Raw genomic sequence first — 576,716 nt, forward strand, 5'->3', positions numbered from 1 at the left:
TAGATAGATGCTAAAGTGCATAGGATCCCATTTAGAGTGCAGACAACAATGATATATCTACCTTCTGGGTCCTGCCCCACATGGTCAATCACACAGCATATATCTCTATGAACAATTACTAAAAAGTGATAAAAGTGTAAATATGTTCAGATGCGCCTATTATCTATGAACTAAAAGCCACAATGTTGGCAAATGACCAATCGTTGCAAGTTCAAAAAGTAGTTACCAATATAAAGAGTAAACCTCTATTATGTGATAAAGAGTTATCTACAATGATACAAAAATACACACACTTATATATATATATATATATATATATATATATATATATATATATATATATATATATATATATAGTGAAATATACTAAACTAAATTCCCTCAGTGCTGTAGACACAAAAAATACAAAAGTAAATACAATGTCAGATATTTCCTAGATCAAGAGTGAAATGCAGGGATTTTTAGAACAATAGAGTCCACAATATAATACTCAGGCAAATGATTCCCAGGCTGCGATACTTCTTCCAAAGGATTAAAGGCAATTCAACCCAAACAAATCTGTATAAACAATATAAAAGAAGAAGGCGCCACAATAGTGTGTATCAATAAACCAATGACTCTGCGCACTCACAGTATGACTCATACTTACGAGATATAGAGCACTTGAAAAGTGCCACAAGAGCCTCCTGGACCATCAACAGATGTCCAGATTGCTGTCTTCTCATGCGAACCGCAAATCTCCAAGAACAGATCCCTGTCTTCTCATGCAAACCACAAATCTCCTGTTGCAAAGATAAAAAGGGAGAACCGACCACCACAATAGTGTGTATCAATAAGACAATGGCTCCACACACGCACAGTAGTACCGTACTTACAGGATGTATAGCACTTGATAAGTGCCACAAACGCCTTCTGGACTATTATCAGCTGTCCAGCTCACTGGTCCCCCATACGATACGATGAATCACCTGTTCATGAAGAAACTCACTCCTCCAGATATATATCACTATAATGGTAAGGTATACCAGCTCGATGTCACATGTCACGATATCAGAATGCAACCACTGTGACTCGGTGTAACACCTGATGAAGCGGTCCTGAAGACCGGGAAACACGTTGTGGTATTGATTTGTTTTAAATAAATTCAATTTTATTATACATCACGGCTTTTTTACGTACTTTTACAAGTTTTGGAGATACCTAGTCACAGTGGTTGCACTCTGATATTGTGACATAGAGCTGGCATACCTTACGATTATAGTGATATATATCTGGAGGAGTGAGTTTCTTCACGAACAGGTGATTCATCGTATCGTATGGGGGACCAGGGAGCTGGATAGCTGATAATAGTCTAGAAGGCGTTTGTGGCACTTATCAAGTGCTATACATCCTGTAAGTACGGTACTACTGTGCGTGTGTGGAGCCATTGTCTTATTGATACACACTATTGCGGCAGTCGGTTCTCCCTTTTTATCTTTGCAACAGGAGATTTGTGGTTTGCATTAGAAGACAGGGATCTGTTCTTGGAGATTTGCGGTTTGCATGAGAAGACAGTGATCTGGACAGCTGTTGATGGTCCAGGAGGCTCTTGTGGCACTTTTCAAGTGCTCTTTATCTCGTAAGTACGAGTCATACTGTGAGTGCGCAGAGTTAATGGTTTATTGATACACACTATTGTGGCTCCTTCTTCTTTTATATTGTTTATATCTCTATGAACCAGAATGGCTACTCCCCGTTTCTTTTCTGAGTACGAAGCTAATTCGCAAACTGGGTAAGAGATCGAACTCTTAAGCTGCCTAGTGTCCCGTTCCCAGTGCGTCTCCTGAAGGAATACTAGATGTAGCCTGTGTGTGAATAAATAGCTGAATAGGAGACTTCTCCTAGTAGGGGAATTAAGTCCCTGGGTATTAAGGTTAGCTACCGTAATAGGGGCCATGTGGTCAAATATCTGGGGTCCTAAAAAAGGGAGCCCTGTATCTTGCAAGGAGAAGTACAAATTTGGCAGGAAAGGGGAATGAATAGTAGGGAAAACGCTGGGGTAGGTGGGAGGAGAGAGAAGGGGAATAAGTGAAAGAAGAAGAGGAGGAGGAGCCACTCACGAGTCGTGTCAAGAAGAGTTCCTAGAGTGAAGAGGCCAAAAAAGTTTATCAACAGCAAATTTATAAACTGTCAATGTCTGTATAGTGTACAGCGATGTGAATGTTTACACTATCTCAATGAGTGGTCTCTCTGCTAGTGTCAGAGAGAACACAGCTATATATGTGGGGGGGAGAGGCTGGCAGGAGAAGCCAAGACCCAGTCAGCTTTTCTGTTGTGTGCTTTGGTAGGTCAATATATGTATAAGTGGCTTAGTCCTGTTCCCTCCATGGGTCTATATGGTCAGTTCTCTTTTTCTGTCGCCATGCATAGTACATGATTGGAGGGGAGTGAGATCTCCTCTCTTTTACCTCAGGGTCTCCTTCCAGCTGGTGTCTGCTAGGATGTGAGTAGGGTTGGTCTAAATGTCAGTACTGGGTAATGTCTGGATACATCAGTAGTAAGAACAATAATAAGTGGAGTCACCCGACACTGAGTCTAGTCAAATAAGTTTGGCTAATGTCTACAGGCTGTCTAGTTATTCTTATGACATGTGGATCACTCCACTTTATACTCTTAACATCTCTTTCAGGATCAATAAACAGCGTGAGTTACATAACAAACAATTATCTTAGGTTAGTCAACATATATATAACAAAACTTAACAGTAGGCAAAACATTCAACATTTAAGACTAATTGAAGGGACAGTCTACACCAGAATTTTTATTGTTTTAAAAGATAGATAATCCCTTTATTACCCATTTCCCAGTTTTGCATAACTAACACAGTTATAATAACATATTTTAACCTCTGTGATTATCTTGTATCTAAGCCTATGCAAAGTGCTCCTTTTTTCAGTTCTTTTGACAGACTTGCAGTCTAGCCAATCAGTGCCTGCTCCCAGATAACTTCTTGTGCACGAGCACAGTGTTATCTATATGAAATACGTGAACTAACACCCTCTAGTGGTGAAAAACTGTTAAAATGCAATCTGAAAGAGGTGGGCTTCAAGGTCTAAGAAATTTGCATATGAACCTCCTAGGTTAAGCTTTCAACTAAGAATACCAAGAGAACAAAGCAAAATTGGTGATAAAAGTAAATTGGAAAATTGTTTAAAATGACATGCTCTATCTGAATAATGAAAGTTTATTTTGGCCTAGACTGTCCCTCTAAGCAAAATTCACGTAGGTGGTGAAAAAAATTCTTAACATTCATTTCTATTTTAAGTTAGCTAACATGTGAACCTAGGGAGAGTAGGTGCCAGCAATTGTGGTTTAAGGCCTTGCAGGTGTAAGTTTTCCTAGTTATCGGGATGGCCTCACTTTATCAGAAATGTATATGCATAGGATAGCAAATCAGATTAAATCTAGGGGTTGGTTGCCATATTTGCTATTTGTTTCCAAGACCCAAAAAATTGGAGCAGTTTGGGAAGGGAAGTACAGCTCCTCCCTGATACCATATTTGACTAGGGGTAGTGGCCACCAATCTTCTATGACATGGTTATAATAGACTATACTCAATATTATGAGTCACATCAACTGTCACAATATTATAGCAACCCAGAGAGAGGGGGAAAAAGGGGGGAGGGGGGAGAACAAGAACAAGCAGATAAAGATATACAGAAACCACAATCAAGAACTATTAGAACCTCTCACCCATCTTCAGAAACCCATGGCATGTTAGACACAGTTCCATAGGTTTAGCAGGGATGTCTTTCAGTCAGCAATAGAAGACGAGGAGCACTAAGAAAAAAAAAATGGTAAGAAAAACAAACAGTCTACTTCCCCGCTCCTCAATCTCTAGTGTCCCTTATATCAGAGCCTTTTTCCTGAAGCTGTGAGGATTTTTTCTGGGTATGACCAACTCTCTTAGGGAGAGGTCACCAGTCTGGCGCTGATGCTCTCAGACCCCCTGTAGTATCAGTTCTCTTGCGAGGGCCCACTGGATCTTGAGACACAAATCTCCATCACTGTAGGAGTTCTCTAGCTTGCTTTGGAGAAGAGGCAATGAACTGTTGTCACTCTTTTGATATATAGAGTTTAACTGGAAATCCCCATCTGTACTTTATGGCTTTGTTCCGTAGTATCTTGGTAAAAGGCTGGTAGTGGCGGTGCAGTTGTAGCATGTGCAGGGAGAGATCTTGGAAGATTTGCACTTCAGCATATTGTTCCGGTAGAACCTTTCTTCCTGCCAGAGCTTTAAGAAGCTTCTCTCGAAAGGTATAGTAGTGCAGTCGGGCTATTACATCTCTGGGCTTATCTCCTTCTGCAGTCCACGGCTGCAAGGCCCGATGTGCTCTATCGATTAACATCTCCTGTGCTATCCCTGGGCCCAAGATAGTTGTGAACCTGTCTTGCAGGTACTTTTCAAGATCTGGCGGGGGCACCATTTCAGGGATACCTTTCACACGAATGTTGTTGCGTCAGGTTCGATCTTCTAAATCCGCCAACTTCACCTCTAAATCTGTTATTTGCTCTGCTAGGCCCTGAGAGTAGCTGAGTAGGTTAGACTGATCTATCATTAAGTCCTCCTGTTTGCGCTCAAGGGCATCTGTTCACTCCCCTATAGTTGCTATATCCCTCTTTAAGTCAGCATGTCCCTTGTCAATTTTTTTGGAGAGGGAATCATGATGTGTAGCCAAGAGTGACTTAATAGAGTCCATTAGATTATTAGAGACAGCATCTGGATGCAGGAGCTGGCTAGTAGATTGCACTAGATATGCTCCAATATGCGTGTCATTGAGGCTGCTTGCATCTAAGTCCTCATCTTCTGATCCAGCTTGCGGCATATATTGAGGAAAGACGTAGCACAATAAAGATTGCTTCTAGTCAGCTGGCTGGGGCTTTTGGCATTGAGGTAAAGCTTACATGTCAGAGGTTTTCATTTACTTAACCCAATGGATGGCTGTAGGGGCTCCGGCCTTATTAATACTCTTTTAGAGGACCATACGTGTGGGCCGTGGTTGAGGGCCTAGTAAAGTAAGGAGCACCCGTAGTAGTAGGGGTCCTCTCGCCCGGTCCAGTAACCAGGACGTTACCATGAGGTTATTAGTCTCTCCCCTGGGGAGTTGTCCCCTATGGACGATGTGGGAGAGGGTGTTAGGAATATGACCCGCAGGCAATCAGGGCCGGCGGGAAAGGGAGGGGAAAGACCGTTGCTGAAGCGTTCAGTTGTGTCTGTTTCAAAGCCAGTCAAAAGGTGTGATTAACTAAACTCCCAGGGCCTTAAAATGAAAACTTAGGAAAGTGGTATGTATCCCAGTGGATTATCTAGTAATGAACCCTCGACTTATATCTGGCATGTCTTTAGTGGATGTTGGGCTCCAAATATTAGAAAGGACACGTGTAGCAGATAGGAAAGCTGCTATTTTTTATTATTTTTTTTCAATAAGAAAAGGGGTAAGCTCTCAATGTTGCAAGCTGCAGATCCTGTGATGCAGCGTGTCCCAGCGAGTAAACTGATTTATAGGGGTTGTAGCCTCTGATATGTAGTCCAATTGCTTTTTGGGCTAAACAATTAACACTATTCCTGAAGTACAGGACTCCTCAGGTCTACAAGGCTACTTATTATGAGTTAGGCCCATGTAGTGAGGGATATCATATATGAGGCCAGGTCCCTGGAAATTCAAGGCCAGATGTGATACCTCAAGGGAGGATGGCAGGTATAGATTAGGTAGGGCCGGGTCTTTTATAGATATGTGGGTACAGTGGAGTGTGTGCGTATTCACCGGCACTTACTATTAGAAAGCATCAGGATGGGCTAAAAGGGCTGCCGTTTGCACATTTTCCCTTGTCCCTCTGAATTTTGGGCCCTTTGTGAGGCAACTATAGATCTGCGATCCTAGCAGGGTATCCAACCCCGTAGGTGATCAGAGGCTGTGGCCGCTCAGTGTGGGGATCTCTGGCAGTGGGAGCCGCTCCGAAGAACAGTGTAATTTCAGCCTCTTTTCCCAGGGCCCAAGGAGGTAGGCACTTCAGGACAGCTTCCCGGCTGTGCAGCAGATAGGTAACAGCACCGGAGCGGAACCTCGACCCTCCGGTGTCTGATAGAAGGTGTTGGTGGTCACAATAGTCAGCCCCAGGCAAAGGTGGTAAGCCGTGGTGTGCTGCTGGGCGGGTATGCTGCTTTAAGTTAACAGCGCACTGAGCGCCTTCAGTGTCCTTATTTTCTCACTTTCCCCCGTCGATCTGTGAGATGCAGGTGCTGGGGCTCAAGCTGGTCGTAATTCGGTGTCCAGTTATGGCTATTATTAAGTAAATTGACAACTTTATAGAGCTGAAATGCTGGAGCTCTTAGAAATTGCGACCGTCTCGATCAGATGCTGGCTCTGCCCCCGTTGCTTTTAGCATGCAGAATGGAGTTAGAGGATATAGGCTTTTGAAAGTCTGATGTCTTTATTTTCCCCATGCTTGTTATGCCCTCTATTGTGACATCCAAATATGGAATTTTACTTTGTTCATGTTGAGAAGTAAAGGATAGACCTACTTGGTTTGTATTTAGATAAATTACAAATGCCTTGGCCTCCTGTTCAGGGCCCGACCACACAAATAGGAGACCATCAATAAATCTCTTGTATGTCCTAATACAGTGGCGGTATAGATTTCCATCTCCAAAAATGTGGCACAGCTCTCACCAACCCATAAACAGGTTGGCATAGGCATGGACAATTTTCGCCCCCATCGCTGTTCCATGCTTCTGGAGATTGAATCAATCTTCAAATTTGAAGTAATTATCAGTAAGTAAAAATGATAAACAGCATAATCAGTCAAAACTTCACCATAATTTCTAAAGTTAGTTAACATATAATAGACTGCATGTAGACCATATTCATGTGGAAAGGCCGAATACAGACCCACAACATCAACCATTAACCAGCTACAATTATCATCCCAAACTACATCTTCCAAAACATTTAGAAGGTGTCTCGTGTCTTTTAAATAAGAGGGCAATTGGAAAATTATTGGTTGAAGTAAGGATTCAATCCAGATTGACAGGTTCTCAAAGAAAGAGCCTATGCCAGACACTATTGGTCTCTGTTTGACCTCCTCCAAGGATTTATGAACCTTGGGGAGGTGATGGAAAATAGGAGTCACTGGTTTCTGTACAAATAAATAGTCAAACGTACCTGAGTAAAAGATATTTAGCATTAAGTCATCATCCAATAAACTATAAAGTTCAGCACTAAATTTCTATGTTGGGTTTCTGGACAGAGGAGTGTAAACCTCATTGTCATCAAGTTGGCTTAGGGCTTCAATCCGGTAGCTTGTTTAATCCAAAACCACTATGCTCCCACCCTTATCCTCCTGCTTAATGACAATGTCGTCTCTCTCCTTGAGGTTGTGTAGTACCTCTCTCTGTACTGGACTCAAATTAGAATTGGCAGCATGAGAGGTCTCCGATAGTTTGTTGAGATCCTCTTCTACTCTGTCGTGGAATTCTTCTAGGAATGGTGCCCTAACTCTGGTAGGGTAAAAAATAGACTTGGGTTTAAAACCACTATGGTCTATTTTGGCTAGACTATTATCTGCTGAAGTAAGATTACCCATATCATGCAAGGTTAAGTAATCAATCCCAAAGGTAGTATTAGAAAAACCAATGCACTGGTATAAAACCACACTACACATAAAAAACAGGCAATCCCAAAGCCTGTGGTATCTTAATGTATTAGGAGTGGGGTCTATATGCGAGCGCCTGAAAGTGTTAAAAACACAGACTGGCTAAAGGTTTTAAATTTGGCTGAATAATATAAAAAAAGTTTATATATAATGAAAAAGTTTCCATATAAGTGAATATAGAAGAATACAAGTGGAATAAATCAACCCACGTTATAAATGAACACAAATAAAGTAATTTGTTGAAATGAATCAATAAATTAATTTTGAAAATTAAAATGAATGTCACAAATATAAAACACTAAAAAAGTCCCTAATTGGTACCAATATCTACAAGCTCGACTGAAACAAATATAGTACTAAAATATATTGGTGTAAAATATCTAATGTAATATATATGGTGCTAAAAATACTTTTATAAATAGATATGAGAAATAAAAAGATTATCTCAAAGGGTGACCGTGTGCTTAAAAAATGTCTAGCATAATATCATAATCTTTTAGACCACACAGGTTGTTGGTTATTACGGTATGTTCCTCTGGTTAAAATCAAAAGGAATTTTCAGATAAAAAGCAGTCTTATCTGATATGATTAAGTTTGTCAATGATATCAATTGTGGAAGTCCCACCAGGGGAATGGTATTTTGTCCCAGTTTCTGCACCAAGGACCTGGGATTTCTAATAAACTTGCATACCGGCAGACCAGGTAATTAAAAATTAATAGTGTATCTCACAGACTGACTTTATAAACGCTATCTGTACACTTGGAAGGCTAAACAAAATACCATTCCCCTGGTGGGACTTCCACAATTGATATCATTGACAAACTTTAACATAATCATATCGTCTAAGGATTTACACCCCAAAGACTGCTTTTTATCTGAAAATTCCTTTTGATTTTAACCAGAGGAACATACCGTAATAAACCAACAACCTGTGTGGTCTAAAAGATTATGATATTATGCTAGACATTTTTTAAGCACACGGTCACCCTTTGAGATAATCTTTTTATTTCTCATATCTATTTATAAAAGTATTTTTAGCACCATATATATAGATATTTTACACCAATATATTTTAGTACTATATTTGTTTCAGTCGAGCTTGTAGATATTGATACCAATTAGGGACTTTTTTTAGTGTTTTATATTTGTGACATTCATTTTAATTTTCAAAATAAATTTATTGATTCATTTCAACAAATTACTTTATTTGTGTTCATTTATAACGTGGGTTGATTTATTCCACTTTTATTCTTCTATATTCACTTATATGGAAACTTTTTCATTATATATAAACTTTTTTTATATTATTCAGCCAAATTTAAAATCTTTAGCCAGTCTGTGTTTTTAACACTTTCAGGCGCTCGCATATAGACCCCACTCCTAATACATTAAGTAATCAATCCCTCCCTAAAAATCCACTATATCATAGATGGTAGGTGTGACCTATGAACCATGTGATGCCCCTAATGTATGGTCAGTTTGGGTTGATGTACCTTCTGTATCACTCATCACATTCTGTATTTTGTATCACATTTTCTTAAAGTCACATTTCTAACTAATTTATTGACATCTACTATTGTCTCGAAAAGATTGAATTTATTAGTGGGAACAAACCACAACCCAAACCCCAAAACTTCCTACTCAATCTGTGTCAGTGGTGCCATAGACAGGTTGATCATCTTTAGACTTTGAATTTGTTGTGGACACTCCGCATGGGGACTTCTCTTGTTTTGCTTTTTCCTTGGGCGTCTAAGGCACCTTCTCCCTCTGGTTCTCTTATAGCCATCTGAAAAACCTGCCCACTATTAGTGGTACCTGACATGCCTGGAAAGGAAGTGGGTCTATGGTCTCCCTCACTATCACTCAAACATTCTAATTGTCGTGTACTAGTGGATTGATTGGGTGCCCCCTTATTGGTGGTAAATTTCTTGTTCTTAGTCTGGATAGGAATGTGGCTGTATCTATTATTCGTCTGATCATCTACAGCCCTATTATGATTTTTCACGTGTTCCTCATCACCCGACTGTCCACTAGAATCACTAGTAGCTGTTCTAGCTGGCCTCTCATCATCTGAGATTTCTGCATCTAAGAAAGTGACCTTTTTCTCCATTTGTATGTTCCACCCCCCTTTTTTACAAGTGTTATTTCTCTTAAACCTAGATCTGTTTGATTGAAAATTGGACTTATTATTCCAAGTATACACATTATTTAGGTAGTCATTGTTATCTCTGTTAAATTTCTTTAACTTAAAGTTATCAATTGCATATCTGAATTTAGTTACAATCTCTTGTAGAATCTTGTCAAAGTCATTGTATTTAGGGTGGGGTAGGAAATTGTTAAGCTGTAGTTGGATATTCTGTAATTCTTCTCTTATTTTAGATAATTGTATCTCTTTGTATCTGATAATTAAATTGATCAATTTTTGGAATAATCACTTAGCGCCTCATTCCACTGTTTAATAAACTCAGCGTACTCAACTTGGAAAGTGGGGAACTTCCTCAGTCTCAGTCATCTGGGAATGAGGCCAGTGTCAGATATTTCTCAAGGGATTTTTTGTCCCACCAGGTCTTGTATTCCTTTAAGAGAGTTTGTTCCATAGAGAGAAAAACTTCACTTATATTAAGTAGCTCCTTTTGCTTTATGAAAGTATCCTCCAATGCCTGTCTGTATCTAGATCCGATAGGGATCTCATTAAAAAAAGAACTGGTGCTTCTATGTCTGGTAATTACTGTATATCATGTATGTGAACTGTCAAGTCTCTGTGCCGAGTCAAAAGGGGATAAGTAACCAACAGTGAATAAGAACCAGAAAAAACAACCCCTTTTAAGGTGACTACAGACACACACTAGGAAAAAGGACCTTAAAGGATCTGTACGTTGGTATTAAAAGGATATGTACGTCCTAAACAGGCACACTCTATATGGGAATGACGTGAGCAACAGCAACCACAATCCTGGGAAGGATACAGGGGAACAAGTAAACCATCTACCTGTTATGGTGTGGACTAGCAGCTCAGTCTTGGTGCTGTGAGGATCACTTGTCCAAGAGCCTCCTGTTGCACAATCTGAAGTCATTCCACTGTATGGCCCCCTTTCTCTCCTATCTGTTCTATGTTGTATGGTGCTACTTACTTCCAGCGGCTTAATTCTGAAAGTATATCATTCACCCACAGAGTGTCACCTGCAATGTGTTCTGTCCACCCAGAATTCTCATCCAATCATGTGCTGGCAAGCAGGCCGGCCAATAAGATCCTGGCTTGATTCAAAAGTATGGAGCGCTGAAGCTCTAGCTGGTTAAAAGGTAAACCATAGAAAAACAAGAAATACCAGCAAACTTCAAAACAAATGCTCCTTTATTGTTGATAAAAGCACCAGAGTATAAGATCAAATTGTATGGGCATGTCCAGAAAACTAGACTTACGTGTTTTGGCTACTTTAGCCTTAATCATAGACATAACTAGTTGATCTAATCACCAACCTTATGTACATCATGTAATGTTGTAAATGGTTAATACTGACATGCCCTATGTGGAGAGACCAACAGAAACCAGAACATACTATTAACTTAGAAGTAACAATTATATAAATATATGCATTGGATACAAAACTCAGAAATGAGTATGTTAAATCAGTATGTACAAAACCACATACAAAAATTATGGTAAAATGAAAACAAATCATGTGATACTTATTTGATTATATATATATTATAGATTTCCTTTAATCAGCTTGTTATATGTATTATATATTCCCAGAATTTGTCATACTAGTGCAGACTTGGGTCAGCTAGATGCCCATTGTGAATATATATATATATATATATATATATATATATATATATATATATATATATATATATATATATATATATATATATATATATATATATATACAGGGAGTGCAGAATTATTAGGCAAATGAGTATTTTGACCACATCATCCTCTTTATGCATGTTGTCTTACTCCAAGCTGTATAGGCTCGAAAGCCTACTACCAATTAAGCATATTAGGTGATGTGCATCTCTGTAATGAGAAGGGGTGTGGTCTAATGACATCAACACCCTATATCAGGTGTGCATAATTATTAGGCAACTTCCTTTCCTTTGGCAAAATGGGTCAAAAGAAGGACTTGACATGCTCAGAAAAGTCAAAAATAGTGAGATATCTTGCAGAGGGATGCAGCACTCTTAAATTTGCAAAGCTTCTGAAGCGTGATCATCGAACAATCAAGCGTTTCATTAAAAATAGTCAACAGGGTCGCAAGAAGCGTGTGGAAAAACAAAGGCGCAAAATAACTGTCCATGAACTGAGAAAAGTCAAGTGTGCAGCTGCCAAGATGCCACTTGCCACCAGTTTGGCCATATTTCAGAGCTGCAACATCACTGGAGTGCCCAAAAGCACAAGGTGTGCAATACTCAGAGACATGGCCAAGGTAAGAAAGGCTGAAAGACGACCACCACTGAACAAGACACACAAGCTGAAACGTCAAGACTGGGCCAAGAAATATCTCAAGACTGATTTTTCTAAGGTTTTATGGACTGATGAAATGAGAGTGAGTCTTGATGGGCCAGATGGAGGGGCCCGTGGCTGGATTGGTAAAGGGCAGAGAGCTCCAGTCCGACTCAGATGCCAGCAAGGTGGAGGTGGAGTACTGGTTTGGGCTAGTATCATCAAAGATGAGCTTGTGGGGCCTTTTCGGGTTGAGGATGGAGTCAAGCTCAACTCCCAGTCCTACTGCCAGTTTCTGGAAGACACCTTCTTCAAGCAGTGGTACAGGAAGAAGTCTGCATCCTTCAAGAAAAACATGATTTTCATGCAGGACAATGCTCCATCACACGCGTCCAAGTACTCCACAGCGTGGCTGGCAAGAAAGGGTATAAAAGAAGAAAATATAATGACATGGCCTCCTTGTTCACCTGATCTGAACGCAATTGAGAACCTGTGGTCCATCATCAAATGTGAGATTTACAAGGAGGGAAAACAGTACACCTCTCTGAACAGTGTCTGGGAGGCTGTGGTTGCTGCTGCACGCAATGTTGATGGTGAACAGATCAAAACACTGACAGAATCCATGGATGGCAGGCTTTTGAATGTCCTTGCAAAGAAAGGTGGCTATATTGGTCACTGATTTGTATTTGTTTTGTTTTTGAATGTCAGAAATGTATATTTGTGAATGTTGAGATGTTATATTGGTTTCACTGGTAAAAATAAATAATTGAAATGGGTATATATTTGTTTTTTGTTAAGTTGCCTAATAATTATGCACAGTAATAGTCACCTGCACACACAGATATCCCCCTAAAATAGCTATAACTAAAAACAAACTAAAAACTACTTCCAAAACTATTCAGCTTTGATATTAATGAGTTTTTTGGGTTCATTGAGAACATGGTTGTTGTTCAATAATAAAATTAATCCTCAAAAATACAACTTGCCTAATAATTCTGCACTCCCTGTATATATATATATATATATATATATATATATATATATATATATATATATATATATATATATATATATATATATATATATATATATATATATATATATATATATATATTCACCTAGGATGTATACTGTAGTTTAGCAAAATGGGGAAGAAAAAGAGACAGGGGTGTTAAGTTGGGTGGGGTGGTTCATTTCCAGAAATTAATGATGTCACCTTCAATGTTGAAACCATGGGCTTCCTGGTTTTATTTTAAAAATCCAGAGAGCTTCCCTTTTACATAATAAAGCTACTCTGACTCCCCTCCCTGGGTGGCACATGTACCCATTCAATCACTTGCCATTTAAATGATGTGGTAACCTGATTGTGTGGATGTATAAAATGTCTTGCCGAATCTAAACATTCATCATTATTGTCAATATCATTAAGATGTTCCCTGATCCTCGAACGGGCCTCCCTAGAGGTAGACCCCACATATTGACAGTCACAAATTGTACATTCAATTAAATAGACAACAAAAGTAGTAGAACAGTTAGTACGATTGCGATCAAAAACTTTATTGGTGCTTTTTGACTGAAACTGTTTAGTGATTTTGCTGTATTGGCAGGCTATGCACTTATTGTAATGGCACTTATAGTGTCCCTTTATGTTCAACCAGCTGCTATTACTTTTACCCCTGCTCCTCAGCATGCTGGGTATAGTACAGTCCCTTCTTGACATGAAGTGCGTGCCTGTAGTCACCTTAAAAGGGGTTGTCTTTTCTGGTTCTTATTGACTGCATTAAACTGTAAAACATAAATTTTGCAAAAAAAAATTTTTTTTTACAGCACTCAAGCCATGCTTAAAGGGACAGTATACACAAATTTTCATATAACTGCATGTAATAGACACTACTGTAAAAAATAAGATGCACAGATACTGAAATAAAATCCAGTATAAAACTGTTTAAAAACTTACTTAGAAGCTCTCAGTTTAGCTCTGTTGAAAAGGTAGCTGGAAAGCCCACTTGAAGTGGGAAATAAGACACCCCCCCCCCCCTTCTTCTGCATATGAAAAGACCCTTTACACAAACAGAAGCAAGCTGGATTAAATATCTGACGGTATTCTCCTAAAACTTTGGGGCTTGGTTAGGAGTCTGAAAATCAGAGCAATGTTATTTAAAAATAAGCAACACTATACATTTAAAAAAAAAAAAAACTTTATGGGCTATATAAGTAGATCATCTGCAAAACATTTATACAAAGAAAAAATGAGTGTATAATGTCCCTTTAAGCTAAGAACCACTATGAAACTACAGCTTGTGACTTAGGGCCTGATTCTCTAAAGGTGTCTGGTCTATAAGATTCCTCATCAGTATTACAAGAACCCTTGGGACATGTATTGATCTTGAGCCACTCACAAGTTTAGCTGATGTAGTACTGTACAGTTAAAGCTTTCTACAGAAGCTTTTGGAATAGTGACAGCAATATTTTAACTTTTTTTCTTTATATTGAGTCACTTCTGACTCTATCTGCTTTTAGGTGCAAAAAAAAAATTAGGCACTGAAAATACTCAGATAAATATATTGTATGATATTAGAACAGAACTAGGTAATCTTATATCTAAGACCATATAAAATAACCTGAAAGTCATCTTGGCTATGTAACAGCTTAATCTATATTGTTATTTTTAATATTCAATTGCTACTGTTTTAAAAAAAGAGCTCATCCAGGAAGACCAAGATAAGTATTTGTGAAATAAGTGGCAGTGAAGCTCCTAGAGGGGATTACAATGGATTATATTATTAAAATAAATATATGTTGAGGGTGTGCCGGGGTTACCGTCATGGCTGGCAGCAATATTAAAGGCTGAGTAAGAGACACTGTCCATCCGCCATGGATCATAACCCTCACTGACATCTATCCTTCTTATTCAAATAATTTAATCAAGTGATAATATGAACTCTTGAAGGCCTGAAGGCAATTTGAAAACCAGTTACAAGCCTCTAAATGTACTGCCTTATGTCAGACTTATTTTCCATCTCGCTTATGTTTTGTCCCATGTAACTCATGTTGAACATGGAGTTGAATTCCTCTGGAGTTTTTTGAGTACTTGTAGGCTTACTGGTGGTCTTCTGGAGGGAACTGGGAGAAGATGTAGCAGCAGTGGTCTCTCTCAAGAGTAGTAAAGCTTCTACCTCACCTGCAGAGGCATCATCACTAAATGTATCTCTGAGTGATTCACCACATTTGCCACATATACTCACCTCACCATCGGCTGTTCAGGAACCATTGGAGCTGATGAAGTGGGAAGTTGTGATTGCACTGTACCACTCTGATGCCAGGGAAATCATTCTTGAGGGGGGGACAGCATTTAGTAGAGGCCCTGGCTCCTATTGCATATGACATATCTATTTTCATGGTATCTTAATACTTCTATATCTGTGAGTAAGGTATATATTTTTATTATTATTATTATTATTATTATTATTATTATCAGTTATTTGTAGAGATTCCGTACTTTGAAGCTCATATGACATTTGCATGGCTACCCAGTTTCACTACTGTCCATGTAGATTTGGAGTGGGTTAAGTTACTATCCCTTTGTTCCCCTCCCAAATATAAGACAGAAAATGTTTAAATATTTTCCACAGTTGCAATTTTTATTATAGTATGCTTTGTTATTGCAATATTTCACCTATTCTTTTGGTCACTGATAAAAAGAGTTTTACCTCATATATCATTTATTGTACAATCTCATAATTACTTACATAGAGCTAGATTATAAGTGGAGTGCAAATTAGAGCCCCTGCACACACATTAACTTTGCTAGACACAGGATCTTTTTGCTCTTTGGGTTGCTCTCGTCTTAAAAGTTGAAAGTAAAAAGTTTCTGCAAAAGTGATAACCCGATGCTCGCAAAAAGTGGAACTTACAATATAAAACATATAAAAAAATATAAAACAAATGTTTTATACTGTTTGCCTAACTACATGTTCTTGCTTCCATGGATGCTCACTTTCCCTGCATGAGGAGTCATGGGGTCCATGAATGACATTACTGTATTTTAATATTACTTTGGCTTTGTATATCCCTTTACTATTTTATCCTGTCAAGTGATCAAATACAAGAAATTTTGGCAATTAAATTACTATTTTTTGCCCATGTTGCTTAATATACTCTTTAAAGAAAGGGTAATGCTGGGGTTCCCCCTTTTTTCCAGTTGTGTCCCATGCTTATTACAAAACTATATTCCCAGACAATTACTTTGCCATTTATTTCACCTACTACAGGACTCATAATGCTCTAATTGCAAAACAAGTGGTTTACTAGACCCAAGAGCTTACTTTTGATACATCAAGATCTCTTACTTATTTATATTTGCAAATAAATATACTACTGAGGCTCAAGAGTGGTCTCATATTTGAGATCAGTATATCCTTCCTAATCTGTATTATTGTATTAGATCGGCTGAAGAGCAGTCTCTTTTTAAAGATGGAGTTTGGCTACTGTATGTTTGGAGATTGTTCATAGCTTTGTTAAAAATGGGTCCAAGAGTGACCTTATTTGTTCTAATCCCTACTGACCCCCTCTACTTTACGAAACTTGTTTAAGCAGTCTAAGAGTAGCCACTCATTTTCATGAAGGGTAAGTGTTATATTTTTGTAAAGTGTTATTTATATAAAAATCTGAGGTTTGCTTTAATAGAATATTGCAGTCATCTTTTAAAGTGATTGGTGTAGACAGATTACGTGAGGCAAATAATACTAAAAAAACATGTTAGAAATAAACACGATTGCACTTAATAAATATAAAACATTACACATTACAAATCACTAAAATAAAGTATTTGATGCAGAAAAAGAGTCCTCTTTATTATCTGTTCTTGCAACAAAGTTCATGGGGTAACAGAGTATCATTTAAAGGAAATTAAACAAACAAATTCTTATAGCCTAACACTGTATCCACATGTGTTAATTATCAGCGGAATAGAAATACTCACATTCATTTGACCTAGAATATTTCTAAGTAAATATCATTTGAACATACATCTTCTTGGCAAACTGAAACTATTCTTCACAAAGCAATCTATTAAAACTCACTTAAAAACATAGGATATATTAACACTTGGATACAACAGTAATAGCACACACAAGTGAATGTTATATTTATATGTGTCTCTTACAAGCTACAAATTACTTGACAAGAACTCTGAGTCCAACTGTTTTGCTATCAAATTGATGGCTGAAGCCTCTACTCTTGCTGTCACTCTCCTTGGATGATCTGATATCCCTTCTGTCCTCATTCTCTCTTTAATACTCCTCCATTTCACTGGATTAGTTAAAGTATTTAACTGTTTAATTTAAATGCAGTCCTGAATCAATAAAAATGATAAAGAATGGGTAAAATTTATCTGCATTCACAACATATTATAACATTCAATATGATTGGTATTCCTTTAAAAATCACTCATTTAAAACATAATCAAAGCCATACATTTTACAAAACATTTATTCTCAGTCAGTCTCAGGAGGTATTGTAAATGGTTAATACCCTAAAACTAAATCCATATTCATTTACGCTATATAATTTTCCTTTAAGTTTTTATTTAGATTATTTATAATTTAATACAAATCTTTCCCAATAGAAATATTCTTTAATTAAATATATAAAAATCCATTTTAGAAAATTAAAATATTAATAACATCTCTATTTCACCACAGAATCAAACCCAAGACTCCATTTATCTTGCACTATCAACTTGAGCACTCACCCATTCTAGGATTTGCTTCTGATTATATAAAACTTCCTAAAATCGAATCTACTTATATATTCATTAAAGTAAAACATGCTCCTTCCTAAGGAATGAACCTGTGGCTCTCTGACCCTAAGTTACTGTCATGCTGTAAAATATTTTAAATATTTTAAATAATCCATAGAATAAATCTATATTTTTTTACAGTATGTTTAATATTTTTAATAAATATTTTATATTTAATATTTCAATAACTTGCCTTAAGATTAGCCTGACCACATTAACTCTAAATCACAAAACCAATGCACAAAACGCATATTTTACATTCTTATGTTCTTCTCTAACATCTATATTACGAGTTATGAGCGCTATAGGGAAATTAACCAACGCAAAAAAAGTTGCATTATTTAACCCTATAGCGCAGCCATTACAAGTTTTCAAATAGACGGCTTGTGCGTGCGATATGGCTGAGCTTAGATCCATACCGCACGCAATCCAAGTGCTGTTTTGACGTGCTCATGCTCGCTTTCCCCATAGACATCAATGGGGAGAGCGGGTCAGAAAAAAAGCCTAACACCTGCGATCACGGAAAGAAAAGCTCCGTAACGTAGCCCCATTGATGTCTATGGGGAAAAAAAAATAAAACTTTAAAACTAACAACCTAACATAAACGTCTAAACATAAAAAGTCTAAACACCCCTAATCTGCCCCCATCAACATTGCCGCCACCTACATTATGTTATTAACCCCTAATCTGCCACCCCTGATATCGCCGGCACCTAAATAAAGCTATTAACCCCTAATCTGCCTCTCCCAATATCGCCGCCACTATACTAAAGTTATTATTATTATTATTATTATTATTATACTTTATTTATTTATGAAGCGATATCATATTCCGCAGCACTGTCCATGGATACAGTTCATTTAAATAAAATAATAATATAAAATTTCTAAGAGTAAGAGACAGGACATAATTTACAAACACATACAGGAGGAATCGAGGGCCCTATTCCCGTGGGAACTTACAATCTAGAAGGGTAGGAGGTTGAGAAACAGAAGGTGGGAACTGCAAGATTGAGAAAGATGTTAATGCAGAATTAGATGAGGGAAATGTTGTTAGGTAAGAGAAATATTATTGAGTTGGGTGGTAGGTTTCCCTGAACAGAAAAGTCTTCAGCGAGCATTTAAAGGAAGAAAGATTAGGGCAAAGCCTGACAGCACGAGGGAGAGTGTTCCAGAGGGTAGGTGCTGCACGACAGAAGTCCTGCAGTCTAGCATGAGAGGAGGTGATAGTGGCAGAGGCAAGGAGCAGGTCATTGTTGGATCTTAGTTGGCGGGCTGGAGTATACTTGTTGATTAGAGAGGATAGGTAGAGGGGAGCGGTGTTGGTGAGCGCTTTGTATGCAAGGGTGAGAATTAACCCCTATTCCCCTGCACCCCAACATCGCCCACGCTATAATAAATCTATTAACCCGTATTCCGCCACTCCCCGACATCGCCGCCACTATATAATGTTATGAACCCCTAAATCTCTGGCCTCCCATATCACTACCAATAAATAAACTTATTAACCCCTAAACCGCCAGCCCCCCACATCGCAACAACCTAAATTAAACTTTATTAACCCCTAAACCTAACCCTAACATAACCCTAACCCTAACACCCCCTAACTTTAACATAATTAAAATAGAGCTAAACTAAAGTTACAATTATTAACTAAATAATTCCTATTTAAAACTAAATACAAACTTACCTGTGAAATAAAACCTAAGCTAGCTACAATATAACTAATAGTTATATTGTAGCTATGTTAGGATTTATTTTTATTTCACAGGTAAGTTTGTTTTTATTTTAACTAGGTAGACTAGTTAGTAAATAGTAATTAACTATTTACTAACTACCTAGTTAAAATAAATACAAAAGTTCCTGTGAAATAAAACCTAAGCTGCCTTACACTAAAACCTACCATTACAAAAAATAACAAACACTAAAATTACTAAAAATAAAAAAATCTACCATTAAAAAAAATAACAAACGAAATTACCTAAAACAATAAAAATTATTCCTATTCTAATACCCCAAAATAAAAAAGCATAATCTAGAATAAACTACCAAGGGCCCTTAAAAGGGCCTTTGTGGGCCCTTAAAAGGGCCTTTTGTAGGGCATTGCCCTAAAGTTAACAGCTATTTTACTACAAAACAAACACCCCCTAACAGTATATAAACCGCCACCCCCCAAACCCACAAAATAAAAATAAAGTAAAACCTAATCTACCCATTGCCCTGAAAAGGGCATTAGTATGGGCATTGCCCTTAAAATGGCATTTAGCTCTATTTCCTGCCCTTAAAAGGGCATTCAACTCTTTTATGAATTGCCCAAGCCCTAATCTAAAAATAAAAACCCACCCCAAAATGAAAAAAATACATTACACAAAATAACAAACAAATTATCAAAAATAATAAAAATTATTCCAATTCTAATACCAATTTAAAAAAAACACCCAAAATAAAAAAAAACCTAATCTAGAATAAACTACCAATAGCCCTTAAAAGGGCCTTTTGTAGGGCATTACCCTAAGTTAAACAGCTATTTTACCTGAAAAGAAATACAAAGACCAACTAACATTACAAACCCACACCCCTCTCAAACCCACAAATTAAATAAAACGATCTAAAAAAAAACTAAGATACCCATTGCCCTGAAAAGGGCATTTGTATGGATATTGCTCTTAATAAGGAATTTAGCTCTTTTGCATTGCCCTGAAAAGGGCATTTAGCTCTTTTAAGAAAAGCCCAAACCCTAAACTAAAAAAAAAACACCTAAAAAAAAAACTTTTACTAACCCCCAAAGATCCACTTACAGTTTTTGAAGTCCCGTTTTAACGATTTTCATCCAGTCGGCGAAGTCCTCATCCAGGAGGTGAGAAGTCTTTATCCAGACAGCCTCTTCTATCTTCATCCAGGCGGCAAAGTCCTCATCCAGGCAGCGAGAAGTCTTCATCCAGGTGGCCTCTTCTATTTTCATCCAGGCGGCATCTTCTATCTTCATCCCGGTGGTGCGGAGCGGGTCCATCCTGAAGACATCTGGTGCGGAGCATCCTATTCATACAGTCGCTGCCGTATACTGAATCTTCAATGCAAAGTATGCGATTTAAAATAGCGTCCCATGCATTCCTATTGGCTGATTTTATTTTAGAAATTTAAATCAGCCAATAGGATGAGAGCTACTGAAATCCTATTGCCGGTTCAAAACAGCCAATAGGATGAGAGCTTCTGAAATTCTATTGGCTGTTCAAATTAGCCAATGGAATTTCAGTATTTTTTATTTTTATTTTGGGGGGTTGGTTGGGTGGTTGGTTTTATTGTTGGGCGGTCTTTGTATTTTTTTTTACAGGTAAAAGAGGTGTTTAACTTAGGACAATGCCCTACAAAAGGCCCTTTTAAGGGCTATTGGTAGTTTATTGTAGGCTAGGGGTTTTTTTTTATTTTGGGTGGGCTTTTTTATTTTGATAGGGCTATTAGATTAGGTGTAATTCTTTATTATTTTGATAATTTCGTTTGATATTTTTCATAATTTAGTATTTTTTATAATTAGACAGTTTGTAATGTTTAGAGTAGTGTTAGGGTTTTGTTTTTTTAATGTGTATTTTAGTTTTATTTAATTGTTAGTTAGTTTAATATTAGTTAAATAGTTATATTAGTTTAATTGTTAGTTTAAACTTAGGTTTTTTTAATTTGACAGGTAAGTTTTAATTTAATTTAAGATAGGGAAATTGTAATATTAATATAAAGTTAGGGTGACGTTAGGTTTAGGGGTTACTAGTTTAAATTAGTTTACTGCAATGTGGGGGCTTTTGGTTTGGGGTTAATAGTTTAATTTAGTATATTTTGTTATGGGGGCTTGCAGTTTAAGGGTTAATAGGTTTATTATAGTGGTGGCGGTGTAGGGGTTGATAACTTTAGTATAGTGGGGGTGATGTGGGCGGACGGCAGATTAGGGGTTAATAATATATTTAATATTTTCACTCTTGAGAAAGCCGGGCTGTCACCGGCAAAACGCGTTGAACAATCTTGGTCATCTTGTGGATCCGTAGCTGGAGGTGGAAGGACGCCGAGTGACATATGCTGTTACACGCTGTCTCACTACACACTGAGAAGAACAGCCGGGCGTTTCCTGTGTACTCTATTCCATCACTGCGGACTCTATTACCCTGAATTCTATTATTGTTTTTACTGAAGGCTTGTTTTACTTTTATTCTAGTAAGTTGCATTACTAGTATGTGCTATTTGTGAAATAAAACTATTTACCTTGAGTCGGAGGTGCGCTGTCTCCCTTCCTGTGTTACAATATTTAAATAGTGTTTGTGATGCGGGAGGGCATCGGTTTAGGGGGTAATAACTTTAATGTAGTGGTGACGATGTTGGGGAGTGGAGGAATAGGGGTTAATAAATTTTATTAGTGGCGGCAATGTTAATAGGTAGTTTATGGGTGTTAGTATACTTTGTAAAACTTTAGTTATGAGTTTTATGTAATAGTTTTGTTACGTAAAACTCATAACTACTGCTTTTAGATAGCAAAATGGATCTTGTCAGTATAGGCTGGAACGCAAGCTTTTTAGCCTCACTGCAAAACTCGTAATGGCAGCGCTATGGAAGTCCCATGAAAAAAACGTCATTTTTAACATGTGCCGGACTGACGTTGCGTTACAGGCTAAAAGGCTTGCGGTAAAGCTATACCGACAAGACTTGTAATGGCTGCCGTGCTGTTTTAACGCTGAAATTACCATTTTTTTTAGCATTAAAACACGAACTTACAACTTGTAATGTACCTGATAAAAAAATAATGTACTTGGGGGCGGAGCCAACCGCTGAATGAAGAGGCAGCAGATCTACTGAGCTCCGATGTATCAGAGAGCTGTTTTATAAATTATTCCTAGCCTATACCTCCTAATTAGCAGCAAATTTGATAATTTATTGTACTGGAGGTGAGGTGTGTGCTAGTTCACTTTCCTGCTCACCGGAAGGGAAGAGGGAGGAAAAAAAATAAACACCTGCGGATTTGCTGCCTTTGAACCCGACTTGGCAGCACAGCTGCAATAGCTGAGTGAGCTGCCGGGGCTATCACCTGGTCTCCGGAGGGTCGGGGATCCGCTCCAGAGATCACCAACTGCTGATATCAGCAGACCTGCGAAGACACAGCTTAGCTCTGGACAGCAAAGAGCAGGAGGAGAAACGGCTGTTTCCCATTCCAACGGAGGGCTCCAGAGTCCACGGAGGGGCATCGAGGTCCGGTAAGCCAGCAGAGCAGAAGTCTCATTAGAAGAGACATAGCTAACAAGCCCCACACACTTACTTTGCTCATAGTATAAGAGCGACATAAAGACTCGGGCTTTGTAAGTATTGGGAGGTGCCGGAGCAGACTACATTAAAGCAGTTAACCCCTCCTGACTTATAGCAGCACTGAGAGAGAGAACTGTATTCATTTTTATTGCCAGGGGATACCTTTTGCCTACATGGATATTTAGGGAAGAGATTGATTACAGCGGCCCACAAACTTTGGCGCGAAAATCCGCCATTTTAACATTCTATTACGCAGCACTGTTATTCCACTTGCTGTGTGCGAGGGCTGCAGAGCACATATTTAAAACCAGAGCAAGCTGATCAATACGCACAGTAAAGGCTGGGTTTGGAGCAAACTGCCATATCTATAATAAGGCTGATTCTAACAGCAGTCTTTATTTCCCTTTTTTGTGTGTTCTCTACACTTAAAAATAACTTGCTCTCCTCTGCTAGCCCAAAGTCATCTTCTTGACCAATACTACTAGATCGCCTACTGCAATATATTTTCATCGGTCAACACTCCACAACAAAGTTGAGGCTACAGTGTATAAAATTCAAGATACCCTCCTCCATTTTAAACACCTGCCTAACACTACTACCCACATTGGCAACCTAACTTTCTACCAATTCTGCGGACCCACAGACATTGCAGGCCTACAGCCCACATAACACACTGCCTGACTGTAGACGCTGCACCTCTGCAGGAGCCTGTCACTTTATTTGGCTAGCACCGCTGCACCAAATCTCAACTGTCAACCCTAAGCTCTCATTGCCAGCACGTAGCATCTGGGCCTTCTGAAAGTACCGCCAAATAGAGAGAATTAGACACCACAGGCGGGCATAGTTGCTGTTTTGTACCTCCCCACAGAACCTCTCCCCTATTGCCCTAAGCTGAGCCCTATTACCTATTACAACTCAGGCGGCCTTCCAGACCGGATCACACCTAACGCCAATTCATAGCGCACAATAAGCTAGATATCTGCTATACCAAATTGGCGCAGCTTTCTCTTGATACCTCTAGATTCCTTTCTATCTGGTACAGCTCAGGATTTTTTCTTTGCCATACAGTGTCTTATAACAAGAAAGTCAGCAGAACGAAGCTCTCCTTCTAACCTCTTTCTTCCAGGCTGTTACCTCACTTGAGAATGGAGTAGACCCACCTGGAGAGGAAAACATCACACTGGCTTGACGTGTTCATAGCACTGTACTGTGGCAAGAGTTGCTGAGGGACTCGCTAAACTTATCAGCTGCACAGGGAAAGGCAGAAAAACTGTATCTCTCCCCCTCCTTTCCTGCTCCATTCTAGAGCAGGTCATACCCCAGTTCCCTTTTCCGGCTGAGCCCAGTGGTGGCACTTTTCCCTGGGGAGAGACACCTTTTACATTGGAATATTGATTCCAGGAGTTAGTCATCACCCACACCCCAATTGGACAGACTTATATCCTTCACTATAACGCCAGTCACTTCAGTCATTTTCCATTTGCCTAGTCTCTCCAGCCTAGCAATGAGGTGCTAGGCTCTGCGGCACCCCTCCCCACCGGTGCGGAACAGCTGTGTCTACTAAACCCCCCCCAATTAAGAGCCTGTTTTGCCTCCCTCTTTCAAAAGGTCTCTGCCTTCCAATACACTTACAGTCCGAGATCTTGCTATACAATGTCCCAACAATCTAAAAGAAAGTCTAAGGGTTCTCATCCTTCAAAGCACACGGTTCGTGATCATTTCCAGCCCATCCGAGATCCCATTCCGGACATCTCGGATGATGACAGATCAATCTCTCCTCCTTTATCTGAAGGGAAGGCTAGTGTGAGGAGCTCGCCACCATCCCGCACGCAGTCTGAAACGGTCACCATTGACTCTATAAAACTGCTACTAGACCAACAAACCCAATCTTTTGCAAAAAGATTCGACAAGCTTGAGAGGTCTTTTGATGATCTATGGAAAGACATTGTTACAGTCAACGAGAGAACAGATATAATTGAACGGAAACAAGAAGATTTGCTAGTAGACCATACGAACTGGGTCAGCTACACTCAAAACTTAGCAGATCAGGTATCTTCCTTAGAGGCGAAACTGGCAGACCTGGAGGACCACTCCAGGCAGAAAAATATTAGAATACGTGGAATTCCTGAGTCTGTGGGCCCCCAGGAGTTAGAAAAGTATGCCCAGGCGCTGTTTAGAGCTATCTTAGGCCCTTCAGGAGAACATGACGTGAGAATTGATAGAATCCATAGAGCTGCTAGACCACAAAATCTCCCTATGGATAAACCTCGGGACACCATAGCCAGACTCCATTACTACTCCTCCAAGGATAGGCTTATGAAAGTGACCCTTAGACAACCTCAACTACCCGACCAATTTCAGGACATTGCACTATACCCTGATCTATCCTCCTTTACTCTGCAACAAAGAAGAAGCTTTAATGAATCCACCAGAACCCTACGCCTACACCAAATCCGGTACAGGTGGGGGTACCCTACAAAACTGATCATTACTAAAGATGGAACTCAACACACAGCTCTGACCCTGCGACAAGCTCAAGATCTGCTGAGGGTTTGGAACCTACCCTCTGGAAATGTGGAGGGTGATCCTCCACGCCCACATGGAGCGGGCCCTCCGCTGAGACCAGGGGCCCAGGCCTGGAATCCAGACAGGCTGGAGCTGGCTCGGCAAAATCCAGTCCGCTGATGCAACTCCCTCTTCTACCAGTACTGAACTATCCCTGACCTAGGGCTGGGCCCCTACTGGACATACCTCAACATCAACCTAGATGACCAGCTCTCTTTGAAATCTGGGACTGATATTTACTCGTTGTCATTGCCAGAGGACTGGTAATGTACTAATGATTGACCTCCTTGTTAATTGTTAATTGTTGTTTGATTACAGTTTGTTGTTTACTGCATTTGCAGGCGCCCTATATAATACAGATATTTAGTTCAGGGTACCATTTTGCTCTTACTGAATGATGCCAATGTTAGCCAGATCCTATTATGTCCCTGCTGACCAGCTCTCCCTGAAATCTGGGACTGATATTTACTCGTTGACATTGCTGAGGACTGGTAATGTACTAATGATTGAGCTCCTTATTAATTGTTAATTGTTAACTGTTAGCAGTTTGTTGTTTACTGTATTTACAGGTGCCCTACATAATACAGGTATTTAGATCAGGGTACCACTCTATGCTGTTACTGATTGAATTTGTTGCCAATGTTCCCCAAACCTTACACTAGCCCTCTGCTTTCTCCTCCCTCTCTTCTCTCTAACCTCTTTTCTTCCTGCTGGCTTCATCCTTCTCCTTCTTCCAAGGCCCTCCTCCCTTCCTCTACCCAGTTATTTGGTGCTCTTCTGATTACTCTGACACCCTTGCCATGCACAGCGACCTACCCTCATTTCTTAACTATTCGTTATATAATGTTTATCGCTCCTAAGGGGATCATACAGATAGCACATGTTCAATCCAAGATACCACATTAACACCTTGGAGATTGGTGTCACTATGGCTCTATCTCCTCCCTAGCTATGTCCCTCTCCCCCTCTTTACCCCTTCCTATCCCTTCCCTCCGGGGGTCTTCTTCCCTTCTTGCCTGCCTGCTTCCCTTGCCCTCACCTTTATCCCTGCTACTTTCCCTTCTCCTTGATCCCTTTCCCTTTAATCACGGCCTCCCTTTGCCTTTTCCATCTCCCACTAGAACTACTTCCCCACTCTTCCCTTCCTGCTACTCCTCCAGCTCCTTCCCACCCTATCTAAGTCCTGCTTCCTACCTCATCTCCTAGGTCCCGCTCTCTGATATAGACTTGTGTTCCTCCTCGCAGCTGTTGTGGCGACAAATGGGTCATGATAAACCCCCTCACCTGAGATTATATCCCGATTTGTGATCCTTCATGTTGAAATGTATGCTGCTGTGCCTAAAATTTTACATACTGTATGCCTTTCTACATATACTAGGTTTTAAATGTGCCTATTAATGCTTTATATGTTTATTTATTAAGACTTATATGCACTGTTTGATGTATAACTTATGTATGCAACCCTATTTTCTTTGGAAACAAAGGCTACCCTAAATCCCTTGATGATGTCTGGGGTTTGGTAAGATGTTGCAACGTGAGCATGCTGCTAATTGATTTCTGTCCAATGTTTCTGGCCATCTGTAAGGGTGTTTTCACTATGCTCCCTTTCCCTGAGATTTTAGATTATGTTCCAATTTCAGGCTTGTTACTAGGAACCACAACTGGGTGTTTCATCTTGCCAGATTTACACCCAACATGTGCTATAGGTGCCATCTGCCCTTGCCACTTCCACTTTCCCAAAAAAAAAAAAAAAAAAGTATCGGCCCATTTTCTGCCTTGCATGATCAAGAAACAAAGACATAATATAGGACTACCCTCTCCACTCCTCCCTGCCTAATACTCTCTGTCCCATCCCTTTCCTTATCTCCATTTGCTCCCTTTCTCCTCCCACACTGGCCCTTTAGGCTACCTGACCACAGCTCCTTTAACAAATAGTTAAATACTCATACATTGTGCACCGGTGGTGGAGGGGAGCCCTTTGGACCCCCCTCTTCACTGACCTTCCCTCTCCCCAGCCGGGGACTATCTTAATGGTACGGTTAGGGATAGACAACTCTATCCTCCGTACTCCTTATTTGGCAGAGTGAAGCAGTCTCTGCCCAGCCTGAAGAACTTAGCATACTACAGTGTTCCTTCTCTATAGCCTCTCTTATCTTGACTGCTTCCCTTATCCTTCTCTCCATCTTTCCCCGCCCCCCCTTTTTTTTTTTTTTCTCTCTCCCTCTTTCTCCCCCTCCACTTAACTTTGAGACTCACCACACTAAACCTTCAGGGTCTCAATTCCCCTACTAAACGGAGCCTTCTTCTCAAATTTTTAAAAACTCAGCCACTGGATGTTGTGTATATACAGGAAACCCACTGGACGGGGCAGAGGGCGGCCATGTTTCGCCCTAGGGACTTCCCAATCTGCCTATCCTCAACCTTCCATAAAAAGGCTAGGGGAGTTACTATTCTAATTGGCAAGCAGGTCTCCTACGAACCTGTATATCTGGAGTCGGACCCCTCGGGCAGATATATAATCTGTGTCAGTCGGCTGGATAATATCCTGCTTACTTTGGTAGCTCTGTACTCCCCTAATGTCAACCAGACCAGATTCCTCAACCACCTCCTTAGTAGGGTAAACCGACTGGGGGAGGGGCAGGTTATCATAGGCGGAGACTGTAACCTGGTCTGGGACCCGAGCAGGAACCGAAAGTCACAGAGAGGGAGCCTTCCACAGCGGGGAGAGGAGCACTACTCTCACCTTTTTAGAAATGCCGTAACTCAACACTCATATCATGACGTCTGGAGAGCTTTGCACCCTGACGTGGATGATTATACTTTCTATTCGGCCCCTTCCCGGTCTTTCTCGAAGCTCGATTACGTCTTTTGTCACTCGCGGACGCTTCAAGCAGTGGCAGAGGTGAGGATTGTGCCTTGCGCATGGTCCGACCACGACGCAGTGGTTGTGAACATTACTTTGTCTCCCTCCGGGAGTGGCGGATGCTCCTGGCGTCTACCGGAATATCTTCTTATGGATCCACAGATCCCTCTCTGGCAGCGGGAAATTGAGGAGTTCCTCTGGGTAAATGACACTGAATCCATATCTGCACTAACTTTGTGGGTGACGCTTAAGGCCTATCTCCACGGACTCTTTATGCAAAAGGCGTCGGAAGCCAAACGGCTCAAAGGAGCTAGCTTAGCTCAACTTTATCATGATTACACTCTCTCCAGAAATCGGCTTAGAGGGTCTAGATCGGACTCTCTGATAAGGAAAGTTCAGGCTCTTAAAAAACAGATCGAGGCCCGGGAACTGGAGAGGGTCCAGAGAGGGCTCTACTTTCTGAAGCAGAGGTACTACCACAAAGGCGACAGGGCAGTTAAGCTTCTGGCCCATAAACTTCGACAAAGAACTTTACTGAGTAAAATAGCATACATCACGAAAAATAATAGAAAATTCTACTCTCCCACTGACATTGGAGAAGCCTTCGCTGATTACTACAGTGATCTCTATCAGATCTCCAATGACCCCTGGGCAAATTTCGCACCGGTGTCGGCCATCTCTGAGTTCCTTAATGAACTTCAGCTTCCGAAGGTCCCTGAGGACATGATAGACTCTCTTACCGCTCCCATTACAGCGGAGGAGATCGCAACGACGATAAAGAATCTTAAGGCACATAAATCTCCAGGGCCCAACGGGTTTGATGCCATGTTCTACAAACAATTTGTGGGTCTGCTCAGTCCCCTTCTTACCCGGGTGTTTGGGGAGGCAATGGCTGCTGGCAAGTTTCCTCAAGAGTTTTTAGAGGCGTCAATTATAACCATTCCTAAACCAGGGAAGAATAATGAGTTCTGTGAGAGTTATCGCCCCATATCTCTCATCAATGGAGATGTGAAACTTTATGCAAAAATCTTGGCATCCAGATTAAACAAAATCCTTCCGGTTCTGGTCCACCCGGATCAGGTGGGGTTCACCCCGGGTCGTCAGGGCTTGGACAACACCAGACGTCTACTGAACATTTTCTTTGAGTCTGCTGCACTCGGGATCCCACTGGTTACCCTGTCGCTCGATGCTGAAAAAGCATTTGACAGGGTCCGGTGGGAGTACATGGTCGAGGTCTTGCGATCCTTTGGTTTCCCATACGCCTTCACAAAGGCGGTTATGGCTCTTTATTCAGACCCATCTGCTAGGGTGAGGGGACTGGGATTTGTATCCAGATCTCTTGCGATTAAGAATGGCACGAGACAGGGGTGTCCCCTGTCCCCACTTCTATTCGCTCTGATGATCGAACCTCTGGCCACCAAACTTCGGGCGACCCCTGCTATTCAACCCCTGGTATTGCATGATGTTCCGCAAGTCCTGGCATTGTTTGCGGACGATTTGACGGTCTTTCTGGCTGAGCCGGAGAAATCACTCCCTGAACTATTTAAAATTCTGTCACAGTTTGCCAACCTGACATATTACAAACTTAATTATACTAAAACTGAGGCTTATGCCCTTGGCCTATCTGACTCTACATTTGACACTTTGAAAGGGACATACCCGTTCAAGTGGTCTAGGGATGATTTGAAGCACTTGGGGGTTGTCCTTTCCCATAACCCCAAATGAATTGTAACCGCTAATTATGGGTCTCTCCTCATGGAATTCCAGCAGACGATCGCTGGTTGGAGGGTCGCGGAGGTTTCCTGGACAGGCAGGGTCGCGGCTGTGAAAAAGCTCTTGCAGGGTCGCGGCTGTGAAAATGCTCTTGTTACCCAAACTGATCTACTTCTTCAGGTGTCTTCCGGTTCCTGTCCCGGCGTATCTACTTAATCATTTTCAGTCCATTTTTACAAAGTACATATGGAAAGGAGGCCATGTGAGACTCCCATTGGCTAAGCTACAGAAACCTAAGAGGTGCGGGGGCATGTCAGTCCTCAATGTCTCACTATATTACAAAGCTCCCATGCTCTCGCATATCACAGCCTGGGGAGTCAAAGAGTGCTCCTCAAGGTGGTTTCAACTAGAACAAGGATCATTACCAGCGGGCGTGGCCCTAGCCGAACTTATCTGGATACTGGACCAGAACTGAGGTCCTCTGAGCAGGTTGCTCCGCATCCCTCCCCAATACACTCTATCCAAGCCCTTTTACACTGCCTCCCAGATTCCCATCCCGGGAGATGGGAGGCCTTGGAGATCATATTACTCTCAGATTTATACCGAGGGGACGCATTGGCTATTCCTCCTCACACTTACCCGTTGGGGAATTTCCCTCGAGAATTACACTTCGAATACCTCCGTTTGGTATCACTTCTCCTGTCCTGGGGATTCCGGAGATCAAACTTGAGAACCCTTACCAAATGGGAAAGGAGATGGCTGGGGGGGTAAATCCCTGCGAGGTACCCTGTCGTTCCACTATAGAACTCTCCTTAACTCACCTCATTTCGCGAAACCTCAGTCGGTGGTGGCTTGGGAGAGGGACTTGGGGGTAGTAGCCCCAGATGGGAGATGGCAACGCGCCCTCCAAGATGTTATTGCAGCAGTTCGATGCTCAAATCTGTTTGAACTCTACCTCAAGCTTCTGCTTCGGTGGCATTGGGTCCCGACCAGGTTACACAAAATGTACCCCACTCGGTCGATAGACTGCTGGAGGGGTTGCGCGTGACGTGGCACCCATCTGCACATCTGGTGGGAATGCCCCAAACTGGGGCGTTTCTAGGCTCAGCTGACAGCCCTGTTACAGAGGCTTGGTCTCCTTGATACTCTCACTAGCAAAACTGCACTTTTTCACCTTGGACTACAGAACCTCCCAAAACCATCCCGTCTACTTGGAGCTACTATCCTGTTGGCGGCGAAGCTCACTATCGCTAGACAATGGGCAAAGCAAACCCCTGTCCTGCTAAACCCGGTCCTGGAGTCCCTCGACTACATCCAGAAAATGGAAGAGTATGCGCTTAGGGTTGAAGGCCGCTATGATCTTTACTGCTCAATCTGGCTTCCTTGGGAAGAATACAGGAGGACAAAAGACCCTAACAATTAGGTTAACCACCAGATTGGAGAAAAGTGTGGTGAGTCTCAATTATTGGCGATTTGGCTACTCTGCCGACGCGGCTGAGTCTCTCCCCTTCCTTCCCTCCCCCCTTTTTTTTTTTTTTTTTTTCCCCTCTCTCTACCTCCCTCTTCCTTCCTTGTACTCTTCTCTCATTCTTATCTCTGCCATTAGTTCTTCGGGCCACCTAATTTTCCCCCATCCACAAGCTGTGTCCATTGGGTGGTCTACACTCAGTAGTTCATAAACTCAACCCCGACATACCTTAGACGTCTTTATATGCACAATAACCACTCCCTATTCTATGTGAAGCCCAATGAGCATTTATGATTGTAAGAATTAAGTCTCCTGCTAGAACCAGACTACAGATCCCATGAGTGGATCTATTTGGTATCGTTGACATTTGTATGTTTTGTTACTTAATGTTCTAAACGAGGCAGCATTAGGGTCAACCCCCCGACCTTATCGCTAGTTAGAGAATGTTTGTAATTACGGGAAGTTAATGACTTGTATTATTGCCTATGACACTGTCCTTATTGCAATGTTTGTAAACCTGACTTTGTTATTGCCTCAATAAAAATATATTTAAAAAAAAAATGTACTTTTTATCATAAAATATATATCTGATACTGTTAATGTAAAATAAATATCTATATTTATATATCTATAGGAATAGATTTACAAGTACAGGTATATACAGATATATATATATATATATATATATATATATATATATATATATATATATATATATATATATATATATATAAAAATATTTCTGTTAATATTTTCTGTATGTGAAAAACGTTGAATTGTGATATTTTTATAACTCCTGTCGGGTTAGCGCACAAGTATAAGTGTTAGGTTTTTTTAAGCTTTTCAGGTGTTATAGTAGTTAGTTTTTCTATTTCATAGTTTTTTTTTTTTTTTGCTCATACAAGCCCAACCCAATGCAAGCAAAACGTCGTCATCTAGTGTAGTTTACACTTGAGTGTGAGCGCTAAATTGTGCTCCACTCGTAATCTAGCCCTTATAAATGTACCCTTTCTCTAATTATTTTAATATTTACTATGGAAGCACTTTCAGCTCACATTAGACATATAAGAGCATGTCATCTTTTGACTACAATGGCCCTTTAATGTTTTAACCCATCAATGCAGCAGATATAACAATCAAACTCATTTTTTTATTTTTTCTACCATGGGAATCAAATATAGTTCAGAAAGTTGTTTCCAACATTGTTGCAGAAGGGCCAACAAATGTGTGCTGTATTAGTAGGTTGCCTTGCTTTAACCCTTTTATACAGATCTTCCTAAAACAGCATAATGGGGTTTTAGCCTGGAGATTGTCCTGGTCATGATTTGAATCTTGTTCTTTTATTCTAAGGTAGTTTTGACATAATATGAAGATATATTTTTGGTCTTTATCTTGATGTAGGATAAACCTCTGACCAAGTAGGTGTATAACTGAGGACATTACTTGCTACTGCAGTGTTTTGGTAATCTTTTTTGATTCAGGTTGCCACTCTATGCAAGTCGTGGACTTTGGATCCATCTAAAGAGCTCCAGACCATCAATCTTCCTCCTCCATGTTTGAAAGTTGGTGTCACACAATGAGAAATATTTTTTTTGACTACTCCACCATACAAAAACCCTCTGTGCTGAACCACTCATTTAAACATTTGACTCATCGGTTCATAAGACTTTCTTCCAGTCTAGAATAGTCTACTGGCAGTGCAGTATGACTCAGGTAAGCCACTTTTTCTTATATTGTTATCTCTGCAACAGCTTTCTTACTGCCACTCGATCTGTCAGACCCGCAGCTCAAAAGTTACACTTGCTTACTTAAACCAGTTTTATGCTGTGAAGCTCTTTTTCTATGTGATGCCTATAATGCAAACTATTGAATCTCAGAAACATGTCTTCTGATTCTGTTGTGGCTTTGGATGTGCCAGACCCTTGCTGTTAGTTTCCTCCAGTTTACAAGTGCCCTTTGATGGTGTAGAAAACTGAAATCACTTGGCTTTCTTTGCAATGATCTAAATGTTTAAAGATTATAATGGTCTGTCTGTCTTCCTTTGTTAATTGCATTATACTAGTTCATGCAGAACAATTCTGTCCAAATGATGCTTAATATTTTGTAGTAACACATTATTTTCCAACACTGTTTCACCTTGATTTTAATCACATGCGGCTAGATTTAGAGTTCTGCGGCCAAAGGGGTGCATTAGCTACGCATGCTTTTTTCCCCCCGCACCTTTTAAATACCGCTGGTATTTAGAGTTCACAGAAGGGCTGCGTTAGGCTCCAAAAAAGGGAGCGTAGAGCATATTTACCGCCACTGCAACTCTAAATACCAGCGTTGCTTACAGACGCGGCCAGCTTCAAAAACGTGCTCGTGCACGATTCCCCCATAGAAAACAATGGGGCTGTTTGAGCTGAAAAAAACCTAACACCTGCAAAAAAGCAGCGTTCAGCTCCTAACGCAGCCCCATTGTTTCCTATGGGGAAACACTTCCTAAGTCTGCACCTAACACCCTAACATGTACCCCGAGTCTAAAGACCCCTAACCTTACACTTATTAACCCCTAATCTGCCGCCCCCGCTATCGCTGACCCCTGTATATTATTATTAACCCCTAATCTGTCGCTCCGTACACCGCCGCAACCTACGTTATCCCTATGTACCCCTAATCTGCTGCCCCTAACACCGCCGACCCCTATGTTATATTTATTAACCCCTAATCTGCCACCCCCAACGTCGCCTCCACCTACCTACAATAATTAACCCCTAATCTGCCGACCGGATCTCACCGCTACTCTAATAAATGTATTAACCCCTAAAGCTAAGTCTAACCCTAACACTAACACCCCCCTAAATTAAATATAATTTAAATCTAACAAAATCAATTTACTCTTATTAAATAAATTATTCCTATTTAAAGCTAAATACATACCTGTAAAATAAACCCTAATATAGCTACAATATAAATTATAATTATATTGTAGCTATTTTAGGATTAATATTTATTTTACAGGCAACTTTGTAATTATTTTAACCAGGTACAATAGCTATTAAATAGTTAATAACTATTTAATAGTTACCTAGTTAAAATAATTACAAAATTACCTGTAAAATAAATCCTAACCAAAGTTACAATTAAACCTAACACTACACTATCAATAAATAAATTAAATAAAATACCTACAATTATCTACAATTAAACCTAACACTACACTATCAATAAATTAATTAAATACAATACCTACAAATAAATACAATGAAATAAACTAACTAAAGTACAAAAAATAAAAAAGAACTAAGTTACAAAAAATAAAAAAATATTTACAAACATTAGAAAAATATTACAAAAATGTTAAACTAATTACACCTACTCTAAGCCCCCTAATAAAATAACAAAGACCCCCAAAATAAAAAAATGCCCTACCCTATTCTAAAATTAAAATAGAAAAGCTCTTTTACCTTACCAGCCCTGAAAAGGGCCCTTTGCAGGGCATGCCCCAAAGAATTCAGCTCTTTTGCCTGTAAAAAAACCCATACAATACCCCCCCAACATTACAACCCACCACCCACATACCCCTAATCTAACCCAAACCCCCCTTAAATAAACCTAACACTAAGCCCCTGAAGATCTTCCTACCTTATCTTCACCACGCCGGGTTCACCGATCGATCCAGAAGAGCTCCTCCGATGTCTTGATCCAAGCCCAAGCGGGGGCTGAAGATGTCCATGATCCGGCTGAAATCTTCATCCAAGCGGGAGCTGAAGAGGACAATGATCCGGCTGAAGTCTTCTATCAAGCGGCATCTTCAATCTTCTTTCTTCCGGATCCATGTTGATCCCGCTGACGCAGAACATCCATCTTCACCGATGACTTCCCGACGAATGACGGTTCCTTTAAGGGACGTCATCCAAGATGGCGTCCCTCGAATTCCGATTGGCTGATAGGATTCTATCAGCCAATCGGAATTAAGGTAGGAAAATTCTTATTGGCTGATGGAGTCAGCCAATCAGAATCAAGTTCAATCCGATTGGCTGATCCGATCAGCCAATCAGATTGAGCTCGCATTCTATTGGCTGTTCCGATCAGCCAATAGAATGCGAGCTCAATCTGATTGACTTCAGCCCGATCATGGACCTCTTCAGCTCCTGCTTGGATGAAGACTTCAGCCCAATCATGGTCCTCTTCAGCTCCCGCTTGGATGAAAACTTCAGTCGGATCATGGACATCTTCAGCCCCCCACTTGGGCTTGGATCAAGACATAGGAGTAACACTAAGCCCCTGAAGATCTCCCTACCTTGTTTATTTAAGGGGGGTTTGGGTTAGATTAGGGGTATGTGGGTGGTGGGTTGTAATGTTGGGGGGGGTATTGTATGTTTTGTTTTACAGGCAAAAGAGCTGAATTCTTTGGGGCATGCCCCACAAAGGGCCCTTTTCAGGGCTGGTAAGGTAAAAGAGCTTTTGTATTTTAATTTTAGAATAGGGTAGGGCATTTTTTTATTTTGGGGGTCTTTGTTATTTTATTAGGGGGCTTAGAGTAGGGGTAATTAGTTTAAAATTGTTGTAATATTTTTCTAATGTTTGTAAAAAAAAAATATTTTTTGTAACTTAGTTCTTTTTTATTTTTGTACTTTAGTTAGTTTATTTAATTGTATTTATTTGTAGGTGTTGTATTGAATTAATTTATTGATAGATAATTGTAGGTATTTTATTTAATTAATTTATTGATAGTGTAGTGTTAGGTTTAATTGTAACTTAGGTTAGGATTTATTTTACAGGTAATTTTGTAATTATTTTAACTAGGTAACTATAAAATAGTAAATAACTATTTAATAGCTATTGTACCTGGTTAACATAAATACAAAGTTGCCTGTAAAATAAATATTAATCCTAAAATAACTACAATATAATTATTATTTATATAGTAGCTATATTAGGGTTTATTTTACAGGTAAGTATTTAGCTTTAAATAGGAATAATTTATTTAATAAGAGTTAATTTATTTCGTTAGATAAAAATTATATTTAACTTAGGGGGGTGTTAGGGTTAGAATTAGCTTTAGGGGTTAAAAAATGTATTAGAGTAGCGGTGAGCTCCGGTCGGCAGATTAGGGGTTAATGCTTGAAGTTAGGTGTCGGCGATGTTAGGGAGGGCAGATTAGGGGTTAATACTATTTATTATAGGGTTAGTGAGGCGGATTAGGGGTTAATACATTTATTATAGTAGCGGTGCGGTCCGGTCGGCAGATTAGGGGTTAATAAGTGTAGGTAGGTGGCGGCGACGTTGGGGGTGGCAGATTAGGGGTTAATAAATATAATATAGGGGTCGGCGGTATTAGGGGCAGCAGATTATGGGTACATAGGGATAACGTAGGTGGCGGCGGTGTACGGTGCGGCAGATTAGGGGTTAAAAATTTTTAATAGAGTGGCGGCGATGTGGGGGGCCTCGGTTTAGGGGTACATAGGTAGTTTATGTGTGTTAGTGTACTTTAGAGCACAGTAGTTAAGAGCTTTATAAACCGGCGTTAGCCCAGAAAGCTCTTAACTACTGACTTTTTTCTGCGGCTGGAGTTTTGTCGTTAGATTTCTAACGCTCACTTCAGCCAAGACTCTAAATACCGGCGTTAGAAGGATCCCATTGAAAAGATAGGATACGCAAATGGCGTAGGGGATCTGCGGTATGGAAAAGTCGCGGCTGCAAAGTGAGCGTTAGACCCTTTGCTGACTGACTCTAAATACCAGCAGGCGGTAAAAACCAGCGTTAGGAGCCTCTAACGCTGGTTTTGACGGCTACCGCCAAACTCTAAATTTAGGCCATGGTGTCTTGTAAAAAGAGAGCTCTGAAAATCGTTTGCTTGATAAAACAAAACAGATAAACCCTACAACATAAGGTAATTATGAAACAACATACCATCTTCACATAACATCTGTTACAGTCCTTTTATATCTATATCCATGAATCAATGTACGTGCAGGATATAGAATTAATATGGTGATGTATGAAAATAAATACATTATGGTTTTCAATTACCATTTACACTTTTCCCACCACAATATCCCATACAGTTGACTGTCTTCTTATAGCTAAATACCATAAAAAACAGGGATACTTGCATTTACTAAATAGAAGCAGCACCAAGCTAAAGGGAGTTAATATAGAAAGATGGTATAGTCCCTTTAAAAATGCATGTAATAGCTCCTTAAAGATGCATAAAAAATAGCATTGTTAAGTCTTTACTGCCAAGTCTCAAAAACTTAGCACAATTAACCCTTTACAGCATTGGTTTTCAAAACTGTCATCAGACCTCCCTATTAGGCCACATTTTGAGGATATTTGAACTTGAGCACAGGTGAAATAATCAGCTGATTAGTAAACATGGTTATTTTACCTGCTCTCATCCAAGGTAATCTTGAAAACTGGTCTTTTGGGGAGGTCCGAGGACAGAAATGAAAACCAGTGAGACCTTGAGACCTCCATTCACAATTAACCTTAATTGTAAGTAATCTCTATGCACCAACCACAGTTTAATCTAATGAAAATTAACCTTTAGACACAACTCCAGTGTGCTGTGGCTCCTTAGTTAGCTATACCCAATATTTTTTTTTATCAATACAGCAGCTCCTATAGAAGGCATAAGAGGTTGCTACCATCTGTTGCTACAATTTCTTTGATCTGTATTTGTATGATAGCTAATAATTTGCTATACAGAAAGTGCTAAAGGTAGCACATAACATAATGTATAGTATTATGTTGAAATATTTTTTTATTGAGTTTTCATAAAATAGAAGAGGTAAACTTAGTAAGAAACAATCTGATAGTAGATACAGGTAACTGGTTTTACCCTTGTGAATAGGCAAATAAACAATTATGAAAGTGGTTACATAAATATGTGACTCACAAAGAATATATCCCGTATTTCTGATTCTGCATACAAACCAATGGTTATAATACATCTTAATCAGGAGTCTTAGAGGTAGATTATATTAATTCTCTGAAAAGTTAGGATTTAAGTCATACATGAAATGGGTAAACTATATCACATCAGTCAAGTTCAGATCGCTGCCCACATTTAATAGGAAAAAATAATAATTGACAAATACAAATTAAAATAGTAAAGTAATAAAATAATGAAAATTAAAGAAAAGAATGTAGAGTTAGATTAAATGCTTATCTTAACATCTACTTGTTATAAGGTCCCTCCTGCCGGACCACCGGATCCTCATTTATCTTTCTGTTACCATGAAGCTATCATCTTGTCCATCCCTATCCTCCTCAAGAACATCATAGCCTATCTGTTAGTCCTGTGTCTTGTACATTATCCATTAAACCATGTTTTTTTTTTTTAAAGATCGTCTGGGTGTGTTGTATATAAGCTGCTTGTTCATACATATTATAAAAGTGTTTGATTTTGGTAATTATCTCATCAAATGTGGGTGGTCCTGGTGGCTGTGCACACTATTCTAATAAATTGTTTAATATATTTGTTAAATTTTTTATTTAGCTCATGTAGTAATTGTCAATTGTATTGGTTCATCTAGAATGGAACTTGGAAATGAAACTTTGAAAGATCCTCACAAATCCCCCTTGCGTATGGACAGTCCCACCACATGTCTTTATAAGTCCCCACTGTCCCGCGACCTCTGTAACAAAGGTTGGAGCTATTATTTATATCGTGTGATTTAATAACTGGAGTTAAGTACCACCTTGATATTGTTTTGTAACAGTTTTCTATCATATCAGCACTTAAGAGACCCCTACAAGAGTTATCTAATAGTTGGTTCCACTCTTCCTCATTTATTTCTGTTTCTAGATCTTGTTCCCATTTATTATAAAGTGTGGTGTTTGGTTTATTTGCAGTTTGTATGATTAAGTATAGCTGTGATATTGCTTTTTTAGGTCTCCTCACAATTTTGCAAATATTGGGAGGAGTAGTGAAACCATTAATATAGGCTTCCAACTTGACTCATATGATCTCCTTCTCATTACTTGTTAGCAAAAGCGTCTGGCAGCTTGGTAGTAGTTTTTTAAATTAGGTATTCCTAGATCCCCAAATTGTCTATGTCTAGTGAGTATATTCTGAGATATCCTAGCTTTATTATTATTTCTTAGGAATTTGTTAATCATAGATTGAGCCTCCTCTAGTTCTTTAAAATATATCTTTATTAGGAAAGCCTGGAACAGGTAATGAATTTTGGGTAGAACCATCATCTTAATTGCTGATATATGCCCATACCAAGAGAAGCAATATTGGCCCCATTTCAACAGATCTTGTTTGATATTTCTAAACATTGGGGTATAATTGGCCTTGTATCATTCCAAGGAATGTTTTGTTATTTTGACCCCTAAATATGTTATATGTTTTTTGACCCATTTAAAATTGAAATTTAGTTCTAAGAGTTTTTGGGTGTTGTTTGGTAGTTTAATGACCATTGCTTCAGATTTGTCTATGTTGATTTTATAGCCTGAAATGGATGCAGATTGTGTAAGGATGATGTATAAGTTTGGTAATGAGATCATTGATTTAGTTAATGAAAGCAACATCATCAGCAAATAAGGCTATTTTATAGTCCTCTCCTCCGATACATAGACCTGTTATATCTGGGGATTGTCTAATTTGCAGAGCTAAGGGTTCTATACATAAGGCAGACAGCAATGGTGAGAGTGGACACCCCTGTCTGGTGCCATTCAAAATGGGGAAACCCTGAGATTGGTGGCCCATCGCCCTCACCCATGCTACTGGTCTGGAATATGTTTTTGGAAGAGCTGTCATAAATTGGCCTGTGAAACCCATTCTTTCCAATACAGCCCACATAAACCTCCAGTCCGCTCTGTCAAGCACCTTCTTTGCATCTAATGATAGCAACAAAGAAGGTGTTCCTGTGGGGCCTCAATCCATTAAAGGGTCAGTACATTTGGGATATAAATTATACACAAGTGATAATATCACCTATACAGACATTGTCCCACATGTATTATAAGGCAAGCAGACAAGCTTCTAATCTTGAGAAGTTGTACGCTCGCCTTTGTGGCATACAGGTCACAGATTCTGTTCATCCGCTGCTCATATCTATCATTATATGCTTAAGTGAGCATGTAAAACCTGCCTTTTACTCACTTTGCCAATCATGTCGGAGGAGGGCCTGTCAATCGGCCTGAGCGATGTGGCTAAATGTCTGATGACCATTGCTTCTTACATTGCAGGAAGCAGGCTCGCTTGTGCAAACCTGCCCTGCAAGGGCTCCTGAGCAACTTTTTGAATAGGTTTGGCAAAACATATGCAGACTTTCAAGGAAGTAGAAATATATGTGGCTAAAGCAAAAATAATACTTGTTGCCTAGTTGATTCAGTATTAGGAAAGTACAAAAAATGATTAATTTAAAACAATAAATTCATACATTTCCACCTTTCTATTTTCGTAAGTTAGATATTATCCTGACTTCTTTACCTCCTCAGGGGCAAATAAGTAATTTACTCGAAATATCTTCTTTCAGGCTGATTGACAGGTTGAGCAAAAGCAGGGAGGGGCGGGGTGGCTTTGTGCAGTAATAGATGGGCACCTTACTCACCTCACCCAGTTTGATAAATTGGGCCATATGTGTCTTCTAATAAGTTTTGCATTTGCTACAAATAAAAGAGGATATTTCATATGTATTGCTTAATCTAACCAGTACTGTATCTTCAGCCAAAAAATTCTTATTTTGGGGGCACTCCCATATCATATGCAGTAGGCTAGCCAAGGGCAGAGAGCATTTTGGGCAATTATTAAATCTAACATTCTGACATTGAGGACCTTTTTTCAGTGTAAAGTAAGACATGTGCAGAAGCTTGACATGTGACTTCCTCCAGGATGTAGAAAGAGTTACCCGGGAAACCAGTTGTACTGAAAGAGTAAATAAAGTAAGATCCAAAGAATCTTGTCTTAGAATATTGGCCTATTTATGTCTAATTTTTTCTATTGTCTCTGTCTGGACCTTTAATTGAGGCCAGATTTTGATAGATATAAGAAATTGATGTAAGTCCATTCTTAACTAGAAGAAGCCAATTTTCAATATTTCCGAGGGACCAATGCCATCCAAAATCAGTTATTAACTTAGTAGCGTAGTGTCTTGCTTGTAAATAAGCAAAGAAATTTTTATTAGGGATATGGAATTCTTCTTTTAGAGAGTTAAAGGTCCTGATGCATCTACTTTCGAAGTCTATGGGGGGTAGTTATCAAGCCGTCTACTTTTCTGGCTTCGCCGGCCCAATACGTCCGCCTAAGCTCGCCTACCTTCGGCGCCGCGGACCTGAAAAAATACGCCTAAGTTATCAAATAAAGCTGTCAAAAAGCCGCGGGGCGATGAGCAGCGGACTGTGACAGTTATCACTCATCCGATCTCGCTGCCCTTCGGCTTTTTCCCAGCTTTATTGCTAGCCTGTCACTAAGCACTCACACTAAACTGCACTGTTCTACCCCCTATACCGGCGCCCCCCGGAGCCCCCCGCAACTAAATAAAGTTACTAACCCCTAAACCGCCGCTCCTAGACCCTGCCGCAACTCTTATAAATGTATTAACCCCTAAACCGCCGCTCCTAGACCCTGCCGCAAGTCTTATAAATGTATTAACTGGATTGGATGAGACTCTTAAGCGCTTGTGCTTAATTACCCAATAAGGAAAGATAGTCTTACTATGTAGTTGGATTCAATGAGATCTATTTATTTTTAGAATTATAAATACATACAATAAAATTTAAAACAATAGAAATTGATTCTTAAAACAAATCTAACTGGTTGGCCAACCATACAGTGTGAATAAAATGATATAATATGTTTTCCAATCCCTGTTACTTAGTGTGTTATACAAACATATCTGTATATTTGAATTTTTGAATTTTGGTTTAATTGCAGATATTTTTTATGGATTTGATATAGTGGACTTGTGAAGAAGTATGGTATCCACAAAGAATATTCGCAATATTAATTCTTAATTACCATATTTACCATATTCGTTTGTTTAAAGCTGAACATACATAATTAAAATAGCGTCAATGGTATCAACAATATAATTAAAATAGCGTCAATGGTATCAACAATAGTAACAAATAATAAAAGTGAAACAAAAATAAAGTGATACAGTAAAAATCGTATAAGTTATGAAAGATAAAGTCTTTCTGCCGTGATCGTTAGAGTAATTGTTAATTGCTTTTTGTTAAAAGCGCTGTTGTTAAGTCCTCCGTGGGGATAGTATGTGCGGGCGTGCTGCAACACGTTTTTATCTAATTGCTATATATATTGCGATTATAAGTCACTGTTAAGTAGTTTTGGTTATCTGTCCTTCACATTAACTTCCTTAGTTGGTGTAGGTATAATAAATCTTACCCGTTGTTTCTTTTGGGATACTTTGTTTCTGGTCTAGTTTCTTTTTGTACCCAATTCAATCTTTACTGTGATGAATGTGGATCGGAAGCCGGGATAGCCGCTGCCGGTGTTGTAGTGGTTTCAGTATGTCGAGTTGGTTTGTCTCTGCGATTACACACACTTGAAGAAGTAGATGCTGGGGTATTGTGGTAGTGTGCTTTAACCGTTAATCCTTTTGTCAGATGGCTGGGCTTTTTGCCTGGTTCAGGTTTTCAAAACCTCTTGAATTGTTGCGAATGTGTTCTGTTTAGATCCGTACTCTATTTGTTTCAGAGTATCCGATCTGCAGGTGTCCACAGGTTTCTTTAGGCCCAATTATTAGGTAAGGTATTTCAGTTGTTCTTGGCGGTATTTCAGTGCTTGATAAAGGCTGTATTAATCAGCTGAAACGCGTTGCCTACTCCTTGCTACACTGAACATTTTCATAGTCCACTTTCGAAGTGGACCGCCAAGACTACATCAAACCACGGACCAACAAATACGCTTGAAAGATATTCTGAAGCGTTCAAGAACAACCTTCAAAGCACCTAGTCCTCCTTTCAAAGGACCGCCAAGAACAACTGAAATACCTTACCTAATAATTACGATTTTTACTGTATCACTTTATTTTTGTTTCACTTTTATTATTTGTTACTATTGTTGATACCATTGACGCTATTTTAATTATATTGTTGATACCATTGACGCTATTTTAATTATGTATGTTCAGCTTTAAACAAACGAATATGGTAAATATGGTAATTAAGAATTAATATTGCGAATATTCTTTGTGGATACCATACTTCTTCACAAGTCCACTATATCAAATCCATAAAAAATATCTGCAATTAAACCAAAATTCAAAAATTCAAATATACAGATATGTTTGTATAACACACTAAGTAACAGGGATTGGAAAACATATTATATCATTTTATTCACACTGTATGGTTGGCCAACCAGTTAGATTTGTTTTAAGAATCAATTTCTATTGTTTTAAATTTTATTGTATGTATTTATAATTCTAAAAATAAATAGATCTCATTGAATCCAACTACATAGTAAGACTATCTTTCCTTATTGGGTAATTAAGCACAAGCGCTTAAGAGTCTCATCCAATCCAGATTTTACCCCCACTTTGAAGTTTGTGAGATTACTTCTTCGAGACTCCCTAGCTTTTACCCCCACAGCGCATAGTTTATTAACCCAACACACCATTATAAATGTATTAACCCCTAAACCGCCGCTCACGGACACCGCTGCCACCTACATTATACCTAGTAACCCCTATCCTGCCCCCCCTATACCGTCGCCCTCTATTATAAAATTATTAACCCCTATCCTGCTGATCCCGCACCTCTCCGCAACTAAATAAATAGTTTAACCCCTAAACCGCCGCTCCATGAACCCGCCGCAACCTATATTAAACCTATTAACCCCTATCCTGCCCCCCCTACACCGTCGCCACCTATAATAAATTTATTAACCCCTATCCTGCCCCCCACTACGCCGCCGCCACTGTAATAAAATGATTAACCCCTAAACCTAAGTCTAACCCTAACCCTAACGCCCCCCTAACTTAAATATTAATTAAATACATCTAAATAAATTAACTCTTATTAACTAAATGAATCCTATTTAAAACTAAATACTTACCTTTAAAATAAACCCTAATATAGCTACAATATAAATAATAATTATATTCTAGCTATCTTAGGATTTATATTTATTTTACAGGTAACTTTCAATTTATTTTAACCATGTACAATAACTATTAAATAGTTATTAACTATTTAATAGCTTACCTAGCTAAAATAAAGAGAAATGTACCTGTGAAATAAATCCTAACCTAAGTTACAATTACACCTAACACTACACTATACTTTGATAAATTATTCCTATTTAAAAATAAATACTTACCTGTAAAATAAACCCTAAGATAGCTACAATGTAATTAATAATTATATTATAGCTATCTTAGGATTTATATTTATTTTACAGGTAACTTTGTATTTATTTTAGCTAGTTAGAATAGTTATTAAATAGTTATTAACTATTTAATAACTACCTAGCTAAAAGAAATACAAAATTACCTGTAAAATAAATCCTAACTTAAGTTACAATTAAACCTAATACTACACTATCATTAAATTAACTAAATAAACTACCTACAAATAACTACAATTAAATACAATTACATAAACTAACTTAAGTACAAAAAATAAAAAAAGCTAAGTTACAAAAAATAAAAAATTAAGTTACAAACATGTTAAAAATATTACAACAATTTTAAGCTACTTACACCTAATCTAAGCCCCCTAATAAAATAACAAACCCCCCAAAATAAAAAAAATCCCTACCCTATTCTAAATTAAATAAATTTCAAAGCTCTTTTACCTTACCAGCCCTTAAAAGGGCCATTTGTGGGGGCATGCCCCAAAAAGTTCAGCTCTTTTGCCTGTAAAAGAAAAATACAACCCCCCCCAACATTAAAACCCACCACCCACATACCCCTAATCTAACCCAAACCCCCCTTACAAAAACCTAACACTAATCCCCTGAAGATCATCCTACCTTGAGTCGTCTTTACTCAGCCGAGCCACCGATGGAACTGAAGAGGACATCCGGAGCGGAAGAAGTTAATCCTCCAAGCGGCGCTGAAGAAATCTTCCATCCGATGAAGTCATCATCCAGGCGGCGCTGAAGAAGTCTTCGATCCAGCCGATGTCATCTTCAAAGAGGCGCTGAAGAGGTCTTCTATCCGGGCGAAGTCATCTTCCAAGCCGGGTCTTGAATCTTCCTTCCGCCGACGCGGAACCACCTTCTTCACCGACGGACTACGACGAATGACGGCTCCTTTAAGGGACGTCATCCAAGATGGCATCCCCTCAATTCCGATTGGCTGATAGGATTCTATCAGCCAATCGGAATGAAGGTAGGAAAATCTGATTGATGGAATCAGCCAATCAGATTCAAGTTCAATCCGATTGGCTGATCCAATCAGCCAATCAGATTGAGCTCGCATTCTATTGGCTGATCGGAACAGCCAATAGAATGCAAGCTCAATCTGATTGGCTGATTCCATCAGCCAATCAGATTTTTCCTACCTTAATTCCGATTGGCTGATAGAATCCTATCAGCCAATCGGAATTGAGGGGACGCCATCTTGGATGACGTCCCTTAAAGGAGCCGTCATTCGTCGTAGTCCGTCGGTGAAGAAGGTGGTTCCGCGTCGGCGGAAGGAAGATTCAAGACCCGGCTTGGAAGATGACTTCGCCCGGATAGAAGACCTCTTCAGCGCCTCTTTGAAGATGACATCGGCCGGATCGAAGACTTCTTCAGCGCCGCCTGGATGATGACTTCATCGGATGGAAGATTTCTTCAGCGCCGCTTGGAGGATTAACTTCTTCCGCTCCGGATGTCCTCTTCAGTTCCATCGGTGGCTCGGCTGAGTGAAGACGACTCAAGGTAGGATGATCTTCAGGGGATTAGTGTTAGGTTTTTGTAAGGGGGGTTTGGGTTAGATTAGGGGTATGTGGGTGGTGGGTTTTAATGTTGGGGGGGGTTGTATTTTTCTTTTACAGGCAAAAGAGCTGAATTTTTTGGGGCATGCCCCCACAAATGGCCCTTTTAAGGGCTGGTAAGGTAAAAGAGCTTTGAAATTTATTTAATTTAGAATAGGGTAGGGATTTTTTTTATTTTGGGGGGGGTTTGTTATTTTATTACGGGGCTTAGATTAGGTGTAAGTAGCTTAAAATTGTTGTAATATTTTTAACATGTTTGTAACTTAATTTTTTATTTTTTGTAACTTAGCTTTTTTTATTTTTTGTACTTTAGTTAGTTTATGTAATTGTATTTAATTGTAGTTATTTGTAGGTAGTTTAGTTAATTTAATGATAGTGTAGTATTAGGTTTAATTGTAACTTAGGTTAGGATTTATTTTACAGGTAATTTTGTATTTCTTTTAGCTAGGTAGTTATTAAATAGTTAATAACTATTTAATAACTATTCTAACTAGCTAAAATAAATACAAAGTTACCTGTAAAATAAATATAAATCCTAAGATAGCTATAATATAATTATTAATTACATTGTAGCTATCTTAGGGTTTATTTTACAGGTAAGTATTTATTTTTAAATAGGAATAATTTATTAAAGTATAGTGTAGTGTTAGGTGTAATTGTAACTTAGGTTAGGATTTATTTCACAGGTACATTTCTCTTTATTTTAGCTAGGTAAGCTATTAAATAGTTAATAACTATTTAATAGTTATTGTACATGGTTAAAATAAATTGAAAGTTACCTGTAAAATAAATATAAATCCTAAGATAGCTAGAATATAATTATTATTTATATTGTAGCTATATTAGGGTTTATTTTAAAGGTAAGTATTTAGTTTTAAATAGGATTCATTTAGTTAATAAGAGTTAATTTATTTAGATTTATTTAATTAATATTTAAGTTAGGGGGGCGTTAGGGTTAGGGTTAGACTTAGGTTTAGGGGTTAATAATTTTATTACAGTGGCGGCGGCGTAGTGGGGGGCAGGATAGGGGTTAATAAATGTTTTATAGGTGGCGACGGTGTAGGGGGGGCAGATTAGGGGTTAATAAATTTATTATAGGTGGCGACGGTGTAGGGGGGGCAGGATAGGGGTTAATACATTTAATATAGGTTGCGGCGGGTTCAGGGAGCGGCGGTTTAGGGGTTAATACATTTATTATAGTTGCGGTGGGCTCCGGGAGCGGCGGTTTAGGGGTTAATATGTATAGAGTAGCTTGCGGTGGGCTCCGGGAGCGGCGGTTTAGGGGGTAATAACTTTATTTAGTTGCGGCGGTGTAGGGGGGGTCAGATTAGCGGTGTTTAGACTCGGGGTACATGTTAGGGTGTTAGGTGTAGGCAGCTCCCATAGGAATCAATGGGATGTCTGTCAGCAGCGAACTTGTACTTTCGCTATGGTCAGACTCCCATTGATTCCTATGGGATCCGCCGCCTCCAGGCTGGCGCTTTGAAAACCAGGTACGCTGGGCCGTAAAAGTGCCGAGCGTACCTGCTAGTTTTTTGATAACTAGCAAAAGTAGTGAGATTGTGCCGCACTTGTGTGCAGAACATCTGGAGTGACGTAAGAATCGATCTGTGTCGGACTGAGTCCAGCGGATCGAAGTTTACGTCACAAAATTCTACTTTTGCCGGTCTCGAGCCTTTGATAACTAAGGCGAATCAGCCTCGCCACAAATACGCTGCGAAATTCCAGCGTATTTGAGGTTGACGGCTTGATAACTAGGCCCCTATTAATTGATGGACCTGACCAAGACCTTGAGTCTGCCACTGCGCAAAAATTGCATCCCTGCTTGAAACTGAGGGTTATTTAATAATGGATTATATCTTGATACCCTAAATTCTATGGATAGTGAGTTACAAACCGTCTTCCACATTTGAATTGGGTTAAAATATGATCTTATTTTTTTTAGTTCAGGAGGATACAGATTATTGTTGCAATGTATTAAGGCCCTCAGCGCAATTGGATGTGTTATATCACATTCCAGTTCGAGATTCATAATATAATTACTGTTGGTTAACCAGTCTACTACGATACGGGCTAGAAATACTTGATTATATATACGTAGGTCAGGGAGAGATAGGCCTCCTAATTTCAAAGGTAATGCTAGTTTAGCTAATGAGATTCTGGGTTTTTTGTTTTGCCAGATGAATGAGCATAAGGCTACATTAAATGATAAGATATCTTTCATTTTAAGGATCAATGGAGTATTCTGTAGGACACACAATATTTTTGGGAAAAGGGTCATCTTATATAAAGCTATACGTCCTGATAGAGAGAGAGGGAGCTTCTGCCAGTTTTTGAAGGCTTCTTTTAAACTCCTAAGTACTGGGAGTATATTCAAGGTATGCCACTTATCAGGATTATAGGATATCCATATACCTAAGTATTTAACTGAGTCTTGGACTACACTGAAAGGAATACCTGTAAATGAGTCCTTCGTCTGTTTGATCTAGAGCAGCTCTGGTTTTGCGGTATTAACCTTATATCCTGAAAAGGTTCCAATCTGATCTATTATTGTGAGAAGCTTAGGAATATTTCTAGGAGTGTTTGAAATATAAATTAGGACATCAGCAGCATTGAGTGCAATTTGCATCTCCTTCTTCTTAACCTTAATTCCTTCCAATTGTTGCCGGATTTGAATAGCCAGGGGTTCAATGGCCAAGTCAAATAATAATGGGGAGAGAGGGCACCCCTGCCTGGTTCCCCTTTCTAGTTTTATGTCCTGAGAGAGATCTTCGTTTACTATAATTTTCGTAAAGGCGTTTTTATAGAGATTATTAAAAAAGCAAAGAAAGTTGCCACCTAATCCAAACTGCTTCAAAGTGTATGAAAGATGATCATAATGTACCGAATCAAATGCTTTTTAAGCATCAATAAAGATGATCACCATGTCAGGGGTGTCTTCTCCCCTGCCACTCCGCAGCTCCTCCATTACCTTGAAATATTCTGTTGTGAGAAATAATTCCCTGATTTTAGCTGAGGGGTTGCGTTTTGATATAAACCCAGCTTGGTCATTATTAATGAAAGTAGGAAGGAGAGATTGAAGCCTACTTGCCAAAATAGCTGTTAATAGTTTGTAATCTGTGTTTAAGAGTACAATAGGTTTATAGGATTCTTTTCTCATTGGATCTTTCCCTGGTTTGAGAATAAGAGCTGTGTTAGAAGCAACAAAATCTGATGTTGGCGTACTACCCTTGACATATAAATCATTAAATAAAGAGGTTAGGTGTACTGTTATTTCAGTTGACAATATCTTATAGAATTCGTTCGGGAGAGCATCAGGTCCTGGGGCTTCATTAGAAGCTAGATTTTGAATTGTTGTGAGGGTTTCTTGCTCAGTAATAGGAGAATATAGGTTGTCAAGTAAGTCATGAGTTAACACCAGGTAAGTCATTTTCTTCCAAAATTCTTCTCGTTGTGTACAATTTGATGTCTTGGAGGTGTAAAGGGTTCTATAATAGTCCTCAAATACTTGAGTCAGTTCTGCTGGTGTTTTGAATTGCTTCCCTTCCAATGATATGAAGTCTATTATGGGGGAAGCGTTATCGCGTCTGACCAAATTTGCCAGGAGTTTCCCTCTTTTATTCCCATAGTGGTATAACTTAGCCTGTAGTCTAAGATCACTTTGAGATGTTTATATAAGTAAAAATAATCTCTATCTGCTAAAACAGAGATATATCTGGACCAACTTTCCGGGGTTTTCTGATATATATGTCGGTTGTATGCATTTGTTACTGCTCTGAGGAGCTCTCCTTCCCTCTTCTTAAGTTTCTTAGACCTATATATACTATATGCCATTATTTCCCCCCTGTAAAACTGCTTTGGCTATTTCCCAAAATAATGCCGGTCGAGAAATATATTCTTGATTGAAATGAGCATATTCACGAAACTTGATATTCAACCAATTTTTAAATTTGTTATCAGAAGCTATATATTGTGGGAATTGGAAGAACCCTCTTTTCCCTCTCTCTAAATAGTTGGACTGAAACTCAAGAGCGATCGGAGCATGGTCAGATGTAGTAATTGGTAAGATTCCAGCTAGGATCTTAAATTTGCAGAGTCTCTCATCTATTAAAAAGAGGTCTATTCTGGAGAGTGTCTTGTGTGCCCGAGAATGACATGTGTAATCTCTAGCTTCTGTGTTCTGTAATCTCCATATATTGCATATCTTCAAGTTTTTAGTCAGTTTAACAAATAATTTTGATTCTAGATTATCTCTCTTTGTTTTCTGAGGGATGGGGCTCTGTCTCAACTTGTCAAGTGGATATTTAGGTGCCATGTTAAAGTCACCTCCGAGTATCAAGTATCCCTCTGCATATGAGCATATTTTGTAAGTTTTCCCAGAACGGGAGACTGAAGACATTGGGAGCATACACATTGCAAAGTGTATAAATTGTTTTCATTATTTTAATTTTCACAATCAAGTACCTTCCCTCCCTGTCTGTTTTTATATGTACAACTTTATATGTAAGCTTCTTCCCTAAAAGAATCGCTACCCCACTTTTTCTTTTAAGTGTGGAAGAAAATATGACTTCCTTGACCCAAGAAGTTTTGAGCTTGAGCACTTCTTCAGGTTTTAGGTGGGTTTCTTGCAAGAAAGCTATGTCCGTATTATTTTTCTTTAAGTGGGACAATATTATTTTGCATTTAATAGGGGATGTGAGGCCTTCTATGTTCCAAGAAATCAAATTAAACTTATTCTTTATGTCCATCTAAATAATATAAAAAAAAGAAGAAAAAAAAAGAAAAAAGAGGAGAGAAAGAAAGAGATAGAGGAAAAAAAAAAGAATAAGAAAAAGGAGAGAAAGAAAAAGCAATTAAAAAAAAACAGTATCCCGTATAGCCCATGTAAACCAAGTAATTAGAAGAAGTTTGTCCTCACTCCCTCCCCAACTCTTAACCTAAAGAATTTTCATCTTTATTAGTCAAAATGATCATTTACAATCCTGCCTTGCTTCCCCTCTGTTCTATTTTGGTGCTGTGGGATAAGACTCATCATAAATTTGTTCAGCATCCTGTGCTGATTCTAAGAAATAAGTGTGACCATCTATTGCTATTTTCAACTTTGCCGGGTAAAGTAGAGTAGCCCATGCACCTTTTTTTATGAATTTTGTACAGTGTGGGGCAAGTTCCTTTCTTTTTGTAGCTGTTGCTATTGAATAATCCTGAAACAAAAGGATTTTTGCACCGTCTAGGAAAATAGGTTGATGTTTACAATATGCTTGGAGCAATGTGATCTTATGTTGAAAGTTTAGGATTTTTGCGATTATTGGTCTAGGTCTTATATTCACTTTACTTAGGTTGAATGAACCTATTCTATGCACCCTTTCAATAGTTATCTGAGGATGGGATTCAGGGATCTTAAGTAACCGGGGTAAGGTAATTGACAACAATTTTTGTCAAGTCTTCAAATTGTTTTCCTCCTGGGACCCCAATAACCCTTAAGTTATTTTTTCTTGACCTATCCTCCAAATCTTCAATTTTACTCTACATTTTTAAAAGTGTGTTATTTGTAGATTCAAGAACAGATTTATAAGACATAGTCAGATCCTCAAGGTCTGAAATCCTTTGTTCTGCCTCAAGGATGCAATATCCTGCTTTATTTCATCCTTCAATAAGTCAAATTTGGGGGTTAAGCTAGTGAAATGCTGTTGACCAGTGTTTGAATATCTAGGGATTCCGTCATAAGTGGGGGTTTTACCATAAGTGGTTGTGACTCTGCCGAAGTTTCAAGAGTAGTTTTATTCTTTTTTTCTCTTTGTCTCCAAGTCATAGCTAAAGGAGATGTTTTAGGGTGACCATGCAAATATTTATCTGTGTATGACTAAAAATCACCAAGGATACCACGTGAGTTGTGAAAGGATGTGGGGGGGGAAAGGGGGGAAGGGGGGGTTGTGGAGTGATCTCGTGAAGTGAAAAAAGAAGGGCCAGGAAGGCATGAAAAATAGAAGGGGTGATATCCACCCAATTATTTGATTTGTGGTGTGAGTGGGTAGACAAAATAGGACTGTGTTATACAGAGTGAGGGTTGTGTGAATTTGTGAATATATTCTCCTTTACAGCTATGGGGGGAAACAGCGAGTAAGCTTATTTTACCCAGTCTCTTGAATCTAGGATTGATTTCTCCTTCTAGCCTGTTTATTACAGTGCCAGATATTTCCTTATGTATGGTTCTTGTTTATTCCACCTCAAGCTAATATGTTCCCTATAGTTACTATATTTTTCACCTGGGGAAGTCTAATGATAAAAATAATAAGTCAAAGAGGATAGAGAGGGAATTTAGTCTATTGAGTCTGCTTAATACTTTAACAACTTTATACTATTCCTATTTCTAGTGAGGTAAGATTTTCTTATAGATTGTATTGATATAATCTTCACTCCAGACCAGATCCTATAGAGAGTAAAACTAAGTGTGTGTGGTGTTGTTAACTTTGCTTTATTCCCTTTTTATCTTTCTTCCCCCTCCTTCTTCTTCCCTTCCTTTTTAGGAGGGATTTAACTGTATATTTAACTAGTTGCCAAAAAACGTTACTAATCTTATTAGGGCCTTGGATAGAGGGGCAGAATACAACAATCCAGTATTAAACTACTTGAAACAGCCTCAATAACCTCCTAAGTGTATTAATTTGCTGTGTCTTTTTAGTCTCCCTAGGAAGAGAGAACCCCCAGTTTATTTATGCAGATATTATATAGACAAATAGATTCTTCTCTTTTTATATCAATGTGTGGCTTACTAGAAAAAAACAACTATTTCTAATTCCCACGAGTCTTAACTATCTATATAAGTATTCACTTTTATTTAGTAGTATCAGTTCTCTTATTCTAGCAGTGAGGGTAAGGGCTATATAAAATAAAAGAGAGAAAAAAGGTCATACATACAATTCTCATTAACAATTATAGATGCTGAAAAAGTTATGGCTTAACACAAAGATAAATAGAAACAGTTAATTGTTCTAAGCTTCTTGATTTTTGAACATATCTAGACAGTGTAAAATTAAAGCATTTTGTATGCAGCTCGCTTTCCCTTTAGCGTTAAGACTGGCCTTCTAATAAAGATATTTTTCTCAGCAGATATATAAATATTAGCAGCTTTTAAAGGTATCAAGCAGTTTCAGACTCATGCACAAACAGCCTACAATGTTGCAAAGAGTGTCCTTTGATCCCTATGAGAGGAAACTTGTGTTATCGAGTCCCTTTATTTTCTTCTAAGTGCACTATTTTATTTGCTGTTTCTTGTGCATCTACTTTCACAGACAAACAAGAGCACTTCTCCCCACAATTCCAGATATTTTTAAAATTATGATCCTTAAACAGGGACTGTTTTTTCCCGTGCTGTACTGCCCTTCTTGGCAGAATATTTGCTCCCACTGCTCCACCTGTGTATCCTCGCATCAGGTTTAACTAAGAATTTATTTTACAACTGTGCATTTACTAGACTCACCTCTCTTCGCCTGCTTCCTGCCGCAGACTAGTTGTAAGGGATAGTGAATCTTCTTACAAGTGCGATGAGCGGCCCTCTGAAGGGGTAACAGCTTCCTACTATTGGACCTCACGCTTCAGAGCTTCTAACACAGCCCCTAACAGTCTCTCCCCCTCTCACGCAACAACGGTGGGAGAGGAGGGAGAAGGATACCAAGCTAACTTCTTTTGTGTGAAGGTGTTCCTCAGTTCGTGCCCCTCCACTAGGGCGGTTCTGACTCCCAACCCCTCTCACACAGCACCGGTGGGAGAGGGGGGAGTTTTAAGTGGGTAGAGAGCAGATGATAGAGCCAACAGGAGCTGGCAAGCTTATCCCCGTTGAGGTATACGTCCCTTTGACCCTCCACCGCAGTAGGTCCAGTCTCCGACTCCACTCACCCCATATCCATGGGAGGGGAGGGGGGTTAACGTATGTTTAGCGAGGAAGGTCCTAAGCAGATCCCGGCAAGGCCACAGCAGGCAGCGAGAGGTGAGGTCCGTCAATCATCAGGTAAGGTCCTCAGTGGCAGCCGTAGTTAGAGAGGTATGTAAAAGGATCTGGGTACAGAAACGAACCTGTCTTTGCTGGGGGGGAGCAGGAGAATCTTTCCTCTTTAAGGTAAAAGAAGAAAGTTTTATCTTGATCTCTGCTCTTCTCCCATAACTGGCACGGTGGCTAATAATTGCCCAGTGAAATGAGTGCTTATCCAGAAGCTTTATAGATTAGCTGCATTAAATGTGAATTCCATTATAACGGATCTTTCAGTTTAAGGGTTTTTCTTCTTTTTACTTCCCTTTATCCTCTGGCTTGGCTTAATTTGCTGTAGCAGCGAGGTGTAGTGTCACTGTTCTGGTTCCAGAAGCGTTATCTCAAGCTATCCAGGTAGCTACCCCAATGATTGGGGTGTGGTGCGAAGAGAACCGCCAGCAGCTGTAGGACTGGAGCAGGGAGCTCAGCAGCACATGCTTTGCTCCTCCTCCACCGGAACCAGCAAGAGCCAGAGCATCAGAAACATGCAATTTTAAACAACTTTGCAATTTATTTACATTAACAAAATGTGCACATTCTTTTAATATTTACACTTTTTGAGTCACTAGCTTCTACTGAGCATGTGCAAGAATTAACAGAATATAAATATATGCATTTGTAATTGGCTGATGGATGTCACATTATACAATACAGTATGAGTGGAAATAGACTTAGTTTTGGAAATTTGTCAGCAAAAAATCTACTACTCTTTTAAAGTTCAAACTAAGGGGGATATTTATCAAAGCGTCAATCTCGGTGCATTCGCCGGCGTCAATATAATCGCCAGAAATCAACAGATATTGCTGCCACGGATCTGCATACAATTCTCTTATTTATAAAAAAAAAACAGTCGAAAACCCGCACGTCAAGTACGGCGTGATGAGCATCAGACTGTTGTTAACTAACAGTCATCAATGTCGCGGTTATTCTGTTTTTTCCCCAACTTTATTTATACTTATTTATTTATATTTCATTACTGTCCATGAACAAGCACATTTCTCTAAAGCTAATATTTTATTTTTCATCTGTTAATGTCCAAGAAATAGCTAAATTTATACCTCAACAAACAATATCTAATAGAAAGTTATTTTTATATTTATTTGTTATACAAAACAAATCTGATATATGATACTTTTACATAAATTAATGTGTATTTTATGATATACTTTTAACTCATGTTTTTTTTTTTATAAATGATTATTAATGCTAGAATTTGTACATATATCTTTGCACATACTTGTATGTATGTATATATATATATATATATATATATATATATATATATATATATATATATATATATATATATATATATATATATGTGAGTGTGTGTGTGTGTGTTATGTCAGACATCTTTTGCAAACTTATTTACATGACCCTAAATTATATTTTTTGTTCTAAACAATGTTGTCTTTCATATCTCTGTGTTTATTTATACCACTATACGTATATAGTGTAAATTTGTTATAATTCTGAGTAGAAATCATTGTGAATATAACATTTAATCAGGGTAGCATATGTATTTATTTGCAATCAATGGATATTTTAAGAGCTGGGCCAGTTTGCTCTCTGTACCTGTGTAAACCCTCCTGATTGCAGTCTAGTTTTAAAAACCATCCCTACACAGGTGTTACAAAATGGGCTGGCATATAAGATGACATTTCTTACTGAAAAAAAAAATTCAAGAGAAGGAAGAAATAGACTGAACATAGCATGACAGAAAAGAGGTGATTTTAATTTCTGCTGTATCTAATTCATGACAATTTAATGTTAGGTGGGCTATCCCTTTGAGCTATCAGTTTAAGATTATATTGAATCAAAAATCATTCAAATTTTAAAATGATTGTCTAAAATATTACACTGTGTGTCCTAGTCAGCATCAATGTTTATATTTAATTCTAAATTCACATATACATACTTATAATACACAATGTAACAAAGGGCACTTACATGTTCTGATGAGTGATCAGTGACACAAGTATCAAGCAATTTGATTCGTTAGTGATAGTTTAAAATGTATATTTGGAACAGATTGGCTGATGTAATAAATCATGTAAATTATGCATATTCCAAAAGTGGTTGAAAAAATTCACTAGTGTGTGGGTTGTTTTGGAGTTTGAGTCATAATTGGTGTGAAAAGAGTTGCGTCAAATTTGGTGCGAAGTGGAGGGTGGGACTTATATTATATGTTTTAAACATGATGCAAATAAATTTATCAAAAAAAATAAAAATGAAGTTAGCTATATTATATTGTGTATTTATTTCATTTTTATCTCTATATCTATTAGTACAACAGTTTTGGGGCAAACTTTGCACCAAATTTGGATAAATTATATTGCCCCCTGGCTTTGTAATGAGAGGCAAAGATGTAACATAATCCATAAGTAGTAATGTATTTTTCATTATTATCCCTATATCTACTAGTGCACCAATTGTGGACAAAGATGTAACATAATCCATAAGTAGTAATGTATTTTTCATTTGTATCCCTATATCTACTAGTGCACCAAATGTGGATTAATAATATTGTTTGATTTAGAAAGGGTATACAATTTTAATAGAGTTTCTAATTTACTTTTTTTATGTAATATACTTCATCCTCTTGCAGCATCAACCATAAGCTTTCTGTGTTTTCAGACTCACATTGATTTCTATGGCATCCGCAGCCTCAAGAGTGGCGGTTTGAAAACTAGGTACGCTGCATCGAAATAGAAGCGATTACCTGTTAAATGTTTGATAAACAGGGAAAATGGTCAAATAGAGTCGAATGTGAATTTGAAACATCTGTAATGACTCAAGCATCAATCTGTGTCGGATTGAGATCGCAGGAGCATATATTTCGTCACACATTTCAACTATTGACGATCTTGACGCTTTGTTAACTACGACAGAGCAATCTTGCGTCAAATACGACGCAGGATTCCAACGTATTATCAGTTGACGCTTTGATAAATATCCCCCATTGTGCTATTGCATTGTCTTTTCATCATGCTTATGTTAATTATGCAAATTTAATTACTGGTCCTTTAAATTGTATATAAATGGCCTAAAATATAACTATATTTCTCCATGCTTATAGTTTGAGAGTTTTCTTATAACCCTTTGAGCAGTCTTATCCTAGTATCAACATTTGATATGCAATGCAATATTTTCTTTCATATATGCATTACAAAAATGTTTTGGTTTGAGGTCCTTACTATGCCACTAATATTTATGTTAATAAAATGCAGTTATTGCACACAATGCATAAATGCATTTCTCTAGTCTTACAGATTTAAAAAAATGGATAAGCAAACATAATATTTTTCTTGCTATTTCTAATTAGACATTTCTTATAGCCTTGGGGTAAAATCTTCACGGAGAGTCAGTTGTTATTATAGGTCACATCTAACTATTGCACTGTATTTGTAAAAAAATCAATATGAGCTTATTGTTAAACTTTCATTACAACAGTTACACGCTGTTAGTCAAAAAGATTGATTCAATGTATCGCTTGAGACTTAAAAATGGGTCATTAAGGCATATTCATAGATTGAGCTGTATAACCTGCAATTAACAAAACACAAATATCTTGGGAATCAAGGGTTACTTTCAAGGAACAAAAACAATTTAAAACCAGTCTATTAATGGAAGTGACACATTAGTTATAATTTTAATAGTTCAGCATTATTATATTAATTTAAAAAGTATTACTAGCTACATCTATACAAAACTAATAGACAAAACATATTTGACTGAAAATCAAAGTACTTTCAGATGATGCATAATGCAATAAGAATATTAAATTTAATTGCATCCCATTTATTACTGTAGCACCCCCAAAGCTCAAAAATCCCAGCTGCCCTGAATTTACAAGGTAGTTCCTTTTATAAATGCCAGTGCTCTACACAGAACAAAGTAAAGAATAGGGATTAAAAATAATAATAATAATCATAATGGTAGGAAAAGGTAAAAAGAAAATATAGGTGTTCTACCAGTTCTAATTTCAAACTTGATATTTAGGGGTCGATTTATTAAGCAGTGGATGTTTCTGGTCCGCTAGAAACGGAAATTAAGAACAAGCAGTTGTAAGACCGTTGCTCCTGAACTTCTTCACCAACATTTAGGTGGCAGACTGAAATCATTCCAATCCAATTGGGATGAATGAAAGCTGCTGCTAGTGGCCGACAGGCCGCGAGTGAGCAGGAGGCGGAATTGAACAAGCATTTCACCAGAAATGCTTGTGCAGTGTTAAATGCAGACAGCGTATGCTGTCGGCATTTATCAAGGTTGAGCGGACATGTTTCGCTAAAGTGAATCATGTTCGCTCAACCTTTAGTAAATCTACCCCCATGTCTTGTGGTCATCTTTTTCTACACCCACAGCTATTAACAAAGAAGGACTCATAGATCATAAATGTACTTAAGGGGGAATGATTTAGAAATAGGATGCAAGTTTCTAGTTTACTTCTATTGTCAAAATTATTTCAATCTGATTATATTTTTTAGTTGAAAGGAATACCTAGGTTGGTAGCATACACATATCTAGAGAATTATATTTTAACAGTTTTTCATTAATGCCTTTGAAATCTAGATGGCCGCAGTGTTTTCACAATGTACGACATTGATAAAAGCATTCTTGGCAAACTGCGTCATGTAGGTCTCAAGACACATATACTCCTGAGCCTACCTAGCTGCTTTGAAACAAAGGGTACTAAAACAACAAAGAATATGTGATCATAGAAGTACATTTTAATGCTTCTTTTTTAAAATGTACACTCAATCTGAAATAAGAAAGAAAATAATGGGTTTTATGATCCATTAAAAGAATGGACACATGCCCTTAGAGAGATACAACTGCACCTCACTGACGAGGCCCATAGGAGGCTGAAACAATCGTCTGGGGTTGTTGCTTCACTTGTTCAGAGAATAATTGCCTGGTATTTCGGCGCTGGACTGGGTCAGACTGATATGCTTCAGGATATTTTTTTCTCTGTGAAGGGGCATAGTGTGAAAAAATAAATGGCACCCTGAGGAATTCAATAAAAATGAACATGCATGGAAGTTATTCCAGCTTCTGTTCTATCTCATGGAGTGCTGTTCTCTCTCTTTCGATTTTCATGATCCATTAAAAGAACTAATAATATATATCTAATAATTATCTAATAATATACAACACATTAACATATCTTAGAATTAAACATTTAACATTAAAAGCTCAAAGTGCATGAATAAATGTATATTTTAAGAGGCAATGGGCTCCATGCACTAAGCAGCTGATGATGCTTTGAAGCCCTTGTTCGCCCTGAACACTATCATCTGTCCACCAGATAGTACATAAGGACCAGTATATTTCTCAGTTTTAATATTGTTACGTCAAAAAATCACTTCTGAATTTGCAGAGCTGGTTCCCCAAGGCACAGGTTAATAGTTCAGGTTTAATTAAGATTTATGTGATAACAACTAACATTCACAGTTATTAATGACAGTCCACAAGAATATGAGCATTAGAAGATTCTATAATTCCCTGATTAGCTAAACGGGGCAACAATGAATAAAGGTTTTTAGACAGCATATTGTACATTTCTTTATTACTTGACCAATCAAGATGAAAAGCCAAACAAAAGGTGCCTATAAAAAGCATCCATTAATATTATTATTATTATTATTATTATTATTGTTATTATTATTGTTATTATTAACTCTCTCTGGAAGAAGACCCAACCCATTTTGCACATAGCTCTGCTTTGGAAAGATATTTTCTAATTACCACACCTAACTGTGTATTTAGTTGTATTTGTTTTATAGCTAGCTTCCTTTTTATGTGCTTGGGTTCCCTTTCAACTAAGAAATCTTGAGATTTTACAACATTCTTGAAGTAAATGTTAGATTGTGTCTTTGGTAAAGTTAATGGTAATCACATGCTCCAGCAAGACACCAAGCCTTGTTTGATGAGGGTGAACCCCGTCTCTTTCAGAGCAGCTATCACCACTCCCACCACTCATAAAACACAGAGAACCATTAGACCCGATTTCATTTTTATCCATTATATGACCCTCACTACAGGTACATTTTTGAGTATTTATATTGATAAACAACTATCAACTGGGAATATGTTTTCAATAATGTAAGTATTTTTTGTTTTGGATTAAATCATTTCTAAAATAAATTTGCTACTTCACTGAAAGAAAAAAAAAAAAAGTTGAACATACTTGATTTAAATCATTTTTATTGCACCACATTTAATTATTTGCATGTATTAGTTTACTCAACCAAAAGCAATACAGCTATATGAGTTACTTTAATAAAATAAATAAATTATTAAATGAATAATACTATTGTATAAAGCAAAGAAATAGTGGAGATATTAATTGCCTGTCAAGCAAAATCAAGGTTTTCTAAATTTGATACCATGTACTTAATTTTTTACTGTTTATACCATGATGTTTTGATTAATATTTATTGTCATAGACCTTTACAGGTGCAACCCCCCCCCCCAACCAAAACAACCGTAAAACAAGATAGCTGATTGAAATTCAATATTGTGTTTGAATTACTTTTTTTTCACATAAAATATATCAATATGTGCAAAGATAATTTCCTACAATGTAGAGGACTTTTATCATTTAAATAAAAACACTCAATGTTCTGGTGACCAAATTTAATTTGAGATTAAGTTTCATCCTTTAAAGGTTTTATTTCCGTAATGTTTCAACTGTAAAAAAAAAGGTTTCTGTTTATTTTAACATGTGAACTGAACTGGACAATACATTAAACTTTAGAAACAACTATGGGAAAAGTCAAGATGTTCTACTCAAAAGAGGACACACTGGGTTTTTAATTGGTTTTCATATCTTAAAAAAAAAGATTCTGGATAAGTATTTGCTGATGGATTATCATACAAATTTTTAAACCCCAATATAATGTACTGGTAATTTTATCAGGCCAAGAAGACATTTAAAAAATTAAATAACACCTAGATTACAAGTTTTGCGCTATAGAGGGTGCGAAATGAACAATACAAAAGTTGCGTTACTTCACCCTCCATAACGCTGTCATTATGAGTTTTGGAAAAGCCGCCTTGTGTGTGTAATATGGTGGCAATGAGCTCCATAACGCACAAAATACAAGCGCTGCTTTGACGTGCTTGTGCACGCTTTCCCCATAGACATAATTGGGGAGAGAGTGTTAGAAAAAAAACTAACACCTGCGATCGCAGAATGAACATCTCTGTAACGCAACCCCATTTATGTCTAAGGGGGAAAAAAAGTTACCCTAACACCCTAACATAAACCCCACGTCTAAACACCTCTAATCTGCTTCCCCTGACATCGCCAACATCTAAATAAATTTATTAACCACTAATCTACTACTCCCGATACCGCCGCCTCCGAAATAAATTTATTAACCCAAATTTGCTGCTCCCGATATCGCCAACACTAAAATAAAGTTATTAACCCCTATTCCCCTGCACCCCAACATCGCCTACACTATAATAAAGTTATTACCCCATTCAGCTGCTCCCCGACATCGCCACCACTAAATAAACCTATTAACCCCTAAACTGACAGCCCCCCACATTGCAAAAAACTAAATTAAACTATTAACCCCTAAACCTAACAACCCCCTAATTAAAATGACAAGATCCCTATCTTAAAATAAATAAAAACTTACCTGGGAAATTAAAAAAAAAAACCTAAGTTTAAACTATAAATTAAACTAACATTACTATTATACTAAAAATAAAATAACTATCAATTAAATAAATTAAATTACTCATTTAAAATACCTAACACTACTAAAAAAAAATCTACAGTTACAAAAAATTAAAAATACTAAATTACAAAAAATAAAAAAATACTAAATTATGAAAAATAACAAACAAAATTATCCAAAATAAAAATTACACCAAATCTAATAGCCCTATAAAAATAAAAAGACCCCCAAAATAAAAAAAATCCTAGCCTACAATAAACTACCAATAGCCCCTAAAAGGGCTTTTTGTAGGGCTATTGCCCTAAAGAAATCAGCTCTTTTCCCTGAAAAAAAAATACAAAGACCCCACAACAGTAAAACCCACAACCCAACCAACCTCCCAAAATAAAAATCCTAACTCTAAAAAAACCTAAGCTACCCATTGCCCTGAAAAGGGCATTTGTATGGGCATTGCCCTTAAAAGGGCATACAGCTCTTTTTATTGCCCTGAAAAGAGCATTTAGATCTTTTAAGAAAAGCCAAAACCCTAAATAAAAATCTAAATAAAAAAAAAACACCCAAAAAAAGTTTAAAAAACCTAATACTAACCCCTGACGATCCACTTACAGTTTCTGAAGTCCGGACATCCAGGCGGCGAGAAGTTTTCAACCAGGCGGCAACATCGTTATCCATCCAGGTGGCGTCTTCTATCTTCATCCAGGGGGCATCTCCTATCTTCATCCAGGCGGCATCTCCTATCTTCATCCCGGCGGCATGGAGCGGGTCCATGCTGAAGATATCCGATGCGGAGCATGCTCTTTATACTGTCGCTGCCGTATACTGAATCTTCAATGCAAGGGAGCCTTTTCAAAATTGCATCCCTTGCATTCAGTAGCTCTCATCCTATTGGCTGATTTGATTTTTTGACGACCTTGCTGCCTGGATAAAGACTTCTCGCCACCTGGATGTCCCGACTTCAGAAACTGTAAGTGGATCATTGGGGTTCTAGTGTTAGGTTTTTTTAACCTTTTTTTGGGTGTGTTTTTTTTAGTTTATGGTTTGGGTTTTACTGTTGGGGGGGTCTTTGTATTTTTTTCAGGGAAAAGAGCTAATTTCTTTAGGGCAATGCCCTACAAAAGGCCCTTGTAATTTTAATATAAATGTAGGGGGTTGTTAGGTTTAGGGGTTAATAGTTTAATTTAGCTTTTTGCTATGTGGGTGGCTGGAGGTTTAGGGGTTTATAGGTTTATTTAGTGGCAGTGATGTTGGAGGCCAGAGGTTTAGGGGTTAATAACTTTATTTAGTGGCGGTGATGTCTGGGAATGGCGGAATAGGGGTTAATATCTTTATTATAGTGTGGGCGATGTTGTGGTGCAGGGGAATAGGGGTTAATAACATTATTATAGTGGCGGCGATGTTAGGAGCAGCAAATTAAGGGTTAATAAGTTTAATTTAGTGTTTGTGATGTGGGAGGTCCTCGGTTTAGGGGTTAATAAATAGTTTTGTTGCGTAAAACTCATAACTACTGCTCTCAGATTGTGAAATGGATCATGCCGGTATAGGGTGTAACGCAAGCTTTTTAACCTCACCGCAAAACTTGTAATGGCAGCGCTATGGAAATCCCACACAAAAACGTAATTTTTTGATTGCGGGACTGACGTTGCTCTTGAGAAAGACGAAAAACATAGTTGAAACGCGTAGAGCTTCTGCTTATGAGCTTTTATCTATCTGTCCATAGTGACACTTTTAAATAAATTTGTATCTTTTATGAATTTTGTTTGCTGCCTTTTGGATTCTTTTAACCACATCAGTGGGAGCGCTGTACAAGGAGCCGGATTCCGATTTTATCGGAGTAAGTATACTGCACATTTTGTATCAAGCTATACATTGTATCTTGAGTACGTTATCCTGTATTCACAGCCACAGTTTATTTGGGGAATCTTTAACCGCAATACATCATACGTATTAACTCTTGAAGAGGAAGCTGGACTCTGAATTTTTTAAGAGTAAGTATACTGCACTAATTATGTGGTGTTGATCTACACACATAGAAATAAAGCCCTCTCATTCTCAGGCAATTTTGGAGCACCGTAGAAGAAAATACCTGCGCCTCTATACCAAACACCACTAAAATGCTTGCGGTACAGCTATACCGACAAAACTCATAATGGCTGTGTTGCTGTTTTAACGCTGAAATTGCCATTTTTGCAGCATTAAAACACGAACGCAAAACTTGTAATCGAGGTGTAATTAATTTTTGGTTCGGCTTTGGTTTAAATTTGAAAATCCTGTGGAAATCAGTACAAGGTATTTTGTTATGATTTAGGTTGGTGGTTGATATCCTTTTACCATTATCCAATATTTTAGTTTATTAGTAAAGCAGGGACATGCAACTCAACATTTTTCTTTCACAATTCAGATAGTTAGAGTGTACAAATTTAAGTGACTTACAATTTACTTCTATTATCAAATCTGCTTTATTTTTTGGTAGCCCAAATTAGAGCAGCAGCAATGCACTACTCAGAGATAGCTGATCATGCCAGGTGAGCAAATGACAAGAGGCATATATGTTCATCCACCAATCCGCAAATAACCCCTGGTAGTGAATTGTTACTTATTAGCCAAACTAGGTGAGTTTTTCAACAAATGATACCATGAGAAGGAAGCAAATTAGATAATATTATTAACCTGGAAAAGTATTTAAAATGGCACACTATCTGAAATGTTACTGTCCCTTTAAGATGTATTTACTGCTGGTTATATTCTGTATAATTATTTTGCTAAGCAACTTTTGAAATGCATTTGAAATACATATTAATGTTTGGATAGCAGTCTTGTTTTACACAGTACAAATCTATTTACTTTGGTGATAATAATTATTGCTATTATGACAACTAAGCTTTTGTTCTGGCTAAAGATATACCTAAACAACTTAGGATTCCAAAATAAACTATTTTACTCATGTTTCAGCATTGTGTCTTGGTTCTTAATCTTAATAAAACTTTAAATTTATGACTGAGCACACACTGTTTATTTTCCTGAAATATTTCCGATGTCAAGATGCTTTCTCTTAAGAACGTAGAAAATCAAGATTCAGTAAGTCCCTTTAGAAGCTATTATGAGCTTCACTCTGCTTTTGCACATGATTCTCCAGGGCAACATGCATTGGCAAAACACTTTTTTTCATTGAGTTGCATACTCATTTTTCAGTATTTAGTACACTGTTCAATAACTTTATATTCATATCAGCAGAGCTCCTATATACCATTTTAGAAACGGATAAAAAGCTTTTTTAAAACTTAGATATTTGAACACTAGGATTGTCAAATACTTCTGATTGATTATACTCTAAAAATCATTTTGAGCTTTCTTGCAATAATCCAGATAATGAAGACTGTTTAAATTGAAATGTTTTTAGGACACTGGCAAAATTTAAAAGATAGCATCTGTTGTTAAAGAATCAATATCGGTTTGATCTAAAACCCACTTTATTTTTTAAAAGAAATGATAAAAGATTATTGTGAAAAAACATTTTTTTTACTGACAAGCAAAACACACACAACCGTGCTAAAATAAATGTAATTTTACTTAGATTTTATCTTTATACCTAATGTATGATAGCTATAAATAATAAATATAGCAAACAAATAATCTCCTATATTGTTCACAATTGCTTTATTAAACTGTTCATAGCAAGTGATATAGTATTATATAATATTCACACTCTTAAATACATTATAACGAGGGACGGATTTACTCTTGGAGAGCCCATAGTTAGGTTTCTCAAGAGTCCCTCACTCAAAATAATAATATATATAAAAATGTGACAAACTATTTCACAACTTCTGCATCAAGTATTAGCATCAATATTTCAAAATCTTTATAGTTAGATCAAGAAAGCTATTATAATGCTTAGCTAATTATTGAACTTGATGTTAGTGTAGCAGATTTTTTAAATTTATTTTGTGCATATAACGTATTAGTTACCTTCCAGAATTGTCATTTAGACCTGTGAGAAGAATTTAAAATGCAGACATATGTTAACTTTTAATAAAATCTTTTTTTGCCAGTGCTGTATGTCTCTGTTATTATGAGCCCTACAGACCTTTCAGAAAGAGTGCTAGGTGTCTCACACAACATAATGCTCCATTGTATTTCCTTAAACTCAGGATGTTCTTTTCCTAAGGTTGTGAAAATCTAGACCTAATTCTCACTGACTCAGCTACTGCTGTCTGTGCACTTTATAAGCTACTATACCTCCCAATGTTTCCAGGAAGCATACTGGGGTAGGGAGGTGAGGGGGTCTAGTAGGTTGTAGCAACAGTGTTGCATTGATAGGGCCGAGTGTGTCATGGCAGCATTGGTGGTGTTGGGGGAATGTTGTGAGCAGAGACAGACATTACCTGGTACAGGGACATTTGCCCTCACTGGGGAAGCTACATGCCTCCAACTCACAACAATCTCCCAATATGTGTGATGGCTGGTAAATATGCATCACCTTTTTCTGTATTTTCTGTATATTGCAGTAGATCATGAACTTGAGACCTTATTCTTAGATTGAGCGAAAATCATTTATCTTATTTCTGCAAGACTAGAAGGGAAAGCTATCAAAGGGACACTGAACCCAATTTTTTTCTTTTGTGATTCAGATAGAGCATGCAATTTTAAGCAACTTTCTAATCACCCCTATTATCATTTTTTCTTCGTTCTCTTGCCATCTTTATTTGAAAAAGAAAGCATCTAAGCTTTTTTTTTTGGTTCAGACTCTGGGCAGCACTTTTTTTATTGGTGGATCAATTTATCCCCCAATCAGCTAGAACAACCCAGGTTATTCACCAAAAATGGGCCAGCATCTAAACTTGCATTCTTGCATTTCAAATAAAGATACCAGGATATTGAAGAAAATAAGAGGAGTAAATTAGAAAGTTGCTTAAAATTCCATGCTCTATCTGAATCACGAAAGAAAAAATTGGGTTCAGTGTCCCTTTAAATGTAGGGCCTCGGTCTCCTAAAAAAGAATTTATTCTACAGCTATTAGTATATGTCAGATGTTATCCTGAATTTAAAATACCAGCATGATAGCATTAATATTGCTGTAATACAGTACTAGTTCAAAATATTTCTCTGGCTTTGGGTACTTCTGTAAAAAACCTCTGAAATGCTTGCAATTTGGCATTATTTTTTTCAAGTGATTTATTTTTACAATTTTCAACTTGCTCATGAAAGTCAATAAGTGAATTTTTTATTTTTATTTTGCCTTTATTAAACAAGTGCCTTATTTTAGTTTGAATAAAAATAAATATACTAGTTACATAGGAACAATAAATATGCAATGGTAATTCTGATAGACAGAATTCACAGAATATTTCTTTAAAATAATACAAAATATGCTTAAAAAAATATGTGGTATCAAACACATTTTGTAAATTCTTAATTTGTCTTCCATCAGGATGTCAGCTCACTGTAAGTGTTATTGCTATGTGCCAGAGTAAATCTGGAAGAAGTCACATCACATAGATTTAATTGATAATTATGTTGATTTAAAGACCGCAATAGTCTTCAACATTAACATGAGCATGTATATCAGTTGGCATAGAGAAACATATTGACAAAATGATGCCAAATTATGCTAAAACGTCATTAACATTTGCTTGATATAATGCTTTGCATGCTCAGTTTACAATGGGATCTGCAAAACATAAATTTCCTTAATCAGTAATAAATATTGAAAGCTCACATTTCCTATAAGATGCTGCTATGCACAATATACAATAAAATTAAAATATATTCACACAGTAAATGCTGGTAGTTCTCTACCTTAAATTATGTATAAATATGTTGAAATCACAAAGAACATTTGTTGATAAGTTTACTATTTACAGAAAGACTTTAAAGGAGGAGCTGACACAATGGAACTAGATCTTCAAAAGCTTGTTAGACTGCAAAGTGGCTTCATTGTTTAGGGAAGACCATTAACATATACTGCATAGCTGTGTTAAGTGCCGCAATACATAATACATGAATCTAGAACTGCTAGCATTGTGGGAAAACAATAATTAGTTGCATGTGTGTTTTATTAAGGTATAGTTGTTTCTCTGGATAGAACAAGAGGCACTGCATAAACCTCATAGAGGTGAACAAGGGGCTGGCCGTCAGAGTACTAGGGCATTCTACAGATGTGAGGGTGGGATCTGAGCACCAATCAAATAAAGGCTATGGTATGATGAACTGACAGAAGTGTTGTTATGTAAATAAACAATTTATTACAATTTGACAGACTAAATGCATGGATCCATGCACAATAGTAAAAACAGATCTAAAAATACAATATAAAAATACAAATAAAAACAATTTTACAAACTGATTCCCCAATTTGATACCGAGGGGGGCGGCATATTCATTCCGCTGGCCTTGATATCCTATATGGACTTGGGAATCTTCACTAAATGTCCTGATTGATACAGAGGGGAGCAGATATTCATTCCGCTAACCTTGATATCCTATATGGACTTGGAAATCATGACTAAATGTCCTGAGTTATTCTAGTGTGACTGAACTCCTCTTGTATGTTTAATGACAACAGGATGTGTAAGATGAATAAATATTAAATTAACACAAAAATGATGAATCACACTTACGTGAGTAAATGATCAAAAAGTGTCCAAATTATATGAATGATTGTGTCCAAAGTAAAAAAAAAATGTGAATCTAACGTATTAGTGATAAAAGTTACAACATAGGGGGGTGTGTCCGTACAGCGTACCTGACAGGACGCACTTTCTGGGAGCTCTGATAGAATCTTCACTAATCCGTCGATTTTGGAGACATTACAGTGATTCATATACCAGCACACTACAAGATATAACTGCTTCATCTTCGGTGGTTATATCTTAGCTCAAATCTGCTGTTTTAATGAAATTGGAGCTACAGATCGGAAATATAGGGCCTAAGGCGGCGGCCTACTATTAAGTCTCAACCCCCCCCCCCGGCTACACCGGGTTACCAGTGCTGGCGGATAATATCTGCCTTACTGAACTTTTTATCTACAGCGCAGGATCAGGGAGCATACTGATAACAGATCAACAGACCAACAATCCAGATCTTTCCCCTTTCTTAAAACCGGAAATATGACGACCGCATGGGAGACAAGTTCGCTGCAAACATTGGATCAGCGTTTTGCCAAAATAGAGCACCTATTACACAACCTTTATCAAAAATCCTTACCTAGAGATTTCCTGGAGAACGCTGTACCCTGGACACAAAAGTTACTGGAAAGGGAACTCGAGCTGGATATGCCAAACGGGAACGACCAGCATGCACAACTTGCTTTAAGGAAGGCGCTTTCTCTCCCTCACAACCCATCTACTGAACCTGATGACCGGGAAAGCATCGCAGGCATTCAGGACAACCACACTATGCAAGCTACCCAGCTGTCTCACTATTTGGGATCCTTGACCCCAAGCCTTGCAATGCAGTTCGAGCCCAGCTCCATATTAAAGGCTACTAATATACTACCATAGCATATATATGAAGGGAATCGAGATGACTTGTGCGACAAATTCACATATCCAGCTGAGTCAAAGCCTAGCTCTTTAACTACCACAACAGACTCGCAAGGTATCGACAGTATACCAGAAATAAGGATACACGCTGTGAAAAAAAAACCCTCGAACTTCTTCACTTACGCCTATGACCAAATACTCTTTGAATGGTTAAATCTGCAGAACCAGCAGGGCCTCCCTCTCACTATCGCTTATGTATCACAAAGCCTACATACTACTAAGAGACAACTACAAACAAAGCTGTCCACCACTTTAAAAATTACAACGATTGCACAGAAACGGTTCTTTCAGCAAATGGGAACAATAGCTGACAGGTCGGTTAGACCACATTGTGCGCTCCTCAGGATCTGTGTAAGTTATGAAGACACATCACTTTGGGGACTTGGCTATGAAGAAGATGGGGCTTCCGGCATCTTCTATATAACTTTGCTTATTGTCCCCATTCTATTGTATTTTGCCATATGGATAGCTGACAGAGAGGGCTTAGGATAACGATACAAATACAGATCACCGGTTTGCTCTTTTCCTCTCTCTGTATTTGGACTGCCACTTCTAAATGGTTAATATACTCTAATAGCTATGGTGCTTATGTTTTTAATGTTCACAAGTTTAATTGTATATATGTATGTCATCCCCCTTTATTAGACACTGCCTCCCGAATCAAACACCTATTTAAAATATTAATAGGACATTCAGCGGCATGTTATAAAGATATTTAGTAGCTTTGCTTTATGCATTCCATGTTTCCCTCTTGTTTCTAGCAAACATAATACCGCTAGTACAATTATCATATATATGTTTATGTTTGCCTTATGAAACTAGCTCTAATAGGACAGAAGCAAAAGTTTTGCTGTCAATCATAATATATACTAATAGGAAAATTTAGGGTATTGTGACATGCTCATCGCAGCTTATGGGGCGCGATGTGATAATGCCGTACATGTAATGCTGCTGATGTCTAGATTCACACCATACTGATTTATTTTGCTCCTGTGGTGAGCGGCCGTAGTCACGGGGAGGAAACAACAAGAAACAGCTTCAGATACAAGGCAGCACATAACAGGTCGTGAGTAACAGCAATAAATCTTAAACGCACAGCACTAGCAAAAATACCAATAGCTCTTATCTCAATCAGCTTGACATGATATATGGAGATTTTTAACGCACCACATAATTATATGTCCCTTCTGTGTAGGGGATAGGAACGACATAGCATATTTAGATACAATATAACTGTTCTTTTTTGTTTCAGCTTGTTCACTAGTTAAGCCCTTTATTATTATTATACCTAAACATAGGGACCCAAGAGTGGTCCATATTGTCAGTATTTTTCTGGTATTGAAATGACCCATATAAGGCTCAGATATATAAACATTTTTCTTTGTTTTGCTAAAGCCTATTGTAATATATGTTAAAAGTTTGGTAATATAGGGTCTGTGATTTATCATGTGCATTGCATCACCCCTACTCTCTAGAGAATCTTTTTAGTAAAGGTCCAAGAGTGACCTTTTTTACAGCCTACAAGGGGACTTTAAATACGGAAAAATGAAATTTGGGACTCAACTCACTGCTTATTTATGAAAGTTCAATGAGCATTTATGACTGTTCATCTGTTTGAATACTTATGCTTTATAGACATGACATGTATATCTGATGTAACTTTTTCTCTCTTATTTTGTGTATATGTCAACTTGAGTCCTCAATAAAAATATTATTAAAAAAAAAAAAGTTACAACATAGTGTTGATGAAAATGCTCAAATTATCCTGAATACCATGAAGAATGTAATATTGGGTGTAATAAATTAAAGACAATAAGAGAGCAAATAGGTGAACTTGGTGTTGATCAATATATATATATATATATATATATATATATATATATATATATGATGATTGAAAACAAAAACAGGGTGAGCAAAAATTTGGGAAAAAAGGCAAAGATAAAAATAGAGAATACAAAAAAAATAAAAATAAAATAATGCAATATCTAATAAAGGTAAAAGTAAAGATAAAAATAATTGTAAATCCAAACTTGATTCTTGGTGATGAATCCATTAAGTGAATCCAATTCCTTGGTGATCAGTGAAAATATTCTTTAAATCCTTCTGTATAAATAAATACAATAGTGCAGATCGCTTTCAACAATATCAGTGTGTAGAAAATATGCTTACCAGGTCAAAGTCAACGCGTTTCAGACTGCTATAAGGTCTTTATCAAGACTAGAGAACTGACTTATACTGGTAGCTTTTTATAGAGCAAATGGGAGGGCCTCTTGAGAATGTTTGGGCTCCAAAACTGGTTACAAACTGTCTACTTCCTGTTCATTACTGATGTATTGTGGGATTATTGTAAAAAAACGGAAGTGACAAATGTTTATGTCATTTCTGTTAAATACGTGTTTTAAATGTATTTCAGCTAGGTTAATGTAGATCTCAAACCGTATTTGGCTTAACAGAGCTCATAATATTGAATATTGCCTCATATACGGCTAGATTTAGAGTTCGGCGGTAAAAGGGCTGTTAACGCTCCGCGGGTTTTTTTCTGGCCGCACCATAAATTTAACTCTGGTATCGAGAGTTCAAACAAATGCTGCGTTAGGCTCCAAAAAAGGAGCGTAGAGCATTTTTACCGCAAATGCAACTCTCGATACCAGAGTTGCTTACGGACGCGGCCGGCATCAAAAACGTGCTCGTGCACGATTCTCCCATAGGAAACAATGGGGCTGTTTGAGCTGAAAAAAAACCTAACACCTGCAAAAAAGCAGCGTTCAGCTCCTAACGCAGCCCCATTGTTTCCTATGGGGAAACACTTCCTACGTCTGCACCTAACACTCTAACATGTACCCCGAGTCTAAACACCCCTAGCCTTACACTTATTAACCCCTAATCTGCCGCCCCCGCTATCGCTGACCCCTGCATTACACTTTTAACCCCTAATCTGCCGCTCCGTAAACCGCCGCCACCTACGTTATCCCTATGTACCCCTAATCTGCTGCCCTAACATCGCCGACCCCTATGTTATATTTATTAACCCCTAATCTGCCCCCCACAACGTCGCCGACACCTGCCTACACTTATTAACCCCTAATCTGCCGAGCGGACCTGAGCGCTACTATAATAAAGTTATTAACCCCTAATCCGCCTCACTAACCCTATCATAAATAGTATTAACCCCTAATCTGCCCTCCCTAACATCGCCGACACCTACCTTCAATTATTAACCCCTAATCTGCCAACCGGAGCTCACCGCTATTCTAATAAATGTATTAATCCCTAAAGCTAAGTCTAACCCTAACACTAACACCCCCCTAAGTTAAATATAATTTTTATCTAACGAAATAAATTAACTCTTATTAAATAAATGATTCCTATTTAAAGCTAAATACTTACCTGTAAAATAAATCCTAATATAGCTACAATATAAATTATAATTATATTATAGCTATTTTAGGATTAATATTTATTTTACAGGCAACTTTGTAATTATTTTAACCAGGTACAATAGCTATTAAATAGTTAATAACTATTTAATAGTTACCTAGTTAAAATAATAACAAATTTACCTGTAAAATAAATCCTAACCTAAGATATAATTAAACCTAACACTACCCTATCAATAAAATAATTAAATAAACTACCTACAATTACCTACAATTAACCTAACACTACACTATCAATAAATTAATTAAACACAATTGCTACAAATAAATAAAATTAAATAAACTATCTAAAGTACAAAAAATAAAAAAGAACTAAGTTACAGAAAATAATAAAATATTTACAAAGATAAGAAAAATATTACAACAATTTTAAACTAATTACACCTACTCTAAGCCCCCTAATAAAATAACAAAGCCCCCCAAAATAAAAAATTCCCTACCCTATTCTAAAATACAAATATTACAAGCTCTTTTACCTTACCAGCCCTGAACAGGGCCCTTTGCGGGGCATGCCCCAAGAATTTCAGCTCTTTTGCCTGTAAAAAAAAACATACAATACCCCCCCCCAACATTACAACCCACCACCCACATACCCCTAATCTAACCCAAACCCCCCTTAAATAAACCTAACACTACCCCCCTGATGATCTTCCTACCTTGTCTTCACCATGCCAGGTTCACCGATCCGTCCTGGCTCCAAGATCTTCATCCAACCCAAGCGGGGGCTAGACATCCACTGAAGAAGTCCAGAAGAGGGTCCAAAGTCTTCCTCCTATCCGGCAAGAAGAGGACATCCGGACCGGCAAACATCTTCTCCAAGCGGCATCTTCTATCTTCTTCCATCCGATGACGACCGGCTCCATCTTGAAGACCTCCAGCGCGGATCCATCCTCTTCTTCCGACGACTAGACGACGAATGACGGTTCCTTTAAGGGACGTCATCCAAGATGGCGTCCCTCGAATTCCGATTGGCTGATAGGATTCTATCAGCCAATCGGAATTAAGGTAGGAATTTTCTGATTGGCTGATGGAATCAGCCAATCAGAATATAGTTCAATCCGATTGGCTGATCCAATCAGCCAATCAGATTGAGCTCGCATTCTATTGGCTGATCGGAACAGCCAATAGAATGCGAGCTCAATCTGATTGGCTGATTGGATCAGCCAATCGGATTGAACTATATTCTGATTGGCTGATTCCATCAGCCAATCAGAAAATTCCTACCTTAATTCCGATTGGCTGATAGAATCCTATCAGCCAATCGGAATTCGAGGGACGCCATCTTGGATGACGTCCCTTAAAGGAACCGTCATTCGTCGTCTAGTCGTCGGAAGAAGAGGATGGATCCGCGCTGGAGGTCTTCAAGATGGAGCCGGTCGTCATCGGATGGAAGAAGATAGAAGATGCCGCTTGGAGAAGATGTTTGCCGGTCCGGATGTCCTCTTCTTGCCGGATAGGAGGAAGACTTTGGACCCTCTTCTGGACTTCTTCAGTGGATGTCTAGCCCCCGCTTGGGTTGGATGAAGATCTTGGAGCCAGGACGGATCGGTGAACCTGGCATGGTGAAGACAAGGTAGGAAGATCATCAGGGGGGTAGTGTTAGGTTTATTTAAGGGGGGTTTGGGTTAGATTAGGGGTATGTGGGTGGTGGGTTGTAATGTTGGGGGGGGGTATTGTATGTTTTTTTTTACAGGCAAAAGAGCTGAAATTCTTGGGGCATGCCCCGCAAAGGGCCCTGTTCAGGGCTGGTAAGGTAAAAGAGCTTGTAATATTTGTATTTTAGAATAGGGTAGGGAATTTTTTATTTTGGGGGGCTTTGTTATTTTATTAGGGGGCTTAGAGTAGGTGTAATTAGTTTAAAATTGTTGTAATATTTTTCTTATCTTTGTAAATATTTTATTATTTTCTGTAACTTAGTTCTTTTTTATTTTTTGTACTTTAGATAGTTTATTTAATTTTATTTATTTGTAGCAATTGTGTTTAATTAATTTATTGATAGTGTAGTGTTAGGTTAATTGTAGGTAATTGTAGGTAGTTTATTTAATTATTTTATTGATAGGGTAGTGTTAGGTTTAATTATATCTTAGGTTAGGATTTATTTTACAGGTAAATTTGTTATTATTTTAACTAGGTAACTATTAAATAGTTAAGAACTATTTAATAGCTATTGTACCTGGTTAAAATAATTACAAAGTTGCCTGTAAAATAAATATTAATCCTAAAATAGCTATAATATAATTATAATTTATATTGTAGCTATATTAGGATTTATTTTACAGGTAAGTATTTAGCTTTAAATAGGAATTATTTATTTAATAAGAGTTAATTTATTTCGTTAGATAAAAATTATATTTAATTTAGGGGGGTGTTAGTGTTAGGGTTAGACTTAGCTTTAGGGGTTAATACATTTATTAGAATAGCGGTGAGCTCCGGTCGGCAGATTAGGGGTTAATAATTGAAGGTAGGTGTCGGCGATGTTAGGGAGGGCAGATTAGGGGTTAATACTATTTATGATAGGGTTAGTGAGGCGGATTAGGGGTTAATAACTTTATTATAGTAGCGCTCAGGTCCGCTCGGCAGATTAGGGGTTAATAAGTGTAGGTAGGTGTCGGCGACGTTGAGGGGGGCAGATTAGGGGTTAATAAATATAACATAGGGGTCGGCGATGTTAGGGGTAGCAGATTAGGGGTACATAGGGATAACGTAGGTGGCGGCGATTTGCGGTCGGAAGATTAGGGGTTAATTATTTTAAGTAGCTTGCGGCGACGTTGTGGGGGGCAAGTTAGGGGTTAATAGATATAATACAGGGGTCGGCGGTGTTAGGGGCAGCAGATTAGGGGTACATAAGTATAACGTAGGTGGCGGTCGGCAGATTAGGGGTTAAAATTTTTAATCGAGTGGCGGCGATGTGGGGGGACCTCGGTTTAGGGGTACATAGGTAGTTTATGGGTGTTAGTGTACTTTAGGGTACAGTAGTTAAGAGCTTTATAAACCGGCGTTAGCCAGAAAGCTCTTAACTCCTGCTATTTTCAGGCGGCTGGAATCTTGTCGTTAGAGCTCTAACGCTCACTGCAGAAACGACTCTAAATACCGGCGTTAGGAAGATCCCATTGAAAAGATAGGCTACGCAAATGGCGTAGGGGGATCTGCGGTATGGAAAAGTCGCGGCTGTAAAGTGAGCGTTAGACCCTTTAATCACTGACTCCAAATACCAGCGGGCGCCCAAAACCAGCGTTAGGAGCCTCTAACGCTGGTTTTGACGGCTACCGCCGAACTCTAAATCTAGCCGATAGTTTGAAGTCTTGGATTGTCAGCTCGCTCTATTATTTAGTATCGCATATTTATTTGGCTAACCGTACAGTGTAATAATCTGCCTCTCTAGAATTTTTTCACAGGGGCAGCTTTAATTGACATCGCTTTTAGCCAATCATCAGCTCACCATGCGCCCCATGTGAAAAAGGAACTGCATGCTCCCGTGCTCTCAACTAACTCATTGCTACTGACTGCGCATGCCCAATTCTTATGCTGCTTGCGCATTTCTAAATGAGAATACTCAGCTCCGGGTTACATAAACATAGCATCCGATGTAAGTAAACAGTAAATCATTCCTTTCGTACTGATTCACTGTTTACTTTCATTTCTGTCTTCATCAATTATTTTTCTCTTCATTAATACAATTATTGTAAGTATTTATTGCCAAAGAATTACCTCAAAAAAATGACAAACCTTTATTTGAAAATTCTAAGTAGCATAAGAATTGCGCATTCTCAGTCAGTAGCAATGAGTTAGTTGAGAGCACGGGAGCGTGCAGTTCCTATTTCACATGGGGCGCATGGTGAGCTGATGATTGGCTAAAAGCGATGTCAATCAAAGCTGCCCCTGTGAAAAAATTCTAGAGAGGCAGATTATTACACTGTACGGTTAGCCAAATAAAAACGGCATTACAAAGTGAAAAAAGTTTTTTTTTATTTATATAAGCACATCGATGTGCTAGTTAAGGTAAGAGCATCAGGGATATATTTGGCAATTTTTGGATTGAGTCTAGAGCCCAAGAGAAGGGATCAAGACTGGAAATAGTGCACTTAGGCAGCACTCCCGTCCCTGATTTGAGTGAATAGTAATAATAAACTCACATTCAGGACCAAAAAGTTTCTATTCAAAAAGGATTTACTTAAAACATAACTTTTATTCAACAATGATTGTAAAATCAATATGTGTATGTGTGTGCTTTAAAAACACATAGGAACTGGATTGTAAATATTGGCTAATGGTCAATTTGGCAACCTAGTTATACTGTTATAAGGGACACCTCTGAGGGGTCCCACTTTTTTATATATATATATAGGTGCTTGTTTATATTTTGTATCATACGCTAGGGGTGGATTGGAGTGTTTCACAATGGGTTCACACCTGGGTGCTGTATATGGCACTTACTGGGTTTGTGGTTAGGCTAGTCAAATGTCTAATTCTGGTTTTTCATATAGGATGTCTGATATAATAGTTGTCAGATTGACTTTTTCCAGACCTTCTACTTTGGTCTGGTTTAGTATATTTGACTTCAGACTCTCTGGTAATATGATAAATTATACATTGGTTATTAGGCTTCTGTCAGTGCCCTAATATCTCATAGAATACTTTTAGACTTTATGTCTTCTGGGTGGAGATATATATATGCCAGGAATTAAATTGGAGTATCTTTTACAACTTGTTATGGCATGTAATACTGATGGTGCCTAGAGTTCTTTGTCCCTTTTATTTCAAGTGTAATCAATTAATAATGATGCCAATGGGTTTGATAGCAGATTTGTTGGAATAATTATAATACTAGCTTCCAATTGGTACACAGGGTCTACGTTGCACCTTATTTAAAGCTGTAAGACAGCTTTAAATAAGGTGCAACGTAGACCCTGTGTACCAATTGGAAGCTAGTATTATAATTATTCCAACAAATCTGCTATCAAACCCATTGGCATCATTATTAATTGATTACACTTGAAATAAAAGGGACAAAGAACTCTAGGCACCATCAGTATTACATGCCATAACAAGTTGTAAAAGATACTCCAATTTAATTCCTGGCATATATATATCTCCACCCAGAAGACATAAAGTCTAAAAGTATTCTATGAGATATTAGGGCACTGACAGAAGCCTAATAACCAATGTATAATTTATCATATTACCAGAGAGTCTGAAGTCAAATATACTAAACCAGACCAAAGTAGAAGGTCTGGAAAAAGTCAATCTGACAACTATTATATCAGACATCCTATATGAAAAACCAGAATTAGACATTTGACTAGCCTAACCACAAACCCAGTAAGTGCCATATACAGCACCCAGGTGTGAACCCATTGTGAAACACTCCAATCCACCCCTAGCGTATGATACAAAATATAAACAAGCACCTATATATATATATAAAAAAGTGGGACCCCTCAGAGGTGTCCCTTATAACAGTATAACTAGGTTGCCAAATTGACCATTAGCCAATATTTACAATCCAGTTCATATGTGTTTTTAAAGCACACACATACACATATTGATTTTACAATCATTGTTGAATAAAAGTTATGTTTTAAGTAAATCCTTTTTGAATAGAAACTTTTTGGTCCTGAATGTGAGTTTATTATTACTATTCACTCAAATCAGGGACGGGAGTGCTGCCTAAGTGCACTATTTCCAGTCTTGATCCCTTCTCTTGGGCTCTAGACTCAATCCAAAAGTTGTTCCTGTGCACAAGCACCCCAGCTCACCACAAGCTACACTATTAAGATTGATATACACACAGACTTGAACGTGTGTACAGATATATGCATATGCATAGATAAATAAAACACGTACATAAACACATATCAATCTAATCTAATTTGAGCAACCCTGTATTAACATTATTGTAGTGCTAGTGCCATTCTTTCTTTTTCTCAACATATATTTGGCAATACATACGACTTTACCATCACTTTAATGTGTGAGACATAATATAAAAAAAAGGGGTACACTTGTGCATTATATGGGCATCATATTTTACTCATTATGAGAAAACAACGTATAGTGAATTATACAGTTAGTTGATTACAGAGAGAGTGGAATCTAACTAAGGTATCTCTGAGTTCATAGACAAAGTGTCTAAATAGATGTGACCACATAAGTAACATTGATACCAGAGTATAGGATGACATACAGAAAACATGGGATCTCGATCTAAATTCACCCATTGGTGTCTAGTCAAAGTCCACATACGACCAAAGGTATGTGATGGTAGGGATACTTATTCTAAATTATTGAGAACAAAACTTTAGGAAAAAAATCCTAGAGTTAACTGGAGAGTCTATTTCAACTGATCGAAAACAAATAGTAATGGAATTCCCCATTCTATTATCTTAGATAAAGGGCCTTAAGATGATCATATTTAAATATATATATATAACCCTTAATCGATTCGCTCAAAAAGTAAGTATAAAAGGATCTAAACTTACAAGAATCAAAGTTAAATGCTTCAGGGGAAGCCAACTGTTATACAATTTATAAGATTCATCCTTTTCTGAGTGCTGAAACTACTAAACAGCTAATCCATTCCCTAGTAATTTCCCGGCTTGACTACTGTAACAACCTACTAACTGGTTAGAGACCCTAGTTACTAGTTAGAGACCCTAAATTTTTGTTCTCAATAATTTAGAATAAGTATCCCTACCATCACCTACCTTTGGTCAGATGTAGACTTCGACTAGACACCAATGGGTAAATTTAGATTGAGATACCATGTTTTCTGTATGACATCCTATACTCGATTCCACATGATTTAGACACTTTGTCTATGAACTCAGAGATACCTTAGTTAGATTCCACTCTCTGTAATCAACTAACTGTATGATTTTCTATACGTTGTTTTCTCATTATGAGTAAAATATGGTGCATATATAATGCACAAGTGTACCCCTTTTTTAATATTATGTCTCACACATTAAGTCCTATTTTCTGACACCATCTCGATTATATAAGGTCTGTTTGAGCTTGGTTCTATATATGTAGACCATTTTTAACAGTTCTTACATAATTGTCCCATGATATCCATATTGTTTGTTATAGATTCATAGTGTGATTTATTTATTATATGATTTTTGATTATATATAGCCATTATATACAGTGAACACCATATATAGGTGACAGATTGCTGTACACCCATCAGATTCTTGATGGTATTGTTATAGTAACTTTAACGATAGATGTCTCTAAATGTTCTAATCGAGTGTACATATGTTTTTATATAATTTGCAATGTTGACTAACCCCAGATTCACTTACATTATTTGGTATTTAGGCCCGTATTCTAAGATGCACAGGCTGAGATGAGTTTTTTTTTGTTTGTTTTTTAAAGTATTTATTTTGTAAGAAATCTGTAAAATACGATACATGACACCAAACCCGGCCTAGGGGTTACACAGCACGGCCAGGAGTGGTTGAGAGCAGAGTAATTTTTCCACAGATCACAAAAACTATATAAACATGATATTCAGTAATAGTAACAGAGTAAATTTCCTAACAGAACAAGTTGGGGGAAGGAGGGTGGGGGAACAGAAACAAATTACCTAAATGGGCCAACCCTGGACTTACATAAAGCTATCATAGGTGAGGGAAGATATGGTCGGTATACAACCTGAAAAGGTTATCCCTGAGAACCGTAAGTCTGAAGGGGTAAGAGACAGGGGAGCCCATGCTTTAATGCAGATGTATTCTAGTTTTGGTGGGGGTGGGGGGTAGTCATAGGAGGATGTCAATGAAGGGGTTATCCAAAAGGGTAGGGAGAGCTAGTGGAGAAGAAGTTACGGTTCCTTGACTGATCAAGAGAATCACTATCTATCCAGATCATTTCAGGTCAGGGAGATAATTAGTCATTTAGGGTGTTACGGGCTTTAGGGGTCATAAGAATCTCCCAGGGTTCCCAGATCTGGGCATGAGTGCCCATTTGTCTATTGGCCAGATACACACCGCTCTCCATAGACTTGAGATATTCAACTGTCTCCAGTACACTTTTCAATCTCAGAGGTTGTTTTTTTTTCTAATTTCTAGCTATCAGGAGCTTAGCGGATAGGAGGATGCAGATCAGGAGACACTTACTGTGAGGGGGAATTGGAGGAATGTCTAGATGGAGTAAACCCATGGAAGGGAGTGTGACACTAGGAAGGCCTAGATTGGTACACAGTTGTCTCATCTTAGCCCAGTAGTTTGTGAGTTGGGGGCAGTCCCACCATATATGCGTGGGGTTGCTTCTCCCCCCGCATCCCCTCCAGCACTGCCCCAATGTTGTAGGGTAGAATTTCTGTAATTTGGTTGGCACCAAGTGCCATCGGGTGAGAAGTTTATAAAAAAGTTCATACACCGTTACACAGTGTATTGCCATCCTGGTATCAGATATGGCGTGCTGTAATTGTTGTGTTGAGTGGACTCTTCCCCATTCTCGTTCCCATGCCAGGGTGTGGGAGGTTTCAAAGGAAGAGTTGTCACCAAGAAGGCATTGATAATGGACAGATAAGGGCTTATGTAGTTGAAGTTTGGTTGTCCATCTGGTTTCCCAGAGTGTTGTATCCTGGAGTGTCTCAGAGAGGAAACCCCATGCTCATAGCAAGGATCGTAACCTGGCTAAGTCAAAGAGAAGCTTGGAGGGTAGATCCCTCTTTGCTATCAAGTCAGAATGGTTCAATAGATTGTTGTAAAAGTTGCTTATTGTTCGTAATTGCAAGGTTCTCCAGGTCCCGATGGAGAAGTTGGGAAGGGTTAGGAGAAGACTTACTACTGGTTGGACTGGGGACGGGTATGGAGTGATCATTTTGAAATTGCGTAGGCATAACCACGCACTCCTACATTCCCTGACAATCAAATTAGAAAGAGTAAGTGACTGGAGGCCGTGACTCGCCATCCAAAGTAGGTCCTCAGGTTTGACATGGGCTGGTAGGGAGGCCTGTTCTAGTTCTTGCCATCTGGTTTGTGGAAGATCAGAGCTCCATGCAGAACCATGGGTGATCATTGCGGCTTCATGATAGGTTCTGATGTGTGGAAGCCCTATCCCTCCCTTCTCTACAGGTCTGTGCAAGATATTTGCCGCTACTCTAGGTTTATCCCCTCTCCAGATATAGTCAGATATAAGTCATTGAAATCGAGCAAGGATATTCTGAGGGACAAGGAGAGGCAGACATAGGAAAAGATAAGTGATTTTAGGGAGTATCATCATCTGGATAGCTGCCACACAGCCAAGACAAGATATCTCCTTGTATCTCTTAGAGCTTAGGAGGGAGTCAATTTGTGTCAAAAGTGGAGAATAGTTATTTGTCATTATTATTTTCTTGTCATGCGAAAGTAAAACTCCCAGATGCTTAATTCCCTCAGTTGACCAATTTAAAGGGGTAGAGTCTTTGTAAAGTCTTGAGTTCCTCCAATGGAAGTCCCAAGGAGTAAGCTTCAGTTTTAGATACATTAACTTTGTAATGTGACAGAGTGCCAAATAGTTCCAGAAGGGTGAAAAGAGGGGGAAGGGAGGTCAATGGGTCAGATAAGAAGATAGTGAGGTCATCCGCAAATAGGGCAAGTTTCTGATTCAAGTCATGGATTATGAGGCCTTGGGTCTCCCTTTGTTGTCTAATGGCAGCAGCCAGGGGCTCGATGGATAGTGCATACAAGATAGGGGATAGCGGACATCCCTGCCTTGTGCCGTTGGTGATCAAGACAGATGGGGAGATAAATCCCATCCCTCTCACTTTGGCTGATGGGTTGTAGTATAATGAGCCAATGGCTTTGCAAAGCATGGGCGGTATACCAAAAGCTTTTAAGGTAAGAAACATATAATCCCATCTCACCCTGTCAAACGCTTTTTCCACGTCTATCGACAGGGTGAGTAATGGGAGTCCCATATCAGCGGATTCAGTATAGAGGTTTTAAGAGAGTGTACTGCTGATTGAGTCTCTTCTTGTGTAAAAGGGAGTATCAGGTCATTTACTTCCTCAGGGGAGAGGTGTGGTAAATGGAGCGATTCAAGGAAGTTCTGGATCTCCCCTGTACTCGCCTTGGGAGTATTAGGGTCAACCCCTAAATTATATAGGGAGTGATAGTAGCTCACAAAAGCTGTGCCTATGTCTTTCAGTTTGTAGGCAAGAGCACCCTTGGTCTTAATGGCAGAAATCCGTTGTTGTTGGGTTTGGTAGCAAAGTTTGTTTGCTAGGAGTCTGTCAGATTTGTTGCCTTTATAATAGTAGAGTTGCTTTAACCTAAATAATGTAGCTTGGACTCTCTTGCCCTCTCTCCTATTTATCTCTTCTCGTATCTGTCCAACCAATTGTGAAAGTCGGGAGGAGGGCTATAAGTTATTACTGTTTTCCATTATTCTAAGCTCTGCATACAGTTTGGCTAATGGGGTTTCATGTTTGTCCCTAAGCTGAGCTGCCCTAGATAGGAAGTAGCCTCTCATGTAGGCTTTAAAGGAGGCCCATAGTGTTGCAACTAAGGTGTCGCCTGTATCATTTAGTGTGAAAAAATCCACAATGACTCAAGATATTTCGGACGATTCAATGTCCGACATGAAGAGATCCGGGAGTCGCCATGGCGGACGGGTTTCAGAATATGTAAGAAGGGAGCAAGTCACTACCACAAGGTCATGGTCCGACCAGGGGCACGGTTTAATACTTGAAGAAATACAGGCGTCCAAGGTCCAGCTATCACAAAAGAAGGTATCAAACCTCGAATAAGAATTATGTGGCTTTGAAAAGTGGGTAAAATGTCTCTCAGATGGGGACAGGCATCTACATATGTCATAGAGATTATATCGGAAGCATAGCTTCCGAATAGCCGCAGACTGGGAGGAGGCACTCCTATCTTGGGGGAAATTGTTCAGTGTCTTTCTGTCTAGGAGAGGGTCCCATACAAGGTTGAAATCACCTCCAATGATCAAGCGACCTCTCGTCACTTTTTCAATGCGCTCAAGGGTGGAGCGGAGGAAGGGGTCTTGCTTGGTGTTAGGGACGTAGAGAGAAACTAGGGTGCATAAGATCTCATTGAGATGACCTACTAGTATCAGGAATCTTCCCTCCGGATCAGACTCTCTATACTCAATTTCACATTTGACTGATCTGTTTACCAGGACAGCCACACCTCTTGTTTTTTCGGTGTAGGAAGCTGTTTCTCAAAATGGAAAGTAGGAAGGATTGGTAAAAAATCTGGTCCCTTCCTGCCAATGAGTTTCCTGCAAGAAGGCAATTTGGAGTTTGTACCGGAGGAGATAGTGGAGTAAGAGGCTTCGTTTTGTAGGGGAATTAAGGCCCTGGGTGTTAAGTGTAGCAAATCTGAGGGGAGGCATCTTGGGATAGTTCCCAACTACTATATATAAGAGGATGAAGTAGAGGAGGGGAGAGGGTGCACTATATTTTTGGGTAGTCGAATAGTTGGAGTTAACAAGTCCAGTTCAGTCCCAAACCTAAAGGCACTTTAAGGGAGATCAGGAGTTCGAGGGACAATAACAAGGGAGACAACTTGAAAGCATACAAAGGTTAACAACATTTAACATTTAACACAGTCACACTATATAACTATTACAGTAATAATAGAATAGATGGCTTATTGAAGAACTTATGATAATCCATCAACTATCATGAGAAAAAATACTCGTCCTTCTCCCACCCTTGTGTAAGATCTGGTTGGTGATTTTGTCGGTTAGATTATCAAGCTGTACAACTTAATCCAACCAGATAAGGAGGGAATAAGGGAGAGGGGTACCTGGAGGGGAAGTAAGAGGGTAATAGGGAGAGGATAAGGAGGAGAGAAAAGGGACAAAAGGCAATGGAGAAGAGAAGGAGAAAATGAGAGAGGGGGGGGGGCAAAAGAAAGGGAAGAGGAAAGGGAGGAAGGGGAGGAAGGGGAAAGAGAAGGTAGAGGGAAGGAGTAGGAGAGGAAGGGGGGGCAACATAGGGGAAGTCCTCAGCGGGAGATCAAATACCAAAATTAACCTGCAAGAAAAATGTCACAAGCAAAAATGTCCCCAGCAATAAAGTAATAAAGTAAGCATAGAGAAGAGCATAAACATACTTTACAGCATATTTGTACAATCATTGGGCCCTTCTCCCGCATGTCAGAGGTCTCCAATTTCCCAGCAGATAAGTTTAGCTTGGTTGGTGGTAAGAATTCAGGACCTGTGAAATTATTAACTGAGATTGCTGCATGGGGGGTTATTGGGGGGGGGAGTTGGGCGAGAGGGAGAGTATGTAAGGAGGAAGGGAAAAGAGGTGCTGGCGGAGAGAAGAGCAGGTTGGGAAGTTATGTAAGAGGTGGAGAGTAGGGTGAGGGAATGGAAAAGGGGGGGAAGTAGGTGGGGGGGATAGAAGGATAAAGAAGATAATGGAGGGATAGGGGAGAGAAGGGGTAGAGATGTGAATTGAAGGTCAAGGGAAATAAGGAGGGGGTAGAGATAGGAGGCTAGTGCAGAAGAGTAGAGGGGAGGGGTTAAGGGTAGGGGAGAGGAGGAGGAGATGATGGGAAGAGGGGAGGGGCATCAGCAGAAGGGTAATATTCCCATTTGCAGCCAGAGAGTAAGAGCAAACCAGTAAAGAAACATATAAAACAAAGTAGTAAGTATAAAGAAGGGTCATCTAAATATAGTTTTGCAACATGGCTACATAAACTTAGAGATCTCTGTTATCATGGCAGGGGTTACAACAAACTCGTCTGGAAAGTTCACCCATAGTAGTGGTAAACATTAAAGTCCTGAGTATTTGTCAAGAGAAGCTGCCACCTGGGGGTAGAAGGGCGGGGTTGAAAGAAAGGGGTAGGAGGAAGGGGTAGGGAGAGGGAGTAAGGGGAGGGGGTGGGTAGGGTGCAGGGGAGATGATCAAGAAGAGGGGGGGAGGTTAGAGGAGAGATGCTTCTAGAGTTGAAGTAGATCAGTCAAAGCCACATTTATCTCTTCTATGCAGGAGATGCAAGATTCTCATTGGAAGGGCATCTCTGATTAGCTGAGAGGGATCTCTGCGGGTGAGGGTCCCACTCAGGTGCTGTTGATCTCAGTCTTTGTGGGGCAGGTACCTCACAGGAGGCTCCAGGATCATCTGGAAGGAGATCCCATCTGTGTAGGAGAGACCTGGCTTGCTGTATGGAGGAGGCAATGAATTGCTGGCCATCCTTTGTGATAAAAAGCCGGACAGGGAAGCCCCATCTGTATTTTATTCCTTTCTCTCTCATGATCTTTGTGCAGAACTGGAAATTTCACTGTAGTTGGAAGGTATGTGGGGAGACATCCGGGAATATCTGGAGATCCGAAAATGTATTCGTGAGTGCACCTTCTTTTGTCACTGCTCAATAATTTTTCTCTGAAGGTGAAATAATGAAGGCGGATGGTGACATTCCTTGGTTTATCCCCATCCATATTGTGAGGACGTAGTACTCAGTGGGCTCTATCTATCGGCATTTCATTCTGAATCACTTGAGGGACCTACCAAGGCAGTAAAGATCTCTAAGAGAAAGTCCTTCGGTTCAGGAGGGCCAACTGTCTCCGGTATGCCCCTGACATTGTTCCTTCGGGACCTTTCCTCCAGGTCAGCAAGTTTGGATTCTAGGTCAGAGATCTGGTTGGCAAGGTTTTGGGAATAGCTTAATAGGCTTGCGTGGTCAACTGTTAGGTCCTCCTGTTTACGTTCAAGGGTATCTGTTCTATCACCAATACTCCCAATGTGCCTTTTGAGTTCTGCATGAATTGTATCAAATTTTTTAGAGAGTGATTCATGGTGGTTAGCCAAGAGAGATTTTATAGAGTCCATAGTAAGAGGTTCATTATGGTGTGAAGGATAGATTTTGAGAATGGTGAGTAACAGTGTCCTCGAGTCCTTTTTCTTCAGATGAAGTGTGGGTAGACATTGTTTGGTTGTGGGAATGTTCAACCACAGTGCGCTTTGGCGTGGAGGACCCTTTTTGTTTTCTTTTAAATGCTTGAGACATTTCTGCATAAGGGTATATAGAAAGACTGAGAATTATGAACAGAAGTGATCAATGCTGAGTGACTGTGTTCTTCCCCTGTGAGAGTGTTACATCCCGGGGTCAGCAGGGCCTAGACATTAGATTTTACTCCATGTTGGCCCAGAGTAGGAGTATGCAGAAAATCAGATAGGTTAGGCTAGCCAGGAGTGGTCACAGGCAAGATCTTAATTCCAACTCCCACACCTCAGGAATCTGGGGAATACAACCTGAGATACACTACCACAGGGTGGTGAAAAGTTAAGTGGAAGCGACCAGCCAGGAAGATTAGGCCGGAAGGGGTGAGGGTGGATTTATCCACAGGGCCTACAGGACAGTAGAAGTTAAAGGTTTAGAATGAGTAATTATTATGGAAAATACTCCTAGTCTCTATATTGGAGGCTTCTTAGAGAGTCTAAGTTAGAATAGGATGGGTCAGGTAAGGAGGTAATTCAGGACCTCCAGGGGCCTTTGGGCCAAGTAGGGGTATAAGAGTTACCACAGCTGATATTAGTGGTCTTTATTAGTGTTATTGCAGATGTGATTTCTCTATTGAGGAACTTTCCTCACTGTATGGGATCCTAGGAGTTAATTCTCTCTTATCGCAGGAGAACGTGTGTATCAGCCCAAATAGCGGTAACTACCTAGCAGTAGTCTGCAGCGGATGTAAAAGATAGGGTCAGAGCAGGACTAGTGAGCATGCAATCTGTGATCCTGTTTCCTAGTCTGGAGTTCACCTGAGCAGTTGTGATGTCGCGAACATAAAAATTTGGGTACGGGAACAGCGAACGCGAACTTCCTCAAAAGTTTGCACGGGCGAACGGGGCGAACCGCCATAGACTTCAATAGGCAGGCGAATTTTAAAACCCACAGGGACTCTTTCTGGCCACAATAGTGATGGAAAAGTTGTTTCAAGGGGACTAACACCTGGACTGTGGCATGACGGAGGGGGATCCATGGCAAAACTCCCATGGAAAATTACATAGTTGATGCAGAGTCTGGTTTTAATCCATAAAGGGCATAAATCACCTAACATTCCTAAATTGTTTGAAATAACGTGCTTTAAAACATCAGGTATGATGTTGTATCAATCAGGTATTGACAGACCAAACTCCCCGTTTAAAGGGACAGTCTACACCATAATTTTTATTGTTTTAAAAGATAGATAATCCCTTTATTACCCATTTCACAGTTTTGCATAACTAACACATTTATAATAATATACTTTAAACCTCTGTGATTATCTTGTATCAAAGCCTCTGCAAACTGCCCCTTTTTTCAGTTCTTTTGACAGACTTGCAGTCTAGCCAATCAGTGTCTGCTCCCAGATAACTTCTCGTGCACGAGCACAGTGTTATCTATATGAAATAAGTGAACTAACACCCTCTAGTGGTGAAAAACTGTTAAAATGCAATCTGAAAGAGGTGGGCTTTAAGGTCTAAGAAATTAGCATATGAACCTCCTAGGTTAAGCTTTCAACTAAGAATACCAAGAGAACAAAGCAAAATTGGTGATAAAAATACCCTTGACATGTATATATTTTTTTTCTAGAAGACATCCCAAAGTATTGATCTAGGCCCATTTTGGTATATTTCATGCCACCATTTCACCGCCAAATGCGATCAAATAAAAAAAAATTGTTCACTTTTTCACAAACTTTAGGTTTCTCACAGAAATTATTTACAAGCAACTTATGCAATTATGGCATAAATGGTTGTAAATGCTTCTCTGGGATCCCCTTTGTTCAGAAATAGCAGACTCATATGGCTTTGGCGTTGCTTTTTGGTAATTAGAAGGCTGCTAAATGCCACTGGGCATCACATGTGTTTTATGCCCAACAGTGAAGGGGTTAATTAGGGAGCATGTAGGGAGCTTGTAGAGTTAATTTTAGCTTAAGTGTAGTGTAGTAGACAACCCAAAGTATTGATCTAGGCCCATTTTGGTATATTTCATGCCACCATTTCACCGCCAAATGCGATCAAATAAAAAAAAAATTGTTCACTTTTTCACAAACTTTAGGTTTCTCACAGAAATTATTTACAAACAACTTATGCAATTATGGCATAAATGGTTGTAAATGCTTCTCTGGGATCCCCTTTGTTCAGAAATAGCAGACTTATATGGCTTTGGCGTTGCTTTTTGGTAATTAGAAGGCTGCTAAATGCCACTGTGCACCACACATGTTTTATGCCCAGCAGTGAAGGGGTTAATTAGGGAGTATGTAGGGAGCTTGTAGAGTTAATTTTAGCTTAAAGGACAGTCTACACCAGAAATGTTTATTGTTTTAAAAGATAGATAATCCCTTTATTACCCATTTCACAGTTTTGCATAACTAACACATTTATAATAATATACTTTTAACCTCTGTGATTATCTTGTATCTAAGCCTTTGCAAACTGCCCCTTTTTTCAGTTCTTTTGACAGAGTTGTAGTCTAGCCAATCAGTGCCTGCTCCCAGACAACTTCTCGTGCACGAGCACAGTGTTATCTATATGAAATACGTGAACTAACACCCTCTAGTGGTGAAAAACTGTTAAAATGCAATCTGAAAGAGGTGGGCTTCAAGGTCTAAGAAATTAGCATATGAACCTCCTAGGTTATGCTTTCAACTAAGAATACCAAGAGAACAAAGCAAAATTGGTGATAAAAGTAAATTGGATAATTGATTAAAAATACATGCTCTATCTGAATCATGAAAGTTTATTTTGGCCTAGACTGTCCCTTTAAGTGTAGTGTAGTAGACAACCCAAAGTATTGATCTAGGCCCATTTTGGTATATTTAATGCCACCATTTCACCGCCAAATGCCATCAAATTTAAAAAAAACTATTTTTTTCCACAATTTTAGGTTTCTCACTGAAATTATTTACAACTTGTGCAATTATGGCACAAATGGTTGTAAATGCTTCTCTGGGATCCCCTTTGTTCAGAAATAGCAGACATATATGACTTTGGCGTTGCTTTCTGGTAATTAGAAGGCCGCTAAATGCTGCTGCGCATCACACGTGTATTATGGCTAGCAGTGAAGGGGTTAATTAGGTAGTTTGTAGGGAGCTTGCAGGGTTACTTTTAGCTTTAGTGTAAAGATCAGCCTCCCACCTGACACATCAGACCCCCTGATCCCTCCTAAACAGCTCCCTTCCCTCCCCCACCCTACAATTGTCCCCGCCATCTTAAGTACTGGCAGAAAGTCTGCCAGTACTAAAATAAAAGTTTTTTTTAGCATTTGCATATGCTGTGGTGTAGCATCCCCCCTTAGCCCCCAACCTCCCTGATCCCCCCCCCAAAACAGCTCTCCAACCCTCCCCATCTGCCTTATTGGTGGCCATCTTGGGTACTGGCAGCTGTCTGCTATTATTTCACAGTCAAAAAAGTGTTGTTTTTTTTTAAATGTACACTACTGTTACACCAGATATGAGTGGTGGCACTGGGCAAGTGGGCAGAGTATACACTGTAAGCCTGACACACACGCTGGCAGGCAGACAGGCAACTGCAATTAGATTACACAGGAAAAAAAAGCAGACTGATGTTCTAGCCCTAAAAAGGGCTTTTTGGGGTGCTGTCCTTACAGCAGAGATCAGATGAGTCCTTCAGGACTGTAGTCGACACTGAATACACTAGCCTAGATATCGATTTCCCTATTAAATCAGCAGCAGCTACACTGTCCCTCCTCTCACTAAGAATGCAGCTTCCAAATGAATCTAAAATGGATGCTGTCCAGGAGGTAGGAGGGTCTGGGAGGGAGGGTCTGCTGCTGATTTGCTGGAATGTGTCTGCTGACTGTGAGGTACAGGGTCAAAGTATTACTCAATGATGACAAATAGGGGGCGGATCGAACATCGCATATGTTCGCCCGCCGCGGCGAAAGCAAACAAGTTATGCTCGCCGGGAACTATTCGCAAAAGATTAATCCCCTGAGGTACACGTGTGGAGGAGAGGTGCCTCAAATAAAGTATCTCACACCCTCAGATGAAGTTGTCCCCACGGTGGAGGTTCCAGCAATCACACACTTCCAATAGTTCCCAGCAGTACACCCCTTCTAATGATCCCAAGAGTGATAAATTTAAAACCACCTCAGTAGTGTCCTGTAGTAAAGTTAAAAACAAGTAGTTGAGGTAGGTATTCAGGGTATATTAGGGGAGTTGGGTCAGGTTATATTCCCTGTGTGTGTGCAGTATCTGTTGCACACTTACTTCTGAGGAAAGATGGCATCGTTCCCTCTCACAGGTTTCAGGCCTATGTCTGGAGCTGCAAACCTTAAATCTTGATGTGCAGTTATTTATCAGGGATGGTAATTCTGCCTGCTTTAATCTTATTTTTTCATGAAGATTTCAGGCTCTTTAATGAGCCAGAGTCTTCCGAGGTAGGCCGAAGCCTTGGATTTTCCTGAAAATCCTCTGGAACTCCTTTCTGGCTAGATCGAAATTTGTCTCAAACTCAGCCAAATTTCAGCCAATGGTCCCTTGTAGTGAGTAAATACTGCTCCAAAGTTTTTTTTTTCTGGGAATCAGCTCCTAAATCGTGCTTTTTAGGGCTAATAAATGACAGGTTTTAACTAGAGCTCTGTTAAATTTTGATTGTTTAGGCTGCTGGTTAGCTCCGCCATCAAGATGAGTTTTTTAAAAGTTTTTTTCTAAAAAGTTTTAAAAACATTTCAATTAAGTTCTGGCACAAAATGAAACCGGATATGACGTCATATACCAAAACCGGATATGACACAAATATGCTGAAAATATGCGATACTAAATAATAGAGCGAGATGGCGCTTCAAGGCTTCAAATTAAATGAGGCAAAATACAATATTATGAGCTCTGTTAAGCGAAGTACGGTTTAAAAACTGCATTAACCTAGGCGGAAATACATTTAAAACACGTATTTAATGGAAATTACATACACATTAGTCACTTACGTTTTTTTACAATAATCCCACAATACATCAGTAATGAACAGGAAGTAGATGGTTTGTAACCGTTTTTGGCACCAAAACATTCTCAACAGACCCTCCCATTTCCTCTATAAAAATTTACCAGTATAAGCCAGTTCTCTAGTCTTGATAAAGGCCTTATAACAGACCGAAACGTGTTGACTTTGAACTGGTAAGCATATTTTCTACACACTAATATTGTTGAAAGCAATCTGCACTATTGTATTTATTCTTTATACAGGAGGATATAAAGAACATTTTCACTGATCACCAAGGAATTGGATTCACCTAACGGATTCATCACCAAGAATCAAGTTTGGATTTACAATTATTTTTATTTCTTTACTTTCACCTTTATTGGATTTTGCATTATTTTTATTTTTATTTATATATACAGTATATATATATATATATATATATATATATATATATATATATATATATATATTGATCAACACCAAGTTCACCTATTTTCCCTTATATTGTCTTTAATTTATTACACCCAATATTACACTCTTAAGGGTATTTTCAGGACCCCTTCAGGATAATTTGAGCATTTTCATCACCACTATGTTGTTACTTTTATCACTAATAAGTTGGATTCACATTTGTTAGACTTTGGACACAATCATTCATAATTTGGACACTTTTTGATCATTAACTCACATAAGCGTGATTCAGCATTTTTGTGTTTATTTACTATTTATTCATCTTATACATCCTGTTGTAATTTAACATACAAGAGGAGTTCAGTCACACTAGAATAAATCAGGACATTTAGTCAGGATTTCCAAGTCCATATAGAATATCAAGGCTAGCGGAACAAATATCCACTCTCCTCGGTATCAATCAGGACATTTAGTGAAGATTCCCAAGTCCATATAGGATATCAAGGCCAGCGGAATTAATATTCCGCCAGCCTCAGTATCAAATTGGTGAATCCATTTGTGAAATTGTTTTTATTTATATTTTTATATTTGTATTTTTATATCTGTTTTTACTATTGTGCATGGATCCATGCTTTTAGTCTGTCAAATTGTAATAAATTGTTTATTTACATAACACTTCTGTCAGTTCATCATACCTTAGCCTTTATTTGATTGGCACTCCGATCCCACCCTTATTTCTATAGACTATTGATATGGTATGCTAGGTACCATTTGTTCAGAGCTGTAGGTATCATTGCCTTGTCCTTGGGGCTTAATCATCTGTGCAGTACATTCTAGAGATACAGACAGAGTTTTCCCCTAAAACTCATTCAATCATGTGTAATTCCTTAAAAAATTCAATGTAAACTGTGTTCAAACGATTAATTTTAATCTTCCATAGACTAAAATGGAAGCTGGAAACAGCCTTCTGGTGCTTTAATTTAGGGAGCATAAATATGAAAATATGAACTTTTTTATAAAAAGGCATTATCAGAAAGCAAAATCAGCAAAAGAAAATATGTTAAAAATGCAGTATTGTATCAATTTTGTAAATAATGTAGTATTGCAGAAACTAAGGTCAATAGAATGCTTGCTTGTATAGATAGAAGTATTTGAGGTTGAATGTAGAGATCACTAGTTAGGCCTCATCTTAAGTATCTGTAGTGGGGAAACAGGAAGGCGCCAATAGGGTGATATCGCAAAAGACCCTGACAAGTAGGTTAGAAGGATAATGGTACTCACAAGCAGGGCGGCACTTGAACGTGCCTAACAAAGCAGGCCGGGACCTCAGCGTCACCCGGAAGACTCACAACGGCAGCAACCAATCCTCGAGCCGGACCAAGTTCCGTGTGGCCAATCAGGATCGCTGGATACTCACACACCCTCCTCTTCGTATGCCGAATCCAAACACTGGCAGAGGGATAAGAGGATAGTGATACACCGTGTGTGACGCTCCCGATTGCCGAGAGCTAAGTAACAAAGTCCAAAAGCTGTAAAGAGGAAGGAGCAAACTCCAGCAAAGTAGATTAAAACAATTTATTAAAATGTTTTAAAAACCAATGCATAAAAGCAACGCGTTTCTCGGCTACACAGAGCCGTTTCCTCAGGCTGTTGAACCGAGAAACACAGAGCCGTTTCATCAGGCTGTTGTAGCCGAGAAACGCGTTGCTTTTATGCATTGTTTTTAAAACATTTTAATAAATTGTTTTAATCTACTTTGCTGGAGTTTGCTCCTTCCTCTTTCCAGCTTTTGGACTTTGTTACTTAGCTCTCGGCAATCGGGAGCGTCACACACGGTGTATCACTATCCTCTTATCCCTCTGCCAGTGTTTGGATTCGGCATACGAAGAGGAGGGTGTGTGAGTATCCAGCGATCCTGATTGGCCACACGGAACTTGGTCCGGCTCGAGGATTGGTTGCTGCCGTTGTGAGTCTTCCGGGCGACGCTGAGGTCCCGGCCTGCTTTGTTAGGCACGTTCAAGTGCCGCCCTGCTTGTGAGTACCATTATCCTTCTAACCTACTTGTCAGGGTCTTTTGCGATATCACCCTATTGGCGCCTTCCTGTTTCCCCACTACAGATTATCTTACCGTTGACACACGCTACAGAAGAGCGGCCTTTCATTGGAATATTTGGACTGACCTCCACTTCCATCACCGTGGGCGCACCTCTGTCAAGAACTCTCTGTTTTTGATTTTTTTCTCATCTTAAGTATGGTGTGCAGTTCTGGGGGCCATATATCCACAAAGATTTAAATACATTGGAATTTGTTTAACAATTGGCTACTAAAATGGTAACTGGTCTAAAAAATAAAGCTTAAAAAGAAGGGCTCCATTTTTTAAGTATTTATATCTTAGAGAAGAGAAAGTTAAGAGGTGATATGAAATAAATATTTAAGTTTATTAAGGATCTTAAAAAGGTTGAGGCTGTAAGCATTTTTCACAAAAAGAGCAACACCACAACAAGGGGTCATGATGAAGGGTAGCAGCTTAAAGGGTAAATTGTTGAAGCACTTCTTCACAGAAAGGGTAGTTGATTTATGGAATAATCATGGTTTTAAACACTGTGCATAAGGCTATCCTACAAAAAAAATAAGCATACACATAACAATGAGTTAATTAACTAATTAAGCTGGCAACGTAAACAATACACGTATAGAAAAGAGAGATTGTCTTAAAAAAAGGCCTTGTTAAAGGCCGAAACGCCTTGACTTGCCTAACCTACCAGCCCGATTTTCCAACATGTTTACCTGGTAAGCCTTGTACCTTTTAGAACAGCCTGTTTCCCATATTTTGCACCTTTACTTTCCTTTCTCTTCACAGGTTCCATAAGGAGATACCATTTAACTTTTATTGTGTACTTCCTCCCACTGTGGACTTTTCTCTATTTTGGATTTAAAAACCTCTCATTGGGATCACAAATCCCTATTCTAGAATGAACTATACCACTTTTTGAACTCTCTCATTCATATCCATCTCTAATTTCCATTTTATTATAATTTTTTCATATATTTTTCACATTGATACATTTTTTTCACACACACACACACACACACACACACATATATATATATATATATATATATATATATATATATATATATATATATATATATATATATATATATATATATATATATATATATATATATATACTCATACTTGAAGAAGTAACTAGACTTAAGAAACAAACTGGAGGAGATATAGGGGTCCTAGAACAAACCAAACTGAATACACTACGGAATGATCCAAAAGAGGACTGGATAACGAAGCTCCAGGATAAAGTCAACAAGTACCAACAGGACCTAGTTAACTTCAAGAACAAGAAGCAAATGACAGTTGAAGGTGACTACAGGGAGCAGAATTTCTATGCGTGGCTGACAGGAAAATCATCTAATAGGAGGTTCAATAGGAATAGAACGACAGGCAAACCAATCAACACAATAGACAGCAGTGGATCTGAAACTAGTGATTAAGACACAGACAGTACCCGGCCTAGTAGGGACAACAAGAATAGGATTACATCTAAACCACCAACCCAGGTTCAAAAAAAGGGAGGAAGAAAAGAACCAGAATCCACACCAGAAGTGGTGGAAAGGCAAGAATAACCCGATCAGGAGCTGCCCAGAAGATTTAGTAGTCAATTTGAGCGCAAGGGCCATTACAGACCTGGAAAATGAGGTCCTCAAAAAAGGTCTGAGCTTTGTTCCCACTCCAAAGATTGATATGTTTACAAACCATGTTGAATTAAATAGGCTTCAAAGACAGCTAAAACTCAAAGAATTCTTCAAGACAGAGCAACAGACAAAGGACAATCCCTTCTATATAAAAAGTGTGCACACAGGAGATTGAAAAAGCCAGCAAAAAAAATCAAAAATAGAGGACAAAACCTCAACATTGCACAAAGAAAAGCATTAAAATGCTTGTCAGAAGACACATCCATTGTCATACGCCCAGCTGACAAGGGGGGGGGGGGCATTGTCATATTGGACTATGCATACTATAGGAATGAACTATTGACACAAATACAAGATGAAGAAGTATACAAAGTGCTAGCATCTAATCCAACTTCCGCACAGCAAACATACCATCCATTTTCTAGACATTGAGATATATAAGGATATGACTAACCCAGAGATCAGAATTGGCACAACCCTCTATTCTAAGCCAACAGACCGGAATTATCTACTGACGGTCAACTCATTCCATCCACCAGCACTTAAGAAAGGAATAATCAGATCCCAAATGATGAGAGTGATCCGTAATAACAGCAACAAGAATAATAAAGAAAAACAACTAGAAACAATGAGCCTGAAATGTATACAAAGATGATATATAAACAAACTGAAGTGAACAGGTCATGAAGGACACCTGGAATCTGACACAAATCAATCTTCTTACCAGAGGAATTGGAGAGAAGATGAAAGAAGAATGCATGACCATGATGGTTACGTTCAACCCTAAAAGCAGATCCATCCAACAAACTATAGTAAAGAATTGGTTCATTTTGAACCAAGATCCAACCCTTCCCTTCTATAACCAACCACCACCAAGAATGGTATACAATAGAACCAACAATCTTTGTGATGTACTGGTCAAAACAACTTTTGAGCCGGATATGAAACAAAAAGTTTGGCTACCAACACCCAAGAAAGGCTGCTACAGCTATGGTAATTGCATCACATGTAATTCCTTTATAACAGGTATATTTGATCATTTGTCCATGTGGTCTATACTATGTGGGCAAGACGAGCACGTCCTTCCATGAACGACTAGCGAATCATCGCAGTGCAGATAGGAAGGCCATAAAAGACAAAAAAAGTGACCAACCTGTGGCACGCAACTTTATGCAACAGGGACACACAGTAGCCATGTTAAGAACAATTCTTATCGATTGGATACCACCATTAAGAAGAGGGGGTAACAGAAACTTTGAACTGCTAAAGAGGGAAGCAAGGTGGATTCACCGACTGGAAACACTATTACCCAAGGGACTCAATACCAGCATTGACTATGCTTTGTTCTACTAACTGTTGTAATTTATATAGTAGTAACATACCATTGAGATAACACTATATGTTTTACTATTGGGGCTCTAGCTATACTATCTGGACTACAATTAGGTTTTCCTAACAATATTAACTATTATTCCCATATTAAATACTATACTCTTCTCTCGGGTCATATACAACACCTTTATTCCCTACAGAACTAAATGCAATCATGTAGCTCAAATTAAGTGTATCTGTTACACTGTTTGTCACACTCAACAGTCAGACACCATCAATGTAATGCCTACTTGCTTAAGTGATGACTCTGCACACACCTACACAGCACCTACAGTACACATCCAACTGACTCCTTTCTCCCTTTGTTCATACATGTCCATTGTTTGCACTTGTTTCATTTTGCATTCATTAACATAGACCAAATGTTGTACGCCTGCAAACGTTAACACTTAGTGACATTGCTAAAGTGATATTTGCATTCCTACTCTGTGTTTATATATATTTATATACCTCAGTGAGCATACACTAGTCCAAGTGATTTGTATTTCCTAGTGATTATATATTATTCCCAATGGAACGTTTCAAATTACGGCAACATCCACCTATTCGATAGCCTTTAGCACCGTACCTCTAAACTCTTTTACTGATTTTTCTAAGGTTTTATGGACTGATGAAATGAGAGTGAGTCTTGATGGGCCAGATGGATGGGCCCATGGCTGGATTGGTAAAGGGCAGAGAGCTCCAGTCCGACTCAGACGCCAGCAAGGTGGAGGTGGAGTACTGGTTTGGACTGGTATCATCAAAGATGAGCTTGTGGGGCCTTTTCGGGTTGAGGATGGAGTCAAGCTCAACTCCCAGTCCTACTGCCAGTTTCTGGAAGACACCTTCTTCAAGCAGTGGTACAGGAAGAAGTTTGCATCCTTCAAGAAAAACATGATTTTCATGCAGGACATTGCTCCTTCACACGCGTCCAAGTACTCCACAGCGTGGCTGGCAAGAAAGGGTATAAAAGAAGAAAATCTAATGACATGGCCTCCTTGTTCACCTGATCTGAACCCCATTGAGAACCTGTGGTCCATCATCAAATGTGAGATTTACAAGGAGGGAAAACAGTACACCTCTCTGAACAGTGTCTGGGAGGCTGTGGTTGCTGCTGCACGCAATGTTGATGGTGAACAGATCAAAACACTGACAGAATCCATGGATGGCAGGCTTTTGAGTGTCCTTGCAAAGAAAGGTGGCTATATTGGTCACTGATTTGTTTTTGTTTTGTTTTTGAATGTCAGAAATGTATATTTGTGAATGTTGAGATGTTATATTGGTTTCACTGGTAAAAATAAATAATTGAAATGGGTATATATTTGTTTTTTGTTAAGTTGCCTAATAATTATGCACAGTAATAGACACCTGCACACACAGATATCCCCCTAAAATAGCTAAAACTAAAAACAAACTAAAAACTACTTCCAAAAATATTCAGCTTTGATATTAATGAGTTTTTTGGGTTCATTGAGAACATGGTTGTTGTTCAATAATAAAATTAATCCTCAAAAATACAACTTGCCTAATAATTCTGCACTCCCTGTACTTATCTGCCAGGGTCTAGGAACAATACGCTTGACATGATACACTGGTACACATGTTACATTAGTAGCAAACACGCTTAATCATATTGGGTGTTTTTCTGCATGTCCATTTAAGCACATTCTTGCAAGGTATTTTATGCAACATGTGTTTTACACTAATATATATTTACATATGCCTATACCATTGTGTATACATCGATTAATATGTGTGGACATCCCTAGTGAGGATAGGAGTCTTTTTAATCTTTTAATCTATTTTGACCCTATAAGTCCTTTTGATTTCCATTCAGAATTTTCTTATTAAGTTTTTTGTTCTGGTCCCTGTTTGTTTTGCTTTTGTTACATTGTATTTTATTAGTATCTAGTTATGCATTTGTCCCCTCTATGTTCTGATATGTATCTGTGTACAAGTTGTATATCTATTGAACTAGTTACATCAGAGTCAGCGCGATGAGCTGTAAGACCTTGTTCTTGGTTTCACCATTGTTAATTTGCAAGCATGTTTGCTACTATATGCATGAATTGAAATGTTTTCAGCTAAATCTGATTACATGTACATGTGCAACCTCTCTCTGAAGGGCTTTGGATCTTAGCATGTATACTTTACTAGCAGATATGGGGATACCTATACACAGCTTATGAAACTTCATTTATTGTGTATTTAAGTATTTTCCAGGCATCAATTTTTTACTTTTTTACTTTTCTATTTTCAATCATTGTTACTTTTTTCTTTGTTCTTTATATGTCTTATGTTTGTTAGCTTTGTTTAGTGATGTGTTTTACTCTTAGTGGAACTAATTGTGTTTTTTCCTTTATTTTGTTGTATTCTCTTGCATAGAACAGTCTTGATAAAGGTCCCTGTGAGGACCGAAACGTTGACTGACTAATAAACTATAAATACATTTTGTGTTAGTTAAGTCCTGTGTGTGCCTCTTCTCTTCATGAAAGTTTCATACACCTGTGCATATTTGTTATACCCCATCTGGGTCATTAACTTCATGAAGTCTTCACTTGTTATGTTTTCACTGTGGCCATTGTCCCAAGTCTTATATAAGACTCACATACTCTGTTTTAATATTTAATATTTAAGTTTTTCTCTGTTCAAATAATTATGTTTTTAAGTGTTTTGCTTTATGTTATATATTAAATATGTTTTAATGTGTTTTATATACACACTTTAGCCTTTTTTGGTGCTCCTAACTTTATTTTCTTTGTCTATTATTAACGATTGTGTTAGGTGATCGTTTCTATTATAGTGAGCCTGTGTGTAATCTCTTTTTACGCTATATACTATATTTCCTTTTTTTTACATATAGAAAAGCAAACATTTTTAACAATTCTAGAATATATGACAAATAATCCTATAAATTAAAATAACACATGTAGAGACTTCTGCTTAGAGAACATAAGTGAATTAAAATACATGTGCCATTCAAAAGAGCAAAGTTTTGGAACATCATTTAGTAAAAAAGTGAGCAAATGATTGTGTCACACATTTTTATATTGAAATGTTATTTCCCTCAAATGCATCAAAAATGATCGTTAAAAGTGATTACATTTAAATCATGCAACCTTCATTATTGCAAAACTTGAAAATACGTCTGATATGGCAAAGAATGATTAAGAACAGTATCACAGGATTAATATCCGATGGAATTTTATGTTGAAGTTATTACTTTGGATATTCATGCCAGTCAATGCTTCAAATTTAAAAGAAAAAAAAAATCATTATTGTCTGCATCTAATTTGCCTTGAACATTATCTGTCTAGTTTTTTTTAATAACTTTGGGTGTCAATCCACTAAATGGTCGCGGTGAGGTATAGCAGACATATTTACATCCACGGATAACAACCAGTTTAAGATGTGATATATGGGCTCCAACAAGTCATCAATTGTTAAGGAAATTAGATAGGAAAGTAAAATAATAGAAGTATTTTATCAAATAGAGCAGATATTTGTAAACCAATTCTAAAGTGTCTTGTTTATCAGAAAGATCATAAAACTCCTAAAACTGAAAAACAAACAAAACCATATTAAATGCTCATATCATAAAATAAAATTTGCTTTGAAAATCTATATTTTGTACATCATTTTTTATCATTTTATGTTGTTTAACAATCTGTAACACTTAAAACTCTTGTATTCAATACTTTATTTGTTCTAGTCAAAACTGAATAATGCAAATCAATGTTTTGTACAAAATAATAAATCAATAGTACAGCAACTGCATTGATCATAATATAGACTTTTTTCTGTCTCGTTTGTAAAACTTAAATATAGATTTTAAACATTTGCAAGATCTAAAATGATTTAGTTTGTAACTGAGTTGAATTTTAAGTGTATTTTATTTGTTTAGAATTCAACTATATAAATAGTATATGCCAGAAAATTATGGGAAGCAAATGCTATTTGAATGTATTTGATCTATTGTACACGCATTTAGTACCACTTCTTCTTTCCGTAAGAGAAAAATACTTGTGAAGCCAAAATAAAATAAATGTAGTTGCATTAAAAATAAAAATATTTTGATATTAAAAATAATGTAATGATTTGACCTTTGACCTTATACCTAATGATGCCAAACTGTAATCCCTAATCTCAAATTATAAAAACTAAAGGCCCAGATTACGAGTTTTGCGTTAGAGGCTATGCAGTGCTAATGAGCAGTTTTCACTCAACGCTCACTTACAGACAGCGCTGGTATTACGGGATTTTACAAACCAGACAAGAAGTGAACGTTGAGCAAAATTTTGTTCATTACCGCACTCCAATACCAGCGCTGCTTAAGTCAGCGGTGAGCTGGTGTAACGTGCTCGTGCACGATTTCCCCATAGGAATCAACAGGGAAAGCCGGCTGAAAAAATGTCTAACACCTGCCAAAAAGCAGCGTAAAACTCCTTAACGCAGCCCCATTGATTCCTATGCTGAAATAAAATTTATGTTAACACCTAACACCCTAACATGAACCCCAAGTCTAAACACCCCTAATCTTATACTTATTAGCCCCCAATCTGCCGCCCCCAACATCGCCGACACTGAAATTATAATTATTAACCCCTAGTCTGCCGCTCCGGACACCGCCGCCACCTACATTATACTTATGAACCCTTAGTCTGCTGCCCCCAACATCGCCAAACCCTACATTATATTTATTAACCCCTAATCTGCTGCCCCCAATGTCGCCGCCACTATAATAAACATATTAACCCCTAAACCACCGCACTTCCGCCTCACAAACATTAGTTAAATATTATTAACCCCTAATCTGCCAGTCCTAACATCACCGCCACCTACCTACATTTATTAATCCCTAATCTGCCACTCCCAACGTCACCGCCACTATATTAAAGTTATTAACCCCTAAACTTAAGTCTAACCCTAAACCTAACACCCCCTAACTTAAATATAATTTAAATAAATCGAAATTAATATTCCTATCATTAACTAAATTATTCCTATTTAAAACTAAATACTTACCTGTAAAATAAGCCCTAAGATAGCTACAATACATACACTAATTACATTACTACTTACATTGTAGCTAGCTAAGGATTTTTTTTTTATTTTACAGGCAAGTTTGTATTTATTTTAACTTGGTATAATTGTTATTAAATAGTTATTAACTATTTAATAACTACCTAGTTAAAACAAAGACAAATTTACCTGTAAAATAAAACCTAACCTAAGTTACACTAACACCTAACACTACACTATAATTAAATAAATTAACTAAATTAAATACAATTACCTAAATTAAATTAAATTAGCTAAAGTACAAAACCCCCCCTCCACTAAATTACAGAAAATAATTAACAAATTACAGAAATTTAAACTAATTACACCTAATCTAATAGCCCTATTAAAATAAAAAAGCCCCCCAAAATTAAAAAAAAAACTAGCCTAAACTAAACTACCAATAGCCCTTAAACAGGCATTTTGCGGGACATTGTCCCAAAGTAATCAGCTCTTTTACCTGTAAAAAAAAAATACAAACAACCCCCCAACAGTAAAACCCACCACCCACACAACCAACCCCCCAAATAAAATACTAGTTTAAAAAACCTAAGCTCCCCATTGCCCTGATAAGGGCATTTGGATGGGTATTGCCCTTAAAAGGGCAGTTAGCTCTTTTGCAAGCCCAAACTCCTAATCTAAAAAATAAACCCACCCAATACACCCTTAAAGAAACCTAACACTAACCCCCTGAAGATCGACTTACCGGGAGACGTCTTCATCCAAGCCGGGCGAAGTGGTCCTCCAGACGGGCAAAAGTCTTCATCCAAGCCAGCAGAAGTGGTCCTCCAGATGGGCAGAAGTCTTCATCCTGATGGCATCTTCTATCTTCATGCATCTGGTGCGGAGTGACTCTATCTTCAAGACATCCGACGTGGAGCATCCTCTTCTTCCGATGACTAAAACAGAATGAATGTACCTTTAAGTGACATCATCCAAGATTCCGTCCCTTAGATTCCGATTGATTCTATCAGCCAATCGGAATTAAGGTAGAAAAAATCCTATTGGCTGATGCAATCAGCCAATAGGATTGAAGTTCAATTCTATTGGCTGATCCAATCAGCCAATAGGATTGAGCTCGCATTCTATTGGCTGTTCCAATCAGCCAATAGAATGCAAGCTCAATCCAATTGGCTGATAGGATCAGCCAATAGGATTGAACTTCAATCCTATTCTATGGAAGTCCCATAGAAAAAATACTTTATGAAGTTTATATAAGTCGTTTTGCGGTAAGGCCAAAGAAGTGTGCAGTGACCCTAAACCTTCAAGACTCGTAATACCAGCGGGCGTAAAAAAGCAGTGTTAGGACCTCTAACCTAACGCTGCTTTTTTAGCCTAACGCACAACTCGTAATCTAGCAGTATGTGTTTCCAGAAGTTCACTGGTTTTCTTTTGCTATAACATATTAATGGACCAATAACACAGTTTTAAAGCACAATTAATACAATGCATAATAAAAAAACAATGCAAAAGCACTTAGTTTGAATTTTACATAATTAGTAAATTTGCTTCTAATTTCAAACTTAGTTTCAAATTTCTTTCCACTGCTTCAAGTGACAGCTATCAGGCAATCACAAAATCCATATACAAATATTCTGCCAATTCTTGCACATGAGCGGTAGGAAGTGCATTTAAAAATATTTTGCACATTTAGATAATGGAAATGAATTGGAAAGTTGTTTAAAATTGTGTGCTCTATCTGAATTTTGAATGTTTACTTTTGACAGCCTCCTCTCATAATCCTTCTCCATTAAAAATACTTTAGGCCAGGAAGTTGCTTTAGCAACTCCCTGTACTCCTTTGATTCCCACCCCTGCATATATTCAAGCAACAAACTTTTGATTTAGGCTCCCAGTCAACCTTCCCTCAGAATTCAGCACAATCAGTATTCCTAGACCTGTCACCTAACCTTTGGTAAGTCCTGCAGAAGTCTTCCTCACTCACCAATACCCCTGGACTCTCCTCCATGGAATGTAAACAATCTATTTCACAGCTCACTGCACCTAAGACTACACATGCTCAGACTTCACCCACTCAGACTAGAACATTACAAGAGGGCTACGGATAAATGCTAGACCAACTTTAATGAAGTAGAATAAAGAATATTGTGATAAGTTTACGTGCATTTTGAAAAAAATGCTCGTTTGACCTGATGGTCCTGACTGTAGAATACTTACTACGGGAGTTGGACGTACAGAAGGAGGAACCTACCTGGCTAGAGGGAGCATTGAAGGAGATAACGCCATTGGAGGAGGGGGGAAACTCCTAGCCACAGTCAATGCCTCTGCGAAGTACCTCAGGAAGACCATAGAAGCATGCAAAAGACAAACAAATTTCCGGGACGAACAAGACTATGCTGATGGTGAAGTGTACAGATGGACCCAAGCGTATTCCATATGACAATAGAAGGCACGATGCCCAATAGGCGTAGGAATCGATGACCACGTGATGATGCCGGAGGTTCAGCCTCTAATACAGACACCTCGTCGGGGGACTCAACAGAAAACATCACCACAGATGGCAAGAGATCAGGTCAGAAGGGAACAGAAACCTGGAGAATGGTACGCAATCGCCATTAATAGTGGTAAATATATCCACTTATCCCCTTACCCAGTCTGAACTAGGGGTGTTGAATAACTGATTATCCTATTGTCCATCTACGGATTGTGACTTTTTTTTTTTAATAATCAAGGTTTTTTATTAAGGTATTTAGTACTGTAACATACATAGCATGTAATCATATATGTAACCGCTATAACATGGAAACAAACATTTGTTGATATTAGACAATAAAAGTACAAAGATATCCACCAAGTTTACATGTCATATTCCTAAAACTACAATTTCTGGATCCTATCACTCTCTAAATAAAAAAGCTCAAACTAGACAAGTCACATATCAAGTGGAGGCCCTAAACAACTTTTCCAAGGACTGCTGATACAGAACATGTTTCAGTTGCGGCCTAAATTATTAGTATTGCTGGTTTTGCAGTGATACCTTACATTTTTCAATTTTATACCTGTCATATAAATACCTCTTTATCATGAGATAATACCTGATAGAATGAAACTTGAAATTGCACTATATACACAATAACAAATTATCTTAACTGAGAGGTTCCAACATTGAGTAATTTATAATACTAATTTCCTCCCATGAAATAGAAGGTAAATCTTGCACCAAACAGGGCTTACAGTAGTGATGGGGAAAATTAGCATTGTGGAGCAGGTTAAAACCGCTGAAATATTCACCCAGTAGGGTGAGTGTAGAAGAGGGGGGGAGGTGATTAATAATAAAAGAAACTAGGTGGGAGATAGCAAATTAACACCACATAATAAGCCTCATCAGGTTGGGTGGAGCGGGATAATTACCGACATTTCTCTGAAATGACATTAGTTATGACTGCATATAACATGTTACCATACACCCTCTGCACCTATATTCTAAAGGAACCTTATTATTTTTATTGCTTTATATAATCTGGCCCTACATATTAGAAAAGTAGCTCTAAATTAGTATCAAATTAATCCAGTCAGCTAACCCACAATAGCATAGTTCCCTTTTGCAATAGCTTAATCTTAGATGAAATAAGCACCATAATTGATATGTAGTGGCTACATAATGGAAAATTCAAGAACAAGGGGTCATGAGCTCAAGCTAAAGGGTAGTAGATTCAGGAGTAATTTGAGGAAGCACTTCTTTACAGAAAGAGTGATTGATTTATGGAATAAACTTCCTCAAGAGGTAGTAGCAACAAACACTGTGGGGGACTTTAAAAATGCATGGGACAAGCATAGGGCTATCCTACGAACTAGATAAGTTTATACTGTTAGGTAAGGTGGGGCAGACTTGCTGGGCCTATGGCTCTTATCTGCCGTCAATATCTATAATGTACAGAGATAAATGGTTAAACACCCCACTTATCATCTCAAGCGAGCTCCTATCTCCCCCGCCGGCTGAGGGAGACCAAGAGTACAGTGGTTTAGCATATGAGAGGTACACACAGATCAATATATGTAAAAATAACAGTATAGACATATAGGTAATATCCAATAATCTATTAACTTTTAAATGGATACCATACACTGTCCTATACTAAGTAAGGTGCCAATAGTTATGTAGTCATGTATATTTCTATACTCTCTAATGTTCAGCATAAATTGTATGGGTTAACCGTCCAAACACAAATCTTCCACTTGACATTAACATAATTATATCTACCAATCATCTTAGAGTAAACACGAGAGGGGATAACAAAGCTCAATCTGATATACAATTAAATTTGACTCCCCACAACTATAATATGGAATATATGTGGTAAAAGAGAAAAAAATAAAAGGGATAACATTTCTTATTCTGTGTTTCTCTCCATTGTACATATATGGAATATGTTCAAAAGGGCAACAACTTAAGATAACGGAGGGCAAGATAAGGATTGTGTGGACAGACTCTGATAACACCAGCTACCAATGATAACTTTTGCCCATATGTTAAAGTTTATCCATACCAGATTTTCCCAGAGAGTTATGAGCCTATATTGGGAACATGTATCTTCCGTTAGTGCCTGTGGCTGAAGTTTGTTCGTAGTGAAGCAAGATGAAAGATAAGGGCTTGGGTAAGGAGTTAGGAGCAGGCAATCTTTCAGTAGATCCTTCTCGTCCCCATCACAGCAAATACCTTCAAATCTAGCCAATACCCAGACGTATCAAATTCTTGTGCTGCACGGTGGTCAGGTAATCTGGAGCACTCGATAACAGCAGCCACACCAGCTGAGTACCGCCCGGTATTAGGACAAGTGGCTCAGGGCCAGAGATGTATACTGTCGGTCGAAGACTGTGTGCCCTGGTGCCTCCTAGTAGTTGTGTCTGCGGCATCATCATATCGGCAGTGTACAATAGCCCCGGTACTGTGGGGACCGGGAAGGACCGCTGGGTACTTTTCTTTAGGGAAATATCCAGTTGTTCCGTTCTCCTCGGGTAGAGGACCTCTACGCCCACTGCACTCATATCTGTAGAATCTTGAGATAAAGCTGTGATAGATCGTGACAGGTACGGTTCCGACCAGTCTGTCTCCCCCGATACTTCTCTAGTCAGCGTGATATTCAGTGACGGGGCCGCCACAGCCCTCAATTCAGTAACCAGAGTTAGCCGGTGAGAGTCCAGGGATCTCGTTAAACCATACAGGGCCAAAATAATTTGTTGCTCCATTATAAGGCTGTAGGAGCAAGTGTAGGAGGTATTTCTTCGTCTACCAAGATGATGCGTGGGTAACTGCAAGTACAATGGAGGAAACTTTACAGTGGTCCTATCCAGCTAGCAGGCCTCAGTGACGATATTTTGTCAGAGACATGCTAGTTTAGTCCCCAGCTTTATGATCTATATCTTAGGATATAATAGAAGCCAAATGTATAAAAATATATATTCCTAAGGTGCCATAAAATACAGTTTAAATGATTAAGTTTCAGGAGCTCTAGGATGGCACTTCTTGTTGCTTCGGCAGTTGGCTCCGCCCCTGTGACTTTTTTTTTTAATAGTTTTTTTATTGAGGTTTTGCGGAGAAAACAACATACAATGATAGCCCTATAACAGTAAAGGGGCACTGAACCCACATTTTTTTTTCTTTCGTGATGCAGATAGAGCATGTCATTTTAAGCAACTTTCTAATTTACTCCTATTATCAATTTTTCTTCGTTCTCTTGCTATATTTATTTGAAACATACGGCATCTAAGGTTTTTTTTGCTCAGAACTCTGGACAGCACTTTTTTATTGGTGGATTAATTTAACCACCAATCAGCAAGGACAACCCATGTTGTTCACCAAAAATGGGCCGGCATCTAAACTTACATTCTTGCATTTCAAATAAAGATACAAAAAGAATGAAGAAAGTTTGATAATAGGAGTAAATTAGAAAGTTGCTTAAAATTTCAATCTGAATCACGAAAGAAAATATTTGGGTTCAGTGTCCCTTAAGCACATGTATTCTATTGTTCAATAAACATTGATATTTGTAAACAAAAGAAAACAAGAATGCATGACAGTAAATAGGCTTCACAAACCTCTATTTTATAATTAGGATAGCCTAAATAACTGACTAATTGGTTGGCCACTTATGGACCATTTGGTCAAGAAACTAAAAGACATATGGTAGTCAGATTGGTAGCCACTTTTGGCTTCATGGTGCCTAGTGAAAAATATAGTAGCTGATATATGCAGCGGATGAGCACCGCTTAGGGTTTAGTAAGTAGTGTGTTGTAGCAAAACAAGAGAAATTACTATATTGTGTGCGATATAAAGTCACATGTGAAGAACAAATAATAATAAACAATTAACATAAATATTGTGGGACATAAGGATAAAATATTTTCTATATGGGGGGGGCGTGGTTAGCATTGTACAGCTCAAGGAAGCTTTGAAACACCATAAAAGTGGATACTCAAATCTTATTCATTTGCTTAGTAGTACTAAAAATAACAGCAACATTCCCTCTATGTAGTTAGTACTCTAGTAGTAACCTCACTCTTGTACCAAACCAAGGGCCACAGCTAGATCCCTGAGTATATATAAAACATTAGTTGAAAACAGTAAACAGCTGGGTACTACGTAAGAATCTGAGAATATTGTATGTGAAGTTCATTGAGTTAAACATGTATAGACCCTTACAAACATTGAATAGTAGGGAGTTATAAAAATACAGTTGCAGAGCAGGGGTTAGAATTGTTCTCAAGCATGACCAGGTCAGACATTGACTGTTAGGGTATATGTGTTAGTGTAAAGTTTTAAGCATTAAATCATCACATGGTACTTATTCACCTCAGAATAAGCTATCTCTTGAAATGCTAGTTCTTTATTTTCATAAGTTGTTGCAGTATATGTACCTAGGTAGCCTGATTTGTTAGTACTGGTAGTCCTTTACAAAAACCACAAAACTTCCAAAGTCTGATTAATTCTCACAACTGCAACACTTAGTAGATTGCACTGCACTGCCTCAGCCAATGGCAGCACCGTGAGATATTGGGTGAATTTAAAGTGGTTATTGTCAGCTATGTGATCTGCGTCCTAACAAATGGAAGAGATAATAACTATACTAATATAACATATTTTTCTAATCTTGCAATTAGGAAGCTCTAAATCAGAGTGCAAATATTTTGAATGGCAGAACAAATTGACCTCAAATTCTCTTTTTTTATGTAGCTACAAGGGCATATCATGGGGAGGGACATATGGAATCATAACTTAGTTAGGCAAACATACACTAGTGAATATTGAAGTAGGAAGATAGGTGAATTAAAACAATATAGTGAGAGATCTAGGTAACATTTTATGTGAGTCCCCATGTAGGATGTGGCTTACAGTAGGTGTCCATCGTGTTGACTGGCATCAAACCTGTAAGCGAAAGGTGTTATACATCTAGCAAAATTTTAGCTGATGCCCAATATAGAGCACTCCGATATGGCCTCAATCTTTTGCAGCAATAAAGTTTGAGCTCTGACAATGCTGTTCTGCAAGGAATCATAACTAACAAGAGGGTATTTTAAGATTGCAATGTCCTGAACCTGTAGCCTGTGGGGAGACCTCCTGATCAGCGGTGGTGTAGGATCCTTGCCCCGGACTCTTGTAACTTTAGACTGTGTAGCTTTACAAGAAACAAAATATATAGATATGGTGTGTGGAAGCACACCGATCCTCAAGGGGCGCTCTCAATCAAAACAAATGTAACACAATGTAATAAAAACAATAATTATGTATAAAACAACACTATAAAAATAAACAGCAGAATACCAGAGAAAAAAACAATAAAAAAATAAAATATAACTTTGTGACTGGAAACACAATAAATGTCCCAATAACTAAATGATATCCTGTAAGTCACAATAGCTCCAGATGATTGCAAAGGTCAGCTCTCTGTCATAGGGGGGTCAGAATCCTGATGATAACAGATGGTCTGAAAAAAGAAAACACAGAGGCGCCCAATGGCCTAATACCACAATACCAAGGACAAGCGAAATATGTAAGACTAATACTCACAAACGAGTAGCACCAAAAAGTGCAAGGAAGCAGACTGGAACCTCACAGGTTGCCCAGATAACTGAAACAGACACAGAGATAATTCTTGTAGTACTTCTTCACCAGTGAGGTCCTCCTGGTTCCTAAAGGGGAGGATTTAGAGTCAACATAGCCCCAGTACAGTTTGTACAAATATATGTGTATCCAGGGAATATGCACAGTTACATGTAGCAGAGCACCTCCAGGTGCAATATACACAGACTGGGACTTCTCAGCCGCCCCAGTTGACTGTTTCAGAGTTTTGAGCAAATAAGATAGCTCCCAAAACTGATGCAGGAGTATAGATGGATTCCCATGGTAAAATCCAGCAGCACGTGTATTAGTTAAAAAGAATATTTTTTCATTTTAAAAGAAACATGTTTCTCAGCTACAAATGGCTGTTTCCTCAGGCTAGCGATATCAGGTGCCAGGAGGGTAGTATATTGCAAATTTTCTTAGTGGCTAGACGCAGCTTCTCTAATGCATCGGACAGTTTAGATTGTCTCCGCTCCCTGATCACTATGATCTGCAACAGGTTGCAGTGATGAAGTTGAGCAAGGGGTGAAAGCTTGTCGGACAGCGTCAGACTCCGGTCCTGTCAGTAATTCTGTATTGCCCAAGTTTGATTTCTGATAGAGAGGGCTGTTCTTTTTTCCCCACAGGAGAAGCTGCAAGGTGTGCCTTAATAGTAAGGAGTAGAAATCCAATTTAATTTTCTAGATACTGATAGTGTTCTGAGATCGCGGTCTGTATTGAGCGCTCCCATGCTTCCACGGCCTCCATTATGTTTCACAGAAGGCTCTCTTAAATTTTTTTAATAGCGTGGTCGGACACCGTTTTTCCTGTATATTGCCAGAGACTCTTTAGGGGAGCAGATTCAGAGCTGTTTGGTCCTGCTGTCTCTGGGCCACAAGGAGGGAGGTTGTTGTGAGCTTGCTTGCTAGGCCGCCATTTGAGCTCTGCAAAATATCCAGATTAGGGAGAAGTGAAGTACATGTCAGTGCTCTTGCCAGATACGGTAGCTTCTCCTCTTTGAAGATTTTTTTAGTATATCTGCAAGATGGTGAGGGTAGGTAAAGAGAATCTGCAGATTTTCCAAATTCTATGAAGTGCTACTATTTTGCGGCTCGTCATGGCCACTGCCTGGACAAGCCACCGACTGTGACTTTTATGTCTTACAGAAAGGACTGCAGACTTTAAAATTGTAAACGTTTTTTGCACAACAGTTTAAAGGTAATAACAATGATAGAGCTAATGGCAATGAAAGTATATTGCCTTTGAATCTATTAGGTTTAAGAAATAAGAGTAATTTTACCCCCTGGTACCCAGAATCATTCAGTAGAAATGTTTATACGTTTAGTACAGAGGGATGTGGATTATTTAAAAACTATTGCTAATAAACATAGTACTAGGATAACACGGAATGTTACCAGGGAATAAGTACAGGCCCTTAAGGAGTTAAAATGAAATAAAAACATAATCTGCCATCCGGCAGATAAGTGCGGGGCTACTGTATTGCTTGATTAATCTTACTATGTGAATGAGATACTGGCCCAGTTAGGGGATGGAGATGTGTATGAGCCACTCAGTAGTGATCATCATTTGACATTAAAAGGGAATTGGGGAAGTGTGTAGACAAGGCATCTAGGAATGGTCTTTTGACCAAAAAAGAGGTGTTTTTTTTTAATACCTAAAAGCTTTGTGATACCAGTTTTCTACACACTCCCTAGGATCCACAAGTAAATTCCCTCCTGGTTGTCCCATAGTGGCTAGCATTGATTTTATATTAACTAATACGTCAATCTATTTTGATCAAATTTTGAGACCCTTAGTAGTGCAATCAGCATAGTATATCAAAGATACTGTTGATTTTCTAAATAAAATTAGAGGGTTTGATTTGGAGAGGGATAAGTTCATATTGTTTTCATAGGATGTTAAATAACCTCTATACTTCCCTCACAAATACTAATGGAAAGAATGCTGCGAATAGTGCTATACGATCTAGCAATATGTGTACTGATGTACAATGCCAGTTTGTGATGAAAACTATCGGAGCTGATTTTGCATTGCAATTATTTTTTGTTCCAGGACCCGGTTTTACCTGCACGTCAAGGGACAGCCATGGGTCTAACGTCGCCCCACCTACGCCAATATACACCAATACTACTCTCATGTGTCTATTTCAGAAATATGGAATAGACAATATATTTGGTGTATGGGGGGGTGAAGTGGCCTCTCTAGTGTCTTTTTGGGGGGATATGAATGGTGCAACAAGATACATAAAATTCAAAATGACCCATAGTGAAGACTCAATTGACTTCTTAGACACTACTGTGTGGAAAAAATGTATTGCAGGTTGACTTGTTTAGAAAAATAGAAATAGTCTTCTAAACTATAATAGTGCTCACCCACCGGCTCTTATTAAAAGCTTACCTAAAGGCCAGTTATTGAGGATGAGAAAGATTGTATCTGAGAAAGAGAAGGTTGACACTAGAATTGAGGAGATGAGACAATTGTTTAGGGAAAGAGGCTACCCTGAATTAATGATAAAGGAACAAATTGATAAGATGAATGAAATCCCTACAGACACTAAATTGAGGGGTGAATGGAAGGGGAAGAAAAAGACAGGGAAAACAAACAGGTTATCTTTTGTATCTCAATATATCCCTTTTAGTGAGAAAATCCTAAAGATTATTAACAAACATTGAAATCTCTTGAAGGATTTAAACCCCCAGATAGGGGAGTTTCAACAAAGACCCATGCAAGCTCATAGGAGAAGTTGGAATATTAGAGACCATATTGTAAGAACAGATGTGGGCTCTAACAAACAAAAGAAACAGACATATCTGTTTACCCCTAAGGTAGGGTGCTACCCCTGTCTTGGGTGTTGCAATTACAACAACATGATAAAGGGTGAGTATTTTTACCATTTTTATCTTACATGTAATACAGACCATGCTATATATTTAATTAATTGTCCATGTGCAAAAATGTATATAGGGGAGTCTACTAGAAGAATAAGAGACAGAATCAATGAGCATAAATCAAATATAAGGAGGTAATGTATTGAAGGCCCCTGTATCACATCACTTTATAAAAGCAGGACACATGATATCTCAATTGAGATTCCAAATTATTAAGCATTTGGAGAGAACCAGGAGAGGGGGGGAGAGGACTAAACTCTTGAAGGAAAGAAAGAGTTTTTATTTAAACTGAACTCTCTAGAATCTGTAGGAATGAATAGGGAGATAGAATGGCAGCTAAAATAAAGGAGACACATCTGGAAACTTGTCTGTACTAGATGGGCTTCTTTAAATCTGTAGAAACTATAAGGAGGTGTTTTGTATTCTTCTCGGAAAATAATACTTATATACATTATGCACAGTGATTGTTTATTGTGAATTTCTTATGCACTAGGTCTTTTTAAGTATTTTTATGTATATCTTTAATTCACCAGTAGAGGGGTGTATAGTGTGTCTAAGCTTAGTGTAAGAGTTAACATTGTAATTAACTTTAGATTTGAAACTCCGCCCATGTTGGCTCTAAAGCTGGTGAATTAGAAGTCCTTTGTATGCAACATGATTAAGGTTGTGTAGACCGAAACGTCATTGTACCTTATTGGTTATGTCCTAATAAACACATAACTTTGCTGTCAAGAATTGGTGCTGCTGTCTTTTTTATATATTGACTTAATTTGGGTAAATACAGAACCCTGCACCGTGCACCTATTTAAGCACATTGGTGCTGGACACTCTGTTGCTGTGGACAATATTTGGTTCTACCAGTCTATGAGCAAATCACTGTTCCCCTACGCACCTGTGGGAAGCCCATTGTGTGAGACTGTAAGAGATTCTAGTCATACCAATAGTAGGCTGTCATAACAAGATAGGGGCCAGTCTGGAGAAGTCCTGTAGATGGGAGTGTGAGGAGGTAACAAGAGAGGTGAAGAGGAGGAGGTTGTTAGCAGAGCAAAGTGGACGGGAGGCAGAGTATCTGGAAACAAGGTCTTAGATATAGGGGGGGAGCAGTGCAGAATTTTCTGTTTATTTCTGGAGGCAAGAGGAAGCCAGTGAAGGGATTAGCAGAGAGGTACAGCAGAAGAAGAGTGACATTTAAGGAAGACAAGCCTGGCAGAGGCATTCATTATGGATTTTAAAGGAGCTATACATTTTAAATGAGCTAGACAAAAAATTTAAATATAGCCACCAATCAGCAAGTGCTACCCAGGTCCTGAACCAAAAATGGGCCATCGTTTAAGCTTACATTCTTGATTTTTCAAATAAAAATACCAAGAGAATGAAGAAACAAATATAATAGAATTAAATGAGACATTTGCTTAAATTGCATGCTCTATCTGAATAATAAAAGTTTAATTTTGACTAGACTATCCCTTTAATTACGATTTACAGTATTTTCTGATTTTTTTTTTTTATTCTAGTAATAATAGTACATTAAACTAATTTTGGGCCCACCAAACAATATATTTTTAAAATAACAATACTGTAGAATGTCATTTATTTTGCCTGCTTTTTATGTCATTTACATTGGCAAATTGAGCATTTTCCACTTGCACAGAAAGGTTGCAGTTTGATTGAAAAACACTTATTTTGTATGCAGAGCTTTGAGTACCAAGTAGTTATTTGCTGCTGTATGTATTGTTGTTTACTCCTGGTCTCATCCCCTCTCCAAACTGTCCCATTTTACAGATGTAAATATAAAAATATTCCAAAATCCAAACTATTTCGAAATTCAAACCTTTTCCAGTCCCAATCAGTTTGTACCTGTATAGATTTTAACCTTGCAGTTCTAAATTATGTATGATGTGCATATACTGCACCAAACTATTTCCATTTTTACAATGAGTTTAAAAATTCCCTGTGAATGTCCTCATTGGCCACCCCAACTCTAAGACAGTTTAGCCTATCACAGTGCAGACATCCAGAGCATGAGCAGTACCTTCAAAGTAAACACCACACAAACCAAATGTGCAGTGGACTAATGGATTGTAATGCAATAATAAATTAGCTTTAGAAGGAGGGAATAGGGCAGGTGGCAGCTTAAAGCATTGGCTGGATATTTTGTGGCTAAAACAGATCTTAAGTAGGTGTTGCTTTGGGGACTAAGATTCAGAACTGAAACAGAAATATACATCAGATTGAAGTACATTTATTTTATAAAAATAATAATTGATATGCTATATATACATATTTAAATACAGCTATGCATTTTAATCTGTTTTTTCTTACTGACACTTTAACGGAGCTATGAATGAGATACCAATAACAACGAGAATATATAAATCCACACTGAAATTATAATTTTCAACAACTTCTTAATAAAACTAAATGACTAGTTTTTCTAAGAGTTCCAAACATTTTAGTAATAAAAAATAATCATAATAATAACTATATAACACCCAAAAATACCAAAGGAGAACTTGCATGTTTTCTATATAATTGCTTGAATGACACGCGTTCCCTTGTTGGTTATGTTAGCAAAACAAATTAATTTAATTCAGTTTGTGGTTTTAAGATAAATAAAGACGGTGACCTTTTCACTTAACTTTTGGTGTGGTTTTAGGTTAACAAGCAATTGATTTATTAAGATGCTCTTTCTCGTCTTTTTACATTTGCTTGGTGCTCTTGTCAAGTGACCTCCTATCACTCTATCCAGTTTAATTAAATTCATCTTTGTGACGTGCAGCAATTGAGTCTTTTCTATTAAGGGTACATTCATATTAACAGCGAGTCAATATGTGTTAAGTACCACTATGTGATACTTGTAATATATGATCATGCATTGCAATATGTAGAAAATTGCAAGTGGTATTTTTAATATATTATATGAACAACTAATTTCTTTAATCATTTAGAGCCGTGAAGCCAACAAAGCAAAGCACTATGACATTTATAAGAATAACTGAACAATTAGCTGGGGATGTATAATGCTTGACTGTTAAACAGCAATTGCTTAGACAATGATTGCTATAACAACAACAAACCATTTATGTCAGTGTTAATTAGTTTAGGAATGTTACATTATTTTTTTTTAAACATGTTCAAATATGATTAAAGGGGCACAATACACTTTGTAATTGCAAGACTTTTTTGTTATGCAGTAAATAAAGATATTCATGATGTGAAAAGTTTTAGCCATATTAAACCTTGTTTTTGGCAATAGTTTTTTAAAGCCCAAAACTTGTTTTATTTGAGGAACCTGTTCCATAAAAACACTTCCCAGTATCATTTTGTGAGCAAAACTTCTCTTGTAGTTCCTCATCATCTCTGCTGAAACCAATTAAGGACAGGCATAAAGCAGACAATGCTTGTGAAGTCTGCATTTCTAATTATTAGAATTGGAAAAGACACAAATGTCAGACTTACACAATATGAACAGGTAACAAAATAATAATTAATATATATTAAGCGTGTATTTTCTATGCATAATTTAACGTATTATATTATAATCTCATAGTGTTTATGTCCCTTTAAAGGGACAGTCTACTCTAGAATTGTTATTGTTTAAATAGATTGATAATCCCTTTATTACCCATTTCCGAGTTTTGCATAACAAACACGCTTATATAAATATACTTTTTACCTCTGTAATTACCTTGTATCTAAGAATCTTTAGACTGCTCCCTTATCTCAGTGCTTTTAACAGACATGCATTTTAGCCAATCAGTGCTGACTCCTAAGTAACTTCACAGGTGTGAGCACAATGTTATCTATATGGCACACGTGAACTAATGCCCTCTAGCTGTGAAAACTGTCGAATGCATTCAGATAAGAGGCAGCCTTCAGGGGTTAGCATATAAGCATACTTACTAAGAATACCAAGAGAAGAAAGCAAATTTGATGATAAATGTAAATTGGAAAGTTTCGTGCCCTAACTGAATTATGAAATTTTACTTTTGACTAGACTGTCCCTTTAAGAAAGTTAACAATGGACATAAATCCGTTGATCACTTTCAGTTTAAACTTTAACATTCTGCTAGTGGAATACTGATATTAATGTCCAAGTATTAATGTCTACCTGTACTCACTGTAAAGGGTAAGTATGCCCTCTCTAACTAGTTTTACAAAATCAGAAAACTTTTAAAACATTAAAAACACATACATAAAGTAATTTCAATATTTAAGAATGATGTTGTTCACTCTAAAAAATTACATATAAATGATATCTATAAGTATTTATTTAAAATATATTAGGAAACACCATATATTATTCCAATAGGTATAGGGAAAGAAACATATTCAGAGATGCTAATTAACTAAAAACTACAAGTTCATAAATTTAATTCAATTATTCTATCAGAAACCTACCTCTAATTTTTAAATTATTAATACCCTTACTGACAATTTGACTCTTAAGAGAGGGACACGGCAGGGGTGCCCTTTATCACCCCTGCTCTTTAATATCTCACTAGAACTGCTAACTAATCTCCTTCACCAGGAGCTGGCAGGCATCCTTGTTGGACACTATGGGGCCTATCTATCAAGCTCCGAAAGGAGCTTGACGGCCCGTGTTTCTGGCGAGACTTCACACTCGCCAGAAACTGCAGTTATGAAGCAGCGGTCACAAAGACTGCTGCTCCATAACCCTGTCCGCCTGCTCTGAGCTGGCGGACAGACATCGCCGGAAATCAACCCGATCGAGTACAATGCTGAATATGGAGATTATATTGCTCTCCGTATTCAGCGAGGTCTGGCGGAACTGATCCACACTGTCAGATCAGGTCCGCCAGACCTTGTTAAATAGAGGCCTATAAATCTGTATTGATCCTCTTTGCAGATGACTTGTTTTTATTTTTAAGTGACACAAAAGCTTCTATTAAGCAATTTCTAGAACTTACAGATCTATTCGGATCACTTTTCAGGTTATAAAATCAACCCAGACAAATCGGAGATCCTATGGATTTCACCACAGAGATTAAAAGGTTTTCAATGCCCCTTTAAAATAGTCGATACAATTGACTATCTGGGAATTAGAATAAGCAGAGATCCAGATAGATGGTAAAACTTAAATTTATCTCCCTTAGTTACTAGATGATAATTTGAGAAGATGGATCCAGCTACCAATATCTTTATCGGCTAGAATAGCTTTGATCAAAACAAAACTTTTTCCTAAATTGCTATATCTAATACAAAATTTGCCATTTATTATCCACCTGAAAGATATTAAAAAAAATAATAAAATGACAGCTAATTTTATCTGGCAACATAAAAAAAATCCAGATTTCCTCGCTAAATCTAAGTCCCCACTCATCTGTGGGAGGTTTAGCCTTATCTAATTTAAAATTTTATAACTTATCGGTTTTGGTGAAGGTGTTGCTGGATTGGATTACTGAAAAACAATATATATAAACTTAGAAATTGAATCTAAGACCTAGATTTAGAGTTGGGCGGTAACCATCAAAACCAGCGTTAGAGGGTCCTAACGCTGGTTTTTACCGCCTGCTGGTATTTGGAGTCAGTCAGGAAAGGGTCTAACGCTCACTTTGCAGCCGCAACTTTTCCATACCGCAGATCCCCCTACGCCATTTGCGTATCCTATCTTTTCAATGGGAAATCTAATCTGCCGCTCTGTACACCGCGGCCACCTACGTTATCCCTATGTACCCCTAATCTGCTGCCCCTAACACCGCCGACCCCTATATTATATTTATTAACCCCTAATATGCCGCCCCCAACGTCGCCTCCACCTACCTACAATAATTAACCCCTAATCTGCCGACCGGAGCTCACCGCTACTATAATAAATGTATTAACCCCTAATCCACCTCACTCCTGCCTCAATAACCCTATAATAAATAGTATTAACCCCTAATCTGCTCTCCCTAACATCGCCGACACCTAACTTCAAGAGCGGAGACATCTTCTTCCCAGCCGACGCGGATCCATTTTCTTCAACCGACGCCTACTTGCCGAATGACAGTTCCTTTAAATGACGTCATCCAAGATGGCGTCCCTCGAATTCCGATTGGCTGATTGGATTCTATCAGCCAATCGGAATTAAGGTAGGAATATTTTGATTGGCTGATGGAATCAGCCAATCAGATTCAAGTTCAATCCGATTGGCTGATCCAATCAGCCAATCAGATTGAGCTCGCATTCTATTGGCTGATTGGAACAGCCAATAGAATGCAGCTCAATCTGATTGGCTGATTGGATCATCCAATCTGATTGAACTTGAATCTGATTGCCTGATTCCATCAGCCAATCAGAATATTCCTACCTTAATTCCGATTGGCCGATAGAATCCTATCAGTCTTTGAAGAGGATGGATCCGCGTCCGCTGGGAAGAAGATGGCTCCGCTCCGCTCCGGAAGAAAGAAGATTGAAGATGCCGCTTGATAGAAGACTTCATCCCGATGATGGACTTCCGACTTCAGCCCGATGATGGAGTTCTTCAGCCTTGGATCAAGACTTCGGACCCTCTTCTGGACCAATCGCTGAACCCGGTGAGGTGAAGACAAGGTAGGGAGATCTTCAGGGGCTTAGTGTTAGGTTTATTTAAGGGGGGTTTGGGTTAGATTAGGGGTATGTGGGTGGTGGGTTGTAATGTTGGAGGGGTATTTTATGTTTTTTTTTTACAGGCAAAAGAGCTGAATTCTTTGGGGCATGCCCCGCAAAGGGTCCTTTTCAGGGCTGGTAAGGTAAAATAGCTTTTCTATTTTAATTTTAGGGTAGGGCATTTTTTTTATTTTGGGGGGCTTTGTTATTTTATTAGGGGGCTTAGAGTAGGTGTAATTAGTTTAAAATTGTTGTAATATTTTTCTAATGTTTGTAAATATTTTTTTATTTTTTGTAACTTAGTTCTTTTTTATTTGTACTTTAGTTAGTTTATTTCATTGTATTTATTTGTAGGTATTGTATTTAATTAATTTATTGATAGTGTAGTGTTAGGTTTAATTGTAGATAATTGTAGGTATTTTATTTAATTTATTTATTGATAGTGTAGTGTAACTAAGGTTAGGATTTATTTACAGGTAATTTTGTAATTATTTTAACTAGGTAACTATTAAATAGTTATTAACTATTTAATAGCTATTGTACCTGGTTAAAATAATTACAAAGTTACCTGTAAAATAAATATAAATCCTAAAATAGCTACAATATAATTATAATTTTGTAGCTATATTAGGGTTTATTTTACAGGTAAGTATTTAGCTTTAAATAGGATTAATTTATTTAATAAGAAATAATTTATTTTGTTAGATTTAAATTATATTTAACTTAGTGGGGTGTTAGTGTTAGGGTTAGAATTAGCTTTAGGGGTTAATACATTTATTATAGTAGCGGTGCGATCCGGTCGGCAGATTAGGGGTTAATGTTTGAAGTTAGGTGTCGGCGATGTTAGGGAGGGCAGATTAGGGGTTAATACTATTTATTATAGGGTTATTGAGGCGGGAGTGAGGCGGATTAGGGGTTAATACATTTATTATAGTAGCGGTGCGGTTCGGTAGGCAGATTAGGGGTTAATTATTGTAGGTATGTGGAGGCGACGTTGTGGGGGGCATATTATGGGTTAATAAATTTAATATAGGGGTCGGCGGTGTTAGGGGCAGCAGATTAGGGGTACATAGGTATAATGTAGTTAGCGGCGGTGTACGGAGCGGCAGATTAGGGGTTAAAAAAATATGCAGGTGTCAGCGATAGCGGGGGCGGCAGATTAGGGGTTAATAAGTGTAAGGTTAGGGGTGTTTAGACTCGGGGTACATGTTAGAGTGTTAGGTGCAGACGTAGGAAGTGTTTCCCCATAGTAAACAATGGGGCTGCGTTAGGAGCTGAATGCTGCTTTTTTGCAGGTGTTAGGTTTTTTTTCAGCTCAAACAGCCCCATTGTTTTCTATGGGGGAATCGTGCACGAGCACGTTTTTGAAGCTGGCCGCGTCCATAAGCACCGCTGGTATCGAGAGTTGCAGTGGCGTTAAATATGCCATACGCTCCTTTTTTGGAGCCTAACACAGCCATTCTGTGAACTCTAAATACCATTGGTATTTAAAAGGTGCGGGGAAAAAAAAAGCACGCGTAGCTAACGCACCCCTTTGGCCGCAGAACTCTAAATCTAGCCGTAGGATCGCAGCGTCTCTCTCGCTAAAAGCCATAATTCACTCTAGGAACTCTTAAATTCCAGATCATTTCTTAAAAATGTATATATTTAAAGGTCCAAATCTTGCCTGGAAAAATATACAAGGTAAATTCAGGTTGACCATAGGCTATCCAAATTTCTATCAATGAGAGGAATCCGGAATTCCTCCCCGTCTCTTCAGCATTTATAGACTGGTCTGATAAAAGGTATCAGTAATCTAATCCAGGTCAAGGAAGAAGGCTTAGATTCTTTCATCTAGATTACGAGTTTTGCTTTAGAGGCTGTGCGGTGCTAATGAGCAGTTTATGCTCACTGCTCACTTACAGACAGCACTGGTATTACGAGTTTTTAAAACCAGACAAGAAGTGAGGGTTGAGCACAATTTTGCTCATTACCTCACTCCAATACCAGTGCTGCTTACGTTTGCAGTGAACTAGTGTAATGTGCACATGCACGATTTGCCATAGGAATCAACGGGGAGAGCCGGCTGAAAAAAAGTCTAACACCTGCAAAAAAGCAGTGTAAAACTCCTTAATGCAGCCCCATTGATGCCTATGGGGAAATACATTTTATGTCTACACCTAGCACCCTAACATGAACCCCGAGTCTAAACACCCCTAATCTTACACTTATTAACCCCTAATATGCCGCCCCCGACATCTCCAACACCTACATTATAATTATTAACCCCTAATCTGCCGCTCCGACACCGCCACCACCTACATTATACTTATGAACCCCTAATCTGCTGCCCCAACGTTGCTGCCGCACTCCCGCCTTGCAAAAAAGAGTTAAATATTAGTAATCCCTAATCTGCCAGCCCTAACATCGCCGCCAACTACCTACATTTATTAACCCCTAATCTGCCGCCCCAACGTCGCCACCACTATATTAAAGTTATTAACCCCTAAAACTAAGTCTAACTCTAAACCTAACACCCCCTAACTTAAATATAATAAAACGAAATCAAAATAAATATTTTTATCATTAACTAAATAATTCCTATTTAAAACTAAATACTTACCTATAAAATAAACCCTAAGCTAGCTAAAATATAACTAATAGTTACATTGTAGCTATCTTAGGGTTTATTTTAATTTTACAGGCAAATTTGTATTTATTTTAACTAGGTAGAATAGTTACTAAATAGTTATTAACTATTTAATAAACTACCTAGCTAAAATAAATACAAAAGTACCTGTAAAATAAAACCTAACCTAAGTTACAATTACACCTAACACTACACTATAATTAAATGAATTCCCCAAATTAAATACAATTAAATAATATTAGCTAAAGTACAAAACCCCCCACTAAATTACAGAAAATAATAAACAAATTACAAGATTTTTAAACTAGTTACATCTTATCTAATCCCCCTAACAAAATAAAAAAGCCCCCAAAATAAAAAAGCCCTACCCTACAATGAATTACAAATAGCCCTTAAAAGGGCCTTTTGTGGGGCATTGCCCTAAAGTAATAAGCTCTTTTAAAAAAATCAGCTCTTAAAAAAAAAAAGACAAATCCCCCCAACATTAAAACCCACCACCCACACAACCAACCCTACTCTAAAACCCACCCAATACCCCCTTAAAAAAAACCCTTGAAGATCACCTTACCGGGAGAAGTCTTCATCCAACCAGGCCAAACTCCTCAACGAAGCTGGGAGAAGTCTTCATCCAAGCCGGGCAAAGTGGTCCTCCAGATGGGCAGAAGTCTTCATCCAGACAGCATCTTCTATCTTCATCCATCCGGCGTGGAGTGGGTCCATCTTCAAGACATCCAACGCGGAGCATCCTCTTCTGATGACGGCTAACACTGAATGAAGGTTCCTATAAATGATGTCATCCAAGATGGCATCCCTTCAATTCCGATTGGCTGAAAGAATTCTATAAGCCAATCGGAAATTAAGGTAGAAAAAATCCTATTGGCTGATGCAATCAGCCAATAGGATTGAGCTGGCATTCTATTGGCTGATTGGAATAGCCAATAGAATGCCAGCTCAATCCTATTGGCTGATTGGATCAGCCAATAGGATTGAACTTCAATCCTATTGGCTGGTTGAATCAGCCAATAGGATTTTTTCTACCTTAATTTCGATTGGCTGATTGAATTCTATAAGCCAATTGGAATTGAAGGGACGCCATCTTGGATGACGTCATTTAAAGGAACCTTCATTCGGTGTTAGTTGTCGGGTGAAGAGGATGCTCCCGTCGGATGTCTTGAAGATGGACCCGCTCCGTGTCAGATGGATGAAGATAGAAGATGCCGTCTGGATGAAGACTTCTGACCGACTGGAGGACCACTTCGCCTGGCTTGGATGAAGACTTCTCCCGGTTATGTTGAGGACTTCAGCCGGGTTGGATGAAGACTTCTCCCGGTAAGGTGATCTTCAAGGGGTTAGTGTTAGGTTTTTTTTAATGGGGTTTGGGTTTAAGAGTAGGGTTGGTTGTGTGGGTGGTGGGTATTAATGTTGGGAGGGGATTTGTATTTTTTTTTAAAGGTAAAAGAGCTGATTACTTTGGGGCAATGCCCCACAAAAGGCCCTTTTAAGGGCTATTTGTAATTTAGTGTAGGGTAGGTATTTTTTTATTTTGGGGGGGATTTTTTATTTTGTTAGGGGGATTAGATTAGATTTGTTTATTATTTTCTGTAATTTAGTGTTTGTTTGTTTTTGTACTTTAGATAATTTAATTTAATTGTATTAAATTGTATTTCATTTAGGGAAATAATTTAATTATAGTGTAGTGTTAGGTGTTAGTGTTGTTAGGGTTAGGTTTTATTTTACAGGTAAATTTGTCTTTATTTTAACTAGGTAGTTATTAAATAGTTAATAACTATTTAATACCTATTCTACCTAGTTAAAATAAATACAAACTTGCCTGTAAAATAAAAATAAACCCTAAGCTAGCTACAATGTAACTATTAGTTATATTGTAGCTATCTTACGCCTAGATTTAGAGTTCTCGGCCAAAGGGGTGCGTTAGCTACGCGTGCTTTTTTTCCCATGCACCTTTTAAATACCGCTGGTATTTAGAGTTCACAGAATGGCTGGGTTTTCAGTGCGTTAGGCTCCAAAAAGGGAGCGTAGAGCATAATTTAGCGCCACTGCAACTCTCGATACCAGCGGTGCTTACAGACGCGGCCAGCTTAAAAAAATGTGCTTGCGCACGATTCCCCCATAGAAAACAATGGGGCTGTTTGAGCTGAAAAAAAACCTAACACCTGCAAAAAAGCTGCGTTCAGCTCCTAACGCAGACCCATTGTTTTCTATAGGGAAACACTTCCTACGTCTGCACCTAACACTCTAACATGTACCCCGAGTCTAAACACCCCTAACCTTACACTTATTAACCCCTATTCTGCCGCCCCCGCTATCGCTGACCCCTGCATATTATTATTAACCCGTAATCTGCATCACCGACACCTAACTTCAATTATTAACCCCTAATCTGCCGACCGAATCTCGCCGCTACTGTAATAAATGGATTAACCCCTAAAGCTAAGTCTAACCCTAACACTAACACCCCCTAAATTAAATATAATTTTAATCTAACGAAATAAATGAACTCTTATTAAATAAATTATTCCTATTTAAAGCTAAATACTTACCTGTAAAATAAACCCTAATATAGCTACAATATAAATTATAATTATATATAGCTATTTTAGGATTTATATTTATTTTACAGGTAACTTTGTATTTATTTTAACCAGGTACAATAGCTATTAAATAGTTAAGAACTATTTAATAGCTAAAATAGTTAAAATAATTACAAAATTAGCTGTAAAATAAATCCTAACCTAAGTTACAATTAAACCTAACACTACACTATCAATAAATTAATTAAATAAAATACCTACAATTACCTACAATTAAACCTAACACTACACTATCAATAAATTAATTAAATACAATATCTACAAATAAATACAATGAAATAAACTAACTAAAGTACAAAAAATAAAAAAGAACTAAGTTACAAAAAAATAAAAAAATATTTACAAACATCAGAAAAATATTACAACAATTTTAAACTAATTACACCTACTCTAAGCCCCCTAATAAAATAACAAAGCCCCCAAAATAAAAAAATGCCCTACCCTATTCTAAATTAAAAAAGTTCAAAGCTCTTTTACCTTACCAGCCCTTAAAAGGACCTTTTGTGGGGCATGCCCCAAAGAATTCAGCTCTTTTGCCTGTAAAAAAAAAACATACAATACCCCCCCCAACATTACAACCCACCACCCACATACCCCTAATCTAACCCAAACCCCCTTAAATAAACCTAACACTAAGCCCCTGAAGATCTTCCTACCTTATCTTCACCTTGCCGGGTATCACCGATCGGTCCTGGCTCCGAAATCTTCATCCAACCCAAGCGGGGGCTGGCGATCCATAATCTGCGGCTGAATAGGTCCAGAAGAGGCTCCAAAGTCTTCATCCTATCCGGGAAGAAGAGGCGATCCAGACCGGCAACCATCTTGATCCAAGCGACATCTTCTATCTTCATCCGATGAGGAACGGCTCCATCGTGAAGACCTCCAGCGCGGATCAATCTTCTTCCTCCGACGTCCAACTGAAGAATGACGGTTCCTTTAAGGGACGTCATCCAAGATGGCGTCCCTCGAATTCCGATTGGCTGATAGGATTCAGCCAATCGGAATTAAGGTAGGAAAATTCTGATTGGCTGATGGAATCATCCAATCAGAATCAAGTTCAATCCGATTGGCTGATCCGATCGGGACGCCATCTTGGATGACGTCCCTTAAAGGAACCGTCATTCTTCAGTTGGACGTCATTCTTCAGGATTATGGATCGCCAGCCCCCGCTTGGGTTGGATGAAGATTTCGGAGCCAGGACCGATCGGTGATACCTGGCGAGGTGAAGATAAGGTAGGAAGATCTTCAGGGGCTTAGTGTTAGGTTTATTTAAGGGGGGTTTGGGTTAGATTAGGGGTATGTGGGTGGTGGGTTGTAATGTTGGGGGGGGTATTGTATGTTTTTTTTTACAGGCAAAAGAGCTGAATTCTTTGGGGCATGCCCCACAAAAGGTCCTTTTAAGGGCTGGTAAGGTAAAAGAGCTTTGAACTTTTTTAATTTAGAATAGGGTAGGGCATTTTTTATTTTGGGGGGCTTTGTTATTTTATTAGGGGGCTTAGAGTAGGTGTAATTAGTTTAAAATTGTTGTAATATTTTTCTGATGTTTGTAAATATTTTTTTATTTTTTGTAATTAGTTCTTTTTTATTTTTTGTACTTTAGTTAGTTTATTTCATTGTATTTATTTGTAGATATTGTATTTATTTAATTTATTGATAGTGTAGTGTTAGGTTTAATTGTAACTTAGGTTAGGATTTATTTTACAGGTAATTTTGTAATTATTTTAACTATTTTAGCTATTAAATAGTTCTTAACTATTTAATAGCTATTGTACCTGTTTAAAATAAATACAAAGTTACCTGTAAAATAAATATAATTCCTAATATAGCTATAATATAATTATAATTTATATTGTAGCTATATTAGGGTTTATTTTACAGGTAAGTATTTAGCTGTAAATAGGAATAATTTATTTCATAAGAGTAAATTTATTTAGTTAGATTTAAATTATATTTAACTTAGGGGGGTGTTAGTCTTAGGGTTAGACTTAGCTTTAGGGGTTAATCCATTTATTACAGTAGTGGCGAGATTCGGTCGGCAGATTAGGGGTTAATAATTGAAGTTAGGTGTTGGCGATGTTAGGGAGGGCAGATTAGGGGTTAATACTATTTATTATAGGGTTATTGAGGCGGGAGTGAGGCGGATTAGGGGTTAATAACTTTATTATAGTAGCGGTGCGGTCCGCTCGGCAGATTAGGGGTTAATAAGTGTAGGCAGGTGGAGGCGACGTTGAGGGGGACAGATTAGGGGTTAATAAATATAATATAGGGGTCGGCGGTGTTAGGGGCAGCAGATTAGGGGTACATAGCTATAATGTAGGTGGCAGGAGTGTACAGAGCGGCAGATTAGGGGTTAATAATAATATGCAGGGGTCAGCGGAGCGGCAGATTAGGGGTTATAAATATAATATAGGGGTTGGCGGTGTTAGGGGCAGCAGATTAGGGGTACATAGGGATAGCGTAGTTGGCGGCAGTGTACGGAGCGGAAGATTGGGGGTTAAAAAATTTAAATATAGTTGCGGCGATGTGGGGGGACCTCGGTTTAGGAGTAAATAGGTAGTTTATGGGTGTTAGTGTACTTTAGAGCACAGTAGTTAAGAGCTTTATAAACCGGCGTTAGCCCAGAAAGCTCTTAACTGCTGACTTTTTTCTGCGGCTGGAGTTTTGTCGTTAGATTTCTAACGCTCACTTCAGCTACGACTCTAAATACCAGCGTTAGAAAGATCCCATTGAAAAGATAGGATACACAATTGATGTAAGGGGATCTGCGGTATGGAAAACTCGCCTCTGCAAAGTGAGCTTTAGACCCTTTAATGACTGGCTCCAAATACCAGCGGTAGCCCAAAACCAGCGTTAGGAGCCTCTAACGCTGGTTTTGACGGCTACCGCCCAACTCTAAATCTAGGCCTTAGGGTTTATTTTAGTTTTAAATAGGAATTATTTACTTAATAATAGGAATATTTATTTTGATTTCTTTTAATTATATTTAAGATAGGGGGTGTTAGGTTTAGGGTTAGACTTAGGTTTAGGGGTTAATAAATCTAATATAGTGGCGGCAACGTTGGGCAGCAGATTAGGGGTTAATAAATGTAGGTAGGTGGCTCGATGTTAGGGACGGCAGATTAGGGGTTAATAATATTTAACTAATGTTTGAGAGGCAGGAGTGCGGCGGTTTAGGGGTTAATATATTTATTATAGTGGCGGAAATGTCTGGTTCGGCAGATTAGGGGTTAAATTTTTTTTAGTGTTTGTGATGCAGGAGGGCCTTGGTTTAGGCGTTAATAGGTAGTTTATGGGTGTTAGTGTACTTTTTAGAACTTTAGATAAGAGTTTTATGCTACGGCGTTGTAGTGTAAAACTCTTAACTACTGACTTTAAAATGTGGTACCAATCTTGACAGGAGAGGGTCTACCGCTCACTTTTTGGCAGACTCGTAATACCGGCACTATGCAAGTCCCATTGAAAAAAGAGGATACTCAAATTACCTAAGTGGATTTGCGGTATTTCCAAGTCTGGCCAAAAAAGTGAGCGGTACACCTGTACCTGCAAGACTCGTAATACCAGCAGGTGTTAAAAAGCAGTGTTAGGACCTCTTAACGCTGCTTATTAAGCCTAACGCACATCTCGTAATCTAGATGTTTGAAAACATTTGAAACCCTCAAACAAGAATTTGCAATCCATAATCATAGTTTCTTTGCATATCTCCAATTTAGTCATTTCTTTGGCCAAATTATAAAGAATTCCGAATCAATTTAGGAACTGGGTAACTTAGGGCCGGCAATTAATATTTACAATCAGGGTATGCACTCTATTTCCTTTTTATATAACATCCTGATTAAGAATCTAGACCTTCATCATTTGAAGATCCTACAAGTAAAATGGGTAAAAGATTTCTCTTTGACTACAAATGATATTAAAAAAGTTTTGAATTGGTCAATAGAGAATCACAGTGTAAACAATTAAACAGGGCTTATATAATGCCAGAACAAATTGGTAAATGGTCCCTAAGAATCAAATCAAACAGCTCCAGATGCAATTTTGCACCGACTGATTTAATACATTGTTTGTGGCTCTGTCCTAAAATTAGACAATTGTGGCATAAAATCAATTTTGGTTAAATAGGGCATTGGATAGGGATTTTCAAATTGACAGGAAAACCATTTTCTTTCTATGCTCAGTAGAAAGAAACAGAAATTATAAATTGATTAACTCTACTATTTTGTTAGGAAGAAACCTCATCTTAGCAAATTGGAAAGCAAAACATGCTCCTTTTTTCCCCAGGTTTTCTAAAGAAATCCTAGATTTAATAATAATGGAACAATTCAGATAAGATAGACAAATCTTTAAATAGATATCTAAATAAATGGACGGGACCGATTAAGACTTATCCGGTTGAAATTACAGTACAATTAGAAAACTACAAGCATTTACTGAGATGGCCCAAAACGGGACTCTTCCCAGAGTTTGGATAGATTAGCAACTTGGAAATAAACAGTGATTGTGGAAGGAAGGGAGGAAACCTTTTTTGTTCTAGTCTTTTTTTTTTCTGTATACATCCAGATAGAGCATGGGTGTAACACTATTTAGAAATTATAGGTATTACTTAAATTGAAATGTACTTCTAGGACCAGCACAAATCAAACTATACAGTTCAAGATAAGATTTATGTACTCAAGCAATGCTATGATCAGATGGTATTTCTCTTTTTCTTTGCTAAGCTTGAGGTAAAATATAAAACTCCAACAATGTGATTGCTAGAAGATAGATATGTGCATGGCGAAAAAATTTGGTTCGGATCGATTCGGAATTTTTTGAATTTCGGTTCGGATCGATTCGAATTCGGAAAATTTTGAATCGATTCGGATTCGTTTCGGATTCATTCGGATTTGAAGAAATTCAGCTGGATTTGGTTCGATTCGGTTCGGAAATTCGGAATTTCGATGAGTGTTAGGTGGGATTAGACTAGTATTATGTACTGTATATTAAGTGTAACCCATAGCAGAGTGATATAACCTAATATACTGTACATTACTAGTGTAATCCATGGCCATCCGAATTTACCGAATAAATCCGAACTAATTCGGATTTATTCGGTAAATTCTGCAGTATTTTAATTTGGAAATTCGGTTCGATCCGAATCTCCGAATTTGCAGAATTTTCTGAATTTCCAAATCGATCCACAACGAATTGCACATATCTACTAGAAGACAGATAAAAATGTTTGACTATGTATTTGGTTAACTTGTATACTCTCACATGTACTTCTGCTTCATTTTCCGCCCTGTGTGGCATTGACTCTGCCTTGATATTCTGGATACATTGTTGGCTTTAAATAAATATTTGAAAAAACAAAACAAAAACTATCAAGTTGCTGAATGCTAAATGAGAATAAAAGTAGGGTTATACTTAACACATGACAACAATTTTGTGAGTTTGTAATACAAAAAAATAGGAAGTCATAAGTACTTTACATCAGTCAAATATAAAACCTTCTTTTTAACTTTTTTAACTGACTTTTTGTCACTTTCAGTTTTGCTTTTGACATTAAAATAACTTGCAGAGCTTAATTTAAAAAATGTTAACAAAGACAGTCCTGTGTGTGTGTGAAATGTATAGGTTTGGTATGAGGTAAGGTAATTATCATCTTGGGCTATGAATACAATTAAATTGTAACATGTTTATAAACAATTTCTACAGTACTAACAAAAACAGAGGTTGGATTTCATATGAAGGATTTATCACACAGTAGCCAGCACATTTATCAATTACAATAAAATAACTTTTTATTTAAAAAGGATGATCTTTTACTTCCCTTTCTATGCATTCCCAGTGCATTAGAAGTGTTTGTCTGAGTCACGTAAGGGTTTATTATATAACGATCAGATAAACATACCAAAAACTAAGGAATACAAAGGAAGACATATAAGATAATTGATTCTGAATGTATGACAGCTGCTTATTTTACTTTAATAATATTAACTCATGGCATGTTTGTGACTTAATTTTATATAATTTAGAAAATGTTGTATTACAGTATTTTAAAACACTATTTATCATGTTGCCTGAGGACAAAGGTTCCTAGGAAAGGAACCTAACTATCTGTGTTTGTGGCTTGTAAGCAGTGGATGCTGCTTGTCTGCTGCCTGTATTTATTACTGCATAAGGAAAAGCTTGTGAGGCCCCACCCCTGCTCTCGCACAAATAATCTGTGTGATCATGGTTTGGCAATCACCTTGAATGAATGAATTTGGGGTGATTTGAAGGAATAGACTAGTCAAAATTAAACTCTCATGATTCAGGTAGAGCATGCGATTTTAAGCAACTTTATAATTGATTCCTATTATCAATTTTTCTTCGTTTTCTTGGTGTCTTTATTTAAAAGAGCTGGAATGTAAGCTTAGGAGCTGGCCAATTTTTGGTTCAGCACCTGGGTATCATTTGCTGATTGGATGTCTACATTAACTCAAATCTTACATCTTCTGATCTAATAGTCTGCTTACGAGCCTCAGGTGTTCTGTATGGTTTAAGATTATTCTTTTTTTCTGTTTCTGTTACAATGTAATTTTTGATAACATTAGTTTTACCTGGGACGGTGGAAAGTGTCTCTCTATTTACAATGAGAAAGTATTTTACCCTCCCTACTAATGAGCAGACAAGGTTTCTGAAATATTAACTTCAGAATCGCTTTTATCCTCAACAGTATAAGATGTTTCCTCTGTAGTAATCAAGATCTCCCTTTCTTTTCATGGCTTTAATAGATTAAAATGATACATTTGTTCCCCCTTCCTTCTACCTGGCTGTCTTACCTTGTAATTCCCTTCCCCTGTCCTCTCAATTACTTCATAGGGTTCTTGCCAGGTTGCCAATATTTAGTTTTCTACAGTGGGAGCCAAAATTAGAACTCTGTCTTAGGGCTGAGACACACAAACCCTAGAATTCTTATTGTAGCTTTTCTTTTGACCTTTCTGGGCCTTTTCCGTGTGTTCATGAACTGTAGGCAAAATGGCTGCCATACGTTCCTGCATGTCTCTTTAGCTATGTCCAATATACCCCTGGGACGGGGCCAGATTGGGACCAAAAAAGAGGTCTGGCCATTTTAGGGCAAATAGGCCCGCTCCCCCACCCCTCCGCTCACCATTTCTTATTTAACTATATATTAAAGGGATAATGTACAGTAATATACCCCCCCTTAAAATATTCCAGTGACATGTTATACAAGCTGCAGTGTATACAATCTACTGGAAATTGCTTATTTGGTTTGGGGTTTTTTTGTACATTAAATAGCTTGTTTTGTTCTTTGAAACCACAACCCATTAAAATAAGTTGAGCTTGCAGGGAAATCATATTTCCTTATTTGATCACTTTCTGTAAACACACATGCTTATTTATATTATCTTTAACTGTATACCAAAGTCCAATATTTAGAATGAACAAATGAAAATTAACATGTTATTGCTTCTCTCTCCTACCTTCTATAGCCTAAATTTACGTATAGAAACTTTCAGTATAGATAGGGATACCACAGGCAAAATCAGCTATCTCAAATGCAGATCTATTGATGCAGAAATTCAACTTTAAATGTATCCCAAACAGGCAGTTAAGTAAAATGTACTTTTTTGTTTAATTGATAAAAACATTTAGTTTTGAGTTTGAAATGTCCTTCAGTCAATTGTGTGTCCATGATCCCAGAGGAAGCCACAGACAGGAGCAGGAGCAGCCCCAGCATGGGGAGCAGGTCACAAAGCTGCATGGTTTATTCCCCAGCAGGCAGCAAGATCAAGAAGCGTCTATGGGACAGCGCGTGTGGCCGACAGTGTGGCCTCACTGCAGTGAGTGCATGCTGCTTCCTCCCACTGAGTCACTGCTACACGCCACTGTCATACTACCCAGCCTCTTTACTGCTGTCTGTCCTCCTTGACACCTAACCATCTTGAGGGACAAGCAGAGCTGGGAGGGTCACCGACTGGAATGAGAGCCCTGTGCCTGCGCTAATCATCTTGCTACATGCCACAGTCATACTACCCAGCCTCTTTAGACCACATGATCCCTGGAGCCCCAACATGGTAGGTTAAAAAATTAGTGGAGAGGGGATGGAAAGGTGGGGGGGAAGCAGCCAGTTGGATAAATTGAAACATGGCATTGAAGTTGAGAGCGGACTTGTCAGAGGAGCAGTGAGGCGGCCAAACAGCCCCGAATCTCCACAAGCATGAGATTTGGGACTGTTTATACTGCAAATGGTGTCACTAGGGGTAGGTTAGTGTCACCCTCCCTGAAGTGTCACCCGGGTGCAGTCCGCACCCCCTAGTGACGCCACTGTGTATTAGGCCAAACATATGAGACCTTACAGTTTTATTTGTACTGTAATTCAAGGCATGAAACCTCTGAGCACGAAGACCATTAGTCACTCCCAGGTGTGCATGATTTCCGCTTTTAACTTTATGTAGTCTTTAGCTTGCTCTGGTTCTAAATTGTAGTATGCATTCTGGGATTATCCACTCAGGAACGGTGCAAGTAAACTCACCCACTCAGTTACAGGGCAGCAGGGTCGCCACTAGAAATTTTGGGGCCCCTGACTTAACCATTGTCAGGGCCCCCTTTGACATGTGCATTTTTTGACCAAGTGACTAAAACGTATATGCACTTTATTCTTAAGTGTCTATTTAAACTTGGAAATGTTGTAAAGGTAGTAACATACACTGAAACGTACACACACACTCACACATAAGGATTCACATATAGACACTCTAGCAAACACGCAAAGAAACTCAGACACAGACACCCAAACAGACACTTAGCACTTGTTTACATTGACCTGACAAGTAATGAGGTAAACTACAGTTTTGTAAAAAAAGGAGATTTAGAAAACAAAATATGGAGTTCTGATTATCTTTTTGTAAAGGAAGATGCCAACTAAATGATGACAACAGCATGCAGTGGCTGAAAGGAAGGGCCCTGAACTGCCTAAACAATAATTTAAAGGTTAAATGATGGATTGGTGACTTCCGGAAAGGTCTCATTAGTCTCAAAGTCTGTAGAAAGATGTGAATAATCAGTAGTAAGGTCAAAATGTCCTAAAAAAGAACAGACAATGGACACACATACACACACAAACTCAAACTTGCACATACACCCAAGGAAACACCAACAGAGACAGCCTCAGAAAACACAGAAAGACATACACACACACACAGAGACACCCACAGAAAACACAGAAAGACATACACACACCCTCACAGAGACACCCACAGAAAATACACACCCTCCCAGAGACATACACAGAAAACACAGACATACATACACACACACACAGACACACACCCTCACAGAGACATCCACAAAAAACATAGACATACACACCCACCCTCACAGAGGCATCCAGAGAAAATACACAAAGACAAACACACACCCACCCTCACAGAGACACCCATAGAAAAAGCTCAAAGACATATGCACACACCCTCACAGACATCAACAGAAAATGCACAAATACATACACACTTACACTCACAGAGATACCAACAGAAAAAAAACACATACACACTCATAGAGACACAAACCAAAGCACAAAGACATAAACACAGACACCCACAGAAACACTCACAGGAGGAAACATCTATGCACCTTGCATCCCCTAAATCAACAGTGTGTGACATGCATGATAAAAAAAATGCAGAAATTAAGAGATCACTTTTTAAAGAATCATATTTGTAAATGTGCAATCAAAAATAATTCTGTGAATTCAAAATTGTACAATAATGATCTGGGTAGATAACTAGATTAAGAAAATTACTTTTAAAAGGTTGACATATGTTTGTTTCATATTTTCTCCATTTTCCCCAACCAAGAGCAGCACTTCAAATATAGCGTACAAATGTTCCCATATGTCAGCTGTACTTGTGGATTTTGAAAATGCTGTACTCTATATGGTCTTGGTGGAACCATAAGCTGTGGTACTCATACCATTAGATCTGGTTAAATGCAGGATTTAAGTTTGTTGGTATGCATTTCAAAATTAAGTCAGCTGTAGAGTAAACTGAACAGTTTTAAGTTAACCTGTCTCATTTCCAACACTTAGCAATCTAAGTCTGAGAGTATAACATGTTATGCAGATGTAAAAATCTTAGATAAAATGCCTCCTTGTATCTGGAAAGTCCTTGCATAAAGGGGCAGTAAACTGGAATGTAATATATATCATTTGTGTATTGAGGAGGAAACATTTCTGCATGGTTTTAAATATAGAATTTCTACAGCATTGTCAAATAATCATAAATACACTGCTGCTAACAAAAAGGTGTTTTTATGGACCCCTGGCCCCACCATACAACTACTACCACACTAAAGTTACAATCTTAAATTGCACAAAGAAATAAAAAACATTTGCTAAGTAATTCCTACCTCCTCTGCAAATGAAAGTGATCAGCCGTTCTGACTCAGGCACACACTCTACAAACAAAGTGCCAAGTCTGTCTCAGACTGTGCATAGCGGTTTAGTGCACACTCAGAAATCCTCTCAAATGCTAATACTTTACTCCTTGTAATAACATTTCCCATGCTCAATTAGTACTCTGCTGTAGTACCCACTGGTGTCTGCCAAAATTAAAAAAAAAAAAATTAAGTTCTTGCCTCATGGGGCCCCCTAGCCCATTGGGCCCCTGACAGGAGTCACCCCTGTAACCCCCTGATGGCGGCCCTGCAGGGCAGCCTTCTCTCTCAGTGATTCACTCAAATGCCACCAGATAAGTCTCTATATCATCGGTAGTCACCATCTTCTGCAGGTAATTACTCCGGAACCTTGTGGCGCTCCTGCCACACTCCCAGACACCTTCTCAGACAGGCTCTAGAATTCTTGATGTATGGCATGAGGGGCCCTTAGCTGCTCCTCTCTCAGCAAGCAATGCACCTCCCCCTGTGTAGCTACCAGCTGCTTAATCAGGGTATCTGTATTTTCTTTCTGACTTAGCACCAGTTCTTATAAATTTGCAATGTTACCTTGCTGTGTAACATTGGTCTCAGTATACACTCTGTTTGTTTCTTGATGAAAAACTGGATCATAGCCTAAACTACTTCTTCCATTTTTACAAATTGTCGCTTTTCTGCTTTACAGCTTTATACTCTACCGAATGTAATAAAAATACCACTTACTTTGGGATTTTGTCCTGGGAAAAGCTTTAACACAACAGAAAGTACTCCCAACAAACTGGATTTTGATGTAAAAGCTTTGGCCTGTTTTTTTTTCCCCAGATAATTTGCAGGTATACAGTTTTAACATAAACAAACAAAATAAATCCTTACACAATTCCTGACTAAAGTTGTGTGGCTCCTCCGCACAAACTACAAACATATTTCAAAACTTACAGGTCTAGAACCTCTAGGGAGCAGCCCAACTTCAGCATATATTATGTGTTTTGCATACGGACTATAAATAACAGCCCCAGAGCACACTGTTTAACAGGAGTTAATTGACCTTAATTAGCTGCAGGTAAGTAATCCTTATCTTGTAGGGAAAACTTGGACTGGATTCCTCACCTGCAATTCTCTGCCACACTCAAACTGTGGAGAGGATTACCAGCCCATCATACACAACTAAATAATACATACAGATAAAGTTATCTGTGATTTATAGATTGTTGGTAATAGATCATTGTTTAAAGGGATAATCTACTCCAAAATGTTTATTGTTTAAAGATAGATAATCACTTTGCTATCCCTCCCCTGTTTTGCATAGCAAACACAGTTATATTAATACCATTTTTACCTCTGTGATAACCTTGAATCTAAGCCTCTGCAGACTACCCCTCATCCCATTTTTTTACAGACTTGCATTTTAGCCAATCAGTGCTAACTCATATATAACTCCATGGGATTGAGCACAATGCTATATATATGGCACACATGAACTAGGGCTGTCTAACTGTGAAAAACTGTCAAAATGCACTGGTTTAAGAGGCAACCTTAAAGGGCTTAGTAATTAGCATGTGAGCCTACCTAGGTTTAGCTTTAAACAAAGAGAACAAATAAAATTTGATGATAAAAGTAAATTGGAAAATTGTTTAAAATTGCATGCCCTTTCTGAATCATGAAAGTTTAATATTGACTAGCCTTTCCCTTTAATATGATGTTAGCACTAGTGTCGTTGGGCTTTATCACACATTAAAGAATGCAAGTCATTAATGTTCTTTTTTATTTATATTCTTGTCATTTTATATTTTTTTTTTCTTTTTCTATGACCTTTACATATACTTTATATGCAATATGTGTGGTTCTCTCTGCCATAAATGTTTAATTAATTTGTAAATTTGAAGAACAAAATAAACTAGACATAAAATGAATAAAGGGGAAATTTAACAATCCATAATTGGTCTATGTGTATATTGATCAAATTTTGTTTCTCACAATTTGTCTTCAGAGAATTTACATTTTTAGGCTGAATGATATGATCAGATTCAAAACGTTTCCTTAAAGGGACAGTCTACTCCAAAATGTGTATTGTTTAAAAAGATAGATAATCCCTTTATTACAGATTCTCCAGTTTTGCATAGCCAACATGGTTATATTAATATACTTTTTTACCTCTGTGATTACCTTGTATCTAAGCCTCTGCAGACTGCCCCCTTATTTCAGTTCTTTTGACAGACTTGCATTTTAGCCAATCAGTGCTACTCCTAGGTAACTCCATGGGAGAGAGCACAATGTTATCTATATGACACACATGATCTAGCACTACTAGCTGTAAAACACTTATGCAATATGAAAAATAAAAAGTGCTGAAACGATTTTGTGGCAATACGGAATTTGAAATAAACAGAACAGCACCACCTACTGGTCACCTGAATTATTATTATTAGCAGGTATTTGTAGAGCGCCAACAGATTCCGCAGCGCTGTAAACATAGTCGGTGTACAGGATAGCTTTTGTAGGGGTCAAGTGGGTAGAGGGCCCTGCCGAGAGTTTCACTGTTGTAGTCGGCTCTTATGAAGCGATCTGTAAACAGCTAGGCCCATAGGCTTACAATCTAAGGGGTTCAAGGGGAAAGCAATGGCGTTAGGAAAGGTTAGTGTTGGTTGTATGCATCCCTGAATAGTAGAGTTTTTAGGGAGTGATTGAAGCTGTTAAAACTAGGGTCACCTGAATAACACATTTCTCCCAATACTAATTGCTCATGCAATTTTGTGCCTGTCTGGGTAAACTATGCAGTCAAAATGGCGGCAATTAATTTCATTACCCAATGTGTTTTAAAAAAAAATACAAAAAGGGGCTTTTTAAAACAAACAGTGACCCCCCTAAAAAAAAACCCACATAAGTCATTTATCTATAGGAAAATATGTGTTTGAAATAAAAGGATTCCTTTGATGTTAGTAAAGCTTAGACTATTACAATTGGCTAAAACATAACATTCTTAAATCTTTTGATGTGTATAGGACTTTGGGAACTCAATATGAATGATTGGTTTGTTTAGACACCCTTCTTACTTAACTTGGTTGTAGTACATCTGAAATAGATTGAATACTATGGTTGGTGCAGTGCCTTAAACAGTTGTATGGGTATTATTCCCTTGTTGATGAATGAGTGAATAGATACTGAGATGTTAATGCAAGCAGATAAATCATGATTACACCGGAACTGTACAAAAAAACAAAGCCTTGATTTGAAACATTTTAATGACATTATAGGGGGAATAAGGATATCATTATTTGTATACCTCTACTTTTTAATAAGAAACTGTTGCAAATAAATATTATATGTTAAAGGGACAGTCTACCATTGAATTGTTATTGTTTTAAAAGATAAATAATCCCTTTATTACCCATTCCCCAGTTTTGCATAACCAACACAGTTATATTAATATACTTTTTACCTCTGTGATTACCTTGTATCTAGGAACCTTCTTCCAGCCCCCTGATCACATGATTGTCACTGTTTATTATCTATTGTCTTCCATTTAGCATTGTTTTGTGCTAGATCTTAAATAACCCCCTGTGCCTGAACACAGTGTTATCTATATGGCCCACGTGTACTTTCTGTCTCTTTGTGTTGAAAAGAGATTTAAAAAGCATGTGATAAGAGGCAGCCCTCAAAGGCTTAGAAATTAGCATATGAGCCTTCCTATGTTTAGTTTAAACTAAGAACACCAAGAGAAAAAAGCAAATTTGATGATAAAAGTAAATTGGAAAGTTGATTAAAATTAAAAGTCCTATCTGAATAATGAAAGTTTAATTTATACTAGACTGTCCCTTTAAAGCTTATGACAGTCAAGATTGATATATTTTATTGGTTAGCAAGTTGCAAATTATACAGAACCCTAAAATGCATACACCTAGATTTAGAGTTCTGCGTTAGCCGTCAAAAGCAGCGTTAAGGGGTCCTAACGCTGCTTTTTACCGCCCGCTGGTATTTAGAGTCAGGCAGGAAAGGGTCTAACGCTCACTTCCTCACCGCGACTCCAGGCTACCGCAGATCCCCTTACGCCAACTGCGTATCCTATCTTTTCAATGGGATCTGCCTAACGCTTGTATTTGGAGTCTTGGGAGAAGTGAGCGGTAGACCCTCTACCGACAAGACTCCTACCGCCAAAAAAAGTCAGTAGTTAAGATCTTTATGGGCTAACGTGTGCATCAGCCAATCAGATTTTTTCTACCTTAATTCCGATTGGCTGATAGAATTCTATCAGCCAATCGTAATTGAAGGGACACCATCTTGGATGACGTCCCTTAAAGGAACCTTCAATCGTCGGGAAGTTGTCGGTTGAAGAGGATGGCTCCACGTCGGCTCCTTTGAAGATTGCTCCGCTCCGGATGGATGAAGATTGAAGACTGCCGCCTGGGTGAACACTTCTACCGGATCAAGGACCTCCTCTGCGCACCTTGGAAGACGAATCAAGGTAGGGAGATCTTCAGGGGGTTAGCGATAGGTTTTTTTAAGGGGGGTTTGGGTGGGTTAGAGTAGGGTTATGTGGGTGGTGGGTTTTAATGTTGGGGGGGTATTGTATTTTTATTTTCAGGTAAAAGAGCTGATTACTTTGGGGCAATGCCCGCAAAAAGCCCTTTTAAGGGCTGGTAATAGAGCTGATTACTTTGGCATTTTTTTATTTTATATGGGGGCTTAGATTAGGTGTAATTAGTTTAAACTTCTTGTAATTTTTTTTTATTTTTTGTAATTTAGTGTTTGTTTGTTTGTTTTTTGTATTATAGAATAGTTTATTTTATTGTATTTTAATTTAGCTAATTGGAGATAATTCATTTAATTAATTTAATGATAGTGTAGTGTTAGGTGTATTTGTAACTTAGGTTAGGATTTATTTTACAGGTAATTTAGTCTTTATTTTAGCTAGGTAGCTATTAAATAGTTATTAAGTATTTAATAGCTATTGAACCTAGTTAAAATAAATACAAAGTTGCCTGTAAAATAAATATAAATCCTAAAATAGCTACAATGTAATTATTAGTTATATTGTAGCTATATTAGAGTTTATTTGATAGATAAGTATTTAGTTTTAAATAGGATTAATTTAGTTAATTTTAGGAATATTATTTAGTTTCATTTAAATTATATTTATGTTAGGGGGTGTTAGGGTAAGGGTTAGAGTTAGGTTTAGGGGTTAATAACTTTATTATAGTAGCGGCGATGGCGCGGGCAGGAGATTAGGGGTTAATAATTGTAGGTAGGTGGCAGCAATGTTAGGGAAGGCAGATTAGGGGTTAATACTATTTATTCTAGTGTTTGCGAGGTGGGAGTGCGGCGGTTCAGGGGTTAATACATTTATTATAGTGGTGGCGAGGTCCGGTCGGCAGATTAGGGGTTAATAAGTGTAGGTAAGGTAGCGGTGACATTGGGGGGACAGATTAGGTGTTAATAAATATAATATAGGGGTTGTCGGTGTTAGGGGCAGCAGATTAGGGGTTCATAGGGATAATGTAGGTTGCGGCGGTGTCCGGAGCGGCAGATTAGGGATAAATAGTATAATGCAGGTGTCAGCGATAGCGGGGTCGGCAGATTAGGGGTTAATAAGTGTAAGGTTAGGGGTGTTTAGACTTGGGGTTCATGTTAGGGTGTTAGGTGTAGACTTAGAGAGTGTTTCCCCATAGGAAACAATGGGGCTGCGTTAGGAGCTGAACGCTGCTTTTTTGCAGGTGTTAGGTTTTTTCAGCCCAAACTGCCCCATTGTTTCCTATGGGGATATCGTGCACGAGCACGTTTTTCCAGTTTACCGCTACCGTAAGCAACGCTGGTATTGAGGGTTGAAGTGGAGCTAAATTAGGCTCAACTCTCCCTTTTCTGAGCCTAACGCAGCCCCTCAGACAACTCTAAATACTTTGTGCGCTGGGAAAAAAAAGCAGCATTAGCTATGCGGGTTTTTACCGACAAAACTCTAAATCTAGGCCATAGGTAGATTACAAGTGGCGCAGTATTTTTTTCACTAGTCAGATTGAGTTCATGTTACAAATTCTAAAAAAAAAACCTTAAAGTGCCATAAAACCTTTTGAGTTATGTGCATATTATAAAAGGTTAACTGAGTTAAAACTGTGTGTGAAAAAAAGTGTAAAAAAAGTCTTATAAGTATTTTAATGAATTTACAAAAATCTGCAAAATGTATTACACTTTAGTCTTTCCATTTATATAGCATTGGAAAACAATGGAGTAGCTACATTTGAGTATATAGGAGTGTTAATCCCACTTTGTATTTTGTTTTATGGGCAATTTGCTAAAATTCAAATAGATATAAAAATTTAAAATAAAAATATAAAATAAAATATTTAACTTACATCTATGTAAGACTCCTATGTTTAGTTAAGATATTTTTAAACAGTATCTTAATTATATTTATTATTATAATTATTATAGTTAAATTAATTTAATTAATATACTGTATTTCAGACTATATTTTACATTCATAATGATAAGGACATTTTATTCATAAAATATAAGTCAACACCATTATTAAATATTCTTATGATTTTTTTATTTATGGGTTTTGCATATTTAAAAAATAAAATGTTTTACAACTTGTAATACTAGTCCCAAAAAAAAAAAAAATATGTCTGCACTTGGTAAGTCAAAAGTAGCTAATTGGCTCAATGTAGAATGAGCACAATTTATCAACCTTCTGCTGCCGCAATTTGGCAAGTGCATAATGACAACAGGATAGTTTTAAAAAATGATCCATGGTATTATTTTTCTTACATCATAAAACCAAATAAATGTAATAGCAGCATGTAAATATGGGCAATGTGTTTCATAATTAGCCTATTTGCAGGGCTTAGAAATGTGCATTTGTTTTGTTGTAAATGCAAATTCATAATGAAAATCTTATATTCGTTTCTTTCAACAAAACAAATATCCGATTTAATGCACTGAGGAAATTGAAATAAAATGAAAAAATAGTGTCAAAATTGATAAGTATTCATTCATTTTCTTTAAATTACATTTGAAGGGTTAATGCTTACCTTTTGAATGCTGCACTTACCCAGTCTTCTTCTTCACAGAGACCTGGCTGCTTAAATGGAGGCTTAGCGTATCGGCTCCCAAGGCCTGCACTAAAGGAGAAGGTAAACCTCCTATTAGAGGGACCAGGGTTCTGTGAAGAAGAGGAGAGGGTTAGCGCACTCTCCAGTGTGCAAAAGTAAGTATAAAGCTACAGGTGAACTTTTTCACCTGTAGCTTTTAAACATTTACTTAACGAAAACAAATGTAAATATTTAATAAATATTCAGTATTCATTTTGTTTTAAATGTAATGAAAACTGAATAGTGCAGCCAATGAAAATATTCAGGGAAACAAATTTCCCCCGAATATTCTTGCGAAAAAATTGGACAAATCATTTTTTTCCAGTTGCACATCTCTATTAATCTTATAGCTATAGAAAAAGTACTACTTTGGAGGTTGAACAATTTTCAACACTTGCCCAGGACATAAGTGCTAAACCAATTAGGAATAACATATGCATGTAGTTACTAATTACTCTCTGTGTCCTGCTCAGGAGTTGCTGTGAGGTCAGTAACTAATTTAAGGAGCATGAATTTCAATATGGGACTCAAGTAGTTGTGCTAAATGACTTTCGGTCAGTAATGGGGACTCTGCTTCCAGAGAGATATTAAAGTTTTAGTACAGTTGCTAATGTTTGTAAATGATTGAAATTACAAGTGCTAGATATTTTATTGCTATATCTAAAAGTTTTGCGTGTTATACTATATTACTTTAGTTCATTCACCTCATTTGAATGATAATTTCCAATACCATCTATATAGTAAGAAAGGATAATATATTTACAATATGTTGTGGATCCAGAGGGATAATTTAGTTATTTGTTTAATCTCTTCCTGTGGGTTAAACACATAAAGCTCCATGTACTAATCATTGAATGCCACTATGGAGCCCTTGTGGAAAAGGCTTGCTCATTCAAGCCTTATTTCCACAATGTAAGAAACACTGGTCATCCAACACTCTCTGCTACCACTGAGTTGGCGAATAGAAATCACTCCAAATATGTTTGTTTGGGTGATTAACAGGTTAAATCATGTGCAAGCAGGTGGCAGAAACCTTATCCACCTTTATATGGAGTGCATAGGAGTTAAAGTGAAAGTCAACCATAGTGTTTTTGAAACACTAGGGTTGACGGTTGAAACAAATAAAGGGCACTTTAATTCATGAAGTATAAGATACTTCATGCAGAATGTGCATTTATTCGTTTCAACCGTTTGTCGTTCTTAGCTGCTACAGCAGCCCACAACATAAAAATATTTTGCTAAGAGGTGACATTTACACCTCCTAGCAAATAGCCGTGCGGTATATCTGGCTCCTATGGGACCCGGATTTATCGCACGGCTATTGGCTAAGAGGTGAATATGTTTCCTCTTATCAAAAAAAATTTGGGCCTTGGGCTGCCATAGCAGCTAAGAACGGCGAATGGTTGAAACTAATAAAGGCACTTTCTGCATGAAGTATCTTATACTTCATGAATTAAAGTGCCCTTTATTTGTTTCAACAGTCAACCCTAGCGTTTCAAAAATGCTATGGTTGACTTTCACTTTAATCACATATTTGATATTTACAGCAAGAACTTTTTTTCATAAATGTTTTGGGAAAAAATGCCCTATATTACAGTAGGGGGACCTGGCGGTCCTAAGAACAAACCCACAAATATGGATGTGTGTGTGTGTGATTCAATTTGTTAAGGTGTTAGTAGACTCAAGGTTGACTGAGCTGGTCCTTTTAGGATAGAAATATGGATATATAAGAATCCCTTAGGATAGGAAGTACAATTAGAGTATAGCTGGAAGAAGATTTAAACAGGAGTTATATATCTATGCACTCAGTATCTTTGTGATACAGTGGGGAAATATTTATCTCCTTTATTAGAACTGCATATGGTTAGTTATTATGCAAAATTAAGGTAATTTATTGACTGTAAACTGAGCGTGAGTTCTGGATTGGGGATGCCCTCATTGGCCAGCCCATGTCATGTGAATGGGTGTTATCGTAACTTCTGAAAGCAACCCCAACAAGCATATCTTGGTCATAGAAGTAAGGAATAAGAGAGATTGATAGGTAATACAGGCACAGTAACATATGTAAATTGGTTCAGTATGTGGGATATCCAATTCAGCACCTGAGAGCACGTCAGTGGATGGGCGTGTCCAGACCACAAGCAAACAATATATAAGAGGGGTGGTTTAGGCAAGTGGGCTAGCCTCTGATGAAGCAGGATTGGACCCGCAAAATGCGTAAGGCCACGCCCACTTACCACAACATTTCAGTGTGTATAAACACTGTTTTTAATAGTCATTGTGTTTGATGTTTTATTCACTTCTAATAGTGTTTGTTATATATGCTGGTAGCATTCTTTGCCAATTACCTATTGAGACCCTCCTTTTCCAGTAAGTGTATATTGAGACAGTGCTTTAAATACTATGCTTAGAACTTTAAGCTTAAAGAGTCTGTTGATACTTTGTATGCTTATTTTGATACAGAATTGAAAGGTGATTTTGTTAGTTTGCTATGTTGTTATGTTATTGACTATGGTGAAATGTGATTGGTACATCAGCAATTTGAGGTTGTGGCATAACTTTGAATTACATCGTATAAGAAGGCTTAGTAACCCCAAACACCTATCTTTGAGAAAGCAACAGAATGGCGTGAAACGTGTCAGATGACGTCACACTCCGTTTGTACCTACGCCTTGGGTTATTGTCTTTTCCAATAGACTGTTATTTTTAACATGAACTAAATAAAGTGATGTTTTATTTACTTACTTCCTATTAACAGAGTGCATTTACTTTATATTTCTGTGTGCTTTCCTATACCACTAGATGTGAACACTTTGTGACTTCTACATATATGTGATGGTATTGTGGTACAACATATATCTATAACAATAAATATAGATGTTTTATATATATATATATATATATATATATACTTCATCTACTTAACTGCAAAGGGCTCCAATGCACTTATATATATGATATATGTATTTATGTGTTTATATGTGCATATATGTCTGTAAATATATACAGTATATACACAAATACATAAATACATATGTACACACTACATACACACACACACACACATATATATATATATACTACTATACGTATACACACACATACATATATATATATATATATATATATATATAAATATATTTATATATATTATATATATATATATATACACACACATACATATACATATTAAGACATGTATATCTATGTATCTCTATGTTAAGGCCATTTGCAGTACTTTTTTTGTCTATCACCTGAGACCTCATATCTTTGAGCCCTTATAACTTTTTTGTGCAATATTTTTTTATTATTCCTGATTAATAAAATATAGTGACATCTTTAGAGCCTGAATATGCAGATAGTATCAAAAGCATATAAAAATGTTTAGTTTCTGTAAATCTAAACCAACAAAATGAGATAATTACAAAATTGTCTCTCCTTCCATTAAATATTCATGCAGCAAATCCTCTACTTAAGTCTATGAAATTCATGGACATTGAACAGATTAGAAATTCCCCTCTAGCAAGAAATAAAGAGGACATACTAAAAAAGATAATGTTAGTGATTCATAACATGGAAAGTTTGTCGCCCATAGCAATTGAAAAAAAAAAACTTTAATAATTTGGTTCTTCTCCCAGAAAAATGAATCAGAATATTAAAATATTAAATTCTGTTAAAGATATTACATCTACTACACTTGATTATCTAAGGAACATGTTTTAACAAGTTCTTTTCATTCTGCTTTAAAGGATATTGCCATTCAGCACTTTTCGCTTGTATGTGTTTCATAGTTTTTTTTAATCTGTGTGTGTATGTGTGTGTGCGTGTGTATTTATGTATATCTGTATGTGCATGTGTTTGTGTGTGTATACAGTATGTGTATGTATGTATGTGTATATTTATATGTGTGTATGTGTTATATGTACTGTATGTGTGTGTATGTGTATGTGTTTTATGTGTGTGTGTGTGTGCATGTGTTATATGTATAAGTGTATGTGTGTGTGTGTTTGTGTATCTTTATGTGCATATATGTGTGTATATGTATGTGAGTGTGTGTGTGTGTGTGTGTGTGTTGACTTACCTATTTTGACCTATTGTATGATTGATTGCATGTAATATTAAAGTTTTTGTCTATAACCAATAAACACAATTGTTTCCTGATTTAATAAAAGGTTAAAAATATTGTAAATCACACTTGCAATAAGGCACATGTAAACAAATGCAACATGATAATAAATGTTTATTTATTATTGCAATTAAGTACTTGTATGCTTTAAAGTGTGAATACCAAAATCGATTTAAAAATATGACATTCCTGATTAGACATGTTGTACATTTATATTAGAAATGCAAACAGACAGCTCGGGCTGTGCAATTCAATGCAAGGATCAAAAGCAAAAAATAATGTTAAATGAGCAGCACATTATATTCGTGTGTGCTAGCTGAAACAATGTATCGCTTTGTCCAATTATGAAACAATTGTAGTAAACCTGTGTTGATTGTTGCAATTGATTACCAAGACCGTTAACCCCTTACATTCGCAAGACTCATCGTTATAAATAAAACATAAGCTAGACAGTTCTAGCAATAACAAACTCACTTGATTCTGAGAATGAAATCCAATGTCAGATGAGATCCAATGTCAGATGAGATCCAGGAAAACGGAACTGTTATATTCACTGTTAGTAGCGCAATTTGTAGCAACAGTCACAGATACTGCCTGTGTTCATAGCAGCATCACGGCTTGTTACACAGGTGTTGAGAAGGGCTCCCCTGCTAAGCCCTCGTTTGTAATGATAAGTAAACAGAAATTAGTTCAACACCTCTGATTGTAACAAAAATAGAACCCAATAATCGAAAAAACAGAAAGGCTGATGAAATAAGTGTTAAAACTTCACCTTTAATTGAAATTCCGTGAGTAAAAAACAAAGGCACAGCACACAGACCTGACTACCGCTGACGCGTTTCCTGCCCTATTGGGCACTTCATCAGAGCTACCTAACAGGTGTGTAAGGACTCCTTAAAAACAGGATGTAAGCCCTGCACACCTGCTGCATAATTAATTATAACAAAAAATGGAAATTTTGTGTGTATTGTGAAATAAACATCCAATCCAACGTGTAAAACAATAATAAACATTATGCATAATAAATAAACTTGAAAATATCGATCATAAACAAAAAAATATATACATTATTATACACTAAGACTATGCTTTCATATAAAATTGTATCATTCAATAGGCACATTAAAAACGATAGTACAATTCAATGTGTGGGGGATAACGATTCTTACTGTAACTAAATACATGAATATTCGTCAATTAATAACATCCCAGTGTACTGAAGTTAATTTAAACATGTTGAAAACATATAATATGGAAATACAAAGAGGGAACTGATATTCTAATATACCTTAGTAAATAAACGATGTGAAATGTACATTGTATATACATATATTAGGTAACACACAGAGAGCATAAGCAGTTAAGTTTACCAATGTGTATTACATCATATAAAAGTCAAATGCTATAAAGTATAAACACATTCAAAAAACACATACTGCCTGCTCTCCGGGTGACCAAACTTGAATAGTTTATCACTAAGATTTTATATATAATCTGGGCGATATCAGAATTTATATCTATTATAAGATCCAGATCCTAGGTCTATGTATTGTCAATGAACAATTTGATGTCACTTATTTTATTAATACCAAAAGGAGCACCAGTTTTTAAAGTGTGAATCCAGTAAACTTCTCGTTTACTCAGTGCTGCATATCTATTGCCTCCTCTGGGTCCTAGTTTAACTACCTCAATCCCTTGGAATGTAAAACCAGCTGAACTATTTCCATGTAAAGCAAAGTGCTTAGCCACAGGGGTTTTGGGAATTTCTGCTTCCAGGGAAAGTAAATGCTCTCTTATGCGATCTTTGAGCATTCTAGATGTTAACCCTGTATATTGATAATTACAAGACTTGCAGGTCAAAAGATATATAACAAAAGTAGAAGTGCAAGTAATATGCTCTTTAATCTTAAATGTTTGTCCTGTACAAGTCGAGGTAAAAGTATCGCCACATGTGACATAGCTACAACTCTTACAAGGTCTGACATTGCATTTATAAAAGCCTGGTTTAGATGTTAACCAATTAGTTGACTGTGTGGTGTGTAAGCTCTTCTTGCTAAAATCCTTTCTAGCCATATCACCAATGGTTTTAGCTTTACGAGAGATAAAATTACATTTACTAGAGATGTGTTTTAGATCTGAATCCCTATCTAGGATTGGTAATCTATTCCTAATAATTCTACTGATGTCATCAAATTGTCTGCTATAAGATGTAATAAAATTCACACCATCTTTTAATCCAATATCTTTAACCTTATCTTTCAGTAGACTATTTCTATCAAAATTACTCACTTGTTCCGATATCTTCAACAAACTTTGTTCATCATAGCCTCTCTCTTTCAGTCTAATAGTTAGATCTTCTGCATGTTTCTTATAACTCTCTATGTTGCTACAATTCCTCCGTAATCTGATATATTGACCTTTTGGTATCCCCTTTTTTAAGTGAAATGGGTGGCAAGAATCTGCTCTAAGAATAGTATTACCAGAGATCTCTTTCCTAAAGACCTCAGTAACAATGCCCTCTGCACTGTGACTAAGTTTAACATCTAAATATGGTATGGCATCCTTAGAGTGACTAAATGTAAAACTTAAGTTAGCATCATTCTGATTTAGATATTGCACAAATTTAACTAAGATTCTATCGTCTCCACTCCATAATAAAAGCATATCATCTATAAAGCGTGTATAATAGGTGATATGCTTCTTAAATGGATTTGCAACATTGAACAATTTTTTGTCCTCAAATTCAGCTAGATAGAGATTAGCATACGAGGGGGCAAATTTAGCCCCCATCGCAGTGCCTCTCTGCTGTAGGAAATACATGCCATCAAAAATAAAATAATTATGATGTAGCAAAAAGCTGGTTACTTGCAACATAAATTCTATTAGGCCTGAATCATAGTTCGAGTATTTAGACAGCATAGCTTTCATAGCCAATAAACCTTTATCGTGTGGTATACAAGAATATAAGGACACAGCATCTATTGTTACAAAGTTACAATCTGTATCACATTTACATTCTTGCAAAGACCTGATCAGGTGTTTGGTGTCACGTAAGAAACCTGGTAAAGATTGGACAACTGGCTGTAATTGTGCATCCAACCATTCCCCCAACCTCTCCCCCAGAGAGCCAATAGCAGATATAATAGGTCTCCCTGGGGGATTGGTTAAGCTTTTATGTACTTTAGGCAGGAACTTGAAAATTGGGATTCTAGGGTGTTCTATATATAATGTATCACATATACTGTTAGTGAAAATGTTTTTTTCTATACCATCATCTAACAAAGAAGAAAGTTCCCTTTGAAATTTGACTGTGGGATTAAAGGTTAATTTTTTATAAGTATCGGTGTCACTCAGCTGTCTCATAGCTTCCTTAAGATATTGTTCTTTATTTAAAACAACAATTGAACCTCCCTTATCAGAATCCACTATCACCAGATCTTTATTGTTAGTTATTTTTTTTAGAGCATTCCATTCCCTCTTATTTAAGTTTCTACGTTTATTTGAACTACTTTTTAAATTCTTCTCAGCTAGTTCTGTTAAATCTTGTTCTACTATGGCATGAAAAACCTCTATGAGGTCTGTACGAGAATTTACTGGATAAAAGGTACTTTTTTTTAAATTTTTAACTACCTGTTGTTTAGTTTTATTTGTCTCATTCTCATTATCCATATTAAGATCACATAATGAAGCAATGTCACATAACTCTGAGAAATTGCATTTTTCATTCAAAGACATAGTTACAGGAGGATCTAGTGGACTCTCATCATTACCCAATGTTGGGTCCTTGCTGAAGTGTTTCTTTAGTGTTATCTTACGGACAAATTTGTTCAAATCCATAATGGTGTCAAAAAGATTAAAGTCTTGTGTAGGTGAAAAGCCCAGACCTTTAGATAACACTACTTTCTCAAACTCATTTAATGGATGGTCCGAAAGGTTAATGATCTTTAGTTCTTGTAATTTTTGTTCTTCTTGAATTTCTGACGGCTTGGATACCTTGGTGCCTGCGAAGGGATAGGCACTTTGCTCTTGTCTTCTGTTGATAGTGATATCACCTCCCCGTTTTTTGGCCGTGCTCCCATCTCCCAGGAAACTGTGGACAAGACTGCAGAAGAATTATCTACTAATAAATATAAGAAGTATGGCAGAGATTGCAAAGATTATGATTTGGAAGTTGTTTATAATTGGAACACCACAAACAGAAATTCTAACAATAAATCTAGTAATAATGGCAAAAAGAAGAATGGCAAAAAGGATAAAGGAAAGAACAAAAAGGTCACTTTTACAAGTCTGGATACCATGGACTCACATAGTGAAAGCACAAATAGTGTGGCTTCTAGTACACCTAAGTTGACATCTACACCTATTAAAACAAAATCGAGATCTGAAGAAGAGATGGGAGCACGGCCAAAAAACGGGGAGGTGATATCACTATCAACAGAAGACAAGAGCAAAGTGCCTATCCCTTCGCAGGCACCAAGGTATCCAAGCCGTCAGAAATTCAAGAAGAACAAAAATTACAAGAACTAAAGATCATTAACCTTTCGGACCATCCATTAAATGAGTTTGAGAAAGTAGTGTTATCTAAAGGTCTGGGCTTTTCACCTACACAAGACTTTAATCTTTTTGACACCATTATGGATTTGAACAAATTTGTCCGTAAGATAACACTAAAGAAACACTTCAGCAAGGACCCAACATTGGGTAATGATGAGAGTCCACTAGATCCTCCTGTAACTATGTCTTTGAATGAAAAATGCAATTTCTCAGAGTTATGTGACATTGCTTCATTATGTGATCTTAATATGGATAATGAGAATGAGACAAATAAAACTAAACAACAGGTAGTTAAAAATTTAAAAAAAAGTACCTTTTATCCAGTAAATTCTCGTACAGACCTCATAGAGGTTTTTCATGCCATAGTAGAACAAGATTTAACAGAACTAGCTGAGAAGAATTTAAAAAGTAGTTCAAATAAACGTAGAAACTTAAATAAGAGGGAATGGAATGCTCTAAAAAAAATAACTAACAATAAAGATCTGGTGATAGTGGATTCTGATAAGGGAGGTTCAATTGTTGTTTTAAATAAAGAACAATATCTTAAGGAAGCTATGAGACAGCTGAGTGACACCGATACTTATAAAAAATTAACCTTTAATCCCACAGTCAAATTTCAAAGGGAACTTTCTTCTTTGTTAGATGATGGTATAGAAAAAAACATTTTCACTAACAGTATATGTGATACATTATATATAGAACACCCTAGAATCCCAATTTTCAAGTTCCTGCCTAAAGTACATAAAAGCTTAACCAATCCCCCAGGGAGACCTATTATATCTGCTATTGGCTCTCTGGGGGAGAGGTTGGGGGAATGGTTGGATGCACAATTACAGCCAGTTGTCCAATCTTTACCAGGTTTCTTACGTGACACCAAACACCTGATCAGGTCTTTGCAAGAATGTAAATGTGATACAGATTGTAACTTTGTAACAATAGATGCTGTGTCCTTATATTCTTGTATACCACACGATAAAGGTTTATTGGCTATGAAAGCTATGCTGTCTAAATACTCGAACTATGATTCAGGCCTAATAGAATTTATGTTGCAAGTAACCAGCTTTTTGCTACATCATAATTATTTTATTTTTGATGGCATGTATTTCCTACAGCAGAGAGGCACTGCGATGGGGGCTAAATTTGCCCCCTCGTATGCTAATCTCTATCTAGCTGAATTTGAGGACAAAAAATTGTTCAATGTTGCAAATCCATTTAAGAAGCATATCACCTATTATACACGCTTTATAGATGATATGCTTTTATTATGGAGTGGAGACGATAGAATCTTAGTTAAATTTGTGCAATATCTAAATCAGAATGATGCTAACTTAAGTTTTACATTTAGTCACTCTAAGGATGCCATACCATATTTAGATGTTAAACTTAGTCACAGTGCAGAGGGCATTGTTACTGAGGTCTTTAGGAAAGAGATCTCTGGTAATACTATTCTTAGAGCAGATTCTTGCCACCCATTTCACTTAAAAAAGGGGATACCAAAAGGTCAATATATCAGATTACGGAGGAATTGTAGCAACATAGAGAGTTATAAGAAACATGCAGAAGATCTAACTATTAGACTGAAAGAGAGAGGCTATGATGAACAAAGTTTGTTGAAGATATCGGAACAAGTGAGTAATTTTGATAGAAATAGTCTACTGAAAGATAAGGTTAAAGATATTGGATTAAAAGATGGTGTGAATTTTATTACATCTTATAGCAGACAATTTGATGACATCAGTAGAATTATTAGGAATAGATTACCAATCCTAGATAGGGATTCAGATCTAAAACACATCTCTAGTAAATGTAATTTTATCTCTCGTAAAGCTAAAACCATTGGTGATATGGCTAGAAAGGATTTTAGCAAGAAGAGCTTACACACCACACAGTCAACTAATTGGTTAACATCTAAACCAGGCTTTTATAAATGCAATGTCAGACCTTGTAAGAGTTGTAGCTATGTCACATGTGGCGATACTTTTACCTCGACTTGTACAGGACAAACATTTAAGATTAAAGAGCATATTACTTGCACTTCTACTTTTGTTATATATCTTTTGACCTGCAAGTCTTGTAATTATCAATATACAGGGTTAACATCTAGAATGCTCAAAGATCGCATAAGAGAGCATTTACTTTCCCTGGAAGCAGAAATTCCCAAAACCCCTGTGGCTAAGCACTTTGCTTTACATGGAAATAGTTCAGCTGGTTTTACATTCCAAGGGATTGAGGTAGTTAAACTAGGACCCAGAGGAGGCAATAGATATGCAGCACTGAGTAAACGAGAAGTTTACTGGATTCACACTTTAAAAACTGGTGCTCCTTTTGGTATTAATAAAATAAGTGACATCAAATTGTTCATTGACAATACATAGACCTAGGATCTGGATCTTATAATAGATATAAATTCTGATATCGCCCAGATTATATATAAAATCTTAGTGATAAACTATTCAAGTTTGGTCACCCGGAGAGCAGGCAGTATGTGTTTTTTGAATGTGTTTATACTTTATAGCATTTGACTTTTATATGATGTAATACACATTGGTAAACTTAACTGCTTATGCTCTCTGTGTGTTACCTAATATATGTATATACAATGTACATTTCACATCGTTTATTTACTAAGGTATATTAGAATATCAGTTCCCTCTTTGTATTTCCATATTATATGTTTTCAACATGTTTAAATTAACTTCAGTACACTGGGATGTTATTAATTGACGAATATTCATGTATTTAGTTACAGTAAGAATCGTTATCCCCCACACATTGAATTGTACTATCGTTTTTAATGTGCCTATTGAATGATACAATTTTATATGAAAGCATAGTCTTAGTGTATAATAATGTATATATTTTTTTGTTTATGATCGATATTTTCAAGTTTATTTATTATGCATAATGTTTATTATTGTTTTACACGTTGGATTGGATGTTTATTTCACAATACACACAAAATTTCCATTTTTTGTTATAATTAATTATGCAGCAGGTGTGCAGGGCTTACATCCTGTTTTTAAGGAGTCCTTACACACCTGTTAGGTAGCTCTGATGAAGTGCCCAATAGGGCAGGAAACGCGTCAGCGGTAGTCAGGTCTGTGTGCTGTGCCTTTGTTTTTTACTCACGGAATTTCAATTAAAGGTGAAGTTTTAACACTTATTTCATCAGCCTTTCTGTTTTTTCGATTATTGGGTTCTATTTTTGTTACAATCAGAGGTGTTGAACTAATTTCTGTACATTTATATTAGGCCAGATTACAAGTGGAACGCTATTTAATGCTCCCTCTCAAACGTTAACTGCGCTAGAAGTTCAGCTCTCTGCACTCGTCGGGTTGTGCAGCTATTATGAGTTAAAAGTACACTGTTTACTTTCTCGCGTTAAACCAAAAAGCGCAAAAAGCCAAACTTATCACATTATCACATTCACGTTCATGTATTCCCCCATAAAGGTCATTTGAGCAAAAATAGTGGGGGGGAAACTAACATCCTACTCGCAGGCAAACACGATTGCCTATTCTCGTGCACTAACCCGACATGAAAATATGAATATTTCACATTTCAATGTTCTTCACATACAAGAATATGTTCTATTTATTCATAAATACAGTATATATTTCTTTATATATGATGGGTTATATTTTGGTACAATATATATCTAAAACTATATTTTATATATGATTATATGTAGTATTAAATATATACAGATATAGGTGAATATCTATCAAGTCGTCAACTTTGTTGAATTCACCGGCACCAATACGCTCGCCTAACATCGAAGCCGCGGACCTGAATACAATCTCCATATTTATAAAAAAAGCTGGCAAAAAGCCGAGCACCAAGTATGGGGCGATGAGCATCGGACTGTTGTTAACTAGCAGTCATTGATCTTGCGTCTATTCGGCTTATTACCAACTTTATTTATACCCTGTCACTAAATGCCGCCACTATGCTAAAATATTTAACCCCTATCCCGTTGTTCCTGGACCCCGCCGCCACTAAATAAAGTTATTTACCCTTATCACGCAGCTCCCCGACCCTGCTGCAACCTAAATAAAGTTATTAACCCCTATCCCGCTGCTCCCGGACCCCGCTGCCACTAAATAAATGTATTAACCCCTAAACCTCGGTCCTCCCACATCACTACCACTAACTAAGCCTATTAACCCCTAAACTACCAGCCCCCCACATCTCCATAAACTAAATTAAGCTATTAACCCCTAAACCTAACAACCCGCTAACTTTAAATTTAAATTACAACATCCCTATCTTATAATAAATTTAAACGTAGCTGTAGAATTAAAATAAACTATTTTTAAACTATTAATTAACCTACCCTAACTATTATACTACACTTAAATTAAACTACCAATTAAATTAACTAAATTACATATTAAAAACACCATAACCCTACTCAAAGTAGACTAGGGTTTTATTTTATTTTGGGGGCTTTTTCATTTTGATAGGGCTATTAGATTAGGTGTAATTCTTTTTTATTTTTGATAATGTTTTTGTTTTTTTTCCGTAATTTAGTGTTTTTTATTTTTTCTAACAGCGTTTATTTTATTTTGTAATTTAGTAATTTTTAATAAGGTTAAATAGTATATTTAAATAATTTGAGTAGGGTTAGGTTTTTTTTACTATGTAATTTATTTAATTTAATTGGTAGTTTAATTTAAGTGTAGTATAATAGGGTATGTTAATTAATAGTTTAAAAATAGTTTATTTTAATTCTACAGCTACATTTAAATTTATTTTAAGATAGGGATGATGTTTTAATTTAAAGTTAGCGGGTTGTTAGGTTTAGGGGTTAATAGCTTAATTTAGTTTATGGCAATGTGGGGGCTGGCAGTTTAGGGGTTAATAGGTTTAGTTAGTGGTAGTGATGTGGGAGGCCAGAGGTTTAGGGTTTAATACGTTTATTTAGTGGTGGTGGGGTCCGGGAGCGACGGGATAGGGGTTAATACTTTTATTTATGTTGCGGCAGGGTCCAGGAGTGGCGGAATAGGGGTTAATAACATTATGTAGGTGGCAGCAATGTCGGGGCAGCAGATTAGGGGTGTTTAGACTCGGGGCTTATGTTAGGGTGTAAGGTGTAAACGTAACTGGTTTTCTACCATATAAATCAATGGGATATCTGGCAGCATTGAACATAAGCTTTCGCTGCTTTCAGAATCCCATTGATTCCTATGGCATCCGCGGCCTCCAGGGTGGCAGATTGAAAACCAGGTGCGCTGGGCCAAAATAGCCGCAAGCATACCTGTTAACTATTTGATAACTTTGAAAAAGTGTCAAATAGTGCCGAATGTGTATTCGGAACATCTGTAATGACATAAGCATCTATCTGTGTTAGATTGAGACCGGCAGATCGTATGTTACGTCACAGAATTCAACTTTTGCCGGTCTGTAGGCTTTGATAACTAGGTTGTATTAAGCTCGCAACAATTACGTTGTGGAATTCCAGCGTATTTGCGGTTGACGGCTTGATAAATATCCCCCATAAACACGTAAATACATATGTACACATTTATATAAATATATATACACATACATACATATATACATCTTTAGAAATGTATACTGTATGTATGTATCCTTATAACTTTTGTGTGCAATATTGTTTTTTAGTTTTTATTAGATAGTGTTATTATAAGTGTAAATGTACTTTTTAATGTATTTTTGATGTGTTTTGTGCAACTTTTTTGTTTTGCAAAAGAGTTAACCAGAGCTCTGAGGATGCGGGTAATCATTCTAGTGTAGATCGTGATTGCGCTTAAGCAATTGCGTTTATTTTCAATTCACAATTACAGTGGTAAAACCGATGAGCGCACACACTTATAATAAACCCCTTATCGCTTGGTTAAATGAAAGCCTGCATTCAAACATATGAGATACTTGATATTGAAACTCCATGATTTACTTTTGCATTGACTACATTTGATTACAAAAAGGTTTGTGTAGACATGAAGAAACACTCTTGAAAGGCCTGTAAAATGTGTGTTTAAGTACATTTCTTTTTTGGATATGTAATTTGTGCAGCTTTACTACATGACGTGTTTTCATTTTCATATAAATAATACAATTAATGAATGTATGCTGTTTTTTTTTTAATTAATGCATGTAGCTCTGCGGAATCTGTTGGCGCTCTACAAATAACTGATAATAATAATAATGTGGGAAAAAAAGTTGATTGTTCATGTGGTTAAAAGGTGGCAAAGAAGTTTTAAAAAAGCAGAAAATGCTTTACATACATATACTATTCAATAAAATTCAGCAACATCCTTCTCAGGTGATTAATTACAAGTGGACAGCTAACTGTTGCGTGTGAGTGAAAATGGGGTTTATTGCAGCTTTTAGCACGTTTAAGAAGTAGCATATTACAGGTTGAAAGTTTGCTTTATATATATATATATATATATATATATATATAAAAATAAATATATATATATATATATATATATATATACTGTATATATATATATATATATATACACATGCACACTCTGTATTTATATGTATATAATCTATACACTTTGGTTAATGAAAGCAAATTAAATCCAATGAAGGGTTGAATGGTTTCCTTTGGGCCTGAGAATCCTCCTCTGTCAAAGAGTCTCACCCATTTAAGGTTCAATAGTCCTATTGCTGTATTGAGGAGCTAAATAACCCCAGAACAAGACACACAGAAATGTAAGAGCCATGTGTAATATAACATAATAAAGATAATATGCATAACAGGGGTGATAACACAGCAGGACCACTGACAGTCTTACATTTAGTGTATTGTAGGAAGTGTTATTGCTATTACTAGAGGATCTCACTATCTCTCTAACTAGACTGTGTTTCAGCTCCTCCCACCAGTAGCAGCAGTGTTTACTGAAGTGTTTCTGTTCTCTGTCCAAGGGGAACTTAGTTCCGCCTGCAAAAATAGTGCAGGAACTCCGTTTCCATGCATTCACACTCGACTTGACCCCTGTGTGTATATATATATATATATATATATATATATATATATATATATATATATATATATATATATATATATATATAAGTAGCTGAAAACATTAAAAATGACTACTGTATTTACTGTTCATATTTCACATTCTAATGTTCTTCTCATAAGGTAATATGTTTTAAGATTTATAATTATATATATATAATTTCTAGAAGTCATGATATGCTTTTATCTCATATTTTTTTTATAAATGTTTATTAATGCTAGAATTTGTACATATATCTTTGCACATACTTGTATATAAATATATATAAATACCGTCCAATGTACTGTGTCACCCTCCTTGGGACATCTGCCTGGGTGCAGAGATGAAATGAGAGTGGAGGGCCCTCTAGTGGGCCTGTAACAACATTAAGGGATTACCAACTTGAAGTATGGAGAATGCTAGGGTGTTTTTGTTACAATGTTGCAGGAGAGGAGGCAGTGTTTTGTGCTTACCTTTATAGGGTCCTGCAGCAGTGTATCCGGCCTCTTGCTGTTCCAGACTTCGAGGAAAAAGTTTTCCTGTGATCTGAGCTTGAATGATGGAGAGATCTAGAAGGAAGTTGGTGCCTCCTAAGCGATTTAGGGAGGTGGTGGAGGTTGCAGCTAGGAAGAAGGGACCTGCAATGCAGAGAGAGGAAGACATGTCAGACGATGCAGTACCCCCTACATCCCAAAAACCCCCACCTAGCAGGAGCTTTAATAAAGGGAAGGGGCCTAAGAGAGGTGGGGGAGGTGGGCCTAGCCCTGGTAAACAGGCCCAAACTAGTGGGGGTCAGGATGTAGCCATAGGCCCCAATAAAAGGCGTAGCACACCTGCCCCAGGGTTGCCCCATGTTTGTTCATCCCCCAGGGGGAGGCATGTAGCCAGGGTGGATCAGGGGGGCCTGGAAGGGATGTCTACAGGCCAGGTAGTGGTAGTGGGGCCTGATATGGAGAGGAGCCTGACGTCTGAGGCAGGGCCTGCTTCGGATTATGGGCCTGTGGAGCTGATGGTGTCGGATGGGACGCTAGGCCTAGCGCCTGCGATGTTGCCTGCTCTCCCGCCGGCTGCCATGGCGGCTGTTCTGGCCCTGGCCCAATCCTTGGCAACGGTGGTGGTACCATCAGGCCAGGGCCGGGCCGGAGCAGTTGCGGTGGCTGCCGGGGGGAGTGTTGAGGCTTGCGGTCAGGCAATTGCAGAGTGCGCAGCAGGCCCTCCCTCCACAGATGGCGGCTCTCGCGAGAGTTCCACCTCACGTGCTTCCAGTGAGGATCGCGGCCACCATCTTGGAGGGAGGGATGTTGGAGCCAGGGACAGACCTCACGACCGTAGCAGCCCAGGTAAGTTGGGGAGGCTCCGGTTCGCGGGGAGGGCTCCGATGGCCACAGGGAGGGTCCGGGAGGCTTCAGGGCACTTACCTGGGGTGTCGGGTGCGGCGCTAGCAGAGGATCGTGCAGGTAGGCCCGGAACAAGCGCATGCGCAGAGGGCAGTAGGTGCGCATGTGGAGAGGGCTGAGGCTGTGGATGGTGCGGGTAGGCCCAGAACAAGCGCGCATATGCAGAGGGCAGTAGGTGCGCATGTGGAGCGGGCTGAGACAGAGGATGGAGCGGGTAGGCCCGGAACCAGCGCTCTTGCGCAGAGGGAGCTAAGGGCGCATGTGGAAAGGAGGAATGTCCTGTAGGCTGTGAATGTGGGAATGCAGCAGCAGGGGAGTTTAGCTGGGGAGCATGTGGGGATGACACGTGCTAGGAACACAGACCAATTTTTGGGAAGTATGCATGGAGCTGTGTTTGGGGCTCCTATGAACACCCAGAACTTGATAAATAGGGCTGGAATGCATGATAATCAGGGAGTGTGTATGGAGGAAATGATCAAAAGGGCAGTACATGCGGCAATGCGTGATGCTGGTATGATGGCTTCACCTGGGTTCAGTGAGAACGCCCAGGGGGGTCCTGGTCAAGAGGCAATTATTTCTAGGGCAGTGGCGAGCGCGCTGGGCATGAATACAGGGGGTGTGCAGAGTGGGGCTAGGACGGGGGCCTCAGTCGGGGCCCCTCCTGTGAACCAGATGTCTCCCCAAGTTGCTTTGTCTCCCCAGGTTACAGTGGCGGCAGAGACCTTGGCGTCTGTGAGATCATCCAATGCGCTGGTGGTGGCAGGGCCCAGCAGGGAACAGCAGAGGGAGGCTGATCCAGTCCAGATGACAGCTGCGGATGCTGACAGACTGGCGGGGGGTGAGTCTTATGTTCTAAACACTATACACGCTGACACTGACACTTCTTCTAGCAGGTCAGGTTCAGACAGCGGGGAGGACCTAGGGCTAGTGGGGAAAGGGCAGCGTAGGATGTTTAGATGGATCAAAAAGATGGCAGCGAATCAGGCAAAGGGGAGGTCTGGGGGTCCAGGGCAGACAGAGGGGATAGCGGGGCCGACAGGCACAGGCCCAAATATGCCCTTGGAGACACCAGTTCCATGCAAAGTTGCGGCGCAGGGAGACACATATCCTTGCTTGGTGCACTCCCTTTATGGCCATCTTAAGGCAAAAGTTATTAAAAAAAATTCAGGAGGGCCATTACGTTAATATTTTTGACCTCTCGCTGGATGCGTTCAGGGCCAAAGAGCGGGCTATGGACGGATCCGGTCCTAAACGGGTGCGTAGGCCAGAGACCTATGAAGAATGGTTGAAATGCTCCAGGGTCCTGACGTCCTGCTATGTGGATAGGTGGCCCTTACAGGGGCACAACTTGTTCAAATACCAGGACACCATTAAAGACATCCATGTCAGGTTTAAAGAGGGCGCATGGCGTGAGTACGACATGGCCTTCCGGAGGAAAATGGTCGGCAACCCCCTGCTACATTTTGGGACACAGGACATGCATCTGTGGTCCAAATTGGGCTTGGAGGGGGCATCCCCCCTCCCCTCCCCTGCGCGCCAGGTGCAGGGGCGGGTTGGGCAGAAGCAGGAGAGAAGGGGCAGAGAGTGCTGGAAATTCCAGGACAAATTGTGTGACAGAGGGAGCAACTGTTCCTTTCGGCACATCTGCAAGTACTGTGGAGGGCCCCACCCAGGAGCAGAATGTGGGAAAAGAAAGGAACAGGGACAAGCCAGGCCGGCCATTAAGCCGGGAACTGGAGTTAAGGGCCCCAACACCGCTTAACCTGTCAGCCATGATGCCATGGCTGGCGGATTACCCAGATCAGGTGTCCGGTCCATTCGCAGTTATGCCTATAGCGAACCATGTGGTCTCCCCCCTGGGGGTCGTCCCTAAAAAGGAGGCAGGAAAGTTCAGATTGATTCATCACCTGTCCTTCCCTAAGGGTTCGTCGGTGAACGACGCGATTGATCCGGAACTTAGCACAGTGCACTATCAATCGTTTGACGAGGCGCTGGCGTTGGTGCGGATGAAGGGCCCCGGGGCTTTGATCGCAAAGCTAGACATAGAGTCAGCATTCAAATTATTGCCACTAAACCCCTCAGCCTTTTGGCTTATGGGGATGAAGTTCGAGGGGGCATTCTATGTGGACAGGTGCCTGCCCATGGGGTGTTCGCTGTCCTGCTCGCAGTTTGAGTGTTTCAGCTCATTCCTTCATTGGGTGGTGCAGGTGGCGTCTGGGGGTGGGTCAGTGGCCCACTACCTGGACGATTTTCTGTTGGTAGGGAGAGCACGAAGCATGGAGTGTGCGTGGCTCATGTGTGTAATGAGGGATATAACAGACAGGTTCGGAGTTCCCCTGGCCGCTGACAAGATGGAGGGCCGCAGTGCACAGGCCTTACTTTCTTGGGGATAGAGATTGATATAGTCAGGGCTCTATGCATATTGCCGGACGATAAGGTGGAGCGTATGCGGCATATGGTGCGGCTAGTGCAGGGGCAGGAGAGAGTGGCAAGAAGGGATGTGCAATCCCTATTGGGTTTGCTGAATTTTGCCTGAAGGGCAATTCCAATGGGAAGGGTCTTTAACAGGCGCCTGGAAGGGCAACTGAAGGGGCCAATTGGCAGTGGCAAATGGGTCAGAATCTCGCCGGAGGTGCGGGAGGATCTGGGTGTGTGGGACACATTTCTGTCACACTTCAACAGGATTTGCCTGTAGAGGCACCCGACAGTTTCTAATCAGGTGTTACACCTGTTCACTGATGCAGCCGGTGGTTTCGGGTATGGCGCATACCTGGATGATGAATGGAGTGCGGGGCCATGGCCTTGTGAATGGGTGGAGGCTGGCTATGTCAAGAACTTGACTTTGCTGGAGCTCTTCCCCATTGTGGCTGCGGTGGAAATTTGGGGAAGGAGACTGGCTAATAGATCAGTGGTGTTCTGGTCGGACAATCTGAGTGTGGTGTACGCCATTAACAGATTGTCCGCCTCCTCCCCAGGGGTAGTGTGCTACTTGAGACACCTGGTGTTGCACTGCTTGGAGCACGTTCACGGCCAAACACGTCCCGGGGGTGCATAACGACATCGCTGATGCACTCTCTTGATTCAACTGGGGGCAGTTTAAGAAGGCAGCACCCAGGGCCGGGAAGGAGGGTCTAACATGCCCGTCTTTTCTTCGGCAGCTGTTCCAGGTTGGGAGGGGATCCTCCCCCTAATCAGAGCGTCGTTGGCACCAAAGACTTGGTCTGCATACGTCAGTCACTGGAGCAAATGGGTGGCGTTCTGCCAACAGATGGGAGTACGGGTGGAAGATGCGTCCAGGGTGCAGTTACTGGAATGGTTGGCTCAGATGAGGATAGGAGGGGCTAGCAAAATGGGAGCAGCAAGCAAACTAGCAGCATTAGCGTTCTTTAATAAGGCGTTGGGCTATGTTGACCATTCAAGGTCATTTTTGGTTCGACAGGTGCTGAAAGGTTGGGGCAGGGTTTCCCCCCATCCAAAGGATCGGAGGGAGCCCATAACTTCGGGGCGGTTAAGAGAACTGGCGAGACAATTGCAATCGGTCAGACTATGAAAAGCTCCTGTTTAGCGCAGCATTTGCGCTGGCGTTTGCGGGGGCACTACGGGTGGGGGAGTTGGTGTCCTCCTCCAAATTTAAGGGAACGGGGGGCATCCTTGCTGAGCACATGCGTTGCTCTGGCGAGGGTCTGCTCCTGTTCGTGCCTCGATCCAAAACAGATCAGGAGGTCAAGGGAGCTTGGCTACCATTGGCGAGGCATGCATTTGAAGAGTGCTGCCCGGTGTGATGCGTAGAGGAATTTCAAAGAGTAAGACCTCAAAGTAGTAGGCAGTTTTTAGTGCATGAGGATGGCAGCGCCTTGTCACTTTTTCAGTTTCGCAGGGTACTCGCGAAAATGGCAGAGATGGCGGGGCTGGATTCAAAAAAGATTGCCCCACACTCTTTCCAGATTGGGGCAGCTACCAGCGCGGCGGCTGGGACATCAGCTGCAGAAATGAAAAGGTTGGCTAGATGGAAGTCAACCCAATACAAAAGATATATTAGACCCACTTAGTAAGGGGGCTGGGGCAAACATCCGTTAGGGGTCAGGTGCCAGGGCATTACTAGTGCGGGGGAGGGGGTCTGTGGGACTTGCTTGAAAGGGGCATGACAGGTGGCAATCCCCCTCCGGTTTGGGTATGGATTGTCGGACATTCCTACATCCATTGGGCGTCCATCAGGGCGCTGCGGTCAGCGGAAGGGCAGCAACTTGGATTCACAACGTCCAGGGTGAACTTCCGATGGTTAGGGCACAGGGGCCTTACGTGGGCAGATCTGCCAGCCTTATTGCAGGAGGCGCACAAGAGGTGGGGGCAGCCTAATGTGATAGTGCTGCACCTCGGGGGAAATTACTTGGGGTCTCTCCCCGCATTGGATTTGATTAAATGCATGATTGCAGACTTGAAGTTGGTGCACACATGGCTTAAAAATGTTAAGTTGGGCTGGTCCAATGTGGTCACACGACTACATTGGAGGTATATTGTGACCCAGAAGGCTGCGTACAATGTACGGAAAAAGGTTAACCGGGAGATGGGAAGGACATTCACGGCCTTAGGGGGCTTTGTGGTCAGACACGAGCTCATAACGGCCGACAGGAAGGATTTGTTTCACCCTGATGGGTCCACCTGACAGATGTTGGTTTGGATATCTTCTTAAAAGACATCAGGAGTGCTCTATTGTTAGTTATATATAAAAAAAAAAAAGTGTTGTTAATAGTATTATGTATTATAGTTGCCTGTTGGCTTATTGGTTTGGTGGCAAGAGTATGCCTGCCTCTTGTGGCGGGTGGTCAAGGCCCTGGGGAGTGGGCGCAGAAGGAGAAGAGTGACGGTCAAGAAAGGGGAGGGGTTACGCCCGCCTAGGCGCCGGCTTGAGGGGTCCCCTCCCTTGCGAGTACAGGCTGAAAATCTCTTATTTCCTCAGTTCTCTTTTTGTGCCATTGGGCGTGAACAGCCGGGTGTCATGCTGCAAACACCGAAAGGGGCCTTGACCAGCTGCTGATAGGGGTTAGGTTAGGGTGAGATGCCGCCAATGGATTGTTTAACGAACTTGTTGCCAAGTTTGGAAGTTAATTTATTTGAGTGCCTGCAATGGTATTAAATATCATCGCAGGCACAAGTTAGCCATTTATGTTAAATAAATGTGACCGTGACTGGTCTTTGTTTTTCTCCCAACTATGTGTCTGGTCTGTTTATTTCTTATAAGTATAAGGTTATAAGGCAAGTCGTAAGATGGAATAGGGGGTTAAGACCTTATGAGAGTGGAGGGCCCTCTAGTGGGCCTGTAACAACATTAAGGGATTATCAACTTGAAGTCTGGAGAATGCTAGGGTGTTTTTGTTACAATGTTGCAGGAGAGGAGGCAGGGTTTTGTGCTTACCTTTATAGGGTCCTGCAGCAGTGTATCCAGCCTCTTTCTGTTCCAGACTTCAAGGAGAAAGTTTTCCCCACCCACCCGGCCCCTGGGAAGAAGAAGAGAGTGGCGGCAACGATGCGGCAGCATGAGGGTGAGTGAACCCGGCCGGGGTAGGTTTAATTGAGCTAGCCTTTTGTAAACCCGGGTTGTTAAGATAGCCACCCACCCACATCAGGAGGGTTGTACGATTCGCTTGATGGGGGGTGCCTTACTGGGTTGGGTGGAGATGCCCTAGCTGGCGGGTGGTCAAGGCCCTGGGGAGCGGGCACAGAAGGAGAAGAGTGACGGTCAAGAAAAGGGAGGGGTTATGCCCACCTAGGCGCCAGCTTGGGGGGTCCCCTCCCTTGCGAGTACAGTCTGAAAATCTATTATTTCCACAGCTCTCTTTTTGTGCCATTGGGCGTGAACAGCCGGGTGTCACGCTGCAAACACCGAAAGGGGCCTTGACCAGCTGCTGATAGGGGTTAGGTTAAGGTGAGATGCCGCCAACGGATTGTTTAACGAACTTGTTGCCAATTTTGGAAGTTAATTTATTTGAGGGCCTGCAATGGTATTTAATATCATCGCAGGCACAAGTTAACCGTTTATGTTAAATAAACGTGACCGTGACTGGTCTTTGTTTTTCTCCCAACTATGTGTCTGGTCTGTTTATTTCTTATAAGCATAAGGTTATAAGGCAAGTCGTAAGATGGAATAGGGGGTTAAGACCTTATGAGAGTGGAGGGCCCTCTAGTGGGCCTGTAACAACATTAAGGGATTATCAACTTGAAGTCTGGAGAATGCTAGGGTGTTTTTGTTACAATGTTGCAGGAGAGGAGGCAGGGTTTTGTGCTTACCTTTATAGGGTCCTGCAGCAGTGTATCCGGCCTCTTGCTGTTCCAGACTTCGAGGAAAAAGTTTTCCTGTGATCTGAGCTTGAATGATGGAGAGATCTAGAAGGAAGTTGGTGCCTCCTAAGCGATTTAGGGAGGTGGTGGAGGTTGCAGCTAGGAAGAAGGGACCTGCAATGCAGAGAGAGGAAGACATGTCAGACGATGCAGTACCCCCTACATCCCAAAACCCCCCACCTAGCAGGAGCTTTAATAAAGGGAAGGGGCCTAAGAGAGTTAATTTGGAAGTTAATTTATTTGAGGGCCTGCAATGGTATTTAATATCATCGCAGGCACAAGTTAACCGTTTATGTTAAATAAACGTGACCGTGACTGGTCTTTGTTTTTCTCCCAACTATGTGTCTGGTCTGTTTATTTCTTATAAGTATAAGGTTATAAGGCAAGTTGTAAGATGGAATAGGGGGTTAAGACCTTATAAATACTCCTTGCAAAACAAATGCACTCACAGGTCTTTTTAAAGGTGAAAAACAAAGCTTTCTTTAATGTAACGTTTTCAGGGATTTCTTCCCATTCATCAGCATAACAAAAGGTGTTAAACATTCAAACTTATATACATATATGTGTAATAACCAAATATCAAATACCTGTGTCCACTCAGTGAAAATTGCGGCAAACTTCTGTTTGGAACACATAGTTTGCGTTCCATTCTGTGTACAGGGAGTGCAGAATTATTAGGCAAATGAGTATTTTGACCACATCATCCTCTTTATGCATGTTGTCTTACTCCAAGCTGTATAGGCTCGAAAGCCTACTATCAATTAAGCATATTAGGTGATGTGCATCTCTGTAATGAGAAGGGGTGTGGTCTAATGCCATCAACACCCTATATCAGGTGTGCATAATTATTAGGCAACTTCCTTTCCTTTGTCAAAATGGGTCAAAAGAAGGACTTGACAGGCTCAGAAAAGTCAAAAATAGTGAGATATCTTGCAGAGGGATGCAGCACTCTTAAAATTGCAAAGCTTTTGAAGCGTGATCATCAAACAATCAAGCGTTTCATTCAAAATAGTCAACAGGGTCGCAAGAAGCGTGTGGAAAAACCAAGGCGCAAAATAACTGCCCATGAACTGAGAAAAGTCAAGCGTGCAGCTGCCAAGATGCCACTTGCCACCAGTTTGGCCATATTTCAGAGCTGCAACATCACTGGAGTGCCCAAAAGCACAAGGTGTGCAATACTCAGAGACATGGCCAAGTTAAGAAAGGCTGAAAGACGACCACCACTGAACAAGACACACAAGCTGAAACGTCAAGACTGGGCCAAGAAATATCTCAAGACTGATTTTTCTAAGGTTTTATGCACTGATGAAATGAGAGTGAGTCTTGATGGGCCAGATGGATGGGCCCGTGGCTGGATTGGTAAAGGGCAGAGAGCTCCAGTCCGACTCAGACGCCAGCAAGGTGGAGGTGGAGTACTGGTTTGGGCTGGTTTCATCAAAGATGAGCCTGTGGGGCCTTTTCGGGTTGAGGATGGAGTCAAGCTCAACTCCCAGTCCTACTGACAGTTTCTGGAAGACACCTTCTTCAAGCAGTGGTACAGGAAGAAGTCTGCATCCTTCAAGAAAAACATGATTTTCATGCAGGACAATGCTCCATCACACGCGTCCAAGTACTCCACAGCGTGGCTGGCAAGAAAGGGTATAAAAGAAGAAAATCTAATGACATGGCCTCCTTGTTCACCTGATCTGAACCCCATTGAGAACCTGTGGTCCATCATCAAATGTGAGATTTACAAGGAGGGAAAACAGTACACCTCTCTGAACAGTGTCTGGGAGGCTGTGGTTGCTGCTGCACACAATGTTGATGGTGAACAGATCAAAACACTGACAGAATCCATGGATGGCAGGCTTTTGAGTGTCCTTGCAAACAAAGGTGGCTATATTGGTCACTGATTTGTTTTTGTTTTGTTTTTGAATGTCAGAAATATATATTTGTGAATGTTGAGATGTTATATTGGTTTCACTGGTAAAAATAAATAATTGAAATGGGTATATATTTGTTTTTTGTTAAGTTGCCTAATAATTATGCACAGTAATAGTCACCTGCACACACAGATATCCCCCTAAAATAGCTATAACTAAAAACAAGCTATAAACTACTTCCAAAACTATTCAGCTTTGATATTAATGAGTTTTTTGGGTTCATTGAGAACATGGTTGTTGTTCAATAATAAAATGAATCCTCAAAAATACAACTTGCCTAATAATTCTGCACTCCCTTTATACCCGGAAGTATTAACCTGTGATACTTCCGGTATATTTAAGTCATATATTTTTTATATATATATTTTTTCTCAAAATTATATGTGCTCAAAATAGGGTTTTCCGTTTTTCATATGTGTGATTTCTCTATAAAAGCGTTGCCTTTTTAAACTTATAAGCTTGTGCTCCTATCAACTGTGTTTATTATTCCGTGAACAAGTGCATATGTTTAACCTGATCGTGTCACCTAATCAGTTATTGTGTACAATATATTTACAATATGACTTACATATGACCATACTATATCGCCATCACAGAATATGTGTGCTAGATTCAAGGACTGTGTTGCGTTACCGGCCCCGGCTCGTATGTTTGTTGTCTCGGTTGGCTTGGTAACCGTTACATACCGGAACTACTTAGAGTAGGGATCTACATGTATATCTATGCATGCTACTGTGAATATCCTGTCATTGTGTGTCAATGATTTTTCCAAATGCAGTACTCTATATGAATTAGTGTAGTAGCGCTTAGGTATGTGCACAAAGACGGCAAATATAGTATAGACCCAAAGTAGCTCACACACGGCTAGATTTAGAGTTTGGCGGTAGCTGTCAAAACCAGCGTTAGAGGCTCCTAACGCTGGTTTTGGGCTACCGCTGGTATTTGGAGTCAGTCAGGAAAGGGTCTAATGCTCCCTTTGCAGCCACGACTTTTCCATACCGCAGATCCCCCTACGCCATTTGCGTATCCTATCTTTTCAATGGGATCTTTCTAACGCTGGTATTTAGAGTCTTGGCTGAAGTGAGCATTAGAAATCTAATGACAAACTCCAGCCGCAGAAAAAAGTCAGTAGTTAAGAGCTGTCTGGGCTAACGCCGGTTTATAAAGCTCTTAACTACTGTGCTCTAAAGTACAATAACACCCATAAACTACCTATGTACCCCTAAACCGAGGTCCACCCACATCGCCGCCACCATCGCCGCCACTCTATTAAAAAATTTTAACCCCATAATCTGCCGACCGCACACCGCCGCCACCTACGTTATCCCTATGTACCCCTAATCTGCTGCCCCTAATACCGTCGACCCCTATATTATATTTATTAACCCCTAATTTGCCGCCCCCAACGTCGCCGCCACCTACCTACAATTATTAACCCCTAATCTGCCGACCGCACACCGCCGCAACCTACGTTATCCCTATGTACCCCTAATCTGCTGCCCCTAACACCGCCGACCCCTATATTATATTTATTAACCCCTAATCTGCCGCCCCCAACGTCGCCGCCACCTACCTACAATTATTAACCCCTAATCTGCCGACCGCACACCGCCGCAACCTACGTTATCCCTATGTACCCCTAATCTGCTGCCCCTAACACCGACGGCCCCTATATTATATTTATTAACCCCTAATCTGCCGCCCCCAACGTCGCCTCCACCTACCTACAATAATTAACCCCTAATCTGCCGACCGGATCTCACCGCTTCTCTAATAAATATATTAACCCCTAAAGCTAAGTCTAACCCTAACACTAACACCCCCCTAAATTAAATATAATTTAAATCTAATGAAATAAATTAACTCTTATTAAATAAATTAATCCTATTTAAAGCTAAATACTTACCTGTAAAATAAACTCTAATATAGCTACAATATAAATTATAATTATATTGTAGCTATTTTAGGATTAATATTTATTTTACAGGCAACTTTGTATTTATTTTAACCAGGTATAATAGCTATTAAATAGTCAATACCTATTTAATAGCTACCTAGTTAAAATTATTACAAAATTACCTGTAAAATGAATCCTAACCCAAGTTACAATTAAACCTAACACTACACTAGCAATAAATTAATTAAATAAAATACCTACAATTATCTACAATTAAACCTAACACTACACTATCAATAAATTAATTAAATAAAATACCTACAATTAAATAAACTAACTAAAGTACAAAAAATAAAAAAGAACTAAGTTACAAAAAAATAAAAAAATATTTACAAACATTAGAAAAATATTACAACAATTTTAAACTAATTACACCTACTCTAAGCCCCCTAATAAAATAACAAAGACCACCAAAATAAAAAAATGCCCTACCCTATTCTAAAATTAAAATAGAAAAGCTCTTTTACCTTACCAGCCCTTAAAAGGGCCCTTTGCGGGGCATGCCCCAAAGAATTCAGCTCTTTTGCCTGGAAAAAAACATACAATACCCCCCCCAACATTACAACCCACCACCCACATACCCCTAATCTAACCCAAACCCCCCTTAAATAAACCTAACACTAAGCCCCTGAAGATCTTCCTACCTTATCCACAACACACCGGGTATCAGCGATCCGTCCAGGCTCCGATGTCTTGATCCAAGCCTAAGCGGGGGGCTGAAGACATCCATCCTCTGGCTGAAGTCTTGATCCAAGCGGGCAGAAGAAGACATCCGGACCGGCAAACATCTTCATCCAAGCCGCATCTTCTATGTTCTTCCATCCGATGACGACTGGCTGATCTTCAAGACTTCAGAAAAAATGTATAACAGGAGCACCAAGTATATGGATAAAAAATCAAACTTTATTAGAACATAACCCCTGGGTAAGAACATACATATATAATAGTCAAACAGATGAAAAAAGGCTTAAGATACCCTTTATGTTCTAATAAAGTTTGATTTTTTATCCATATACTTGGTGCTCCTGTTATACATTTTTTCTGAAGCTTAGCTTATCATTTGGCCAAACAGTGAGCACAGGATTTGGATATAAACTGCGGTTGGTGAGCTAGTGGCACACTGCATTGGCTGTCTTTTCTTCCAAGGGATTCAGGTGGACGTTTTTTATGGCCCAAAAAGTAAAACTAGTGGGCAGAAAATAGGAACCCTGGATTACATGGCTCAACTGTTCACATCAACACTGGATACAGCATCCGGATCTGAGGAAACATCTCACCAAGAGACTGAATAGTGGTGAGTCAGTCAATTTATTTTATTGTATATACGGATGTCTGGGAGTGGTCCCTTGTGAATAACAATACTGTGGGGGTTGTTTTGGGGAACACCGTCACATTTCTACCTTTACAAACAGCCAAATTTTTGCAGTGGCCTTACAAGGACTTATTCATAAGTTACCGTTAACAATTTAGACTCTTTACATTTTTTGAATAACAGTGCATACACCTTAACCATTCCCCTACTGATCTTCAAGACCTCCAGCGCGGATCCATCCATCTTCACCGACGACTTCCCGACGAATGACGGTTCCTTTAAGGGACGTCATCCAAGATGGCGTCCCTCGAATTCTGATTGGCTGATAGGATTCTATCAGCCAATCGGAATTAAGGTAGGAAAATTCTGATTGGCTGATGGAATCAGCCAATCAGATTCAAGTTCAATCCGATTGGCTGATCAAGTTCAATCTGATTGGCTGATCCAATCAGCCAATCAGATTGAGATTGCATTCTATTGGCTGTTCCGATCAGCCAATAGAATGCAAGCTCAATCTGATTGGCTGAACTACATGGATCCGGAAGAAAGAATATTGAAGATGCCGCTTGATAGAAGACTTCAGTCGGATCATGGACCTCTTCAGCTCCCGCTTGGATGAAGACTTCAGCCGGATCATGGACATCTTCAGCCCCCCGCTTGGGCTTGGATCAAGACATCGGAGGCTCTTCTGGATTGATCGGTGAACCCGGCGTGGTGAAGACAAGGTAAGGAGATCTTCAGGGGCTTAGTGTTAGGTTTATTTAAGGGGGGTTTGGGTTAGATTAGGGGTATGTTGGTGGTGGGTTGTAATGTTGGGGGGGTATTGTATGTTTTTTTTTACAGGCAAAAGAGCTGAATTCTTTAGGGCATGCCAGGCAAAGGGCCCTTTTCAGGGCTGGTAAGGTAAAAGAGCTTTTCTATTTTAATTTTAGAATAGGGTAGGGCATTTTTTTATTTTGGGGGTCTTTGTTATTTTATTAGGGGGCTTAGAGTAGGTGTCATTAGTTTAAAATTGTTGTAATATTTTTCTAATGTTTGTAAATATTTTTTTATTTTTTGTAACTTAGTTCTTTTTTTTTTTGTACTTTAGTTAGTTTATTTCATTGTATTTATTTGTAGGTATTGTATTTAATTAATTTATTTATTGATAGTGTAGTGTTAGGTTTAATTGTAACTTAGGTTAGGATTTATTTTACAGGTAATTTTGTAATTATTTTAACTAGGTAGCTATTAAATAGATATTAGCTATTTAATAGTTATGGTACCTGGTTAAAATAATTACAAAGTTGCCTGTAAAATAAATATTAATCCTAAAATAGCTACAATATAATTATAATTTATATTGTAGCTATATTAGGGTTTATTTTACAGGTAAGTATTTAGCTTTAAATAGGAATAATTTATTTAATAAGAGTTAATTTATTTCATTAGATTTAAATTATATTTAACTTAGGGTGGTGTTAGTGTTAGGGTTAGACTTAGCTTTAGGGGTTAATACATTTATTAGAGTAGCGGTGAGATCCGGTCAGCAGATTAGGGGTTAATTATTGTAGGTAGGTGGAGGCGACATTGGGGGCGGCAGATTAGGGGTTAATAAATATAATATAGGGGTCGGCGGTGTTAGGGGCAGCAGATTAGGGGTACATAGGGATAACGTAGGTTGCGGCGGTGTACGGAGCATCAGATTAGGGGTTAATAATAATATTCAGGGGTCAGTGATAGCGGGGGCGGCAGATTAGGGGTTAATAAGTATAAGGTTAGGGGTGTTTAGACTCGGGGTACATGTTAGGGTGTTAGGTGCAGACTTAGGAAGTGTTTCCCCATAGGAAAGAATGGGGCTGCGTTAGGAGCTGAACGCTGCTTTTTTGCAGGTGTTAGTTTTTTTTTCAGCTCAAACTGCCCCATTGTTCTCTATGGGGGAATCGTGCACAAGCACGTTTTTGAAGCTGGCCGCGTCCGTAAGCACCGCTGGTATCTAGAGTTTTAGTGGCAGTAAATATGCTCTACACTCCCTTTTTTGGAGCCTAACGCAGCCATTCTGTGAACTCTAAATACCAGCGGTATTTAAAAGATGCGGGGGAAAAAAAGCATGCGTAGCTAACGCACCCCTTTGGCCGCAGAACTCTAAATCTAGCCGACACAATTTAAAATCATAAAAAAATCAAAGGCTCTTACAGATGTCTGGGGTGCACTACGTGCAATGGCCTTATAGCTACTAAAACCTTCCAACACCCCCATACCAACAAAGTGTACGCCATCAAACATTCTATCTCCTGTAACACCACAACACACGTGGTATACCTGCTTTTTTGTCCATGCTCCCAATTTTACGTTGGAAAGACAATTGGCACACTCCGTGACAGGATGGCTAATCACAGACGAGCTATACGACTAGCACTAAGTGAAGGAGATTCGGAGCAACCTGTAGCCAGACATTGCACACAGATGTCCCACCAAGTATCATCTATCAGATACATCCTTGTCGACCATATCCCTCCCTTGGATAGAGGTGGAGATCGGAATAAAGCCTTACTTAGGCGAGAAACAGAATGTATGTATAGATTGGGCACAATAGCCCCAGGGGGCCTCAATTCACCGCCGGATTATAAAGCGCTTATCTAGATTGGAGACACAATACTAGGTACAGCCAGTGGTTAATTCTTGTATATTTGGTGCTGCTGACAGTCAGACCCCTAAGGGGGTAGACTTTCTAACATATACCTAAATACCGAGTAGGAGGGAGACACGGAGGTGACTCCACCACTTGATGAACAAGATGCCCACTAAGGTTAGTTACCTTGCTCTAAAATTCTCCTGAATCTAAACACTGAGCTACATAACGGCTGGTACAGCTCCCCCGCATGGACATAGTAACAGTTGTAATACCCTACAGGAAGAACCAAAACATGGCGAGTTCATGGAACAGGGTGTACCATGTATATATATATATAAAAAAGTAGCATATGGCCTAAAGCAATATATCTACATTGTTGTACATGAAGCGGAACAGTAAGGAGTGACCACAAAGGCCCTGTATGGAAGGCCACTGAAGGACATTACACTTATATAAGGACTCTATGTAAATTAATGAGATAGTCCAACATGTTATAAAACTCTCACAGATAAAATTATATAAGCATAAAGAGCTCTGACAGCTTTTCACAAGAAGTGGAATAGCCAGTACGATGTTTAGTAATGAGTTGTTCTAATATATGTAAATATTGTTAAAAATGTTAAGTTCTGACAGTATTATATTGTTACAGTATTATATTGTTACAAATGTTAAACTGACAGTAGATGATAGTAGACTATGTAGCAATCATAGTATTTGACAGCAGATTGGTATACAAGTTAGCGTCAATATGGGTAGTATATAGGATTGTTTTTTTTTATGATTTTAAATTATGTGTGAGCTACTTTGGGTCTAGACTATATTTACCGTCTTTGTGCACATACCTAAGCGCTAATACACTAATTCATATAGGGTACTACATTTGTAAAAATCATTCACACATAGGGCGCCATGTACTAAGGCGTCAATTTTTTCGCACAGACCGTATCGAAATAACCCGCCGGCATTCGCACCATGCGGATGGCACTTCGTTACATGAATGTACTACGAGAAGCAGATCGTGAGCGAATTTTGACGCGGAAATACAGACGGACGGTCACTTCGAAGCTTAGTACATGGCGCCCATAATGACAGGCTATTCACAGTAGCACGCATGGATATACATGTAGATCCCTACTCTAAGTAGTTCCGGTATGTAACGGTTACCAAGCCAACCAAGACAACAAACATACGAGCCAGGCCCAAACCCAGCACTCACTTTGATCCAACTCCCAGGGTGCCGGCCAAACTAGTACATAATGATCCACAAAGGTAGGCACTCACTGGCGTTATAACCAAACAGTTTATTACTGAAAATAAAACATACAGTAAACGTTTTCTGGCCTAAGCCCATCTTCAGACATACAGAATGTATACACTTACCACCTTATATGTGCTACCGTTCTACTCCCCAAGTGCAAATGCTCTGCCGCATCCGGGTCACCACAGTACACACACGGCGCTACTGCATACGCGCCGATCAGACTGCGGGTCCCTATCTGGGCCAACATGTCAAACCTAAAATAACATTCAAAATAGATTACAAATTGCGGTTAATGCACATACTATATAGAAATTTTAAACTGCATAGATTGTTTAGAACCATAACCTGCAAGACACCTTAAGTTATAGAGCAATGGACAATCAATACGTAATACATAGAGGTTGAATTTACACCTCTAAGTATAGTAACATACAATATAAATAGTGTAAAGACCGAGTCCTAATACCTAGAACATGATGTATTCATATACATACACCTGGAAAGAATGTGTCAAATACAGATACACAGTCAATTAATAAACAGTACATTGACATATTTGTTGCTTTGTCCTGTACATTACCACCAACATATGGACACACTAACTTCCCAGAAAATAAGACCACCTAATCTCACAGAATCATTTAGACAAAAGTTAACTACATTTCTCAAAAAATCTGTATCAAACCCCCTGCTAAGAGGATGTTATAAAAAGGATGTTATAAAAAACAATGCAGGTCAAAATTGGTATTTAAACCCCTAGGTACCAATGTCCCCAAAGTGAAAATCCATCTGGATTCTCTTTGGAGAAGCATTTTGGCCCTATTGCCACCTCTGGCTAGTGCCGGCACATGATCAATGATCATGTATCTAAGATCAGATACATTGTGCTTATATAACAAAAATACAGAGTGTGGTGCGTATGGCTGAACGATGGTTAACCATACGTACCCGCAGGTCATCCTGGGTCTTGCCCATGTAAAATATCCAAAAGGAAAATGCAATAGGTATACCACATGTGTAGTGGTGGATGTGACCCTGTAGTTGATGTTATACTGTTTGTTTCTCCAAGGGTGCACAAATTGTTTCCTCTAAGACAACCCATTACAGGTCACACACCCACTACACCTGTAGCATCCATTTTTCTCAGAGCCCAACCAGGTTCTGTTGGTATAACTGTGTCTATTTTTGGTACGCAGCAATAGGTCACATAAAGACCTCCCTTTTCTGTAACCCACCATTGGACCATCAAAATTATTAAAAGGTAACAATGTATCTGTTTTTACAATGTACCAGTTGTTCTTGAGTATGTAAGGGATATCTAATTTATCAGGCGTGTATTCAGTAGAGAATACAAGTCTCTTGTTAACAGATTCTCTCTCCTTCTTCATCAAGGCCTGTTCCTGTGTCATTGACATGGACTCACTCAGAGGCACCTGTAGATGTTTAATAACATATCCCCTCTGTTGGAATTTATGACACATCTCACCCAGTTGTATGGCTTTCTTAGTTGGATCGCTGTTATTTCTCACAACTCTTTTAAACTGCGATTTAGGTAATGCCTGTTTTAAGCTTGGATGATGACAGCTTGTAGCCTGAAGCAGCGAGTTGCAGTCTGTAGCCTTATGGAATAGTGTGGTAGTCAATCTATTTCCTTCTTTAATTATCCTGAGATCTAGAAAGTCAATCGTAGTTTTGTCACAGTTCATGTTGAAAGTCAAATTGGAGTTCTGTAAATTTAACTTCTGAAACCATTCATTGAGTTCATGTTCAGATCCCCCCCAGACTAGGATGAGATCATCAATATACCTCCTAAATAACCTGATCCTGTGGTCTTTGAATGCTAGTGTATCCTCCTCTTCAAAACATGCCATGTACAGGTTGGCATACCATGGGGCCATGTTTGAGCCCATTGCTGTACCATCAATTTAAAGGTAATAACCATGTTCAAATTTAAAGTAATTATACTTCAACTATAGGAAACTATGGGACAGCCAGGTGGGTGATTGGGATCTTTGTGTACTTTAGGTAGTGTATATATTATTGGTATGATGGGAAACTCAACTAACATATACTCACTCAGATCCTTAGAAAAACAATTTGTTTGCATAGCCAGTCTTAAATAGCTATCTACCTTCTTTTTGAATTCCCTGGTAGGGTCACCTTCAAGTCTACGTTATGTCCGTGCATCCCCAAGCTGGGACAAGATCTTGTCCCTATATTTATTATAGTCCTGTAGCACAAGAGTTCCACCTTTGTCTGCTTCACGGATAACCAATTGGTGATTATATTTAAGGTTTTTTAATGCCAATCTTTCTTCCTTGTTTAAGTTGTTCCTTATGTTTAGCATGTACACTGCTGGTTACCTCCTGTTCCACAATCCTTGAGAATGTGTGGATGCTTGGGTTGTTGCTCTTAGGATCAAATTGACCTTTCTTTCTCAATCCAACAATTGTGGCATTAAAGGAATATTTTGGCACAGGTGATAACACAGATGTTGAATTGAGAAAGAAAGGTCAAAAAGTTGTGAGAAACATGGCCCCATTGTCTGCCAACCTGTACATGGCATGTTTTGAAGAAGAGTCACATGCACCAACTACAGGGTCACATGCACCACTACACATGTGGTATACCTTTTGCATTGTCCTTGTGGGATGTTTTATGTGGGCAAGGATGACCTGCGGGTACGTATGTCTAACCATCGTTCAGCCATATGCACCGCACTCCGATTTGGCAGCTCTGAACAACCGGTAGTCCAACATTTTTTGTTATATAAGCACAATGTATCTGATCTTAGATACATGATCATTGATCATGTGCTGGCACCAGCCAGAGGTGCAATAGGGCCAAAATGATTCTCCAGAGAAAATCCAGATGGATTTTCACTTTGGGGACATTGGTACCTAGGGGTTTAAATAACAATTTTGACCTGCATTGTTTTTTATAACATCCTTTTTATAACATCCTCTTAGCAGGGGGTTTGATACAGATTTTTTGAGAAATGTAGTTAACTTTTGTCTAAATGATTCTGTGAGATTAGGTGGTCTTATTTTCTGGGATGTTAGTGTGCCCATATGTTGGTGGTAATGTACAGGACAAAGCAACAAATATGTCAATGTACTGTTTATTAATTGACTGTATGTCTGTATTTAACACATTCTTTCCAGTTGTATGTATATGAATACATCATGTTCTAGGTATTAGGACCCGGTCTTTACACTATTTATATTGTATGTCACTATACTTAGGGGTGTAAATTCAACCTCTATGTATTACCTACACCAGTCTGGGATGTGCATTGCACAGAAATGTGCATTGCTATAACATATGTTCACATTTTCAAAGTGAACATTTTATAAGTGATGCACTAGCAATAAAATTATACAAGAACTGCACTCACTACTCAGCACAGTGCTGCTTATTAAGACAACATGCTGCCTATTGACATCTGCTGAAGAATTGCACACTACATCAAGCTAACCCTATTCTCTCTCCTCTGCTTTCAGGTACGTGAATAGAGACCCTGTCATTCTGCAACTATTCACTGCTCTCTGGTGTTTTTTACTCTCCTGTAACTCTCTTCTGGTACGTGAATAGAGACCCTGTCAATCTGCAACTATTCACTGCTCTCTGGTGTTTTTTACTCTCCTGTAACTCTCTTCTGGTACGTGAATAGAGACCCTGTCAATCTGCAACTATTAACTGCTCTCTGGTGTATTTTACTCTCCTGTAACTCTCTTCTGGTACGTGAATAGAGACCCTGTCAATCTGCAACTATTCACTGCTCTCTGGTGTTTTTTACTCACCTGTAACTCTCTTCTGGTACGTGAATAGAGACCCTGTCAATCTGCAACTATTCACTGCTCTCTGGTGTTTTTTACTCTCCTGTAACTCTCTTCTGGTACGTGAATAGAGACCCTGTCAATCTGCAACTATTCACTGCTCTCTGGTGTTTTTTACTCTCCTGTAACTCTCTTCTGGTACATGAATATTTACACAGAGCAAATGTGTTTAGTTTGTTAATTTAGTCCTACATCTGTTGTACTGTTATCCAATGTGTTATTTCTAATGTTCATTTAATTGCCATGTGATGTTCAATACTTGCTATTATCCTTATCAATACTTGCTATTATTCTAAAATGTATAGCTGTTATGTATAGTATTAACCTCCCCCAAATTTTATTGTCTGTTTACTTAACATATCACCCTGACCAGACCAGAATCTAACTTTCCAATTGGCCTTTCCAATTATCTTTGATTAGCAATCAACTAAATTTAGTGGACTCAGCTGACTGCCCTCCCTGCATATATTTCACACCAGTCTGGGATGTGCATTGCACAGTAATGTGCATTGCTATAACATATGTTCACATTTTCAAAGTGAACATTTTATAAGTGAGGCACTAGCAATAGAATTATACAAGAATTGAACAAGGATTAGGCAAGGGGCAAGAAAAACATAATTTATGCTTACCTGATAAATTTATTTCTCTTGTGGTGTATCCAGTCCACGGATCATCCATTACTTGTGGGATATTCTCCTTCCCAACAGGAAGTTGCAAGAGGATCACCCACAGTAGAGCTGCTATATAGCTCCTCCCCTAACTGCCATATCCAGTCATTCGACCGAAGACAAGCAGAGAAAGGAGAAACCATAGGGTGCAGTGGTGACTGTAGTTTAAAGTTAAAAAATACCTGCCTTAAAATGACAGGGTGGCCGTGGACTGGATACACCACAAGAGAAATACATTTATCAGGTAAGCATAAATTATGTTTTCTCTTGTAAAGTGTATCCAGTCCATGGATCATCCATTACTTGTTGGATACCAATACCAAAGTTAAAGTACACGGATGAAGGGAGGGACAAGGCAGGTACTTAAACGGAAGGTACCACTGCCTGTAAAACCTTTCTCCCAAAAATAGCCTCCAAAGAAGCAAAAGTATCAAATTTATAGAATTTTGAAAAGGTATGAAGCGAAGACCAAGTCGCCACCTTGCAAATCTGTTCTACAGAAGCCTCATTTTTAAAGGCCCATGTGGAAGCTACAGCTCTAGTAGAATGAGCTGTAATCCTTTCAGGAGGCTGCTGGCCAGCAGTCTCATAAGCTAAGCGGATTATGCTTCTTAGCCAAAATGAAAGAGAGGTTGCTGAAGCCTTTTGGCCTCTCCTCTGTCCAGAGTAGACAACAAACAAAGCAGATGTTTGATGAAAATCTTTTGTAGCTTGTAAATAATACTTTAAAGCATGAACCACGTCAAAATTGTGTAATAGACATTCCTTCTTTGAAGAAGAATTAGGACACAATGATGGAACAACAATCTCCTGATATTCTTATTAGATACCACCTTACGTAAAAACCCAGGTTTGGTACGCAGAACTACCTTATCTGCATGGAAGATCAGATAAGGAGAATCACATTGTAAGTCAGATAACTCGGAAACTCTATGAGTCGAGGAAATAGCTACCAAAAAAGAACTTTCCAAGATAAAAGTTTGATATCTATGGAATGAAGAGGTTCAAATGGAACCCCTTGAAGAACTTTAAGAACCAAATTTAAGCTCCATGGCGGAGCAACAGATTTAAACACAGGCTTGATTCTAACTAAAGCCTGGCAAAATGCCTGAACGTCTGGAACATCCGCCAGACGCTTGTGCAAAAGAATAGACAGAGCAGAAATCTGTCCCTTTAAGGAACTAGCTGACAATCCTTTTTCCAATCCTTCTTGGAGAAAAGATAATATCTTGGGAATCCTGACCTTACTCCATGAGTAACCCTTGGATTCACACCAATAAAGATATTTACGCCATATCTTATGATAGATTTTCCTGGTGACAGGCTTTCGTGCCTGAATTAAGGTATCAATGACTGACTCGGAGAAGCCACGCTTTGATAAAATCAAGCGTTCAATCTCCAGGCAGTCAGTCTCAGAGAAATTAGATTTGGATGGTTGAAAGGACCTTGAAGTAGAAGGTCCTGTCTCAGCGGCAGAGTCCATGGTGGAAAGGATGACATGTCCACCAGATCTGCATACCAAGTCCTGCGTGGCCACGCAGGCGCTATCAAGATCACAGATGCTCTCTCCTGCTCGATTTTGGCAATCAGACGACGGAGTAGAGGAAATGGTGGAAACACATAAGCCAGGTTGAAAGACCAAGGTGCTGCTAGAGCATCCATCAGCATCGCCTTGGGATCCCTGGATCTGGATCCGTAACAAGGAAGTTTGGCGTTCTGGCGAGACGCCATGAGATCCAGTTCCGGTTTGCCCCAACGATGAATCAATTGTGCAAACACCTCCGGACGGAGTTCCCACTCCCCCGGATGAAAAGTCTGACGACTTAGAAAATCCGCCTCCCAGTTCTCTACACCTGGGATATGGATAGCTGATAGGTGGCAAGAGTGAATCTCTGCCCAGCGAATTATCATTGAGACTTCTAACATTGCTAGGGAACTCCTTATTCCCCCTTGATGGTTGATATAAGCCACAGTAGTGATGTTGTCCGACTGAAATCTGATGAACCTCATTGTCGCTAGCTGAGGCCAAGCCTGAAGAGCATTGAATATCGCTCTCAGTTCCAGAATGTTTATTGGAAGGAGTGTCTCCTCCTGAATCCATGATCCCTGAGCCTTCAGGGAGTTCCAGACTGCCCCCCAGCCTAGAAGGCTGGCATCCGTCGTTACAATTGTCCAATCTGGCCTGCGAAAGGTCATACCTTTGGACAGATGGACCTGAGATAGCCACCAGAGAAGAGAATCCCTGGTCTCTTGATCCAGATTTAGTAGAGGGGACAAATCTGTGTAATCCCCATTCCTCTGACTGAGCATGCAGAGTTGCAGCGGTCTGAGATGCAGGCATGCAATCGGCACTATGTCCATTGCCGCTACCATTAAGCCGTTTACTTCCTTACACTGAGCCACCGAATGGCGAGAAGTGGAATAAAGAACACGACAGGAATTTAGAAGTTTTGATAACCTGGACTCTGTCAGGTAAATCCTCATTTCTACAGAATCTATTAGAGTTCCCAGAAAGGAGACTCTTGTGAGAGGGGATAGAGAACTCTTTTCTTCATTCACCTTCCACCCATGCAACCTCAGAAATACCAGAACTATGTCCGTATGAGACTTGGCAATTTGGAAATTTGACACCTGTATCAGAATGTCGTTTAAATAAGGGGCCACTGCTATGCCCCATGGTCTTAGGACTGCCAGAAGTGACCCCAGAACCTTCTTAAAGATTCTTGGGGCTGTAGATAACCCAAAGGGAAGAGCTACAAACTGGTAATGCCTGTCTAGGAAGGCAAACCTGAGAAACCGATGATGATCTTTGTGTATCGGAATGTGAAGCTAAGCATCCTTTAAATCCACTGTAGTCATGTATTGACCCTCCTGGATCATAGGTAGGATGGTACGAATAGTCTCCATCTTGAATGATGGGACTCTGAGGAATTTGTTTAAGATCTTGAGATCTAAAATTGGTCTGAAGGTTCCCTCTTTTTTGGGAACCACAAACAGATTTGAGTAAAATCCCTGTCCCTGTTCCTCTCTTGGAACTGGATGGATCACTCCCATAACTAGGAGGTCTTGAACACAGTGTAAGAATGCCTCTCTCTTTATCTGGTTTGCAGATAATTGTGAAAGGTGAAATCTCCCTTTTGGAGGAGAAGCTCTGAAGTCCAGAAGATATCCCTGGGATACAATTTCCAACGCCCAGGGATCCTGGACATCTCTTGCCCAAGCCTGGGTGAAGAACGAAAGTCTGCCCCCTACTAGATCCGTTACTGGATAGGGGGACGATCCTTCATGCTGTCTTAGAGGCAGCAGCAGGCTTTTTGGCCTGATTACCTTTGTTCCAGGTCTGGTTAGGTCTCCAGACCGGCTTGGACTGGGCAAAAGTTCCCTCTTGTTTTGCATTAGAGGAAGTTGATGCCGCACTCGCCTTGAAGTTTCGAAAGGCACGAAAATTAGTCTGTTTGGCCCTTGATTTGGACCTATCCTGAGGAAGGGCATTACCTTTTCCTCCAGTGATATCAGAAATGTTCTCCTTCAAACCAAGCCCGAATAGGGTTTGCCCCTTGAAGGGAATGTTAAGCAGCTTAGACTTTGAAGTAATGTCAGCTGACCATGATTTAAGCCATAGCGCCCTGCGCGCCTGAATAGCAAAACCAGAATTCTTAGCCGTTAGTTTTGTCAAATGAACAATGGCATCAGAAACAAAAGAATTGGCTAGCTTAAGTGCGCTAAGCTTGTCAAGTATGTCATCCAATGGGGTCTCTACCTGTAAAGCCTCTTCCAGAGACTCAAACCAGAAAGCTGCAGCAGCAGTGACTGGGGCAATGCATGCAAGGGGCTGTAGAATAAAACCTTGTTGAATAAACATTTTCTTAAGGTAACCTTCTAACTTTTTATCCATTGGATCTAAGAAAGCACAACTGTCCTTGACAGGGATAGTAGTACGCTTAGCTAGGGTAGAAACTGCTCCCTCCACCTTAGGGACTGTCTGCCATAAGTCCTGTGTGGTGGCATCTATTGGAAACATTTTCTTAAAAATAGGAGGGGGAGAGAACGGCACACCTGGTCTATCCCATTCCTTAGTAATAATTTCTGTAAACCTTTTAGGTATAGGAAAAACATCAGTGCACACCGGCACTGCATAGTATTTATCCAATCTACACAATTTCTCTGGCACTGCAATTGTATCACAGTCATTCAGAGCAGCTAAAACCTCCCTGAGCAATACGCGGAGGTGTTCAAGCTTAAATTTAAATGTAGACATATCAGAATCAGGTTGAATCCTCTTCCCTGAGTCAGAAACATCACCCACAGAAAGAAGCTCTCCTTCCTCAGCTTCTGCATATTGTGAGGGAGTATCAGACATAGCTCTTAAAGTGTCAGTATGCTCTGTATTTCTTCTAACTCTAGAGCTATCTCGCTTTCCTCTAAACCCAGGTAGTCTGGATAATACCGCTGACAGTGTATTATCCATGACTGCCACCATGTCTTGTAAAGTAAACGCCATGGGCGGGCTAGATGTACTTGGCGCCATTAGAGCATGAATCCCTTGAGCGGGAGTCAAAGGGTCTGACACGTGGGGCGAGTTAGTCGGCATAACTTCCCCCTCGTCAGATTCCTCTGGTGATAAATTTTTTAGACAGAATATGATCTTTATTACTTAAAGTGAAATCAGTACATTTGGTACACATTCTAAGAGGGGGTTCCACCATGGCTTCTAAACATAATGAACAATGGGGTTTCCTCTATGTCAGGCATGTTTAAACAGACTAACAATGAGATCAGCAAGCTTGGAAAACACTTTAAATCAAGTTAACAAGCAAAAAATAAAAAAGGTACTGTGCCTTTAAGAGAAACAAATGTTGTCAGAATTTGAAAAACAGTGAAAAAAGCAGTAAATCAAACAAAATTTTTACAGTTTTTATAATAAGCTAACAGAGCATTGCACCCTTTTGCAAATGGATGATAAACCCCTTAGTTCAAAAAACGGATCAAAAAAACGATATAGACGTTTTTTAACAGTCACAACAAACTGACACAGCTCTGCTGTGGCCCTACCTTCCCAAATAAATGACTTTGGAAAGCCTAAGAGCCCTTTAGAGAGGTCCTATAGCATTCAGGGGACTCCTGGAGGAAGCTGGATGTCTCAGTCTGTAAAAGTTACTGCGCAATAAAGCACTAAATTAGGCCCCTCCCACTCATGTTAAGACAGTGGAAAGCCTCAGGAAACTGTTTCTAGGCAAATTTAAGCCAGCCATGTGGAAAAAACTAGGCCCCAATAAAGTTTTATCACCAAAGCATATATAAAAACGCTTAAACATTTCCAGCAAACGTTTTATATTGCAAATCTATAAGAGTGTTACCTCTGAAAGTAAGCATGATACCAGTCGCTATTAAATCACTGTATTCAGGCTTACCTTACATAAATCTGGTATCAGCAGCATTTTCTAGCATTTACATCTTTAGAAAAAAATTTAACTGCACATGCCTCATAGCAGGATAACCTGCACGCCATTCCCCAGCTGAAGTTACCTCTCTCTTCAGTTATGTGTGAGAACAGCAATGGATCTTAGTTACAACATGCTAAGATCATAGAGATCACAGGCAGATTCTTCTTCTATTTTCTGCCTGGGACAAAATAGTACAACTCCGGTACCATTTAAAAATAACAAACTTTTGATTGAAGAGAAAAAACAACTATATTTCACCACTTCTCTCTTACTACCTCCATGTTTGTCGAGAGTTGCAAGAGAATGACCGGTAAGGCAGTTAGGGGAGGAGCTATATAGCAGCTCTGCTGTGGGTGATCCTCTTGCAACTTCCTGTTGGGAAGGAGAATATCCCACAAGTAATGGATGATCCGTGGACTGGATACACCTTACAAGAGAAAAGGCAGGTACTTTTGTAATATTATGTTTGATATACAGGGAGTGCTGAATTATTAGGCAAATGAGTATTTTGACCACATCATCCTCTTTATGCATGTTGTCTTACTCCAAGCTGTATAGGCTCGAAAGCCTACTACCAATTAAGCATATTAGGTGATGTGCATCTCTGTAATGAGAAGGGGTGTGGTCTAATGACATCAACACCCTATATCAGGTGTGCATAATTATTAGGCAACTTCCTTTCCTTTGGCAAAATGGGTCAAAAGAAGGACTTGACAGGCTCAGAAAAGTCAAAAATAGTGAGATATCTTGCAGAGGGATGCAGCACTCTTAAAATTGCAAAGCTTCTGAAGCGTGATCATCGAACAATCAAGCGTTTCTTTCAAAATAGTCAACAGGGTCGCAAGAAGCGTGTGGAGAAACCAAGGCGCAAAATAACTGCCCATGAACTGAGAAAAGTCAAGCGTGCAGCTGCCAAGATGCCACTTGCCACCAGTTTGGCCATATTTCAGAGCTGCAACCTCACTGGAGTGCCCAAAAGCACAAGGTGTGCAATACTCAGAGACATGGCCAAGGTAAGAAAGGCTGAAAGACGACCACCACTGAACAAGACACACAAGCTGAAACGTCAAGACTGGGCCAAGAAATATCTCAAGACTGATTTTTCTAAGGTTTTATGGACTGATGAAATGAGAGTGAGTCTTGATGGGCCAGATGGATGGGCCCGTGGCTGGATTGGTAAAGGGCAGAGAGCTCCAGTCCGACTCAGACGCCAGCAAGGTGGAGGTGGAGTACTGGTTTGGGCTGGTATCATCAAAGATGAGCTTGTGGGGCCTTTTCGGGTTGAGGATGGAGTCAAGCTCAACTCCCAGTCCTACTGCCAGTTTCTGGAAGACACCTTCTTCAAGCAGTAGTACAGGAAGAAGTCTGCATCCTTCAAGAAAAACATGATTTTCATGCAGGACAATGCTCCATCACACGCGTCCAAGTACTCCACAGCGTGGCTGGCAAGAAAGGGTATAAAAGAAGAAAATCTAATGACATGGCCTCCTTGTTCACCTGATCTGAACCCCATTGAGAACCTGTGGTCCATCATCAAATGTGAAATTTACAAGGAGGGAAAACAGTACACCTCTCTGAACAGTGTCTGGGAGGCTGTGGTTGCTGCTGCACGCAATGTTGATGGTGAACAGATCAAAACACTGACAGAATCCATGGATGGCAGGCTTTTGAGTGTCCTTGCAAAGAAAGGTGGCTATATTGGTCACTGATTTGTTTTTGTTTTGTTTTTGAATGTCAGAAATGTATATTTGTGAATGTTGAGATGTTATATTGGTTTCACTGGTAAAAATAAATAATTGAAATGGGTATATATTTGTTTTTTGTTAAGTTGCCTAATAATTATGCACAGTAATAGTCACCTGCACACACAGATATCCCCCTAAAATAGCTATAACTAAAAACAAACTAAAAACTACTTCCAAAACTATTCAGCTTTGATATTAATTAGTTTTTTTGGGTTCATTGAGAACATGGTTGTTGTTCAATAATAAAATTAATCCTCAAAAATACAACTTGCCTAATAATTCTGCACTCCCTGTACCTTACTGTTTTCAAATTCAATTGCTACTGTAATACTGTGCATTTTGTGTTTAACTGGTTCCCTCTTTTGTAACAATGCCTAACATCTTCTTATTCCTTTTTGTCTGCCTTTTGTCTCTATAACAAACTACTTTATTCAATTACTCCTTCTCCCTCTCCACCTGCACTGTTCATTAGCCCATCTCTCTTAAAGGATTACTTTCTGTTATAATTTTTAAGCTAAACAACTAACATATTAAAGTAAATAAACATTAATTAAAACCTACTGACCTATATTTTCTCCAAAACGAAGTTTCATAACGTTCTAAAAGTTATATCTTTTATTCGCCGATGATGTCACGTTATCCTGCCCACTATTTTCAGCACTGCTTATTCAAAATACTTAATCCAATAACTTTGTGTTTAAAGAGCCATTTTGAAACCTAGGTATTGTAAACGGATTGGTACAGAGTAAAGGATACCCACGGAGTGGGTTTGAAAAACAATTAAATTTGCAGACAAGATTTCTGATATACGGTAGAGATATGTTAATGAAATGCTATTGATAAAAAGCTTATTTGGGGTAGTTAGTTAGTAACAGGCATAGACAATATTTACTTACAGTGGCCCTTTAAAATCACTTTACTTTTGTACTCATGAACTTTACCTATTCCTAAACACTCTCTCTCTCCTCCCTGCACTTTGTCTCAAAAGCAGTCTCACTACTGCAAATCTGTATCTCATTTTATGTCACTCTCCCTCTTGCTTCTACTAACTGCTGGTGACATCTCCCCTAATCCTGGTCCCCAGCAACTGCCTAGCCATGCACATCCATGTATACTATCCCACAGACTCTAAAAACAAAACTCTGCAAACCTTACTCACATTCCTCTTGCATCAAAAGCCACTTCCCCTTTCACTCGCTCTGTTTGCAACAAACTAACTTCTATGCATGACCTATACATATCTCCCACTCCCTCAACCTTCTGGCCCTAACAGAAACCTGGCTCTCTCCCCTAGACACAGCATCCACTGCTGCTCTGTCACATGGGGGTCTCCATTTCAGCCACACTCCTAGGTCTGGTAATAGAAAAGGAGGTGGTGTAGGTATTTTATTTTCCTCTTGTTGCACCTTTCAACAAATACATCCCATCTCTTCCCTCACATTTTCCTTATTCGAAACCCACATGATTCACTTATTCTCTCCTCTTTTTATACATGTTGCAGTCTTGTACCGTCCTCCTGGCTCCTCAACTAAATTTCAAGATCACTTGGCTGCATGGCTACCTTATTTCCTTTCCTAAGACACCCCTTTCCTCATTCTTGGTGACTTCAACATCCCTCTTGACAATCCCACTGCCTCCTCTGCAAAACAACTTCTGCAACTCACTTCCTCTTTTGGTTTGTCACAATGGACTGATTCTCCCACTCACAAAGATGGTCACTCCCTTGACCTGATCTTTAACTATCGATGCACCCTCTCAAACTTCACAAACTCCCCCTTTCCTCTTTCTGACCACCATCTCCTTACTTGCAACATATCATCCCTCCCTATAACTCTCCCTCCTTCTGCTCCTCACACCAAACTTCACAGAAGCATTACGTCATTAGATCAACAACAGCTTTCTAATTCCCTCAAACCTCTCCTCTCATCCTTTTCCTCCTTTTCATGCCCTGACCAATCTATCTGCCACTATAATTCCACCATTACATCTGTCCTTGACAATCTCGCCCCTCTTGCCATAGCTCGGAAATCAAACACTCATCCTCAGCCCTGGCATACTCCTCTGACACAATACCTACGCAGATGTTCCCGTACTGCTGAACGGCTCTGGAGAAAATCTAGGAGTTCAGCTGATTTTCAACTTTACAAATATATCTTGAACTCCTACTACTCTGCCCTTAATTTCCATAAGCAACACTACTTCTCTACTCTTATCTCTAATCTTTCTTCAAACCCAAAACGTTTGTTCTCCACTTTCAATACTCTTCTCCACCCTCCCCCACCTCCTAATACAACTTCTCTGTCAGCTCAAGACTTTGCCAACCACTTCAATAACAAAATCCACTCCATCAGAAATGAAATCAGCTCTCAACATAATTCCATTCTCTCACCCCCTCAAATGCTCTCAACCACATCCCACATATCCTTAAACTTAGCTCATTCTCCCCTGTTACTGAGGAAGATGTTTTGGCAATTATACTACGCTCTCACCTCACTACCTGTCCCCTTGACCCTATCCCCCCACAGCCACTCCCCTCCCTCTCTGCCACCCTTACCCCTATACTCACATACACTTTCAACCTCTCCTTCAGCACCGGTATTTTTCCATCATCACTGAAACATGCACTGGTCACACCTATACTCAAAAAACTTTCCCTTGATCCTACCTCCCCATCCAACTACCGCCCTATTTCCTTCCTCCCTCTTGCATCAAAGCTTCTCGAAAAACTAGCTTATGCACGCCTATCCCATTTCCTTACAACAAACTCCCTCCTTGACCCATTGGGATTTCGTCCCCATCACTCCACAGAAACAGCAATTGTTAAGGTTACCAATGACCTACTTACAGCAAAATCAAAAGGCCACTTCTCTCTACTTATTTTCCTTGATCTGTCCGCAGCCTTTGACACTGTTGACCACCCTCTCTTGCTCCAAACCCTCCAATCCTTCGGCATATGTGACACATCCCTCTCCTGGCTCTCTTCCTACCTATAAAACCGTACCTTTAGTGTAGCCTTCTCTGGGGCCTCCTCTGCCCCGTCACCACTTTCTGTCAGAGTACCGCAAGACTCTGTCCTCGGTCCCCTTCTCTTCTCAATCTACACATCATCACTAGGTTCCCTAATAAAGTCCCATGGTTTACAATATCATTTGTATGTTGATGACACCCAAATCTACTTCTCTGCACCAGACCTTTCTCCTTCCTTGCTAACCCGTGTCACTAACTGTCTTTCTCACATCTCCAACTGGATGTCCTCTCACTACCTCAAGCTAAATTTCTCCAAAACTGAGCTCCTTATTTATCCCCCTTCTTCTAAACTCTCCACCCCCAATCTCTCTATAACTGTCGACAACTCCATCATTACCCCTACCCCGCATGCCCGATGTCTCGGGGTCACATTTGACTCAGATCTTCCTTTCACTCCTCACATTCAGTCTTTGGCTAAAGCCGGCCGCTTCCACCTTAAAAAAATCTCTAAAATTAGACACTTCCTTACACAAGACACAACTAAGATTTTAATCCACTCTCTCATCCTCTTCCGCTTTGATTACTGCAACTCTGTCCTCTCTGGTCTCCCCACCTGCCAGCTAGCTCATTTACAATCCTTAATGAATGCCTCTGCCAGACTCATCTTCCTTACAAGTCGCTCTTCATCTGCTGCACCTCTCTGCCAATCTCTTCACTGGCTTCCTCTTGCCTCTAGGATCAAACACAAAATTCTCACTCTGACATACAAAGCCCTCAACTGCACTGCTCCCCCCTATATCTCAGACCTTGTCTCCAGATACTCTCCCTCCCGTCCCCTTCGCTCTGCTCACGACCTCCTACTCTCCTCCTCTCTTGTCACCCCATCACACTCCCGTTTACAGGACTTCTCCAGACTGGCTCCCATCTTGTGGAACTCTATGCCTCACTCCACAAGACTCTATTCTAGTTTTAAAAGTTTCAAGTGCTCCCTAAAGACTCTACTGTTCAGGAATGCATACAACTTACGCTAACCTTTCTTTATACCAATTCCTCTCCTCCATTGCTATCCCCTGAACCCCCTTAGCATGTAAGCTTAAGAGTCCAGTTGTTTGTTGATCACCTTCTCAAGAGCTGATTACAACAGTGCAACTCTTGGCAGGGCCCTATACCCATTTGATCCCTATAACTGTTTGGTTGTACTCCGCCTTTGTTAATAGAGCTGCGGAATCTGTTGGTGCTCTACAAATAACCGATAATAATAATAATAATAATAATAATAATAATAATAATATTACGTATTGATTGTCCATTGCTCTATAACTTAAGGTGTCTTGCAGGTTATGGTTCAAAACGATCTATGCAGTTTAACATTTCTATATAGTATGTGTATTAACCACAATTTGTAATCTATTTTGAATATTATTTTAGGTTTGACATGTTGGCCCTGATGGGGTCCCGTAGTCTGATCGGCGCATGCACAGTAGCGCTGTGTGTGTACTGTGCTGACCCGGATGTGGCAGAGCATCTGCACTTGGGGAGTAGTATGGTAGCACATATAAGGTGGTAAGTGTATGAATTCTGTATGTCTGAGGACGGGCTTAGGCCCAAAAAAGTTTTCTGTATGTTTTATTTTCAGTAATAAACTGTTTGGTTATAACGCCAGTGAGTGCCTACCTTTGTGGATCATTATATATATTCCTTTTTTGTTCTAAACAATGTCGTCGTTCATATCTCTGTGTTTATTTATACCACTATATGTACATAGTGTAAATTTATTATTATTCTGAGTAAGAATAATTGCAAATATAACATGTAATCAGAGTATCATATGTATTTATTTGCAATCAATGGATATTTTAAGAGCTGGGCCAGTTTTCTCTCTGTACCTGTGTAACCCCTCCTGATTGCAATCTAGTTTAAAAAATCACCCCTTCACAGGTGTTATAAAATAGTCTGGCATATAGGATGACATTCTTACTGAGAAAGAAATTCAAGAGACGAAAGAGATACACTGAAAATAGCATGGCAGTAACGAGGTGATTTTAATTTCTGCTGTATCTGAATCATGACAGTTTAATGTTAGGTGGTCTATCCATTTGAGCTATCAGTTTAAGATTATATTGAATCAAACATCAATTAAAATTTTAAAATCCTTGTCTAAACTATTACACTGTGTGTCCTTATGTCAGCATCAATGCTTATCTTTAATTCTAATTTCATATATACATACTTTCAAAGTATAATACAAATGTAACAAATGGCACTTACAAGTTCTGATGAGTGATCAATGACACAAGTATCGAACAATTTGATTAGTTAGTGATACATAAAATGTATATTTGGATCAGATTGGCTGATGTCATAAATAATTTGATTATGCATATGCCAATCCAAAGTGGTTGAAAAATTCACTAGTTTGTGGGTTGAGTTTGTGTCATAATTGGTGCGAAAAGTGTTAAATCAAAATTGGTGCGAAGTGGAGAGTGGGACTTGTATTACATGGCTTAAACATGGTGCACATAGATTTTTCACAAAAAAATTAAAAGGAAGTTAGCTATATTATGTTGTGTATATCTTTTCTATCGCTATATCTATTAGTACAACAAGTTTGGGGCAAAACTTTTCAACAAATTTGTAGAAATAATATTGTCCCCTTGCTTTGTAATGAGAGACTAAGTTGTAACATAATCCATAAGTAGTAATGTATTTTTCATTGTTATCTCTATATCTTTCTAGTGCACCACATGTTGAGCAATAATTTTGTTTGATTTAGAAAGGGTATCCAAATTTAATAGAGTTTCTAATTTACTTTTATTATGTAATATACTTCATTCTCTTGCAGCGTCGAACATAAGCTTTCTGTGTTTTCAGACTCCCATTGAGTTCTATGGCATCCGTGACCTCAAGGGTGGCGAATTGAAAACTAGGTACGCTGCGTCGGAATAGACGCGAGCGTACCTGTTAAATGTTTGATAAATTGGGAAAAGGGTCAAATAGAGTCGAATCTCAATTCAAAACATCTGTAATGACGCGTCGGATTGAGAATGTGGGATAGTATTTTACGTTATTTGCTGATTTTGATAACTATGATCGATCAATCTCGCGACAAACATGACGCAGAATTCAAGAGTATTTTCAGTTGACACTTTGATAAATAGACCCCTCTGAGTCACACTTGACTCAGATCTCTCTTTCACTACCCACATCCAGTCTTTGGCCAATTCCTGCCATCTCCACCTTAAAAACATCTCTAAAATTCACCACTTCCTCACACAAGTTACAACTAAGACTTTAATCCCCTCTCTCATCATTTCCCGCCTTGACTATTGTAACTCCATCCTCTCTGGCCTCCCTTGCTGCTGTCTATCTCCCTTACAATCTATAATAAATTCCTCTGCAAGGCTGATCTTCCTTACACATCTGCTACAACTCTCTGCCAGTCCCATCACTGGCTTCCTTTAACCTCTAGAATAAAAACAAAATCCTAACTCTAACTTTTAAAGCTCTCAATAACACTGCTTCACTCCAACCTTGTCTCCAGATTCTCTCTCTCCCATCCCTTTTGCTTTGCTCTGACCTCCTTCTCTCCTCCTCTTTTGTTACCTCCTTAAAGACTCTACTGTTTAGGGATGCATATAATATATACTGACATTTTCTTATCCTAGTTCCTCTCTTTCTTTAGTTGGTTATCCCCTTGAACCCCCTTAGCATGTAAGCCTATGAGACCTGATTTACAACAGTAAAACTCTTGGAAAGGCCCTTAATCCCTTGTGTCTTCTATAATTATTACCTTGCATATTAGACCCATGTTTGTTAGCACTGCAGAATCTGTTGACACTCTACAAATAACTGATTATATATATATATATATATATGTGTGTGTGTGTGTGTGTGTGTGTATGTATATGTGCCAATGTGTTATGTTATGTATTTATTGTGTTTATATGTATTTACAGATATTTATACACATAAATAGATATGTACAAATATATGGGCAGATATGTAAGTACATTGGAGCCCTTTACATTCAAGTAGATGAAAACATGAAAAAACAGTTATGCAATATTCATATTTAATAAAGTGTTTAACTATGTATTTATGTAAATAGAAAATATTTACAGTCCAATGTCCTGCATATAGCAGAATATGTTCTAATTATTTATAAATAGATATTCCTATATAAATCGGTATATATCTATACCTATATATAATCATATATAGATAGATAGATATAGATTGTACCAAAAAACATCAGATATACAGTATATAGACATATGTATTTATTGATAAATAGAACATATTCTGCTAAGTGAAGAACATTGGAATGTGAAACATTAATATTTTCATGTCAGGTTAGCACACTTGAGAAAATGTGATAGGGTATGCACGGGACTAGGGTGTAAGTTTTTTTCCCACTTTCCTTACTCCATTGGCTTCTATGGGGGAATACGTTACAGCTGTTATGATATTTTGGCCTTTTGCGCATGTCAGGTTAGCTCAAGAGTGAAACATTTTTTACTTTCAATGTGAAATGGTTATGAATCACTGCACTAACCCTAGCTAAGTTTATAAGCTGTGTGAACAGCGATATTTTGGTGTAAAGTGAATCTGCTGAAAAGCAGACTTGAAGTAAAAAGGTGTGTCATTGTGAACCTAATTTGCATATCTTACCCAGAATCCTTTGCTGCATTGGAAACAATGTAATTCAGAGGTTTTCTGTGGGAAAAACAACCCTTCTGGCCTGTCTAGATTTGTTAATGAACTACACAATGAGTTATTCTATCTCTCTCTCTCTCTCTCTCTCTCTATATATATATATATATATATATATATATATATATATATATACACACACACTCTCTCTCTATCTATAACTATATATTTTGCAAACAATTTTTTTTTTACAGAATATAATTAAATTTGAAGGTTTACAGCCTTAATACAATCACATAGTATGTATATGTGTATATATATAGATCCAATAATTTTTTGTCAGCCAATTTGAAAATAGATTTGTTTATACTAATGGTGTATATTCTAGATACTGTAAAATTTGGCTACAGTATATAGATTATATTTTTGGCGTGTGGGGGGGGGCCCATTGGAGACATTGCATAATTTTGTGGAGGATCTGAACAGTAATACTGATAGTTTAAAGTATACCCTTAACTTTTCAAAAGAGAATGTGAGCTATCTAGATACACTGGTATACAAGCAAGATGTATATTTAACTACAGACCTCTACTGTAAGTCCACTGACCATAAAACATTATTACATTTCACTAGTTATCATCCAGGTAGAGTGTTTGCCTCTATTCCTAAAAGTCAGTTCTATAGAACTGTGAGAAGTGTGCAAGATAAAAACTTGCAAGATATAAGGATCAAACAAATGGCAAATAAATTTAAAGACAGAGGTTATCCTCAAACATTAATCTCTCATTGTGAAGAGATGGTTAAAACCGAATCAGCCACTACTCCCTGGAAAGACAGGGACAAAAAAACATCAGGTTAAAAAATATAAAGATAAGAAAGAACTTTTCTTTTCATCTGAATATAACCAATACAGTGATAGTATTTCAAATATCTTAAAGAAACATTGGTACCTATTAAGCAAGTACCTAGCAAGCAAGTCAAATTCCCATATAGAGGAACTTAGTAGACCTCCTATGAACTCTTATAAAAGAGTGAAGAATATCAGAGATATGGTAGTTAAGGCTGATGTTGGTACTAACAAAAGTAAAACTATTAACTATTTGACAACAGCTAATAAAGGGTCATATCCTTGCTTAAACTGTGCAGTGATTAAAGGCAAATATATTGCACAGATTAATGATAGAAAACAGCGAGAGATTAAAGTCTTTTATACTTGTGACACAGATTATGTTGTATACATTTTAAATTGCCCATGTGGGCGGGGCTATGTAGGAGAAACAACCCTATAAAAGATAGAGTAAGTGCCCATAAATCATCTATTAGATGCAAGGATATGTCTCTTCCAGTTTCAACACACTTTTTATTAGCAGGTCATACAGTTAGCCAACTGAGATTCCAGGTGATAGACCACATTCCCAAACAGAGAAGAGGAGGTAATAGAGAATTACTCCTCAAGAAAAGGGAAGTTTGGTGGATACTGCTTAAAACACTACATCCGATAGGTTTAAACAAAGATTACGATCTTCATTTGTTTTTATAAATTGGTTTTATAACTGTACTGTATTATTATATGTATTTGTAATCTTATCTGCTATAGACCTTGTAATAGATTATTAGAAGAACAGGATAGTTACAAGAAAAATGTGAAAAGAAGAATTCAACAACCTGTATGAAACCTGACCGGTAGGGGGTAATGTTGTTACAAATTCAGGTATGAATACCCAAAGGGTTAATTAAAAGTAATTAAAGGTAATTTGCAAACAGGTGGTATAAAAGGAGGTTGATAGCTATTGTCTGTAGCATGACTAAGCGTCCTACGTGACTCGAAACGTTGCTATTTTATCCCCATGTTGCTTTACATAAAATTAGTATTTCTTATTAAAAACAGTGTTGTCGATATTTTTTAAATTCTTGGATCTATATTTTGAGACGTTGGCAGGCCTCTCTAGCGTACGTGCACTTTACTACATTGAAAATATATCTCTTTACACTTGGAAGTGGTTTAAAAATCAAGGTGCTGGACTTACCTTGTTTGTTTGAGATATATATATACCATACTCTAACTAGATGTTCCATGACCCTTATGAACCAACTACTGAGACATAAAAGACAGGAAAGAGACTTAATCCTGACAGAAATTAAAGCTACAGAGACTCACATTCAACCCTTTGAGGCTACTAGCCAATATAAGGATTACACAGCACAGCTAGAGGAAGCCATCAACAAATTAGATATGGACTTATCCAGCAGAAAAGTGTCTAAATACAATCGTGACACAAAGGACTATGACCTTAATATAGTCTACTCATGGCAACAACTTAGGCCCACCAGGGGGAGGGGGAACTCTAACACCTCCAAGAATAGCAATAAAAAACGCAGGGGTCGGGGCGGAGCTAAGCCACGCAGGCGAATGGCTGACTTTTGAGTAAGCTCCTAAGTCCCTGGACAGTACATTGCACATATATGGCATTATCCTTCCCTAAATCCCCTTCTTCCTAATGGGAACGCATAAGGTAACTGCTTGTTAACCCACAGAGCGAAAATCAGAACTTTCTGTGAGACCTGGAGACGGCGAGGGAGAACACAAGCTTACAGCTGTTATACCCCTGGAGGCCTAGCGCTTAGTGCGTTATGAGAGGACGGCCGAGTGACAGGATCTGAACTGCTACATACCTTGCTCTCCCAACCGACGGACTTCTGCTGACCGCAACAGGGTATGATTGACTGCCCCTCTGACTGATCCTTACGCACCGCTCTAGTGTGTGAACTGCGCTTCATACACCACCCGACCAAACAAGGAGTAGAACTCTAGCGGGACACGCTGCAGACAGAGTCAGATTAGGGGCGGCTACCCATTCGCAGCACCTCTACAGCTAAACAGGATAGACTTCGCTGCCACAGTTAGGAGTCTGATAATTGCAGATAGCGCTACTTTGCCCCTATTGTGCTATTTTACAGAGGCACATTACAGACGTGCTGGGTCAGTCTAGAAAGCTGCATCAGGTATAGCGGGCCCTTGTCGCACATCACCGGTGTGTTTACAACAAGCTATCCTCTAATACTAGCACCCTTCAAGTAGCACTTTCGGCCTCAGAACTAGGCCACCCCTATACCTATAACCTGCAATTGCAGTGAGAAATAGACTTTAGAACATCTGCATTTTGGATTCAGGCCTAGTCCCCACGTGGGAGGTGCTGGCAAGTTACTGCATATTTGACAAGCTTTGCTAATATCGTCAGCCTTACTGGCAGTGAAATTATGCCCTGTAAAAGGCAGTCCAAGCCTGACAAAGACACCCCTGTGCGCACACTTAGTGGTTATCTTAAACAGATTGACCACACAAGTTTGGAGTCATCCAGCAGTATGGAGAACAGTCAGAATGCCTCTTCACCTATCTCGCAGCACACTGACCTGACGGCCTCACAGCCTATCACTAGGGAAGATCTGCAGCTATTATCTTCTAAAGAGGATATCAGAAATGCCGTCAAGGAAATGAGAAATCTATTTCATGAGCTGAAGAAAGACATCAACTCCTTGGATACCAGGGTCACTCAGTCAGAAGCAAAGCACAATGAAACATCCGCATCTATCTCGCAAATGAATTTGGAAATACGGCGACAGTCAGATACCATTCAGCTAATGTCAGACAAAATAGAAGACCTCGATAATAGAGGCCGCCGCAACAATCTGAGAATCAGAGGTGTTTCTGAAACCATCCATCCACCGGCGATTGAAGGCTACCTGCAGAGCCTATTTCGCACACTTAAAGATACCCCCTCTTCACCTGAAATACCGCTGGAACGAGCGCATAGAGCGCTTAGGGCAAAACCGCCCCCTAAGTCACCTCCTAGAGACATTATTATACGTTTCCTCAATTTTAAAGATAAGGAGGAGATCCTCAGATGTGCACGCACCAAGCAGCCAATATGTCACGCCGGTGAGGAGCTACAGATCTTCTCGGACCTCTCTCCAACTACCTTGATCAAGAGAAGAGAACTGTCACACATCACGGAGAAACTGAGAGCTCATAAGATCCCATACCGATGGGGGTTCCCCGTGTCCCTAATAGTCACTTGGCACAACAAGACTGTGTCTTTCAGACCGGGATCGGATGCTCAGGCCTTCTTCGAAGATCTTTCTATTGGGGGAGATGCCCCACAACAACCTGTTAACCCCAGCGTCAATCCTCCACTCTCCTGAAGCAACTCTGCCTCTACTACATATCCCTAACAACTACAAAGAACAGAACTGTCCCCAGACTCTCCTAGACAGAGTGCTCCTTTTGGGTCGTTGCCCGGCCTTTCACAATACATGAACACTGTATTGCCTTTGGCACAACTGTTACTTCTGGAAACGTCCCTTGGGACCAGGTGTGCATGATACCCCCCTACCAAGGCTCCCACATCTTTCTCCCTCCCTTCTCCCCCCTTCCACTTCTTCCCCCTTCCACTTCTTCCCTTTTCCCTCTTTCCCCAAATGATGTTATCACACTGCTCGCCCTTCACCACGACAAGGTAAGGTGTTGCCTTCTTGCTGACTAAGCTTGTACTACACCACATGTACCATGGTTGAATAATATGTTACCCCAATGCATTTATCTCACTAATGTTGTGCTACTTGCAATACTGCCTAGTTTCCTGTTGGTGTGCCCTTTGTGATTGGTGAGTTTTTTTTTTGTTTGTTTATTTTTCTTTTTAAAATTGCTGTTTAAAAAAGCTGATATTAGTACGCCATCACTCACAGCCCACTGAATGTCTCAATGTGCACATGCTCTCCTCCCCTATTGCCCCCCCCCTCTCCCTCTTTCCTTTTTTCCCTTTCCCCCCCCTTCCTTCAATTGATGCCCATCCACAGCACACTCTGTACCAAGATAAGGTAATGTGCTACCTCTTTATTGGTTAAAGTTATACTGCATTATATTTCATTTGTTTGAATAATATGTTACTTTAATGTACTTACTTAGTTTAGGTTATGTCACTTACAACAGTGCCTATTTTCCTATTAGAATGCTCTTTGCTACTGACGAGTTCTTTATTGAATTGTTGTTTAAACAGTTGATAATACGTCACCATCTGTGGCCCATTGTATGTTTTCTTGCGTTCATGCTCTTTTCCCCTAGTGTCCCCTCCCCTCTTTCCCTCTCCTTCTCCCTTCTACCCTTCCCCCCCTTCCCTTCTCCTTGTCCCCTTCTCGTTCCCCTTTCTCCCCCCATGGAGCATGTTCCCCACGTACCCTTTTTTCGCCGTGTGGTTTTTATCTCTCTCCCTACTTTCTAATACTGCACAGATGTTGTAGTTTGAACTTCCTCAGAAACAACACGTTGAACTATATTTCTCTAGCACCTTCTCTCTAGAACATTAAAATATTGTTTAATTTAATGTCAATACTGGGGAACATTGCTACAAGATGTTGTGTATATATAATCTTACTCAATCAGCTCTCCTTTCTTTTCCTCCTTCCCCCTCCTCTCCCCTTTACCCCTCCCCCTCCTTCCCCCCCCTATAATCCCCCCCTCTTTCCCTTCCCCCTCCTCTCTCCTCCATCTTTCCCCTCCCTCCCCTTTCTCTCCCCCCCTCCTTCCCCCTTGCCCCTTACCCCCCCCTTTCCCTTTCCCCTCCCCCTTTCCCCTCTTCCTCCTCCTCCCCCCCTCCTCCCTCCCTCCTCCTCCTCCCTTCCCTTCTCCTTCCCCCCTCCCCCCCCCCCTTTCCCTTCTCCCTTTCTCTTCCCTTCCTCTCTCCCCCCCTCCCCCATCTTTTCCCTTCCCCCTCCCTCCTCTCACCCTCCCCACTCCCATGCCATAAACCCCCTATATCCCGAGGCGCAGATTGCGTAAACTGCCCTCTGGAAATTTTATGATGTTTTCTAAAAAGTACTGATCCAGGGATTATTTCCCCTAATTTACTTGCTCTTCTTGTTTCTGCCTTTCTTTTTCTCACCGAGTTATAAACTTACCCCACTTTTCACTTCCCTTTGATTCCTCCGATTTTTCTTTCTTGGATCCTTACACTTTTCTTTCTCCAGTGTGTACTTGGTGCTCCCCTTACACACTTTAGACCTCTTTAACTCTTTACTTTCCCCCTTTTTTCTTTTTTTTTTTTTTTTTTTTTTTTTTTTTTTTTCCTCTCCCTTCCCCCTCATGGCCCGCCCAGCAGGCAAATTCGGCTCTCATGGCCTCACCTTTACCACTATAAATGCCAAAGGCCTGAACGACCCAGGCAAACGGTCAATAGCGTTCAGAGATCTACGCAAATTCCATAGTAATGTCCTCTTTTTTCAGGAGACCCATTTCCGTAAAGGAAGGGAACCGAAGTGGCATGATAAACAATACCCCATAGCCCTGTTTGCCTCTGGCCCCTCTAAGAAAAGCGGGGTTGGCATTTTGATTCATCATTCTGTCCCACTGCAAATTAAGCATGTAGAAAGAGACTCGGAGGGCAGATACCTACTTGTTACAGGCTCATTATATGACCATCCGATTACATTGGCCACATTTTACAGCCCGAATGTCGACCAGCATCGTTTCATGACCAAAGTCTCTAAGCTACTTTTGGATCATGCGAAAGGACCGGTGTTTTTATCCGGAGACCTTAATATACCGCTAGATGCAAATATAGATACATCGAATGGCTCGGCTAGTGTTTCTGGCAAAATAGTTAAATCAGTAAAAGCAACTATAGCTGGCCTTCAGCTGCATGACGTGTGGAGAACACTTCACCCCTCAGGTAGAGACTATACCTACTACTCACCACCGTATAATAAATACTCACGCATAGACTACTTCTTTTTCGACTCGACTGGACTGGACATGGTCAATAGTTGCACAATAGACACAATTACCTGGTCTGATCACGCTCCAATAGTTTGTAATATCCAATGGCCTGACCTACCCCCCACGTCTTACATTTGGAGACTAGATGATCATTTGCTAGAGAGACAGGATGTAAAAACCGAAATCCAAAAAACACTGACTGACTACTTGACTCACAATGACCCTACACATACGTCGATCACGAACTTCTGGGAGGCACATAAATGTGTGGTCCGAGGAGAGTTTCTTAAGCATAAGGCCCGTTTAATAAAGCAGCAGAGATTAAAACACACACAACTTTTGGAGAGAGTATCAGAATTAGAAAGTTCTCACAAAAAAACCCCATCAGACAAGACTACTAGGGCGCTCCTGATTGAGGCTAAATCCCTTCTTAACCAACACCAACTTGAGGTACTACACTATAAGACGTTTTCTATCAAACAACAATACTACGAGGGGGGAAATAAGCCTGGTAAACTTCTAGCCAGAAATATACGTAGACAACAGCTCAAATCACATATCCACTCCCTGCAAAGGGAAGACGGTACCACACTACGGGGAACTAAACAAATCGCAGATTCATTCCACTCTTATTACACGAACCTCTATAACATCTCACAGCACCGTGAGAGAGAGCCACAGGGAACTAGTGATCTAGAGAGGCATGACATAATAGATAGATACCTGTCCTCCCTGAACATCCCGCGACTCGACGCTGTCAGTAGAGATTCACTTGATGCCCCTATCACCTTGGAAGAACTAGCTCAGGCCCTAACAGACCTCCCGGGGGGAAAATGCCCTGGTCCTGATGGGCTGACTCCCAAGTACTATCGCACTTTCCTTGAAATGCTAGGCCCTCCAATGCTTCATCTATTTAATAGTTTAATCACTAAACCTATACTGCCCAGTGCGACCCTAGAGGCCCACATCTCAGTCATTCCAAAACAGGGTAAACCCCCCACTTCCCCAGCCAATTTCCGCCCAATCTCATTGTTAAATTCAGACATTAAAGCCTATGCCAAGGTGCTTGCAAAGAGACTCAATAAGTTTCTCCCTTCCTTAATTTCTTCTGACCAGGCAGGTTTCATTCCCGGCAGGGAAGCACGGGATAATACCAACAAGGTAATTCAGTTGATATCCCATGCCCAGGTCGAGGGGAGGCCTTTGGCTCTTTTCTCGACCGATGCAGAAAAAGCTTTTGACCGGGTAGATTGGCTTTTTCTCCGGCGGGTCATGAAGGCAATGAATTTCGGAGATCCTTTCATCAATATGGCTTTTGCCTTATACTCTGCACCGAATGCTAGAATTCGGATAAATAATACACTCTCCGATACCTTTTATATCACGAATGGTACCAGGCAGGGTTGTCCCCTGTCCCCCCTTCTTTTCGCCCTCTCTATCGAGGCGTTAGCACAAAAAGTGAGAGAGAATCCGGGTATCAGCGGGTTGCGGGTGGGTGACACGGAATTTAAACAAGCACTCTACGCGGACGATATCCTTTATACCCTTACCAATATTGAAACCTCGGTCCCAGAGTTGCTTGCCGAGTTAAAACAATATGGAGCACTCTCCAACTTTCACTTAAACTTATCTAAGTCAGAACTACTGAACATCAACTCTCCTCAGGAGCACATCCAGGCCCTATCCCGAAAACACCAAATACCCATAGCCTCCTCTAAAATAAAATATTTAGGGGTCTATCTGTCTGCAAACTCTTCTGACCTTTACAAGAATAACTATCTTACTCTACGGAGGGAAATCATTATTGATTTGTCCTCCTGGAAAAATAAATTACTGTCCTGGCTAGGGAAAATAGGCCTAATTAAAATGAATATCTTACCTCGCATCTTGTACATCCTGCAAACTGTGCCTATTGCTCTGCCCAAAGATTTCCTCCCGCACTTACAGCGCACTATTGAACAGTTCATCTGGACGGGCGTAAAGCCGAGGGTCCCTAGAAGGACGCTATACCTCCCGCGGGAAAGGGGTGGGCTGGGGTTCCCAGATTTGGTAATGTACAGGCGGGCTATCCTACTGCAGAGGCTTGTTGAATGGTCGCGCAATGACACACAAAAGCAATGGGTCAGATTGGATGGAGATATTTTTAAGCTGCACAATATTGGCACCCTGGCCTGGATCCTTCCGTCCAAGCGCCCTACTTTAATAAATAGATACCATCTGACACTAACAACTCTGCAGGAATGGGACAGATTGCTAGCCACCACTTCCCATATCTCCTCTGTTCCCTCCCCTATGATTCCAATAATTGAAAATCCTGATATCCCATATCATGTCCTTGGGACCCGCCTGGGCACATATTACAGCTTACGTGACGGGATCTTACACTTTGCTATGCATGGGGGCAAACTTTGTGCACAGCTGGATATGTCAGAGCGATATGGGGCTCTTTTCTCTTCGTGGCTCCGGTATCACCAGCTGTCACATTTCCTTGTACACCACAGACATAGGGAAAGATTTATTAGGGACCTAACTCCATTTGAGCAGCTTTGTACAAACGATACACCCCCTAGGAAATTGATATCAAAACTATATAAACTATTACTTATACCCCCGGACACTCAGCTCCCCTCATACACGCTAGCATGGCATAAGGATCTCAATGACACTATTGAGGAGGATGATTGGCTTAGATCATTTATTCTTGCGAAGCGTTCCTCGGTCTCCGCAACTGTCCAGGAAATACACCTAAAATTGCTTACCAGATGGTACTACACTCCGGTAAGACTACACAAATACTTCCCATCAGCAAGCCCCTATTGCTGGAGGGGTTGTGGCGAACAGGGCTCTCTTATCCACATATGGTGGTCCTGTCCCCTACTGAGGACTTTTTGGCTGGCGGTGATCGAAACCATGTCCCGTAAATTGAAAATCACGATCCCTGATACCCCTGAAACACTACTTTTACTGCGGCTTCCTAAAATCAAAAATGACCAAGACAGGGCTCTTCTCCTGATTATGATCACAGGCGCTAAGCGACTTATTCCACGAAAGTGGAAATCTAACCAGATCCCTTCTCTGGACGAATGGTCTGCCTCAGTGGATGATCTACTGAAATTAGAAAGGCTTCATTTCTCCAAAATCAATCAACTGACGATTCATGAGATGATGCTTGCGACATGGAGGGATGCTCCGCTGTGAGACCTTCCTCAACCCCTGACTGCCCTTTATATGACACTTCCAAATGTAGACTTTGGTTTCGGTGGTTGCTGACCATGTAGACCCCCCACCCATTCTTTTTTTTTTTTTTTTTTTTTTTTTTTTCTCTCCCCCCTCCCAGCCCTTGGATGAAACGTCCCCCTTTCTGTTTCCCTTTCCTTATCCTTCTCCGAACTATGTTTCTGTCTTCCTTTCTTTTCTTCTAGTGTGAATCTTTACATACTTATAATCACCAAGCTTTATTACTCCGAGGGGATACTGTACTAAACGTGAACTTTTGTTTTGGAATTTCTCTCTCTCGGCTTTATTGATGTTTAGAAGTATAACTTTACAGTTTTGCTCAAGTTATGAATATCATCTATAAGTACCCAAGGACAATCTTTATTATGTTTATGGTTCTACACTTTATTTTATTATACTGTGACCTTTATTTATTGAGCGACAAGACATGTCATGTGATTCCTTATTATTTTTCTTTTTGTATACTTCTTATTGTTTCTTAATAAAGCTGGTTTGAAAAAAAAAAAAAAAAAAAAAACGCAGGGGTCACACAAATGGGAAAAAAGTCACTTTTTCTAGCATAGAAACCACTGACTCAGAAACATCTCTCCCACAATCCCCCAGCACTCCCACTGCTGAGCCTAGTGAACCCTCTACTTCAGCAAATGCAGGAACTGGTGTCCCTACTAGAACAACCCTGGCCACCCTTGTTAAATCACCTAGCCAAACTAGCACTCCTAAAGCCTCAAGCCAGACACACCGGTACCCCAGCAGGACAGCCTCAAAAAACAAAAAGAAATAATTAATGTGATTAATTTGTCTAACACTCAACTCACATCTGCACAGATTTCCATACTTAATAAAGGACTCACTTTTGCACCCAGCACGAACTTTGATGTCTTTTCTACTGTTATAGACATCAATAGACTAGTTACACTAAGGAAACACTTCTCAGAGACTAACATGGAGGATCCCCCCCCAGAGCCTTTCTTAACACCTTTAGATAGCACCCACTCAGGTCTACTATTTAGAGACCAATGTGATTTTAAAACACTACTATCACTACAAAACAACACCTCCAGCACTTCATCACTCACACACAAGTTCTCACACAAAGACCGCTTATTCTTTTACCCTATTCAGGCTAGAAGCCCCAGTATTGAACTATATCAAGACACAGTATTGAGAGATATTTTATCACTCAATGAGACCACAAAAGATACTCATTCAACAGTCAAATACAACATTACCCATGAAGAAAAAAACGCACTGGCTGAACTAGAGACCAACCCTGACATTGTAATAACACAGGCTGATAAGGGTGGGGCAGTAGTGATCCTTAACATCACTGACTATATGGAAGAAATCAATGTGCACCTTGGGGACACTTCTACCTACACACGCTTAGGATATGACCCCACTTCTAGGTTCAGACAAGAATTATTTTCGTTCTTGGACACGGCCCTGGAGAATGGCTTCATCACCAAGGAAACCATGGAATACTTATTTGTAGAGAATCCTCTTACTCCAACCTTCAGGGTCGTGCCCAAGATACACAAAACTCTGACTAGACCCCCAGGGAGACCCATTGTGGCTAGCATGGGGTCCCTATGTGAGAGACTGGGGGCCTGGCTCGACTCAGTCCTACAACCTATAGTCACTACATTGCCAGGTTACATTAGAGACAGTGCCCATCTCCTCTACCAGCTTAATGACATTAAATGGCAACCAACTTTTCAGTGTGTCACCATAGACGTAACGGCCCTTTACTCTAGTATACCCCACCAGAAAGGATTGGAGGCTCTGGGTCATATGATCAGGAGGTATACTTCATTTTCTGATGAATACATTCAATTTGTAGTTTCCACTGCTAAATTCCTTCTCTCACACAACTACTTTATCTCTGGGGGGGAATTCTATTTGCAGAATTGTGGCACAGCCATGGGGGCTAAATTTGCCCCCGCATATGCCAATTTATACATGGGCTGGCTGGAACTTAACAGCATTTATGCTGATGACTTCCCCCTCAGAGACAATCTAGTTGTGTATGGCCGTTATATCGACGACCTTATAGTCATTTGGAATTCTGATAACCAGATAGAGGCCCATACTCTGGTGGACCTTCTCAATGACAACCTGTTTAATTTAAAGTTCACGCATACGTTATCATCCAATTCCATAGCCTACTTAGATTTACATCTCTATATAGATGATGGATCAAACATCATTTCCACAATTCACAGGAAGACCTTAGCAGGCAACACCATACTTAGAGCTGATTCTTGCCACATTAGACATACCATCAGAGGCATCCCCAAAGGCCAATATATTAGGGCACGTAGAAACTGTTCCAATATTCAACAGTACAGAATACAAGCAGATGCCATCACTCAGAGACTCCTAGAAAGGGGTTATAATAAGAAGTCACTCATACAAACAGCTAATCAAGTGAGTAAAATAGAGAGGCAGACTCTGTTTTCAAGCTACACTGGTAGAAATACCACTAATACTACAAAGAAAAATGCATTTACTGATGAAATTGTTTTTTCCACCCAATATAGTAGACAATTTGATGAGATCTGCAAAATAGTACTTAAATATCTTCCTATTCTCCAGAGCGACATCAAACTACAATACATAACCAAACAACAAATTAAATGTGTAGCCAAGAAGGCCCCCACAGTGGGGGATAGAGTTAGGAAATATTTCACTAACAAACCCACACCTGGGACACATTGGCTCAGCCTCAACAAAGGCTTCTTTAAATGTGGCCACATCTGCAAGAGTTGTAATTATACTCAGAAAACAGATCATTTCTCTTCATCTACCACGGGCAAAACATTTTCTATCAAACAAAGAATAGATTGCACTACCCGTTTTGTAATATACTTAATAACATGCCGGCAGTGCTCCCTACAATACGTAGGTCTCACTACACGACCACTTAAGGACCGTATCAGACAACATTTATTATCCCTAGAAGATGAAACTCCCAGAACCCCTGTAGCTAAACATTTCCGTTCTCATGGTAACCATACTAAACATCTTTTTACATTTGTAGGCATTGAACATATCTACAATGACATTAGAGGAGGAGATAGGGTAGGGAAACTTCAGAAGAGAGAGGCATACTGGATATTTACCCTTCATACTAAATCTCCCCATGGCATCAATATGAGACATGACCTTGACCTATTCATTGACTAGGCTTGATACATGCCCCATCAGCAGGGGACCTTTTTGCCTTTTCCTCCACTCCTCCCTTCCTCATCTCTCCTCTTCCTCCTCTCTGTCTTAACCTTTAACTCCAGGCCGAGTAATTTCTGTCCCTAGGTTTCTGTTTTATTTAGATAACTTAATTTTTAGTGTTTTCTCTTCTTTCACTGGTTTGTAACTCATATCTTACATTCAGACCACCACTATCTAATGGCCATTTCCTATCCCAGAATTGCACACTACCTTTATTCAATATCTAGCATTTTTTTTCTGATCTCACTCCTTTACTTCCTTACCTGGTACCCATGTCATCTGGATTAAGCTTACATAGAGCAGGCAACCAATGACCAATAGGTACAGTTCCCCCCCATGGTCCAGACACAACAATTAGGTATTTACTCTATATACTGTGAAAATTTGTCCGGCCACTAGGGGCACACAGAAATAATAACCCTATTGGTCCTGCTCCAGCACTTAGCCTAATTTCCTACCAGTGTAATATAGCAAAGATATGGCCATTTGAGTCTATTATTATTATCCTCCCTCTTATTTGTGTATGCCTTATTAAACAAATATTTCCTTTTTTATCAGAAACATACTTCCTTTGTAGATACATATTGTTTTAGTCCAGCATTTTTAGATTTCCCCCCATGTACCCTCCTGCTCCTCATTTTCAAGTGTTAATCCTGTTACTTTCAGGAATAGTGCCTATCTTAACCTATTAGTTCACTCAAAACTTAGTCTTGTAAACTGTAATGAGTGTTTTAATGGTACAGGAAACATTACAATTGTCCCTGTTACCAATACAGGAATTCAATGCCATAAATTTCTGTAACACACTTGTTACTTTTGTAAAGACTTGTGTTTGTTGCTCTTTTGTATATTGTCTCTGATACTATTTCTGTGTAAAAGAGATCAAATACGGTGAGCTTATTTTTCAAAAAATAGTTGATATTATCAGAAACTTGATAGCATGTTCTGAGTAATATGCCTTTTCTGAACTAAAGAGGGTTTGTAGCATGATCATATATATATAAAGAGCTATAGTTTAGATAGCGAGTATAACTTCAGTTAGATAAATTGTATCTTAGTTATTATCCTCTGAGTCTCCGTTCATCCATTCATCTTCACACACTCACACACCAAAATAAAAGTTATATTTACAATATCCTTTAAGCGGTATTACACGTAACTTTTAGTCAGCTTGAAAATGATTGGTGATTCAGTTCAACATACATCAGTGAAGATGAGAGCAGTTTTATGCGGTAAATTGTTGGCACAGTTCGTATGCATAAAATACAGTCAGGGTGCAATTTACCTTAATCCGATTCAAACCGATGCTGTAGGAAAAACAGGAGAGAGCGTCTTACCTGGAAGAGACTCGAGCGGTTTGTGAGACCGCGGCGTGTGAGCGTGACTTACTTCCGGTTATCGGTGAAGCGAGGAGACAAACAAACAGAGAGTTCAAACTGATAACTTGTAAGAAATTTTTCTGTAGAAATAAGATAAACAACTTGTCTTGATTGTAGTCCAGATTGAAGAGAATCAGAAGTTAAAGTTGAGATAACAATTTCTTGCTTTGACCTGAAAAGGAAAGTAACCTGCGAGTATAAGCAGGATAGAGAAGTGTGCTTGACATACACTTCAATTAACAGGCAATTTGTAAGTGGAAAGGTGAGCTTTAAATAGGGGTGAGCAGTTGATGGGAGGTTCTACTTAAAGAGATATTACATCTCCCCCCCGTTAAGGGAGCACCCCTGGAGAACCTGGATGAGGTTTGGAAGGATAGCGACGATGGAAACGTTTAACAAGGTCAGATGCATGAACCGCAGACTGAGGTTGCCAGGAATTCTCCTCAGGACCATAACCTCTCCATTGTATCAGATATTCCAATCTTTTCCTCCTGATTCGAGAATCCAATATCTTTTCCACTTCAAATTCCTCTTGGTTATCAAGAAATGTAGGGGGTGGAGGAGTTAGTTTTAATCTTTCATGATCTGATATATAAGGTTTTATAAGAGAGACATGAAATGTATTGTGTATTCGATAATGTGTTGGTAGGTGAAGTCTCACTGCGTTAGGATTTATGATTTTGTCAATAATGAAAGGTCCTATAAATCGGTTAGCTAACTTTTTACTTGGTGTCTGTAGCCGTAAGTGCTTTGTGGATAAAAGGACTTGGTCACCTATTTTATAGTCAGGTGTTTGTCGTTGTCTTTGATCATAGTAAAATTTTTGTCTGTCCTTGGCTTCAGCTAGGTGAGTCTTTAGAATCTTTAACCTGTCTTGTAAGTTATTTGCAAAAGTGGTAGCGCTCGGGGAATTAACTGTTGTGTTAGTGATTGTTATGGAGGTAGGGTTGTATCCATAAGTGGCAAAAAATGGAGTCATTTTTATTGAAGAAGAGATGGAATTATTGTATGCAAATTCTGCCATAGGAAGGAGAGTGACCCAGTCATCCTGTAAGTGCGTAATGTAGCATCTAAGATATTGTTCTAATGTTTGGTTGAGACGCTCTGTTAACCCATTAGTCTGAGGGTGAAACGCTGTTGAATATCTTGCATCTATTTTTAACAACTTACATATAGATCTCCAAAATGCGGAGGTAAATTGAGTGCCCCGGTCACTTATTATGGTTGTTAGTAAACCATGTAATCTGACTATAGAACTGATGAAAGTCTTAGCAGTTATCATAGCAGTGGGTAGAGCTTTAAGTGGAGTAAAATGTGCTAGTTTGGTCAACTGATCAACTACTACAAATATCGTATTATATTGTTGAGATGGAGGTAACTCAACAATGAAATCCATGGATATGACTGACCATGGTCTATCAGGAATAGGTAGGGAGGTTAAGTATCCAATGGGTTTCTTGTGTTCTAACTTGTTCCTTGCACAAATATCACATCCTGTTATGTAATCTGTTATGACCTTTTCCATCTGTGGCCACCAAAAATAACGTCGGGTCAATTCGGTGGTCTTTTGAATTCCGGTATGACCTGATAGCATGTTATCATGTGTGTATGATAATATGAGTTTACGTAAATTTTGTGGGATATAAAGTCTTCCTTTATGATAAAGTAAACCTGTGGTTTCATCTTTAATGCAATCTTGAGGTATGGTTATCTCTGTTGTTAAAGCTGAAAGTATCTCTTTCTCTAGGTTTGTGAGTGATCCTAAGAATTTTTCTTCTGGTATTACTAGTGTTGGTTCAATTGCTGTTAAGTTATTTTTGTATTGTCGTGACAAAGCGTCTGCTTTGGCATTGGCTGTTCCAGGCCGGTAGGTTATCTGAAAGTTGAATCGGTCCATAAATAAAGCCCATCGAACCTGACGAGATGAGAGGGTATTATTAGTTTTCAGATATTGTAAATTTTTATGATCAGTATATACCAAAAATGGTACTTTGGTTCCTTCTAATAAGTGTCTCCAATGTTCTAGAGCACATTTTATCGCTAATAATTCCTTATCACCGACACTATAATTTCTTTCTGCAGGTAGGAAAGTCTTAGAGTAGTAAGCGATAGGATGGATCTGTTTTGTTATGACGTTTTGCTGTGACAATCCAGCACCAATCCCTGAATTAGATGCATCCACTTCTAGAATAAATGTTTGGTTATAGTCCGGTAGAGCTAAGACAGGCGCGGTAGTGAAAAGGTCTTTTACCTTAATAAAAGCTTCTTGAGTCTCATTGTTCCAAAGAAATTTCCGTTTATTACTAGTTAATTGAGTGAGTGGTTTTACCACTGAAGAGAAATCTTTGATAAATTTCCTATAAAAATTTGCAAACCCCAGAAATTTCTGGAGTGTGCGTAGAGTTGTGGGCCTGGGCCAATTGATAATTGCTTGGATCTTTTGTGGATCCATTTCAATCTTATTGGGCTTTAGAATATAACCTAAGAATTTAATTTCAGACACATGGAAAATACATTTTTCTAATTTAGCGTAGAGTTTGTTTTGTCTCAACCTTGTCAAGACCCACCGAACATGTTTTTCATGGTCTTTTAAATTCTTTGAGTAAATTAGGATATCATCCAGATAGATGATTACACAGATATCAATGAGGTCATGGAAAATTTCATTTATGAAATGCTGAAATGTTGCTGGAGCATTGCATAATCCAAACGGCATAACGTTATACTGATATAATCCGTATCTGGTGCGAAATGTGGTCTTCCATTCATCACCCTCTTTTATACGGATTAAGTTGTAAGCCCCTTTTAAGTTGAGTTTTGTAAAAATCGTGGCACCAGTTAGTCTTTCCAGTAATTCAGGAATTAAAGGTAAAGGGTACCGATTTTTTATCGTTATTTTGTTTAAAGCTCGATAATCAATAATGGGGCGTAATGTTCCATCTTTGTTTTTAACGAAAAACATCCCAGCAGCTGCTGGTGAAGTAGAGTGAGATATGAATCCCTTTCTGAGGTTTTCGTCTAAATACGTTCGTAGATCTTGTAATTCTTTTTGATTCATTGGGAATATTTTCCCATGTGGTATCTGTGAGTCTGGTATAATATCTATTGGACAATCAAATGTCCTATGGGGAGGCAAATTTTCTGCTTCCCTTAAATCGAATACATCTCCCAGATCCTGATAAACCAATGGTACACTCTGTTCCATTGTAGCTATGTTACAGTGAGGGTAACAGGTGGTTTTACAATAACTAGAAGTAAGGAGTACAGTGTCTTGACTCCAATCTATTTCAGGGTTATGTGTCTTCAACCAAGTATACCCTAATATAATTGAATGGTTAGCTATAGGTAATATATCAAAAGATAAATATTCCGTATGTCCCCCGATAGTACCCATTAAGAGTGGTATGGTATGGTGAGTGATTGGTCCGTGTTTTACTAAGGTTCCATCAATTAATTTTACAAAAACTGGGTTTGCTTTGCACACTGTGGGAATTTTATTTTGAACAACAAAATCAGTATTAATATATATACCCGTCGCCCCAGAGTCAAGTAATCCTTCAGTCTGTAGATGGTGTTGATCCCACTGTAAGGAGAGAGGTATAGTTAACTGTTGTGTCTTAATAGATTTATGTAACTGTTTTATGTGATGTATCTTACCCTTCTTTTGTTTTGATAATAAAGGACAAGTACTAACGGAATGTTCTTTGTGCGCAGTACAGGCAGAGGTTAGATAATCTTCTCCTTATTTTTTCTTCTGGGGTAAGTGGTCCCCTAATAGTCCCAATCTCCATAGGTACAGGGTTGGTGTGGGATTTTTCTTGTGAGGTTTGTGCAGGATATGATCGTCTTGGAACACTGTCACTCGCCATTCTTTCTGCCTTTCTCTCCCTTAGACGTCTGTCCAAAGTAATACATAATTTAGTGAGCCCTGATAAAGTCTCAGGCATTTCTAGACGTGATAATTCATCTTTTAATCCTTCAGATAAGCCTAACCTAAATTGGTTTCTGAGGCTTATCTGATTCCACTGGGAATCTGAGGCCCACATCTGGAAGTCCGTTATGTATTCCTCAACGGTCCTCTTCCCTTGTCTTAAGGCACGTAATTTGGATTCTGCATTAATCTGAGTATCAGTGTCCTCATATAAGGTGGACATGGCAGAAAAAAATTCCTGTAAGGAATTCATTATAGGATCATTTGCCTCAAATAATCTGTTGGCCCAGGTCCTGGGTTCACCCACTAAGTATGATATGGTGGTACAGACTTTTATTCTCTCGGTATGATAGGTTCTGGGTTTAAGAGAGTAAAGTAAGTTACAAGCATTTTTAAAATCTCTGAAAGTAGCACGTTTTCCAGAAAATGGAGTTGGAGGCTGAATCTGAGGCTCAGGTAACTCCAGCTATTTAGGGGTTAAACATTCTTTAATCAATGCTTTTAATGCAGTGTTCTCTGTTTGTACTTCAGTTAAACCATGGGCGATGTAGTCTAATTTTTTGTTAATGTTGGTAATTTCATTTTGAACCTCTTGTGCATCCATGGTGGAACTGTTACTTAGCAGAGTTTGAGGCCTGTTAATTCTGTAACACACTTGTTACTTTTGTAAAGAGTTGTGTTTGTTGCTCTTTTGTATATTGTCTCTGATACTATTTCTGTGTAAAAGAGATCAAATACGGTGAGCTTATTGTTCAAAAAATAGTTGATATTATCAGAAACTTGATAGCATGTTCTGAGTAATATGCCTTTTCTGAACTAAAGAGGGTTTGTAGCATGATCATATATATATAAAGATCTATAGTTTAGATAGCGAGTATAACTTCAGTTAGATAAATTGTATCTTAGTTATTATCCTCTGAGTCTCCGTTCATCCATTCATCTTCACACACTCACACACCAAAATAAAAGTTATATTTACAATATCCTTTAAGCGGTATTACACTTAACTTTTAGTCAGCTTGAAAATGATTGGTGATTCAGTTCAACATACATCAGTGAAGATGAGAGCAGTTTTATGCGGTAAATTGTTGGCACAGTTCGTATGCATAAAATACAGTCAGGGTGCAATTTACCTTAATCCGATTCAAACCGATGCTGTAGGAAAAACAGGAGAGAGCGTCTTACCTGGAAGAGACTCGAGCGGTTTGTGAGACCGCGGTGTGTGAGCGTGACTTACTTCCGGTTATCGGTGAAGCGAGGAGACAAACAAACAGAGAGTTCAAACTGATAACTTGTAAGAAAGATTTCTGTAGAAATAAGATAAACAACTTGTCTTGATTGTAGTCCAGTTTGAAGAGAATCAGAAGTTAAAGTTGAGATAACAATTTCTTGCTTTGACCTGAAAAGGAAAGTAACCTGCGAGTATAAGCAGGATAGAGAAGTGTGCTTGACATACACTTCAATTAACAGGCAATTTGTAAGTGGAAAGGTGAGCTTTAAATAGGGGTGAGCAGTTGATGGGAGGTTCTACTTAAAGAGATATTACAATTTCATAGAGAAAACCAACTTACAAAATTTAAGAATATCCTAACATTGATTCCTAGTGATTTCCGGGCCAAACTAACCTAAAGATTTTTCTCAAAAAGAATTTAGTAAAATTAAGAACTATATCACGAGGTGTAAAGAAAGGGAATAAAAAAATAAAAAAATAAAAAAACAAAAAAGAAATATAGTAATAAAAGAAATTTTAATGCACGCTTATGATGTGTGCTTTTTAACACAATTATGGAGTTTAGAGGTGGAGAATATCTTCCCCTAGACCCTCTCCACTCCTAGTTTCCTGTCCTCTATCCTGAATGTAATGAATATTCTGCCAATAGTTCATCTTAATTAACTTATTATCACCTTGATTCAAACACCACTTTTAAATAATTGCCCCCTTTTTTTTTCCCCTCGCACTTACTTTTCTACTAATCAACAGATTTTAGATGGTTACTCACTGATGTCACTTATTTATTTATTTACCTTAGATAATACACGTTCACAACTAGTTTCACTTAATTATCATAGGGATCAGTGCCGGGATCAGTGCTGCCCACTTTTGTGAATCATGTTCTATTGGCTGATGTTCTCTATATAACCCCTTCACATGTAACACTACTAGATCTCTGATGAAGTGCATGTGAGCTTGCGCGAAACGCGTCAGATCTAGCACCCCTTGCACACCTGTGTCAGTGCTACTCACTCTGTATATCGAATAAAGTCACCTGGCTTCAAGTTCCTGAGTCCTCGCCTTCTTCCTTGTATCATATATATATATATATATATATATATATATATATATATATATATATATATATTATATATATATATATATATATATATATATATATATATATATTTATATATATATATATATATATATATATAAAAATAAATAATGGATTATATTTACTTCATGATTAAATAAATTACAAAGTCAATTTATAATAATGCAAATTGATTTTTTTTATTTTTTTATTAGCAACATTTTTGAAATACAGAATTGACTGGAATCAACAGTATTTTTAACATAGCATATTGAATGAGTAATATGTAATTTTTTTAATTCTAAAAACATTTACACAATTTCTTAGGTAAATATAATAATTGTGAATGCAGTGGATGCATTGGTACACCAAATTAATTGGCCAAGGGCTACAGGCGCAGGGAAGACATTGCTTTACTGCCAGAGGATCTTGTCTTCCAAAGATACAGATTTAAAATTAACGTCATCTAAAACATTTATGGAGTTAATTACAGATGATTTAGAGCTGGATAAAAGGTAAAGCCACGCTATATTTGGAATGGTAAAATTTCTCAATTGATTACATTTTTCATCCACTTGATTATTTCAACACACTTAAAGCTTTGTATGCGTTTTTTGCATGCTTTTTGCATGCCCGTAATGGATGCTTTTAAGAAACACCTCCCTGCATTTATCAAATTTTCAGTAGAGCCTCAAGAAGTGATGAAAATAAAGAGGCACTTCTATCAAAAATATTGAATTTCTAGCAATATAGAATGTATTGTTTTCACTCATGCCACTCAATGAGATCCATATGTTTTTGTAAACTGTAAGAGGTGGTCTGTCAATATGCAAGTGGTTTGTTACCATAACTGTAAAATTACATCCATGTTATTAGCATATCAAGGGAGTGCACATGATGGCTTCATCCTCAGGAGATACATCCTCTGGATGTTTGCTTGGTGAGAATTGACATAAGAGCTTGTTTTAGACTTTTTGACACGTTAACATAAACTTATTTTTTTATTTTTTATTTTATTATCAGGGGATGCTGGTTATCTATGCTACAGCTGGCTAATTACGTCAAAAGGAAATCCACATATAATTTCAAAATCATGATTTAATGAGGCACAAACTAAAGCAGGGAGCGTAATTGAGAGGACCTTCAGCATCCTCAAAAGCCATTTCCTTTGTCTGCAAAAAAAAGGTAGCGCTCAATAAAAAAGCACTATCAAAAGTAGCAGATATTATAACAACATGTTGTATACTACATAGCAGGGGGGAAATCTTAATATAGATTTAATTGATATGGCTGTGGAAATTGATAAGAGCACTAATCCTATTGCAAATAATGCTTCTAATACTTCTGAGAGGGAAGGTTACATTTTATTTTTTATTACTTATGTGTATTATATGTAACAGAAATTTTATTATAACCTTTTTTTACAATTTAATTAATCTATTGACAGACATCCACAGCAAACTCCAAGCACACAAGAAAACTTTTAAAATCTCAGCAAGGTAACATCACTGACTTCCACTAACTATTTTCCTCCCCTGTGTCCACAGGTTCACAGTATATCAGACAGTAATTGTTATTTAACCAGAATAGAGTATTGATAGTATTGATAGAAAACATTAAGTACATGAGTTATATACATGAGAATATTAAACAAGGTTACAATTAAATCACAATCATACATATATTGGGGCCGATTTATCAAACAGTCAAATGGCCCCAATGCATCTATTTCCACGGACGGAAACAGGAGTTAAGAAACAGCGGTCTTAAGATTGCTGCTCCTTAACTCGTACACCTCCTCTGAGGGTGTGGACATCAAACTACCCGATCGTGTATAATCGGGTTGATTGACACCCCCGCTAGCAGCCGATTGGCTGCGAATCTCCAGGGGGCGGCATTGCACAAGCAGGTCATCAGAACTGCATGTGCAATGTTAAATGCAGATAGCGTATGCTGTGGGCATTCATCGATATCTGGCGGACATGATCCGATACAGCAGGTCATGTCCGCCAGACATTGATAATTCGACCCCATTGTTTTATCTAAAATGCGAATTAGTATATCATATTCAAAGTTGAAACCTCTGTATAAAAGTTAATAAAAAACAGCTAGCGATTTATAAATATATTTGATAACGAAATTGATATGCATATCATGAAAACATGACATTAATAACACTATTTTAAATAAACATGTATGCATTGGTTGAACACTTTGGCACAGTTGTCTGCACTAGGAAGCGCCCTTTGTTTTGTTGTTTTGCATAGAGCTTGTATCCGGTTTGGAGCACCAAAGGAGCAGCTGATCGAATACTGAATATCAGTGAGCTGGGACAGTGTGAGATTCCAGCAGGCAAATTTGGGCATATCTTATGCCTATTGACATTGTGAATATAATTTCCACAATATTCTTAATAGATAAGGAGCCTGTGTATTGTCTACACTGGGTCTATATCATAGGACTGAAGTACTGAATACAGAACGCTGCAATGCTGAAGTCCAAAATCCCGACAGTGAAAAATGCCAAAACAACATAATCCCTAACCTGTGAAATGCCAAAAGCAGACTGCAGCAGGGGTAAAGTTTTTTTTTCTTTTTCCTTACTTTGCTGCCAATTCAGCAAGCGTGTGAAGTCTCAGCTCCTCCCTGGTAGTCGACTTTTGTGTACCTCTCTGGCAGCGCAATCACGTCTCAGCTCCTGGCAGTGCAGTTACGTCTCAGCTCCTCCCTGCTAGTCAGCGCAATTACTGGGCTATTATAAATTTCTTAGTGAGCGCGCTGTTATTCACTATCTTTTCCCTTTAAGCGGGTGCCCCGCTGATCCTCTGGCATCCACCCCAAGTGAACCTTGGGTAATGAGGTTTAACAAAGGGGGGCTTCGCCCCCCTTGAGCCCCCCAGGCAGAGGCAAAATGATAGTAAAGATGTGGACATCACAGCACATCATATGTATAGGTTTTTTAAGTTAGATTTTCTGGATTTTTTTAATTTAGGGATTTCGTTATTTCTGTATTATGATGTTTCTGGATTTCAACATTCTGTCTTCTGTTATTAGGGATTTTGAGTTTCTGCATTTTCATTGCCTCCCGTCTACACTAGGGGGCGCCCTTCTTTTGCTCTTTATATTTCCATAATGTTATCTACATGGCACACGTGAACTAACGCTGTCTAGGTGTGAGAAACTGTCAAAATGCACTGAGATAAAAAGCAGCTCTCACAGGCTTAGAAATTAGCATATGATCTTACATAGGATTAGTTTTCAACAAAAAATACCAAGAGAACAAAGCAAATTTGATGATAAAAGTAAATTGGAAAGTTGTTTAAAATTACATGTCCTATCTGAATCATTTAATGAATCAAGGCTCTTGTATATTAAAGGGACAGTAAACTGTGATTTTTTTTCTTGCTTCTCCCAATGATCAATTTTACCTACTGGAATGTATTAAATACTATTATTTTATCATTTGAAATAGCTGCTTTGGCCTTTTTTTATTACCAACTATAACTTAAATTTCAATATTTAAGTATTGGTTATAGAAAAGCTGTTTAAACAAGAAGCAAGCTCAGACAATTTTATTACGTTATGGTTTCAATTAGCATATGGAGCTTTTTTTATATTCAAAATATACCTAAGGGGTAGTTTCCCACTGATTTTAAACCCTGCAGCTGGTATAATAAGTCACATAAACTCATTAAAGGGAAACCAATTTTACAGTACACTGTCCCTTTAAGTATATCTAAAAATGGCGTTAGTGTGTTTTTTTTTTTTATGTACAAAAGCAATGCTCTTTGTAAAAACAGTGTGAAAATAAAACCTAAGAGGCCAGTTTTGTGGTTTGTGAAGTCTTGTATGAGCTGTCATAATGACTATTCCCTCTCTTCACTTTGATATTTCCAGAGTTAATACGATTATCGTTCGAGTACAAAGGTTAACCATAAACTTGTAATACAAACATGAGTTTCCGCTTTGCACTAATCAATGAAAGTATAGGGAGCGTTAGTTTCTGCAAGCTTGCACAAGGGGGGTTGCAATATCTTTTCACAAATGACTTGTAATACAGGTTCTAGCAGAAGAACTATGGCTAGAGCGTTTGCGCTTCACTTGTTATCTAATGCCCACACTTATTTTTTTTCCCCCTCATTTTGAAAATGGAAGTTTAATTAGATTTCCAGCTTCCTTTAAGAAATATATTTTACCTATAACATCTACTTATCCCAGCTCAATACCTGGGTAATTGCAGTGCCTGTCAACCTACCACATTGTTTAAATTCTGTTGTGTACGTTTATTTAGATCAGTATTTCTCCAGAGCTAAGAAACTGCAAACAAATAGTGAGATATAACGACTAAGCTATACAGAATAATTTATTACAGAAGCTTCTAGGTTTCAGGTAATCTTATCTTTTTTTTATCAGTTTTCCTGATGTCTGGTAAAGGCCTGAAATGTTGCAGCATTTGTAATAAATTATTTTGTCTTATTATTGCGTGCGTCTCTATTTTTTGCAATGTATCATGGGGGACTGGGAGCATCATGGGCCTGTAGGGAATTATTTTTGCTTTTTTTGCAGAGATTTGTCATATTTGAAGAAAGTATTGTGCCAAATGTAATATTTATAAAGCAAAAAGAAACACGCTTATACAATATAAGAGATATTAATATACAATAAAATGTTGCTTTTAATAAATTAAGGGCCAGATTTCGAGTGGCAGCTAAAAGTTACACACAAGTGATACCGGGTTTATTGTGGGTGTTTGAGCGCATCGGCTGTAGTACGTATATTACAAGTTGAAATTAAACACGATCGCCTGAGCTCAATTGAAGTTAGCATGCGTCAGGTTAGCACAACCTCAGAGTTCTGGTTAACAAAAAATATACATTTAAAAGTACACGTACACTTATAACAAAACTATCAAATAAAAATTATAAAAATAAATATTGCACAAAAAAGGTATAAAGAATTAAAGTTATAAAGATATGGGTCTCAGTAAAAAAGGCATGCAAAGGGCTTTAGCATTGATATATATATATATATATATATATATATATATAGATATATATATATATAGATATATATATATATATAGATATATATATAGTGAAGATTGGAGTAGCCGTGTTAGTCCAGTAGATAAGATGCTCAAAAAACAAAGTATTGCAGTATGCAGTTATACCTTTTTTATTTGGACTAACATAATATTTCAAAGACACGCTTTCAAGAGTTTTCCTCTCTTCCTCAGGTCTAAAGCAATACTGATCAATCTGATTCACATACAACAAATGGAAGGGAGGGAGGGAGGGAGGGACGGAGGGGGGTGAGAGGGGTGTCATAAAAAGCAGAGAATATGTCTGAAGGAGAAAATAGCTGGGAATAGCCAGAAAGAGTAAATACAGTAAACAGAGGAGAGTAAATAGGCAAGATGAGAGGAAAAACAAAAGGAAAAAGAAACCAATATAGGACAATAAGATGAGAGATTATAGAAAGTTATGGTAGTGTGTGAGAAAGCCAGAGTCTACATTAAGTCCTTCATTTCTGGTATTGAAATGTGTGATCATCTTCATCTCAAAAGTCTTTCGTTCATGAGAGTCTTTGAAATTCCCTTTAAGAATTTGAATCCTGAGGTTAAGGATGGAGTGACCAGTCTGGGTGAAGTGATGACCAACAGGGGTACAATATTCATTTTCCTTGTGGTTTTTGATCGAGTGTCTGTGTAGATTCTGAGATGCAGCTTTAGGCCAGTTTCTCCAATGTAGCAACCTCTGTCACACGCTGTACACTGTATTATGTACACCACATTAGCAGATGAGCACGAATAGGATCCGTTAATATTATATGATGTGTTATTGTGTCTGGCTGTGTTGTTATCACATATATGTTGACACAGTTTGCAGAGTGATTTGTTGCATCGTGCAGTGCCATTCTGTGTAAGCTTCTGTTCTGTGCTTAATTTGCTGCGGACCAATCTCTGTCTCAGGTTAGGCAGTTGTTTGAATGCTAGTATGGGGGGTTCAGGAAATAGTGTGGAGTGTGGGGTCCTCTGAAATTAGTGGTTGTAGCTCTTTAATAATTTTGCGCACTCCTTCCAGAGTAGTGTTGTAAGTGACTACTAGAAGGGTTCTTGTTTTGTTTTCCTTTTCTTTGTATTGTAGGAGCCTTTCCCGTGGTGTTTTTAAGGTAGATTTGATTTTCTTAGATATTGTCCTTTCCTTGTAGCCCTTTTACACTGACAGCAGGACGTAACATCAAATTGGACAGTTACATTGAAAGTTTTCGCCTGAGAGTGGCATCCCTAGTCACCACACAAGAGAAAAAAATCGCTTACAATCTCTCACATATGGAAAGAAATGCCTTGAAAAACTTGATGAATAATAATAACATCATCATCAAGCCGGCGGACAAGGGTGGATCAGTAGTTATTATGAATACCCAGGACTATACTACAGAATGTTACAGACAGTTGTCTGATGTAATCTACTACAAAAAACTGGACACAGACCCCACCAAGGAATATTCAGCTAAACTCACAAAACTTATCAAAACTTTTCCTAAACACATACAGCAAGAATTAGAAAATCTGGTACCTTCCAATCCTCAGATGGGTACCTTCTACATGCTGCCCAAAATCCACAAGCCAGGAAACCCAGGACGCCCTATTATAACAGGTATGGGAACACTCACTGAACAAATATCTGGCCTAATAGAAAACATTCTTAAGCCTCTTGTTATTAAGACTGATAGCTTTATACAGGACACTATAGACTTCCTTAATAAACTTAACCAGATAAATGAACTACCTGCAAACACTATACTAGTTACTATGTATGTGGAATCCTTATACAGCATCATCCCGCATAAGGATGGTATTGAGGCCTGCAGTAAATTTCTCTTATCCCACCAACCAACACACAAATATGATAGTGCAACTATTGCCCAGCTTATAGAATTCATACTCACACACAACTATTTCAGTTTTAACAACAATTACTACCTAGAAATGACAGGGACAGCGATGGGCACAAAAATGTCAACCCAATATGCTAATCTTTTCATGGCGTACCTAGAATACAGATTCTTATGTACTCAGCCCCACAAACCTTATACATATTATCGTTACATCGATGATATTTTCATAATATGGACAGAAGGAGAAGAAAGCCTTTTAGATTTCCACAAATCATTTAATTCATTTCACCCGTCAATAAACCTTAAAATGGACTTTTCAAATCATAGTGTGAACTTCTTGGACTGTATAATAACTGTCATCAATGGCATCCTTCATTCATCTATATACAGAAAAGCCACAGACAGGTACAGCTTCCTCCACAATTCCAGCTTCCATCCCAATCACACCAAACAAGGTATCATCTACAGCCAAGCTATCAGATATCACCGCATTTGCTCTGACACAAAAGACAGAGATCAGCACCTGAGTACACTGTCAGAGTCATTTAGGCAAAAGGGCTACAAGGAAAGGACAATATCTAAGAAAATCAAATCTGCCTTAAAAACACCACGGGAAAGGCTCCTACAATACAAAGAAAAGGAAAACAAAACAAGAACCCCTTTAGTAGTCACTTACAACCCTACTCTGGAAGGAGTACGCAAAATTATTAAAGAGCTACAACCACTAATTTCAGAGGACCCCACACTCAAAAAAATATTTCCTGAACCCCCCATACTAGCATTCAAACAACCGCCTAACCTGAGACAGAGATTGGTCCGCAGCAAATTAACCACCGAACAGAAGCTTACACAGAATGGCACTGCACGATGCAACAAATCACTCTGCAAACTGTGTCAACATATATGTGATAACAACACAGCCAGACATCTAGCTATATATATATAGTGTACCAAAATGCCATCAGGTATATATATAATATGAATTTTTTAATAAATAGAAGAAAGTCTGCTATGTGAAGAACAATGTAATGTGAAATATTCATATTTTCATGTCAGGTTAGCACACTTGAGAATATGCTATCGTGTTTAGGCGTGAGTGTGCTGTTTTTCCCCCACTTTTTTTGCTCCATTGACTAGTGCGTGAGCGGGAACGTTAAATACTGCTCCACTTGTAATCTGGCCCTAAAATGAGAATAAGAAAGTAACATGCTTCAATTTTATATTAGTATGTGAGCCAGTTAATTATGGATATGTGTGTTTTCGATTTTACTGGTGCCTATGCATGTTAATGCAACCTACAAAAGTACTGGATTAAGAGAGCATTTTTCATAATGCCATATAAAACGGCAGTTCAGATTCACAATACTTGTGCTCTTTAAAAAATATGATAATGTTGATCCGAATGTACTTAGTGTGGGAAAGCTTTTTGGCAATTAAATAATGTAAAGCCATCTGGTGTTATTTTCATTGCATACTGTTTAATTCTGCAAGTGGACCTTTGATACAATATATTTAAATTTGCAGTTACCATAAGAAAAAAAATGTTGCATCATATAGTTGTTTTTTTCCTAAACACATCCATCTACAACACTGGAGAAAAGCCAGAACACTTTTTATTAAGATGTTGGGGCATATTTATCAAAGTGCGAGCGGACATGATACAATGTAGCGTATCGTGTCCGCTGCACATTGATAAATGCCGACTGCATACGCTGTCGGGATTTATCATTGCACAAGCAGTTCACCAGAACTGCTTGTGCAGTACTGCCCCCTGCAGATTAACGGCCACTAGCAGGAGTGTCAATCAACCTGATCATATTCGATTGGGTTGATTTCTGTCTGTCGCCTTTAGAGCAGACGGACAAGTTATGGAGTAGCAGTCTTTAGACTGCTGCTTCATAACTTCTGTTTTCAGTGAGCCTTCAGGAGCTTGACAATTCAACCCTGTTGTCTCTATGAGCATTCATGATTATTATATTAAACAAAATAAATAAAAAAAAATGCTATTGTAATGTCTGTGTACACAGTACATTGTATATTTTAACTAGCACACACACAATAGCACGGTCCTCTAGGGTATAAATGGCACAGTCTTGATCATTTTAAACAGTTTTATTTTCACTGTGCAAATGCAGATTACAGAAATGTGTGCTTATAACAATAAAACACACTTAATCCTATAAACAAAAGCCTAGCGCAGATTGAGCCCTTACTAACATAAAGCAAGGTAAACTAAACCACTTTTTAGCAGCTTTTCTCAGCTCAACTGCATTGGGCTTCTCACCAAATCAGAAAAAACTCTGGAGACTCTCTCTCTCTCTCCACCTAGCAGCTTGAGAATTAATTACTCTCATTTAATTTAACAGAGGTGAGAAAAAATCCCTTCCTGATTCCTCACTTTCAGTTATGTGTAAACTGAGGAGAGGAGCACTGGCCCACCCTCTCTCCAATGTTCCGCCCCAGGGACCCAAAAATGCAGCAGCTTCATTCCTAGCCACATTTTATATAATACATTTCCCTGGAGTTTAGAAATCAAGTACACATTTCAATAATGTAGGGCAATAAGCTTTTCTCTGTCACAATATATATACATGCTTATTTTGAAAATGAGGGTGACCCCCGAAACGTCAATAAATACATTGTTATTTTGGATACAAGACCCTGTGAGTGACTCCTTCTTCAACTGTTCCAATCAGCCAATAGAATGCGCGGTCAATTTTTCCTACCTTAATTCTGATTGGCTGATAGAATCCTATCAGCCAATCGGAATTCAAGGGACGCCATCTTGGATGACATCATTTAAAGGAACCGTCATTCGTCGTTTAGTCGTCGGGATCGATGGATGCTCCACGTCGGATGTCTTCAATATGGTGCCGCTCCTCGTCGGATGGAAGAAGATAGAAGATGCCGCTTGGATGAAGACTTCTGCCCATTTGGAGGACCTCTTCTGGCCAGATTGGATGAAGACTTCTATCCATCTGGAGGACCACTTTGCCCGGATTCGTTGAGGACTTAGGTCTGGCTGGGTGAAGACGGCTCAAGGTAGGGTGATCTTCAGGTTGTTAGTGTTAGGTTTTTTTAAGGGGGGTTTGGGTTGGTTTTAGAGTAAGGTTGGGTGTGGGTGGTGGGTTTTAATGTTGGGGGTGTATTTCTTTTTTTACAGGTAAAAGAGCTGATTACTTTGGGACAATGTCTGCAAAAAGCCCTTTTAAGGGCTATTTGTAATTTAGTATAGGGTAGGGAATTTTATTATTTTGGAGGGATTTTTTATTTTATTAGGGGGCTTAGATTAGGTGTAATTAGTTTAAACTTCTTTTTTTATTTTTTGTAATTTAGAGTTGTTTTTTTGTACTTTAGTTAATTTTAGTTTTTTTTATTTAATTGTAGGTAATTTTATTTAATTAATTTATGCCTAGATTTAGAGTTCTGCGTTAGCCATCAAAACCAGCGTTAGGGGGTCCTAATGCTGGTTTTGGTCGCCCGCTGGTATTTAGAGTCAGTCAGGAAAGGGTCTAATGCTCACTTTCCAGCCGCGACTTTTCCATACCGTAGATCCCCTTACGTCAATTGCGTATCCTATCTTTTCAATGGGATCTTTCTAATGCCTGTATTTAAAGTCTTGGCTGAAGTGAGCGTTAGAAATCTAATGACAAAACTCCAGCCGCAGAGAAAAGACAGGAGTTAAGAGCTTTCTGGGCTAACGCCGGTTTATAAAGCTCTTAACTACTGTGCTCTAAAGTACACTAACACCCATAAACTACCTATGTACCCATAAACCAAGGCCCCCCCACATCGCCGCCACTCTATTAAATTTTTTTAACCCCTAATCTGCCGACCGCACACCGCCGCAACCTACATTATCCCTATGTATCCCTAATCTGCTGCCCCTAACATCGCCGACCCCTACATGATATTTATTACCCCCTTATCTGCCCCTCCAACGTTGCCGCTACCTACCTACAATTATTAACCCCTAATCTGCCGACCGGACCTCACCGCTACTATAATAAATGTATTAACCCCTAATCCGCCTCACTCCCGCCTCAAAAACCCTATAATAAATAGTATTAACCCCTAATCTGCCCTCCCTAACATCGCCAACACCTAACTTCAAGTATTAACCGCTAATCTGCCGACCGGACCTCGCCGCTACTCTAATAAATGTATTAACCCCTAAAGCTAAGTCTAACCCTAACCCTAACACCCCCCTAAGTTAAATATAATTTAAATCTAATGAAATAAATTAACTCTTATTAAATAAATTATTCCTATTTAAATCTAAATACTTACCTGTAAAATAAACCCTAATATAGCTACAATATAAATAATAATTATATTGTAGCTATTTTAAGATTAATAATTATTTTACAGGCAACTTTGTATTTATTTTAACCAGGTACAATAGCTATTAAATAGTTAATAACTATTTAATAGTTACCTAGTTAAAATAATTACAAAATTACCTGTAAAATAAATCCTAACTTAAGTTACAATTAAACTTAACACTACACTATCAATAAATTAATTAAATAAACTATCTACAATTATCTACAATTAAATCAACTAAACTAAATTACAAAAACAAACAAACACTAAATTACAAAAAAAAACAAACACTAAATTACAAAAAATAAAAAAAAGATCACAAGAATTTTAAACTAATTACACCTACTCTAAGCCCCCTAAAAAAATAACAAAGCCCCCCAAAAGAAAAAAATGCCCTACCCTATTCTAAAATAAAAATTTAACAGCTCTTTTACCTTACCAGCCCTTAAAATGGCCTTTTGCGGGGCATGCCCCAAAGAAAACAGCTCTTTTGCATTTAAATAAACATACAATACCCCCGCTAACATTACAACCCACCACCCACATACCCCTAATCTAACCCAAACCCCCCTTAAAAAACCTAACACTAAGCCCCTGAAGATCTTTCTACCTTGTCTTCACCACGCCGGGTATCACTGATCCATCCAGAAGAGGGTCCGAAGTCTTCCTCCTATCCGGCAAGAAGAGGAAATCCGGACCGGCAAACATCTTCATCCAAGCGGCATCTTCTATCTTCTTCATTCCAGCGCGGAGCGGGACCATCTTGAAGCAGCCGACGCGGATCCATCCTCTTCTAAGTCCTCTTCATTCATCCTAAATCCGAATGAAGGTTCCTTTAAATGACGTCATCCAAGATGGCGTCCCTCGAATTCTGATTGGCTGATCGGATTCTATCAGCCAATCGGAATTAAGGTAGGAAAAATCTGATTGGCTGATTGAATCAGCCAATCAGATTCAAGTTCAATCGGATTGGCTGATCCAATCAGTCAATCAGATTGAGCTCGCATTCAATTGGCTGCCTAAAGTAAGTATTTAGCTTTAAATAGGATTAATTTATTTAATAAGAATTATTTTATTTTGTTAGAATAAAATTATATTTAACTTAGGGGGGTGTTAGGGTTAGAGTTAGACTTAGCTTTAGGGGTTAATACATTTATTAGAGTAGCGGTGAGGTCCGGTCGGCAGCTTAGGGGTTAATAATTGTAGGTAGGTGGCGGAGACGTTGGGGGTGGCAGATTAGGGGTTAATAAATATAATATAGGGGTCGGCGGTGTTAGGGGCAGCAGATTAGGGGTACATAGGGATAACGTAGGTTGCGGCGGTGTACGGAGCGGCAGATTAGGGGTTAAAAATAATATGCAGGGGTCAGCGATAGCGGGGGCGGCAGATTAGGGGTTAATAAGTGTTAATAGTAAGGCTAGAGGTGTTTAGACTCGGGGTACATGTTAGGGTGTTAGGTGCAGACTTAGGAAGTGTTTCCCCATAGGCAGCCAATTGTTTCCTATGGGGGAATCGTGCACAAGCACGTTTTTGAAGCTGGCCGCGTCCGTAAGCACCGCTGGTATTGAGAATTGTAAGTGGCGGTAAATATGCCTGTACGCTCCCTTTTTGGAGCCTAACGCAGCCCTTCTGAGAACTCTAAATACCAGCGTTGTTTAAAAGGTGCGGGGGGAAAAAAGCATGCGTAGCTAACGCACCCCTTTGGCCGCAGAACTCTAAATCTAGGCGTTAATTTATGTAATGGTAGTATAGTGTTAGGTGTAATTGTAACTTAGGTTAGGTTTTATTTTACAGGTATATTTGTATTTAGTTTAGCTAGGTAGCTATTAAATAGTTCATAAGTATTTAATAGCTATTGTACCTAGTTAAAACAAATACAAACTTGCCTGTAAAATAGTTATATTGTAGCTAGCTTAGGGTTTATTTTATAGGTAAGTATTTAGTTTTAAATAGGAATAATTTATTTAATTATAGGAATATTTATTTAGATTAATTTGAATAATATTTAACTTAGGGGGTGTTAGGGTTAGGGTTAGACTTAGGTTTAGGGGTTAATAGATATAATTTAGGTAGCAGCGGTGTAGGGGGGGGCAGATTAGGGGTTAATAAATGTAATGTAGGTGGTGGTGGGCTCCAGAAGCAGTGGTTTAGGGGTTAAACAATTAATTTATTTGCGGCAGGGTCCGGGATTGGCAGGATAGGGGTTAATAACTTTATGTAGGTGGCGGCGGTATAGGGGACGGCAGATTAGGGGTTAATAGGTATAATGTAGGTTAATACATTTATTATAGTTGCGGCGGGGTCCAGGAGTGGCGGTTTAGGGGTTAAACATTTTATTTAGTTGCGGCGGGGTCAGAGAGCGGCGGTTTAGGGGTTAATACGTATAAAGTAGGTGGCGGCAGTTTAGGGGTTAATAAGTATAAAGTAGGTGGCGGCAGTGTAGGGGGGGGCAGATTAGGGGGGTTTAGACTCGGGGTACATGTTAGGGTGTTAGGTGCAGACAATTCCCATAGGAATCAATGGGATATCGGGCAGCAGCGAACATGAGCTCTCGCTGCTGTCAGACTCTCATTGATTCCTATTGAAATCCAGATACACTGGGCCAGAATAGTGGTGAGCATACCTAGTTCTTCTTTGATAACTACCAAAAGTAGCCAGATTGTGCTGAACTTGCGTTCGGAACATCTGGAGTGACGTAACCATCTATCTGTGTCGGACTGAGTCCGGCAGATCGTATGTTACGTCACTAGATTCTACTTTTGCTGGTCTGTAGAGCTTGATAACTATGCGGAATTCCAGCGTATTTGCGTTTGATGGCTTGATAAATAGAGGCCAATGTATGAAAAGTCATGGTCGACGTTTCGGATCTATCATTGAGCCTTCTTCTATAAATCTTTGTACAGCTAACCAGCCATGTTCCTGGCAGAGAGAAAAGCAGTATATATATATATATATATATATATATATATATATATATATATATAGATATATAATATGAAGAAGGACACACTGATACATAAGGATACTAATATATGAACTGTCACAATTAATATATTAATTGTTTATATATGAACTACCACGAATGTTGTGACTCTCTGAATACGGACAGAGCCGAACTCAGGCTACAGTTTTAACCCATCACTCACCATACAATCATCCTCTTGAAACAGGCTTACCTTGCTTCATATTGATTGAGTATATTTAATGTGAGTGCACACCTGTACCAGACATGTGAAGTCTGTGAAGTCTGTTTCAGATTTTATTAAACAGTATAACACTATGTTGTGCTTTTTGTTTTCCTTTCTTTCCTTTTATATGAACAAAATTTGCCTCTTCTACCATACTCTGGGAAGACAGGGAGGACAACTTTACTCTATGGTTCCTGATGGCTCTCCACTGTAAAGTAATCTATCAGGGCTATAAAAAGAAACCTGCAATAGATAATGTTGCAGTGGGCCACTAAAAGGCAAAAGATACAAAAATTGTACCTATCTAACAAATAGATAGTTACCTATCTAACAAAAAGATAATGACCTATCTAACAAATTAATATTTGTACCAGATATAAAAACAGATATTATTTAATTGTTGCAGATATAAAAAACAGAAATAATAATACAAATTACTCAATCTCGCAAAGCATGAACAGATAAATTAGGACCTGTGATAAGTGTGTACCAACTTAAGGTGCAAATAATATACCAGATATAGGCCTAGATTTAGAGTTTTGTCGGTAAGGACCCGCGTAGCTAACGCCGGCTTTTTTCTGGCCGCACCATAAAAATAACTCTGGTATTGAGAGTCCACATAAAGGCTGCGTTAGGCTCCAAAAAAGGAGCGTAGAGCATATTTAACACAGCTTCAACTCTCGATACCAGAGTTGCTTACACAAGCGGCCAGCCTCAAAAACGTGCTTGTGCACGATTCCCCCATAGGAAACAATGGGGCTGTTTGAGCTGAAAAAAAACACCTGCAAAAAAGCCGCGTTCAGCTCCTAACGCAGCCCCATTGTTTGCTATGCGTAAACACTTCCTACGTCTGCACCTAACACTCTAACATGTACCCCGAGTCTAAACACCCCTAACCTTACACTTATTAACCCCTAATCTGCCGCCCCCGCTATCGCTGACCCCTGCATATTATTATTAACTCCTAATCTACCGCTCCGGACACCGTCGCTACTTACATTATCCCTATGTACCCCTAATCTGCTGCCCTAACATCGCCGACCCCTATATTATATTTATTAACCCCTAATCTGCCGAGCGGACCTGAGTGCTACTATAATAAAGTTATTAACCCCTAATCCGCCTCACTAACCCTATAATAAATAATATTAACCCCTAATCTGCCCTCCCTAACATCGCCGACACCTAACTTCAAGTATTAACCCCTAATCTGCCGACCGGAGCTCACCGCTATTCTAATAAATGTATTAACCCCTAAAGCTAAGTCTAACCCTAACACTAACACCCCCCTAAGTTAAATATAATTTACATCTAACGAAATTAATTAACTCTTATTAAATAAATTATTCCTATTTAAAGCTAAATACTTACCTGTAAAATAAATCCTAATATAGCTACAATATAAATTATAATTACATTGTAGCTATTTTAGGATTAATATTTATTTTACAGGCAACTTTGTAATTATTTTAACCAGGTACAATAGCTATTAAATAGTTAAGAACTATTTAATAGTTACCTAGTTAAAATAATTACAAAATTTCCTGTCAAATAAATCCTAACCTAAGTTACAATTAAACCTAACACTATACTATCATTAAATTAATTAAATAAAATACCTACAATTACCTACAATTAAACCTAACACTACACTATCAATACATTAATTAAATACAATACCTACAAATAACTACAATGAAATAAACTAACTAAATTACAAAAAAAAAAAGAACTAAGTTACAAAAAATAAAAAAATATCTACAAACATAAGAAAAATATTACAACAATTTTAAACTAATTACACCTACTCTAAGCCCCCTAATAAAACAACAAAGCCCACCAAAATAAAAAATGCCCTACCCTATTCTAAATTACTAAAGTTAAAAGCTCTTTTACCTTACCAGCCCTGAACAGGGCCCTTTGTGGGGCATGCCCCAAGAAGTTCAGCTCTTTTGCCTGTAAAAAAAACATACAATACCCCCCCCCAACATTACAACCCACCACCCACATACCCCTAATCTAACCCAAACCCCCCTTAAATAAACCTAACACTAAGCCCCTGAAGATCTTCCTACCTTGTCTTCACCATACCAGGTTCACTGATCGGTCCTGAAGAGCTCCTCCGATGTCCTGATCCAAGCCCAAGCGGGGGGCTAAAGATGTCCATGATCCGGTAGAAGTCTTCATCCAAGCGGGGCAGAAGAGGTCTTCCATCCGATTGAAGTCTTCATCCAAGCGGGGCAGAAGAGGTCTTCCATCCGATTGAAGTCTTCATCCAGGCGGCATCTTCTATCGACATCCATCTGGAACGGAGCGGCAGCATCCTGAAGACCTCTGACGCGGAACATCCATCCTGGCCGACGACTGAACGACGAATGACGGTTCCTTTAAATGACGTCATCCAAGATGGCGTCCCTCGAATTCCGATTGGCTGATAGGATTCTATAAGCCAATCGGATTTAAGGTAGGAATATTCTGATTGGCTGATGGAATCAGCCAATCAGAATCAAGTTCAATCCGATTGGCTGATCCAATCAGCCAATCAGATTTAGCTCGCATTCTATTGGCTGTTCCGATCAGCCAATAGAATGCGAAATAAATCTGATTGGCTGATTCCATCAGCCAATCAGAATATTCCTACCTTAATTCCGATTGGCTGATAGAATCCTATCAGCCCATCGGAATTCGAGGGACGCCATCTTGGATGACGTCATTTAAAGGAACCGTCATTCGTCGTTCAGTCGTCGGCCAGGATGGATGTTCCGCGTCGGAGGTCTTCAGGATGCTGCCGCTCCGTTCCAGATGGATGTCGATAGAAGATGCCGCCTGGATGAAGAATTCAATCGGATGGAAGACCTCTTCTGCCCCGCTTGGATGAAGACTTCTACCGGATCATGGACATCTTCAGCCCCCCGCTTGGGCTTGGATCAGGACATCGGAGGAGCTCTTCAGGACCGATCGGTGAACCTGGTATGGTGAAGACAAGGTAGGAAGATCTTCAGGGGCTTAGTGTTAGGTTTATTTAAGGGGGGTTTGGGTTAGATTAGGGGTATGTGGGTGGTGGGTTGTAATGTTGGGGGGGGTATTGTATGTTTTTTTTACAGGCAAACGAGCTGAACTTCTTGGGGCATGCCCTGCAAAGGGCCCTGTTCAGGGCTGGTAAGGTAAAAGAGCTTTTAACTTTAGTAATTTAGAATAGGGTAGGGCATTTTTTATTTTGGGGGGCTTTGTTGTTTTATTAGGGGGCTTAGAGTAGGTGTAATTAGTTTAAAATTGTTGTAATATTTTTCTTATGTTTGTAGATATTTTTTTATTTTTTGTAACTTAGTTCTTTTTTATTTTTTGTACTTTAGTTAGTTTATTTCATTGTAGTTATTTGTAGGTTTTGTATTTAATTAATGTATTGATAGTGTAGTGTTAGGTTTAATTGTAGGTAATTGTAGGTATTGTATTTAATTAATTTATTGATAGTGTAGTGTTAGGTTTAATTGTAGGTAATTGTAGGTATTTTATTTAATTAATTTAATGATAGTATAGTGTTAGGTTTAATTGTAACTTAGGTTAAGATTTATTTGACAGGTAATTTTGTAATTATTTTAACTAGGTAACTATTAAATAGTTCTTAACTATTTAATAGCTATTGTACCTGGTTAAAATAATTACAAAGTTGCCTGTAAAATAAATATTAATCCTAAAATAGCTACAATGTAATTATAATTTATATTGTAGCTATATTAGGATTTATTTTACAGGTAAGTATTTAGCTTTAAATAGGAATAATTTATTTAATAAGAGTTAATTAATTTCGTTAGATGTAAATTATATTTAACTTAGTGGGGTGTTAGTGTTAGGGTTAGACTTAGCTTTAGGGGTTAATACATTTATTAGAATAGCGGTGAGCTCCAGTCGGCAGATTAGGGGTTAATAATTGAAGTTAGGTGTCGGCGATGTTAGGGAGGGCAGATTAGGGGTTAATACTATTTATTATAGGGTTAGTGAGGCGGATTAGGGGTTAATAACTTTATTATAGTAGCGCTCAGGTCCGCTCGGCAGATTAGGGGTTAATAAGTGTAGGCAGGTGGAGGCAACGTTGTGGGGGGCAGATTAGGGGTTAATAAATATAATATAGGGGTCGGCGGTGTTAGGGGCAGCAGATTAGGGGTACATAAGGATAACGTAGTTGGCGGTCGGCAGATTAGGGGTTTAAAAAATTTAATCGAGTGTCGGCGATGTGGGGGGACCTCGGTTTAGGGGTACATAGGTAGTTTATGGGTGTTAGTGTACTTTAGAGTACAGTAGTTAAGAGCTTTATGAACCGGCGTTAGCCCAGAAAGCTCTTAACTACTGACTTTTTTCCTGCGGCTGGAGTTTTGTCGTTAGAGTTCTAACGCTCACTTCAGCCACGACTCTAAATACCGGAGTTAGAAAAATCCCATTGAAAAGATAGGATACGCAATTTACGTAAGGGGATCTGCGGTATGGAAAAGTCGCGGCTGAAAAGTGAGCGTTAGACCCTTTTTTGAGTGACTCCAAATACCAGAGTTAGCCTAAAACCAGCGTTAGGAGCCTCTAACGCTGGTTTTCACGGCTAACGCCAAACTCCAAATCTAGGCCATAGTGTTTTCAAATGAATAACAGACATTAGCATGTCAGATTGATATGGTGAGTATGTGGTAAACTAAAAATGAAAATAAAAATAGAGAATACAAATAAAAAAATATAAAAATAGTGTACACGTGTACAAAAAGAGTCTCAAATGAATGTCTCCAATAATCACAGTACCAGTCTGTTCTTATATATGTGAAAGGATCCTGAATAGTGTCCTTTAGAACTTCTTTAGATAATATCCTAAAAGGGTGTCCTTAATAGTGCTACAACAGCCTTGGTGGTGCGGAACAGCTAGGTATAACAACCAGTGGTCACGGGACCTGGATATGCTCAGCCTGTAAAAATAAAAATGAAAACAAATGCAAAAACCATATAACCAAGTGAGTAAAATAGGAAATTAACTCACCAGGGAAGAGTACAAGCCTCCTTATGTGATAGTCGAAGTGTTTCAGCCAAGAAAGAGCCTTTCTCAAGACATAAGAAGGTTTGTGGGAACAGGGCAATATATATGTGTCACCTACCAATCATAATTAGATGAATAGAGTGAGGATTGCTCCCTATTTATCAGCGACAAACCTGCAAATAATTACGTTGTTTTAATATTGTATGTATTTTATTTGTTAAGTATATTTATGCTTATGTGATATTTCAATAGTAAATAATATTTTTTACACATCTTTGCAGTTTTTATTAGGTGTGGGTGCTATTAGAGACTAAGGCCTCTATGTATCAAGCCGTCTACTTTCCTGCATTCGCCTGCCCAATACGCTCGCCTAAGCTCCCCTACCATCGCCGCCGCGGACCTGAATACATTCGCCAATGTTATCAAGAAAGCTGTCAAGAAGCCACACACCAAGCACGGTGCGATGAGCAGCGGACTGTTAACTGACAGTCATTGATCTCGCTGCTCATTGGCTTCTTCACAGCTTTCTTGCTAACCTGTCACTAAGCACCCACACTAAACTATACTGTTTTACCCCCTAAACAGCCGCTCCTGGAGCCCCCGCACCTAAATAAAGTTATTACCCCCTAAACCACCGCTCCTGGACCCGCCGCCACCTACATTATATGTATTAACCCCTAAACCGCCGCTCCCGGAGCCCCCAGCACCTAAATAAAGTTATTACCCCCTAAATCGCCGCTCCTGGACCCCGCCGCAACTATAATAAACATATTAACCCCTAAACTGCCTCTCCCAGACCCCGCCGCCAGCTACATCATACCTATTAACCCCTAATCTGCCACCCCCTATACCGCCGCCACCTATATTAAAGTTATTAACCCCTATCCTGCAGATCCCGGACACCGGCGCAACTAAATAAATTGTTTAACCCCTAAACCACCGCTCCCGGACCCCGCCGCAACTAAATTAAATGTTTAACCCCTAAACCGCCGCTCCTGGACCCCGCCGCAACTAAATTAGATGTTTAACCCCTAAACCACCGCTCCCGGACCCCACCGCAACTAAATGAAATTTTTAACCCCTAAACCGCTGCTCCCGGACCCCGCCGCCACCTATATTAAACTTATTAACCCCTAAACCTAAGTCTAACACTAACACCCCATAACTTAAATATTATTTAAATAAATCTAAACACATATTACAATTATTAACTAAATTATTCCTATTTAAAACTAAATACTTACCTGTAAAATAAACCCTAAAATAGCTACAATATAACTAATAGTTACATTGTAGCTATTTTAGGATTTATTTTTATTTTACAGGTAACTTTGTATTTATTTTAACTAGGTACAATAGCTATTAAATAGTTATTAACTATTTAATATCTACCTAGTTAAAATAACTACAAAATTACCTGTAAAATAAATCCTAACCTAAGTTACAATTACACCTACCACTACACTATCATTAAATTAATTAAAAAAATTACCTAAAATTAAATACAATTAAATAAACTAAACTATAGTACAAAAAAACAAAACACTAAATTACAGAAAATAAAAAATTACAAGAACTTTAAACTAATTACACCTAATCTAAGCCCCTTAATAAAATAAAAAAGCCCCCCAAAATAATAAAATGCCCTACCCTATACTAAATTACAAAGTAATCAGCTCTTTTACCAGCCCTTAAAAGGGATTTTTGTGTGGCATTGCCCCAAAGTAATCAGCTCTTTTACCTAAAAAAAAATTACAACCCCCCCAACATTACAACCCCCCACCCACACACCCCTACTCTAAAACCCACCAAACCCCCCCTTAAAAAAACCTAACACTAACTCCCTGAAGCTCACCCTACCTTGAGCCGTGTTCACCCAGCCGGGCCGAATTCTTCATCCAAGCGGGGCAGAAGAGGTCCTCCATTCGGCTGAAGTCTTCATCCAAGCGCTGTCTTCTATCTTCAATCATCCGGAGCGGAGCCATCTTCCATCCAGCCGACGCAGTGCCATCTTCTTCCAATGACATCCTAACACCGAATGCCTGTTCGTCATCCAAGATGGCTTCCATCAAATTCCGATTGGATGATAGGATTCTATCAGCCAATCTGAATTAAGGTAGGAAAAATCTGATTGGTTGATTTAATCAGCCAATCGGATAGAAGTTCAATCCGATTGGCTGATTGGATCAGTCAATAGAATGCGAGGTCAATTCGTTTGGCACATCTGGAGTGACGTAAGAATCGATCTGTGTCGGACTGAGACCGGCTGATCGTAGCTTACGTCACTATATTCTACTTTTGCCGGTCTCTAGCCTTTGATAACTATGGCAAATCAGCCTCACCACAAATACGCTTCGGAATTCCAGCGCATTTGCGGTTGACAGCTTGATAACTAGAGGCCAATGTATAAAGCAGTACATATTTTAACACTTGCTTTCCACTCTTCAGCTAGTCCATAGTGTATTCAATTTGCACGTCATTTTTTGAATATTCCCTTTTCTCGTAGTTTGTAACACTTAGAGCTTTTTTAGCGCCTCTTTTAAAGGGACACTCACGTTAAATTAAATTTTCATGATTCAGATACAGCATGTAATTTTAAACAACTTTCCAATTTACTTCCATTAAAAAAAAAATGTGCAGAGTCTTTTATATTTACACTTTTTGAGTTACCAGATCCTACTGAGCATGTGCAAGAATTCACAGACTATACGTATATGCATTTGTGATTGGCTGATTGCTATCACATGGTACAAGGGGAGTGGAAATATACATAACTTTGAAATTTGTTATAAAAAAATCTACTACTCATTTGAAGTTCAGACTAAGTGCTATTGCATTGTCTTGTTATCTTGCATTTGTTGATTATGCAAATCTAATGTGTTGACTGGTCCTTTAAACACATACATTTTCACTTTTACACTTATAACCAGGAGGAGGTTATTATAGAAGAGGCTTAAGTCTTTTCAGTCAAGCGCTATACACTTACTATATATACATTATTTGCACCTTAAGCTGGTACACACCTAATGTATCTGTTCATGCTTTGTCAGATTGAGTAAATTGTATTAATATTTCTGGTTTTTATATCTGCAATAATTAAATATCTGTTTTTATATCTGCTACAAATATTAATTTGTTAGATAGATCTTTATCTTTTGTTAGATAGGTAACTATCTATTTGTTAGATAGGTACCATTTTTGTATCTTTTGGCTTTTAGTGGCCTACTGCAACATTATCTGTTGCAGGTTTCTTTTTATAGCCCTGATAGATTACTTTAGCCTTTGGCGCTCCTATTCTGCCACTTTTTCCCACATAGTTAGCTGGGTCCTTTGTTACAAGGTCCCTTTATAGTGAGCTTATTTTTCTTTTCTGGGCGCTATTTATTACCCCTGTCATTTTTGTCTCTCCGCTCTAGCACAGCACTTACCTCATACTGATTGAGGTACTTTTGAGTAAGTGGTAGCAAGGAGTAATTTACATTTTTTACATTGACTTTCAAATTGATACAAACCTTTGAATTGTATGCATATTGGTAAATACACAGACTAAGAACTATTACCAGCAAATCAAGACTGTAGTAATTTATCTACTAAACAGAAGTTATGAAGCAGTGGTATAAAGACCGTTGCTCCATAACCTGTCCGCCAGCTCTGAGGCTGTGGACAGAAATCAACCTGATCGGATTGACATCCCAATCTGCAGGGGGCGGTATTGCACCAGCAGTTCACAAGAACTACTGGTGCAATGATAAATGCCAACAGCGTATGCTGTTGGCATTTATCAATGTGCAGCGGACATGATACTCTACATTGTATCATGTCCACTTGCACATTAGTAAATTGACCCCTTAGCGCTTGTTCCCACATTCTTTTTCTCTCTCTCTTTCTCACTCTCTCTCTCTCTCTCTCTCTGTATATATATATATATATATATATATATATATATATAAATATAAATATATGTATATACACACACCACATACACACACTTATAATTGAAAACCTGCTTGGCATGGACATTACGCACCTTACAGCTGTTGGAGTACCTGCCCACCAGGCTTTGCATATACTCCCCCCAGGGACCCAGAGCACATTTTATATTTGGTCTTAACAAAATACAAATACTTTTTTTGAGTTAATTCTTAAAATGGTTCAGTGTAATTTATTTTGCTTGGTCTGATATACCCTACCTCTACTATTAAAAAGGCTTGCTGAGATGTATTCACCATAGCATACTATCAACATACCTGGTACACTGTCTGTAGTTACACATATTTGTGTACTACTCCAGTCATCACCATTAAATGTAAACCAAAGCTTACATACTAGGTACATCTATGTGTGATTTATCAGGTTTATTAGTAATGGTCCATTTGATAATGGCTCATACTAGAGCTGCAATGTCATGAATATTAAAATGTGATTTTTAATACTTTTAAAATAATGGACAAATAAAAGCTAAGATGTATTTAACCCAAGAGTGCCTGTTCAGCTGTTTGTGTGTGTGTATAACATGCTATCAAAATGCTGCTAACATATTTCATGAAAACTACATTTAAACATATATTGTATTCATTTTAGCTAGGTGAATAAAAATTATAAAGTTTCATCATAACATATCACTTTATTTTAGAACTTGTGTTTGAAATTATGTTTTTGACCTTTAACATTTAAACAAAGAAATAGATTTGTAAGAAGCAATCCTGCAGACATAAGGCTGACATCATTTATAGATTTTCAGCCCATGCTACACTTGACATTCACTCTAATGGTACTGCTGAGTTTATTCTGAATTCCCTACACAGAGAGCCGCCTGGTGTTTTCAGAATTAGATTGGTAAAATGATCCTAATTTATAAAAGTATTATAGCAGCTTTTAGCTCATCCATTATGCACTAGCAAAAAAAAATACTTGATCTTTTAGAGAATTATTAAGCTATATTTCCACATATAATAAGTTAAGTGTAAGGATGAGTGAGCCTAATTTGATATTTCCACATACTCATACAACACTGTAGCTTTACACTAATTTCAATTTGTGCATTGTGATGATTAAAGTCTTTTTGTCCTAAAGTTAATGTACTCTAAATTTAAAATATACATTTTTTTAAAGGATTACACTAACCATTGAGAATAAAATGATTGTGCTGGCAATGACAATAGCTAACTAAAAGTTTAAATAACATTTTTTGTTCTTTTTTTTCACTCACATAGAATATTTATATTAAACATATTTTTATTAAATCTGAACACTGAAAATCTGAAATTAAATGCACTTGTTTGGAGTTATCAAGAGTTAAAAAAAAACAGCACCAGTGAAATTAGGCATGCAGATAAATTGTATTTGCTAGTATGGTTATTTATTTTTTCTTTAATGAAAAAAAGTAAAAAAAAATACACACATAAATCAGACATGTAGTGTATAATTATGTATAATTACAATTGCCTCATGCTCTACTTATCTGACCCGCAATTCCCAAAAAATAGGTTCTCTTTATGTGTATCCAAAGTTAAAAATGGATAGCGTCTGGATTTATAATAAACATTGAGTGCACACTAGAATTATATAGAACATCCAGCTTAAGAAATAGTTGCCATATCTAGCTAGTTAAATTAATATACAAATAGACAAATCCCCACAGAGCAGCATAATAGCAATTAACAGCCTGTCTGTCTAAAATTAATATATCGATCAATGGTAGATTAGAAAAAACAAACACACTAACCAGTGCAGAAATTCAGCTGTATCTATCAGACTGAACCAAATATGTTGCCAGACTTCCCAATGTGCCTGGCTATGTCCGGTCTGGGAATAATGTTAAAATTGAATAAGCGGTTCTTTATAAGCTCAGTAAAAGACACCAGTAGGGTGTACAGGGGATATTAATCCTGTCTATGGCATATTGGGATGTAAACATGGCCAGGGTTTGTTGCTCTGAAAACAGTAACTAGCAAGTGAGATAGAGGCTTTTCACTCTAAACCAATCAGGTTAGTGCATTGTATATAATAGCATATATCATGTAAAGACAGTACTGACTAAATTGAATTAAGATACCCAAATTGCTAAAAATATAAAGGGATGCAATAGCCACAGAACATGGGATATGATGCATAAATCACTCTTATTATAGTAGAAATAAAAATAAAAAACCTGTGCCAGAACCAGCAGTCCTCACCATGCAAATCACTTCATTTTAGCCCTTAGCAACATTTCTGGGACATAATATAACTGTAAATGTGCAGATTTGGGCTCATGTGAGCACTGAAAAGAGAGCTTCCCTGTGGTCCACAAATAGGGGCCGAATTATTAAGCTCTGAATGGAGCTTGATGCCCCTATATCCGTGCGAGCCTTTAGGCTTACCAGAAACAGTAGTTATGAAGCAGCGGTCTAAAGACCGCTGCTCCATAACTTGTCCACTTGCTCTGAGGCTGCAGACATCAATCCACCCGATCTTATACGATCAGGCCGATTGACACCCCCTGCTAGGGGTGGCATTGCAGAGGGCGGCATTGCACAAGCAGTTCACTAGAACTGTTTGTGCAATGATAAATACTGACAGCATATGCTGTCGGCATTTATCGATGTGCAGAATACAAAATAAGAATATATAGGCGCTCTACGTAAGTCACACAGATAATCCCAAAATAATGTATAATTGGATGTATACAGTAAGAAAAAGTGATTATTACTTATATAGAGCTCAAAGATATACTGAGCAGCTTGTTAAAATTTGAATAAGATTAGGCTCATGTATATATCAGATTGAGCTCATATATATATCAATATGTATGCACATAAATAAATAAAATTCTATACTGTATATAATGTTATTTAGTATGGAGATATACAACCTGATACCAAAAAAAAAGGAGAGGTCTGTCCAAATTGCTATTATTGTCTTGTTGTTTTTTCACAGCTCACTTGAGTTCATTTCCTTTCCTTGTTAGTAGGTCTCAAGGAGGTGCTAGATGCTGCAGGCAGATTTCCAATTATGTGTGAACTTGTGCCGGGTGCTGCTTTTTAATCTGTTGCCTCTTGTTCTTCAGATGAAGGGTACTGGAATCTAAGAAAAAAAGAAAAAGCGCATCCTCCGATTCAAGTGAAAGAATTTTAATAACAAATATAAGCGCTTACAATATGCACTTACAAAATTAAAGTTAAAATATGCCTGTAAGATAGCCTCTCTGGTTACAGCTGAAGGACTGTCGTGTGTTTCCTCCAAAGAACCGCTATCACCTGGAGTCCTGCGATCTCTGTATGCAGTTTATTTTGAGCTCCAAGGTATCTTTAGATCTAGTGAAGGGTAAAAGCGGGTTTGATCGGTAACAGAGGTGATGTTCAATGTCCAATATTTGATATGCTTCTTGGTCCTTGATCCTCAACGCGTTTCCCCTGACGCCGGTCGGGCTTTCTCAAGAGGTAGAGTTTGTTTGGTATCTTTGGCAATCGCGGGCTTTTTTAGTTTCGTTGAAGTAACGCCCCCAGATTAAGACAACCAATCAGTATGCTTTCAATGGTGACGTTGCCAAAGAGTATCCATACTCTGATGCTTTAACAAAGTCTGTTATCCAAGATTGTCCTTATATGTTGCATATGTATATACACATAATAGTAACATTCTGTTAAATACATAAAAGTAACATTCTGTTATATACACATTATAAGGCAAACCTGGTCTGGCGCTTAAAGAAACTTAAAAAGGACATTATAAAATCGTCTGGGAGATACTATCTAAAAAGTTGCAATTAGAGAACCTATACTAATACATTGTTAAAAAATACATATATATACACTCATATACACTAATGCATACATACATAAATAATAAAATACATAAATACATTGCATGTTCCAAAAATTAATTAAAAATTAATATGTAATATGTCATAACTAATAAAATTAATAATTTATAGGATATAAATAAGTTATAGTTTGTGGTTTGATACTCATATCTAAATTGATGTATATTTAAAAAATCATATACCGTATATAGTTTAGGTACAATTTAAAATTTGAATTTAAATACAAATATTGAGAGATGTCCCTAACTGTACATAATATATCCATTCTTGCATCTGTCACATAAAAGCCTGTATGTCTAGATCTACATTTAACCCTTTTGGTACTGAACTATTTAATTTAAAAATCCAGTATGTTTCTTGCTTTCTTAGTTGTAATAATCTATTTTCTACTGTTGGTGGTATCCAATCAATAACCTGGATTCTTAGTGACCTAGGGTCGCAATTATGAGGCTCCACAAAATGTTTTTTTTTTTTTTTTAAATAATTTTTTATTGAAGTCAAAAACCAATACAGAGTATACAGAAAATAGGGTATGTCTCAAGACATTCACAAGACAATGTGTACAGAGCATAATTAGGAGACAATGTAATCTGGTATCTCAAACATTTCCATATAATGTGGGCTATCACATAAAAGAGACTTCAGTTTTGTTTTAGAGTATAACAGATGTAATATAAGCAAAAATGGTCCTCTCCTAGCTATATACAAAGAGAAGTAAGGTGGCTAATCAATTAAGTGAAAGACTAGGGAGGAGGTGACTCTATAGTTATATGGGGAAGAGGGATGCAGCGGGCAAGAGCCGCTCGAAATATAATAGGAGGGGTGGGGGGGGGAGGCGGGGGGCGGAGCCAATTAGTATGTCCTCACCAGAAACAAATTTAGGTGGGACTAGAGTATTATTACTTGAGGTAAACAAAATCCCACTCATCTAAGCTTTTGTAATCCTATAGAGGGGGCCCGGAAACATATAATATATTATGATCAAGCGGAGGGGGGGACATTAGAGTAGTTGGGGACTGGGGGGCCTAGGGGACCTCAGGGTGAGCCCCTCTCCTGGGGGAGTGCCACCTATAGGCAATGTGGGAAAAAGGAGAAGGGATATGACCCGCAGGCATAAGTACCAGCGGGAAAGGGAGGAGAGAGGCTCAATCAAGACAACTATTATGTACTAGTAATATGAGCAAGAGCATGGATAAATTAGAAGAGGTAAGTATACGGTTGCATTTCTATTGCTATATAACAGCTGAGGCATCACAATTTTGAGTCACACTAAAGAAATAATATTATGAGCTGAGACAAGTATCATATTTCAAGCTTGAGGTGATTTGTGTATACCAAAGGCTGTAAAAAGATAAGCATGGACACCCTAAAGGAGCATGAGCATTCATCTGGTGAAAGAGAGGGCCTGTATGGGATAGTAGGAATCATACCCATAGCAGCTATTCAGGAATATCAGAGTGCTGTTCATCTTATTGGGGACAAAATTACATCTTATGGTATATATATATATAGAAGATAGTGTCCTAATTACTGAGATGTGAACTATTACTCGAAAAAATAGCCTAAAAAAAATTGCTGTGTTATAGTAAAAGCGTGTAAGGATGACTTAAACCTAGCCTTTGAAGGAATTGCATATATTGGATATAAAGACATTGTGATTATCCTGACTCGTATCTAATAAAGTTATAAACTTGTTGCAACAAAAAACATATTATTGAGTCACATTAAAGTAGGTTTCTCCCATGACTAGTAGACACAAAAGTATATTACAACCGTTTCAATACATATAACACTGTTGTTGTAGGATAGGATTCAGGGTATAGTATGTACAAACACAACAATGTAATAGGAGAGAGTTCCCATTATACCGAGCATAGATTAAATGCTTGTTTGCAGTAGTCTAGAAGCATAAGTATGTGAAGCTAGCGCGGGGGGTATGCCCGTTAGAGTATTAGGAAGGAGCAATCAGTACTAAATCATAGGTAATAAACCACGCTATATCTACTAACACAAGGAGGCCGAAGCAAAAGTTATGTTAAACAGCTCTGTGGAGTTATTCATACTGGTAAATCATCCTGAGTTATAACCAGCTATTGGTTTGGAAAGTTTCCAACATGTAAATCTCAAACATTAAAAAACCAAGGAACATTATCAACCAGAACATTAAGGGAACTAGAGAGGATATCAGAAATTACTGTTAAAGCATATATATTAGTAATCCCGATATTGTGAATATATGTGCAAAAGTAGCCATACTGCAAAGAAGGGTTCTATCTATGTTTCTGATTATTTCTCCCTTCGCCATCAAAGATATTGGGGGCCTAGGTATTTAACACTTATGGTGAGAATATTGGATAGCGACAGTAGTGGAGTTATGAAGCATTACAAGTAGATGCTTCCAAATTATGAAATATTATGGGACCAGTGTTAGCAATAAATAACAACATCTTTTAATCCAAAGACTCTATATGAAACAACCTGTACTACAGAGCTCTGAAATAGTCATATATATCCAGCACAGGGAATGTTTTAAGGTGTGCCAGCGTCCAGGTTCCTGCCAGAACCCACAGATACAAATGTAGAAAAAAATGAAGCAGCACCACCAAACAACGTTTCTTCAAGGTGTTTTATTCAGCTTGAGGAGTAGCCAGACCCAATAAGTTAAACAACAACGTTTCGGACACAGTCCTTAGTCATGTATGGCTAAACTATACACATAATCATCTTTAAATACCCTCCTAGCCACACCCACACACCTGTGAAGTTTGTACATTCCAAATTAACCCCTTACATACCACTCAAGGTACACAGGTAATTATCAGCAAAAAACATTTCAGTAATTTTCAGGTGAAACACACCAATTTTATATTTCTTAAAGTATAATTAAATATACATACATATATCAAGTAAATTAGCAGAACAGAATCCACAATCATCTGTAACAAAAGAGAAAAGGAAGAAGTTAAGAAAAATTGTATCCAATAATATTTAAAGGCATACAGATAGGTCAAAATCCCTATTCATTCCATTAGGGTGTAAAGTTCCCAATTTATTAATCCAGAACATTTCTCTACTCTTAAGGATTTTGGCTCTATCCCCACCCCTTCTAGGAACAGGCACATGCTCTATCACTTGAAATCTTAACTGATTAAGGTTATGTCCAGCAGACAAAAAATGGCACGCTACAGGGGCATCAAGTTTTTTTGTCCTAATACTACTTTTATGTTGAACCATACGTTCACGGACACTACGGGTGGTCTCCCCGACGTACCCCAATCCACAGGGACACTTAATCAAATAAACCACATATTCTGTGTTGCATGTAAAATAATCCTTAATAGAAAACATATATCCAGTCCTAGGATGACTAAAGGTGGGGCCTTTAATTATGTTATTGCAGTTAGAGCACCCAAAGCATGGGAAATTCCCCCAGTTTTTCTTGCCTATATAGCTCTGCACCCCCCTCTTTTGTAAGGGGGCCAATATCTGCTCTGACAAGTGAATCTTTAAAATTTCTACCTCTTTTGTAGGCCGGCATAAAAGGTTTAGAAAACTCCAAAACATCCGATTCACAGGTCTGTAACACATGCCAATGCTTTAATAAAATTTTCTGAACCTTTAGACTTAAAGGGGAATATTGGCTAACAAAAACCAATCTATCAGATTTTTCTGTCCCCTTTATCTCTCTTTTCTCATTATTCTTTTTAGTTAACAGGGATTGTCTAGTTGTGGCAAGAGCATACTCAAGTTCTGATTCAATTAATTCCTTAGGGTAACCCCTTGCTAAAAACCGATCTCCCATCTCTCTCAATCTTAATTTAACCAAATTTTCATCAGACACAATCCTTCTGACCCGAAGGAACTGGCTTCTAGGTAAAGATTTGAGAAGAGATGGAGGGTGGGCACTGGTATAGTGGAGGAGGGTGTTACAGTCTGTTTCTTTTTTATATAAATCCACAGATAAGCCCTGTTGAGTTTTTGATACTCGAGTATCCAGAAAAACCACACTCTCCTCACTCCACACCAGTTTGAATTTAATTCTAGTTGTAGCAGAATTTAAATCATTAATAAATTTCTCAAGGGTTCCAATGTCGCCCAACCACACACCAAAAACATCATCTATATAGCGCCACCATGTGGCACCATATAGTAAAAACAATGGATGATTATAAACAAAATATTCCTCAAAGATATTCATATAGATATTTGCGTATGTGGGGGCGACATTGGAACCCATGGCAGTCCCTTGGAGTTGTAGGTAGTAATCATCACCAAATAAAAAATAATTACAGCATAATACAATCCTCAATAATTGGATCAAAAATTCTTGTTGTAATGGTGAAAATTTCAAATCTTGACTCAAAACCTTGGTGACTGCACCAATACCAGCTTCATGCGAGATGGAAGTATATAATGATGCTACATCCAGACTAAACAGTATGCCTCTGTTCCCATCAATAGACAGGTTCTGCAATTTAGTTATAAAATCACTTGTATCCTGAATATAGGAATTGGATAATACCAGTGGTCTCAAAGCCCTATCTAAAAAGATGGAAACTTTAGACAGGATAGAACCCATTCCAGCTACAATGGGGCGTCCAGGGGGGGAAGTTAAGCATTTATGTACTTTAGGAAGTGTGTATAAAACAGGAGTAACTGCCTCTGATTCCAAAAGAAACTTTGCAATATCTTTATCAATTATCCCATTTTTTACAGCAATATTAACACAATTTTCAACCTCTTTCTGAATGTTAAAAACAGGGTTTGTATGTAATTTTTTATACACAGCAGTATCTGATAATTGTGTTTTTATTTCATTCACATAAAATTCCTTATCCATAAGTACAGTGGCCCCTCCCTTATCCGCCCCCTTAATGATAAGCTGTTCATTATTTTTTAACCCATTCAGTGAAATCCACTCTTTTTTAGTTAAACCTTGTCTCACAGGGTGTTTTCTACTTTTACTATAGTGTTTTCTACACATATCAGCTACATCATTATCCACCAATTTAATAAAGCTTTGGACCCCGGCCCCTACCTGTGTAGGGGTAAATGTACTTTTGTTAAATAACCCAAAATTTTTTAGCTTTAACCTTTGCACAGCATTCAAATCAACATTACTCACTGCTGAATCAGGAGAAGGGTGGGATACATTTGTAAAGAAACTTTTGAGCTTAATAGTCCTAAAGAACCGGTATAGATCTTTTTGTAGTTCTAAATGATCATAGTCCTGCTGGGGGCAATAAGAAAGTCCTTTGTTTAGGATCGTTAACTCATCATCAGTAACTTGTACCTGAGAGATGTTGATCATTGTCGGTTGTTGCTGCGTGTCATCACACGTTGACCGCCTCTCCCTTTGATCTTTTTCTGATGGAGTGATGTTGTTCTCTTTGCGCCGTCTGTGTTTGCGGCCCCCACGGCGTTTCCTGAGGCCTCCAAGTCGGATTCCCCCGACATCGATTCAGACGATGACCCTTGTGTGCTAGCACGTCCGCTTCCTCCATGCGTGCGTCTGCGTCTGTAACCGGAACCGGAAGTACCGCTTATTCCGCCGGACGAATCCCGGCCCCACCGGTAAACCGTTCCGGTCGTGTAATCCTCCTCATCCCGAGAGAACTTCTTCTTCTTACGTTCTTGGATGGTATGTTTCAATTCTTTAATCTGTTCATCCAAGCTTTTAAGTAGTTGTTCCATATCTTCAGGGGATAAGTTGTTTTGGAGGTCTTGTTTTATAGTATCAATCTGAGCGTTCTGATTCTCAATTTCTTTTTGTAAACATTCAACTGTCAGGACCATGATATCAAACGAGCATTTATTTAATATCATTTCAAATTTGTTGCAATATTCTGTGTTCTCTTGCATCAGTGTGGGGCGTAAGTGTAATCTCAGCCCTCTTGGTATACGTTTTACTCTGTGGTATTCAGCCAATGTAACAGCATGTAATTCAAATGCCACATGTTTCTTTTCCAAATGCTCCAATTTCTTACTCACAGTTTGAGTGGGTGAAGATTTTAAAAAGTCCCTGGAGCCCCGGGTCAATGTAGTGATCCTGGCGGCTTCCATGTCAGAATAGCCAAAGGTCTTAGGCTCATTGCTCTCCTGTCCAATTTCCATATTCCCGTGCAAGGAAGGCAGTGGTCACAATGAAATAGTCATATATATCCAGCACAGGGAATGTTTTAAGGTGTGCCAGCGTCCAGGTTCCTGCCAGAACCCACAGATACAAATGTAGAAAAAAATGAAGCAGCACCACCAAACAACGTTTCTTCAAGGTGTTTTATTCAGCTTGAGGAGTAGCCAGACCCAATAAGTTAAACAACAACGTTTCGGACACAGTCCTTAGTCATGTATGGCTAAACTATACACATAATCATCTTTAAATACCCTCCTAGCCACACCCACACACCTGTGAAGTTTGTACATTCCAAATTAACCCCTTACATATATTTTATAAGTGAATTTTAAAGATTCACTTGTCAGAGCAGATATTGGCCCCCTTAAAAAGAGGGGGGTGCAGAGCTATATAGGCAAGAAAAACTGGGGGAATTTCCCATGCCTTGGGTGCTCTAACTGCAATAACATAATTAAAGGCCCCACCTTTAGTCATCCTAGGACTGGATATATGTTTTCTATTAAGGATTATTTTACATGCAACACAGAATATGTGGTTTATTTGATTAAGTGTCCCTGTGGATTGGGGTACGTCGGGGAGACCACCCGTAGTGTCCGTGAACGTATGGTTCAACATAAAAGTAGTATTAGGACAAAAAAACTTGATGCCCCTGTAGCGTGCCATTTTTTGTCTGCTGGACATAACCTTAATCAGTTAAGATTTCAAGTGATAGAGCATGTGCCTGTTCCTAGAAGGGGTGGGGATAGAGCCAAAATCCTTAAGAGTAGAGAAATGTTCTGGATTAATAAATTGGGAACTTTACACCCTAATGGAATGAATAGGGATTTTGACCTATCTGTATGCCTTTAAATATTATTGGATACAATTTTTCTTAACTTCTTCCTTTTCTCTTTTGTTACAGATGATTGTGGATTCTGTTCTGCTAATTTACTTGATATATGTATGTATATTTAATTATACTTTAAGAAATATAAAATTGGTGTGTTTCACCTGAAAATTACTGAAATGTTTTTTGCTGATAATTACCTGTGTACCTTGAGTGGTATGTAAGGGGTTAATTTGGAATGTACAAACTTCACAGGTGTGTGGGTGTGGCTAGGAGGGTATTTAAAGATGATTATGTGTATAGTTTAGCCATACATGACTAAGGACTGTGTCCGAAACGTTGTTGTTTAACTTATTGGGTCTGGCTACTCCTCAAGCTGAATAAAACACCTTGAAGAAACGTTGTTTGGTGGTGCTGCTTCATTTTTTTCTACATTTGTATCTGTGGGTTCTGGCAGGAACCTGGACGCTGGCACACCTTAAAACATTCCCTGTGCTGGATATATATGACTATTTCATTGTGACCACTGCCTTCCTTGCACGGGAATATGGAAATTGGACAGGAGAGCAATGAGCCTAAGACCTTTGGCTATTCTGACATGGAAGCCGCCAGGATCACTACATTGACCCGGGGCTCCAGGGACTTTTTAAAATCTTCACCCACTCAAACTGTGAGTAAGAAATTGGAGCATTTGGAAAAGAAACATGTGGCATTTGAATTACATGCTGTTACATTGGCTGAATACCACAGAGTAAAACGTATACCAAGAGGGCTGAGATTACACTTACGCCCCACACTGATGCAAGAGAACACAGAATATTGCAACAAATTTGAAATGATATTAAATAAATGCTCGTTTGATATCATGGTCCTGACAGTTGAATGTTTACAAAAAGAAATTGAGAATCAGAACGCTCAGATTGATACTATAAAACAAGACCTCCAAAACAACTTATCCCCTGAAGATATGGAACAACTACTTAAAAGCTTGGATGAACAGATTAAAGAATTGAAACATACCATCCAAGAACGTAAGAAGAAGAAGTTCTCTCGGGATGAGGAGGATTACACGACCGGAACGGTTTACCGGTGGGGCCGGGATTCGTCCGGCGGAATAAGCGGTACTTCCGGTTCCGGTTACAGACGCAGACGCACGCATGGAGGAAGCGGACGTGCTAGCACACAAGGGTCATCGTCTGAATCGATGTCGGGGGAATCCGACTTGGAGGCCTCAGGAAACGCCGTGGGGGCCGCAAACACAGACGGCGCAAAGAGAACAACATCACTCCATCAGAAAAAGATCAAAGGGAGAGGCGGTCAACGTGTGATGACACGCAGCAACAACCGACAATGATCAACATCTCTCAGGTACAAGTTACTGATGATGAGTTAACGATCCTAAACAAAGGACTTTCTTATTGCCCCCAGCAGGACTATGATCATTTAGAACTACAAAAAGATCTATACCGGTTCTTTAGGACTATTAAGCTCAAAAGTTTCTTTACAAATGTATCCCACCCTTCTCCTGATTCAGCAGTGAGTAATGTTGATTTGAATGCTGTGCAAAGGTTAAAGCTAAAAAATTTTGGGTTATTTAACAAAAGTACATTTACCCCTACACAGGTAGGGGCCGGGGTCCAAAGCTTTATTAAATTGGTGGATAATGATGTAGCTGATATGTGTAGAAAACACTATAGTAAAAGTAGAAAACACCCTGTGAGACAAGGTTTAACTAAAAAAGAGTGGATTTCACTGAATGGGTTAAAAAATAATGAACAGCTTATCATTAAGGGGGCGGATAAGGGAGGGGCCACTGTACTTATGGATAAGGAATTTTATGTGAATGAAATAAAAACACAATTATCAGATACTGCTGTGTATAAAAAATTACATACAAACCCTGTTTTTAACATTCAGAAAGAGGTTGAAAATTGTGTTAATATTGCTGTAAAAAATGGGATAATTGATAAAGATATTGCAAAGTTTCTTTTGGAATCAGAGGCAGTTACTCCTGTTTTATACACACTTCCTAAAGTACATAAATGCTTAACTTCCCCCCCTGGACGCCCCATTGTAGCTGGAATGGGTTCTATCCTGTCTAAAGTTTCCATCTTTTTAGATAGGGCTTTGAGACCACTGGTATTATCCAATTCCTATATTCAGGATACAAGTGATTTTATAACTAAATTGCAGAACCTGTCTATTGATGGGAACAGAGGCATACTGTTTAGTCTGGATGTAGCATCATTATATACTTCCATCTCGCATGAAGCTGGTATTGGTGCAGTCACCAAGGTTTTGAGTCAAGATTTGAAATTTTCACCATTACAACAAGAATTTTTGATCCAATTATTGAGGATTGTATTATGCTGTAATTATTTTTTATTTGGTGATGATTACTACCTACAACTCCAAGGGACTGCCATGGGTTCCAATGTCGCCCCCACATACGCAAATATCTATATGAATATCTTTGAGGAATATTTTGTTTATAATCATCCATTGTTTTTACTATATGGTGCCACATGGTGGCGCTATATAGATGATGTTTTTGGTGTGTGGTTGGGCGACATTGGAACCCTTGAGAAATTTATTAATGATTTAAATTCTGCTACAACTAGAATTAAATTCAAACTGGTGTGGAGTGAGGAGAGTGTGGTTTTTCTGGATACTCGAGTATCAAAAACTCAACAGGGCTTATCTGTGGATTTATATAAAAAAGAAACAGACTGTAACACCCTCCTCCACTATACCAGTGCCCACCCTCCATCTCTTCTCAAATCTTTACCTAGAAGCCAGTTCCTTCGGGTCAGAAGGATTGTGTCTGATGAAAATTTGGTTAAATTAAGATTGAGAGAGATGGGAGATCGGTTTTTAGCAAGGGGTTACCCTAAGGAATTAATTGAATCAGAACTTGAGTATGCTCTTGCCACAACTAGACAATCCCTGTTAACTAAAAAGAATAATGAGAAAAGAGAGATAAAGGGGACAGAAAAATCTGATAGATTGGTTTTTGTTAGCCAATATTCCCCTTTAAGTCTAAAGGTTCAGAAAATTTTATTAAAGCATTGGCATGTGTTACAGACCTGTGAATCGGATGTTTTGGAGTTTTCTAAACCTTTTATGCCGGCCTACAAAAGAGGTAGAAATTTTAAAGATTCACTTGTCAGAGCAGATATTGGCCCCCTTAAAAAGAGGGGGGTGCAGAGCTATATAGGCAAGAAAAACTGGGGGAATTTCCCATGCCTTGGGTGCTCTAACTGCAATAACATAATTAAAGGCCCCACCTTTAGTCATCCTAGGACTGGATATATGTTTTCTATTAAGGATTATTTTACATGCAACACAGAATATGTGGTTTATTTGATTAAGTGTCCCTGTGGATTGGGGTACGTCGGGGAGACCACCCGTAGTGTCCGTGAACGTATGGTTCAACATAAAAGTAGTATTAGGACAAAAAAACTTGATGCCCCTGTAGCGTGCCATTTTTTGTCTGCTGGACATAACCTTAATCAGTTAAGATTTCAAGTGATAGAGCATGTGCCTGTTCCTAGAAGGGGTGGGGATAGAGCCAAAATCCTTAAGAGTAGAGAAATGTTCTGGATTAATAAATTGGGAACTTTACACCCTAATGGAATGAATAGGGATTTTGACCTATCTGTATGCCTTTAAATATTATTGGATACAATTTTTCTTAACTTCTTCCTTTTCTCTTTTGTTACAGATGATTGTGGATTCTGTTCTGCTAATTTACTTGATATATGTATGTATATTTAATTATACTTTAAGAAATATAAAATTGGTGTGTTTCACCTGAAAATTACTGAAATGTTTTTTGCTGATAATTACCTGTGTACCTTGAGTGGTATGTAAGGGGTTAATTTGGAATGTACAAACTTCACAGGTGTGTGGGTGTGGCTAGGAGGGTATTTAAAGATGATTATGTGTATAGTTTAGCCATACATGACTAAGGACTGTGTCCGAAACGTTGTTGTTTAACTTATTGGGTCTGGCTACTCCTCAAGCTGAATAAAACACCTTGAAGAAACGTTGTTTGGTGGTGCTGCTTCATTTTTTTCTACATTTGTACTACAGAGCTCTACTTGGGTACAGTGTCATGTTAACATTAATACAATATGAAACATCTACGTTAGTGCATCATAGAAAATATCATAAACATGGATTCCACTTGTTAACCTAAACAGAATCCCAACTAATGACAAGCAACAAGTCTCAAAATTAAAGGAGCATATGTTGGTAATGTTCAAATTAGTTCGTCTCCTTACGGTCAGTTTATGGCCAGGTGTAAGGCCATCTGATTTAGCCCTTAGATCTGGCCTGTAACGTCAGGGAGCTCAGACGATTCCCTCTCTCATGCATAGGCTTTTGGGAATAGAGCAGGCTAATGTATCAGAGCATTCTCGCATCCAGGAGCCATGGCGTTGTGCAGCCCAAGTAAGCAAGTCCCATCTGTAAAAGGTACGTTTCGCCATTGGAGTAGATCTCTGTATCACTGCCCTTTTAGCTCCGGATCCCTTATGCTGAGTCTGCTTCATGTCCCCCCTCCGCTGAAATCGCTTACCAACGGTGGGCCTCCGCACCAAGACTGTCACCGGGACCTCCGCTATAGTAATACTCAGAGCGGCAAATGCCGCAACCGGCTGAATCGAGTGCTCCGTCAGTTGCCCTTCATGATCTCCCACAGCGTTTAGTATCTTGAGCTTGCTAGAGTTCAGGGAAGCCTGTAGTCTTAGACTAGACGACAAAGAGGGCAACGGGCGCTGCGCAGACTTGAACTGAGGGAGTCTCACTGATCCCGGGGCAACACCCGCCACGCAGAGAGTGGCAGCTACGTATGATTGCATCGAGTTGTCATCTGTAGCCTCCAATAAAATGCAGATCGATTTCCCAGTAGGCTGCCTTCCTTGCATCTGTTCCAAGCTAGGTGTTGTGATCAGTGAGTCTTCTGTCAGACCCGCCATGAGGATGTCAGGGTTAGGTGTGTGAGAAGCGCCATCTTGGCCACGCATCTCTGCAATGAGAGATTTTAAGTTGCTGAATTGAGTGTCAGCTTTATCAAGTAAGCCTGCCAGAAGAGTATAAGTGCATATAGAAAGGTCCTCCATCTTAAGAGCAATATATGAAAACGATATAGAGTCCTAGGGTTCCATATATCAAAGTTTTTATCAGATAATCTTCAGGAGCTCTGCTGTGCAGCGTCCATCTCCTCTGGCAGTTGGCTCCGCCCCCCTCCACAAAATGTTTTGATACACTGTGTTTCATTAATTTGATTTTAATATTATATAAATGTTCACTAAAGCGTCTTCTTATTTTCCTTTTTGTACGGCCTACATATTTTAGGCCACACCCACAGGTGAGAAGGTATACTACATAAATAGCATCACAATTATTTTTAAATTTTATTTCAAATTCCTGAGAGTGGCCTGGGTTGCTAAATTTGATTGAGGGGTTAATGTGAGTGCACATACTGCATCTAGATTTACCACACCTTTTGGTTCCTTTTTGGTTAGACAACCAGTTACTGTTATGACTATTTGTAGTTGTAGTGCTCTTTAATTTACTGGGTGCTAAAATGTTTTTTAAATTCCTGCTTTTTTTATATATGATTTTTGGATGTTCGCTCAATGTAGATCCCAGGATTGGATCGGCCTTTAAAATTGGCCAGTGTTTATTAAAAAAAAATTTAATTATATTTGAGCCCTCAGTAAAAGTAGTGATAAATTTTGCATCTTTATTGATGTCACTGTTCTTTTTTTGTTCCACAGTAACTCTACCATTTACTGTATTGTTTTTGTATTTTAATAAATTATTTCTATCCTGATTTAATGCTCGTGATTTGGCAGTTTGTAATAAACTATTTTCATACATTTTCATACATTTTTCTCTGTTGGTTTTCTATAGTTTTTAACTGATACCCATTTTTGTTCATCCTTGAATAGTATATCAGTTAAGAACTATAGAAAACCAACAGAGAAAAATAGTTTCATAGATGCCAGCAGCAATCACAAAAAGAACTGGATTGAAAATGTTCCCTATAGCCAATATCTAAAACTTAGGAGGAATTGTAGTAATATCAGTGATTTTGAAAGTGAAGCCAGAATTTTAGATAACAAGTTCATTGAGAAAGGGTATGAAAATAGTTTATTACAAACTGCCAAATCACGAGCATTAAATCAGGATAGAAAGAATTTATTAAAATACAAAAACAATACAGTAAATGGTAGAGTTACTGTGGAACAAAAAAAGAACAGTGACATCAATAAAGATGCAAAATTTATCACTACTTTTACTGAGGGCTCAAATATAATTCAAAAAATTTTGAATAAACACTGGCCAATTTTAAAGGCCAATCCAATCCTGGGATCTACATTGAGCGAAAATCCAAAAATCATATATAAAAAAGCAGGAATTTAAAAAACTTTTTAGCACCCAGTAAATTAAAGAGCACTACAACTACAAATAGTCATAACAGTAACTGGTTGTCTAACCAAAAAGGAACCAAAAGGTGTGGTAAATCTAGATGCAGTATGTGCACTCACATTAACCCCTCGATCAAATTTAGCAACCCAGGCCACTCTCAGGAATTTGAAATAAAATTTAAAAATAATTGTGATGCTATTTATGTAGTATACCTTCTCACCTGTGGGTGTGGCCTAAAATATGTAGGGCGTACAAAAAGGAAAATAAGAAGACGCTTTAGTGAACATTTATATAATATTAAAATCAAATTAATGAAACACAGTGTATCAAAACATTTTGTGGAGACTCATAATTGCGACCCTAGGTCACTAAGAATCCAGGTTATTGATTGGATACCACCAACAGTAGAAAATAGATTATTACAACTAAGAAAGCAAGAAACATACTGGATTTTTAAATTAAATAGTTCAGTACCAAAAGGGTTAAATGTAGATCTAGACATACATGCTTTTATGTGACAGATGCAAGAATGGATATATTATGTACAGTTAGGGACATCTCTCAATATTTGTATTTAAATTCAAATTTTAAATTTTACCTAAACTATATACGGTATATGATTTTTTAAATATACATCGATTTAGATATGAGTATCAAACCACAAACTATAACTTATTTATATCCTCTAAATTATTAATTTTATTAGTTATGACATATTACATATTAATTTTTAATTAATTTTTGGAACATGCAATGTATTTATGTATTTTATTATTTATGTATGTATGCATTAGTGTATATGAGTGTATATATATGTATTTTTTAACAATGTATTAGTATAGGTTCTCTAATTGCAACTTTTTAGATAGTATCTCCCAGACAATTTTATAATGTCCTTTTTAAGTTTCTTTAAGCGCCAGACCAGGTTTGCCTTATAATGTGTATATAACAGAATGTTACTTTTATGTATTTAACAGAATGTTACTATTATGTGTATATACATATGCAACATATAAGGACAATCTTGGATAACAGACTTTGTTAAAGCATCAGAGTATGGATACTCTTTGGCAACGTCACCATTGAAAGCATACTGATTGGTTGTCTTAATCTGGGGGCGTTACTTCAACGAAACAAAAAAAGCCCGCAATTGCCAAAGATACCAAACAAACTCTACCTCTTGAGAAAGCCCGACCGGCGTCGGGGGAAACGCGTTGAGGATCAAGGACCGAGAAGCATATCAAATATTGGACATTGAACATCACCTCTGTTACCGATCAAACCCGCTTTTACCCTTCACTTGCTCTAAAGATACCTTGGAGCTCAAAATAAACTGCATACAGAGATCGCAGGACTCCAGGTGATAGCGGTTCTTTGGAGGAAACACACGACAGTCCTTCAGCTGTAACCAGAGAGGCTATCTTACAGGCATATTTTAACTTTATTTTGTAAGTGCATATTGTAAGCGCTTATATTTGTTATTAAAATTCTTTCACTTGAATCGGAGGATGCGCTTTTTCTTTTTTTCTTAGATTTATCGATGTGCGGCGGACATAATACGCTACATCGTATCATGTCCATCTGCACTTTATTAAATCGGCCCCAGAGTGTGTATTGACCTCATATTTACATCATTGGTCAATATTCACAAGTGGCAATCTGGACAAGATACCAGTTAGTGATTATTACCCAGTGATTAAGACCATAGAAATTCAGGACAACAATTTACTTAATAAATTCAGGCAGGATCAGGTAGATGCACCTAAGTTAGACACACATGGGATATCATGACAGGACAAGGCACGCTTAATATGTTAGTATTAACAAAGAGATATTACTGATAACCAGAGGCAGTGCCCTTAATGTCCACCCTAATATAACTCAGGAGTGCTCACTGGGTGCACAGGAGGTAACTCTAGGCTGGTATCCCACCTCTGAGGTTAGACCCTGACCTAGCTCGTCAAATAAAGTTACAAGAAAAGTTACAAAAAGCAGTGCCAGTCAATTAACATATTAAGTCCACGGGGAAATTTTGCTTCCCATTGTATTAGTTTTTTATTGAGTTCACCATCCCTTCTCAGTAGGGGACATGGTCTACCAGGATGAATTGTAAATCAGACACTGTATGTCCCATTGCTAGAAAGTGCCTGGCTAGAGGTTGTTCACTTTCCGTTTTGCCAATCTCTGGTTCACCATCCTTTTTCAGGCGTCATCAGAAAACTTCCCCACATAGAATAAACCACAACAGCAGCTAAGGAGATATACCATAAATTTGGAAGTGCAGGCAGAAAATATATAATGTCAAACTGTAGGTTAGTATGTGGGTGATAAAATGTATTGCTTTGTAGCATGCTATTGCATGTCATGCTCATCACATCTATCTATGCCCTGATATTGCTCAACATATTTTGTATGTTATCCCATGCTATTTTCCAATACTTCACTTGTTAGGTTTAGCAACTATATCTTAAGCTTGATGCTTATGATAATATTTTTCTAGTATGCACTAATTTTGGACACCATTTGTTTACACTCTGTCTCTATTTTAACCAACACATGTGGGGGGTAATTATCTACTGGAGGATGGGTCTTATATACTTAAAGGGTCAGTAAACCTTAAAAATAATGTTATATAATTCTGCACATAGTGCAGAATTATATAACATTACATTAGCCAAACTTTGTAAATCATAATATTCCCTTTTTATTTTATAAAAATACAGCTGTTTTACAGACCCGCTCTCTGTACTCTGCTGAGCGGGTCTGTTGTTTTTACTGAGCCCATCGGGCCAGCTGTATAGTCACAGCCCGGCCCGACCGCGCCATTAGACACAGTGCAGCTCGCTCTTGCTGTCAGACAGAGCGGGAGCGAGCTGCACTGTGTCTAATGGCGCGGTAAGGCCGGGCTGTGACTATACAGTTGGCCCGATGCGCTCAGTAAAAACAACAGACCCGCTCAGCAGAGTACAAAAAGCGGGTCTGTAAAACAGCGGTATTTTTACAAAATTAAAAAGAAATATTATGATTTACAAAGTTTGGCTTATGTAATGTTATATAATTCTGCACTATGTGCAGAATTATATAACATTATTTTTGAGGTTTACTGTCCCTTTAAAAAGTTTGTTAGTACTATCATTCTGGTTTTGGTCTGAAGATCTGTTTTGTGCCCTGACACGTCACCTATGAAATAAACAGCAGTTTTTTGTTTGATTAATCCAGTGAGTTTCCTATATGAATATAAACAAGAACTGCAAGTGAAGCAAAAAAAAAGTATTTATAGCTTGTACAATGCCGCCCCCTGCATATTCGCGGCACTAGCAAGGGTTGTCAATCATTCGATCGTATAGAATGGGGATGATTGCAGTCTGCCACCTAAAAGGTGGTGGAGAAGTTAAGGAGCAGCGGTCTTATGACTGCTGCTTCTTAACTTCTGTTTCCAGTGAGCTGGAAACTACAGGGGTAGAAAACAGCATCTGCTGCTTATTAAATCTACCCCCATGTCCTGAGAAGTGACAGTTGTGAAAAAAATGCAGCTCCGTTGATTATACTCAATTTTAAATGACTCTGTGGAGCTGATTTATCAAGGGCTGAATAGCCCTGGATGCCCCTGTTTTCACGTGAGCCTTCAGGCTCCTGGGAAACAGCAGTTATAAAGCAGCGGTCTTAAGATCACACTGCTCCTTAACTAGTCCATCTGCTCTGGGGCTGCAGACATCAATCCGCCTGATCTCATATGATCGGGTTGATTGACACCCCTGCTAGCAGCTGATTGCCCATGAATCTGCAGGGGGCAGCATTGCACAAGCAGTTTACAAGAACTGCTTGTGCAATGATAAATGCCATCAGCGTATGCTGACTGTATTCATCGATGTCTGTCGAACATGATCCGCTGAGCGGATCACGTCGGACAGACCGATGATAAATCGGCCCCTCTGGGTGGATGCAAACCTCATCAAGTCCCCACTCTAACACAGATACACACACAATATCAGTTGATTTAATGGGTTGTAAAAAATCTTGTTCAAAACGTATCTGGTAAATTAGATAATGGACAGTTGAGAATACATTATGAGATACACTTTTACATGCATATAGTGTTCCAGCGCCTTCCTTGTGTAGAAGGACCCTTAGTTGGCTCTACAAAAACGTTATAACAAATTCTGACCCCTCTTCTAAACCAGGCGTTCTGTGATGTTCTCTGCTTTCTTCTGGCTTCACCAACTGTCAACTCTGTGGGCCCAATGTACTATTATGTGGGTGGACAACATTTACTTCAATCCCCTTCCGACATGTACATTCTCTACCCACCACTCAGCATGCATGAAATTGTGTCCCCTATGCAGATAGCATGTTGCAAGGGAATGGGTTTACACTTTACAGATTCAGTTCTTTTAAAATCCAGCTTAAGAATATATGAGAAATCTTTTTAATAGAAACCTGTAGGCTCACCATGTTTTAAAATCACACCAAACCAGAAACAGTGAAGTTACAAACAATAAAAATAAATATTGTAAACAGCAATACTTGTCAAATATTAAAAGAGACAAGATAGTGATTAAGCAGCATTATTCCATCATAAAAATGGCATTAAGATGGTTTAGCAGTGGTGAGGATGGAAATTGATTGTAATATGTTCCTTTTGAATTCACGATTGTGCAATCCCATTTGAAAGCTCGGTTATGAAGATGCCACTACTGTTAGTGACAATCACTAAAGCCTGAGGGGCAGAATTATTAAGCTCTGAATGGAACTTGATTCCCCTGTTTCCGCGCGAGCCTTCAGGCTCGCCAGAAACAGTAGTTATGAAGCAGTGGTCTAAAGACTGCTGCTCCATAACTTGTCCGCTGCTTCTGAGGCTGCGGTCTTCAATCTGCCTGATCCTATATGATCAAGCTGATTGACACCCCCTGCTAATGGCCTATTGGCTGCAAATCTTCAAGGGGCGGCATTGCACAAGCAGTTCACAAGAACTGCTTGTGTAATGATAAATGCCAACAGCGTTTGATTCCTACATTGTATCATTTGAAGTCTAGACTAGAGGGTTTCTCAAAGATATAGGATGCTGATGGGTTAAACACAATTGATGGTTACTATTCACTTACATTCAAAGCCTTTTATGATACTAGTTGGATACTACATTAAAAACTTTGTTAAATATATAACTCCATGCAATATTTCAAGTTAAAGAACATTAAGTGAACAAAAATTAGAGTTGCAATTCAAGTGATTATAAAAAAAAATTGCCAAAAAAAATAGTATACTGAATTTTGAGTGCACTATTAATAGTTGGGTGATATCAATTCCCAAACTTTTTAAGGATGATCATAAAAAATTGCATAAAAAGTGTCATAGACAATATTTAAAAAAAACAATTCTAAAAGGCATAATTCACAAAAAAAAGCCTTAATTAAGCGAGATTGTGGGCATAGAAATTCCATAAAAAAGTCTCCTTCAAAGGTAAAGCACTCTCGTTGGGAAATTCTTCAACCTTAATCTTATGGGATGTTTGATAATCTGTAGCGTTTTGTTATTATATATAGAGTCTTAACAATGTATCCCCTTTACTGAAAACAGTCCTTCGGTATCTCAAAGGAAGAAGCTTAACCCAGATTCTTAATGTATGTTATTGTTCCCAAAGTTCATATAAATTCTCTTACCGGACCTTCTATTATTTATTTTTCTTTAGCTACTTTGTATTTGTATCTCCTTCCTTTCAGTGGCCGCTGATTTTAGACCACCAAGTGCTAACGGTTTTTCTTGATCTGATGTCTAATCATATCAGCGTTGTTCTTCATGTGTCTTTTTTTTATTCTATATTTGCGCAAGTTTAAAATTCGATATAAGGTTAAACCTCCCTTACCGTTGTCTGTCAGATTCCCTGACGTTCCGCACTTAAGTACTTATAGTACGCAGAGATGTCTTTGGGAAATTAATATCTGGCAGTCATGGATCCTCTGGGGGTATATATTAATTCTTTCACTTCAGTCACTCTCCGTCGGCTTTCTACGTGTTTCACCCTGTATATAGGGCTTTTTCAAGATGCTGTATGTGACTTCCTTCCACACTTTGAATGAGATCCTCCTTTTTAATTAGTTAATTTCCCTTCTGTTTTACCTATCAGATTTATTCCTAGAGAAGGCCAGTTTCTTCTTATATGTGTTATTGGATGGTGGGGGAATCTTCTTTTCCGTTCTACTTCTTAATGGAATAAATAACTTTATTCACTTAATGCAATATTTTTATTTGTAATTATTTACATCATACACTTTAAACAGTTATACATCATTAATAAAATTAATAAAAATAGTTAAGAAAAAAAAAATCATTAAGAAAAATATCATTAATAAAATATATATATATATTATCCAAATATAGAAAAAAATAATTAACAGGAGCAAAAATATTATATCTATCGTTTTGTATATACATTATTACATAGTTGCTAAAAAATGAACAACCAATTTCTGTATACAGAGCAAATTAACAATTAATGAATAGATGATAATGGAACTATATATGATCATAAAAAACTTCAAAACATTATGTTTACCATTCTATCTATATCAACATTTAAAATACAATAGCCATAATTGAATCTACTTCGTTTATGGTGGATGGTCATATAAATAATCCTGATATTAGCTTTAGTCTTTATCATATTTTGATCTACTATATTTGAGTGTTAAGAATATTTTGTTTCTTAAGGATATTTTGTTTCCTACCTCTATGTGAATATGTTGGATTAGATTTGTGCCTTTTGTTACTCATGGGATTATGTTGGATTGGATTTGTACCTTTTGTTACTCATGGCAGGATTTCAACACTTTATTATTAAACTAAAAATGGAGTTATGTCTAATTCGCAATTTAGACCTTTGGGGAGTAGGGTGTTAAAATTATAAATAAATTCTGCTTCCCTTTTTAGTAGTTTATGCTCATAATTTCCTCCCCGCCAATCCCTCCTGACTTTGCATAAACCCCAATATTTTAGATCCTTAATTTGCTTTTTATGAACTTCAGTAAAATGTTTGTATAGGTGTGTACTTGTGATACCTCTTTCTATACTACACAAGTGCTCTCTAATCCTATCTCTTAGCATCCTTGTGGTTTCACCTATATTAATTAAATTACACAAACATTTTAACATGTATATAATCCCCTTGCTGTTACATCTGATAGTATCTTTTATCTATTTTTTTTTTTATCTAATCCTGGTACCTCTATTTCTTTCTTTTTGTTACTGTATCTGCAAGCCTTACATGTATGGCATGGATAGAAACCTTTTACATCACCCCCCTCAGATCTTTTTCTCGGTAATTTTGACCTATATTTCTTTTCAATTCACTTGGGGCTAAGATAGTTTTTACATTTTTTGCTTTTTTTGTATACAATCGTTGGATAAGGGGAAATCTTGTCACCTATTATTGGATCTTTTTTAATTAGGTGCCAGTGTTTTCTGATTATTTTCTTCATTAGCTAATGATCATCACTGTATTCGTTTATAAAGGGAACTTCTATATTTTGACTTGTTGTCGTTATTTTAGGTTTTATTTCTAATAATTTGGGCCTATAGGTGTTTCTGGCTCTTATTTTTGCCGTCTCTATATATTTTCTTCTTTATATCCACGTTCAACAAACTTTTTCCCTTATATTGTAACCTGGTCCTCAAAGTCATTATCTCTAGTACAGTTCTTTCCAATTCGCAGACATTGACCAATTGGGATATTTTCTTTCCATTTAAGGAAATGGCAGCTAGTAGCATGAATATAATTGTTTGCGTCAACTGGTTTGAAATGTGTTTTTGTCTCAACCTTTCCCTCCTTAATCTCAATGTCTAGATAAGAAAATGTAATTTTTTCAGAACTAATAGTATAGGTGAAACTTAGTCCTTTATCATTATTATTCATCATTAGAAACATCTCTTCCAAGGACTTTAAGCTACCTCTCCATACAATCATAATATCATCTATGTATCTTTTGAAAAGTACAAGATTCGCACCTAGCTTCGCAAATTCAAGGAATCTCTCCTCCCAATTTCCCATAAAAAGATTAGCACAGCTAGGTGCGAATCTTGTACCCATCGCTGTCCCTTCTATTTGCAAAAAATACTTCCCATCAAAATTGAAATAATTGTGTTCAAGTATAAATCTGATTATTTTCAAAATGAATTATTTTTGTGACTCGGTAATTCTTCATCTTTGCATAGGTAACTATTTACTGCTTCAATGCCTAAATTGTGATTTATTGAGGTATAAAGAGATGTTACGTCACATGTTGCTAGAATATATTCATTTTCCCATTTCAAATCCTTTAGTATCCTTAATAGATCAGTAGAATCTTTTAGGTATGTGTCCTACATTGTATCATGTCCGCTCACACTTTGATAAATTGACCCCTGAGTGTGATTTATAATCAAACATTAAGGGGCCAAATTATCAAGCTCTGAATGGAGCTTGATGTCCCTGTTTCCGCACGAGCCTTCAGGTTCGCCGGAAACAGTAGTTATGAAGCAGCGGTCTAAAGACTGCTACTCCATAACTTGTCCACTGCCACTGAGGCTGTGGTCTTCAATCCACCCGATCCTATACAATCAGGCTGATTGACACACCCTGCTAGCAACCGATTGGCTGCGAATCTGCAGGGGGTGGCATTGCACAAGCAGTTCACCAGCATTTATCGATGTGCGGTGGACATGATACGCTACATCATATCATGTCCATCCGCACTTTAGTAAATCAGCCCCTAAGAATCAAACATTGTTTTAAAATCACACCAAAACATAAATGGTGCATTTACAATCATTTAGATTACAAGTTATGCGTGCTATAAGGTTTTTAGCGAATGCAGCAAAAGTTGCATAATTTCACCCTCTATAGCGCAGCCATTACAAGTTTTGAAACAGCTGACTTGTGCGTGAGATATGGTTGTGTTGAGCTCCATACCACACAAAATACGCTGTTTTTTTTTTTTTTTTTAGTTTTATAGTTATTTATTGAGGTTTAGAAAGCATACAATAATAGAAAAAATGAATTATTCAACAAACAAAAAGAGTATGCAGCACAATGACATCAATACAACAAATACAGAGCCATAAAGCCCTAGTAATAACATTGAGAATTGCTTCCATAACATACAAAAATAGTTTACCAACAGTAGCAATAAAATATCAATATTCCTGAAGCATATATTAAGTAAGTACATATATTATGTGCATGTATGCTATTTAAATGATTATTATAGGCTTGTGTGGCTGGACTGGTAATATTAGGACCTCATTTTGATTCATAAGATGGGAGGGGGATTAGCAATAGCCGTTTTGGTGAAACATATATATGAAGAGTTTAAGGGTACAAAATTGGGTATATTTCCCTTTAGTTTAATCAGTAAACTATCTGGGGGGGGGGGGCAGGGGCCAGCAATCTTGTAAGAACTAGCTAGTCGCAAAAAGTGGTTTAGGAATATCTGGAAAGTGACCTAGGAAGTATTAGAAGAACAGGCTGTATATGTAACTGTGGGTGGGATTATACCATCCTAGGTTTAACATAGCATATATGTAACAGCAGCAAAATATCCCAACTTTAGTAGGGTCCAGACTAAATATGAACCAGTCAGTCTAATCTATGAACTAACCATTTCTGGATCACATGCAAAAGTATGTCTTAACTGAATATAGTTTGGACTGGGGAGTACCTAGTTAGACTTGAGATAACATACGTCAAACAAAAGGAAGGCTCCCTATTATAGATAAATACTGTAAAACATATAATATTCAAAATACGCTGTTTTGACGTGCTTGTGCACGCTTTCCCCATAGACATCAATGGGGAGAGCGGGTCAGAAAAAACCTAACACCTGTGATCGCGGAATGAAAAGCTCTGTAACACCGCCCTATTGATGTCTATGGGGAAGAAAAGGTAAAGTTTAAACCTAACACCCTAACATAAAACCCACATCTAAACACCCCTAATCTGCCGCCACCTACATAATGTTATTAATCCCTAATCTGCCCCCTCTGATATCGCCACCACCTAAATAAATCTATTAACCCCTAATCTGCCGCTCCCGATATTGCCGCCACTATACTAAAGTTATTAATCCCTATTCCGACGCTCTCCCTGACATTGCCACCACTAAATAAAGCTATTAACCCCTAAACCTCTGGCCTCCCACATCACTACCACTAAATAAATCTATTAACCCCTAAACTGCCAGCCCCCCACATTGTAACAACCTAAAGTAAACTATATTAACCCCTAAACCTAACCCTAACCGTAACCCTAACCCAAAACCTAACACCCCCTAACTTTAACATAATTAAAATAGAGCTATATTAATGTTACAATTATTAACTAAATATCTATTTAAAACAAAATACATACTTACCTGTGAAATAAAACCTAAGTAAGCTACAATATAACTAATAGTTATATAGTAGCTAGCTTAGGTTTTATTTTTATTTCACAGTTAAGTTTGTATTTAACTAGGTAAAATAAATACAAACTTACCTGTGAAATAAAACCTAAGCTGCCTTACATTAAAACCTATGATTAAAAAAAAAACAAAAAAAAAAAACACTTAAATTACAAAAAAAATAAAAACTACCATTACAAAAAATAAAAAACGAAATTATTCAAAGCAATAAAAATTATTCCTATTCTAATACCCTTTAAAAAAAAACAACTTTCGGAGGGCGGGGCTAGCCACTGCACAGCTCGGACGTGTGGGAGCTTAGCTCCTGAGAAGCAAAAGATTTAATACTTATTTAATCGATTAAATAACGATAAAAGAAAGTCAAAGTGTTTGGATTTATCCTGCTCTACAGTCTGGCTCACTTTTTAAGAACTCTGAGAGCCGAAATTGAAACTTTTGGCCTGACATTTGAGCCCAACGGGAGCAGTGCGATCGAATCTAGGCCGATTGCAATCGACGCTGCTCTGAAGAAATCTAGGTCTCTGGCGGCCACTAAAATCATTCACCAGGACGTGCAGCAGAAGATTGCTATTTTCGGGAGGTCTGACCTTCGCTCCAGAGAACAAGTCATTATTACCATCAGCCGCCAGCTCCATACCACATTGCTCCGGAGGGACGGGGACCCGCTCCGGAGCACTTACCCAAAGACCCGGCTTCCATCTCAACGGTGATCGGGGGACCGAGTGTTCCGTCTAGGAGTGCCAGCGGGACCTTGCTTCTTTTTGGCTGGGATCAGCCACCAACCGTCCTCCACCTGATTTGCTCCGGAGGGCCGGGGACCCGCTCCGGAGCCACAGACCGCAGAGAGGAAGGAGGGGGTTGGTACGGCTGGAGGCCTTGCCCGCATACGCCAACGATCCTCTAAGGTTAGTGCCGCCTGTGTTGTGGGCATTAGGGGGTGAGAGCCTGCACCGCTGAAAAGGAGATAAAATAAACGGAATACACGCGGGCTATGGTGGGGCCTACTAGCTGCGCTACTAGGTAGTGAAAAGGCGCGAATACCCGCCATTTTGGAACAAGTTTCTTAATCTGTGTAGCTACGCTAGTATATTCAAGAGATCTACTTAGGTCCTATTGGGACTAGTAACTACCTAGGGCTTACCCCCACCAGTTGCCCACCAGAAAGGACTAGAGAACTTTTACATCCATTTAAAAAGGCCCTTTGCAGGACAGCATCTACTCTGATCCTCTGTAAGAAGAGCCCAGATATCCAGGAGCCCACTATTGACCTGCTTCGCCCCTGACAGGACATTTAAATACTTAACTGGGGACTTTTTCCGAAATTGACTAGGGACGCAGTATTTCCTAAAAGGGGCAACATCACTATACCCTGAACTGTCAAATACATTAACCACAGCGGAGACTACCTTTACTCCTAAGGGAACCCGGATTTGGGACATAAACTTTACCAAATATACCTAACTAGCTTGAACAGCAGAGATTGGAACTATTTTACTACACAATGTAGCAGAGGATAAGGCTGCTGCGCCAGCTTAGGTTGCCCCTGACTCTGTGTCCAGGGTGTAGTGTCCTTTTTCTTTAGCTATATATATTTGGTTTAACCTGCACTTTTCTTTTCTAGGTTCTCTGCCCCCACTATCATACTTGTGTTGCAACCACAAAATAAGTACATGAGAGGGTATGTCTACAGATGAAGTACTGGCCTGCTTCATTGCTTTAATTGTTCTCCTAACCATTTACTTTCCACAGGTTATCACCATAAAGATTAGTCTAAAGCTGTAACCTGAATGTTTATCTATTAAAACAACAACACCTCAAGGCTCTCCCTTTCCGGCCCAGCTAGTCTGGGCTGGTCACTTCCACTGCCCCTTTCCCCTTCCCTGGTGTCGTATCCCTGCTCACCGAGTCAAGAGGCAGATTGTTAAGTGTAAAGGTGATAATGCAAACATTTCTCTCCTTTTTTGGGGTATACACTAGATGAATCACAGGCGTGTAATATTGTAATGTGATTGATTTATTTCCCTTTTTGCAACTATACTCTCATATAACTATTTGCTTGGAGCATGAGCCCTTTCTTGATCTCCCATAGCAACAGTAGCTTAGAGATTAAGGTACAAAAGAGGAAAAGTGTTCTGGTAAGAGAGTACCCTGTTGCTTCTCCTGATCAATAGCTTAGAAAAAATGATTGTTGAATAAGCTGCTCCTGTCAGGGGGGGTGCACAATGTAAGCATACAAGTAAATACCATAAGCAAGCAAGAAAAATAGAGAGCATCTAAAATAGAGCTAAACTATACAGTGGTGATATCAATAAAACACTGCCTAAATTAAAAATACTATATAGATCGTGGAGAATTGTTCCAGAGCCAGAACTAGTAATACTATGGAAGGAAAACACCAAACAGTTAAAGACTGCTTACCAAGGGCCCAAGCTAAAAAGAATCGAAAAGCCTTAAGTCAGGCGGCCTTGTCCTCAGCTGTAGATCAGGATAGTATGTCTGACGACACCTCAACAGACCAGATAGGTATCCCCTCTACTACCTTGGTAGGGCAAATAAGAGAGATATTTCAGAAGGAATTGAGATCAGCAATAGCAGAATTGAAGTCTGACATTTTGAGCATTGGCAATAGGACCTCAGTAATAGAGGATAAAGTAGATGAAGTGATAGATGATTTGACGGAAGTTCACTCTATTATGACAGAACAAGAAAAACAGATTTCCACGTGCAAATCCCAAATTGAAGACTTAGAGAATAGGTCTCGGAGATCTAATGTTAGGGTTCGTAACCTTCCAGAAACTTTTGATAACCTTCAAGAAGTACTACCTACTATCTTCAGAAAATTGTTACCTGACATAGAGGAAGATTTTTTGCTGATGGACAGAGCTCATAGAGCCTTAAATAGGCCTCAAAATCCTAATGCATCAAGAGATGTCATAATCAAATTTCACTACTTCCTGACTAAAGAAAAAGTTGTACAGGCCGCAAGGAAGAGTCCACAGTTCGAATTTGAAGGACATAAGCTACAGTTCTATTCGGATCTGTCACCAACCACCTTAAAGAAACGTAGAGATCTTAAGCCAGTTGTCGAAGCCTTGCAGAAAGCTAAATTGAAGTACAGATGGTCATTCCCCTTTCGACTTATCTGTACATATCATAGCACTTCATACTCCTGCACTAACTTAGAGGAAGGTATCAAAATGTTGAAGCAAATGAAAATACCAATGGAAGAGATGGTCTTACCATTACCTCAAAGAACCCCCAAGAAAAGGACTCAGCCACTCTGGGATAAAGAAACAAGACCACAAACTCCAAGGAAACGATCTCAGCTAGCTGAAGATGTAGATCCAGGTTAAATAAGATTAGAGAACTCGCCTGATCATTGCTTGTAGAACTCCCCCCTGATAGGATACATTAGATTGAGGGAAGATTTATGCTGTTATATCTAAAGCTATGCCTTTTAGGATATTAGCAACTCGAAGAAATATTGCAATGTAATTCAAAGTTAAGGTTGTGTTTAAAATTGTTAAGAGAAAAAGTGAGACTCCACTAGCCCGTTGGTTAGTTACAGCTATATAGAGGTATTTAGTACAGCTATGAATATAATAGCGGCTAAATTAGCAACGACTTCTATTACAATAAGGAGGCTCCACATTTGTTAGGGAGGGGAGCTAAACCACTTTACCACTGTTATTTGAATACAAGGTCATTAAAATGTTTTGATTCAGGTTATATCTACCGAATTGCTCAGCTTAAAATTTGCTTGTTTAGTTAATTACATTAATGTATTATATAAGATTGTGCGCCCCCGGTGCGAGAGTACGACATTAGATTAATGTTGGTTATGTATCGCTTACAGATACGATTTATTGTTTTTTTTCCTATCTTCACTATTAATTATTTTCTTTTCTCTTTCCGTTTCTCCTCTCCCATGGTCACTGGTGGGTTATCTCGGCCTGAGACCCCTGACAGACTCACAAAGGTTGGGATCCATTCTAATATGGGTAAGAACAAAATCGGCACTAGCAGAGGAATACAGTTAAGTACATTATATCTCATAAATCCACACATACATCCAACATGGCCTTTAAAATAATATCACACAATGTGAGGGGTCTTCACTCACATATAAAGAGGAAAAAAGCTATAGCAGAGTACAAGTCATTAAACGCACAGGTGATTATGCTACAAGAAACACACTTTACTAAGGTAACCACCCCAAAATATTGGGATGCAGCTTTCCCAACTCAATACCATGCAGTTGGAGCTAAAAAGAAAGGGGGGGTTTCTATCTTAATAAGAGACAATCTAAGCTTTCAGGAGGAAGAAGTTATCAGAGACCCGGGAGGGAGATTTCTCATCTTAAAAGGAAAAATTCAGGGTAGCCCAATAATATTAGGTAACATTTATGCTCCAAATGAAGAACAGGGGAGGTTTATAGCGAAGATCAGTAAAATACTAACCACTTGGAAGAAATACAAGATTGTTCTTGGGGGGGATTTTAACCTCACAATCAATGACCAACTTGATAGATCCCCTGCACCACATAAATCCTCCTCCAAAATTTTAAGCGACTTAATTTTAGACCATAACTTGATAGATGTGTGGCGTATCTGCAATCGTTCAATGAAAGGTTTTACCTATCACTCAGCCGCACATCAATCATACTCTAGGATTGATTATATCTTTATTAGCCAGATTCTATGCCCTTTACTAGTAAATACAAACATATCCCAAACATCATGGTCAGATCACTCCATTGTTGAGATTTCCCTAGGGGGGTTCTTTGACCCCTCAAGACAGAGGAATTGGACACTAGATATGCACTTATTAAAAGATGAAGTTATCTCCCAAAAATTAATCAGATCTATCAAGGAATACTGGCAAATAAATAAAAATTCAACAGAAAACCCGCTATATGCATGGGGGGCTTTTAAATCATACCTTAGGGGTATACTTATTAAGGAGAAGGCCCTTATAATCAAGAAGAGAAAAGAGGCCCTTCGGCAAAAAAAATTAGAATTAGATAAACTCCAGAAGACTCACATACATAACAGAACAGAAGCCGGTGCTAGAGCAATCATGGCTAAAAAAGCTGAAATAGATACTATATTGAATGAGGAGGCCTTATCATCCCTGAGAATAATTGAAGCGCAGTATTTTATATACGCTAATAAGCCTGATCGAATGCTAGCTAGGAAAATTAGGAATATAACGCGTATTTCCTCTGTTCCCCAATTGCAAACTCCAGAGGGTCATCTTCTTAACGATCCCCCAAAAATAGCTAATGCCTTTGCTGATTTTTACCAATCCTTATATAATCTGCCGATCGATAAGTCTAAAAACAGGGTCACACAAATTCAGACTTTTCTAACGGAAAGTAATATTCCCCAGCTAGACGAAGAACGCGCAGGTCAATTAGACGCCCCAATATCTCCTAGGGAAGTTATAATGGCAATAAAACAAATTAAAATTAACAAAGCCCCAGGCCCAGATGGGTATTCGGGGGGGTTCTATAAGAAGTTTTCGATGGATTTAGTTCCACATTTAGTTGAATCCTTTAATCACATACTCCAAGGAGGTTTTGTTCCACCAGAGCTTCTATCAGCAAGAATTTGTGTGGTGCCTAAACCAGGTAGGGACAAATTCCATTGTAAAAACTATAGGCCTATATCATTAATAAACTTAGATCTCAAGCTTTTTACTAAAATACTAGCCAATAGGTTAAACCCAATGCTGACCAGCTTAGTCAACCCTGATCAGGTAGGATTTATAAGAGGGAGGGAGGCGCCTGATAATGTTAGAAAGATAATCGACTTAATTGATTATGCAAATAAAAAAAGAACGCCTTCTCTGTTCCTATCGTTCGACGCAGAGAAGGCGTTTGATAGGATCTTTTGGGACTATATGTTCCTTACATTGCAGCAGTTTGGGATTAAGGGAAAATTCTTGAAGGCAATTCAGGCATTGTATACGACCCCGTCAGCTTTTATCAGACTATCAGGTTACCAATCCAAATCAATCAGGATCCGAAATGGAACGAGACAGGGGTGCCCCCTTTCCCCGTTACTTTTCGCCCTCTGTATAGAGCCGTTAGCAGCGACTATTAGAAATCAGAATGACATCACAGGAATTCAAATAGGCGACACGGTACACAAACTCGCATTATTCGCTGATGATGTGATATTAACTATCACTAAACCTATGTTATCCCTGCCCCCGCTCTACAAATTATTATCAGATTTTGGGAGACTATCCGGATACAAAATAAACAATGACAAATGCGAGGCATTAGAAACCCACCTCCCAGAAGCAACAAAAAAACTTCTTGAGATCAATTTTGACTTTAAATGGGCCTCCTCTAACATCACATACCTAGGCATTGCCATATCAAATAACCTAGATAGCATATTTAAACTAAACTATAAAAAAATGTTTACACATCTTAAAAGGGAAATGAAAACTTGGTCAACTTATAAAGTATCTTTTTATGGTAAAATAGTAATCACGAAAATGATAATATTACCAAAGTTGCTCTATCTCTTCAGAGCATTGCCTATTACCGTTCCCAAAGAGGATATACTTGATATGCAGAGAAACATGTTAAGATTTGTTTGGGTTAATAAAAAGGCTAGAATTAATAAGAAAACATTGCTCCAAGGTAAAGACCGAGGAGGACTGGGAGTGCCAGACCTACAAAAGTACTTTTGGGCTGCCAGATTAGCACAGACTTCGCTCTGGAATACTAGAGGGAAGGACATAAAATGGGTAAAATTAGAAAGTGACATGTTACAATTATACCCAATCTATCAGATTCTGTGGACACCTAAGCGAGACAGACCATTGAATTGGTCCAACTACCTCTCCATAGCACATTCTATTAGAATATGGGATACTCTACAGGGAAAATACAAATTACATACAGCTAGCTCTTTAGCAACACCGTTAAATTTGCCATTTGTTCAGGTTCCAAAAGCAGTAAGCAACATATGGGCTAACAAAGGACTATACCGGATAGCTGATACTATGACGAACTCCACTTTCATATCATATGAGGAATATAATTCTATCCAACCGATATTGCCGGGCTCCTGGCTCCACTATATGCAGCTGAAATCTAGAATTAAGGAAATAGGTAGACCACCTTCACACACAGCACACACCCACTTTGAAAAGATATGCACATCTGCAACTAGAACTAAGGGAGCTATATCGATTTTATATAACCTATTAAATAACAATAGCACAGTAGACAAACTAAATTTTATGGTAAAATGGGAAGAGGAAGGACAGTTTGTAAAAGAGCCTCCAGAATGGTCTGAAATCCTAAAAAAAAGGTCAGGCGTGTTCTATCAGTGCCAATCTGAAAGAAAATTACATTAAAGTAGCGTATAGGTGGTACCTACATCCCAGCAGAATACAGTGGACAGACAAAACCCCTAAGTCTTGCTACAGAGGCTGCGGAGACGTTGGTTCTTACACACATATGTGGTGGTCCTGTGTAGAGGTGCAGAAAATTTGGTCACAAACCAATAACCTTCTAACTGAAATATTAAATAGACAAATCACACTGAGTAGGGAACAGGCTTTGCTGCACTTTCCGATTGAGGGCCTTACCAAAGCTAAATCAAAGTTAGTAGGAATGGTCTGCACAGCTGTCAAGACCTCAATAGCAAGGTTCTGGAAGTCTTCAGTGCCTAGCTTTAATATCATAATAAATAAACTTAAATATTATTATCAAATGGCAGACATTTCCTCTACCCTACTTAATACCAGAACAGAGTTCCTCCAGATATGGGAGGACTGGATAGTTTGGACAGATACTCAACGAATGAGAAACAGACGTAGCATACAGGTAATGGAGGGTGCAACAGAAAGAATAGATACCCACTAGTGACACTGGCTCTCAACCTTTTACTTCCCCCTTCTTTAACTGGGAGAATCTCTTCTATTCTTCTTTCTACTTTTTCTTATTTCTTTCTACTTTCTTTCTAATATCTAATTATGAAAGTTTGCAAACGAGAGGAAAAGTATTGTATCTTTTACTGTTTGTTTCCTTAAATTGCTTTATTTGAGGTGATTTTTTTTTTCTTTTGTCCTTGACGAACTATAATATGACAATAACATGAAACACTAAGCAGGAAATGGTGGACCTATATGAGGAAAATGGTCTGCCATGACATTACTGCATTCTCTGTATAATAAGAATTGTCATGTTGCATTTATATATATGTTATATTTGTCATGGAACTTGTTACCTTTTTCTCAATAAAAAATTATTTCATAAAAAAAAAAAAAAAAACTCTGCATTGCCCTAAAGTTAACAACTCTTTTACTAAAAAAGAAAATCAAACACCCCCTAACAGTATACAAATCCCCAAACCCACAAAATAAAATAAAACCTAATCTACCCATTGCTCTGAAAATTTAATGGGCATTGCCTTTAAAAGAGCATTCAGCTCTTTTGCTGCCAATTAAAAATAAAAAATGTCTATTCTAAAAAGAAAAACCCACCCCAAAATGAAAAAAAAAACATTACACAAAATAACTAACAAATTATCCAAAATAATAACAATTATTCCTGTTCTAATACCCATTGTTTTTTTAAAAACACCACAAAATAAAAAGCCTAATCTATAATAAACTACAAATAGCCCTTAAAAGGGTCTTTTGTAGGGCATTGTCCTAAGTTAAACAGCTCTTTTACCTGAAAAAAAAACAAAGACCCACTAAAATTACAACCCCCCCACCCCCCAAACCCACAAAATAAAAAAAAACTATCTATAAAATCCTAATCTACCCATAAGGGCCTATGTATCAAAGGTCTTGCAGACCTTATCCAACAGTGCGGATCAGGTCCGCAAGACCTCTCTGAATGCGGAGAGCAATATGCTCTCTGTATTCAGCATTGCACCAGCAGCTCACAAGAGCTGCTGGTGCAACGCTGCCCCCTGCAGACTTGCGGCCAATGGACCGCCAGCAGGGAGGTGTCAATCAACCCGATCGTACTTGATCAGGTTGAATTGTGGCGATTGCTGTCTGCCTGCTCAGAGCAGGCGGACAGGTTTATGGAGCAGTGATAAATGGTTTACGGAGCTTGATAAATGGGCCTCATTGCCTGAAAAGGGCATTTGTATGGGCATTGCATTTAAAAGGGCATTTAGCTCTTTTGCATTGCCCTGAAAAAGGCATTTAGCTCTTTTAAGAATAGCCCAAACCCTAAACTAAAAAAAAACTTAAAAAAACCTAACACTAACCCCTCTTTAGGTACTCACAGTTTCTGAAGTCCCGCTTGAAGGATCTTCATCCCAGCAGCTCCATCTTCATCCAGATGGCTCCATCTTCATCCAGGCGGCATCTTCTATCTTCATCCAGGCGGCATCTTCTATCTTCATCCCGGCGGCGTGTAGCGGGTCCATTCTGGAAACATCCGGTGCGGAGCATCCTCTTCATACGGTTGCCGCCATATAATGAATCTTCAATGCAAGTGATTTTGGAAATTCAAATCAGCCAATAGGATGAGAGCTACTGAAATCCTATTGGCTGTTCAAATCAGCCAATAGAATTTCAGTAGCTCTCATCCTATTGGCTGATTTATACAGCCAATAGGATTTCAGTAGCTCTCATCTTATTGGCTGATTTGAATTTCCAAAATCAAATCAGCCAATAGGAATGCAAGGGATGCCATTTTGAATTGCGTACCTTGCATTGAAGATTCAGTATACGGTGACGACCGTTTGAAGACGGTGCTCCGTGCCTGATGTGTTCAAGATGCTCCGCCCCGCCGGGATGAAGATAGAAGACGCCGCTTGGATTAAGATAGAAGATGCCACATGGATGAGGATGGAGTCGCCGGGATGAAGATCCTTCAAGCGGAACTTCAGCAACTTTGAATACCTAAAGAGGAGTTAGCGTTTTTTTTTTTAGTTTACGGTTTGGGCTATTCTTAAAAGAGCTAAATGCTCTTTTCAGGGCAATGCAAAAGAGCTAAATGCCCTTTTGAGAGCAATACCCATACAAACGCTATTTTCAGGGCCATGGGTAGCTTAGGTTTTTGTTAGAGTTAGTTTTTTTATTTTGGGGGATTGGTTGAGTGGTGGGTTTTACTGTTTGGGGGGTCTTTGTATTTTTTTTTACAGATAAAAGAGCTGTTTAACTTAGGGCTATTGGTAGTTTATTTTAAGCTGGGGGGTTATAATTCTTTTTTATTTTTGATAATTTTGTTTGTTATTTTTCGTAATTTAGTGTTTGTTATTTTTTGTAATTTGATCATTTGTAATTTTTATAGTAGGGTTAGGATTTTTTTAATGTGTAATACAGTTTATTTAATTGGTAGATGTTTTAATTTTAGTTTAACAGTTATATGAGTTTAATTGTTAGTTTAAACTTAATTTTTTTAATTTGATAGGTAAGTTTTAATTTAATTTAAGATAGGGAAATTGTAATTTTAATATAAATTTAGGGGGGGCGTTAGGTTTAGGGGTTACTAGTTTAAATTAGTTTATTGTGATGTGGGGGGTCAGTTTAGGGGTTAATAGTTTAATTTAGTATATTTCGTTGTTGGCGGCGGTGTAGGGGTTAATAACTTTAGAATAGTGGGGGCAATGTGGGCGGACGGAAGATTAGGGGTTAATAATATTTAAAAAGTGTTTGCGTTGACTTCCAGTGAGCGGCGTTCTAAGATGGCCACGGACTGCTGAGGCTCTATACAGCTCATAGCAAAAAGTGGCCATATACTGTGCCATCCTTATCTCCCTTGGCAATATTTGTGCCCGGGAACTCTACTGGATCAAGGAAAAACATCCCTTGGCTGCCGTGAAGCAATTCAAGACCGAAAAGGCCGTCTGGCACTGTGGGGCAGAGTCCGCCACCACGCTGTACATAGTTCTATTACTACTTGTTAGATATTACTTATTGCCGCTTACCCCTCACCTGACATGATGGATGGGGCCGCCACTGTTAGATCGAATGCCACCACCGCTATTTTAACTGAGCTGTGGACCATATTTGTACCCCGCCTGGATCGGCTCCTTTCCACGTGCGCTGATTTGTGTGCAATGGTACAATCGGCGGATCAACCTCTCCAACTGAAGCAGCCCGACACCAATCAAGGGGGCTCTGCTCTACAAAATATAAGTAACGACTCTGCTCACACCGTATGGGAGGTCAGTAGCAGCTCCAGTGATCAAATCCTCCCTCGGTCGAATGAGACCACAATACCATTACGGGCCGGAGTGACTTCCTCTTACCTGCATCTATCAGATATCGAGATAGGGTTACAGCCGGACCCAGAGCCAGATATGCTGTTGCCCTTAGAGCCTTCCCTGACATCCCCTACAGATCCGGACGCAGGTTTGAGACCAAGCAACTGGGAGAACCTAACCTATAAAGCCGCTAGCAAAACAGTGATGGAGGGGGAATCTTTTTTTATGTGTCAGCAGATCATCAGCACCAAATACTGGGACACGCACGATCAGTATCTACTGGGCAAACCCGGCTGCTGATACAGCCGTACGAAAAGTGGAGTCGGCTAAGGTATGGCCTGTAACTCGTGCAGACCCGTCCATTTTGCATGAGCGTACTCTACATGCTGCAAACCTTGAGTCTCTTGCTGGGAAAAAAAACTCTGTTCTGATTTCATCTACTATGAGACTCTAGCTTATGTGAGGGTTATAGTTCAATAGTTTATTCACTTTGCCATCTCACTGAGAAGGGGATATCATGATTCACTCTTATGCTGCAGTGAATGTATGCTGAGTACTACTATGCTGAACTACCACCTCTGGGTTGCAGCGGGCTGCAGGACTTTAATTAACAACTGCATTCTGTATTTGGACAATATGCCAAACCATATGTAGCCCTCCCTAAATGAGCATAAAATGTGGTCAAATGTTCGTTTATGACTTCCAGTTAAACATGGCGTAGTGACATGTCTTGCATCCTACGTAGAATCTTTATTTCTATCTTGGTCTGGGCCATTTTTCAGCTTATAGTAAAAGGGGAATGTATGTCTGATTGTCTGATGTAATGCTCAACGTAACAACATAATACGCAAGGCTCATAATACTGTCTCCATGTGCTGCACGCTTGTCATAGCTATATGATAATATGCCCCCATGTCCTAAACACGCAGCTCAGATATCTTCCTGGGAGACAACCACTGGGCTTGGCCTTATTCTGCTACTACCACCAGTGTGAGTTTAACCCATGCCTCTATATTAATTATAAGCGCCTAGCCTATACTATGTCCAAACGTATCGGCACATTTATTAAGTTCCCTTGCTATGTACCCGCAGTTTCCTCAGTAGCTTCTATTGCAGACCCCCCTGCTCTCCTGGACCCCACATAGTTTATCCGGGAAATTTACTTTATTGTCTGAGAACAACACAAATGTATGTTATACTGCAGAAGATATATCCTCTCAATTTGTGTGCTTATGAGTTATGTGCTTAGTATTTTAATTTTTGGAAATTTTGGAAGGTTATTTTAATCTGTCAGCATCCAACCTCCTGAGGTATAAACACTTCTCTTAACATCTCCCGTGTGCAAAAAGTGATATATCATATGAACACCATCACTGACCTATTGTTGCACTAATGTTAATCTGTCATAACACGAATTATCCTAAGAGACAGACAGAAAAGTAACTTACAGGATTGCATATACTTGTGTTTCCCTCTTCCTTATTATTCCACCCTTCCCTCTCCCCTGTTCCCTTCCCCCTCAAACCTCCCCTGCTATATGTTTGCCTGTTCATTTGTTAAAAATGTTAAAAACCTGTGTTGTTTTATCCGTCTCACTATATAACATGTAACCTTGTACCCTTTGTCAGCATCTAACCTCCTGAGGTACAAGCACCTCTCTTTTAACATCTCTCGTGTGCAAAAATTTGATATACCATATGAACACCATCACTGACCTATTGTTGCACTAATGCTAATCTGTCATAACATGAATTATTCTAAGAGAAAAGCAGATAAGTAACTTACAAGATTGCATATGCTTGTTGTGATCCCCTTTTCCTTACCATTCCACCCTTCCCTCTCCTATGTTCCCTTCCCCTCAAGCCTCCCCTGTTATATGTTTGTTTGTTTATTTGTTAAAAAGGTTAAAAACCCCAATATAGTGGTACAAGCCCATATCTATCAGGACAATGGTTGCCTTATTGAAAATCCTCAAAGCTTCATGTATGTTACAGTAAGTTACCTGTATTGTTTTATCTGCCTTATTTGCTCACCCTGCGAGATGGGCTGAAGATATAACTTGTAACCTTGTACCCTTTGTTGGTTATAAATAAAAAAAAATAAAATAAAAAAAAAAAAGTGTTTGCGTTGTGGGAGGGTGGTGGTTTAGGGGTTAATAACTTTAGTATAGATGTTGGGGAGTGGCGGAATAGGGGTTAATACATTTTATTAGTGGCAGCGATGTCGGTATCGGCAGATTAGGGGTTAATACATTTAATATAGTATTTGCGATGGGGAGGTTTTGGTTTAGCGGTTAATAGGTAGTTTATGGGTTTTAGTATACTTTTTAACACTTTAGTTATAAGTTTTATGTAACAGTTTTGTTACGGAAAACTCATAACTACTGCTCTCAGATTGCAAAATGGATCTTGTTGTTATAGGGTGTAACACAAGCTTTTTATCCTGAATGCAAAACTCGTAATGGCTGCGCTATGAAAGTCCCATGAAAAAGCGTAATTTTTACGAGTGCGGGACTGATGTTGCGGTACAGGCTAAAAGGATGGCGGGACAGCTATACCGACAAGACTTGTAATGACTGCGGTGCTGTTTCAACGCTGAAATTACAATTTTTTCTGCATTAAAACACCAACGCAAAACTTGTAATCTAGGTGAATAAAAATAAATATTGTAAAAATATTAACAGATGTTATACACAATTTTTAGTTGGGGTCCTAATTTAGTTGCCTTGTAGATTTTCTTAGCTGTACAGGATATCACATACTCAACACACACACACATATATATGTGTATGTATGTATGTAGTCTATATGAACATATACTTATGTACATGTGTGCCCTGTCCATTGCGGATAGTCTATACAATAGTGAAGAAAAGAGCTTTAATTGATCAATACCATGTATGCTAATACACGTCTATAATCTCTCTCATGGCCATTACAGATTGTTTTGTATATGTGCAAGATAACAGACTCCAAGTATTTTTTGGATAGTTGCAAATATGTCTAAAATATTATTCCATTACTTACAAGACTATATCAAGTACCTAGATGTGTCTAATTTGAAAAGTAGTTTCGAAAAGGTATTAAAAAGTTTCTCAAAAATGGATTGTGATTGCAAAGAACCTTTTGGCCCATAGTAAAATAGGACGGTTGCAGGAAAGAGCTTTAACGCTAGTATTGTAATTGCATCAAATTGAAAATCAAATCTATCTGCTGAAGCTTTTTCCTGGCCAATAGATTGTGAGTGACACCCAAGAGTTTAAAGCATTTGAAAAATATGAATATTTTAAACCCATAACGTCTGCATTTATACATCAGCTCTATATGCAGATTAGATTTCACTAAATATTTTTTTGCTTACATCAAACAAATATGTTGATTTAAAATGTATGTGTCGCTCCATTGATTAATAAAACTTTTGATTACAGTGTCTATTTTTGGATATATTCCTCTATCCTTCAAAACACCTTTGCCTATTTACTTTCAGATTCCATCAGTCATCTAGACAACAGCAGGCCCATTTATCAAAGGGCTTGCGGACCTGATCCGACACTGCGGATCAGGTCCGCAAGACCTCGCTAAATGCGGAGAGCAATACGCTCTCCGCATTTAACATTGCACCAGCAGCTCACAAGAGCTGCTGGTGCAACGCCGCCCCCTGCTGACTCGCGGCCAATCGGCCGCCAGCAGGGAGCTGTCAATCAACCCGATCGTATTCGATCGGGTTGATGTCCGGCGATTCCTGTCCGCCTGTTCAGAGCAGGTGGACAGGGTTATGGAGCAGCGGTCTTTAGACCGCTGCTTCATAAGTTGTGTTTCTGGCGAGTCTGAAGACTCGCCAGAAACACGGCCCTTCAAGCTCCATACGGAGCTTGATAAATGGGCCTGCAGGAGTGAGTTGTGAGAAAGTCAGGTGTCTTATATCCAACATCAAAATACAGAAGTGGAATGTCAGGAATTACATATCTGGGGGCATATTTATCAAAGTGGGAGTGGACATAATACGATGCAGTGTATCATGGTCCGCTGCACATCGATAAATGCAGACAGCAATAAGCATACACTGTCGGCATTTATTATTTATTCATTGCACAAGCAGTTCACCAGATCGTCCGCTAGCCAATCGTCCTCTAGCAGGGGTATCAATCAACCCAATCATATTCGTTCAGGTTGATTTCTGTAAGCCGCCTCAGAGGAGGCAGACAAGTTATGAGATCACTGACACTAAATAAAGTGATTAACCCCTAAACCACTGCCCTCTGCATCGCTAACACCTAAATAAACCTATTAACACCTAAACTGCCGGCCCCCACATTGCTACTGCTAAAAAACTATTAACCCTAAAAAGACCCCCACACTGCTATTAATAAACCTATTAACCCCTAAAAAGCCAGCCCCTCACATTGCTACTACTATAATAAAGTTATTAACCCCTAAACTGCCGCATTCAGCTCTTTTACAGCCCATTAAAATAAAAAAAATCCCTAATTTAAAAATAAAACCCACCCCAAAAAATAAATAAAAAGCCTAAGTCTAACCCCCAAATATCAAGGTACCACATATATAAAATGGGTACCTTGGATTCAAGCTTCAGTGTGCAGCAGCGACTGCATAAAGAGGATCCTCCACGCTGGATGGCTCCACAGCTGCCCATCCTGTTCCGCGGCTGCCTTCGCTCTGCGCCGCCATCGACCTGGATGAAGATAGAAGAGGTCCCTGCGCTGGATGAAGATGTAAATGCCTGGAAGAAGACCTTCACCGCCTGGGGGTTAGACTTGTTTTTATGTTGGGGTTTTCTTTTTTTTAGATTACTGATTTTTTTTATTTTAATGGGCTGCCTTTTTAAGGGCAATGTCCATACAAGTGCCCCTTTAGGGGCAATGGGTAGCTTAGGTTTTTTTATTTTGGGGGGTTTGGTGGGTGAGGGGCATTTACTGTTATGGGGGACTTAATATTTTTTTGAGGTAAAAGAGCTGTTTAACTTAGGGCAATGCCCTGCAAAAGGCCCTTTTAAGGGCTATTGGTATCTTAGTGTTAGATTAGGGGATGTTTTTATTTTTAAAAATTTGGTTTATTTTTTTCAGTAATTTTAGACTTTTTTTCTTTTTGTAATTTTAGATTTATTTATTTTATAGGTTTTTTAAAGTAATGTTAAGGTTTTTTTATTTTGATTTTAACAGTATTTTTTTATTTTATCTAATTGGGGTTAATTTAGGGTGTGTTAAGTTAGGGGGCTTAGTGATTAAATTAGTTATTTGCATTGTTGGGGATGGCCGTTTATGGGTTAATATGTTTATTTTATTAGTAGCGATGTAGGGGGCCAGCGGTTTAGGGGCTAATAACTTTATTATAGTAGTAGCTATGTGGGGGGGGCCAGCGGTTTAGGAGCTAATAACTTAATTATAGTATTAGCGATGTGTGCGGCCGGCAATTTAGGGGTCAATAGGTTTATTTAATGTTGGCGATGCTGGGGGTAGCAGTTTAGGGTTTAATAGGTAGTTTATAGGTGTCAGTGTATGAGTTTTGTGAAACATTTTTATTTTGAACAATCCATAACTACTGGTCTCAGATAGCAGAATGGATCTCGGCTGTATACTATAATGCTAGCGTTATAGCTGGATCACACAACCTGTAATACAGGCGCAATGAAAAGAGTTGCGTAAAGGCTAAAATGTTAGCGGTATAGCCGTACCGCCGCTACTTGTAATACGGGAGACCTGCATATTCCGCGCGCAAAGGCCAATGTTATCTATACCACACACATGAAATAGCTCTGTCTAGCTGTAAAAACAGCTCATCCCATATGTCATTTTTAAACTATATATATAAAGATCCATAAAAGACAGCACTCTCTGGACTTGAAAGTAAAAAAATAACTTTTAATTATCCATAGTAAAAAATGAGGGATAGGCATGACGTTTTGATGCTGTGCTAGCATCTTTATCAAATTTCCCAAGGTGAGAAGGCTGATGCTTCAGGGTAGGTGCACCATCAGCATGATGCCCCAAGGAAGATGTGCTTGAACTGGCAGTACTGCCACAATTTATAGCCCCTCCTGTGTGAGCAGTCTTATTAGGATCGTTTACAACTGTTTACGTATGTGTGACCTGTAATACTATGCAGACCAGGGATTCATTACAACATCTGCATAAAAACAAATGGTATTCCATACAACATTGCCTTACGTGTAATAGTACTTTTGTCATTTACATATTGATCTGCCCATGTTTCTTGTTCTATCCGGCACAAAATGATCACCCCGTTCAAAGACAGGATGGCCAACCATAGATTTTCGATCAGAGAGGCCATAAAGAAAGGCAAATCTGACCTCCCAGTTGCACGGCAGTTTGTCACTCACAAACATAATCTGTCAAGTTTGCCCTGCATGGTTATTCATCATATATCACCACAGAAGAGGGGAGGTGATCATGCCAGGATGCTTCTACAATTGGAGTCCAGATGGAATTTTATGCTGGACACTGTGTCCACGAAGGGACTGAACATAAAACTTGATTTTGGGCCCAATATTGGTTAAATAAGGATGTATGTCTCAGAAGTATTCACCAAAGCTAATATGATTACATTTTTCTCCTGACTATTCATTTTCTCCTGTTAGGTGCAGGGGGACATTCATATTTACATGTTCTTATACATGTTTTTATACATTTTTCTTCTTTTTTTCTCATATACAATGAAATCAGACCTGCATATCACACTGGACATTACACTGGACATTTCACTTTATATTGCTTGACATCCACCATTCAAATAACAATTATAGACTATGGGATCAGACCAACGGATGAACCTGCTATAAGTGGGGTATGAACTGGAAGCATATTCTTTGATGAATTACAGGATTATCAGAGTTCGTGTGTGTATCACCTGGGTCTATTACTCTATCTCCCGCAAACAGATGGAAGTCAGCTATCTGATCAAACACGAAGACTGATATCAACATACTGCCTCAGAGGAGGCAGACAAGTTATGAAGCAGCAGTCTTTAGACCGCTGCTTCATAACTTCTGTCTCACGGGGCATCAAACTCCATATGGAGCTTGATAAATATGCCCCCAAGTCTCTACTGACTTCCCCTTATTTCAGTTCTTTTGACAGACTTGCATTTTAGCCAATTAGAACTGACTCCTATGTAACTCTACAAGAGTGATCACAAACGGCAAAATTACAAGTTGTGCGCTAAACCGGTTGTGTAAATAACGCAAATAAATGAGCGATATCACACTCTCCATAGCGCTGCCATTAAAAGTTACTGAAAAACCTTCTTGTGTTGTGCGTTATGGAGCGATAAGCTCCATACCGCACAAAACCCAAGTCCTGACTTTATGTGCTCATGCACATTTTCCCCCATAGAATGGCGATCGCCGTAATGCAATCCCCATTGATGTCTATGGGACAAGAAAGTTATATAAAAATACCCTAACATAAACCCCTAGTCTAAATATCCCTAATCTGCCACCCCCTGAGATCACTAACACTAAATAAAGTGATTAACCCCTAAACCACTGCCCTCTGCATCGCTACTACTAAAAAACTATTAACCCCTAATGCGCCTCACCCCGCATCGCTAACACCTAAATAAAGTTATTAACCCATAAACCATCGGACACCCACACTGCTATTAATGAACCTATTAACCCCTAAAAAGCCAGCCCCTCACATTGCTACTACTATAATAAAGTTATTAACCCCTAAACTGCTGCCCCCACATCACTACTACTATAATAAACATATTAACCCCTAAACTGCCATAGCCACAACGCAATAAGCCTAATTGAACTATTAACCCCTAAATTGCCATCCCCCACAACACAAATAACTGATTTAATCACTAAGACCCCTAAATTAACCCCAATGACATAAAATACAAAAATACTGAGTTAAAATTAAAATAAAAAATCCTAACACTCCTTAAAAGGGCCTTTTGTAGGGCATTGACCTAAAGTAAACAGCTCTTTTACCTCAAAAATACGGTCCCCCCTAACAGTAACACCCCCACAAACCAAACCACCCCCAAAAAAAATAACACTTAAACAGCCTAAACTACCCTTTGCCCCAAAGGGGCATTTGTATGGACATTGCAATCAGCTCTTTTACAGCCCATTAAAATAAAAAAAATCCATAATTTAAAAATAAAACCCACCCCAAAAAATAAATAAAAAGCCTAAGTCTAACCCCCAAATAGCAAGGTACCCCATATATAAAATGGGTACCTTGCATTCAAGCTTCAGTGTGCAGCAGCGACTGCATAAAGAGGATCCTCCACGCTGGATGGCTCCACAGCTGCCCGTCCTGTTCCGCGGCTGCCTTCGCTCTGCGCCGCCATCGACCTGGATGAAGATAGAAGAGGTCCCTGCGCTGGATGAAGATGTAAATGCCTGGAAGAAGACCCTCACCGCCTGGGGGTTAGACTTGTTTTTTTGTTGGGGATTTCTTTTTTTTAGATTAGGGATTTTTTTTATTTTAATGGGCTGCCTTTTTAAGGGCAATGTCCATACAAGTGCCCCTTTAGGGGCAATGGGTAGCTTAGGTTTTTTTATTTTGGGGGGTTTGGTGGGTGAGGGGCATTTACTGTTATGGGGGACTTAATATTTTTTTGAGATAAAAGAGCTGTTTAACTTAGGACAATGCCCTGCAAAAGGCCCTTTTAAGGGCTATTGGTATCTTAGTGTTAGATTAGGGGATGTTTTTATTTTGTGGGGGTTATAGAGGTATTAGATTAGGTTTCATTTTTTTATTTTTAAAAATTTGGTTTATTTTTTTCAGTATTTTTAGACTTTTTTTCTTTTTGTAATTTTAGATTTATTTATTTTATAGGTTTTTTTAAGTAATGTTAAAAAAATTTATTTTAATTTTAACAGTATTTTTTTATTTTATCTAATTGGGGTTAATTTAGGGTGTGTTAGGTTAGGGGGCTTAGTGATTAAATTAGTTATTTGCATTGTTGGGGATGGCCGTTTATGGGTTAATAGGTTTATTTTATTAGTAGCGATGTGGGGGGCCAGCGGTTTAGGGGCTAATAACTTTATTATAGTAGTAGCGATGTGTGGGGCCGGCGATTTAGGGGTCAATAGGTTTATTTAATGTTGGCTATGCTGGGGGTAGCAGTTTAGGATTTAATAGGTAGTTTATAGGTGTTAGTGTATGAGTTTTGTGAAACATTTTTATTTTGAACAATCCATAACTACTGGTCTCAGATAGCGGAATGGATCTCGGCTGTATACTATAATGCTAGCGTTATAGCTGGACCACACAACTTGTAATACAGGCGCAATGAAAAGAGTTGCGTAAAGGCTAAAATGCTAGCGGTATAGCCGTACCGCCGCTACTTGTAATACGGGAGACCTGCATATTCCGCGCGCAAAGGCCAATGTTATCTATACCACACACATGAAATAACTCTGTCTAGCTGTAAAAATATTTGAAATGCACAGAGATAAGTGGTGGCCTTCAAGAGCATAGAAAGTAGCATATGCCTAAATTTAGCTTTCAACAAAGAATATCAAGAAACAAAGCACATTTGATGATAAAAGTACATCGGAAAGTTGTTTAAAATTGAATGTCCTATCTGAATCTTAAAAGTTTAATTTTGACTAGATTGTCCCTTAAACCATTAAAAAATTTGAAAACTTGCTATCAAAACCGTATGAGTCCAATTTAAAAATAATATATATATATATATATATATATATATATATATATATATATATATATATATATATATAATGTCCAGCTAGGAATTACACTCCTTATCTACAGCTTTGCATCTGCCAGGGTGCATATGTCAAAAATTCAAAGATCCAAAAAAGACAGCACTCTCTGGACTCAAAAGTAAAAAATAGCTTTTAATTATCCATAGTAAAAAATGTGGGATAGGCATGATGTTTTGATGCTGTACTAGCATCTTTATCAAATGTCCCAAGGTGAAAAGGGTGATGCCCACCACATCCACCACATTAGTAGCTGCAGCTGATTATAGTATCGTATTTTGGGCACCGCCAATTTTTACGGCGTGAGTACCTTGTGGCTAATTAGCATATGCATCTATGAGATCATAAGTATACGCCCCACTGGCGTATGTCAGATGAATCAGATGTCTCTGCAATCACGGGGAACGTGTACGGATACTACACACGGTCTCTTACATCACTACCATTATTGGGAGACGGTATTCAGCGATCGTGTTCCACATCTAGTGGAGTGTTCTGTTAATTGTTATACTATCCTCTTCAGTATGTTGATTTCAGTCTTCGTGTTTGATCAGATAGCTGACTTCCATCTGTTTGCGGGAGATAGAGTAATAGACCCAGGTGATACACACACGAACTCTGATAATCCTGTAATTCATCAAAGAATATGCTTCCAGTTCATACCCCACATATAGCAGGTTCATCCGTTGGTCTGATCCCATAGTCTATAATTGTTGTTTGAATGGTGGATGTCAAGCAATATAAAGTGCAATGTCCAGTGTAATGTCCAGTGTTATATGCAGGTCTGAAATCATTGTATATGAGAAAAAAAGAAGAAAAATGTATAAAAACATGTATAAGAACATGTAAATATGAATGTCCCCCTGCACCTAATAGGAGAAAATGAATAGTCAGGAGAAAAAAGTAATCATATTAGCTTTGGTGAATACTTCTGAGACATACATCCTTATTTAACCAATATTGGGCCCAAAATCAAGTTTTATGTTCAGTCCCTTCATGGACACAGTGTCCAGCATAAAAATCCAACTGGACTCCAATTGTAGAAGCATCCTGGCATGATCACCTCCCCTCTTCTGTGGTGGTATATGATCAATTACCATGCAGCGCAAACTTGACAGATTATGTTTGTGAGTGACAAACTGCCGTGCAACTGGGAGGTAAGATTTGCCTTTCTTTATGGCCTCTCTGATCGAAAATCTATGGTTGGCCATTCTGTCTTTGAACGGGGTGATCGTTTTGTGCCGGATAGAACAAGGAACATGGGCAGATCAATATGTAAATGACAAAAGTACTATTACACGTAAGGCGATGTTGTATGGAATACCGTTTGTTTTTATGCGGATGTTGTAATGAATCCCTGGTCTGCATAATATTACAGGTCACACATACGTAAACAGCTGTAAACGATGCTAATTAGACTGCTCACACAGGAGGGGCTATAAATTGTGGCAGTACTGTCAGTTCAAGCACATCTTCCTTGGGGCATCATGCTGATGGTGCACCTACCCTGAAGCATCAGCCTTCTCACCTTGGGAAATTTGAAAAAGATGCTAGCACAGCATCAAAACGTCATGCCTATCCCTCATTTTTTACTATGGATAATTAAAAGTTATTTTTTTACTTTCAAGTCCAGAGAGTGCTGTCTTTTTTGGATCTTTATATATATATATACATATATATATATATATATATATATATATATATATATATATATATATATATATATATATACACCCTGTTCCAAATTATTATGCCAATGATATCTTTCTCATTTACCTAAATAATTAATGTAAACAACAGTCAGCATAATTCTCATGTTATCAACTATTAAGAGTACAATTCAAATTTTATTGAACAAACCTCCTAATGATAACAGTATTTTTTTTCAAAATAAAAAACCTACAATGCACTGTTCCAAATTATTACGCACAGTAAGTTTCAAAACACTTTATAGGTTGTAAAGAACTGAAAATTGTAATTTGTTGTGTTTGCAGCATATTTACTGAAATCAAAAGCTATTTCAATCAAACTTTGAACAACATTTTAACTTTTTAAACATTTTAACAGGCCACGTTACATTTTAACATAGGGCCCCTTATATTAGATAGCAGCTTCACAAGTCTTGCATCCATTGAACTTGTGAGTTTTTGGACAGTTTCTGCTTGAATTTGTTTGCAAGATGTCAGAATAGCCTCCCAGAGCTGCTGTTTGGATGTAAACTGCCTCCCACCCTCATAGATCTTTTGCTTGAGGATGCTTCAAAGGTTCTCAATAGGATTCAGGTCAGGGGAGGATGGAGGCAACACCATGACTTTCTCTTCTTTTATCCCCATAGCAGCCATTGATGCAGAGGTATTCTTTGCAGCATGAGATGGTGCATTGTCATGCATGAAGATGATTTTATTACGGAAAGCATAGTTCTTCCTTCTGTACCAGGGAAGGAAGTGGTCAGTCAGGAACTCCACATACTTTGCAGAGGTCATCTTTACACCTTCCAGGACCCTAAAGGGGCCGACCAGCTCTCTTCCCATGATTCCGGCCCAAAACATGACTCCACCACCGCATTGCTGATGTTGCAGCCTTGTTGGAACAGGGTGGCCGTCCACCAACCATCCACTACTCCATCCATCTGAACCATCCAGGGCTGCACAGCACTCATCAGTGAACAGGACTGTTTAAAAATTAGTCTCCATGTATTTTTCTGCCCAATGCAGCCATTTCTGCTTGTGAGCATTGGTTAGTGGTGGCTGAATGGAAGGTTTATGCACAGTTGCAAGAATCTGGAGGACTCTACACCTTGATGTCCGTGGGACTCCAGAGGCAGCAGCTTCAAATATCTGTTTGCTGCTATGTAATGGTATTTTAGCAGCTGCTCTCTTGATCCGATGCATGGATCTGGCAGAAATCTTCCTCAATGTGCCTTTATCTGCACGAACCCGTCTGTGCTCTGAATCAGCCACAAATCTCTTAATAGTGCAATGATCACGCTTAAGTTTTCGTGAAATATCTAATGTTTTCATACCTCGTCCAAGGCATTGAACTATTTCACTCTTTTCGGCAGCAGAGAGATCCTTTTTCTTCCCCATATTGCTTGAAAATGGTGCTCTGCTTAATAATGTTGAACACCCTCCTTTAGTAGTTTTTCCTTTAATTGGGCTCACCTGGCAATCTAATTATCACAGGTGTCTGAGATTGTACTCAGTGATCAAAAGAGCCCTGAGACCAATGCCATCCATAAGTTAAACTAAAAGAAAAAAAAAATTAATCTTTGTGACACTGAAATAGAATTTGCATAATAATTTGGAACAGGGTATATATATATATATATATATATATATATATAGTTTTGAGCTGCTAACATATATCCACATATTCCTTCTTTTTTTACTGGGCTGGCAACATGAGGAATATACTGTTTGTCTGTCTCTCTGTTTGCCTTTCTGCCTATTCAAAAAGGTGGAGGATTCAGAAGAAATTATAATTGTATTAGGGTTTAAAAGAATTTAGAAAATCTGCAGCTTTCTTAGAATATTTAGAACACAATACTCTTATCAATCCAAAATAAAGGCATTTAATGCAACCTCGAGAGTATAATCCATTTTCATTAGAAACATCACTTCCTGTTCAATACATCCCTTCAGAGTTTAGAAAAAGGGTAATGTTTCAGCAGCCACTTAGGTGGTAAATGCATAACTGCAATTATGTACAAACCAAAGCAAGGTGGATGGTATCATTAGTCTTAATGTGTAAGTCAGATGAGCCGTAACATTGCACTGACTCTGCTCTGCTCATTTACTATACTTCTGCCAAAATTATTTACAAATTCCTTGCTCACTTTTCTCCAAACACGTCATATTTTTGTAAGCTTTGCTATGATGACAGATTTGAAGCTTATAATATTAATTAATATGGTTGGGAAAATTAGCTCAACAAATTTTCTAATAATGTTTAATGTCCATTTTCTACAGACAACTAAAATCCAGCTAAAGGTAAAAAAGCATTATTTATTGCTGTATTTCTAAAAATATATATTTTTAAATAGCAATAGTTTTCTTTGCAAATCAATACGCTGCTCTCACATGTTACATTTCTTAAGTGCTTAAAAGGACACATAACACAACATTTTAGTCAAACATTCTAATATGTATTTATTTTTTTATTTTGCCTGCCTTTCTTGTACAATATCACTGAAAGGTTTGCTTGTTTTATCCCCTCTAGACAGATAAAATTACCTCAGTCACACTTAAGCTTGGGTGAATTAAAACTATCTGAGTCTTCAGCATTCTACGCAGTGATTGGTTATCTTTAAACACAAGCTTATTTATATCTGTCACTAATTAGTCACAAGAAACACCAAGTTTTACATGTGGTGCATCCCTTAAATGCCCTTGATTTGCAAGACATTATACATTTTGCTATCCAAATTACACTGCAACTATTAACTGATGTAAAAAAAAAATGCATAACTTTAAAGGGACATTAAACACTAACAACTAGATTACAAGTGGTGTGCAAAATATTGATTTCACAAGGGCGATATTTGCGCTCCACTTAGTAATACCAGCAATCACAAATGTGGGCTGTTATTACAAGTTGTCCGCAATGTGAACGCGACTTTGCGTTCGCATTGCATGGAAGCTTTGCTCTCATGAGAGTGCGCTTCCATTGGCTCCAATGGGAGCCTTGTTCTCATGTAGTGAGACATGGGGGTAAGTCGCGCAGTGATGGGCAGCAAATGTTAAACATATATGTAAATTAATAAATACATATATATTTATGTGTGTATATGTGTTTATAAATATATATGTTGATAAGCATACACATATATATTTACAGGGAACACACAATTCCTCGTAGACCGCAATGTAAAGGCATTTTTCAGTGCCATTTTTTTTTCTTTTCTAAAAACCCACACCAGCCAACTTTAACATATAAAAACTGCTTTGTGTAGTTTTATTATTATTATTATTATAATAATGGCTGGTCATTTATCACCCGTCCGTAAACAGGCAAATTTGCCCATTTACGGGCATACAATAAATTAGTGCTCCACGTGTAATCTAGCCTTAAATACAATTTATACACCTTGCTTTAAATATGGAAGCAACTATTTTGGAACCAAATATTTATTGCATGTATTATTATTATTGTTATTGTTATTATTTTTATTATTATCAGTTATTTGTAGAGCCCAACAGATTCTGCAGTGCTAATTTGAAGAAGGGTTGTTCGTATACATGCAAACACTTGTCACCTCTGGAATGCAATGAAAGCTAGACTTCTGGGGCCCGATCCGATATGCAGCGTTGCCTGCAAAAGCCGGCGACGCCAAATTTTGCGCTGGTTTGGTATCACATATACGGCGTAACCTAGAAGTTAAGCTCGTATATTTCTGCCTTCGGCCGTAGTTTTTTGGCCCATAGGCAGGTATACCAAACCAGCGCAGTTTGGTATCCAATATACAGCGTAAGGACTTACATGGCGAAAATGGAGAAATCCTACTCCATTTTCACCTCGCCACAAATTGCAGGCGTAGTAAGCCTTACGCTGTCTATTGGAGCCCCATAACTCCCTAAACTACCTGCAAAATAAAACCTAACACCTAACGCATGCGCAATGTCTATCTTCCTGTCAACCGCGATCCCCCGCCGCAATCCCTAATAAAGTATTTAACCCCTAAACAGCCACTCCCGGACCCCGCCGCCACCTAGATGAAATGTATAACCCCCTAATGTGAGCCCCTACACCGCCGCCATCTACATTACCTACCCCCTAATGTGAGCCCCTTACACCGCCGCCAGCTGTATTAAACTACCCCCTAATGTGAGCTCCTACCCCGCCGCCAGCTATATTAAACTACCCCCTAATGTGAGCTCCTACCCCGCTGCCAGCTACCTTAAACTACCCCCTAATATGAGCTCCTACCCCGCCACCAGCTGTATTAAACTACCCCTAATGTGAGCTCCTACCCCGCCGCCAGCTATATTAAACTACCCCCTAATGTGAGTTCCTACCCCGCCGCCAGCTATATTAAAATTATTAACCCCTAATCTAATCCCCCTATACCGCCGCACCTATATTAAATTAATTAACCCCTAAAATACTAAACTATCCCTACCACTAAACCTAAGTCTAACCCTACTAATAGCCCTGAAAAGGGCTTTTTGCGCGGCATTACCCCAAAGTAAACAGTTCTATTGTCAGCCCTTAAAAGGGTTTTTGCGGGGCTTTGCCCCAAAGTAATCAGCTCTTTTACCAGCCCTTAAAAGGGCTTTTGGCGGGGCATTGTCAAAAAGTAATCAGCTCTTTTGCCTATAATCTAAATCCCCCTATACTGCCGCCAACTATAATAAATGTATTACCCCCTAATCTAATCCCCCTACACCACCGCCACCTATATTAACTATATTACCCCCTAATCTAATCCCCCTACACCGCCGCCACATATATTAACTATATTAACCCTAATTATATTAGGGTTAATATAGTTAATATAGTTATTATATTATATATATTAACTATATTAACCCTAATTATATTATATATATATTATATATATATTAAGTATAATAACCCTATCTAACTCTAACACCCCTAACTAAATTCTTATTAAAATAAATCTAATTAATATTAATATTATTATTAATTAAAATATTCCTATTTAAATCTAAATACTTACCTATAAAATAAACCCTAAGATAGCTACAAATTAATTAATAATTACATTGTAGCTATTTTAGGGTTTATATTTATTTTAGAGGTAACTTGGTATTTATTTTAACTAGGTACAATAGCTATTAAATAGTCAATAACTATTTAATAGCTACCTTTTAAAATAATTAACAATTTACCTGTAAAATAAATCCTAACCTAAGTTACAAATACACCTACACTATCAATAAATTAAATAAACTACAAATATCTAAACTAAAATACAATTAAATACACTAAACTAAATTACAAAAAACCCCACTAAATTACAAAAAATAAAAAAAGATTACAAGAATTTTAAGCTAATTACACCTATTCTAAGCCCCCTAATAAAATAACAAAGCCCCCAAAAATAAAAAAATTTCCCTACCCTAAACTAAATTACAAAAGTTAACAGCTCTATTACCAGCCCTTAAAATGGCTTTTTGCGGGGCATTCCCCAAAGTATTCAGCAATTTTGCCTGTAAAAAAACACACAATACCATGCCCCAACATTACAACCCACCACCCACATACCCCTACTCTAAACCCACCCAAACCCCCCTTAAAAAAACCAACACTAAGCCCCAGAAGATCTCCCTACCTTGAGTCGTCTTCACCCAGCCGGGCCGAACTCTTCATCCAATCCAGGCGATGTCTTCATCCAAGCGGCAAAGAAGAAGTCTTCCATCCGGCGATGTCTTCATCCAAGCAGCAAAGAAGAAGTCTTCCATCCGGCGATGTCTTCATCCAAGCGGCAAAGAAGAGGTCCTCCATTGGGGCGCAGTTTTCCTCCAAGCGGCATCTTCAATCTTCTTTCTTTGGACCTCCGACGCGGAACATCCAGCTGGCCCGACGACTGAAAGACAAATGCAGTTTCCTTTAAAATGACGTCATCCAAGATGGCGTCCCTCGAATTCCGATTGGCTGATAGGATTCTATCAGCCAATCGGAATTAAGGTAAGAAAATCTGATTGGCTGATTCAATCAGCCAATCAGATTCAAGTTCAATCCGATTGGCTGATCCAATCAGCCAATCAGATTGAGCTTGCATTCTATTGGCTGATCGGAACAGCCAATAGAATGCAAGCTCAATCTGATTGGCTGATTGGATCAGCCAATCGGATTGAACTTGAATCTGATTGGCTGATTGAATCAGCCAATCAGATTTTCTTACCTTAATTCCGATTGGCTGATAGAATCCTATCAGCCAATTGGAATTCGAGGGACGCCATTTTGGATGACGTCATTTAAAGGAAACTTCATTCGTCTGTAAGTCGTCGGACCAGCTGGATGTTCCGCGTCGGAGGTCCGAAGAAAGAAGATTGAAGATGCCACTTGGAGGACCTCTTCTTTGCCGCTTGGAGGAAGACATCGCCGGATGGAAGACTTCTTCTTTGCCGCTTGGATGAAGACATCGCCGGATGGAAGACTTCTTCTTTGCCGCTTGGATGAAGACATCGCCCGGATTGGATGAAGAGTTTGGCCCGGCTGGGTGAAGACGACTAAAGGTAGGGAGATCTGCTGGGGCTTAGTGTTAGGTTTTTTTAAGGGGGGTTTGGGTGGGTTTAGAGTAGGGGTATGTGGGTGGTGGGTTGTAATGTTGGGGGGTGGTATTTTGTTTTGTTTTTTACAGGCAAAAGAGCTGAATACTTTGGGGCATGCCCCGCAAAAAGCCATTTTAAAGGCTGGTAATAGAGCTGTTAACTTTTGTAATTTAGTTTAGGGTAGGGAAACTTTTTATTTTGGGGGGCTTTTTTATTTTATTAGGGGGCTTAGAATAGGTGTAATTAGCTTAAAATTCTTATTTTTTGTAATTTAGTTTAGTGTATTTAGTTGTATTTTAGTTTAGATATTTCTAGTTTATTTAATTGATTGATAGTGTAGGTGTACAGGGAGTGCAGAATTATTAGGCAAGTTGTATTTTTGAGGATTAATTTTATTATTGAACAACAACCATGTTCTCAATGAACCCAAAAAACTCATTAATATCAAAGCTGAATAGTTTTGGAAGTAGTTTTTAGTTTGTTTTTAGTTATAGCTATTTTAGGGGGATATCTGTTTGTGCAGGTGACTATTACTGTGCATAATTATTAGGCAACTTAACTAAAAACAAATATATACCCATTTCAATTATTTATTTTTACCAGTGAAATCAATATAACATCTCAACATTCACAAATATACATTTCTGACATTCAAAAACAAAACAAAAACAAATCAGTGACCAATATAGCCACCTTTCTTTGCAAGGACACTCAAAAGCCTGCCATCCATGGATTCTGTCAGTGTTTTGATCTGTTCGCCATCAACATTGCGTGCAGCAGCAACCACAGCCTCCCAGACACTGTTCAGAGAGGTGTACTGTTTTCCCTCCTTGTAAATCTCACATTTGATGATGGACCACAGGTTCTCAATGGGGTTCAGATCAGGTGAACAAGGAGGCCATGTCATTAGATTTTCTTCTTTTATACCCTTTCTTGCCAGCCACGCTGTGGAGTACTTGGACGCGTGTGATGGAGCATTGTCCTGCATGAAAATCATGTTTTTCTTGAAGGATGCAGACTTCTTCCTGTACCACTGCTTGAAGAAGGTGTCTTCCAGAAACTGGCAGTAGGACTGGGAGTTGAGCTTGACTCCATCCTCAACCCGAAAAGGCCCCACAAGCTCATCTTTGATGATACCAGCCCAAACCAGTACTCCACCTCCACCTTGCTGGCGTCTGAGTCGGACTGGAGCTCTCTGCCCTTTACCAATCCAGCCACGGGCCCATCCAAGACTCACTCTCATTTCATCAGTCCATAAAACCTTAGAAAAATCAGTCTTGAGATATTTCTTGGCCCAGTCTTGACGTTTCAGCCTGTGTGTCTTGTTCAGTGGTGGTCGTCTTTCAGCCTTTCTTACCTTGGCCATGTCTCTGAGTATTGCACACCTTGTGCTTTTGGGCACTTTAGTGATGTTACAGCTCTGAAATATGGCCAAACTGGTGGCAAGTGGCATCTTGGCAGCTGTACGCTTGACTTTTCTCAGTTCATGGGCAGTTATTTTGCGCCTTGGTTTTTCCACACGCTTCTTGCGACCCTTTTGACTATTTTGAATGAAACGCTTGATTGTTCAATGATCACGCTTCAGAAGCTTTGCAATTTTAAGAGTGCTGCATCCCTCTGCAAGATATCTCACTATTTTGACTTTTCTGAGTCTGTCAAGTCCTTCTTTTGACCCATTTTGCCAAAGGAAAGGAAGTTGCCTAATAATTATGCACACCTGATATAGGGTGTTGATGTCATTAGACCACACCCCTTCTCATTACAGAGATGCACATCACCTAATATGCTTAATTGGTAGTAGGCTTTCGAGCCTATACAGCTTGGAGTAAGACAACATGCATAAAGAGGATGATGTGGTCAAAATACTCATTTGCCTAATAATTCTGCACTCCCTGTATTTGTAACTTAGGTTAGGATTTAGTTTACAGGGAAATAGTTAATTATTTTAACAAGGTAGCTATTAAATAGTTATTAACTATTTAATAGCTATTGTACCTAGTTAAAATAAATACCAAGTTACCTGTAAAATAAATGTAAACCCTAAAACAGCTACAATGTAATTATCAATTACATTGTAGTTATCTTAGGCCTAGATTTGGAGTTTGGCGTTAGCCGTGAAAACCAGCGTTAGAGGCTCCTAACGCTGGGTTTTAGGCTAACTCTGGTATTTGGAGTCACTCAAAAAAGGGTCTAACGCTCACTTTTCAGCCGCAACTTTTCCATACCGCAGATGCCCTTACGTCATTTGCGTATCCTATCTTTTCAATGGGATCTTTCTAACTCCGGTATTTAGAGTCGTGTCTGAAGTGAGCGTTAGAACTCTAACGACAAAACTCCGGCCGCAGGAAAAAAGTCAATAGTTAAGAGCTTTCTGGGCTAAAGCCGGTTTATAAAGCTCTTAACTACTGTACTTTAAAGTACACTAACACCCATAAACTACCTATGTACCCCTAAACCGAGGTCCCCCCACATCGCCGCAACTAGATTAAATTTTTTTAACCCCTAATCTGCCGACCGCCAACTACGTTATCTGTATGTACCCCTAATCTGCTGCCCCTAACACCGCCGACCCCTATATTATATTTATTAACCCCTAATCTGCCCCCCACAACGTCCCCGCCAGCTACCTACACTTATTAACCCCTAATCTGCCGACCGCAAAGCGCCGCCACCTACGTTATCCTTATGTACCCCTAATCTGCTGCCCCTAACACCGCCGACCCCTATATTATATTTATTAACCCCTAATCTACCCCCCTCAACGTCGCCTCCACCTGCCTACACTTATTAAACCCTAATCTGCCGAGCACCGCTACTATAATAAAGTTATTAACCCCTAATCCGCCTCACTAACCCTATAATAAATAGTATTAACCCCTAATCTGCCCTCCCTAACATCGCCGACACCTAACTTCAATTATTAACCCCTAATCTGCCGACCGGAGCTCACCGCTATTCTAATAAATGTATTAACCCCTAAAGCTAAGTCTAACCCTAACACTAACACCCCCCTAAATTAAATATAATTTTAATCTAACGAAATTAATTAACTCTTATTAAATAAATTATTCCTATTTAAAGCTAAATACTTACCTGCAAAATAAATCCTAATATAGCTACAATATAAATTATAATTACATTGTAGCTATTTTAGGATTAATATTTATTTTACAGGCAACTTTGTAATTATTTGAACCAGGTACAATAGCTATTAAATAGTTAAGAACTATTTAATAGTTACCTAGTTAAAATAATAACAAAATTACCTGTAAAATAAATCCTAACCTAAGTTACAATTAAACCTAACACTATACTATGATTAAATTAATTAAATAAAATACCTACAATTACCTACAATTAAACCTAACACTACACTATAAATAAATAAATTAAATACAATTCCTACAAATAACTACAATGAAATAAACTAACTAAAGTACAAAAAATAAAAAAGAACTAAGTTACAAAAAATAAAAAAATATTTACAAACTTAAGAAAAATATTACAACAATTTTAAACTAATTACACCTACTCTAAGCCCCCTAATAAAATAACAAAGACCCCCAAAATAACAAAATGCCCTACCCTATTCTAAATTACTACATTTCAAAGCTCTTTTACCTTACCAGCCCTGAACAGGGCCCTTTGCGGGGCATGCCCCAAGAAGTTCAGATCTTTTGCCTGTAAAAAAAACAAACAATACCCCCCCCCCAACATTACAACCCACCACCCACATACCCCTAATCTAACCCAAACCCCCCTTAAATAAACCTAACACTAAGCCCCTGAAGATCTTACTACCTTATCTTCACCATACCAGGTTCACCGATTCGTCCTGAAGAGCTCCTCCGATGTCCTGATCCAAGCCCAAGCGGGGGGCTGAAGATGTCCATGATCCGGTAGAAGTCTTCATCCAAGCGGGGCAGAAGAGGTCTTCCATCCGATTGAAGTCTTAATCCAGGCGGCATCTTCTATCGACATCCATCTGGAGCGGAGCGGCAGCATCCTCAAGACCTCCGACGCGGAACATCCATCCTGGCCGACGACTGAACGACGAATGACGGTTCCTTTAAATGACGTCATCCAAGATGGCGTCCCTCGAATTCCGATTGGCTGATAGGATTCTATCAGCCAATCGGAATTAAGGTAGGAAAAATCTGATTGGCTGATTGAATCAGCCAATCAGATTTAGCTCGCATTCTATTGGCTGATCGGAACAGCCAATAGAATGCGAGCTCAATCTGATTGGCTGATTGGATCAGCCAATCGGATTGAACTTGATTCTGATTGGCTGATTCCATCAGCCAATCAGAATATTCCTACCTTAATTCCGATTGGCTGATAGAATCCTATCAGCCAATCGGAATTCGAGGGACGCCATCTTGGATGACGTCATTTAAAGGAACCGTCATTCGTCGTTCAGTCGTCGGCCAGGATGGATGTTCCGCGTCGGAGGTCTTCAGGATGCTGCCGCTCCGCTCCAGATGGATGTCGATAGAAGATGCCGCCTAGATGAAGACTTCAATCTGATGGAAGACCTCTTCTGCCCCGCTTGGATGAAGACTTCAATCGGATGGAAGACCTCTTCTGCCCCGCTTGGATGAGGACTTCTACCGGATCATGGACATCTTCAGCCCCCTGCTTGGGCTTGGATCAGGACATCGGAGGAGCTCTTCAGGACGGATCGGTGAACCTGGTATGGTGAAGATAAGGAAGGAAGATCTTCAGGGGCTTAGTGTTAGGTTTATTTAAGGGGGGTTTGGGTTAGATTAGGGGTATGTGGGTGGTAATGTTGGGGGGGGTATTGTATGTTTTTTTTACAGGCAAAAGAGTTGAACTTCTTGGGGCATGCCCCGCAAAGGGCCCTGTTCAGGGCTGGTAAGGTAAAAGAGCTTTTAACTTTAGTAATTTAGAATAAGGTAGGGCATTTTTTATTTTGGGGGGCTTTGTTGTTTTATTAGGGGCTTAGAGTAGGTGTAATTAGTTTAAAATTGTTGTAATATTTTTCTTATGTTTGTAGATATTTTTTTATTTTCTGTAACAGTTCTTTTTTATTTTTTGTACTTTAGTTAGTTTATTTCATTGTAGTTATTTGTAGGAATTGTATTTAATTTATTTATTGATAGTGTAGTGTTAGGTTTAATTGTAGGTAATTGTAGGTATTTTATTTAATTAATTTAATGATAGTATAGTGTTAGGTTTAATTGTAACTTAGGTTAGGATTTATTTTACAGGTAATTTTGTAATTATTTTAACTAGGTAACTATTAAATAGTTCTTAACTATTTAATAGCTATTGTACATGGTTAAAATAATTACAAAGTTGCCTGTAAAATAAATATTAATCCTAAAATAGCTACAATGTAAATATAATTTATATTGTAGCTATATTAGGGTTTATTTTACAGGTAAGTATTTAGCTTTAAATAGGAATAATTTATTTAATAAGAGTTAATTAATTTCGTTAGATTAAATTTATATTTAATTTAGGGGGGTGTTAGTGTTAGGGTTAGACTTAGCTATACATTTATTAGAATAGCGGTGAGCTCCGGTCGGCAGATTAGGGGTTAATAATTGAAGCTAGGTGTCAGCGATGTTAGGGAGGGCAGATTAGGGGTTAATACTATTTATTATAGGGTTAGTGAGGCGGATTAGGGGTTAATAACTTTATTATAGTAGCGCTCAGGTCCGCTCGGCAGATTAGGGGTTAATAAGTGTAGGCAGGTGGAGGCGACGTTGTGGGGGGCAGATTAGTGGTTAATAAATATAATATAGGGGTCAGCGATGTTAGGGGCGGATTAGGGGTACATAGGGATAATGTAAGTAGCGGCGGTTTACGGAGCGGCAGATTAGGGGTTAATAATAATATGCAGGGGTCAGCGATAGCGGGGGCGGCAGAATAGGGGTTAATAAGTGTAAGGTTAGGGGTGTTTAGACTCGGGGTACATGTTAGAGTGTTAGGTGCAGACGTAGGAAGTGTTTCCGCATAGCAAACAATGGGGCTGCGTTAGGAGCTGAACGCGGCTTTTTTGCAGGTGTTAGTTTTTTTTTCAGCTCAAACAGCCCCATTGTTTTCTATGGGGGAATCGTGCACGAGCACATTTTTGAGGCTGGCCGCTTGCGTAAGCAACTCTGGTATCGAGAGTTGAAGCTGCGTTAAAAATGCTCTACGCTCCTTTTTTGGAGCCTAACGCAGCCTTTATGTGAACTCTCAATACCAGAGTTATTTTTATGGTGCGGCCAGAAAAAAGCCGGCGTTAGCTACGCGGGTCCTTACCGACAAAACTCTAAATCTAGCCGTTAGGGTTTATTTTATAGGTAAGTATTTAGATTTAAATAGGAATTTTTTAATTATTAATATTAATTAGATTTATTTTAATAAGAATTTAGTTAGGGGTGTTAGAGTTAGATAGGGTTATTATACTTAATATATATATATAATATAATAACTATATTAACTATATTAACCCTAATATAATTAGGGTTTATATAGTTAATATAGATGGCGGCGGTGTAGGGGGGTCAGATTAGGGGTTAATCTATTTAATATAGGTGGCGGCGGTGTAGGGGGATTAGATTAGGAGGTAATACATTTATTATAGGTGGTGGCGGTATAGGGGGATTTAGATTATAGGCAAAAGAGCTGATTACTTTTGTGACAATGCACCGCCAAAAGCCCTTTTAAGGGCTGGTAAAAGAGCTGATTACTTTGGAGCAAAGCCCCACAAAAAAAACCCTTTTTAGGGCTGGCAATAAAGTTGTTTACTTTGGGGTAATGCCACGCAAAAAGCCCTTTTCAGTGCTATTTGTAGGATTAGACTTAGGTTTAGTGGTAGGGATAGTTTAGTATTTTAGGGGTTAATTAATTTAATATAGGTGGCGGCGGTATAGGGGGATTAGATTAGGGGTTAATTAATTTAATATAGCTGGCGGTGGGGTAGGGGGATTAGATTAGGGGTTAAGAATTTTAATATAACTGGCGGCGGGGTAGGAGCTCACATTAGGGGGTAGTAGTATAATATAGATGGCTGCGGTGTAAGGGGCTCACATTAGGGGGTAGTTTAATACAGCTGGCGGTGGTGTAAGGGGCTCACATTAGGGGATAGTTTAATATAGCTGGTGGCGCGGTAGGAGCTCACATTAGGGGGTAGTTTAATGTAGCTGGTGGCGGGGTAGGAGCTCACATTAGGGGGTAGTTTAATATAGCTGGCTGCGGGGTAGGAGCTCACATTAGGGGGTAGATTAATATAGCTGGCAGTGGGGTAGGAGCTCACATTAGGGAGTAGTTTAATACAGCTGGCAGCAGTGTAAGGGGCTCACATTAGGGGTAGTTTAATGTAGGTGGCGGCGGGGTATGGGAGTGGCGGTTTAGGGGTTTATATCTTTATTAGGTGTGGCGGGGTCCTGGAGCGGCGGTTTAGGGTTAATACATTTTTTATTATTAGGAGAGTGAGGGGGGATAGTGGATAGAGGGTTAGACGTGTTGGGCTATGTTTGAGAGGCGTGTTAGACAGTACGGGAGATTTTATAACTTAGTCAGGTTTTGTAGGCGCCAGCAGTTTCTTAAGTGCCGTAAGTCACTGGCGACTCCAGAAATTTGTACTTACACAGATTTCTGGGCATCGCTGGTTTATCCGACTTACGGCACTTTAGCAATTGCCGGCAGGGTATATTGGATAGCTCGAGTTGCGAGCTGAAACTACGGGCCGCGGGGGTTCCCTCGCTTGCGCCGCAAACTACGATCTATATTGGATCGCGCCCCAACATAGCAGGAACATTACTAGTTGGAGGAAGAAGATAACCTGACACAATTATATGCATTTAAAATGAATTTAGGGTCAGATTATGAGTGGAGCGCTAACAGTTCCGCACGAGCGATAAGGGGTTTATCGCGGGTGTTTGCGTACATTGGGTTTTTCGCTCGTATTACAAGTTAAAAGTAAACGCGATCACTTGAGTGCAATTGAAGTTAACGCATGTAAGGTTAGCGCATCCTTAGAGCTCTGGTTTAAATGTTACACTAAGCAAAAAAGTGGCACAAAACACATAAAAAATACATTACAAAGTAGAGTTGCACTCATAATAATGCTATCTAATAATAATGATTAAAGGAAATATTGCACACAAATGTTATAAGGGCTCAAAGATATGAGGTCTCAGGTGTTAGAAAAAAAAGGCAGGTAAATGGCTTTAACATAGAGATACATACATACACATGTCTAAAGATGTATGTATATTTATGTAGATATATATATAGGTCTATATATGTGTACATATGTATTTAAATGTGTATATATGTATTTACAGATAAATATATATATATATATATATATATAAAACATATGTACACATATATAGACATATATATATATATATATATATATATATATATATATATATATAAGTGCACTGGAGCCCTTTACAGTTAAGTGGATGAAAACATGTGATATACTGTGCATTTACTGTAAATATTTCACATTCCAATGTTCTGCACATAGCAGAATATGTTCTATGTATTTTAAATTACATTTTAATTAGATATTCCTATATATATCTGAATATACAGTATCTATGCCTATATATAATCATGTATGTATGTATATATATATATATATATATATATATATATATATATATATATATATATGTGTGTGTATTGGTATACAAAATATCATTAGAGATATGTAGAAATATGTATTTATAAATAAATAGAACATAATCTTCTGTGTGAAGAACATTTGAATGTGAAATATTCATTTTTTCATCTCAGGTTGGTACTCTTGAAAATATGCAATCGTGTTTGCTCGCAATTAAGGTGTTAGGTTTTTTTTTCCCACTTTTTTGGCTCTATTGACTTCTATAGGGGAATATGTTAACATTTTACTTACAACTTGTAATGCAAGTGCAACCTGACACATGCAAAAAGCTTACTTCTAGCGCAGTTAACGCTCACTAATCTGGCCCTTAGTGTTCAATGTCCTGTTAACTGCAGCTGTCTGATTTAATGTGCATTTTAGCAAATCGTTTTTTACAGTGCTATCTATAACTAGCAGTCTCTTAAATTTCTCCAACCATCCATTGTAGCCATTCCTATGCTTTCTATGTAGCTGATTTACTAAAACTCACTGATCTCTAGATTTTCCATTGCATTATCTGCTTTACATAACATAAAAATTAGGGAAGTGAAGCAGATGGTGAGCCTGGAGAGATTATAAAGTGATTATTGTCCACTGTCTATTATTTCATATACAATTGCTACATTTTCTTTGCTAGATGTAATTTAGCTCTGTTGCTATGTGAGATAAAATCAAACAATATCCGTTTAATTTATAAATCCAATATTTTTATAAAGCAAAAAATTATTTTCGCTTTTTTGAAGTAGCAATCATTTTGCTACCTTAAAGGGACACCAAAGTGAAAATTAAACTTCACTATTCTGAAAAAAACAGTTTTAAGAGACTTCCCAATTTACTTCCATTATCAAATTTTGCAGTCTTTTGATATATACACACTCTCTGGGGCACATGTGCACAAGTTCGGAATGTATACGTATACTAGTCTGTGATTGGCTAATGGCTGTCACATATTACAAGGGGCCGGCAAATGAGGAAAAAATAAATTTGTCAAGAAAACAAAAATCTACTGCTCATTTGAAATTCAGAGAAAGCATAATTGAATTGTATTTTTATGATGCACTAGTTAATTATGCAATTCTACTGAATTCCGTAGTCCTTTAACTATCCATCACATTGACCCTTATTTATTATTCCTTGTGCAGACAAGGCTCTCAAAACGATAATAATTTGTCTGCATGCCTTTGACTGCCAGAATTAAAGATTGCACAAGCAATCGCTTGTGCAACCCTTCCTCCGGCTCCTGCACAACCAAAGAGGCATTTTAGCACACTTCACTGTAGGATGCATGGGTTCAAGCAGCATTGCCATGCACAGCCAGGGTTTAATGTAAAGTATCCCTTTAGTCAGTACTGAATGACAATAAAATGTATGTGTAAACTGAAAATCTTTTGTTATAATACAACAGTGAATCTTGTACATAATAATAAACCTATTTGAGCTGTGGGGATTGTGAATATAGTGTGCATGTGTATATAAGGCCAGATTACTAGTGAAGTGGTATTTAACTCTCTTGCTTGCACACTAACTCTGCTAGAAGTAAGCTTTTGGCGTATCAGGTAGGGCTCATATTACATTAACGAAGTTAGGATATTGCGCATTAGGATATATAGTTTAAATGTAGATTATTTATACCATTGCAAAATATAATCCACTTTTATATTTATGAAAAACATGCCACCCCCCATACACTGCAGAGATTTTTATTCATTGGTGATGTACTTGGAATGTTCAAAGGTAGAAAGCTCTGCTATCCGATGAATGGCACATCGCCCCTCTTCTGTACAGGAAGGGTCAGACAAGTTTTGTATTGTATTTCACCCGGCTGGAGCTTTGCACAACTGGCAAGACTGAAATGAGCATTACTCAATAATAAGATACAATAAGAAAATGAAAAAGGAAAAGGTTTTAGATTTAAATTTAATATTTCTTGTTCTACTATATCAAATAAATCACTTAATTAGACCTGCCAAGTTATTCATCCAAAATCAAGAAGCATATAATTAAATCAATCAACAATTTGTATGTTGCAGTTAACATTGACATTTTGAAAACCCAAAGATTTTTTTTTTAAATCTTGCCTAAGCTGAGGTCTGAGCTTTAAATCTGAAGTATTGTGAAGGACCTGCATGTAGTGAGCTTTATAACACTGTTGTAAATACGTTTACATTCTTTTTTTATTTCTACTGCCAATAAAATAAAGACTGCCCTTATTGAATATGTGATTAATCCTTGTAGTTTAAGAACACAACTTCCCTTACACACTGTTAATCTTTCTAATGTTGTTTTCGTTAGAAAACGAAAATCCTCTCCTTTATACAACTCTGTAGAGTTATAAATAATGTTTCCTAATTCTACCCTATTGCTCTAAAGAAATATACATCTTCAGACATCTTGTAACAACATACATGTGTTACTGGCTTCTGCTGCTTGTTGGAGTGTCACTGTAAGACCAAATAATGTAATAAAAATCCTATGTTTAAAGTGAAATTTCAAAACTAAGGCCTAGTTTTCATTGAGGTGGTATATTGTGGAAACTGGTGATAACAAAAATGCATCTCCATTAAAGTCTATGGACATTTTTTTTGTTATCACACGTTACCACCTCAATGGACACTAGGCCTAGTTTGGGAGATAACCTTTGGGTATGAGTCATTTTATCTTTACTGAGCTATAAGTACACAACTTTAGATAACAATATTTGCAACTCCATAATGTCTAAGTGGCATAACTGCTAACAGAAAGGAATTATTTAGTATGGACAAACTGCATTCAGTGTTTTAAATTATTAAAATGAAAAAGAACCTAATTAGATTAAAAATGCAATTATATATAATCATCTTTACAACCAAGCCATTTTAGTTTAACGTTCATTTCATAGTTTTTTGTTATGTGAGATACCAACATGTATAAACTATTTTTCTTTCCTAAGATATGGTGATTCCACGGCTTGAGAAATTACTGTTGGGAATATCACTCCTGGCAAGCAGGAGGAGGCAAATAGCACCACAGTTAAACTGTTAAGTATCACTCCCTTACCCACAACCCCCAGTTATTCTCTTTGCCTTTGGTGCATGGAGGAGGTGAAGTTTAGGTGTCTGAAGAAAAAAAATAGATTTCATCTACAAGCAAGTTTTGGGGTATAGCCGTATTCCACATCATTCCTTGCAATCGGGAAGTGGTGGCTTTAAAGCAGTTAGGAACTTGTAAAGAGGTACTTACTGAGTTTTCCTAACAATTGTTGCCCTAGTTTAGAAAGCCAGAGTTGGCTACTCTGTTCTTTCTTTTTCAAAGTTCTCTGTAAAGAACTGTGTCTTCTCATACCTTGTAACTGTCTACATGCCGGACAGAGGAGCAGGTAAGTGCTTTTTCTTCCAGTTGGGGAGACCATGCACTTAACCAATTAAAAGACATCGCTTTTTTATTGGGACATAAATAATTCTGTTGTATGGGTTACACTGGGGCATGAAGCAGGGTCTGTAGCATGTGTGAGACTAACATTTAAACTCTTTTAAAAAGAAAGGGTGAAATGCTTTTATTAGGCTTTATTTTCTGACACATATTTACTTGATAAAACAATACAAGTTTAAACTGATTGTAAGGCTATTTTTTCTATTTCAGCATCTTATTAATTTCCCCTTTGCTTTAAAATAAAACAATGCAACATTTTAATCTGTTAGGTTTGAAAAAACGTTATTTTCTGGTACTCAGTGTACCAGAAAGCAATTTTTAGTGCCTCTCTGTGTCACAGCAGTAATTTGAGCTCAGCAGTTGCGGTCACATGCCTGGATTTACTTCATAACGTTTCTAAAGAAAAAGTTGTTTTTCTCCATTTCTGGGTGATCCGGTCTTAATTGGTAGCAGTAAGGCACCTCAGTAATTGAGGTGTGGGGTTGCCTGAGGGGTATTTTAGAAGTTTATTTGATGTTTATTAAAAAAAAAAATCTTAACTTTTCTCACATAATTTTAACTGGGGATCGATCATAATTTGGGATAAAATTTAAAGTGAATTTTTTTCTTGGCTTATTTTAATTGAATATTAAAATCTTTGAAACTTATCTGTACAAGTTTATTTACTGTTTCACAACATATCTGATATGGAGCAAGAGCCTGCTCTCGTGAATTCATGCTTATTATGTTTAGATGCACAAATTGCAGCTCCAATGCAATTTTGTTCTTCATGTGTCAAGAAAACCTTGCAAAATAAAGGTAAAAATTTTGAGCCTATTGTCTCTCAGGATGATGCTGTTAAAATAATACCTCAGCTTTCTCCTGCTATGTCCCAAGCCTAGGGAAAATGCAAGAGGAAATCTAGAAATGCAGAAAGTAAGGGGCCTGTCCTCAGTTCTGCTTCCCAGGTTGCCCTTTCTCATAAGTCTGATGAGGAAGATACATCGGAAATCTCTGAGGGTGAAATCTCAGATTCGGACAGTATAATTCCTTCTTCTGAGACTGAGGTGGTATCCTTCAGATTTAAGCTTGAACACCTTTGTGTATTGTTAAAGGAGGTTTTAGCTACTTTAGATGACTCTGATACCCCTGTCGTTGTCACACCTAAGAATTCAAGTAAACTTAATAATTTCCTTGATAAACCTTCCACTTTGGAGGTTTTTCCTGTGCCGGACCGTGCTAGTAAGATTATCTCACAGGAATGGGATAAACCAGGGGTGTCTTTTTCACCGTCTCCCATTTTTAAGAAAATGTTTAGTGTCGAGGACTCCATTAAAGACTATCGGCTAAATCACGAGTTTGGCGTTAGGGTAAAAAAACAGCATTAAGGGGTCCTAACGCTGCTTTTTAACGCCCGCTGGTATTACGAGTCTGGCAGGTACAGGTGTACCGCTCACTTTTTTTCCGCGACTCGAGGCTACCGCAAATCCCCTTACGTCAATTGCGTATCCTATCTTTTTAATGGGAATTGCCTAACGCTGGTATTATGAGTCTTGGAAGAAGGGAGCGGTAGACCCTCTCCTGTCCACACTCCTACCGCATTTAAAAGTCAGTAGTTAAGAGTTTTATGGGCTAACGCCGGAACATAAAGCTCTTAACTAAAGTGCTAAAAAGTACACTAACACCAATAAACTACCTATTAACCCCTAAACCGAGGCCCCCCCACATCGCAAACACTAAAACAAAAAAAAATTAACCCCTAATCTGCTGACCGGACATCACTGCCACCTACATTATACCTATGAACCCCTAATCTACTGCCCCCAACATCGTAGACACCTACATTATATTTATTAACCCCTAATCTACCCCCCCCAACGTCGCCGCAACTATATTAAATTTATTAACCCCTAATCTGCCGCCGCCAACGTCACCACTACTATCATAAATTTATTAACCCCTAAACCTAAGTCTAACCCTAACCCCCCTTAATTCAAATATAATTTAAATTAAACTAAATTAATTTTACATAATTAAATAAATTAATCCTATTTAAAACTAAATACTTACCGATAAAATATACCATAAACTAGCTACAATATAACTAATAGTTACATTGTAACTAACTTATGATTTATTTTTATTTTACAGGCAACTTTGTATTTATTTTAACTAGGTAGAATAGTTATTAAATAGTTATTAACTATTTAATAACTACCTAGCTAAAATAAGTACAAAATTACCTGTAAAATAAATGCTAACCTAAGTTACAGTTACACCTAACACTACACTATCATTAAACTAATTACCTAAACTACCTACAATTAATTATAATTAAATAAATAAACTAAATTACGGGGAAAAAAAACTAATTACAAGAATTTTAAACTAATTACACCTAATCTAATCCTCCTAATAAAATAAAAAAGCCCCCCAAAATTAAAAAATTCCCTACCCTATACTAAATTATAAATAGCCCTTAAAAGGATCTTTTGCGGGGCATTGCCCGAAAGTAATCAGCTCTTTTACCTGTAAAAAAAAAAATACAATACACCCCCAACATTACAACCCACCACCCACACACCCCTACTCTAAAACCCACCTAATACCCCCTTAAAAAAAAACTAACACTAACCCCCTGAAGATCACCCTACCTTGAGCCGTCTTCACCCAGCTGGGCACAAGTGGTCCTCCATACGGCAGAAGTCTTCATCCGATCAGGGCAGAAGAGGTCCTCCAGATGGTAGAAGGCTTCATCCAGGCGGCATCTTCTATCTTAATCCTTCCGGAGCAGAGCGGGTCCATCTTCAATCCAGCCGACGTGGAGCATCCTCTTCAAATGAAGCCCTAACAAAGAATGAAGGTTCCTTTAAATGATGTCATCCAAGATGGCGTCCCTTGAATTCCGATTGTCTGATAGAATCCTATCAGCCAATCGGAATTAAGGTAGGAAAAATCCTATTGGCGGATGTAATCACCCAATAGGATTGACCTCGCATTCTTTTGGCTGTTCCAATCAGCCAATAGAATGCAAGATCAATCCTATTGGCTGATTGGATCAGCCAATCGGATTGCACTTCAATCCGATTGGCTGATTGGCTGATTGCATCAGCCAATAGGATTTTTCCTACCTTAATTCCGATTGGCTGATAGGATTCTATCAGCCAATCGGAATTCAAGGGACGCCATCTTGGATGATGTCATTTAAAGGAACCTTCATTCTTCGTTAGGACTTCATTTGAAGAGGATGCTCCACGTCGGCTGGATTGAAGATGGACACGCTCTGCTCCGGAAGGATGAAGATAGAAGATGCCGCCTGGATGAAGCCTTCTACCATCTGGAGGACCTCTTCTGCCCCGATCAGATGAAGACTTCTGCCGTATGGAGGACCACTTGTGCCCGGCTGGGTGAAGACGGCTCAAGGTAGGGTGATCTTCAGGGGGTTAGTGTTAGGTTTTTTAAGGGGGGATTGGGTGGGTTTTAGAATAGGGGTGTGTGGGTGGTGGGTTGTAATGTTGGGGGGGTATTGTATTTTTTTTTACAGGTAAAAGAGCTGATTACTTTGGGGTAATGCCCCGCAAAAGGGGGATTAGATTAGGTGTAATTAGTTTAAAATTCTTGTAATTATTTTTTTATTTTCTGTAATTTAATGGGTTTTTTTTTTCCGTAATTTAGTTTATTAATTTAATTGTAATTAATTGTAGGTAGTTTAGGTAATTAATTTAATTATAGTGTAGTGTTAGGTGTAATTGTAACTTAGGTTAGGATTTATTTTACAGGTAATTTTGTACTTATTTTAGCTAGGTAGTTATGAAATAGTTAATAACTATTTAGTAACTATTCTACCTAGTTAAAATAAATACAAAGTTGCCTGTAAAATAAAAATAAATCATAAGCTAGTTACAATGTAACTGTTAGTTATATTGTAGCTAGCTTATGGTTTATTTTATCGGTAAGTATCTAGTTTTAAATAGGATTAATTTATTTAATTATGTAAAATTAATTTTGGTTAATTTAAATTATATTTAAGTTAGAGGGGTTAGGGTTAGGGTTAGATTTAGCTTTAGGGGTTAATAAATTTATTATAGTGGCGGTGGCAGATTAGGGGTTAATAAATTTAATATAGTTGTCACAACGTTGGGGGGGCTGATTAGGGGTTAATAAATATAATGTAGGTGTCGGCAATGTTGGGGGTAGTAGATTAGGGGTTCATAGGTATAATGTAGGTGGCGGCGTTGTCAGGAGCGGCAGATTAGGGGTTAATAGTATAATGCAGGTGGCGAGGATGTCGGGGGAGTCAGATTAGGGGTTAATAAGTTTAAGATTAGGGGTGTTTAGACTCGGGGTTCATGTTAGGGTGTTAGGTGCAGACATAAATTTCATTTTCCCATAGGAAACAATGGGACTGCATTAGGAGCTGAACGCTGCTTTCTTGCAGGTGTTTTTTTTCAGCCAGCTCAGCCTCATTGCTTCCTATGGGGAAATCGTGCACGAGCACGTTTTGCCAGCTTACCGCTACCGTAAGCAAAGCTGGTATCGAGAGGAGATGTGGAGCTAAATTTTGCTCAACGCTCACTTTTCTTTGGCTAACGCCGGCTTAAAGAAAGCTTGTAATACCAGCGTTGTTTAAAGGGAGCGGTAAGAAAAAAAGGAGCGTTAGCAACGCACAGCCTTACCGACAAAACTCGTGATCTAGCCGTATATTTCATAAACTAAAAAAGGTAGACAGCTAAGATATAAAAGTCTTGGTGTAAAAGTAAGGGAATTCAGCATTCTTTTATATATATAAGATTGTTTTATTGATTGTATAAATGTAGTAAAGATTTTATGGCATATCCTGTCATCATGGCAACACACATATCTTAAAGTGCAAACAAAACATAATTGCTTAAACAATTATATACAACACATGAAGAACATACTCATCAACATGTCTGATGTCCAGAAGATGTATAGAGCATGCAACACCCTGCTGCACCAGACCCTATATATAATAGGACATGTCTCACCGGGTGTACTTGGGGATCTATGCATGCAATAAATCAAAATAGTCACAAAGATGGCATAAATATTGTTGCAAAACAAAGCAAATGGTGTAGTAATTAGTTTCCAATCTTACGGCTAGATTATGAGTTTTGAGGTAAGCTGAAAAAGCAGCGTTATATGGTTCTAATGCTGCTTTTTCACGCCCGCTGCTATTACGAGTCTTGCAGGGTTAGGGGCACCGCACACTTTTTTGGCCTTACTGCAAACCAACATATGCAAATTGTGTATTGTCTTTTTTCAATGGGACTTCCATAGCGCTGATATTAGAAGTTTGTCCTGGGAGGCCAAAAAAGGGAGTGGTATACCCTATCCCGTCAAGATTCCTAATGCATTTTAAAGTCAGTAGTTATGAGTTTTACGCTACAAAGCTGTAGCATAAAACTCATAACTAAAGTGCTAAAAAGTACACTAACACCCATAAACTACCTATTAACCCCTAAACCGAGGCCCTTCTGCATTGTAAACACTATAATAAAAATATTAACCCCTAATCTGCCGCTCCGGACATCACCGCCACTAGAATACACATATTAACCCCTAAACCGCTGCACTCCCGCCTCGCAAACACTAGTTAAATATTATTAAACCCTAATCTGCCGCCCCTAACATTGCCGCCACCTACCTACATTTACTAACCCCTAATCTGCTGCCCCCAACGTCGCTACCACTATACTATATTTATTATCCCCTAAAACCTAAGTCTAACCCTAACAGCCCCTAACTTAAATATATTTTAAATAAATCGAAATAAAATTACTATCATTAACTAAATTACAGAAAATCAAAAACAAATTACAAGATCTTTAAACTAATTATACCTAATCTAAAAGCCCTATCAAAATAAAAAAAGCCCACCCAAAATAAAAAAAACCCTATCCTAACCTAAACTACCAATAGCCCATAAAAGGGCCTTTTGCAGGGCATTGCCCCCAAGAAATAAGCTCTTTTACCTGTAAAAAAAATACACACAACCCCCCCAACAGTAAAACCCACCACCCACACAACCAACCCCCCAAATAAAACCCTAACTAAAAAAACCTAAGATTCCCATTGCCCTGAAAAGGGCAAAACCCTAACCTAAAAATAAAACCAACCCAATACACCCGTAAAAAATCCTAACACTAACCCCCGAAGATCCACTTACCGGGAGAAGTCTTCATCCAAGCGGCAAGATGTCCTCAACGAAGCCGGCAGAAGTGGTCCTCCAGCCAGGCAGAAGTGGTCCTCCAGATGGGCAGAAGTCTTTATCCAGACGGCAAATTCTATCTTCATCCTTCCAATGTGGAGTGGGTCCATCTTCAAGACATCCGGCGCGGAGCATCCTCTTCCAGCGACGACTACCCAACGAATGAAGGTACCTTTAAGTGACGTCATCCAAGATGGCATCCCTTAGATTCTGATTGGCTGATAGAATTCTATCAGCCAATCGTAATTAAAGTTGAAAAAATCATATTGGCTGATGCAATCAGCCAATAGGATTGAAGTTCAAATCTATTGGCTGATCCAATCAGCCAATAGGATTGGCTTGCATTCTATTGGCTGTTCCAATCAGCTAATAGAATGCGAGCTCAATCCTATTGGCTGATCACTTCAGCCAATAGGATTTTTTCAACCTTAATTCCGATTGGCTGATAGAATTCTATCAGCCAATCGGAATTTAAGGGACGCCATCTTGGAGGCCAGATGTTTCGAAGATGGACCCGCTCCATGTTAGAAGGATGAAGATAGAAGATGCTGTCTGGATGAAGACTTCTGCCCATCTGGAGGACCACTTCTGCCCGTCTGGAGGACCACTTCTGCCAGCTTCGTTGAGGACATCTTGCCACTTGGATGAAGACTTCTCCCGGTAAGTGGATCTTCAGGGGGTTAGTGTTAGGATTTTTTAAGGGTGTATTGGGTGGGTTTTATTTTTGGTTAAGGCTTTAGGGCCACAATAGAGCTAAATGCCCTTCTAATGGCAATGCCCATCCAAATGCCCTTTTCAGGGCAATGGGGAGCTTAGGCTTTTTTAGTTAGGGTTTTATTTGGGGGGTTGGTTGTGTGGGTGTTGGGTTTTACTGTAGGGGGTGGTGGGTATTTTTTTTTACAGGTAAAATAACTGATTTCTTGGGGGCAATGCCCTGCAAAAGGCCCTTTTAAGGGCTATTGGTAGTTTAGGTTAGGCTAGGTTTTTTTTTTTTTGGGTGGCATTTTTATTTTGATAGGGCTATTAGATTAGATGTAATTAGTTTAAAGATCTTGTAATTTGTTTTTTATTTTTTGTAATTTAGTGTTTTTTTTTAATTATAGCTAATTGAATTTGATTTATTTAATTGTATTTCATTTAGGTAATTTATTTAATTGTAGTGTAGTGTTAGGTGTTAGTTTAACTTAGGTTAGGTATTATTTTACAGGTAAATTGGTATTTATTTTAGCTAGGTAGTTATTAAATAGTTAATAACTATTTAGTAACTATTCTACACAGTTAAAATAAATAAAAACTTGTCTGTTAAATAAAAATAAACCCTAAGACAGATACAATGTAACTATTAGTTATATTGTAGCTATCTTAGGGTTTATTTTATAGATAAGTATTTAGTTTTAAATAGGAATAATTTAGTTAATGATAGTAATTTTATTTAGATTTATTTAAATTATATTTAAGTTAAGGGGGTTAGGGTTAGGGTTAGACATAGGTTTAGGGGTTAATAAATTTAGAATAGTGGTGGCAACATTGGGGGTGGCAGATTAGGGGTTAATAAATGTAGGTAGGTTGCGGAGACATTGGGGGAGGGGGATTAGGGGTTAATAAATATAATGTAGGTGTTGGTCATGTTGGGGGCAGCAGATTAGGGGTTAATAAGTATAATGTAGGTGGCGGCGATGTCCGGAGCAGCAGATTAGGGGTTAATAAATATAATGTAGGTGTTGGTGATGTCGGGGATGGCAGATTAGGGGTTAATAAGTGTAAGATTAGGGGTGTTTAGACTCTGGGCTCATGTTAGGGTATTAGGTGTAAACATAAAATGTGTTTCCCCATAGGAATCAATGGGTCTGCGTTACTGAGTATTACGCTGCTTTTTTGCAGGTGTTAACTTTTTCTCAGCCAGCTCTCCCCATTGATGTCTATGGGGAAACCGTGCACAAGCACGTATAACAAGTTCACTGCTGACTTAAGCAGCACTGGTATTGGAGTGCAATTTTGCTCTACCCTCACATCTGATAAAAACCCATAATACCAGCGCTGTAGGTAAGTGAGCGATGAGAATAACGTGCAAGTTAGCACTGCACCCCTCATAACGCAAAATTTGTAATCTAGCCGTTAATTATTCCGGTGTTGTTATCACTTATTAACAAACTGCAGAAAAGGCATCCATGCAAGCAGATAGTAAGGAATCAAGCAAGTAGTAGGGCATCAAGCAAGTAGCTATGCATGTAAAATTAGCAGCATAGAAGCAAGCGTTAAACTTAGCTATACCTCACTGTTCAGCCATTCATTATGAATATATCATTTAAACTGCAGTAGTTTAAATAGTACCATCCATGCAGGAGTGAGCGGTAAGGGCTAGAGACAGTTCAAAGCATTCCAAACCACCTGCCAAACAGTTAGGCAGGCTCCATATCTAGTGGTTCCATGTTAGCTTAAGCAATACCTCTCCTTGTAGCTGTGTGTCACCATCCACTGCAAAACATGGATCCTATACTTGCAACTTTTAGCAGTCAGCTCTCCATAGATGAAACTTTTGTTGTTGAAAGAAACCTCTACTTGAACGCCATCTGGTCAAAATCTTCTGACATCAGATCGTGAGGCCACGCCCTCTCGCGTTTCACCCCCATTGGCTGTGCAACGGGGCTTCATCAGGGCATAATGACATCACTGGACCATGCATAATTTATTAGTTTGTGAAAGTCCCGCCCATTAACGAATAGTGAAATATCATTGGTCATGTAGTTACATCAATTCATTGCAACTAAAATTACAATTTTCAACCTTGCACAAAACATATATGTGCACTGTTACGACGTGTGTAATATATTAACAATAATCAGTCAATTTAATTACATGAGGAAAAGGAGAGTAATAGCGAGACCAAGCTGATACATCCTAGCTTATGTTTCATGTATATCTAAATACATATATGGGGACCAAGGATGGGTATACCAATTAATACAAGTACATTGCCTCTCAGGCACAATATATATAATTGGTATTAACTGCGAAAAAACAAAGTTACATTTATAATTTATTTATTTTAGCACCAATATTATCTTATATCAACAGCTTAATTATTAAAGCTATTAATACGTTTTTGTGGGATGCAGAATTTGTTAGAAATTACCTAGCACATATGTTTTCTCTCACAATAATCCACTTACGTTACTGCCCTAAAAAACATGAATAGTCTATCTTTTCATTGAGGCCACCAGGAGAAAGAGTTTTTAACCAATATGTCCATCTAGACTCTTTTCTTAATAGACATTTGTCCTGGTCTCCTCCCCTTCCATTTACAATGCCTTTGTCTATCCCTATGAATTTTAATGATTCAGGATTGCTTTGATGACACTCTAAAAAGTTTCTAGCTATACTACTATCCAAGTCTTTATTTTTTATATCATCTCTGAGTTCTCTAATCCTGTCCTTGAACTTTCTCTTCGTTTTTCCTACATAAAATTTTGGACATGAGCAGTGGATGATATAGATTAGGCCTTCAGTTTAGCAATTGAAAAAAAATATCTAATGTTGTAGAATTTAATTCCGTCCGTGGAAAATCTTTTCATTCTTTCAATATACTCACAAGTTACACATTTACCACATGGGAAGTTACCTGTAAGCTTAACATTTAATAACCAATTATTTGGGGAGGCCACATAGTTACTGTGGATACGTTTGTCTATAATATTAGGGTCTCTCCAGGCTGTTATAATGAAATATTTTCTTAAGTCCTCAGCCAAATTTTCATCAGATACCAACAGTTTCCAAGTTTCTTTCAGTATCCTTTTTAGGGTATTCTAATGGCAATTATATTTTGTAACCAACATCGGGCCTTTCTCATTTTTATTAATTTTAGCCCTACTATAGAGAAGAGCATCTCTGTTGCTACTTCTTGCACTTTTATATGCCATTTCAATGCATCTTTTAGAGTAACCTCTTGTGCTGAACCTATCTTTCATTTCCTTAGCATGTTTCTCAAATAATGATCGTGTTGAACAGTTCCTTCTGAACTGAAGGAACTGGCCAACCCTAATACCTCTTGTTAAAGCCTCAGGATGATGACTTGAGGCCTGCAGAAGACTGCTAGTGACTGTTAGTTTCCTGTAATTTTCTGTTATTATCATACCTCTTTCTTTTTTCATTTTAATGTCCAGGAAAGTAATCTCTTTAATATCATATTAACATGTAAGAAGGATATTCCTGTTGTTGTGGTTTAGCTTATCAATGAATTCCAACAATGGCCTCTAGTTATCAAGCGCCGTACGTACCTGCCATCGCCGACCCCAATACGCCCACCTAAGCTCGCCTCACATCGCCGACGTGGACCTGAATACGCTTGCCAAAGTTATTAAAAAAGCTGTCCAAAAGCCGCGCACCAAGTACGAGGCAATGATCAGCGGACTGTGATAGTTATCACACATCGATCTCACTGCTCTTCGGCTTTTCTACAGCTTTATTAATACCCCTGTCACTAAGCACTCACACTATACTATACTGTTCTACCCCCTATACCGGCGCCCCCGGAGCCCCCTGCAACTAAATAAAGCTATTACCCCCTAAATGGCCGCTCCCGGACCCCACCGCAACTATAATAAATGTATTAACCCCTAAACCGCCGCTCCCGGACCCCGCCGCCACCTACATAATACCTATTAACCCCTACCCTGCCCCCCCTATACCGCCGCCACCTATAATAAATTTATTAACCCCTATCCTGCCGATCCTGTACCCCGCCGCAACTAAATAAATTAATTAACCCCTAAACCGCCGCTCCTGGACCCCGCCGCCACCTATATTAAACTTATTAACCCCTAATCTGCCCCCCCTACACCGTCTCCACCTAAAATAAATTTATTAACCCCGATCCTGCCCCCCCTATACCGCCGCAACCTATAATAAAATTATTAACCCCTAAACCTAAGTCTAACACTAACCCTAACACCCCCTAACTTAAATATTAATTAAATAAATCTAAATAAATATTACTCTTATTAAATTAGTTATTCCTATTTAAAACTAAATACTTACCTATAAAATAAACCCTAAGATAGCTACAATATTACTAATAATTATATTGTAGCTATTTTAGGATTTATTTTTATTTAACAGGCAAATTTCAATTTATTTTAACTAGGCACAATAGCTATTAAATAGTTATTAACTATTTAATAGCTACCTAGTTAAAATAAAGACAAATTTACCTGTAAAATAAAAACTAACCTAAGTTACAATTACACCTAACACTACACTATCATTAAATAAATTATTCCTATTTAAAACTAAATACTTACCTGTAAAATAAACCCTAAGATAGCTACAATGTAATTAATAATTACATTGTAGCTATTTTAGGATTTATATTTATTTTACAGGTAACTTTGTATTTATTTTAACTAGGTAGAATAGTTATTAAATAGTTATTAACTATTTAATAACTACCTAGCTAAAAGAAATACAAAATTACCTGTAAAATAAATCCTAACCTAAGTTACAATTAAACTAACACTACACTATCATTAAATAAATTAAATTAATTAACTACAAATACCTACAATTAACCCCTTAATGACAACTGACGTACCAGGTACGTCATGCAAAAACTAACAGTTAATGACAATGGACATACCTGGTACGTCAGTTGTCTAACAGAGTGCTGGAAGCGATCACAAATGCTTCCAGCAGCTCTGAGGGTATTGCAGTGATGCCTCGATATGGAGGCATCCTGCAATACCACTTTACAAGCCCCCGATGCAGAGAGAGCCACTCTGTGGCCCTCTCTGCACCGGTAGCGATAGTGCCGGGTGTGAGGGTGCGTGCACGATGCGAGTGTGTGCACGTGAGCATGCATGTGCCCGTGCGCATGCGTGCACGTGTGCGCGTGCGCGTGCGCCCATTAGCCACACTGACACCAATGAATGAGGGCAGAAAGGGGAAAACAAAGGGATTTTTTTTAAAAAAAAAATATAAAAGGATCTGGGAGGGGGTGGGGGTGGGGGTATTGTGGGGGGCTGCTACACTACAGAAATAGTTTTTTAAGTAAAAATAAAATAAAAATACTTTTTGGGGGGTTTTTGGGGCCAAACTGGGTACTGGCAGACAGCTGCCAGTACCCAAGATGGTGGTAATTAGGTAGGGGAGAGGGTTAGAGAGCTGGAGGGGGGATCAGGGAGGTTGGGGCTAAGGCAGGGGTCCATCACAGCTAAAATACTTTATTATTTTTATTTAAAAAAAAAGAAAAAACCTCTTTTATTTAGTACTGGCAGACTTTCTGCCAGTACTTAAGATGGCGGGAACAATTGTGGGGTGGGGGAGGGAAGAGAGCTGTTTGGGAGGGATCAGGGGGTGGGATGTGTCAGGTGGGAGGCTGATCTCTAAAATTAACCCTGCAAGCTCCCTACAAGCTACCTAATTTAACCGCTTCACTGCTGGGCATAATTAACGTGTGGTGTGCAGCAGCATTTAGAAGCCTTCTAATTACCAAAAAGCAACGCCAAAGCCATATAAGTCTGCTATTTATGAACAAAGGGGATCCCAGAGAAGCTTTTACAACAATTTCTGCCATAATTGCACAAGCTGTTTGTAAATAATTTCAGTGAGAAACCTAAAATTGTGAAAAATGTTAAGTTTTTTTTTTTATTTGCTCGCATTTGGCGGTGAAATGGTGGCATAAAATATACCAAAATGGGCCTAGATCAATACTTGGGGTTGTCTACTACACTACACTAAAGCTAAAATTAACCCTACAAGCTCCCTACAAGCTCCCTAATTAACCCCTTCACTCCTGGGCATAAAACACGTGTTCTGCGCAGCAGCATTTAGCGGCCTTCTAATTACCAAAAAGCAACCCAAAAGCCATATAAGTCTGCTATTTCTGAAAAAAGGGGATCCCAGAGAAGCATTTACAACCATTTGTGCCATAATTGCAGGAGCTGTTTGTAAATAATTTCAGTGGGAAACCTAAAATTGTGAAAAATGTTAAGTTTTTTTTTTTATTTGCTCGCATTTGGCGGCGAAATGGTGGCATAAAATATACCAAAATGGGCCTAGATCAATACTTGGGGTTGTCTACTACACTACACTAAAGCTAAAATTAACCCTACAAGCTCCCTACAAGCTCCCTAATTAACCCCTTCACTCCTGGGCATAAAACACGTGTGGTGCGCAGCAGCATTTAGCGGCCTTCTAATTACCAAAAAGCAACCCAAAAGCCATATAAGTCTGCTATTTCTGAAAAAAGGGGATCCCAGAGAAGCATTTACAACCATTTGTGCCATAATTGCAGGAGCTGTTTGTAAATAATTTCAGTGGGAAACCTAAAGTTTGTGACAAATTTTGTGAAAAAGTGAACTTTTTTTTTTTTTGATCGCATTTGGCGGTGAAATGGTGGCATGAAATATACCAAAATGGGCCTAGATCAATACTTTGGGTTGTCTTCTAAAAAAAAATATATACATGTCAAGGGATATTCAGGTATTCCTGACAGATATCAGGGTTCCAATGTAACTAGCGCTAATTTTGAAAAAAACTGGTTTGGAAATAGCGAAGTGCTACTTGTATTTATTGTCCCATAAATTGCAAAAAAAAGCAAAGAACATGTAAACATTGGGTATTTCTAAACTCAGGACAAAATTTAGAAACTATTTAGCATGGGTGTTTTTTGGTGATTGTAGATGTGTAACATATTTTGGGGGTCAAAGTTAGAAAAAGTGTGTTTTTTTCCATTTTTTCCTCATATTTTATTATTTTTTTTTTAGTAAATTATAAGACATGATGAAAATAATGGTATCTTTAGAAAGTCCATTTAATGGCGAGAAAAACAGTATATAATATGTGTGGGTACAGTAAATGAGTAGGAGGGAAATTACAGCTAAACACAAACACTGCAGAAATGTAAAAATAGCCATTGTCATTAAGGGTAAGAAAATTGAAAAATGGTCCGGTCATTAAGGGGTTAAATAAACTAACTAAAGTACAAAAAAAAAAAATAAGTTACAAAAAATTAAAAAATATTCCAAGATTTTTAAGCTAATTACACCTAATCTAAGCCCCCTAATAAAATAACAAAGCCCCCCAAAATAAAAAAATGCCCTACCCTATTCTAAATTACAAAAGTTAACAGCTCTATTACCTTACCAGCCCTTAAAAGGGCCTTTTGCGGGGCATGCCCCAAAGTAATCAGCTCTTTTGCATGTACAAAAAAATACAACCCCCCCAACATTAAAACCCACCACCCACATACCCCTACTCTAACCCACCCAAACCCCCCTTAAAAAAACCTAACACTAACCCCCTGAAGATTATCCTATCTTTAGCCGTCTTCAGCCAGCCAACCACCGATGGAACAGAAGAGGACATCCGCAGTGGCCGAAGTCATCATCCAAGGGGCCCTGAAGAGGTCTTCCATCCAATAGAAGTCTTCATCCATGCGGCGTCTTCAATCTTCATCCATCTGGAGCGGAGCCTTCTTCAAACGAGCCGACGCGGAGCCATCCTCTTCCAACGACGCCTAACTGACAAATGGATATTTCTTTAAGTGACGTCACTGACATCATCCAAGATGGCGTCCCTCGAATTCCGATTGGCTGATAGGATTCTATCAGCCAATCGGAATTAAGGTAGGAAAAATCTGATTGGCTGATGCCATCAGCCAATCAGATTCAAGTTCAATCCGATTGGCTACCTCAAGATAAGAAGAATAGGCCTAAAGGATGTCAGAGTAATTTTCATTATTTTCGTAACTTCAGAGGAAAGCCTTCCCCTTCTTCTTCCAAGCAGGAAAAATTCAAGTCTTGTTGGAAACCCAATCAGTCTTGGAACAAGGGGAAACAATCAAAGAAACCCGCAGCTGATTCCAAATCAGCATGAAGGGTTTTTCCCCGATCCCCGAATCAGGTGTGGGGCAGACTTTCTCAGTTCTCTTAAGCCTGGACATGAGATGTTCCAGATCCCTGAACTGTGGACATAGTATCCCAGGGTTACAAAAATGGAATTCAAGACTTTTCCTCCCACAAGCAGGTTCCTTCTCTCATGATTATCTGCAGACCAGATAAAGAGAGAGAGGCTTTCTTGAAATGTATACAACATCTTTCCTCTCTGGGAGTGATACTTCTAGTTCCACTGCAGGAACAGGGTCTGAGGTTCTCCTCCAACCTATTTGAGGTTCCCAAAATAGAGGGAACTTTCCTTCCCATTCTAGACTTGAAGTGTCTAAACAAGTTTATCAAAGTTCCATCCTTCAAGATGGAGACTATACGCTCCATTCCTCCATTCCTCCTTTAGTACAAGAGGGTCAGTTCATGACAACCATAGACCTAAAGGATGCATATCTTCATGTTCCTATTCACAGAAGCCATCACAGATTCCTGAGATTTGCCTTTCCGGACAAACATTTCCAGTTTGTGGCCCTTCCATTTGGTCTAACCACGGCTCCCAAAAATTTTCAAGGGTTCTGGGGGCTCTTTTGGCAGTGATCCATTCTCATGGAATTGCTGTGGCACCCTACGTGGATGACATCTTTTCAACTAGCAAAATCTCACACAGAGATATTGTTGTCTTTTCTTTGTTCCTATGGTTGGAATGTGAATCTGGAAAAAAGCTCCCTTTCCCCTGCTACAAGAGTTCTTAGGGACCATAACAAATTTCCTCTTGCCTCTCTCTTCAGGCTTCTGCTCATCCTTCAGTGACTCAATGTATGGAGGTGATCGGTCTGATGGTGGCTTCCATGGACATCATTCCTTTTGCTCAATTCCATTTGAGAGCTTTCCAGTTGTGCATGCTCAGACAATGGAATGGCGACCATGCGGATCTATCTCAGAGAATAGCGTTATATCAGCCATCAAGGGATTCTCTCCAGTGGTGAATTTCTCAGGAACATCTGTCTCAGGGCACATGCTTTCATAGACCAAATATTCTTTATTGTACCATTTAAAAAACTTAATAGACATGTGCGGTTCGATTCGTTCCGAATCGAAATTCAGACGAATTTGTTAAATTCGGAGATTCTGATCGATTCGAATTTCCGAATTACGGTAGTACCGAATCTATCGAATAAATCCGAAATAGTTCGGATTTATTCGGTAGATTCGGATGGCCATGGATTACACTAGTATTGTACAGTATATTAGGTTATATCACTCTGCTATGGGTTACACCTAATATACAGTACATAATACTAGTCTAATACACAGCACATCCCACCTAACACATACCGAAATTCCAAATTTCCGAATCGAACCGAACCGAATCAAACCGAATCCCGCCGAAATTATTAGAATCCGAATGAATCCGAAACAAATCCAAAACAAATTAATTCAAATTTTTCCGAATTTGAATTGATCCGAACCGAAATTCGAAAAAATCTGAATCAATCCGAACCGAACCAAAACAAATTTTTCGATCATGCACAAGTCTAAAACTTAATTTCTTGTAATATTCAGTTTTATGAAGAATTTTTTTTCTTACAATGATATCAACAAATGTTTCTCCTTCTATAAATCTGCAAATGAAACGCATGTAATCCATCAGTATCAAACTGGTTTAAAAATGAATAGATAAAAATACAATTACAATTGATAAATAATTGTAATTGTAATTTCTTACAACATGCTACATAGGATGATGATATATCATGTAAATATTTATTATATCCTTTAAAGGGATACTAAACCAATATTTTTTCTTTTATGATTCAGATAGAGCATGCAATTTTAAGCAACTTTCTAATTTATTCCTATTATCAATTTTTATTTGTTCTCTTGCTATCTTTTTTCTAAAAAGCAGGAATGTAAAGTTTATGAGCCAGCCCATTTTAGGTTCAACACCCTGGATAGTGTTTGCTTATTTGCTGACTACATTTAGCCAACCAATTAGTAAGCATAACCCAGATTCTGAAACAGAAATGTGCCGGCTCTTAAGCTTTACATTCCTGCTTTTTAAATAAAGATAGCAAGAAAATGAAGACAAATTATAAAAGAAGTAAATAAGAAAGTTGCTTTAAATGTCATGCTCTATATGAATAATTAAAGAAAATGTTGGATTCAGTATTCCTTTAATTTATGGAACCAAAACAAATCACATATACGTTGTTTTAACATCATGTATATAATGTGTTACCATAACTAATGGTAAATAAAGCTACATACTATAGCAATATTAGGATAACATTCCTTCTCTTATAACAATTTATTGTAGTAAAATGGTTCATATCTAAAACATTTCATTACACTCTAGAGCAATATAATATTAGCATTAATTTCTTGACTACACTCAAAAAAATATACAATTAATTTTTATTTCACCTTTTTTTGTTTTACTATATTTAATTATTTAAAAAAAAAAAAAAAAAATTTCTGGTATGTTGTATATATTATGTAACTTGCATTCAGTAATTTATATAATATAATATGGCAACATGTTTTAATTGAAAATTTGCTAAATACAAATTACATTTTAAAAATATTTCTATTATTTGTTTTGCTCAGTATAGTTCTAAAAGTAAAGTGCATCATGTAGTGTACCAGCACTATGTTTGTGATACATTAGCGAACATTATCCATTTCTTATCTATTTTCCCATAGAATAGAAATGTAAATGAAGACGCCTCAAGCCTGTGGCCTAGGGAATTGCTCCCTCAAAGTGTAGGCCTTCTTCCTCAGCAGGTAACACATCATCTGCAACAACATCAGCTGCTGCCAGAGGAAAAGATCAAGATCAATGCCCTGCCATTTCCAGTACTAGTAGATGGAGAGTTGGTCAACTTAGTTGGACAAACAATAGTGGATATGATCACACCCCAACACTGATAAAGCATATATTTATTTATGCAGCCACACAATGGGTCAAGCTAGTGAGACTATTGGGTCTTAGCTACAATTGTTTGGGTCAATGACTGAGTCTAGTGTTTCACATAAACTGTTTGTAATTGACCTAAAACAGCAATGCCTGCTATAGCAGAAGAGTTGCCAGTGCCATGTTTAATGGGGACACCACATTAAAGTACAAATTTGCAAGGTCATGCATTTGCATTACACATGGAGGAACTAGGCAATAGCCAGAGGAGGTTGAGTAGCATCCTATGTCATCTCCTTCTACACGTAGTCCATCTTGTGCCATACCAATCCCACAGCAATGGGTTGTCAGCACAAGAAAAATACCCTCCCCTGCAAGTGCTAGGGCTAGTCCCCCTAATACCACCATTACCAGTGTCACCACTAATACCCCACTAGCCGCAGTGACACTAAAGTCAGGAGCAAAGCAACAGCATCATCTTTACTTCATGTAAATGTTGGTTTAGAGTGCTGGAGAAAAGTGTGTAATCATATTAATGTTGTGGGATATTGCTGGTTTTAGAGCATGCAGCAAATGCATTAGTTGTAGTAATGTTTTGGGACATTTCAGCAGTTCTGACATGAGCCACTATTTACACATAAATCACAGGGCTTTTCTTTGAAATAAGAGTGGCAAATGTGGAAGAAACAGTCACAACACATATCACTACCACCAGCAGTATCATTACAAGTCAGGATAGAGGACATGTTGAAGCCTCAAGTCCTTTTGCAATCTCATCACCATAGACAATTGTGGGGCAAATACATCAAAAGCAACAGACTACCATTGTACCATTCAATGCTTTCCATTAAGGGAGTATGTCCAAATAATAGTCCAATTAGGTAACATGACTTATTGGATAGCTGATATGGTTGAAATCCTGATCTGCGGACGTTTCCTCTAAATTCAAGCTTCTGGCGATTCCTTACAAGGGCAAAACTTTGTTTGGACCCGGTTTGTCAGAAATGTTCTCTGATATTACTGGTGGAAAAGGGTCTTTTCTACCTCAAGATAAGAAGAATAGGCGTAAAGGATGTCAGAGTAATTTTCATTCTTTTCGTAACTTCAGAGGAAAGCCTTCCCCTTCTTCTTCCAAGCAGGAACAATGCAAGTCTTGTTGGAAACCCAATCAGTCTTGGAACAAGGGGAAACAATCAAAGAAACCCACAGCTGATTCCAAATCAGCATGAAGGGTTTTTGCCTGATCCCGGATCGGATCAGGTGGGGGGCAGACTTTCTCAGTTCTCTCAAGCCTGGACATGAGATATCCCAGATCCCTGAACTGTGGACATAGTATCCCAGGGTTACAAATTGGAATTCAAGATGCAGGTTCTTCTCTCAAGATTATCTGCAGACCAGATAAAGAGAGAGAGGCGTTCTTGAAATGTATACAACATCTTTCCTCTCTGGGAGAGCTAGTTCTAGTTCTAGTGCAGGAATAGTGTCTCGCGTTATGCTCCAACCTATTTGAGGTTCCCAAAATAGAGGGAACTTTCTGTCCATTCTAGACTTGAAGTGTCTAAACAAGTTTATTAAAGTTCCATCCTTCAAGATGGAGACTATACGCTACATTCCTCCATTAGTACAAGAGGTTCAGTTCATGACAATCATAGACCTAAAGGATGCATATCTTCATGTTCCTATTCACAGGGACCATCAAAGATTCCTGAGATTTGCCTTTCTGGACAAACATTTCCAGTTTGTGGCCCTTCCATTTGGTCTAACCACGGCTCCCAAAAAATTTTCAAGGGTTCTGGGGGCTCTTTTGGCAGTGATCCATTCTCATGGAATTGCTGTGGCACCCTACCTAGACAACATATTGGTTCAGGCGCCATCTTTTCAACTAGCAAAATCTCACACAGAGATACTGTTGTCTTTTCTTTGTTCCCATGGTTGGAATATGAATCTGGAAAAAAGCTCCCTTTCCCCTGCTACAAGAGTAGTGTTCTTAGGAACCATAAAAAAAATAATTTCCTCTTGCCTCTCTCTTTAGGCTTCTGCTCATCCTTCAGTGGCTCAATGTATGGAGGTGATCGGTCTGATGGTGGCTTTCATGGACATCATTCCTTTTGCTCAATTCCATTTGAGAGCTTTCCAGTTGTGCATGCTCAGACAATGGAATGGCAACCATGCGGATGTATCTCAGAGAATAGAGTTAGATCAGCCATCAAGGGATTCTCTCCCGTGGTGGATTTCTCAGGAACATCTGTCTCAGGGCACATGCTTTCGGAGACCACATATTCTTTATTGTACCATTTAAAAAAACTGAGGCTTAGATTTGGAGTTCGGCGGTAGCCGTCAAAACCAGCGTTAGAGGCTCCTAACGCTGGTTTTGGCCGCCCGCTGGTATTTGGAGTCAGTGATTAAACGCTCACTTTTCAGCCGCGACTTTTCCATACCGCAGATCCCCCTACGCCATTTGCGTATCCTATCTTTTCAATGGGATCTTTCTAACGCCGGTATTTAGAGTCGTTTCTGAAGTGAGCGTTAGAGCTCTAACGACAAAACTCCAGCCGCCTGAAAATAGCAGGAGTTAAGAGCTTTCTGGCTAACGCCGGTTCATAAAGCTCTTAACTACTGTACCCTAAAGTACACTAACACCCATAAACTACCTATGTACCCCTAAACCGAGCTCCCCCCACATCGCCGACACTCGATTAAAATTTTTTAACCCCTAATCTGCCGACCGCCACCTACGTTATACTTATGTACCCCTAATCTGCTGCCCCTAACCCCGCCGACCCCTGTATTACATTTATTAACCCCTAACCTGCCCCCCACAACGTCGCCGCCAGCTACTTAAAATAATTAACCCCTAATCTTCCGACCGCAAAGCGCCGCCACCTACTTTATCCCTATGTACACCTAATCTGCTGTCCCTAACACCGCCGACCCCTATATTATATTTATTAACCCCTAATCTGCCCCCCTCAACGTCGCCGACACCTGCCTACACTTATTAACCCCTAATCTGCCGAGCGGACCTGAGCGCTACTATAATAAAGTTATTAACCCCTAACCCGCCTCACTAACCCTATCATAAATATTATTAACCCCCTAATCTGCCCTCCCTAACATCGCCGACACCTACCTTCAATTATTAACCCCTAATCTGCCGACCGGAGCTCACCGCTATTCTAATAAATGGATTAACCCCTAAAGCTAAGTCTAACCCTAACACTAACACCCCCCTAAGTTAAATATAATTTACATCTAACGAAATAAATTAACTCTTATTAAATAAATGATTCCTATTTAAAGCTAAATACTTACCTGTAAAATAAATCCTAATATAGCTACAATATAAATTATAATTATATTATAGCTATTTTAGGATTAATATTTATTTTACAGGCAACTTTGTAATTATTTTAACCAGGTACAATAGCTATTAAATAGTTAAGAACTATTTAATAGTTACCTAGTTAAAATAATAACAAATTTACCTGTAAAATAAATCCTAACCTAAGATATAATTAAACCTAACACTACCCTATCAATAAAATAATTAAATAAACTACCTACAATTACCTACAATTAACCTAACACTACACTATCAATAAATTAATTAAACACAATTCCTACAAATAAATACATTTAAATAAACTAGCTAAAGTACAAAAAATAAAAAAGAACTAAGTTACAAAAAATAAAAAAATATTTACAAACATAAGAAAAATATTACAACAATTTTAAACTAATTACACCTACTCTAAGCCCCCTAATAAAATAACAAAGACCCCCAAAATAAAAAAATTCCCTACCCTATTCTAAATTAAAAAAGTTACAAGCTCTTTTACCTTACCAGCCCTGAACAGGGCCCTTTGCGGGGCATGCCCCAAGAATTTCAGCTCTTTTGCCTGTAAAAGAATAAATACAATACCCCCCCCCAACATTACAACCCACCACCCACATACCCCTAATCTAACCCAAACCCCCCTTAAATAAACCTAACACTAAGCCCCTGAAGATCTTCCTACCTTGTCTTCACCATCCAGGTTCACCGATCCGTCCTGAAGAGCTCCTCCGATGTCCTGATCCAAGCCCAAGCGGGGGGCTGAAGAGGTCCATGATCCGGTCAAAGTCTTCATCCAAGCGGGGCAGAAGAGGATCTTCCATCCGATTGAAGTCATCATCCAGGCGGCATCTTCTATGGTCTTCCATCCGGAGCGAATCGGAACAGCCAATAGAATGCGAGCTCAATCTGATTGGCTGATTGGATCAGCCAATCGGATTGAACTTGATTCTGATTGGCTGATTCCATCAGCCAATCAGAAAATTCCTACCTTAATTCCGATTTGCTGATAGAATCCTATCAGCCAATCGGAATTCGAGGGACGCCATCTTGGATGACGTCCCTTAAAGGAACAGTCATTCGTCGTTCAGTCGTCGGTCCGGATGGATGTTCCGCGCTGGAGGTCTTCAGGATCCTGCCGCTTCGCTCCGGATGGAAGACCATAGAAGATGCCGCCTGGATGATGACTTCAATCGGATGGAAGATCCTCTTCTGCCCCGCTTGGATGAAGACTTTGACCGGATCATGGACCTCTTCAGCCCCCCGCTTGGGCTTGGATCAGGACATCGGAGGAGCTCTTCAGGACGGATCGGTGAACCTGGATGGTGAAGACAAGGTAGGAAGATCTTCAGGGGCTTAGTGTTAGGTTTATTTAAGGGGGGTTTGGGTTAGATTAGGGGTATGTGGGTGGTGGGTTGTAATGTTGGGGGGGGGTATTGTATTTATTCTTTTACAGGCAAAAGAGCTGAAATTCTTGGGGCATGCCCCGCAAAGGGCCCTGTTCAGGGCTGGTAAGGTAAAAGAGCTTGTAACTTTTTTAATTTAGAATAGGGTAGGGAATTTTTTATTTTGGGGGTCTTTGTTATTTTATTAGGGGGCTTAGAGTAGGTGTAATTAGTTTAAAATTGTTGTAATATTTTTCTTATGTTTGTAAATATTTTTTTATTTTTTGTAACTTAGTTCTTTTTTATTTTTTGTACTTTAGCTAGTTTATTTAATTGTATTTATTTGTAGGAATTGTGTTTAATTAATTTATTGGTAGTGTAGTGTTAGGTTAATTGTGGGTAGTTTATTTAATTATTTTATTGATAGGGTAGTGTTAGGTTTAATTATATCTTAGGTTAGGATTTATTTTACAGGTAAATTAGTTATTATTTTAACTAGGTAACTATTAAATAGTTCTTAACTATTTAATAGCTATTGTACCTGGTTAAAATAATTACAAAGTTGCCTGTAAAATAAATATTAATCCTAAAATAGCTATAATATAATTATAATTTATATTGTAGCTATATTAGGATTTATTTTACAGGTAAGTATTTAGCTTTAAATAGGAATCATTTATTTAATAAGAGTTAATTTATTTCGTTAGATGTAAATTATATTTAACTTAGGGGGGTGTTAGTGTTAGGGTTAGACTTAGCTTTAGGGGTTAATCCATTTATTAGAATAGCGGTGAGCTCCGGTCAGCAGATTAGGGGTTAATAATTGAAGGTAGGTGTCGGCGATGTTAGGGAGGGCAGATTAGGGGTTAATACTATTTATGATAGGGTTAGTGAGGCGGATTAGGGGTTAATAACTTTATTATAGTAGCGCTCAGGTCCGCTCGGCAGATTAGGGGTTAATAAGTGTAGGCAGGTGTCGGCGACGTTGAGGGGGGCAGATTAGGGGTTAATAAATATAATATAGGGGTCGGCGATGTTAGGGCAGCAGATTAGGGGTACATAGGGATAACGTAGGTTGCGGCGGTTTACGGAGCGGCAGATTAGGGTTTAAAAAAATATGCAGGGGTCAGCGATAGCGGGGGCAGCAGATTAGGGGTTAATAAGTGTAAGGTTAGGGGTGTTTAGACTCGGGGTACATGTTAGAGTGTTAGGTGCAGACGTAGGAAGTGTTTCCCCATAGGAAACAATGGGGCTGCGTTAGGAGCTGAACGCTGCTTTTTTGCAGGTGTTAGGTTTTTTTTCAGCTCAAACAGCCCCATTGTTTCCTATGGGGGAATCGTGCACGAGCACGTTTTTGAGGCCGGCCGCGTCCGTAAGCATCTCTGGTATCGAGAGTTGCATTTGCGGTAAAAATGCTCTACGCTCCTTTTTTGGAGCCTACCGCAGCATTTGTTTGAACTCTCGATACCAGAGTTAAATTTATGGTGCGGCCAGAAAAAAGCCCGCGGAGCATTAACAGCCCTTTTACCGCCAAACTCCAAATCTAGGCCTTAATTTCTTTTAATATTCAGTTTTATGAAGAATTTTTTTTCTTACAATGATATCAACAAATGTTTCTCCTTCTATAAATCTGCAAATGAAACACTTGTAATCCATCAGTATCAAACTGGTTTAAAAATGAATAGATAAAAATACAATTACAATTGATGAATCATTGTTGTAATTATAATTTCTTACAACATGCTACATAGGATGATGATATATCATGTGAATATTTATTATATCCTTTAGGATACTAAACCCATATTTTTTCTTTCATGATTCAGATAGAGCATGCAATTTTAAGCAACTTTCTAATTTATTCCTATTATCAAGTTTTATTTGTTCTCTTGCTATCTTTTTTCTAAAAATCAGGAATGTAAAGTTTATGAGCCAGCCAATTTTAGGTTCAACACCCTGGATAGTGTTTGCTTATTTGCTGACTACATTTAGCCACCAATTAGTAAGCATAACCCAGATTCTGAAACAGAAATGGGCCGGCTCTTAAGCTTTACATTCCTGCTTTTTAAATAAAGATAGCAAGAGAATGAAGAAAAATTTATAAAAGAAGTAAATAAGAAAGTTGCTTAAAATGTCATGCTCTATATGAATAATTAAAGAAAATGTTGGATTCAGTATTCCTTTAATGTATGGAACCAAAACAAATCACATATACAGGGAGTGCAGAATTATTATGCAAATTAGTATTTTGACCACATCATCCTCTTTATGCATGTTGTCTTACTCCAAGCTGTATAGGCTCGAAAGCCTACTACCAGTTAAGCATATTAGGTGATGTGCATCTCTGTAATGAGAAGGGCTGTGGTCTAATGACATCAACACCCTATATCAGGTGTGCATAATTATTAGGCAACTTCCTTTCCTTATGACCCAAAATGGGTCAAAAGAAGGACTTGACAGGCTCAGAAAACTCAAAAATAGTGAGATATCTTGCAGAGGGATGCAGCACTCTTAAAATTGCAAAGCTTCTGAAGCGTGATCATCGAACAATCAAGCGTTTCATTCAAAATAGTCAACAGGGTCGCAAGAAGCGTGTGGAAAAACCAAGGCGCAAAATAACTGCCCATGAACTGAGAAAAGTCAAGCGTGCAGCTGCCAAGATGCCACTTGCCACCAGTTTGGCCATATTTCAGAGCTGCAACATCACTGGAGTGCCCAAAAGCACAAGGTGTGCAATACTCAGAGACATGGCCAAGGTAAGAAAGGCTGAAAGACGACCACCACTGAACAAGACACACAAGCTGAAACGTCAAGACTGGGCCAAGAAATATCTCAAGACTGATTTTTCTAAGGTTTTATGGACTGATGAAATGAGAGTGAGTCTTGATGGGCCAGATGGATGGTGGAGTACTGGTTTGGGCTGGTATCATCAAAGATGAGCTTGTGGGGCCTTTTCGGGTTGAGGATGGAGTCAAGCTCAACTCCCAGTCCTACTGCCAGTTTCTGGAAGACACCTTCTTCAAGCAGTGGTACAGGAAGAAGTCTGCATCCTTCAAGAAAAACATGATTTTCATGCAGGACAATGCTCCATCACACGCGTCCAAGTACTCCATAGCGTGGCTGGCAAGAAAGGGTATAAAAGAAGAAAATCTAATGACATGGCCTCCTTGTTCACCTGATCTGAACCCCATTGAAAACCTGTGGTCCATCATCAAATGTGAGATTTACAAGGAGGGAAAACAGTACACCTCTCTGAACAGTGTCTGGGAGGCTGTGGTTGCTGCTGCACGCAATGTTGATGGTGAACAGATCAAAACACTGATAGAATCCATGGATGGCAGGCTTTTGAGTGTCCTTGCAAAGAAAGGTGGCTATATTGGTCACTGATTTGTTTTTGTTTTGTTTTTGAATGTCAGAAATGTATATTTGTGAATGTTGAGATGTTATATTGGTTTCACTGGTAAAAATAAATAATTGAAATGGGTATATATTTGTTTTTTGTTAAGTTGCCTAATAATTATGCACAGTAATAGTCACCTGCACACACAGATATCCCCCTAAAATAGCTATAACTAAAAACAAACTAAAAACTACTTCCAAAACTATTCAGCTTTGATATTAATGAGTTTTTTGGGTTCATTGAGAACATGGTTGTTGTTCAATAATAAAATTAATCCTCAAAAATACAACTTGCCTAATAATTCTGCACTCTCTGTACATTGTTTTAACATCATGTATAACTAATGGTAAATAAAGCTACATACTATAGCAATATTAGGATAACATTCCTTCTCTTATAACAATTTATTGTAGTAAAATGGTTCATATCTAAAACATTTCATTACACTCTAGAGCAATATAATATTAACATTAATTTCTTGACTACACTCAAAAAAATATATAATTAATTTTTATTTCACCTTTTTTTGTTTTACTATATTTAATTATTTTTTTTAAATGTTTTTTTTTTCTGGTATGTTGTATATATTATGTAACTTGCATTCAGTAATTTATATAATATAATATGGCAACATGTTTTAATTGAAAATTTTCTAAATACAAATTAAATTTTAAAAATATTTCTATTATTTCTTTTGATCAGTATAGTTCTAAAAAAGTAAAGTGCACCATATAGTGTACCAGCACTACGTTTGTGATATATTAGCTAACATTATCAATTTCTTATCTACAGGGAGTGCAGAATTATTAGGCAAATGAGTATTTTGACCACATCATCCTCTTTATGCATGTTGTCTTACTCCAAGCTGTATAGGCTCGAAAGCCTACTACCAATTAAGCATATTAGGTGATGTGCATCTCTGTAATGAGAAGGGGTGTGGTCTAATGACATCAACACCCTATATCAGATGTGCATAATTATTAGGCAACTTCCTTTCCTTTGGCAAAATGGGTCAAAAGAAGGACTTGACAGGCTCAGAAAAGTCAAAAATAGTGAGATATCTTGCAGAGGGATGCAGCACTCTTAAAATTGAAAAGCTTCTGAAGCGTGATCATCGAACAATCAAGCGTTTCATTCAAAATAGTCAACAGGGTCGCAAGAAGCGTGTGGAAAAACCAAGGCGCAAAATAACTGCCCATGAACTGAGAAAAGTCAAGCGTGCAGCTGCCAAGATGCCACTTGCCACCAGTTTGGCCATATTTCAGAGCTGCAACATCACTGGAGTGCCCAAAAGCACAAGGTGTGCAATACTCAGAGACATGGCCAAGGTAAGAAAGGCTGAAAGACGACCACCACTGAACAAGACACACAAGCTGAAATGTCAAGACTGGGCCAAGAAATATCTCAAGACTGATTTTTCTAAGGTTTTATGGACTGATGAAATGAGAGTGAGTCTTGATGGGCCAGATGGATGGGCCCATGGCTGGATTGGTAAAGGGCAGAGAGCTCCATTCCGACTCAGACGACAGCAAGGTGGAGGTGGAGTACTGGTTTGGGCTGGTATCATCAAAGATGAGCTTGTGGGGCCTTTTCGGGTTGAGGATGGAGTCAAGCTCAACTCCCAGTCCTACTGCCAGTTTCTGGAAGACACCTTCTTCAAGCAGTGGTACAGGAAGAAGTCTGCATCCTTCAAGAAAAACATGATTTTCATGCAGGACAATGCTCCATCACACACGTCCAAGTACTCCACAGCGTGGCTGGCAAGAAAGGGTATAAAAGAAGAAAATCTAATGACATGGCCTCCTTGTTCACCTGATCTGAACCCCATTGAGAACCTGTGGTCCATCATCAAATGTGAGATTTACAAGGAGGGAAAACAGTACACCTCTCTGAACAGTGTCTGGGAGGCTGTGGTTGCTGCTGCACGCAATGTTGATGGTGAACAGATCAAAACACTGACAGAATCCATGGATGGCAGGCTTTTGAGTGTCCTTGCAAAGAAAGGTGGCTATATTGGTCACTGATTTGTTTTTGTTTTGTTTTTGAATGTCAGAAATGTATATTTGTGAATGTTGAGATGTTATATTTGTTTCACTGGTAAAAATAAATAATTGAAATGGGTATATATTTGTTTTTTGTTAAGTTGCCTAATAATTATGCACAGTAATAGTCACCTGCACACACAGATATCCCCCTAAAATAGCTATAACTAAAAACAAACTAAAAACTACTTCCAAAACTATTCAGCTTTGATATTAATGAGTTTTTTGGGTTCATAGAGAACATGGTTGTTGTTCAATAATAAAATTAATCCTCAAAAATACAATTTTCCTAATATTTCTGCACTCCCTGTATTTTTCCATAGAATAGAAATGTAAATGAAGACGCCTCAAGCCTGTGGCCTAGGGAATTGCTCGCTCAAAGTGTAGGCCTTCTTCCTCAGCAGGTAACACATCATCTGCAACAACATCAGCTGCTGCCAGAGAAAAAGATCAATGCCCTGCCATTTTCAGTACTAGTAGATGGTACTAGTAGATGGAGAGTTGGTCAACTTAGTTGGACAAACAATAGTGGATATGATCACAAGTGTGTAATCATATTAATGTTGCGGGATATTGCTGGTTTTAGAGCATGCAGCAAAGGCATTCGTTGTAGTAAAGTTTTGGGACATTTCACCAGTTCTGACATAAGCCACTATTTACACATAAATCTTGAAATAAGAGTGGCAAAAGTGTCACAACACATATCACTACCACCAGCAGTATCATTACAAGTCAGGATAGAGGACATGTTGAAGCCTCAAGTCCTTTTGCCCTGCAGTACCACCTGCCTCCTAGAAACACCTTCAGCAGAATCCTAGTAACCACAGCATGCCTTCTTATTTTTGACAGTGCACAGGTGGTAACATCATCTCTAAGGATGGAAGTACCAGTGCTGCTGCAGGCTGTTTTTTAGAGGGCTAGCAATGGAGCAAGACAGTAGCAAGGCTGTTGCTGTTTCCTTCTCAACATTGAAGTTATGGGTTGGCAGCTTCCCTCAGCTCACACTTCAAATAGCATATAAAATGGGTTGGAGAGCAGGCTGTGTGGCACACATTCTTCCATCTGGGTTTTAAGGGACTCTCTTCCAACTGAAGGTGATGGCAGGATACCAAAACCAACAAGCCTTTTGCTGTTGAGCCATTTACATATCCCTGTTCTGGAGCTGTTTTTAGTTGTTTGGCCCTCATTCATTTACACATACATTTTAACTTTTTATTTGATGTACACACACAAATTATACTTTTTTTTTAAAGACCTTGCAATTTTTTAAAATAATTTGCAGAAACATCATTTTATAGGACAACCCCACCATATGTAATTCAAACAAAAATGACATTGTAGTGTTTTTTTTTTTATGGTGTACATAGTAAATAGCAGCATGGGAGTCATTATTTCCTAATTTCCTAAATTACCCAGACTTTATTGTCCCACATTTAGCAACAGTTCACTTTCCTAAAACACCAACATTTTGGAATTATATATTTATTTATTATTTTGGTACTAGACGTTGTCTTGCAATTTATACAGAAAATTTGTATTTATAAAATATCTAACCATACAAATATTAGATAACTTTAAAATACACAAAAAAATCTGATTCCCAAAGATGCTTAACCCATTTGGACAATGTATGCATTCTCCTACTCCTGTCCATAAAAATAATAATAATAATCTATTTTTACATTCACCCAGTTTTCTCATTTATTTTGATTCATACATTTTTTTATTAGTTCAGACAAATATGGATCTTTGAGCCCTAGCATTAACAGCACAATACAATGAGGATTTAAGCTATCATTATTACTAGGGTGATCACTTGATAGCTATAATGACATGAAACCTCTTATTTGATGCATGGAACCTAAATATTTCAAATCAGGAGTCCTGTAAAATATTTTTATGGTTAAAAGATAATAAAAACTGTTAAAAATCATTAGAACCAGTGAAATAGAACCAATGCTATAAGGTATTTGTCATTGTTATCACAATCAGCTGGTAGCATGATGGAAACAGAATGAGTCATTTGAAAAAGCATGATTGCTGCTTTCAAATCTTGGGTCTCAAATGTGTATTTGTAGTGTGACGGGCTCCCCCTTGATATTGTGTCCAATGCCTATAGTTCTGTCATGTGATCACTGAAGCCACAGTCATCACCAGATAACCATCTGCCCATGTGATCACTCCTTTGAAAGAGTGGTCAATCCTTTTTTTAAAGAATGGTGATAAGTATCGCTGTAGTGCTTTTTTGAGATGTTAAGGGCCTAATATAATCTAGAGCACCATTAAAAAACAATTAGAAAACAGGTTATTTTAATTTCTATGGCAATCACCTGCTGTCTAAATGTGAACATGGGTAATACCATGCAGACTTCTTTCCCATCTGCAGAGATCGGGTCCCTATTATCCACATTGGAAGAAGAACCTCCCATATATGATGACACATGGTTTTCATCCATACTGGGGAGTGGATGTGCATAATGTTAAAGCATATATTAAAGGGACAGTCTAAACCAGAATTGTTATTGTTTTAAAAGATAGATATTCCCTTTATTACCAATTCCCTAGATGTGCATAATCAACACAGTAATATTAATACACTTTTTATCTCTGTAATTACCTTGTATCTAAGCCTCTGCAAACTGCTCCCTTATTTTAGTTTTTTTTGACAGACTTGCATTTTTGCCAATCAGTGCTGACGCCTAGGTAACTGGTAAATTGGTGATAAAAGTAAATTGGAAAGTTGTTTAAAATTGCATGCCCTATCTGAATCCTGAAAATGATATCTTTAGTTTTCTGGGCATTTCCATCAAAGTGTAAAGTTTACCACAGGACATAGAATACCTTGTCAAAGGGACATGAGTCATACGCCTTTAAATAGGTCTTAGGAATTCTCAGGACACATTACGCCATAGGTTTAATCTCAGCAGCAGACAGGTACTAAATTTATAATCACAGTAAACATCAGATATTATAACAAAAAAACTGAGCTTTCTCTGCCATCTAATTATGCATTTATCTGCCCCAAATTACCTTTGAGAATCCCAGTATCAACATTATTTAGAGCATTGTTATATTGGTGAACTGTGGAAACAATAAAGGTGTTTACAAGGGAGTTAAGTACGGTTTTAAGCTTACACTTTTATGCACTTTTAAAAGCCCCTGATACTAATATACGCCTAGATTACGAGTTCTGCGTTAGCCTTAAAAAGCAGCGTTAAGGGGTCCTAACGCTGCTTTTTAACGCCCGCTGGTATTACAAGTATGACAGGTACAGGTGTACCGCTCAATTTTTTTGACTTTTGGCTACCGCAAATCCCCTTACGTCAATTGCGTATCCTATCTTTTTAATGCGATTTGCCAAATGCTGGTATTATGAGTCTTTGAAGAAGTGAGCGGCACAGCCTCTACCTCCAAGACCCCTACCGCATAAAAAAGTCAGTAGTTAAGAGTTTTATGGGCTAACGCTGGAACATAAAGCTCTTAACTACAGTGCTATAAAGTACACTAACACCCATAAACTACTTATGAACCCCTAAACCGAGGCCCCCCCCACATCGCAAACACTATAATAAAATTATTTAGCCCCTAATCTGCCGACCGGACGTCGCCACCACCTACATTATACCTATGAACCCCTAATCTGCTGTCCCTAACATCGCCGACACCTATATTATATTTATTAACCCCTAATCTGCCCCCCCCCAATGCCCCTGCAACCTACCTACACTTATTAGCCCCTTATCTGCCGACCGGACATCGCCGCCACTATAATAAATGTATTAACCCCTAAACCACCGCAATCCCGCCTCACAAACACTATAATACATTTTATTAACCCCTAATCTGCCCCCCCAACATCGCTGCCACCTACCTACAATTATTAACCCCTAATCTCCCGCCCCCAATGTTGCCGCTACTATAATAAAGTTATTAACCCCTAAACCTAAGTCTAACCCTAACCCTAACACCCCCCTAAGTTAAATATAATTTAAAGATATCTAAATAAATTTACTATAATTAAATAAATTATTCCTATTTAAAATAAATACTTACCTATAAAATAAACCATAAGATAGCTACAATATAACTAATAATTACATTGTAGCTATTTTAGAATTTATATTTATTTTACAGGCAACTTTGTATTTATTTTAACTAGGTACAATAGCTATTAAATAGTTAATAACTATTTAATAGCTACCTAGATAAAATAATTACAAAATTACCTGTAAAATAAATCCTTACCTAAGTTACAAATACACCTAACACTACACTATCAATAAATTAATTAAATACATTACCTACAATTATATAAACTAAAATACAATTAAATAAACTAAACTATATTAGAAAAACAAACAAACAAACACTAAATTACAAAAAATAAAAAAATATTACAAGAATTTTAATCTAATTACACCTAATCTAAGCCCCCTAATAAATTAAAAAAGACCCCCAAAATAATAAAATTCCCTACCCTATACTAAATTACAAAAGTAATCAGCTCTTTTACCAGCCCTTAAAAGGGCTTTTTGTGGGGCATTGCCCCAAAGTAATCAGCTCTTTTACCTGTAAAAGAAAATACAAGACACCCCCCAACATTACTAGGTAGCTATTAAATAGTTATTAACTATTTAATAGCTATTGTACCTAGTTAAAATAAATACAAAGTTGCCTGTAAAATAAATATAAATCCTAAAATAGCTACAATGTAACTATTAGTTATATTGTAGCTATCTTATGGTTTATTTTATAGGTAAGTATTTATTTTTAAATAGTAATAATTTATTTAATTATAGTAAATTAATTTAGATTTCTTTAAATTATATTTTAGTTAGGGGGTGTTAGGGTTAGACTTAGGTTTAGGGGTTAATAACTTTATTATAGCAGCAGCGACGTTGGGGGCGGGAGATTAAGGGTTAATAATTGTAGGTAGGTGGCGGCGATGTTGGGGGCAGATTAGGGGTTAATAAAATGTATTATAGAGTTTGCGAGGCGGGATTGCGGCAGTTTAGGGGTTAATACATTTATTATAGTGGCGGTGATGTCCGGTCGGCAGATTGGGGGTTAATAAGTGTAGGTAGGTTGCGGCGACGTTGGGGGGGGGGGGGGGCAGATTAGGGGTTAATAAATATAATATAGGTGTCGGCGATGTTGGGGGCAGCAGATTAGGGGTTCATAGGGATAATGTAGGTGGCGGCGGTGTCTGGAGCAGCAGATTATGGGTAGGAAACAAAGGGGCTGCGTTAGTTGCTGAACGCTTCTTTTTTGCAGGTGTTAGGTTTTTTTTCAGCCACCTCAGCCCCATTGTTTCCTATACGTTTTTCCAGCTTATCGTAAGCAACGCTGGTATTGAGGTGAGAAGTGGAGCTAAATTTTGCTCAATGCTCACTTTTCTGAGGCTAACGCAGCCATTCAGAAAACTCATAATACCAGAGATGTTTAAAGGGAGCGCTGGAAAAAAAAGGAGTGTTAGCCCCGCAAGTTTTTACCAACAAAACTCGTAATCTAGGCATTAGATTTTTTTTTTTATGACAATGTCTTTGAGTAAGGCTGATTCTTCAGTATCCAGAGCTTTTGAGTAAATAAATTAGAAATAATGTGGTAATGGCACTATATTCTCTATTATTATTATTCTTTATTTATAAAGCGCCAACAGATTCCGCAGCGCTGTTCATAGGTAACAAAGATAAAAGGACAGTACAATATGAGACACCAGACAAAATTTAACAAACAAATACAGGAGGAATTGGGAGCCCTGTTCCCGTGGGAACTTACAATCTAAATGGGTAGGAGGGTGAGAAACAGGAGGTGGGGACTGCAAAGGTGGGAATGATGTTAGTGTGAAGTTAGATTAGGGCAACTATTAGGCAAGTAGAATTCATTAGTTACTGATTTGGTTATAGGCTTCCCTGAACAAGAAGGTCTTTAGGGAGCGTTTCAAGGAGGAGAGGTTGGGGGAAAGTCTGACAACATGAGGAAGTGCGTTCCAGAGGGTTGGTGCCGCAGGAGAGAAGTCCTGTAGTCTAGCATGAGAGGAGGTGATAGTAGAAGAGGCAAGGAGTAGATCGTTGTTGGATCTTAGGGGACGGGCTGGAGTATATTTGTTGATGAGTGAGGACAGGTATGGGGGGGCTGCATTGGTAAGGGCTTTGTAGGTCAGAGTGAGAATTTTGAATTTAATTCTGCTGTGAATGGGGAGCCAGTGAAGGGACTCACAGAGGGGTGCAGCAGATACACAGCGTCGGGAGAGGTGGATCAGCCTAGCAGAGGCATTTAGGATGGATTGAAGGGGGGAGAGGCGGAAGAGAGGAAGGCCAGTTAGTAGGTTGTTACAGTAGTCAAGCCGGGAAATTACTAGGGAATGGATTAGCTGTTTAGTAGTTTCAGCACTCAGAAAAGGATGAATTTTGGAGATATTGCGTAGGTGGTTGAGACAGGATGAAGAGAGCGATTGGATGTGGGGTATGAAGGATAGATTGGAGTCGAGTGTAAGTAGTAAGAAGTGAATACAGTGCCAACAAGAGGCCAAGGGATAAATATACTCACAGAGAGATAAAAGAAGGTTATTTAATGAACCATGTTAAAAAGCATCAGTAATAAAAGACTATATATAAAAAATGTAAAAAGCACATATAAATAAAATTACAAATACAGGAATATCTTACAGAAGCGGCTCAAAGGGCCAAAGCTGATAATTACAATAAAAACAGAGGTAATAACAGGTGATCAGTGTGAGTGGTACACCAGAATAAGAGTGTATACTAATAAAACAGAATTAGCCTAAGTACAACTGTAGCAAGTGCATCAAGCAAAAAACTAATAAACAATAATACAAACAATAGTGTTCAAAATTAGTGTTACAAAAATAGTGTTCCAAAAAATAGAAAAATGCACTGCAGTGCAAAAAAAGGGGGGTAGCAAAATAATTGTATAGATACAATCAAATAGTGAGTGAGTGCAAATGGATATAAAAATGCTAGCTACTTAATCCAGTGAGGTTAAGATATAATTAAATAAAATACACAATATGCAATAACATAAAAAATAAAATACACAATATGCAATAACATAAAAAATAAAATATAAAATATAATCCAAAAAAGTATTCAAAAAGTTGATCAACAAATGTTAGTAAAGAACAAAAATAAGTCAATCAAAACAAAAAAATGGAAAAAATGGGTGATGAAAAGCAAGGTGAAAGTGAGGAAATTGATTCCTTCCAATGTTAGTTACTTTAACAGATCCAAATTCCTGAGTGTGGTTGCTGAAGTAGCTGATTGGATCCTAGCACCTGTCAGCTGCTCCTATGGTATCCTAAAAAGTGTCCCTGTAAAAAAAGAAATTCACAACATAGTGTATCCAATATGAGAATGAAGTAAAGATTAAAGTAATGCTTACCAATATGTCAATGCGTTTCTGCCCTCAAAAAAGGGCCTTTCTCAAGACTAGGTCTTGAGAAAAGCCCTTTTTTGAGGGCAGAAACGCGTTGACATATTGGTAAGCATTACTTTAATCCAAAAAAGTATTCAAAAAGTTGATCAACAAATGTTAGTGAAGAACAAAAATAAGTCAATCAAAACAAAAAAATGGAAAAAATGGGTGATGAAAAGCAAGGTGAAAGTGAGGAAATTGATTCCTTCCAATGTTAGTTACTTTAACAGATCCAAATTCCTGAGTGTGGTTGCTGAAGTAGCTGATTGGATCCTAGCACCTGTCAGCTGCTCCTATGGTATCCTAAAAAGTGTCCCTGTAAAAAAAGAAATTCACAACATAGTGTATCCAATATGAGAATGAAGTAAAGATTAAAGTAATGCTTACCAATATGTCAACGCGTTTCTGCCCTCAAAAAAGGGCCTTTCTCACTAGTCTTGAGAAAGGCCCTTTTTTGAGGGCAGAAACGCGTTGACATATTGGTAAGCATTACTTTAATCTTTACTTCATTCTCATATTGGATACACTATGTTGTGAATTTCTTTTTTTACAGGGACACTTTTTAGGATACCATAGGAGCAGCTGACAGGTGCTAGGATCCAATCAGCTACTTCAGCAACCACACTCAGGAATTTGGATCTGTTAAAGTAACTAACATTGGAAGGAATCAATTTCCTCACTTTCACCTTGCTTTTCATCACCCATTTTTTCCATTTTTTTGTTTTGATTGACTTATTTTTGTTCTTTACTAACATTTGTTGATCAACTTTTTGAATACTTTTTTGGATTATATTTTATATTTTATTTTTTATGTTATTGCATATTGTGTATTTTATTTTTTATGTTATTGCATATTGTGTATTTTATTTAATTATATCTTAACCTCACTGGATTAAGTAGCTAGCATTTTTATATCCATTTGCACTCACTCACTATTTGATTGTATCTATACAATTATTTTGCTACCCCCCTTTTTTTGCACTGCAGTGCATTTTTCTATTTTTTGGAACACTATTTTTGTAACACTAATTTTGAACACTATTGTTTGTATTATTGTTTATTAGTTTTTTGCTTGATGCACTTGCTACAGTTGTACTTAGGCTAATTCTGTTTTATTAGTATACACTCTTATTCTGGTGTACCACTCACACTGATCACCTGTTATTACCTCTGTTTTTTATTGTAATTATCAGCTTTGGCCCTTTGAGCCACTTCTGTAAGATATTCCTGTATTTGTAATTTTATTTATATGTGCTTTTTACATTTTTTATATATAGTCTTTTATTACTGATGCTTTTTAACATGGTTCATTAAATAATCTTCTTTTATCTCTCTGTGAGTATATTTATCCCTTGGCCTCTTGTTGGCGCTGTATTCACTTCTTACTACTTGTGCATATTTTTTGGAGGTTGGTTAGGATCTCTGTTTGGATACAGCTTGGGGATTACCTTAGCGCTTGTACACACACCCTTTTTTACTATGGAGTCGAGTGTAACTCCAAGGCAGCGGACTTGGGGTGATGGGGAGATAGTGGTGTCACCGACAGTGATAGTAAAGTTAGAAACTGGAGTAGAATTAGTTGGGGGGAGTAGAAGAAGCTCAGTCTTGGACATGTTGATTTTTAGGTGGTGAGAGGCCATCCAGGAAGAAATGCCAAATAAGCAGCCGCTGATGTGGGAAAGGACAGAAGGAGAGAGTGCAGGAGTGGATAGGTAGATCTGAGTATCATCAGCATAGAGGTAATAGTTGAAGCCATTGGAAAAAATCAGTAAAAAACTGATATTAGTGTACACTTAAATAGCACTCACATTCCTGCTCAAAAATTATTGAGATAGATAAGTTACAGACACTGGGATGGAGTTTAAAGCACACTCATTAAAATATAACTTTTAATCAAAACATTTTTTAAAATAATGTATTTACAAAAAGACACACATTTAAAATCAACGTTAGAATCATATTGGATTATATTCTCTGTAAATGGCCTCACAAGGGGTTGCCTTCAGGTTAGATAATAAGGAACTACAAATACTCGAATTCTATTGGCTTAGGGGAAAGTCACTAATAAATATTAGTTTAGTCAATAAAACAGAGGTCCAAAATAATATGGCTGGCAATGTCACAGCAGTTTAAATTAAATGGAGAGTAAGATGACGTACTGATGTAGTTTTAATCCACAATATATATGTGTCTCAGGACACAGGTGGCATGTGTACAGCTGGTTGCCAACTCTCCTATTAATCCTGTTAATGCAATATAACTATAGTAATTTATATAACATTACTTTTGTATATGTAGTATTACCGGCCTATAACCACTTGGATAAACCGAGTAATGTGGAGATATTAGTGAAGTTAGATAATCACAAAGTACCTAATAATATTATTCCAAACTGAAAAATTACCAGCCTATACCTATTAAGAAGTGTACAAGGTACTATTGTGATTACTTGTTATTTAACAGTTATTATCCGCTAAGGTTGGTGATAATGTCTATTCCATTCCGTTAGCTAAGGTACTTGCGTCTTGCATCTAATATCGTTATCATCCACTAAGTGATATTGAATTTACACGTTGTTTAAAAGATATATGAGCAAGATTACTGAGAATAGTTATTGAGTGTGCGTGAATTTACCAGCCTGTATCATTAATGTCTTGCAAGTTGCTGAAAGTTAAATAGCCGAGCAATGTGCCTATAAGATCGCAGATATTTGTTGATAATCTATGTACAAATAGTAAAGAGTTAATTTACCAGCCTATACCTTCTGGGTAGTAAAGATATACTCTATTCAATTAAATGCCTGGTATAACATTATATAGGTTAGTCCAACTATTGATTATTGCTGAATAGACTATTATGGACCGGCCTATAACTTTACTTATGCCCAGATATATATATATTAAGGTGCCGTATTAACAGATTTTAATGCACATAGATTATTTTCCAAAACAACAACTTATTTCAGCACCGTATGACACAAAATGCTGATGCTAAAATAATATTGGACTAAAGCGTTGTGGGCATACTTATACCGGCCTAAACATACTTATACCGGCCTAAACCATAGTAATGAAATAGCTTTGCAAGGTGTCTGCTTTCACCTCCGTGTAGGTTTCTAATAGACAATAGTTTACTTATACATATTGTACTGGCCTATACCATACTATCGATAGGGCTCAGACCGCTCTACTGAGTGTTAAGGTTATCGCTGCCAGATATCTAAAATAGTATTTCTGGAATTACAATAATAGGTATAGGCTGGTAAATTAACTCTTTACTATTTGTACATAGATTATCAACAAATATCTGCGAGCTTATAGGCACATTGCTCGGCTATTTAACTTTGCAGCAACTTGAAAGACATTAATGATTACAGGCTGGTAAATTCACGCACACTCAATAACTATTCTCAGTAATCTTGCTCATATATCCTTTAAACAAGGGATGTTATGAGACTTAGAATCAGCAACATGTAAATTCAATATCACTTAGTGGATAATAACGATATTAGATGCAAGACGCAAGTACCTTAGCTAACGGAATGGAATAGACATTATCACCAACCTTAGCGGATAATAACTGTTAAATAACAAGTAATCACAATAGTACCTTGTACACTTCTTAAGAGGTATAGGCTGGTAATTTTTCAGTTTGGAATAATATTATTAGGTACTTGGTGATTATCTAACTTCACTAATATCTCCACATTACTCGGTTTATCCAAGTGGTTATAGGCCGGTAATACTACATATACAAAAGTAATGTTATATAAATTAGTATAGTTATATTGCATTAACAGGATTAATAGGAGAGTTGGCAACCAGCTGTACACATGCCACCTGTGTCCTGAGACACATATATATTGTGGATTAAAACTACATCAGTACATCATCTTACTCTCCATTTAATTTAAACTGCTGTTACATTGCCAGCCATATTATTTTGGACCTCTGTTTTATTGGCTAAACTAATATTTATTAGTGACTTTCCCCTAAGCCAATAGAATTCGAGTGTTTGTAGTTCCCTATTATCTAACCTGAAGGCAACCACTTGTGAGGCCATTTTACAGAGAATATAAACCAATATGATTCTAACGTTGATTTTAAATGTGTGTCCTTTTGTAAATACATTATTTTAAAAAATTTGATTAAAAGTTATATTTTAATGAGTGTGCTTTAAACTCCATCCCAGTGTCTGTAACTTATCTATCTCAATAATTTTTGAGCAGGAATGTGAGTGCTATTTAAGTGTACACTAATATCAGTTTTTTACTGATTTTTTCCAGTTGTTTCTCCAGTACAAAGCACCCCAAATTATTTACCTATTGATTACAGCACACAAGTAGGCTGATTAATCTTATAAGAATCGATATTCCTGCAATACAAGTTAGTAGTGCCTTAGTAACCCCAAGTTTGTTTCGATAGTTGAAGCCATAGCTACTAATAAGTTTACCCAGTGAGGAAGTATAAATAGAGAAGAGTAGAGGGCCTAGAACAGAGCCTTGAGGTACTCCAACAGACAGAGGCAGTGGAGAGGCTGAGTCGCCAGCAAATGAGACAGAAAATGACCTATTGGAGAGATAAGAGTGGATCCAGGAGAGGGCAATGTCACAGAGCCCAAGGGAGCTGAGAGTCCGTAGGAGGAGGGGATGGTCAACAGTGTCAAAGGCAGCAGACAGGTCAAGTAAGATAAGTATAGAATAGTGGCCATTGTTTTTAGCAGAAAGAAGATCGTTAGTAACCTTGGTGAGTGCAGTCTCAGTTGAATGTTGGGGACGGAAGCCAGATTGCAGGGGGTCAAGCAATGAGTTGGAGGATAGGAAGTGTGTTAGGCGATCGAAAACTAGTTTTTCCAGGACATTAGAAGCTAGCGGAAGTAGTGATTTGGGGTGGTAGTTTGCAGGAGAATTGGGGTTGAGGGAGGGTTTTTTGAGGATGGGGGTGACCTTTGCAGAAACGAACCAGTAGTAAGGGATCGGTTGAATATGTGAGTAAGAGCTGGGGTGAGGGTAGAGGACAGAGAGGGTATTAGATGTGAAGGTATAGGGTCAAGGGGACATGTAGTGAGTTGTGAGGAAGATATTAGGGAACTCACTTCATTCTCAGTGGTTGGGGGGAAGGTACTGAGAGTGTTGGGGGGGGTGACCGGGGGCGGAGATGAAAGGTTGCAGTCTTGTGGTGGGATGTTGCTTCTGATGGTAAGTGTTTTGTTTAAAAAGTAATCTGCCAAGTCTTGAGCACTAAAGTCAGATGAGGGGGGTGGTGCAGGTGGATAGAGTAGAGTGTTGAAAGTGGAGAAGAGACGTTTAGGGTTTGAGGAGTGAGAAGATATGAGAGAAGAGAAGTAGTTTTGCTTGGCTAAGTGAAGGGCAGAGGAGTAAGAATAAAGAATGAACTTATAGTGTAGGAAATCATGTTCAGAGCGGGATTTCCTCCAGGCACGCTCCGCAGCATGGGAGCATTTTTGCAGATAGCGTGTTTGCTGAGAGTGCCAGGGCTGGAGCTGACAACGTGGGGTTTTGCATATTTGTGGAGGAGCAAGGAGAGAGTATTGTTATAGTGGTTTGTAGCAAGGTCAGGTCAGGATACCGTGGAAGTGTGGGGAAAGCGTTTTTGAATAAGGTTAGAAGGTTGGAGAGGATCCACAGTGTGCAGATTTCTACAGGTGCGAAGGCGGGGGGTAGAAATAGGTTTAGCCTGTACATTGAGATTATAGGTGAGCAGATGGTGGTCTGAGATGGGAAATGGGCGACAGGTGACATCAGAAGGGGAGCAGAGGTAGGAGAATACCAGATCAAGAGAGTGTCCATCACGGTGAGTAGGGAATAGGGTGGATTGTGAAAGACTAAAGGAGTTTGTGAGTGAGAGAAGTTTAGAGGCAGCAGGGGTAGATGGTTTATCAATGGGGATTTTGAAGTCCCCTAAGATTAGAGCAGGTGTATTTGTAGAGAGAAAGTGAGAAAGCCAGGCAGCAAAGTTGTCAAGGAATTGGGAGGTTGGTCCAGGGGGGCGATAGATAACTGCCACCTTGAGGGAGAGGGGGGGAGAAAATGCGGATGCAATGGACTTCAAAGGAGGAGAAGGAGAGAGATGGATGAGGATGGAGGTGCTGATAGGAGCAAGAAGGGGACAGTAATATTCCAACACCGCCACCATGTCTCTCACCTGGCCTAGGTGTGTGGCTAAAGTGGAGACCGCCGTGTGTTAGAGCAGCAATGGAAGCAGTGTCAGAGGAAGAAAGCCAGGTTTCAGTAATTGCTAGAAAATTGAAAGCATTAGAAACAAACAGGTCATGAACAGTTGTATGTTTGTTACAGACAGAGCGTGCATTCCAGAGGGCACAAGAAAAGAGAGGGGATAAGCGCTGTGGGTTAATGGAGATGATATTGTTGGGATTGTGTGACCTTGAGTTTGTATTATGGGGGACTGAGCGAGAGTCTATAAGTGTGGTGATTGCTGCAGGGCCAGGGTTAGGAGAGATGTCACCAGAAGCAAGCAGTAGTAGCAGTGAGAGTGACAGAAGGTGAGAGTGATACTTGTAGGAGCGGGTATGACTAGACACAGGAGAGTTAGATGGGGAAATATTGCTAAGGAAACAGAGTAGTTCATGAGAAGACAGCATAGGGGATGAGAGGAGGGAGGGAGAGATAAGGATAGTGTGGGGATTATTGATGTTATAAGGGCATACAGTGAGTTTTAGGAAGATGGCAGACAGAAAGATCAGAAAGGACATAGAGAGCATTGTGCAGGTGTACAGTTAGTAAGGATTACCTGTTAGTGGGGTCTGCAGTTTCCCCTCCAGTTTCTAAACTCCATTTCTTAACTCAGCCAATTATAATTCAGAGCCACTTTGAATTTCAGAGCCAAGGCCTTAGAGCAAGCTCTCAGCTGTATATAGTAGTAAAATTAGGATTGGAATGATTTGATTCAAGGCAGCTGTGTTACAAGTAGACTAGTTAAGAAGACTGGAGTTACACACTTGTAAATTAGATGGGGGGGTGAGCAAATGGCTGGGGGATGCACACAGAAATTATACAATGGAGCTGATAACAATTATACAGAAAAAGTCATAAATTCAGACATCAGAGGAAATGCATAACAACCAGGACATGAAATGCAGAGAAGAAAATGCATACCAGTATATTGAAAAAACATTAAAGGGACATGGGATAACAACCAGGGCATGAAATGCAGAGAAGAAAATGCATACCAGTATATTGAAAAAACATTAAAGGGACGTGGGATAACAACCAGGGCATGAAATGCAGAGAAGAAAATGCATACCAGTATATTGAAAAAACATTAAAGGGACGTGGGATAACAACCAGGGCATGAAATGCAGAGAAGAAAATGCATACCTGTGGAGAGATGAGATGATGAATAGTTAGAACAATGCTTCATGATGTTAGTAGAGCATTCTAGATGATAGCATTATGGATTTAACTCCATTTCTTAACTCGGCCACTTATAATTCAGAGCCACTTTGAATTTCAGAGCCAAGGCCTCGGAGCCAGCTCTCAGCTGTATATAGTAGTAAAATTAGGGTTGGAATGATTTGATTCAAGGCAGCTGTGTTACAAGTAGACTCTATAGATACAATAGTATTTTTGTCACATGAAGGGGTTTGATATATTTGAAGGGGAGCTAAAATGCATCTTTTATTGGGCAGCATAACGCAAATCAACTTACGCAAATTGCGTAAAGTCTTTTTTTCAATGGGATTTTCATAGCGCCGATATTATAGGCTTTTCCTGGGAGGCCAAAAAGTGAGTGGTACACCCTATACCGTAAAGATTAGTAATGCATTTTAAAGTCAGTAGTTATGAGTTTTACGCTGCAAAGCTGTAACATAAAACTCATAACTAAAGTGCTAAAAAGTACACTAACACCCATAAACTAACAATTAAACCCTAAACCGAGGCCCTCCCACATCGCAAATACTAAAATAAAATAATTAACCACTAATCTGCCGCTACGGACATCGCTGCCACTATAATAAACATATTAACCCCTAAACTGCCGCACTCCCGCATCGCAAACACTAGTTAAATATTATTACCCCCTAATCTGCTGTCCATAACATCGCCGCCACCTACCTACATTTATTAACCCCTGATCTGTCACCCCCAACGTCGCCACCACTATACTAAAGTTATTAACACCTAAACCTAAGTCTAACCCTAACCCTAACACCCACTAACTTAAATATCATTAAAATAAATCTAAAGAAAACCTACTATTAATAACTAAATAATTCATATTTAAGAGTAAATACCTGTAAAATAAACCCCAAACTAGCTACAATATATCTAATAGTTACATTGTATCTAGCTTAGGGTTTATTTTTATTTTACAGGCAAGTTTGTATTTATTTTAACTAGGTAGAATAGTTACTAAAAAGTTATTAACTATTTACTAACTACCTAGCTAAAATAAATACAAATTTACCTGTAAAATAAAACCTAACCTGTCTGACACTAACACCTAACTTTACACTACAATTAAATAAATTACTTAAATTAAATACAATTAACCAAATTAAATGCAAATACCTAAATTACAAAAAAAAAACTAAATTACACAAAATAAAAAAACAAATTACAAGATATTTAAACTAATTACACCTAATCTAAAAGCCCTATCAAAATAAAAAAGCCCCCACAAAATAAAAAAAAAAACCTTAGCCTAAACTAAACTACCAATAGCTCTTAAAAGGGCATTGCCCCAAAGAAATCAGCTCTTTTACCTGTAAAAAAAATAAAAACAACCCCCCAACAGTAAAATTCACCACCCACATAACTAAACCCCCCAAAAAAACCCTAACTAAAAAAACCTAAGCTCCCCATTGCCCTGAAAAGGGCATTTGGATGGGCATTGCCCTAAAAAGGGCATTTAGCTCTATTGCTGCCCAAACCCTAATCTAAAACTAAAACCCATCCAATCGTCTTCAATTGTCAATGAAGCCGGGAGAAGTCCTCAATGAAGCAGCAAGAAGTCCTCAACGAAGCCGGGAGAAGTCTTCATCCAAGCCGGGAGAAGTGGTTCTCTAGATGGTCAGAAGTCTTCATCCAGACGGCATCTTCTATCTTCATCCATCCGGCGTGGAGCAGGTCCATCTTCAAGACATCCGGTGGAGCCAATAGGATTATTTCAACCTCAATTCCGATTGGCTGATAGAATTCTATCAGCCAATTGGAATCTAAGGGACGCCATCTTGGATGACGTCACTTAAAGGAACCTTTATTCGTCAGGAGTCATCGTAAGAAGAGGATTCTCCATGCCGGATGTCTTGAAGATGGACCCGCTCCACGTCGGATGGATGAAGATAGAAGATGCTGTCTGGATGAAGACTTCTGCCCATCTGGAGGACCACTTCTCCTGGCTTAGATGAAGACTTCTCCCAACTTCGTTGAGGACTTCTTGCCGCTTCATTGAGGACTTCTCCCGGCTTTGTTGACAATGGATGTCCGGTCTTCAAAACTGTAAGTTAGTGTTAGGTTTTTTTTAAGGGTTTATTGGGGGGGTTTTAGTTTTAGATTAGGGTTTGGGCAGCAATAGAGCTAAATGTCCTTTTAAGGGCAATTCCCATCCAAATGCCCTTTTCAGGGCAATGGGGAGCTTAGGTTTTTTTAGTTAGGGTTTTATTTGGGCGGTTGGTTGTGTGGGTGGTGGGTTTTACTGTTGGGGGGTTGTTTGTATTTTTACAGGTAAAAGAGATGATTTCTTTGGGGCAATGCCTTGCAAAAGGCCCTTTTAAGGGCTATTGGTAGTTTAGTTTAGTTTAGGCTAGGGTTTTTTTTTATTTTGGGGGGATTTTTATTTTGATAGGGCTATTAGATTAGGTGTAATTAGTTTAAACATCTTCTAACTTGTTTTTTATTTTGTGTAATTTAGTGGGGGTTTTTTTTGTTGTAATTTAGGTATTTGTATTTAATTTAGTTAATTGTATTTAATTTAGGAAATTTATTTAATTGTAGTGTAAGGTTAGGTGTTAGTGTAAGACAGGTTAGGTTTTATTTTACGGGTAAATTTGTATTTAATTTAGCTAGGTAGTTAGTAAATAGTTAATAACTATTTAGTATCTATTCTACCTAGTTAAAATAAATACAAACTTGCTGTAAAATAAAACCCTAAGCTAGATACAATGTAACTATTAGTTATATTGTAGCTAGCTTAGGGTTTATTTTACAGGTATTTAGTTTTAAATAGGAATTATTTCGTTATTAATAGTAGGTTTTCTTTAGATTTATTTTAATTATATTTAAGTTAGTGGTCATTAGGGTTAGGGTTAGACTTAGGTTTAGGGCAGGGGTGTCCAAACTTTGCTCTCCAGAGGTTTTGCAACTACATTTCCGATGATGCTCAGCCAGCATTTTATCTAGCTGAGCATCATGGGAAATGTAGTTCCAAAACCTCTGGAGAGCAAAGTTTGGACACCCCTGGTTTAGGGTTTAATAACTTTAGTATAGTGGCAGCGACGTTGGGGGCTGCAGATTATGGGTTTATAAATGTAGGTAGGTGGCGGCGATATTAGGGGTGGCAGATTAGGGGTTAATAATATTTAACTAATGTTTGTGATGCAGGAGTATGGCGGTTTAGGGGTTAAAATGTTTATTATAGTGGCGGCGACGTTGGGGGTGGCAGATTAGGGGTTAATAAGTATAATGCAGGTGTCGGCGGTGTTGGGGCGGCAGATTAGGGGTTAATAAGTGTAAGTTTAGACTCAGGCTTCATGTTAGGGTGTTAGGTGTAAACATAAATTTTGTTTCCCCATAGGAATCTATTGGGCTGCGTTAAGGAGCTTTACGCTGCTTTATTGCAGGTGTTAGGCTTTTTTCAGTCGGCTCTCCCCATTGATGTCTATGGGAAAATCGTGCACGAGCACGTACAACCAGCTCACCACTGACTTAAGCAGAGCTGGTATTGGAGTGCGGTTTATAAAAACCTGTAATACCAGCGCTGCAGGTAAATGAGCATTGACAATAACGTCCAAGCTAGCACCGCACCCCTCATAACGCAAAACTCATAATCTAGCCATTAGTTTCTTTCTGAGAACAAACAAAACAAGACTATGTGGAATATAAGATTATTTTTTGCAGAATACATAGATAAATAAAAAGCATTTTATGAGTACTTCATAAAAACTAAACATTTACCCATATATATTTAAACACATAATTGTAAAAAAAATCTCATCTAGATATTCTAAGGCTTTTTTTTGCTTTGGTTACACTAATATGTCTAGCATTTACTGTATTTACTGTTTAATAGGTCTTTAACGAGACATCAAAACCATGTCTTTCCTTTTGTGAGTCAGATAGAGCATACAGTTTTAAACATATTTGCATTATACTTCTATGATCAAATTTTCTTTCTTCTCTTAGTATCCTTTGTGAAAGAAGCACCAATGCATTTCTGGAAACTAGTTGAACACATCAGGTGACCCAATGACAAGAGGCATATATGTGCAATCACCAATCAGCATCTAGCTCCCAGTAGTACATTTCTACACCTGATCTTACCTAGGTATGCTTTTCAATAAACGATACAAAAAGAAAAAAGAATAATTAGATAATAGAAGTAAATTGGGAAATTGGCCAAAATTGTATGCTCTATATGAATCGTGAAATAAATATTTTGGGCTTCATGTTCCTTTAAGAAAAATTTTAATAACTGTACTCAAAAGAGGTCATGATATGTTTTAAACAGGTACACTGTTAAATTTGAAAAGTCTAAATCATGTGTAAATGAACTGTTAAAGTACAAGGGAGTGTTTTATTAATGATTGCATATTAGAAGCAAGATTGACAGGTTATCATCTGTTTTTCAAACAAATTGAAATGGCTTGATATCCCTAAACCCTGGAGAAAAACAAACAAAATGTGATTCAGTTTGCATGGTAATTGGGGATGATTATTATTAAAGGTGTCAGTGTTTGTTGGAATACAAACTGCAGACAATACTAAATAAGAAAGTCTTGTTTCTTTCACTATTCCTGGTTGATAGCTGTAGATGGCATATTATTATCCTTGTAATAACTACGCATTGTTCAAAATGTCTTGTAATTTTTATATAATTAATACATTTTCCCATTTAAAAAGTTGTCAATTATAGTATTTCCTTCTTTTAACTTAGTCATTACATAAAATGTCATGAGATCTCTTATCGAAAGGGGAAATTCTCCAGTTATTAGGTAATTGCATTTTTTTGGGAGGGTCACAAATATAAATAAGCTTATATCAATCCCACCAAAGACATATACAGATATTACCCAAAATATTGGTATTTTGTATCCACCATTCATTATTTTAAATGTAACAGAACAAAAACTTCACTTTTGATTTAGACTTCACATTTTACTTCAAACAGTAAAACAAATAAGAATGGCATGGGCAAACATATTGTTACTCTTAATGTAAAAGTTCTTAGGATAGCCTTTGGAGATTTTAAGTGCAATCAAGTACTTTCTGTAGTTCTTAATAAGATGTCTACATCTTTCGAATGGGGTATTGGCCCACTCTTCTTAAGCAAACTGCTTCAGTTCTCCAGTTTTGATGGGTGCCTTTTCCCAAATATGAGTTCCACTCTTTCCATACATGCTTGATGGGTTCTTTTTTAAATATGTTTCGGGCTATTATCCTGCTCAAGACCTTTGACTGAGACACAGCTATTTGACACTGGGCAGTAAGTTTTTCTCCAGAATGCCTTGATAGTCTTCTGATTTAATCATGCCCTGCACAGATTATAGATACCCAGTGCTAGAGTCAGCAACACAATTCCAAAACATCACTGAGCCTCCTTCATGTTACATGGTAGGTATGATGTTCTTTTCTTTGGAAGCTCTTTTTTCTTCTTCTGTAAACACGAAGCTGTTGTGATTTGCCAAAAAAGCTCTACTTTTGATTTTTATGTCCAAAGGACATGCATTTTGGTTAACTCCGGTCAGGCTTTTATTTATTATTATTTATTAAAGTGTACCAATACTTTCAATCACATCTGTAGCATAACCCCCCTCATGTAAAAATATCTGTTCAAATACCAGGTTTCATTTCTTTATATTGGTCAAGTGATTGTTATAATAAAAATATCACCTGACACAATTTATCTTGTTCTGTCTGTTTTTCACGGCTCATAAAACTTTGTTTCCCTGAACAAATATTACATTTTAGGTACCTAAGAAAGGGGTTGATCACAAACTTGCATTTGCATTTGGCAGATAATAATTTCTGAATATTGGCTAGTGTGATTTTCCAGTTACCCTAAAATGCTTTTGCAGTGAATTCCCCTGAAGCTCAATAGTAACTTCCTGAAAACAATCTAGGTGTTAGAAATTATATAACAGATTGGGGCCTGTATCTTAATTGATCTGTTTAATAGTGTGTAGTGATACTAATATATGTTCTGTATGCAATCAACCTGTTATGCTCCAAAACCACACAGATATGTGTTTTTTTAAGGGATTTGAACAGGGTCATTATCAGTATAGTAGGTATATGTATTTGTTTGGCAATTGATTTTTCTATTTTTTTCTTAGTGTAAAAGTGGTAATTACTAAGGCCTAGATTTGGAGTTTTGTCGGTAACGACCCGCGTAGCTAACGCTGGCTTTTTTCTGGCCGCACCATAAAAATAACTCTGGTATTGAGAGTCTACAAAAAGGCTGCGTTAGGCTTCAAAAAAGGAGCATAGAGCATTTTTAACGCAGCTTCAACTCTCGATACCAGAGCTGCTTACGCAAGCGGCCAGCCTCAAAAACGTGCTCGGGCACGATTCCCCCATAGGAAACAATGGGGCTGTTTGAGCTGAAAAAAAACCTAACACCTGCAAAAAAGCCGCGTTCAGCTCTTAACGCAGCCCCATTGTTTGCTATGGGGAAACACTTCCTACGTCTGCACCTAACACCCTAACATGTACCCCGAGTCTAAACACCCATAACCTTACACTTATTAACCCCTAATCTGCCGCCCCCGCTATCGCTGACCCCTGCATATTATTTTTAACCCCTAATCTGCCGCTCCGTAAACCGCCGCTACTTACATTATCCTTATGTACCCCTAATCTGCTGCCCCTAACACCGCCAACCCCTATATTATATTTATTAACCCCTAATCTGCCCCCCACAACGTCGCCTCCACCTGCCTACACTTATTAACCCCTAATCTGCCGAGCGGACCGCACCGCTACTATTATAAAGTTATTAACCCCTAATCCGCATCACTAACCCTATAATAAATAGTATTAACCCCTAATCTGCCCTCCCTAACATCGCCGACACCTAACTTCAAACATTAACCCCTAATCTGCCGACTGGAGCTCACCGCTACTATAATAAATGTATTAACCCCTAAAGCTAAGTCTAACCCTAACACTAACACCCCCCTAAGTTAAATATAATTTTTATCTAACGAAATTAATTAACTCTTATTAAATAAATTATTCCTATTTAAAGCTAAATACTTACCTGTAAAATAAATCCTAATATAGCTACAATATAAATTATAATTACATTGTAGCTATTTTAGGATTAATATTTATTTTACAGGCAACTTTGTAATTATTTTAACCAGGTACAATAGCTATTAAATAGTTAAGAACTATTTAATAGTTACCTAGTTAAAATAATAACAAAATTACCTGTAAAATAAATCCTAACCTAAGTTACAATTAAACCTAACACTATACTATCATTAAATTAATTAAATAAAATACCTACAATTACCTACAATTAAACCTAACACTACACTATCAATAAATAAATTAAATACAATTCCTACAAATAACTACAATGAAATAAACTAACTAAAGTACAAAAAATAAAAAAGAACTGTTACAAAAAATAAAAAAATATTTACAAACATAAGAAAAATATTACAACAATTTTAAACTAATTACACCTACTCTAAGCCCCCTAATAAAATAACAAAGACCCCCAAAATAACAAAATGCCCTACCCTATTCTAAATTACTACATTTCAAAGCTCTTTTACCTTACCAGCCTTGAACAGGGCCCTTTGCGGGGCATGCCCCAAGAAATTCAGCTCTTTTGCCTGTAAAAAAAAACATACAATACCCCCCCCCAACATTACAACCCACCACCCACATACCCCTAATCTAACCCAAACCCCCCTTAAATAAACCTAACACTAAGCCCCTGAAGATCTTCCTACCTTGTCTTCACCCTACCAGGATTCTATCAGCCAATCGGAATTAAGGTAGGAATATTCTGATTGGCTGATGGAATCAGCCAATCAGAATCAAGTTCAATCCGATTGGCTGATTCGATCGGCCAATCAGATTGAGCATGCATTCTATTGGCTGTTCCGATCAGCCAATAGAATGCAAGCTCAATCTGATTGGCTGATTGGATCAGCCAATCGGATTGATTTTGATTCTGATTGGCTGATTCCATCAGCCAATCAGAATATTCCTACCTTAATTCCGATTGGCTGATAGAATCCTATCAGCCAATCTGAATTCGAGGGACGCCATCTTGGATGACGTCCCTTAAAGGAACCGTCATTCGGCTAGTAGGCGTCGGGAGAAGAGGATGTTCCGCGTCGGAGGTCTGCAAGATGGATCCGGAAGAAAGAAGATTGAAGATGCCATTGATAGAAGACTTCATCCGGATCATGGACCTCTTCAGCTCCCGCTTGGATGAAGACTTCAGCCGGATCATGGACCTCTTCAGCCCCCCGCTTGGGCTTGGATCAGGACATCAGAGGAGCTCTTCAGGACGAATCGGTGAACCTGGTAGGGTGAAGACAAGGTAGGAAGATCTTCAGGGGCTTAGTGTTAGGTTTATTTAAGGGGGGTTTGGGTTAGATTAGGGGTATGTGGGTGGTGGGTTGTAATGTTGGGGGGGGGTATTGTATGTTTTTTTTACAGGCAAAAGAGCTGAATTTCTTGGGGCATGCCCCGCAAAGGGCCCTGTTCAGGGCTGGTAAGGTAAAAGAGCTTTGAAATGTAGTAATTTAGAATAGGGTAGGGCATTTTGTTATTTTGGGGGTCTTTGTTATTTTATTCGGGGGCTTAGAGTAGGTGTAATTAGTTTAAAATTGTTGTAATATTTTTCTTAAGTTTGTAAAAAAAAATTTATTTTTTGTAACTTAGTTCTTTTTTATTTTTTGTACTTTAGTTAGTTTATTTCATTGTAGTTATTTGTAGGAATTGTATTTAATTTATTTATTTATAGTGTAGTGTTAGGTTTAATTGTAGGTAATTGTAGGTATTTTATTTAATTAATTTAATCATAGTATAGTGTTAGGTTTAATTGTAACTTAGGTTAGGATTTATTTTACAGGTAATTTTGTTATTATTTTAACTAGGTAACTATTAAATAGTTCTTAACTATTTAATAGCTATTGTACCTGGTTAAAATAATTACAAAGTTGCCTGTAAAATAAATATTAATCCTAAAATAGCTACAATGTAATTATAATTTATATTGTAGCTATATTAGGATTTATTTTACAGGTAAGTATTTAGCTTTAAATAGGAATAATTTATTTAATAAGAGTTAATTAATTTCGTTAGATAAAAATTATATTTAACTTAGGGGGGGTGTTAGGGTTAGACTTAGCTTTATGGGTTAATACATTTATTATAGTAGCAGTGAGCTCCGGTCGGCAGATTAGGGGTTAATGTTTGAAGTTAGGTGTCGGCGATGTTAGGGAGGGCAGATTAGGGGTTAATACTATTTATTATAGGGTTAGTGATGTGGATTAGGGGTTAATAACTTTATAATAGTAGCGGTGCGGTCCGCTCGGCAGATTAGGGGTTAATAAGTGTAGGCAGGTGGAGGCGACGTTGTGGGGGGCAGATTAGGGGTTAATAAATATAATATAGGGGTCGGCGGTGTTAGGGGCAGCAGATTAGGGGTACATAGCTATAATGTAGGTGGCGACGCTTTGCGGTCGGCAGATTAGGGGTTAATTATTGTAGGTAGCTGGCGGCGATGTTGTGGGGGGCAGGTTAGGGGTTAATAAATGTAATACAGGGGTCGGCGGTGTTAGGGGCAGCAGATTAGGGGTACATAAGTATAACGTAGGTGGCGGTCGGCAGATTAGGGGTTAAAAAAATTTAATTGAGTGGCGGCGATGTGGGGGGGCCTCAGTTTAGGGGTACATAGGTAGTTTATGGGTGTTAGTGTACTTTAGAGTACAGTAGTTAAGAGCTCTATGAACCGGCGTTAGCCCAGAAAGCTCTTAACTACTGACTTTTTTCCTGCGGCTGGAGTTTTGTCGTTAGATGTCTAACACTCACTTCAGCCACGACTCTAAATACCGGAGTTAGAAAGATCCCATTGAAAAGATAGGATACGCAATTTACGTAAGGGGATCTGCGGTATGGAAAAGTCGCGGCTGAAAAGTGAGCGTTAGACCCTATTTTGAGTGACTCCAAATACCGGAGTTAGCCTAAAACCAGCGTTAGGAGCCTCTAACGCTGGTTTTCACGGCTAACGCCAAACTCCAAATCTAGGCCTAAGGTTTTAACTTTAATTGATTGAGCATTTATTATTTGTATTTGTTTGATAACATTGTTTCCCTGTGTCATTAAATATGCCAGGGGTAATTTCAGTCTGTTTTGCCATGCTCAAAAACAATGCCCTTTTAGCTGTGTATGTAAAAATAGCCCCATAGCTGTGTTGTTAAGGATAGAAAGATTAGATTTTTGATTAGTAGTATAAAATAGAATATATTAAGCACAGGGTCATTTTTCACTTAAATGATAAGGGAAGAAAAGTCCTATAGATAAACAATTAATATAGCTGCTTCTGATTGCATTAAAAAGAATTTATATGCAGCCATTAATATACCAATAATTATAAAAAGATAGATTGGGATCATAACCTAAATTGAAGAATCTAAGTGTAAATAAGTATCATTTGTTGAAAGTCTATATAAGTATGATATTTAGTTCATGTATTCCTTGATCAGTTTTTTTTTAATACATACAATTGAATGGAACAGGTGTAGCCTGCATGTATTTTTCAAATTTACCAAATATTTTTACAGTTTATTTTTTCCTTCTCATGTTTTACATAAACTGCTAGATGATGCAAAATAAAATAAATCTAATTTTCAGTTACCAATTAGTTTTAAATTGTAAAATAAAACAAACAAACAAAAAACAAACTTGTGGTCTCCTGAAATAATGATATATGATATGTGTGTTTCTCACAGAAAAATAGGACTTAAATTGATGTTTAAAAACTACAGGGGTGAAAAATTCTCAGCAGTGAATGTGTTAGACATAATATGTACACATTTATCTGAAAACTGTATCCAATTAGGGAATATCAGAAACAAAATCTATTAGTTTATATGTACAACAAAATATTATAGGTTAATATAGTCAACATAAAAATATTTTCCACATTCCATCCTAGAATCTTTTCATAATACACAAATAAGAGGAGCACCAGGCAGATCCAACAATAAAAAGTAGCTTTTAGTTTGCTTCTGCAGCTTCCATTAAAATGTTCATTTACATCAACATCATCAACACAGATAGAACAGCATTTCCAGCTTACGCGTTTCGGCGATAGCCGTAGTCATAGCATAACGAAACTATACACATTGAACCTCTTTAAAATGCCTACCGTGCTCTGATAGGTTAAATAACAACATGGTGCTGACTATCTGATTGGGTGAGATGTTTGATCTGTGAGAACTCCCCTTATAGGTAACTGAGCTAGTGTGTAATTGGAAACCCTTAAGATTTAACTCATTAGCTGCTGTATAAGTAAAAAATTCTATTACTAATGCTACTTCAGCAATATCTACCGGGTTTCAAACGGTCAGGATATGTATTGTTGCCACATTTGCTTATACTGACTACTATACTCTCAAGTCTCAAATATAGACACATTTTAACCCCTTAATGACCAATGGTGTGCAGGGTATGTCCTCCAAAAAATACCCTTAATGACCGAGGACGTACCCTGTACGTTGTCGGTCTCTGAAAGCGGTGGAAGCAATACTGATCACTTCCAGCAGCTTTCCAATTATTGCAGTGATTCCTCGATATCGAGGCATCCTGCAATAACCTTTTTTAGCAGTCTGATGCAGAGAGAGCCACTCTGTGGACCTCTCTGCATTGGCCATCGATGGCCGCAATTGTTGGTGGGTGGGAGCCGGCGTGGGAGGCGGGTTGGCAGCCATCGTTGTCTTCTTTGATGCAGAGGGGTGGAATAGGGGGTGGGGTAGCTGGGGGCATACACGGACGAGCACACGTGCACCAGGGGGCGGGCTCATGCACGGGATGTTGAAGAAAAATTGGGAGAAAGAGGGATATAAAAATAAAATAAAAATGATCTAAGGGATCTGGGAGGGGGCGGGGAGTTGGTTTTTTGTGGTGGAAGATACACTATAGAATAAAATGTAAAAAAAAATAAAAAATAATCTTTTATTGTAAACTGGGTATTGGCAAGATGGCTCCCAATAAGTTAGAGGGGGAGAGTTAGAGAGCTGTTTGGGGGGGGGATCAGGAAGGTTGATGGCCAAGGGGGGATCCTACACAGCAGCATATGTAAATATGCTTTAAAAACTTAAGAAAAAATTAAAATATTGCTTTTATTTTATTACTGGCAGACTTTCTGCCAGTACTTAACATGACGGGGACAATTGTGGGGTGCGGGAAGGAAAAGAGCTGTTTGGGAGGGATTAAGGGGTGTGATGTGTCAGGTGGGAGGCTGATCTCTACACTAAATCTACAATTAACCCTGCAAATTCTCTACAAGCTACCTAATTAACCCCTTCACTGCAAGCCATAATACACGTGTGATGCGCAGCAGCATTTAGCGGCCTTCTAATTACCAAAAAGCAATGCCAAAGCCATATATGTCTGCTATTTCTGAACAAAGTGGATCCCAGAGATGCATTTTCAACCATTTGTGCCATAATTGCACAAGCTGTTTGTTAATAATTTCAGTGAGAAACCTAAAATTGTGAAAAATTTAACGTTTTTTTTAATTTGATCGCATTTGGTGGTGAAATGGTGGCATGAAATATACCAAAATGGGCCTAGATCAATACTTTTGGTTGTCTACTACACTACACTAAAGATAAAATTAACCCTGCAAGCTCCCTACATGCTCCCTAATTAACCCCTTCACTGCTGGGCATTATACACGTGTGGTGCACAGTGACATTTAGCGGCCTTCTAATTACCAAAAAGCAATGCCAAAGCCATATATGTCCAGGGGTGGACTGAGACCAACCAGGGCCCCTGGGCAAAAGTGTGGCAGGGCCTCCCACCCCCTCTTTGCTCCACCTATTTACCTACCTTCTCTGCCCTTCCTGCACCCTATTGCCCCCCATATCCTGTGCCCCTCCCACCTCCCTTGTCCCTCCCACCTCATATGCCCCTCCCACCTCATATGCCCCTCCCCCACCATGTTTTTAATTGCCATATAGAGACAATTTATTTCTTAAATATTTTTAATAAGGACTAAATATTGTAAATTAGCAAGTGCTTATGCCAAGAAAAAATAATAATCCCTATGCCTATATGCACTACAGTATGGAGCAGAAAGTAATGAGGGGCAGACAAGGGGGTAAAATTACTTGTTACTGGCAGCTAAAGAGGTAAAAATCATTCATTTGTATTTTGTATATTTCCTTTAAATAAGAGATACATGATCCTATAAGTATGCGTCTATACTAAATAAAGATAAAACTATCTCCATTTTAACTGAAACCAGGGCAGATTTAGAGAAATCAATTTTAAAGGGAGAGTAAAGTCAAAATTAAACTTTAAAGGAACATGAAACCCAATTTTTTTTTTCATGATTTAGGTAGAACATTCAATTTTAAAAAACTTTCCAGTTTACTTCTTTTATCAAATTTGTTTCATTCTCTTGGTATAATTTGCTGAAGGAGCAGCAATGCACTACTGGTTTCTAACTGAACACAGGGTGAGCCAATGACAATCGGTATATATATGCAGCCACCAATCAGCAGCTAGAACCTAGGTTCTTTGCTGCTCCTGAGATTTCCTAGAAAAACCTTTCAGCAATGGATAAGAGAAGGAAGTAAATTGGAACGTTGTTTAAAATGTTATGCTCTGTCTAAATCATGAATGTCTAATTATCACTTTACTGTTTTACATACAATTTTAAACACCACTCATTACAATTGACTTCTATTATCTAAGTTGCTTATGCTTAATTAACTTCCTATCATTTGTTGAAAAGCATACCTGGGTAGGTTAAGGAGCAGCAATGGACTACTGGGATTTAGCTGAAGATTGGTGGATGCACATATATGCCTCTTGTTATTGGCTCACCCAACATGCTCAGCTAGCTCCCAGTAGGACATTGCTGTTCCCCTCCTATAGCATCTCATGTAGAGATATACAGTAGTACTATAGAGATGTCTAACACCCGCCAAAACCTAGTAAATATTTTTTTATTTTATTTTTTTAATTCAACACTCCTTAACAGAAAACCTGTTCCTTAGTATGTGGAAAACCAATTTTTATACAGCACCTTTTTTTTTTTTTTTTTAAATAAATTTTTATTGAAGTTGTGAGATTGACAAACAAAAGAGAAACAAAAATAATTCGTCCAAAGGCAGGTAATTACATTCGAGTTAGGTACAAATTACAATAGCATATCATATTCCAATGGAGCATGAGAGAAGGCATGGACGAATCAAAATTTAACTTCACTTTTATAGTTTAATGTATAGCATATGTATTATGTTCCCCAAAACGACAGAAGGAAACCTCTGTATAATCTAAGTTAACCATAGCGTAATAAGGGGATATGGCTTATGTTTCGGTCACTCCTGGACCATAGCATGTGAGGGAGGGAGGGAGTTCAGCGGGCGAGAGCCGCTCGTATTAAAGAGGGGGAAGGGGAAGGGAGGGGCGGAGCCTATTAAGGTATATCAGTAAATGAATAGAAGAATAAAGGGAAGCAATATGGGGACAAATTATATGCATGGCATGGGTGAATAAGATACAACAAAATATCCAGCATCATTAACATATAAAAACTGAGAGACCACTGTTAAACCAAGCATATTAGTATACACTACTATTAAACCAAGGGCATCAGTACACAACAGATGATATATAGCCAAGGGAGGCATCATAATAATCAGTCACTGCGTATAATGAATTCTAGTAACTATAGGGGTCCTATCTATAGAGGGGCACATACTCGCAGAGATTGTTACAAAGGAGTAGGGAGCTATTGTATACACATTGTTATCAAGGGGCTAGGATGATAGGAGCTTGTCATGGCTAAATGGAAATAAAGCTTAGAACATCTCCTAGAGATAAGTATGTACTGCTGGTAAAACTACCCAATGTAACTGTTTGAATATAAGTATTAGATCAATGTGTGAAATCTTTAAAATGGTTACAGTTAGCTCCATAGTACGAATATATAACAGATATATTAGTCTCTCCTTGGCCTATATGTATTAATCCTGTGAAGAGATTGGCTTGTCCTATCCCACAGACTCAGCCTCTGTCCATAGAACAAGGACTGTTGTTTTAGGTTTAAATAAGGGCAAGAGTAGGCTTTAAAGTCTCAGTTGGGGATATCATAGATCAGGGTAGTGAGAGACCATCAATTAAGTAAAAGGAGTATATGGTCCTAGGTATTGGTCTCATAGCATTATCCCCTGTATTAGATAATAGTGCAATTAACCCCTACAACGGTTAATGTTGCTAGCTGTTTAAGATACTATGTTGATCAGTAAGTAGTGTATCTACCTCCCCTATGCGTTGCACCCTCTGTTTGGAGATGTTTGAAGGCCATTATTAATTATCAATATTCTACAAAGCTCCACCAAAAACAAACAGTGAGATCTGGAATGTACAGTGTAACAAAGAAAGCCTTTGACAAACTATAAGAGCGCTATGTAAATAAAAATTAGTTAGGTAAGTAAACATGCTGTTTACACAATTAAAGGCAGTATCTAATAACAGTGCAAGATGGTATACATTATATATTACTAGTCTATAATATTTAGTATAGACATGACATAGGTTATGGACTGATACCAACTAGCCTGAGCTGTCCTTGTGAGGCACTATGTCCTGCAGGTAAATCTCTGGATTCTAATTAAACATTGTATATACAACAATCCTTCAAACACACTTAATTAATGGATAAACAGTAGAACAAAGTGGAGTTGAACATTACAGATAACTAGGTCTCCAATCAACTTCAGTGAATAAGTTGAGGGGGTATGGGGTAGTAGGAGGTGTGGGAGTTGCGAGCGTTAGTAATGTGGAATGTACGTGGGGTTGCACTGAGCGTTGTAGTTATATAGCTGTATTGTATGGTGGACCAAGTGTTGTGGGGGTCAGAGTTGAGTTAGGTTCGGTCAGTGGAAGAGAGAGGGGGAACCGGGGGATGAGAGCATTCAGAGAGGGAAAATGTTTTGTGAGTTAAATAGATTTAGCAATAAGATCAGATGAAGCCATGAAGGAGGGGGTGCCAGGAAGGAGAGGGGGGCGGGAATAGAGGGGGTCTTCATCTGGGGAGAGATTAAACATTCATCCTATAGAGGAAGTTATAGGGAGTTGGTTAAATAGAAAACCTTAAGTTGATAATAGTGAGCTCTAGAATTCAAACACATGTCTAGCTGAAGAGAGGGTCTTACTTGTAAAACAGATCATAAAACAAATGCAAACATGATAACTTTACAAACAAGAACTAAAAACCATCTGTAATATAGGGTCATGGGATATATCAGGTAGGGAATAGTATGGCGTAGAGATGTCTGGTATCGTCCTTTGTGCGCTTAAGAGTGTAATAATGTGAGATGAAATATAGACCCTATAGTCAGGTAATTATGTCAGGGGGCATGGCGGTCGGAGTGGATATTGGTTTCTCTATTTGGGCACATGTGCTTACTGAGTCCTGTGGGGGTAATTCCTAGTAGAGAGATAAAGTATGAGGTGTGTTCTAAGTTTGGCTAGGGATTGATAAGAGTCAAATTATGGAATCAATATCTGTAATAACAAAGGACAAAGGGATTTGGACCGCTACAGTCATCTGTCATATTTGTAGAAGGGAGGTAGCTGTCTACATGAGGGTCCTAGAAGAGATCCGGAGTAGTATACCCGGGTTGAGTTAGCTAGAGCTTGTGTGTAGGTAAGAGCACATTGAACATGAGCTTAAACATTTCTCAATTTTATTTATACCATTAGAAACATCACAGTAAAACATAACAGTAACAACAGAACTGAAGAACTTTTAACAACAATCAATGAAATGACAGAGGAAACATAACCAGACTTCGGTGGTATCATCAGTATAGAACCCAGATCGTGGAGTCAACATTATCTCTGGACTCCATGAGTGGGATCAAGGTGTCTCAAAGAGTGGGAATGAGAGGGGAGGGAAGGGGAAAAAAAAAAGATGAATAAGATAGGTGGGAAAGAGACATCTGTATAATGTCCGGGAAAACTGACCCAGAATGTTGTTCTATCTTTTTTCCAGTTCAGGTGTCATCGTTGGGGGTTGAAATGTCCTTTCTCTTGGTTTGGTAGCTGAATCTTTGTGGTAAGGGGTGCCACACTGGGGCTGTGGCATTGAGTTTCTCTGTTCTTTTGGTAGTATCTTGAGGTTGGTTTGAGGGGTGGAGAAGCTTCAAGAACTGCAGGAGTTTGATTCCCTGTTCTGGTGTAGAGATGGAATAAGAGCAGTCGTCAATTTGAAGAAAAAGCTTGACTGGGAACCCCCACCTATACTTGATATTATTTTGACGAAGACATTGGGTCACTTGTTGAAAAGAGCGCCTCTTAGACAAGGTGTGTGAGGATAAGTCTGGGAATATCTGAATGGTTTGAAATGGGTCTTTTAGGTTTTTGTTCTGGAACGAGGCTCTGAGGATCCTTTCTTTGAATGATGTAATCTTGCTATAACGTCTCTGGGTGACCCTGAGGGTGAGTTTCTAGGGCGAAGGGCTCGATGCGCTCTATCTATAAGTGCCTCCTGATCTCGTATGGGGCCTAGTAGCTCACTGAAAAGGTCCATCAGGTATTTGGTGAGATCTGAGGTTCCAATATCCTCTGGTATGCCCCATATCCTTATGTTGTTACGACGTGAGCTGTCTTCCAGATCCGCCTTTTTGGATTCTAGGTCTGTTATCATTTCTGTGAGGGACTGGGTATAGGCAAGGAGATTGGAATGATCCAGATGAAGATCCTCCTGTTTCTTCTCCGGAGTTTCTGTCCTGTCCCCCAGAGAAGATATGTCTATTTTAAGTTCTGAGACCAAGGCCTTAAGCTCCTGTTTTAGTAATGAATGGTGATAGTCCATCTTATCCGATAGCTCCTTGATGGAGTCTACAATGGAGGTGTAGGAATCAGGAGACCTTCCGCTAGGGTGGGCAGTGGCTCTATGGTTTCCTCTGGTGGTGATTAATGATTCTCTAGAGTCCTCATCTGACACGTCCTGTTCATACATGGCTTTATTAGAGAAGTGATCCCAAAGTGTCCATTTAGGGACGTCAGAGTGTTTGGGTTTCTTTTTCTGTGAGTGAGCCATGTTGAGATATAAAGGTGTAGTAGAGTGTCAGACTAGCCTTCAGAGTATAGTAGGAATGACCTCTATGAGTAGTGGCAGGTGAAGATAATAGTCCTGGCACCCCCAAAGGCTTGTATACTTAGAACTCCATCATGTAGAGCCGGTGGGCTTCTTGAAATCGGCAATAGGTGTCAATTATCACAGGGAATGGTTTGTTATAAAATCATGAGGGCTACCTCCAGACTGTCTCTCCCCTGGGGAAGGTGCTCTACTCTGAGCGAGGAAGGAAAAAGGGATTTGGGATATGACCCGTAGGCTAGAAGGGCCGACGGGAAGGGGAGGAGAGAGAACAGAAGGCAGCAGCAAGGAAGAACCTGACTTCACCTTTTGGCATGGTAGTTAAGTACAGGCAAGGTTCTTGGGCCAGTCACTGGAATATATGAAAAAAGTAGAGGGAATTATAGGACTGTGTAGGATATGTCCTCTGCACCACTGGTGTAGTTGGCAAGAGTCAGGTGTAGGTAGTGAGCCCTGAGCTATGGGGTGTCACTGCTGACCAAGTGGGGAACAAGATATTGAAGATCCGTTATGTACACAATGATTCACTCAGTAGAAGGGTTATATGAGTGTCATACTTGATTGTAATCCCTTTAACTAATGCTTCCTCTGCGTAGTCTCCTGATGTGTTATGTGAGGCTGTCCTATTTCTTTACTTGAGTCTGGAGAAATAAAAAAAAAAACATTATAGTAGTGTGTCCAAATTGTGCCACTCCCTGTACCTATAGGGCAGTGGGTTATTGCCCAATCTAACAATTGTGGGGCCTCCGTATGTGCTTAGGCCTTGTAAACTATGGGCCTCCAACATCTGGCTATAATACAATGCTTGTAAAGGGTTGTGCTAAGAAGTCTAGCTGGGCCAGTGGAGTGGTTGGCGTCAGTTTTACAGTCTATATAGATAGAACTGGCCTCGTAAAATGAATCTCGGAGGGAGCATGTGTGAGGTAAACTCACCGGTTGGGGTCACTTCTTGTTGGTGCCGTTCCAGATTCTGCAGATGCAGTGTACAGGGGTCCTAGCCCTGAGTGGACTGTATGAAGGAGCGTGGTTCCCCAGATGTAGTCTGCGTGGGAGAGATGTTGGCACTGCGAAGAGCACCAGACGTGTGACGGGAGGTGAGCAATGCCGCTGCCAATCTCCGGTGTGCGAGGACTGCACACGTGCTCCGTCGATCCGTCACAGTGGTTCCTTTGTGCAGCTAGTCTCCCTGCTTCAATCTAGTGAGTATTGACTGCTGGCTAGAGGGACACGGGGGTACTGCTATTAGGAGCGTAGCGGGGAACAGGCCATGGTGTTGAATTGCTGAATAAGTTAATCCCTCTGAATGGAGCCAAATATGGTTAAAAGTCGGTAACGGTCCTCTAGTATTCTTTTTCTCTCTTCAGCTACTGGAGGAGCACTAAGTTTAGGTAGGGTGGGTATAAATTAGGTGGGAAATGGAAAACAAACTCCAGAAAAATAGGTTGCACTTGGTCCACGGAGCCTTTTGAAAGTGCAGCCACCCGGTGTCATGGCAAGCTCCGCCCCCCGTAAATAAACATTTAACACAATGTAGAGGTTCCCTTACACAGCCCCCTCCCCAGTTCCATATTTTCAGATATATATTATCATAGAGAGGTTCCCTCTGTCTCTCTCGCACACAGCTCCTTCCTTCCCAGTTACTTATATACAGATATATAATATTATAGATATAGATATTGTCTCTCACACACACACACTGACCCCTTCCAAGTACCTTATATACAGATATATAATAACATTATAGAGAGGTTCCCTCTGTCTCACACACACACTGACCCCTCCCAGTTCCTTATATACAGATATATAATATTATAGAGAGGTTCCCTCTGTCTCACACACACACTGACCCCTCCCCAGTACCTTATATACAGATATATAATATTATAGAGAGGTTCCCTCTGTCACACACACAGCTCCCTCCCCAGTTCCTTATATACAGAAATATATTATAGAGGTTCCCTTTGTCACACACACACAGCCCCCTCCCCAGATCCTTAAATACAGATATATATTGTAGAGATCCCCTCTGTCACACACACAGCCATTTTCACAAATCCTTATATACAGATATATTTTATATAGGTCCCCTCTGTCACATACACAGCCATCTTCACAAATCCTTATATACATATATACTGTATATATTAGAGCTTTCCTCTGTCACACACACAGTCCCCTCCCCAGTTCCTTATATACAGATATTTATATATATTGTAGAGGTTCCCTCTGTCACACACACAGACCCTTCCCCAGATCCTTATATACAGATTTATATTATAGAGGTTCCCTTTGTCTCACACACAGACCCCTCCCCAGTTCCTTATATACAGATTTATATTATAGAGGTTCCCTCTGTCATAAACACAGACCCCTCCCCATTTCCTTATATATCGATTTATATTATAGAGGTTTCCTCTGTCACACACACACAGACCCCTCCCCAGATCCTTATCTACAGATATTATAGAGGTTCCCTCTGTCACACATACAGACCCCTCCCCAGTTCCTGATATATCCGTCTATGATCTATCACCTCCTGCCATTAATAGTACACATAGTTGGTTCATTACCACTTTAGTTAACTATATTATGTTAATTAAAAACCTAACTTATCCTACTTAGATTTGTTTTGAAATGCTGAAAAAGTTAAGCGATGAAGTAACAATTTTAGTTAGAAAAAAACCCAAAAAAAACAATAGATTTTAGCATTTACACTGGTATTATTTACAACATCCTATAGTAAAGGGTATTATCAAACATTTGGAACCATTTTTAAATATTTATCAGTCTTATGAGTTGTTGTTTGTTAGTTGTTTTCAGAGCTCTGGGGACACCACAGCTATGATGTTTTACATTCCTCTTGGGAAGTGTGGGACAAAGAAAGCACAATTTTGCAAAAAAGGAAGAAGTGTTTATTTGTCTTTTTAAACATAAGGCTGCTTTGACAGGCAGAAGTTCAGAACGATTCTACTAAATTTTCAAGTTTTATGTATCTTTGTTTTTGCTATTATTATCTCAGTTTTATAATATTTCCTTATTTGGAATTGTTCATTTCTAGCAAAGCAAGGAATATTTCCACTTATAGGAGCGTTTTTTTCACCAAGACTAAAAGAATATAATTAAAAGGTTGCCATGCAGCATGCTACATATTTTCACAAGGAAAGTATGAATTTACACATCAAATACACTGTTTGCCATCTGGCCCTGGCCCCCCCTCCAGCAGCAGCCGGCTCCTTCACCACCCACATTATCTATTACCGGTCCACCTTCCAACATCAAATACAACACTGCTTGCTTGCAAGTTGCAATGCCATCTGGCCTGCCCCTGGCCCCCCTCCGGCAGCTGCCAGCTCCTTCACCACCACAGCCACTATTATCTATTACTGGTCCAGCAACAAATACACAGTCACTGGCTGCTTGCTTGCAAGTTGCAATGCCATCTGGCCCGCCCCTGGCCCCCCTCCGGCAGCAGCCAACCCGGCTCCTTCACAATCATTTACCGGTCCGTAATCTGCTTGGTCCTCTTTGTCACCTCAGTCCACCTCAGTCCTCCTCAGCAGCTCAGCTCCTTCACTGTCTGAAAATCACGTGGGGCCACCGTCTGTCTCCTGCAGCTGCCGCCTAAACCTCTGATACGTTGCACTTAAAATTGTGTGGGCAGGTCATTAATAATATGTGGACTGGATTCCGGATACACACCGGCTGGTCCACATATTGCAGGCTTACTTGTTACACCGGTCCGACTCCTCCACGCTGCTCCCCTCCAGTCTTTCTTTCCTACCTACTTGTGTCACGTAACGTTAATTAAGGCTAACCGGCTCCTGCTTGAGCTAAATAAGCTCCTTCATATCATTCACATGACACGACACAAGTCACGTCTCCTCCACGGTCCACCATCGCACCCGGGCCCCCCCTACCCCCCGTAAAAAAAAAATTCATGTCATCGAGGCGGAGCGAGCGGTCTGTCAAGATGGCCGCCAAACACTAAGGCTCTAAAGACAAGCCAGGAGCTACCAAAATTAACTTAAGCTATTCAGCTCCTTTCTTAATTATTGAGATACATCCAGCTGTGTGAACTAAGCAGGATCATGTAGATACCTTTCAAAAGACTTTCTGTACCATATCGGCAAAGATCCGAGACACGCCGAGATACGGAGGCCTCATAACAGTGACACAGTGAGCCGACGACGGCCGCGTATGCAGAGGTTCAAGCTCCTAACCGATCACCACCGGGTTGCTGTGGCTCACCACTTACCACACATGATGCATTGCCGCGGGCTGTGGCGGCATTGGGAGAGGGCTCCTTGAATGCGAAAGAGGCAGCTGTGACTCCGGTGCGACGGACCCCCCCCGCTCTGGTGTATAGGAAGAATCTGAGTTACGCCCGCTCCTGTCACCGGTAAGCGCACAGTTTAATGGGCAGCGGACACCCGATGGGGGCAAATCAAGTACCCTAAAGAACAGTAAGAAAGCAGTACTATAACATGTTAACCGGGGACTGTGAATTAAGGCGGGCCTAGGTGACACATATCTGAAATTAATTTGGAGAGCAGCAGGGGCCCTCTGCATAAAAGAACAGCATTTAGCTATATGGAAAGATTGCACCACACCTGCAGGACACAAAAAGCAGTCGCTGATCAACACAGCCTTAGTGATAACAACCCTGCACTGACACTGTCAACAAGCTCATAACGATATTTTGCAAAATAAGGACTGCTTTATTAATCCTTATAATAGAAGCTCATGGGATCTGCAAATGGTGCAGGGCTTTGCACACGATATCATCAGTTGCTTGAAATTCGGCAAGAAGTGTTCCATATTATTGCTTAAGAACTCTATTACTGAAATAACGATCTTTAAAAAGGTATCACTCCCTTACTGCAAATGTGTTACTGAATATGCATGAAAGGAATGCCTGCGGATCAGACAAGGCCCAAACTGCTTTCTAAACTGCTCTCTAAGCTCTGAGCTTAACATTAACCACGCGGCTCATACACAACTACTACAAATCTGTTTCCTGAACCCTTGGAGACTCTCTTGGACATTTTTATTAAACACCTAGATCAGAAAAGTGAGAGTTTTGCACAATCTGAACCTAAAACAAAACTATAACAAATAAAGACTTGTTGAAAGTGCATAGCTTTACCGAACTTATAGGCCTTGCCTCAGTCCCCTCCCATTTCCCGCTGTCTTTGATGTCAGTGGGTCATATCCACTTTCCTTTTCCCGATATCGCTCTACAAGAGTAAAACCCCTGGGGAGTGAGGCCTCTTTATCCACTGCAAGTTTGTCCTTTCTTTTTTATATAACCACCAAGCCAATACCTATATCTGGAAAAATGTCGCAAAGGAGGCAAAAGCGACACGGCTCCCCTGCACTCAACTGCCCCTGATGATAGAGAAGGCTGCTCTGACAGATCCAGAAGCTCGTCACCTCAAACACCTGAAACAGCAATTGATCCACCCATTACCTACAAGACCATCAAAGCTTTGATAGATCAGGTTAAAGTTTGCATAAAAGAAGAATGTGCAGACTTGAAAAAAGACATTTTGGACTTGGGCCGCAGAGTTGACTCACTTGAGGAGCATGAATATGTCTTTTCTCAGAAGATAGCTGAATTGACGTCCAAAGTCTCACATCACCACCAAAGTTTCGCAGACATGGAAGACAAGCTAGACGACCTCGAAAACTAGGCACAATAATTTGCGCTTTCGAGGCATTCCTGAAACAGTACAAAACAATGAGATTCGCAAATTTCTACAAGGTCTTTTTTCTGAAATGGCCGAGAAAGGAAATATGGAGCTGACGAATGTTACTCTAGAAAGAGCGCACAGAGCTCTGCGCCCTAAACCTGATGAGGACTCTCCACCCAGAGACATTATTGTTAAATTCCAAAATTATCAACATCGTGAAGATATTTACAATATGTCCCGAAAACAGCAAACAGTGTCATACCAAGGACACCGTATACAGATCTACCAAGATTTATCCATAAGGACACTGCAAAAAAGAAGAGACTTTTCAGTTTTGACACTCCATCTTAGGCAACTAAGGATCCCTTACAGATGGGGATTTCCTACCTCAGTGATCTCCATGAAAAATGGGAAGAAGTTTGAATGCTGATGCCTATCTGACGTTGAAAAATTCTGCCACATGCTGGCAATCCCAGTCCCAACTGGAGACTTGGAACTGCCTCCGCAAAATCCAGTGCTAGGAAGATCGGCCCCTAAGTCGCAGAGAACACCTGGAGTGACAAATCCATCAAGCCAACTTAAAAGGAAGCAGATCAGCCCCGTGGAATCTGACTTAATACAACCGGGCTAACCTTACAAGGATCTCATACTTAATACCCTACTATGGGCCTTGCCCATTACATCTGGCCAAATTTGATCTAACCTGCCAGAGACTGGCCTCCACTTGATATTAACATTGGGTGGTTGGAACTCAATATACTGCAGCAACTGCAGAGCAATGTGGCAAGTATATCTCCTGTTAGTGCCCTGCTGAACTGTTTCCAAGATAGCTGTATGTATGTATTAACTGTTTAAGGTTGATGTTCTTTCTTATTTTCTCTGTTTTACGCTCATGCCAGTTGCAGATTCTTTTGTCTAACACACTTTAACAAAATATATAGAAAAGAAAAGCTCCCCATTTGGCCACTTGCCTGATCTCGGTGGTCAATGAGCTAATTACCTAAAGTTCTTGTTTATTTTACATTATTTCTTTTAGGCCGATAGGGGCTAGTAAGCTAGTATTATAGCTAGTTGTAGGTGTTATATGTCTATTATCTCGCGCCCCTGGGCACCCTACGGTGAACCGGCTCTACTCTATCCGATCTCACTATCACACAGCCCAGTTGTGGCTGAAGGCAGAAGGGGACACCGTTGGTGCGCAGGGGTTTGCATGATCTCATACACCTTTAAGATCTAGACAAGGAACCTGATAGATTGAATTACCAGTGTTACACATTAAAAACCAGTATGAGAATATACACTCCCGAAACGTTCAATCATGACATAGGAAACTACCTCCTAATTAGAAAGGTCTTCAATAATTGTATGCTCTGTACCTAAGTTATAACTAACCTTTAATTTTAATTGTTATTGTTATTTTTATGTTGAGCTGAACACAAGATATGCATCGTAAGTAGCCACCAGGCTTGTTAACCTGCCTCACCTGTTGAAAGTTTTTCAAGTTTATACTTTCTTTTATTAAATACAATCATTTCTATACTATTGTTTATGAAACTAATAGACACTGTAAAGCACTGAGCTCTGTCCGCAATTTACAGTCAACTTATACATTCCTCCCCCCTCCAAGTTCCCTCCTTCTTCCTTCCTTTCCCCTATCCTTCTCTCACATTTTACACGTAAAAGCTCAAGAGAAAAAAACCCTATATCCATCCACCTAGCCTATAGATCCCTTACAGTAAAAATGAACACTGTGACAATAGCAAGCCAAAACGTAAAAGGATTCCTATCCGCTGAAAAACGCTCTATAGCATACTTCGACTTTTATAAGAAGGGCATTGACGTAGCCATGTTACAAGAAACACACTCCAAGAGACGAAACGAACCCCACCTAGCTACGCGCTACTTTGACAAGCACTTTTTCAGCTCAGGGTTAAGTAGGAAAAATGGAGTATGCATATCAATTAAGCGTAACGTCCCCTTCGAATTAATACAAAAACACTCAGACAAAGACGGGAGACTGTTAATTTTAGTGGGACTGTGCTACGGCGCCTTAATCACTTTGGCCAATGTTTATGCCCCAAATAGACCCACATCCAGGTTCTACAAATCGGTCATAAATACCATTCTAGATGTTTCAAAAGGCCCAATCATCTTAGGAGGTGACCTCAATTTCACTATGCATCCTTCTATAGATAACTCCACAGGGAAGTCGTACCTCGGCAACAAAATTCTAAAAGCCAATTGTGCGGCCTTATGCTCTATTTCCCTGTTCGACACCTGGAGAATAGCGCACCCCACACAAAGAGATTACACATTCTTTTCCCACCCACAACACTCCTACTCTAGACTGGACTACATACTATGCAGCCAGACACTTCTAACTAACCTGGTTCAATCTAAAATATCACATACCCCATGGTCAGACCATAGCATGGTCTTATCCACTTTCCAGTGGTCTACTAAACCGATAAACACTTTAAACTGGAGACTGGATGAAACCATCCTGACGAACCAGGAAACGTTGGAAAAACTGACAGAGGCGACTGACGAATTTTTTCTCAATAACAAACCTGAAGACACATCTGCAGGAAACAATTGGGAAACATACAAATGCTATATTAGGGGTTTCCTAATAAAGCATACGGCTAAAATACGAAAGATGATGAAGGCCCAAGTAACATCCTTAACTGACACTTTAACCACAGCAGACAGGTTACATAAAACTGACCCGACCTCAACCCAAAAACTAGCAGACCTTATCTCGGCCAGAGAATGCCTAAATAAATTTCTAACCCAACAAGCCCACCTAAGGGCCTTAACTACTAAGGCCAAATTCTTTGCAGAAAGCAACAAAGCTGGGCGGCTGCTGGCGAGATCACTTAAAAAACAGAAATATAACTAATTCATTAGATCCATTTCACACCCCTCTGGCAAAATGGTTAGCAAACATGAAGAAATTGCGGAAACATTCGTATCCTACTACACTAAACTATATAACATTAACCCCAACATGACCCACGATATTAGCGATAGTATAACACGCTATCTTGCCACTTTAGAGACCCCTAGCATATCAGAGGATGATAGTCATGTCCTAGACGCTCCTATCACAAACCAAGAAATTCTCAACACCATCAATGCACTTCCTAATGGAAAATCCCCTGGACCGGATGGGCTAACGGCCAAATTTTACCAACTGTTCCAATCACAAATGTGCCCACCCCTGCATGCATTATTTACCTCTATAGACAAAGGAGAGGCTTTCTCTAACTCTCTACTAGAAGCTACAATCACTGTAATCCCAAAGGCGGACAAGGTGGGCACCCTGGCGGGTAACTATAGACCCATATCACTTTTAAATATAGATATAAAGATTTATGCTAAAATTCTGGCTAATCGCCTTAATATAATACTACCAAAAATTATACACCCAGATCAAGTAGGCTTTGTCAAAGGTAGAGAAGCCAAGGATAATACAATTAGAGTCTTGCACTCTTTACAGGCTGCGCATGATAACAAAACCCCCTTGGCGCTCCTATCGACTGACGCTGAGAAAGCCTTCGACAGGGTCAGCTGGCAATTCATGTGGGGGGCCCTGTCGAAATTCGGCTTCTCTGAAACCTTTGTTGATAGGATTCAAGCGTTATATTCCACCCCACAAGCTAGAGTCCGAGTAAATGGAACTATATCCCACCCCTTTCCAATTACCAATGGAACCCGCCAGGGGTGCCCACTGTCCCCACTATTGTTTGCCATAACCATAGAGATTTTGGCTATCAAGATCAGAGACAATAAAAATATATTAGGCCTACAATTTAATCAAATTCATCAGAAATGTTTGCTATTTGCAGATGATGTGATCTTTACCCTCCGAACCCCTTCTACCACCTTACCTGCCTTGTTACAAACCCTAAAAGAGTATGGACGGGTGTCTAACTTCTCCGTCAATATGGAGAAGTTGGGAATCATGCTATTAAACTCCCCTCACAGTGACATAGACTTTGTAAGCCAGCAAACATCGTTCCGAATTGTTGATAAACTTAAATATCTAGGGCTATTGATCCCACACAATCACCAAGATTTATTCCAAATTAATTATCTGGGCCTCCAAAAATCAGTAAATACCCTACTAGAAGGGTGGCACAGACAGGGTCATCTGTCGTGGATGGGTAGAATTAACACTGTAAAAATGATGATCATACCAAAATACCTATTCTTATTCCAGACACTGCCGATGGCCCTGCCGGTCTCATACCTAAAAACCCAACAGAATATGATCAACTCATTCATTTGGTCCTACAAAAAACCCAGAGTTGCCCAACAGACACTATACATGCATAAAGAAGACGGCGGACTCAACGTTGCAAATCTTCTAAACTACTATAGGGCTGTACACTTATCCCGAGTGATCTCTTGGACCCATTCCGCAGACTCTGCCCTATGGGTGCAAATCGAAAGCTCTCTTTTGGAGACTAGATTCATGAGAGATGTGGCATGGTTGCCCAAATCTCAAAGACCTCAGCTGGCATATCGGAATAACTATGTTAAAGCCACTTTAGATGTGTGGGACCATGTGATAACACATTTTGTAGACATATCCACCTCTATTTCCCCCCTCTCCCCACTACTGAATAATCAGATTTTCCTACAGAACCCTTCTTTTTCCCATGTGAACAAAGAGGAACACTTACATAACCTACCAATTTACCTTCTTGTGGAGTCGGGGAAGATTAAGGATAGATTAAAATTACAAGAGGAACTAGGACCACCCTTCCACAGCTGGTACTCATACCTGCAGATAAGACATGCGCTCTCAGAGAACACATTTAAAGCTAATACACTTAGACCACTGACCACTTTCGAGAAGCTTTGTACAAACCCTGAGAGCAAAAAAGCTAATTTGTCGCTAACTTATAAATTGTTAAGACGCTCCTCCCCGGATCAGCGCCCCTCTTTCATTATGAAATGGGAATCAGAAATAATAGATAATTTCACAGAAGAAGACTGGAGAAATAGCTTCACAATGACACACTCTGCCTCAACTTCTCTGTTCATATCTGAACTGAATTACAAAATACTTACCCGGTGGTATTTAACGCCCCAGCGCCTCAGATATATTTACCCTACTGCTTCATCAACCTGTTGGAGGCGTTGCGGAGAACTGGGGACAATGACCCACATTTGGTGGGGTTGCCCCCTCTTATCGGAATTCTGGCAAAACATAGAGAGTTGTACTAATAAAACTTTAGGCCTGGAAATCACCTTTAACCCTAGACTTGTACTGCTCAATATGATCCCACCAATACACTGCATGTATCGCACGAAACTTCTCAAATTGATGTTAACATGTGCAAAGAGACTGATACCTAGAATGTGGAAGACGCAAAACATTCCAACACACACACAGTGGGTAGCAGAAGTAGGACACATACTGAAACTAGAAAAACAACATTTCTACTATGTGGGAAAACGAGACTTTTTTAATGACATGTTCTTTATCTGGGAACAAGGCCTCCATAACCTAAACGAGGACAGAGAAACCTAAAGCATAAAATAGGGATAGACTAGAATTGTCCCTAAACTCCTGAACTCTTTATAAACCCCTCTGGCACCCTACCTTTCCCGCCCCCCCTATCCCTCTCCTTCCTTCCCCCCCTCCTTCCCCCACTGCCCATTATATAAGGGACATTATTATCGGACAGCTTATCAACAACCAAAGATTGATTGTATTCTCTTTGAATTGTATGTTTTTCTATACTATTCTCTTTTCATGCTGTATAAGAGTCTTTCACAAATGAGCCATTGATTAATAATTATTGAATTTGCAATTATACAGTGTTTCAAATGTTGAATGTAAAAAAATTTTTTTCGGATGTATTGTTTTGAAACAAAAAAAAACCAATAAAAACTATTGAATCAAAAAAAAAAAAAAAATTCATGTCAAAAAATATTTATATTAATAAAAAAAAATAGGAAAAAAATTGCAGCATCAGTATTATGCATGGGGCCCCTTTAAGAAGCTGATCCGCCCCTGTATATGTCTGCTATTTCTGAACAAAGGGGATCTCAGAGAAGCATTTACAACCATTTATGCCATAATTGCACAAGTTGTTTGTAAATAATTTCAGTGAGAAACCGAATGTTTGTGAAAAAAATTGTGAAAAAGTGAACATTTTTTTTTTATTTGATTGCATTTGGCGGTGAAATGGTGGCATGAAATATACCAAAATGGGCCTAGATCAATACTTTGGGATGTCTTTTTAAAAATATATATATACATGTCAAGGGATATTCAGGGATTCCTGAAAGATATCAGTGTCCCAATGTAACTAGCGCTAATTTAAAGCAAAGAACATGTAAACATTGGGTATTTCTAAACTCAGGACAAAATTTAGAAACTATTTAGCATGTTTTTTTTTGATGGTTGTAAATGTGTAACAGATTTTGGGGATCAAAGTTAGAAAAAGTGTGTTTTTTTCATGTTTTTCCCTCATATTTTATAATTTATATGATGAAAATAATGGTATCTTTAGAAAGTCCATTTAATGGCGAGAAAAACGGTATATGATATGTGTGGGTACAGTAAATGAAAAAGAAGAAAATTACAGCTAAACACAAACACCGCAAAAATGTATAAATAGCCTTGGTCCCAAAAGGACAGAAAATGGAAAAGTGCTGTGGTCATTAAGGGGTTAATACAGAAATAATGTTTTTCACTTTGACCTAAATACTTGTGTAAGAAAAATCTTGAAAATAAAGACGGGATCTGCATTTGGGCTTGTTTGCCAGTTTTCAGATGTCCGGGACTATCCCAAACCCCAGGTTATCCAATTAATATACAGCCTACTTGAGATTTACTACATTACAAAATACATTGCAAATATATCTTTTCCGAATTTGTTACATGCAAACAAACACACCAGCCCTAAACATTGTATCGATTTAAATTATTTTACCATATTCAGTAACATCTCAATTCAACTGTTGTGTCAATTGACTTAACATCAAATTAAACTAACGAATACCTTTACTATGTGACATAATGGACAAGAATGGCGCAAATGGAAACAAACAAAGAGCTAGAGTTTCACAAATAATTTTAAATATTAAAGGGACACTGAACCCAAATTTTTCTTTCGCGATTCAGATAGAGCATGCAATTTTAAGCAACTTTCTAATTTACTCCTATTATCAAATTTTCTTCATTCTCTTGATATCTTTATTTGAAATGCAAGAATGTAAGTTTAGGTGCCGGACCATTTTTGGTGAACACACTGTGTTGTTCTTGCTGATTGGTGGATAAGTTCACCCACCAATAAACAAGTACTTTCCATGGTCATGAACCAAAAAAATAGCTTAGATGCCTTCTTTTTCAAATAAAGACAGCAAGAGAACGAAGAAAAAATGATAATAGGAGTAAATTAGAATGTTGCTTAAATGTGCATGCTCTATCGGAATCATGAAAGAAAAAAATTGGGTTCAGTGTCCCTTTAAATACATTTGAAATTGAAATCCTATTTCAATAATGAAAACTAAAATGTTTCTAAATAATATTGAAATAATTACTTTATTGATATATTGCTTTAATTTGTTTATTTTTGCCAAAAATTTATTACATCATACTCTGAGTTTAAACCATGAGGTATTCTGTTTTTTAACTTGTGAATCCAAAATACCTCTCTTAATGCCAATTTTTTTTTGTCCCTTTGTGCTTTTTCTATTATTGTCCATTTTAAAGAGACAGGTTTTTTGGAGTGAACAGTTTTGAAATGTTGGAATAGTAGGGTTGTTAGGGTACCATTCTTTATATTTGTAGGTAATATGTTCCCTAATTCTTTCTCAGACTTCCCTTTTCGTAAGCTCAACATACTAAAGGTCACATGATGTGCAGGTCAATAGATAAACTGCACTTGTTTCTCTGCAATTTAGACACAATTTGTGACTAAATTCTTCTCCTGTCACTGAACATCGGAAATAATCTCCTTCCTGTAAAAACTCACAAGCTTTACATGTAAAATTATTGCAGTGAAATTTTTCTTTAAATGTAAGCCATGAGCTTTTTGTGGACACTGTCTTTCTCAATCTCGTGGGTGCAATCTGATTCCCTATAGACATGCCTTTCTTGAAAGAGAACCTACAGCCCTGTCATGCGACCTTAATTAGCTTCTCATCCGCTTATAAAAGGGGAAAATGTTTTTGTATTATACTGCATATTTGGTGATATTGATTACTATACTGGGTGACAAATGTTACTCTGTCATCCCTTTTTCCAAATCCTTTTTTTGTCTATTTTATCTCTTAGCAGATCTTTCCTGTTTGTTTTTGATACTGTTGTCTTTGCTGTTTCAATTAACTTTTTAGAATAACCCCTGTCTCTCATGTAAAGCTTGTAAGTTTTTACAGAAAGGAGCTTCTTTCCAATGTTCAGTGACAGGAGAAGTATTTTTGTCACAAGATGCTAAATTGCAGAGAAACAAGTGCAGTTTATCTATTGACCTGCACATCATGTGACCTTTAGTATGTTGAGCTTACGAAAAGGGACGTCTGAGAAAGAATAAGGGAACATGTTAACAATATAAAGAATGGTACCCTAACAACCCCACTAGACCAACATTTCAAAACTGTTCACTCCAAGAATCCTGTCTCTTTAAAATGGACAATAATAGAAAAAGCACAAAGAGACAAAAAAGGGGCAAAATCGAGAATCAAATTTGGCATTAAGAGAGGTATTTTGGATTCATAAGTAAAAAAAAACAGAATACCTCATGGTTTAAACTCAGAGTATGATGTAATTAATTTTTGGCAAAAATAAAGAAATTAAAGCAATATATCAATAAAGTAATTATTTCAATATTATTTAGAAACATTTTAGTTTTCATTAATGAAATAGGCTTTCAAATGCATTTAATAGTTAATATTATTTGTGAAACTCTAGCTCTTTGTTTCCATTTTTGCTATTATTGTCCATTATGTCACATAGTAAAGGTATTTGTTAGTTTAATTTAATTTTTAGCCAATTGACACAACAGTTGAATTGAGATGTTACTGAATACGGTAAAAAAAATTAAATCGATACAATGTTTAGGGCTGGTGTGTTTGTTTGCATGTAACAAATTAGGAAAAGATATATTTGCAATGTATTTTGTAATGTAGTAAATCTCAAGTATGATGTATATTATAAGGGCCAATATGACACTATCTGTACTATTAGCTATCACAAATGATATGGTTGATTATAACCAAGGTCGCTGAAAGCGGAAGTATTTAGGTCAAAGTGAAAAACATTATTTCTGTATTAAAAGGTGTCTATATTTGAGACTTGAGAGCATAGTAGTCAGTATAAGCAAATGTGGCAACAATACATATCCTGACCATTTGAAACCCGGTAGATATTGCTGAAGTAGCATTAGTAATATAAATTTTTACTTATACAGCAGCTAATGAGTTACATCTTGAGGGTTTCCAAAAACACACTAGCTCAGTTACCTATAAGGGGAGTTCTCAAAGATCGCACACCTCACCAAATCAGATAGTCAGCACCATGTTTTTATTTAACCTATCAGAGCACGGTAGGCATTTTATAGAGGTTCAATGTGTATAGTTTCTTTATGCTATGACTACGGCTATCGCCAAAAGCTAGAAATGCTGTTCTATCTGTGTTTGATGATGTTTATGTAAATGAACATTTTAATGGAAGCTGCAGAAGCAAAATAAAAGCTACTTTTTTATCGTTGGATCTGCCTAGTGCTCCTCTTATTTGTGTGTTTCGTATACCTACAATTGGAGTTGGGGGAGAAAGAGTGAGCAAAGGTTTCAAGAAAAGTTCTGCATCAGACCCTGGGAAATCATAAGGATATCTTGCAGTTTGACAGCACAAGTGGCACAAAAAAATGGTAGTAATGGTGACGTCATTACCGTGGTTGAGGAGGGAGCAAAGTCGGAAGTAACAGTTACCGCAAACGACTCACATGAGGACAGGTAAACTACAAGAGACAAGGCTCCTGTGGACTGGCAAAAACCTTTGAGGGTAATCCAGTATTTCCTCTGCAATTGGTGGGTAAGACTCACAGCGCACACACAGTGTGCATATACTGTATAGTGATAGTGAATGTATTTACAATGTAGTGCCTGCTTGTGTAAGAAAAATCTTGAAAATAAAGACGGGATCTGCATTTGGGCTTGTTTGCCAGTTTTCAGATGTCCAGGACTATCCCAAACCCCAGGTTATCCAATTAACTTTTTGGTTTATGTTCATCAACCTTTTTGCTGCTGAGACTTTTGTTTGTGTGTGTTGTGTATATAATCTTTATATTTTAAATTTTAACTGAGTAGCTTACAGTTAATGCCAATGCAATAAAACAGAAATGTTGTTTACAGCAAAAATTTTTCAAGAATACATTCAGATAATAATTTTAAGAGAGATTTTTTTAACCAGCATAAAGGACCTCTTTTTTTTTTCTTTTCTTTTTTTTAAAGCCAGAAGTTCAAAAATAATCAAAGATAATCTTTCTTACTTTACAAGCTATAATTGTAACAGATATTTACATTGTTACAGGCACTTACTTTTGGAAATGGTGCTTTTATTTTATGTTGATGTAGAATATAATTTTACACTGCTTAAGAAAGTTTAGATCCCTGTGCTAAAAAAAAGAATAATTTTTGGTGCATTTTTTATTTCCTTTTCTAAACATAATAATTTTGTTGTGTATTTACAAAGCTTTAATGTGTGTTTTTTTTTTGTTTGTTTTTTTGCACTCCCATTATTCCCATTATCCACTTAATAGTGTGTGCTTATTTTACAACAAGCTGGGCAAACAAATTCAACCAGCCATGGGGTAATTCAGAATTTGTTTGATAGCAAAATTCCATTTTGGTGCTTTTTCCTATGGGGGATGTCTAAAGTAGCTAGAACTACTACTACAAGCCAGCAACAGCACAAAGAGAAAATAGTTTTGAATCAATATATATTTATTTTATTTTCAATAAGGTCAGAATTTTCCAGAGCAAATGGTTATATATCATACTAAAAATCCAAGATGTGGCCATGGGCATAATAAAAGTTCACTTTATTTAATAGGAATTGCATGACAACAACAACTGTATATAAAAGCAAAGTAGATGAGAAATTACATGTTTTGTCAGGATGTCCCCTTAATCATAGACCCTCAGCTCTTATCTCATAGCCCCAAATTTATACCAATTAGTAATAGTAATCAACCTAAAGAGATAAAGGACCTCCTACATTAATACATCAAGGAATAACATTTAAAGGAGACACATAATAAAGTTTCAAACTGACAAAATAAATAAACAATATACACTAAAGTAACTAAACTTTCCTAATAAATCAAGAACCAGTTAATTAAAATCATTTATATATTCAGATATGTTTATGTGCAAAAACTTTATATTTTAAGATGTTTTTAGGTTTTCTCAACCAAAAATGTATAATGTCTGCCTCAATATTGAAGCCTCAAAAAGCAATTTCCACAGCACCTTATTCTTATGAAGAAAATGTGTCTTTATTGAAGCATCTTACAGCAAGACACACAAAAAGAAAAAAAGAAAAATGTTGGGTTATTCACCCTTAATCATGCTAATCCAGAGTACCTGTGCACTGCTACCTCTTCCATTAACTCTTTATCTCCTGGTGTATTTTAAATACATACAATGCTGCCATACCTACAAAGTATACTAAATGTGAACAGATATATATATATATATATATATATATATATATATATATATATATATATATATATATATATATATATATATATATATATATATATATATATATATATATATATATATATATATATACAGATAACCTCTCAAAGGGATCTCTAATCCCAAAATGCACAAAAATCAAAAGATGAGGGCATGGATGCAATAAAAGTTTGCTTTATTTCATAGGAACTGCATGACAACACCAACTGTATATAAAAGTAGAGGGGATGAGAAAGTAGGTATTACAGGTTTTGGCAGGATGCCACCTTAATCATAGACCCTAGACTCTCATCTCATAACCCCATATGTATACCAATTAGTGAGCAACCTAAAGGAGGAACAAAGGTCCTGCCACTTTGATACAGCAAGAAATTAAATTTAAAGGAGACACACAATAAAATTTCAAACTGGCAAAATACCTAAATAATAAACACTAGAGTAACTATCCCAATACATCAAGAATCAATAAAAAAAAAAAAATATATATATAATTCATATATTCAGGTATAATGGTAATGTACAATCATTTTGTATTGTAATGTTTTTTGTTTTGTTTCCTTTATCAAAAAATTATAATGTCTGCCTCAATATTAAAGCCGAATGGTACTCATAATTAGGGATGGGCGAAAAACGGCACGAATTTTAACACATTCGTTCGTTCAAATCGAATTTCGAATGTTTACATAACATTCTAACATTCGATTTTTGATTGTTCGGTTTCGAATTTTATGATTACATTCGAAAATATTCTTTTCGAAAAATTCGAATTTAGATTGTAATAGTATTTCTAATGCTTTTTCTTTCAATGTAATATTCGAATTATGCAATATTTGAATTCGAAAAATTCGAATTTAGATTGTAATAGTATTTCTAATGCTTTTTCTTTAAATGTAATATTCGAATTATGCAATATTCGAATTCGAAAAATTTGAATTTAGATTGTAGATTGTAATAGTATTTCTAATGCTTTTTCTTTAAATGTAATATTCGAATTATGCAATATTCGAATTTGAAAAATTTGAATTTAGATTGTAGATTGTAATAGTATTTCTAATGCTTTTTCTTTAAATGTAATATTCGAATTATGCAATACGTGTATGCGAATTCGAAAAATTCGAATTTAGATTGTAATAGTATTTGTAATGCTTTTTCTTTAAATGTAATCTTCGAATTATGCAATATTCGAATTCGAAAAATTCAAATTTATATTCGAATTCAAAATATTCGAATTTATATTTGAATTCGAAAAATTCGAATTTATATGTTTGTAATAGTATTTCTAATGCTTTCTTTAAATGTAATATTCGAATTATGCAATATTCTATTTGGAAACATTCAAAATGATATATTTGTATCTATTATGTATTAATTTACTAGATTCCCGCCCTACCACATGAACTATTGAACTTCTGAATAGTATTTGTTAAATAGAATGTTAAATTCAAAATTTCGAATGTGGACATTCGATATAATTATAAACATTCGAATTCGAAAGTGACATTCAAAACTGTAAATAACATCGATTTTCGAATTTTTAAGAATATTCGTTCTTATCGACATTTGGATTTAGAATTCGAATTTCAGTAATAACATTCGATCTACATTCGAAATTCGAAAATTTACACATTCGCCCATCCCTACTCATAATGCAAAAATCCAAAAGGCTTCTAGTGTAGCCAAAACAACTTCAATGTCTTCACCTTTTGGTGGCTGTCTTATTTGTTCAATGATACACCATTTTAAGGTGTGTGTACATACTTGGTGTTTATCAATTAAATGTGTTACCAATGTTGAACAATGAATGGTCTTGTCAACATTATTAAACTGTTTCTGTATTGTTCCACAGGCTTCATGGATGGTGCGACCCATATATTGTAAATGACATTGCTGATAATAAGCAAGATAAATCACAATCCTTGTTCTGCAATTTGTACATGATTCCATATAATAAGCTTTTTGGGTAACAGAAAACTAGAAAATACCACTAATTACTGTATGATCATAAGCATTACTTATTCTTCCATCATATTTGGAATGACCTTTGCATTGAAGCCAACTCTATAATGTAGATGGACTCTATTTTGTCTTCCATGTCTTACTATGAGTTAAAATCTTATCTAGAATCTTGTTACGTTTACAAACAAATCTACATCCCTTACAAATGACATCTTGCCAATGTATATTAACCAGAAGTATAGGTAAATGTTTCCTGACAATGTCACACAATTGTTCATATTGTGTAGAAAATTCAGTCACAAAAATGGGCATATCTACTAATTATCGGCTAGATTATGAGTTTTGCGTTAAGCTGAAAAAGCAGCGTTAACAGGTCCTAACACTGCTTTTTCACTACCGCTGCTATTACGAGTCTTGCAGGAATAGGTGTACCGCACACTTGTTTGGCCTTACGACAAACCGACATACATAAACTTGATAAACCCTTTTTTCTATGGGACTTCCATAATGCCGGTATTACGAGTTTGTCCTGGGAGGCCAAAAAGTGAGCGGTACAGCATCTACCTCCAAGATTCCTAACGCATTCTAAAGTCAGTAGTTATGACTTTTACACTACATCGCTGTAGCATAAAACTCATAACTAAAGTGCTAAAAAGTACACTAACACTCATAAACTACCTATTAACCCCTAAACCGAGGCCCTCCCACATCGCAAACACTATAATAAAATATTTAACCCCTAATCTGTCGCTCCGGACATCGCCACCACTAGAATAAACATATTATCCCCTAAACCGCCGCACTCCCGCCTCGCAAACACTAGTTAAATATTATTAACCCCTAATCTGCCGCCCCTAACATCGCTGCAACCTACATTATATTTATTAACCCCTAATCTGCTGCCCCCAATGTCGCTGCAACCTACCTACACTTATTAAGCCCTAATCTGTTCCCCCAACGTCGCCGCCACTATGTTAAATGTATTAACCCCTAGACCTAAGTCTAACCCTAACCCTAACCCTAACACCTCCTAATTGAAATCTAATTTAAATAAATCTAAATAAAATTTCTATCATTAACTACATTATTCCTATTTAAAACTAAATACTTACCTATAAAATAAACCCTAAGATAGCTACAATATAACTAATAGTTACATTGTAGCTAGCTAAGGGTTTATTTTTATTTTACAGGGAAGTTTGTATTTATTTTAACTAGATAGAATAGTTACTAAATAGTTATTAACTATTTAATAACTACCTAGCTAAAATAAAGACAAATTTACCTGTAAACTAAAACCTAACCTGTTACACTAACACTTAACACTACACTACAATTAAATAAATTACCTACATTAAATACAATTAAATAAATTAAATTAGCTAAATCACAAAAAAACACTAAATTACAGAAAATAAAAAACAAATTACAGATCTTTAAACTAATTACACATAATCTAATAGCCCTATCAAAATAACAAAGCCCCCCCCCAAATAAAAAAAACCTATCCTAAACTAAACTACCAATAGCCCTTAAAAGGACCTTTTGTGGGGCATACAGCTCTTTTACCTGTAAAAAAAAAAATACAAACACCCCCCCAACAGTAAAACCCACCACCCACACAACCAACCCCCCAAATAAAATACTAACTAAAAAAACCTAAGCTTTCCACTGCCCTGAAATGGCACTTGAATGGGCATTGCCCTTAAAAGGGCATTTAGCTCTATTGCAGGCCCAAAGCCCTAACCTAAAAATAAACCCACCCAATACACCCTTAAAAAATCCTAACACTAACCCCCGAAGATTCACTTACCGGGAGAAGTCTTCATCCAAGTGGCAAGATGTCCTCAATGAAGCCAGCAGAAGTGGTCCTCCAGATGGGCAGAAGTCTTCATCCAGATGGTATCTTCTATCTTCATCCTTCCAGTGCGGAGTGGGTCCATCTTCAAGACATCCGACACAGAGAATCCTCTTCCAACAAAGTCTTCTTGCTGAATGAATATCTCTTTAAGTGACATCATCCAAGATGGCGTCCCTTAGATTCCGATAGGCTTTCAAATGCATTTAATATTTAATATTATTTGTGAAACTCTAGCTTTGTTTCCATTTGTGCCATTATTGTCCATTATGTCACATAGTAAAGGTATTTGTTAGTTTAATTTAATTTTTAGCCAATGGAAACAAGGTAAATAATTTAAATCGATACAATGTTTAGGGCTGGTGTGTTTGTTTGCATGTAACAAATTTGGAAAAGATATATTTGCAATGTATTTTGTAATGTAGTAAATCTCAAGTAGGATGTATATTATAAGGGCCAATATGACACTATCTGTACTATTAGCTATCACAAATGATATGGTTGATTATAACCAAGGTCGTTGAAAGCGGAAGTATTTAGGTCAAAGTGAAAAACATTATTTCTGTATTAAAAGGTGTCTATATTTGAGACTTGAGAGCATAGTAGTCAGTATAAGCAAATGTGGCAACAATACATATCCTGACCATTTGAAACCCGGTAGATATTGCTGAAGTAGCATTAGTAATAGAAGTTTTTACTTATACAGCAGCTAATGAGTTAAATCTTGAGGGTTTCCAAAAACACACTAGCTCAGTTACCTATAAGGGGAGTTCTCAAAGATCGCACACCTCACCAAATCAGATAGTCAGCACCATGTTTTTATTTAACCTATCAGAGCACGGTAGGCATTTTATAGAGGTTCAATGCGTATAGTTTCTTTATGCTATGACTACGGCTATCGCCAAAAGCTAGAAATGCTGTTCTATCTGTGTTTGATGATGTTTATGTAAATGAACATTTTAATGGAAGCTGCAGAAGCAAAATAAAAGCTACTTTTTTATCATTGGATCTGCCTAGTGCTCCTCTTATTTGTGTGTTTCGTATACCTACAATTGGAGTTGGGGGAGAAAGAGTGAGCAAAGGTTTCAAGAAAAGTTCTGCATCCGACCCTGGGAAATCATAAGGATATCTTGCAGTTTGACAGCACAAGTGGCACAAAAAAATTGTAGTAATGGTGACGTCAGTACCGTGGTTGAGGAGAGAGCAAAGTCGGAAGTAACAGTTACCGCAAACGACTCACACGAGGACAGGTAAACTACAAGAGACAAGGCTCCTGTGGACCGGCAAAAACCCGTAAGGGTAATCCAGTATTTCCTCCGCAATTGGTGGGTAAGACTCACAATGCACACACAGTGTGCATATACTGTATAGTGATAGTGAATGTATTTACAATGTAGTGCCTGCTTGTGTAAGAAAAATCTTGAAAATAAAGACGGGATCTGCATTTGGGCTTGTTTGCCAGTTTTCAGATGTCCGGGACTATCCCAAACCCCAGGTTATCCAATTAACTTTTTGGTGTATGCTCATCAACCTTTTTGCTGCTGAGACTTTTGTTTGTGTGTGTTGTGTATAGAATCTTTATATTTTACCGTTTAACTGAGTAGCTTACAGTTAATGCCAATGCAATAAACAGAAATGTTGTTTACAGCAAACATTTTTCAAGAATACATTCAGATGATAATTTTAAGAGAGATTTTTTTTAACCAGCATAAAGGACCTCTTTTTTTTTATCTTTTTCTTTTCTTTTTTTTTAAAGCCAGAAGTTCAAAATTAATCAAAGATAATCTTTCTTACTTTACAAGCTATAATTGTAACAGATATTGACATTGTTATAGGCACTTCAAAAAATATTTGTATTTTTATTACTTTTGGAAATGGTGCTTTTATTTTATGTTGATGTAGAACGTAATTTTACTCTGCTTAAGAAAGTTTAGATCCCTGTGCTAAAAAAAAGAATAGTTTTTGGTGCATTTTTATTTTCCTTTTCTAAACATAATAATTTTGTTGTGTATTTACAAAGCTTTAATATGTGTTTTTTTTTTTGTTTGTTTGTTTTTTTGTACTCCCATTACTCCCATTATCCACTTAATAGTGTGTGCTTATTTTACGACAAGCTGGGCAAACAAAGTCAACCAGCCATGGGGTAATTCAGAATTTGTTTGATAGCAAAAATCCATTTTGGCGCTTTTTCCTATCGGGGATGTCTAAAAGTAGCTAGAACTACTACTACAAGCCAGCAACAGCCCAAAGAGAAAATAGTTTTGAATCAATATATATTTATTTTATTTTCAATAAGGTCAGAATTTTCCAGAGCAAATGGCTATATATCATACTAAAAATCCAAGATGTAGCCATGGGCATAATAAAAGTTAACTTTATTTAATAGGAACTGCATGACAACAGCAACTGTATATAAAAGCAAAGGAGATGAGAAATTACATGTTTTGTCAGGATGTCCCCTTAATCATAGACCCTCAGCTCTTATCTCATAGCCCCAAATTTAAACCAATTAGTAATCAACCAAAAGAGATCAAGGACCTCCTACATTGATACATCAAGGAATAACATTTAAAGGAGACACATAATAAAGTTTCAAACTGACAAAATAAATAAACAATATACACTAAAGTAACTTTCCTAATACATCAAGAACCAGTTAATTAAAAATCATTTAAATATTCAGATATAATGTTTATGTGCAAAAACTTTATATTTTAAGATTTTTTTTAGGTTTTCTCAACCAAAAATGTATAATGTCTGCCTCAATATTGAATCCTCAAAAAGCAATTTCCACAGCACCTTATTCTTATGAAGAAAATTTGTCTTTATTGAAGCATCTTACAGCAAGGCACACAAAAAGGAAAAAAGAAAAATGTTGGATGATTCACCCTTTATCATGCTAATCCAGAGTACCTGTGCACTGCTACCTCTTCCATTAACTCTTTATCTCCTGGTATATTTTAAATACATACAATGCTGCCATACCTACAAAGTATACTAAAAGTGAACAGAAATATATATATATATATATATATATATATATATATATATATATATATATATATATATATATATATATATATGCAGATAACCTCTCAAAGGGATCTCTAATCCCAAAATGCTAAAAAATCAAAAGATGAGGGCATGGATGCAATAAAAGTTTGCTTTATTTCATAGGAACTGCATGGCAACAACAACTGTATATAAAAGAAGAGGGGATTAGAAATTAGGTATTACAGGTTTCGGCAGGATTCCACCTTAATCATAGACCCTAGACTCTCATCTCATAACCCCATATTTATACCAATTAACGAGCAACCTAAAGGAGGAACAAAGGTCCTCCCACTTTGATACAGCAAGAAATTAAATTTAAAGGAGACACACAATAAAATTTCAAACTGACAAAATACCTAAATAATAAACACTAAAGTAACTATCCCAATACATCAAGAATCAATAATAAAAAAATATATATATATATAATTCATATATTCAGGTATATTGGTAATGTACAATAACTTTATATTTTAATGTTTTTTGTTTTGTTTCCTTTATCAAAAAATTATAATGTCTGCCTCAATATTAAAGCCGAATGGTACTCATAATGCAAAAATCCAAAAGGCTTCTAGTGTAGCCAAAACAACTTCAATGTCTTCACCTTTTGGTGGCTGTCTTATTTGTTCAATGACACACAATTTTAAGGTGTGTGTACATACTTGGTGTTTATCAATTAAATGTGTTGCCAATGTAGAACAATGAATGGTCTTGTCAACATCATTAAACTGTTTCTGTATTGTTCCACAGGCTTCATGGATGGTGCAACCCATATATTGTAAATTACATTGTTGATAATAAGCCCGAGATAAATCATAATCCTTGTTCTGCAATTTGTACATGATTCCATATAATAAGCTTTTTGAGTAACAGAAAACTGGAAAATACCACTAATTTCTGTATGATCATAAGCCTTACATATTCTGCCATCATATTTGGAATGGCCTTTGCATTGAAGCCAACTCTATAATGTAGATGGACTCTATTTTGTCTTCCATGTCTTACTATGAGTCAAAATGTTACCTAGAATCTTGTTACATTTACAAACAAAGCTTCATCCCTTACAAATTGTATCTTGCCAATGTATATTACCCAGAAGTATAGGTAAATGTTTCCTGACAATGTCACACAATTGTTCATATTGTGTAGAAAATTCAGTCACAAAAATGGGCTTATCTACTAATTATTGGCTAGATTACGAGTTTTGCGTTAAGCTGAAAAAGCAGCGTTAACAGGTCCTAACACTGCTTTTTCACTACTGCTGCTATTACGAGTCTTGCAGGAATAGGTGTACCGCACACTTGTTTGGCCTTACCACAAACCAACTTATGTAAACTTCGTAAACCCTTTTTCCTATGGGACTTCCATAGCGCCGGTATTACGAGTTTGTCCTGGGAGGCCAAAAAGTGTGCGGTACAGCCTCTACCTCCAAGATTCCTAACGCATTCTAAAGTCAGTAGTTTTACTACACTGTAGCATAAAACTCATAACTAAAGTGCTAAAAAGTACACTAACACCCATAAACTACCTATTAACCCCTAAACCGAGGCCCTCCCACATCGCAAACACTATAATAAAATATTTAACCCCTAATCGGTCGCTCCGGACATCGCCACCACTAGAATAAACATATTATCCCCTAAACCGCCGCACTCCCGCCTCGCAAACACTAGTTAAATATTATTAACCACTAATCTGCCGTCCCTAACATCGCCACAACCTACATTATATTTATTAACCCCTAATCTGCAGCCCCCAATGTCGCTGCAACCTACCTACACTTATTAAGCCCTAATCTGACGCCCTCAACGCCGCCGCCACTATATTAAATGTATTAACCCCTAGACCTAAGTCTAACCCTAACCCTAACACCCCCTAATTGAAATATAATTTAAATAAATCTAAATAAAATTTCTATCCCATTGCCCTGAAAATGGCATTTGGATGGGCATGTCCCTTAAAAGGGCATTTAGCTCTATTGCAGGCCCAAAGCCCTAACCTAAAAATAAACCCACCCAATACACCCTTAAAAAATCCTAACACTAACCCCCTACCGGGAGAAGTCTTCATCCAAGTGGCAAGATGTCCCCAATGAAGCCGGCAGAAGTGGTCCTCCAGACGGACAGAAGTCTTCATCCAGATGGTATCTTCTATCTTCATCCTTCCAGTGAGGAGCGGGTCCATCTTCAAGACATCCGACGCAGAGAATCCTCTTCCAACGAAGTCTTCTTGCTGAATGAATATCTCTTTAAGTGACATCATCCAAGATGGCGTCCCTTAGATTCCGATTGGCTGATAGAATTCTATCAGCCAATCGGAATTAAGGTGGAAAAAATCCTATTGGCTGTTTTTAAATAATTAAAACAGAAATCCTAATAGTTTTTTTCAAGTTAATCAATCAGAATTGGGGATAGGAAACTGATGCCCCCACTCGTCTAATTAGTTACTTGGATTTTTGCAGTGGGGGAGGTACATTTCAGGTTAGTTACCTACTTAAAAACAGTTGAGATTCAACTCTGACATTGTCTGACAAGGCTCTGCCTCTCTGACACTCCTGCTGCTTCCCCTTCATTGTTCCTTAAGCTTTCCCCAGCTGCTTCCCATTCATTGTTCCCACAGCACTCCCCGCTGCTCACACCCCTCCCATGGGCCTTTACATGCTTCCTAGCTGCCCAGCCCTCTCACTTTCCTCCTCTACTTAAAGGGACATTAAAACCACATTTTTTCTTTCATGATTTAGATAGAGAATGCAATTTTAAACAATTTTCTAATTTACTTTACAATTTACTTCTATCATCTAATTTGCTTCATTCTCTTGATATTCTTTGCTGAATTGCATATCTAGATAGCTGCTGATTGGTGCCTGCACATAGATGCTTAATGTGATTGGCTCACCCATGTGCATTGCTATTTCTTTAACAAAGGATATCTAAGAAATAAAGCATATTAGCTAATAGAAGTAAATTGGAAAGTTGTTCAAAATTAAATTCTCTATCTGAATCACGAAATACATTTTTTGGGTTTAGTGTCCCTTTAATGGCTGCTGCTGTGCGCTACAACGCCTGCACCAGCTGCGCTCTCAACACCGGCATATCGTCCGTCTGTCACCACGCATCCCCGACAAACACCAGAGGACCCTTCACCTGCCACAACTGCTCCTTCTCCTCCATTGGCATATTTAGGTTTAATGCAGCCCTAGGCATTCCAAATTCTGCTGCCCCCAACCCCTGAAGATTTTGGCCTTTTTTCATTTTTTTTCATGGGATTTCCAAAGTAAATGTTCTCCATACACACAAACACAGGCATATACACACACATAGTCACAGATATACACACACACACATACATACAGTATATATATATATATATATATATATATATATATATATATATATATATATATATATATATATTTACACACACATTAGACGTGCGTTTCGTCTCGGACAAATTCGGAATTTGGACATATTTTGGCCAATTCATAAAATTCGGATGCATCCAAATATCTGAATCGGCACATCCTAAAAAATTCCGAAAAATTCTGAAAAAGAATAAATTAGTTTGAGAATTTCTGCATCCATTATTCATATTTGGAATTTTTCATTGTTCCTAAACCGCAGTTCCCGACACTAACTCTAAGGGGCCTATTTATTATATGTCTGTCGTACTTGATCTGACACTGCAGATCAGCTCCAACAGACATCACTGAATGTGGAGAGCAATACGCTCTCCATATTCAGCATTGCACCAGCAGCTCTTGTGAGCAGCTGGTGCAACGTTGCCCCCTGCAGACTTGCGGCCAGCAGGGAGCTGTCAATCAACCCGATCGTACTCGATCGGGTTGATTTCCTGTCTGCCTCATCAGAGCATGCGGACAGGGTTATGGAGCAGTGATCTTTAGACCGCTGCTCCATAACTTGTGTTTCTGGCGAACGCCAACACTAAATAAAGCTATTAACCCCTAAACCGTTGTCTGGAAACATCGCCAACACGAACTAAATATATTAACCCCTAAACCGCCGTTCCCAAACATCGACAACACTAAATAAAGCTATTAACCCTTAAACTGCACCCAGTCACACTTTGCCAACACTACCTAAACTTATTAACCACAAAAACGGCCCCCCACATTGCCAACACAAACTGAACCTATTAACTCTTAAACCGCACCCCCAATATCGCCAACACTAACTAAACCTATTAACCCCTAAACCACTAACCCCCACATTGCAACAACCTAAATTAAACTATATTAACCCCTAAACCTAACACCCCCTAACTTTAAACCCAACCCTAACCATAACCCTAAACCTAATACCCCCTAACGTTAACATTATTCAAAATAGACCTAAATTAAAGTAACAATTATTAGCCAAATAAATAGTTATTTATTTTAACTAGGTATGCTATTTAGTACATAATTATTAACTATGGACTAACTACCTAGTTAAAATAAATACAAACTTACCTGTGAAATAAAAGTAAAACCTAAGCTGCCTTACACTAAAACCTAACATTACAAAATAAAAAAAAACTAACATTACAAAAAAACCACTAAAATTACAATAAAAAAACTACCATTACAAAAAATAACAAACAAAATTATCCAAAACAATAAAAAATATTTTTCCACGTTAAAAAAAACCACCCCAAAATAAAAAACCCTAATCTATAATAAAAGGGCATTTTGTAGGGAATTGCCCTAAAGAAATCAGCTATTTTCCTACAAAAGAAAACAAACACCCCCTAACAGTATACACACCCCACCTCCCAAACCCACAAAATAAAAATAAAGTAAAACCTAATCTACCCTTTGCCCTGAAAAGGGCATTTGTATGGGTATTGCTCTTAAAAGGGCATTCAGCTCTTTTGCTGCCCATTAAAATAAAAAATGGCTATTCTAAAAAAAAAAAAACACCCCAAAACAAAAAAAAAATACATTACACAAAATAACAAACAAATTATCTAAAATAATAACAATTATTCCTATTCTAATACCCATTTAAAAAAAAAACACACCACAAAATAAAATAAACCTAATCTATAATAAACTACCATTAGCCCTTAAAAAAGAAATCAGCTCTTTCTCTAAACAAAAATACGAAGACCCACTAATATTACAAACCCCCACCCCCCAAACCCACAAAATAAAAAAAAAATATCTAAAAAAAATGAATCTACCCATTGCCCTGTAAAGGGCATTTGTATGGGCATTGCCCTTAAAAGTGCATTCAGCTCTTTTACTGCCCTTAAAAGGACATTCAGCTCTTTTAAGAATGCCCATTACCCTAATCTAAAAAAAAAACACCCCAAAAAAACTTAAAAAAAACTAACACTAACCCCTCTTCAGGTACTCACTGTTGTTGAAGTCCCGTTTGAATGGTCTTCATCCTGGCGGTTCCATCTTCATCCAGGTGGCTCCATCTTCATCCATCATGGGACCGGCATCTTCTTCATCCCTGCATAGGCGGAGCAGTCAATGCGCGGAGGCGGAGGTCCATCTTTATATAGACGGCTCTATCTTCATCCATCAAGGGACCGGCATCTTCTTCATCCCTGCGGATGCAGAGGTCCAGGCGTAGGTCAATCGACCGATCTGCCTCTGCAGGGATGAAGAAGATGCCGGTCCCGCGATGGATTAAGATGGAGCCGCCAGAATGAAGATCGTTCAAGCAGGAGTTCAGCAACTGTGAGTACCTAATTAGTGTTATATGTGGGGGTCGGAAATTTAGGGGTTAATAGCTTTATTTAGTGGCAGCGTGGGTGGCAGCGGCTGTTTAACATAATTTTTTTTCGGCAATCGCCAGAAAAACATTAGTTAGAAATAATAATTTGGTCCATAATAACGATTCGGTCCGACATTAACAATAATTCGTTTACGGTTTTTCGAATGAATCCGATTTTCAAATTTCTGAATGACAGAAATAAATTCTGAAATGGAATTACTGACACATACCAAATTATTAGGAATGTCTCAAACCGAATATTTTTTTTTTACGACCCGAATGGAATCGAAATGAAGCAAACTAAATTTTTCGATCCCGCACAAGTCTAATATACATACAAACACACAAAGACACACAAACACACCTATATATCTATTGCTGCAGTATATATAAAAAACAAACACAGATTTCTTGAAACAATTTTTCCCCAAACACAATACTGAGTGCTGAAAGTAAACAGAACTAAAGGCAATAAGTAGCTGAATAAATGAAAGTTTTAAAGTTACCTCTCTTATTATACTCCCCTAGAATGTAAGCTCCTTGGGCAAAATCTCCTGTTATATACATGTATAATACTTCTAAAATAACTGCAAGCTGCTGCCCTAAGCAAGTGCCTTGTTTGCCTAGGCCAAAATACGCCCGTGTTCTCCTCCCTTCGGACCACAACCCAACCAGTCGACCCACACAAAAACAGCCGCAACCAACTCAACTGCATCCTCCTCAGCATCCTCTCTGTCCACAAGCACACCATCAAAATCTGGAACCTGCTTGACTCCACCTCACTAGACATTGCCTTCCTCACCGAGACCTGGCTGAACCCCGCCTCAACACCTAACATGACCATCACCATCCCCGACAGCTACAAGATCACCCAGAAGGACCACAGCAACCGACCTAAAGGAGGCATCACCATCATCCACAAACACTCCCTCCACATCACAACCAGCTCCGACGACAAATCACCATGCTTAGAACACCTACACTTCAAAATCCAGGTCAATCCCAACATCACCCTCCGCGGCACCCTCAGCTACAGACCTCCTGGACCATGCCCCGCCTTCTGCAAATCCATCACCCACCACATTGCACCCCACGCCCTCGCCTCAATGAACTATATCCTCCTCGGGGACCTCAAGTTCCACATAGACAACCCCAATGACCACAACACAACCAACCTTCTGGAAAACCTTAGAACTATCGGACTGAAGCAACTCGTCAACTCCCCAACCCATGTAGCCGGGGACACACCCTCGACCCGATTTTCTCCGCTTGCAACCTCATCTCAGTCAACTACATTACCGAACTCCATTGGACCAACCACCACTGCATACACTTCTCCTTCAACAAACCCACCAGACACCTTCGGCAGCATCACCTGCCCTGCAGAAACTGGAACAACATCAACAAAGACCAGCTGTACGGCACCCTGAACAAGTCCCCCCAGCAACCTCCACAAACGCCAACTCCTCCGCTGGATAACCAACTGCGCCAACACCCTTGCCCCCTTCAAAAACCGTCCAGCCACCAACCCACCAACAAGGCCATCTGGTTTACCCCGGCCCTCCAGGACTCCAAACGTCACTGCAGATGACTAGAAAGAACCTGGAGATCCATCAAGACCCCTAGGGTCAAAGAGGCCTACAAAGAAGCCATCACCATCTCATCAAAACCACCAAGAAAACAGCAATCTAAGACAGAATGAATGCCAACGCCCACAACAGCAAGGAGCTGTTCACAGTCATCAAATAATTCTCCAAACCCAACAGCAACACCAACAACATCCCGCCTTACCAGGACCTCTGCAACAACCTCGCCACATACTTCCATCGCAAGATCATCAACATCTATGACAGCCTCGTACCCCAGACCTCACCCACCATCACCGACCCACCAACCCCCACCGACACCACACCCATTAACACTTCCACCTACCCCCATGGACCATCTGGAGCCCCTTCACGACAGAGGAAACCCTAAGGATCATGAGATCGATCCACTCCGGAGCACCCTCAGACCCATGCCCGCATCACATCTTCAACAAAGTGGGTGACACCTTCTCCCCCGAACTCCGCTGCGCCATCAACTGCTCCATCGAGACCAGCACCTTCCCAGAAGACTGGAAGCACGCAGAGGTAAATCCCCTGCAGAAAAAACCCATGGCAGACCCCAATGACCCTAATAACTTCCGTCCAATCTTACTACTCTCCTTTCCATCCAAAGTCATCGAGAAGGCAATCAACGCTCAACTCATAGATCACATTGAAGCCAACCACACCTTGGACCCCTTCCAGTCCAGTTTCAGGAGCAATCACAGCACCAAGACCACCCTCCTTGCTGCCACAGATGACATCCACACTCTACTCAACCAAGGAGAGACCGCCACCCTCATCCTCCTGGACCTCTCAGCAGCATTCAACACCATCTCCCACCACACCCTCCACACCCACCTACGCAACGCTGACATCCACGACAAAGCCCTGGAATGGATCATCTCCAAGCACACAGAGATCAGCTGCTGTGTACCCCAAGGCTCTTCGCTGAGCCCTACCCGCTTCAACATTTACATGGCACCCACCCTCGCCACCATCGTCAGACACATGACCTCAACATCGTCTCCTAGACTGACAACACCCAGCTGATCCTCTCAGTCACCAGAGACCCCACCACCACCAAGAAAAACATTCACTAAGGGATGACAGCAGTCGCCTCCTGGATGAGAGACAGCTGCCTAAAGCTGAATGCAGACAAGACCGAAGTCCTCCTCCTTGGACCCACCACATCTGCCTGGGATAACTCCTGGTGGCCCACAGCTCTTGGACACCCGCCTACCTCCACCAACCACGCACGAAACCTAGGCATTATCCTGGACTCATCACTCTCCATGAACCGACAAATCAACGCTGTCTCCTCTTCATGCTTCCACATACTCCCCCTGCTGCAAAGGATCTTCAATCCCAACCGACACCAGGAAGACAGTCACCCATGCCCTCGTCAGCAGCTGACTGGACTACGGCCATGCACTCTACTGAGACATTCTCAAACATTGTCAACACTAAACAAATCACTAAATAAAGAATTAACCCCTAAACCGCCATTCCCAAACATTGCCAACACTAATTAAACCTAGTAACCCCTAAACCGCAGTTCCCTGGCATCACCAACACATCTAAACCTATTAACCCCTAAACCGCACCCCCCACATCGCCAACATTAACTAAACCTTCTAATGAACCCCTATTAAGGCCCCCACATTGCAACAACCTAAATTAAACTATATCAACCCCTAAACCTAACCCTAATACCCCCTAACTTTAACATAATTTAAATAGACCTAAATTAAAGTTTAAATTATTAACTAAATAAATACCTATTTAAAACTAAATACATGCTTACCTGTGAAATAAAACCTAAGCTAGCTACAATGTAACTAATAGTTAAATTGCAGCTAGCTTAGGTTTTATTTTTATTTGACAGGTAAAGTTTGTATTTATTTTAACTAGGTAGACTAGTAGTAAATAAGTATTAACTATTTACTAACTACCTAGTTAAAATAAATACAAAATTATCTGTGAAATAAAAGTAAAACCTAAGCTGCCTTACACTAAAACCTAACCGCTAGATTTAGAGTTCTGCGGCCAAAGGGGTGCGTTAGCTACGCGTGCTTTTTTTCTCCCACACCTTTTAAATACCGCTGGTATTTAGAGTTCACAGAAGGGCTGCGTTAGGCTCCAAAAAAATTTACAGCCACTGCAACTCTTAATACCAGCGGTGCTAATGGAAGCGGTCAGCTTCAAAAACGTGCTCGTGCATGATTCCCCCATAGGAAACAATGGGGCAGTTTGAGCTGAAAAAAACCTAACACCTGCAAAAAAGCAGCGTTCAGCTCCTAACGCAGCCCCATTGTTTCCTATGGGGAAACACTTCCTAAGTCTGCACCTAACACCCTAACATGCACCCCGAGTCTAAACACCCCTAACCTTACACTTATTAACCCCTAATCTGCCGCCCCCGATATCGCTGACCCCTGCATATTTTTTTTAACCCCTAATCTGACGCTCCGTACACCGCCGCCACCTACGTTATCCCTATGTACCCCTAATCTGCTGCCCCTAACACCACCGACCCCTATATTATATTTATTAACCCCTAATCTGCCGCCCCCAACGTCGCCGCCACCTACCTACTATTATTAACCCCTAATCTGCCGACCGGACCTCACCGCTAATATAATAAAGTTATTAACCCCTAATCTGCCTCACTCCTGCCTCAATAACCCTATAATAAATAGTATTAACCCCTAATCTGCCCTCCCTAGCATCACCGACACCTAACTTCAAGTATTAACCCCTAATCTGCCGACCGGACCTCACTGCTACTCTAATAAATTTATTAACCCCTAAAGCTAAGTCTAACCCTAACACTAACACCCCCCCTAAGTTAAATATAATTTTTATCTAACGAAATAAATTAACTCTTATTAAATAAATTATTCCTATTTAAAGCTAAATACTTACCTGTAAAATAAAACCTAATATAGCTACAATATAAATAATAATTATATTGTAGCTATTTTAGGATTAATATTTATTTTACAGGTAACTTTGTATTTATTTTAACCAGGTACAATAGCTATTAAATAGTTATTTACTATTTAATAGCTACCTAGTTCAATTAATTACAAATTACCTGTAAAATAAATCCTAACCTAAGTTACAATTAAACCTAACACTACACTATCAATAAATTAATTAAATAAAATACCTACAATTATCTACAATTAAACCTAACACTACACTATCAATAAGTTAATTACATAAAATACCTACAAATAAATACAATTAAATAAACTAACTAAAGTACAAAAAATAAAAAAGAACTGTTACAAAAAATAAAAAAATAATTTACAAACATTAGAAAAATATTACAACAATTTTAAGATAATTACACCTACTCTAAGCCCCCTAATAAAATAACAAAGCCCCCCAAAATAAAAAAAATGCCCTACCCTATTCAAAAATAAAAATAGAAAAGCTCTTTTACCTTACCAGCCCTTAAAAGGGCCTTTTGCTGGGGCATGCCCCAAAGAATTCTGCTCTTTTGCCTGAAAAAAAACATACAATACCCCCCCCAACATTACAACCCACCACCCACATACCCCTAATCTAACCCACACCCCCCTTAAATAAACCTAACACTAAACCCCTGAAGATCTCCCTACCTTAAGCCGTGTTCACCCAGCCCGGCACCGATGGACCAAAAGAAGACATCCAGAGTGGCAGAAGTCTTCATTCTATCCTGGCAGAAGAGGACATCCGGAGCGGTAGACATCTTTATCCAAGCTGCATCTTCTATCTTCATCCATCCGTTGAGGAGCGGAGCCATATTCTTCCAGCCGACGCGGATCCATCCTCTTCTACCGACACCTACTCGCCGAATGACGATTCCTTTAAATGACGTCATCCAAGATGGCGTCCCTCGAATTCCGATTGGCTGATAGGATTCTATCAGCCAATCGGAATTAAGGTAGGAAAATTCTGATTGGCTGATGGAATCAGCCAATCAGATTGAGCTCACATTCTATTGGCTGTTCCGATCAGCCAATAGAATGCAAGCTCAATCTGATTGGCTGATTGGATCAGCCAATCGGATTGAACTTGAATCTGATTGGCTGATTCCATCAGCCAATCAGAATTTTCCTGCCTTAATTCCGATTGGCTTATAGAATCCTATCAGCCAATCGGAATTCGAGGGACGCCTTCTTGGATGATATCATTTAAAGGAACCATCATTCAGCGAGTAGGCGTCGGTAGAAGAGGATGGATCCGCGTCGGCTGGAAGAAGATGGCTCCGCTCTGCTCCGGATGGATGTAGATAGAAGATGCCGCTTGGATGAAGATGTCTACCGGTCCGGATGTCCTCTTCTGCCCGGATAGGATGAAGACTTCTGCCACTCCGGATGTCTTCTTTTGGTCCATCGGTGCCGGGCTGGGTGAACACGACTTAAGGTAGGGAGATGTTCAGGGGTTTAGTGTTAGGTTTATTTAAGGGGGGGGTGTGGGTTAGATTAGGGGTATGTGGGTGGTGGGTTGTAATGTTGGGGGGGTATTGTATGTTTTTTTTTACAGGCAAAGGAGTACAGGCAAAAGAGCAGAATTCTTCGGGGCATGCCACAGCAAAAGGCCCTTTTAAGGGCTGGTAAGGTAAAAGAGCTTTTCTATTTTTATTTTAGAATAGGGTAGGGCATTTTTTTATTTTGGGGGGCTTTGTTATTTTATTAGGGGGCTTAGAGTAGGTGTAATTAGCTTAAAATTGTTGTAATATTTTTCTAATGTTTGTAAATTATTTTTTTATTTTTTGTAACTTAGTTCTTTTTTATTTTTTGTACTTTAGTTAGTTTATTTAATTGTATTTATTTGTAGGTATTTTATGTAATTAATTTATTGATAGTGTAGTGTTAGATTTAATTGTAGATAATTGTTGGTATTTTATTTAATTAATTTATTGATAGTGTATTGTTAGGTTTAATTGTAACTTAGGTTAGGATTTATTTTACAGGTAATTTTGTAATTATTTTAACTAGGTAGCTATTAAATAGTTATTAACTATTTAATAGCTATTGTACCTGGTTAAAATAGAGAAAGCTCTTAACTCCTGGCTTTTCTCTGCGGCTGGAGTCTTGTCGTTAGACTCTAAATACCAGCGTTACAAAGATCCCATTGAAAAGATAGGATACGCAATGGTGTAGGGGGATCTGCGGTATGGAAAAGTTGCGGCTTCAAAGTGAGCGTTAGACCCTTTCCTGACTGACTCTAAATACCAGCGGGCGGCCAAAACCAACATTAGGAGCCCCTAACGCTGGTTTTGACGGCTAACGCCAAACTCTAAATCTAGGCGTAAGATTGCAAAGTAAAAAAACCTACCATTACATATGGCCTTTTGTAAGGCATTGCCCTAAAGAGATCAGCTATTTTCCTACAAAAACAAACAAACATCCCCTAGCAGTATACAAACCCCCACCCCCCAAACCCACAAAATAAAAAAGGTTCAGTTAGTGTCCCCGACGTCAGGGAACGGTGGTTTAGGGGTTAATTTTCGGAAATGTTCGTAATTTTTGGGATATGCCAATTCGGAAATTTGGATGCATCTGAATCGGCCAAAATTCGTCCGAATTCCGAATTTGTCCGAAATGAAACGCACATGTCTTATGTATATATATTTATATATATATGTGTGTGTGCATGTATCTGTGTCTATGTGTGTGTATTTGCCTGTGTGTGTGTGTATGGGGAAAATCTACTTTGGAAATGCCATGAAAAAAAAATGACTTTACTCTCTGAGCAAAAATATCACCAAAAAAGGCCAAAATCTTGAGGGCAGCAGAATTTTGAATGCCTAGGGCAGCATAAAACCTAAATACGCCAATTTATTTTCAATTCCCTTCATTGCGTTTTGTCCACATAATATCAGATGCATGAAAACAAACCGATGCATGCAATAGCAACATTCATTGGATAGTACCGATATGTTTTATAGGTGCTCCCTTTTAATTTAAAATGGCCTGAGTGCTTGAATGACCTACATTTTTAGATCATAAAATGTGATAGCTGCAGCATAGTGAAAACCTTGTTGTTCTCATTAGAAATAAGTTAGCTAAATCCCAGTCAATAATTGTTTACATACAACTAGATTACAAGTTTGTGCGTTTGTCTTTTAACGCTGAAAATATGGTATTTTCAGCGTTAAAACAGTACCGCAGCCATTACAAGTCTTGTCAGTATAGGTGTACCACAAGCCTTTTAGCCTGTACCGCAACGTCAGTACCGCAAACACTATTTAAATATTATTTACCCCTAATCTGCCTTCCGCCCACATCGCGCCCACTATGCTAAAGCTATTAAGCCCTACACAGCCACCACTATAATAAACCTATTAACCCCTAAACCGAAAGCCCCCACAACAAAATATATTAATTAAACTATTAACCTCTAAACCGAAAGCCCCCCACATCACAATAAACTAATTTAAACTAGTAACCTATAAACCTTATGCCCCCCTAACTTTATATTAAAATTACAATTTCCCTATCTTAAGTTAAATTAAAACTTACCTGTCAAATTAAAAAAATTAAGTTTAAACTAACAATTAAACTAATATAATTATTCAATTAAAATTAAACTAACTACCAATTAAATTAAACTAAACTACACATAAAAAAATCCTAACACTACTCTAAAAAATTACAAATTATCTAATTACAAAAAAATACTAAATTACAAAAAATAAAAAACAAAATTATCCAAAAAAAAAAGAATTACACCTAATCTAATAGCCCTATCAAAATAAAAAAGCCCACCCAAAATAAGAAAAAACCTAGCCTACAATAAACTACCAATGGCCCTTAAAAAGGCCTTTTGTGGGGCATTGCCTCAAAGATATCAGCTCTTTTACCTGTAAAAGAAAACACAAAGACCCCCCCCAACAGTAAAACCCACCACCCAACCAACCCCCCAAAATAAAAAACCTAATTCTAAAAAAGCTAAGCTACCCATTGCCCTGAAAAGGGCATTTGTATGGGCATTGCCCTCTAAAGGGTATTTAGCTCTTTTACTGCCCAGACCCTAAACTAAAAAATAAAACCCACCCAATAAACCCATAAAAAAGTGGGTATTAGAATAGGATTTTTTTTTTGATAATTTGTTTGTTATTTTGTGTAATGCATATTTTTAGAGGGTGTTTTTATTTAGCAAAATATCTGTTTAACTTAGGGCAATGCCCAACAAAAGGTCCTTATAAAGGCCCTTGGCAGTTTGGGGGGTGGGGGTTTGTATAGTGTTAGTGGATGTTTGTATTTTTTGTTGGAGCAAAATAGCTGTTTAACTCAGGGCAATGCCCTATAAAAGCCCCTTTTAAGGGCCCCCCAAAAGCCCCTTTTAAGGGCCCTGGGTAGTTTATTCTAGATTAGTCTTTTTTATTTTGGGTGAGTTTTTATTTTAAAAGGGTATTAGAATAGGAATAATCTTTATTTTTTTGGATAATTTCGTTTTTTATTTTTTGTAATGGTAGGTTTTTTATTTTTTGTAATGGTAGGTTTTAGTGTAAGGCAGGTTAGGTTTTATTTCACAGGTACGTTTATTTTTTTTAACTAGGTAGTTAGTAAATAGTTAATAACTATTTACTAACTAGTCTACCTAGTTAAAATAAATACAAACTTACCTGTGAAAAATAAAATAAAACCTAAGCTAGCTACAATGTAACTATTAGTTATATTGTAGCTAGCTTATGTTTTATTTTACAGGTAAGTATGTATTTAGTTTAAAATAGGTATTATTTAGTTAATAATTGTAAATGTAATTTAGATCTTATTTTATTATGTTAAGTTAGGGAGTGTTAGGGTTAGGTTTTGGGTTAAGGTTACGTTAGGGTTAGGGCTAGGGTTAATATAGTTTAATTTAGGTTGTTGTGATGTGGGGGGCTGGCAGTTTAGGGATTAATAGGTTTATTTAGTGGCAGTGATGTGGGAGGTCAGAGGTTTAGGGGTTAATAACTTTAGTATAGTGGCTGCGATATCGGGAGCGGCAGATAAGGGGTTGATAATTTTATTTAGGTGGCGGCGATATCGGGAGTGGCAGATTAGGGGTTAATAACTGTAGGCAGACGTTGGCGATGTTAGGGGCAGCAGATTAGGGGTGTTTAGACTCTGGGTTTATGTTAGGGTTTTAGGTTTAAATTGTATTTTCTTTTTCCTCATAGACATCAATGGGGCTGCGTTACAGAGCTTTTGTTTCCACAATCACAGGTGTTAGACACTTTTTTTTGCCAACTGTCCCCATTGATGTCTATGGGGAAAGTGTGCACGAGCACAGTGCAGTATGGAGCTTAAAATCTCCATATCGCACTTGCAAGCCAAGTTTTTCAAAACTTGTAATGGCAGAGCTATAGGGAATCAAATAACGACACTTTTGTTGCATTCTTTACTTTCCCTATAGTGCTCAAAACTCACAATCTAGGTTATAGCCCCTAGACCAGAATGCTTACAGATAATACAGCTCCAAAATGAGCAAAACAGGTTGGAAGTGCTTTGTCCAAAGTATTTTTCAGGGCTAGATTATGCTAACTGCTAACTGTTGCAGACAAGCGATAATGGTTAGCTCTTTGCACGCATCAGAAGTAGCTTGCATCAGAAGTAGCTTGCGTATTATGAGTTGAAAGTAAACACGGTTGATTGAGCACAATTTAGTTTAAGGAGTATTGGGTTAGCACGACTTCAGAGCTCTGGTTAACTGTTACGCAAGACAAAAAAAGTGGCACAAAAAACATCAAAAATATATTGTACAGTACAGTAACCCTCATAACTACAGTGTCTAATAAAAAGGATTTTAAAAAAAATATTGCAAAAAAATGTTATAAGGCCTCAAAAATATAAGGTCACTGGCATTAAAAAAAAGGCTGCAAAGGGCTTTAACATAGAGATACATACATACACTTGTCTAAATATGTATTTATGTATTTATATGTGTATATATGTATTTACAGACATATATATACATATAAATGCATATGTATACATATGTAGACATATATATGTGAATTGGAGCCCTTTGAAAGCATGAACAATCATATCTATGCAATATTCGTATTTAATAAAGTGTTAAAGTGTCTTTTTATGTACTGTAAATAATTCACATTACAATGTTCTTCAAATTGGGTAATATATTCTAATTATTTTTTTATTTTTTTTAAAAAAAAGCTTTATTAAAGGTAAAGCAAACAATATAAACAAATCAGTTTGACTGAGACCAACTGAAAGAAGGGAATGAGTATGGGTGCATACAAATTTGATATGAGGTTGATAGGAGACCAATTTTCATATGCAGGACCTAGATAGGGGGTAATCTCAATTTGAGTTTTGGGCTTAGTGTTATCTATGAGGATATGGCAAGGGATGGACTTGGTTATGTGAGGTTTCAACACTGCTTGCTTTGGTTGTTGAAAGGGGAAATCTATGTTTACTTAAATGGGAGTAAGGGGAGAGGGTATTGTGGATATGTAACTGTGTTTTTCAATTGATGTATCCCATACGTGAAAAGTTTCAGCAATTATTGACGGAAGAGGAACCAGTAAATTCCTCAATTTCAGGGAGAGCCAACATTTGCTCCCAAGATGATTAGTGTTGGATAGGTGATGTTCTAAAAGAACCCACTCTTTGTGTGGTGAATGCTTGCACGAAGGTGGCCAATCTGTACTGTTGCAGGTTTGGGATCCCAAAGCCTCCTAAGTCCTTTGGGCGGTAGAGTGTTGCCATTGCAATTCGGGGAGGCTTATGTTGCCAGATATATTTCATGATTAGTTTTTGCAGATTATGTATTAGTGGTAACGTTAAGGGAATGGGTAGGGTCTGGAAAATATACAATAGTTTTGGAAGAAGTATCATTTTAACAGCATTGATCCTGCTCACCCATGATAGAGATTTGTTACTCCAGGAGCATAGGAGAGCTTGTGTCGTTATGGTTATGGCTTTGAAATTTGCATCTAGTAATGTGGGATTGTAAGGGGAGATGTATATTCCTAAGTATTTAATAGATTGTTGCTGTGTGCAAAAATGAGCAAGTGATTGTATTGTTTTCAGGACATCTGCCTGAAGCCAAATGGGAAGGAGTTCTGATTTAGAAATATTAATTCTGAAATTGGAGAAAGAACTGTAGGTATTTAAAGTTTGGAGGAAGGGAGGAATCGAGGAGGCTGGCTGTATGAGTGTTAAAAAGATATCATTCAAATATAAAGAAGTTTTATATTCATATTAATCAAATTTGAAACTTCGGATAGCAGTATTTTTTTGAATATGGGAGGCCAAAACCTCCATGGCAAGTACAAATAGTATGGGAGAAAGGGGGCAGCCCTGTCTTGTACCATTGGAGATCTGGAATGGGTGGGATAAAGTATCGTTTAATTTGACTTTGGCTAGTTGTTGATTGTATAAGGAGAAAATTTTACCTATAAAGGCCTGATCAAATCCGAATTTAGTGTTGTTCACAGGAATTGCCAATTTAGCTTATCAAAGGATGCTCTAAGTATTTTTAAATAGATATTTCTATATACATCTCTCTCTCTCTCTCTCTCTCTCTCTCTCTCTCTCTCTCTCTCTATCTCTCTCTCTCTCTCTCTCTCTATATATATATATATATATATATATATATATATATTACAAAACAAATTTTATATATATATATATATATATATATATAAAAATAAATAAATATGTAATTAAGAATACATAAAACATTATCTGTGTGCAAAGAACTTTGGAATGTGAAATATTAATATTTTATGTTGGGTTAGCACATTTGAGTAAACGTGTTAGCACTTGTGGGCAAACGTTTTACTTGTGATTTGTAATATGAGTGCAACCAGGTTCGCACAAAAAGCTTCTGTCTAGTGAAATGAATGCACGAGTGGGAGTGATCATGCATTATATTTACTAAGGAACAGAATGTCATAATAGTAATCCTAGCTCTTTAAAAGTACAGGTGATAGACTGGATCCCACCATTTGAGCATAATCGATTACTAAAAATTAGGAAACAAGTACTATTTTGGATTTTCAAACGCAACTGTATGCATCCCAAGGGGATGAATTTAGACATTGACATTCAAGCACATATGTGATGTTGTTTGGACCTTGGGTTATGCATGAAAAGAGGTACAGTATCCTTCAGTGCCAAATCTATTACCCTTAATGTCTTGATAAAAAAAAAATTCTAATCTATACAGAAGTAGAATACAAATTTTATATTGTTAGACCTTATTTTATCATTTTATTTTATGAATCATGAAGGTATTTGGTTTTAAAACCAGATCTTAACATCAAGACAGATACATTTTTAATATGATAGTAATAACTGAAATATTTTTGTTTCATTACTGTATCAGTTTTTTGATCTTATATAAATGTAACATCACGGAGCCGCACACTTTTTTATTACTTGTAACATCAAGCAAATGTGCAGCCTTTTAACTCTAAACCCTTCCTAGGGGTTGGATCAATGTGACGCTTATAATAATTGCATGAGAGGGGAAACCTCTCATCCGATTCATTTTACCAAGTGCCTTCTCCACTGTGCACCACTGTCGGTAGGGGGTCGCTTGACCTAAGCCAAGATTGACATTAGAGTTTTCCTTACCAGCAACCACTTCTGTGGAAGGTTGAAGATTCCCCCTATGAGGTTACAGGACAGATTAGATGCACATAGGCTCAAGTTTGAACCAGAGTTGTGCTCTGTTTTTCATCACTGCAACCAAAAAAAGGATTTAAAGAGAGCTGCAAATGACATTCTTTTGATAGTCATCCCCAGGAAATTTAAAAGGACTGTGTTTACTTGGAGAGACATTGATGCAGCATGTTCTGCTCACAATTTAAAGGGGGCTGACCCTTAGTGGTAACATAGCATTATATTTTTGGGTTTATAGTTTATATTCATTTCCTATATATGTGTTTAGTTGTCATATCACAGTAATTCTCAATCTCTATACTTCATGTTTTCCACGTTTCACTGTCCCTTTAAACATAATATCACATGACCGTTATGCCTTTATAAGCCCTCCTCTCTAATTCATCGATGCTTGGTAATTTGATTCACATGAGGAGTGATCACAACTTTCAAGAAGCTCTCTCCATTTTCGTCAAGTTGTTCTCTAACTTTATATCTGCAAAGTTCTCTTCAATCACAGGACAGCATACTTCATTCTGAAACGCTAACTGACATACAGCGTGTCTGCAGTAGTTCGGCGTCTGACGTCATCAGCACTCCGGGAGTCAGTGTCGCAGCTCCTCTCTGTTGCCGGATTCTACACTCCTTCTCAGGACAACTGAATTGCTAGCAAGCAAAGTCTTCACAAGTACACGCTGGTCATGAAGTGTTGGGTATCGTACTAAACATAAAGTTATTGCTGAAGTTACGCTAATTTCATATGTTCCTAAGACTGTATATACTAACAAATCAAGCTTATACATATATGTTACTAATGGAAAGTGTGCATGTTTAACATCCTCTGCATATATCCTGGTTATTTCTGCATACAATACACTTCCATAACAATTCTGCTGCATTCATAAATAAGGTTGCATATGAACTTTACTAACCTGAACATTAAAGCATCGTACCTGAGTGATAAGCTACAATCTATTTAAAGAGATACTAACAGAGCTTCAATTACATAAAGTTATAATTTATTCTATATCCAAAGAGATTATCTATTGTTTAGCAAATGCTATTATATTACTTAGGAGAGTATTAGCACACTCACATTGTTGTGCATATCTCCAGCAACTAAAGATAGTTGTTATTTACTTTTGACCTAAACAGGTCACCCTCAGTCAATGAGCATAATAAGGTTCCTAGTTTATCAAGGTACCTAGGTTTGGTGTGAGACTGAGTGGAGTAGATACAACTGGGTTCATATTAATTATATAATAAATCCTGACATATTACCAAGCCACCCTTAACCCACTTGTATCTATAATGGATGTTACTGAATTGTCCAACCGTGTTGGAACCCTTTCTCAAAATATGGATATAATGATCCAGGGTCTTAGGGACCTCCAAGTTGAAAATCAGGAATTACGAAAATATATTAGGGATCATGTACCTGCTCAAACTTTACCGTCACCTCTTGTTTCTCCTGAGCCACAAATATGTCCACCTGAGAGATTTTCTGGAGACAGAACACAATTTAGAGACTTTAAAAATTCATGTACTTTATTATTTTCATTGAAACCAAGAACCTATCCTACCGAAAGGGTTAAAGTTCTAACGGTAATTTCTTATCTCACTGGTGAAGCCAAGGCATGGGCTAATGCATACTATGAGAAAGAAGATCCTATCTTAAACTCATTAGAATCATTTTTTAATGCCATGTCCTTACTATATGAAGATCACGACAAACAAGCTTCAGCAGAAAATTCTATCAGACATCTGCGACAAGGTAGACGCCCTGTAGAAGAATATATAACTGATTTCAAAAGATGGGCACCTGACACACAGTGGAATAACCCAGCTTTGACAAATCAATTCCGTATTGGATTAGCGGATGCTCTAAAAGATGAATTGGCACGTGTGGTTATTCCTAAGGACTTAGAAAATCTTATGACCTTGTCTATATCTATTGATCGTCGTTTGAGGGAAAGGAAGATTGAAAGAGGGTCATCAGAATTATCCACCAAGAAAGCCTATAGCTCTCATTCAGTTTCCACTGTCCGTTCAACAGATGAGCCTATGGAGATAGGTTTTGTTAAAGGTCCTCTTAAACCTGAAGAAAAGGCTAGACGAAGACAACTTAATCTTTGTTTATATTGTGCTGCTAAGGATCACGGAGTAAAGGAGTGTCCAATTCTGTTAAAATCAAAAAAGGGTAAGCAAGAGATAGCTCATTTAAATGAGACTGTTATAAAAAACTCATCTCACTTTACTCTTTCTGTTTGTCTACAGTGGGATCAACATCAACTTAAAGCCCAGGTGGTAATCGATTCAGGAGCAACTAATAATTTCATTCATTCATCCTTTGTTGAAAATCACAAGATTCCTATAATTAAAAAATTAATTGCATTACCTATTCGAGTTGTTGATGGTTCTTTTATCAATTCAGGTCCTGTTACCCATCATACTGATCCATTATCATTAACATTTTCATCAGGTCACTCTGAATTGTGTACCTTTGAGGTTATTCATTCCCCTTTGTACCCCATAATTCTAGGACTTTCATGGCTAAAGAAACATCAACCAAACATCTCATGGAATAGTGGTACTATTTCCTTCGACTCACCATATTGTAAAAAACACTGTACACAATCACAAACTATATTACAGGTTGATATCACAAATATACCAACAGAGTATTCAGATTTTTATGATGTTTTTGATAAGGTTGAGGCTCAATCTCTACCTCCCCACAGACCCTACGACTGTCCCATCGATTTAAAACCAAACAGTAAAATCCCTTATGGTCGTATATATCCACTCTCTGAACCAGAACTGCTTCATCTCAAAGGATATCTTGAGGAAAATCTAAAGAAAGGTTTTATTCGGCCTTCTACATCTTCAGCTGGTGCCGGGATCTTTTTCGTGAAGAATAAAGATGACAGTCTCAGGCCTATAATTGACTATAGACAACTGAACAAATGTACAATAAAAAATAGATATCCTTTACCTCTTATTCCAGAACTCATAGAGAGGTTACAGGGTGCTACCATTTTCACCAAACTGGATTTAAGAGGTGCATATAATTTAATTAGAATTCGCAAAGGTGATGAATGGTTAACTGCCTTTCGCACTAGGTATGGTCTCTATGAGTATTGTGTCATGCCTTTTGGTTTGTGCAATGCACCTGCAACTTTTCAGTTTTTCATTAATGATGTTTTCAAAGATTTACTTGACACATACATTGTCATTTATTTGGACGATATTCTCATTTATTCAAATTCCAAAGAGGATCACATACAACATGTCAGAACAGTTCTTTCAAGATTAAGACAGAACAACTTATATGTTAAGGCAGAAAAATGTATATTCAATTCTGATACTATTTCTTTCCTGGGGTATCATATTTCACCAAAAGGAATATCCATGGAGGACAACAAAGTACAAGCTATCACTAACTGGCCTATTCCAAAAAATAAGAAAGAGCTCCAGAGATTCCTAGGATTCTCAAATTTTTATAGAAAATTTATTAAAGGTTTCTCTACTATCGCAAAACCTCTCACACTACTCACCCGAAAGAATAACAAATACCACTGGAACCAACAGGCAGATGAGTCTTTTAACGCTCTCAAACATAGTTTCATTACCGCTCCAATTCTACAATTCCCAGATCCATCGAAACAATATACATTAGAAGTGGATGCATCCGAATTTGCAATAGGAGCCATTCTGTCTCAAAGAGATTCTTCTACCAACATGCTTCATCCTGTTGCATATTATTCTCGGGTTATGAATTCGGCCGAAATTAATTACCCAATTGGGGAAAAAGAACTTCTAGCCATCAAGGCTGCATTAGAATTCTGGAGACATCTATTAGAAGGCGCAAGATTTCCAATCATCATATTTACAGATCATCGTAATCTACAATATCTAAAAACTAACAAAAGTCTTTCTTCCAGACAAGTCAGATGGAGTTTATTCTTTACTAGATTTGATTTTATAATCACTTATCGTCCAGGAGTAAGAAATACAAAGGCAGATGCTCTATCTAGATATTCAACTCCATTAACTGAGAGTTCTGAACTAAACTCAATAATACCACCAGAAAAATTCATTGGCCTCTTAGTGGGAAAAACATCTATTCTCAAAGAACAACAACAGAATGATCCATTGATTAATGATTCTAGGATTCATAAAGGTAATGATGGATTTTTTTACCATGGTCATGCACTGTATGTTCCAGAATCTCTTAGGAATGACATTTTAGCTATGGCACATGATATTCCACTTTCAGGACATCCTGGTTTCAAGAAAACTCTTCATTTAATTCAAAGGGATTTCTGGTGGCCGCATATGATTCAGTCTGTAAAACAGTACATACAAGGGTGTGCTGTATGTACCAAATGTAAATCTCAAAGAATTCACCCTTATGGTTTACTTCTATCTCTTCCAATCGCTGACAGACCTTGGCAAGATATTGCCCTAGACTTCATTGTCGATCTACCTCCCTCTTCTAACAACACAGTCATCCTGGTTGTTGTGGATCTCTTTTCAAAAATGGCACATTTTATACCTATTCACACTTTGCCAACAGCTTCAGAAACAGCAGATTTGTTCATCAAACATATTGTCAGATTGCATGGGTTACCTAAGTCTATTACGACTGACAGGGGTACACAATTTACCTCTCGATTTTGGACACAACTCTGTTCTAGTTTGCATATTGATCGCCGTTTGAGTTCAGCTTACCATCCTCAAACAAATGGTCAGACCGAAAGGACTAATCAGAGTTTAGAGCAATATCTAAGATGCTACTGTACATTTCAGCAAAACAACTGGTCTTCTCTTCTACCTACTGCTGAATTCTCATATAATAACACCATTAATTCATCTACCAATACAACTCCATTTTTCATTAACTATGGGTTTCATCCCTCTTATCATCTTCTCCAAAGATCAGAAAGTTCTTGTCCCTTGGTAAATGACACTGTGAATACAATTGCTGAAGGATTCATTCAACTAAAACAGATTTTACTACAATCTCAAGAAAGGCAAAAACGTTATTATGACTTAAGGAGAACAAAACCTCCTGAGTATAAGGTGGGAGATCTAGTTTGGTTGTCTTCTAAACACTTGAAGCTTCACATTCCCAGTAAAAAGCTTGGTTCTCTGTTTATTGGTCCTTACAAAATTATTAGGATTGTTAATGCTAATGCTGTCACTTTACAACTACCAAGTTCTTTTAAGATACATCCAACATTTCATGTATCCCTTTTGAAACCTTATGTTCCAGTCAGAGATCAAGTCTTGACAACTCAAGTTCCGACACTCATTGAGGATGAAGTATCATATGAAGTTGATTCCATTTTGGATTCTAGATTCTATAAGAATTCTCTACAGTATTTAGTTCGGTGGAAACATTATTCATCAGAAGAGGATTCTTGGGAACCATCCACTAACTTATCAGCCCCTAGATTGGAATCTCTGTTTCATCGCAGACATCCAGACCGTCCCAAACCCTGATCTGCGGAGCAGATCGTTAAGGGGGGTGTCCTGTCATATCACAGTAATTCTCAATCTCTATACTTCATGTTTTCCACGTTTCACTGTCCCTTTAAACATAATATCACATGACCGTTATGCCTTTATAAGCCCTCCTCTCTAATTCATCGATGCTTGGTAATTTGATTCACATGAGGAGTGATCACAACTTTCAAGAAGCTCTCTCCATTTTCGTCAAGTTGTTCTCTAACTTTATATCTGCAAAGTTCTCTTCAATCACAGGACAGCATACTTCATTCTGAAACGCTAACTGACATACAGCGTGTCTGCAGTAGTTCGGCGTCTGACGTCATCAGCACTCCGGGAGTCAGTGTCGCAGCTCCTCTCTGTTGCCGGATTCTACACTCCTTCTCAGGACAACTGAATTGCTAGCAAGCAAAGTCTTCACAAGTACACGCTGGTCATGAAGTGTTGGGTATCGTACTAAACATAAAGTTATTGCTGAAGTTACGCTAATTTCATATGTTCCTAAGACTGTATATACTAACAAATCAAGCTTATACATATATGTTACTAATGGAAAGTGTGCATGTTTAACATCCTCTGCATATATCCTGGTTATTTCTGCATACAATACACTTCCATAACAATTCTGCTGCATTCATAAATAAGGTTGCATATGAACTTTACTAACCTGAACATTAAAGCATCGTACCTGAGTGATAAGCTACAATCTATTTAAAGAGATACTAACAGAGCTTCAATTACATAAAGTTATAATTTATTCTATATCCAAAGAGATTATCTATTGTTTAGCAAATGCTATTATATTACTTAGGAGAGTATTAGCACACTCACATTGTTGTGCATATCTCCAGCAACTAAAGATAGTTGTTATTTACTTTTGACCTAAACAGGTCACCCTCAGTCAATGAGCATAATAAGGTTCCTAGTTTATCAAGGTACCTAGGTTTGGTGTGAGACTGAGTGGAGTAGATACAACTGGGTTCATATTAATTATATAATAAATCCTGACATATTACCAAGCCACCCTTAACCCACTTGTATCTATAATGGATGTTACTGAATTGTCCAACCGTGTTGGAACCCTTTCTCAAAATATGGATATAATGATCCAGGGTCTTAGGGACCTCCAAGTTGAAAATCAGGAATTACGAAAATATATTAGGGATCATGTACCTGCTCAAACTTTACCGTCACCTCTTGTTTCTCCTGAGCCACAAATATGTCCACCTGAGAGATTTTCTGGAGACAGAACACAATTTAGAGACTTTAAAAATTCATGTACTTTATTATTTTCATTGAAACCAAGAACCTATCCTACCGAAAGGGTTAAAGTTCTAACGGTAATTTCTTATCTCACTGGTGAAGCCAAGGCATGGGCTAATGCATACTATGAGAAAGAAGATCCTATCTTAAACTCATTAGAATCATTTTTTAATGCCATGTCCTTACTATATGAAGATCACGACAAACAAGCTTCAGCAGAAAATTCTATCAGACATCTGCGACAAGGTAGACGCCCTGTAGAAGAATATATAACTGATTTCAAAAGATGGGCACCTGACACACAGTGGAATAACCCAGCTTTGACAAATCAATTCCGTATTGGATTAGCGGATGCTCTAAAAGATGAATTGGCACGTGTGGTTATTCCTAAGGACTTAGAAAATCTTATGACCTTGTCTATATCTATTGATCGTCGTTTGAGGGAAAGGAAGATTGAAAGAGGGTCATCAGAATTATCCACCAAGAAAGCCTATAGCTCTCATTCAGTTTCCACTGTCCGTTCAACAGATGAGCCTATGGAGATAGGTTTTGTTAAAGGTCCTCTTAAACCTGAAGAAAAGGCTAGACGAAGACAACTTAATCTTTGTTTATATTGTGCTGCTAAGGATCACGGAGTAAAGGAGTGTCCAATTCTGTTAAAATCAAAAAAGGGTAAGCAAGAGATAGCTCATTTAAATGAGACTGTTATAAAAAACTCATCTCACTTTACTCTTTCTGTTTGTCTACAGTGGGATCAACATCAACTTAAAGCCCAGGTGGTAATCGATTCAGGAGCAACTAATAATTTCATTCATTCATCCTTTGTTGAAAATCACAAGATTCCTATAATTAAAAAATTAATTGCATTACCTATTCGAGTTGTTGATGGTTCTTTTATCAATTCAGGTCCTGTTACCCATCATACTGATCCATTATCATTAACATTTTCATCAGGTCACTCTGAATTGTGTACCTTTGAGGTTATTCATTCCCCTTTGTACCCCATAATTCTAGGACTTTCATGGCTAAAGAAACATCAACCAAACATCTCATGGAATAGTGGTACTATTTCCTTCGACTCACCATATTGTAAAAAACACTGTACACAATCACAAACTATATTACAGGTTGATATCACAAATATACCAACAGAGTATTCAGATTTTTATGATGTTTTTGATAAGGTTGAGGCTCAATCTCTACCTCCCCACAGACCCTACGACTGTCCCATCGATTTAAAACCAAACAGTAAAATCCCTTATGGTCGTATATATCCACTCTCTGAACCAGAACTGCTTCATCTCAAAGGATATCTTGAGGAAAATCTAAAGAAAGGTTTTATTCGGCCTTCTACATCTTCAGCTGGTGCCGGGATCTTTTTCGTGAAGAATAAAGATGACAGTCTCAGGCCTATAATTGACTATAGACAACTGAACAAATGTACAATAAAAAATAGATATCCTTTACCTCTTATTCCAGAACTCATAGAGAGGTTACAGGGTGCTACCATTTTCACCAAACTGGATTTAAGAGGTGCATATAATTTAATTAGAATTCGCAAAGGTGATGAATGGTTAACTGCCTTTCGCACTAGGTATGGTCTCTATGAGTATTGTGTCATGCCTTTTGGTTTGTGCAATGCACCTGCAACTTTTCAGTTTTTCATTAATGATGTTTTCAAAGATTTACTTGACACATACATTGTCATTTATTTGGACGATATTCTCATTTATTCAAATTCCAAAGAGGATCACATACAACATGTCAGAACAGTTCTTTCAAGATTAAGACAGAACAACTTATATGTTAAGGCAGAAAAATGTATATTCAATTCTGATACTATTTCTTTCCTGGGGTATCATATTTCACCAAAAGGAATATCCATGGAGGACAACAAAGTACAAGCTATCACTAACTGGCCTATTCCAAAAAATAAGAAAGAGCTCCAGAGATTCCTAGGATTCTCAAATTTTTATAGAAAATTTATTAAAGGTTTCTCTACTATCGCAAAACCTCTCACACTACTCACCCGAAAGAATAACAAATACCACTGGAACCAACAGGCAGATGAGTCTTTTAACGCTCTCAAACATAGTTTCATTACCGCTCCAATTCTACAATTCCCAGATCCATCGAAACAATATACATTAGAAGTGGATGCATCCGAATTTGCAATAGGAGCCATTCTGTCTCAAAGAGATTCTTCTACCAACATGCTTCATCCTGTTGCATATTATTCTCGGGTTATGAATTCGGCCGAAATTAATTACCCAATTGGGGAAAAAGAACTTCTAGCCATCAAGGCTGCATTAGAATTCTGGAGACATCTATTAGAAGGCGCAAGATTTCCAATCATCATATTTACAGATCATCGTAATCTACAATATCTAAAAACTAACAAAAGTCTTTCTTCCAGACAAGTCAGATGGAGTTTATTCTTTACTAGATTTGATTTTATAATCACTTATCGTCCAGGAGTAAGAAATACAAAGGCAGATGCTCTATCTAGATATTCAACTCCATTAACTGAGAGTTCTGAACTAAACTCAATAATACCACCAGAAAAATTCATTGGCCTCTTAGTGGGAAAAACATCTATTCTCAAAGAACAACAACAGAATGATCCATTGATTAATGATTCTAGGATTCATAAAGGTAATGATGGATTTTTTTACCATGGTCATGCACTGTATGTTCCAGAATCTCTTAGGAATGACATTTTAGCTATGGCACATGATATTCCACTTTCAGGACATCCTGGTTTCAAGAAAACTCTTCATTTAATTCAAAGGGATTTCTGGTGGCCGCATATGATTCAGTCTGTAAAACAGTACATACAAGGGTGTGCTGTATGTACCAAATGTAAATCTCAAAGAATTCACCCTTATGGTTTACTTCTATCTCTTCCAATCGCTGACAGACCTTGGCAAGATATTGCCCTAGACTTCATTGTCGATCTACCTCCCTCTTCTAACAACACAGTCATCCTGGTTGTTGTGGATCTCTTTTCAAAAATGGCACATTTTATACCTATTCACACTTTGCCAACAGCTTCAGAAACAGCAGATTTGTTCATCAAACATATTGTCAGATTGCATGGGTTACCTAAGTCTATTACGACTGACAGGGGTACACAATTTACCTCTCGATTTTGGACACAACTCTGTTCTAGTTTGCATATTGATCGCCGTTTGAGTTCAGCTTACCATCCTCAAACAAATGGTCAGACCGAAAGGACTAATCAGAGTTTAGAGCAATATCTAAGATGCTACTGTACATTTCAGCAAAACAACTGGTCTTCTCTTCTACCTACTGCTGAATTCTCATATAATAACACCATTAATTCATCTACCAATACAACTCCATTTTTCATTAACTATGGGTTTCATCCCTCTTATCATCTTCTCCAAAGATCAGAAAGTTCTTGTCCCTTGGTAAATGACACTGTGAATACAATTGCTGAAGGATTCATTCAACTAAAACAGATTTTACTACAATCTCAAGAAAGGCAAAAACGTTATTATGACTTAAGGAGAACAAAACCTCCTGAGTATAAGGTGGGAGATCTAGTTTGGTTGTCTTCTAAACACTTGAAGCTTCACATTCCCAGTAAAAAGCTTGGTTCTCTGTTTATTGGTCCTTACAAAATTATTAGGATTGTTAATGCTAATGCTGTCACTTTACAACTACCAAGTTCTTTTAAGATACATCCAACATTTCATGTATCCCTTTTGAAACCTTATGTTCCAGTCAGAGATCAAGTCTTGACAACTCAAGTTCCGACACTCATTGAGGATGAAGTATCATATGAAGTTGATTCCATTTTGGATTCTAGATTCTATAAGAATTCTCTACAGTATTTAGTTCGGTGGAAACATTATTCATCAGAAGAGGATTCTTGGGAACCATCCACTAACTTATCAGCCCCTAGATTGGAATCTCTGTTTCATCGCAGACATCCAGACCGTCCCAAACCCTGATCTGCGGAGCAGATCGTTAAGGGGGGTGTCCTGTCATATCACAGTAATTCTCAATCTCTATACTTCATGTTTTCCACGTTTCACTGTCCCTTTAAACATAATATCACATGACCGTTATGCCTTTATAAGCCCTCCTCTCTAATTCATCGATGCTTGGTAATTTGATTCACATGAGGAGTGATCACAACTTTCAAGAAGCTCTCTCCATTTTCGTCAAGTTGTTCTCTAACTTTATATCTGCAAAGTTCTCTTCAATCACAGGACAGCATACTTCATTCTGAAACGCTAACTGACATACAGCGTGTCTGCAGTAGTTCGGCGTCTGACGTCATCAGCACTCCGGGAGTCAGTGTCGCAGCTCCTCTCTGTTGCCGGATTCTACACTCCTTCTCAGGACAACTGAATTGCTAGCAAGCAAAGTCTTCACAAGTACACGCTGGTCATGAAGTGTTGGGTATCGTACTAAACATAAAGTTATTGCTGAAGTTACGCTAATTTCATATGTTCCTAAGACTGTATATACTAACAAATCAAGCTTATACATATACGTTACTAATGGAAAGTGTGCATGTTTAACATCCTCTGCATATATCCTGGTTATTTCTGCATACAATACACTTCCATAACAATTCTGCTGCATTCATAAATAAGGTTGCATATGAACTTTACTAACCTGAACATTAAAGCATCGTACCTGAGTGATAAGCTACAATCTATTTAAAGAGATACTAACAGAGCTTCAATTACATAAAGTTATAATTTATTCTATATCCAAAGAGATTATCTATTGTTTAGCAAATGCTATTATATTACTTAGGAGAGTATTAGCACACTCACATTGTTGTGCATATCTCCAGCAACTAAAGATAGTTGTTATTTACTTTTGACCTAAACAGGTCACCCTCAGTCAATGAGCATAATAAGGTTCCTAGTTTATCAAGGTACCTAGGTTTGGTGTGAGACTGAGTGGAGTAGATACAACTGGGTTCATATTAATTATATAATAAATCCTCACATTAGTTCATATACTTTGGTTTTATATATTTGAGAATCTACAACTCTGCATTTGATAATTCTCATATCAGCATTAGTGCTTATATTGTATATTTTTGTTGCAATCCAGACTTGAACCCAAAGAAAACAAGTTAGTTTTAATCAATTCATTATATAGTTACTACTGAGTTACCATTAGGGGCTCAACAATAATTTTGCTTTAGGGCACTCTGTCGTGTAACTCAGCTACTGTGTCTACAGAAGTATATGTATGCATATGTGTAGAAATGTATTTGTATGTGTACATATAAACACATAAATAAATATGTACACATATACACTCACAGGCCACTTTATTAGGTACACCTTGCTAGTACTGGGCTGGACCCTCTTTTGCCTTCAGAACTGCCTTAATCCTTTGTGGGACAGATTTAGCATTGTGTTGTAAACATTTCTCAGAAATTTTTGGTCCATATTGACATGATAGCATCACGCAGTTGCTGCAGATTTGTCGGCTGCACATCCATGATGCAAATCTCCAGTTAATCCCCATCCCAAAGGTGCTCTATTGGATTGAGATCTGGTGCTTGTGGTTTCCATTGGAGTACAGTAAACTCATTGCTATGGTTAAGAAACCAGTTTGAGATGATTTGAGTTTTGTGACAAGGTGCATTATCCTGCTGGAAGTAGCCATCAGAAGATTGGTAAACTGTAGTCATAAAGGGATCAACATGGTTAGCAACAGTACTTAGGTAGGCTGTAGAGTTTAAATGATGCTCAATTGGTATTGAGGTACTGTTGGTATTAAGGGGCCCAAAGTGTGCCAAGAAAATATCCCCTACACCATTACACCACCACCACCATCCTGAACTGTTGATACAAGGCAGCATGGATCCATGCTTTCATGTTGTTCACACAAAATTTTGACCCTACCATCTGAATTTTGCAGCTGAAATTGAGACTCATCAGACCAGACAACATTTTTCCAATCTTTTATTGTCCAATTTTAGTTAGCCTGTGTGAATTGTAGCCTCAGTTTCCTGTTCTTAGCTGACAGGAGTGGCACCCAGTGTGGTCTTCTGCTGCTGTAGCCCATCTGCTTTAAGGTTCAACGTGTTTTGCATTCAGAGATGGTTTTCTGCATACCTTGGTTGTAACAAGTAGTTATTTAAGTTACGGTTGCCTTTCTATCATCTCAAATCAGTCTGCCCATTCTCCTCTGACCTCTGACATCAACAAGACATTGTCTTCAATACAACTGCCGCTCACTTAATATGTTCTCTTTTTTTGGCAAACCCTAGAAATGGTTGTGTGTGAAAATCGTGTGTGAAAATCCCAGTAGATCAGTAGTTTTTTAAATACTCATACCAGTCCATCTGTAACTTAAATAGCCTTTAAAGTAACTTAAATAGCCTTTCTTCCCCATTCTGATGCTCGGTTTGTACTTCAGCAAGTCGTCTTCACCACGTCTAGATGCCTAAATGCATTGAGTTGCTGCCATGTGATTGGCTTATTAGCAATTTATGTTACCAAGCAATTGAACAGGTTTACCTAATAAAGTGGCCAGTGCATGTATTTATATATATATATATACAGTATCTCACAAAAGTAAGTACACCCTTCACATTTTTGTAAATATTTTATTATATCTTTTCATGCGACAACACTGAAGAAATGACAATTTGCTACAATGTAAAGTAGTGAGTGTACAGCCTGTATAACAGGGTCAATTTGCTGCCCCCTCAAAATAACTCAACTCACAGCCATTAATGTCTAAACTGATGGCAACAAAAGTGAGTACACCCCTAAGTGGAAATGTCCAAATTAGGTCCAATTAGCCATTTTCCGTCCCCGGTGTCATGTGACTCATTAGTGTTAAAAGGTCTCAGGTGTGAATGGGGAGCAGGTGTGTTAAATTTGGTGTTATCACTCTCAAACTCTCTCATACTGGTCACTAGAAGTTCAACATGACACCTCATGGCAAAGAACTCTCTGATGATCTGAAAAAAGAATTGTTGCTCTACATAAAGATGTCCTGGGCTATAAGAAGATTGCCAATATCATAAAACTGAGCTGCAGCATGATGGACAAGACCATACAGTGGTCTCACAGGACAGGTTCCACTCAGGCCATGGTCGACCAAAGAAGTTGAGTGCACGTGCACAGCATCATATCCAGAGGTTGTCTTTGGGAAATAAATGTTTGAATGCTGCCAGCATTGCTGCAGAGGTTGAAGGGGTGGGGGGGTCAGCCTGTCAGTGCTCAGACCATACGTCACACACTGCATCAAATTGGTCTGCATCGCTGTCGTCCCAGAAGGAAGCCTCTTCTAAAGATTATGCACAAGAAAGCCCGCAAACAGTTTGACAAGCAGACTAAGGACATGGATTACTGGAACCATGTCCTATGGTCCAATGAGACCAAGATAAACTTATTTAATTCAGATGGTGTCAAGCGTCTGTGGTGGCAGCCAGGTGAGGAGTACAAAGACAAGTGTGTCTTGCCTATAGTCAAGCATGGGGGTGGGAGTGTATTTGGGAGCTACAGTTCATTGAGGGAACCATGAATGCCAACATGTACTGTGACATACTGAATCAGAGCATGATCCTCTCCCTTTGGAGACAGGGCTGCAGGGCAGTATTCCAACATGATAACGACCCCAAACACACCTCCACGATGACCACTACCTTGATAAAGAAGCTGAGGGTGATGGACTGGCCAAACATGTCTCCAGACCTAAACCCTATTGAGCATCTGTGGGGCATCCTCAAACGGAAGGTGGGGGAGCGCAAGGTCTCTAACATCCACGAGCTCCGTAATGTCATCATGGAGGAGTGGAAGAGGAATTCAGTGGCAACCTGTGAAGCTCTGGTGAACTCCATGCCCAAGACAGTTAAAGCAGTAATGGTGGCCACATAAAATAGTGACACTTTGGGCCCAATTTGGACATTTCCACTTAGGGGTGTACTCACTTTTGTTGCTAATGGTTTAGACATTAATGAATGTGTGTTGAGCTATTTTGAGGGGACAGCAAATTGACACTGTTATACAGGCTGTACACTTACTACTTTATATTGTAGCAAAGTGTCAATTCTTCAGTGTTGTCACATAAAAAGATATAATAAAATATTTACAAAAATGTGAGGGATGTACTCACTTTTGTGAGATATTGCATATATATATATATATATATATATATATATATATATATATATATATATACATATATATATATATATATATATTTAACTATCATCATTTTGGCTCTGGCCAAAACATCTATCTTGACACTTTATATAGTGTCCCTGGACTTGCGGTTGGATCTATGTTACACTGATCCGCGTCCTCTACATCATCTATGGTATCCCTGGACATCTTCATACTGTGGTCTACCGGACGACGTGTGGTTCCGGACTGCGAGCACTGCACTTTTGTGCTCTACATTGTGTGAGTAGGATTCTTATGTTCCTATTGCTGCCTTTATCAATTTGTATATGACCTGTACTATGTGGCGCCCTCTATCTATTCCTTCTTATACCATTAGAATGTAAGAACTTGGAATATAATATATTTAAAGCCATAAAGGTGTGATAGAATATGTAAGGTCCCTAAAAATCAAAAATGATAATCTCATATTCAAACACGTTGATCATACAGAAGGATATTCAAATGCAAATCATCACTCTTATTAACATTAGCAACATACTAGATACAGAGAAAATTGTTAACCAAATTTGTATTACACCATTATTACTCACAATCTTAGCTTAGATGCCGTAGTAAAACATTGTCCTCTGATCAAGAGTATACTGGACCCCCCCCATCAAATTCATTACTGAGTTATTAGACATTTGCCTAACACATAATTATTTCAGGTTTGAAAATACATATTATTTACAACTAGTAGGTAACGCCATGGGTTCCCCAATGGCTCTGGCATATACAAATCTTTTAATGTCATGGTACAAGGATTACTTTGTATTTAAAGACAATATCCCTAATATTTTACTTTATCATTACATTGACGACTTGTTAATAGTATGGGGTCATAGTAAGAGCTTCTGCAGTGGCATGAACAACTAAACAGCAATTTGTCCAATGTACAATTTAAAATGGAATACGATCACATGGAAATAAAGTTTTTGGATCTTTTGTATTTATAAGAAAAATGAGGGCACTCAGTGAAGGCTAAACACAAAGCTATATTCAAAACCAACACATAGAAACACATTGTTGAAATTTCAGAGTTTCCATCCCCTGCAGTTAAAATTTGGAGGTTTAAATCTCAATTGTTAAGAGTTATAGGAAATAACACAGAGGATAACGACAAACAGTTCCAATTTAATCTCATGAGAGATACGTTTTAGGCTAGGGGTTATAAACTCAAAGACATTATGAGAACATGAAATGAGATTGAACATCTCAAGCAGGGATTTATTATTTTCCACAGTAGACAAAAGAAAGGCCCTCAATTTTATTTCCACATTCACACCAGCTAGCAAATTAGTTAAAAACACACTGGCTAAAATTGGTTCATTTTGTATGAGGACCCCACTTTACCCTTTAAAGATGTAAAACCTCCACGTATGGTATATAAAAAAAGGCAGAAGTCTTAGAACTATGCTTGTTAGACATGACACACAATTTGAACCACAAACTTGGTTACCAAAGGCAAAAGTTCAAATGAGGCAGCTGTGTCACTTGTAACGGAATGCTGTCAGGCAATTCATTCAGTCACCCATATAGATCCAAACAATACACAATTAGACACAGACTTACATGCACTTCAGATTATGTGGTGTACAGTATTATTTGCCCGTGTGGGAAGTATTATTTAGGTAAAACATGCACCACATTTAGAGAGTGTCTGGCCAATCATAAGAGTGCCATTATGGCAGCCTATAAAAATAGTGATAGTGACCAACCAGTGGCACCCCATTTTTTGGATAATGGACCATGCTAAGATGCAGGATTCTTCCTTTTAAGAAAGGTGGTAACACAGAACTCTTAAAGAGGGAGGCACTGTGGATACATAGATTGGGCACAATGTGTCCAAAAGGACTTAACATGCAAGCTTTAATTTATTCAATAAATGGTCTAACAATAATGTAATGGATATATGGTATACAATATATGATAAAGAACATTTACTTGATAAACAAAGGGACATCAGTTATGTAGATGAAATAGCAAAGACAAACACTGTAACCCAATTATGAAAAATAAAATATGCAATCACCTTGTATTTTTTTTTCTGTACACTCCACAACCGATGAGGTATCAAACATTGCTCTTAATTTGTAAACTGTAAGAAATCTATATGTAAGCTGATTTAAATCATATAAAGAGATACTGGTGCTGAATTGAATAAATTGAGGTATGTCTCTAAATTGGATAAAGGTTTTTGCAAATTACAAATTAAATACATACAGAGAGAGACACCTAACTTACATACAAGTCCAAATATGTATTGTTATTTTGTGTAGGTCTCCTTGGCCCCTTCATAAACCTTACAAATCTGTAAAAAAAAATGTATAAGTTTTAAAAGGTGTCCAGTGGGAATTTTCTTGTTCATCTATCAGAAGAAACTATTCATATACCCACTAATCAATTGTTATAAGAACAGAAGGTCCTAAACGTTCTAATCACTTTTCAATGATAAATAATGTTTTTATTTAATGCTATTTTTTTAGAGGTTGTAGATTGAGATTGAACTCATGCATACAGGGTCAGATTATGAGTGGTGCATTAACAGTTATGTGCAAGCGATAAGGGTTTCCAGCTCATATTATTAGTTGAAAGTAAACAAGATTACTTGAGCGCAATTTAAGTTAACTCGCTTTGGGTTGGCAAGAGCTCAGAGAAAAAAAACAACAGACAAAGGGCTTTAACATAGAAATAAATAAATATACATGTCTAAATATGGATATGCATGCGTATACAAATATATATATATATATATATACTGTTTATATATATATATATATATATCCTATATTATAAAAGGCCAAGTGTGTTTGTCTGAAGCCGTCATGCGCAGTAAAGACTGCGCACGAGAACAAACACACCTGGCCTTCTAACTGTCTTCCTCCGGCGTCGTGTGTGGTGGAGTGGGCATGACCGGCGTGCGTGGTGTGGGCGTGACACAGGAATGACGTGGGCATGATCGGGCGTGGCCGGCCGTGACATGGGTGGGGCCGAGCAAGACGCGGTGGGGCTGGGCGGGGCCAGGTGCTGGGTGTGTGGCTGTGCAGTGTGCACAGTGAATGAATCATAAGAAGACAGAAAGCTCTAAAAAGAAGGGGATAATGAGAGCAGAAGAGGGGGATAAAGAGAGGGGGGAGAGTGAGCAAAATAGATTGGGGAGAGTGAGCAAAGGAGAGGGGGGAGAGAGCACAAAAGAGAGGGGGAGAGAGCACAAAAGAGAGGGGGGAGAGAGCACAAAAGAGAGGGGGGAGAGAGCACAAAAGAGAGGGGGGAGAGTGCACAAATGAGAGGGGGAGAGTGCATAAAAGAGAGGGGGGAGTGCACAAAAGAGAGGGGGGAGAGAGCACAAAAGAGAGGGTGGAGAGAGCACAAAAGAGGGAGAGAGCACAAAAGAGGCAGAGAGCACAAAAGAGAGGGGGAGAGAGCACAAAAGAGAGGGGGAGAGAGCACAAAAGGGGGAGAGAGCACAAAAGTGAGGTGGGAGAGAGCGCAAAAGAGAGGGGGGAGAGAGCACAAAAGAGAGGGGGAGAATGCACAAAAGAGAGGGGGGAGAGTGCACAAAAGAGAGGGGGGAGAGTGCACAAAAGAGAGGGGGGAGAGTGCACAAAAGAGAGGGGGAGAGTGCACAAAAGAGAGGGGGAGAGTGCACAAAAGAGAGGGGGGAGAGTGTACAAAAGAGAGGGGGGAAATTGCACAAAAGAGAGGGGGGAGAGTGCACAAAAGAGAGGGGGGAGAGTGCACAAAAGAGAGGGGGGAGAGTGCACAAAAGAGAGGGGGGAGAGTGCACAAAAGAGAGGGGGGAGAGTGCACAAAAGAGGGAGAGAGCACAAAAGAGGGAGAGAGCACAAAAGAGGGAGAGAGCACAAAAGAGAGGGGGGGAGAGAGCGCAAAAGAGAGGGGGGAGAGAGCGCAAAAAGAGAGGGGGAGAGAGCGCAAAAGAGAGGGGGGAGAGAGCGCAAAAGAGAGGGGGAGAGAGCGCAAAAGAGAGGGGGGAGAGAGTGCAAAAGAGGGGGGAGAGAGCGCAAAAGAGAGGGGGGAGAGAGCGCAAGCAAAAGAGAGGGGGGAGAGAGCACAAGCAAAAGAGAGGGGGGAGAGAGCGCAAAAAAGGGGGGAGAGAGCGCAAAAGAAGGGGAAGAGAGCGCAAAAGAGAGGGGGGAGAGAGCGCAAAAGAGAGGGGGAGAGAGAGAGCAAAAGAGAGGGGGGAGAGAGAGAGCAAAAGAGAGGGAGAGAGACAGCAAAAGAGGGAGAGAGACAGCAAAAGAGAGGAAGGATAGAGAGCAAAAGAGAGGGGGAGAGAGAGCAAAAAAGAGGGGGAAAAGAAAGGGGAGAAAGAGAGAGCAAATGAGAGGAGGGAGAGAGAGAGCAAAACAGAGGGGGGAGAGAGCACAAAAGAGAGGGGGAGAGAGCGCAAAAGGGAGAGGGGGAGAGAGTGCAAAAGGGAGAGGGGGAGAGAGCGCAAAAGGGAGAGGGGCAGAGAGCGCAAAAGGGAGAGGGGGAGAGCGCGCAAAAGAGAGGGGGGAGAGAGAGAGCAAAAGAGGGAGAGATACAGCAAAATAGGGAGAGACAGCAAAAGAGAGGGGGGAGAGAGCAAAAGAGAGGGGGGAAAGAGAGAGCAAAAGAGAGGGGGGAGAGAGAGAGCAAAAGAGAGGGGGAAAAGAGAGGGGAGAAAGAGAGAGCAAAAGAGAGGGGGGAGAGAGAGAGCAAAAGAGAGGGGAGAAAGAGAGCGCAAAAGAGAGGGGGAGAGAGCACAAAAGAGAGGGGGGAGAGATCGCAAAAGGGAGAGGGGGAGAGAGCGCAAAAGAGAGGGAGAGAGCAAAATAGGGAGAGAGACAGCAAAAGAGAGGAGGGGGGAGAGAGAGAGCAAAAGAGAGGGGGAGAGAGAGAGAGCGGGGAGAGCGAGCAAAAGAGAGGGAGAGGGAGAGAGACAGCAAAAGAGGGGGGGAGAGAGAAAAAAAGAGGGGGGAGAGAGAGAGCAAAAGAGAGGGGAGAAAAAGAGAGTAAAAGAGAGGGGATATAGAGAGAGAGCAAGGGGTGGGACCGCTGTACTGCAAAAAATGGCCCGTGTGAACGGGCTTTAGGACTAGTATATATATATATATATATATATATATATATATTGTGTATATATATATACTGTGTGTATATATATATATATATATATATATATATATATATATATATATATATATATATACTGTATATATATATATATATATATATATATATATATATATATATATATATATATATATGTATATATATATATCAGGCAAGAAAAGATGCACTCACAGGTCTTTCACAAAAAACGGAGTTACTTTATTTGTAACGTTTTCTGAGGTCTCGCCTCCTTCATCAGCATAAATCAATAATACAACTTACACACTTAAATAGTGCTACAAACACACATACACTTCAAACCATACCCCTTTGTTTGGCGCCAAACTCTCGGTACTGAAACGCTGTTTGCATTCCACCGGTGTTGCAAACAGGAAGCAGTGCGCAGCGTCACTTCCGGTTTGCCTCTTAGACATATTATGTAAAAGTACAATATAATGCTAATAGTGTTTTCACTCTATGTGTATCAAACAATAATATCAATAAAATTTAAACAAATGTGAAATAATTACAAACTGCACTTACGAACATTAAGTGCTTAGTGCTGAATACACATTCGTTGCCATGGCAACCTGTACACACTCATATCCCCGTATTGAGCTTTAGGGGAAAGCTGCCTAAACTTTGTGATCATTAATACTCTTGTTGCAATAAATTACTTCTGGTGACAAAACACACCACTATTAAAGTTATACAACATATGTGACCCAATATAAATTCAAAAATAGAAAATCGTGGCACATTTATACTACAATGAATGTGATTAAGAGGGATGTATTCTGAATGCTATGATACCGGTAACCATATGCTTTTATAATTTATGTAAGGAGGGGTTCATTTTTTGCCAGATGGAAATGTCAAGTGTGTAAGTTGTATTATTGATTTATGCTGATGAAGGAGGCGAGACCTCTGAAAACGTTACAAATAAAGTAACTCCGTTTTTTGTGAAAGACCTGTGAGTGCATCTTTTCTTGGCTGCCGTATGATTTCAAAGTTGCACCCAGGTGATTATCCCACAGAGGGCAAGATCTGGTAATTGGATACATGTATTGAGGACCAGGCGCGCCCCTTCTGTTTAACCCTATCATTCAAACCATCTATTTTTGGGACTATCTCACAGTGTAATTGTTTCAATATTTCAGGACTTGCGTATTTGCCAGTTTTCTGTTTTTCATCTTTTGACATTTTTCTCATTCTCTATCTACCATGACAACTCAAGGGAATGGCCATCAGGATACACCTGACGTCACTATGGAAGTGGTCGAGGATCCGGCAGGACAAGCCAGGGCAGCACAAACAGGGATTGCATCCTACACCCGAGATGATGCTGACCGCATTCTATTCACCCCATTATCCAGAACAACTGGTGAGACTCCCTTAAATTTATATTTCCCACTATTAAAGCTTAAGAAACGTGAAATAGATCTATACTTGCATGGTAGCTATCTATCAGACTATCATAGGACTGGGCACATACCAAGGGGATTTAGAGTTCACAATATTCCAACTATTGGAAGGGAAAATCCTGAATTTAGGAAAAAATGGTGCTAAATTTTAAATAAATGCTCTTTAGACTTAATTTTGTTAGTCATTGAGGAGGTCACATCAATCCTTGCTAAGGTTAAGATAGAAGTTCAACAATTTGAAACCACATACAGTACGTTACTTATTAATGATCAACAAGAGAATTGGATGTCTAAAATTAGTACACAGATTGAAAAATATAAAAATGATTTGATCATATTTAAAAATAGAAAACTTGAATCTGTAAATTCAGATTACACACAGGGCAAGGTCTATAAATTGCTCACAGGCACTAGGGAAATTCAACCCAGAAGGAGACAACATGACAGACGTGTACGCTTTGACACGGTTGACACTAGTGGGGCAGAATCTACAGATACAGAGAGACCACACAGTATTAGATCTTATACCTCACCGGGATCGGTAGATACATTTGAGAAATATAATACACAATCCACCCCTAGGCATTTTTTAGGAGTAACCACACGGTCGCAAGGGGGCACCATTTTAGACCCCACATCAGGCGGGCAGGGACCAAGACATAGACCTCCAAGAAGGGGGAGACGCAGAATGCAATGATTAATCTTAGCTCTCACGTTCTTTCAGCTTGTGAACTCCAACTGCTCAACAAGGGACTTTCTTTTGTCCCCAGTACAGCAGTTACGGAATATGAGCAAAATTTGGATGTGCACAAGCTAAATAGAACTTTAAAACTTAAAGAGTTTTTTCAAAACTCAATGACTGATTGTCCGAAAACACCTGTAGAACGTACCTGCCATGTTCAGAGTACATTTGAACCAGTTAATTGTAGTGCAAGAACAAAAACCTATATACGTTTGGTTTCCCAAGACCTAGATAAAGAAAGGGAACATACACAATGGAAACACAATCTCACTTCTGAGGAAAGGAAGGCCATCACAACACTTCAGAACGACACTTCCCTCATAATAAGGCCTGCAGATAAGGGAGGGGCCATTGTCCTCCTTGACTACTGTAATTATAGGGAAGACATTATGTCTCAACTCTCAGACACATCTACTTACATGCCATTGGTGTCCGATCCGACAGTGACATTTAAGAAGCAACTTGATGCCCTGATATGTATGGGCTGTGAACAAGGCTTTATTTCAGAGCACATAAAGAAATTTTGTATCACACCTTTTCCCAGGATACCCATTCTCTACACAATCCCGAAGGTCCATAAGAACTTGGAGAGACCTCAGGGACGCCCCATTGTGTCTGCAGTGAAATCCTTGTTCCAACCGGTGGCGCAATATATTGATCTATTGCTACAACTGATTGTCAAGGATACTCATTCATTTGTGCTTGACACCAGTGAATTTATTCATTTGTTGGGGGCTGTTCACGTCCAACAGGGTGATATTCTGGTCACCATGGATGTGAACAGCCTCTATACAATCATTCCACACACGGAAGGGCTGGAAGCGGTTAAAGAACACCTCATTAACAACCCTCTATATGAAGGACCCCCTGTTGAGTATTTACTGACATTGGTAGACTTCTGTCTGCATAAGAATTATTTCAGATTTGAGGAAGATTTTTTTTGCAAATAGCAGGCACCGGCATGGGATCATCCATGGCCCCCTCTTACGCAAACATCTTTATGTCACACTTTGAAAATCTATACCAATGGGATAGATGTGATACATCTATTATATTCTACCATAGGTACATAGATGACATTTTCCTGATTTGGAGGGGGAGCCTGGATGATCTCCATGTGTGGTTTGAAGCATTTAACAGCACACAAACCATGGTCAGGTTCAAAATTACCGCAGACACACAATCCATCAACTTTCTTGACCTGAAAATATACAAGACAGCACAAGGTTTGGGGTGCACATTATATAACAAACCCACTGATAGGAACTCCCTCTTGCGATCTGACAGTGGTCATCCTCCAGCATTGTTAAAGGGCATTCTTAAGTCACAATTAATTAGAACCGTGCGCAATAATTCGGACCACACCATGGGAGTCTCTCAGTTGACTGAGATGGGAGAGAAATTTGCAGAAAGGGGCTATAAGACAAACCACATCAAGGAGATGATCAACAAGGTGTCACAATACACACAAACAAAATTGCTAGTCATGAAACAAAGACATACCTCAGATGAAAAACTAATTATGGCTACCACCTTCTCACCCACAACAAGGAATGTAGGGCAATCTTTACGGACACATTGGCCCATAATAACTACAGACCCCAAACTACACTTCAGTAATAATCTTACACCGATGGTGGGGTACAGGAGGGGTACGAGTTTATGTGATCTACTTGTCAGTACAGACCCGAGAGCAAGTTACAGACCCAGGTCTCATATTAACATCAAGGGATCTTATCGATGCCTAGGGTGCACCACTTGCAATGGACTCCTCAGTACGAAAACATTTCATCATCCTCATACCAACAGACAGTTTGGCATTCGGTACTCTATAACATGCACAACCACTTTTGTCATATACCTATTGGTTTGTCCTTGTTCCCGTTTTTATGTTGGGAAAACAACAGGTAAATTGAGAGAAAGAATGGCAAACCATCGACATGACATCCGTGTGGCACTCAAATCTGGGGACTCAGATCAACCTGTAGCCAGGCACTGTGCACAATACAACCATTCCATTGCATCAATAAGATATACGCTGATTGATCATGTCCCCCCTCTGGACAGGGGAGGTGACAGGAGTAAGGTACTCCTTCAGCAGGAGGTGCAATGTATATATCGGTTAGGAACAGTGCACCCAGGGGGCCTCAATAAAGCACTAGACTTTAAAACCTTAACATAGTGCAGTCTTAATGTGTGGCACAATCTTGGGGTACGGCACCTAAACTATCGTGACTCTGTGTTTCCAGTGGTAGGTAGTGATGTCGCGAACAGTTCTGCCGCAAATAGTTCGCAGCGAACATAGCATGTTCGCGTTCGCAGTGGACGGCGAACATATGAGATGTTCGATCCGCCCCCTATTTGTCGTCATTGAGTAAACTTTGACCCTGTAGCTCACAGTCCCAAGACACATTCCAGCCAATCAGCAGCATAACTCCCTCCCATACCCTCCCACCTCCTGGCCAGCATCCATTTTAGACTCATTCGGAGCCTGCATTCATAGTGAGAGGAGGGACAGTGTAGCTGCTGCTGATTTAATAGGGAAATCAATAGCTAGGCTAGTGTATTCAGTGTCCACTACAGTCCTGAAGGACTCATCTGTCTGCTTTTTTTTCCTGTGTAATCTAATTGCAGCCTGCCTGCCAGCTCAGACTCACAGCGTATACTGTGCCCACTTGCCCAGTGCCACCACTTATATCTGGTGTAACAGTAGTGTACATTTAAAAAAACAAAAAAAACTTTTTTTTAATTTGAAATAATAGCAGTCATTTTCCTTCACACGTGTTCGTTTCAGGTCCTGCCAGGGCACAGTGTGACACCAGTGCAAGTCATATCTGCTAAAACAGTAGTGTACATTTTTAAAAAAAACAAAAACTTTTTTTAATTTGAAATAATAGCAGTCAGTTTCCTTCACATGTGTGCGTTTCAGGTCCTGCCAGGGCACAGTGTGACACCAGTGCAAGTCATATCTGCTAAAACAGTAGTGTACATTTAAAAAAACAAAAAAAACAAAAACTTTTTTTACTGTGAAATAATAGCAGTCAGTTTCCTTCACACGTGTGCATTCCAGGTCCTGCCAGGGCACAGTGTAACACCAGTGCAAGTCATATCTGCTAAAACAGTAGTGTACATACATTTAAAAAAAACAAACCTTTTTTATTGTGAAATAATAGCAGTCAGTTTCCTTCACATGTGTGCGTTTCAGGTCCTGCCAGGGCACAGTGTGACACCAGTGCAAGTCATATCTGCTAAAACAGTAGTGTACATTTAAAAAAACAAAAAAAACAAAAACTTTTTTTACTGTGAAATAATAGCAGTCAGTTTCCTTCACACGTGTGCATTCCAGGTCCTGCCAGGGCACAGTGTAACACCAGTGCAAGTCATATCTGCTAAAACAGTAGTGTACATACATTTAAAAAAAACAAACCTTTTTTATTGTGAAATAATAGCAGTCAGTTTCCCTCACAGTGTGCGCTCCAGGTCCTGCCAGGGCACAGTGTCACACCAGTGCAAGTCATATCTACTAAAACAGTAGTGTGCATACATTTAAAAAAAAAAAAAAAACTTTTTTTACTGTGAAATAATAGCAGTCAGTTTCCCTCACACGTGTGCGTTCCAGGTCCTGCCAGGGCACAGTGTCACACCAGTGCAAGTCATATCTGCTAAAACAGTAGTGTACATACATTTTAAAAAAAACAAAAAACTTTTTTATTGTGAAATAATAGCAGTCAGTTTCCCTCACACGTGTGCGCTCCAGGTCCTGCCAGGGCACAGTGTCACACCAGTGCAAGTCATATCTACTAAAACAGTAGTGTACATACATTTAAATAAAAAAAAAAACTTTTTTTTACTGTGAAATAATAGCAGTCAGTTTCCCTCACACGTGTGCGCTCCAGGTCCTGCCAGGGCACAGTGTCACACCAGTGCAAGTCATATCTGCTAAAACAGTAGTGTACATACATTTAAAAAAAAAAAAAAACTTTTTTATTGTGAAATAATAGCAGTCAGTTTCCCTCACACGTGTGCGCTCCAGGTCCTGCCAGGGCACAGTGTCACACCAGTGCAAGTCATATCTACTAAAACAGTAGTGTACATACATTTAAAAAAAAAAAAAAAAAACTTTTTTTACTGTGAAATAATAGCAGTCAGTTTCCCTCACACGTGTGCGTTCCATGTCCTGCTAGGGCACAGTGTCACACCAGTGCAAGTCATATCTGCTAAAACAGTAGTGTACATTTAAAAAAAAAAAAACCCTTACACTACCTGAACGATACAACATCATACCTGATGTTTTAAAGTACGTTATTCCAAACAATTTAGGAATGTTAGGTGATTTATGCCCTTTATGGATTAAAACCAGACTCTGCATCAACTATGTCATTTTCCATGGGAGTTTGCCATGGATCCCCCTCCGGCATACCACAGTCCAGGTGTTAGTCCCCTTGAAACAACTTTTCCATCACTTTTGTGGCCAGAAAGAGTCCCTGTGGGTTTTAAAATTCGCCTGCCTATTGAAGTCTATGGTGGTTCGCCCGTTCACAAACTTTTGCGGAAGTTCGCGTTCGCCGTTTACGAACGCAAAATTTTAGTAGAGATACTACCCATCGGGGAACCATATTGAAGAGAATATGGACATTTTTAGTGTTTTCTTTTTCTTTATATTTGTTTATCTCATTTAGGGATATGTGATTCAAGTAGAATGTGTGAGTTTGTTGGAATGTATGTGGGATCTTAATTTTTGGGCCATATTATACATATAAATCATAGGAGCCCTAGTAATAATCGTAATAGCAAATTCTGGGGATCTATCAATTTTTGGACAAATATATGGAGGGTGTACCCAGTATTGGGACATCAAGATCATAATGTCTATTAGTATGTAGTCAGAACTTCAACCTTTGCGGTGTTGCTTAATATCCTAGACGGCATAGACAACACAGGGAAACTAGGGCAGTGTGTGATTTATCACTACTAACCCCTTAACTTACAACACCGCAATCCTATACGTAGCAAAGATAGCATCTAGAAGCTGTGGCGCTGTTTGGGAGATGCCATGGTATGTGCCTAGTATATTGCACGACCAATGAAAAGCGTACTTGATAACTTAGCTAGGACCTAAAAATGGTGGGGGAGGCACCTTGACATTTCCATCTGGTAAAAAATGAACCCCTCCTAACATAAATTATAAAAGCATATGGTTACCCGTATCATAGCATTCAGAATACATCTCTCTTAATCACATTCATTGTAGTATAAATATGCCACGATTTTCTATTTTTGAATTTATATTGGGTCACATATGTTGTATAACTTTAATAGTGGTGTGTTTTGTCACCAGAAGTAATTTGTTGCAACAGGAGTATTGATGATCACAAAGTTTAGCCTGCTTTCCCCTTAAGCTCAATACAGGGATATGAGTGTGTACAGGTTGCCATGGCAACAAATGTATATTCAACACTAAGCACTTAATGTTCGTAAGTGCAGTTTGTTATTATTTCACATTTGTTTCACTTTTATTGATATTATTGTTTGATACACATAGATTGAAAACACTATTAGTATTATATTGCACTTTTACATAATATGTAGATTATAACGCTGTCTAAGAGGCAAACCAGAAGTGACGCTGCGCACTGCTTCCTGTTTGCAACACCGGTGAAACGCAAACAGCGTTTCAGTACCGAGAGTTTGGCACCAAACAAAGGGGTATGGTTTGAAGTGTATGTGTGTTTGTAGCACTATTTAAGTGTGTAAGTTGTATTATTGATTTATGCTGATGAAGGAGGCGAGACCTCCGAAAACGTTACAAATAAAGTAACTCCGTTTTTTGTGAAAGACCTGTGAGTGCATCTTTTCTTGGCTGCTGTATGATTTCAAAGTTGCACCTAGGCGGTTATCCCACAGAGGGCAAGATCTGGTAATTGGATACATATATATATATATATAGATATATATATATATATATATATATATATATCTTTATATGTGCGCATATGTATTTATATGTGAATATATGTATATATATGAAAACATAAAAAAATCATATTTATGCAATATTCCTATTTAATAAAGTGTTATAAAGGTTAAATACTGTAAATATTTTGCATTCCAATGTTCTGCACATAGCAGAAAATGTTCTATGTATTTCTAAATATATATTCCTATATATATATATTTGATTTGAAGCACACATCATTTGAAGCACACATGATTTGGTTATTCTCTCCCCTCTCTATACGTGTTGCAGTCATATACCCCCCCCCCTGGCTCCCCAACTCAATTCTTAGATCACTTTGCTGCCTGGCTTCCTTATGTCCTTTCAACAGACCCCCCTGCCCTCATTCTTGGTGACTTTAACATCCCACTTGACAATCCCACTGCCTCATCTGCAAAACATCTTCTTCAACTCACTTCCTCTTCTGGCCTGTCACAATGGACTGACTCTCCCTCTCACAAAGATGGTCATTCCCTTGACCTGATTTTCCCCTATCGATGCACTATATCAAATTTAACAAACTCCTCTTTTACTCTCTCTGACCACCATCTCCTAACTTGCAACATCACTTCCCTACCTACAACTCCCCCTCCCTCTACCCCTCACACCAAACTTCACAGAAGCACTAAGTCACTAGATCTGCAACAGCTTGCTAGCTCTCTCAAAACTCTCCTGTCATCCATCACCTCCTTTTCCTGCCCTGACCAATCTATCTGCCACTATAACTCCACCCTTACATCGGTCATTGACAATCTGGCCCATCCAACCATAGCTATGAAACCACACTCTTACCCTCAGACCTGGCATACTCCTCTGACACGGTACCTACGCAGATGTTCCTGTACTGCTGAGCGACACTGGAGGAAATCTCAGAGTTCAGCTGACTTTCTTCACTACAAGTTCATCCTGAACTCCTACTACTCTGCCCTTAATCTCTATAAGCAACAATACTTCTCTAATCTCATCTCAACTCTTTCCTCTAACCCAAAACGTCTGTTCTCCATGTTCAATACTCTTCTCCGCCCACCCCCACCTCCTAATACAACCTCTCTCTCAGCTCAAGATTTTGCCAGCCACTTCAAAAACAAAATTGACTCCATCAGAAGTGAAATCAGATCTCAACATACTACAAATCTCCCACCCCCTCAAAAGCTCACAATCATCCAAAACCCAAATATCAAAAAATGCAGCTCTTTTGCCCCTGTTAATGAGGATGAAGTTTCTGCCCTTATACTGTCCTCCCACCTCACTACCTGACCCCATCCCCTCACAGCTACTCCCCTCCCTCTCTTCAACCCTCATCCCCATACTCACACACATTTTCAACCTCTCCCTCAGCACTGGTACCCTCATCTCTAAAACATGCACTGGTCACACCTATCCTCAAAAAACCTTCCCTCAATCCAACCTCCCTGTCCAACTACCGCCCTATATCCCTACTCCCTCTTGCCTCAAAGCTCCTAGAAAAGCTAGTATACACACGTCTATCCCATTTCCTTACACTAAACTCTCTTCTTGACCCACTGCAATCTGGATTTCGTCCCCATCACTCTACAGAGACAGCATTTGTCAAGGTTAACAATTACCTATTTACACCAAAATCCAAAGGCCACTTCTCTCTGCTTATCCTCCTTGACCTGTCTGCAGCCTTTGACACTGTTGACCACCCTCTTCTGCTCCAAACCCTCCAATCCTTCAGCATCTGCGACACAGCCCTTTTGTGGTTCTCTTCCTATCTAACTAACCGAACATTTAGTGTAGCCTTCTCCGGAGTATCCTCTGCCCCGTTACCACATTCTGTTGGGGTACCTCAAGGCTCTGTCCTCGGTCCCCTTCTCTTTTCAATCTACACGTCATCATTAGGTTCCTTAATAAAGTCCCATGGGTTTCAATATCATTTGTATGCCGATGACACCCAAATATACCTCTTTGCACCAGACCTACCTCCTTCCTTACTAACCCATTTCACTAACTGTCTTTCTCATATCTCATCTTGGATGTCCTCTCACTACCTTAAGCTAAATCTCTCCAAAACTGAACTCCTTATTTTTCCCCCTTCTTCCAATGTCTCCACCCCCAAAATTTCTATAACTGTTGATAATTCCATCATTACTCCTACCCCGCATGTCCGATGTCTTGGGGTCACACTTGAATCAGATCTTTCCTTCACTCCTCACATTCAGTCCTTGGCTAAAGCCTGCCGCCTCCACCTTAAAAATATCACTAAAATTAGACATTTCCTTACACAAGATACAATTAAGATTTTAATCCACTCTCTCATCCTTTCCCACCTCGACTACTGAAACTCCGTCCTCTCTGGTCTACCTAGCTGCCGCATAGCTCCTTTACAATCCATTATGAATGTCTCTGCCAGGCTTATCTTCCTTACTCGATGATCTTCATCTGCTGCGCCTCTCTGCCAATACCTTCACTGGCTTTCTCTTGCCTCTAGGATTAAACACAAAATCCTCACTCTGACATACAAAGCTCTCAATTGCACTGCACCCCCCTACATTTTAGAACTTGTCTCCAGATACTCTCCCTCCCGTCCCCTTCGATCAGCTCAGTATCTCCTCCTCTCCTCCTCTCCTCCTCTCTTGTTACTTCCTCACATTCCCCTCTACAGGACTTCTCCAGACTGGCCCCATTTTTGCGGAACTCCCTGCCTCGCTCCATAAGACTCTCCCCTAGTTTTAACAGCTTCAAGCGCTCCCTAAAAACTCTACTATTCAGGGATGCTTACAACCAATACTAACCTTTCCTAACTCCATTGCTTTCCCCTTGAACCCCTTAGATTGTAAGTCTATGAGCCCAGCTGTTTACAGATCGCTTCATAAGAGCCGACTACAACAGTGAAACTCTCGACAGGGCCCTCTACCCACTTGATCCCTGCAAAAGCTTTCCTGTATATTGACTATGTTTACAGCGCTGCGGAATCTGTTGGCACTCTACAAATACCTGATAATAATAATAATAAATATATATATATATATATATATATATATATATATATATATATATATATATAAAAATATATATTTGTGCAAAAAAACATTGGATATATGTAGAAATTTGCATTTATAAATAAATAGAACATTTTCTGCTATGTGATATTCATGTCGGGTTAGCACACTTTAGAATATTGGATAGTTCAAGTAGGGTGGTAGGTTTTTTCCATTTTTTTTTCTCCATTGACTTCTATGGGGGAATACGTTATCACGTGCGCAATATTCTAAGTTCAGCTTTTTACGAATGTAGGGCTAGCGTGCAAGCAAAAAAGTTTAATTCTAGCACAGTTAAAGGGAAATTAAACCCAAACTTTTTCTTCCCTGATTTAGATAAAGCATACAATTGTAAACATTTTTCTAATTTACTTTGATTATCACTTTTGCTTTATTCTCTTGGTATCCTTTCTTAAAGGAGCAGCAATGCACTACTAAGAACTAGCTGAACACATTGGTAAGTCAATGACATGAAAGAAAAACTTTAATTTTCATGTCCCTTTAACGCTTGAGCGGGAGCATTAAATTGCCCTCCACTTGTAATCTGGCCCATAATTGCCTATGATTTATTTGACATACTTTTTTATTTTCTTAATTTTCTTATATTGTGTTATTTACATTATATTAGTAAGAATAGCCATGCACATTGCATCACGGGTGGGGGGGGAGCAGTTGGGACCACTGCACTATAGAAAAAAAAAGTTGAGAGCGGCAGGGAAGGGGAAGGAGGGAGAGGGGAAATATATGTATATATTATTGCATTGAATTCCTTTGCCGTCAAGTAGATGAAAACATGTGAAAGCATAGTTATGCAATATTCATATTTAATGAAGTGTTTACCTATGTATTTGCTGTAAATATTTCACATTCCAATGTTCTTCCTAAAAGTATTTATTCATTTCCTATTCCTATTTATATCTGTGTATATCTATACCTACAGTATATGAATCATATATATATATATATATATATATATATATATATATATATATATATATATATATATATATACAGTAAACTCTCAATTAAACTGCACCCATGGGGATTGGTAGATTGGTAGATTCCGGATAAGTATTTTTCTGTTTGCTTGAGAGTTACTATTAAAAATATGCCTAACTAGTTTAATAACCCAGATTTTACTTTAAACACCATATTTACTTGATACTGTATTAATTAAATACATACAAGGGTTAGTGTAGCAGAAATGAGTCCTGAGACATCAATTACTGTGACTGTCTATTGATCTATCTACAAGATCCTGACTGTTTGTTTATTATAGAGCACATTTATGTTCTAACATGTTTCCTTTTTTTTTTTGCTTGAGAGTACCGGTTACTTGAGTTCCGGATAACTGAGAGTCTACTATATATATATATATATATATATATATATATATGTATTTATGAAGAAATAGTATATATTCTTCTATGTGAAAAACATGTGTTAGCGCACTTGAGAAAATGCAATCCGGTTTGCGTGCGAGTATTTAAAGTTTGGCTTTTTACACGTTTCGGGTTAGTGCAAGAGCAAAAACGTTTTACTTTTTCAACTTGTAATACACTCGCAACCCGACACGCACAAAAAGCTGAAGTCTAGTGGGGGTTAATGCGCAAACTACAGCTCCGCTCGTAATCTAGCCCATGGTGTTTGTTAAAGCTTTTGCACATGTGCTCAAGCTACAATCATAATGCTTGAAATCTGGACATCTGAATGTTCTCTCATGATTGCAATTATGCGCATAAGTGTTCAAACTTAACAAAAGAAAGTTACTTACAATTATTCCAAATCATTTTAAACTGCTAATTACATGAGAATCATGAATTTATATTACAGTTTATGTAAAAAAAAATACATTTATAGACACATCAGAGATTCATCATAAATATAAATTAAATTAGCCATGATGTTTAATATATCTTTTCCTTTAGTGAAGGTCTGTAAAACTCCTCCAAAACTCTTAAAAATTTGTGAAAGCCATTTTCTTATATTTTTTCTTGTGTTTATCCAAGTTTTTCTTATTATTTGACATGGTTTTACTAATTCAAATGGTGGTTCTTATAAGGTAGTATGATAGCATTGTAATGGAGGTTTGACACGGAAATCAATTATATGGAAAACACTTATTGGAATAAGGTAAGGAGGTCCCATGTATTAACTGTCGTGTTAACAGCTTCTCAACTTGAGAAGCTGTTTGCACACCTTTGCTGCATATGGACAGCGGATCTGTTCATCTTCTGGCCAGTATGCATCAGTACATGCTCTGATTAGTGTGTAATGCCCGTCCCTTAAGAAGGGACTGTCAATCTCCCAGAGCGAACAAGCTAATGACTGCTGCTTCTTACATTGCGGGAAGCAGGCTAGCATGTGCAAACCTGCCCCGCAAGGGCTCCAGAGCAGCTTACACTGATTTGTGCATGGAGCCCTAAGTCTAAATTCTGAAAATGTCTTGCTTACAGGATCTTCAATTTTCTATTTAGCACAGTTTGTTGATTTTTTCTTTATAGTTATTCAAAAAACTTCTTGTTTTACATAAAGGTATGTCCCTTCTTAACTAATGGTGCAAGGTTTATTAAACTAGTAATTCATTAGTAATTCATTTCCAAGTGACTCATTCACGAATAATTAAGCCTTTTCACACACTGTTATCTCTCAATTTGTATCTTTTTACACAAAGATTAACTAGGTAACATTGCTGAAAAACGAATGGTAAAATATTGATGCACTCTGCCTTAAAGGGATACTAAACCCAATTGTTTTATTTCATGATTCAGATAGAGCATGCAATTTTAAGCAACTTTCTAATTTACTAATATTCTCAAATTCTCTTCATTCTCTTGCTATCTTTATTTAAAAAAATCAGGAATGTAATCTTTGTAGCTGGCCCATTTTTGATTCTGCACCTGGGTAGCGCTTGCGGATTGGTGGCTAAACGTAACCAACAATCAGTAAGCACTATCCAAGATGCTGAACCAAAAATGGACTGGCTCCAAAGCTTACATTCCTTTTGCATTACATTGCTTTTTCAAATAAATATAATAAGAGAACAAAGAAAATTGATAATAGGAGTAAATTAGAAAGTTGCTTAACATGACATCCTCTATCTGAATCATTAAATAAAAAAAATAGAGTTAATATTCCTTTAAATAATATCCAAATCTCATCTAAAATATTTTCTACAGAGCAAACCTCCTCAGAAGGGGTGAATGAAAATTCCTGATTAGAGCATCCGTTTTATAGTATTTACGAACTGAGAAAACATGAAAACAGGTGAGGTAATTAATGCTTTGAACTGGGCAAAATTATTAAAAAAAGAATGATGATTGTTCAGCTTTCTTGAATTGAGAATTATGATTTTCAGAGGGATGATTTTTTTAAATAAAATACAATTTTATGCTTAGCATTTTCTTCTGAAATACAGGCTAAGGCTTTGTCATTGATTTCTGAAATTTAGCCCATTCCTTAATTTTTTAAATAATACATATCTATATAGAACAATGCAGCTTTGCATATTTTACAAATTACTTAATATTAACCTGACAATAACAATAAAATGACCAAAAACTCACCTGCATAATTATGTTTCCCATAATGCAATGCATGACTTTTCCAAGAGAACATATATTTACATTTCTAGAATTGTGCTTAGTCATCCACATTGGATCAATTAAGTGTTGGTCTAATAACTAATATAAATTGAAAAAAGAACACAATCTTGGATACCATGGTTTTGGAGAAATGAGCATTAGTTGCATAAAAGACCTATTATTTTTTAATGTTAATTAAAGCGACAGTCTAGTCCAAAATAAACGTTCATGATTCAGATAGGGCATGTAATTTTAAACAACTTTCCAGTTTACTTTTATCACCAATTTTGCTTTTTTCTCTTGGTGGAAAGTGTGACCCTGAAAGCTAAACCTAGGAGGTTCATATGCTAATTTCTTAGACCTTGAAGGCTGCCTCTTATATTAATGCATTTTTATTTGTTTTTCACCATTAGAGGGTGTTAATTCATGTGTGTCATATAGATAACACTGTGCTCATGCACATGGAGTTAACTAGGAGTTAGCACTGATTGTTTAAAATGAAAGTCTGTCAAAAGAACTGAAATAAGGTTACAGTTTGTAGAGGTTTAGATACAAGGTAATCACAAAGGTAAAAAGTGTATTATTATAACTGTGTTAGTTATCAAAACTGGGGAATGGGTAATAAAGGGATTATCTGTCTTTTAAAACAATAAAAATTCTGGTGTTGACTGTCCATTTAAGCTTTAGTGCTATTTTATTTTATAACCAACCCAAATTAAACAGATTGCTAGAGAAACAATGATAAAAATAAAACACTCATTACCAGGAGTGTTTTATTGGTTATATCTACTCCACTTCTTGATGAATCTGCATCTACTGCTGCCAGTGGCCATGATGGTCAAGGTCAGGAGCTTTCCCTCTTCTGATTCTGATACATGGACAGTTGTTTTCATTGGATTGGAGGAGGTGGAAGGGTCAGAATTGAGTTCATCACTGCACATGATTCAGGTTTGCCTCTGAGATTTACAAGTTTTTCTACCAGAAAAGTACAGTATGAAGTTCCTTAAAATGTTCAATTAAGTTCTGCTCTGTTTGCAATGAGAAGGGATTTAATCATTTCACTATTGCAGCAGCCATTACTATTTATGCCATTTTATAATTTAAAAAAATATATATATTTTGTAGACCAAACTAGCCAGAAAAAAAAACCTAGACACACTAATACTTCTTACAAATGACCTTTTTTAAATGAGTTTTTAGTTAATTTGCTTGCATTTTGTACCATCTATTTTTAATTTTATTTTTTTCTGTATTCTAGGTACTTAATCAAGAATTGTATCGTCTACATGATCTACTGATATGATTGTGAAACTGAGAGTCGTGAAGTCCAAAAACAAACATATTGCTATCACATTAACTGGACCCCAACTCTTTAAGCTTTGTATTCTCTGCTAAGTGCTGAACAATATTATTTCTTCTGACCTATGTAACGGTAGATGTTTACGAATTGGTTCAGTTGTAGAGGAATTATGTAAGTACGTTTCAGACTTCACCAAAATCTTTAGTTCTAGACTGAGATCTAGACTGTGTCTGCCTAGATGTTTGTGAATTTTTAGTTGTTTTTTCACAGCTTCAACTGTTTTCATTTATCAAGAGTCAATCCCTTGACTAATTCTACTTGCTTGAGTCATATGTTTACATTTTATAGATCTGTTTTCTCCCGCTTGTACATATTGTATGAATCAGCTTGCAGACTGCCTAATTTAGTATATATTCCACTGACCCTTGCTTTTTTCAGCACTTATTATTTTGTTACTATTTATTTTTAATGATGTTGGAATATGTTACTTCTTTATTTTCTTCTTTTGCACATTTATTAATTTTGTTGCTGCCACTGTTGCTTCTTTACATTTCTGCTATATGACCTTTTTGATATAGAATACAGTTGTTATTTTTATGTGACGTATTTCTTATTTTTTATATTTTCATTCAGACGTTTTTATATTTTAATTCCGAGAGTAACATCTATGGTTTATTTGTACCAATTATTATTATATATACATTTAAGACTGTTACTGTTTCTTTTGGATATTATATAGATATTATCTAATAATTGTTAAAGTGTTATATTTGTAGTTAAAACTAATATTGAAAAAAGAAAAAAAGAAAACATGGGGGAGATGTGTGAACTCCACAAGGAAATAAAAAAGTAACATTTAAAGGTAATGCATTCATAATAATAAAGTTATTCATAGAAAGAACAAATAAATAATACTTATTTCAATGACAAGGTAATATCAAAAACAAGAACACCTTAGAGTAAAGTTTACATGTGAAAGTGACAAGCTTAGATGTAATCAGATATAAATACTATTAGGTACTGATAAACAAAAGGAAATGTTGCTCACAGTAATACATAAGTGTGAAAGCATCACAAATAAATAAATAAATAATACATGAAAATTGAATTGATTGAAACATATAACAACAGAATTGGAGATCATCAAAATAAAGCCTTCAAACTAAATCACACAATCAATTTTATAAAGAAACGTCAATGTTTCAATCATCCTGGAAAGAAAAAATAGTGGGGGCGATTTAACAACCCCTGTATCGGCCCCAATGTAACTGTTTCCGCGTAAGCCTTCAGGCTCACCGGAAATAGGAGTTAAGAAGCAGCGGTCTTAAGACCGCTGCTCCTTAACTCATACACCTCCTCTGAGGCTACGGTCTGCAATCCGCCCGATCGTGTACAATATGGTTGATTGACATTCACTGCTAGCAGCTGATTGACTTCAAATCTGCAGGGGACGGCATTGCACAAGCAGTTCACCAGAACTGGTTGTGCAATGTAAAATGCCGACAGTGTATGCTGTCAGATTCAACTATGTCTGGCGGACATGATCTGCTACAGTGGATCATGTCTGCCAGACATTGTTAAATCAGCCCCAGTGTATCAATCATCCTGAAAAAAATACACACTGAAAAGAACAGTCCCTTTTCACAGAAAAAACAGGTTGTCTATATATTTTTGGTACAGAGCAACCTGTTGTTTGTCCTGAATCCCAACAGGTTGGCCTGTTTTTCCTGTGAAATTGGAACGTCAGAGCAGGAAAATTGGTTTAAGAAAACCAACACACACATATATATAAAAATAATACTGACTCAAGGTTGATTATATCTTTGTGACTATATGGAGATATTGTGAAAACAACTAAGTATCATTATAGGTAGCTTTTTTCATAAATGTTTTTTTTTTTCAGTTACTGCATCAGCCTCTGATTGCTATTACATAGTGGCATCTCATATTTGAGTGTCTCTAAATAATATTGCTTCCATAAAACTGGTGAATATGACACTAGGAAGTTCTGACCCCAACCATTGCAAGAACTGGTGCTTAGATCAAATAAGTACGAATGTTTATTCCCCAGTAATCTTAACCACACCTACATAAACTGCAAGTAATCCTAATTGATCTGGCCCTAGTGTGCCTGCCTCTCTAAATTACCTCCTCCTCCTCCTCAACCACACTTATACATAACTCTAGTTTAAGCCTGTACTGTATATATGCATAACAATAGCTTGGTAAATATCCATAGTCCTGAAAGTGAATAAGCCCCCAGCCTCTATTAACCCTGAAAGCTCCTCATACACACAAAATGAATTTTTATGCACAGGAAGGATGAACTTCATGGAAAAGGGGGTATGCTGGGAGAGGGTGAAGAGCAGGAGCATAAAAAAGCTCCTTGCAGCAGTGGCAGCAGTGGCAGTGGCAGCAGCACTACCTGACTTTCTTTCTCCTCATGTTCAATTGCTTATCCTCATGGATGCAGTAAAACCCAACAGACTGGAGCAGCAGCATTTTGTGCTGAGGCCCCCAGTTCTTTGGGAACAGAAGACTGCTGTCTAGCAAGCCTTCTCCATAGTTGCCCAGGAGCTGTTTCATGTTGACCTGGCAGCATCTAAAAAGAGAGTTTTCTCTATTACTAGCAATATGCTCTACCTTTAGCAGAAAATTGCCTTCTAGCAATTCAATTTGTTGAAGCTAGGATACCATGAATTACATTTTCAGGTAGATTCAATTCAGGACTAGCACTGGTAGTGGTACTGGCAACATTATAATATAAGTGATAGTGAGGTATTATAACGCTTGTGTCTACTTCTTTTCTGTGTTGGCATAATAAATAGAGTGGTCTTTTTGGTAGTTGTGTATTGGATCTGGTGCTGGGGTATCCTGTTACTGGCCAGGAAAATGCTGGGACATCACAAATAATGCACATTTCATATTTATTTCCTTGCACTGCAGTTGAGACTTTACCTGCAGGTTGAAGATAACATGAATAAACCATGAAACTTTTTTCACATCAGTGACACTTTTGGAAGAGATAGTTATTGGCTGGGGCTGTAATTCCTTAAACCAAACAAAGAAACTTGACTGTTTCTTCTCTCTTATGCATAATGTGCAAAATGTGTATCAAATTCTAAATTTAAATTTCCAAATTCATTTGTTTTATATCCATATTCAGCCTTTTAATCATTTTCTCCTCTTTGTCCCCTGTCATGCTAAAATAACTATGAACACCACTATTTTTTGTTTTTGCTCAATGCTTACAAAAATAATTCTGCAAGATATTTTTTTAGAGAGAAGGAGGTGATAGTTTATTTCTTGCAAGTTGAGTTACAACAACACTTGAACTTGCTGTGGCTTCAAACCCTTTTAAACAAATAACTGTCTCCTTTATCTTTATGCATGTCTGTCTGAAAGTCATACATTAATGTTTAAATTATTATTATTTTTCTTATATAAATTCAATTGTTTTGCTGACATTCTCTTGGGCATCCTAATGTTCTGTTTCTGGTGTCTTGTCCGCCTGAGGCCATACCTGTGTCATCATAGGCTAGGTCTCACAGTTATTTTTCTTATTTTTGTCTACCTGTCATGCTATAGGGGACTCACTGAAAAGACACCACACTGTAAAAGTACTTTGTATACATGATCGTTTCAGAAATATGTTTATTTTTCATGATGCTACGGCATGTTTCTACTTGTCAGGAAAATGCTCAGACATCACACCAAACTCTGAGTCATAATGTGGATGTCATTCATTTTATATTCACATTCCACATTGACACAAACTGCACCAGAAATCTAGCCAACCTTTTTTTTACAGTTTGCAATGTTACACCAAAAGAAAGCCCTACCCTGGCTTAGTTCCAAAATACACCTACCTACCTTACCTGCATGAGGTGAGACCGAAAACGAAGGTGCCCATTTACCGACCGGGACATGCCAAGTATAAACTCACACGGCAGCCCCATACGGCAGTCACTGTGTCTTGATGCTGGCAACATTTTTGCGCTTCTTTTTCTGGATGAATTTTGTCACTCTATTCCTTTAAATAATTTTTCTTTGTTTACCTCCTTCCTGACTCTATTCCTACACAGGACACAGAAGAGATTGACATAGTGGTGCCTCATGCTTGATGCTAGGATGATGCTGGGACATCACTCTATACATATTAAAAGATAAATGTGTATCCTTCTGCAATCTGATTCAGAAACAAAAAATTCAGCTGTTGCATGATCTAGTTGTATACAGTGTACTGCAGCTTGAAAAAATACAGTAACCAAACCTAACTTTTTGCATTTTATTTTATTTTCTTTCTTCTCGTTGCCTCTATGGCATCTACTTATCCAGCCGTCAACTTACTTGCATTCGACGGCACCAATACGCTCGCCTAAGATCGCCTAACATCGCTGCCGCGGACCTGAATACGTTCTCCAAAGTTACCAAAAAAGCTGTCAAAAAGCAGCACACCAAGTACGGGGCGATGAGAAGCGGACTGTTGTTAACTAACAGTCATCAATCTTGCTGCTCTTTGGCTTTTTCCCAGCTTTATTGGTACCCTGTCACTAAACACCCACACTATACTATACTGTTTACCCCCTTTACCGGTGCTCCCAGAGCCCACTGCAACTCTAATAAATGTATTAACCCCTAAACCGCCACTCACGGACCCCACCACAACTAAATAAAGTGTTTAACCCCTAAACCGCCACTCACGAAGCCCACCACCACCTACATTATACTTATTAACCCCTAATCTGCCGCCACCTACGTTATACTTATTAACCCCTAATCTGCAGCCCCCTACACCATTGCCATCTACATTATACTTATTAACCCCTAATCTGCCCCCCTACATCGCCGCCACCTACATTATATTTATTTACCCCTAATATGCCTCCCCTATACCATTGCCACTATATTACATTTATTAACCCCTAAACCTAAGTCTATCCCTAACACCCACTAACTTAAATATAATTTAAATAAATCTAAATAAATATTCCTATCATTAAATAAATTATTCCTATTTAAAACTAAATACTTACATATAAAATTAACCCTAAGCTAGCTACAATATAACTAATATTTACATTGTATCTAGCTTAGGGTTTATTTTTATTTTACAGGCAAGTTTGTATTTATTTTAACTAGGTACAATAGTTATTAAATAGGTATTAACTATTTAATAACTTCCTAGCTAAAATAAATTCAAATATACCTGTAAAATAATACCTAACCTAAGTTACAATTACACCTAACACTACACTATAATTAAATAAATTCCCTAAACTAAATACAATTAAAAAAAAGTATCTAAAGTACGGAAAAAAACACACAAAATTACAGAAAATAATAAACAAATTACAAGATTTTTAAACTAATTACACCTAATCTAATCCCACTAACAAAATAATAAAGTCGCCCCAAAATAAAAAGCCCTACCCTACACTAAATTACAAATAGCCCTTAAAAGGGACTTTTGCTGGGCATTGCCCCAAAGTAATCAGCTCTTTTACCTGTAAATTTTTTTTACAAACCCCCCAACATTAAAACCCACCACCCACACAACCAACCCTACTCCAAAACCCACCCAATACCCCCTTAAAAAAACACTAACCCCTTGAAGATCACCTTACCATGAGAAGTCTTCACCCAACCGGGCCAAAGTCCTCAACAAATCCGGCAGAAGTGGTCCTCCAGGTGGGCAGAAGAGGTTCTCCAGATGGGCAGAAGTCTTCATCCAGATGGCATCTTCTATTTTCATCCATCCGGCGCGAAGCGGGTCCATCTTCAAGACATCCGATGTGGAGCATCCTCTTCTGATGACGTCTTCTTGTTGAATGAAGGTACCTTTAAGTGACGTCATCAAAGATGGCGTCCCTTCAATTCCTATTGGCTGATTCTATCAGCCAATCGGAATTAAGGTAGAAAAATTTCTATTGGCTGATTGGAACAGCCAATAGAATGCGAGCTCAATCCTATTGGCTGATTGGATCAGCCAATAGAATTGAATTTAAATCCAATTGTCTGATTGCATCACCCACTAGGATTTTTTCTACATTAATTCCGAGGAATTGAAGGGACGCCATCTTGGATGAAGTCACTTAAAGGTACCTTCATTCAACAAGAAGACGTCATCAGAAGAGGATGCTCCGCGTCGTATGTCTTGAAGATGGACCCGCTCTGCGCCGGATGGATGAAGATAGAAGATACCATCTGGATGAAGACTTCTGCCCGTCTGGAGGACCACTTCTGCCCATCTGGACGACCACTTGTGCCAGATTTGTTGAGGACTTTGGCCCGGTTGGGTGAAGACTTCTCACTGTAAGGTGATCTTCAAGGGATTAGTGTTATGTTTTTTTTAGGGGGTATTGGGTGGGTTTTAGAGTAGGGTTGGTTGTGTGGGTGGTGGGTTTTAATGTTGGGGGGGCTTGTCATTTTTTTTACAGGTAAAAGAGCTGATTACTTTGGAGCAATGCCCTGCAAAAGGCCCTTTTAAGAGCTATTTGTAATTTAATGTAGGGTAGGGCTTTTTTATTGGGGGGGGGGCTTTTTTATTTTGTTAGGGGGATTAGATTAGGTGTAATTAGTTTTAAAATCTTGTAATTTGTTTATTATTTTCTGTAATTTAGTGTTAGTGTGTTTGTTTTTTGTACTTTAGATAATTTTATTTAATTGTATTTAATTGTATTTAGTTTAGGAAATTTATTTAATTATAGTGTAGTGTTAGGTGTAATTGTAACTTAGGTTAGGGTTTATTTTATAGGTAAGTATTTAGTTTTAGTGATGTCGCAAATAGTTCGCCGGCGAATAGCTCCCGCCGAACATAGTATGTTCGCGTTCGCTGCGGACAGCGAACATATGCGATGTTCGGTCTGCCCCCTATTCTTTATCATTGAGTAAACTTTGACCCTGTACCTCACAGTCAGAAGACACATTACAGCCAATCAGCAGCAGACACTCCCTCCCAGACCCTCCCACCTCCTGGACAGCATCCATTTTAGATTCATTTGGAAGCTGCATTCTTAGTGAGAGGAGGGACAGTGTAGCTGCTGCTGATTTAATAGGGAAATCGATAGCTAGGCTAGTGTATTCAGTGTCCACTACAGTCCTGAAGGACTCATCTGATCTCTGCTGTAAGGACAGCACCCCAAAAAGCCCTTTTAGGGCTAGAACATCAGTCTGCTTTTTTTTTTTCCTGTGTAATCTAATTGCAGTTGCCTGCCTGCCAGCGTGTGTGTCAGGCTCACAGCATATACTGTGCCCACTTGCCCAGTGCCACCACTCATTTCTGGTGTAACAGTAGTGTACATTTAAAAAAAACAACACTTTTTTGACTGTTAAATAATAGCAGACAGCTGCCAGTACCCAAGATGGCTACCAATAAGGCAGATGGGGAGGGTTAGAGAGCTGTTTTGGGGGGATAAAGGAGGTTGGGTGCTAAGGGGGGATGCTACACCACAGCATATGTAAATATGCTAAAAAAATAAATACATTTTTAAAACCTTTTATTTTAGTACTGGCAGAGGGATCAGGCGGTCTGATATGTCAGGTGGGAGGCTGATCTCTACACTAAAGCTAAAATTAACCCTGCAAGCTCCCTACAAACTACCTAATTAACCCCACACTGCTAGCCATAATACACGTGTGATGCGCAGCAGCATTTATCGGCCTTCTAATTACCAGAAAGCAATGCCAAAGTCATATATGTCTGCTATTTCTGAACAAAGGGGATCCCAGAAAAGCATTTGCAACCATTTGTGCCATAATTGCACAAGCTGTTTGTAAATAATTTCAGTGAGAAACCTAAAATTGCGAAAAAATTTAAGTTTTTTTTAAATTTTATCGCATTTGGCGGTGAAATGGTGGCATGAAAAATACCAAAATGGGCCTAGATCAATACTTTGGGTTGTCTACTACACTACACTTAAGCTAAAATTAACTCTACAAGCTCCCTACATGCTCCCTAATTAACCCCTTTACTGCTGGGCATAAAACACGTGTGGTGCGCAGTGGCATTTAGCAGCCTTCTAATTACCAAAAAGCAACGCCAAAGCCATATAAGTCTGCTATTTCTGAACACAGGGGATCCCAGAGAAGCATTTACAACCCTTTATGCCATAATTGCATATTTGATCGCATTTGGCGGTGAAATGGTGGCATTAAATATACCAAAATGGGCCTAGATCAATACTTTGGGTTGTCTACTACACTACACTTAAGCTAAAATTAACTCTACAAGCTGCCTACATGCTCCCTAATTAACCCCTTCACTGCTGGGCATAAAACACGTGTGGTGCACAGTGGCATTTAGCAGCCTTCTAATTACCAAAAAGCAATGCCAAAGCCATATAAGTCTGCTATAATGGCATGTCTGGCACACAGTGTTGGGGCAAGGGTCCATCTGACCACTGATATCTGGTCTTCAAAGCATGGTCAGGGCAGGTATATCACCTACACTGCGCACTGTGAAGCGGGCGTAACCCTTACACTACCTGATCGATACAACATCATACCTGATGTTTTAAAGCACGTTATTCCAAACAATTTAGGAATGTTAGGTGATTTATGCCCTTTATGGATTAAAACCAGACTCTGCATCAACTATGTAATTTTCCATGGGAGTTTTGGAGTGTTAGTCCCCTTGAAACAACTTTTCCATCACTTTTGTGGCCAGAAAGAGTCCCTGTGGGTTTTAAAATTCACCTGCCTATTGAAGTCTATGGCGGTTCGCCCGATTTGCCGGTTCGCGAACAGTTGTGGAAGTTCGTGTTCGTCGTTCGCGAACCCACATTTTTATGTTCGCAACATCACTATTTAGTTTTAAATAGGAATAATTTATTTAATGATAGGAATATTTATTTAGATACGTTGTCGGATGACGAGATCAGAATTCTAGGCAGAGGATTGTCATACTGCCCACCCAATCAACCCAATATATTCAATTTGTTTGTTGATATAAATTCTTTTACTAGAAAACTTTTATTACAGAGATACTTTGCAGCCAAACAACTAAGGAAACACAAATTAGATGGGACACCAATATTAACAGACCTTATGGATCCTAGAAATCCAACACAAATTGTCTACACTGACTCTCAAAATCTAACAAACGATTTATTTGAACAGATTGTGCACACCAACTTAGCACCCCCCTCCACATTCAACCCCCCTCGCAAAGAGGGATCCTATATAGATCTCTTCCAGCAGTTAGTGTTAGACGATTTAAATAAATTATCATCCAAACAGAACAAAATCAAAACCACCAACAATTCCCAATACAAGAAAATTTGGCCAAATGAGCAAAAAGCACTTGATAACCTAATGGCGAACAAGAACTTGATAATACACCAAGCTGATAAGGGCGGAGGGATAGTCCTTCAAGACTACCCTGATTATATTGCTGAAGCCAAACGCATAGTCCTAGATGTTGAATATTATTACAAATTAGACAGTGATCTTACAACTGAATATAGTAAAGTTCTCAAAACCCTTATTTTAGAAGGTTTCCAGAAAGGGATCTTAAATAAAAAAGAGAAGCAATATCTTTTACCAGACCATCCAAGCACTCTATTTTATTACCACTTACCCAAAATCCATAAAAATCAGAAAAAAACCACAGGAAGACCTATCATTTTTAGGGATCAACAGCCCCACTGATCGATTATCTGAATATATTGATTTATTATTGAAAAAAATATGTCACCAAACCAGCATCTTATATTAAAGATACCACAGATTTACTAAACAAACTACAAAACATCAGAAAAAGGGAACATTCCCTCTGGATGACTTGTGATGTAGGGGCACTTTATTCTAATATTGATCATACATTAGGGATAGAAGCTATAAGACACTTTTTGGAAAACAATATATATCTACCCTCATCACAACAAGAATTTATCATAACTTGTATAGAACACATTTTAACACATCATTATTTCCAATTTTTGGATAATAACTACCTACAAGTCAAGGGTACGGCCATGGGTACCAGGTTTGCCCCCAGTTTTGCTAACCTTTTTATGGGGGCTTTCGAAGATAAATATATTTATAACACCAACTGGGAGGCAAACCTGGTATTCTATGGCCGGTACATAGATGACCTCATCTTCATTTGGGATGGGTCCAAAGATGAGGCTATTGCTTTGCTAATCATCTTAACTCCAATGATATGGGTCTCTCTTTCACTTACAATATACAGACAGAACAGATTGAGTTCTTGGATGTCCATCTTGGATGGGATAATGTGGGGGATGTTGTATCTTCCACCTATTTTAAAGAAGTGGGTAGCAACAACTTTCTCCACTTCTCCAGCAACCATCTTAATAGTTGGAAGACCAACATCCCCTACAGCCAGTTTAGGCGTATCAGGAGAAATTGTAGCACGCTAACTCTATATGACCACCAGTCACAAGTTCTTGTTAGAAGGTTCAGGGAGAAAGGGTACCCATCTAAACTGCTTGAAGATAGTTTCCTAAAAGCAAGCAATGAGGATAGGAATACGATTTTAGCCCCTAAAATTGATGATTTAACACAATCAGAATGTGATGGTCCAAAGGATCCTCTTTACATAACCCAATTCAATTCTGAACACAGTTTTATCAAAAAAAAACTCTCAATAAACACTGGCCCATTATTCTTAAAGACCCTATTCTAAAGAACAGGATTTGTAAGACCCCACAAGAGGTATTTTGAAGAGCACCAACTCTTAAACAGAAATTGGCACCTAGCAAAATTGTTATTTCCAAGAAGAACCATATACACAACCCTATACCGAATTTGGACAGGAGAACCAAACTAGGAGCCTTTAGATGTAATAAACCAAGATGCCATATGTGCAATTTTGTCACACATGGTTCCACATTCATGAAATGTTTCACCACTGGAGAAATATTTCCTATTAAAAACAGAATGGATTGCAATACGGAATATGTTATTTATGTTTTGACCTGCAGATGCGGACTTCAATACCTAGGTTGCACCTGCAGGAAAATACGTACCAGATGGAGTGAGCATTTAATAAACATTAAAAAACAATCACTCAAACATAGTGTTTCACGACACAGCACGGTCCAACATGGAGGTCACCATCATACCTTTTGCATCACTCCCCTAGAGTACATATACCCCAAAATAGGTTCCAATAGATATACTCAATTGCGCCAGAGAGAAACATATTGGATCTTCAAGTTCTAGTCTCTGTTTCCCTCTGGCCTGAACGAAGTATTAGATCTGGCAGCTTTTTAACCCCAGACCTGTTTGTTGATTATTCATTTTGTTATTACAATTTTAGTCATATTTCAATTCACACACTCACATACAAATATTGTTTTATGTACATTTCTGCAGTTTCAGGTCTAGTAGTGAGCACATTAGAAGCCTTACACATTTACAACTGTTTTTCCACTAAGTCTTTTATTATTTTAAATCGATCATTCTTTTTACCACATCCAGACCACCCAGTCTTTTATATTTTTATTATCTTTTTATTATTTTTTCAGCTAACACAATTAGTCCCCCATGTATTCCCTTCCCTCAAATTTATTATAATTGAAATTACATTCCATATCCCCCTTTTTATTCTTGTAATTCCATTGCCCACATTAGTGTGAAGAATCAATCTTCACATACCACTTCCAATTGGATACCCACATTATTAGCAATATCTAATTGGATTTCACATATTTTATTCACGCTTAGTCTTTACTGTTTTTTTCACTTAATAGTATTATTCCATTCACTTCAATTACATTTCAAACATTAGCACACTTTATATAATCACTTTTCAGACTTCTTATTTTTTATAAATCTTTTTTCCCATTTCCACCATCAAACTTCACAAATATAGCTATTACCTCATATAAAAGAAAGAATCAGCAAAAACAAATGAGGTGCACAAACAGCCGGTGGTAAGTTCAAATTTCTTTATTGCAATTAAAAATCTTTGTCCCTCCAGGGATACAGGATTCTCAAGCTGTGTAGTGGATGGAGATAGCTTCACTCCAGTGACTGTCTGCTGACATGTTTCGGCAATTAAGCCGTAATCGTAGCTTATAAAAGAAACACCTAGGTTCATGTTCCTGTTTGTGCACAACTTAGATAAACACTTGTAATATCAGCACTTTTCACATGTCCTAATTTATAGTTACATATCAATATATTTGTTGTCCATTTAACATTCTGTATGGTTAAACATAACAATTGGCGATCCATTGTACAGATATACATCACAACTATATACATGTCAATCATTTGCGATCACAAAGCGACTGATGGCAGCAACATAGTAGATATTTTTACAATACCGGTATATACATTGTGGCCATCATTGATGTTATTATTTCTAAATGAAAAATAAATATATCACTCTCGATTTGGTGCAAAATACATAAAGTTTAAATACCGGACTTGTTCTATTAGAAATAAGCACGGCTGGAACATTAGCCGGTCATCAGCCTCAGTCCATTACATATGGGGTTAAAATTTGGTTCAAAATACATGAGGTTTTAATATCCGACTTGTCTTATTGACAATAAGCACGGCTGGAACATTAGACAGTCATCGGCCTAAGTTTATCACATATGGGGTTAAAAATCTTTTCACTCTTTATAAATGCTCCGCAGAACGGAGCTCTCCCAGAAAAGAAAAGAAATACATTTATTACAAGTTTTTCAATCATGCAGTTACGTTGTAATTGGCTGAGAGAGCGCACATTTTGACACACATGATATCTCTTCAGCCAATGACAGAACCTCTTCAGTCGTAGTTACAAAGACCAATGAGAATCTGTTGCCAGCGGATACAAACAGTTAAGCTATTCATATGAAGTTTTCAAAAACATAGCCACCATTTAATTGATATTAACACCACTCTTTCACCAAAAAGTTCATTTCTAACAAAGACACGTATAGGGATTTCTCTAACTTTAGCCTATGTCTAGTTACGCTGAAATCCTAAGATTGGAGTCGGTATTTTTACGTAAACAGGCTGCAACAAGGTGAACATTTTTCATTGTTTTAAACATTGGACAATCTATAGTTTCTATGTATTTCTCTTAGATATTCAAATATTTACTTCTGTTTGTCATATTATGTTGCTTACATTTGTATTTCTATAATGTATTTAAATATTTGCATTTACAAATTGTAGGTTTTTCCTTATATAAAACTGCAATTAGAGATACTGCTGTGTTTAGACAGGTGTTCACCACCCACTAATTAGAGAACACACCCTCCAGAAGGGAGGTAAATCTTTTGTATGTTAGTTTGTTAGGTATAAAAGGCAGAGGTAGGTTTGAGAATTATTATATGCCTGATGAAACGGTTTGCTAACTGAGAAACGCGTTGCAAATATTGGGGTCCACACTGTTAACCCCTTGGTCTACTTGCCACAACAAACCTATGTGTTGTTGTATTTTATTTTTGTGTTTTTAATAAATTATATTTTTGTAATTCATCTGCGAGTGGATCACTCTACCTACTTTCTGCCTGACATCCTTTACAAGAGATATCCCTAACATTTGGTACAAGTTTACTTTGGGAAATTTGGGAAATTTGGATCTACTACCTCACAGCATTTGAGACTGTGCCTTGAGGTGAGCTGCCACACCTGCCTAAATCTGCAGCCTGTCCCCACCAGCACATTGGTGTGCTTTTGGAGCATGTGAGTACCCCTTTTATATCCAGGACAATTTTGCTGTTTATACTCTTAATGGTGTGCACATGTGGTGCTCCTTTCTTGTGTTTTCTATAACTCTCCAGCACTACATCATTGAGAGTGTGACTGAATGGGTGAGCTGTCACACCTGTAATAATCTGCAGCCTGTCCCTACTAACACATCAGTGTGTTCTTGGAGTATGTGAGTACCCATTTGGCTATCTTTTATATCCATTGTGTTTACATCTGACGACACATCACATGAGGCGCCCCTCTGTTCTTTTCCTTTTTGTATAGTATCACCTGGACCTGCCAGTGAGGAGGAGGCAGCACCACTTGAAAAGCAGCTTATACCTTACCAAGGACATTATACTTTGCTTTATATGCCAATGGTGTTCTAAGACTCTTTCCAATTTGTATATATGATTTATTTCTATTTGTTTTATACTGCTTATTACAGAAGTTTCAATTTGACACTATTTTACCCTTCATATAGCATATTGTAGAGCCCCCTTGTGTGACCAGGTCACACTGTTTGTATATATATAATGTAGGCGGCAGATTAGGAATTAGTAAGTATAATGTAGGTCGTGGTGGTGTGGGGGGGCAGATTAGGGGTTAATAAGTATAATGTAGGTGGCGGTGTAGGGGGCAGCAGATTAGGGGTTAATAAGTATAATGTAGGTGGCGGCAGATTAGGGGTGTTTAGACTCAGGGTTCATGTTAGGGTGTTAGGTGTAAATGTTACCATAGGAATCAATATCGGGCAGCAGTGAACATGAGCTTTCACTGCTTTCAGACTCCCATTGATTCCTATGGCATCTGCCGCCTCCAGGGCAGCGGATTGAAAACCAAGTACGCTGGGCCGGAATAGTGCCGAGCGTACCTGGTAGAAATTTGATAACTAGCAAAAGTAGTCAGATTGTGCCGAAATTTGCATTCGGAACATCTGTAATGACGTAAGCATCGATCTGTGTCGGACTGAGTCTGGCGGATCGTATGTTACGTCACAAAATTCTACTTTTGCCGGTCTATAGGGTTTGATAACTAAGGGGAATCAGGGTCGGCACAAATACGCTGCGGAATTCCAGCGTATTTGCAGTTGAAGGCTTGATAAATAGATGCCTATGTATCTTTCCCTCTACCCCTTCCTTCCTTATCCTCTCTTAACCCCCATACCCTTCCTTATTCTAACCTACTTACTAATCCTCTTTCTGTTTCCTTGTCCTCCACCACCCATCACATACAGTTCACTATTTGATTTGATGATTGTGGTTGGATGAATGAATGAATGATATGAAAGGAAAGGAAAGTGAAGCCATCATTAGCTGCTGAAAAAGAATTACATGGCCCATAGAAAATAATAGAAGCTAAAAAGTGCACTTACACCAAGTTTCCATTGAAAGTGCAAACAGTTGAAACACTGTCAAAGGCTGTCAATAAGGTAGTCAAACATTAAAGGACCAGTAAATACAGTAGGTTTGCATAATAAACAAATGCAAGATAAATAAACAATGCAATAGCACTTAGTCTGAACTTCAAATGAGTAGTAATTTGTTTATGACAAATAAGTTACGTCTATTTCCACTCCCCCTGTATCATGTGACAGCCATCAGCCAATCACAAATGCATATACGTATATTCTGTGAATTCTTGCACATGCTCAGTAGCAGCTGGTGACTCAAAAAGTGTAAATATAAAAAGACTGGGCACATTTGTTAATTAAGTTATTTAAAATTGCATGCTCTATCTGAATCATGAAAGTCTAACTTTGACTTGAGTGTCCTTTTAAGGCATGCTCAACTAGGCATAAACAAGGAGAAATAAGCTTTTTGAGGCCTCTTTTCCATTGAGCTATTAAAGTTTTCAAACAATACATGTGTTTTACTTTATAAATTTATTGTTATTTGTAATATTTTTGCTGGCACAGGTAAAGTTTCAGTTGGAGTTATGTTCCTATTTAAATATCAATGTGTATTTACATATACAAATATAATCAAGCACATATCTCCATAATACCATCCATGCCTACGCCTAGGGCTTCACTAAATTTTACAGATATATAAATAAATTTAAAAATGTAATAAAACATATTTTTTGCTCATGAAATAAAACATTTACGGCTAGATTACGAGTTGTGCGTTAGGGTAAAAAAGCAGCGTACTAACGCTGCTTTTTTACGCCCGCTGCTATTACGAGTCTTGAAGGTTTAGGGGCACCGCACACTTCTTTGGCCTTACTGCAAAACGACTTATGTAAACTTCGTAAAGTATTTTTTCTATGGGACTTTCATAGCGCTGATATTACTAGTCTGTCCTGGGAGGCCAAAAAGTGAGCGGTACACCCTAACCTGTCAAGATCTCTAACGCATTTAACAGTCAGTAGTTATGAGTTTTATGTTAAAGCGTTGTACCATAAAACTCATAACTAAAATGCTAAAAAGTACACTAACACCCATAAACTATCTATTAACCCCTAAACCGAGCCCCCCCCCCGCATTCCACACACTAAAATACATTTTTTAACCCCTAATCTGCCGCTCCCGGCACCGCCACCACTTACATTATATTTATGAACCCCTAATCTGCTGCCCCCAACATCACTGACACCTACATTATATTTATTAACCCCTAATCTGCCGCCCCCAATGTCCCCACAACCTACCTACACTAATCTGCTGCCCCCAACGTCACCGCCACTATAATAAACATATTAACCTCTAAACCGTCGCACTCCCGCCTTGCAAACATTAGGTAAATATTATTAACCCCTAATCTGCCGTCCCTAACATTGCCGCCACCTACCTACATTTATTAACCCCTAATCAGCCGCCCCCAATGTTGCCATCACTATACTAAATGTATTAACCCCTAAACCTAAGTCTAACCCTAACACCCCCTAATTAAAATATAATTAAAATAAATCTAACTAAAAATTCCTATAATTAACTAAATTATTCCTATTTAAAACTAAATACTTACCTATAAAATAAACCCTAAGCTAGCTACAATATAACTAATAGTTACATTGTAGCTAGCTTAGGGTTTATTTTTTATTTTACAGGCACGTTTGTATTTATTTTAACTAGGTACAATAGTTATTAAACAGTTATTAACTATTTAATAACTACCTAGCTAAAATAAATACAAAAGTACCTGTAAAAAAAACCTAACCTAAGTTACAATAACACCTAACACTACACTGTAATTAAATAAATTAACTAAATTAACAACAATTAAATAAATTAAATTAAATTAGCTGAAGTAAACCCCCCCACTAAATTACAAGATATTTAAACTAATTACACCTAATCTAATAGCCCTATCATATCAAATAACAAAAGCCACCCCAAAATAAAAAAAAACCTAGCCTAAACTAAACTATCAATAGCCCTTAAAAGGGCCTTTTGCGGGGCATTGTCCCAAAGTAATCAGCTCTTTTACCTGTAAAAAAAAATACAAACAACCACCCCAACAGTAAAACCCACCACCCACACAACAAACCCCCCAAATAAAATACTATCTAAAAATACCTAAGCTCCCCATTGCCCTGAAAAGGGCATTTGGATGTGCATTGCCCTTAAAAGGGCAGTTAGCTCTTTTGCGGCCCAAACCCTAACCTAAAAATAAAACCCACCCAAAACACCCTTAAAAAAACTAACACTAACCCCCTGAAGATCTATTTACAGTTCTGAAGACCGGGCATCCATCCTCAAGAAAGCGGCAGAAGTCTTCATCCAACGAGGCCGAAGTCCTCAACGAAGTCGGAAGAAGAGGATGCTCCGCGTCGGATGTCTTGAAGATGGAGCCGCTCCGCGTCGGATGGATGAAGATAGAAGATGCCGTCTGGATGAAGACTTCTGCCCATCTGGAGAACCACTTTGCCCGGCTTGGATGAAGACTTCTCCCGGCTTCGTTGAGGACTTCGGCCCGGTTGGGTAAAGACTTCTGCCGCTTCCTTGAGGATGGGGGGTTGGTTGTGTGGGTGGTGGGTTTTACTGTTAGGGGGGTTGTTTGAATTTTTTTTTACAGGTAAAAGAGCTGATTACTTTGGAGCAATGCCCTGCAAAAGGCCCTTTTAAGGGCTATTGGTAGTTTAGTTTAGACTAGGGTTTTTTTTTTATTTTGGGGGGGCTGTTTTTATTTTGATAGGGCTATTAGATTAGGTGTAATTCGTTTAAATATCTTGTAATTTTTTTATTATATTCTGTAATTTAGTGTTTGTTTTTGTACTTTAGCTAATTTAATTTAATGTATTTAATTGTTGTTAATTTAGTTAATTTATTTAATTATAGGGCAGTGTTAGGTGTTACTGTAACTTAGGTTAGGTTTTATTTTACAGGTACTTTTGTATTTATTTTAGCTAGGTAGTTATTAAATAGTTAATAACTATTTAATAACTATTCTACCTAGTTAAAATAAATATAAACTTACCTGTAAAATAAAAATAAACCCTGAGCTATCTACAATGTAACTATTAGTTATATTGCAGCTAGCTTAGGGTTTATTTTATAGGTAAGTATTTAGTTTTAAATAGGAATAATTTAGTTAATTAAAGGAATTTTTAGTTAGATTTATTTTAATTATATTTAAGTTAGGGGGTGTTAGGGTTAGACTTAGGTTTAGGGGTTAATAAATGTAGTATAGTGGCGGCGACGTTGGGGGCGGCAGATTAGGGGTTAATAAATTTAGGTAGGTGGTGGCGATGTTAGGGACGGCAGATTAGGGATTAATAAAATTTAACTAGTGTTTGCGAGGCTGAAGTGCGGCGGTTTAGGGGTTAATATATTTATTGATGTGGCGGCAATGTCCGGTCGGCAGATTAGGGGTTAAAAAATGAATTTAAGTGTTTGCGATGTGGGGGGGCCTCGGTTTAGGGGTTAATAGGTCGTTTATGGGTGTTACTGTACTTTTTAGCACTTTAGTTAAGAGTTTTATGGGCTAACGCTGTAACATAAAACTCTTAACTACTGACTTTTAAATGCGGTAGGAGTCTTGACAGGAGAGGGTCTACCGCTCACTTTTTCCAAGACTCGTAATACTAGCGTTAGGCAAATCCCATTAAAAAGATAGGATACACAATTAACATAAGGGGATTTGCGGTATGCTTGAGTCGCGGAAAAAAAGTGAGCGGTACACCTGCACCTGCCAGACTCGTAATACCAGCGGGCGTTAAAAAGCAGCGTACTAATTCAAGCTGTATTTTTTATTCTATGTTCTTATGTGCATTGTTGTGCAATGTGTGTGCTGGGAGCAGTTCTGTGTACTTTTCATTTATCTTTCTCCTTAGAAGAAAACATATTTCCATGTTCCATTGATATTATAGCTTTTAAAATAATAATTGTTAATACCAAAGAGATGAGAAACCTCAAAAAAAAAAAAAAAATCATACAATTTTAAACAACTTTCCATTTTATTTATTTTATCATATTTGCTGTCTTCTCTTGGTATCATTTGTAGAAAAAGCAGCACTGCACTACTGGGAGTTAGCTGAACACATTAGGTAGGTCAATGACAAGAGGCATATATGTGCCACCACCAATCAGCAGCTTGCTCCGAGTAGTGTTTTGCTGCTTCTGAGATTACCTAGTCATTCTTTTCAATAAATGATAGCAAGAAAATTAAGCAAATTAGATAATAGAAGTAAAATTAAACATCTAAAATGGCATGCTGTATGTGAATCATAAAAGAAAATAATTGGATTTCATATTTCGTTAACTTAAATTGTGTTTGATATGTGTGTCCATTATCAAGACACCAACCATAGGTCAATTACAGGTGACACTTTAGGATATCTTAAGGAAGGTTTTAATCCCCTTTATGTTACAGGTTGAACAAAAATATTACTCATGATGTCACAATTGGACTACTTATAATTGTATGCGTACTGTATATACAAAAATAAAATTACAGCGTATTTTATAACTGCAGTCAGGGCAATTTGTTTTTTTGCCTTCCATAAAGAAGGCGTAGCTGCTTTTCTTGTCCACTCTGAAAGGGGCCTGGTCAGAAACCAGACCTCAGGATTTTTTTTATTAAATTGTGAATTTAGCAAAATAATGTGGTCATTCTACATGGGAGGCTGTGGACAACAGCATATGTGACCATTTTCTTGACAAGCTCCCTTAGAAGAGAGATCTAAGCTTGTACAGTATTCAGTATTAGATTCTGTTATGTTTTCTCCTCTTTATTTTTAAAACTGTTTGGCGTTCTATGTATTTATGTTTGCTAATTCCTTTTTTAAATAAATGCACTGTTACTCTTTTTGCTCATAATAAATATTCCTTTATTAAGTGTTGCCTTTGTCTAATATTTGAACAACATTACAGAAGAGACTATTGATAACACTATTGTGTTTTGGGATTTTTAATCTGTTAGTCTACGTTTTTCCTTAATGTTTCTCATATGATAATCTTAAAGTGGTTGCAGCAGAAATAGTTTTGTGTGGGTGACATTAAAGGGCATTTTGAGAATTTTTCTGGGTCTAATACAGATGAGAGAGTGTAGGTTTATCCTTTTGCCCATTGAACTAAGTCACAGGCTTACATGGAGTGGCTTGATTATGACAAACTGGTTAAGGTGGAAAGGGTTGGTTAACCCATTCTGAGAGAAATTAGTGACTTTTGCATGTTGGCTTAACCTCTGTATATGAAGAAAAAATGGGGTTTATTTAGCAGCGCTAAAAAATGCTAGGAAATGATGATACCAATCTAATTTATGTTTTATACAATCTAGTTTATTTAAAAATTCTTATAACACATAAAAACAACAGCAAATGCTTTTCCTAATTAATAAAGGGACGTCTCACTTATACAACACTTATAAAAACAGACTAGAACCATATAATCCTAGAATAGGTATAAAGGAATTAATTCTATAGATAACATATGGCAAGCAACAAATTTCTAAGATAAATGGTGAATTGAATATTTAAAAGGCACAAATGTATCAGTCCTAACAGCTTTACAGTTCTTCAGTAACAAATACAGTTATAAAGTTACACAGTTACTTTCCTTGGACATATAATTGGCTCAGGTGTGCTGGATAGTTAAAAAGGCAAAAAACAGCCAATATTCTGATTTAGGTGCCAAAGCAATCGTGGTTAATGGAAATGGTTAATTTAACAGATGAATACCTTGATGTCTTTAAAGTTCAGTTTGCGTGTTTTAAAAAACGTAGTGCAAATTAGTGTAGAGGTACCTTAATCTGTCCTGGTTGCAACCGCTGATATTTTTCACTGTGAGGGATTCACAGACTGTTTGTTCCTGGTGCTTCTGATAAGTCACCTGACCTTCTCTTTGATTCAGAGGTCAGGGGTGATGATCCTTTCTGGTGATGTAGTTATCCTTTTTTTTGTTTTCCTTTCTTCTTATAGCCCAAATATTGTTTTCATCTGGGTTCCCTCAGACTTCTTAAGGTTTGAAGAAATCTTTGGTCAGTGTTTAGCAGTAACACCGTATTCCATGAAGTTACCAAAGGTAGGCCTAGATTTAGAGTTTTGTCGGTAAGGACCCGCGTAGCTAACGCCGGCTTTTTTCTGGCCGCACCATAAAAATAACTCTGGTATTGAGAGTCCACATAAAGGCTGCGTTAGGCTCCAAAAAAGGAGCGTAGAGCATATTTAACGCAGCTTCAACTCTTGATACCAGAGTTGCTTACGCAAGCGGCCAGCCTCAAAAACGTGCTCGTGCACGATTCCCCCATAGAAAACAATGGGGCTGTTTGAGCTGAAAAAAAACCTAACACCTGCAAAAAAGCCCCGTTCAGCTCCTAACGCAGCCCCATTGTTTGCTATGCGGAAACACTTCCTACGTCTGCACCTAACACTCTAACATGTACCCCGAGTCTAAACACCCCTAACCTTACACTTATTAACCCCTAATCTGCCGCCCCCGCTATCGCTGACCCCTGCATATTATTATTAACCCCTAATCTGCCGCTCCGTAAACCGCCGCTACTTACATTATCCTTATGTACCCCTAATCTGCTGCCCTAACATCGCCGACCCCTATATTATATTTATTAACCCCTAATCTGCCCCCCACAACGTCACCTCCACCTGCCTACACTTATTAACCCCTAATCTGCCAAGCGGACCTGAGCGCTACTATAATAAAGTTATTAACCCCTAATCCGCCTCACTAACCCTATAATAAATAGTATTAACCCCTAATCTGCCCTCCCTAACATCGCCGACACCTAACTTCAAGTATTAACCCCTAATCTGCCGACCGGAGCTCACCGCTATACTAATAAATGTATTAACCCCTAAAGCTAAGTCTAACCCTAACACTAACACCCCCCTAAATTAAATATAATTTTAATCTAACGAAATTAATTAACTCTTATTAAATAAATTATTCCTATTTAAAGCTAAATACTTACCTGTAAAATAAACCCTAATATAGCTACAATATAAATTATAATTACATTGTAGCTATTTTAGGATTAATATTTATTTTACAGGCAATTTTGTAATTATTTTAACCAGGTACAATAGCTATTAAATAGTTAAGAACTATTTAATAGTTACCTAGTTAAAATAATTACAAAATTACCTGTAAAATAAATCCTAACCTAAGTTACAATTAAACCTAACATTATACTATCATTAAATTAATTACATAAAATACCTACAATTACCTACAATTAAACCTAACACTACACTATCAATACATTAATTAAATACAATATCTACAAATAACTACAATGAAATAAACTAACTAAAGTACAAAACATAAAAAAGAACTAAGTTACAAAAAATAAAAAAATATCTACAAACATAAGAAAAATATTACAACAATTTTAAACTAATTACACCTACTCTAAGCCCCCTAATAAAACAACAAAGCCCCCCAAAATAAAAAATGCCCTACCCTATTCTAAATTACTAAAGTTAAAAGCTCTTTTACCTTACCAGCCCTGAACAGGGCCCTTTGCGGGGCATGCCCCAAGAAGTTCAGCTCTTTTGCCTGTAAAAAAAACATACAATACCCCCCCCCAACATTACAACCCACCACCCACATACCCCTAATCTAACCCAAACCCCCCTTAAATAAACCTAACACTAAGCCCCTGAAGATCTTCCTACCTTATCTTCACCATACCAGGTTCACCGATCCGTCCTGAAGAGCTCCTCCGATGTCCTGATCCAAGCCCAAGCGGGGGGCTGAAGATGTCCATGATCCGGTAGAAGTCTTCATCCAAGCGGGGCAGAAGAGGTCTTCCATCCGATTGAAGTCTTCATCCAAGCGGGGCAGAAGAGATCTTCCATCCGATTGAAGTCTTCATCCAGGCGGCATCTTCCATCGACATCCATCTGGAGCGGAGCGGCAGCATCCTGAAGACCTCCGACGCGGAACATCCATCCTGGCCGACGACTGAACGACAAATGACGGTTCCTTTAAATGATGTCATCCAAGATGGCGTCCCTCGAATTCTGATTGGCTGATAGGATTCTATCAGCCAATCGGAATTAAGGTAGGAATTTTCTGATTGGCTGATGGAATCAGCCAATAAGAATCAAGTTCAATCCGATTGGCTGATCCAATCAGCCAATCAGATTGAGCTCGCATTCTATTGGCTGTTCCGATCAGCCAATAGAATGCGAGCTAAATCTGATTGGCTGATTCCATCAGCCAATCAAAATATTCCTACCTTAATTCCGATTGACCTCTTCTGCCCTGCTTGGATGAAGACTTCAATCGGATGGAAGACCTCTTCTGCCCCGCTTGGATGAAGACTTCTACCGGATCATGGACATCTTCAGCCCCCCGCTTGGGCTTGGATCAGGACATCGGAGGAGCTCTTCAGGACGGATCAGTGAACCTGGTATGGTGAAGATAAGGTAGGAAGATCTTCAGGGGCTTAGTGTTAGGTTTATTTAAGGGGGGTTTGGGTTAGATTAGGGGTATGTGGGTGGTGGGTTGTAATGTTGGGGGGGGGTATTGTATGTTTTTTTTACAGGCAAAAGAGCTGAACTTCTTGGGGCATGACCCGCAAAGGGCCCTGTTCAGGGCTGGTAAGGTAAAAGAGCTTTTAACTTTAAGAATTTAGAATAGGGTAGGGCAATTTTTATTTTGGGGGGCTTTGTTGTTTTATTAGGGGGCTTAGAGTAGGTGTAATTAGTTTAAAATTGTTGTAATATTTTTCTTATGTTTGTAGATATTTTTTTATTTTTTGTAACTTAGTTCTTTTTTATTTTTTGTACTTTAGTTAGTTTATTTCATTGTAGTTATTTGTAGATATTGTATTTAATTAATGTATTGATAGTGTAGTGTTAGGTTTAATTGTAGGTAATTGTAGTTATTTTATTTAATTAATATAATGATAGTATAGTGTTAGGTTTAATTGTAACTTAGGTTAGGATTTATTTTACAGGTAATGTTGTAATTATTTTAACTAGGTAACTATTAAATATTTCTTAACTATTTAATAGCTATTGTACCTGGTTAAAATAATTTCAAAGTTGCCTGTGAAATAAATATTAATCCTAAAATAGCTACAATGTAATTATAATTTATATTGTAGCTATATTAGGATTTATTTTACAGGTAAGTATTTAGCTTTAAATAGGATTAATTTATTTAATAAGAGTTAATTAATTTCGTTAGATTAAAATTATATTTAACTTAGGGAGGTGTTAGTGTTAGGGTTAGACGTAGCTTTAGGGGTTAATACATTTATTAGAATAGCGGTGAGCTCCAGTCGGCAGATTAGGGGTTAATACTTGAAGTTAGGTGTCGGTGATGTTAGGGAGGGCAGATTAGGGGTTAATACTATTTATTATAGGGTTAGTGAGGCGGATTAGGGGTTAATAACTTTATTATAGTAGCGTTGCGGTCCGCTCGGCAGATTAGGGGTTAATAAGTGTAGGCAGGTGGAGGCGACGTTGAGGGGGGAATATTAGGGGTTAATAAATATAATATAGGGGTCGGCGGTGTTAGGGGGAGCACATTAGGGGTACATAAGGATAACGTAGGTGGCGGCGCTTTGCGGTCGGCAGATTAGGGGTTAATAAGTGTAGGTAGCTGGCGGCGACGTTGTGGGGGGCAGGTTAGGGGTTAATAAATATAATATAGGGGTCGGCGGTGTTAGGGGCAGCAGATTAGGGGTACATAAGTATAACGTAGTTGGCGGTTGGCAGATTAGGGGTTAAAAAAATGTAATCGAGTGGCGGCGATGTGGGGGGACCTCGGTTTAGGGGTACATAGGTAGTTTATGGGTGTTAGTGTACTTTAGAGTACAGTAGTTAAGAGCTTTATAAACCGGCGTTAGCCCAGAAAGCTCTTAACTACTGACTTTTTTCCTGCGGCTGGAGTTTTGTCGTTAGATTTCTAACGCTCACTTCAGACACAACTCTAAATACCGGAGTTAGAAAAATCCCATTGAAAAGATAGGATACGCAATTTACGTAAGGGGATCTGCGGTATGGAAAAGTCGCGGCTGAAAAGTGAGCGTTAGACCCTTTTTTGAGTGACTCCAAATACCAGAGTTAGCCTAAAACCAGCGTTAGGATCCTCTAACGCTGGTTTTCACGGCTAACGCCAAACTCCAAATCTAGGCCGTAGATTTTAACTTGCAGGGTCAGGAGAAAAGTTTAAAGTTGCAGGGTCACACAGCTTTGTGACAGTAGTAAATGAAGTTTAGTAGAGTGTAGCAGGTCCCATTCAACGCGTTTCACCCTTCTGGGCTTTATCAAGAATGCTTATCCTGCTAGCTTCTGGCTTTTTAAAGGTATGAATGTGTTTTGATTGGTTCCTTCATTTCCTATTGATTTCTATCAACACCTGTGTGGCTTCCAATGTAAAGGTGGACTTTATTTAAGTTGGTAATGATTGTTTCTGTGTTGTTATTTAGTTACATGATACACAAGGAAGAGAACGTATCATTTCTGCTTTATTAGCATTCACACAATTCAACTTATATATTTAAATTCTAAATTAACCATTTCTATTAACCACGATTGCTTTGGCACCTAAATCAGAATATTGGCTGTTTTTTTCCTTTTTAACTATCCAGCACACCTGAGCCAATTATATATCCAAGGAAAGTAACTGTGTAACTTTATAACTGTATTTGTTACTGAAGAACTGTAAAGCTGTTAGGACTGATACATTTGTGCCTTTTAAATATTCAATTCACCATTTATCTTAGAAATTTGTTGCTTGCCATATGTTATCTATAGAATTAATTCCTTTATACCTGGAATTCTAGGATTATATGGTTCTAGTCTGTTTTTATAAGTGTTGTATAAGGGAGACGTCCCTTTATTAATTAGGAAAAGCATTTGCTGTTGTTTTTATGTGTTATAAGAATTTTTAAATAAACTAGATTGTATAAAACATAAATTAGATTGGTATCATCATTTCCTAGCTTTTTTTAGCGCTGCTAAATAAACCCCATTTTTTCTTCTTATCCACCATTTAGTTCTCTTTGAGGGAAGAACTTTTTTAGCAGCAGGAATCCACCTTTAGGCGCTCCTATCACACTACACATAAATTAACCTCTGTATATCACAAGCTTGTGGCTAGCGGTGATGATAATTTTTATTAGATTTTAGTACTTTGTGAATTTGCTAGTGTGGAAATCAAAGTACTAAAAGAAATTGTGAATTTTACAATTTCCAAAGGCTAAAACTCAGTGCATTATATAGTCACAAATTGCAAACATTTCCCCTTCCTATACTTTGTTTTTCTTTCCAATTTTACTTTTCCTATGGAGGCATACCCGAAGCATTCCAAGGAAACTCTTGAACTTTTGTGTCAGGACAACAATAACAAGAAGAATAACACAAACTAAAGAGGGTCTTATCCAAACCTTGATGGATTATGGCAAACATAAGAGAGAGGCTTGACTTCAGGAAAGGTACATGCAGCTATGGTCCGACATTCATCAAGATCTAGAGATCCTTTGGATTATTATTTGTAGATTGTTCTAAAACATGTGGGCTCAGTGGATCCAAGTTTGAGTAAACAACTGATCCAAATATACCAAGAAAAGCAAGTAGTTGAATGACAGACTGAGAGGGAAGCAGCAGAGAGACAAGCTGAGAGAGAGTATCAGCTAGAGATTACACAGTTGGAGAGAACAACTTCCCACCTGTTATTAGTGAATATAGAGGCCCCTATTTATTAAAGGTCTTGCGGACTTGATCCGACAGTGCAGATCAGGTCTGCAAGACCGCATTTAACATTGCACCAGCAGCTCACAAGAGCTGCAGGTGCAACGCCGCCCCCTGCTGACTCGCAGCCAATCGGCTGCCAGCAGGGAGCTGTCATTCAACCCGATCATACTCGATCGGGTTGAATTGCGGTGATGTCTGTCCGCCTGCTCAGAGCAGACGGACAAAGTTATGGAGCAGCGGTCTTTAGACCGCTGCTTCATAACTGCTGTTTCTGGCGAGTCTGAAGACTCGCCAGAAACACGGGCCCACAAGCTCCCTACAGAGCTTGTTAAATGGGCCCCAGAGAATCATCTGTACTCAGACCACATGCAGAGAATTTCCCTACTGCATTTATGCTTAGGTTTGAAGACTTTCAGACAGTGCCAAGGGACCTGTGGGAAAAGTATCTCACCCCAAGTCTGAAAGGCCCTGCACTGGAGGTTTTTGCAGAACTGCTTTCAGAGTTTTATCAGGACTATGAATCCATTAAGACTGCACTGCAGAGACAGTATAATGTCATTTCTAAGGTCTCCAGGGAGAAATTCTGTACTTTGGTTTTCTCAGAAAGCTACACTGCAGCTGTGGGAAAAGTGAAAACAGCATTTCAGCAGTGGATCAGATGGCTATACATTCACACCATGAAGGGCCTGGATGATCTCAACATCAAAGAACAGTTCATGCAGCTGTGCCTAGCAGAAGTCCATGAATGGGTGCTGGATTGAATTCCCAAAACAGCACTAGAAGCAGGGGAGCAGATTTCTACACAGCTAACAGATCACCAGTGAGTAAGAACAGAGCCTTTGATAAGGGCCAGCCAACTGGAAGGGTGTTACTCCACAACCCTCCATCACCATACCTTTTGTATCATCTTTTACTTCAGCTTCCTCAGGGAGAATGGGCAGGTAGATAACCGCAGGTGTTTTGTGTGCAATAAGTTGGGACATAGCAGTTCTACCTGCCCAGAGAAAAAAATATTTGGCCCAGTCAGCTGGAGGTCATTATCCCTCAGAAATCCCAGCTTCTGTGTTGTTTGTCACTAGGTCAGAGGAAAACAAAAAAAATCTACAGCCTGCCACTGTAGAACACATGGTAACACTGGGACTCAGGGATACTGAGGCAGATGTGACTCTTGTTCATGAGTTCTAAAGAAATTAACTTTTGCAGTTCCTTAGTAGTTAAAGGATTTGGGGGAGTACTACCTGCAGTGTCTATGGCACATGTATATCTTGATTAGAGAGCAGGAGGAGGTCTAAATAAATGTGGGGGTATCCGACAATATTCCTACTAATGTATTACTAGGTAGTGATCTGGGCAGGTTGTTATCGGCGTATGTGCATAACAATGATACATGTGACCTAGTTACACTAGATGGTAGTCCTGATATGCAAAGGATTTGTGTAAAAAAAGCTCAGGGACATGCTGACTGAGAGGTACGACAGAGAACATGTGTGCAAAAATCTGTGCATTAACTAGGGGTGCCTGTGATTAAATGCCAAAAATGTGAGAGGACATGCTGACTGAGAGGAAGGGCAGAGTGCATGTGTAAAAAAAATGTCTGTGACATATCCAGTCAGCTCCCAAACCCTGTGTGAGGATGTAAAGGGGCAAACTGACTTTGAAGGAGATCAGAGGGAGAGAGTGAACCAATCTTTGTAAGAAGCAGCAGTGCCCCAGAATCCAGAGTACATGGGGAAGGTACAAGATACCCCTTGAGGGACCCCTGTCAGTGTGGATAACAGAGACTCTAGTAATCTCAGTAGTAATCTATAAGCAGACTGCAAAGAATAATGGACAAGGACTGATTCAGATTAAGGATCCTGATGGTAAACATACAGAGAAGTGTACTCTCACAGCCCCATAGTCCCATCCAGCACATACACTGATATTAGTGCAGAGTTAATATTCTCAGATAGGTTGCATTGGAGAAAATGGTGGTGCTGCTAGGCAACCCCCTAACAACCTTAACAAGGAAAAGGGACCTCAGACTTCCATTTTAGGAGGAGCTGTGATAGGCACACTAATTGGCCCCACTGGTGAGAGATCCATGCCACCAACCTCCCGATCTCACTGAGCCATTGGTGGATATCTGCACAGATTCACTGGACTACCCAGACAGAGGTGGAAGTGAGAGTTCCTCCTTTGTCTGTATGTGATACAGAAGCCGCATTAGCTGTACCGGTCCACTTGCTAGGACCATGACCCTAACACCACAAATACAGGCATTGACTCCACACTTTAGGCAGCTTCCACTGCTGGGAGAAGGTATTACAGGAGTAAGATGCTACTAAGATGCTACTACCACTATTTCCACTATATCTGCTGGATATCGTGTGGTGAAGATTGCAGCTGCACTCTTTGAACACGCCAGTGGCGGATGATTAAGAAAGCACTGAGGTCGACCTATATACCCCTTACCGCTTCAGAATTGGAACAATCCTATGATGGCTTGAGTGCAAGAGGAGTTCTAATCTGCTTCTGCATTCACTATCCAGGGGTATAGCCACTATACTCTGCAAATTACACTAACTAGGGTACATTACCACAGTCTGTATCTACCACAGACACCCATTGACTGCCACGGGAGTGGAACGGACTAAGGAGAAATCAGACACAGGTAAAAGTACTCGCTGCTATACTATATTTTTATTCTGCCTACATAAGAATGGCTATTTGAAATGTAGTGTCAGAAGAGATAATGTACTCCCACATCCCCATAGTCCCATCCAGCACATACACTGATATTAGTGCAGAGTTAATATTCTCAGATAGGTTGCATTGGAGAAAATAGGGGTGCTGCTAGGCAACCCCCTAACAACCTTAACATGGAAAAGGGACCTCAGATTTCCGTTTTAGGAGGAGCTGTGATAGGCACACGAATTGGCTCCACTGGTGAGAGATCCATGCCACCAACCTCCGTGATCTCACTGAGCCATTGGTGGATTTCTGCACAGATTCACTGGACTACCCAGACAGAGGTGGAAGTGAGAGTTCCTCCATTGTCTGTATGTGATACAGAAGCCGCATTAGCTGTACCGGTCCACTTGCTAGGACCATGACCCTAACGCCACAAATACAGGCATTGACTCCACACTTTAGGCAGCTTCCACTGCTGGGAGAAGGTATTATGGGAGTAAGATGCTATTAAAATGCTACTAACACTATTGCCACTATATCTGCTGGATATCATGTGGTGAAGATTGCAGCTGCACTCTTTGAACACGCCAGTGGCGGATGATTAAGAAAGCACTGAGGTCAACCTATATACCCCTTACCGCTTCAGAATTGGAACAATCCTATGATGGCTTGAGTGCAAGAGGAGTTCTAATCTGCTTCTGCATTCACTATCCAGGGGTATAGCCACTATACTCTGCAAATTACCCTAACTAGGGTACATTACCACAGTCTGTATCTACCACAGACACCCATTGACTGCCACGGGAGTGGAACGGACTAAGGAGAAATCAGACACAGGTAAAAGTACTCGCTGCTATACTATATTTTTATTCTGCCTACATAAGAATGGCTATTTGAAATGTAGTGTCAGAAGAGATAATAGTGTTTGTGTCCCTCCGTACACTCTACGTTGAAAAAATGTATTACTAAGCTCACATTGAAATCTTTTTTCTCATCTCGTCTCCCTTTAAATGCTTCTCTGATCGATTTCAAAAGGGATAAAATAGCTGGTATAATGCAACAGAGCTGTTTTTGCTCTCTGGGAAAACAGTGATTAATATCTTGAAACCGTGCTGGAACATTTCTGCAGTATCTCCTAGTGCCTCTCAAAACAGGTACTCCATGATTTCAAAGGAGGTCACATTATATATTACTCTGAGGACTGTCTTATTCTTCTCTTTTGTCCTCACCGTCTATTAACAACACTATATAAAGGAAACTCAGCTATACCCAAGCTAACTGTGTGTGATGCTAGATGTTCTATAGGATATAAAGTTACAGAAGGAAATAAAGGAAAGGGAAAAAGAGATCTAACCAGCACTCTAAGGGGTCAATTTATTATCCGATGCACATCGATAAATGCTGACAGCATACGCTGTTGGCATTAATAATTGGACCAGCAATTCTTGTGAACTGCTGGTGCAATGCCGCCTCTTGCAGATTCGCAGCCAATTGGTCGCTAGCAGGGGGTGTCAATCAACCCGATCGTATTATGGAGCAGCAATCTTTAGATGAAGCTTGATAAATTGACCCCTAAGTCACAGAGCACTTTCTAAACTGATCAAGCTCATTATTCATGGATCTTGACTTCAATTGTTTAGCTCATAGAACTTTAAGTGTATGCTTTAACAAATACCTAGATCCCTTGTTGTTGCTAGCTGTATAAGAATTAACTAATGTAATATTGCACTCTCTGCTCTTTCAAATAAGGGAATAGATCTTGCTGGGGAGTTGCTACATCCTGCTTGTCATTTCATAATGTTATATTATTACACCTGCTGAGTCCCTATAAGACAATTAATATCTGCTCCCTTTTCTTGTTTTAAATACATATTGCCGTTGACTAATCAATATATACAGACTAAAAAGGCAATCTAATATGTTATGCTGCATAGAATATATTTAAACTACTTTTGAATATAGCAGAGAGATAGAATTGGTCATTTATCCCCTTCTATAGAAACATTTATAATCTCCCCTCTCTTTCATGGTCTTTTGTCAAATATTGCACTGAAAGTATATATACATTTTTTTCTTCCTATTTTTCTCTTATAATTAGACAACTCTATATTATACCCCATAATTACACTCATAATACACATCTTTTTTTTTTTTTTGCTTGGTGCACCTTTGTTGTATACTATTACATCAATTCACACACGTTTAACGCTATAGGCCTGTCTCACATTATATCCCGTTAAGTATTCTACAACTCTGATTATATCTTCTGCATTGATGAATATAAACCAATTATTTCTGGTTTACCTCACACCGCCTTACACCTCTTATGTTTATTGGAACACTGCTCTATTTGTACTTGTCTATGGACAAATATCTTAACACTCACAAATTTAAATCTCCAAGTATGCCTCCTAAACAATGGGATAAAGAGCTATGTAACAGCTTAGATGGCAATGAATCTGGTCACTCAGACATCCCGATTTATGCACAAACTAATATTGACACATATCGTCAAACAAATAGCTGATTTGTTCCTGCTACAATTTGATGCAGAAATATCTCAGCTATATTGTAAAATCAAACAGTATGCTAATAAATTGGCCAATATTAAAAAAAAGGACCTCAGATATTGAGGACTCTCAGAATATACAGCAAAATACCATAAAGTCACAAAATCAAACTATACAATTGTTACAACAAATACTCAATGAGCTAGAAGATAGATCCCGTAGAAGCAATCTCAGAGTTATAGGGCTTCCAGAAAATGCAGAATATGCATATCTGATATTATTTGCATCTACAACCCTGCCTAGGGCACTAGGCATTCCAGATCAAGCCATACCTCTGAACATAGAAAGAGCCCACGGGATTGGCAGCACCAATTTGAAAACTAATGTATCTCCCATAAAGAGACCAATTGTGATTAAATTCCTGAAATATCAGGAAAAGCTCAAAGTGCTTGCAAATTATTGTAAGCAATCCCCTTTTGAATTGAATCAAGAGTGTGTCCTAATATTTTAAGACTTGAATTAGCTCCCTTTTGCTCTCAACTTATTAAAATGGGTATTTGAGCTTCTCTGCTATATCTTGCTAAAATCAGATTCACATATGACTCCCAGGTTCTGACTCCCAGGTTCTAATACTAGACAATGCTGCTGATCTCCAAAAACTTTTAGATAAGGTCAACTCCAACAGTATTACCTCTTGAATACCATATTGTCATCTATAATTTGTATTCACTTTCTTTCTTTTTCATGCATTACTCTTAAAGAGAAGAGATGAAATATACTATTGATTTTGTTTCTTGGAATGTAGGGGGAATCACATCCCCGATAAAAAGGAAAAAAAAATTTACACTATCTTAAGAAACACTCCCCTGACATTGCCTTTTTACAGGAAACACACCTTAGCATATCTGAAGCTAATAAGTTAGAGATTGGTTGGATTGGTGAAGTAGTTGCCTCGGCAGCTACAAATAGAAAAAGAGGAGTTGCCTTTTTTACTTAATAAAACTCTAGACTATACTCTTATTTCACAAGAAAGTGACCCAGATGGTCAGTATTTAATCATAGAAATATATATTAATGGTTTGCATTTTACCCTCTGCAATATATGTATGCTCTTTTGGGGAGGGTTATATGCTAAACTTATTGACTCAATCAATTCTAAAATTATTGCTGGAAATTTTAATGCAGTATTCATTCCACTTTTAGATCGACTCAAATACAAAAATCTTCAGAGGTACAGCAAAGAATCTAAATGCCTCACCAACTTTGCCAAAAGCTTAAAACCAAAAAATGTCTGGAGATCACAAAATCCAGATCATAGATTATTTACATGTGAATCAAAATCACATCAATCCCTTTCCCGATTAGACATGTTTTTAATTTGCATGTCCTTTTTGAGCACAGAAATTATTACCAACATTGAAAATATACTAATTTTGGACCACGTTCTCATCACACTTTCCATTTCATTTAGTTCTAGTAAAAACAAATTAATCAGGACATTTTTATTTCCTTCATTCTTGTTCTCTGACATCAAATTTAGATACTCGATCTTACATACGTGGAGGGATTTTAAAAACTATAATCATGAGTATATCTCTAAACCAGAAATTTTCGGGGAAACAGCGACAGCTTTTGGGGCCTTATTAAAGCATGTATAATTAAAAGGAAAAAAACTATAGAGAAAAGAGAAATGCAATTAACTAATCAACTTAAGAATAGGTATACAGAGTACATTGCAAATCCAGAGAAAAATCAATGGATGGCATATTTAAAAACAAAAAGGGAAAGGAAGATCTTTCTAAATCAACATCTACTACAATCTAGTTTAAAGAACAAAGCAATCTACAATAGACATGGCCCAACATCAGCTACATTTCTGGCTAATATTGCAAAAGCCTGGAAAAAAATATATTTTATTAGTGCAATAATGAAGCAAGGTAAACAATTTAGCTTTCCTATAGATATTATGTCTAAATTTCACAAGTATTGTCAAAATGTTTAATCATCAGATCCAATTGATCTTCAGAATAAAGAAGATTTTTGGCAAAAAGTTTCAGTACCAAAATTACGTCAGAACAACTGAAACTGATGAATCAAGAAATATCAGCAGATGAAATCGTAAAAGCCATATGTAGATTAGCCAATGTTAAAACTCCTGGGCCGGATCGACGAGTTTCATAAGATATTGGAGGGCAAAACTATATCTTCACTTACAAATCTTAATAATACCTATTTTTTACTTGACTTTAAACCTTCCAGCAACTTCTCCGCCTCAAATTTCAGTTTGGCTTTTCGGGCCACTTCTCTAATTTTATTAAAACCATATAATTAGATCCAATTTCTTTCTTAAAGGGCCATTATACCCAAAATGTTGAAACACAAAAGTGATGCAGCATAGCTGTAAAAAGCTGATTAGAAAATTAGATTATATAATTTATCTTATTTAGAAAAGATAGCTTTGGATTGGCTTTCAGAAGCAAATTATATCACTCATGGTGTTGAGGAAACCTAATCTTCCCTCTATCTTTAAAAGCTTTGCTACATAAAAGTACCGCACAATCCTACAAGGGAAAAGTTTTCAAATATACCATTCTACACATAATATTGGCATGGAATAAAATATGAGGAATTCTGCATATAAATAATTCAATCTCAAAACATCTCCCAATAAGAGGTATCCCAGATTTTGTATCTGGATCATCTTATTATATTTTTTAAATATGGGATCAGAAAGGTCTCCAAAACATGATCCAGCTGTTTGATCCCTAAATCAAAATTATTAAATCATACATAAATCTTACTTCAGTGTTTGGGCTAAACACCAAACATTTATTCGCCTATCTGCAAATACGTCATTTTATCAATTCACAAAATTACTCACAAGGTCACACATGGGATTTGGGGGAGATATAACCAATAATTATATGTTACCGTGCTGGAATACACACCATCTCTATGATTTATAATTTATTAGCAGAATATAACTCCAGAGCTAGGCTGGAGGTCCTATTTCTTAAATGTGATAATGAGATTCTGGACTTAGATCAAGAATGGTTCAGTAGAAATTTCACACTCTCAGCTAAATATACTAAATCTATCTCTATGAGAGAACCACACACAAAATTGATTAATAGATTTTATCTTACTCCATATAACATGGCCAAATGGAGCTCTGGTGAATCTAAATATTGTCCCAGGTGTCATCTCCATAATTCCAATCTGATACATGCCATTTGGTCATGTCCAAAAATCCAAAGATTGTGGCTCTCATTTGAATATTGGCTTAATAAGTTCATAGACCCTAAATTTCACTGCTCTCATACGGATAGATTATGAGTTTTACGTTAACAGGGGTGCGGTGCTAATGAGCAGTTTATGCTCACCACTCACTTACAGACAGCGCTGGTATTATGGGTTTTTACAAACCCGGCGTAAACCGCAAAAAAGTGAGCGTAGAGCAAAATTTAGCTCCACATCTCACCTCAATACTAGCGCTGCTTACGTTAGCGGTGATCTGGCTAAACGTGCTTGTGCACGATTTCCCCATAGGAATCAATGGGAGAGAGCCGGCTGAAAAAAAACCTAACACCTGCAAAAAAGCAGCGTTAAGCTCCTAACGCAGCCCCATTGATTCCTATAGGGAAAATACATTAATGTCTACACCTAACACCCTAACATGAACCCCGAGTCTAAACACCCCTAATATTACACTTATTAACCCCTAATCTGCTGCCCCTGACATCGCCGACACCTACATTATATGATTAACCCCTAATCTGCCGCTCCGGACACAGCCGCCACTATAATAAATATATTAACCCCTAAACCACCGCACTCCCGCATTGCAAACACTAGTTAAATATTATTAACCCCTAATCTTCCGTCCCTAACATCACCAACAATTACCTACATTTATTAACCCCTAATCTGCCGCACCAACGTAGCCGCAACTATAATAAACATATTAACCCCTAAATCTAAGTCTAACCATAACCCTAACACCCCCTAACTTAAAGATAATTAAAATAAATCTAAATAAATATAACTATCATTAACTAAATAATTCCTATTTAAAACTAAATGTTCCAATCAGCCAATAGAATGCCAGCTCAATCCTATTGGCTGATTGGATCAGCCAATAGGATTGAACTTCAATCCTATTGGCTGATTGCATCAGCCAATAGGATTTTTTCTACCTTAATTCCGATTGGCTGATAGAATTCTATCAGCCAATCGGAATTGAAGGGACGCCATCTTGGATGACGTAATTTAAAGGAACCTTCATTCAGTGTTAGCCGTTGGAAGGAAGAGGATGCTCCGTGTCAGATGTCTTGAAGATGGACCCACTCCCCGCTGGATGGATGAAGATAGAAGATAGAAGATGCTGTCTGGATGAAGACTTCTGCCCATCTGGAGGACCACTTCGCCCGGCTTGGATGAAGACTTCTCCCGGCTTCGTTGAGGACTTTGGCCCGGTTGGGTGAAGACGTCTCCGGTAAGGTGATCTTCAAGGGGTTAGTGTTAGGTTTTTTAAGGCAGTATTGGGTGGGTTTTAGAGTAGGGTTGGTTGTGTGGGTGGTGGGTTTTAATGTTGGGGGGGATTTGTAATTTTTTTTACAGGTAAAAGAGCTGATTACTTTGGGGCAATGCCCTGCAAAAGGCCCTTTTAAAAACGATTTGTAATTTAGTGTAGGGTAGGGCTTTTTTATTTTGGAGGGGCTTTTTTATTTTGTTAGGGGGATTAGATTAGGTGTAATTAGTTTAAAATTCTTGTAATGTGTTTATTATTTTCTGTAATTTAGTGTTTGTTTGTTTTTGTACTTTAGATAATTGTATTTAATTGTATTTAATTGTATTTAATTGTATTTAATTTATTTAATTACAGTGTAGTGTTAGGTGTAATTGTAACTTAGGTTAGGTTTTATTTTACAGGTACTTTTGTATTTATTTTAACTAGGTAGTTATTAAATAGTTAATAACTATTTAGTAACTATTCTACCTAGTTAAAATAAATACAAACTTGCCTGTAAAATAAAAATAAACCCTAAGATAGATGCAATGCAACTATTAGTTATATTGTAGCTAGCTTAGGGATTTTATAGGTAAGTATTTAGTTTTAAATAGGAATTATTTAGGTATTAATAGTAATTTTATTTTGATTTATTTAAATTATATTTAAGTTAGGGGGGGTTAGGGTTAGATTTAGGGGTTAATACATTTAATATAGTGGCGGCGACATTGGGGGGGCGACAGATTAGGGCTTAAGAAATGTAGGTAGATTGTGGCGATGTTTGGAACGGCAGATTAGAGGTTAATAAAATGTAACTAGTGTCTGCGAGGTGGAAGTGCGGCTGTTTAAGGGTTAATATATTTATTATAGTGGCGGCGGTGTCCGGTTTGGCAGATTAGGGGTTAAAATTTTTATTTTAGTGTTTGCAATGTGGGGGTCCTCGGTTTAGGGGTTAATAGGTAGTTTATGGGTGTTAGTGTACTTTTTAGCACTTTAGTTAAGAGTATTATGCTACGGCAATATAGTGTAAAACTCTTAACTACTGACTTTAAAATGCGGTACCAGTGTTGACAGGAGAGGGTGAACCGCTCACTTTTTGGAAGATTCATAATACCGGCGCTATGCAAGTCCCAATGTAAAAATAGGATACGCAATTGACGTAAGTGGGTTTGCGGTATTTCCGAGTCTGGCCAAGAAAATGAGCGGTACACCTGTACCTGTAATACCAGCGGGCGTTAAAAAGCAGCGTTGGGACCGGACAACACTGCTTTTTAAGCCTAACGCAAAACTCGTAATCTAGCCAATATTTTTTTTCTAGTTGATCAGAAATAAACACAGAATAATCATCTAATTAATACTGCCATTTTTGTTGCTAGACAGATGATCCTTAATACATGGAAGAGCAAAGGCTCACCTGGGATCAGAGCCTTGATAGATAATATGCATCATCAAATCATAATCGACCAATATGATCCGATGATATATGAAGAGAGTAAAATGCATACCTCTTTAGCTAAATGGACAGGGTTTATTTTGCCACTCTCGCCGGAATTCCAAATTCAAGTACTGCATAAATTTCATAATTCCACCTCATTACTTCAAATTATTCAATTGGATTCATACCCTACATTCTTGCAACACTTTTTTTTAATATGAATATTTTTTTTTCTTTTTGTTTCATTTAGTTATTTAGGGGGTGGGAATCCATTCGTGTAAAGCTGCAACAGTATTTGTTGTTACATCTGACATTTTCTTTTTGCTATGTTAATTGTGGACATGTTTTTGTTTGATCTGGTATATCATTATCACAATGTCAATGATAAAATTTTGTACAATGAGATTATTTGTATATTTGTACATATTGCTGTATTGACAACAGTATTTGTTGTTATTTATGACATTTTCTTTTTGCTATGTGAATTGCAGACATATTTGTGTCTACTTTTGTTAATTTTTATCATAATGTCAATGATGAATTTACTGAATGTACAATGATATTATTCATACATACTGCTGTATATAGATAAATATTTAAAAAAATAAAAAAAAAACAAGGAAAAGGTGTACAGGAAATCTATTCAGGTGGAGGGGCCGGATCCCTGGTTAGCTAATCAAAAGCTTGTGGCACACAAAAAGTTTAGCGTGTATAAAGCAAAAAAAAAGTAAATCCAAGAAACACGTATGATAGAGCGCGTTGTACATTTCATGGACAAAATGCAAGCCTTATTAGGGTAGGTACTTGCAAATCTAAGGGCTGCCAATGCCATATCCATACAAAAGCAGTTGCATGAGTGTATGAGGTCGGGCGGAAAATTCTTGTACTAACACTCAAGAAACAGAATAAGCTACAGGCTGTCTGGGAGGGTTTCTTTACTATCTTAATACAGCAGAGTGGTGAATTTTGTGTTATTTTTAAATGGAGGGAGAAAACTACACAAAATGTATTAGAGATAGGATGTTTGGTTCTTCTGGGTGAATCGGTTCATTTCAGTTCATCGGACGGTTCGATTAACTGAACCGGTTCATGAACCGATTCACCAGTTCACCTACTGAACATGAGGTAGAGCCGCAGATTTTCTGGCTTTACGGACACTCCGGTTGCAGATTAGTTTCCTGCAGTGCTGATTCATTCCTGAATCATGAGTCACTAACTGTGTGAGTTGTGTGACAGTCCGACTCCTGAATCCTGTGTACTGGGACTACAAGCTCTATATCTAAGCTAACTTTTACTTAGCAACTGCTACAAATATATATATATATATATATATATATATATATATATATATATATATATATATATATTTGTAGCTGTTGCTAAGAAAATGTTAGCTTAGATATAGAGGAAGAATATATATATATATATTTGTAGCTGTTGCTAAGAAAAAGTTAGCTTAGATATAGAGGAAGAATATATATATATATATATATATATATATATATATGTAGCTGTTGCTAAGAAAAAGTAAACTTAGATATAGAGGAAGAATATATATATATATATATATGTAGCTGTTGCTAAGAAAAAGTTAGCTTAGATATAGAGGAAGAATATATATATATATATATATATATATATATATAATACCGTCCATACCACACAGGATATACCCTCCAAAGGTCGTCTGCCTGGGTGCTATGATGCTTTAAATACTTCCAATACAAATGACAGCACTCTCAGGTCTTTTTTCAAAGTGAGATCAACAAAAGTCTCTTTTTAATGGAACGTTTTCGAGGAGCTTGTCCCCGTCATCAGCATAACACTCAAGTGTAACATAACATATATTTATACAAACAAACCAATTATTCAAATATTAACAACCTGTGTATCTCTTGGTGTCCCAGAAAACCCGCCAACCACTCGTGTTTGGAACGCACTATGCGTTCCAGTGATTTGTGACCGGAAGTGCCTAGTGTCATGTGACTTCCGGTTACTTTTGTTTAGAGTATATCTTATCCGTGCAACTTATGATTATTTTTTAATCATGCTCCAAAATGTGTTTACTATATGTCTATTAAACTTGCATAGACAGTATGTCCCCATGTCATTCTTGTGATCTTGTGATTCACTTGCTTTTCGCCACTACAGAGTGATCTAACCAATCTTTCATTAATGTGTTAGATTAATATGTGCCGGCTTTATATCTCTACTGTCCACTCTCCTTGTGTATTCTATGTGGTGTATTTGTGTCGATATGTGGGTATTTACATTTATGTGTGTATTTGCGATCTACTTGTGTTAACGTTATGTGCCCTTTTTGTTTATCTCAGTTGCCATGGTTACCCAGTAGTGCTGGCTGTGCATTTTCTATATGTCTTGCACTGTCTATATGGCAATACTAATAAGGCATCCCATTTATTTCTTTATTGTACTTATACTTTGTTGTATACTTGTTACCCCACTGCATGTTATTTACATTGTCTACTTATATACATTATGCATGTTTATTTATCTTTCCCTTGATATAAGTATCACGTTACTCAGCCCCTTTTGTCTTAGACCCTTTTATCTTAGATTGTGTCTGCTCAGAGGCTAGTAGTCAAATTGTGCCTATATACAGCTTAAATTATTTACACATACGTTTCTGACATATAGTTTCCCAATTTTAATTTTGCTATCTAGATATTTTGTACATTTAGATGTAACTTATCCTCTTAGTATATGTTTTTTCCTCTATGGTTATATTTTTTGTTTGTTTTTCTAAGATTGTCTATTTATATAGGGGATCTTAGAATGTTCCCACTGTGGTTCACTTGTCTCCTAAAGTTCTATGCGCCGGATCTGTATATGTATGTTGCCATTCCTCTTTAGATTAACAATCTATTTCCATCTTGCTGTGTCTTTAGATGATATCCATGTTCTATGGTTTTCTTTTTGTTGTAATAGGCTACTGTGTATCTAGGTTATGGGAGTAGTTGTTTACTGGTAACCTGCCTTTACTATGTCTTACTCCAGGAGTAGTGGGAGGCACTTTCATGTCTCCCCCTGCTCCAATCATAGGTTTATGACTAGGGCACTACCCCCCTTGGGGTCTGTGTCTCAGTCTATCCTTGATCTGGTGCACAGTATCCGGCCATCGTACCTATGTTTGTGTCTCCTACCTATACCAGTGCCTTAAAATCAGGTGCTGAATTGAGCCCCCCTGGGTATATTGTCCCCAGTCTATACATCCATTCTGCCTCTCTTCTGAGAAGGGCTTTATTGCGATCCCCTCCTCTGTCCAGCTGGGGGATGTGATCAATTAAGATGTATCTGATGCTGGAAACTTGATGCTGTTTTTGGGTGCAATGTCTGGCTACAGGTTGATCTGAATTGCCTGTATTAAGTGCCACCCTTATCGCCCGCCTATGGTTGGCCATTCTTTCGCGTAGCGTCCCACTGGTCTTGCCAATATAGAATCTGGCACATGGGCAGTAGAGTAGGTAGATTACATGTGTTGTATTGCACGACAGAGAGTGTTTGATGTGATACACTTTGTTAGTGTGCGGATGGTGGAAGGTCTTAGTGGCTATTAGGCCATTACATGTGGTACAGCCCAGGCATTTATATGAACCTTTGATGTTAACCTTTTCTTTCTTTAGATAGCATTTTTTGGGGTCTGTTTTGACCAGCAGGTCTCTTAGATTTGTGCCCCTCCTATATGCAATCATTGGTGTGAGGTTATGAGCAAATCTTAGTTTTGGATCCGACTGTATCACGGGCCAGTGTTTCCTTAGGATCTTACCAGCCTCACTGGTATTTGGTGAAAATGTAGTTGCCATTATGAGCCTGTTAGATGTTTCTTTGTTTTTTTCTTTGTTCATGAGGGTTATCTGTGTGTACGGTAGTACTTCCTGTACGATTGTATCTATCATATTCTTTTTATATCCCCGTTGTATGAATTTGTCCCTCATATACTGAAGTTGGGAGACCCCTGTGGCTTTATCTGTGTTGTTGCGTATTACTCGCATCAGTTGTGATTTAATAATTCCTTTGAGTAACGCTGGTGGGTGACAGCTAGTGGCACATAGTAAGGAGTTCCTATCGGTGGGCTTATAATACAGTGTAGTGCCTAATGTGCCGTTTTGTATGTACACATTTAGGTCCAAGAAATGTACTTCTGTTACACTGTGTGTTATTTTAAATCGCACTGGTGTGTTTGTGTTGTTAATGTATTGGAACCATTCTAATAGTGTGTGTTGTCCTCCCCTCCAAATTAAAAAGACATCATCTATATATCTTACATAGAATATTATAGACGTTATATCTTTGTTCCACAGATATGTCTTTTCAAACTCAGACATATATATGTTGGCATACGATGGGGCCATATTTGACCCCATCGCCGTGCCTGATGTCTGCAGGTAGTATTGAGTCTCAAAGCGGAAATAATTATGTGTGAGACAAAATTGCATGAGTGTCATAAAGTACTCAATTGGGGGTCCCTCATACTCTCTATCTTCAATGAGATGGTTCCTGACTGCTGCGAGTCCTTTGTCATGAGGGATGATGGTGTAGAGACTGTTGACATCCAGGGTTACCAGGATGTCCCCAGTCTCCACAGCAGCATCCCTCAATCTACGTATGAGGTCATTTGTATCAGCGATATAAGACATGGTTTTTTTCACTGTGGGTTGCAGTAGTATGTCAAGTAGCTGTGCTACTGGTTGTGTCATGGATTGTACCGCCGACACAATTGGTCGCCCTGGTGGTCTTTCCATGGTTTTATGGATTTTGGGCGTGGTGTACAAAATTGGGACTTTTGGGTATTTAGTAGTACAGAATTCATATAAGTTTTCATTAAGATATCCCTGCTGGACTCCAAGTATTAAAACTTGGTCAAGTTTCTGCTTAAATTTACCCGTGGGGTCTCTTGTTAGTGTGGTATATGTTTCAACATCACCTAACTGTTGCAGGATGTCCTCTCTATAGTCTGAATAATTCAAAAGGACAATTGCCCCGCCTTTATCTGCGGGGCGAATGACCAATGAGTGATCATCCTGCAAAGTTTTGATGGCTTGCTTGCCTTTCTTCTTGTGTTAAGTTATGTGTCCATTTTTTGTTAACTCTTTCTGATTCAAAGTCCTGCGTGGTAAGCCTTATGTAAGTCTTAGTTGACGCACTATTGCTGTACGGTTCAAATGTACTTGCCTTTTTGCATTTATCTAATAAAGACATTCCTGTCTCTTGTGTGGGGGTGTCTTGGAAGAATTCCTTAATTTTTAACACTCTATTATGTTTGTACATATCTATTTTAAGTTCTAGTTCTGGAGTGCTATGGCTTGGTATGAATGTTAGGCCTTTGTTGAGGACTTGTCTTTCTGCCGTAGTTAGTATGTGCTCACTGAGATTGACTACTATGTCCTCATTCTGTTGCGGCGTGCTGGCCTGTATCTTCCTCCCCGCCCTCCTGATGTGTGGCCTCTGTCTCTTCCTCCTCCCCGTGACCTGGTAGTTACCCCTAAAAAATGGCGTTCTGGGGTGGAGTGTCCCCTATGTACATATGTGTCCCCTCGTGTTGTTTGTGGTGTGTATGCACCTGGTGACATAGAGGTCGTATGTGAGGTATTGGTATCTGTTTCGGACGATTCAGCCCCACTCGTGTCTATTGTTGCAAATTGTACTCGTCTGGGTCTATAGGTTCTCCTATTTCTGCCTTCTGTAGAGTTAGTTAACCATTTGTATACCCTACCGTGAGTATAATCTGCATTGACAGAGTCAAGTTTTCTATTTTTGAACACTGTTAAGTCTGTTTTATATTTTTCTATTTGTTGGTTTAACTTAAGTAGCCAGTTTTCCTGTTGGTCTAGTGTGAGTGTGGTGTTATGTGCCTCCTCAAATGTTGATATTTCTATCTTAACCTTTCCTAGTATATTTGTAACCTCTTCAATTACTAGGAGTACTAGATCTAGGGAGCACTTATTTAAGATATGGCACCACTTTCTTCTGAACTCTGGATTATCGCGTCCTATCGTGGGGATGTTTTTAACCCTGAATCCCCTGGGTATGTGGCTAAGTCTGTAATATTCAGATAGGTAGCTACCGTGTAACATGAGATCTATTTCACGTTTTTTGAGTTTTAGTAAGTTGTGGTATAAATTTATAGGGGTCTCATGCAGCGAGGATACTATTCGCCCCAATCAACAGAAGTACTGGTGAGACCCCTATAAATTTATACCACAACTTACTAAAACTCAAAAAACGTGAAATAGATCTCATGTTACATGGTAGCTACCTATCTGAATATTACAGACTTAGCCACATACCCAGGGGATTCAGGGTTAAAAACATCCCCACGATAGGACGCGATAATCCAGAGTTCAGAAGAAAGTGGTGCCATATCTTAAATAAGTGCTCCCTAGATATAGTACTCCTAGTAATTGAAGATGTTACAAATATACTAGGAAAGGTTAAGATAGAAATATCAACATTTGAGGAGGCACATAACACCACACTCACACTAGACCAACAGGAAAACTGGCTACTTAAGTTAAACCAACAAATAGAAAAATATAAAACAGACTTAACAGTGTTCAAAAATAGAAAACTTGACTCTGTCAATGCAGATTATACTCACGGTAGGGTATACAAATGGTTAACTAACTCTACAGAAGGCAGAAATAGGAGAACCTATAGACCCAGACGAGTACAATTTGCAACAATAGACACGAGTGGGGCTGAATCGTCCGAAACAGATACCAATACCTCACATACGACCTCTATGTCACCAGGTGCATACACACCACAAACAACACGAGGGGACACATATGTACATAGGGGACACTCCACCCCAGAACGCCATTTTTTAGGGGTAACTACCAGGTCACGGGGAGGAGGAGGAGACAGAGGCCACACATCAGGAGGGCGGGGAGGAAGATACAGGCCAGCACGCCGCAACAGAATGAGGACATAGTAGTCAATCTCAGTGAGCACATACTAACTACGGCAGAAAGACAAGTCCTCAACAAAGGCCTAACATTCATACCAAGCCATAGCACTCCAGAACTAGAACTTAAAATAGATATGTACAAACATAATAGAGTGTTAAAAATTAAGGAATTCTTCAAAGACACCCCCACACAAGAGACAGGAATGTCTTTATTAGATAAATGCAAAAAGGCAAGTACATTTGAACCGCACAGCAATAGTGCGTCAACTAAGACTTACATAAGGCTTACCACGCAGGACTTTGAATCAGAAAGAGTTAACAAAAAATGGACACATAACTTAACACAAGAAGAAAGGCAAGCCATCAAAACTTTGCAGGATGATCACTCATTGGTCATTCGCCCCGCAGATAAAGGCGGGGCAATTGTCCTTTTGAATTATTCAGACTATAGAGAGGACATCCTGCAACAGTTAGGTGATGTTGAAACATATACCACACTAACAAGAGACCCCACAGGTAAATTTAAGCAGGAACTTGACCAAGTTTTAATACTTGGAGTCCAGCAGGGATATCTTAATGAAAACTTATATGAATTCTGTACTACTAAATACCCAAAAGTCCCAATTTTGTACACCACGCCCAAAATCCATAAAACCATGGAAAGACCACCAGGGCGACCAATTGTGTCGGCGGTACAATCCATGACACAACCAGTAGCACAGCTACTTGACATACTACTGCAACCCACAGTGAAAAAAACCATGTCTTATATCGCTGATACAAATGACCTCATACGTAGATTGAGGGATGTTGCTGTGGAGACTGGGGACATCCTGGTAACCCTGGATGTCAACAGTCTCTACACCATCATCCCTCATGACAAAGGACTCGCAGCAGTCAGGAACCATCTCATTGAAGATAGAGAGTATGAGGGACCCCCAATTGAGTACTTTATGACACTCATGCAATTTTGTCTCACACATAATTATTTCCGCTTTGAGACTCAATACTACCTGCAGACATCAGGCACGGCGATGGGGTCAAATATGGCCCCATCGTATGCCAACATATATATGTCTGAGTTTGAAAAGACATATCTGTGGAACAAAGATATAATGTCTATAATATTCTATGTAAGATATATAGATGATGTCTTTTTAATTTGGAGGGGAGGACAACACACACTATTAGAATGGTTCCAATACATTAACAACACAAACACACCGGTGCGATAGGAACTCCTTACTATGTGCCACTAGCTGTCACCCACCAGCGTTACTCAAAGGAATGATTAAATCACAACTGATGCGAGTAATACGCAACAACACAGATAAAGCCACAGGGGTCTCCCAACTTCAGTATATGAGGGACAAATTCATACAACGGGGATATAAAAAGAATATGATAGATACAATCGTACAGGAAGTACTACCGTACACACAGATAACCCTCATGAACAAAGAAAAAAACAAAGAAACATCTAACAGGCTCATAATGGCAACTACATTTTCACCAAATACCAGTGAGGCTGGTAAGATCCTAAGGAAACACTGGCCCGTGATACAGTCGGATCCAAAACTAAGATTTGCTCATAACCTCACACCAATGATTGCATATAGGAGGGGCACAAATCTAAGAGACCTGCTGGTCAAAACAGACCCCAAAAAATGCTATCTAAAGAAAGAAAAGGTTAACATCAAAGGTTCTTATAAATGCCTGGGCTGTACCACATGTAATGGCCTAATAGCCACTAAGACCTTCCACCATCCGCACACTAACAAAGTGTATCACATCAAACACTCTCTGTCGTGCAATACAACACATGTAATCTACCTACTCTACTGCCCATGTGCCAGATTCTATATTGGCAAGACCAGTGGGACGCTACGCGAAAGAATGGCCAACCATAGGCGGGCGATAAGGGTGGCACTTGATACAGGCAATTCAGATCAACCTGTAGCCAGACATTGCACCCAAAAACAGCATCAAGTTTCCAGCATCAGATACATCTTAATTGATCACATCCCCCAGCTGGACAGAGGAGGGGATCGCAATAAAGCCCTTCTCAGAAGAGAGGCAGAATGGATGTATAGACTGGGGACAATATACCCAGGGGGGCTCAATTCAGCACCTGATTTTAAGGCACTGGTATAGGTAGGAGACACAAACATAGGTACGATGGCCGGATACTGTGCACCAGATCAAGGATAGACTGAGACACAGACCCCAAGGGGGGTAGTGCCCTAGTCATAAACCTATGATTGGAGCAGGGGGAGACATGAAAGTGCCTCCCACTACTCCTGGAGTAAGACATAGTAAAGGCAGGTTACCAGTAAACAACTACTCCCATAACCTAGATACACAGTAGCCTATTACAACAAAAAGAAAACCATAGAACATGGATATCATCTAAAGACACAGCAAGATGGAAATAGATTGTTAATCTAAAGAGGAATGGCAACATACATATACAGATCCGGCGCATAGAACTTTAGGAGACAAGTGAACCACAGTGGGAACATTCTAAGATCCCCTATATAAAGAGACAATCTTAGAAAAACAAACAAAAAATATAACCATAGAGGAAAAAACATATACTAAGAGGATAAGTTACATCTAAATGTACAAAATATCTAAATAGCAAAATTAAAATTGGGAAACTATATGTCAGAAACGTATGTGTAAATAATTTAAGCTGTATATAGGCACAATTTGACTACTAGCCTCTGAGCAGACACAATCTAAGATAAAAGGGTCTAAGAAAAAAGGGGCTGAGTAACGTGATACTTATATCAAGGGAAAGATAAATAAACATGCATAATGTATATAAGTAGACAATGTAAATAACATGCAGTGGGGTAACAAGTATACAACAAAGTATAAGTACAATAAAGAAATAAATGGGATGCCTTATTAGTATTGCCATATAGACAGTGCAAGACATATAGAAAATGCACAGCCAGCACTACTGGGTAACCATGGCAACTGAGATAAACAAAAAGGGCACATAACGTTAACACAAGTAGATCGCAAATACACACATAAATGTAAATACCCACATATCGACACAAATACACCACATAGAATACACAAGGAGAGTGGACAGTAGAGATATAAAGCCGGCACATATTAATCTAACACATTAATGAAAGATTGGTTAGATCACTCTGTAGTGGCGAAAAGCAAGTGAATCACAAGATCACAAGAATGACATGGGGACATACTGTCTATGCAAGTTTAATAGACATATAGTAAACACATTTTGGAGCATGATTAAAAAATAATCATAAGTTGCACGGATAAGATATACTCTAAACAAAAGAAACCGGAAGTCACATGACACTAGGCACTTCCGGTCACAAATCACTGGAACGCATAGTGCGTTCCAAACACGAGTGGTTGGCGGGTTTTCTGGGACACCAAGAGATACACAGGTTGTTAATATTTGAATAATTGGTTTGTTTGTATAAATATATGTTATGTTACACTTGAGTGTTATGCTGATGACGGGGACAAGCTCCTCGAAAACGTTCCATTAAAAAGAGACTTTTGTTGATCTCACTTTGAAAAAACCTGAGAGTGCTGTCATTAGTATTGGAAGTATATATATATATATATATATATATATATATAAATATGGGATGCTCAATCAGGTTTGGGGTGGGCATATAAATACATATTTATTCACAAATAAAGGGAAAATATATATGCAATAAACACATAAAATAGAGTACATAAAGTACATAAAATAGAGTATGCTGTGTGTTGTGTGGGTCTTACACAACCTGCAGCATACTCTGTTCTATGTACTATGTACTATGTTGTATTTGCCTATTGATAACTGCTGTGAGTGTGACCTGATATTTGAATCAGTGTACTGTTATCTAAATCAGTGTTTTTCAACCAGTGTGCCGTGAGAGATCCTCAGGTGTGCCGCGGCTGACAACAGTGCGGGGGTGTCCCTCTTTCAAATTGTAAAATATTGGGAGGTATGTGAAAGGCTCATCAGGCATTATTTACAACCATGACAATGACATTTATTCACAGACAATCATTATGATTGTTTGTGAATGAGTGTCAATATGTCATGTATAGTTTGTAGGAGGCATGGCATGACAGCACAGTACAGTGTGTGTGTGTTTATATATATATATATATGTGTATATATATGTGTGTGTGTATATATATATATATATATATATATATATATATATATATATATATATATATATATATATATATATATATATATATATATACATATATCCTGTATTAGGCTACAATGTGTGATTTCGTAACATTTTGGGATGGTGGTGTACCACAGGATTTTTTTAAGTAAAAAAGTGTGCCACAGCAAAAAAAAAGGTTGCAAATCACTGATCTAAATGATTAATTGCAAAAAGAGTTACCATAGTTAACAGTACACTGAGTCGTTTGCAAGCAGTTCTCTTCTAGCGTCAGTAGCTGCACTGGTAATATGATCCTAGACGCCTAGATTTAGAGTTCTGCAGCCAAAGGGGTGCGTTAGCTACGCTGGCTTTTTTCTGGCCGCACCTTTTAAATACCGCTGGTATTGAGAGTTCACAGAATGGCTGCGTTAGGCTCCAAAAAAGGAGCGTAGAGCATATTTACCGCAACTTCAACTCTCGATACCAGCGGTGCTTACGGACGCGGCCAGCTTCAAAAACGTGCTCGTGCACGATTCCCCCATAGGAAACAATGGGGCTGTTTGAGCTGAAAAAAAACCTAACACCTGCAAAAAAGCCGAGTTCAGCTCCTAACGCAGCCCCATTGTTTGCTATGGGGAAACACTTCCTACGTCTGCACCTAACACTATAACATGTACCCCGAGTCTAAACACCCCTGACCTTACACTTATTAACCCCTATTCTGCCGCCACCGCTATCGCTGACACCTGCATATTTCTTTTAACCCCTAATCTGCCGCTCCGTAAACCGCTGCTACTTACATTATCCCTATGTACCTCTAATCTGCTGCCCCTAACACCACCCCTATATTATATTTATGTACTGCATATTGACCGTTGTCCCTTATAGCACGGACTTTACTGGGACTGATTCCCTGGATGTATTAGGGTGCTATATTTATACTGCTCATAACACCCTTTGGGAATCCATTTTCTGAACACTTGCTTTGCTCTTTGATATTGTTTATATTTATTAACCCCTAATCTGCCCCCCACAACGTCGCCTCCACCTGCCTACACTTATTAACCCCTAATCTGCCGAGCGGACCGCACCGCTATTATACTAAAGTTATTAACCCCTAATCCGCCTCACTCCCGCCTCAATAACCCTATAATAAATAGTATTAACCCCTAATCTGCCCTCCCTAACATCGCCGACACCAAACTTCAAACATTAACCCCTAATCTGCCGACTGGAGCTCACCGCTATTCTAATAAATGTATTAACCCCTAAAGCTAAGTCTAACCCTAACACTAACACCGCCCTAAGTTAAATATAATTTAAATCTAACAAAATAAATTAACTCTTATTAAATAAATTATTCCTATTTAAAGCTAAATAATTACCTGTAAAATAAATCCTAATATAGCTACAATATAAATTATAATGATATTATAGCTATTTTAGGATTTATATTTATTTTACAGGTAACTTTGTATTTATTTTAAGCAGGTACAATAGCTATTAAATAGTTAAGAACTATTTAATAGCTAAAATAGTTAAAATATTTACAAAATTACCTGTAAAATAAATCCTAACCTAAGTTACAATTAAATCTAACACTACACTATCAATAAATTAATTAAATAAAATACCTACAATTACCTACAATTAAACCTAACACTACACTATCAATACATTAATTAAATACAATATTTACAAATAAATACAATTAAATAAACTAACTAAAGTACAAAAAATAAAAAAGAACTAAGTTACAAAAAATAAAAAAATATTTACAAACATCAGAAAAATATTACAACAATTTTAAACTAATTACACCTACTCTAAGCCCCCTAATAAAATAACAAAGACCCCCAAAATAAAAAAATGCCCTACCCTATTCTAAATTACAAAAGTTCAAAGATCTTTTACCTTACCAGCCCTGAACAGGGCCCTTTGCGGGGCATGCCCCAAAGAATTCAGCTCTTTTGCCTGTAAAAAAAACACATACAATACCCCCCCCCCCAACATTACAACCCACCACCCACATACCCCTAATCTAACCCAAACCCCCCTTAAATAAACCTAACACTAAGCCCCTGAAGATCTTCCTACCTTATCTTCACCATACCAGGTTCACCAATCGATCCAGAAGAGCTCCTCCGATGTCTTGATCCAAGCCCAAGCTGGGGGCTGAAGATGTCCATGATCCGGCTGAAGTCTTCATCCAAGCGGGAGCTGAAGAGGTCCATGATCCGGCTGAAGAATTCATCCAAGCGGGAGCTGAAGAGGTCCATGATCCGGCTGAAGTCTTCTATCAACGGCATCTTCAATCTTCTTTCTTCCGGATCCATGTTCATCCCGCCGACGCGGAACATCCATCTTCACCAATGACTTCCCGACGAATGACGTTTCCTTTAAGGGACGTCATCCAAGATGGCGTCCCTCGAATTCCGATTGGCTGATAGGATTCTATCAGCCAATCGGAATTAAGGTAGGAAAATTCTGATTGGCTGATGGAATCAGCCAATCAGAATCAAGTTCAATCCGATTGGCTGATTCAATCAGCCAATCAGATTGAGCTCGCATTCTATTGGCTGTTCCGATCAGCCAATAGAATGCGAGCTCAATCTGATTGGCTGATCGGATCAGCCAATCGGATTGAACTTGATTCTGATTGGCTGATTCCATCAGCCAATCAGAATTTTCCTACCTTAATTCCGATTGGCTGATAGGATTCTATCAGCCAATCGGAATTCGAGGGACGCCATCTTGGATGACGTCCCTTAAAGGAAACGTCATTCGTTGGGAAGTCGTCGGTGAAGATGGATGTTCCGCGTCGGCGGGATGAACATGGATCCGGAAGAAAGAAGTTTGAAGATGCCGTTGATAGAAGACTTCAGCCGGATCATGGACCTCTTCAGCTCCCGCTTGGATGAAGACTTCAGCCGGATCATGGACCTCTTCAGCTCCCACTTGGATGAAGACTTCAGCCGGATCAAGGACATCTTCAGCCCCCCGCTTGGGCTTGGATCAAGACATCGGAGGAGCTCTTCTGGATCGATCGGTGAACCTGGTATGGTGAAGATAAGGTAGGAAGATCTTCAGGGGCTTAGTGTTAGGTTTATTTAAGGGGGGTTTGGGTTAGATTAGGGGTATGTGGGTGGTGGGTTGTAATGTTGGGGGGGTATTGTATGTGTTTTTTTACAGGCAAAAGAGCTGAATTATTTGGGGCATGCCCCGCAAAGGGCCCTGTTCAGGGCTGGTAAGGTAAAAGAGCTTTGAACTTTTGTAATTTAGAATAGGGTAGGGCATTTTTTTTATTTTGGGGGTCTTTGTTATTTTATTAGGGGGCTTAGAGTAGGTGTAATTAGTTTAAAATTGTTGTAATATTTTTCTGATGTTTGTAAATATTTTTTTATTTTTTGTAACTTAGTTCTTTTTTATTTTTTGTACTTTAGTTAGTTTATTTAATTGTAGTTATTTGTAGGTATTGTATTTAATTAATGTATTGATAGTGTAGTGTTAGGTTTAATTGTAGGTAATTGTAGGTATTTTATTTAATTAATTTATTGATAGTGTAGTGTTAGGTTTAATTGTAACTTAGGTTAGGATTTATTTTACAGGTAATTTTGTAATTATTTTAACTATTTTAGCTATTAAATAATTCTTAACTATTTAATAGTTATTGTACCTGGTTAAAATAAATACAAAGTTACCTGTAAAATAAATATAAATCCTAAAATAGCTATAATATAATTATAATTTATATTGTAGATATATTAGGGTTTATTTTATAGGTAAGTATTTAGCTTTAAATAGGAATAATTTATTTAATAAGAGTTAATTTAGTTTGTTAGATTTAAATTATATTTAACTTAGGGGGGTGTTAGGGTTAGGTTTAGACTTAGCTTTAGGGGTTAATACATTTATTAGAATAGCGGTGAGCTCCAGTCGGCAGATTAGGGGTTAATGTTTGAAGTTAGGTGTCTGTGATGTTAGGGAGGGCAGATTAGGGGTTAATACTATTTATTATATGGTTATTGAGGCGGGAGTGAGGCGGATTAGGGGTTAATAACTTAATTATAGTAGCGGTGAGATCCGCTCTGCAGATTAGGGGTTAATAAGTGTAGGCAGGTGGAGGCGACGTTGAGGGGGGCAGATTAGGGGCTAATAAATATAATATAGGGGTCGGCGGTGTTAGGGGCAGCAGATTAGGGGTACATAAGGATAACGTAAGTAGCGGCGCTTTGCGGTCGGCAGATTAGGGGTTAATTATTGTAAGTAGCTGGTGGCGACATTGTGGGGGGCAGGTTAGGGATTAATAAATATAATATAGGGGTCGGCGGTGTTAGGGGCAGCAGATTAGGGGTACATAAGTATAACGTAGGTGGCGGTCGGCAGATTAGGGGTTAAAAAAATTTAATAGAGTAGCGGCGATGTGGGGGGACCTCGGTTTAGGGGTACATAGGCAGTTTATGGGTGTTAGTGTACTTTAGAGCACAGTAGTTAAGAGCTTTATAAACCGGCGTTAGCCCAGAAAGCTCTTAACTACTGACTTTTTTCTGCGGCTGGAGTTTTGTCGTTAGATTTCTAACGCTCACTTCAGCCACGACTCTAAATACCGGAGTTAGAAAGATCCCATTGAAAATATAGGATACGCAATTGACGTAAGGGGATCTGCGGTATGGAAAAGTCGCGGTTGGAAAGTGAGCGTTAGACCATTTAATGACTGACTCCAAATACCAGAGAGCGGTAAAAACCAGCGTTAGGAGCCTTTAACGCTGATTTTGACGGCTACCGCCCAACTCTAAATCTAGGCCAGAGTGAGGCTGTCTGATTCATTGCAAAGGAGGAGTTAGCAGAAGCAGAACTCACTCTAGGATCCTATTACCAGTGCTGCTGCAGACTCAGGAAGTGAACTGTTTGCAAATGAATCAGTTCAGCCTGGTGAACTGATTCATACAGTTCACTGAAAAGAACCAGTTCAAATGAACGATTCGTTCAATAACTGGATATCACTAAAATCTATACTACCATGAGGGCAAAACCACTATGTAGGATGGGCCTGAGAGTGAGGATGGAAAAGATGAATAGGTATCACATCAATTGGAGGCTTGTTTTCCACCTCTTTTTGCATCTCTTATTTGGGAAGGTGTCATGAAGACCTCATGATTTTAGAATTTCAGGGGTTAATGTTTCTTTATTTTCTTTTTTTGTGTCCTGTATTTACACATCTGCTATTTACAACTTGTTATCAGAACTTTAAAAAAGGCAAGGTTTTTGAGAACAATGTTTTATATTATGTACTTCTGATTGTACAAGATACAGGGGGCAGTCTTCTCACTACAGAGAGTTTTATGGGCTAAGATGTTAACACAGATTGACAGAAGACAGTGTCCTCTATCAAGTCACAAACATTAGGTCAATTAGAGGTGACATTATAGGATATCTTAAGGCATGTTTTAATTACATTTATGTTACAAGAGTACTAAATATGACAGACTTGTCATGTTTGGTATCAAAATAATACTCATGTCATGATTTAACAATGGGATAGCTTATTAAAGTAGGTACTGTACATACATAACACAAATTATCAGGTATCCTATAACTTCAGCCAAGCTTGCCTGCCATAAAAAAGGGGTGGCTACCTTGCTCACTCAGGAAGGCACCTGGTCAGAAACCTGAGCTCATGAAAAAAATGTATTGCATGGGGAATTTAGTAACATAACATGGTCATTCAACATGGGAGGGTATTGACAACATTGTAAGTGGCCATTTTTTTGCCAAGCTCCCTTGGAACAGAAATCTAAACTAGTACAGTATAAGGTTCTGTTATATTTTGTCACTTTTATTTTAAAACTGTTTGGTGTTGTTTGTATTTCTGTTTGTTAATTCATTTTTATATAAATGCACTGTGACACTTATTGCTCATAATATTTATTCCTTTATTAATAAGTTTTGCCTTTGTCTAATATTTGAACCATGTTACCAAACAGAGTAATAACTGAATTGCTTTTTTCTAGATTGACTTTTTTGGCACAAACATTTTTTTGGAGAAATAGTTTACTGTGGGTAGCATTGAAGGTGTATTTGGCTATTTTTCTTGGTCTAGTACAGGTGGAAGACTGTATACTTACCCTTGTGCCCACTGAACTTACAGGCTTGCCTCAAGTGACTAGACTGAAACAAACTGGTTAAAGTTGAAAGAGTTTTTTAACCATTGCTGAGAAAAACTAGTGAGTGTTGCAAGGTGTGTTAACCCCTGTATATAACAATATATGTATAAGTATGTATATGTGTGTGTGTATATATATATATATATATATATATATATATATATATATATATATATATATATATATATATATATATATATATATATATATATATATATATATATATATATATATATATATATATATATATTTATATATATATATATATATATATATATATATATATATATATATATATATATATATTCACACACATATACACACTACCACTACTACTACTACAATGCAAACATTTTAGACAGGTGTGTGAACATAATAATTTAAGAATGTTTTCAAAAACAGAAATGTTAATAGTTTATTTTTTATAAATTAACAAAATGCAAAATGGGTAAACAGAAGAAAAATCTAAATCAAATCAATGTTTGGTGTGACCAGCCTTTTCCTTCAAAACAGTATTTATTCTTCTAGGTACACTTACACACAGTTTTTAAGCAATTCAGCACGTAATTTGTTCCAAACTTTGACGCTAACCACAGTTTTTATGTTTATATATGCAGCCTCAGATTCTTCTGTCTATTCATCTAATCCCAGACACACTCGATAATTTTGAGATCAGGGCTCCGTGGGGGTCATACAATCACTTCCAGGATTTCTTGTTCTTTTTTTTTTTATATAAACCAACTTTATTTGAAAAAGCAAAAAATGGTTTACAGTATGATTGGGAGATGCAGCTCCTACATGAAATAACAGTCAGTCAAATTTTTTTAAAGTTTTGATAGTATAACATAAAATAAATAAAGGTACCCCCATCTGTTTATTCACAAATAATATGAAATATTTATGGGGGTAAGAAGAGAAGTAGAAGAAAAAGAGAAGTTGAGAAAGAAGTAAAGGAAAAGAGAGAATAAAGGAGTTTGCTCAATTGTATAGTTCATCTCGTGACACATCCATCTACTGGGACCAAAACCGCAACAGGGTATTATAGTGATGGATTTGCTAGGTTATGTGTGATATGCTTAATATAAAGTTCCCAAGTGGGGGGGCGGAGTCTAGCCACGCAGGACGATGGCTGCAAAATTCTAGAGCTCCTAGGCCCCATGGCAGGCTAAATACTTATTTCAAAAGTTAGGGCTCACTATACAACTCCACATATACTGTTACAAGAGGGGAGTTTCAGTGAGGAACAGACGAGCAAAGAAAAAAAAAAAAGTATTTAAAAAAAAACCCCATCTCCTCGTGAAGCACACAAAGAAGGTGTAAGCAAAACGGAGGTCAGAAAAACACCATACATCAGCGGACTCTGATGATACCGCAAGCACAAGGATACTGCATCACCCAGACCTCACTATATCTGGACACTGCACCAACCGGCAAAGCTTGCAAAGACAACGGTGAGACAGCGATATGGCACAACACTAGGAGAGGTAAATCACGGAGCGGGTAATCAGTAAGAGCACTTACCGCACGCCAGCCGCCCCACGCATTAACAGCACCCGAGTCCAAGTCTGAAGTAGAATAATATAAATAACTACCCTTTAACTCCACCGGGGCGAGGGTCTATAAATCAGTCCTAACGAGGGGCGCATCCAGAGGGTGACACACTGTGCACAACCAGTCAAATTAACCTCTGCACGGACGCTGCAACGGCCATTTTCAAACAGGCCTGAGAGCTGGGAGCTGCACAATCAAAACGGAGGGGAGAGCTTCAGTTATAGAAGCTAAATGCTAACACTGTATACACCAAAAATTATAACATAAATATATACAATACGGCTAAGCAGCCCAAGCTATAACAAAAAAGAAGTAAAAACAATATAAATAAAGACAAATAACAAACCAGGATAAACTTTATTACAGACTGCTTAAGACTACACAGGATCTACAGCGAACACACTAAAAGACAAACAGCATTACAAGAGACACTGTCAGCCCTAGCAAAAGAAATGACCAGCAAAACATCAGCAAAGGGAGATAAAAGTACCAGATCCAGGACTCTTGGACAGTATTTGAAACCTATGGAGCAACAGGATTTCATGCCTACTAACCCCACATGTACAGAAGGGGCTCAAAATGAAAGCGCAGAGATAACACAGATTGAATTACCCTCTAACTATGTCACGAAAAGCGACCTTACCTCTCTTACAACAAAAGAAGACATGAAAATGTTTATGCACGAAGTCAGATCCCTATATAAAGACCTCCACACAGATATTACTGCAGTTTCAGACAGAGTGACAAATGTGGAAGAAGAACAGGCCACAGCCAACTCCACTATTGACACCCTCACAAATAAAATCAAAGCCCAAGAAGATCTGATACAGTCATTAAGTAACAAGATTGAAGACCTAGATAATCGCGGACGCCGCAATAACCTTCGTATCAGAGGGGCACCGGAGTCCATATCTCCAATCACATTGGGAGGCTACTTGCAGGATCTGTTCCGCACGATTAAAGGGAAGCCTGGAGCAGCAGACGTCCCCATTGAGAGAGCCCACAGGGCCCTAAGAGCCAAACCACCACCGAAAGCACCGCCGAGGGATATAATCATCAAACTTTTAAATTTCCAGGACAAAGAAGAAATTATTAATAGTGCCAGAGCCAAACAACCACTCCAACATGCAGGCATACCCCTACAGATTTTCAGTGATATCAGCCCCACTACACTTCAGAAGAGAAGGGCCTTGTCACATATCACCTCCTCCTTACAACGTCACAAAATACCATATCGCTGGGGATTCCCAGTATCCATAATTGCCTCCAAAGACAACAAAACAGCTATATACCGTACAGAAAACGACATAGATCAGTTTTGCCGGACACTATCTATAGAGGTCCCAGATGAACCAGCACCTCAGGATAATCAAAACCTAACACTTCTCCAAAAAAACAGCTAAGACATTATCAGGATCTAAAGTTTTACCCTTCCTCGAAACGTGCAGAGGCTGAAAAAGAAAACAGAGCACCAATAAAGGAATAGGTAAGATAACTATGAATATTTGTTAAGGACACTACAAGACTAGAGACTTGAGTAGCTGATATCCATAATAAAAGATACAAGCTAAGCTATGGGACATTTACATGGGGGGATCAACCCCAAGCACAATAATCAGCAATGGACTCACCCCATGTTGGAAATATGTTATAGTTAAAGCAAGTTTAATGTTAGATTTGTTTTTATCTTGTATTGGAGTTTAGTCATGGTCTTAAGTTCTAGAATAACATCTTTACACTGTATTATGATGCCCGGATACAAATATATCATAAGTGACTCACTGAGAATATTCAGGCACCTACAAAATGATTTCACCAAAAAAGCCACTTAATATATAGATCATACAAGATAATATATGTACAATACTGCACTGTATTATGCTTCAGTTATTAGAGATAGCTTTGTGTTTATGATGATGTTTTTATATATTATAGATCTAACCTCTAAGTTAAAACAAAAATGTCTTGCCATGCTTTTACCGCTTCACTAATCAGACAGTAGAAAGAAAAAAAGAAAAAAAAAGCCCTTCCTTACTGTTTAGATACTCTATATTACGCATTAACAGCCTAAGCCATGGGGACACATCCCCTAATTTCTACATTCACCCTAAGGTATCTTATACCTGAATCTTTCTTTAATATCTACATCTCTCTTACTTTTCATATATCTTGCTACTCTCTTTCATTAAATTTCCATCTCATAGTATCCCTTTCCTTCCCATCTACCCCAAAATCCCCCATACCTAGCCCACCAGACACACCAGTTGTCATCCTCAGACAACTCTAACCAATTATCCAGCTCTGCACATACTCTATAATGATGGCACATCTAACAAAAACACCCCCTTCTTCAAGTAACATGAATCAAAAGACGGAACACTCTATCACTCTGATGACATTAAATGTTAAGGGTCTCAACAGCCCAGGGAAACGATCTATAGCCACAAGGGAATTATCTAGAAACAACCACTCCATTATTTTTATACAGGAGACACACTTCCAGAGAGGGAAAGAGCCTAAATGGACTAATCCTAAATACACGAACATGTATTTCGCATCAGGGACAAAAAAAAAGAATGGGGTGGGAATCCTACTCCATGGGTCAATACCCTTACAGACGTCATCTATAGTACGGGACCCAGAGGGAAGGTATATCCTGATAGTGGGATTATTATATGGAAGGCCAATAACGCTTGTAAATGTATATTTCCCTAACACAGACCAACACCGTTTTATCAAAAAAATCTCACAACTCATACTGGACAACCGAAAGGGCTTACTACTGTTGGGAGGAGACTTTAACCTTCCCTTGGACCCCCAATGGGATACGTCCAATAACCTTTCAAGTGTGCCTAAAACCACACTGAAATCGACTAAAACAACGCTTACAGACCTAAATCTACACGATATATGGCGTACATTAAACGTGACAGCGAAAGATTACACATATTTCTCCTCCGTATATAAAAAATATTCCCGCATAGACTATTTATTCACAGACTCGATAGGCCTGACTATCACAACCAAATGTGACATTGGCATGATATCATGGACTGATCATGCTCCGGTTACCTGTACTATGATATGGCCAGAAACACCCCTCACGGACTTCATCTGGCGGTTAGATGATCACCTATTGACAGACCCCCCCAACTGTGGAAAAAGTTGGAAAAATACTATCTGAATATTTCACACATAACCCAGAATCGGACACTTCTAGTTCCACGACATGGGAGGCACATAAGTGTGTCATTAGAGGGGAACTTATCAAAATAAGGGCAAGAAAGCTTGTAGAGAGACGCACCAAACACGACAACTTACACTCCTCCATACAGAAACTTGAATGTACACACAAACAAGAACCACATAACAACATGATCTTAGCAAAACTCACACAGGCCAGAAGGGATCTAAAAGATTTTCTCTTGCAGGAATCACAGAGACAAGCCTCATACATTAGACAATTATACTATGACCAGGGGAATAAGCCTGGAAAACTGCTGGCCAGGACTACCCAACGTAAAAAATATAAATCCTACATACATACACTGAAAGGGGGGAACTCCACATTAATAAAAGACAGTAAGGGAATAGCAGAGCAATTCAGACAATATTACCACAATTTATATAATTTAAAAAACACATTAACCACTCCAACAACATCACAGCCACATGATAACCAACCAACAATAGCTGAATACATGACAAATCTCCCCATAGTGAAGCTTAATGAAGAGGAGAGAGCGGAGTTGGACTCACCAATAACTGCACAAGAAATTGACAGAGCAATTAAAGATCTCCCCTCTGGAAAAAGCCCTGGCCCTGACGGGTTCTCTATTAAATACTACAAGACCTACAAAACTATTCTTGTGCCACACCTTCTTACCCTATTTAACAAATTAACAGATACTAAGTCCTTACCAACCAGAATGTTAGAGGCGCATATTACTGTATTACCTAAGCCAGGAAGAACACCAGATAAACCCAGTAATTTCAGACCCATATCACTTCTGAATGTGGATATTAAAATATTAGCCAAGACATTAGCCACCAGGCTTAATAAATATCTACCCAAACTTGTTTCCACAGATCAGGTTGGCTTCGTACTTCGTACTTCGTAGAGCCCAACGTATTATAGATTATATAACCCACCATAGAGACCCACTGACCCTATTCGCATCCGATGCCGAAAAGGCTTTTGATAGGGTAAATTGGACATTCCTGAAAGAGGCCCTGCACAAAATGAATATCGGAGACAATTTCCTAAATATGGTCTTCTCCCTATATTCAGGCCCCAATGCAAAAATAAAGGTAAATGGAGCACTATCAGATTCCTTCCCCATCACTAATGGGACCCGTCAGGGCTGTCCGCTCTCCCCACTGTTGTTCATCCTTTCATTTGAAATCCTGGCATACAAAATCAGATCTAACAATAAAATAAAAGGCATACAGATAGGAGAAAAAGAACACAAACTGATGATGTATGCCGACGACATCCTATTCTCCCTGACTGATATTGAGCATTCTATTCCGGCTCTATTATCTGAATTACGAATCTTCGGCCACTATTCAAATTTTCATTTGAACACCTCCAAATCGGAACTACTAAACATCACTTCCCCCCCACGCTTGACATATCAATTGGCCGCTGAATACGGTCTAACAGTAGCCTCAGAGAAAATAAAATATCTTGGGGTCTACTTGACAGCTAATCCTAATTCTCTGTTCAAACATAATTATACACGACTTAAAAAAGAAATTTCAGATGACCTATGCTCATGGAACTGTAAGCCCCTATCATGGCTAGGTAGAATAGGTATAATTAAGATGAACATCCTACCCAGATTGCTTTATCTTTTTCAAACATTACCGATCCCCATCCCTAACCAATTTTTACGGCAACTACAAAAAACAATTGATAATTTTGTATGGGGTGGGAACAGAAGTAGGGTACAAAGACAAACTATGTTCTTGCCAAGGGAGCGTGGGGGCCTGGGAGTACCGAATTTAACACTATATAGAAGAGCCATATTACTACAGCAGATACTAGAGTGGAGCCACAACACTGGCCAAAAAGGATGGGTTCAAATTGACAACTATATTCTGGGGAGAGGTAACTCAGCCTCACTTGCGTGGACAGACCATAGAAAACGCCCAGATATACTACACCAATACCCTAACATAATGGAAATACTTAAGGAATGGGATAAGACGCTAGCTACCAATCCACATATATCAACCATGGTGGGGCCGATGGTGCCAATAATAGAAAACACAGATCTTCCATTGGGCAGCCCTAACACAACACACAAGCCCTCATACAGACTTAGAGAAGGCACATTACACTTTGCAATAGAGAATGGAACAATAGCTCCACTAGACAAATTACAACAGTGGGACGCGAAAACATTTCCTTCTTGGTTGGCTAGAGCACAATTGATTCACTATATATCTACACATAGACAAAAGTCAAACATGCAAAGAGAGCTCACTACATTTGAAAAACTATGTACGCAAGACAACCCACCTAGACACACTATTTCATTAATATATAAAATTTTACTGCTCCCGAGTAACAACACATTACCGAATTATGCAAAAACTTGGAACACGGAATTGGACATTGCAGGGGATAATACAATGTGGACTAAATCATTTAGAATATCGGCAAATGCCTCGGCCTCGGCATCGGCCACAATACAAGAGATGCACATAAAGTTCATTAGTAGGTGGTATTTGACACCCTATAGAATGCACAAAACTAATTCCCGGATTAGCGACCGGTGCTGGAGAGCATGTGGACAAGAGGGTACAATACAACACATATGGTGGAAATGTCCTTGTATAACGGAATATTGGAGATCAGTCTTTAGATCTATATCATCGGTATTGGGCTCAGACATTGCACCCAATTTTCACTACCTGTTGTTTCTTCAGATACCGAAATTTCAAAACAAATTACACAAAAGTATATTTCTTATCATGATAAACAGTGCCAAGAAACTCATACCAAAAAAATGGAAAACTAGCGCACCACCGACAATACAAGAATGGCACACTCAGACTACAGACATATTACAGTTAGAACGCCTACACTACCTCACCACAAACAATATACAATTCCACCAAGGAATTCTAGATTTATGGAGTGGAGTCCGAATATGATGGCAGAGCTGAACTTCACGCTAGATCAGACAATGGAGCTGGATTATCAAACATAACTGCCCCGTCCCTCTTTCCTTCCCTGCATCCCTTATCCCCTCTATACCTTTCTATAAACTTTCCTTCTTTCTTCCTTCTAACTATCTTACTATACTTAATGGCAAACTGAAAGGTCGGCCTAGACAACTTTTGCCTAAACATATACCTGTTAATCAAATGATATGATAGCATTAGTAAAGAATGGAAATATTGAAAAATCTATACACATTTCTTAGTATTTACAACTCCATGTATAACTAGCAGGCATTGTTATAATTTGTCACTTTTGTTATTGACCTTTTGGTTTTCTCTTTCTGTGATGTACACATTTATTTCTTAATAAAAAATCTTTAAAAAAAAAAAAAAAAAAAAAAAAAAATAAAGTTCCCAAGTGGCCAGCATCTCTGCGTACCCATCCATCTTATTGTTTTTAATATATTAATATTCCTCAAGTTCCAGGAACTCTGAAACTCTATGGCCTAGATTTGGAGTTCGGCGGTAGCCGTCAAAACCAGCGTTAGAGGCTCCTAACGCTGGTTTTGGCCGCCCGCTGGTATTTGGAGTCAGTGATTAAAGGGTCTAACGCTCACTTTACAGCCGCGACTTTTCCATACCGCAGATCCCCCTACGCCATTTGCGTAGCCTATATTTTCAATGGGATCTTTCTAACGCTGGTATTTAGAGTCGTTTCTGAAGTGAGCGTTAGAGCTCTAACGACAAAACTCCAGCCGCCTGAAAATAGCAGGAGTTAAGAGCTTTCTGGCTAACGCCGGTTCATAAAGCTCTTAACTACTGTACCCTAAAGTACACTAACACCCATAAACTACCTATGTACCCCTAAACCGAGGTCCCCCCACACCGCCGCCACTCGATTAAAATTTTTAACCCCTAATCTGCCGACCGCCACCTACGTTATATTTATGTACCCCTAATCTGCTGCCCCTAACCCCGCCGACCCCTGTATTACATTTATTAAACCCTAACTTGCCCCCCACAACGTCGCCGCCAGCTACTTAAAATAATTAACCCCTAATCTTCCGACCGCAAATCGCCGCCACCTACGTTATCCCTATGTACCCCTAATCTGCTGCCCCTAACATCGCCGACCCCTATATTATATTTATTAACCCCTAATCTGCCCCCCTCAACGTCGCCGACACCTGCCTACACTTATTAACCCCTAATCTGCCGAGCGGACCTGAGCGCTACTATAATAAATGTATTAACCCCCAATCCGCCTCACTAACCCTATCATAAATAGTATTAACCCCTAATCTGCCCTCCCTAACATCGCCGACACCTAACTTCAATTATTAACCCCTAATCTGCCGACCGGAGCTCACCGCTATTCTAATAAATGTATTAACCCCTAAAGCTAAGTCTAACCCTAACACTAACACCCCCCTAAGTTAAATATAATTTTTATCTAACGAAATAAATTAACTCTTATTAAATAAATTATTCCTATTTAAAGCTAAATACTTACCTGTAAAATAAATCCTAATATAGCTACAATATAAATTATAATTATATTATAGCTATTTTAGGATTAATATTTATTTTACAGGCAACTTTGTAATTATTTTAACCAGGTACAATAGCTATTAAATAGTTAAGAACTATTTAATAGTTACCTAGTTAAAATAATAACAAATTTACCTGTAAAATAAATCCTAACCTAAGTTATAATTAAACCTAACACTACCCTATCAATAAAATAATTAAATAAACTACCTACAATTACCTACAATTAAACCTAACACTACACTATCAATAAATTAATTAAACACAATTCCTACAAATAAATACAATTAAATAAACTAGCTAAAGTACAAAAAATAAAAAAGAACTAAGTTACAGAAAATAAAAAAATATTTACAAACATAAGAAAAATATTACAACAATTTTAAACTAATTACACCTACTCTAAGCCCCCTAATAAAATAACAAAGCCCCCCAAAATAAAAAATTCCCTACCCTATTCTAAATTAAAAAAGTTACAAGCTCTTTTACCTTACCAGCCCTGAACAGGGCCCTTTGCGGGGCATCCAGCAAGAATTTCAGCTCTTTTGCCTGTAAAAAAAAACATACAATCCCCCCCCCCCAACATTACAACCCACCACCCACATACCCCTAATCTAACCCAAACCCCCCTTAAATAAACCTAACACTAAGCCCCTGAAGATCTTCCTACCTTGTCTTCACCATCCAGGTATCACCGATCCGTCCTGGCTCCAAGATCTTCATCCAACCCAAGAGGGGGTTGGCGATCCATAATCCGGTCCAGAAGAGGCTCCAAAGTCTTCCTCCTATCCGGCAAGAAGAGGACATCCGGACCGGCAAACATCTTCTCCAAGCGGCATCTTCGATCTTCTTCCATCCGGAGCGAAGCGGCAGGATCCTGAAGACATCCAGCGCGGAACATCCATCCGGACCGACGACTGAACGACGAATGACTGTTCCTTTAAGGGACGTCATCCAAGATGGCGTCCCTCGAATTCCGATTGGCTGATAGGATTCTATCAGCCAATCGGAATTAAGGTAGGAATTTTCTGATTGGCTGATGGAATCAGCCAATCAGAATCAAGTTCAATCCGATTGGCTGATCCAATCAGCCAATCAGATTGAGCTCGCATTCTATTGGCTGTTCCGATCAGCCAATAGAATGCGAGCTCAATCTGATTGGCTGATTGGATCGGCCAATCGGATTGAACTTGATTCTGATTGGCTGATTCCATCAGCCAATCAGAAAATTCCTACCTTAATTCCGATTGGCTGATAGAATCCTATCAGCCAATCGGAATTCGAGGGACGCCATCTTGGATGATGTCCCTTAAAGGAACAGTCATTCGTCGTTCAGTCGTCGGTCCGGGATGGATGTTCCGCGCTGGATGTCTTCAGGATCCTGCCGCTTCGCTCCGGATGGAAGAAGATCGAAGATGCCGCTTGGAGAAGATGTTTGCCGGTCCGGATGTCCTCTTCTTGCCGGATAGGAGGAAGACTTTGGAGCCTCTTCTGGACCGGATTATGGATCGCCAACCCCCGCTTGGGTTGGATGAAGATCTTGGAGCCAGGACGGATCGGTGATACCTGGATGGTGAAGACAAGGTAGGAAGATCTTCAGGGGCTTAGTGTTAGGTTTATTTAAGGGGGGTTTGGGTTAGATTAGGGGTATGTGGGTGGTGGGTTGTAATGTTTGGGGGGGGGTATTGTATGTTTTTTTTTACAGGCAAAAGAGCTGAAATTCTTGGGGCATGCCCCACAAAGGGCCCTGTTCAGGGCTGGTAAGGTAAAAGAGCTTGTAACTTTTTTAATTTAGAATAGGGTAGGGAATTTTTTATTTTGGGGGGCTTTGTTATTTTATTAGGGGGCTTAGAGTAGGTGTAATTAGTTTAAAATTGTTGTAATATTTTTCTTATGTTTGTAAATATTTTTTTATTTTCTGTAACTTAGTTCTTTTTTATTTTTTGTACTTTAGCTAGTTTATTTAATTGTATTTATTTGTAGGAATTGTGTTTAATTAATTTATTGATAGTGTAGTGTTAGGTTAATTGTAGGTAATTGTAGGTAGTTTATTTAATTATTTTATTGATAGGGTAGTGTTAGGTTTAATTATAACTTAGGTTAGGATTTATTTTACAGGTAAATTTGTTATTATTTTAACTAGGTAACTATTAAATAGTTCTTAACTATTTAATAGCTATTGTACCTGGTTAAAATAATTACAAAGTTGCCTGTAAAATAAATATTAATCCTAAAATAGCTATAATATAATTATAATTTATATTGTAGCTATATTAGGATTTATTTTACAGGTAAGTATTTAGCTTTAAATAGGAATAAGTTATTTAATAAGAGTTAATTTATTTCGTTAGATAAATATTATATTTAACTTAGGGGGGTGTTAGTGTTAGGGTTAGACTTAGCTTTAGGGGTTAATCCATTTATTAGAATAGCGGTGAGCTCCGATCGGAAGATTAGGGGTTAATAATTGAAGTTAGGTGTCGGCGATGTTAGGGAGGGCAGATTAGGGGTTAATACTATTTATGATAGGGTTAGTGAGGCGGATTAGGGGTTAATAACTTTATTATAGTAGCGCTCAGGTCCGCTCGGCAGATTAGGGGTTAATAAGTGTAGGCAGGTGTCGGCGACGTTGTGGGGGGCAGGTTAGGGGTTAATAAATATAATATAGGGGTCGGCGGTGTTAGGGGTAGCAGATTAGGGGTACATAGGGATAACGTAGGTGGCGGCGGTTTACGGAGCGGCAGATTAGGGGTTTAAAAAAATATGCAGGGGTCAGCGATAGCGGGGGCGGCAGATTAGGGGTTAATAAGTGTAAGGCTAGGGGTGTTTAGACTCGGGGTACATGTTAGAGTGTTAGGTGCAGACGTAGGAAGTGTTTCCCCATAGGAAACAATGGGGCTGCGTTAGGAGCTGAACGCTGCTTTTTTGCAGGTGTTAGGTTTTTTTTCAGCTCAAACAGCCCCATTGTTTCCTATGGGGGAATCGTGCACGAGCACGTTTTTGAGGCTGGCCGCGTCCGTAAGCAACTCTGGTATTGAGAGTTGCATTTGCGGTAAAAATGCTCTACCCTCCTTTTTTGGAGCCTAACGCAGCATTTGTTTGAACTCTCGATACCAGAGTTAATTTTATGGTGCGGCCAGAAAAAAGCCCGCGGAGCGTTAACAGCCCTTTTACCGCCGAACTCCAAATCTAGGCCTATGAGTCCACATGTCGAGAGTTGGCGCCATTTTGCTTTTCCAATTCTTTACTATTAAAAGTATTACACTATTCGACATGATGTTAAATAACTGTTTGTAAGGCTTATATTTTATTTTGGGAGTCTTACACAACAACCAAATCAAAGGGTCTAAAGGAAACTGAGTCTCTAGGATTGATTCTATTTCAGCTATTGTCAATCACCAGAAAGTTTGGACAGAATTACACCACCACATCATATGAGCCAGACCACTGCCTTTGTGACCACATCTCCAACAATGGTCAAATCGATGCTGAAATAACCTATGTATTTTCTTAGGTGTTAGATACCAACAGTGTAGAATTTGTAAGTTAATTTCAACCATTGACAATGATATTGATGTTTTTATAATGTTCTGGCAAATATTTGTGCATGTTTGGGGAAGGATAATAACTCCCAAGTCAGTTTGCCATCTTTCAAAATAGTCTGGGACATATCCCAGGGGTTTTGTAGTTAAAATTTTAAAAATCATAGATAAAGTATGGGTGATTGGTGGAATGTGTGTACACATAGATTTAAAGTTTGTTAGAGGTCTGACCATGTTTCTAAATTGTGCGTGTTGTGAAATAAATCTATAAACTCTATAGTAATTAAACCAATTGTGGAAGTGAGAGAAGCCTCTTTCCAAGAGATCTGCCTGAGATAGGAGTTGTTCCCTGAGGTCAACATATGAATTGATTAGTCTTGGATAGTAGTATCTATTGTGTTTATTATAGTAGTGTGTCCTATCGTAAATTGACCATTCTCTATAAGGGACATAAGAGGTGAAGGCTTCGATGAAATCATCATAAATTTAGATAGTATATGTTCCCATACAGCAAAAATCTCAACTATCATTGGAGAGCTATTCTTTAACCTATGCACTAATTCCGAACTCCAACACATTCTACCCAGGTGTGCACAATCTGCAATTAAATGTTCCAATTGCACCCATCTTTTATGGTTATAATGTATATGCCAGTCAACAATTCTCTGCAGGAAGATTGATTGTTGATATAAAGATATATTGGGGATACCTAATCCTCCTTGCACTTTAGGTGTCTGCATAATGTTGGCGTTAATTCTTGGTTACTTTCTATTCCATACAAAATTGCTGAACGCCTTTTGTATGCTTAGGATATAGTTTTTAGGGAGTGGGATTGGTAGGGTTTGTAAAATGTATAATAATCTGGGAAATATATTCATTTTAGGGACATTTATTTTACCCGACCATGATAACCTTTTGGATAACCACGAGGAAAGATCTCTAATGATAGTTTTTTTAATTAATTCATAATTGTTTGATGTGTGCCATTCGTTATTGTGAAGGGGGCTGAGAGGGTTCCGTTTATCAGGAGTTTAGCTGTGGGCTGGGAATAAAGGGCAAAAATTTGAGATAGTAACTTTGGACCAAATCCCATGAATTCTAGAGTAGAGCGTAAGAATGCCCAGCCAACACGGTCAAAGGCCTTTTCTGCGTTTATAGACAGAAGGATGCACGGCACTCCCAAATCTTGTGTAAAATGAATAAGATTTAAGGCCCTGACCGTGTTGTCTTTAGCCTCTCTCTTAGGGATAAAACCCACCTGATATTGGTGGATTATGTCTGGCAATATATAGCTCATATGATTCGCCAATACTTTTGCATAGATTTTCATATCGGAATTTAAAAGGGAGATTGGCCTGTAGTGTGATGGGTGATCTAATAATTTATTAGGTTTTGGCAACAAGGTGATATGGGCTTCTAATAATTCAGAAGGAAGGGATTTGGACTCATCAATAAGGTTAAAAAATTTAGTTTATTGAGGAATTAATTCTTCTTGAAATTGTTTATAATATCTGGCACTAAACCCATCCGGGCCCGGTGCCTTACCAGATGGTAGGTCTTTAATGACCAGCTTAATCTCTTTCGAAGTAATAGGTTTGTCAAGTTTTTCTTTTTGGTCAGAAGAAATTTGGGGAAGACGGAGAGACATGAGGTATGAGGCTATTGCTCCAGACTTAGTTACTTGATCTATTGATGTTTAATTAGTTGAGTCATTAAGGTTATATAGTTTTTGATAATAATCTCTAAAAGTTTTGGTGGAAAAATGGTTTTTGTTGTGTTCATCTTTCATATGTAATATGTATGATTTAAATGCTTTTTGTTTTAGATATCATGCTAATGCTCTACCTGATTTGTTATGCACTTCATAATGTGATTGTTGCAACCTTAAGGTTTGTCTTTTATGTTATGTGTTATAATAGGAAGCTAATTTACATCATTCTAATTGTTTTTTTCTTTAACATAGAGGCTTTTATGCCCATCAGTTCCCCCCTTATCACGCATTTATGAGCTGCCCATATACTAGCTTAAGGTATGTCTTGAGTGTCGTTTAACGTGAAATATTCAGTTATAGAGTTTGATATTTGTTGGGACACCGACATGTCAGATAGTATATGTTCATCCAACCTCCATATGTAGTCTTGAATCGGCTTAGTTGGCCAGGTCAATGCTCCTTAGCTCTGCTCTGGCTGATAAGGGTGCGGCACACGTTTTCTTCAGGGCCCTGGGGTGACCACTGAAATCACACACACATGCAACTGAGTGTTTTCACAAAAGTCCCGTTTATTTGAAGAACACACAAAGAATTTATAGTGATGTATACGTCATACATGAGGTCACAGGAAATATATAAAAAACGTAGTTAACTTCACATCTGCATAAGGGGCCCACAGGAAATAAGAATATTGTTATAGCACATAACAGAATATGCTCATATAACCATTTGTAGAGAGGAACTTATATTAGAACCATATGTTACAACTTATACAGAAAGAAACTTGTGGAATGCTGCTTTATAAACATTTGATACTAGATTTAAAGTTACCCTCAATATGCTTAATATGTGAGATTCAAATTACCCATATAACATAATATATATATAATATATATATATATACACACATATACACATATATATATATATATATATATATATATATATATATATATATATATATATATATATATATATATATATATATATATATATATATATATATATATATATATATATACATATACATACATACACATACATACATACCCATCATTCCCCTCTTTGATCACATCGTGATCACATAATCTGTAATGTTCCTACAATATAAACTATCTGGGTCTACCTCTAATTAAATTTTGCAGTTGAACTTTTTCTGCATCTTGTATCATACCTGATATTTTCTTTCGTAAAGTACAAGACATGTAACAGTTAAACAATGTTAATAATAGTAAACAAAATACAATAATGAGCAGAGGATAAAAAGCAAATTTAACCATTTTTGTCCCAGTGGGGGACCATCCTGTCAAAAAATCATACCAATGATGGCTTAAATCTTGTTGTATTTTTGATGAAACAGTTAATAATTTGTTTTTAACAAAATGGGTTTGTATTTCCCCATGAGAGATAGCTTTAGCATGTCCTTGTAAGTGAGTGAACATTTCTTTTTGACCTTCCATTAATTGAAGGATGGTAGAAACAGGTAACTGATAAGAAGAAATAGGTAGGGCATGGGGTGCAAAGAAAGTATGTTCATGAAAAGTAAGTACAGGGTGTAGAAAGTAACTATTATCATCCCAAGTCAAAAAGTTAACATTAAACACACAGCCAGAAAATGGTAGCTGACTGTCAATAATAGGAATGTCAACTGGCACACTTGTAGACATACACACAGTTTGAGGGGCTGTCTCTAGCATGACAGAAAAACTCTCTGGATATATCTGCCACGTACAAGAATTAATCTCAGATGCTAATAAACAGGGTTCAAAGATTGGGGAGGCATGTCTACAAGCTAAACCATGATCAGTTCTATCACAATGCTCAAGGGATGTGGTGGTGTTTTCAGCAGGGATTATATATTTACCAATAAATGTAGGTTTCCACCACGTCCAATTAGAATGTAAGAGATTAAAAACTGGATGAGGTAAAGCAAAAAATTTACAAGCTAATTTAACAACATCAGGTGTGTAGGCAGTAATTGATACTAGACAATAGTGTTTTGAAACATAACCATTATGTTCCCATTCAACGCACTTTACACTAGAAGTGTCAATATTCAACCATACATTATGCTTGGGGTTATCTAATTCTAACAAGGTGCGTAGTTTATCACTCTTAGGGAACATAAGAATGTTTTCTAAATCTAAACGTTGTTGACTCATATATACATAACGTAAACCACAAAGGCTCCAACTACTACTATCAGAGACTAAATTCTCTACGGCCATTGTGATGTTATTCAAATATTTATACATACTAGATTCAAGTTGCAAACCCTTTCGTTGAGGTTCATATATAGTAGGAGCCCATTGACCTGTCAAATGTAATGCTGACCCAATATCTGCACCAGCAGTTGATATTTTGTTACGTATAATTTCACTATCAATACCATTAAGAACACCTAAAGTTACACCAGTTCCTCCTAACAAAGTATCATACCACTCACGTCGTCTGCGTGACGGGCGACATAAGGAGACATCTGGGGTAGAAATATTCAGGGAAATGTGTACCATATGGGAGAATGTTGTAGTATTTACACAAGTGTGGGGAAGGGGTATTGTGTGTAACTGTGTAATACTGGGTGTTGTGTGTGGATTACAAAAGTGTATAAAACCACCATGCACACTTTCTGAGGAACTACCCTTTCTAAACCGTGTACTCATAAATACAAGGTATGTATTCTGAGGCCATGTAATCACTGTAGTTTGATTTCCACCATCCTGTATTGTTGTTATGTTAGGCATTGTTAGATTGTTACGATAAAGAAAAGATAGAAAATATTGTATGTTACCAAATATTTTTGTATCTTGTTCATGTGTACTTGAACGTGAATTCATTCTGAAATTTATTTGGCATTCCCATAAAACGGGGGGGAAGATCTGACAAGAGGTAGCTTGTATAGTTGATATAAGAAGTAACTTGCATGCTACATTGTTGTATATCATTGTGTGGGGTTAATGTTAATATATTTGAAATGTTATTGTAACATAGATTTTTTGATGCAGATTCCAAAATAAATACTTCACATTTTTCTTCGATATTACACCATTTTGGATCCCTACCTTCTAGGTTTATGCTATAATTATGTATAGCATCACCATACCAAGCAAACAAATTATAACATTTGACAGTTACACGGGGTGTCCTATGTAATGGTGCAAACCTTTTTGGTCTTACTAAAAGATTAGAGTTATTATTTGTTTTAAATAGTTCACAAATAGGTGTAAAGTGTTCAGCATCTTCAGGTGAGTAATAACATGCCGTTATTAATACTATTGGGATATACACAAATATCAATATCCCCATTAGGAAAAGGAAGATCTTGCAGAAATGTCTTGGATCCATGATTGAGATGGTCATCCTGGTCTTTGTGAGGAGTGATCGATACCTTATCACCCACTTCTCCTTTGTGAGGGGTGACCGATAGCTTGTCACCCGCTTCTCCTCTCTTTGGACAGAGTTTCACTCGTGAAGCGTGTATCCAGATGTCCTTATCATCAGTCAGTACGGCAGTCCTGGTTACAGCGATCACAGTGACTGGCTTGCTGAACGGGAAACCTCCTTTCTTTGCTTTATTCAGCTGGCGAATGCAGACCAGATCTCCAGGCTTGAAAGGATGGGTTGGTTCCTGTGAGGGAAGAGGTAAACGGGAAGACACATCACCATAGATGCCATTCAATTTATCAATCAATTGTTTTACATATTGTTCCTTAATACAATCTAAATCACCATTTTTAATGATAAGTGCGCCTTTTACCCATGGAGTTGGGAATTGTCTACCCATTAGGACCTCAAATGGAGACAACCTGGTTGTCCTATTTGGGGTCATTCTGATTTCTGCTAAAATCGCAGGTAAATAGTTTTGCCATTTAACCCATGTACCTGCTGTTGCCTTTAAAAGTTTTTCCTTGATATTGCGATTCATTCTTTCTACAATCCCTGAGCTTTGAGGATGGTAGGGAATGTGAAAGTTCCAATTAATCTGTAACCATTCTACTAACTCATGTGTGATTTTACTAATGAACGCTGGACCGTTATCAGAATTAATCTGAAGCGGACAACCAAATCTGGGAATTATTTCAGTGGCTAAAATTTTAGCGACTGTTTTTGCATCTTCCCTCTGGGTAACAAAAGCTTCTGGCCACTTAGAAAATTGGTCAACTATTACAAGCAGATATAATTGTTTAGTGCCAGTTTTTGGAATATGTGTAAAATCAATTTGTAGATGTGTGAATGGGGCTGTAGGTGGGGGTAAGTGGTCATGCTGGGCTTTATTGGGAATGGTTGCATTGGTCTGTAAGCAATATACACATCTATTAATATATGCCTTGCAATGATCACCTATACCTCTAATGTAGAAAGATTGCTTCAACAAGTTAGTTGTTGGTTTTATACCTAGGTGTCCAACACCTTGGGCTTGTGCTATAAAGAGTGGTGCACTGCTTTCCGGTATGCCCACCTTCCCCTCTTTAGAAAACAAACCATTCTCATCTAAAGCTAAACCATTAGTAGTCCAGAAAGATATGTCACTAGGAGTGGCATGTCCCTGGAGTTCAAGAAGCATATGGTCTGTAGGACATGAAGGTGGGGCTAAAACAGCATACATACGGATGGTGGATTTGGGTGTATGAGAAACATAAGCAGCCTCTTTAGCAATTTTATCTGCAAGTGCATTACCCAAGGAAATAGGGTCAGACTTGTATGTATGTGCACGGCAATGTATGATCGCTATGTCCTTTGGGAGTTGTATGGCCTCTAAAAGTTCATTAATCAGGTCTGTATGAGAGATGGTCTTGCCATCTGCTGAAACAAAACCACGTTGTTTCCATATCATACCAAAATAGTGCACAACCCCAAAAGCATAGCGAGAGTCAGTGTAAATGTTAACAGATTTATTTTCAAACAATTTACATGCTTTTGTAAGTGCTATTAATTCTGCAGCTTGTGCAGAAGGATAAGGAATGGGGCCTGCATCTAGAACAATGTCTGGTAGTTGCACAACGGCATAGCCTGTCTTATAAATACCATCACTAGGTCGGGAACAAGAACCATCAACAAACACATTATCAGCATGGTCAAAAGGTTTATCCATCAAGTCAGGTCTCGGTGTGGTAATGTGGTGTATTACCTCTATACAATCATGATCTGTTGGAAAGTCTGGTGATCCTGTAAGTAAGGCACTAAGTATTTGAGTTGGCCCTGAGGATACACTACTATATTTAATAGTCAGATTTGTATTATTCAGTAATATACATTCATAACCAGAAAGTCTTTGAGAAGTCATGTGTTGGGTAGTGACATTTTTTACAAGATGTAAAACTTGGTGACTAGTGTGTAGTACTATTGGATGGCCTAATGTGATTGTTTCAACCATCTCTACAGCCATGGCGCAAGCTGCCAATGCTCGGAGACACGCCGGCATCCCTTGTACCGGTATTGGAACTACTTTGGAAAAGAAAGCTACGGGACGCATATTGCCTCCACCATGCTCTTGGGCACAGACAGCAGCCATGGTTTTACAATTGTCCCTCGCATACAAGTGAAATGGTTTACAATAATCAGGTAGTCCTAAGCAGGGGCACTAATAATGCTAGTCTTCAGAGCTATGTAGGATTTAGTCATGTCTGTGGTCCATTGTATATGTTCAGGGCTATCCCCTTTTGTGGCTTGCCTTAGAATGGAATCATGATGGGAGCACTCAGGAATCCATTGTCTGCAATAATTAATCATACCTAGAAAGGTGAGCATGTCCTTTCTAGTAACTGGCTTTGGGATCTGTTGAATCGCTTGGATTCGTTTGGGACTAATGGACCGGTGGCCTTGGGAAAGCACAAAACCAAGGTAATCCACTTTTGTCACTCCTACTTGTAGCTTATGTTTTGCTATTTTATGACCTTCAGCAGCAACGTGTTTTAACAGACTTATTGTATCTACTGTATTAGCCTCCTGGTTAGGACTACACAACAGTAGGTCATCGACGTACTGAAGGAGGACGGAACCGTGGCTGGGAGTCCATGACCGCAAGGTACGTTGGAGCACCAGCGAGTAGACCGCAGGTGAGGCCACATAGCCTTGAGGGAGGCGTGTCCAGGTAAGCTGACGCCCATCATAATAAAAAGCCATAAGTAGCTGTGTCTCAGGGTCCAATCGGACTGAAAAAAATGCGTTAGCTAAATCAATGACTGTAAATATACAGGCATCATGTGGAATGGCTGTGAGTAAGGTTGTAACATCTGGGACAATTGGGGCAATTGGGATTACTATTTCATTAATTGCCCTTAGGTCTTGTACTAACCTATATTCATTGTCTTTCTTTGGGATCGGATTTATGGGGGTATTATAGGGAGAAACTACTGGACGGAGGATTCCTTGTTTAAGGAATTCCTCTATCATGGGTCTTATCCCTTCTTTCTTTTCTCTAGACAATGGATATTGTTTAATAAACACTGGAGTAGTATTAGGTTTTAATCTGGCTTTATATGGGGTACACTGAACTAAACCAACGTCAAGTTTTGAAGATGCCCATACAGAGGATGGGACATCTGTCAATATGTCATTAAAAAAACACAGGTTAGTGGACCCTAGACTCACGTCTAACCCACCCTGTCTAGTGACAGCTACTTTCAAACCAAGGGGACCCATAAGATCACGACCCAAAAGGTTAAGGGGACACCCAGTTATAATACGAAATGGGTGCAAAAGTTGTTGGCCAGTACAGGGTACCCTAACTTCAAGCGGCGGTGTGATGCGAGTCTGAGTCAGCACTCCATTAATCCCTAGAGAAGGTTCAGATTTTCCAGTAATGCCATCATACATATCTGAGCATAAGGCAGAGCATGTAGCTCCTGTGTCTACTAGAAATGGTAGGGGTTCTCCCTCTACTTCTAGGACTAAGTACGGTTGCTCATGATAACTTGTTGACACCACTGGAAAAATTGGAGTGCTACCTTCTAGGCACCCCTATGGCCATTGTATGTTGTGTTTGGGTGCCTCCATGGGTGCAGGGGCTATGTAAGGCTGTCTGTTATACTGTCGGGGATTGTAAGGGGGGCCAGAATTATTAGGGGGTTTTGGGCATTCATTTTTCCAATGTCCCTGTTCCCCACAGTTAAAACAATGTGTTCTGTTTGAAGTATAATTCCCTCTAGCTCTTCCTCTAGCTCTCACATACATTCTATTACTCCCTGTATTATCCCTTTCCCTGGCCTGGAATGGATCACAATGTTGTAAACTCTGCTTTTGATAAAAAGCAGCGTTTTTTCCCTCTAATTTCCTGATGTCAAAACAACCTGCCCCTTCTTTTTCATGAATTCTTTTCAAGAATTCTGCTGGAGTCAACTCTGGCCAATCAGAGACAAGTTGTTTCACCAACAAAGAAAGCTGAGGTTGCATATTACTAATGCAAGTCTGGACCTTCAGAGAGCCCATTGCATCTCCTGATTCCATTCCAGCCTCTTCCTTCCAGCATTTATAAAAACGCTTAACAAATTCTACTACTGTTTCCTTTGTATTCTGTTTGCACGCTAGTGCAATTGACATACTTTGTTTATCCTTCCATATTCTATGCATTTCTATACTTAATTCTGTCCACATTTCATCAAGTCCTTCACGTGTGTTTAGGGCATAGTTAATTGTTGGATCTCGACTCAATTTACTAATACTCTTTACATTACCCCACTCCCAACCTGATTCAGGGTCATAGTCTAGAAGTGCATCAATAATAATTCTTATATCTGTCTGTGTCATGTTTTGTCCTTGTAACATTCTTTTTAAATACATAATACAAGCTGATGGATGTTGACGGGGATTTGGGGCTCCCTTGGTAATTTCCCTTAATTCACCCGGGGACAAAGGTTTAATAATTAATTGGTCTCCCACAGTAAGAAATGGCATACTAGCTTCTGGTACAGCTGCCTCCTCCTCCTCTACTTCTTCATTCCCTCTTTTATATTGTGGGGTTATTGTAGGGGGGTAGGAAGGTGTTACTGGTTCAACCTTAATCGGGGGTTTGGGCATAATTGGGGGTTTAGTGACCTGGTATCGGGGAGTTACAGAAGGTCCTGGCAAGGTCCATTCCTGGGGTACCTGAGCAGAGGCAACAGCAATAGTCTCTAGATCTATGTCACTAGGGGATGGGAGGCTAGGATATAGTCTGTTATATGATGGCAAAGGTAGGTGAGGGGCATTATATGGGGCAGGGGGGGTGAATATGCTTTCTGTTTTTGCTTCTCAGTTTTACCCTTCTTTTTATTCCCATCTATATCAATATATCGCCAGTATGGAGCAACAGTCAGCCAATTTTCCCCACCCTTTTTCATATAATCCATATAACCATCTTGGATCACCATTATACCATGGAAATGCCTCTTCATCACCTAGACACAACCCTTTTACCATATTCATATGAAATATATCATTATCCCCCTCTCTGGGGAATGGATCAGAGCTTCTCATAGCTTCTGTCCAATCTGCTATATTTTCCCACATAATCTTTACATTTTTCTCCTTGCATAGGTGATGGAAATTGTTTAGACTGGGATTTGCCCATTCTCAACTCCTAACTTATCTTTTAAAACATTTACAACAAAATACAATACAACACAAAAAAATTATAAAAAAAAATAATAAAAAATAATAAAAATAAAAAATACAATACCTTTACCTTTAAGAGCAATTAATTATTGAATCTTTTTGCATAAACCACATTAACTAGAATGGTTGTACTCCGTTACCAGTTATTGTGCTTAATGCTTAAGTTTACAACAAGAGAAAGAAAAAAAAATATCACTATGCTGATTCTTTCAGTAGTTTCTGGCATTAATTATCTCTAGGTCAAAGGTCACCCTTCACCAGAAAAAATGTAGCATTTTAACTAACATTCAGAAACAGCAATACATATAATCAACAGTTTACTTTCTTAATACTTTAAACAATAAGCAGTATTTTACTTCCTTAACACTTTATACAAATAAACAGTATTTTGCCATACAGCATATTTAAAAACAAGCAGCAAGAAAATTCATATAAACAATGCAGTATTTATCTTATAACTTTAAAACAATGTTAGCCATACAGCAATATTTCAAAAGCAAGCAGTAAGAAAACGTGTGTTTTAACCCTTCAGCCAGACTTTATATAACCTGATTTCTACCAAAGAAATCTTATTCCCTTTTTATTTTTTTTATTTTTAATCAAAGATTTGATTAGAATCTACCAAAGATTCATATATATATTTAACCTGATTTTTACCAAAAAAATCTACTATTCCTCTTTTAGAATCTACCAAAGATTCACATATATATATTCCCCAACTATTCCTATGTAAAATGAAACTTAAGGGGTCTCGTGGTAAGAGAAAAAAGGTCAGAATAAAAAGACTCTTTGTTCAACTCACCATCCGAGAGTTCCCTGTTTCATCCCACTTCTGACGCCAGTTTTGTAGGGTCACTTCTTTTGTTCCTTAGCTCTGCTCTGGCTGATAAGGGTGCGGCACACGTTTTCTTCAGGGCCCTGGGGTGACCACTGAAATCACACACACATGCAACTGAGGGTTTTCACAAAAGTCCCGTTTATTTGAAGAACACACAAAGAATTTATAGTGATGTATACGTCATACATGAGGTCACAGGAAATATATAAAAAACGTAGTTAACTTCACATCTGCATAAGGGGCCCACAGGAAATAAGAATGTTGTTATAGCACATAACAGAATATGCTCATATAACCATTTGTAGAGAGGAACTTATATTAGAACCAAATGTTACAACTTATACAGAAAGAAACTTGTGGAATGCTGCTTTATAAACATTTGATACTAGATTTAAAGTTACCCTCAATATGCTTAATATGTGAGATTCAAATTACCCATATAACATAATATATATATAATATATATATATATATATATACACACATATACACATCGTCTGGGGTTGTCATGTTCCTTGTTCAGAGGAGAATTGCCTGGTATTTCGGGGCTGGACTGACCTTACTTGGCGGGATCAGACTGATATACTTCAGGAAAGTTTTCTTCTGTGAAAAGCACACTGGTCTAAAAGAGGCTGCTTCCGGGTGGTAAATCGCCATAGAACAAGCCACTGAGCTGTTGTTCGTTCCTGGTAGAGCGCTTCTCTCTTTGTATGCAAATTATTATGACCCTGGGGAAGTCTCCCTATGGGTGATGGGGGAAACCAGACGTGGACTCCTTGCCCAGTGTGCTTAGAGGAATGTGGCTGCACCTCACTGACGAGGCCCATAGAAGGCCGAAACGATCGTCTGGGGTTGTCATGTTCCTTGTTCAGAGGAGAATTGCCTGGTATTTTGGGGCTGGACTGACCTTACTTGGCGGGATCAGACTGATATACTTCAGGAAAGTTTTCTTCTGTGAAAAGCACACTGGTCTAAAAGAGGCTGCTTCCGGGTGGTAAATCGCCATAGAACAAGCCACTGAGCTGTTGTTCGTTCCTGGTAGAGCGCTTCTCTCTTTGTATGCAAATTATTATGACCCTGGGGAAGTCTCCCTATGGGTGATGGGGGAAACCAGACGTGGACTCCTTGCCCAGTGTGCTTAGAGGAATGTGGCTGCACCTCACTGACGAGGCCCATAGAAGGCCGAAACGATCGTCTGGGGTTGTCATGTTCCTTGTTCAGAGGAGAATTGCCTGGTATTTCGGGGCTGGACTGACCTTACTTGGCGGGATCAGACTGATATACTTCAGGAAAGTTTTCTTCTGTGAAAAGCACACTGGTCTAAAAGAGGCTGCTTCCGGGTGGTAAATCGCCATAGAACAAGCCACTGAGCTGTTGTTCGTTCCTGGTAGAGCGCTTCTCTCTTTGTATGCAAATTATTATGACCCTGGGGAAGTCTCCCTATGGGTGATGGGGGAAACCAGACGTGGACTCCTTGCCCAGTGTGCTTAGAGGAATGTGGCTGCACCTCACTGACGAGGCCCATAGAAGGCCGAAACGATCGTCTGGGGTTGTCATGTTCCTTGTTCAGAGGAGAATTGCCTGGTATTTCGGGGCTGGACTGACCTTACTTGGCGGGATCAGACTGATATACTTCAGGAAAGTTTTCTTCTGTGAAAAGCACACTGGTCTAAAAGAGGCTGCTTCCGGGTGGTAAATCGCCATAGAACAAGCCACTGAGCTGTTGTTCGTTCCTGGTAGAGCGCTTCTCTCTTTGTATGCAAATTATTATGACCCTGGGGAAGTCTCCCTATGGGTGATGGGGGAAACCAGACGTGGACTCCTTGCCCAGTGTGCTTAGAGGAATGTGGCTGCACCTCACTGACGAGGCCCATAGAAGGCCGAAACGATCGTCTGGGGTTGTCATGTTCCTTGTTCAGAGGAGAATTGCCTGGTATTTCGGGGCTGGACTGACCTTACTTGGCGGGATCAGACTGATATACTTCAGGAAAGTTTTCTTCTGTGAAAAGCACACTGGTCTAAAAGAGGCTGCTTCCGGGTGGTAAATCGCCATAGAACAAGCCACTGAGCTGTTGTTCGTTCCTGGTAGAGCGCTTCTCTCTTTGTATGCAAATTATTATGACCCTGGGGAAGTCTCCCTATGGGTGATGGGGGAAACCAGACGTGGACTCCTTGCCCAGTGTGCTTAGAGGAATGTGGCTGCACCTCACTGACGAGGCCCATAGAAGGCCGAAACGATCGTCTGGGGTTGTCATGTTCCTTGTTCAGAGGAGAATTGCCTGGTATTTCGGGGCTGGACTGACCTTACTTGGCGGGATCAGACTGATATACTTCAGGAAAGTTTTCTTCTGTGAAAAGCACACTGGTCTAAAAGAGGCTGCTTCCGGGTGGTAAATCGCCATAGAACAAGCCACTGAGCTGTTGTTCGTTCCTGGTAGAGCGCTTCTCTCTTTGTATGCAAATTATTATGACCCTGGGGAAGTCTCCCTATGGGTGATGGGGGAAACCAGACGTGGACTCCTTGCCCAGTGTGCTTAGAGGAATGTGGCTGCACCTCACTGACGAGGCCCATAGAAGGCCGAAACGATCGTCTGGGGTTGTCATGTTCCTTGTTCAGAGGAGAATTGCCTGGTATTTCGGGGCTGGACTGACCTTACTTGGCGGGATCAGACTGATATACTTCAGGAAAGTTTTCTTCTGTGAAAAGCACACTGGTCTAAAAGAGGCTGCTTCCGGGTGGTAAATCGCCATAGAACAAGCCACTGAGCTGTTGTTCGTTCCTGGTAGAGCGCTTCTCTCTTTGTATGCAAATTATTATGACCCTGGGGAAGTCTCCCTATGGGTGATGGGGGAAACCAGACGTGGACTCCTTGCCCAGTGTGCTTAGAGGAATGTGGCTGCACCTCACTGACGAGGCCCATAGAAGGCCGAAACGATCGTCTGGGGTTGTCATGTTCCTTGTTCAGAGGAGAATTGCCTGGTATTTCGGGGCTGGACTGACCTTACTTGGCGGGATCAGACTGATATACTTCAGGAAAGTTTTCTTCTGTGAAAAGCACACTGGTCTAAAAGAGGCTGCTTCCGGGTGGTAAATCGCCATAGAACAAGCCACTGAGCTGTTGTTCGTTCCTGGTAGAGCGCTTCTCTCTTTGTATGCAAATTATTATGACCCTGGGGAAGTCTCCCTATGGGTGATGGGGGAAACCAGACGTGGACTCCTTGCCCAGTGTGCTTAGAGGAATGTGGCTGCACCTCACTGACGAGGCCCATAGAAGGCCGAAACGATCGTCTGGGGTTGTCATGTTCCTTGTTCAGAGGAGAATTGCCTGGTATTTCGGGGCTGGACTGACCTTACTTGGCGGGATCAGACTGATATACTTCAGGAAAGTTTTCTTCTGTGAAAAGCACACTGGTCTAAAAGAGGCTGCTTCCGGGTGGTAAATCGCCATAGAACAAGCCACTGAGCTGTTGTTCGTTCCTGGTAGAGCGCTTCTCTCTTTGTATGCAAATTATTATGACCCTGGGGAAGTCTCCCTATGGGTGATGGGGGAAACCAGACGTGGACTCCTTGCCCAGTGTGCTTAGAGGAATGTGGCTGCACCTCACTGACGAGGCCCATAGAAGGCCGAAACGATCGTCTGGGGTTGTCATGTTCCTTGTTCAGAGGAGAATTGCCTGGTATTTCGGGGCTGGACTGACCTTACTTGGCGGGATCAGACTGATATACTTCAGGAAAGTTTTCTTCTGTGAAAAGCACACTGGTCTAAAAGAGGCTGCTTCCGGGTGGTAAATCGCCATAGAACAAGCCACTGAGCTGTTGTTCGTTCCTGGTAGAGCGCTTCTCTCTTTGTATGCAAATTATTATGACCCTGGGGAAGTCTCCCTATGGGTGATGGGGGAAACCAGACGTGGACTCCTTGCCCAGTGTGCTTAGAGGAATGTGGCTGCACCTCACTGACGAGGCCCATAGAAGGCCGAAACGATCGTCTGGGGTTGTCATGTTCCTTGTTCAGAGGAGAATTGCCTGGTATTTCGGGGCTGGACTGACCTTACTTGGCGGGATCAGACTGATATACTTCAGGAAAGTTTTCTTCTGTGAAAAGCACACTGGTCTAAAAGAGGCTGCTTCCGGGTGGTAAATCGCCATAGAACAAGCCACTGAGCTGTTGTTCGTTCCTGGTAGAGCGCTTCTCTCTTTGTATGCAAATTATTATGACCCTGGGGAAGTCTCCCTATGGGTGATGGGGGAAACCAGACGTGGACTCCTTGCCCAGTGTGCTTAGAGGAATGTGGCTGCACCTCACTGACGAGGCCCATAGAAGGCCGAAACGATCGTCTGGGGTTGTCATGTTCCTTGTTCAGAGGAGAATTGCCTGGTATTTCGGGGCTGGACTGACCTTACTTGGCGGGATCAGACTGATATACTTCAGGAAAGTTTTCTTCTGTGAAAAGCACACTGGTCTAAAAGAGGCTGCTTCCGGGTGGTAAATCGCCATAGAACAAGCCACTGAGCTGTTGTTCGTTCCTGGTAGAGCGCTTCTCTCTTTGTATGCAAATTATTATGACCCTGGGGAAGTCTCCCTATGGGTGATGGGGGAAACCAGACGTGGACTCCTTGCCCAGTGTGCTTAGAGGAATGTGGCTGCACCTCACTGACGAGGCCCATAGAAGGCCGAAACGATCATCTGGGGTTGTCATGTTCCTTGTTCAGAGGAGAATTGCCTGGTATTTCGGGGCTGGACTGACCTTACTTGGCGGGATCAGACTGATATACTTCAGGAAAGTTTTCTTCTGTGAAAAGCACACTGGTCTAAAAGAGGCTGCTTCCGGGTGGTAAATCGCCATAGAACAAGCCACTGAGCTGTTGTTCGTTCCTGGTAGAGCGCTTCTCTCTTTGTATGCAAATTATTATGACCCTGGGGAAGTCTCCCTATGGGTGATGGGGGAAACCAGACGTGGACTCCTTGCCCAGTGTGCTTAGAGGAATGTGGCTGCACCTCACTGACGAGGCCCATAGAAGGCCGAAACGATCGTCTGGGGTTGTCATGTTCCTTGTTCAGAGGAGAATTGCCTGGTATTTCGGGGCTGGACTGACCTTACTTGGCGGGATCAGACTGATATACTTCAGGAAAGTTTTCTTCTGTGAAAAGCACACTGGTCTAAAAGAGGCTGCTTCCGGGTGGTAAATCGCCATAGAACAAGCCACTGAGCTGTTGTTCGTTCCTGGTAGAGCGCTTCTCTCTTTGTATGCAAATTATTATGACCCTGGGGAAGTCTCCCTATGGGTGATGGGGGAAACCAGACGTGGACTCCTTGCCCAGTGTGCTTAGAGGAATGTGGCTGCACCTCACTGACGAGGCCCATAGAAGGCCGAAACGATCGTCTGGGGTTGTCATGTTCCTTGTTCAGAGGAGAATTGCCTGGTATTTCGGGGCTGGACTGACCTTACTTGGCGGGATCAGACTGATATACTTCAGGAAAGTTTTCTTCTGTGAAAAGCACACTGGTCTAAAAGAGGCTGCTTCCGGGTGGTAAATCGCCATAGAACAAGCCACTGAGCTGTTGTTCGTTCCTGGTAGAGCGCTTCTCTCTTTGTATGCAAATTATTATGACCCTGGGGAAGTCTCCCTATGGGTGATGGGGGAAACCAGACGTGGACTCCTTGCCCAGTGTGCTTAGAGGAATGTGGCTGCACCTCACTGACGAGGCCCATAGAAGGCCGAAACGATCGTCTGGGGTTGTCATGTTCCTTGTTCAGAGGAGAATTGCCTGGTATTTCGGGGCTGGACTGACCTTACTTGGCGGGATCAGACTGATATACTTCAGGAAAGTTTTCTTCTGTGAAAAGCACACTGGTCTAAAAGAGGCTGCTTCCGGGTGGTAAATCGCCATAGAACAAGCCACTGAGCTGTTGTTCGTTCCTGGTAGAGCGCTTCTCTCTTTGTATGCAAATTATTATGACCCTGGGGAAGTCTCCCTATGGGTGATGGGGGAAACCAGACGTGGACTCCTTGCCCAGTGTGCTTAGAGGAATGTGGCTGCACCTCACTGACGAGGCCCATAGAAGGCCGAAACGATCGTCTGGGGTTGTCATGTTCCTTGTTCAGAGGAGAATTGCCTGGTATTTCGGGGCTGGACTGACCTTACTTGGCGGGATCAGACTGATATACTTCAGGAAAGTTTTCTTCTGTGAAAAGCACACTGGTCTAAAAGAGGCTGCTTCCGGGTGGTAAATCGCCATAGAACAAGCCACTGAGCTGTTGTTCGTTCCTGGTAGAGCGCTTCTCTCTTTGTATGCAAATTATTATGACCCTGGGGAAGTCTCCCTATGGGTGATGGGGGAAACCAGACGTGGACTCCTTGCCCAGTGTGCTTAGAGGAATGTGGCTGCACCTCACTGACGAGGCCCATAGAAGGCCGAAACGATCGTCTGGGGTTGTCATGTTCCTTGTTCAGAGGAGAATTGCCTGGTATTTCGGGGCTGGACTGACCTTACTTGGCGGGATCAGACTGATATACTTCAGGAAAGTTTTCTTCTGTGAAAAGCACACTGGTCTAAAAGAGGCTGCTTCCGGGTGGTAAATCGCCATAGAACAAGCCACTGAGCTGTTGTTCGTTCCTGGTAGAGCGCTTCTCTCTTTGTATGCAAATTATTATGACCCTGGGGAAGTCTCCCTATGGGTGATGGGGGAAACCAGACGTGGACTCCTTGCCCAGTGTGCTTAGAGGAATGTGGCTGCACCTCACTGACGAGGCCCATAGAAGGCCGAAACGATCGTCTGGGGTTGTCATGTTCCTTGTTCAGAGGAGAATTGCCTGGTATTTCGGGGCTGGACTGACCTTACTTGGCGGGATCAGACTGATATACTTCAGGAAAGTTTTCTTCTGTGAAAAGCACACTGGTCTAAAAGAGGCTGCTTCCGGGTGGTAAATCGCCATAGAACAAGCCACTGAGCTGTTGTTCGTTCCTGGTAGAGCGCTTCTCTCTTTGTATGCAAATTATTATGACCCTGGGGAAGTCTCCCTATGGGTGATGGGGGAAACCAGACGTGGACTCCTTGCCCAGTGTGCTTAGAGGAATGTGGCTGCACCTCACTGACGAGGCCCATAGAAGGCCGAAACGATCGTCTGGGGTTGTCATGTTCCTTGTTCAGAGGAGAATTGCCTGGTATTTCGGGGCTGGACTGACCTTACTTGGCGGGATCAGACTGATATACTTCAGGAAAGTTTTCTTCTGTGAAAAGCACACTGGTCTAAAAGAGGCTGCTTCCGGGTGGTAAATCGCCATAGAACAAGCCACTGAGCTGTTGTTCGTTCCTGGTAGAGCGCTTCTCTCTTTGTATGCAATATATATATATATATATATATATATATATATACATATACATATACATACATACACATACATACATACCCATCAACCAAGTCAGTGGAGTTATTTGTGCAGAGTGGAATAGGGATAGACCTGTGACATCTGTAAAAATATAGTCTATTCTGGTGTAGAGTTTGTGAGGATATGAGTAAAATGTATAGTCTTTTTCCTCTGGGTGGGATATCCTCCAAAGTTCATGGACAACTAATGTTTTAAGATATTTATTGGTACGCCTGATTTGTGAGGTCGGGATTGAGGAGGTCATGGAGGAGCAGTCGAGTTGGGGATTTAAGGGTAGGTTTAAATCACCACAAATAATCAAGATACCCTTTTGGTGTTCTAGTATTAGGTTAGCTACCTTTTTAACAAAAATGGCTTGTTTGGAATTCGGTGATTATATAGATACCAGAGTGATCAATCGACCATACAGGAGGCCCACTAAAATAATATATCTGCCCTCTCTATCTCTAATGGAATTAAGTAATGTGAATGGGGTATTTTTCCGAATTAAAATTCCAACTCCTTGTTTTTTAACTTTTGGGTGGGAAGCGTAATAGCTGGTTCCAAATTTAAATGAAAAGGTCAGTGGTTCCCTAGCTTTAATAAAATGGGTCTCCTGTATGAAGACTATATCTGATTTATGTCTAGTAAAGTCCCTTAGTGCTTGAGTTCTTTTGGCAGGGATATTAAGCCATTTTGCATTTATTGTTTGAATTCTGATAGAGTCCACCAACCTGGTTTGTTGTTGAGATTTAGCCATATGGAAACTGGAGTACTAAATATGGTGAACGAATCAGAATCCCTGGATGGACATGTCGAGCAATTATTTGTGGTACAGTGATACTGAGCAAAAAAAAAAATGAAGAAAAGAAGAAAGAGAGCTAAAGAAGAAATAAACAGTAAATAGTGAAAACAGTAGAGTTGTCAAAAGTGACATCTGCGAGGTCGCATTTTTCACTCCATGGCCCATAATAAACATTAAAAGGGTGTTTACGGGAGAGATAACCAGAATACACATCAATATCAGGAATTGTGTAGCAAAACTCTCAACAAAAAACATTCAACTAAATGAGTCAACAAAAACATCACAACAATTAATACATTCTTATATTTCTAAGACATATTAAACAAGTCTCATCTTGGAAAAAGTTAGCTAAAATATACATCCTGTAAAGCATTTTTAAGAACAAAACAAAGTCTTACAGACAACCCTAAATGGGAGAATCAAACACTATGAAACAATAGTAACCCGTAGTCCTTGGACCACCAATATATCATTTTAACATATAACTATGATATAACATTCTTTATGAAAAGAAAAATTGTAAAAGCCTATAGTGGGGTATCCAAGTATATCACTATTCTTAGGCCCTATTAGTACCTTTCTCCCAGGTATGGGGTATATTAGTTTATCCTAGTATTTCTAACCAGTGAACATTTTTCTGGAACCTCAATCAACACAAAAAAAAAAAATCTTAATGTTAATATTAAGTGTTATGGTAAACAACCTTTTGTGGAAGTTAGAAAAATTAAGCTAGTCTTTCTTTCCCTACAAATGTTTCTTGATGTCAGGTAATCATCAAAGGGTAGGGATTGAAATCATTTAACATCTAACAATAGCTATTATCCCTTACTCAAATCAGAGGCCAAGATAACCTTGGTCAATGAAATCTTAGGTCAAATTTATAAACTCACATTTATAATTTATCAACATAAAGTATACGACCTGTTCTTCACATATGCAATAGTTGTTACAACATCTTAAACAAAGTAATAGTCCCATCACTTAATTGGAGGTTCTTTAGTTCTTCGTCTAGAGACAAGAGACCAGTTTGAATCTTGATGTTGTCTGGTAGCCTGCAAGGACATGCCCTGTGCGCCTTGAGTTGAATGCCGTGACTGCGAAAAGTCCAAGTTGAGACCTTTGGACAAGGTCTCCAGATCGTCTGTATTTTTGTATATCAGGGTTTTGCCATCTTTTAGAATTAGGAGACTAAATGGGAATCCCCATCTATATCTTATTTTGTTCTCTTGTAGAATGGTAGTTATAAATCTAAGAGAGCGTCTCATCTCAGTAGTTGTAGGACATAAATCTTGGAATATTTGCAGTGAATGTCCTTGAAAGGTTGTGGAACCCTGTGATCTTGCTTGTTTCCAAATAGCTTCTTTTTGCTGGTACATCACAAATTTCAAGATTACATCCATTGGTGGGTTCTCTGGCTTGGGCCATGTATGTAGGGCTCTATGAGCTCTCTCTCAGGAGGTCTCTGTTAGTTCCAGGGAGGTATCTAAGGATTTCTTGTTCTTCTTTATGCTGAAGATAGTTCTTAATGACTTGGCTGTATGTTTGTGGTCATTGTCATGCTGCAGAATAAATTATGAGGCCAATCAGATGCGTCCCTGATGGTATATTATGCTTAAATATCTGCCTGTACGTCTCATTATTGAGGAGAACATCAATTGCCAGGTCAATTTGCAGAAATGCAGCCCCAAACTTGCACAGAATCTCCACCATGCTTCATTATTGTCTGCAGATCCTCATCCTTGTACCGCTGTCCAGACCTTCTGTTAACAAACTGCCTTATGCTACAGGCAAATATGAAGTGTCTGAAATTTTTAAAATCTAAAAGGATCAGTTCAAATTTTAAATTGTATTTACATGTGAATAGCGCACATGTAAAAAATTAACATTGAAACAACCTGTGTGAATTGCCTAGCAATAGAATTTCAGATGGTCCAAAGTTTAACATTCAAGAAACCCAATAATATTGCAAAAGATGTTGTTTGGAAAACTAGTGTTGAATTGTCGTCATAAATGGTATAAGGGGTGTTATGCATTGTGATTAATTGTTTGTCATAGGATTTTGAATTGTATTGGAATAAGTAAATTGGAAACCCCACAAAACACACACAATGAAACTTCTCATGGGCTGGATTTGGAAATATCATGCGTAGAATGCATTTTATGGATATCAGAAGAAAGGAAATGTGTTTTTTTCGTCCCTGTGTGCTCAGAAAGACTAAGTTCAAATATATTGGGATTTTCCATTTCATAATTTTGAATCAGTTTGTGTATTGTTTAGCTTTCTTTTCTATAGCATTCAAATCCATTAGCAGTATCACTATTTGCATTCATTGAGCTTCCCAAGTTATGTATACAATAAATCTTGAAAATTTTTGATTACTACATTTAAATTTGCATACAAATATAAAGTGAAAAAATTCAGTAGGTTTTTTTTTTAGATTTAAAAATTGTGTATTTTTGTGAAATTCTTTATGTGGACTTCCCAAAGCTACATCTCAAATATCTGAATTATTCCACTTAAAAGTTTAAGGAAAGATAGAACTTAGAGGCTTGTTTGGAGAAAAAGTAAATCTGAGCAAATATTTCTAGAAGTAATTTTATTGTAATAACTAATATTTAGTGATGTTGCGAATAGTTCGCCGGCGAATAGTTCCCGGCGAACATATGCGATGTTCGATCCGCCCCCTATTCTTCATCATTGAGTAAACTTTGACCCTTTACCTCACAGTCAGCAGACACATTGCAGCCAATCAGCGGCAGACACTCCCTCCCAGACCCTCCCACCTCCTGCACAGCATCCATTTTAGATTCATTTGGAAGCTGCATTCTTAGTGAGAGGAGGGAGAGTGTAGCTGCTGCTGATTTAATAGGGAAATTGATAGCTAGGCTAGTGTATTCAGTGTCCACTACAGTCCTGAAGGACTCATCTGATCTCTGCTGTAAGGACAGCACCCCAAAAAGCCCTTTTTAGGGCTAGAACATCAGTCTGCTTTTTTTTTTTCCCCTGTGTAATCTAATTGCAGTTGCCTGCCTGCCAGCGTGTGTGTCAGGCTCACAGCGTATACTGTGCCTAATTGCCCAGTGCCACCACTCATATCTGGTGTAACAGTACTGTACATTTAAAAAAAAAAAAAACACTTTTTTGACTGTGAAATAATAGCAGACAGCTGCCAGTACCCAAGATGGCCGCCAATAAGGCAGATGGGGAGGGTTAGAGAGCTGTTTAGGGGGGGATCAGGGAGGTTGGGGCTAAGGGGGGGATGCTACACCACAGCATATGTAAATATGCTAAAAAAAATAAAAAATGTAAAAACCTTTTATTTTAGAACTGGCAGACTTTCTGCCAGTACTTAAGATGGTGGGGACAATTGTGGGGTGGGGGAGGGAAGGGAGCTGTTTGGGAGGGATCAGGGGGTCTGATGTGTCAGGTGGGAGGCTGATCTCTACACTAAAGCTAAAATTTACCCTGCAAGCTCCCTACAAACTACCTAATTAACCCCTTCACTGCTAGCCATAATACACGTGTGATGCGCAGCAGCATTTAGCGGCCTTCGAATTACCAGAAAGAAATTCAAAAGTCATATATGTCTGCTATTTCTGAACAAAGGGGATCCCAGAGAAGCATTTACAACCATTTGTGCCATAATTGCACAAGCTGTTTGTAAATGATTTCAGTGAGAAACCTAAATTGTGAAAAATTTAACGTTTTTTTTTAATTTGATCACATTTGGCGGTGAAATGGTGGCATGAAATATACCAAAATGGGCCTAGATCAATACTTTGGGTTGTCTACTACACTACACTTAAGCTAAAATTAACTCTACAAGCTCCCTACATGCTCCCTAATTAACCCCTTCACTGCTGGGCATAAAACACGTGTGGTGCGCAGTGGCATTTAGCAGCCTTCTAATTACCAAAAAGCAATGCCAAAGCCATATAAGTCTGTTATTTCTGAACAAAGGGGATCCCAGAGAAGCATTTACAACCATGTATGCCATAATTGCATAAGTTGTTTGTAAATAATTTCTGTGAGAAACCTAAAGTTTGTGAAAAAGTGAACAATTTTTTTTTATTTGATCACATTTGGTGGTGAAATGGTGGCATGAAATATACCAAAATGGGCCTAGATCAATACTTTGGGATGTCTTCTAAAAAAAATATATATATACATGTCAAGGGATATTCAGGTATTCCTGACAGATATCAGGGTTCCAATGTAACTAGCGCTCATTTTGAAAAAAAGTGGTTTTGAAATAGCAAAGTGCTTCTTGTATTTATTTCCCTATAACTTGCAAAAAAAGAACAGGTTAACATTGGGTATTTCTAAACTCAGGACAGAATTTAGAAACTATTTAGCATGGTTGTTTTTTGGTGGTTGTAGATGTGTGACAGATTTTTAAGGGCCTGCCAGGGCACAGTGTCATACCAGTGCAACTCATATCTGGTGTAACAGTAGTGTACATTAAAAAAAAATATAATTTTGACTGTAATAGATTGAATAGCAGTTAGTTGTCTGCAAGCATGTGTGTCAGGCCTACAGCATCTACTCTGCCAACTTCTGTCAGTGCACAGTGCCACTCATATCTGTTGTCACAGTAGCTTGCACGCATAGTACCACTAATGGAAAAAAAAATGACAGGCAGAGGCAGGCCACCCCACAGGGGCCGTCGTGGTCGAGGTGCTGTGATTCCCTTTGGCCCTAGAATAATGCCCAGTGTTCAGAGGCCATGTACCCTGAACTCGAAAAGTTCTGAGGACATAGTTGACTGGCTAGCACAGGACACCCAATCTTCTACAGCTTCCGCTCGGAACCTTGACGCACCATCCTCCTCCAGCTTAGCTTCGGGCACCTCTCAAGTTACCACTCGCCCGCCTGCTGCCACCACCAACACTAGCACCACAGCCGCTACACTTGATCTGTCAGAGGAGTTATTTACACATCAGTTGGAAGAAATGAGTGATGCGCAACCATTGTTGCCAGAGGATGTAGATAACAGGGATATCTCTCAGTCAGGCAGCATTACACACATGGGCGTACGGTGTGATGATGATGATGTTGTACCTGCTGCGGGAATTTGGTCTGTCACTGTGAAGTGGGCGTAACCCTTACACTACCTGATCGATACAACATCATACCTGATGTTTTAAAGCACGTGATTCCAAACAATTTAGGAATGTTAGGTGATTTATGCCCTTTATGGATTAAAATCACTCTGCATCAACTATGTAATTTTCCATGGGAGTTTTGCCATGGATCCCCCTCCGGCATGCCACAGTCCAGGTGTTAGTCCCATTGAAACAACTTTCCCATCACTATTGTGGCCAGAAAGAGTCCCTGTGGGTTTTAAAATTCGTCTGCCCATTGAAGTCTATGGCGGTTCGCCCGGTTTGCGAACTTTTGCGGAAGTTCGCGTTCGCCGTTCGCGAACCCAAATTTTTAGGTTCGCGACATCACTACTAATACTATGTGCTCCATTAATTAAGCTGCATGTAGCTTTGGAGTCATTGCTTCCTAACATCTCTGCCATCACAGTGTTAAATCATTCTTGACTGATTTGTTTGGTATGTCTGACAAGCCCTGCGTTCACACAATTAGTTGCACAAGAGCAAATTTATGAAACTGCAAGAGAGATTAGGATTTGTATTTTTGTAGTTCTGCTCACATGTAACCAGGAAGAACCAAGTTATTGAGTCATATATTTTGTATTTTGGTTTACCAAACAAATATTTGGTTAACTTGGCATTCATTTTTATCCTCAGCATCTTACAATATCTTCAATATTATAATGGCAATTTAATCAATATCTTATAAAGTGGTCTACTAGGATGAAAGCTCAGCCTACCATTAGATGTGTTGGCATGCCTTCCTTAAATATTTAAAGAGATTGTCTGTTCTTATTTTTTCCTAAAATTCCCTACAAATCTAAAATAACCTACAGTATTTTTATTCAAAGAATAATACAATTTAAAACACCCATTTACAATTCCATTTATCTCATAGCTATTAACTTTAACCAGAAAATGTTGAATCTATAAAACTCTGCTTAATATCAAAATAATATTATTTAAAACTCAGCACTGAAATGATGAACACTAAAGTACAGTTATTGAGCATGTGACAGACTTGCATAAAGCCTTTGACAAGGACAAGTATGTAAACAGAGGTCTTTTCAGTGTTTGTGCTCATGAATTTGACCCAGGGGCGTTGATGTTCATTTTAGCCTACCTTCTTTTCTTGTAGTTGAGATAAGAGGATTTATTTGGTATTCCAGCAATTTCAAATTCTTTATCTCGTAATACCCTATTGTTCATTGCTATGACCTTTTCGCTCTGTGTTGTCTGGAGTAAAATAACCTTATGCTTGATTCAGTATAATGTAAATTCTACTTAAAACAACATTTGTTTAAAAATAGCCAAGAACACTTCATTTCATAAATATACATTCTATTTTAAGGACTATTCTATTTTGTTGGGAAGAGTTTCACATTTTTCCCTTTGACTGTTTGAAAATTAACTTTATCTTTTCTATGGTAAAAATCATATAATGGAAAAAATAGCTTGAAAGCTCACATAAATACAAAGCAAAATAAATTATTTCCAATATGTTCTAACACTTAGCTGCCCAGTATACTGGCTCAAGTTTAAATATTATGATAAACACTAGTGATGTCGCGAATAGTTCGCCGGCGAATAGTTCCCGGCGAACATAGCATGTTCACGTTCGCCGCAGCGGGCGAACATATGCAATGTTCGATCCGCCCCCTATTTGTCATCATTGAGTAATACTTTGACCCTGTACCTCACAGTCAGAAGACACATTCCAGCCAATCAGCAGCAGACAATCCCTCCCAGACCCTCCTACCTCCTGGAGAGCATCCATTTTAGATTCATTTGGAAGCTGCATTCTTAGTGAGAGGAGGGACAGTGTAGCTGCTGCTGATTTAATAGGGAAATTGATAGCTAGGCTAGTGTATTCAGTGTCCACTACAGTCCCGAAGGACTCATCTGATCTCAGCTGTAAGGACAGCACCCCAAAAAGCCCTTTTTTAGGGCTAGAACATCAGTCTGCTTTTTTTTCCCTGTGTAATCTAATTGCAGTTGCCTGCCTGCCAGCGTGTGTGTCAGGCTTACAGCGTATACTGTGCCCACTTGCCCAGTGCCACCACTCATATCTGGTGTAACAGTAGTGTAAATTTTTAAAAAAAAAAAACACTTTTTTGACTGTGTTAAATAATAGCAGTCATTTTCCTTCACACGTGTGCGTTTCAGTGCCTGCCAGGGCACAGTGTCACCCCAGTGCAACTCATATCTGGTGTAACAGTAGTGTAGATTTATAAAAAAAAAACACTTTTTTGACTGTGTTAAATAATAGCAGTCAGTTTCCTTCACATGTGTGCGTTTCAGTGCCTGCCTGCCAGGGCACAGTGTCACCCCAGTGCAACTCATATCTGGTGTAACAGTAGTGTAGATTTAAAAATAACAACACTTTTTTTACTGTGTTAAATAATAGCAGTCAGTTTCCTTCACACGTGTGCGTTTCAGTGCCTGCCTGCAAGAGCACAGTGTCACCCCAGTGTAACTTTTTTAAAAAAAAACACTTTTTTGACTGTGTTAAATAATAGCAGTCATTTTCCTTCACACGTGTGCGTTTCAGTGCCTGCCAGGGCACAGTGTCACCCCAGTGCAACTCATATCTGGTGTAACAGTAGTGTAGATTTAAAAAAAAAAACAACACTTTTTTGAATGTGTTAAATAATAGAAGTCAGTTTCCTTCACATGTGTGCGTTTCAGGGCCTGCCTGCCAGGGCACAGTGACACTACCTGATCGATACAACATCATACCTGATGTTTTAAAGCACGTTATTCCAAACAATTTAGGAATGTTAGGTGATTTATGCCCTTTATGGCTTAAAACCAGACTCTGCATAAACTATGTAATTTTCCATGGGAGTTTTGCCATGGATCCCCCTCCGGCATGCCACAGTCCAGGTGTTAGTCCTCTTGAAACAACTTTTCCATCACTATTGTGGCCAGAAAGCGTCCCTGTGGGTTTAAAAATTCACCTGCCCATTGAAGTCTATGGGGGTTCGCCTGGTTCGCCGGTTCGTGAACTTTTGGGGAAGTTCGCGTTCGCTGTTCACAAACCCAAATTTTTAGGTTTGTAACATCACTAATAAACACTAGACTGAGTTAAGTAAATGTGTTTAGGTTTGCTAGTTACCCATTATTGAACCAGGTAGTCCAGCATTTCAACAAAAGATATGTGGTGAGGTATAGGGCTAGGCTGGAGTGGGGCTGCCAAACATATGGGAGGGGACATTGAGCCACTTCACCTACCACCCAATCCAAGTCACCTGGAAGTCATCTAGCTGGCAGCTTTAGATGTGTTGCCCCTTCCAATTAAAATACATTAATTTGACAACAAAAATACAATAATTGAAAATAATGACATTTGTATTATTGCCTCCTGTCTGATATTTAATAGGATAAAGCTGCACTTCAATGAAATTATAAATAGGCATTAACCTTTGAATGAATTTTTTCCTAGGAAGTTAGTTTTGTGTAATAATTTTCCCCCTACTATCTTTATTACATTTTTTGGTAAAATTTAAATTGGGCCTTTTTTATATATGAATATGAATTAATATTTTACTGTACACTTCAGAATCCCCCAAGAAATAGCAGTGGATGTTGCTTTCTATGGTAACTAGAATGGCATTATAGCAACAGTATCCTATTATGTTCGGTAGCCTGGAAACAACACCTTTTTCCAATTGTCATAGTGAATTCTAGCGGTCATGCACCTGCTTTCGATTTTTTACAAAACTCAATACTGATGATAAAAAAACTAAATGATCTGACTCTGATGCAGTTTGACCCTAACCTGACTGTGACCTGTCACACCACACACTAAAATGAATAAGACTTTGCTGTCTTCTATGTAACAGTTTTGTCATTCCTAGGGATAATTGTGGGTTGTTTTTTGAAAGTGTGATATACATCTGTATATTCCCCTTATATTACATTGAAACTATAATGCTTTTTAGACAGCCCTCAGGTCACCTTTAATTGACTTTGTACTTGTCAATTAAAACAGGGATCTTCATGTAACATTTTTTATAAAAATATAATGAAACTCTTGCTAAATATTTCCTATAAAAACTCTGTAAATAAACTATAGTGTGTATTAACCTATTTATGGGTAAAAAGTGGCATGCTATGTAGTGCTTATGCCAAAATGTTTGCATCCAGTGGGGGGTTGGAGCTTGAAACGAGAGGGAGCCGAGGTGTTCGTGTTGAGCTCTCCAAGATTTAAGCCCAAATAGATTGTTTTTTGACCAAAACCAAATACTTTTTATACAAAAAGCCTTATCACAAGATATTTACTACTTTGCGGTACCGTCCTCAGCCTTGCTAAAGTTTTATCTGGCTGCGACAGGACTCCAAGGCACTCTCAGGCCTACTCAGCTGTGTTAACCGAAACTGCGACACAGAAGTTGACCAAAGAAGATTGCACTACCGGAGGGTCGGGGCTCCACTCCAGTAGTGATACAGAATTGCTAGCAAGTTTATCAGACCATAGAGACGGACACCGCTGAGATGAAACACATGGAGTCGTGAGACACATTTTTCATACACCACAAAACTCATACCAAGCTAGAATCAACTGCAGCTCATTACATATCTACATATAAGCAGCAGCCTAATACAGCTTAGACACACCAATAGAGGAAGAGGTAGCAGGGCAGAAGATTGGCGATAAAACATTGAAGTGAATTGTTTACCCAGCTCAGCAGACGGATTGGGCCTAGTTGGACGTCACTTAAGCTGCAATAAACAAACAGCCTCAATCTAAACAGCAGGCCCATCCATTCCACAGTTGCTCCAGAGGGTCGGGGATCCACTCCGGAGCAAATTTTCAACTCAGCATCAGCCCGGGTAACTATCAAGGTAGCACTTACTACTTCAGCCTACCTTTTCAGCAATGTGTAATCTAGCGCAAACGGCCACCATATAATAGACATTGGGAGCTCCTTTGGAGGATCAGAGACCCGCATCAGAGACTTTCTGGGATTCGCCCATAGCTTTAGCCACATTCATCAAAGTGGCAATACGGAGGGCTGGGGATCCGCTCCAGAATAAGCACCAATTCATATACTACACAGAGTAGTACTAGCCTAACTAACTATGACTAGGCCTATAGGCCAACACCATGAGGAACATTGCAGCAATTCTTAGGCCATCCTTTTATTCTATTGGCAATTGGAGTGTCTCTAGGGTGCCAGGAACCCACTCTGGAGACACATACAGCATAAAAAGGCCAGATACAACAACAAAGGGGAATCTGTCAGGGTGCCAGGAATCAGACTGAGATGAGAAGTGCAAAAATAATCACACCTTTATTAATAACAAAAATAATAAAAAGTCCACAAGTCAAATAACAAAGCCAGAGCTGGTAGTCAGACGAGCAAAGTCAGGAGCCAAAGCAAGTAGTCAGACGAGCCGAGTCAGGAACCAGGAGGGACGTCAGACAGTCAGGTAATACACAGGAACTCACATACATACAGGTCTGAGACAACACAACGACAAAGCATACTGAACAGAGGCCCTTTAAATAATAGTGATGACATCACAATTCTAAGACTGCAACCTGTCTCACACGGATGATGTACAACAGTCTGGCCATAAGAGGACGTGCAGGAAATTAGCAGCATCACACACTCTGCACCAGATACCAGTAAGAAAAGGTAAGCAAAATATCTGCCAGCAGCACATGGCAAACAAAGCAGGGAAAAAACCCTGACGGTACCCTACCCTCAATGACCCCTCCCCCGTTGGAGGACAAAAGGCTTATTGGGAAAACGGGCATGGAAGGCAGGGAGGAGGGCAGGAGCATGAACATCAGAGGAGGGAACCCATGAAAGCTCCTGAGGATCGGAGCCTGTCCAGTGAACCAAATACTGTATGCAGCCCCTGGACATATGAGAGTCAATAATGCTGCTGACCTCATATTCTTCATGGTTGTCAACAGAGATAGGATGGGGACGAGGCAACACAGTGGTAAACCGATTACAAACCAATGGTTTCAAGAGGGAGACATGAAAAACATTGGAGATGTGCATTGCAGGAGGAAGGTCAAGAGCGTAAGCCACAGGATTGACCCATCGGAGTATTCGAAAAGGACAAACATAACGAAGAGCCAGTTTATTGGAAGGCACACTAAGGTTCAAGTTTCGAGAGGACAGCCAAACCCTCTCACTAACCTGGTAGGAAGGTGCGGGCAGACAACTATGATCAGCCTGGAACTTTTGGTGCTGCATGGAATGATGAAGGCAATCCTGAATCTGCACCCACGTGGAACGGAGTTGCTGGAGATGCTCCTCCAAAGCTGGAATACCCTTAGAATTGGGCAACAAGAGTGGTTGAAACCCATAATTTGCCATGAACGGGTATAACTGGGAGGAAGCATTAATAGCACTATTACAAGCGAACTCTGCCCAAGGTAACAGTTCAGACCAATTATTGTGGTAATCTGAAACATAGCAATGGAGGAACAGTTCCAGAGCTTGATTAGACTTTTCCGCAGCCCCATTTGATTGAGGGTGATATGCCAAAGAGAAGGAAAGCTGGATCCCCATTTGAGCACAAAAAGAACGCCAAAATCTGGAGACAAACTGGCTACCCCGGTCTGAGACTATCTCCTTGGGTAACCCATGTAAACATAAGGCCTCCCGGGCAAAAAATTAAGCAACCTCCTGAGCAGTAGGCAGCTTCTTCAAGGGAATGCAATGTAACATTTTAGAAAAAAATGGTCAACCACCATTAGGATAACAGTATTGCTATTGGAAACAGGGAGCTCAACAACGAAGTCCATGGAAAGGTGTTTCCAAGGACACTCACCATTAGCAATAAGTTGAAGAAGATCCACAGGAAGACTTTGAGGAGTCTTATTCTTTGCACAAACTGAGCAGGAGGCAACATACGCAGCAACATCAGAACGAAGACCTGGCAACCAGAATTGTCGAGTGACAGACCCAATCATTTGGTTCTTGCCCAGGTGACCTGAGGCTTTAGGATAGCGGTACGTGTGCAAAGGTTTAGTTTGAAGATTCTCAAGAACAAAGCACTTACCACTAGGTTTCTCAGGAGGTGCATTGGTTTGTGCAGCCAGGATCTCCTCCCCCAAGGGAGAAGTCAAATTAGTACGTATGTAGCCAAAATATGATCAGGAAGAATAACTGTAGTAAGTACAGACTCCTCCTTGGACAGAGGTGAAAATTTTCAAGAGAGGGCATCAGCCCTAACATTCTTACCACCAAGCAGGTAGGAGACCACATAATTAAACCGAGACAAATATAGCGCCCATCTGGCCTGTTGAGGCGACAAATGTTTTGCTTCGGATAGATAAGTTGAATTCTTGTGGTTAGTAAGAATGAGCACTGGTACGCTAGTACCCTCAAGAAGATGCCTCCATTCCTTGAGTGCCAAAATTATTGCCAGTAATTCCCTATCACCAATTTCATTATTGCACTCTGCTGGAGACAATTTCTTAGTGAAGAAACCGCATGGATGCAAGGAACCGTCAGGCGTAGGACGTTGAGACAAGAGGGCACCTACTCCAGTCTCAGACGCATCAACCTCAAGAATGGAAGGCAGGACAGGGTTAGGATGAGCCAGTACTGGTGCAGCAGCAAAGGCAGTCTTAAGACTATCAAAGGCCATTATGGCAGTAGATGACCAATGGAGTGGATCATTCTCTTTACGGGTCATGTCTGTGATAGGTTTGACCAAGGAAGTAAAGTTTTTAATAAACTTTCTATAGTAATTGGTGAAGCCCAAAAATTGTTGAATAGAGCTCAAGTGTGGGTGAGTGTATGAGGATGTCGTCTAAGTACACCACCACCCACTGTTGCAACATATCTCATAGGACACCATTAATAAATTCCTGAAAAACAGCAGGAGCATTACATAGGCCAAAGGGCATTACAAGATATTCATAATGCCCACTTCTGGTGTTAAATGCTGTTTTCCATTCGTGGCCCTCCTTAATACTAATGAGATTGTATGCTCCTCTCAAATCAAGTTTTGAAAAGACTGTAGCTCCCTTGAGGCGGTCAAAGAGTTCCCGTAATGAGCGGAATAGGGTAAGCATTCTTAATGGTAAGACCCCTATAATCGATGCATGGTCTTAACTCACCACCTTTTTCCTTCACAAAGAAGTCAGCCCTTGCAGGAGAACAGGATTTGCAGATGATCCCCCGTGAAAGAGAATCGGCAACATACTCCTAGCACAATTCTTTACAACAGACAGAGGGTAAACCCGGCCCGAGGAGGAACGGCTCCGGGTTGCAGGTCTATGGCACAAACGTAAGACCGGTGAGGAGGCACGAACCTTGTCAGAAACGTCTAGGAACTCTCGGTATTCCTCTGGCAATTGAGATACCAAAGAAGTGCACAAGACTGGTTTCCTAAGACAAGTGGAAATGCATTAGAAGACCATGACAAAATTTCAGACCTGCACCAGTCAAGACTGGGTTGTGCTTTTGGAGCTAGGGATAACCCAGAACAACCGGAAAATGCGGAGAGTTAATCACCTGGTAATGGAGGGTTTCAAAATGGAGAGCCCCAACAGCCATTGATAACGGAGCGGTTTTGTGAGTAACAAGTGCGTGCTGAAGGGGCCTGCCATCAATGGCCTCAATAGCAAGCAGAACAGACCGAGGCAATACAGGAATGGAGTGCTTTGATACAAAAGCACTGTCAATGAAAAGGCCCACAGCACCGGAGTCAACAAGAGCCTGGGTGACTATGGAGGAGTCCACCCAGGAAAGGACAACCGTGGACGAGGATAAACCACCCAAGGTCTGCCCCTGATAGGACCTTAGGTGCAAGCATTTCCTGGCCGTGTAGGACAAGACTTCAAAAGGTGGCCCAGTAAGCCACAATAGAGGCAGAGCCCCTCCCTCCTCCTAAAGGCCCTCTCCCCCGTGGAGAGGCGCATGAATCCCAACTGCATTGGCACAGCAGTACCTGGTGACTCGGGACCAGGAGGCATGGGAGGAGAGGGAGGCATGTAGGAGACAACGGAACAGGAGGCTTCTGTAAGCGCTCCTTGAAAGAGGGCCTCTCTCTGATGTCAATTAGGATAAAAAAAGACACCAATGACTCAAGATCCTCTGGTAAATCTTTAGCAGCAACTTCATCTTTAATCGCATCAGAGAGCCCATGAAAGAAGGTGGCAACAAGGGCTTCATTGTTCCAAATTACCTTTGTAGCAAGCGTACGGAACTCAATGGCATACTGAGCAACAGATCTCGTACCTTGCTGAATGGACATGAGTTGTTTAGCAGCAGAGGAGGAGCAAGCCAGAACATCAAATACCCTTCAAAAGGAGGAAACAAATTCAGGGTAATTTGAAATCACAAGGGATTAGCCCAGACAAGAGCTGTGTCAGAGAGTAACGAGATGAGAAATCCCACCTTAGCTCTGTCAGAGGGAAACACCTGAAGTAACATCTCAAAGTAAATGCCAACCTGTTTCAAAAACCCTCTACACTGAATAGGATCACCTCCATATCGCTGAGGTAGAGGTGCAGAACCAGACAGGCTCCTGGTAGGACTAGGTACAGCAGCAGAAACAGGAGCAGCCAAAACTTGTGGGACACTGTGGTCCAAATGTGCAGTGCGAGTCAGCAGGGTTTGCAGGGCTAGTGCAAATTGATCCAAGTGGTGATCCTGTTCATCCATACTGGAAATGATGGTAGGTAAAGGTGGATTATTAGCACCAACAGGTTACATGGCCCTTGCATAATGTCAGGGTTCCAGGAATCAGACTGAGACGAGAAGTGCAAAAATAATCACACCTTTATTAATAACAAAAAATAATAACAATTCTACAAGTCAAATAACAAGCCAGGAGTTAGATTAAGAATTAAATACCTTATTGTGTTTCTGCAACTTAATTTTATCAGATTATGCTTGTCATCATTAGGCGCTGTTAGCCTAATACTCTGTTTTTTCTTCCCTTTATACAAAAATTGCAAAACCTATATAGTTTGTTAAAAATATACACATTACAATTGATTGGTTAGATAGATTTTAAATAATGGAGAGATATAGCTAGATCTCCACTCTACATACTAGAGGGAAAGAAAAGGAAAAAGGAGAAAGTGTTAATTGGTATTTTGGATTTCTTCTTTTTTTTTTTTTTTTTTTCCCTCACCCTCACACTCACTAGGAGCATAACCACTTCACACTTAAAGCTCCAACTCATATATCCCCCTTTTCAATTTTTTTTTTTCTCCTCCCACTTTATACTCAGAGATAGAAGATAGTGTCCGATATACACATACATATATATATATATATATATATATATATATATACACATATACATATTTACAGATATTCACTTAGGCCTAGATTTGGAGTTTGGCGGTAGAAGGGCTGTTAACGCTCCGCGGGCTTTTTTCTGGCCGCACCATAAAATTAACTCTGGTATCGAGAGTTCAATAAAATGCTGCGTTAGGCTCCAAAAAAGGAGCGTAGAGCATTTTTACCGCAAATGCAACTCTCGATACCAGAGTTGCTTACGGACGCGGCCAGCCTCAAAAACGTGCTCGTGCACGATTCTCCCATAGGAAACAATGGGGCTGTTTGAGCTGAAAAAAAACCTAACACCTGCAAAAAAGCAGCGTTCAGCTCCTAACGCAGCCCCATTGTTTCCTATGGGGAAACACTTCCTACGTCTGCACCTAACACTCTAACATGAACCCCGAGTCTAAACACCCCTAACCTTACACTTATTAACCCCTAATCTGCCGCCCCCGCTATCGCTGACCCCTGCATTTTATTATTAACCCCTAATCTGCCGCTCCATACACTGCCGCAACCTACGTTATCCCTATGTACCCCTAATCTGCTGCCCCTAACACCGCCGACCCCTATATTATATTTATTAACCCCTAACCTGCCCCCCACAACGTCGCCGACACCTACCTACACTTATTAACCCCTAATCTGCCGAGCGGACCTGAGCGCTACTATAATAAAGTAATTAACCCCTAATCCGCCTCACTAACCCTATCATAAATAGTATTAACCCCTAATCTGCACTCCCTAACATCGCCGACACCTAACTTCAATTATTAACCCCTAATCTGCCGAGCGGACCTCACCGCTATTCTAATAAATGTATTAACCCCTAAAGCTAAGTCTAACCCTAACACTAACACCCACCGAACTTAAATATAATTTAAATCTAACAAAATTAATTAACTCTTATTAAATAACTTATTCCTATTTAAAGCTAAATACTTACCTGTAAAATAAACCCTAATATAGCTACAATATAAATTATAATTATATTGTAGCTATTTTAGGATTAATATTTATTTTACAGGCAACTTGGTAATTATTTTAACCAGGTACAATAGCTATTAAATAGTTAAGAACTATTTAATAGTTACCTAGTTAAAATAATAACAAAATTACCTGTAAAATAAGTCCTAACCTAAGTTATAATTAAAACTAACACTACCCTATCAATAAATTAATTAAATAAACTACCTACAATTACCTACAATTAACCTAACACTACACTATCAATAAATAAATTAAATACAATTGCTACAAATAACTACAATTACATAAACTAACTAAAGTACAAAAAATAAAAAAGAACTAAGTTACGAAAAATAAAAAAATATTTACCAACATTAGAAAAATATTACAACAATTTTTAACTAATTACACCTACTCTAAGCCCCCTAATAAAATAACAAAGACCCCCAAAATAAAAAATTCCCTACCCTATTCTAAATTAATAAATGTAAAAGCTCTTTTACCTTACCAGCCCTGAACAGGGCCCTTTGCGGGGCATGCCCCAAGAAAATCAGCTCTTTTGCCTGTAAAAAAAAAAACATACAATACCCCCCCCAACATTACAACCCACCACCCACATACCCCTAATCTAACCCAAACCCCCCTTAAATAAACCTAACACTAAGCCCCTGAAGATCTTCCTACCTTGTCTTCACCATCCAGGTATCACCGATCCGTCCTGGCATCCGGTGCTGAAGAGGTCCAGAAGAGGGTCCAAAGTAAGAGGTCCAGAAGAGGGTCCAAAGTCTTCCTCCTATCCGTCAAGAAGAGGACATCCGGACCGGCAAACATCTTCTCCAAGCGGCATCTTCGATCTTCTTCCATCCGGTGCGGAGCGGGTCCATCTTGAAGCAGCCGACGCGGATCCATCCTCTTCTTCCGTTGTCTCCCGACGAATGACGGTTCCTTTAAGGGATGTCATCCAAGATGGCGTCCCTCGAATTCCGATTGGCTGATAGGATTCTATCAGCCAATCGGAATTAAGGTAGGAATATTCTGATTGGCTGATGGAATCAGCCAATCAGAATCAAGTTCAATCCGATTGGCTGATCCAATCAGCCAATCAGATTGAGCTCGCATTCTATTGGCTGATCGGAACAGCCAATAGAATGCGAGGTCAATCTGATTGGCTGATTGGATCAGCCAATAGGATTGAACTTGATTCTGATTGGCTGATTCCATCAGCCAATAAGAATATTCCTACCTTAATTCCGATTGGCTGATAGAATCCTATCAGCCAATCGGAATTCGAGGGACGCCATCTTGGATGACGTCCCTTAAAGGAACCGTCATTCGTTGGGAGACAACGGAAGAAGAGGATGGATCCGCGTCGGCTGCTTCAAGATGGACCCGCTCCGCACCGGATGGAAGAAGATCTAAGATGCCGCTTGGAGAAGATGTTTGCCGGTCCGGATGTCCTCTTCTTGCCGGATAGGAGGAAGACTTTGGACCCTCTTCTGGACCTCTTCAGCACCGGATGCCAGGACGGATCGGTGATACCTGGATGGTGAAGACAAGGTAGGAAGATCTTCAGGGGCTTAGTGTTAGGTTTATTTAAGGGGGGTTTGGGTTAGATTAGGGGTCTGTGGGTGGTGGGTTGTAATGTTGGGGGGGGGTATTGTATGTTTTTTTTTACAGGCAAAAGAGCTGATTTTCTTGGGGCATGCCCCGCAAAGGGCCCTGTTCAGGGCTGGTAAGGTAAAAGAGCTTTTACATTTATTAATTTAGAATAGGGTAGGGAATTTTTTATTTTGGGGGTCTTTGTTATTTTATTAGGGGGCTTAGAGTAGGTGTAATTAGTTTAAAATTGTTGTAATATTTTTCTAATGTTGGTAAATATTTTTTTATTTTTTGTAACTTAGTTCTTTTTTATTTTTTGTACTTTAGTTAGTTTATGTAATTGTAGTTATTTGTAGCAATTGTATTTAATTTATTTATTGATAGTGTAGTGTTAGGTTAATTGTAGGTAATTGTAGGTAGTTTATTTAATTAATTTATTGATAGGGTAGTGTTAGGTTTAATTATAACTTAGGTTAGGACTTATTTTACAGGTAATTTTGTTATTATTTTAACTAGGTAACTATTAAATAGTTCTTAACTATTTAATAGCTATTGTACCTGGTTAAAATAATTACAAAGTTGCATGTAAAATAAATATTAATCCTAAAATAGCTATAATGTAATTATAATTTATATTGTAGCTATATTAGGATTTATTTTACAGGTAAGTATTTATCTTTAAATAGGAATAATTTATTTAATAAGAGTTAATTAATTTTGTTAGATTTAAATTATATTTAAGTTAGGGGGGTGTTAGTGTTAGGGTTAGAGTTAGCTTTAGGGGTTAATCCATTTATTATAGTAGCGATGAGCTCCGGTCGTCAGATTAGGGGTTAATAATTGAAGGTAGGTGTCGGCAATGTTAGGGAGGGCAGATTAGGGGTTAATACTATTTATGATAGGGTTAATGAGGCGGATTAGGGGTTAATTACTTTATTATAGTAGCGCTCAGGTCCGCTCGGCAGATTAGGGGTTAATAAGTGTAGGCAGGTGTCGGCGATGTTGAGGGGGCAGATTAGGGGTTAATAAATATAATATAGGGGTCGGCGGTGTTAGGGGCAGCAGATTAGGGGTACATAAGGATAACGTAGGTGGCGGCGCTTTGCGGTCGGCAGATTAGGGGTTAATTATTGTAAGTAGCTGGCGGCGACGTTGTGGGGGGCAGGTTAGGGGTTAATAAATGTAATACAGGGCTCGGCGGGGTTAGGGGCAGCAGATTAGGGGTACATAAGTATAACGTAGGTGGCGGTCGGCAGATTAGGGGTTAAAAAATTTTAATCGAGTGGCGGCGATGTGGGGGGACCTCGGTTTATGGGTACATAGGTAGTTTATGGGTGTTAGTGTACTTTAGGGCACAGTAGTTAAGAGCTTTATAAACCGGCGTTAGCCCAGAAAGCTCTTAACTCCTGCTTTTTTCAGGCGGCTGGAGTTTTGTCGTTAGAGCTCTAACGCTCACTTCAGAAACGACTCTAAATACCGGCATTAGAAAGATCCCATTGAAAAGATAGGATACGCAATTGACGTAAGGGGATCTGCGGTATGGAAAAGTCGCGGCTGAAAAGTGAGCGTTAGACCCTTTAATCACTGACTCCAAATACCGGCGGTAGCCTAAAACCAGCGTTAGGAGCCTCTAACGCTGGTTTTCACGGCTACCGCCAAACTCTAAATCTAGCCATTAGTTAGTTACTTACTTATTCACATATTCATTCTTATATGGAAAGATTCCTCACTCACTCTAACACAAGATCACCGATCATGTCGCCTAAAGCAAGGGATAAAAAATCCAAAACACTAGATAATAGTACTGGAGAAATTATAGAAACCCAACCTATTCCCCCGGAATATCCAGCATTAATGACACAACTCAGAATTTTTTTCTCCACAATTAGACTCCATCAAAAAAGAACTTGGTGGTATTACAAATGAAATTGCAGCAATAGCTTCTGACTTAAAACAGTTTGCATCCAGGTTAACAGAAGCAGAGGAAAGGATTTCAAATATAGAGGACCAGTTAAATGGTCAAGAGGAAAAAATTAGTAAACATGATAACAAATTACTTACTCTTACAGCTAAAATTGAAGACATCGAAGATCGCGCTAGGCGTAATAATATTCGCCTAATAGGTCTCCCAGAGACAACGGCCTATTAAGATTTAATACATTTTACTTCCTTCCTACTCCCCCAGACATTAGGTTTTCCGGAAGATAAATTACCTATCCCTATAGAAAGAGCACATAGAGTAGGAGTTAATAGGTCTAATCAGGACGGCTCTAGTCGTGACAGGATGCTTATATTTAAAGTCTTAAATTTTCAAGACAAACTGGAGTATTTTAAATATTATCGTAAAAATTCACCAATAATGATAGATAATCGCAAAATCCTCCTATTCCAAGATTTTTCTAATGAAACACAGATAAAGAGAAAAGAAATGTCTCCCTTTTTCCCACAACTGATAGACAAAGGCTATAAAGTGAGGATGGTATACCCAGCAAAAATAATTGTAGAAAATAATGGCAAAAAGAATACACTTAACAATAGCAAAGAAGCTAGAGAATTTCTCACTAAAGATAACAAGCAAGATTAAACCATGGCCTTTTTTTTAATCTTAGTTCAGACTATGTCCTGGTCTTATTCGAACACTCGGTGTTAATGGTTAGACAGAGGTTTTACCCAGTTTGTTTTATTTTTAGTTTGGTGAGTCTTGTTTGTAATTTTTTTTTTTCTCCTCCTCCTCTCTCTCGTCCTTATCTCCTTCCCCCCCCCCTAAGATTTTATGATATCGTCACTTAAAGTTCTATCATGGAATGTTGGCGGAATAACATCTCCTATTAAACGTAAACAAATTATATCGCAATTAGGTAAACATACCCCGGATATCGTATTTTTGCAGGAAACCCACCTTAAAGAGGCGGAAATACCTAAACTAAGATCACGATGGGTAGGAAAGGTTATTGCCACTTCCTGTGTAACCCGGAAATGTGGTGTTGCTATCTTATTTAATAAAAATTTGGATTTTGAAACTGTTAGTATAGAATATGATTTAGACAACAGATATATTATAATGCAGATTTCTATTAATGGTATGGAACATACTTTATGTAATGTATATGGCCCCAATCAGTTTTCTATCAGATTTTGGAATACTATACAGAGTAAGCTGTATCCACATTCTGGTTTGCGCTTAATATTGGGTGGAGACTTCAACATGACACTCTCTCCGAATATAGATAGAATGTCTAGAAGCAAACGACAAGATATGAAAGCTAGTAGATATTTCAAAAAATTTTGTTCCACTTTAAAACTTAACGATATTTGGAGGACTAAATTTCCTGATACTGCTTTGTTTTCTTGTGAATCTAAATCACACTGTACATTTTCTAGGATCGATTATTTATTAATATCTTAACCATTTTTTTCAATGTGATTTATGTCCTCGGATTCATGATATCATTATCTCAGACCATGCCATAATCTCTCTGGCTATTCACTATTGTCCAAAAAATAATCCTTCAAATTTTAGCTTCTTTTTCCCTCGTTATTTGTGTAAGAATAGTAAATTTATTAATTGGTTAAAATTACAGTGGCAAGAGTTTTATTGCAATAACTTTGGGTATCTAAATAAAATTGAAATATTTTGGGAAACATTTAAAGCGGTCATAAGGGGACAAATTAAATCGAATGTATCTCACTATAAGAAGAAATGTTTGTTGAAAGAAAGACAATTATCTAATCAGGTTAGAAATGCGTTTAATCGTTACAAGCTTTTATCTTCTCAGAATAACTGGTCATATTATAATCAATGTAAAATGAAAAGAGATGTTTTCCTGAAGCAGCAGTGCCTTGAGGAGAGACCAAACTGGTAAATCGTTTTAGAGGCCACTATGGTAGCTCTGCCAAATATTTGGCTCGAATCACCAAAAATAGTAAGAGTAGAAACTTTATTCCGGCTATTAAGACTGAACAAGGGAGATTTACAGATAATGAGAATATTAGAAAGGGATTCTTTGATTATTTCCAGAAATTATATAGTACACAGCCGATAGAAAAAGTGAATCAAGAATTCTTTTGGTCTAGAATTAATAATCCGCAACTTTCCTCATTAGAGCTAGAAACTTTGAATACGTCAATTTCTAAGGAAGAGATCTTGTCAACGATCCAAAATGCCAAACTAAATAAAGCTGCTGGCCTGGACGGGATCCCAATAGAACTATATAAGATTCTTTCAGATGAAACTAGTAATATATTAATGTCCCTCTTTAATAAATATTTTACAACTCCTTTTCCGATATCGAATCTTTTCGCGGCAGCAAATGTAACTTTAATTCCTAAGAAGGGTAAAGATGCTGAACAGATATCCTCGTATAGACCCATATCCGTCTTAAACTCAGATTATAAAATTCTTCTTTCTATTATTTCTAATAGAATGAAAGTAGTTATGCCTAATATAATTCATGCTGACCAAACTGGTTTTATGAATGGACGTTCTGTAACCTCTAATCTACGGAAAGTCGAAACATTGCTTGATTTCTGCTGGAATCAAAACCTGCCCCAAAAAAAGATGAAGGCAGAACAGGATCGGGCGATATTATCCATAGATGCCGAGAAGGCGTTTGATTCTATAGCATGGGATCATTTACTACATTCATTAGAAAGCTTTGGGATCACAGGTCATTGTTTAGATTTTATTGCCAAGTTGTATAAGAACCCATATTCTGCACTTTTGATAAATGGCGATCTTTCTGAAAAAAATTTCTTAGGGCGTGGTACACGTCAAGGGTGCCCTTTATCGCCCCTATTGTTTAATATTGCCATTGAATCACTAGCAATCAGACTTCGCACAGAATCACATGGGATCAGAATAGGTATGCAGGCAGTTCAAATCTCACTTTATGCTGATGACTTGTTAATTTTCGTAGAGAATTCTAGAGAGTCCATTCCAAAAATTATTTCAATATTATCTAATTTTAGTTCTTTTTCAGGATATATGATTAATACCCAAAAAAGTGAATTGTTAATGCTACAAAAACATAAGGGAAACTATAATGATCACCCATTTAAAGAAGCTGATCATATCGAGTATTTAGGTATTATCCTACACAAAAATCCAAAACAGTGGTTTAACCTAAATTTTACACCGGTATTTGAAAAAGTGATTTTAGATCTGAGGAACTGGGCCTCACTTCCTCTGTCATTATTGGCCCGAGTTAACTTAGTCAAGACAATTATTTTTCCTCGAATTCCTTTATTTATTGCAGAATCTTCCATTATTCATACCTATACAGGAAACCCGTAAGCTTTATGCAGCATGCTCTCAATTTTTATGGAAAGGTCGTAAGGCACGTATATCAATAGCAAAATTATGTCAAAGTAGGAGGAATGGTGGACTGGCCCTACCTGATATTAGGCTATATAATCTATCCGCTTTAGCTAAAATAGCTATGGGTTGGTTGAGTGGTTCAAATAAGCTCTCTTCTATTGAGTTAGAAAGTATATTTATTTCTCCCTTCTCGTTAAAAGCTGCTTTGCATTGTCCAGTTAAAAAACTTCCGTCAAACATCTCTAATCTTTTATCATTTAAGAATATTATTATTGCATGGCAAAAAATCTGTGGTATATTGGAAATAGACCACAGAGTCTCCGCTTTCTTGCCAATTCAAGGTAACCCTGAGTTTATTCCAGGAATCCAAGACCCAGTATATTCGGATTGGGCTAAAAAAGGCCTTAAATATATCTATCAATTTATGTCTACTTCGGGACATATTCTTTCTTTTACTGACATACTGAACACATTTTAAATCCCCAGACATAGTAAATTTGCCTATTTACAAACACAACATTATATTAACTCACAAGACTGGTCTGGTCATATTGATTTTCGATGGTCTGAGATATATGATTGTATCAGGAAAGCGACTTTGGGCAAATTTACAATCTCTCTTTTATATAATGTTATGTTAGCTAAACAGGGACAAACTTTTTCTCAAAACTTAGTTTCCTTCTGGTCTCGGTATTTATCTTGGTTTCAAATAACTAATATTTTCCAGACTTTTTCTGCATTAGGGAAATTAAATATTTCAATTATTTGGGAAGAATCGCATACAAAATTACTACATAATACATACTTAACCCCACTTAAATTGTCAAAATGTTCCCCTTTAATACAACAGTGCTGCCCAAAATGCAACTTATTAAATGCAGATATTCTACATATGTTTTTTTTCTGCCCAAAAATTAACCAACTTTGGAGCAAAGTCAGTCATTGGTATAATAGATTGTTTCATGATAGTTTCAAAATCCAACCTTATTCTGTAGTTTTTTTGATACACTCGAACTTAGTTGAGGTAGAACCTAAAAATATCAAGATATTAAATACACTAATTATGACAGTTAGGATCTTGATATTTAAAAAATGGAAAGATAAATCTGCACCTAGATTTTCTCATTTTCGTAATATGTTTCTTCAACAATTAGTGTTTGAGTCACATAATACAATATTTCAATTCCAAGATAGAGCCGAGGAATTTATTTCAAATTGGAAACCTATAATCAATTTATACCCACTTACTATACAGAAGCAAATACTGGCTCCACTAGGGTTGACAGTAGCTTATAGTAATTTTTTTGGATTTTAAATATAAAGACATCTACCTCAGAGTTTAACTATGGTCATTTTGAAATATGGAGATGGAGAGGTTTCCCCTTTTTTTTTTTTTTTTTTTTTCTTCTTCTTGCTTTTTTCATTCTGTTTTGTTGTTATTGTCTTTGTTTTTTTTTTTATTGTTAAGTGTTTACTATCTTTAAAAACTATTCAAAAATGTGCATCAGGCGGTAGGCCTAATTGTTAAGTTAATTACATATACAGATGAAGTATGTGATATGGTTTATTTGGCATTTGAACTATGTTTGGTATATTATATTCTATTAACAATAAGGAAATGGTTAGCTCAACGGTAAAATGGTCCTTATGACAATGATTTATGTTATTTATAATGATAACTATAAACGATTATCTGTATCCTGTTGAATTGCAAAGGCCCTTCTGTAGGTAGTATTTGGGCAAAAAAAGCAGGAGAAGAAATATTATATTATGTTGTATTGCATTGTTTTTCCACCCTGCGAGGTGGTTATGCTATAATAATGCCCAAATTATGTATATTGCACATTATTGGTTAATAAATAAAAGATTAAAAAAAAAAAAAAAAAAAAAAACAAGCCAGGAGTCAAAGCCAGAGCTGGTAGTCAGATGAGCCGAGTCAGGAGCCAAAGCGAGTAGTCAGACAAGCCGAGTCAGGAACCAGGAGGGACATCAGACAGCCAGGTAATACACAGGAACTCACAAACAGGTCTGAGACAACGAAAGGGGAAAGCATACTGAACAGAGGACCTTTAAATCATAAGTGATGACATCACAATTCTGAGACTGCAACCTGTCACACAGATGATGTACAACACTCTGGCCATAAGAGTGCGTGCAGGAAATGAGCAGCATCACACACTCTGCACCAGATTCAGCAAGAAAAGGTAAGCAAAATGGCTGCCAGCAGCACATGGCAAACAAAGCAGGGAAAAAACCTAGGAATCCTAGGAAGTCCGTTTATAACTGCAGAGAGTAAGTAACCTCCTTTTTAAACTAACACTTAACCACAACTATGCATAACAAAAGGGAGACCTCTCTAAATGACTATATAAACTGAGTCAAGGTCTCAGATTGCAAATAAATTTAACCTTATACAAGACCTGGATCGCATAAGGTCACCACTTAAAACTTAAAACTCTGGGCTTAAGACCACCATCTAGGCCTATTTATATTCAAATTAATAATAGTACTCTCTCTCCATCATTTCCCACTTGCATAAAGCAAGTGGGTCATATCCACTTTCCTTTTTCCCACATCACCACGAGATGATAAACCTCCCTGGAAAGAAGTACTACACATTTCTAACCTCTCTTGAATGAAAGCTTATATAAAAGGCAAAAGCAGGATTCAAATGCAACACTGTGAACTTAAATTATATACAGTGCTAAAAGAATTATAGAGGCTCCTTGGGACACATTTCCTTTTTTTCACACCTAATTCTGGTCTCAGCTGGGAGGAAGGGATACCGTGAATGGAATTTATTGTTGGCCTATACCAGTAGCACCTGTATTGTATTCTTTACTTGCTGATTTATGCTGCTTCCCCTCAAAAGAAGCTTGCCAATCTCTATTTTAATGCTATCATAACAACAAGATGATTAGGCGGACCCCACAGAACTAAATTACCCACTCCCTAACCTAGCAGGGGTTTATAATTGACAAACACCTAGATTAAGAGTTATGCACACTATACAAAAGTATATACAAAAGTTGCGTTATTTAACCCTCTATAGCACAGCCATTACAAGTTTTGAGACAGCCAGCTTGTGCGTGCAATATGGCTGCGTTGAGCTCCATACCACACAAAATACAAGCACTGTTTTGAAGTGCCTGTGAACACTTCCCCCATAGACATCAATGGAGAGAGTGGGTTAGAAAAATACCTAACACCTGCGATCGCGGAATGAAAAGCTCTGTAACGCAGCCCCATTGATGTCTATGGAGAAAAAAAAAAAGTTACTTTTTAACCTACTCCCTAACATAAACCCCACATCTAAACATCCCTAATCTGCTGCCCCCGACATCGCCACAACCTACATAATGTTATTAACCACTAATATGCTGCCCCGATATAGCAGCCACTTAAATAAAGCTATTAACCCCTAATCTGCTGCCCCCGATATCGCTGCCACTATACTAAAGTTATTAACCCCTATTCCCCTGCACCCCAACATCGCCCACACTATAATAAATCTATTAACCCCTATTCCGCCGCTCCCCGACATCGCCGCCACTAAACAAAGTTATTAACCCCTAAACCTCTGGCCTCCAATATCACTACCACTAAATAAATCTATTAACCCCTAAACCACCAGCCCCCCACATCGCAACAACCTAACTTAAACTTTATTAACCCCTAAACTAAACCAAACCCTAACATAACCCTAACGTAAACCTAACTCCCCCCCTAACTTTAACATAATTAAAATAGAGCTAAATTAAAGTTACAATTATTAACTAAATAATACCTATTTAAAACTAAATACATACTTACCTGTGAAATAAAATCTAAGATAGCTACAATATAACTAATAGTTATATTGTAGCTAGCTTAGGGTTTATTTTTATTTTACAGGCAACTTTTTATTTATTTTAACTAGGTACAATAGTTATTAAATAGTTATTAACTATTTAATAACTACCTAGTTAAAATAAATGCAAACTTACCTTTGAAAAAAAACCCTAAGCTGCCTTACACTAAAACCTACCATTACAAAAAATAAAAAAACTACCATTACTAAAAATTACAAACGAAATTATCCAAAACAATAAAAATTATTCCTATTCTAATAGTCTTTAAAAAAAAAAAAAAACACCCCAAAATAAAAAACTCTAATCTATAATAAACTACCAAGGGCCCTTAAAAGGGGCCTTTTGTAGGGAATTGCCCTAAAGTTAACAGCTCTTTTGCTAAAAAAAGAAAACCAAACACCCCCTAACATTATACAAACCCCTACCCCCCAAACCCACAAAATAAAAATAAAGTAAAACCTAATCTACCCATTGCCCTGAAAAGGGCAATTGTATGGGCATTGCCCTTAAAAGGGCATTCAGCTCTTTCATGAAATGCCCAACTCCTAATCTAAAAACAAACAAAGCCACCCCAAAAGGAATAAAAAATACTCACAAGAACAAACAAATTATCTAAAATAATAACAATTATTCCTATTATAATACCCATTTAAAAAAAAACACCCCAAAATAAAAAACCTAATCTATAATAAAATACCAATAGCCCTTAGGGCCTTTTGTATGGCATTGCCTTAAGTTAAACAGCTGTTTTACCTGAAAAAAAAAATACAAAGACCCACTTACATTACAAACCCCCACCCCCCAAACCCACAAAATAAAAAAAAATATCTAAAAAAACCTAATTTACCCATTGCCCAGAAAAGGGCATTTTTTTGGGCATTGCCCTTAAAAGGGCATTTAGCTCTTTTGCATTGCCCTGAAAATGGCATTTAGCTATTTTAAGAATAGCCCAAACCCTAAACTAAAAAAAAAAACCACCCAAAAAACATTAAAAAAAACTAACACTAACCCCTCTTTAGGTACTCACAGTTGCTGAAGTCCCGCTTGAAGGATCTTCATCCCAGCGGCTCCATCTTCATCCCAGCGGCTCCATCTTCATCCAGATGGAATCTTCTTTCTTCATCCAGGTGACATCTTCTATCTTCATCCAGGCGGCACGGAGCGGGTCCATCCTGAAGACATCTGGTGCAGAGCATCCTCTTCATACGTTCACCACCGTATACTGAATCTTCAATGCAAGATACGTGATTCAAGATGGCGTCCCTTGCATTCCTATTGGCTGATTTGATTTTTTAAATTCAAATCAGCCAATAGGATGAGAGTTACTAAAATCCTATTGGCTGTTCAATTCAGCCAATAGGATGAGAGCTTCTGAAATTTTATTGGCTGTTCAAATATTTTGAATTGCATACATTGCATTGAAGATTCAGTATACGGTGGCAACAGTATGAAGCGGATGCCTCGTGCCGGATGTCTTCAGGATGGACCCGCTCCGCACTGCCAGGATGAAGATGGAGCTGCCGGGATGAAGATCCTTCAAGCGGGACTTCAGCAACTGTGCGTACCTAAAGAGGGGTCAGTGTTAGGTTTTTTAAGGTTTTTTGGGTGTTTTTTATTTTTTAGTTTAGGGTTTGGGCTATTCTTAAAAGAGCTAAATGCCCTTTTCCAGGCAATGCAAAAGAGCTAAATGCACTTTTTAGGGCAATGCCCATACTAATGCCCTTTTCAGGGCAAATGGTAGATTAGGTTTTTGTTAGAGTTAGTTTTTTTTATTTTAGGGAGTTGGTTGGGTGGTGAGTTTTACTGTTGGGGGGTCTTTGTAATTTTTTTTACAGGTAAAATAACTGTTTAACTTAGGGCAATGCCCTACAAAAGACCCTTTTAAGGGCTATTGGTAATTTATTGTAGGCTAGGTTTTTTTATTTTGGGGGGCTTTTTTATTTTTATAGGGCTATTAGATTAAATGTAATTCTTTTTTATTTTTGATAATTTAATTTGTTATTTTTCGTAATTTATTGTTTGTCATTTTTTGTAATTTAGTCTTTTTTATTTTTTGTAGTTAGATGGTTTGTAATTTTTATAGTATTGTGTTTAATGTGTATTATAGTTTATTTAATTGGTGGTTAGTTTAATTTTAGTTTAATAGTTATATTAGTTTAATTGTTAGTTTAAACTTAGTTTATTTAATTTGACAGGTAAGTTTTAATTTAATTTAAGATAGGGAAAGTGTAATTTTAATATAAAATTAGGGGGGTGTTAGGTTTAGGGGTTACTAGTTTAAATTAGTTTATTGCGATGTGGGGGGTTTTCGGTTTAGGGGTTAATAGGTTTATTTAGTATATTTCATTGTGGGGGCTTGCGGTTTAGGGGTTAATAGGTTTATTATAGTGGCAGTGGAATTAGGGGTTAATAACTTTAGTATAGTGGGGGTGATGTGGGCGGATGGTAGATTAGGGGTTAATAATATTTAAATAGTGTCTGTGATGTGGGAGGGCAGCGGTTTAGGGGTTAATAACTTTATTATAGTGGTGATGGTGTCGGGGAGTGGCAGATTAGGGGTTAATAACTTTAATATAGTATTTGAGATGAGGGAGGGCCTCAGTTTAGGGGTTAATAGGTAGGTTATGGGTGTTTGGTGTACTTTGTGACAGTTTTGTTATGAGTTTTACGCTACAAAACTGTTACATAAAACTCATAACTACTGCTCTCAGATTGCAAAACGGATTTTGTCAGTACAGGCTGGAACGCAAGCTTTTTAGCCTCACTGCAAAACTCATAATGGCTGCGCTATGGAAGTCTCATGAAAAAACATAATTTTATTGTGTGCTGACGTTGCGGTACAGGCTAAAAGGCTTGCGGTACAGCTATACCGACAAGACTTGTAATGGCTGCAGTGCTGTTTTAATGCTGAAATGACCATTTTTTCAGCATTAAAACATGAACGCACCACTTTTAATCTAGGTGAAAGAGTTGAAGAAGCAAAATGTTGTCTTTCTTTGTTTCTCTTTATTGTTTATTCTTTGATATACAGCTGACACATTGACCTACAACCATGAAAGGGCAAACACAATCTGTTAAAGAGTGTCTATCCAAATCACAGCAAAAGAAGAAGCTAGTTGAGCCTGAATCAGCAACTGACACAGAGTTCACTTTGCCAACTTCTCATAGTTCCCCATCTTCAAGCATGCATTCATCTACTAATGTATAACTTTTAAAACAAATCAAACAAATATTCCATGATGAAATGAGAGCAGCTTTGGCTGACCTCAAGCAAGACATCAATAGCATAGGCGACAGAACTGCATCACTTGAGGAGAAAGTGGACAACATCTCTTAAGAGTTGCTAGACCTTCAGGCGACTGTTAAGGCTCAACAAACCCACATCCAGAAACTTGAAGAAAACCTGGAAGACCTAGAAAATAGATCAAGGAGATCAAACATCCGCATTAGAAATCTTCCGGAATCTTATAACACCCTACAGAATACAGAGCTCCAAATATTCCAACAACTACTACCGGAGGTTGACGAAGACCAATTCCTTGTGAATAGAGTTCATAGAGCTCTTGCTAGACCTCCTACACCTTCTTCAGAGAGAGATATAATACTCAAGATGCACTACTTCCATATCAAAGAACTGTTGATACAAGCAGCACGCAACTTACCTAAAGTGATATTTGAAGGACATCATATCCAACTATATACGGATTTCTCACCTATAACCCTCAGAAAAAGACAAGAAATTAAACTAATTGTATCAGCTCAGCACTAATGAAAGCACAAATAAAATACAGATGGGGCTAGCTCATGTTCACAGCTGATAAGATATCTTTTGCATGCACAAACCTAGGAGAAGGCCAAGCCATCTTAGAGAAACTACAACTGGAACCACCACAGATTTAAGCCAGTCAACTAAACCTCTTAGCAAATCATGGACTGCAGTTGGGAAAAATGGCAAACCACAATGAGCCAGAAGAAGCCTGGATAGCCCCACATGAACTGATTCATACTCTCTTGATAAAAGTTCCCAAAACCTATAAACCTATAAGACTGACTTGCATACAGACACTATGATAAGACTTTAAGTAGACTATGTAAACTGTCGACTAGACCTAGTGATCCTTATCTCTAGATCTTTTGTGTTCTCCCTCCCCTCCCCTTACCTGTTGGGTCTGCAAGTTAACCCAATTTACCCAAACCCTACTTTAACTGAAACATATTTTCAAAATGTTTATGCTTGTATTTACAGTTAGAATGCAAGCTTATATTGTTAGAGATTGTATTGTTTGTTCATTACATAATTAATTGTTTTAATTACAGGTCAAGATTGTGCCTTAACACTATGTCAGAGAGAATCTATGTCTACTATACGCTAAGTGTTCATATATAAGCATGTGTGTCCTATTCTCTTATAAATGTTGTTGAATGTACTATCATATAATACAAACACCCACCAGAAAAAATCAGCGCAATACTCCCTTAGCAAATGAATAAAATAAAAAAAATAAAAATAAAATAAAATTCAATGAATAGAATAAAATAAAAATATTAAAATATATATATATGGGGGCGGAGTCAGCATTGGAAGGGAACAGACGTGTTTCTCAGAGCTCCCGCTTGTATATCTAATAACTTTAACTTTGCCACAAATATACCTACAATCTGATGTCTCGAGCTCATATAACTTCATCTACAAAAGCTTCTGATTTTGGAGATACCAAGATTACACAGCTGGGTTAAGCGGGAGCTACAATAATGCACTTCTGAATGATGCGGCCCTGATCCCAGGAACCATTACACTGCCCTCATCGTTCTGCTACTTTCTCTGGCTCACTGTCACTGTGATTCGATACCAGTCACAGATAAGCATACAGTGACAGATCAAACAAACCGCACAAGCAGACTCTTACCCGTAAACCTTGTTCTTAGGAGGGACACGACAGAAATAAACTTTACCATACCCAGAGATCAGGGCGGCGGATCCCCTCCCTCACTTCACTTTACTACTGTGCCTAAGCGCTACCCTGAGGAGAAGAGTAAAAGTGGGAAAATAGATTAAAAATAAACATCAAGATTTGTTATTTGACAGCACCGTACGGCGGGGATTTTCCTTGCACATCATGGAGGAACATGATCTCCTGATCCAGACGCAACTAAGAGAACTGGGGCTAAAGATGGATGGCTACTTCACTGAACTTGGCCTATTAGTCAGAGCTCCTTGCACGGAGGGAGACACTGACATAATCAATATGGCGGAAGAGAAGGAGGTCGCCAAGCAGCGCATGGAATTTCAAGCTGGTGAATACTACCCGATCCATGTAACAGAAAACATCCACAGCTGGCCAGTAAGTGACGGTGAGTCACAAATAAGGCAGAAATCTACCTCACCCATGCGGCAACACTACAGCAATCTTCTCTCTACTAGATCCGATACTGTTATGCAGAGGAGTAGTTTCGCCACGCTGATACCTGATCCGGTCCGGCCTCCTGCCTTAACATGCCGGACTCCTAGTCAGCCACCCGATCTCACTTTAACACCAGCCGAGGAGTCAGTGCTCATCTGGTCGCCCTGGGTTGCCCGTTCGGGGGATGCGGCCGGCTCCCGGGTGGGGGACCCGGAGCGACTTGGAATCCACATGGCCTATAGGCAATTCTGCAGCATGAAGGAGATCGGGCTGTGTGTTCCTCAGGTTTGTTCCATACCAAAGTCCTTACGAGACATTCTCCTGGCCATCTGCTTAAGCTTTGATGAGCTTCGGGACTTTACAGATTTAACCCGGTCAGGAGTCGGATAGCAATGTATATATTAAGTGGGGAAATCATAAGCCTCCACACATGGGACTGTATGAACATTATTTAAGACTTTCAGTTTCCCTAATACATATACTCTGAAAATCAGAGTCCAGTGTTTATTATAGTTTAATTACCCTATATTTCTAGTTTTACTAAGGGTTGTAGACATATACAATAATTGAGTTCATGTCTAATACGCTTACATTCTGATATATGCCTTATATCTTTGTAGCTGTTCATTAGCGATTTCCTATAGAGGCATTTATTACATTACCTTATTATTTGAGTGTATACCTTATAGATGTTATTTTAATGGTCTGATAGTTGAATCAATATTGCAGTTCATACTTTTATAGATGCTCACTACAAACAATCAGGGAGGAGTCAGTTACTAATTGTTAGACATGTCTCATCAGGTCACCTTTAATAGGTATGGATAGACAAAAGGACCTATAACTACAGTCACCCTATAACCTCCAAACTCCTTAGAACCAATATTAGATAACCCCAGAGTATATATAGGAATTTGGAATAGGCGCTCTATAACTCCTTAAGGAGCTGTTAATTCTGTGGCCTACTACCCTGATATATCCCACTCTACATTGTTTGTTTGGAGTCTACTTGACAGTGTAATCCTTAATGCCCACTGAGGTCTTAGATTTCCCACCTCCATTACTAACTACACTTCCCTACCACATAACTCTAATTATTACTCATGCCATAATAAGGCTTACCCCAGCCGACTAGTCGGCTGTTATTCTCCCAACACCAAATTGATAATATCTTATTATCATTAAGATTTCTCACATACTAAATTACTCACACAGTTGTAGACCTTTACTACTTGTGCACCCACTCTACTTACCACCTTTCCAATGTCACCCTTCGTACTTCCTAACCAGCCTCCAGTCTATATATTCTCCCCACTTAACACTAGTCCTATTGGCAGTGGACAGTGGCCTCATGTTCCTTCACGAGTCAAGGATTGAGAGTCAGTCCTATGAACGTTGTAAGGATAGGTATTGGGTAATCTTACTTTTCTCCCAATACTGGTGCTCCCATCATTTAGACTCTGTCAATTTGTGGGATACTAAGTTTTGGACACCTTCATAATAATGTTCCAGTTTAAATATGGTGTCCAACCTTCTATGCCTGTTATTTACCTATTCCACACACTTTTATTCTAGTATTCAATGTACATCCCACTAATGTTATTTTTATTTGGTAAAGTTAATCCACTGGTAGCCAGGGTATTTAAGATGATGGCTCTTTATCTATATGCATACAGTTAGCCGAATAATAGAGCCTTATATTATTATTGATAATGCCCCTCATTGCATACATTCAGTTTGGTTTTAGACAACGTTATTATATGTACAACCCCTTGCCTTGAACTGACTTTGAGTCTAGTGTAGGCATTACATGTCTCTGTTGATATTTTTGGTAACCCCTAAGTTAAGGCCTGTAACATGATATTTGTCCTTACATGTTCCATATGCTACCCTCAGACAGGTTACATTTGAATGTATATACTCTCAAAAATACTTATGCATGCTTAGAAAGCTTACAGATAGCAAACATAACTTATGTTTACTCATTCAAGACCTGTCTTGACGCTGTAGCCAATTTTTCTATAAATTATATGCCTGACTTCTATAGTGACATACTAGTGGGTCAATGACCATGTCCTTAGAATATAATTTCCTAATTTATGTTGCGGTATACTAGATAGCTTTAGCAGTGAAATAGCTCGGCTGCTATATATCATATGGAGCCCTACCCATAAGTTTTAACTGGACCCTAGAACACTAATATATGCAGGATTATATGGGACTATTATACTCTATAGATTTACTTTGTATCATGCATCATTGTACCCTGGGTGAACTCTGTCCCTACCTATTGACTGAATGTACAACAGGCTGTCCCCTTGAAGAATGTCCCTTTGTTTGGGTATGGAATATAACTATTGTCTACTCCCCTCACTTCACTAGCCCGGTAATTTATAAGACTCCGCTCCTCATTTCATCCCCCCTCCCCACTCCACTTCGAGCAGCTCTTGCCCGCTGAACTCCCTTTCCCCTCCCCCCTGCTAACTTGGTCCAAAAGTGGCCAAACAAAAACCCCCAATTGCCCCAATTGTTTTCTCTTTTTCAGCCTAAATAACCATATGAACAGCAATCTGGGGACCATGCTTATCATATATAAAAATGAGGTTCCATTACCTTTTATTACTATACAGGTCACACATGTCTCATAATTGTACCCTCGCTCATTGGATATAGGTTGTAAACTTCATTGCTTATAACATTTGTAGTGAGAAAACCTGACACGGTTCTATATTATATAATTATAGTTTTGATGTTCATCCAGTGGTTTACAAATTCCATCACCAGAAAGGTTTTGTATTTATTTCGTTAATATGTTTTTGGATATATAATGTATGTCTTGCCGTTACATTCTCATTGTCACTGGATGAATATTTCCTGTAATATTCTGTTTAACCTCAATAAAAATATATTAAAAATATATATATATATATATAAAAAGATTATTACAATTGTAATTGTTTAGCTGTAGATTTAACATACTATTTGAAAAAATTATTGTGACATATGTGCTAATATTGCAATAAATATTAATCCTCATTAGATATACCATATATATATATATATATATATATATATATATATATATATATATATATATATATATATAACAGTCCAAGAAAAAATCCTAATCAAAGAAATGTGTAGAAAGTCTTAATAGTAATATATATATATATAGACTCCAAATAAGTGCACTCTCACTTGCCAACCCAAACACAGACCAGGGTGCTTAACAAAATATTCAATCTGGACAAGGATAAGCACTCACTGGATTTAAACACAACAAATTGTTTATTCGGCAGTGACGTTTCGGGGCATTCACCCCTTCCTCAGACAACCCAAAATGTGATACAAACAGTGTTAAATATTGAATCAAACCCCTCCCCCATCAAGTTTCAGCCAATCATAATACATCAAATCAAAACAATAGGAGATGTATGCTAACAAAAAACTATACTTCTGTATAATACCAGCAAAATATACAATATTAATAAAAAACCTGTGTGTAGTATATATAACTATTGTGAGATGTTAGTGTGTGTCAGTGACAATATAATAAGTGGCTATGGAGCGTAACCAGAATCAGCATGTAATTCAATCTGCCCTCTGCAGCACACAATGTTTTCACCATAACAGGCATTAGATTAACTTAATAGAACAGTGAGAAACGGCTTACTTTTTAAACCATCTTTGTAAGTCATCCAGCAGTATATGACATCCGCCATTCACTACCACGCTAAACACAGCATGGTCTGAGGGGGCGTGTTTGCATCCGGGCTACCATCAAATCTGTGCAATGAGCGTAATGCCCCAAGCACTGTTATATGTTGCCATGGCAACATGCCGTGACGCAAATTATTGCACCAAAGAGAGGCTATCATGTATAAGTGAGCAACAGGTTGCCATGGCAACCCTAAAACAATTATACAGACTTATATACAAAGATCCCAACGGTCAAGTGTAAACATAATCAGCCAGCTTGGTGGAGAACTTAATCTTAATCAGGCACTGCTAGTAACTGAGCAAATTTAGGAAGTCATTACATACCTTCTCAGTATATGATTATCTAAAAGCTGACACAATTACCAGCTATCAAGTGGCAGCGGATATTTAGGATAAAGCTAAGTGATCCATAATGAGACAAGCAGGGAACCTCCAGGACCATGGTGTATACATGTTATAGAATCTAATGGGGATCTATATATGGAAAATAAGGCATATTATTAGATGCATGTCTACAAATCTGAGATCTAGCAAGAATTCATATTCATAGTGAGCTGTCTATTCTATTACTGATAAAACACACACTCAAACTGTCTAGTTACTGGATCAAATATGTCCTACTTCTAACCAATGTTAATAATTCCCTAGCAACTCTAGACTGACAGTGGGAAACCACAGAGTACTATGGGGATGATCTTGACTATATACTACCAAAGAGGGGTCTCAACATGTACACTGGTAAGATGTCGAGAGCTAAACATATATCTACATCAGAACAAGGCTATATTGGCCAACTGTGTCATATGTTTAATATCACGTCAGTGGAGAATTACGTCTCTAAGGCCCTAACAGTTATTGGGTACTAAATAAGAGAGTTGAACTTCGTGTCACCTAGAATATGGTGTTGCAAGATGAGTAATTAGTAGATGGAATATGCATGGACTCTCAATATGCCAATAAGGGTATCATAGAATGTACATGGACTCTCATTGGTAATTGGTATGTTTGAAGACATCATACCAGTTCTGACTCAAGAGCAGGTACTATAAGAAACAGTGCCAGTCCACATTTGCATTCAGTCCACCAGGTTGCACCGTTCCAAGTCTGTGGATCCACTTGGCTTCAATTTGTAGGAGCTTCTTCTTTCTGTTGCCTCCTCGTGTCAATGTTGGCACATGATCAATAAGTATGAAGCGCAAGTCCTTCACAGTGTGGTTCATCTGTAAAAAGTGGCGTGCCACCGGTTGTTCCGATATACCATCTTTGAGTGCAGTCCTAATGGCACTCCAATGATTAGCCATCCTCTTCTTGATATCGTCATCCGTCTTACCGACGTAGTACATCCCACACGTGCAATTCAGCAGATAGACCACAAATGGAGTGGAGCAGGTTAGATGGTGTTGGATCTTAAAACTTTTGGTGGTATGTGGATGGTGGAAGGTTTTACGCTGTATCATCGAATTGCACGTTGTGCATCCAAGGCACTTGAAGCATCCCTGTCTCTTAGATTTTAACCATGTATCCTTAATGTAAGCATGTCTTGGGTCAGTGATCATCAACATGTCTTGGAGGTTGCATCCTCTTTTATATCCCATCCTTGGTGGGGAAAATTCTTTAAATGGTAATTATTGGTCTGTGGTCAGTAGGTCCCAGTGGTCCCTCACCGATCTTGCTACAATCCCTATATTAGGTGAATATGTCATGGTACAGGTCATCCATTTTTCAACAGGTTTCTCCCCTCTTGTTTTGAGTAGGGTACTCCTTTCGGTATCCTTGGCTATTCTGTGGGCTTTTTGAATAGTTGCATAGGAATAGCCTCTCTGTAGAAATTTGGTGGACATCTCTTCTAGTTGTGTCTCACTGTTCTTTCGTATAGAGTTATTCCTCGCTACTCGGTAGAGTTGTGCCAATGGAATGGCTCTGATGAGAGATCTCGGGTGGCTACTGCTTGCCAACAGGAGGGAGTTCCTGTCCGTGGGTTTTTGGTACATGGTGGTTTCTAATTGTCCATTCTCCTTAAGTATTCTAAAATCCAGAAAATCAATAGATTCTTTACTGGCCACCATCTTAAATTTCACCGGATGTGGTAGGTCATTAAGGTTCTGTATCCACTTGTATAGATGTTCTTCTGTACCTCTCCACACCAGCAGAACATCATCAATGTATCTCATGTATTTGATGATTTCAGGGACCTCATAGACCTTCATTATGTTGGATTCATACTCCTCCATAAATAAGTTCGCATAGGACAGGGCCGAATAAACAATTTGTTGTGTTTAAATCCAGTGAGTGCTTATCCTTGTCCAGATTATATATATATATATATATATATATATATATATATATATATATAATCTGAATATAAGCACAGTCTTTTTGTTGATAGAAGTAATCTCAGGATACTCCTTTCAGACCCAGATGCAGCTATTCAAAACACGCTGCTTGTCTTGCAGTTAGAACACCAAACTTTTCACTCCCATCAAAACAGCGCAGTCTGTGAAGTAAAAAAGGACTCCAATAGTGCAATACTGTGTATAATAAGCACTCTTTATTAACATAAAAGTATGCCAAATACTCACAATATATGGCGAAAATAAATTTGCATAAAGATATCTTTTCAGGTTTTCACATAAAACTGAGCTCTCATGCAGTCAGCACATGCTTTAGAAGCAAACAGCGATGTACCCGGTCAGCGTGTGACGTCAGCACCTGACAACAGCCGATTCTGTTTCACACTCCGTCTGCACACACTGACTCACAGGGCTCACAGGATCTCAGCCTCAACGCGTTTCTCGCCCCCTACTGGGCGCTTTTTCAAGAGGAATAATGATCTATCCTTCACTTCATTATTGAAGCGCTGCGGAATCTGTTGGCACTCTACAAATAACCGATAATAATAATAATAATAATATATAATAGAGGAAAAATGTATGACACCCCCATCATCATTGACAATATATTAGCCCTTAACGAACCCCAAGCTGCTTTCTTAGCAAAAGTAAGTAAGTTGCTAACTGACTGGAAGAAATATAGATTGATATTAGGGGTTGACTTTAATTTAGTGATAGAGGCCTATCTATCAAGCCGTCAACTGTGCTGCATTCGCCGGGACCAATACGCTTGCCTAACATCGCGGCCGTGGACCTGAATACAATCTCCATATTTATAAAAAAAGCTGTCAAAAAGCCATGCACCAAGTACGGGGTGATGAGTGGCGGACTGTTGTTAACTAGCAGTCACCGATCTCGCTGCTATTCGGCTTTTTACCAACTTTATTTATACCCTGTCACTAAACACCACCACTATACTAAAATGTTTAACCCCTATCTCAACACTCTCTGCCCCCGCCGCAACTAAATAAAGTTATTAACCCCCATCCCGCTGCTCCCGGAGCCCACCACAACTAAATAAAGTTATTAACCCCTATCCCGCTGTTCTCGGACCCCTCCACAACTAAATAAAGTTATGAACCCCTATCCCACCACTCCCGGAGCCCACTGCAATGCTAATAAAGTTATTAACCCCTATCCCTCCGCTACCAGAGCCCTCTGCAACTAAATAAATGTATTAACCCCAAAACCCTGGCCTCCCACATCACTACCACTTACTAAACCTATTAACCCCTAAACTGCAAGCCCCCCACATTGCCATAAACTACAAATAACCTTCCCTGTTATACAAAATTTCATTAAACTATATTAAACTGTTAATTAATCTACCCTAAATATTATACTAAAATTACATTAAACTATTAATCTACCCTAACTATTATACTAAAATTACATTAAACTAACAATTAAATGAACTATATTACATATTTAAAAACCTAACCCTACTCAAGTTATTTAAATCTACTATAAAGAATTACTAAGTGACAAAAAATAACAACTAAGTTACACAAAATAAAAAATAAATTATCAAATATTTAAACTAATTACACCTAATCTAATAGCCCTATCAAAATAAAAAGCTCCCCCAAAATAAAAAAAAAACCTAGCCTACAATAAACTACCAATGACCCTTAAAAGGGCCTTTTGCGGGGCATTGCCCCAAAGAAATCAGCTCTTTTACCTGTAAAATAAAATACAAACAACCCCCCAACAGCAAAACCCACCACCCACACAACCAACCCCCCCAAATAAAAACCCTATCTAAAAAATCTAAGCTCCCTATTGCCCCTGAAAAGGGCATTCGTATGGGCATTGCCCTTAAAAGGGTATTTTCAGCCCAAAGTCCCTAACCTAAAAATAAAACCCACCCAATAAACCCTTAAAAAAAATAACACTAACCCCCGAAGATCCACTTACAGTTTTCGAAGACCGGACATCCATCCTCATCCAAGCGGCAGAAGTCGTCATCGAAGCCGGCAGAAGTCCTTAGTGAAGCCGGCAGAAGTCTTCATCCAAGTGGGCCAAAGTCTTCCTCCAACCGGGCCAAAGTTTTCATCCAGACGGCATCTTCTATCTTCATCCATCCGGCACGGAGCGGCTCCATCTTCAAGACATCCGGCACGGAGCATCCTCTTCTTCCGATGGTCAACGACGAATGAAGTTTCCTTTAAATGATGTCATCCAATATGGCGTCTCTTAAATTCCAATCAGCCAATAGAATGTGAGCCCAATCCTATTGGCTGATTAGATCA

The sequence above is a fragment of the Bombina bombina genome, chromosome 1 (genome assembly GCF_027579735.1).
Source record: "Bombina bombina isolate aBomBom1 chromosome 1, aBomBom1.pri, whole genome shotgun sequence".
Classification (NCBI taxonomy): Eukaryota; Metazoa; Chordata; class Amphibia; order Anura; family Bombinatoridae; genus Bombina; species Bombina bombina.